The sequence below is a fragment of the Lepidochelys kempii genome, chromosome 11 (genome assembly GCF_965140285.1).
Source record: "Lepidochelys kempii isolate rLepKem1 chromosome 11, rLepKem1.hap1, whole genome shotgun sequence".
NCBI lineage: Eukaryota > Metazoa > Chordata > Testudines > Cheloniidae > Lepidochelys > Lepidochelys kempii.
This window is the reverse complement of record NC_136390.1, coordinates 79325684-79829543: the sequence shown is the minus strand read 5'-3', so window position 1 is coordinate 79829543 and position 503860 is coordinate 79325684. Positions and strand designations below refer to the sequence as shown.

The window sequence follows — 503860 nt, the reverse complement described above, 5'->3', positions numbered from 1 at the left end:
TACAGCTACTGGAAAAGTCTGTTAACGTGTCTGGGGATGGAGTGGAAATCCTCCAGGGACATCTCCATGAAGCTCTCCTGGAGGTACTCTAAAAGCCTTTGCAGAAGGTTTCTGGGGAGAGCAGCCTTATTCCATCCTCCATGGTAGGTCACTTTACCACGCCGTGCTAGTAGCAAGTAATCCAGTATCATTGCGTGACAAAGCCTGGCAGCGTATGGTCCCGGTGTTTGCTGGCATTCAAGCAACATCCGTTCTTTATCTCTCTGTGTTATCCTCAGGAGAGTGATATCGTTCATGGTAACCTGGTTGAAATAGGGGAATTTGATTAAGGGGACATTCAGAGGTGGCCGTTCCTACTGGGCTGTTTGCCTGTGGCTGAAAAGAAATCTTCCCCGCAGTTAGCCACGTGGTGGGGGGGAGCATTGGAGCTGAGCTGTTCGCGTTTGGCTAGCAGGGATCTTCCCTGATACCAGCCAGGCAGTGGGGGGGAAGAGAAAAGCGATTATCCCAGAGAATTGGATGTGGGGAGGGAGTTAGTTTGGTTTCTGCTGCTGCACGTTAACAGGAAAACTGCAGCAGTAAATGGCCAACTCAAATGGGCTTTGCTTGGTATGGGAAAGGAGGGGGCTGCTGTTATGAAGGTTTCAGAAGCTGAAAGACTATGGCTTACCATGGCCGCCTGCAAGCTGAATTCTGTTGCCCGGCCCTGCGTGTGTGATCTCTAACACCAAATCCGCAGGCACTCAATGTAAGATGCAAAATGCGACCTTGTACCAAAAATCACATGTGCTATGTAATGTGAATAGTGTTGTTCACCATGAAAGAGTATAGCCATTGTTCTGTAAAATGTATCTTTTTAAATACTTCACTCCCTTTTTTTCCTCCAGCAGCTGCAAATGTTTCAAGCCTCCCGCCTCCATCCCAGAGGCTATCTCAGATAAGGTGGCGAAAAAAAAACGCATGCGCGATTAAATGTTCTCTGAGCTCATGCAGTCGTCCGGCAGTGACAGAGCTGTGTGGAGGGACACAATTGCAGAGTACAGGACTGTGGCGGATGAACGGTGAGGAGAGGTGGCAGCAGGAAGATCAGAGGAGGCATGAGGAAACGCTGGGGATACTGCGGGATCAAACGGACATGCTCTGGCATCTGGTGGAGGTTCATGAACGGCAGCAGGATCACAGACTGCTGCTGCAGCCCCTGCTTAGCTGCCCTCTCTCCTCCCCAAGTTCCATAGCCTCCTCGCCCAGACGCCCAAGAACGCAGGGTGGGAGGCTCCAGGCACCCAACCACTCCACCCCAGTGGACATCCCAAGCAACAGAAGGCTGGCATTCAACAAATTTTAAAGTGGCCTTTTCCTTCCCTCCTCCCACACCCCACTGGGCTACCTTGTGAGTTATCTCCCTATTTTTATAATCAATTAATAAAGAATACATGTTTTTTAAACTATCGTGACTTTATTTCCTTTGTAAGCAAGCTGTAATCGAAGGCGGAAGGGCAGGTGGCTTACAGGAAATTAGAGTCAACTAAGGGGGGTTGGGTTTTCATCAAGGAGAAACAAACAGAAGTGTCACACAGTACCCTGGCCAGTCACGAAACTGGTTTTCAAAGCTTCTGTGATGCGCACTGCTTCCTGCTGTGCTCTTCTGATTGCCCTGGTGTCTGACTGCACGTATTCAGCAGCCAGGCGATTTGCATCAACCTCCCACTCTGCCATAAACGTCTCCCCCTTATTCTCACAGAGATTGTGGAGCACACAACAAGCAGCAATAACAATGGGAATATTGGTTTCACTGAGACAGTAAACTGCGCCAGTGACCCTTTAAACATCCAAATGCACACACTACCACCATTCTGCACTTGCTCAGCCTATAATTGAACAGCTGCTGACTACTGTCCAGGGTGCCTGTATACGGCTTCATGAGCCAGGGCATTAAGGGGTAGGCTGGGTCCCCAATGATAACTATAGGCATTTCAACATCCCCAACAGTTATTTTCTGGTCTGGGAAGTAAATCCCTTCCTGCAGCCGTTTAAACAGACCAGAGTTCCTGAAGACGCAAGTGTCATGACCCTTTCCCAGCCATCCCACGTTGATGTTGGTGAAACGTCCCTTTTGATCCACCAGTGCTTGCAGCACCATTGAAAAGTACCCCTTGCGGTTTATGTACTGGCTGCCTTGGTGATCCGGTCCCAAGATAGGGATATGCATTCCCTCTATAGCCCCACCACAGTTAGGGAATCCCATTGCAGCAAAACCATCTAGTGTGACCTGCACATTTCCCAGAGTCACTACCTTCAATAGCAGCAGCTCAGTGATTGCATTGGCTACTTGCATCACAGCAACCCCCACAGTAGATTTGCCCACTCCAAATTGATTACCGACTGACCAGTAGCTGTCTGGCGTTGCAAGCTTCCACAGGGCTATTGCCACTCACTTCTCAAGTGTAAGGGCTGCTCTCATCTTGGTATTCTTGCGCCTCAGGGCAGGGGAAAGCAAGTCACAAAGTTCCATGAAAGTGCCCTTACGCATGTGAAAGTTTTGGAGCCACTGGGAATCATCCCAGACCTGCAACACTATGTGGTCCCACCACTCTGTGCTTGTTTCTCGGGCGCAGAATCGGCGTTCCACAGCATAAGCCTGCCCCATTAACACCATGATTTCCAAATTGCGGGGGAACGCAGTTTTAGAGAAAAGTGTGTTCATGTCCTCATCACCGCGCTGCCGTCACCTCCTCACCTGGTTTTTCAGGTGCTGGTTCTGCATACACTGCACGATAATGTGTGAGGTGTTTACAATGGTCATAACTGCTGTGGTGAGCTGAACGGGCTCCCTGCTTGCTGTGCTATGGCATCTGCTCCTGCTCGGGCAATCCAGGGAAAAGGACGTGGAACGATTGTCTGCTGTTGCTCTGACGGAGGGAGGGGTGACTGACGCCTTGCCTTACAGGGAATTAAAATCAACAAAGGGGGTGGCTTTGCGAGAAACCGAATGGCCCCCTTAAGGACAGAACTCAAAACCTCAAGGATAGAACTCAAAACTGGGTTTAGTAGGCCGTTGATTTCACGGAGGGAGGGAGGAGAAAATGAATACAAAACAAATCTGGTCTATTTCTTGTTTTGATCCACTTCATCTATCTTTATACATCTTGCTGGCAGCAGACTGCAGTACGACCACTAGCCATCGTCATCTCCTGGGTGCTCGGCAGAAGACGGTGCAGTATGACTGCCTGCCATCGTCTTCTGCTGACTGCAGATTAAAAGACAGAGCACTGCCGGTAGGTCTGAATCTCCATGAGACGAAACTTAAAAGGGAAATGACCTGGCTGAGTCACTCCCATGTTTGCCCAGGCACTCCGACCTCATTGAGGTCGGTTAAAAGAGCACCCAGGACTACGTCGACGACGGCTACCAGTCATACTGCACTGTCTGCTGCTAAAAGGCAATAAACTGCTGCTGTGTAGCAATGCAGTACCACGTCCGACAGCACCCAGGAGACCTACATTGACGGTGAGCTGAGCGGGCTCCATGCTTACCGTGGTATGGCGTCTGCACAGGTAACTCAAGAAAAAAGGTGCAAAACAATTGTCTGCCCATGCTTTCACGGAGGGGGGAAGGGGGGCCTGACGATATGTACCCAGAACCACCCGCGACAATGTTTTAGCCCCATCAGGCACTGGGATTTCTACACAGAATTCAAATGGGCGGCGGAGACTGCAGGAACTGTGGGATAACTACCCACAGTGCAACGCTCAGGAAGTCGATGGTTGCCTCGGTACTGTGGACACACTCCACTGACTACATGCACTTAGAGCATTTGTGTGGGAGAACACACAATCGACTGTATAAAAACACTTTCTACAAAACTGACTTCTATAAATTTGACCTAATTTCATAGTGTAGACAAGGCCTTATTGTGCATCTGCAACAGAAAAAGGAATCCCATACAGAGCTACCAGTCCACATCCTTGGCTGTGGCTGGGAACTCCCGGGCTAGGGTTGGAGGTTTGGGGGTGGGGGTTGCCTTGGTGATTTGCCTGGTATGCAGCAGTCCCATAGTGACAAGTTAGGGTACTTTGAAGACAGTTTGGACGTGTACCTGCTGATAACATGGGGAGCTGGCATCTCTGCTTGCCCCCTTTGCACCGCACCCCCCTCTTTTGGCAAAAGTGGGCATTTGTCCTGTTGGCAAGAGCAAACTGATGAAGTCAGCAAGAGCAAATGGGACAAATGCCTCCTTTTGGAAAAGAAGAAGAAAAAGAAAAAAAAAGTCGGGATGGCCAGGACAGGGTTTAAAAAAGGGACTGCCCTGGCCAAAACTGGACATATGGTCACCCTACCCCTTTCCCTTTAGTTGTGGCCTGAGGTGAGCTCTCCAGTCCTCCTGAGAGTCCTCCAACATACACAGGGAAGGGAAAACTTGACCATCCTTTATACCCCTAGGCTAAAAAACAAGAAGAACGTCGGCATGTACACACACCCACCCCACATAAAGAAAAAAAAATGATTGATGCCATTTTTAAAGATTACAAAAAGCAAGAGAGTGCACAGGTAAAACAAGTACCCCTTTAATACACAAACATGGGGGCAGCTTGGAATGATTAAAAGTGCAGGTACTTTCCTCCTGGCATATCTTGAGGTAAAATATAATCACAGTTTAAAAAAAAAAAAAGTCTAAACCCCCCACCTAGACCTAGGACAATACCTAGGTCTTTGTTGAATCTTCTTTGCCTAAGGCAGAAGAAGCAAAGGCCCTGGATCTGTGAGGTGCAACAGAAAAATTAAACCAAAACTGATCAAGACCTGAATCTCATCAAAAAACGTAAGGGGCCCACACTTTCCTTGGCTTTCTTCTTGTTGCCAACATACCTGAAGAAACCCTTCTTGTTACTCTTAACATCTCTTGCTAGCTGCAGCTCCAGGTGTGATTTGGCCCTCCTGATTTCATTCCTACATGCCCGAGCAATACTTTTATACTCTTCCCTGGTCATCTGTCCAATCTTCCACTTCTTGTAAACTTCTTTTTTATGTTTAAGATCCACAAGGATTTCACTGTTAAGCCAAGCTGGTCTCCTACCATATTTACTATTCCTTCGACACATTGAGATGGTTTGTCCCGGTAACCTCAATAGGGATTCCTTGAAATACAGCCAGCTCTCCTGGACTCCTTTCCCCCTCATGTTATTCCCCCAGGGGATCCTACCCATCAGTTCCCTGAGGGAGTTGAAGTCTGCTTTCCTGAAGTCCAGGGTCCGTATTCTGCTACTTACCTTTCTTCCCTGTGTCAGGATCCTGAACTTGACCAACTCATGGTCACTGCCTCCCAGATTCCCATCCACTTTTGCTTCCCCTACTAATTCTTCCCGGTTTGTGAGCAGCAGGTCAAAAAAAGCTTCCCCCCTAGTTGGCTCCTCCAGCACTTGCACCAGGAAATTGTCCCCTACATTTTCCAAAAACTTCCTGGATTGTCTGTGCACCGCTGTATTGCTCTCCCAGCAGATATCAGGATGATTAAAGTTGCCCATGAGAACCAGGGCGTGCGATCTAGTAGCTTCTGCGAGTTGCCGGAAGAAAGCCTCATCCACCTCATCCCCCTGGTCCGGTGGTCTATAGCAGACTCCCACCACTACATCACTCTTGTTGCTCACACTTCTAAACTTAATCCAGAGGCACTCAGATTTTTCTGCAGTTTCATACCGGAGCTCTGAGCATTCATACTGCTCCCTTACATACAGTGCTACTCCCCCACCTTTTCTGCCCTGCCTGTCCTTCCTGAACAGTTTATAACCATCCATGACAGTACTCCAGTCATGTGAGTTATCCCACCAAGTCTCTGTTATTCCAATCACGTCATAATTCCTTGACATCACTAGGACCTCCAGTTCACCCTGCTTGTTTCCAAGGCTTTGTGCATTTGTATATAGGTACTTGAGATAACCTGCTTTGTGCATTTGTATATAGGCACTTGAGATAACAGTACTCCAGTTGATGCCTTATTGGTGCTGAGTAGAGTGGAAGATTTACTTCTTATGTCTTGCTTACAACACTCCTGCTAGTATATTCCAGAATGATGTTCCATTTTCTTGCAACAATATTACATTGTTGACTCATATTTAGTTTGTGATCCACTATAACCCCGAGATCCTTTTCTGCAGTACTCCTTCCTAAACACCCATTTCTCATTTTGTATTTGTGCAATTGATTATTCCTTCCAAAGTGTAATACTTTGCATTTGTCCTTATTGAACTTCATCCTATTTATTTCAGATAATTTCTTCAGTTTCTCAAGATAATTTTGAATTCTAATCTTGTCCTCCAAAGTGCTTGCAACTCCTCCCAGCTTGGTATCGTCTGCAAATTTTATAACTCTACTGTCTATCCTATTATCCAAATCATTTATGAAGGTATTGGATAGAACCAGATGTAGAACAGCTATCTGTGGGATCTCACTTGATACTCCCTTCCAGTTCGACTGTGTGCCATTGATAACTATTCTCTGAGCACTGTTTTCCGACAAGTTGCACATCCATGTTATAGTAGGATTGTCTAAGGCTATATTGCCCCAGTTGGCTTACGAGAGGGTCATGTGAGACAATATCAAAAGCTTTATTGAAGTAGAAATAACTCACATCTACTGCTTCCCCCATCAATAAGGCTTGTTACCCTGTCAAGGGAGGCTATTAGGTTAGTTTGACACAATTTTCTTGACAAATACACATCTTAGGGACCACATGGGTCTCCAACCCTGATCCCCAAGGCTCATAAGAGCAAGGCAGTCCCAATCTGCCACCTAGTGATATGAATAGCAGCTGAACTCTAGTAGAGGACCCCAGTCCTGAGATCTGATTGGTGAAACCATGCAGATCCTGATTAGTCCCCAGCCTATATTTAACCCAAGACCAGGAACAGGAAGTTGGCCATACAACTGTGTTCTCCCTGCTTCGGACTGCTTTCCCTGTGATTCCTGCTCTTTGTGCCTGCTGTTGATCAACTGGTAACCTGACCCTGCCTGCCTTCTGACACCTGACTCTTGGTTTGCCTTCTGGCCTGTCTCAGACTCTAACCTCCTGGTATTGGACTTGGCCTAACTCCTGATTCCCGCTCTGACCACTCAGTCGATTGCCTATGTCCTGGTTGTGACACCATGTTGACTGTTACTTATTATCTTCTAGGTGCTTATAAATTGATTGACTATTTGTTCCATTATCTTTCTGGCTATTGAAATTAAGCTGATTAATCTAATCTGCCTAGGTTATCCTTGTTACCCTTTTTATAGATAGGTACTATATTTGCCTTTTTCCAGTCCTCTGGGATCTCTCCTATCCTCCATGAGTTCTCAAAGATAATTGATAATGGCTCAGAAATCTCTTCAGCCAGTTCCTTGAGTATTCTAGGTTGTATTTTTTTCCACCTAGACTTGCTTCCCATAGGATCTTAAACCTAACAATTCTCTGACTTGGCTAAAGCCTGCCTTCTTGAAGTCCATGGTCTTTATTCTGCTGTTTTCCCTCCTACCATTAGAATCATGAACTCTATCACTTCATGATCACTTTCACCCAAACTGACTTCCACCTTCAAATTTTCAATTAGTTCCTCCTTATTTGTCAGAATCAAATCTAGAAAAGCCTTTCCCCTAGTCACTTTCTCCATCTTCTGTAATAAAAAGCTGCTCCAGGCATTCTAAGAACTGGTTGGATAATCTGTGCCCTGCTGTATTTTCCTAAAGATGTCTGGGTAGTCGAAGTCCCCCACCATCACCAAGTCCTGTGATTTGCATGATTTTTTGAGTTAATAACTATAATGATCATGGTTATAATTATTTGAAGTTTTACAAAGATACAAAAATATGAATGCTGCATTGTTATCTTACCTTCTCCAGGAGTTTGAGTTTCAGTTGGGTCATGTGATCTACCATTGAAGAGTCTGTCATTGTGGCAAATTTTCAGAGTAATAGGTAGGTAGATGTAGATTACACAGCTAAACTAGGGGACACAGCTTTTAATTGCAGTGCTTTTTGTCCTCAAGGATCTTCAAAGAAGCATTCCATAAAAAGTCTCCTCAATATGAGTGGGTGACAATAGAAGACAATATTTAAAAAAAATGTTCCCAGACTCAGATGAATGACTAAGGGCAACACAGATATTCCAAGCACACCTTTCTCCGCTATTTCTTATTGCAGTCCCTTGTGCTGGGGATAGGTCATGGTTGCTGCAATGTTGCTCAGCTTGAAATTGTCACTCCTTTCTTAATTGTTGCTAGCCTTTGCTTCAAAGCGTCACTAAGCCCAGCCCTATGCGTTGCTAGCGTGCTCTTATGACTAGCTCTGAGTACAGGCCGTGTAGCCTGGTTGCTAAGTTTGTAGTGCCTGTCTACAATCTAAACAACTTATCTCCAGGCTTACATGACTTGCATACAGTAAACTGAACTACCAGCACATCAAGTAGAGACAAAAGCCAAACTGAAACCACAGCCAGTTTTGTCCATAACATGAGGCCAGTGTCGGGGGACCAGATTGCATACATGAGTAAAGGTGGCAGTGGTGTTGTAGCTGTATCAGTCCCATGATATGAGAAAGATGAGGTGGGTGAAGCAATATCTTCTATTGGGCCAATTTCTGGTGATGAGAGAGACAAGTTTACACAGAGCTTGGGAGGAGAAGGTGGCTTAAAGCCACCTTCCCATCTCCCTAATACTGATCCTCCCTATAGTTGTTGGCATACGTTACAGCAGCCCAGGGGTGGGCCTACTCATGTAAGTAAAGTTAAGCATGTGCGTAAGTTGTTGCAGGATCAGGGTCTAAGTGAGGTTGGGATGATGATGTATGCTGTGTATACCAAGTCTGCTGCTCCAGGGGATGTTTGAGGGCCCATTCCAGGGCCCACAGATGGCATTCAGGGGCCCAATCCATGGTCCCCAAGGAGTGTTCAGGGGCTCATTTTGGTGACCCGAGATTATTCAGGGCCTGGCCCAGTGTCTGTAGGAGGTGTTCAGGGGCTCACTCAGGTTGCCCCAAGGGTCCATCCCAGCATCTCAAGGAGTGTTCAAGGGGTGTTGAAGGGTCACTCCTGCAGTTCCTTGTCTGTCCCTGGACCTACAGGCGGTTTACAGGAGTCTGTCCCAGTGTCTCCAACAGTAGACCCCAGTAGTTATTCTGGTGGTGGTTCAGGGGTTCCCAGCAGGTCATCAGCAGGACATGTCAAGACCCACAGGAGGTGTTCAGAGGCCCATCCTACCAGTAACAAGGCAGGGAAGTCTCTACCATGATGTACCATTGTATGAAACTATTGTCTCAATTTTGTCTGCATGATTCAGTGGCAGTGGGTTTGATTCTCCTTTTACAGCAGTGTAAATCAGGAATAACTTAATTCATAGTTTTTTTTTTTTTGTTTTTTTTTAAGGCCAGAAGGGACATCATCTAATCTAACCTCCTGTATAACACAGGCCATAGAATTTCAACCACTTACCGCTATATAAAGCCCAATAAGGTGACTAAAGCATAGCTTCCAGAAAGGCACCCAGTTCTGATTTGAAGTCTTGAAGAGAGAGAATCCACTATTTCCCTTGGCAGCTTTGGCAAGTGATTAATCACTCTCTGTTAAAAATTTGCACCTTATATCTAATTTGAATTTGTCTGGCTTTAGTTTCTAGCCCAGTGATGGGCAACCTGACGGCCCTGCAGCCCATGCCACTTCCCGCAGCTCCCATTGGCTGGTAATGGCGAACCATGGCCACGGGGCGCAGTGGGCAGCTGGGTCTGCAGACAGTCAATGAAAAGAAACTGTCTCACGGCCTGCTAGCAGATTGCCCACCACTGTTCCACCCACTATGCCTTTCTCCGCTAGGTTCAAGAGCCCTTTAGTATCTGTATTCTCTCCCTGAGTAGGTACTTATACACTGTGATCAGCTCACCTTCTTTTTGATAAGCTAAACAGCTAAATGCTAAAAGTCTCTCAGTGTAAGGCAGTATATTTCCAGGTTTCAAATAATTTTTGTGGCTATTTTCTGTGCCATCTTTAATTTTTCAACATCCTTTTTAAAATGTGGACACCAAAATAAACACCAGTATCAGTCTTAACAATATTCTTTCTTCCTAGATATATGACCTTGTATTTGACTTCATTAATACATTTTGTTGAAATGAGCTCAGCTTACCAAATGGTCTCAACTGCTCTGCATAATGGTTCTTATTTACCACTCAGACAATCTTAAAATTAGTGGATAACATAATCAGCAATGATTTTTATATTCTAGATCGTTGATAAAAATATTAAATAGCATTGGGTCTAGAACGGATTCTTCCAGAACCACATTACAAACACCCATGTTTGATAATGATTAAGGCTACATTTTAGTCACAAGTATCTTTAGTAAAAGTAATGGACAGGTCACAGGCAATAAACAAAAATTCATGGCCAGTGACCTGTCCATGACTTGTACTATACACCCCTGACTAAATCTTGGGGGTGCGGTGGGGCATGGCCCTGGAGGGCACCACGGGGGTACGGTGGGGCTGGCAGGCTCCCTACCTGGTTCTGCGCCTGCCCAGAAGCAGTGATATTCCCCCTTCCTCAGCTCCTACGCGGAGGCGTGACCAGGCAGCTCTGCATGGTGCCTCTACCCCAAGTGCTGGCTCTACAGCTCCTGTTGGCCAGGAACTGCAGGTAAGCGCCACCCAGAGCCCTCACCCCTCCTGTGCCCCAGCCCTGAGCTCCCTCCTACACCCAAACTCCTGCTGCTGTTGGGGGTGGGGGGCACACTGTGATCCGAGACTGCCCCAGTAGCGGCCGGTGTGGCTGGCCCGGGGGCTGCCCGAGCTGCTCAAGCAGCCCCCGGGCTAGCTGCTGCAGAAGCCACAGAGGTCCTGGAAAGCCATGACTTCCGTGACCTCTGTGACAAACTCACAGACTTAATTCCCCATTGACAACTACTTTTTTGAGATCTCCGTCACTTATTTATCAATTTTAACAAGTGCTTTATTGATGTTGTATAGTGCTAGATTTTTTTTTTTTTAAATTACAGATGGAAACCAAGGATGGTAAGGGGAGGATCAAGCACAGTTGTAGATAAAGAGCACCATTATTTTTAATAGAATTGTGCCTGCACATCCTGACATATCTCATGCTAGAAGCAGTATCTGAGTATGCTATTTTCTGAAGCCACACGTGGTTTTTCTATCCAAACTGGGAGCAAAAAGTTTTGCAGCCATGCACTAGGGTTACCTGGAGCCAGTGGTGAGCTGGAGCTGGTTCGTGTGAACCGATTGTTAAATTTTGAAGCCGGTTTAGAATTTTGAAGCCAGTTGTTAAAGGGGTGGGCAAACTCCGGCTCGTGGGCCACATGCGGCTCGTGGGACTGTCCTGTCCGTCCCGCCTGAGCTCTCAGCTGGGGAGGCTCCCCTGTGAATTTTTACTCACCCGGCAGCACCTTTGGCGACACTTCGGTGGTGGGTCCTTCACTTGCTCCGGGCCTTTGGCGGCGGGTCCTTCACTGCTGCTGAAGACCTGTAGCGACTGAAGGATGTGCTGCCAAAGTGCCGCTGAAGACCCGGAGCGACTGAAAGAACCGGTTCTTCAGCTTCTGGCATCTCATCACTGCCTGGAGCTGAGGCAAACCTCTTGCCCCAAGGACTGCAACTAACCAATGCCATATCATAGTTCGGATGTAGACGAACAGGACTGTAGAGCTGTGGAAGTCTTCTACCATGGAAACCTATAGTTGCTTGCAAATTGCAATGTCTTTAGGGCATTTGTAGCACACAGGGACTGTGTATCAACGTACTATTGGCTGGATATATCAGTATTCTAGGGGTGGGCAAACTACGGCCTGCGAGCCGCACCACATGGCTTGTCCCCACCCCAGCCAGGGTGCTGGGCCGGGGGCCGCACCACATGGCTCGACTCTGCCCTGGCTGGGGGGCGCACCACCCAGGTTGGCCCTGCTCCGGCTCCTATAAGCTCCAATGGGAGCTGCAGGGGCGGTGCCTGCAGATGGGGCAGTGTGCAGAGCCTCCTGGCCACACCTCCACATAGGAGCCAAAGAAGGGACATGCTGCTGCTGTTGCTGCTTCCGCTTCCGGGAACCACTTGAGGTAAGTGCCACTCAGAGCCTGCAACCTCTGAGCCTCTCCCCATGCCCCAGCCCCAGCCCTAGCCCTGATTCCACCTCCCGCTCTCTAAACCCCTCGATCCCAGCCCAGAGCACCTTCCTGCGCCCCAAACCTCTCATCTCCAGTCCTATGCCAGAGCTCGCACTCCCACATCAATTTTATTAGCATTCATGGCCTGCCATACAATTTCTAATCCCCAATGTGGCTGTCGGACCAAAAAGTTTGTCCTCCCCTGCAATATTCTCTCATACTCCTGAGTCCCAGTCCAGCACCCTATCCAGCACCCTCCACTGTAGGCTGACTTTTGCTGTGAACTTCAGCATCCTATCACAGGAAAGTTACAAAAGTACCCTTATAACATTCTCGGCACTGCCAAAGAAGTTGATTTTACATTAGCAACCCCCCCCCCCAAAAACAAAACAAAACAAAAAACCCCTCTTGAGACCTGTTTATAAATTTATTATTATATTTTGTATTTTCTTTGCAGCAAATGCATTAATTACTACAGCTAAGGATTTCTTGCTGGTGGCTTGTCATATGGGGCAGTTGTTTAGGTGGTTGCTTGGACTCTCAAGCACATTAATATGTGATGTTGAATAGTTCATATGTCAACTCACAAAAGAGAGAATAGAAAAATAAATACACACCTCATACCATGCTTTTCTGAGGGGTAAACAACAGGCACTGCAATGTTTTCTCTTGGTTCATTCACAGATCACTGATAAAATAAATTCTAGCCACTGGAAACAATGGCCTAAAATTCTTCCAGATCCACCCAGCTGATCCCTTATGGCAAGGCAATCACAGAGGTGCAACAGAGCAGAATTTGGTGCTGTGTGCGTGTCCCTGTCTTTTCCTATATTCAATACACTAGCAATTTGCAGTTTGTTTTGACCTAGATCAAAACAGTACATAGGAAAGAAAGGAGATTACTGAATTATTAGGCTAGTACTCCCCACCCTAGGGTATTTGGTGACACTAAACACAATGAAGAGAATAGCAGGACCGCTTTATTCCCATCCCTGCTTCTGCTGTTCTACCTAGCACAATATTCACAACTGTCTACCCTCATATGACAGGTTTCAGAGTAAAAGCCGTGTTAGTCTGTATTCGCAAAAAGAAAAGGAGTACTTGTGGCACCTTAGAGACTAACCAATTTATTTGAGCATGAGCTTTCGTGAGCTACAGCTCACTTTATCGGATGCAGTAGCTCACGAAAGCTTGTGCTCAAATAAATTGGTTAGTCTCTAAGGTGCCACAAGTACTCCTTTTCTTTTTACCCTCATATGAGGGTTCCCATTGACTTCAGTTAGATTACCCATATACCTAAGAGCTTTGCCAAATCTAGGTCATAGTACTATCTATACCGATATCTCTGTCTCTGTACACACAATGAATTCAACCTCCTTTAATGTTTATTAAATTAATGAATGCAAGCAAATCATGAAACCGTTATTGTTCCTCCACATTTCTGTGCCCTTAGCCATCAGCCCTCAGTTTCATGCAGAAAACACAGTAGAGGAATAACACTTCATGAGGAAGCAAAATAAAATAGAAGCAGCACGAATAGTAGAAGTACTATGACTAAAATAAAATAAACAAATGCATATGCTTCCTGCTTCATTTAATCAAAATGTAAATTTTTTCTCCCTGAGCTATTTCATAATGAAATTGAGCTCAAAATTAGTTATGACTAGAGTTTGTATGTATATATCTTTATATTCTGATTTTTTTTTAAAAAATAGGATGTTATGTCTACATTTATTATTTACTATTCCTAGTAGAGTAATGCCTAAAGGCCCCAACAGAAATTGCAACCCCATTGTGCTAGGTGCTGTACAAACCCATGAGAGTCGCTGCTACAAAGAGTACAGCCTAATACCCTGATCATGCAGATATTTATGTCTATGCTTCATTTTATGTGCTGTGAATAGCCCATTAAAGTCAATGGGATTACCCACATTTTAAAAACTAAACACTTGCATAAATCTTGGCAAAAGTGGGATCTAAAGATTCTAAACTACATGTGGGAGGTTAAAGAGAGACAGAGAAAAGTGACTTGTCCAAGGTCACACAGCAGAGGAGTGGCAAAGCTGGGAAAAGAACAGAGGTCTTCTAGATACCAGATCTGTACTCTATGTACTACAGCAACACCTGATCTGGAAAAAACAAAAACAAAAAAACCCACCCCTGCAACAGTAAAAAATATATCAGTGATAGCAAAATGCTAAGCCTGTGTAATTGATGTGTGTTTTGAGAGAGCGAGGTGGGTGCCTGAAATTAGAATGAGCTGGGGGAGCAAAATTTTCTTTGCTTTAGATTGTAATAATATTTTCAATGCCTTCTGACTCTCCTCCCCCACAAGTCCCATCCTACCCAAGGACAGACACGGGGATTATTTAGTCTGCAGAAGACAAGAATGAGGGGGGATTTGATAGCTGCTTTCAACTACCTGAAAGGGGGTTCCAAAGAGGATGGATCTAGACTGTTCTCAGTAGTACCAGATGGCAGAACAAGAAGTAATGGTCTCAAGTTGCAGTAGGGGAGGTTTAGGTTGGATATTAGGAAAAACTTTTTTATTAGGAGGGAGGTGAAGCACTGGAATGGGTTATCTAGGGAGGTAGTGGAATCTCCTTCCTTAGAGGTTTTTAAGGTCAGGCTTGACAAAGCCCTGGCTGGGATGATTTAGTTGGGGATTGGTCCTGCTTTGAGCAGGGGGTTGGACTAGATTAGTGGTTCTCAAACTTTTGTACTGGTGACCCCTTTCACATAGCAAGCCTCTGAGTGCGACTCCCCCTTATAAATTAAAAGTGCTTTTAAATATATTTAACACCATTATAAATGGTGGAGGCAAAGCGGGGTTGGGGTGGAGACTGACAGCTTGTGACTCCCCCATGTAATAACCTTGCAACCCCCTGAGGGGTCCTCACCCCCAGTTTGAGAATCCATGGACTAGATGACCTCCTGAGGTCCCTTCCAACCCTGATATTCTATACAGAGTGTGGTGCCTTCCAGCTAAGCTCTGTGGGGATTCTTACGTTTCTAACCTTTGTTTAAAGAACAGTTCTCAGTTGCTAGTTATAAGGTGCCTAAAACAGTGACTATCAAAAGGAAGGTGATCTCATCCCCACCGCGTGCTGGGAAAGGGACAGAACAGCTGCATTTTAAAATTAACGATATGTCTGCACCACTACGGTAGCGGTAGCATTGGCCAGCACATGCCTCAGCAATGCTCCCTCGCAGCCTAGGCAAGGCTGATGGTGGTTGGTAGTGGGGGATGGGCTGGCTAGCCCCAGCCAGAAGGGGGGGGCAGCTGGAGCAAGGTGGGGGAGCCAGGGCCTTGAGGGAGCAGGGGGACGAGAACAGGCAGCTCATAGCGCTAGGAGCGCTATCCCTGTGACATCCAAGCCCTGAGTGGGAGGACAGGGGATTGGGGGGTAGCATAATACTAGCAACCTCCTCCACATTTCGAGTGACCACCTGTCCCCTATTTTAAGGGCTGTACCTTGATCGTTTTAAATATTAAACTGAAGGTTATGATAATTGCATTGTACACTTGAGAGCAAAATCCATGACATGTTCCGGGAAAGGGTGTTCCCCTAAATTATCACTTAAAATACAGGGCCAGCCCCTATTATTATGTGAAAAGGAGTACTTGTGGCACCTTAGAGACTAACCAATTTATTTGAGCATGAGCTTTTCTACTTTATGCATCCGATGAAGTGAGCTGTAGCTCACGAAAGCTCATGCTCAAATAAATTGGTTAGTCTCTAAGACAGGTTTCAGAGGAACAGCCGTGTTAGTCTGTATTCGCAAAAAGAAAAGGAGTACTTGTGGCACCTTAGAGACTAACCAATTTATTTGAGCATGAGCTTTCGTGAGCTACAGCTCACTTCATCAGATGTTTACCGTGGAAACTGCAGCAGACTTTATATACACACAGAAATCAATGATTTCTGTGTGTATATAAAGTCTGCTGCAGTTTCCACGGTAAACATCTGATGAAGTGAGCTGTAGCTCACGAAAGCTCATGCTCAAATAAATTGGTTAGTCTCTAAGGTGCCACAAGTACTCCTTTTCTTTTAGTCTCTAAGGTGTCACAAGTCCTCCTTTTCTTTTTGCGAATACAGACTAACACGGCTGTTACTCTGAAACCTGTTATTATGTGCTTGTCCTCTTATTTCCCTCCAACAACATTGGGGGGGGGGGAGAAGCAGGGAAGGGGAGTTTCTATAGAGCTAGGAGCCCCTCCCTGTGGGGGGTCCCTAAAGCTAGGAGCCCCTCCCCTTGGGGATGGGAGGGGGCACAGAGCTAGGAGCCCCTCCCCGGGGGGGTAGGGCCAAAGGGGGGGGTCCCTAGAGCTAGGAGCCCTTCCCCTTGGGGCTGGGATGGGAGGGGGCACAGAGCTAGGAGCCCCTCCCCGGGGGGGTAGGGCCAAAGGGGGGGTCCCTAGAGCTAGGAGCCCCTCCCCTTGGGGCTGGGATGGGAGGGGGCACAGAGCTAGGAGCCCCTCCCCGGGGGGGTAGGGCCAAAGGGGGGGTCCCTAGAGCTAGGAGCCCCTCCCCTTGGGGCTGGGATGGGAGGGGGCACAGAGCTAGGAGCCCCTCCCCGGGGGGGTAGGGCCAAAGGGGGGGTCCACAGAGCTAGGAGCCCCTCCCCGGGGGGGCAGGCCCTCAGGAGGCGGTCCATAGAGCTAGGGGGCAAGGTGGGGCCTGTGGGGGGGGTCCGCGCCCCCCCCCCGGGACGCACGCAGCCCCCACGGGCAGCGCAGCACTAGACGCTCTCCCTGCCCCGCCCCCACAGGGAGGAACCAGCGGGAAGCGCCTCACGCCCTGGGCCTGGGGGCGGAGACTCCTCCCCCTCCCCCTCCACCATCCCAGCTCCTGACTGGCCGGCTCGGTTTTCCCGGGGCTGAGGCCGCCCACTGGCGATTGGCTAGCTCCCCTGTGGGGGCGGGCCCTGGCCCCGCATCCTTTTGAACTGACCATCCAGGCAGCCGTAGCTCCGCGGTGGGGAGGAGCTTCTCCCTCCGCGCTTCCGTTGGCGGGGGCGGGAGCTGCAGAGGGAGGAGAACGCCGGCCCCCGCGGTCAATCCCAACCGTCCGTTCGTGCGACTGGGCACAGTGCCCCGCCCCCTGCCCCCCAGCCCCGCCCACTGCCCTCCCCCCCCCAACCGCCCGGGCCCGGCCCAGACCCATGCCCCGCTGGCCGGTGGGTGGCCGCTGGGCGGAGTCGGCCGCGCGGCAGGAGCCCCTCGGGAGCGGCCAGGGCCCTCGCCGGGCCGAGCCCCACGCGGGGCGCCCTGCCTGGCCTGGGGCGGGGCGGGGCGGGGGGCGGGGCCCCGGTCCCAGCGCGGCCCTTCCCTGAGCGTGGGCTCGGCGGGCGCCATTGTGAGCCCGCTGGGGCCGTGAGGCGCCTCGGAGCCCGTTCCCCTCCCGCAGCCGCCCGTCGGGAGCCTGCCCCGTTCGTCGGGCTCGCCCCCCGGCCATGGACGCGGAGGAGAGGCGGAGGAAGCTGGAGGCCGGTAGAGCCAAGGTGATGATGGCGCTCCCCTTCCCCCTCTCCGCGGGGGCTGGGACTGCCGGGCTCCTTCCCCGCCCCGGGGGGCCGGCTGCCGGGCTCTTTTTCCCGCGGGGGGAGAGTGGGTCAAGGTGGGTCGATGAGCGGCTGGACTCCTGTCCCCCCCGCCCCCCAGGCTGGGGGGGCTCCTTTCCGGTGCTTCAGCCCCCCCCCGGTGAGCTGTGGGGGGGGTGGGGGAGTCCCCAAGACAGCACCGCGGCGGGCTGAGACCCCCGGCTGGGGCTGTGCGTTGTTTAAGGTCGGTTCTGTGGCAGGGTCGCAGCCCTGACCTGAGGCTTCGCGCTCCAGGCCACCCGCCGGGGCCCTTAGCGGCGCGCGGTGAGGGTCTCCTATGGCCGGTCTCCTTAGTGTGCCCCCTGCTTCACAAACACACAAACCGGGCTGTTGCCCCGAGAAACCTGTAGTCAAGAGCCAGTCCTGCAATGAGCTCTGTGCAGAAATCTCCCTTGGTGGGGCGAAGTCCTGCACCACTGAAGTTTTGGGATCTAAGACACCAAAATCCGTGTAAGTGAAAATCTGGTGTTTGTTTATGGATTGATTGGCCCTGGATTCTGATGGCCCTTCAGTTTCCTATAAAGAGCAAACTGAGGATAAGTGGGTGAAAACGGAAGAGAGTATGCAGTGGATATTTTGTGAGTTGCACCAGTGTATAAATCAATTAATGTTGCGTGTGTGCACATCTTGCGTAGGTACTTAAGTGCAACTACATCAAAATGGTTAATTTTATATATAGTCAGTGACAGTTCTCCTAAATTCCAGCTGGGAGTAGCTGAAATGCTTGTCTTGCTGAATGCCCTGCCTAATGCAGGGATATTGGGGAAACAATCTACCTTGGAAATCAATATAAAAGTTACACTCAAGGTTGGGAATTTTGTTACCAACGCCATCTGTTTTTTCATTTGGCTCACTTAAAAATTGCTGCTTTGTTTTAACATTTTAATCTTAAATGCAGGTTCTAAATGGCTTCAGTGTAAGAAAATAATGGTTTCAGAAGCTGTGTAACCAGAGAAGTGAGAGTCTTAATTTGGTGGCTTTGGAGGGTTCTCAGGGGTCAAGGGGATCAGAGTTCAGAATAGTGGTATGAACCCAAAATATGAGTTACATTTTCTGCTGCTTAAATAACTGATAAACTCTAGAGGCATGTCAGGGTCAGAGTAAGGATGATTCTTTTTTAATACTTACACTTCATTTACTTGGAAGTATATTGATACTTGAGATTATAATTATAGGTAGTGGGAAACAGATTTATTCTGTACTAAGAGTGGAATGAAAAAAACGTTTACTCATATGTACAAGGTTAGTATTGTTATGGTCAATGGAACCTCCCATGTGTTTAGAAACGTACAGCATCAGGGCCCGAGAATGTAAGCTTCTCACTGCAGTTACTGTTGTCTTTGTCTTGTACAGTGCTGAGCGCTTTGGTGATACCTAACAAACAAATAGCACTATTTGGAAAAAAAAAATCACATGTGCTTTACATTGATAAAACCTGATCATTTTCATAAATGTTGATATGACCAGTCACTATATCATTTATGTCCAAGGTTTCTTTTGTTTTTGTGGACTGTCTTTGGTCTCCAAGTAGAGAAATATGATGTTGAAATCAGTGATGAGCTGCCAAAATCTTAACCGGTTCCCTCCTCACCCCACTAGGGGGTCATGGCCCGCCCCCCGGGACCCCTGCCCCATCCATCCCCCTCCCTTGTCCCCTGACTGTCCCCAGAACTGGGCAGGAGGGTCTCGTGGGCCACCGTAGTGGGTGCCCACTCTGGCTCCTAGGGGCGGGGTAGCGTAGCTAGTGGGGGAATAAGGGGAGCAGCCGCTCCCCCCACTGATCACATCAAAAGTGGCGCCTCAGGCACCGACTCCGTGGGTGCTCTGGGGCTGGAGAACCCCGGGGAAAATTTGATGGGTGCACAGCATCCACTGGCAGCTCCCCGCTCCGCTCCTGGCCCCAGCTCACCTCTGCTCCACCTCCTCCCCTGAATGTGCCGCTTCGCTCTGCTTCTCCGCCTCCTGGGCTTCCCGCGAATCAGCTGTTCACGCAGGAAGCCTGGGAGGGCTGAGAAGCAAGCGGCGGCTTCTCACTCAGGCCCAGGGAGGCGGAGACGAGCTGGGGTGGGAAGCGGTTCCCCTGTGGTCCCAGGGTTACCTGCTGCAGTGCGGGCAGCCCTCCTTGTGCCCCCCCACCCCAGCTCACCTCCGCTCCACCTCCCTGGGCCTGAGCGCGAAGCCGCCGCTTGTTTCTCAGCCCTCCCAGGCTTCCTGCGTGAACAGCTGATTCGCGGGAAGCCGGTGGTGCGGAGAAGCAGAGCAGGGCGGCATGTTCAGTGGAGGAGGTGGAGGCGGAGCGGAGGTGAGCTGGGGCTGGGCATGGGGTGGGGAGCTGCCGGTGGGTGCTCTGCACCCACCAAATTTTCACCGTGGGTGCTCCAGCCCTGGAGCACCCATGGAGTTGGCACCTAAAAAGCCACATTTGGCTGGTTGTTAAATTTAGAAGCCCTTTTAGAAAGGGTTGTCCCTAGTGAACTGGTGCGAACCAGCTCCAGCTCACCACTGGTTGAAATGGTAACGGAAGCCACTGTGATCCAGCACATAGGACAGTAGACTGGGAATCTAGTTGTGAGTTGGCTATCCATCTGCTGCGTAACTTCAGACTGGTCTTAAGTTACCAAATCACACTACATCAAATTTAGTATCAGCGGCTGTAGCTCTTTAGCCAGTGAGAATATGAAATGCTAATTTGAGAGTTCTTACTTGTATTTCAGAATCGGAGAGACATGGTGGGTGAGGTAATATATTTTATTGGACAAATGTCTGTTGGTGAAAGGACTAGCTTTCAAGCTACCCAGAGTTATTCTTTCAGAAGGAGGCATTTTGACAAAAGGAGTTTATATTTAATGACTTTTTTTACCTCAGAGTAAAAATGATAGTCATCACACCTGAACAATTCCATCATATACATTGTGGGAAATAAAAGTAGATTCTTTTGAAGCACTGTGGATAAAATGTAGAAAAAAAATCACTTAAATATCAATTTTATCTTTTTACCACTACTTACATGTAGTTCTGACCTATGACTTGACCTAACGCTCTTGTATGTTTCTCTTGGCTGCATTATACAGGTCAAAGTAGTACACGATGTGTGAGCAGGATTTTGTTAAAACTTTCCTTGTATTAAGTCCCCTATTAGTACAGTATCTGGCTATAGTAAGAAAAATGTGGTATTCTAGTGTAAGAAGCAAACTGTTCCCACCTGTTGGACAGCTGTCACTTTGCCATCTCCAAATCAGTGGGGGCTTATATTATATTTAAAGCTGCATGCTGCGCCAGTGTTGCATCTTAGGACTTGGCTACACTTGCGAGTTACAGCACAGTAAAGGAGCCCCAGGCACACTAGCTCACCACCCGTCCACACTGGCAAGGCACTAAGAGCTCTCTGACTCCGTGGCTACAGCGCTGCTGGTACTCCACCTCGGCGAGTGGAATAACGTTTGCTGCGCCCCTGCTGGAGTGCCGTGGTGCCAGTGTGAACGAGGTATTGCGTTACTGCGCTCTGATCAGCCTCTGGAAACGTCCCATAATCCCCTTAAGTCAAGCAGCCACTCTTGTTTTTGAATTGCTGCAGGAATGCGGATATGCCTTTTGAAAGCTCTGTTTCTGACAGTTGGCTGCTTATCTGCTCCTAGACAAAGCAAGTCATTCCTGTGGAATGTTGTGTGAGAGAGAGGCGGGGGAGGGGGAAGAGGGGAGTCTGCTGCTCTCTGAACTTACAAGACAGCATGCTGACATGGTCTCAGCCCCACAAAACCCAATCTCTCTCCCCCCCCCCAACACTCTCCCTGTCACGCTCCGCTGCCTGCTCCCCCATTTGAAAAGCATGTTGCAATCACTTGCATGCTGGGATAGTTGCCCACAATGCACCGCTCCGAATGCTGCTGCAAGTGATGTGGTCATGCCAGTGCGCTTGAAGCTGTCAGTGTGGACAGACTGCAGCACTTTTCCTACTGCGCTCTCCGAAGGATGGTTAACTCACAGCGCTCTACATCTGCAAGTGTAGCCATGCCCTAAGAGTTCTTTAGTTCAATATTAAATGTTTAGCTTTTGTAGGCTAATTAGTTACATTACACTACATAAAAATTCAAAGGTAGGTAAAAATCAGAGCTACTGTTACACCTCTAATTACTCAGGTGAAATATTTTATTTAATATTTGTCACCCTTCCGCTGTCTTAGCACTCTCATTCTGAGGAAGCTTAATATCCTGATGTTGCCTGTTCTGAACCTAAAAGAAACATTAACTAGGTTTCTGGAAGCAGTTCTGTGGATCAAATGTGGGGCTTAATCCTGAAAGTTCTGTGTGAAAAGACCACTGTAGAATCCCATTAACATCAATGGGACTCTGCATGGGAGTCTGACAAGGTGGAACAACTTGTATGGTTCAAACCATGGTTAGAAGAAGAGCAATACTGCCAACCCTGAACATTCAAAAATGTTGAGTCAGCCCTCCCTGCCTTTCCTGAAGTCATGAGATTGGTTTAAAAATTGTGAGATTTAAAAAATAAATTTCTGTGTTATTTATTTGCCTTCTGGTGTTCGTGCCTTTTAGGGTTCATATTTTCAAACTTTTCTCTGCGTCCATGTGGGGTAGAAACTTAAAAAAAAAAAAAAAGTGAGAGAGATGAGGTTCTCACATAGTCACATTACACCAGCCGCTGGCATGTCATGGAAAATGCCAACTATTATGAGATTTGCAATAAAATTATGTGACAAGTTACTCTACTCCCTGTAGATGTAAAAAGGACCAGAAGTATTCCATTATGTTTTTTGGTTGTCATCTTGTGGATTTCCAATTTACTATAGAATGAGGTGAGGAAAAAATCTACTTTTAAAATCAACTAATGCCAGTATCAGAGAAAGTGATTTTAAAATACCGACAGTAAGGAATGTCAATACAGTACTTGTGAAATATCCTCCTTTTTATCAGGCCTTTATGCTTGTTTTTATAAACATATCTTGGGCAGCTTATCTGTATCTAGCCATCGCCACCATAGATCCTAAAAATTCTCAAGAAAATATCCAAGGTACTGTGGTTATTAAATGGAAGTGAAATCAGAACCAAAGAAGGAATTGTCTGAGTTCAAGAGTAGTTACACTTGATCCATCTATCCATCTCTTGTTGAGCAGTCTGAGAAACTAATATGGTGGGATTCATTCATAGCTGAATTATTAGGGCAGTGTAACTTACAAAGAAATTAAGAATATAACAAGAACAGACAAACTGGGTCAGACCAAAGATTCATCTAGCCCAGTATCCTGTCTGCTGACACTGGCCAATGCCAGGTGCCCCAGAGGGAATAAACAGAACAGGTAATCATCAAGTGATCCATTTCCTGTTGCTCATTCCCAGCTTCTGGCAAGCAAAGGCTAGGAATACCATCCCTGCCCATCCTGGCTAATAGCCATTGATAGATACATTCATGGAGGATAGGTCCAGTTCTTTTTTGAACCCTGTCATAGTCATGGCCTTCACAATATCCCCTGGCAAAGAGTTGCACAGGTTGACTGTGCGTTGTGTGAAAAAATAAAAACTTCCTTTTGTTTGCTTTAAACCTGCTGCCTATTAATTTCATTTGATGACCCATAGTTCTTGTGTTATGAGAAGGAGTGAATAACACTTCCTTATCTACTTTCTCCACACCAGTCGTGATTTCATAGACCTTTATCATATTCCCCCCATTAGTCATTCCTTTTCCAAGCTGAATAGTCCCAGTCTTATTAATCTCTCCTCATACGGAAGCCGTTCCATACCCCTAATAATCTTTGTTCCCCTTTTCTGAACCTTTTCCAATTTCAATATATCTTTTTTTGAGACGGGGTGACCACATTTGCACGCAGTATTCAAGGTGTGGGCGTACCATGGATTTATATGGAGGCCATATGATATTTTCAGTCTTATTATCTATCCCTTTCTTAATGATGCCCAACATTCTGTTCACTTTTTTGACTGCCGCTGCACATTGAGTGAATATTTTCAGAGAACTATCCACAATGACTCCAAGATCTTTCTTGAGTGGTAACAGCTAAGTTAGACCCCATTATTTTATATGTATAGTTGGGATTATATTTTCCAATGTGCATTACTTTGCATTTATCAACGTTGAATTTCATCTGCATTTTGTTGCCCAGACACCCAGTTTTGTGAGATACCTTGGTCACTCTTTGGAGTCAGCATTGGACTTAACTATCTTGAGTATTTTTGTATCATCTGCAAATTTTGCCATGTCTCTGAGTATGCCTTTTTCCAGATTATTTATGAATGTGTTGAACAGCACTGGTCCCAGTATGGACCCTTGGGGGACAGCACTGTTTACCTCTCTCCATTCTGAAAACTGACCATTTATTCATACTCTGTTTCCTATCTTTTAACCAGTTACCAATCCATGAGAGAACCTTCCCTCTTATCCCATGACAGCTTACTTTGCTTAATAGCCACTGGTGAAGGACCTTGTCAAAGGCTTTCTGAAGATCTAAGTACATTATATCCACTGGATCACTCTTGTCCACATGCTTGTTGACCCCCCTCAAAGAATTCTAGTAGATTAGTGAGGCATGATTTTCCTTTACAAAAACCATGTTGACTCTTCTCCAACAAATTATGTTAATCTATGTGTCTGACAATTTTGTTCTTTATTATAGTTTCAACCAATTTGCCCTGTGCTGAAGTCAGGTTTACCAGCCTGTAATTGCCGGAATTACCTCTGAAATTAGGTTCCCTATAAGCCACATGGCCGCGCAGGAGCCTATTTAGCACTGTGCAGGCACTCAGGGAACTTGCATGGGGCCAGGCCAGGGGTGCTTCTCCCCCAGCCTCAACCTAGCCCGGCCCTGCTGGGGCACCCAGCCTTGCCACGGTCCAGACCTGCGGTGGCCGGGGTTCCCAGCCCTGCTGTGGCTGGGGTGGGGTGGCACGGCCACGGAGCTGCTGTGGTGTGGAGTGGCGCCTCCCCCCACAGCCCAGGTGCTGTTGTGAAGAGAAAGAGCTGGGGGGAGTCCTTTCTGCCCGCTGTAGCCCCGGAGTACTCTCCTGCACTGCAAACTCCTCATCCCTGGCCCCACCCCAGAGCCCGCACCCCCAGATGGAGCCCTCACACCTCTGCCCCCCAACCTTCTGCCCCTGCCCTGAGTCCCCCATCCCTGCACCCCCAGCTGGAGCCCTCACCCCCTTCACTGAACCCTCTGCCCTGGCCCTGAGCCCCTCATCCCCGGCCCCTCCCCAGAGACCGCACTACCACTGCATGAATTTGTAGAGAGGTAGTGGAATCTCCATCCTTAGAGCTTTTTAAGGCCTGGCTTGACAAAGCCTTGGCTGGAATGATTTAATTGGTGTTGGTCCTGCTTTGAGCAGGGGATTGGACTAGATGACCTCTTGAGGTCTCTTCCAACCCTAATATTCTATGAAGGTAATGTGTCACGCATCTCCTCCATATTGGTGCATGTAACAAAATTGGTTCCGTACATGGGTGGGAAAAATTAGAACGCTGCTCTGGAGCCCTTTAAAAGAATTGGCATCACATTAGCTATCCTCCAGTCATTTGGTACAGAAGCTGATTGAAATGATAGGTTACAGACTACTGTTAATTGTTCGGCAGTTTCATATTTGAGTTTCTTCAGAACTCTTGGGTGAATACCATCTGGTCCTGGTGACTTATGACTGTTTAGTTTATCAATTTGGTCCAAAACCTCCTCTAAATGGCAACTCAATCTGGGACAGTTTCTCAGATTTGTCACCTAAAAAGAATGGCTCAGGATTGGGAATCTCCCTCATCCAGGGGCCCCACTGGTTGTTTAGCAGGCTTCCTGCTTCTGATGTACATTGTTTTGCTATTACCTTTTGAGTTTATGGCTAGCTGTTCTTCAGATTCTTTTTTGGCCTTCCTAATTATATTTTCACACTTCATTTGCCAGAGTTTATGCTCCTTTCTATTTTCCTCCCTAGGATTTAACTTTCACTTTTTAAAGGATGCCTTTTTGTGTCTCACTGCTTCTTTTACTTTGTTTAGCCATGCTTCCACTGTTTTGGTTCTCTTACTATGTTTTTTAATTTGGGGTAAACATTTAAGTTGAGCCTCTATTATGGTGTCTTTAAAAAGTTTCCACTCAGCTTGTAGGGAGTTCACTTTTGGTGCTGTAACCTTTTAATTTCTGTTTCACTAACTTCTTCATTTTTGTGTAGTCCCCCTTTCTGAAATGAAATGCTACATTGAGCTGCTGTGGTGTTTTCCCCGCCACAGGGATATTAATTTTAATATTATTATGGTTACTATTGCCAAGGGGTCCAGCTATTTTCACCTCTTAGACCAGAAGCTGTGTTCCACTTAGGACTAAATCAAGAATTGCCTCTCGTCTTGTGGGTTACAGGACTAGCTGCTCCAAGAAGCAGTCATTTAAGGTGTCAGGAAACTTTATCTCTTCATCCCGTCCTGAGGTGACATGTACCCAGTCAATATGGGGATAGTTGAAATCCCCCTTTTTTATTTTAATAGCCTCTCTCATCTCCCTGAGCATTTCCCAGTCAATATCACCATCCTGGTCAGGTGGCCGGTAATATATCCCTACTTCTATATTCTTATTATTAGAGCATGGAATTACTGTTCATAGAGATTCTATGGTACAGTTTGGTTCATTTAACATTTTTACTTCATTTGATTCTATGCTTTCTTTCACATATAGTGCCACTCCCCCACCAGCATGACCTGTTCTGTCCTCTGATATATTTTGTACCCTTATGTTACTGTGTCCCATTGATTATCCTCATTCCACCAAGTTTCTGTGGTGCCTATTATATCAATATCCTTGTTTAATACGAAGCACTCAAGTTCACGCATCTTATTATTTAGACTCCTAGCATTGGTACATAAGCACTTTAAAAACTTGTCACCTTTTAGCTGACTGGCATTACATGATATAATTGAATGAGACTTTTTATCATTTGACTGTTTCTCATCAGATCCTACCTGTATCATCTTCCATCCTCTTCCCATTAGTAGGACATAGAGAATCTCCATTAACAGATCCTCCCCTAAGGGATGTCTCTGTCCGAACCATGTGCTCCTCTGCACCTGTCGGCTCTCCACCAGCCCTTAGTTTAAAAACTGCTCAACAACTTTTTAATTTAAAGTGCCAGCAATCTGGTTCCATTTTGGTTTAGGTGGAGCCCATCCTTCCTTTATAGGCTGCCCCTTTCCCAAAAGTTTCCCCAGTTCCTAATAAATCTAAACCCTTCCTCCCTACACCATCGTCTCATCCACACATTGAGACCCTGTGGTTCTGCCTGTTCAAATGTCTCTGCGCGTGGAACTGGAAGCATTTCAGAGAATGCTACCATGGAGGTCATGGACTTCAATCTCTTATCTAGCAGCCTAAATTTGACCTCTAGGACCTCTCTCCTATCCTTCCCTATGTCACTCGTACCTACATGTACCATGACCACCAGCTCTTCCACAGCACTTTGCATAAGTCTGTCTAGATGTCTCGAGAGATCCGCAATCTTCGCACCAGGCAGGCAAGGCACCATGCGGTTCTCCTGGTCATCGCAAACTTAGCTATCTATGTTTTCAATGATTGAATTGTCCATTACTAATACCGGTCTCTTCCTAATAAGTGGAGTTCCCTCCTCCGGAGAGGTATCCTCAGTGCGAGAGGATACCACAACATTATCTGGAAGGAGGGTACTAACTGTGGGATCGTTTCCCTCTGCTCCAGTTGGATGTTCTCCTTCCCTGAGACTTTCATCCTCTGCAACAACACAGAGGCTGTCAGTCCGGGGGTGGGACCGTTGTACTGTGTATCGGAAAGTCTCAAGTATAGTACTTTCGTCACTGAAGACACCAATCAGTGTTCCGAAGCAAAAAGTCACAGAATTTGTAAAAAGTCTAGTCAACTTCCATTTTGTATTGGTAGACTCTGCTCAACCTCTAAATCTATTTTATGCAGGTCAGTACTGCTTGCTGCTTTTTAACTACAATTATATTTGTAGGCTATCTAAAGAGTCTTTCCTGAAGGTAACTCTTTTCATAGTCTTCACAGGATAGAATGGCTTTTCAGAGTGCAGAGCAGGCTCCTTTACCCAATTCATACAAAACTGGTTGTATTCCAAGTGTAAGTCTGGAAAGCTGTCTGTCCAGAAAAGTGAGGGGAGAGAGGCATGCAAAACTTCTTGGTCTCCTCTTCACTGCATGGTTAACTAGAGTTGCCTGCACTTGAGTTAACTCCTTTCACATAAAAGCAGCCACGCTGCAAAATAATACTTGAGCTGCACAGAGTGGTTGTTCTAGCAGCTGGTGAGTTGTGCTAACTTGATCTTTAGTATCTACCCTCTGATTGGCCAGCCAACTTGAATTAAAACCACCATCATGCTTGATTTCAAGGTTTTTGTGTGTGCATGGAACTTGAGTTAGCTTTGCAGTGAGGATAAGCACTCAAAGGTGCACATCAATGTGGTAAGGCTTGCAACCTCCAATCCCTAGTCTGCATGTAGACCTGAAATGATGGAAAAAGATAGGCTTTTTCCTCTCCACTTTGGGACAGGTGGCACTCAAGCTAAATCCCCAGCTCTGGGAAAGGAAGTATGCTGCCCATACCTAATGACCTCATTGGAGTCTATCTGTCCCCAATAGACACAGAGAGGCTCTCTGCAAAGTTTGTTTTCTGCATAGGAGGAGGGGGTGAAGTTGCAGTAGACAGGGATGGTTGCAGTGTCATTCCTACATATCCACAGAAGATGGTTGCAAAAAGTTCATGCAATGCCAGGCTATATTAGCTTCTCTGCATATACTCCCCACTTTTGCTCCACCTACATCCCACTCTAGAAAGAGGAGAGTACTAGGTAGGATTGAGCCATGCTACTGGGGAAAAGGAGTGAGCTTCCAGAGGGGTGCAGGGTTGTAGTTTCCTGCAGATCACAGGGGTTCTACTGGTGTTGGGGGGAGAGGACTCTGGGTAAAGATGAAATGCCATCGTCCTGACAGAATGATGGAAGGTTATCAATTCAAGGAAGTCTTGATGAGATGAGAAGCTGGATATGAGTCAGCAGTGTGCCCTTGTTGCCAAGAAGGCCAATGGCATTTTGGGATGTATAAGTAGGGGCATAGCGAGCAGATCGAGGGACGTGATCGTTCTCCTCTATTCGACATTGGTGAGGCCTCATCTGGAGTACTGTGTCCAGTTTTGGGCCCCACACTACAAGAAGGATGTGGATAAATTGGAGAGAGTCCAGCGAAGGGCAACAAAAATGATTAGGGGTCTGGAACACATGAGTTATGAGGAGAGGCTGAGGGAACTGGGATTGTTTAGTCTGCAGAAGAGAAGAATGAGGGGGGATTTGATAGCTGCTTCAACTACCTGAAAGGGGGTTCCAAAGAGGATGGTTCTAGACTATTCTCAGTGGTAGAAGAGGACAGGACAAGGAGTAATGGTCTCAAGTTACAGTGGGGGAGGTTTAGGTTGGATATTAGGAAAAACTTCTTCACAAGGAGGGTGGTGAAACACTGGAATGCATTACCTAGGGAGGTGGTGGAATCTCCTTCCTTAGAAGTTTTTAAGGTCAGGCTTGACAAAGCCCTGGCTGGGATGATTTAATTGGGGATTGGTCCTGCTTTGAGCAGGGGGTTGGACTAGATGACCCCCTGAGGTCCCTTCCAACCCTGATATTCTATGATTCTATGATCTAGAGTAGGGGTGGTGGGCACACTATGGCCAACGGGCCATGACCGGCCTGTTGGACCTTTTAATCTGGCCCTCAACCTCCTGCTGGGGAGTGGGGTCAGGGGCTTGCCCTGCTTCATACTCCAGCCAGGGAGCGGGGTTGCAGGCTTTCCATGTGGCTCCCGGAAGTAGCGGCATGTGCCCCCTCTGGCTCCTATGTGTAGGGGCAGCCAGGGGGCTCGGCATGCAGCACCCACCCCAAGCGTTGCCCCCTGCAACTCCCATTGGTTGGGAACCTGACACAGAGCTGCTTAGTGCTGCGCCTCCGCTTAGGAGCTGGAGACCAGGGGCGGGAGGGGGGCATGCCGCTGCTTCCGGGAGCTGCAGGGGCGGTGCCTGCAAATGGGGCAGAGCTGCTTGGCTGTACCTCCATGTAGGAGCAGGAGGGGGGGACATACCACTGATTATGGTAAGTGCTGCCTGGAACCTGCACCCCCAAGCCCTTCCCCACACCCCAACCCTCTTCCCCAGCCCTGATCCCTGTCCTGCTCTCCGAACCCCTCGGTCTCAGCCCAGAGCAACCCCCCATCCTAAGCCCCTGCCCCAGTCCGGAGCCCCCTCCCACACCCATAACTCCTCATTTCTGGCCCCACCCCAGAGCCCTCATCCCCTCCCGCACCCCAACCCCCAATTTCGTGAGCATTCATGGCCTGCCATACAATTTCTATACCTAGATGTGGCCCCTAGGCCAAAAAGTTTGCCCACCGCTGGTCTAGAGGTTTTCCTGCTTTTTTAATAGAAAGGCAGCCATTTGATTAGATTTGTATTCCAGCATGTATATCTTATAACTTTAGCATCCTGTTCTTGTGGCTGAGTGAAGAGCAACCAGCTGAAACCTGGTTTTAAACTTCTCTAAAAGCATCTCCCAAACACTCAAGGATTTCCCCAGGCATTGCAGGGAATGTAACAAACAAGCAATTCAGGCTCCTGGACTTAAGAATTAAAATAATCTTACAGCATTAAAATATACCAACATACAGTACTTGTATTGCAAGTAATTTTAGTCCTCACCAGATCCTTGGATTCCAAGAGTAATACCACAGTTACTTGAAATGTATTGCTATACTATTTTTATATAACTGCAGAATACTTTTAATTTTGAAAACACCCACAGTTAATACTTGGATAAATATTGTCTGTTTAGTGTGATGGAAAGATTCAGCAGTATCACAGATCTTCTAGAAAGAAGCATCAAATAAGAAGCTTAAACAAGTGAAAAGGGAAAGTCTGCTATAACAAAGGTCCTGTGTATTCAGTGGTTCCATGGTAGCAGCATTTGCTGAGGAATACACTACTTGCTCTAGAGTTCTGCAAACTGCATTGTTCTTAAAAAATTATATTTCTGGCCCTCCTGGATACAAAGGTAACCTTGAAATGGATGTAAACTGGTGCATCATTTTCTTTGGGTATTTGTACACTACAGAAACCATACTGGCATAGAGAAAAGGAGGACTTGTGGCACCTTAGAGACTAACAAATTTATCTGAGCATAAGCTTTCCTGAGCTACAGCTCACTTCATCGGATGCATAGGTACATTGCTGTAGGTATGCTGGCATAACTTTGCAGTGTAGATCCAGCCTGCAGAAATGGAAGGTGTTTTCCATTAGTGTAAGACTACTACCTCCCCGAGCAACCGTAGGTACATCGACAGAAGCATTTTTTTCCGTTATGTAGCTGCATCTATATTGGGAGTTAGGTCAGCTTAGCTACATTGGTCAGTGGTGTAGATTTTTCACATTGCTGACTGATGGAGCTGTGTTGACTAATGTTTTGTGTGGACCAGACTTTCTTGTGGGCTAGCCTACCCTTACAATGCTACAGCAGGATAGCTACAGCAGTGCCACTGTAGTTCTTCAGCATAGCCATTCACTACAGCGACGGAAGGGATTCTCCCATTGCTGTGGTGACTCCACCTGCCTGAGAAGCAGTAGCTATGTCGATGGAAGAATTCTTCCGTCTATGTAGGGCTGTCTACAATGGCGGTTAGGTTGGCCTAACTACAGGGCTCACGGGTCTGGCTTTTTCACAGTTCTGAGAGAAATAGCTGGGTTGGCTTAACTTTTGAATGTAGACCTGGCCAATAGTTTGCAGACCACCTCAGAGGTGTGAACTGCCCCATTTGTCTTAATTAGGTTACATTTTATTGGTATTTATTCTATTCGACATTGGTGAGGCCTCATCTGGAGTACTGTGTCCAGTTTTGGGCCCCACACTTCAAGAAGGATGTGGATAAATTGGAGAGAGTCCAGCGAAGGGCCACAAAAATGATTAGGGGTCTAGAACACATGAGTTATGAGGAGAGGCTGAGGGAGCTGCGATTGTTTAGCCTGCAGAAGAGAAGAATGAGGGGGGATTTGATAGCTGCTTTCAACTACCTGAAAGGGGGTTCCAAAGAGGATGGCTCTAGATTGTTCTCAATGGTAGCAGATGACAGAACGAGGAGTAATGGTCTCAAGTTGCAGTGGGGGAGGTTTAGATTGGATATTAGGAAAAACTTTTTCACTAAGAGGGTGGTGAAACACTGGAATGCGTTACCTAGGGAGGTGGTAGAATCTCCTTCCTTAGAGGTTTTTAAGATCAGGCTTGACAAAGCCCTGGCTGGGATGATTTAACTGGGAATTGGTCCTGCTTTGAGCAGGGGGTTGGACTAGATGACCTTCTGGGGTCCCTTCCAACCCTGATATTCTATGATTCTATGATTTTATAGCGCTCTAACTTGCTGGCTCGGGGTGTGAGCGCAGCAAGTCTGAACGCTTTAAAGCACTAGTGTAGATAAGCTCTGAGCTCTGGGAGCCATGCTCCCAGCACTCGGAGCTAATCCCCAGCGCTCGCACGCAACCACAGTCACACTTCAAAGCGCTGATGCAGGAGCGTTCCCGCAGCAGTGCTTTGAAGTTTCCAGTGTAGACGTATCCTTAGTTAACTTTTGAAAATTCAAGATGACAACATTTGGCATTGAAAGTGCGTGGACAATATAAAACAAACAAATTTAATATCAAATACAGGAACTACTGTTGTGATTGAATTATTCATTTGCATAGTGAATTTAGAAAACTCATTATTAAAATGTATCTAAAACTGCCACTGAACTTTGAGAATTTTCACCAGAGTGTCCTAGAATCAAGGGTCCTTGTAACAGAATTTCCAGCTTGCTGCAGAGCATGCAGCACCTTGGCTACGTTCTTATGTTTCTACCAGCAAATTTAATCCAGTTAGTAACTGAAAAAACAAGAACTAAGCTAATTTGTTTTATTTGCACTTTAAGGCCCTGTGTACCCTGGCAAGTTTGCGTGCAGTAAAGCAGCTGTGAGCTCTGTAGCTCCCGAGGTGCACAGACGGCCAAGGAACCGAGTGCGCAGAAACTGTGCAGATGCAGCGCTCTAAGATAACCACCCCGAGGAGGGGCGTAGAGCTTTCTGTGCTGGGGCTTACAGCACTCTGGTGCCAGTGTAGTCGCCGAGGTGATGACACTGCTGCGATTGGCCTCCAGGAGGTGTCCCACAATATCTGCTCTTACCTCTCTGCCCATCAGTTTGAACTCGACTGCCCTGCCCTCAGGTGACCCACTGTCAGCCCCACCCCGGACATTCCTGTGCAAATTTGAAAGTCCCCTTCCTGTTTGCTCGGTGGTACGTGCAGTTGTCTCAGCGCATCTTTCCAGGTAGCCACGCCTGCTCCACGCACCAGGCGGTCCCCTGCTTGGAGCAATGCCAAGCTGCTGGACCTCATCGGGATTTGGGGAGAGGAGGCTGTGCAGTCCCAGCTGCGCTCCAGCCGTTGGAATGATGATACCTACAGACAGATTTCTAGATGCATGACAGAAAAAGGCCATGACCGGGACACACGGCAGTGCGGGGTCAAAGGGAAGGAGCTGCGGAACGCCTACCGCAAGGCATGGGAGGCAAACTGCCACTCCGGTGCTGCACCCACCAGCTGCCGGTTCTACAAAGAGCTGGAAGCGATACTCTGTGGTGACCCCACCTCCACTGCAAAGTCCCCTGTGGATACTTCATTGGCTTGCGTGCCAGTTGAGAGTGCACTGAGCCAGGAGGAGGCAATCTTGGATGAAGGAGGGAGGGGAACCCAGAGGCAGAGGATGACTTGGAGGCCAGAGATGCATGCAGTCAGGAGCTCTTTTCTACCCTGGAGGAGCCTAGCCAGTCACAGCGGTTGGATCTTGCCGAAGCACAGACAAGAGAGGAGGCCTCTGGTAAGTGGATCTGAGTTTGGGAATTGCTGATGTGAGATGTTGGGGGTAGGAGGGTTGCAGAAAGCAGGCTTGTCTCCCACCGCATGCCTAGTTTGAGCAGCAGAACAGGCTGTTGATACACTCCCTCACTTCATGGAAATCTCCCTCGGAGATCTCCAGGAAACTCTCGTGGAGATACTGGGCAATCCACTGCCACAGGTTCCTTGACAGAGCTGCTTTGTTTCTTGCCCCATTAACCATAAATTTCCTGCGCCACTGTGCCGTTATGGGTGGGGTGGGATGGGGGGACACCATTGCTGCACAGAGGCTAGCTGCATAGGGGCCAGGGTGGAAGCCGCAGGCTTGGAGAAGACCCTCCCTTGATTCCCTGCTCACCCTCAGCAGCGAGATATCTTCCATAATGTTCACCTCCTCTGGAAAGTGTGGGGACAAGAATGATTATCAGGCCCACCCTACAGTGCTAACTCTCCCCAAGTTCCCAAGAGGCATGTGCCCAGTGTATAGCAGGGTCCAGTGATTTACCCTGCCCCTGCTGCTACTCGCCATTTTGGAGGTCTTGTGGCTTGTGTGCTTACCTGGGGTCAGCCAGTTAGTGACAGGTGTGAGAGTACTGGCTGTGTTTTAAAGCACTGAAACAGTGTTGTCTATATTGCAAACAATACTGTTTCTGCAGAATGCTGCATTTAAACTTCACAGAGATGACCTTGGGAGCTTCCCTCTTTATCGGTGGTAGAATGGTTGTGAAGTATTAGGAAGTGTCCAAGAAGAACTAAGGAGGACTTTATGCATGAAGTTATGATGCACTCCGCCGCTGAGAAAAAGGAATTGAAGGAGTGGCGGGACAGCGAGAAAAAGGACTGAAAAGAGAATGCGGCACACCAGAAAGAAGCCACGGAGTGGCTCTTAACAGTTATGGAGCGCCTAGCAGACACGCTTCAGCCGATACTAGCTCTTCAAACCGAGCAGCTCTGTGCCCGCCCTCCCCTGCAGCTGCTGTCACAAAACTCTGTCCCGTGGTCCCCCCTTTTGCCCCCCCACACTGCCTACACACTCCTATCAACCTCCTGGCTCCACTCTCTACCCGCAGCATTCCACTCCTCCCTCCTCACAGTCCAGCAGTGTGGACTCCCACTATGAACTGCACTCAACACCCATGCCTCTGCAGTTTGGCCCTGCTGAAGTACAGAACCTGCTGCATCGTACTCCAAAGGAGAAGGTTGGGTATGATCCCTGGGCATACACAAATCTGTAGCCATCCCGGGACCCCACCTCCACTTGAGACCTTCCCTTCCCCCATCCTCCTCCCTGCTGATGAATTTTTTTTTCCCATTTGACTCTTCTCTGGTTGTTGTCTTTCAATAAAAGAATTGTTTGTTTGAAAGCAATCTTTTTTTCTATTACGTGAAAGCAAAAAGAGCACTGCAAAGCAACATACAATTATGTTAAGGCCCCTTCTTGCATCATATGAGCCATCCACCTCTTAGCATTACAAGCACTGCAATCCCAAGCATAGCAACAAATATTAGTGGCTTTCAGCTTCAGATTACTGCCTCAAAGCATCCCTGATCCTTGTGGCCCCGTGCTGTGCCCCTCTAATAGCCGTGGTCTCCGGCTGTTCAAACTCAGCCTCCAGGCGCTGAGCCTCTGCGGTCCAGCCCTGAGTGAAGCTTTCACCCTTCCCTTCACAAATGCTATGGAGCGTACAGCACGCGGCTATAAGCATAGGAGTATTGACTTTGGCCATGTCCAGCTTCCCATACAGGCATCACCAGCGGGCTTTTAAATGTCCGAATGCACACTCCACAGTCATTCTGCACTTGCTCAGTCTGTTGTTGAACCGCTCCTTGCTGCTGTCAAGTTGCCCCATGTATGGCTTCATGAGCCACGGCATTAAGGGGTAGGTGGGGTCTCCCAGAATCACAGTGGGCATTTCGACTTCCCCTACGGTGATCTTCTGGTCCAGGAAGAAAGTCCCTGTTTGCAGCTCCTTGAACAGGCCAGTGTTCCGAAAGATGCATGCATCCTGCACCTTTCCAGACCAGCCTGCATTAATGTCTGTGAAACGCCCACGGTGATCCACAAGTGCCTGGAGAACCATTGAGAAATACCCCTTGCGATTAATGTACTCGGTGGCTAGGTTGTCTGGTGCCAGAATTGGAATGTATGTGCCATCTATCGCCCCTCCGCAGTTAGGGGAGCCCGTTTGTGCAAAGCCATCCACAATGTCATGCACGTTGCCCAGAGTCACTGTCTTTTGGAGCAGGATGTGATTAATGGCCCTGCACACTTCCATCAACACAACTCCAATGGTCGACTTTCCCACTCCAAACTGGTTAGCAACAGATTGGTAGCTGTCTGGAGTAGCCAGCTTCCACAGTGCAATCGCCATGTGCTTCTCCAGCAAGAGGGCAGCTCTCATTCTCGTGTCCTTGCTCCGTAGGGCTGGGGTGAGCTCATCACACAGTCCCATGAATGTGGCTTTCCTCATGCGAAAGTTCTGCAGCCACTGTTCGTCTTCCCAGATGTGCATCACGATGTTATCCCCTCACTCAGTGCTTGTTTCCCAAGCCAAAAGCAGCGTTCCACTGTGGTCAGCATCTCCGTGAATGCCACAAGCAATCTCGTGTCGTAGCTAGTATGTGTGGCGAGAACTATGTCACACTCCTCTTGCCTTTGGAGTTTAAGGAGTAACTCCATTGCCACTCGTGATGTGTTATCAGCATGAGCAACGTTCTGGTAACAGCTCGGGATCCATTCCTGCACCCAGAAAGAGGCAGGGCAGGGTGCACCGTACACAAACTGTTGAAAGATGGCACCAAATGCTGACGGAAGCACAGGGATTGCTGGGAAGTGAAGCAATGCATCATGGGGCATTGGGACAGGACCCAGGATGTCCCGTGACCCCTTCCCACAAGTCTTAGTGGCAAAAGCGAAAGAGGTGCTCTGTGGGATAGCTGCCCAGAATGCACGGCTGCGAATAGTGCTGCAAGTGTGAGCACCCTATTGTGCAGGCAGCTGTCAGTGTGAACACACAACAGCGGTTTTCCTTCGGCGCTCTCTGAGCGGCACTGTAACTGCTGGCGCTGTAAGTTTGCAAGTGTAGATGTGCCCTAAGTTAAGGATCTTTGGGTAGCACTCTATAGAGCATAAACGCCAGTGGTTTCAGTTCAGTCTTGTGACAATGGTATTTTCACTCAGGGACTAGAGAGGGAAGCATAGGCCTGCTTCCTGTGCTGTTGGCCATCTGGCGGTATCTACTGTGATACTTTGAGGTGTATTCTGGTAGGAAGTTTACATGTGATATTTCAGCAAAGGATACAGGGGCCGTTGCAAAAATTACTGTACCATGAAATCAGACCACCTTTTAATCAATTTATCAAAGTGCTTTCAGCTTCTTTAAATGAACTGTAATGCTATATCTGACAGCAACAGAAAGTGAAATCTATTGGTTTGCACAGCAAAGACTTCTATTCCACGTTGGTGGGGTAATATGCTTAAATCCACATCCCCTAGCAGTGAAAGTGTGACTCCACAGACCATTCAATTCTTGGCTCTCTTTTGAGATTCTCAACAACGCAAGTACTGACAATAATTTGTCATTTGCAATCCTGTCCATGAAAATAGGGAAGCTAAAAGTTCATTTCACACAGGTCAGAAATCAGACATCAAGTGGTAATGACTGTCCGTGCTGACCTGTATTGTATGGTGAGTGGTAACCTAGCTGTTAAAGGTTTCAGAGTAGCGGCTGTGTTAGTCTGTATTCGCAAAAAGAAAAGGAGTACTTGTGGCGCCTTAGAGACTAACCAATTTATTTGAGCATAAGCTTTCGTGAGCTACAGCTCACTTCATTGGATGCATTCTATTAAAGGCTTTGTAGCTCATCAATTCCAGGAGCCATTATTTACCTGGAGAGGCCATTTAAAGAAAAGAAAAGTAAAATAAATAGAATAGTTTATATTCTAGCTTACAATTGGTAAGTAAGCAATTAAGGAAAATGCATCATTGGTTGTTGAGATCTTCTGTGTAACTCATTTCCCAGACAGGAAACACATAGGAGAATGCAGTGGAGAATTGCTGTTAATGTGACAAGTGCTTTATTACCACGATTTTATGATCTATACATTCTTCATATTATTAGAAAATTAGAAAATACTCACTTTTTAAATTGTGGTATAATTTATAATCATGGAATCATTCTATTAAGTGTTAAGTTTTCCTAACTAGTTGGATTTGATATAAGATCTCACCATCCACTAAAATAAATGTGCAACTATATGTCGACACGTATCTTGCATTTCCATTGAATTAATCCTTGCTGACACAAATTATTCATCCTGGAGTCAAAAAACTTGCCAAAACTAGAACCAAAATCTAATTTGTTCAGTTTCTACAATCTGTTAAACCGTTAGTAAAAGCAACTGTTGCCAGCCTTCATCTCACCCCCAAAACTCACATCAATGATTCGTGTATCCCAAGGCCAGAAAGGACAGTTGAGTATTTAGACTGAACTCCTGTTTAACATCGGCCATAGAACTTTCACAAAATAAGTCTTGTTTGAACTAGAGCAAATCTTTTAGAAAAACATCCTATCTTGGTTTAAAAATTGCTAGTGATGGAGAATCAACCACAAATCTTGGTAAATTGTTTCAATTTGAGCGGCAGAGAGTCCTGTGGCAGATTAACAGACATATTAGAGCATAAGCTTTTCTGGGTGAATACCCACTTCATCGGATGCATGTAGTGGAAATTTTCAGAGGCAGGTATAAATATGCAAGCAAGAAGTGGGTATTCGCCCACGAAAGCTTATGTTCCAATATGTCTGTTAGTCTGTAAGGTGCCACAGGACTCTTTGCCGCTTTTGCAGATCCAGACTAACACGGCTGCCCCTCTGATACTTGTTTCAGTTTGGTAAATTGCAGCTATGTCTATAAGAATGCTAAATTTCAAACATGCACAACAAAATAGGGGGAAAGTGTTATGTATACACATGCATTTGTCAAAACAGCAAATACCTTGAGTTTGTTTTAGTAGCTCTAACCAGAAGGTTAACTAATTTCAAATCCATGGCATCCCTACTTTTTGAAAAACTCAACAGATCCAGTGGATAACTAGCTGTAAAGTATTGTGAATGTGCAGTTTTTCATTTAATCCAAATTTGAAACATTATACTTTAACAGCATCCCTTTTTAAAATTAGAGATTAACTCCATATCATCCAGCAGTGTGGTCCTAAACCAGCAGTGTTTTTAGCATACCATTTTTTCCCTGTAACAAAGTATAATTCTTTACACTTTCGGATCTACATCCAATATGTGGTGTCTTTTTTACTTAGAAAAACAATGGTGGTACAATAGCATGAGCTTTGGTGCCCTTCCTTGAGTATTTTTTGTACTGGCAGTCCAAATCTTCTCTATCTACGAATAAAAAGAGTTAGCTTACTTTAAAAAGCCTTCAGCTTCAAGCTTTCAAGCTTGAAAATACTTTTTGAAGAAATAATTTTTAGTTCTTTTGTTACTAATAATACTTGTAAATCTGCGATCAGCTTTCAAATTTCATGTCTTTCCATTTATGTAACTGTATATTTTTTTTCAAATTGTGTAAGTGGGAGCTTTTAATTTTCATTTGCACCAACATGATGATGACATGGTCTTGGATGATTCTGGGAACTTGTTTTCCATCTCCTCTGTAAAGTGAAGAGTGCAATACACTAGAACTGCCGATGTGTCTTCAGAGATGTGAATGTCTTTGTGACGGGTTCCCCCTGGGTGCCACCTGGAACTGGGGTACCACTGAGCCCCCCGAGACACCAGACTGGGCTCCCTTTAAACTGTACTGCTGTGACCAGCCTGCCAAGCCCTTTCCCAGGCTCCAGCCTGCTCTTTACCAGCACACATACAGGTAGGGACACATCCAGCTGCAGTTACATACAGATGCTGTGATTAGCTCTGCATGGGGCGGCACAGCAAGGGCACCTCCCAGTTCCTAAGGCACGCACCTCCTCTCTGGAGTGTAAACCCAGAATTATACCATCTTGCACTGCAGAGAGAACTGTACAGTGTAAGCTCATGAAATTCGCTCCCTCCCTCAATGTGGAGAGGAAATATACAACAGCTTTCTGTCCTGAGTTGATTTCCCCACACACTGGTTTTAGGCAAAGCAAAATCAAGTTTATTAACTACAAAAGATAGATTTTAAGTGATTATGAGGGATAGCAAACAGATCAAAACAGATTACCTAGCAAATAAACACACAAACTAAACTTAATATACTACACAGATCGGATATAAATAGCAAATTCTCCCCCTAAATGATGATGCAAGCAGACTGAGGCTCTTAAGGGGCAAGCTGCACTAACTTACAGCTTGGAATCCCTAGGTGTTTCGTTCACAGGCTAAAAACCCCTTCAGCCTGGGTCTTACGCCCTTTTACGCCTAAAAATCCCTTCAGCACTTACACCCAGTTCAGTCTTTGTTCCTTAGGTGTTTCCAGGAGTCTCTTTGGGCAGGGAGTCAGTGAAGAACCCTGATGAGGTCAGTCCCCTGCCTTGTATAGCTTTTGCATATAGTAGGAACCCTTTGTTTCAAAACTTGGTTCCCATGCCAGTCAGTGGAAAAACACTGGTATCCCAACATGGTGTCCAGTGCCAGGTGACCTGGTCACATGTGGCTGTAGTGTCATAGCAGACATGAGTCAGAGGCAGTTTGTAGAGTCCTTAGGAAGGGTCCGCCCTGCCCTTCAAGTGAGAGAGAAGCTTCTTCTAAGGCCTGTTGTTTTCTCCTAATGGCCCTTTAACCTGAATGGGCCCTTCCCAGCCAGCCATCTAGACTGAGTGCATTCTGCCTAGTGGGCATTCTCCATGTGTAAACACATTTGTAATAGATACATAGACAATATTCCTGACTTCAGATACAGAAATGATACATGGATACAAATAGGATAATCATAGTCAGTACATCATAACCTTTCCAATGATAGCTTACATGACCTATCTTGCATAAAATACATCATAGTTATGCCATAATCCTATCATAGTAGTTTTATGAAGAATATGGGGTGCAGTGTCAGTCTTGGGTAATGTGTTTAAAGTATTGTGAATATTAACAGAAGTAAGTTTTTTACGTGTAATTATTTTATGCCACAAGGTACACAAAAATAAATTCTACACAGACTGCATTCCATGCTTCCCCTCAGCAACCCTCACTACTTTTAACCATTTGGAATCCAGGACAATTCCCCCTCAGTCACTAGGAGTCTGTCATCACTAACCTAAAGTTCCATCTTTCTCTCTCAGAATGCCTTCTCTCTATTCTCCTCCATTATAGTCAAAACCAAACAAAGCTTCAGCCGCTCGAAGACCCAACAGATTATGAGGGCCTTTCAGAGTCCATAAAACCTGCACCCAACAAATACCAGGCTTGGTCTACACTTATAACTTACATTAGCAAAGCTATGTCAGTCAGGAGCATGAAAAAAACACCACGAACAATATAGTTATGCTGACAAAAATCCCAGAGTAGGCACGACTATGCTGACAGAGTGCTTCCATCGGCATAGCTAATGTCATTCAGGAGGTGATGTTCCTACACAGGTAGAAAAACTCCGGTTGGTCTATGCTGCATCTTCACTATGGGGCCATGCTGACATAGCTGTGCATTCGTAGGCTTTATTGTGTAGACCTCTTTTCCTGTCCCTATTGTAGTCACTTGGAGCTCAAGTATAGCCACTGGTGTTTGTGTGGTATCTTTTTAATAAAATATGTTCAAACCAGTGGACCACGTTACAGTTTTTATAATGAGCAGTGCATGTGGCTCTCCCACTGATGTAAATGTGAGATTTGCACAAAGATCAGGAGTCAAATATTATCTTTGTGCGGTGGCTAATCTTTTATTATTTATTGTCTTATTTAACCTCACTTTATGAGATCGTTTTCTGACCTTTAAAACTACCGCTCTTTGTGCCTTTTGGTTCTCTTTTCTGATCCTCCTGTTTCTCTCTCCTCTTTCTTTGCCTTTCCCTCTCCTTGCAGCAACCCCTAGTTCCATTACTGTTTTACTCTGTGAGCTTCCCTCTGTCCCCTTCCCCATTCCGACTGATGAATTAATCAGCAATGCAGTAGCTATTGTTGGCATGCAATGCAGCATCATTAGGGTCTGTTGTGAACACTACATTGTGAAGAATGGTGTTTGCATCCCAGACCTTGTCTACACTACTGGGCTAAGTCAACTAAGTTATACTACTTCAGCTACGATAATGTAGCTGGAGTGGACGTAGCTGAGATTGACTTACTGCAGTGTCTACACCATGCTGCGTCGATGGGAGACGCTCTCCCATCAACTTACCTTACTCCTCTCGTTCTAGTGGAGTACCAGAGTCAAGCGGAGAGGACTCTGCTGTCGATTTAGCAGGTCTTCACTAAACCCACTAAATCGACTCCTGCTGCATCGATGGCAGCAGCATCATCCTCATAAGTGCTCTTAACATATCAAGTGGCCTGCATAAACACTTCAAGAGTTGGGAGGTGTTTGGCATTCCTTCTTTAGCAAAGGGACATAGTCTTAAGCACTTTAAACAGATTGTCTAGTATAGAACAGGTATGCAAGTGCACAGCTGCTGTTAGGTAATCTATCATTACACAAGTTGCTGTAGATATGAAAAATAAGGAATTAGTTCATTTCAGAAAGTACACTTTCCAAAACAAGTGAAATGAAAAGTGCAATCTTGCTTCTTTCAGTAGAGTTTACCACAACAAAAACAAACTATTTCAGATATTGATTTTGGTATAGTTAGCACGTAGTAGTTCTACATTCTCAGATTTCTACATTCTATTATGATTTTGAATAGATCTTTTAGCTACTAATAAAGGTATTTTACCTATATGGTTGATAACCTATGGCTGTAACCTTGGTGAAGGGTTTTCCCTATTAGAAGAATGTCTGGTCTTATGCTGTGAGTGAGATGTTGGTTGGAATTGCTGCCTACATACAGTGCTAGAGTTTAAAATACTCTAATCCTCTTTAAGATGTTTAAGTTACTGAGGAAAGATGGGTAGTAGATTTTGATGGGTGACATTATTTGGAAATCCCTAGGGCTTCATTGGGGCGTGTTAGTTTGATAAAGTAGAGCATCTGATTTTTCAACAGAAGAAATTAAAATGACTTGGCTTAATTAAATTTCTATTTATGTACCTCAGTCTGCTTTCTGTCTGGGAACTTTTGCTATATATTCTCTTGTTGGGAGGGGAAGGGCAAGAAGACTCACCTTTGTCAATTCTAGTCTTTATATTTGCTGTGGCTAAGATATTTTAAGATATTTTTCTAAGAGGCTATGCTGCTTTCTGTAGGACTCTCAGAGAGACTTCAAGACTGTCTCATTTTTATTGGTTCTAGTATATGGACAACACTTAGTCTCTTACTAATTTATCTGGCTGTAACTTTGGATTATTTCAACATGACAAATATAAGTTAGGAAAGTATTAGTAAAAATTTGATTCTTTTCTTGAAATGAGTCTAACTGTTGTGTTTTTGTGAATTATGCTGCTGCCTAGGTAGAAACTGAATGTGCAGTAAGTAGGAAGATAAAGCAGGTTCTCTGTGAACGTGCATGTTTTGTCAGATCACGAGATTCTTTGTTATCCATGAGTGTGTTAATCTTATGGTCTTGTTATCTTTTCCTCACTTACCTCTCCCTTTATCTCTTTCAATCTTTCCTGCACAGCTTGCTCACTTCAGACAGCGAAAAACAAAAGGTGACAACACGCAGTCGCAGAAAAAGGCGGCGAAGAGGAAGGGCTCGTCTGACCACACGCAAGACATTCCAAAGGAAGAGTGCATGATAGTGGCCCAGGATTCTGATGTTCGTACAGAACTTAATATAAGTGTAGAGAGTAAGACTGAAGAGACAGAGACAAGATCTGAGAGGAAGGTAAGTCTTATTGTTCACCATGTTTCATCCAAATCTATCTGCAACTAACAGACTCTTCTTTGAGCTCTCATGTATGTGGATGCCATGCATGGTCTGTCTGTGCCCTCTATACAGAAGTTTGGAAAGCTTTTCTTTAGCAGTGTCCACTAGGGCTTGGACATGCACCCTATATGCTCTTGCACTTCCCTCACCCAAGAAAATAAAACACGGACCGATCTTGGCCACCAGCCAGTTCCTGCTCTCTGCCCTGACAGAGAGTTGAAAGCTCTTAATGTCCTTACTTCTTACTTACATAATTTTGTAATAATTAGTCTTAGATTTATTAGTCTTGTTTTGTTATGCATTGGCTTACGAAAAAATTAGTTTTGTAGGTAGTAAGTAGTTATACTGGACTTCGGCCGTTTGCGTCTCCCATCCTCACCGGGCATCACAGCTTGTCCGTTGTGTGGAAGAATTATTCTGTTGGAAGAGGGACATGAGTGCTTATGTTGTTTCAGGGAGAGCCATGTAACTTCTAAGTGTGCTATTTGTAAGGTATTAAAAAAACCACACACAAATCTAGAGTCCGGGCTCAAGATTTTCCTCATGGAGAAATCCATGAGAGCAGCTTCTAACTTAGAGATTCTGAGAGTGGGGACCACAGCCCTTTCCTGCTCGAGCCATGCCTTGAGTGCTCTGGAGGTAAGAGAAATCCCTCATAGCCATCAAGGGGCAAAGAGGCCTCCTAAATCTGACAAGAACTTGCCACATCAGAAGAAGGTCCCAGTGGAATAGTCGGAGACCCCTGTTGCCTGAGGGAGAAAATTCAGTACCAGTAGCATGTCTGAGTCCCTGGTACTGCATAAGAAGCCTGAGAAGCAAGCACCAAAGTACTCTGGTGGCATGGAGGCCACATTCAATAATGCTGGCTGTTGAATTGATACCAGTCCAGACAGCTTCTTCTGCACTTATTTTACTTTGGGTGCCACACTGGTACTGGAGATCAGAAACACCCCCATACATCAAAATACTTGGTACCAGGGATTTGGCATCCAAAGAAATCGGCGCCACAGACTTCAGATTCTCACTCAGTTCTCAGGGAACTATCTGGGTCACCTTTTACAAACCTTAAGGAGATCATGATTCCACCAGAGCCAGAATCTTCTCTTTTTTTACGTGCTTTTTCTATCTTCATTTCCCAAAAATCTCCAATGCAACAGGAGCCCAGGCTACCATTATGAAAATCTAATTATGGCCTGCTGTTACGGATGTTGGTGAGCTTTCTTCCCCTAAACAGATAGTTGCACCTAGTGAGTAGTCCCTCTGTTAGAGGACTTTTTGTCATCTTCATCTGCGGAATCTTGCCTGGAGCCTTCCCCAATATCTGCTGAGGGCTCTAAACATCATAAGAACTTTTCTTCCTGGGCTACACTGTTAGGAGTTCATCGCATGACACTCCATTACCAGTGTGGATGTCAGTACCTTGGAATGCTATGCCTTATCCATATGGCTATCAATCCTGGCCTATTAGCTACATTGGTACAATCCAAGTCAACAATTTTTCCTTCTCTTTCCACTTCAGGAGAGAAATTTCCTTAGAGAGATTTTTCCTTTGCTTTCTCCTCCCGAAGTCTACAGTATTTTGTACACCACGACCTCTTTCTGAAGAAGAGGACGAGCAGATTCAGGACAAACCTTTTGTAGCTTGACAGTTTTCATCATCTTCTGATGATGCTATGGTATCTTGTTCCTACGGCAGTAAAAGACTTCAAGACTTCTGAAGAACAGTTAAAGAGGATGGCAGAAACATTAGAAATTCCTCTGGAAATACTCAGGAAAAGTCATAGAAACTTTCTGATATCCTGCAGCCTTCCACCAAAAATAGGGTAGCCTTATCTATTAATGGGGCATTCTTGAGCCAGCTAACAAACTGAGGGCAACACCAGTTCTTAGAACAGCGACTTCTAAGTGGGCTGATAGAAATATCAAGTTTCTCATAAGGTATTTGTGTATTTTTATACTTGTCTGGCTCCATTGCGACTGGTAGTCACTGTGGTAAATGAAAAATCCAGGCAGGCTTTGAGATCTACCTGAGGCAGGAAGAGAGAACACCAAAAAAGCCCTGGATCTCTTTGGGACAAAGATTTACACCTCTGCTTTCCTTCAGGTCAGATTTTCGATTTATCAAGCCATGCTGGCTAAGTATAACTACATCCAGTGGGATAAAGTGGCAGAATTTCAGGATAAACTTTTGATTCTGCAGGAAGAAGAATTTACTTCCATTTGCTCTGAAGGAATGTTGATTAGAAAAACATCTCCACAAGCAGCATTAAACTCCAGTAATTCAGGAACATGATAAGAACATAAGAATGGCCATACTGGGTCAGACCAAAGGTCCGTCCAGCCCAGTATCCTGTCTACCGACAGTGGCCAATGCCAGGTGCCCCAGAGGGAGTGAACCTAACAGGTAACGATCAAGTGATTTCTCTCCTGCCATCCATCTCCACCCTCTGACAAACAGGCTAGGGACACGATCAGTGGCAAGTGGAACTGTCATAAGAAGTGTGTGTCAGTTCAGGGCAACTGCACCTGTGTTCCCCTTCTGTAGTCCAGCTGTATTCATCTCTCTTTCAAATGTAGAGCAAATCATCTGCGAATGGTGGAAAAACTGGCAATTGCCTTGTGTTAATCGGTGTGAATAATTACCGGCTATGCTTAGGAAATAGGTACTCGTGTGGACTTTGAAGGGGACCCATTGTTCGACTAAGGACTCCGACCTGTCGAAGAAGGCCTGGAATTGTATAAAAGGCTTTTGGGTCCCAATCCTTTTTATCTCAGACCTGCTTGAGGTTTCATGCAGGGTAAGCCTAAGGCACAAGGACTGAGATCCCAGTTCTGACTGGACCACCCTGAAATATAAACTTTGGACTATAACCTTTGAACTATTTCTGAAAGAACTATTTGCATCTACAAAGCTCACCATCTCTGCTATGAATCTGAATCTCGAGATTGACTCATGTCTGTCTGTATACTGTTCTTTTAACCAATTCTATCTCCCTTTTCTTTTTTAATAAATTTTAGTTTAGTTAGTAAGAATTGACTGTAAGCGTGTATTTTGGAAAGATCTGGAATATTCATTTACCTGGAGGTAATGTGTCCAATCCTTTGGGATTGGTAGAACCTTTTTCATATGACGATTAAGATTTTCAGAAATCCTCATCGTATCTGACTTGGGTGTCTAGGTGGAGGCCTGAGACTGGGTTATTTTAAGGGAACTGTGGTGTTCTGAGTAACCAGTGAGATATAATAGAAGCTGTTTATGCTGGCTTGGTAAATCTAAGTATTGGAATATCCACCAGCTTTGGGGATTGTCTGCCCATTAATTGAGTGACCTCAACTGGCTCCCCTGGGTCTCTGGTCGCAAGCTCTCTTTGGGGAGAGACCCACAACTCTCCTGTCGGACTGGGTTTTTTCCGGGCTGCATAATTCCCTGCACATACTGTGAATTCCTAGCAAGTTGAAATGCCCTAACAGGCCTGCTTTGCTTTTCTCTTCAGATGCTATAAATAGCGTAATTTTCCACAGTTAGAAGTTACCACATAGCTCTTTCTAAGCAAGCACATTTATTCTTAAGATGAAAGCACTACAGAAAATATGTATTAAAAAAGGAAAAACTTACACACATGCTAATAAGCTTACCAGAGACCACCACAATTCCAACAAGGGCTGTGGCAGGTGATCAATTCTTCAAGCCTCACCAGGGTTTATTTTTTGTTGTCACAAGTTCATAACAGCTGTTAGCTCAGCACAAGCTCATGCATGAATAGGTCATGCTCTTCCAACCTTCTCAGGAAGGGTTGGAGCCTCCCTTGGACAGAAGGTACTGTCTATTTCTAGATGATAAAAGCAAGCCCTGAGTCAGTTTAAATTTAGGCTGTTTATCCAAAAGTCCTTTCTTTGTTGGTTCGCCAGAGAATCCAGTTTGAACCAGTATATGCAAGCCTCTCCAGATGTACCACCTATTGGGGGGTGTGACAACCTGAGTGAATTTGCCTAATCCTCCTCCACTGCTCTTAGGTCCTGGAGGGCTGTGGTCTCCCTTTCCCATGGAGTAACATATAATCCATGGCCCACAATGGTACATACATAAACATAATTCAGTAAGACTTATCCAGGAAATTGCTACATTTGTCATGCAAAGATTTTTGGCTCTCCTTATCGGGCCTGGCTAGAGAGGTCCAGACTACAATACAAGACCTCCCTTTTAACAATCAAGATCTTTTTAGGGCTAAAATGGATGATGCATATTCTTTAAAGGATTTATGACCCAGATGAAGATTGTTGGGCCTCTGTGCTCTGCCCTTCCGAAGAAAGCAGTATAGATCTCGTGCATCTACCAAACAGAGATCTCAACGTTCCACTTACAGCTGTGTTCCTTCAGAGATCTTTTGATCAGGGTAGACAGAGATCAAGACTCTAGAAGAGGAAATTGTCAAATTCATCCAATATCTCAGCATATCCTGGTTATGCTCAAAAGAAACAATTTTGCTGCTGTGGTGGAGGATATGGATCCAGTCTACATAGACCTGTACCCTTTCTTCTCCTGGTTTGGTTTTTGAAGGAGGCTTAGGCTAGAATAACTACAGACTAATGTGGGCCTTCAGGTCATCCGGGATTGTTACACCATACATTTCCAGATCATTCTCTCCCCCCCCCCCCAAATATCTTTTCAGGGACTGATATCTTTCAGCAAGAGAGAGACTGACACTACAATATATGATCGTTCTTCCTGAATTTGTAAGAATAGGGCTTTATTCTCTATAATTTCTGATCCCAAAAAAGAAGGGGGGTTGGAGACTTATTTTGGACCTCAGGCTACTCGATGCTTACATTCATTGCATGAAATTTTGCATGATAACTCTTCCATTATACCTTCCCTGGATCATGTGGACTGGATCAGTACTCTCAGTTTACAAAATACTTTCATGTACAGAGTCATAAAGCATACAGAAAATGTCTTAATTTTCTGACAGCAGGCAAACATTGTCCGTTCTGAGTTCTCCCATTTGGCCTATGAACAGCACCTCAAGTTTTCATGAATTACCTGTCCGTCATTGCTGCTTATCTTTGTTGTTAGGGCGTACATGTGTATCCTTATCTTGATTGGCTAATTTAGGGAACTTCAGTGAATCAAGTTTATAGAATCAGTTTGGTTAGTCCTGTGTCTTTCTTGGAATGGGGTCTAATTGTCAGCTTAAAGTAAATCTGGTTCCATCCTATTAGTTGGATTCATTGGAGCTGTTCTGGACTCCAAAGCAGCAAGAGCTTTATGTCCTCAGGAGAGATTTCTAAATATCTGCCAATTAATTACCGATCTGAGTGCTCAGCCTGAGAACCCTATAAGAGTTTACCTAAAATGGTTAGGCCACATGGTATCTTGTGCTTCTGTGCCAGCCTTCATCAGGCTTAGAATGAGGCCTCTTCAATCTTGGAGCAAATCGGTCTCTTAGTCAGTTCTGTGGGGGCGGGGGGGGAGTAAAGTTATTTCAGCAAGTTCTAATGTCTCTTCAGTGGTGGTGGAACCTGACTGATGTGCGCCAGGGAATTTCTGTTTCAAAGTCCAAATCTACCAAGATTCTGACTACCCATGGATCCTGAAAGGGGTGAGGGTGATAACCGAGACCAATTTCAGACACCATGGTATTTGGTAGTTAAAGGACACCTTGAGTCATATAAATGTCTTGACGTTAACAGTGCTTCGCTTAGTATGCAAGTCCTTTCTTCCATTACTCAGGGTTCTGTCAGTACAAGTGTTGGCAGTGAACTCCAGAGTGATATAGCCTATAAGTAGGCAAGATGGGGGACAAGATCAGATCCTCTTTGCCAGGAAGCCTTAATCCTGTGGGAATCACATAATCAGCATAGCACTTCATCTTGCAGGATAGGTCAGTATTCTGGCGGATTATTTAAGCAGAAAGCACATGTCATCCTAGAGATCTACTAGGATTCTTTGAGGGGGATCAACATGTGGACAAAGGTGATAGTTGATCTAGTGTACTTACATTTTTAGAAAGCCTTTGACAAGGTCCCTCACCAAAGACTCTTAAGCAGAGTAAGCTGTTGTGGGATAAAAGAGAGAGTCCACTCCTGGATCAGTAACTGGTTAAAAGATAGGAAACAAAGGGTAGGAATAAATGGTCAGTTTTCAGAATGGAGAGATGTAAATAGTGGTCTCCCACAGGGTCTGTACTGGGACCAGTGCTGTTCAATATATTCATAAATGATCTGGAAAAAGGGGTAAACAGTGAGCTGGCAAAATTTGCAGATGATGCAAAACTACTCAAGATAATGAAGTCGCAGGAAGATTGTGATTAGTTACAAAGGGATGTCACAAAACTGGTGACTGGGCAACAAATAGCAGATGAAATTAAACGTTAATAAATGCAAAATGATGCACACTGGAAAACATAATCCCAAGTATACATATAAAATAATGGGGTCTAACTTAGCTGTTACCACTCAAGAAAGAGATCTTGGAGTCATTGTGGATAGTTCTCTGAAAACATCCACTCAATGTGCAGCAGCAGTCAAAAAAGTGAACAGAATGTTGGGAATCATTAAGAAAGGGATAGATAATAAGACAGAAAATATCATATTGCCCTTGTATAAATCCATGGTATGCCCACATCTTGAATGCTGAATGCAGATGTGGTCATCCCATCTCAAAAAGATATATTGGAATTGGGAAAGGTTCAGAAAAGGGCAACAAAAATGATTAGGGGTATGGAACGGCTTCTGTATGAGGAGAGAGTGATAAAATTGGGACTTTTCATCTTGGAAAAGAGATGACTAAAGGAGGATGTGATAGAGGTCTCTAAAATGATGACTGGTGTGGAGAAAGTGAATAAGGAAGTGTTATTTACTCTTAACACAAGAGCTAGGGGTCACTAAATGAAATTAAGAGGCAGCAGGTTTAAAACTAACAAAAGAAGGTATTTCTTCACACAATGCACAGTCAACCTGTGGAACTCCTTGCCAGAGGATATTGAGAAGGCCAGGACTATAACAGGGTTCAAAGAAGAACTGGATAAGTTCATGGAGGATAGGTTCATCAATGGCTGATAGCCAGGGTGGGCAGGGATGCAAAACCATGCTCTTAATTGTCCCTAGCCTCTGTTACCAGAAGCTGGGAAAGGGCGAAGGGGGATGAATCATGTGGTAGTTACCTGTTCTGTTTATTCCCTCTGGGGCACCTGGCACTGGCTGCTGTTGGAAGACAGGATACTGAGTAGATGGCCATTGGTCTGACCCAGTATGGCTGTTCTTATGTTCTTAAATGGTCACTGAAGAATATGATCTTTCATTGGGTTTTCCAAGAATGGGTTTTCCCACAAATAGACCTTTTTTTACTCCCGGTGGAATTCTATACCAAAAAATTAAAAATGATGCACATCGGAGATTTTTGGTAGCAGTGCTCGGTCAGGGCAGGCTTGTGGAGTAGTCGTCTCATGGTACCATTGGTGCCTTATGTAATGCATGCACGACTCGACCTTTCAGTTCCTTTTCAGCCGTCCTCGGCTGCAGATGGAGCTCAGTGGCAGTACTGCTGCTTCGTTTTTTCTCTTTATAGAAAGAGTTAGATTAATTATAGTTCAGGAAATTTTGTTTAATTGGCTGGTTAGTTTTCTTTACCAAAAAAAAAAAAAAGTTAAAGATGATTTTTCCACCCTTTCCCCGTTGGGAAACTTTAATGGACACAATGCCCGGCTCGCCCAGGTTTAAATGATGTGACTCTTGCCTTGAGGCGATGCCTGTGTCAGACGGCCACTCATCGTGTCTCTCTGTTTGGGCGTCCCTCAGAAAAGTGCCCATTGTAGTAATGTTAAAGTCAGGGCAAGGCGTGACAGAGATCTCCACCTCAAGGTGATTTTAATGGAGAACTCCCTTCAGCCTACTCCTCAGGGACGAAAATCAACATCAGCAGATGGTTCCTTGAACAAAACCTGTACTAATGGGAGTGCTCAGTTTTCCAAATTGTCCAGGAAGTGACCTGCAACCTCCCCAGACAGGGACACTGAGAAAAAGGAGGTTTCCCAATGAGGTCGCTCTGCTCTGTGCCGAGCTCGAGTAGAGTGAGCACCTTTGAGGCTCCAGGCACCTCTGGCACCATCCCTCTGTTGATCTCTGCTGAGCCCTGGTGCTCCGGAGCGGAGTCGAGATGCTCCTCATTTACAGCACTGACCACCCGGGTGCAGGAGTCGGCCCAGATATCGCTACAACAGACAATGTCACCCCCACCGGCACCGACCCAGTCGTCGACACCAACTGACAGGCTGAGAACGGCACCGACCATCTCGACAAAGGCACCAACTGCATCTACACCAGCAGTACTGCCGCCACAGAAACAAGCGGCTTTGCAAAAGTTTCTACAGCACAAGGACATAACGATCACCTTGGTGCTGCGATCACCTTGGTGCCTCAGTCACCCTTATTTGGTACTGAGGGATCTTCAGGCCAAATAACTGAGGAGTTATCCACTTCTCCCGCTCTCCAGCCCATCTCCAGTGATGCAGAGGAGAAAGTAAATGGGAGCCGCTTCTCTTCCCAACATTCCTCACCCACGGGACAAAGACCACCATGGGAAGCTGCTAGGACCAAATCTCGCCAACCTCACGAGATGCAGCCAAGGGTATGGACAACCCTGGATGTGTCCCCATGCAGTGGCCCCCCGAGACCACTGGGCTGTGTATAGGGCTCAATACACTAGGCCCTTGACCCCAGCTTGAAGGGAAATTAATTCTTCACCTTTCCCAAACAGGGATATATCAGAAGCATTGGAGGACATGGGAGATAAGGAGGAAGAAGGTCCGGACTATGCAGACACTTCTCCGGCTCACAGCTCATTGTCCTCCCCTGACGAGACAGTCATACCACTACCTCCAAGTAAAGTGGACAATCTGAAACAATTTCAGGAATTTATTTAAAAGAGTAGCTGCCAGCCAAGACATCCCTGTAGAAGAGGCCCAAGAAAACCAACACAAGCTACTGCAAATCTTACAGACATCCACTGTCTCCAAAATTGCTCTTCCAATCAATCATGCCATAATGGAACCAGCAGAGAATATCTGGCAGGCCCCCACCTTGATACCACCTACCAGGAAATGGGCTGACAGAAAGTATTTTGTCCCAGCTAAGGGGATGAACTTTCTCTTCTCTCATCCACAACCCAATTCCCTAGTTGTGTAAGCCACCAATTGTCATAGCAAACAACCTCAATCCAGTCCACTCCACAAGACAAAGAACACAAACGTTTAGACCTTCTCGGTAGAAAGACACTCATCGGCTACTCTCCAATTTAGGGTAGCCAATTGCTTGGCTCTTCTAGCCAAGTACAATTTCGATAATTACGGTAAGCTACAAGAATTCCTTGAGGCCTTACCAGAGGAGAAACGTTCCCAACTCAATGCTATCATGACAGAAGGGCAACTAATTGCCTGTACAGCCTTTCAGGCCTCAGTGGATGTAGCAAACATTGCTGCGAGAACAACGGCCACAGCTGTCATAAGGCTCAGGGCCTCGTGGTTGCAGTCATCCAGGATCCTGAAAGAGCTCCAGCTCAAGGTGGAGGATCTACCTTTCGATCGGGAGAAACTTTTCTCCACAAAAACTATGTTCTTCACTCGATGAAGGACTCTCGGGCCACTCTACACACTTTAGGCATATACATGCCACCAAACAAACAATGTCTGTATCAACCATACCAAAAGGGTAGACGGACCTCTTTCCGTCACCCACAACAGCGGCACTTTGATCAGAACGGAAATAAGCAATGCTCACAAAGACGTAGGGCTTCCCAAACTCAGTCCTTGTCTTCGCAACCATCTACCACCAAGCCACAATTTTGAAGTCTTGATCGAGGGTATGAATGACCTCCCCCACAATACAGAGCTGTTAGGTACTTCTACCCACCCTTTTGGCCGCTTTCTGCACGCATTCTACCATGCCTGGGAAGCAATAAAAATGGATCAATGGGTACTGGAGATTATAAGCTTGGGTTATGTCATCCCTTTCCTCTCCCTTCCCCCTACCTTATCCCCTTCTCCATCCGTCTTCAGGGACCTTTCTCATGAGCACCTTGTAAACAGGAAGTGAACCATCTTCTACAATTGGGTGCCGTGGAACAAGTTCCAACTCAGTACAAGGGGACGGGCTTTTACTCCCATTATTTTCTCACCCAAAAGAAAAGTGGCAGGTGGAGACACTTCTTAGACCTTTGGAAGCTCAACAGATTTGTGAGGAGTCGCAAATTCAAAATGGTCACACTGGCCACAATCATCCCAGCGCTAGACAAGGGGGACTGGTTTTCAGCCCTCGACCTCCAAGATGCTTTTTTTCATATTACCATGCACCTGGCTCACAGGCGATTTATAAGATTCACAGTGGGCCTCAATCACTATCAGTACAGAGGCCTATCTTTTAGTCTTTCCACTGCCCCTTGAGTTTTTTCCAAACCCTCGCGGTAGTGTCATATGAAGAAAAAGAGTGATGATCTTTCCATACCTAGACAACTGTCTACTAAAAGGTACAACTCAAGAAGAAGCGACAAACATGGTGCAGACCACCATCATGCTGTTTCAGTCACTGGGATTGCGAATAAACTTATAGAAATCTACACTGACCCCAGTGCAACACCTGGAATTCATCAGAGCCTACCTTGATTCCACCCGGGCCAGAGCCCTGTTGCCTGATCACAGGTTCAGAACAATAATCAACCTCATTTCGACAGTCACTGGCAACCCTCAAATGTCCTCCAGACCTGCCTACAATTATTAGGTCATATGGTGGCTACGACCTTCTTTGTGAGACATGCGAGACTGCATATGCGTTGCCTACAGCGCTGACTGAGCACAGAGTGCACTCCCAGCACAAACAGCCTAAACAAAAGGGTGACAGTACCCCCATGCATCACTACAGTGATAGATGAAACCAGAAAACATCTACACAGGGATCCCCTTCCAACAGGATCCCCCATCACTAATAATCACAACTGATGCATTGTTGATAAGATGGGGAGCTCACTTGGACTAGCACACCACACAAGGCAAGTGGTCAGCGACGGAAACGCTGCTCCACATCAATCTCCTGGAGCTCCGAGCGCTATACAATGCGTTCAGGCACTTCCTCCTGATCATAGGAAACGAATCAATCCGCGTACTGACCGACAACGTAGCATGTAGTTTTATATCAATCGCCAAGGAGGAGCTCGCTTCCATTCACTCTGCACCGAGGCCATGAAATTTTGGAACTGGTGCATTCACCACAACATAATCATCTCAACATCTTACCTCCCAGGGTGTCAGAATAAGACAGCGGACACACTAAGCAGATATTTCTCCCTAGAACATGAATGGGAAATGTACAAGTGTGTTCTCCAAGTGATATTTCAGGAGTGGGGCTTTCCCTTAGTAGACCCGTTTGCAACAGCAACGAACCACAAGTGCCCACTTTTCTGCTCCAGGGCGGGACTAGTACCCCAGTCCCTAGGGGATGCCTTCCTCATTGCATGGGACACAGCACTCATGTATGCATTCGGACCGATACCTCTAATCCCATGAGTTATTCGCAAGATACGGACCAACAGGGCCCATATCATACTGATCATTCCAACGTGGCCCAGACCGACTTGGTTCCTTTACCTGATGTGTTTTAGCAGTTTGCGCTCCATGAATTCTCCCCTTGAGGGTGGATGTCCTTTCACAGAACAAAGGCCGGACTCTCCACCCAATCCAGAGAATCTTCACCTCAAAGCATGGCTACTACACGGTTCCAACACAGCAAATTAGCCTGTTCAGAAAGAGTGAAACTGCTGTTATTAAATAGCAGGAGATCCACCACTTGCCATAACTACCTCCAAAAATGAAAGAGATTCTCACTATGATGCTAACAAAAAAATTTAACTGCAGTCACAGTGCCTCTACCAATCATACGAGACTACATACTGGTACTCAAAGAATTGGGTTTATCCATAAGCTCAATCAAAGCACACCTGGTGGTTATTACAGGCTTTCACCACAAGGTGGAGGGAGAGTCAGTCTTCGCTCACCTAACAATTAAACGCTTTCTTATTGGTATACAGAACATGTACTCGGGTGTCCGACAACCTGCACCCCCATGGGACTTGAATCTTGTACTCAAATGCACCTTTTGAACCACTGGTGACTTATTCACTCCTTCATATGTCTATGAAAGTCGCATTTTTGGTAGCGATCACCTCAGCTACATGAGTCAGTGAAATTGGGGCACTTATGGCTGAGCTCCCTTATACTGCGTTCACTAAAGACAAGATCATGTTGCCATCACACCCAGAATTTGTACCTAAAGTAGCGACATCTTTCCATGTAAACCAAGCCATACACCTCCCCATATTTTACCCCGAACCACATGGGTATTCACAGGGGCCCATCCTAAATACACTCAATGTCAGATGAGCCATAGCATTCTATTAAGACAGAACCAAACCCTTCCAGAAATCTCCAAGACTTTTTGTTTATTTCCACAGCAGAACACTCCAAGGGCTGTGCAGTATCGACCCAGAGACTATCTAAATGGATCTCTACTTGTATCCAACTTTGCTAACAGTTCTACAAGGAACCTCCACCAGGCTCCGATCCCATTCTGCGTGTGCCCTGTCTACACCTACAGCCTTCCTGGACAACGTTCCTCTAATAGATATATGCAGGGCTGCCACATGGGCATCAGAGCACACTTTTGGAAAACACTATGCCATCACTCAGTGCTTTTTGTCAGATGCTGTACTAGGCCTTACTGTGCTCTCGGCCATGACACATGCAACTCCAAAGTCCCTACCATCCACAGTAGGGCACTGCTGTACAGACACCTAAAGCATACCAAGCTGGGAGGGGAGATTTATTGGTAAATTTGCAAGTCATGATGGGAGAAAGTAAAGTCTTGTCTCTCAATCATTAGTTTTAACATATTTTTGAGCTTCAGTTCGCAGTAGAATTTAAAACCTCCACATCGTTTCATCATATGTGTTTGCATCTGAACCTGTTAACTTATACTATACTGCTGTATATGAATGTAATCATTGTCTAACTGGTTGCTCAGCAGTGGAGGATTTATTAAGTTGTATAGCTTTGAGACCCTGCCAGTTTGTCTAACTTTTTGGCTTTCATATTTAGTGAGAAGATTCATGAAGGTTCTTCAAAAACTTTTTCTCTATATATTTTAAAAACATACACGACTTACTTTGTGGTATCTATTTATTTTATTTTTTTTTCTTGTTAGGCTGATGTTGACCTTTCTAACCCAGACTTGGTGGATGATCATGCTTCTGAAGTAAGTGTTGAACAAATGTTTTTTGTATGCTCTGGTGTGCTCATGAGAGAGGAGCATTATGGCTACGAGATTATTAAAGTGCTGTAAATGAGATACTCATTAAACATTTGTTAGGACATAATTAAAATAATTCAATCATGCTAGTGTTCTTGTAGTCTAGATTCTGTAGGCAGTTGCATTGTATGGTTAACAAATCAAGTTGACAGTTGGAACCAGTAATTCTCTGGAGCTTACAGCGTTTGTTCATAGGAAATTGGATAAACATTTTTACTAGATAATGGCATCAAACTCTTAATTTAAAAAAATAACACCTTAAGAATATAAATAATATTCCTCTTTGAAGTGAAGCAATATACAGAAACCCATCTCTTGCCTGAGAATTCCAATGAACCAGCTTCATTATTCTAAGGGCTTTCAAAGGGCTTTGATATAGCAGAACTCCTACTCTACAACAAACAGCTTGCAGATGACCGGAAACTATTTTTTGAATGCTTAATTGAAAATTAAAGCTATAAGATTGGTGAGATAATATCTTTTATTGGACCAACTTCTGTTGGTGAAAGAGACAAGCTTTCAAGCTTGTACAGAGCACTTCTTCAGGCCTGGGAAAGGTACTTAGAGTGTCACAGCTAACTACAAGGGTAGAACAAATAAAGAATTAACATGTTGTAAGAGACGATTCTCGGTGAAATGGGCAGTTAATGCCTCTCCAGTAGTAGGACAATAGAGGGTTAGCAGGTTACAGATTGTTGTAATGAGCCATAAATCCAGTGTCTTTATTAAATCTATGATTTTTGGTGTGTAGCAGAGTTATGAATTTAAGTCCCCAGGGTCATCTTTTGAAGGTGTTGTGCAGGTTTTCTTTGATGAGGACTGAAAGGACAGCTGTGAAATTGTTTTGTGGAAACTATTCACCTGTGAGTGATATGGTGTGTTCGTCTTTTCATTGTTCTATGTGAGCTCATTCAGGAGTGTAGTGATTGTCTGGTTTAGTTGTTGGGGTATTTAGTGCACTGGATGAGTTACACCACATTTTGTGATAGGTGTGTGTAGGGCCAATGGATCTTGAAAGGTGTGTTGCGAGGGGTGGGTATTGATGATCAGAGCTGTGGAGATACATCGGCAGGTTTTGCATCTGTTCTGGCAGTTGAGTTGATGTGTCCTAGTCTGTGGGGAGCCTGCGTTTTATGATGAACTTGGTGATGATGGGGGAGTTATTTGAAGTCCAGAAGAGGGTGGATTTCTTTCAGGATGTGGTCCCCATTGAGTATGGGTTGTAATTGTTTAATGATACCCCCATATAGGTTCCAGTGTGGGTTGTTTAATGATACCCGATATAGGTTGCAGTATGGGGTGGTAGGTGACAACTAGGGGTGTGTGGTTGGAGGGCTTTTTTCCTGTATTGAAGCAGGTTTACTCATGGTATTCCATGATGTGATCTACTTCTCTGGTGGAGTGTCCTTGTTTGGTGAAGGTGATTTCAAGTGTGTGAAGGTATGTAACCTGGATTTTCTCCTCAGAGCACATTCTGTGGCATCTGAGCATCTAGCTGTAGATAACAGATTTCTTGCTGCATTTTGGGTGGTTACTAAATCTGTGACGCTAAGTGTGATGATCTGTGGGTTTTTTGTCTGTAGGGTTCCGTTGTTGAAGATGATTGTTGTGCCCAGGAAATTGATGCTGGTGTGGGAGTGTTCCAGAGAGGTCTTACTGGATGGGTAGAGGTGGTTGAAGTTGTGATGAAAATTTGAGGGAGTTTAGGTCAATGTATCTCAGACATATTTTTGGTTTTGTGGTGCACTGCAAACAATAATTGAACATTAGACATTTATTATTTTTTAGTACATTAAGCATGCATTATTTATTTGCAGCTGATTGACACTATCTGTGCTTGTTAATATAATTTTAAATTAACAAAATATTCCCGAATTCTTCTTGTGGGCGGTGGTGAGGGAAATTCAGTATAATCAAATGTAATAACTTTATTTTTGGTTATATAGTTGCAGTTCATTTTTAAAATTTGCTGCTGGAAATCAGATTTAAACCTCAGGTTGTGGTAGAGTGTGACTGTAGCATCAAATGGGGCTATGTAATCACACTGCTCTTCTTAAGAGTTAATTTGGTCCATTAAATTTAATACATGACATGTCAAAGTGTTTTCTCTCATTCATATTTTCAAAATAAAGATGCTGTTTAAATTTCCAGGTTTCAGAGTAGCAGCCGTGTTGGTCTGTATCCGCAAAAAGAAAAGGAGTACTTGTGGCACCTTGGAGACTAACCAATTTATTTGAGTATAAGCTGTCGTGAGCTACAGCTCAGTTCATCGGATGCGTTCAGTGGAAATTCACTGAATGCATCCAATGAAGTGAGCTGTAGCTCATGGAAGCTTATGCTCAAATAACGCATTCGATGAAGTGAGCTGTAGCTCACGAAAGCTTATGCTCAAATAAATTCCTTAGTCTCTAAGGTGCCACAAGTACTCCTTTTTTAAAAATGTCAGTATATTATATGACACGAGGTCCAAAGGTAGAGGTGTAAGGTACTTATAAAGATGGATGAGTAGAGAGATTATGCCAGATAGGAATATAATTTTGCCATAAATTTAAAGTAACAATGTCACACTATTAAGTAAATACCATTCCTTTTCTTTTATGAAGAAAGATGTTCTATGTTCTATTAAGGAATACGATCAGCTTGATGTCCAGATGTGTCGGACTAGAATTGTGGAGCTGGAAAAAAGACTTCTGGACAAACAGGAAGCAACTGAAAGACTCACTACAGAGGTGGATGATTTACTGGAACAACTTGCCAAGCATAGTGGGGCCACACATCTTCAGGTACTATTAATAAAATCAGATAACTTGTATTTCAAGGATATTTACTGAAGATGTTACCAGCAGAGTTATGGGTAACAGTGTAACTTCATTAAATACCACAGCAAAGTAAAGGAGTACTTGTGGCACCTTTGAGACTAACCAATTTATTTGAGCATAAGCTGTCGTGAGCTACAGCTCACTTCATCGGATGCATACTGTGGAAAATACAGAAGATGTTTTTATACACACAAACCATGAAAAAATAGGTGTTTATCACTACAAAAGGTTTTCTCTCCCGCCACCCCACTCTCCTGCTGGTAATAGCTTATCTAAAGTGATCACTCTCCTTACAATGTGTATGATAATCAAGGTGGGCCATTTCCAGCACAAATCCAGGTTTTCTCCCCATGCGCCCCCTCCACCCAAACACACACAAACCCACTCTCCTGTTGGTAATAGCTTATCCTATCCAAAGCGATCACTCTCCTTACAATGTGCACGATAACCAAGGTGGGCCACTTCTAGCACAAATCCAGGGTTTAACAGGAACGTCTGAGGAACGGGGGAGGGGTAGGAAAAAACAAGGGGAAATAGGTTACCTTGCATAATGACTTAGCCACTCCCAGTCTCTATTCAAGCCTAAGTTAATTGTATCCAATTTGCAAATGAATTCCAATTCAACAGTCTCTCGCTGGAGCCTGTTTTGAAGTTTTTCTGTTGTAATATCGCAACTTTCATGTCTGTAATCGCGTGACCAGAGAGATTGAAGTGTTCTCCGACTGGTTTATGAATGTTATAATTTTTGACATCTGATTTGTGTCCATTTATTCTTTTACGTAGAGACTGTCCAGTTTGGCCAATGCACATGGCAGAGGGGCATTGCTGGCACATGATGGCATATATCACATTGGTAGATGTGCAGGTGAACGAGCCTCTGATAGTGTGGCTGATGTGATTAGGCCCTGTGATGGTGTCCCCTGAATAGATATGTGGGCACAGTTGGCAACGGGCTTTGTTGCAAGGATAGGTTCCTGGGTTAGTGGTTCTGTTGTGTGGTTGCTGGTGAGTATTTGGTTCAGGTTGGGGGGCTGTCTGTAGGCAAGGACTGGCCTGTCTCCCAAGATTTGTGAGTGTGTTGGGTCATCCTTCAGGATAGGTTGTAGATCCTTGCTGATGTGTTGGAGAGGTTTTAGTTGGGGGCTGAAGGTGACGGCTAGAGGCGTTCTGTTATTTTCTTTGTTAGGCCTGTCCTGTAGTAGGTGACTTCTGGGAACTCTTCTGGCTCTATCAATCTGTTTCTTCACTTCCGCAGGTGGGTATTGTAGTTGTAAGAATGCTTGATAGAGATCTTGTAGAGATCAGCAAAGTAGTATGTGTCACGGTTACAGGACTAGCTGCACCTCTGACTCCTTCTCTGGTGTCTGAGTGCACCATCACATGTGTAGGCTCTCATGACTACCTATTCTGGGGTGGAATCTTGAGATTCTTTCACAAGACACTGCAGCCAGCGACCCAGTCATGCTTGCTCAACTGGTCTGTCTGGATTTGATACATGAGGTTCTTCCCTTTGGGAGCTTATGACTTAGCGGTGAATACAGTGACCCCGACTCTGGAATCTGAGTTCACTTTCTGATTTTCTCTTGTCTTTCTTTTGAGGGATGGTCTTCAAATCCAGCCAGATTTCTTTTTGTCTCAGCTCACATGCTTGGAACAGCTGCACAAAACCATTTTGAATTCCTCACGGGGGGTCAGGAGCCAGAGCATCAAAGTGAATGACTCCTGATTGTCATGAAGTGATTGCAGGGAAGTGTGTATCAAGATCAACTCTTCCTGGGTGCTTTTGCTGACAATCCTGCTATTGAATTAACTTAGTAGAGGCGTACAGTAAATATCCTTACACCAATCAGACAAATAGAAGATATAATATTCATAAATTATTACAGAGCGGCAGCAAATCTGCTATGCTATGAAATATCATTGATCGAGGCAACTGTTAGTAAAACTATAATCTGTGTAAATTTATCTGAAAATTATATCTATTCAAAATTGGGGTCATGGTCCATGCCTGGGCTCCTAGGTGTTACTGCAGTAAATATGATGATGATGATGATAGAGAAATTCACTGAGCTTTTATTGGCATGACAAGCTATAAAGAGTTGCCAAACTATAAGAAAAAGACAGACCCCTCTTGTATCAAAACAAACCAGTTTTGCAAAGCCTTCATTTTTAAAGTTTCAGGTGTCCTGAGACTTTCATAAAATTTGAGGCTTACTGATTATCCAGATTGGCAAGAGGATACAATCTTGAGGTTCCTCTCTGAAAAAACACACACCTAAAACTGCACCAAATTAAAGGAAGTCAACCAAACTTCCAGAGTATACTATACCCCTTTCTTTTAAGTATCAATAGTTAACATATCTGATATTGAAAAAAATTCCTTGTTCTTTTGGATTGGGTGGGTTTAAAACATTATTATTTTGGTTTCCTGAAACCTTTTTAGGGGTTTAAATAATTTAGGCTCACCACATAGCTTCAATCATGGAGAGCTCCTAAGTGTAAGAGGTTTTCCAAATTGAAAACTAGTGCTCTGTGGAAGCAAAGCTTTGGGAGCTATAAAGGAATGAAGCTACTGTCACTGTAAGCCAAATTTAACCAAGTCAGTTAACTGGAATTTAGAAAATTGGAGTTGCATTGTGGAGAAAAGGGACTCACTTTCTTATGTGATCATTTAAATGTTCTGCATTGTGTTTGCAAACAAGAATCAAATGTAACAGTACTTTATTACCTTTTGTTGTACAAATTTAAAAACCAGGTTTAATGAAAACTCCATTGTCTATCAAATATAGTGTAGATAATTGTTTTTAAAAATACAAATTTCAAACATCTATTGAATTTTCAACGTTATTCTGGAATTAGGTGGCTCTGAATCAACTTCATGGAAGCAGCTATGTTTCTGGGTAAAAGCTCAAATAATATGGAAAAAGAAAAGGAGTACTTGTGGCACCTTAGAGACTAACCAATTTATTTGAGCATAAGCTGTCGTGAGCTACAGCTCACTTCATCGGATGCATACTGTGGAAAATACAGAAGATGTTTGTTTTTATACACACAAATCATGAAAAAATGAGTGTTTATCACTACAGAAGGTTTTCTCTCCCCCCCCCACCCCACTCTCCTGCTGGTAATAGCTTATGTAAAGTGATCACTCGCCTTACTTTACATAAACACCCAGTTTTTCATGATTTGTGTGTATAAAAACAAACATCTTCTGTATTTTCCACAGTATGCATCCGATGAAGTGAGCTGTAGCTCACGACAGCTTATGCTCAAATAAATTAGTTAGTCTCTAAGGTGCCACAAGTACTCCTTTTCTTTTTGCGAATACAGACTAACACGACTGTTACTCTGAAATAATATGGAGCATCTCTTCCTTTATTTTTTTTTATGGAGATCATTCTTCTGTGCTTGTTTAAAGTGAGTTTCAAATGTATTGTACTGTGTTCGTGTTTTTTCTTTTGCAGGGCTGCAGGTAGTGGTGATAAATGGGGTAAATTTGTGTGGGGTGGGGGGAGAGGTTGTTTGTGTTCACTTTATAGGCTCCTGGTTTCTAGGATTTCCACATGGAGATGCTGCACCCCACATGCTTGAAGAGTGTCTTCCTGCTTCCTCCATAACTGCAGATTTACTTTTTCCTTTTAGGAGTAGGAAACCAAGAAGTTTCCTATCATGGAGAAATATATTAAAGATGCTAATGAGATTAATATGAAATAGGATTAACATGCCCCAAACATGCCCCATTCACTTGGATGAGAAGAAGCGAACATCTCTGCTCCATTCACCCTAGATCAGTACAGCCTGTCTTACATAATGGGGGCACTGAGGATTCAGTTTTAGTGTAGAAATTCTACGCTTTGTTTCCCCCTTTACCTGTTAAAATGTTTGCACTTGCTAAAGACAATGTTGTAAATTGGCTTCCTTTACCCTTTGAGATCAGTGGAAGATAAACTTTTTTTTCTTTGCATTTTTCACAGAAAGATGACTGCTCCTTTGGAGCAAGTTTTACTGATACCTTAAGTACAATGCAAAGAGCTAGTTCCTTTGTTTTTAATGAAGGTTTACGTGTCTAAAGTGCTGAAAAATGTCTGGTTTTAAAGATGCGTTAATGTTTCATGTAGGAGCTGGAGACGGCTGTCCAGGAACGGAATGAGATAATAGCTCAGCTGACAAGTAACCTTCAGCAGGCAAGGCAAAATCGGGATGACATTCAGGAAGAAGCCTCAATCCTAGCTGATCAGATCCATGGTTTACAGCTTCAGTTACATGAGGTGTGTGCTGGCTTTTTAAAATTGTTACCAGAAAATGAGGATCAGAACATTAACTGGAAAAAATGTTAGTAAATCTTGACCTCAGCAAATTATATAAATCCCCTCTTCCCCTTTCTTCTCTTTAACATTTGGTTTAAATGTGATTTTCAGGCTTACTAAACTAAACCTAAATTAATAGCTTGATTTTTTTTGTAGTAGAGTTTATTGCAGTGCAGAGGAAGCACGCTCCATTTGCTGGGAAACTGGACTGAGAGGCAGAAGCTCTGGGTGCTTTCATAGAATCATAGAATATCAGGGTTGGAAGGGACCCCAGAAGGTCATCTAGTCCAACCCCCTGCTCGAAGCAGGACCAATTCCCAGTTAAATCATCCCAGCCAGGGCTTTATCAAGCCTGACCTTAAAAACCTCTAAGGAAGGAGATTCTACCACCTCCCTAGGTAACACATTCCAGTGTTTCACCACCCTCTTAGTGAAAAAGTTTTTCCTAATATCCAATCTAAACCTCCCCCACTGCAACTTGAGACCATTACTCCTTGTTCTGTCATCTGCTACCATTGAGAACAGTCTAGAGCCATCCTCTTTGGAACCCCCTTTGAGGTAGTTGAAAGCAGCTATCAAATCCCCCCTCATTCTTCTCTTCTGCAGGCTAAACAATCCCAGCTCCCTCAGCCTCTCCTCATAACTCATGTGTTCTAGACCCCTAATAATTTTTGTTGCCCTTCGCTGGACTCTCTCCAATTTATCCACATCCTTCTTGTAGTGTGGGGCCCAAAACTGGACACACTACTCCAGATGAGGCCTCACCAATGTCAAATAGAGGGGAACGATCACGTCCCTCGATCTGCTCGCTATGCCCCTACTTATACATCCCAAAATGCCATTGGCCTTCTTGGCAACAAGGGCACACTGCTGACTCATATCCAGCTTGTCGTCCACTGTAACCCCTAGGTCCTTTTCCGCAGAACTGCTGCCTAGCCATTCGGTCCCTAGTCTGTAGCTGTGCATTGGATTCTTCCATCCTAAGTGCAGGACCCTGCACTTATCCTTATTGAACCTCATCAGATTTCTTTTGGCACAATCCTCCAATTTGTCTAGGTCCTTCTGTATCCTATCCCTCCCCTCCAGCATATCTACCACTCCTCCCAGTTTAGTATCATCCGCAAATTTGCTGAGAGTGCAATCCACACCATCCTCCAGATCATTTATGAAGATATTGAACAAAACCGGCCCCAGGACCGACCCTTGGGGTACTCCACTTGATGCCGGGCTCTGCCATTGACTTGAGGAGATACCTTCAGGAAGTCACTTCACGTTTTAATGCCTGAGTTTTTTTCCTTGTTAAAATAGGGGGAACTTTTGCCCAGCTTCTTGAAGAAAGCAGTTTGAGCTCTGTAAATGAAAAATACTATAAAACTATATGACGGTGTCACTGATTCACAGGATTGGTGCTATGCCTAGTTTGTAAATAGTCTCTTGGAGAAATCCCTTCTGGGTGCCAGATCCCTTACAGATCTCACTCTTCCTTCAGGGTAGGCCATGCAGCCTCACTGCTGCCTCCTTAGGCTGACCCTCTGGACTTAAGCATTCATGCTTCATTCACATTATAAACTCTGTTCAGTGAGTCCAACTGAGATAGACTCCTCATAGAGACTTGTACACTCATCAGGGACTAATGCACTTCATCCAGTATTTACAGTGATCCTCAAGCAGAGTTTTCAAAACAGTAGGGTTTATTAGTCAACTGGGACACAGCATTGGAAGTGCATAAATTAGCACAGAGAAATAAAGGTTAAAGCATAGTCCATTCTGGTCAGCGCAGAGCAATTGAACAGACTCAGGGCATGTCTACGCTACAAAGTTAAGTCAATTTTATGTAAGTCGACATCAAGTTTCTGATTTAAGCAAGTAGATCTTGCGTGTCCCCACTATGCTTGTGTCGGTGGAGTGCATCCTTACTAGCAGGGTTTGCATCGATGCACGGAGTGCTGCACTGTGGGTAGCTATCCTACAGCGCATGTAGGCGACTGGAATTTTGGTTTGGTCTTTCAGTGCCTTATGGGACCAAAACATTTGTGCAGATGGTTATGGGAGCATGGCATTAGCCTCCCATGATGCACTTACCTCTCTCCTTCTCTGAAATCAACGGCAAAGAAGCCAAACATTTATGTGCCTTTTTCCCTAAGCTTCTGTTACCTATGCAGACTCCATAGCATGGCAAGCATGGACGCTGCTCAGCTGTATGCTGTTGTGAGCATTACAAACACCTCGTGCCTAATCATGCAGTATTTACTCAGTTGAAGCAGGAGCCGCCGTGCAGAACAATGTGATGCCATGCAAACAGCCCTGTTGGAAGCCATGGAGTGGAGCAATTTGCAGTTGCTGATGACAGTTACGCATCACCTTGACGCGGTGGAGCACGGCTTCTGGGCTCGGGAAACAAGCACTGACTGGTGGGACCTCATCGTTGTGCAGCTATGGGATGATGAGCAGTGGTTGCAGAACTTTTGAATGCATAGAGATACTTTCATGGAACTAAGAAGAAAAGGAGTACTTGTGGCACCTTAGAGACTAACCAATTTATTTGAGCATGAGCTTTCATGAGCTACAGTAGCTGATGCATCCGATGAAGTGAGCTGTAGCTCACAAAAGCTCATGCTCAAATAAATTGGTTAGTCTCTAAGGTGCCACAAGTCCTCCTTTTCTTTTTGCGAAGACAGACTAACACGGCTGCTACTCTGAAACCTTTCATGGAACTGTGTGAAGAGCTTTCCCCAGTCCTGAAGTGCAGCAATACTAAAATGAGAGCTGCTCTGACAGTTGAGAAGCGAGTGGTGATAGCTTTGTGGAAACTTGCAACTCCAGACTGCTACCAGTCAGTGGGGAATCAGTTTGGTGTGGGTAACTCTACCATGGGGTCTGTTGTGATCCAAGTTTGCAGGGCAATCAGTAGACTTCTGGTAAGAAGAGTAGTGACTCTGAGCAACGCACAGGAGATAGTGGATGGCTTTGCCACGATGGGGTTCCCTAACTGCGATGAGGCTATAGATGGAACACATGTCCCTATCTTGGCACCAGACCACCTTGCCAAAGAGTACATAAACTGAGAGGGGTACTTCTCAATGGTGATGCAAGCGCTGGTGGATCACGGGGACCATTTCACTGACATCAACGTGGGATGGTCAGGAAAGGTGCATGATGTGTGCATCTTTAGGAACTCCAGTCTGTTCAGAAAGCTGCAAGCAGGGACTTTCTTTCCAGACTGCAAAATAACCATTGGCCAATCGATCCTGGGAGACCCAGCCTACCCCTTGCTCCCATCGCTCATAAGGCTGTACTCCGGCAACCTGGACAGCAGTAAGGACCGAGTAAGTGCAGAATGGTGGTGAAATGTGCCTTTGCACGTTTAAAGGGCTGCTGGCATTGTTTGCTTAATAGGTTAGATCTCAGTGAAAGCAGTATCCCCGTTGTTATTGCTGCCTGCTGTGCGCTCCATAATATCTGTAAAACAAAGAGAGAAAAGTTTCCAGCAGGAACGGGGGTTGAGGCAGATCTCCTGGCAGCCAATTTTGAACAGCCGGACACCAGGGCAATAAGGAGAGCACATCTAGGGGCTCTGTATCTCCATGAGGCTTTGAAAACCAATTTCAGCAATGATCCACAGTAACATGACACTATCTGTGTTGTTCCTTACTAAGCTGTCCCCTTCATTCTATTTTCTCTCCTGTAAACTCCATCCCCACTAACCATAGTGTGCTGAATGAATAAAGAGCCTTTTCTCCTCAATCTGTTACGTTTTATTATGCTCACAAACACACAGAGACAGCAAAGAAAAGTAAGATAACCTGGGGCAATAGGGTAGATAACACTGGGTGAGGGGAGAAACAAGGACAGCTTGGTTACATTTGCACTGCAATAACAATCAAAGGTGGACCTTGTACCCTTCCCTGGAGTTGAGTGCAAGGGATACCGAACTTTTCCCCCCAGCCTCAAAGGACATTTGGGAGAGGAGGATGTGGAAACCGACGATGATGGCATCAGGTTCAGCATAGGCTGCAGAGGGACTCTAGCATCCAGCTGCCATTCGTGAATCTCAGCAAGATGCCTCAACATGTCTGATTTCTCCCTCATAATCCATAGCCTCTCTTTCTGTGTGGCACGCTCTTGTTCCCTTCATGCTCTACAGTCTTCCCTGTCCTTGTGCAGGTTGGACAGTGTAATCCTCCATGCACTGAGCTCCCTTCTTGTCACTCTCGGAGGTGCACAGTAATTCACTGAACATATCCTCTTGAGTCTTTTTTTTCCGCCTTCGAATCTGGGAAAGTCTCCCTCCCGGGGTGGAGGATGTGCCGATGAACAAGGTTTCAGCCGCAAAGAATACAAAGCACGAGGGTAGCACTAACCATGCATACATTCTTTCTGGTGCAAGGTTAATTTTTTAAATAAAAGAAACACCCCTCAATGCATTTCTCTGAAAGCCACAACTTAATCACAACTGCTGGGTACTGCAAGAGTCTGTTTTCTGCTCCAGCCATGTTGAGTAAAGCCATGAGGCATGGATGAGAGGTCTTGTGCTGCAGCTTTTGTGACGACATCCTTGGGATCACTGGTTGCAACTTCAGAAAAGCTCCCTTTTCCCCCAGCAACCTGGATGGTGCCTGAGGACGGGCACCAGTGTAAAGCCACCCAAATAGTCTGATTTTTACATAAGCGGCACCGGGTTGCGGGGGAAGGGAGACAAACAGGAAGCCAGCACCCCCCCCCCTTTTAAATGCTAGTTGAAATACATAGTGGTCCCTTCCAACGACAGCCACGGCACGCTAGGGAAAGCATGGTTGTGTGACCCAGATTTCACCAAACGGGCAGGTTACTTGTTTAATTGCTTGTGGTTTAAGGGCTAGCATTTAAAAGTTCCCCCGTTTCACTCTAGGAGACCATTTGCGATATCGCTCTCCTGAGGGTAACAGAGGCGGAAAGGGAGCAGATGCTACAAGCATCTGGGTACAGACCTGGTCCTTATGCTGTGTGTTGCAATGATGCCAGAAGAGTTAATGCTGGAGTAGTGTGGGAAAGTGTCTTACTGTGGTGGACGAAATAAGGCAGCCCTTCCCAGAAACCTTCTGCAAAGGATTGCAGAGTACCTCCATGAAAGCTTCTTAGAGATCTCCGTGGGGGATTCTAGGACCATCCCTGTACACATAAACAGTCTTTTTCGGAGAGCACCCGCTGCGTAGCTGGCGTGGCCACCGATACCCACTACATCTACTTTTTTGTTCAGATTAAACATTAAAAATAGCATGTATCCCCTACAGTTTGATTGGAAATGTGTACTCACCAGAGGTGCTTTCTCAGGGATCACACTTCGCCAACAATTAGTCCTGTGAAGGGATGGGCTCCAGGGTTAAAATCAGTTCTTGGCTGTGAGGGAAAATGGATCCTCCACTTTCCTGCCTCACATTCTCCTCCTCCTCTTCTTTGTCAACATAGTCGTCCTTGTTGCTTGAGCTTGCCCGGGGCTCCTGGGAGATATCCACGGAGCATTTTGGGGTAGTGGTGGGGTCACTGCCAAGAATCACATGTAGGTTCTCATAGAAGTGGCATGTCGGTGGGGCAGAACCAGGACGACTGTTCACCTCCCTTGTCTTCTGTTATGCTTGATGGAGCTCCTTTATTTTCACGTGGCACTACTGTGTGTCTCTTTTGTAGCCCTTCTTCCCCATGCCCCACGCGATTTTGGCATAGATGTCAGCGTTTCTTCTGCTGGATTGGAGCTCTGCCTACACAGACTCTTCTCCCCACACAGCAATAAGATCCAGCATCTCCTGGTTTGCGGCCTTGAGTCTCCATTATAAGCTGTATTGACAAGCTTTCCACGCTGATCAAACAGGAAATGAAAATTCAAAAGTTCCCGGGGCTTTAACAGGGGAGCAGCTGTTTCCTGTGTACCTGGCTGACGTGCTGTGGAGTTGAAAGTGCTCGCCAGAGTGGTCACAGCAGAGTACTGTGGGGCACCTCCTGGAGGCCAATTCATTCGAATTATACAACACAGTGTCTACACTATCCCCATGTTGACCCGTGGATGTTGAATCAAGCACTACACCTCTTGCAGAGGTGGAGTACAGAAGTAGACTTTACAGGCCACTTAGGTTCGTGGAAGGGACTTGGTAGGGTAGACACAGACATTATTAAATCGACCTAACGCGGCTTATGTCGACCTGACTTTGTAGTGTAGACCAGGCCTCGGACTTTAAGGTCAGAAGGGACCATCAAGTCTGACCTACTGCACATTACAGGACATAGAACCTCACCCATTCCTGAAATAGACCCTGTACCTGTGGCTGAATTACGGAAGTCCTCAAATCATGGTTTAAAGACTTCAAGTTACAGAGAACACTTCAATCTCTCTGGTCACGCAATCACAGACATGAAGGTCGCTATCTTAAAACAAAAAAACTTCAAATCCAGACTCCAGCGAGAAACTGCTGAATTGGAATTCATTTGCAAATTGGATACTATTAATTTAGGCTTAAATAGAGACTGGGAGTGGCTATTTCCTCTTGGTTCCCCCCCCCCCCCCCCCCCCCAAGATGTTCTGGTTTAACTTGGATTTAAACTTGGAGAGTGGTCAGTTTGGATGAGCTATTACCAGCAGGAGAGTGAGTTTGTGTGTGTATGGGGGTGGGGGGGATGTGAGAAAACCTGGATTTGTGCTGGAAATGGCCCACCTTAATTATGCACATTGTAGGGAGAATGGTCACTTTGGATGAGCTATTACCAGCAGGATAGTGAGTTTGTGTGTGTGGTTTTTGGGAGGGGGGTGAGGGGGTGAGAGAACCTGGATTTGTGCAGGAAATGGCCCAACTTTATTATCATGCACATTGTGTAAAGAGTTGTCACTTTGGATGGGCAATCACCAGCAGGAGAGTGAATTTGTGTGGGGGGGTGGAGAGTGAGAAAACCTGGATTTGTGCTGGAAATGGCCCACCTGATGATCACTTTAGATAAGCTATTACCAGCAGGACAGTGGGTTGGGAGGAGGTATTTTTTCATATTCTCTGTGTATAAATAAAGTCTGCTGCAGTTTCCACGGCATGCATCCGATGAAGTGAGCTGTAGCTCACGAAAGCTCATGCTCAAATAAATTGGTTAGTCTCTAAGGTGCCACAAGTACTCCTTTTCTTTTTGCGAATACAGACTAACACGGCTGTTACTCTGAAACCAGAGAATTCACCATTTACACTAGTATATACCTGCAAGTGACCTGTGCCCCATGCTGCAGAGAAAGGTGAAACCCCTCAGGATCTCTGCCAATATGACCTGGGGGGAAATTTCTTCCTGACACCAAATATGGCGATCAGTTAGACTCTGAGCCTGTGGGCAAGACCTGCCAGTCAGACACTTGGGAAATAATTCTCTGTAATAACTTGGAGCCCTCCCCATCTAGTGTCCCGTCTCCAGCAGTTGGGGATTTTTGCTACTATAGTCACCAGTGGGCCACATGCCATCAAAGGCAGTCGCATCATACCTTCACTTCCATAAACTTATCAAGTTCAGTCTTGAAGTCAGTTAGGTTTTCTGCTCCTCTTGGAAGTCTGTTCCAGAACTTCGTTCATCTGATGGTTAGAAACCTCCATCTAATTTTGAGCCTAAACTTGTGGATGGCTGGTTTATAGGCATTTGTTCTTGTCCATGTTGGTGCTTAACTTAAATAACTCTTCTTCCCTCCCTGATATTTATCCCTCCGGTGTGTATGCGTAATGTGTATGTGTGTGGAGAGAGAGCGAGCAATCAGATCGTCCCTCAGCCTTTTTTTGATTAGGCTAAACAAGCCACGCTCTTTGAGTCTCGTCTCATAAGGCAGGTTTTCCATTCATCCGGTCATCCTAGTAGCCCTTCTCTGCACCTTTCCACTTTGAATTAATCTTTTTTAAAGATGGGAGACCAGAATTGCACACAGTATTCCAAATTGTCTCATCAGTGTCTTGTATAATGGTATCTAGTATCAGAGGGGTAGCCGTATTAGTCTGGATCAGTAAAAGCAGCAAAGAGTCCTGTGCCACCTTATAGACAAACAGACGTATTGGAGCATAAGCTTTTGTTGGTCGGATGCATGCATGCTTGTGCTCCAGTACGTCCCTTAGTCTATAAGGTGCCACAGGACTCTCCTTGCCGCTTGTATGATGGTACTAACACTTGCCTGTCTCTACTGGCAATACTGGTTTGATGCATCCTAGGACTGCACTAGCCTTTTTCATGGCTATATCACATTGATGGCTCGTAATTATCCTGTGATAAACCAATACATCCAGGTCAAAGAGCCCTTGATGAGAGTGTTGATTCGTGAATCATTGGAGCTTGTATTCTTTCTCTGGACCCCTTGTTGATCTGGGTCAGTTTCAGCCCAGATCCCTTAATGACACTATTCATTCCATCCAGACAGGGAGGTGAGACATACGCACACACTTATGTCTCTTAGCCTTCCCTGAGATCAAACTTAATCCTTTTCCCTGCTCTAGGTAGTAATGTGAAATGTAGGGGAAACCGAGGCACAGAGGCCTCTAAAAATATTACAAAATTGCCACTTCATCACACTGGGTATGTTACATCCTCCTCTTACATTTTAATAATTAATTCCAGGCCTCGTATGGTTCCGTCACCATAGTATTTGAGTACCTATGTATTACCTGTCCGGGTCCCATAAGGCTTGCTGGATGGGCCAAAGTACACATTATAATTTTTCTTGCCAGGTGTTTAGGAAACCAAACTGGCAGCGATTGGCTACCTGGAAAACAGGTGTAGCTAGAGAGAAGGAAAAAAGAAAGAAGTGGTTGATGGTGGTTGAAATCCTGTCCTCAGCTGGAGGGGATATTGGATTACATTTCTTGCACAGTAGAAATAGAATTTTGTTTTGGATGGGACATTTTTCAGGATTAAATAACATTTTGTTTGTGTTGCATGAGCTGCTATTACTGGTGACAAAGTACTTAGTTTATTATTTTACAGTTGGTGTTAGGGCTTGCTCTGTAAGCCAGTGTAGGATATGCTTAAAGCAAAGGGAGATAATTTGATGCAAGTCGTTTGGTTGTTAGTACACTGACAATTTTGACGATTGGCAAACCTGAAACCTCCCCTCACTTTTCAGCAGAACTTTTTGTAAATGTCTTTAAAAGTGACTCATCTCATAGAATTATAGAATCCTAGAATATCAGGGTTGGAAAGGACCTCAGGAGGTCATCTAGTCCAACCCCCTGCTCAAAAGCAGGACCAATCCCCAATTAAATCATCCCAGCCAGGGCTTTGTCAAGCCTGACCTTAAAAACTTCTAAGAAAGGAGATTCTACCACCTCCCTAGGTAACGCATTCCAGTGCTTCACCACCCTCCTAGTGAAAAAGTTTTTCCTAATATCCAACCTAAACCTCCCCCACTGCAACTTGAGACCATTACTCCTCGTTCTGTCATCTGCTACCATTGAGAATAGTCTAGAACCATCCTCTCTGGAACCACCTCTCAGGTAGTTGAAAGCAGCTATCAAATCCTGCCTCGTTCTTCTCTTCTGCAGACTAAAAATCCCAGTTCCCTCAGCCTCTCCTCATAAGTCATGTGTTCCAGACCCCTAATCATTTTTGTTGCCCTTCGCTGGACTCTTTCCAATTTATCCACATCTCCACTTTTATCTCCTTTGTCCTTGCAGGAAAACTTCAGGTAAGTAAATTGTAAGTGCTTTGGGACACGGGATGTCCTTTTGTTCTGTGTTAGTACAGCATCTAGCACAGTGGGTCGTGGTCCATCGGGCACTATGGCAATACAAGTGATACATAAGTACTCAGTACATTTTAAAAAAACAGCAATTTGAAAATCAGATTATAATTTTGTTTGTTTTTTACAAGGCTAAAATCTATGATACAGAGTCTTTGTGCATGACTGATATTATATAAAGTATGTAATGTATATTACACATACACACACTGAGGACATCTTAAGACGGGGTAGGCAAACTTTTTGGCTCAAGGGCCACATCTGGGTGGGTAAACTGCTTGCAGGGCCATGAATGTAGGGCTGGGTCAGGGGGTTGTGGTGCGGGAGGGAGTGTGGGGTGTGGGAGGGGATGCAGTGTGCAGGAAGGGGCTCAGGGCAAGGGGTTGGGGCAGAGGAGGGGTGTGGGGTGTATGAGGGGGCTCAGGGAAGGGGGTTGGGGTGCAGGAGGGGACTCAGGGCAGTGGTGCAGGGAGGGGTGCAGAGTGCGGGAGGGGTTCAGGGCAGGGGGTTGGGGTGCAGAGTGCGGGAGGGGTTCAGGGCAGGGGGTTGGAGTGCAGTGCGGGGTGTGGCGGGGGCTCGGGGTAGGGGGTTGGGGTGCAGGCAGGGGCTCAGGACAGGAGGTTGGGGTGCAGGAGGGGTGCAGGGTGCAGGCAGGGGGTTGGGGTGGAGGCAGGGGGCTCAGGGCAGGGAGTTAGGGTGAGGGGTTTGGGCTCCCGCCCAGTGCCGCTTACCTGTAGCGGCTGGCCCTGCTGCCCTTGGGGGAGAGGGGGCAGAGAGTTCCGTATGCTGCACTTGCCTGTGGGTACATCCCCCGAAGCTCCCATTTGCTGCGGTTCCCCGTTCCCGGCCAATGGGAGCTTCAGAGGAGGTACCCACAGGCAAGTGCAGCACGCAGAGCCCTCTGTCCACCTCCCCCGGGGGCCTCAGGGACGTGGTGCTGGCTGCTTCTGGGAGTGGTGTGGGGCCTGTGGTGCCCTACGGTTGGCAATCCTGCAGGCCAGATACAAAACCCTAAGGGGCCAGATCCGTCCCGCAGGCCGTAGTTTGCCCACCCCTGTCTTATGAGTTCTTTGAGTCCCTGTCCATATGTGTATTCTATTCTAGGAAAGCATGCACCTGGGATGGGAGAATTTTTTTTTGCTAACAGAGTCCCTTTGCTCTGTGGATGTGCTCTGACTATCCTTGTGGTCTGTACTGAAGGTATAATGTATGATGGGGAACCAACCACCACACCTGTTCTTTCTCACCACCTTGTCCTGAGAGAGGCCAGTTCAGTGTCTGCACATCTTAGCTTAGCTTTTGAGAGTTGTGCATAGTTTTACAAATAGTTTTTAGTATAATTAAATATGAGTTAATCATAAGGATTTGCTTGTGTGCCTGTTGCACCCTAACCTCTATATTTAGTGGAGAAATTTAGTTTTTCTGTAATGCCCCCAAATCCCCTGGATTTAAATTTTGTGGGTCTTATGGGGAAGCTTTTCCCCTTAATGATATTCACTTCTGTTGTGTTTAGGGGAGTTCTTGCTAAGTGTGGTGTATGCATATCATTCTGAAAACAAAAACATTCAAGGAAGCAAGGCTGAAAATGCATTTGTTAGACCACTCTATGCAGGCAATCTCAAACCTGGGACTGTCTGACCCATTCTCCCTCCCGTACAATGGACTGCAGGAATGAGTAGTGCTATGTGTGTTAGCTTCAGGGCTCACTCCTCAAAGGACTTAGGTAGGAAGCCTTAGAAGGCATTACGAGAGGGTAGTGAGACTCTCTCTTTCAAAGAGATAAGGAGCAGACCTCTGTCCTCAGATGTTGGCTGTGTGTGTTCCCTCTTTGTGCTGTCCCAGCTCTGCGCAGGTAGCTGGCACAGCAGACCTCGAGTGAATCACCCAATGACCACAAGATCTGTTAAGGTACAAAGGCACCTGGCCAGGTTTATTGTTGACGAAGCATAGTACTGGTGCCTTATACTTGCTACAAGTGCACTCAATGCATGTATGCCCGTGACAATGGACACAGCTTAATTAGTGGCAGGACTTCCCACTATCTCTTTGGGTGGCCAAAGATACTCCCTCTGAGATGCCTCTTTATACCCAGATACCAACAAGTTACATATTGTCCCTCTGATGTATCTAGGTGCCACCCATTACCTTGTACATGTTGGTTTGATCAAAACATCTCTATTCATCATACTGTCATCCTGACCTTATCTTTAAGAAAGGTTAGCGTGTTCCTGTTATCTTTGGGGAATGTGTTGATACTGAGGTGTTCTGGTACCACCCTTCTGGAGTGTGTTTGCGTGAGTGCTCTGTGCCTAGCACCTTTTCAGAATGTGTGTTTTTGCAATATTAGCCCTGTTCTTGCCAGATTCTGGGTGCAGGGCCTGCCTCTTGCTCACAACTTGACTTTGCTTTATATCAGCAAAGCTCTGACCACTACTTTAGCCCTGTCCTAAAGCCTCACATCAGGCCTCTGAAACAAGGGCTTATGTTTCAGGCCCTCTTCCTATTACAACATCCATCTAAATCTTTGGGGAAAAAGATCTTTGCTCTGCTCCAAAGGAGATCTCCTGTCCTGATATGGGTCCTGATGAGGTTTTGATGATGCCCTGATGAGGTTTTGTGAAAGGACATCATACTGACAGCTCAATATTGAAATAAAAGACCACTGTGTCCGTCCCAAGTGCAGAATCTATCAGTAATACAGACCTATTCAGTACTGAGAAAGTACTGTCTGCCTCTAAACCTTTGGCACTTGTGAAACCATTGGCTCTGGAAAAAGGCTTTGAACCAACTAGACCATAAGCACCACCAGGTGAGCCAGTACTGAGCACTTTGTTACACGGAATGTTTGTGACCCAGGGCTCTGCTCCATCTCCAGCACTGGTACCACGTAGATATCCCCTCTGTTGTCAGCGGGGTTACATTTACCTCTGCCTATGAGATACTAGACTGTCACTGGTACAGACTCTCCAGACAATACCAATCAGAGTCAGGCTATACCCATGTTTATATCCAAGATGGTGTCTGAGCTCCATTTAAATCAGAATATTCAACTATCAATATTTTTTTTCCAAAACCTCATTCTAGTCATGATGAAGCTAGATTACGTACTCTGAATGTTTGTAGGGCGTTAGCCTTTCATCTCCCAAGAACCAGTCCTTTAGATCTTCCCTGAGGCTCTTTGTTTTGTTTACAGAGAGTATGAAGAGTGAATACTCCAGTTTCCACCCAACCACCATTGTCTAAGTGGTTTCATGATGTATTGAATCATGTTATGAGATAATAGTCCCACCAGCTGATCTTAGGGCTCATTTAACCAGGCCTCAGTGGCTGCCCTCAGGAGCGTTTCCATTGGGGATATCTGCAAAGCTGCCACCTGGGGTTCCAGTCACAGTTCTTCCAGACATTATTCGTTGGTAAAGGCTTCTAGAGCAGATAGCTCTTTTGATACTGCAGTTCTTCAATCAGTGGTGGATAAGACTCTGCTAGACAGCAAAAATCATGGACTTAATAAAGAGACTGGATTTATGGCTCATTACAACAATCTATAACCTACTTAACCCTCCATTGTCACCTGTACAGTAACTGGAGTTCTTTGAGATGCTGCCCATGTGTATTCCATGACTTGCCTTTCTTCCCTCTGCTTTCGAGTACTTCTGTGCTATTATGGGCTCTGCAGTAGAAAAGGAACTGGAGTAGCAGTTGGACCCACACAATGCTATATACCCTCAGAACAGGGCATGAGGAAAGTAGGGGTGTGCATGCATGAGCTGAACAGACACCACTAGCAAAAAAACCTCAACTCCAATCTCTAGCCGTGGGGTGCATGCACACCTAGAGTGGAATATGCATTTGGACAACACTTCTTGAAGAACTCATGTTACTGTATATGTGAGTAAATTTTTGTTTACCCTCACTATAAAAAATATTTGTGCATTTAGGCTAATGAGCTTCTGAAAAGTAGAATTCCTGGAAAAAGTGAATTATGTCAAGCCCAGGAGCAGATGGCTGTGTTTCAGAACAGACTGAAGGAACAAAGTACTCAATTGCAGATAATGCATCAAAAAGCATATGACCTGGCAGTAAAACTGGAGTCTTCTCAAAAGGTAAAAAAAACCCCTCTTAAATGTGCCAGTTACAGTTAACTTTGTGTTAGAATATAGCCTTGTAATGTGATCTTGCAATCCAAGCAGGGTTATGCTGTGTTGCTTTTAAAAGTTTTTGGAAGAGAGCCCACTAATGAACACTTAGATTCTGCATGAAGTAGTGCTGATGTTTCTGTAAAGGGCTGTGGATCAGTGGTACTGAACCCATTCTTTAGCATGATGTTAAGGGAAGATTACTGTTCTTTTGGAGGTGTTGACTTAGATGAGACAAAAAAATCAAGATCTTAACAGTTAGGGATTGATAGCAATCTTTCTAAGAGATAATGACTAGGTCCTGACTACATTTAAATTCGGGTCATTACATTCTTTCTGTCTAAATTCACCCTGCAATTTCAGTTGTAGATGGTGGTCTTCGCTACTAGACCTAAACTGGTGTATAATGTTGAGATGCTTCATCCCCAAAGTGGCTGCATTTCAATGGTTATTGAAGTGATCCATGTGTAGAGGTGTTAGAGATTGTGTGGAGATTGCTTTGATTCATTGGAGTGAAAGGTGCTGTATAGGTGTAGGATGATTATTCTATAGTTATACAAGAATGTTTCAGGAGTTACCCTTAAGGTCTAAATGAGAACAAAACTTAATTGTATATCTGTAATCATGTTAGCTTCAGACATAAAGATAAGTGAAAGCTTCTGTTGGTCTCCAGAGTCATAGATTTGTTCATTAAATATATACTTTATATCAACACAACTGATTTAAGATTCCCAGTCTGATACTTTAAAATATTACCCTTTGGGGAACGTCCTACAAATTTATTTTTATTATAGAGGTAATGGTTGTGGCTCCATAATTAAAGTTAAGTTGAATGTTTTGTCTAAAGCAGGGATTCAACTTTTTTGTTGGTTATGAAGAATACACTCTGCTCCCCAGAATTAAAGCATGTGCTCTTTGAGTATAGAATTAAATTTTCTAAGAATTGACAAGTAAATATATTTAATTGGTTTAAGTTAAAATTAATTTACTAATGAGTCCTTTAACCAGTACAGCACCCTGTGTCAGGTCATATTTTGTCCTGAATGATTTAATCTCAGGCATTTACACAAACTACATACAAATTGGTAGGGAGATAAATATTAAGTAGATTTAGTGCACTGGGTAGTTCTTGAAAAGAAATACTTACAATTAATGGTCACTTTTCCCGTTATTCTTCGTAAATGAAAATTTCTCATTTTAGCAGAAGCTGAAGAGCATTATTCTCAGGCTTGACAAAGCCCTGGCTGGGATGATTTAACTGGGAATTGGTCCTGCTTTGAGCAGGGGGTTGGACTAGATGACCTTCTGGGGTCCCTTCCAACCCTGATATTCTATGATTCTATGATTCGAATGCTTGCTCAATGTCGAGTCCATTTTAGGTGTGTGCACACCTAAAGTGCACAGTTGTCAGAGATTTCTGCCCACCTGAGCGCTCTCAGCACTCAAGTCATTGGTCCAGTCACGATCGTTCTCTGCATTTCAATGTCAGGGAACTCAGAGCGGTATGACTAGCCTACCAAGCCTTTCTATCTCATATACAAGACAGGGTGGTTCAGGTCCTGACGGACAACATGACTGTGGTCTTCTATATCAACACGCAAGGTGGAGCCAGGTCATCTGCCCTTTGCCAGGAAGCCCTCTGGCTCTGGGACTTCTGTCTATAGCTCAACATTCATCTCGTGGCCGCTCACCTTCCAGGGTCCAAAAACGCTTTGGCAGATTGCTTCCGCAGGACATTCTCGTCTCTCCACGAGTGGTCCCTTCATCCGGAGGTGGTCAGTTCCATCTTCTTCGGGTGGGGAACTCCCCGGGTGGACCTGCTTTTAGGCAGAACAGGAAATGCTACATCTTCTGCTCGACTTGGGGCATGGACAGAGGAGCCCTGTCAGATGCCTTTCTGCTCCCGTGGTTGGGAGCCCTGATGTACTCCTTTCCTCTGGTGCCATTGCTACCCAGAGTCCTCCTGAAAATCAAACCAGGCGAGGTGAGGGTATTCTTCACAGCTCTGGCTTGGCTGCGCCAATACTGGTTCAGCATTCTGCTGGACCTCTCAGTGACTATCCCATTCTAGCTACCGCTCAGGTCAGACCTGTTGTCCCAGAACCATTGCAGTCTTCTGCATCCCAACCTGGTGGAGTTGCATCTGACAGCTTGGCTGCTGTATGGCTAAACGCGCAGGAGCAGCAGTACTTGGCTGAGGTTCAGCGCATTCTGTTGGAAAGTAGGAAGCCCTCCACCAGAGTGGCCTATCTGGCCAAGTGGAAATGATTTCCCTGCTGGATTGCGGACAAAGGTGTTTGTCCTGAGCGGGCTTTGCTGCAGCTTATTCTGGACTATCTCCTGCACTTCAAGCTCCAGGGCTTGTCCCTCTCATCGATCAAGGTCCATCTCGGCCTTCTACCTGCCGTTCGAGGGCAGGTCGGTTTTTGCTCAGGATATCATGGCCAGATTCCTTAAGGGCCTAGAGCACTTCTACCTGCATATCAGGGACCCCGTCCCTCTGTGGGACTTGAATCTGGTGCTGTCACAGCTTTACAGGTCCTCTCTTCAAGCCGCTGGCTTCCTGCTCCCTCCTTATCCTCTCCTGGAAAGTTGTGTTCCTGGTCGCGGTGACATCGGCCTGCTGGGTATCCGAGGTTCGGGCGCTTACCTCGGAGCCGCCTTACATGGCCTTCTACAAGGACAAGGTCCCACTAAGGCCGCACCCAGCGTTCCTTCCCAAGGTAGTCTCTCAGTTTTATTCGAGTCAGGACATTTACTTAATGGTCTTGTTTTTGAAGCCGCGTAGGTCGGAGGAGGCGCGCAGGCTGCATGCGCTGGACGTCAGAAAGGCTCTGGCCTTCTACATGGACAGGATCAAGCCGTTCTGTAAGTTGACGCAAATATTCGTCGCTGTGGCCAACAGAATGAGTGGATACCGGACTACCTTTCAAAGAAGAATTACTTCTTGGATCACTGCCTGCATTTGCTTCTGCTACGACCAAGGGTAGATGCCTTCCCCAGCGATTGTCACTCTACCAGGGCGCAGGCCTCTTTGGCAGCCTTTCTGGCCCATGTGCCGATGCAGGACATCTGTAGAGCAGGCACCTGGTCATCTGTCCACACTTTTACATCCCACTGTGCCCTGACTCAGCAGGCCTGGGCCAATGCTGGCTTTGGTAGGGCAGTACTGCAAGCCGCTAAGCTGTGAACTCTGAGCCCACTTCCATGGATACTGCTGTGAGTCACCTAAAATGGAATCGACATGAGAAAGCACTCGAAGAAGAAAAAGGTTACTACCTTTTCGTAACTGTTGTTCTTCGAGATGTTTTGCTCACGTCCATTCCATTTCCTGCCCTCCTGCCCGTCTGTCGGAGTTGCTGGCAAGAAGGAACTGAGAGGGCACAGGGCTGGCGGCGGCTAATATACCAGCGCATGGGAGTGCCACTAGAAGGGGGCCCCACAGCCGGCCCTACAGATACCATTAAGGCAGAAATCTCCGACAACTGTGCATGTGGGTGCACACATCTACAATGGAATGGACATGAACAACACATCTCGAAGAACAACGGTTACGAAAAGGAAGGTAACTGGTTTTTGTTCAGACACACACTCAAAGAACCACCCTCTTTCAAAAGGGTTGTCATTTTGTCTTCTCAATGAGACTGGTGGCAGAGGTTGTCATTAGCAAAGGTTGCCACTGCTTCCATTCATCTGCTCCTCTCTACCCCTAGCAGTCTTCCCTGAAGGCAGTTTGACTTTGTTTCCATTGGGAACAATGGGAGGCAGTAGCTATCTTTGTTAAGGGCAGGCTGTGACCACAGTCCCATTGAGAATGAGGGGTAATGGAGGCTGTTTTGAAATAGGAGAGCTCTTCATGAGTTTCTCTGAAATAGAAGATTTTATGTGCCAGCCTGTGTTGAAGGAGAAATGTTCAGTTATCAAAAATAATGCTACAAAGCTTATTTTTCATACTAAAAAATCTACCTGTTGCACTAGATCTATTCAACAGAAAAGGCAGGAGGGAAGGGGAAACCGAGGAGTGCATTCTGCCCTCTGATGCATTCCTCTGCTGATACAGAACACCTGTAAACCCAGCTTAGTTGGCCAGTATGCTTTGGCTGCTTAGCACTCTTTCAGAGTAGTACAGAGCAGCTAGCATACACTGGTGAATCTGGCCCTAAAAGTTAAAAAATACTAACCACGTTCAAGTGATTAGAAGTATCACGAGTAGCAGTCTCTTTGGGTTTCTTATTTAGTGTTCATGAGTGAAAATGTTAATTTAAAATGCAAGGGAATTCCTGAATAAAAACCCTTAAATTGCATTGAAGGCTGAGAATACACATCAGTGACTTGGGGGTCAGGAGAGAATTACAAGAATGTTGTAAATACCCCCCAAATAAGCATTCTAAACCAAGAAATTCAACTGAGGTCATACAAGAAACCCAAATATGATGAGATATGATGATGCACAGTTAAAACACCTGTGCAATGTTCACACTTGCCTGTCGTGACATTGAGAAAAAAATCTGTTTTTAAAAGTTAGTGTACTGTGGAACCACAGTCACTAATATGCATTCATCCTAATACTGTGGAATTGTGATTTTAAAATATAGTTTAAAAGTGGACACATTTCCTTTAAACACACCATAAATCAATGGTGTAAGTCCTCATACTCTCAAGGGTGAGCTTTCTCCTTGGCATAGACAAATCAGCAAGCCCTCCACTTAAGGGGAAAAAAAATTCTTGTGGAAGGGAAGGGAGGAGAATGTTAAACTGGAATTTTCAAAGAAATGGAAATAGCAGGGTGTTTAGTTCATGTGTAATATTTTATTTTTAAGAATACCAAAGATAAAGAGAGTCTGCTTGCACAGAAGGAAGAGAATCTGAATAATACAATGCAACAGATGTACAACGATATAGGAGACAAAGAAGAAACAATTAAAGGTCTTCAAGATATAGTGACATCAGAAAGGTCTAATTTATCTCTCCTACAACACACACTTTCTCTCCGGGACACAGAGATAATGGAGTTAAAAAATGAAATTGCTTCAGCCAAGATGAAAGAACAGGAATATATTGAAGAATTGAAAGCAAATCACAAAAGGGATATTTGTAGACAGTTGCAAGATTTGAGGACTGGTTTGGAAGAGTGTTACAGAAAAGAGATAGTAAGAGTTAAGGAGGATTGTGAAGAAGAGATTAATAAAAAATATAAAAATGAACATGAGCAGATAAAAAGAGAACTCTCTGCTTTGAATTCTGATGAAGATTTTCAGAATTTAAATGCAATAATTATTGATTTAAATAATAAACTGCATGAGTCTGAAATTCATAGAGAAAACTTGTGCAAGCAACTTAAAAATCAAATGGAGGATTTTCAGAGAGAGAGGTCTGAGATTGAGCTGAGGTATAAGGATTTAGTAGAAGACCTCAAATTACAGCTTACTAATGCAGAAAAACAGGCTAAGGAAGCACAGGAATCTAAACAAGAAAAGGAATATTTGAATGATGAGATCCAAAAGCTCAACTCCTTCATCCAAGAATTAAGTGAAAAGCTGCTCCTTGAGACAAAAAATAACAAAGATTTAAAGCATAAGCACGATGAAGAAATAACTGTCTATAATTTGAAGCTAAAAAAGTTAGAGCAGGAGGAAAAATTGTTACAGGAGGTGTCAGCATCACAGAAAGCAGAGCTTGAGAAGATGCAGAATAAATTATGCCAGCATGAAGGTGAAATACAGTTAGTTCGTGAAGAACTAGAGTTCCAACATGGCTTGCGAGTGGACTCTTTTAAAGCTGAATTAGAAGACACAAAGAAAAATCTAAAGAAGGTCAAAGCAGCGAAGGACCATAAAAGTTATGAAGCCGATAACACGTCTGAAGAAAATATGGTAGAACTAGGATCTTTCATAGAAGATGCTGACATATTAACGAAATATCTTGTCTCCACTGAGAGACAGGAGCAGTCATACATATCAGACAATTCTGAACTTCTTGATACTGAAGAGGATAGATTTGTGCTAGATAGTAACATCATTTTAGAATCCAACCTGGACTCTACAGCAGATAAGTTAATGTTTAGCCCTGATGAACAAAAGTGCGTTAGCAGTGTACTGCAAGGGACTTCTGATGAAACTGAGCTGGAAGCTGAGGCTTTTGCTTCATATTTGTCAGGTGACTCCTTGCTGCAAAGTGAAGTGAGTGACTGTAAGGAGGTGAAGGATGAAGAGAGAGCTGGCTTGATGGAGCGATGTGTTAAGCTATTTAAGGAGCTCAGTGAAAAAGAGTCAGCACTGAACAAATCCTATCAGGAGACCCAAGAAGCTCTTGAAAAATGGGAAAAAGCAACAGCTGAACTTTCCATTACACATTTAGAACTGAATAAGGAGCGAGAAGCACGGGTTCGTTGTGAAGAAGAACTTGATCAAAAAGAAAAGAAGGAGAAAGAGCTTGAAAACAAAATAAACTTCCTGGAAAAGCAGGGTGAAGACAGAGATCTAACAGTTTGTATTGAAGAATTAGGGCTTGGAATAAAGGCTTCAAAGTCACATACTTGGCAGGAGATGATAAAGGACTTCAAGCAGGAAAGAGAAACATTGATGATGCAATTGAGGGCTCAGGAGCAATTAGTAAAAGAAGTTCAAGAGCAGAAAACTGCCTCTGATTCAGTAACGAGTGAGGTACAGTCCCTTTTTGGACGTCAACTAGCTGCTTTGCAAAGCCAAAGGGATCAAATGCAAGCCCAGCTTGATGCCCAGAAGGCCAAAAACCAGACTATGGCCGAACTTCTTGGTCAGAAAACCATATTAGAAGAGACATTACTGAAAGAACAGGAGGCTCTCAAAGCTGAAATCAATAATAAAGAACAAAGTTTAACACTCACACTTAAGGAGAATATAACCTTACAAGAAAGATTGTGTGCTGTAGAGCAGAATCTAATAAAAGCAGAAAAAGCTCTGGAAAAGAATCTTGAAAAAAATATACACGATCTGAATATGAAAACGAAAAACTTTGAAAAAGCACTGGAGTGTGAAAGAGTGGAATTTGAGGAGAAATTGAAATCCAGTAACTTGGAACTCCAGAAACTTAACATTGAAATGCAGGCCAAAAAAATGGAATACACTGAGAAAGAAAACAAACTGACTGAGGAAGTGGCTCATTTGAAGAAGGTTCAGGTGGAATTGGAGAATCACCTTCAGGAAACTGTGCAGAAATCTGCACAAGCCATACAGGAGGTACAGTCTGAGATGAGGAGACATTATGAAGAGGAAATTAGTAAAACGGAATCTCAGCATCTTTGTGAAACAAGAAAAATGAATCTGGTACACCAGGAAGAGGTAGGTAGCTCTGATAATGACACAAGGATTTGTATTTCTGAATGCTTGGTAAATGGTAGTTTCAAAAAATGTCATCATTCTTTTCAGATAGAAGAGTTAAATGCAGAAATAAAAGAGAAGGTGGAAAAACAGCAGAACTTGGAGGCGGAACGAAAAGAACAGATTGGATTAATTAAAAAGGTATTTTTGTAACAGGCTTTTTATTTATTTATTTATTTTTTTTAAAGATGCTGCATGTCCAGTTGTATTCAGTCAAAATGAAATGATTTCTTCAGAGGCGGAAAATCAGTTGGGTTTTTGCAAGAGTATAGATAGTTTTGTTGACTTTGAGACTACTGTCCTAATGGCTTGTTAATGCTGGAAGGACAAAAGTGTAAAATGTCCACAATGCATTAAAAATTCTGTGCTGTTCGTGACGTTCCCCTCTGGTTTTATCCGGACTGGTGATCTGCTAGGTCACTCCAATCCTTGACTCTGGGAGCCAGCCTTACCCTGCTCTGCTGTGAGAACCCCCACTCCTGGGCTGTTCACACACAGCCTCTGGCATGTAAGCTACTCCTTGGATTGTGCAACTGAATGATACTAGCCAATACCTCCAGTCCCAGACACAACCCTAGGAACCTCCGTCTTGCATTGTCCAGTTATGCTCGCTGGACGTTGCAAGCTTCTATGAGTTTGTCAATTTAACAAAGAAATTGATATGTATCAGGCCTGTTATCCCAAGGGGAGCCTCTAACACACTTCAAATCAAACGCACTGCTTCAGGTAGAATAAACAAATATATTTATTAACTATAAAGATAGATTTTAAGTGATTATAAGTCAAAACATAAGTCAGATTTGGTCAAATGAAATAAAAGCAAAACGCATTCTAAGTTGATCTTAACACTTTCAATGTCCTTACAAACTTAGATACTTCTAACCCAGGCTGGCTGGTTGCTCTTCAGCCAGGCTCTACCCTTTGATCAGTCCCCCCCGCCCCTTCACAGTCAGGTGAGCTTTACCTCATCGCAGTTCCAAACTGACCAAAGGCAGGGGGGTGACTCCCTCGAGAGTCTAACAGATTCTTCTGTTGCTGCCTAGGCTAGCATCCTTTGTTCCTGTGAGGCTGGGCTGGGTTTGTCCCATACCTGCTCTGATGAGGTGTGAACTGTGTCTCTGCTCTTGGAGAGATTTTGCCTGGGCTTGTTTTGAGCCATGTGGATACGTTTTCAGCCTCCTAATTACATACATGAAATTATAACCTATAATATTACTGTAACAAGAGTGCTCAGTAGTGCATCATGAGCCTCTGAAGACACTCAACATGACAAACTTTGCATTGCATACCACACAATCATTTTATAAAGATGAACCTGGGGGTGTAGGGTGTTCCCCCGAGGTACAGAGCATCACCGTGTTCTTCTCTCCAGGTTCATGAACGAGAACATGATCGTGAAATTGCTGAACTAATTATTAAACATGAAGATGAAATGAAAGAACTACGTGCGGAACTAATTAAGAAACAGCAGCAACTGTTGGATGAACTTCAGCAACAAATGGAAGGTACACATAAAACAGAGATGCAGCATGCTCAGCTCCAGTCACAGGTACAGTATGTATACACAGTAATTATTTAGGCAAATTTCCTAGCTTTCACAATTTACAGTTAATTCGCTTGCAAAGAGGAGCCTCTTTTCTAACAAAATAAGCAGTCTTTGGAGGAATGCCTTGTGTTATTGTAAAGACTACATTTGAAGAATCAGTAGGGAGTGTTACGCTAAAAGGAGTGCAGATACCACCTGCTATGGAAGGGTCTCCAATGTCCTCAACCTTACCACTTATTCTTTAGAAAATTGACAAAATTTGTGAAGGGAAGAAGCTTGCGTATCTTCATAAATATAAATAAGGATCTGCAGTAACTTCCCAGAATGGAGAGAGGCAGGCAAAGAATAAGAGCCTAATATGCTTTTTTGGTGTTCTAATCACTAGATATGCATTTTTGTGCAAACCTAACATGCAAAGGAAAAAAGTTCTATTGCAAGGTAATGTTTTACCCTTTGTCTAGTTTCAGAGGAACAGCCGTGTTAGTCTGTATTCGCAAAAAGAAAAGGAGTACTTGTGGCACCTTAGAGTCTCTAAGGTTAGTCTCTAAGGTGCCACAAGTACTCCTTTGTCTAGTGTTACTAGACCCCTAGAAATATGGAATAGCAGTTGTATGTGCTGCAGTATTGGGAATTGTAAAGTATGGCGGAAAATCAAACTGAAACTTAGTCTTGCTTCATCGTGGTCTTATGAATCGCATGAAGGTAATCCATCACACAACTTTACTACACTCAGTATACACATTGCATTTTTGTCAGAGTGTCACATCCCTTGTCATGGGTTTTACAGTTTGTTATTGAGTTCACACTAGGTAAGCTCTGAATTTAAATATTAAAAAATACTCCAAATATCCCTCTAAAGAGTCCATGGACCTTTTAATTGCTACATATTTATTGACGCTGTATCAGATAAGATTGTAACATTACTTGAATTTACAAGTGGAGGCCCTGATCTTGCAAGCTGTTACATGCAAATATAATTATACGTATGTGAGTAGCCCCATTTATGTTGTTTGGCAGGTTGAGGGCCTAAATTCCCTTCTCTCTAAATATTTAATCCATTTTAAAACACCCATTCATTCTAGAAATACATAGGATACAATTATTTTTTGTCTAATCTCTAAATATTGGCTATATGTATTTGTATATATGTAGAATGGAAACTTTATAATCCGTTGTAAAGCTTAGTTGCTCCTACTGCTAACTGATAGTTCAGAACTGAATCGGTGAGCAGCACAAGAGTAATGTATATTTACATCATTGTTTCTATTTCAACACTTCAGATATTGGTCATTCACTCTACTGTAATATCAAATGATAGCCAGTGACAGCTTTGTGAGTTATGATGCACTGTGATGGACTCAAAGGATAAAAGTGGAAATTTGCAGCAATGCTATAGACGATAATAATGTGTATTTTTGCAATTTCCTTTTCACATATCATAACTTTCTGAAGATGCTGCAGGGAGGCAGGTTGCTGGCAGGCATGCTCTATCAGTAGATAAACTTAAGAGGAGGAAAATGCAAACAGTTTGGATACAATATCAAACAGACTTTACTACCGGAAGGAGAGATAGTAAAGACTGTACTCATTAATAAAAAGCTTCTGCAAGCTAGATCAGAACTAGAATCTAGTTTTTCTGCTATTCCACTTCCAGCCATAAATATGTTTTATATGAAAATAACAGACTAGCAATAAATATAGAGGTGTGTATATAATTGAAACTGGTATAGAAAAATGGTAATATATTTCACTTAAACCATGTTTTTCCCCTTCCCACTATAGACACTGCACAATCTCGAGTTGGAAGGTTTACGACTAAGTCTGTCTAATATGCACACATCCCAGCTGGAGTTGATGCAGTCTAACTTGAGAAAAGAGAAGGAAACTGCTCTTGTGGAGTTACGGGAGATGCTCAATGATAAGCGTGCTCAGGAAGTAGCAATTCTACAGAGCCGACATCAGTTTGAGTTGGAGCATATTAAAGAACAAAATCTGAAGGAAAAAGAAGAAATTGCACTGAAATATCAACAAGAACTAGGTATTATGAACTTGGAACTTAGGGGGCTGATCATGCAACTGCTGAGCATTTGATTGCCACACAATTTCTGATGGGGAGATTCTCAGGCCTGATCTACACTTAAAATTTACGTTGGCATTACTATGAAGCTCAGGGATGTGAAAAATCCACACACCTGAGCATCATAGCTATGCCAACCTTACCCCTGTTGTAGATGCAGCCAGGTTGACTTGAAGAATGATCGACACAGCTACTGTCAGTTAGGAAGGTAGTGTTCTTACAGCTACACAAAAACCTCATTTCTGCATCTACACTATGGGGCTATGACAGTGGAGCTACAGTCCCGTAGCTGGACCACTATATTCCCCATAGTGTAAACATAGCCTCTTTTTGTCTGTCCTATGGCCTGTCCTTGTCCCTGTTGAAATCTGTGAAAACTGGCATTGACTGCAGTAGGAACAGAGTTAGGCATTATATGTTCAAGGGATTTAGGCCTGCCTCAGTTATAAAGCCCTTTGCAAGAGAGAATGACTTGATCTCCAAAGATATAGCTAGTGGCACCTTAGAGACTAACCAATTTATAGATTTCCACTCTACTTAGTCTCTAAGGTGCCACAAGTCCTCCTTTTCTTTTTGCGAATACAGGCTAACACGGCTGCTACTCTGAAAGATATAGCTGTGATAGGTTTCAGAGTAACAGCCGTGTTAGTCTGTATTCGCAAAAAGAAAAGGAGGACTTGTGGCACCTTAGAGACTAACCAATTTATTTGAGCATGAGCTTTCGTGAGCTACAGCTCACTTCATCGGATGGATATTGTGGAAACTGCAGCAGACTTATACTCTGTGTGTATATAAAGTCTGCTGCAGTTTCCACGAAATGCATCCGATGAAGTGAGCTGTAGCTAACGAAAGCTCATGCTCAAATAAATTGGTTAGTCTCTAAGGTGCCACAAGTACTCCTTTTCTTATAGCTGTGATAGTTGCCCATTCGTAGGTTGAAGGCCTTCTCCAAACTCAGGTTTCTAAACTCATTGGTTCCAGCATGATCATCTTATGTCATCCCTATAGACTGGTGTTCCAGTCAATCAGCAGTTTCTTTCTTTCTAAACATCTTCAGAGAAGACGACCTCCTAGATCGCTGCATCACATTTTGTCATCTTGTCAACCTTTATTCTCCCAGAAATATACTTTTAAACAACTGGTTCTTCAGTCATCTGTCCTCTTCAATATTTACTTCTGAAACTCTTGGTGTTCTGATGCTTAGTATTAGGATTATCTGTGTAGAATCATAGAATCATAGAATATCAGGGTTGGAAGGGACCTCAGGAGGTCATCTAGTCCAACCCCCTGCTCAAAGCAGGACCAATCCCCAATTTTTCCCCCAGATCCCTAAATGGCCCCGTCAAGGATTGAAATCACAACCCTAGGTTTAGCAGGCCATCTTTGACTTTGAATTTCAACTCGTATGCTTTGCTCTGGATCAGACTTTGGTTGGTGCCAGCTGCTGTTACCAGTTGTACCCCATAAGCTTTTGCCTTACATTGAGTCAGCACAAGGTTCATTGTTGTTTTTTTTGGAGCAAGTACCTGAAAATTCTCCTGGCTTCACCTCCCAATACCTGGAAATTAAGTGAGAAGTCTACCTGGAAGGTACTGAAAGCTTCAGCTGGAGAGCCAGAGTCAAGAGTCCCAGATGAGTTACGAATCTGTATCAGTACCACCCTTGGTGGCATAGGTTTGGTAAAAGATTCTACAGGACTGTTTCAACACCATCGAGATAATCAGCTAGACTTGGAATTGCTGAAATTGCATTAGGTTTTGCTCTTTGTGCTTCTACATGCCACTCTGGTGTTTCTTGACACAGGTGATAACTCCTTGAGCAAGTCATTGCCTTCTTTGAACGACAATGACAATTTGTTTGAGAGCCAATAGGCAGCTGTCTCAATTCGTGGAAACAGCTGAGGCCTACAGGTGCCATCAGAGAATATTGAGGAAGCTGATTTCTTTCTCTCTCAGTTCAATGAAGTGGTCCCTTATGCTTATGGTGAAGGGACACTTCTGCATTGTGGAATTTCACTGTGTCAGGATTGAAGTCTATGTCCTGTCCTCAACTGTTTTTTGGGTATAGATGATGCAGGAGACTTGTTTGAGGACAAGTGTGTCTTCATTGGGCAGAGTGAGAGAAATATTGATTTCTTCTTTAGGAAAAGTTTGCATAACATGTCTCTCACTCTCACCCCGCGCCCCCCCTCCCCCCCCCAGTGTGTCTTAGGGTAGTTCTGCTGAGAAGTGCCTCTTTTGGCCGTAGCTGCTTGCTAGGACTCCCATCCCCATGTGAAGCTTACGAGACTAGTGGTGGTCAGCTGCTGAGCCTTAGGACTCTTTTTTTTAATCTTTAACAAGCCTAAGCTTGTTCCTCAGCCTTTGATGCTAAGACTGCTGAAAGTGGTGGTGAAAGGATGCTGACAATCCTCTTCAGGTTTGCTGTTGGGTCTCACTTGCTGGAGACTTCAGGAGGCCAGCATGAAGGAGGGAAGGGAAAATCATCCAGTATCCTCCCTTCAAGCCCTCTGCTTTCTCCAGTTTCTCTCCCTCTTTTCCTTTAGACTGTAGGAGATGCTATGCAAAGAGCTGAGGAATGGGATGTGGTTGGGAGGAGGGGGTAGAGAGAGCTTGGGGGAAAAGCGGCCTTCAGGTAGTGATCCAAAAAAATAGCATCATCGTTCGTCCCCCATGCTCTGTGTCGGAGACTCTGAAAGTGAGGTACTTTTTCTCACTATTTGCTGCCTCCAGCTTCTGCTCCTGTCTCTGGAGCTACTGATGAGCCGAAATTAGCTTTGCAACTTCCACTGACCCATTCTGATAATGATATTTAAAATGTATATAGCTCTTTAAATTGGTTTTATCAATTAAACTTTGGTCCTATGCACTAGATCTCTACTAGATGAGTTCAGTAAACTATTTCTCTTTTTTTTAGATTTTTAAGACTCTGAACTCTATTTTAAAAATTCAATTATGTGATAAATTAGATAAAGTGTTCCAGATTTACTTAGAATTTGCTAGAAAAAAATCTCTCAGCACATTTTTATACACTACAATTTCAGAGGGGGAGGTGGCGGGCGCAAGGGTTGAAATCAAATTTGTGATGGAAACGTTAGCTATGTATCAGAGTAACAGCCGTGTTAGTCTGTATTCGCAAAAAGAAAAGGAGTCCTTGTGGCACCTTAGAGACTAACCAATTTATTTGAGCATAAGCTTTCGTGAGCTACAGCTCACTTGTAGCTCACGAAAGCTTATGGTCAAATAAATTGGTTAGTCTCTAAGGTGCCACAAGTACTCCTGTTAGCTATGTTGTGGCTCTGGCTGCTAGATAGTAAAAGGAAGATGAAGAATGTTTCCATTTCCCTTCCACACACATGCTGCTTGTTTTTTAGGCTAATGACATGTGAGTAGAAGCTTGAAATATTATTTTGATCAGGGGTAGAACTGAGGGGGGACAATAAGTGTTCTCTCCCAAGTTCTGCTGGCAAAATAAGCTCTGTCCACTTAAGACCTCAGTCTGCCTCTTGCACTGCATCATGTAGCCATTCAAAATATGATCATGAATGTTCTTTGAACTCCTTGGGCTGCCCCTCCCCCCAAGTGAAGTTTACATATATCTGTGTCCTCTGCTGAGCTCCTTTTTGATTAGGAACATATAAATGGGATTACACTCCCAAGCCCACCCCCCTCTGGTTAAAATAAGATGCCACTTCCAGTAAATTTGTGCAGAATTTAGCAATATGATTCTTCCGCCTCTTTCTTGCATTCTTTGCACAGTGAAGTAGTTAACAAAGTTGGCATCTGAAATGTTATTATTGGGCATCTAAGTTAACACTACGTAAATGAATGGGGCACTTTACACCTCTCTAATGGTGTCATGCTCTCTGCGGACTTGGGCAAACATTGCTGGACCAGTTGCACTAAATTTACATCTCCATGGTTTTCTTTGCAACTGAAACAAGCTAGACACTTATTCCTGTAAAATAAGAGCTGACACTCTGGCATATAAGAGAGCAGTCGCGAGAGAGGTGGTGGTACATCATACTGCTATGTGCCTCCTAATTCAAGCCTTGAATGTGATGTTTAAAATAAAGTAGGTCTTTCCATATTTTAAAATGTCATTAGACCCAATTGTTTCTTACTAGTTTGTTTAGTAAACAGAATTTTATTTTGCAGATGAGAGGAAGAAAATAGAATTGGAAATGGAAAAGAAACACATCCAGACCCTGGAGGTATAAGTTCCATACTGTATACTGGACAAGATAAAACTGTACTGTAAATCAAAGCTGCCATGATCTCTTCCCTTTTCTATTATAACATTTTTGAAAGGGCAAATAAATGCAATATAAAATAAAAAGAAGCAGTAAAATATTACTCTTAACTGCTTTACTAATGCACCTATCCTGTTCTGTTAGACTCTTAAAGGAGACTGTGCACTGAAGACCGAAACATGTTTAAAAAACATCCGTGAGGAGCTATCTGAAAAACATCAGACTGAAATGGGTGAACTGCAGAAAACTCTGAAATTGGAACTAGAAAGAGTTAAAGAAGAGCTGAAGAGTCTATCTCTTAAAAAAGAGCAGGCGGAAAGTAAGTGTTATGTTTTGGAAAGTATTAGCTTTGTTGTAAGATATTTATCGTGAGGGATTCAAAGCTGGCTAGAGTAACTTTAGGAGTTGTACAGTGCATATAAAACAGCAATAATTTTTCAATTTTAACATTTGCAGTTAGAACCATGCCAATGATGCATAATTGTTCAGAAATTAGCAATTACAAAGTGACTACTTTAGCCAATGTAGCTTATCAGTCTTTATATTAATGTGTAGTTGTAATTGTAGCAAACTTAAGGTGAAAACCCAGAATGCATTTTCCCCACAAATATCAGAAAATGCAAGTGCCTACAATTTGTAGAAGTTTGTCCAATAAAAGATATCTCACCCACATTGTGTCTCTCTCATCCTGGGACCAACATAGCTACAACAAGACTGCAAGCTACAATTTTGCTGTCAATTGAGGGCCGAATCCTTCAGCGTGGGGCACGAGTCATTTGTGGTTTTGATTTAGAGTAAATTGCAGATTCTCTATAGTTAGAAGTCCTTAAATCAAAATTTGAGGACTTCAGAAATTCAGCCAGAGATTATGGGTCTATTACAGGAGTGGGTGATTGAGGTTCTATGGCCTGTGAGGTGCAACAGGTCAGACTAGAGTAGCCGTTCTCAAACTGTGGGTTGGGACCACAAAGTGGGTTGCGATCCCATTTTAATGGGGTTGCCAGGGTTGGCTTAGACTTGCTGGGGCTTGGGACCAAAGCTGAAACCCAAGCCCCACTACCTGGGGCTGAAGCTGAAGCCCGAGAGCTTCAGCCCTGGGTGGCAGGGCTCAGGTTACAGACCCCCCTGCCTGAGGCTGAAGCCCTTGGGCTTGGGCTTTGACCCCCCTGTCCAGGGTGGCGGAGCTCAGGTGAACTCAGGCTGTCGTCCACCCTCTTGGGGTCGTGTCATAATTTTTGTTGTCAGATGGGGGTTGCAGTGAAGTTTGAGAACCCCTGGACTAGATGATCATGATGGTTCCTTCTGACATTAAAGTCTATGATAGTCTGTGAGTCTCTTAATTAGGCAAAACTTCCACTAATTTCAGTGAGTGTTTTGCCTGATTTAAAGATTTCCAGATAGTATTCTGAACAGCCAGACTCCTGTTTGGATCTTAACAATATGGATGTATGATAGATTTTGGCAATTCTTTAAAATAATTGTCTCAAAAGTTACCTTCCTTAAACAGCAGAGTAACTGAAAGCCTCATTACTCAGAAAAGTGAGGGCCAGGATGAATAAATGACCACATGTGTGAAAATTTTTGTTGCTTTTAGGAGTCTGAAATGTGAGTGTGAGTGGCTCCTGAAGCCCTTGCCTTTGGAGAATTCTATCAGCAGGAGGCATAGCTGGCAGCAGCATCAGAGGCTGGTGCCTTCCGAGAATATAATAGGCCCACTGCCTTATATAGCAGCAGCCTGAGGAGTACAAAGAATTTATCCTGTGGAGAACTTGGCACCCAGTACCTCCTGCACTGTGCTTACATGAGGTGAAGCAGGGAGAGCTGGCCAGTTGGTTTGGGAGCCATATGTCCTCTGAGGTACCTAATACGTGAGAGGCAGGGGAAATGGCAACTATTGCAAATAAATGGAAAGCTGGCTTCAGGGTAACTGGCAATGGGGAACTTTGTGCCGGCTGGCATGCAGCAACACCAGCCCTGAGATATAAGTTCCATCCTGTTACGCATGTATAGCATTGGATACTTTTGCTATCCTGCTAGCAGTCCTCTGGCTGCTGTGAAGGAAGTCGCCTATGAGTTTCTTCCTATCCAGTCTCCTGTTGATCCTTTACTTGTTCCCCCAGAGTGCAGAGTCCAGCTATCTGTATGTGACAGAATCATTTCTGTTACTGCATTGTGGCTGGATGGGAGTGACTTGCAGGCAGAGTTTCCTCTCTGTGGCAGAGCAAAGGTCTGTTGAGGAGAAGCAGGTGGCAGGTCCATTTTGCTTAGGGAGAGCTCACTTAGATGGTGGGAGTACTCCAGCTGCCCTGAATCTTTCAAGTGCTCCTTTCTGTTTGAGGTGAGTGCATCTGTCCTTATCTCCCTTCCTTTTTCTGCAACTGTTTACGTTGGTAGCAGAAGTGCTTTCCCGTCCCATGGCCAACTATTTCTCCTTGCCTTTCGAGTCCTGGCTGCCAGCAACATTGTGAATGGGAGGTTCTCTGGAGAAATGTGTTCCCTGTGCATTTAAGGCTGCTGCTGTTTATTATGGCATTGTCTCTTACATATGTTTCATCTTCAGGTAGCCACCTCTGGTGTCCTCCCTGAGGACCTCACCACCTGTTGATGGCATTGCACACAGTGGACCATAAGGCTCTGTGTGGAAATACCAAGTTTCCACCTGCTGCATTTCTTTACTGTTAAAGTTCTTAGCGTGCTGATTACTGTGGTATAAGTGCCTGTACTGAGCTCACCAGTTGGTTCCTTTCACAAGGTTGTAACGGACCTTTCAGTTATTAACCTAGATAGAGAGTGCCTTAAACTTACAGTTAGCTAACCTATTAGCTTGTTGGCCTGGATTCATTGTTTTGTGCTTTAATTCGTCACAAAACTGATGTTGCATTAGGTAGTTCACCAAAAAAAAAAAAAAGTCTAATCTAATAATATAACAGCACTAACTTTGTTTTGTAGTGAAATGTAAAAATCTGGAGAATGAACACCAGATGGCAATTCCAAAACGATGTGAACAGCTGCAGACGGAACATGACCAATGTCTAGAAAACCTGAAAAGGAAAAGCAAGGAAAGAGAACAGGAGATGCGGCAGGAGGTTAATAAGATTTTTTGTTTTGAATGTTTGGTATGAATTAGGTAAGTGGCATAGTATTTAGGAGCCACAAGTGTTATTAAATAATGTGTGCCATTCTTCTGTATTTAACATTTAGATTTTTTTTAAGGGGAAATGTAGCATGATGTAAGTTGTTTTTTTGTTTTTTTTTTTATACCAAAATTAAGGGCATGAAGCCCAAATCAATATTAGATTAGTATTCACAGGTTTTTTTAAGCTGGATTTAACTCTGTGTAACACATCGCTAGATCTACTAATGTGGCACTTCCTGCAATTTAATCAAATCTTTACCTTAGTTCTTATTTAATATAGTTTCAGTTACTGATCCCTATATTTTTCTCAGTTGTTTGGTGAGACTATGAATGTGGAGAACAAGACATGACATAAGTGGCATGACAAACAGGTGGCTCCCTCATTTGTCTCAATTAGAGGGATATTCGTAGAGGAGTTAGGTCTTTCAGTGTCTCCACAAGCCTTGGTACTATAGCATTTCCACCCATGAGCAGCTGAACTGTTCCTAAGACATGAAAAGAGGCAGCTATTAAAACACAACAAAACAAACAAATTCTTAATGCATCTTTCGTAGATGGAGAAACTTCAGGCCACATATGAAGAATTAAAAACTCGATCACAAGAAGAAATCAAACAGCTTTGGTCTCAGCTTGATAGCACACGAGCAAGTCGACAGGAGCTAAGTGGTATGGTAGAAACACGTTACGGTTCTTGCCTTAGCTCACATAGAACAACACTGCGGGTGAAACAATTTTTAACAAAACGTATTGAACAGGCATTCGGTCACAGGAGCATACAGCAGGAGTTGTCACACAGGATTGGACAAATGGTCCATTTAATTCGGTTTCTGGTCAGTACCAGATGCTTCAGAATAAGGTTTAAAACGCTCAAGTAGGCAATACCATGCCTATGGGAAAAGTTTCAGTCCTGTTCTGCTGGTTTATAATTTGTCCTGAAGTATGAAGGCAGAGATGCCCTACAATTGTATTGTATCAGATTATGGTGTGGTGGTATCTGTGCCAAAGTTGAAGTTGCAGCTGAGCTGTCATCACTGCTACTGTCACTGCCACTGCTATTACCTGTCTATGTTGCATTAGGAACCAGAGGACCCGTAGTGTTTGACAGTTTACAAACAGGTAGTAAAATACAGCCCATGTCCCTTAAATCTTAAAATCAAATTTAAGATGAGCTGCAATGTGGTGTAACAAACAAATGAAGGTGAGGGAGGAAGAGGATAGCAGCAATAGGAACACATGGTTATGACAAACTAGTATTATGTACGATATGTGGAGGGTTTTTAAAGATCAAAATCAACACGAAATATTGATGGCAGTAATCCCTACTGCCCATCTATAATACTTGTCATTTGGCTGTTTATCATTACCCTGATCTTGGCCCCCTTTAAAATCTGAACAAAGGCATAGGTTAGATTAGTTCTGAAGCTGAAATAGTGTTTTCTAGTAGATTTGAATTGAGGTGGACAAGGATTCTGGAATTACATCTTAAAATTAAAGGGATTCACTAGTATTCAGGTGGTCATTTTAATGCTTAGTCCTTTCATTCCTAGAAGATCCACTGGGAGGGAGGAGGAATGCCCCCACAATCCCCTTGTTCTCCCAATCTACATTGGCCAAACCAGTCAGTCTCTACGCAAAAGAATAAATGGACACAAATCTGACATCATAGAATCGTAGAATATCAGGGTTGGAAGGGACCCCTGAAGGTCATCTAGTCCAACCCCCCGCTCGAAGCAGGACCAATTCCCAGTTAAATCATCCCAGCCAGGGCTTTGTCAAGCCTGACCTTAAAAACCTCTAAGGAAGGAGATTCTACCACCTCCCTAGGTAACGCATTCCAGTGTTTCACCACCCTCTTAGTGAAAAAGTTTTTCCTAATATCCAATCTAAACCTCCCCCACTGCAACTTGAGACCATTACTCCTCGTTCTGTCATCTGCTACCATTGAGAACAGTCTAGAGCCATCCTCTTTGGAACCCCCTTTCAGGTAGTTGAAAGCAGCTATCAAATGCCCCCTCATTCTTCTCTTCTGCAGGCTAAACAATCCCAGCTCCCTCAGCCTCTCCTCATAACTCATGTGTTCCAGTCCCCTAATCATTTTTGTTGCCCTTCGCTGGACTCTCTCCAATTTATCCACATCGTTCTTGTAGTGTGCGGCCCAAAACTGAACACAGTACTCCAGATGAGGCCTCACCAATGTCAAATAGAGGGGAACGATCACGTCCCTCGATCTGCTCGCTATGCCCCTACTTATACATCCCAAAATGCCATTGGCCTTCTTGGCAACAAGGGCACACTGCTGACTCATATCCAGCTTCTCGTCCACTGTCACCCCTAGGTCCTTTTCCGCAGAACTGCTGCCTAGCCATTCGGTCCCTAGTCTGTAGCGGTGCATTGGGTTCTTCCGTCCTAAGTGTAGGACCCTGCACTTATCCTTATTGAACCTCATCAGGAATCATAACATTCAAAAACCAGTCGGAGAACACTTCAGTCTTCCTGGTCACTCAATAACACACCTAAAAGTGGCAATTCTTCAACAAAAAAACTTCAGAAACAGACTCCAGTGTGAAACTGCAGAATTGGAATTAATTTGCAAACTGGACACCATCAAATTAGGCCTGAATAAAGACTGGGAGAGGTTGGGTCATTACAAAACCTAAACCTAATTTCCCCAATACTAATTTCCACCTACTGTTACTCACACCTTCTTGTCAGCTGCCTGAAATGGGCCACTCTCATTACCACTTCAAAAGTTATTTTTCCTCCCTTGGTATTCTTTTCTCAGATAGTCCTTTTCCGGCCCCCTCTCACAGCACATTGAGCTGTCCACAGGGGCACCCATATTTTCTTCCTGAGTAGACAGCTGTATTTTAGAATACATCAGCATTTGGTTAGAGTTCTAATTATTCCTTCCAGTACATACTGAATTCCATAAGCCCTGTTTTCCGATATCTAGCTTTCGTAGGTCCCTCTGAAATTATGTTCTTGAGTAATGTAAATAATTGTCTGCAACTTTGCCTCATTGATGTTCGCTCCCTCTTCTAATTAGTTGGTCCTCCTACTGACCCATGATGCATCCCACGACTAATCTGTCCTTTTGTTTTCTACCTCTTTACCAGTTCCTAGTTATCACAGCCGCTAGTGAGGCACTTCAACAAAGCCCTTCTGAAAGTTCATGTATACAGAAACCTATGAGTCTCCTTCATCTACTATTCTCTTGGCTTCCTACAAGAACTGTAATTGATTGAAGACTGTTATCCTTCACAAGGGTTAAGCCAGTTTATCCTATCTTTCTAGGTGACCAGAATCCTGACCACTGTGTACTCAACAGAACCATTGCATTCTAACATTTTTACATGATCCGGGGGGGGGGGGGGGTTGTCCACACTTTGCCAATCTATCAGCAAAGCAAGTCCTTTGACAAGATTATATTTAAGTTTAATTGTTGGATTTACATTTTTCAAAGTAGTTTGTGCTAGGAAGGCTGTTTCTGGGGTAAATCAATTTAGTTCAAAGCAGTTACAGTAATTCTTCTTATTCCTGCTGCATGGGAGCATTAGAAGGTGCAGGGTTCAACCCCCATTGCAGGACTCTGCATCATTATCATCCCTAGCTCTTATATAATGCTTGACATCAGTAGATCAAAAAATGCTTGGCAAAAGTCATCAGAATCATTATCCCCCTTTTACAGATGGGAAAACAGCGGCACACAGAGGGAAATTGACTTAACCAAAGGTCACACACTGAGCTAGTGCAGAGCTGGGAATAGAACCCAGGTCTCCTGAATCCCAGTCCAGTGCTCCATCCACTAGGTCACACTGCCTCTCCATAACCATTCCCAGCATTGAAGAGCACAAAGGAAGGGAGACGGGCTGGCTGACTGACTGCAGTGCTTACTCACTTCAAGAGGCGTAGTTTCTGGAGTACTCTTGGGGGAATTCTGCATCACTACGGTGCAGCAGACAAATGCCCCCACACAGATTGTCTTTACTTTCGATAGAAAATGGTGTCTGTGGGGAAGCAAAGAGACGCTGCACCAGTGCTCCTCCCCAGCAGGTCAGATGCCTCTGTTCTTGCAGCTGGGGGAGAGGTAAATCATGGCGGGGAGGGTCTGGGAAGGTTCTGGTGGGCCAGGGACATTAGTCCTGGCTGGGCCAGGGGGGCCGGGTGGGGGGAGGAGGACAACAGAGACTAAATTCTCCCTGCACAGAGCAGCCGGGGCTGGGTCAAATCAACCCCCAGAAACTTCTCCTGGCTTCAGGAAGCTCTGCACCGCGGGAGGGCAGGGGTGGTCAGAGTGAAGGGGGGTGAGGCTTGGTGGGGTGGGGATTCCAGGTGCAGGGAGGGAGTTGGCTCAGCGGTGGGAGTTGGATGCGGGTGGGTTGGGCAGATGGGGAGCAGCTCCCCTTACAATGACCCCTCCCTCCACCCACACACCGAGAATCCCCCCCGAACCTCCACTCTGCTGAGCCTCACCCCCTGCATTGAGAGCCCCCTGAGCCCCAATCTGCTGCACCCCACCCCCAACCCTACCAACCCCCACTGAATCCTAACCACCTTCATCTGGTCTCCCCTGCAGAGTCCAATTCTCCAGGCACCCAGAACCCCGCACCGAACCCCTGTGCATCCAGATTCCCCTTGCAACTGAACCGCTCACCAAGCTGCCTGCACCCAGATTGCTCAACACAGAACCCTGATTCTCTCGAGGGAATTCTGCACCAAAAAATTTAAAAATTTAAAATTCTGCAAAGTTCTGCATATTTATTTGTCAAAATAACATAGTAACATAATAATATAATCAGACCATTTTTAATTATTTTGGTAATTTATTTCAAAATACTTGTCAGCAATAATTGAAAATGGTGTGATTATATTGTGTTTGTTTTGACAAAATATGCAGAACTTTGCAGAATTTTAAAATGTGTGCAGAATTTTTTACTTTTTTGGCACAGAATTTTTAATTTTTTGGTGCGGAATACTGGTGGTATGTGTGCAACACAAATGCTGCTGTGCACACCTGTAGCGTTGTAGTGTGGACACTTACTAAGGGACAGAAGTGGTTTTCCTGTCAATGTAGGTAATTCTCCCTTTTGAGAGGAGGAAGATAGGTCGATGGAAGATGCTTCTGTTGACCTACCTGCAGCTACAGTTGGGGTTAGGTTGACCTAACTACATCATCCATGGTGCAATTTTTTTCTCAGTCCTGAATGATGTTACTCGATCAGTCTAACCTTTTAGGTGCAGACGAGGCCTAAGAGTGGGGTAAATGGGGACGTGGCTATGTTTTCTCTGCTCCCTCACCCCTTAATTTGTACTCAGTGTAAGGTGTAGCAAGACCTGCTCTGCTAACCCTCCCAAAAAATGTTGAGGCATTGGCATTATGTCTTTGAAGGCATGACTCCTGATGCTGCCTGTTGGGTTCTGTGCTTTTCTCCCCATCCAAAATATGGTTCATCTTCATAGGATCTATGGTGGAGTCCAAAGTGTGTGTGTGGGTGGTTTTTTTTTTTTTTTTTGGGATTAAAAACAAGGTTAAAAGTATTGCTGTTCCATCTTCTACTCAGAGTTAAAAGAACAGCTTCTGGCTCGCACATCACATGTGGATGAAATAGAACGTTTAAAGCAAGACTTTGAACAGCAGCGGCAGCAGAGAAGAAGCGAACATGAAACTGAGTTGGAACAACTGAGAATTTACTTTGAAGAGAAACTAGGGGCAGCTGAAGAAAACTACAGAGAAGAATTAACTCTGCTGCATCAGAGGCTGCAAGAATTAAAGGAATACTCTTTGTTGGAGTCAGAGATTAGTCAAGATCAGCCTTTAGATATCAGGTGATGACTGTTTTTTTTTCTTTAATCTCATCTGTGACAAAACACACTCAACTTTCCTTTCCTAGAAAAGACTTTAGGCTTTGTGTGTGTATTTGGATTGGTGGTGGGAGGTCAGAAACCCCAGGATGGAAGTTAGTAATGGATGCAGACAGTTTCTTGTTGAAATGGTTATTCAGGAGTGTTTGACTAGATTCTGGTCTGTACATACCTATACTCTAATATCTTAAGAATCAATACATTCTTCTAATTCTGTATTTTATAGTGAGTCTTCAAGTTAATTTTCTAAATTACTTTTCTCTGCTCAGCTCCTCGGTCACACTTTTCGAAGAGGCAAGTGAAAAAGAGAGAAGGGATACGCTTGACCAACTAACTCAGCAACTGGAGCAGCACAAGGTGAAATGTCAATTTTAACAAAAATTATAGTGCACATTTTAAAATGTCCACAAAAACATGACCGATGCTTCACACCTCTTAGCATGGTTTTCATAGCAGGTGCTATTCTGAGGTCTTGTATTACTATTGTTTTGTTGTTTTTACCAAGTATACTAGAAGGTATTATCTTAAACAAAACTATACAACTTGAGAAAATAAGTGAACAAAGGATGTTTTTGATGCATTATCTTGGCTTTTTTGTTTACTTGCTGCTTAAGAAATAAGTGTTTCAAGAGTTGCCATGGAGCTTAGGAAGTCCTTTCCCCTGTGTGGCTCCTGGCTGAGTGCTACAAAGGGGTCCTGGTTCAAGAGTAAGGCTTCTAGGTGCTATGGTAATACAAACAATAGTATAAGCAGTCTCCTTCCCCTATGTTAGTGTCAAAAACCTTGACAAGCTCCCTATTCAGGTGCCTACAGGCATTTCCCACTCTCCTAGATCCTCTGGCAGCTCCTGGAGCTCTACTTTACCTTGTGGTAGCATGGCTGTATAAACAGAGTTAGGCCTTCTGGGGATCCCTCTACTCCCAGAGTTGAGGAGGTAGAAGTGGGTGTAGAAGCAAGAATATTTTGAGGAGGCAGACTGGTAAGTGAACTTGTATGTTTACAGTATGCTATGGGTACTTACTGTCAAATTAATTCTTTAGCCTAATTATCTGAAAGATAAAGGTATCCGTCTCTGTTCTGAATGTGTGTTTTCTGCAGGAAGAATTTACTTGTTTGCGACTACAATTGGAGGAAAAACACAGACATGAACTAGACTCCTTAAGATCTTCCCTTGCACTCCAATATAAGGAGGACCTGATGAAGATGAAGATGGATCTCTCAGACAGATATATTTCAGAAATTGAGGAATTAAAAAAGAAACATTGTCTAGATCTTGAACAACTCCGTGCCAAGCTTTCGGAAGAGCACATCAAAGGTAAGATGGAGATTCATAGATTCATAGATATTTAAGTCAGAAGGGACCATTATGATCATCTAGTTTGACCTCCTGCACAACGCAGGCCACAGAATTTCACCCACCACTCCTACAGAAAAACCCCTCACACCTATATCTGTGCTATTGAAGTCCTCAAATCGTAGTTTAAAGACTTCAAGGAGCAGAGAATCCTCCAGCAAGTGACCCGTGCCCCATGCTACAGAGGAAGGCGAAAAACCTCCAGGGCCTCTTCCAATCTGCCCTGGAGGAAAATTCCTTCCCGACCCCAAATATGGCAGTCAGCTAAATCCTGAGCATATGGGCAAGATTCATCAGCCAGATACTACAGAAAACTCTTTCCTGGGTAACTCAGATCCCACCCCATCTAATAGCCCATCACAGGCCATTGGGCCTATTTACCATGAATATTTAATTACCAAAACCATGTTATCCCATCATACCATCTCCTCCATAAACTTATTGAGTTTAATCTTAAAGCCAGATAGATCTTTTGCCCCCACTGCTTCCCTTGGAAGGCTATTCCAAAACTTCACTCCTCTGATGGTTAAAAACCTTTGTCTAATTTCTAGTCTAAATTTCCTAGTGGCCAGTTTATATCCATTTGTTCTTATGTCCACATTGGTACTGAGCTTAAATAATTCCTCTCCCTCTCTGGTATTTATCCCTCTGATACATTTATAGAGAGCAATCATATCTCCCTTCAACCTTCCTTTAGTTAGGCTAAACAAGCCAAGCTCCCTAAGTCTCCTTTCATAAGACAAGTTTTCCATTCCTCGGATCATCCGATCCAGTTCCAGTTTGAATTCATCCTTCTTAAACATGGGAGACCAGAACTGCACACAGTATTCCAGGTGAGGTCTCACCAGTGCCTTGTATAATGGTACTAAAACCTCCTTATCCCTACTGGAAATACCTCTCCTGATGCATCCCAAGACCGCATTAGCTTTTTTCACAGCCATATCACATTGGTGGCTTGTAGTCATCCTATGATCAACGAATATTCCAAGGTCCTTATCCTCCTCTGTTACTTCTAATTGATGCGTCCCTAGCTTATAACTAAAATTCTTGTTATTACTCCCTAAATGCATGACCTTACATGTCTCACTGTTAAATTTCATCCTATTACTATTACTCCAGTTTACAAGGTCATCCAGATCCTCCTGTAGGGTATCCCTGTCCTTCTCTAAATTGGCAATACCTCCCAGCTTTGTATCATCCGCAAACTTTATTAGCACACTCCCACTTTTTGTGCCAAGGTCAGTAATAAAAAGATTAAGATTGGTCCCAAAACCGATCCTTGAGGAACTCCACTGGTAACCTCCCTCCAGCCTGACAGTTCACCTTTCAGTAGGACCTGTTGTAGTCTCCCCTTTAACCAATTCCTTATCCACCTTTCAATTTTCCTATTGATCCCCATCTTATCCAATTTAACTAATAATTCCCCATGTGGCACGGTATCAAATGCCTTACTGAAATCTAGGTAAATTAGATCCACTGCGTTTCCTTTGTCTAAAAAATCGGTTACTTCCTCAAAGGAGGAGATCAGGTTGGTGTGGCACGATCTACCTTTTAAAACCATGTTGTATTTTGTCCCATTTACTATTGACTTCAATGTCCTTGACTACCTTCTCCTTCAAAATTTTTTCCAAGACCTTGCATACTACAGATGTCAAACTAACAGGCCTGTAGTTACCCTGATCACTTTTTTTCCCTTTTGTAAAAATAGGAACTATGTTAGCAATTCTCCAATCATACGGTACAACCCCTGAGTTTACAGATTCATTAAAAATTCTTGCTAATGGGCTTGCAATTTCTTGTGCCAATTCCTTTAATATTCTTGGATGAAGATTATCTGGGCCCCCCGATTTAGTCACATTAAACTGTTTGAGTTTCGCTTCTACCTCAAATATGGTAATGTCTACCTCCATATCCTCATTCCCATTTGTCATGCTACCATTATCTCTAAGATCCTCTTTAGTCTTATTAAAGACTGAGGCAAAGTATTTGTTTAGATATTGGGCCATGCCTAGATTATCCTTGACCTCCACTCCATCCTCAGTGTTTAGCGGTCCCACTTCTTCTTTCTTTGTTTCCTTCTATTTATATGACTATAGAACCTTTTACTATTGGTTTTAATTCCCTTTGCAAGGTCCAACTCTACTTGACTTTTAGCCTGTCTCACTTTATCTCTACATGTTCTGACCTCCATAAGGTAGCTTTCCTTGCTGATCCCTCCCTTCTTCCACTCCCTGTATGCTTTCTGCTTTTTCTTAATCACCTTTCTGAAATGCGTACTCATCCACCTTGGTCTACAACTCCTGCCTATGATTTTTTCCCCCTTTCTTGGGATGCAGGCTTCCGATAGCTTCTGCAGCTTTGATTTAAAATAATCCCAGGCCTCCTCTGCCTTTAGATCCACAAGTTCTTCAGTCCAATCCACTTCCCTAACTAATTTCCTTAATTTTTGAAAGTCAGCCCTTTTGAAATCAAAAACCCTAGCTGCAGATTTATTTTTATTAATCTTTCTGTTCAGTTTGAACTGAATTAGCTCATGATCACTTGAGCCAAGATTATCCCCTACAACCATTTCTTCTATGAGGTCCTCACTACTCACCAAAACCAAATCTAAAATGGCATCCCCTCTAGTTGGTTCAGCAACTACTTGCTGAAGGAATCCATCAGCTATCGCATCTAGGCAAATCTGAGCCCTGTTATTATTACTAGCACTTGTCCTCCAGTCTATATCTGGGAAGTTAAAGTCTCCCATGATCATGCAGTGTCCATTAGTATTTACTTCATTAAAAACATTAAAAAGGGCTCTATCCATATCCAAATTAGATCCCGGCGGTCTATAGCACACCCCAAGCACTATCCTAGGGGAGACTCTAATAGTTTTCTTCCCCAATTTAATTTCTGCCCGGACGGACTCTATCTTATCCATTCCATCGCTTCTTATTTCTTTACATTCTACCTCATCCTTGATATACAGTGCTACTCCACCACCTTTACCTTTATTTCGGTCTTTCCTAAACAGCACATGCCCTTCAATACCCATAGTCCAGTCCTGACGACTATTCCACCCTGTTTCTGTTCTCCCTAGAATATCTGGTTTCACTTCCTGCACCAGTAACTCTAGTTCCTCCATTTCGTTACCTCGGCTCCTCGCATTGGTGTACAAACATCTTCATTCCTGCTGTTTGGCCTCGCTCGCGTTCTGTACCCGATTGGGCACGGTCATTCTACAGCCAGTATGACCTATCAGATTAGTATCCACACTGCCCTTCCTCCTACCCATGGCTGTATCCTTTCTTACGTTGTTTTCTTCCCTCTCAATGCTAAAATCCGGTGTGGAGATTACCTGGACATCTCCCAACCATCTCCCCCAAATTCCTAGTTTAAAACTCTCAATCAGTTGTGCCAGCCTCCATCCTAGAAGTCTATTTCCTTCCCTACTCAGATGAAGTCCATCCCGAGAGAACTGTCCTATGTCCATGAATGCCTCCCAGTGGCCATACATCCCAAAGCCCTCCTTATAGCACCACTGCCTAAGCCATCTGTTGATAGTCATAATCTTGTCACACCTTTGTTGCCCTTTTCTAGGAACAGGCAGAATCCCACTAAAGATCACCTGAGCCTCAATTTCCTTAAGCGTCTTCCCCAGCCTAGTATAGTCTCCCTTAATACTTTCCAGTGAGAATCTAGCCGTATCATTTGTTCCCACATGAAGGATAATTAGGGGATTCTTTCCCGCTCCCTTTAGAATCCTTTTCAACCTCAGGTCTACATCCCATATCTTAGCACCTGGAAGACAGCACACCCTCCTATTCTCTGGATCAGCTCTGGTTACAGGCCTATCTATTCTTCTCAGTAAAGAGTCCCCAATCACATAGACTTGTCTTTTCCTAGTGATGGTGCTATTCTCCAGTCTATCCCCTGTTCCCTCTGCCTGCAAGTTCTTTCCATTCCTATTCTCCCTTTTAATCCTCTTTAACCCATCCTGTATCCTTCTGGGGCTCATATTTGGTGTAATGTCCATTAACTCTTCCCCTTTTCCTATAGGACTAGCCGCTCTTCTCGTCTTCCTTGCCCTTCCACCTTCAGTGACTACCTGCTGAGCCCCTTCTTCATTTTCCAACTCTGCAAACCTATTCTTGAGCTCTATTTCTCCTTCACTAGCCTGTCTTTTCCTCTGCCTGGTTCTTGTGTACTTGCAGGTTCATGTGTAAAATGGAAAGCTGCTTGGATTTTTTTTATCTTTAGGCTTTAAAGGATTATTTGAAGGAATATGAAAATTCCAAATTAGTTTGGAATTACATAAAAGAAATCTAGCGCTTTAAACTTGTTAATAATGGTACTTAGAATTGTTTGTTTTTATGATTCTTTTGTACACCTTTATCTTCATTTCCATAAGTATTCTTCCTGTAGAGTCCTAAATGTGAGTTTCTAGAATTTAATGGACTACAGCTGAGGAATGATTACCACAGGAGTGTCTCATGGATGTAACTTTCCATATTTGATGCTTTATAGGGGCCCTGTCAAGTTGTTGCACTTTGCTGAAAATTTCTCTACTTTAGTGTTACAAGAAACACCTAGACCACTAGCAGAAAGAGATTGGAGGGAAAAAATCCTGTTCCATATCTCTTCACTTTGATTTTTATGGCTTTAATAGCACTTAGTGAATAGGAGGGTTTACTGTCTTTCCTGCATATTCAGTAGGTAAGTTTCTTCGTTTGTGCAGATCTTTCTCACAGCTTTGGGGGGAGAGAATTATTTTAAAAGTCAGGAAAATATTACTTTAAAATTTGCCGGAGAGCTCAGGCTAAAGTAGTAATCCCCTCCTAAAAACTCAAATCTTTTGCTATTTTACTACTGTTGTATAACTAAGTTTAACAAAGGAATGTTCTGTCTGGGTGTAAGCCACGTTTTATTCAACTTCCCACCAGTGTCCCTTTTTTCCTGGAAGAAGCATGCTGCTTCTAACCTATTTATACTAAAACAGTGCAAAGCAATTTCAAGAGTTTTTTTATATAAATTTTACATGTGCCATGAAGGTGTGGGGAGGAGATAGTGGTAGTTCTTATATTTATTTCCTCTCTGAGATAGTATATGTGAGAGGAAAGCTTTTTGGACTTGGCATCCATACCCGGAAAGATAGTCAGAGTTAGTTGAATACCATCAGTCAGATGTTATTTAATTTGCTATTTATCAAATCATTTATAAAAGGTATACTATATTTCTGTTATTCAGCAATCTATGTAAGATACTGTACAAACTGTTCAAATTAAAAGGTTTCAGAGTAACAGCCGTGTCAGTCTGTATTCGCAAAAAGAAAAGGAGTACTTGTGGCACCTTAGAGACTAACCAATTTATTTGAGCATGAGCTTTCGTGAGCTACAGCTCACTTCATCGGATGCATGCCGTGGAAACTGCAGCAGACTTTATATACACACAGAGATCATGAAACAATACCTCCTCCCACCCCACTGTCCTGCTGGTAATAGCTTATCTAAAGTGATCATCAAGTTGGGCCATTTCCAGCACAAATCCAGGTTTTCTCACCCTCCCCCCCCCCAAACACACACACAAACTCACTCTCCTGCTGGTGATAGCCCATCCAAAGTGACAACTCTCTTCACAATGTGCATGATAATCAAGGTGGGCCATTTCCTGCACAAATCTAGGTTCTCTCACCCCCCCCCACCCCCATACACACACAAACTCACTCTCCTGCACATTGTAGGGAGAGTGGTCACTTTGGATGAGCTATTACCAGCAGGAGAGTGAGTTTGTGTGTGTATGGGGGTGGGGGGGGGTGAGAGAACCTGGATTTATGCTGGAAATAGCCCACCTTGATTATCATGCACATTGTAGGGAGAATGGTCACTTTGGATGAGCTATTACCAGCAGGATAGTGAGTTTGTGTGTGTGGTTTTTGGAGGGGGGTGAGGGGGTGAGAGAACCTGGATTTGTGCTGGAAATGGTCCACCTTGATTATCATGCACATTGTGAAGAGAGTTGTCACTTTGGATGGGCTATGACCAGCAGGATAGTGAGTTTGTGTGTGGGGGGGTGGAGGGTGAGAAAACCTGGATTTGTGCTGGAAATGGCCCAACTTGATGATCACTTTAGATAAGCTATTACCAGTAGGACAGTGGGGTGGGAGGAGGTATTGTTTCATGATTTCTGTGTGTATATAATGTCTGCTGCAGTTTCCATGGTATGCATCCGATGAAGTGAGCTGTAGCTCACGAAAGCTCATGCTCAAATAAATTGGTTAGTCTCTAAGGTGCCACAAGTACTCCTTTTCTTTTTGTTCAAATTAAAAATTCATTATCCTGCTAATTTTTGTCAAAGCTGCTTTTCTGCTATTTTTGGGGAGGTTGTGTTTATAAATATTGTTTGTTGTTTACTGAGGATATGCTTGAGCTGAGAGAATATTGCATCTTCAGAAAATCTGCCACCTCATTATCCACTAGGCCAGGGCTTGGCAAACTACAGTCCGATCCATGGGGTGTTTTAAGCCAGCCCGTGAGCTGCACCACGCGGCTGGGCCCCACTCCGGCTGGGGTGCTGGGTTGGGGGCTGCATCAGCGTCTCAGCCCCACTCCAGCCACAGCGCTGGCTCGGGGGCTGCACCACGTGGCTCCCAGAAGCCGTGGCATGGCCCTGTTCTGGCTCCTTCGCTCTCCAGTGGGAGCTGCAGGGGCGTTGCCTGTGGATGGGGCAGCGTGCAGAGCCGCCTGGCTGTGCCTCCGCATAGGAGCGGAGAAGGGACATGCCACTGCTTCCGGGAGCCGCTTGTGTAAACGCTGCTTGGAGCCTGCACCCACTTAGCTTCTCCCCACGCCACAACCCTGATTCCCCTCCTGTTCTCCAAACCCCTTGATCCCAGCCTGGAGCATCTTCCTGCACCCCAAATCTCTCCTCTCCAATCCCACCACAGAGCCCGCACCTCCAGCTGGAACTAGCACTCCTTCCTGCACCCTTGCCCCAGCCCTGATCCCCCTCCGAACCTCTTGGTCCCAGCCCAGAGCACCCTCCTGTACCCCAAACTCCTCATCCCCAGCCCCACCCCAGAGCCCGCACCCCAACCTCAATTTCGTGAGCATTCATGGCCCGCCCTACAATTTCTATTGCCCGATGTGGCTCTCAGGGCAAAAAGTTATCACCTGTTCCTCCTCCCATTTACATTTTAGATGCTGATAGGCTTAATGGTGATAGGCAGTGGTGATGTATAGTAGATTAAAAGGTAGTGCATAGATTCCAGTGCCAGAAGGGACCATTATAAGAAATGTAAGTGGAGAGATTTTATTACGTACTTCTTGGTAGCCTTGAAATCGAGAGAGCCACTGATGTTTGCTGTTTTACTGTCATTACTGAACTTAATTTTTTTACTTTTATGAATGATCAGGATCCTTTAAAACAAACTACAAAATGTTTTTTTCACCGTCAATCCAGAAATTACCAAACTGCGTCTACAGAGTGCTCAAGATGCAGCGCGCCAGGTTGAAGCAGAGGTTGTTGAACGAGTATGTGTGCTGGAGAATGAGCACAAAGCTAAACTCTCTCTCCTTCAGTCTGAGAAACAGTACATTGCAGAACTGCAGGGAGAAATACAACACTTAGAGAGAGAGTGTGCTAAACTAAAAGACATTGGTGTCCAGCATGAAATCCATCTGAAAGAGGAGATGGAAAAGGTAGTATGCATTAGTTTGTTTTTGCATTTAATATGAGATAACTTTGTCCAATACAACATCTGCCAGGCATAAAGCAAATTAATGGGAATAGTGACTGGAACGATACTTACCATTTGAACTTTCTTGTCTGTAGTGGGGTCTTAGTATTAATGGGAGTTGCATAGCTAAAACCTTGTAATGTTCTGATGAGTTGGGTCTGCAGATGGGTGATACATATGTAAAGGTTGAAGAATGGGGTGAAGGAGGTTGAAGTTGAAAATGAGGTTGAATAGTTTCATAGGACCTCAATCACACCTATTCTTCAACCTTTGCCCATAAATCACACATTTGAAATTACTTTAATACCATTTCAGATTTTTTTGTTTGCGCCCTAACCTGCGGAAAGATTAGAATCTGAAGTACTAAATGCTTATTTCCCCTTGTGAAATGACATAATGGCAAGTATAGGGAATGAGAGGAGGACAAGGATCTTAGACATAAGTTGAAAGACTTCAAAATGCCGTGAAGCCTGAATTTATGTAAAAATATTTTTTGGAATTTAGTCATTATTTAAATCTTCCTTTACTATTCTTTTGGAATTCTTAATAGTGCTTTGACTTAAATAAGGCATCAACAAATTGACGCTTAAATCTTGTGTTTTGTTGTGAAAGCTGACCCAAGCACAAGACTTGAATATTTAGATGGTTCTTAGAAGATGGTAAAATGTTAATTTTTTGTGCGTGGTGTGGCCCACCTTTTCATGCAGTGTGTCCTGAGGGCCACCTTTTTTCTCGTTCACCAGTCACTGTCACACAGATCACTTCCTCCTATTTACAGTTCTATAACAACCCTGCGTCAACTACAGCAATTGCTTAGGTAGAAAAGTAAAATGTTTAATGCATTTTAGCCGTCTTTTAATGTAATTTAGCAGCTGAAAGTGTGGTGGTAAACCCAGGACCTTATGACTAGTTGAATTTCTGAAGACCCAGTGGTCCACAGTTGAGGATCTGTAGGAGTTTAAATGGCTAATAAGAATATTTTATTCTGAACATTTCCAGTTGATATGGTTTCATCTCTTTATTTTTGTAATGTTCATAGATAAAATGTAGACTTGTTGATGATCACAAGAATGAATTAAAAAGAACTCGAGAAGAGGTCCAGCAAATGGAACAAGTGCACAAAGAAAAGGAGGAGGAATGGAAGTGTGAAAGAGAGGCCCTGAGGATCAAAGTTGAAGAGAAGTTATCACGGTTACGTACAGAACTTGAAGACAAGGCAGAGTATGAGAAACAAACTTTGCAAAAGGAGTTTGAACTTCGTGAAGCTGAAATGAATCAGCTTCGGGATCAGCAGGCTGCCAGAATTGTAGAACTGGAGAAGTCCCTAAAGGAGCAGCAGAACAATCTGCAGCAGCTAGAGGATAGCTTAGCAAGTGTGCAGACTACACAGAAAGCTCAGTATGACAGCGAACTGCAAGCTGCCAAGGCACTCATGGAAAAAATGTTGGAAAAAGCCACATTTGGGCTCCAAGAGGAATGTGCAGCTAAACTTATGGAAGCACAGAACAAGTATGTAATTAATTGGTTTTTACTGTTCTTGTTTTAAAACCTCATAAGAAATGGCAATTCATAATTTTGTCACTTGGTGGCACCAAAAAATTATCTAAATATAACCATGTATATTATTTTAGCAAGGAGTGGTAGTGTTATCCATGAAGTCTCACTGCTAGATTTTACTTCATATAAATACACACTAACACCAGCAATTATTAAAAAATAATCACTACAGTATTACATATAGAAATAAATGGCAACTTCAGTTTTGTACTTTTAGCCTCCTAATAAGAGTAATATCCAGCCCTGCCTCCCTCGGTTGCTTTCTGTTCAGTTCACAGTAAACTGAAGCGCCGAATGTGTTTACAAAGCAGGTACCACAGATTTCCCCACACTGTCCTGTTAATATACCTTCATTGTGAGTTAAAGGGAATAATCTCTGTGCATGCACATTAAATGCTTAGCTTTGTGGATGCTGCCACCTATATTAATGATTTTTGTAATATGGGCACTTGTCTACTAAGCAGTAACCTGAGATGACCATCTCACTTTACAGAGTCATTGTACTGTTCCAAGTTAATTCCTTTGTGTTACTATGGATAAAATGGGTAAAAATGTGGTGATCAAATTTAACAATTTTTGCCTAGTTTTTCTTCTTTGCATCTTATCAATGCTTGTTTGACAACATTCTTAATTTTCTTGGAAATTAGATTTATGGAGGAACACAAAATTATGACTCAAAAATTCACAACAGAGCAAGAGCTTCTCCTCCAAGAGTTGAAAGGGAAGCATGCTGATGAGCTAGAACTCCAGAGTCAACAGCTACAGGAGAAGCATAAGCAACATATTTTATCCCTCACAGCTGAGCTGCAGACAAAGCACCAAGCTGAAATTGAGACACTTACATCTACATTACAAAGCAAACAGCAGGCTCATCTTGAAGCTCATATAGCTGAGCTGCAGGCAAAGCATCAAACACAAATTGATGAATTGGAAGCTAAACACTTGTCAAATCTGGATTCTTTGGAGTCTTCATACCTGTCTGAAATTCAGATTATACGAGATGAGCACAAACAAGCTGTTGAGGATCTACAGATGCATTTCATAGCGCAGCTGCATGAGAAGGATAAGGCAAATCAAGCAATTTTGACTCAGGAAATGGAAAGGCTGAAATTAAAACATTCTGAAGAGCTGCAACTTTCACAAGACAATCTGAAAATTGAGCTAGCTACTATTCATATTGAAAAACTTAAAGCCATGGCTGCTGAGCTGGAAGAAGCTCATAAGGTGAGTCAGGGGAAAACAAGACAGTAAGATGACCCTCTTTGGTTTTGAGTTTAGATTGATTTCAAATGAAAGACTGTTGGTTTTCTAGAGTTGTTTCGTTCCATTTGCAAAATGCTCTATTGATTGAGCAGCTGCTGCTTAACTCCTTTGTAATCGTTTTCTTAATTATTAAGAACAAAGGCAAAAGGAGAGATTATAGGCAAATACATATTTAAATATGATCATTATGCAAGCTTAGATACTGAGTTTAATGGAAATACCAAGTTTTTCTTCTTTGTTACTTTCACTACGTGTAAAAATGTTTAAAATCTACAGGGCTTGGAAATGAGAGAATAGTTCATACATTTTCCTCAACAGTTTTATTACTTCCCATAGGATATCATTTTGGAGAAGTGCAATCACTTACTTTGTATAAAGTATTTTTAAAATTATTTTGAAATAAGAATTTCAAAACACGTTTTGCATGAACCTTCTAGAATGGGCAGCTGCCTGCAGTTTTTTGCTTTTCCTTATGTAACAAAATTTTTATATTTTGAAAATGGTTTCAACCACAGTGCAGTAAGGAAGAGCTGGTAATTCTTAAGAACAATATAGTAGTAAAGTTGGTTCTTGATTGTTACTGATATTCTTCCTTAATGGTACATCATACAGAAATATTCTAAACGGCAAGCTCAGATCATCATTTATTCCTTTGGACCCTGTTGAGTAAACTGGCTGAGGGGAAGCATAAAAGGTGGCAGTCATAGGACAATAACTCTTTTGCTTCAGTCCTAGTGTGTGACAATACTGCATCTTTTATCTAGCTAAGTTATACATTTTAATGTGTGTATATATAGTACAACTTAATTGGCCCTCCAAAAACCTTCCATTTTGTAGCTAACTTCATCCTTCTCATTAATTAGTTCTAAGTAACTTGTTAAAGGTAAAAATACTCTTAATAGATTCTCAGGTTTCAGCAATATCATAGTAAACCTACGATCCTGCTAAATCACATTTTGCATAATTTTCGAAACTTGAACAGAATTTAGGAAGTCTTGAAATATGTTACGCTTCCAGTACATTGAAATAACATCTTCTAAGGGTGTTTGAGAGTGCTTTAGCTTCTTGTTATGTATCATGAGTCCCAGAAGTAGGGTAGTGGCTTGTTGCTAGGATATAAAGTCCCAGCAGATGCTATTGAATATTTTCCTTCTGTTGAGTAAGGACACAAAGGGCATCATTTTGTACTGGTTTATTTAGAGCCTACTAAATTTTTGTAAGCCTACTCGATTATACTGATGATAGGCACAAAAGTTGCCACTCTTTGCCCCTCATTCAAGAAAGCATCCCTTTTCATGTCAACACTTAAATTGGTGCTAAAGTTCCACTGAAGTCTCATGCTTAAGTGCTCCTGATTGTAATGTGTTTGATGTCGGGGGGTTGTGGTGATGAGAGTTGTATGTAGGAAGGAACAAGAAGACCTATAGAGATGTAATTTCTTATTACTAGTAAGTTTTAAAAAATAAATTCAAAGGTAAGTGAAGTGCATGCTCAGTCAGGGTCCAGGAGATGCTGGTAGTAAATATTCACTTATGTGGTTTGGAAATTCACCGGGCAGAGGGTAACTTTAATACTGCAGCATACCATTCATGAACTGGATATAATGAGGATGTTTGCTATTTTTAAATGAATAATATTATAGGAAGATTTGAATACAACTCTTCAAAATCAAAGATGTTTGTTGGAAGAAGAAAATCATAAGGCTCTGGATATATTGCGTGAAGAAGTATTGCATATGGAGGAACATCATAAAAAAGCACTAAAAGAGCTCCAAGATCTCCATGTGGCAGAAGTTCAGAAACAGAAAGAAGAATACTCCTGGCAGCTGCAGGAAGAGCTAGAGAAGCTAAAAGCACAGCATGAACATGAAGAGGAGGTAAGGACTGCTCAAATAGCTTATCTTCTAAAATAGAACAGATAAAATTTTGTTACCTTGAAAACAAAAATCACCAGTTATGGAGTTGGATACAACTTGATTTGATGCACTAGTGTAAGTAAAGAAACAAAACAACCTTGAGACATTTAAACCTACCTCTAATCTAAAGTACATTAAAATTATAACTCTCTTCAATATATCGACAAACAAATTTATTTAGCTTAGCTTATCATGCCTGTATATGTGTGTAGTCTTTTGTTGTTGATTTTATCAGACCTTCATTTTCCTCACTGTTTTTTTTAACTGAAAAATTTTAAACATCCTTTGTAATTGAATATGTGTACCCAATACTGACTTATTTTTATGTTGCATTATCTATTTAAGGGAAGGGAATAGTTACCTTGAAGTTCAATGTGAGAATAAGTGAACTGTTTTGAGCAGCATTGGTTTTTTCAGTGGTACTTAGGCTTCTAGATAGCTGTCACTTTTGAAAATGAGATTACAGTTCTTACCTTCTTTCCTTAGAGCGTTTCCCACTTCTTTTGTTGCTAGTGTGTGTACAGAAGGAAGCAAGCTTCTTGAATGAAGTCCAAGAAACATTTTTCATTATGCTTCTTGGCTAGTGTTAGTTTTTGTTTTTTTTCTTGAGTTACTGCTGAAGTACAATAGAATCCAGCTTTTTCTGGCTTCAGCTGTGTACCACAGATGTTGTAGTGAGTCCTCAAATGACTAAGATTTCATTATTGCAGTATGTACTGAAAAAATAATGAAACACATTTACAAGTGTGCTCTGAAGAGTCACAAATGATTAAAATTGAACTTCATTTAAATACATCTGACAAAATAAATGAACAACATTTCTTTTAAAGTAGGGACACTTTATTCTTTGAGCACCTGTCCCTATGTGTATTCCACTGTAGGTACTTATGCGCTTTATGTGCCGGACACTGGAAGTTTCTTGCTGGCAATCTCTGGTGGTCCACATACGTGCCTTTGCTCTCCTTACTGAGAGTATAAGGGGCAGTGTGGACTGGCAGCATTTCCGGTTCTTTCGTACTGCTGGATGTTCTGAGACAGAGCCCTTCAGTGTCCAGAGCTGCTCCTCTGTCTTCAACCTGTAAATATTGTACATATTTTTTATAGTTGTCTAGTTAGTTTGCTTAGTAATAGCTAGTTAGAAATCCTCTCCCCAAATCTGGGAGCCCTTCCCAGTATGGGGTTAGATTATGCCCAGATTATCGGGCTTTAAAAAACTGTATCTCTTGCCCGCACTCCTTTCTGGTTAGCAACGATCATCGGTGGTACCTTACTGCACTTTGCAACATGATTATCTGCCATTCTTTTCCCAGCCAAACCTGGCAAGTACAGGAATTCAGGCTGAGGAAAAACTTTATGGAGCATGCATTGAAGCCTTAGACCCGGGCTGGGGGATCCCCTTGTATATCTAGTAGAGGTAGCCAGAAGTGTGCCTCTTAGCACCACAATGTCTGACTCAGAAGCAGGAAAGAGCAGTGCCAAAGACCTTTCTCCCCGGGCTCCCCAGTAGAGCAGGAAGTACTTCCGTAAGCACAGGAGCACATCCCCCTCTAAATTCACCTCAAAGAGGGGATCCCTCCCTGACTTTGAAGTCAGGCAAGTCTTATCACCCTGGTCCCATGGATTTAGGTCCATCTAAGACTTGCGGCTCTGTAAGAGGCGTGTAAGAGCAGAAGTACTTCAGTACCAGCCTCGACATCTGTGATATCTACTCCAATACTGGCCAGGATTAGGCAGCAGAACCTGAAGGATGGAGAACTGTCAGAACCAACCAAGAAAAGTCAGCAAGACCTCAGCACATTGTCTGTACTGCCAAGATCTCATAAGGAGCCATCAATCACATTGGCTCCAGTGGTGCAGAGGGACAAGACTGCACTCCCCTAAAAGGATACAGACTTTAATCACTCCGGAGGATATTTTTGTCCTTTTGGATCCATAATCTCCAGTAATGATGGAACCAGCTCCCAGCAGAAAGATTTTGACCCCAACATTTGGCAGGGACTACTAGAGGGGAGGTTTGTCCCTTATCTTGTCCTTCAACTGAAGGACAAGATAAGGGACAAACCTCCCCTCTAGTAGTTGTTGCATCCCCACTCAGTTAGGACCACCGACACTGCCTATGGAAATGCACCCAATGTTTTCACTTCAGGGGAATTGGATGTGTCTGAAGAGACAACATCACCTCAACTGAGAGAGGTCAGCCCAGAGGAGGGATTGAGAATCTGCTGGGCCACATCCCAGCCTCGTAAATTGGAACATTCTCCTCAGGACCAGTGGCATCCAGGGGGCCTCCACAGCCTACCTTCGACTCCTTGAGCTGCCCTTACTTGGGGTCCATGGGACTTGTATATACGGGTATCATGACTGCATGTTGTCCTACTGGGAGTCTCATCAACCTTCTCCAAGAGATCAGCCAGAGGTTCCCCCAGAGCCCATGGAAAAGGGGAAAAAGGAACTGGAACCGCTGGTCCTACTGGTACTGACAGGGTATCATCCTCATCTTCTGAGGAGTCAGTTGCTCTAATGTTACTCTCTCTCCTGGATGATCACAGACAATTTCAAGAGCTGTTGTGGATGGTATCAGAGAAGCTCCAGGACCTCAAGAAGAGGTTCAAGGGGTATACCACAAGCTCCTGAACATTATGCAGCCTGTAGGATTTAGTCTGGTAGTGTTCTCAGTGAATGAAGCCATCCTGGAACAGCCATATAGCACAGCCTGGCAACATGTACTCAAGAGGGCAGAGAAACAATATGTCGTCCAGTTAACGGAACAGAGTTCTTATTTACTGACATTGCTCCATACTCATTGGTTGGTCAGGCAGCCACTGAAAGCACCAGGCCACAGCTCCCAAGGGATGCTCCTGCAGATAAAGAGGCCAAGTGCTTGGACCTTCTGGGGAGGGGAGATTGGTATTCACAATCACTAACCTCGAATTGTGAACATTCAACTGCTAAGTGCTGCTGTCCAGATATGATTTTAACAACTATTTGGAGTGCTTGGAGTTCAAAAATAAACTCCCACAAGAAGATAGGACTCAATTTCAAGACCTTTCTGATGAGGGCATGTTGGTGTCCAGAACCTCTGTACAAATCACCATGAATTGTGGATATACTCTTTGGGTTTCCTGGGGCGGTCCAAAATATGGGATAGAACTTGCCCTTTCATTAAACTAACCTTTTCAATTAAAAGACAGGCCAGTCTTTGCATTTGCTAAAAGACTCCAGGACAACCCTGCTTTCAGGATGCATGTACAGCAGCGCTGTTAGAAATATTGCAAGCAGCTGTACAAGCCCAGCCTGTTGCCACAACCCTTCAGTCACCAGCGATATTCTAAGCTGCCTTGTAAACAACAGAGGGTGTGAAAATCTAGATTGATTGCTCCTAACATTTACTCTACATCCACCCAACCTTATCCCCCAGACAAAAGATCTCTTTGATGGGATCTTGAGTGCTGAGAACCTTCATTGATGCCATCTTTACTGGATTATGGTGTCCGCTTTGCTGGCCACCTAGCACAGTTTTTCCAGAACTGGAATGTGATAACTGCAGACAAGTGGGTGTTGAATATTATCCATTCCAGCTATATCACTGAGTTCACCTCATCATCCCTCCAAAAACCATTTATGCATCCCTCTTCAGGGACCACTCTCACAAAGAGATCCTCCTTCAGGAGATAGAATCTCTTTTTAGGAGAGCGGGAAGAGAATGAGTCCCACTTCAGTATCAGGGAAAAGGGGTTTTATTCAGTATTTCCTGATTCCCAAGAAAAAGGGAGGATGGAGACCCATTTTTGACATCCAATGCAGAATTTTTATTTGCAAATTGAAATTCTGGATGGTCACACTGACATCGGTAATTCTGTCCTTTGATAGAGACATTTGTTTCACAGCTCTCAACATGAAAGAGGCGTATTTTCATGTAGATATCCACCCTTGTCACAGACGGCACATCAGGTTCTTCTTCGAGTGCTGTCCCTGTGGGTGCACCACTTCTGGTGTCGGTGCAACCCAGCGTCGTTGATGGGAGATTTTCGGTGGCAGTGTCCATCTTGGTCGCGCATGCATAGTGGTCATCTCGCGGTGCCTTTGGTGCCTCATCTAACGCGCGTGCAATCTGAGCCCTTCAGTTATTTCTCAACCGTTCTCGGCCTGAGGCAGAACTCTGTAGCGGTGTCAGTGACAAACTAGGAAAATAAGTAGGAATAGTTTTTTCAGTGACAGTTAAGTTTCAGTTCATTAAGAGTTTAGGTAGCTTTCAGTCTCCCTTTTTCTTCTTTCAAACCCACCCCCCAACCTTTCATTTTCTTTCTGTTTAAAAATTACCTCAGCGAGGGACATTAAAAACATGCCTGGTTCACCAGGCTTTAAAAGATGCGTTTTGTGTAAGGACACGATGCCAATTTCTGATGGCCACTCACTCTGCGTCCGCTGCTTAGGGAAGTTGCACATACTGCAAAAGTGGATTCACTGCAGCAACCTCAAGGCCAGGGCTAGGTGTGATAGAGATCTCTGCCTAAAACTTATTGTCCTGAGAAGTCCCGACAACTAGCCTTTGACTCCGGACAACAGGGCCCCTCGACAGGAGAGACTCTGGGAACCTTGTAATCTGATGTGACAAAAACATTCTTCCTCAAAAAACCCGAAGAAATGATCCACATCCTCCCTATCTCCTGCATGATCACTGTCCTTGGTGCTGACCGTATCGAATGTGAGCACCTTTGAGGCACGAGGAACCTCCGGCACTGCCTGCACCTTGACCTCTGCCAGCAAGGTTGAGGAGTCGAGGGGCAAATACAAGCCAACCTCCTCCTCCATGGCACTGACAACGCCATTGCAAGGGGTGGCACCGCAACCATCTACAATAGCGATGCCTGGCAGCACCAGTGCCATTATCAGTGTCGTCACAGTCTGAGAGATCCAAGTCGGCACCAACAGCACCAGTCAAGCTGACACATGCTCAACTGGCACCGAACACTGTACTGCAAAAATCGTCAGCACTGACAGACACGGTACTGAAACCAGCAGAATTTCACCGCTTCACACAACGTATTGATATGGTGGTCTCCATTGTTCGGCACCAATGGCTCCCCAGTGCAGATGGCACTGGAGCAGCCAGATTCCCCCATCACTCCTCCTTTGTCAGGCGATGAGGATGATGACCAGGAGGATGGCATCTTTTCATAACACCATTCCTCACCAACCAGCATAGGACAATCTCTGGGAACTACGAGATACAGAGACCAGTACGCCTGAGACATGCAGTCTTGGTATGGACATAAAATCATAGGACTGGAAGGGACCTTGAGAAGTCATTTAATTCAGTCCCCTGCACTCATGGCAGGACTAAGTATTATCTAGACCATCCCTGACAGGTGTTTGTCTAATCTGCTCTTAAAAATCTCCAATGAGGGAGATTCTACAACCTCCCTAGGCAACTTATTCCAGTGCTTAATCACCCAGGCAGTTAGGAAGTTTTTCCTAATGTCCAACCTAAACCTCCCTTGCTGCAATTTAAGCCCATTGCTTCTTGTCCTATCCTCAGAGGTTAAGAACAACAGTTCTTCTCCTTCCTCCCTGTAACAACCTTTTATGTACTTGAAAACTATTATCATGTCTCCACTCAGTCTTCTCTTTTCCAGACTAAACAAACTCAGTTTTTTCAATCTTCCTTCATAGGTCATGTTTTCTAGGCCTTTAATAATTTTTGTTGCTGTTCTCAGGATTTTCTCCAATTTGTCCACATCTTTCCTGAAATGTGGCATCCAGAACTGGACACAATACTCCAGTTAGGGCCTAATCAGCGTGGAGTAGAGCGGGAGAATTACTTCTCATGTCTTCCTTACAACACTCCTGCTAATACATCCCAGAATGATGTTTGCTTTTTTTTGTAACAGTGTTACACTATTGAATCATACTTAGCTTGTGGTCCCAGATCCCTTTCTGTAGTACTCCTTCCTAGGCAGTCATTTCCCATTTTGTATGTGCGCAAAGTCAACTTCATCTGAAGGCATCGCTCCACCATGACGAGTTAACCTGTTCGGAACAAGTAAAACTGGTATTAGTAAACAGCAGAAAACCAGCTATGCATACCACTTACATTCAAAAATGAAAAAGGCTCTTATGGTACGAGAACAAACATGTATCTGTGCTCTCAGCACCACTCCTGTTGGTCTTAGACTACAATATTAGACCTAAAGAACTCAGGGCTTTCCACATGCTTGGCTAGGGTACACCTCGCAGTCATTACCACTTTTCACCATAAGATTGATGGCATCTCAATATTCGCACACCAGATGATGAAATGCTTTCTCGTGCGCATACAGAATATGTAACCGGAAATAGGCAACCCTCCGCCAGCATGGGACTTAAATCTGGTACTCAGAAGCCTTACCAGAATCCCATTCAAACAGTTAGCCACCTGGTCTCTACTTCATTTATCAGTGAGTTAGCATTCTTGGTCTCAATTACATCCGTGTGACAAGTGAAATAGGGGCTTTCATGGCTCATCCTTGGTACACCGCATTTTTCATGGACAAAGTCACCCTGAGACCACATCCAAAATGTATATGCAAAATAACATCCTCTTTCCACTTTAGTCAACCGATTTACCGGCCTACGTTTTAACCCAAACCCCATGTGAATATACAAGAGGCTGTCTTACATTACACATCCAACGCACATTAGCGTTCTACCTGGACAGAATGAAGCTTTTCCAAAAATCCCTCATTTCCATGACCGAGCATTCCAAGATATGATGCACCACAAAAGTCATTGGCCTCCTAAAGCCTGGAAAGGACCCGAGTCAAGCATCAAGCTATCGTCCCATATAATTATTGTTGGTGTGCTTCCAGGCGCTGGAGCGCTTGGTCCTACACCACATATTACCCAACGTGGAGAGAAGTTTGAGCCCTGACCAAGCCAGCTTTCGCGAGGCCATAGCACATGTTGAAAATGACTTCCAGAGAAACTTGAAAACAGGCGCTGTTTTCATTGACCTAACAGTGGCGTATGATACGGTATGGCACACTGGCCTACTTGTGAAGGTATCACGGGTCCTGCTACCTTGGGTCACAGGTGTCATTGAACTGTTCCTCTGCTATAGGCAGTTTAGAATCCATATGAGGGAGAAGACGAGTGCTTGGAGACAACAGAGCAATGGGTTACCCCAGGGCTCAGTGCTTTCGCCAACCCTGTTCAACCTTTACATCAATGACCTGCCAACAACGGAGTCACGAAAGTTCATTTACACAGACGACATCTGTTGCGGTACCCAGGCCTGGACATTCCATGTGTTTGATACCCCCTTAAACCGGGACATGACAAAGTTAGCTGACTACTGTAAAACTTGGTGCCTCCAGTCAAGCGTCATAAAAATGTCACCACTTTGTTCCATCTTCATCACGCCAGCGCAACCTGAGAACTGAATGTTTATCTGAATGGTCAGAAGGTGAAGCATGAAGTAGAACCGGTCTGTCTAGGTGTGACCTTAGACTGGACATTGAGTTACCAGGCCCACCAGAAGAAGACATTAGCTAAAATTAAGACGTACAACTATCTTCTTAGCAAACTGGCAGGTTCGTCATGGGGTGCTCATACTCCAACCCTGCGGATGTCCACTCTTGCCACCTTGTATTCAAAGGCCAAGTACTGCGCACCCATATGAAGCCGATCGTCCCACACCAAACTGGTGGATACGCAGTTACGTGCCGCCAGGTGTATCCTCTCCAATACCTTGCGTCCAACTCCACTACCCTGGCTCCCAGTTCTGAGCAATATTGCTCCTCCTCATATCAGACAGAGGTTGCCACTGGCAAGTTACTGGAGAAAGTACGCACCGACTCAAGCCTGCCACTGCACAATAACCTTTTTAAACCACCAGCTGCATGTTTGCCATCACGTCGCCCATTATGCTCTCATCCTGGATGATCACAGACAATTTCAAAGGACCAATTCCCAGTTAAATCATCCCAGCCAGGGCTTTATCAAGCCTGATCTTAAAAACCTCTAAGGAAGGAGATTCTACCACCTCCCTAGGTAACGCATTCCAGTGTTTCACCACCCTCTTAGTGAAAAAGTTTTTCCTAATATCCAATCTAAACCTCCCCCACTGCAACTTGAGACCATTACTCGTCGTTCTGTCATCTGCTACCATTGAGAACAGCCTAGAGCCATCCTCTTTGGAACCCCCTTTCAGGTAGTTGAAAGCAGCTATCAAATCCCCCCTCATTCTTCTCTTCTGCAGGCTAAAATGAGAGGACAAGCTATAGCCTCTCAGACTCTCTAAGTGGATTTTGGGCTGTATTCTACTTTTATTTGGTGAATCTTCCTCTCCTACACTGTGTGTGGGCTCATTCTGCTAGAGCACAAGCAGCTTCACTAGCATTGCGTCAGGAGGTGCTCCTGCTTGGAATTTGCAAAGCAGCAATATGGAGTTCTGTTTGTACCTTCAAAAAACATTATGCCTTAGTTCAAGCCTCCACAGCTTATGCATTCTTTGGTGTGGAGGTCCTACAAACATCTTTACTGCCTGCAGCCTCGCACCTGACTCTTCTGAGTACTGGTTTTCAGTCACCCACAGTGGAATACACTTAGGGATCAGCACTTGAGGAAGAAAGGTAAGTTATTTACCTTTATAGTAACGAGTTCGTCAAGATGTGATCCCTATCTATATTCCACTATTCACCCTCCTTCACCTCTGCTTCAGATCCTATCCATTAAGTGAGTTTAGAGAAGGAACAGGAGAGATAATTGCACAGTACCTCCCCTTATGCCCTCGGCATGGAGCATGAGGAGAGCAAGGATGCAGGCACTGACCAGTTGGATGCTGCTAAGAAGAATCTTCTGGTCTCAGGCTCATGTAGTGCATGCGTATTCACAGGCAGAGTGCCCATAGGGACCATGCATCTCGAGTAACTCCAATTACTATAAGATTAGTAACTTCCCTTTTTTATGATACATTATTTTGCTTTTTCACTCATTGCTCTGCAAAATTCAGTAATGAGCGATGGGACTGTTAATCATAAGTGCAATTTCTGTGAGTTTGAATGGCAGTGTCCCCCTTGCAAAAGTGGTTTACCTTTGGGGAAAACATTAATTTCCTTTGGTTTGGAGGGAGGGGAAGGGGGAGGTGTCTTTGAGCTGCTAGTATCAGACAGGTTGCTGTACTTTAGGGTGACCTGAAAATATGTACTGTTTGTCCCTTTGGGTTTTCTGCAGAAGAAGTATACGCCTGGGAAGTTAGCTTTGTTGATCAAGTGAAAATTCTCATCCTTTAAGTGTCTTGAGCCTGGAAACAGGATTTTCCATCAGTCTAATGGCCGCAGTGATTGAGTTTACAAAGGAGAATGCAGCTGAAATTTTCCTAGAAGCCCAATATCACTGGTCATTGGGTAACTGTTATATTGTTTTAATGAGGCACAGCTGCCATTTGTTTGACTCCCCTTTTTCTGGTGTATTTCCATGAACCTTATGGGCATCAGAAGATGCAAGCAGGTGGTGTGCTCTGCAATCTGAGTTGCTCATTCGATTAACTAGGCAATTAGTTTAGGAGGACTTTGGTGCCAATCTCCTCTCCCAGAATCCTCCACCTCCACTTCCACCTGCCAGTATCTTTGCGAACTTGCACAGAGATCAGATCTGGTTTCCTTCAGTCAAGATGGAAGTGGAAGTATGGCAGTTCACACCAGCTGAGAATCTGGCCCTTAGGGTTGGAGGGAAAATCACTGTGAGATATGGGAGTTACTGATTTTTCTCAATAATAAAATTGATTAAAAAATCTTACAGATGTATGCCTCTGCTTCTGCCTCTGAAGTGGAAACTGTGCGAACAGCTCTCCTAGCTCAGTTTGAGGAGGCGAAATTGAAGCAGCAGCTTCAGTTCCAGGATGAGATTGAACTGCTCAAATGTCAGTCAGAGGTATTACTGGAACAGCAGATTACACAACTAAAGGTGAGCTCTAACTAAAATGTTTTTTTAACAAATTCCAAAATTTATGTTCCAAAATTAGTGGAATTTTCTGAGGTTAACAGTTATTACAAAACGTTTTCCCCAGATTGTCTTTTTAACGTCCTAGAGACATAGGAGTTGAAGATAGAAAAATGGTCTGTGGGCCAGATTGCTTGCTAGTCACATGAGTCTAACTCTTCAGATTGTTTCTGTCAATTAAATCACATTAAAAGGGACTAAAAATACATTATGTTCCTAACTTCACTTTTTCATGTAAGCAGTTAATCTATTTGCCACAGACATGCTATGCAATCATGAATGGGAATAGATGTGGTTCATGAAGGTGTCTCTCTTTTAAGATGTCTTCTGCTTTTACTTTTCTCCTTTTTGCTTTTGGGTAAAAGTGTTTACATTTTTTTTTTAATACGTTGTACATAAACTTTGTAAATATGTGTATTCTGAATTGGAGAACAACCCATACAATGCTGAAAAAAATACTACAGTAACTCCTCACTTAGTCGCCCCGGTTAATATTGTTTCGTTGTTACATAGCTGATCAATTCGAGAACATGCTTGTTTAAAGTTGTGCAATGCTCCCTTATAACCTTGTTTGGCAGCCACCTGCTTTGTCCACTGCTTGCAGAAAGAGCAGCCTGTTGGAGCTAGCTGGTGGAGGCTTGGAACCAGGGTGGGCCAGCAGCCCCCCTATAAGCTCTCCTAAGTTCCCTGTCCAGCAGTCAACCAGCAGGCTATTAATTGCTGGGCAGTTCAGCTGTCCCTCCTCCCACTGCCATGTGATGCTTCTGCCCTCTGCCTTGGCGCTGCTCCCGGGAGCCTCCTGGTTGCTATGTGGGGAAGAGGGGGGCTAATGTCAGGGTGTCCCCCTGCTGCCCCCCGCTTCTTTACCCCATCTCCACAGAGCCGGGGGGTGGGGTGGGGGGGACGGGACACAACAGGGCTCGGAATGGAGGGAGCTTGCTGGCAGCAGCTGCTATCTCAACTTGCTGATCTACTTAAAAAGGCATGCATCCAGCGAAGTGGGTATTCACCCACGAAAGCTTATGCTCCAGTACGTCTGTTAGTCTATAAGGTGCCACAGGACTCTTTGCTGCTTAAAAAGGCAGTGTACTTAGTGGGGTCAGCATACTTAACGGGGCAATGCGTGTCTCTCTCTCTCACACACACACACGGTGTGTGTCTCTGTCTCTCTCTGCCATGCTGTCTCCCCTCCCTCCATTCGTGCTGCCTTGACATTAACAGCAATGTGTTAACCCTTGAGGGCTCAGCTGAGTGCTAGTTAATCATTTATCAGTAAGGCATTCCCTGGGAAATATCCCACCCTCTGACTTCACCACCTCAACTAGGTTTCACAATCATCATTGCTGTGTACAGTATTAAATTGTTTGTTTAAAACTTATACTGGGTGGGTATGTATATGTATACAATATATTATTTTGTTTGGCGAAAAAAATTTCCCTGGAACCTAACCCCCCATTTACATTAATTCTTATGGGGAAATTGGATTAGTTTAACATTGTTTTAACTACAACGTTAAGTGAGGAGTTAATGTATATTAAAATAATGTAAACCTGGCACTTTGTCCTTAACGCTTCCATTTGCAGTTAGGTATTAGAAGAAATGGCCTTTGTAAAATATCTATTCAGAGATAAATGCATAATGTGTCATAAACACGATCATGCATTTAAGGACTATATTTTACCTTCAGTTCTGATTTGCGATATACTTGTGTATGTTAATATGAAAATTTCAGTTTTTTAAAGAGATTTGTACACATTATGTCTTGTTTAGCATTTGGAAGGATGGAAGAAAACTGATTTATCAGCAGAAAGAGTCTGTGAAATAGATCTGAAAGTACATTCTACTTCTCTGACTACTTCTCCATCTATTTCATGACGACTAGCTAGATAGTCTGAGCATCACTGCTTTGAGGCTTGCAAGCTGCAAGTGGCTTTTTAATGTGTCTCTTTGCAGCGCATGACATTAAAACACTGTGTGATTTAAGTATTAACCAGTCAGGATACATTTACTGTGTTGTTAACCTACTGTAGCTGATAAAATAATACTTGGTCAGTTATTTTGCTGAGAGAATAATTTATATATATAAAAACAAAATATTTCCCCTGTGGTACTGTTACAGTATTCTAGTAAATGAAAGAATGAATTCATGCTACTGTGGCTTCTTTAGGTAATGTTGGCTCCTGAACCACTGAGATCTGAGGATCACTTGACAAAGGCATACTTTGTAATACTGGCAGTGTGAGATCTTCATTTTAGAAGATGTAAGCCAGTTTTCAACTTGCTTAAATACAGATTCTTCTTTGTGTAGTTTCTGTATGGATATTCCACTTCAGGTGTGCATGCACCCCATGCTGCTTTGATTAGTCTTTTGATAGCCGTGTGTGTTCAGTCTGCACATATGTCCAAGCTATCTTTGTGCTCCATACAAGTGGTATCTAGGGCAGTGTCGAATATGAGGGAGGTTCCCACGCCTGAGCCATTCTTTTTAGGTGACAAATCTGAGGAACCATCCCAGATTAAGGTGTCATGAGAGGAGGTTTCTGAACAAATTAATAAACTAAACAGTAATAAGTCACCAGGACCAGATGGTATTCACCCGAAAGTTTTGAAGGAACTCGTATATGAAATTGAAGAACTATTAACTGTGGTATGTAACCTATTGCTTGAATCAGCTTCTGTACCAGATGACTGGAGGGTAGCTAATGTGATGCCAATTTTTAAAAAAGGCTCCAGAGGTGATCCTGGCAATTACAGGCCAGTAAACCTATCTTCCGTATGAGGCAGATTGATTGAAACTATAGTAAAGAATAGAATTAGCAGACAGATGGATGAACATCATATTTTCGGGAAGAGTCAACATGGTTTTTGTAAAGGGAAATCATGCCTCACCAATCTACTAGAGTTCTTTGAGGGGATCAGCAAATGTGTGGACAAAGGTGATGCAGTGAATATAGTGTACTTGGACTTTTAGAAAGCCTTTGACAACAGTCCTTACCAAAGGCTCTTAAACTAATCAGTCATGGAATAAAAGGGCATGTCTTCTCATAATCAGTAACTGGTTAATAGATAGGAAACAAAGGATAAGAATAAATGGTCATTTTTCAGAATAGAGAGAGGTAAATAGTTGTCCCCCAGGGGTCTGTACTGAGACAAAAGTGGTTCAACATATTCATAAATGATTTGGAAAAAGAGGTAAACAGTGAGGTGGCAAAGTTTGCAGATGATACAAAATTACTCAAGATAGTTAAGTCCAAAGCAGATTGTGAAGAGTGACAAAAGGGATCTCACAAAGCGGGGTGCTGGGCAGCAAAGTGGCAGATGAAATAATGCTTACTGGAAAATATAATCCCAGCAGAATAATGGGGGTCTAAATTAGCTGTTACCACTCAAGAAAGAGATTTTGGAATCATTGTGGATAGTTCTCTGAAAACATCTGCTCAAAGTGCAGCGGCAGTCAAACAAGCTAACAATGTTAGGAACCATTAGACTAGGGATAGATAATAAAAGAGTAAACATTATAATGTTGCTATATACATTCGTGATACACACACACCTTGAATACTGCATGAAGTCCTGGTCACCCCATTTTAAGAAAGATAATTAGAAATGGAAAAGGTACAGAAAAGGGCAACAAAAATTATTAGGAGTATGTAACAGCTTCCATATGAAGAGAGATTAAAAAGACTGGGACTATTCAGCTTGGAAAAAAGATGATGGGGCTGGAGCAGGGATATGAAAGAGGTCCATAAAACCATGACTGGTGTGGAGAAAGTGAATAAGGAAGGTTTCAGAGTAGCAGCCATGTTAGTCTGTATCTGCAAAAAGAAAAGGAGGACTTGTGGCACCTTAGACTAACAAATTTATTTGATCAAAAGCTTTCATGAGCTACAGCTCACTTCATCGGATGCATACTGTGGAAAATACAGTGGGGAGATTTATATATATAGAGAACATGAAACAATGGGTGTTACCATACACACTGTATCGAGAGTGATCAGGTAAGGTGAGCTATTAGCAGCAGGAGAGCGGGAGGGGGAGGGGGAGGAGAACCTTTTGTAGTGATGATCAAGGTGGGTCATTTCCAACAGTTGACAAAAACGTCTGAGGAACAGCTGGGGGTGGAGGGTGGGGAATAAACATGGGGAAATAATTTTACTTTGTGTAATGACCCATCCACTCCCAGTCTTTATTCAAGCCTAAGTTAATTGTATCCAGTTTGCAAATTAATTCCAATTCAGCAGTCTCTCGTTGGAGTCTGTTTTTGAAGTTTTTTTGTCGAAGAATTGCAACTTTTAGGTCTGTAATCGAGTGACCAAAGAGACTGAGGTGTTCTCCGACTGGTTTTGGAATGTTATAATTCTTGATGTCTGATTTGTGTCCATTTATTCTTTTACGTAGAGACTGTCCGGTTTGGCCAATGCACATGGCAGAGGGGCATTGCTGGCACAGGATGGCATAGATCACATTGGTAGATGTGCAGGTGAACGAGCCTCTGATAGTGTGGCTGATGTGATTAGGCCCTATGATGGTGTCCCCTGAATAGATATGTGGACACAGTTGGCAACGGGCTTTGTTGCAAGGATAGGTTCCTGGGTTAGTGGTTCTGTTGTGTGGTTGCTGGTGAGTATTTGCTTCAGGTTGTGGGGGCCCATCACCCTCACAGATCTTGGGAGACAGGCCAGTCCTTGCTTACAGACAGCCCCCCAACCTGAAGCAAATACTACTTCGGACCTGGGCCAGGTACTCTCCACACCAGCCCTGTACAACAGACCTCTGAAACCAGAGTGTCCCATCAATTTTGTCTGTAGCCTTCACACTGAATAGGCACACCTGGGGAAAAAAACTGTGGGGGACAATTCTAAGGCTTCTAAAAGAGGAGACGTAGATCTCCTCAAAAATAAATCAGTGCCAAGAAGCCCAGATCACCTCAGAGACCTGCCACTTTGGAGACCTTACATCCTAAAAAGATCTCCTGGTACTGAGGGTCCCAGGAGGACCCCAGGTGCCCTTTAAGATGTCACAGTACCCAGGATTACTTAGTATCAAAGTCAGTTCTGGTACTGTCCAAGCATGACGATAGTTGTAGAAACTCTAAGTGCTCTACCGTGACTAGACTAGTACAGATTACTGTGTTGGTAGCTCCTGCAGTACCCAAAACCAAACCACAACCTGACCAACTGGTACCATTGAAGTAGAGATCATCCATGGTACTGCCACCTTCTGGCTCCAAACTCCTCAGAATCCTGCACAGGTTCATCCTCTACTGGAGGAGTTTAGATACTCCAAAGACCTGCTAGTCATAGAGTATCAGGGTTGGAAGGGACCTTAGGAGGTCATCTAGTCCAATCCCCTGCTCAAAGCAGGACCAATCCCCACCTAAATAAACTTGTGTCACCCTTGTTGATGGGTGCACAAAGAGTCTAGGTACCATGACCTCCTTTATCTTTGGTACTGTACCATTCCCTGGTACTGACATGCTCTCCGGTACCTGCTCAAATGGACAGCCTCCCTGTCTCAACTCCTCCACCATCTGCCTCTCCTCTGGACTATCATGAGGGGAGCTTCTCTGACTTATGCATCTTTGTTCAAGGCTTGCTTTTTCTGACAGTTTTTCCATAAGAGAAACACAAGGCATGCACTTGCATGGATCACTGCACTCTCTTCTTGGTATGAATAAATCTGGGGTGTACCCCCTCTTCTATATTGCCCTCTCCCATGGTCATTCTGGAGTCTGTGGGCTGCTAATAGAGAGCAATTCTCTAGAAGTCCAAGTTACAGCCATGTCAAATGTCAAAGGCAAACCCTTCTCCTCCTCCAGCTCTCCTGCATCACTTTACTCCCCAGGAGGAATCTTTTGAGGTTCAGGAGAAAAGGACTGATGAAGAAGCTACACCACAGACTAACATCTCTTCTTCCTCACCTGATGCATCCTCCCAGTCCTATATGCAGGTGAGTTCAGACAATTCCAGGAACTCCTGAAAATATTAGATTCCCTCCAAATCCCTCTGGAGATCCATGAGAGTCAACACAAATTGACTGACATCCTTCATCATATTGCCTCTTCTTGTAAGGTAGCTTTATCTATAAATGCGACTGTACTTTAAGCTGCCAAAATAGTTTGGCAAACCCAACTGCCAAGCCCCCAACCTGTAAGAGAGCAGATAAGAAGCACTACATTCCCATTAAAGGTAAACAGGAACTCCGAATGCACCCAGCCCCAATCTCTTTGGTGCCTGATACTGTTAACAAATGCAACCGAGAACGTCTCTGTAGATTTCCAACCCCCCACTTCTGCTAAGGGTCAGAAGCAATTAGAAGTTTTTGAGCAAGAATTATTCCACCTATCGAATAAGGGGAAGAGTATCTTTGGATACAGACTGGCTAATCTAGTGAGGAGGGCTTTGAACTAGGTTCAATGGGGGCAGGAGACAAAAGCCTCCAGGTAAGTCAAAAACATGGAGACCTGGGAGAAGAGTCAGAATCTGAGGGGAGCATGGGCCATTGTAGCAGGGAAAAGGGAGAGCCGAGAACACAGGGGAAATCAAATCAGTATTTTAAATATATACTAATGCGAGAAGTATGGAAAATAAGCATGAAGAACTGGAAATGTTAGTGAATAAACACAACTGTGACATAGCTGGCATCACAGACTTGGTGGGATAATACACATGACTGGATTATTGGTATAGAAGGGTACAGGTGTCTCAGGAAGGATAAGCAGGGAAAACAGGGAGGAGGTGTTGCTTTATGTATCAAAGATATATACACTTGGACTGAGATTAAGATGGGAGAGAGACTTGTTGAAAGGATAAAGGGGTTAAAAAACAAGGGTGATGTCATAGTAGGGGTCTACTACAGATCACCTAACCAGGAAGAGGAGTTGGGTGAGGCTTTTTTTAAACAACTAGCACAGTCATTCAAAGCATTCGTGGTGATGGGGGACTTAACTAACCAGACATCTGTTGGGAAAATAACACAGCAGGGCACAGATTATCCAACAAGTTCTTGCAATATATTGGAGACTATTTTTTATTTCAGAAGGTGGAGAAAGCTGGTAGGGAAGAGACTGTTGTAGGTTTGATTTTGAGAAATAGGGAGGAACTGGTTGAGAATTTGAAAGTGGAAGGCAGCTTTGGTGAAATTGATCATGAAATGATAGAATTCATGATTTTAAGGAATGGTGGGAGGGAAAACTGCACAAGATAAACAGTAAAGATAATGGATATCAAGAAGGCAGACTCGCGCAAACTCAGGGAGTTGGTAGGTAAGATCCCATGGGAAGCAAATCTAAGGGAAAAAGCAGTTTAAGGGAGCTAGAAAAATTGCCATGAGACATTATTAAGGGCACAAGAGCAAATTATCCCATTTCTTAGGAAATATGGGAAGTGTGGCAAGAGACCACCCTGAAGATCTTTAATGATCTGAAACTCAAAAAAGAGTCCTACAGAAAGTGGAAACTAGGTCAAATTACAAAGGATGAATATAAACAACACAAGCATGTAGGGACAATATTAGAAAGGCCAAGGCACAAAATAGATTAAGCTAGCTAGAGACATAAAAGGTAACAAGAAAACATTCTACAAATATATTAGCAGCAAGAGGAAGACCAAGGACAGGGTAGGCCCGTTACTCAATTGCGGGGGTGGGAAATGTGGAAACGTCAGAAATGCTAAATGACTTTGTTTTCATCAAGAAGTTTAGTAGTGATTGGACGTCTAACATAGGGGATGCCAGTGAACATGAAGTAGGATCAGAGGCTAAAATAGGGAAAGAACAAGTTAAAAATTACTTAGACAAGTTAGATGTCTTCAAATCTCCAGGGCCTAATGAAATACATCCTAGAATACACAAGGAGCTGACTGAGGAGATGTGTGCCATCAGCAATTATCTTCGAAAAGTCATGGAAGATAGGAGAGATTCCAGAGGACTGGAAAAAGGCAAATATAGTGCCAATCTGTAAAAAAGGGAATAAGGACAACCTGGGGAATTACAGACCATTCAGCTTAACTTCAGTACCCAGAAAGATAATAGTGAAAATAATCAAACAATCAGTTTGCAAGTACCTAGAAGATAATAAGGTGATGATTAACAATCAGCCTGGATTTGTCTAGAACAAATAATGTCAAAACATCCAAATAGCTTTCTTTGACAGAGTAACAAGCCTAGTGGATGGTGGGGAAGCAATAGATGGGGTATATCTCTACATTAGTAAGACTTTTTGATACTGTTGTGGAGGTAGGAAAAGAAAGAGGGTTCAAGTGAAGCCATTTTAAGTTGTCAGAGACAGAGCAACTGTTGAGTTAAGTCTTAGCCTAATATCGCGAGACAATATTACAGAGGGACCTAGACAAATTGGAGGATTGGGCCAAAAGAAATCTGATGAGGTTCAATAAGGATAAGTGCAGGGTCCTGAACTTAGAATGGAAGAACCCAATACACAGCTACAGACTAGGGACGGAATGGCTAGGCAGCAGTTCTGCGGAAAAGGACCTAGGGGTGACAGTGGACGAGAAGCTGGATATGAGTCAGCAGGGTGCCCTTGTTGCCAAGAAGGCCAATGGCATTTTGGGATGTATAAGTAGGGGCATAGCGAGCAGATCGAGGGACGTGATCGTTCCCCTCTATTTGACATTGGTGAGGCCTCATCTGGAGTACTGTGTCCGGTTTTGGGCCCCACACTACAAGAAGGATGTGGATAAATTGGAGAGAGTCCAGCGAAGGGCAACAAAAATGATTAGGGGTCTGGAACACATGACTTATGAGGAGAGGCTGAGGGAACTGGGATTGTTTAGTCTGCAGAAGAGAAGAATGAGGGGGGATTTGACAGCTGCTTTCAACTACCTGAGAGGTGGTTCCAGAGAAGATGGTTCTAGACTATTCTCAGTGGTAGAAGAGGACAGGACAAGGAGTAATGGTCTCAAGTTGCAGTGGGGGTGGTTTAGGTTGGATATTAGGAAAAACTTCTTCACAAGGAGGGTGGTGAAACACTGGAATGCGTTACCTAGGGAGGTGGTAGAATCTCCTTCCTTAGAAGTTTTTAAGGTCAGGCTTGACAAAGCCCTGGCTGGGATGATTTAATTGGGGATGGGTCCTGCTTTGAGCAGGGGGTTGGACTAGATGACCTCCTGAGGTCCCTTCCAACCCTGATATTCTATGATTTTATGAGACCTGTAGAAGCAGGGCTCACGTCAGAAGTGAGTGGGAAAACAGCAGAACAGGTTCAGTGTGACCTAGCCTTGAGATGACAATGTTTTGAGAAGAGAAAGTGAGAAAATACTGGAATAGATAGTAAACAGCCTAAATAAAATACAGATGTTTTTAATTAATGCACGTCACAAAGAGGTATAAATGCTTGTGTGATTTTGCTTGTCCTTTGAAGAACTGCTGAGGCCATTGTATTTCTTCCCTTGCAATTGCTTGAATAAAGCTGTCTCTGACTTGTATCCAACCTAAGAGTGAAGGCTGCGTTTCTTCCACGCTGTCTTGTATGACCTTCTCATAAACAAACTAGAGAAGTACAACCTAAATGGAGCTACTATAAGTTGGGTGCATAACTGGTTGGAAAAGTTATCCATGGTTCACTGTCAGGCTTTGAAGGGTCTATTGAGTGGGCTCCCACAGGGATTGGTCCTGGGTCTGATTCTGTTCAATAGCTTCATCAATCTTTTAGATAATGGCATAGAGAATACACTTATAAAGTTTGTGGACGATACCAAGAAGGGAGGGTTGCAGTGCTTTGGAGGATAGGATCATATTTCAAAATGATCTGGAGAAACCAGAGAAATGGTCTGATGTAAATAGGATGAAATTCAGTAAGGACAAATGCAAAGTACTCCACTTAGGAAGGATCAATCAGTTGTACACATATAAAATGGGAAATGATTCCTAGGAAGGAGTACTGCAGAAATGGATCTGGGGGCCATAATGGATCACAAGCTAAATATGAGTCAACTGTGTAACACTGTTGTAAGAAAAGCAAACATCATTCTAGGATGCATTAGCAGGAGTGTTGTAAGGAAGACACGAGAAGTAACTCTTCCGCTCTACTCCATGCTGATTAGGCCTCACCTGGAGTATTGTGTCCAGTTCTGGGCTCTACATTTCAGGAAAGATGTGTTCAAATTGGAGAAAATCCTGAGAACAGCAACAAAAATGATGAAAGGTATAGAAAACATGACCTATGAGGGAAGATTGAAAAAATTGGGTTTGTTTAGTCTGGAGAAGAGAAGACTGAGGGGGAACAGAAGTTTTCAAGTACATAAAAGGTTGTTACAAGGAGGAGGAAGAAAAATTGTTCTTGTGAACCTCTGAGGATAGGACAAGAAGCAATGGGCTTAAATTGCAACAAGGGCAGTGTAGGTTGGACATTTGTAAAAACTTCCTAACTGTCAGGGCAGTTAAGCACTTGAATAAATTGCTTAGGGAGGTTTTGGAATCTCTGTCATTGGAGGTTTTTAAGAGCAGATTAGATAAATACCTGTCAGGGATGGCCTAGATCAGGCGTGGGCAATAATTTTTGCTGGAGGGCCACTCCAGGAATTTTGGTAAGTCATCACGGGTCACACATTTCTACTATATTAATGGAGGGAGTGTTGGGACTGGGAGGGACTTTGGTGCAGGAGGGGGTTCTGATGTGGGGCAGGGGATTGGGTGTAGGAGGGGGTGCACCTCTGGCCAAGAGGTGCTTACCACAGGTGGCTTCTGGTTGGTTGTGCAGCTGGGCCGTTAGGCAGGCTGCTTGCATGCCGTGGCCCCATGCCGCTCCCGGAAGTGGCCGGCTGCTGCTGACATGTCTCTGCATGCCCCTTGGAGGGAGGGGGCCAGCGAGTCTCCGTGTGCTGCTGGCGCACGCAAGCAGTGCTCCCGCAGCTCCCATTGGCCAGTTTAGTCTTTAAGGTGCCACCGGACTCCTCATTGTTTTTGTGGATACAGACTAACACGGCTACCCCTCTGATACCTGGGACTTCTTGTCACTTTCCCTTTCTTTTAAGGGAAAGGTGGGTGGGGGGGAGAGTCAAGTTTGGGAAACAAAGGATTCCCGCCTTATGTAAATCCTATTTAAGGTTGGAGAGGAAGTCAAACAGGACTCCTCACCATGGCCTGTCTGCCCAAGAAGAAATACTGAAGGCAAGGGGGGAGTCCAGACTGAGACAGGAGTCCAATCTGAAAACGAATATAACTGGAACTCTGAACTACAGAAACTTCTCAAACTGCCTGCAACAATATTTAGGGTGAGAAATACTATTTGTAACTAATTTCTTTAGTGAAACTAGCTTAGTTTTCATGTTTGTTTTCATTTGCTTAGTAATCTGCTTTGTTGTGTTTGTTACCCCTTTTATCACTTAAAATCTGCCTTTTTATAGTCAATAAAATTTGTTTTCATAGAATCATAGAATATCAGGGTTGGAAGGGACCTCAGGAGGTCATCTAGTCCAACCCCCTGCTCAAAAGCAGGACCTATCCCCAATTAAATCATCCCAGCCAGGGCTTTGTCAAGCCTGACCTTAAAAACCTCTAAGGAAGGAGATTCCACTACCTCCCTAGGCAACGCATTCCAGTGTTTCACCACCCTCCTAGTGAAAAAGTTTTTCCTAATATCCAACCTGAACCTCCCCCACTGCAACTTGAGACCATTACTCCTTGTCCTGTCCTCTTCTACCACTGAGAATAGTCTAGAACCATCTTCTCTGGAACCACCTCTCAGGTAGTTGAAAGCAGCTGTCAAATCCCCCCTCATTCTTCTCTTCTGCAGACTAAACAATCCCAGTTCCCTCAGCCTCTCCTCATAAGTCATGTGTTCCAGACCCCTAATCATTTTTGTTGCCCTTTGCTGGACTCTCTCCAATTTATCCACATCCTTCTTGTAGTGTGGGGCCCAAAACCGGACACAGTACTCCAGATGAGGCCTCACCAATGTCGAATAGAGGGGGACGATCACATCCCTCGATCTGCTCGCTATGCCCCTACTTATACATCCCAAAATGCCAATGTTTTGTTTATTGTTAAACCCAGTTTCTGTAATTTGTAACTGGGCGGGTAAGAAGTGTGCACACCTCTCTCCACATTGAGGAAGGGGGTGAATTTCAAAATATATCTTTGGGTCTGCGCTCCAAGAAAGATGGATATCCTGAGTGCTGGAGCTAGTCTCTTTAAATGAGTCTTCCCAGAGCTGATCTGCAGCTGGGTGTGGCCCTGTGTGTGTGTGTGTTAGAGGAGGTTTTAAGAGCCTGGCTCAGCAAGACAGGTTAAAGAGGACCCATGCTGGCAGAACAGGTAGACTCTGGTATCTCAGCATATCAGGTGGTTTCCCAAGGGGTCCAACCTGTCACAGTATGCACTGGAATCCCATTTGCTTCTCCATCCCCAACTATAAATATCGTGACTGGCACAACTCATATAGGGTGGAGAGCTTGTCTTCAAAGTCATATTATTCAAGGCAAATGTGCAACTCAAGAATCCATTCTCCACATTAACCTACTAGAGCTCAGAATGGTCAGATCTGACTGCGGACATTTTCTACTTATGATTGAAGGTCAGTCCATGAGGATAATGAGACAGCATGGCCGGCATGTATAGTATAAATCACCAGGGAGGAGGAAGATCCTCCTCCTTTTGTATAGAACCAGTAAAGCTGTGGAACTAGTGCATAGCCCATTAAATCTTCAACTCTGTCACATACTTACCAGGCTTCCAGAACACCACTGTCAACAACTTGAGCAGACACTTCTGCCATGATAGCAAATGGGACCTCAACCCCTTGATGTTTCTTACCTGGAGTTCTCCAGAATTAGATCTCTTCGCCACTGCCCCCAACAGAAAATGCTGAATACTCTGCTCAGGAGGGTGTGTTAGTTGTCATTCTCTGGGAGGTGTCTTTCTCATTTTGTGGTCCAGAAACCTCTTATAGGCCTATTTTCTGATGCCATTGCTACTCAGAATCATAAACAAGATCAAGCAGGACAGAACCACAGTCATCCTAATTGCAGTAATTTAGCCCAGTCAGATATGGTTCCCATACCTGATTTGCACCTCCTCTTGTCCTGCACTTTGATAACCAATAATACCTGACCTGCTAACCCAGGACTCGGTGGAAGGTCTTCACCCCAATTTGACAGCTCTGCATCTCAAGGCTTGGCATATAGATGGATCTTATGGGTAGAGATCTCGTGTTCAAAAGAATTGCAAGAAGTTTTGCTCAATAGTAGAAATGAGTCAACTAGAAAAACATACCTGCAGAAGAGGAAGAGGTTCCAAAGGTACGTCTCCTGTTGAAATACAATCTGTCTGATATATTGGATTACCTTTTGGGTATGAAGAACTGGGACCCTCTGTTGGAGTTCCATTAAAGTTCATTTAGTGGCTATTGCAATTTTTCCATTCCTCAGTCAAGGGTTTTTTATTCTTTACTCACCTCACCACTTCATGATTCATCAAAGAATTATCAGATCTTTTTCCTCATGTCAAACAGTGTAACCCGGAGTGAGACTTATACATTGTTCTCAATTCTCTAATGAGGCCTCCCTTTGAACCACTGGCTAAATGTTCCCTTCCACGATTGTTTGTGAAGACTGCAGACTTAGTGGCTATTACCTCCACTAGGACAACTGATGAGTTAGTGGGCTTTGATTGCTGATTCTTCCTACACCACATTTTATAAAGAAAAGGTCTCTCTCTGGTCACACTTCCACTTTTGCCCAAGGTAACCTCAGACTTCCACATCAACTAGGACATTCCACTTCTGGTTTTCTACCCCAAACCTCCTCAGACTAGAGAGGAAGCCTCTCTTCACACCTTAGATGTCAGAAGGGCATTTGTCTTTTATTTGGAAAGCGCTAAATCCTTTAGTGTCTCTGCCAGACTGTTTGTGGCAGAGTTAGAGGAGCCTTTGTCTCCACCCAAAGACTCTCAAAGTGGGTTTTTGGTTGTATTCTCTGTTGCTACAAGGCCAATCTCCTCCTCTGGTTATATCTCACTCCACTTGATCAAAGTCTACTTCCATAACCCCATTAAAGAATGTTCCCGTTGGATAAATATGCAAAGCTGCCACTTGGGCTTTGATTCATATCTTTTTCTAAACATTACATTCTATACATGCCTCTAGAGCAAGATTCCACCTTGGCATTGTTAGTCTCCAGTCAGTCTTAGATCTAGCTCCAAAACATACACCTCCTTTACAGTGTAATGCTGAGGAGTCACCTGAAGTGGAGCACCGATATAAGGACATTACTTGGAGGAGGAGGCGTTCCTTACCCTTGCAGTAAGTGGAATTCTTTGAGATATTTGTCCCTCTGGATGCCCAGTAGGTGCCATCCTTTCCTTCTGCTTTGGAGTCTTCCTTTGTGGGACTCTGAGTTAGAGAAGGAACTGAATTGGGTTGTCTGATGCTGACCTTATATACACTTATCACGAGGCATGAAGATAACTAGGGTGTTTGTGTGGACTGAACTGGCATTGCTACCAGAAGTCTCTGATCAAAGGTGTATGGGGCATGTGCACAATTGAAGTGGAGCACCTGTAGGGACAAACGTCTCAAAGAACTTCAGTTACCGTACAGGGTAAGTATCTCCTCCTTTAATACAGTGTCATTGGTAGGATATTTTGTACCAAGGTGGCTGCCTCCAGAAATGTCTTTAGAAATTCAAGATGTGATTAAGCACTTTCAAATATTTTCAATTTAAGCATCACTTACCAATATTATTCCTTGGGTTTGAATGTTGAGACTGCTGGGTTGAAAAGAGTTAGTGGATTTTTTAAAATACATTATCTCTGTACAATTTTTAGCTGTTTCAAAAGATACTTCTCTGCACTTGCTCTGTTGGATCCTTTGAATTAATGAGTTCTCCCAAATGCTACTCTTAGAAGCATATCGGTAAATCTCCCAGTGTAACTATAATGTTGTGTTGTCATTCCCAGTATTCTCTCTAGAAAGCACTATGTCTGATATTGATAGCTATACCAGATAAGCATTTCTGATATTTTTATAGTCTTCCTGGGAAATACTATATTTTGGGGACAATAATCTCTAATGAACAATAGTGAGGAACAGAGTTGTTTGTTCAAATGCTACGCCAAGGAACAGTACTGCTCTACATGTGGGTGCTTCAGTGCCCCCATGTTCAGAGATGCACTAGTCTTTATGCTGTCACCGTATCTCAGATCTTAACAGAGAACTTGATAAAGTATTGGTACTGGTGAGAATATGTTATGTGAGTTTATTGAAAACAGTGTAGGAATTTTTTTTGACATTTCCAGATAGTCACTTCATCTACGTAAATATTCTCTAAAGTGCCACACTTCTTGGTAATTTTTAGTTAGATTTCTGCAAATTGTTTTTGGTTGGTTGGTCTGGGAATCTTTTTTTAAAACTTTTTTTTTTAATGCAGGAGGAATTTAATGCTGAAAGGAAGACTGCCTGGCGCAGCAAGGAGCAGGTGTTGATACAAGAGACAGAAAAGGCACAAGCCCGTTACCAAAAGGAGAGAGAGGAGTTATCAGCACAGATCCAGGAAAAGACAAATATAATCATCCAGGTATGTGAAAATACTGAGGCATAGATTTTAATTGCACTTTCCTTGTGTCTTGTTTAAACATAGCTTTCCTCTCCTTCCCCTTTCCCCATTAAGATGTATATGTATAGGGGCTACCACTTTGGTGCAGTCATTGGTTTATATTAACTAGTTTTTGAGGCACTGTTGGCTGCTTCTGTTAGCTAGTGTGTTATGGGGGTATCATTGTACCTCAGTGGGTGGAGAAAAAGTTGTGTGATGCAGCATGGTTGTGGCTGATACAGGAGGGAACCTATCCAGTTATTTCAGTGATTATTCTATTTTCCTGAGATATAATATTTTAATGATTTTCTGGTATTGAGAAAAATGTACGAGGTATGTCACAAAAACAAACAATGACATGATCCCTGCGTTGAAGTGAGGGTATCAGACAAGGGCGAGGAAGGGATGGACAAGGATGACAATAATTACTCTTAAGGCATGTGCATATATTGATGATTCTGTGTGTTCGATTGCTTACCTGTCCTGCCCTTGTTTCTTGTAGGTGAGATGGGTAAGGTTTAGGAGGGAGATGGCTTGGCAAAGAAATTTGAGGCATCAGGGGCAGCATGAAAGAAGGTGCAGACACCTGTGAGGGACGATGAAGGGGGGTATCAAGGCTGATGTATAGATATCTAACAACATTGCCTCTTCTATAAACTCTATAGTCCTCTCTTGGTTACAGAAACTGAACTTCGATTCTCCTACATAGTAACTCATACTTTTTTGTAATGCATAAGTATTAATGTTAGTAGTATTAGATAAAAAATAAGCTACCTTTGTGACTTTCTTGAAACAAAATTGAAAATTATTTCTTTAAAATTTTATGCAATTACAAGGTGCCTTGTTTTACATCAAAACAGTTTAACTAATCTTAATACTGTAAATCATACTAGGCCCCTCCATCCCCATATTGTAGTAATTGGTTTAAATCTTTTGTTAAAGTTTAAGAAAAATTCATTCTCCATCGATTGGAAAACTATCAAAACTGTCCATGAGTAAATTTAGTTTGGAAATTAGAAGGTTTCTAACCATCAAAAGTTTTGCTAATTGCACGGAAAGATGGATCCAAGAATGAGAGTGATTAATCTAAGAGTATGTCTATACTGGCAAGTTTCTGCGCAACAAGTTACACCACTTTTATTAAAGCCCTGGAATTAAACCGCTGTGGCGTGTCCACACTGTGCTCCTTGTGATGGTGGAGCTCGTCCACATTAGCAGCGCTTACAACTGCAAAGAGAGCAGTGCATTGTGGTAGCTATCCCACTGTGCATCTGGCTGCAGGGTGCTTTGGGAAGGGTTTGCAGTGCCTCATGGGCAGACACAGCATCACATGATGCAGGTTTCCCAATCCCATTGTTCCATGGGCATCCTACTACATTGCCAGCTGCTTTTCAACTGCAGGGATGGGGGGGCAGAGTGTGTGACAGGGAGAGTGTGTGTGTGGAGGGTGGGAGAGACAGTGTGTTTTGGGGGACAGAGAGTGTGTCAGCATGCTGTCTTGAAAGTTCAGACAGCATCAGGAAGCAGCCAGTCCTGGGGAGGGGGAAACACTGACGTCAGCCCCTGTCTCCCTCCCCAGCTATCTCTGTGTGTGTGTGTGTGTCGCGCTCTCTCTCTCTGACAGGCATGCCTGCCTCTGTGTTCAACAGCAGGAAAATTCCACATTAATGGTTTGCTTTGTGTCCCAGAGCAGATCTGCACAGCATGCAAGGGCTGTCAGAAATGGAGCTTTGAAAGGGGAGGAGTGCATGTCTCCAGGGCAGCAGAGTTCAAAACAATGAGCAGAGTGGCCACTTGAGGGATTATGGGACACTTCCGGAGGCCAAATGATTGCTTTCTGTGCTGTAATGTGTTTACACTGCCAATACAGCACTGGGGCCTCTTCGCTTTAAGGCTTAGGACTCTCGGGCAAGGTGCTTTTTTTGCAGTGTAGACTAAGTGGCTTGGCAGTGTGTACACCTCAGGAGTTACACCACAGAAGGCTGCTTTACTGCGCAGTAACTTGCTAGTGTGGACAAGGCCTAATTTAGCTTGTTTGGAAAGCTCTTGCAGAGCAGAAATCTTGGTGGAATCAGGATTCCCTCCCGGCTTTAGGATGGGCAGTGACAGACTGTAAAGGCTGTGTGTCTTAGGGCTTGTCAACGCTGGCAGTTTACAGCGCTGCAGCTTTCTCTCTCGGGGGTGAAAAAACACCAGCACTGGGAGCAGCGCCTCTCGTGGAAGTCGTTTTTTTAGAGCGCTGGGAGAGCTGTGTCTCACCTCTGCTGTGACTATACAAGCCACATTAAAGCTCTGCGAGTGTAGACTAGCCCTTAAACAGGAAATTTAGAAACAGCAAATGAATTAAAATTAGCTGGTTTTTGTACTCAGAATAATTAAAAGTGAAGGTGAGTTGTCAAGGTTGGAAATGAAAGGGGGTAAAGTACCAGTTTAGTTGTGGTGCTCCCTTCTAACAGTTCAGGAGAATCCCAGAGTTTATTTTAATGTTGTTGGTCAATATTTAATGCAAATGCTCAAAATGTAGAATTGTTACATAAAAACTATTCTACAATGAAACTTCATTTTCAGTTTAGTAGAAAAACTGGAAATTGGTAATAGTAACTTCAAGAAGAGCATACGGTGTTTAATGAACAACGGCAGAAAATTGGCAGGGAAATGGAACGCTCCTCCTACCTCTTCAAAGCTAAAGTATAGTTAAATACTTGCTTTGTGTTGTGGCAAAGTTGTTGCCATAGTAATGGTATGTTCAGGTGATCAGGTGTCATGTTATTTATGTAAATGTACTGGATAGCTGCAGGCAGTTAAAGCACTATTTGCTTTTAAAAGAACAGCATATTGAAGTCAACTTAACACAAAAATGAGAGCAGAGAATAAAGGATGTTTTCTGGACAAAAAAGGTTTACTGCCATAAAAAATGGAGAAAAGTTGGTTGGGATGGGATCTGTTGAAGAGTGTGTGGTGCAGTGTAGAAAATTCTGCCAGAGCACTGCCTTCTGTCCTTGAGACGTGGATGGAGGTAATGCAAAACAAACTGAAGTGTCATGAAGAGGCTATATAACTTGCCAGTATTACTTCAATGTGCTGAGACTATCTATGGATGAAGATTGAACAGCGACTTTAAACAAAACTATACTAGAAAGAGAGAAAAACAATTTTAACCGCCATTCTGTTTTGGTCTTTCTGCTGTCCTCCAACTCTTGTGGTATTAGAATCCATTATAAATGAAATGTGGTCTCCAAAACCGTTTGTGATTTCTCTGTATTGTAGATGAGATTTCATAATGAGATAACTGAATAAAGCTCTGCTGGTTTGGTAAAAATGACTGGCTTTTTATCCCTTGCCTTGTTGTTCCATTTCCCACAGCTGGAAAAGAAAGTGGAGTCTTTAAATCATGAGTTGGAGGAGACTAGCTCTGAGCTAGATACCCTCCTACAGCGACGAGACAGAGAAAACCAAGAAGGAGAGTACTTGGTAGCTATGTTGAGATCTGATATTGAACTGTCCCAGAATGAAAGGTTAGTTCATTTTGGGTTATATAGTGTGCCATGTCTTATATATCTTTTTTTTGCTTCCTTAAACGAAAAAGTAACTAAGCCAAATTACATGTATAGGAAGGTGACAATGTTTTCGCTATTTTTGAAGCATATCCAAGTTACTGTTAGTCTTTACTTGACATGCTAAAAATCTAGGACACCTTGAAAATGAACATTACCATTCTGATACCCACTTCACTAACTCTGGTATCTGTTTATTATCTGAAATAGGTATACAAATTAGCTCAGAGTTTGAAAAGAAAGGTGAAGACTTTTTTGGGGGTCAGATGGAAGAGCAGGGTAGATTTTGTTTTTAATTTACCTCTGGAAAAAAGAACAGGAGGACTTGTGGCACCTTAGAGACTAACCAATTTATTTGAGCATGAGCTTTCGTGAGCTACAGCTCACTTCATCGGATGCATACCGTGGAAACTGCAGAAGACATTATATACACACAGAGACCATGAAACAATACCTCCTCACACCCCACTGTCCTGATGGTAATAGCTTATCTAAAGTGATCATCAAGTTGGGCCATTTCCAGCACAAATCCAGGTTTTCTCACCCTCCACCCCCCCCCCCACACAAAATGTGATTATCATGCACATTGTAGGGAGGGTGGTCACTTTGGATAAGCTATTTGGGAATTTAGTAGTGAAAATAGCTGCAAAGTGACATCCTTACTAGAAGAGGCATTTAAATATTGATAATATGCTGTGTCACAGAATCTTTCAAACCTGCAGAGAGGTTTTGAATTTTTAAAGTGTTATCAATATTTAAGTACCTCTTCTAGTTGAAATATACTGTACTTTGCATTTTATGGTATTTCTGTTCTAGGAAAAAACTGCAGGAATCTTATCAGCAAGTTTTGAAATTATTTGTGGAAATGGTAAAGGCCACTATCGCCACAGAAGACCTTATCTGTAAGAAAGTTGGTCTCTGTCTTGATGACAGTCTGGCATCTGGAGATTCTAGAGAAAGCCGCAGTATGATGGAAGAAGTGGGATTCATACAGCATTTCAAAGCCAGAGAGAAGCGTGACCTAGAAAAAAGTGAGTGTCAGTCTGGGCATAGTTATTTTTTTAAGATACTGTTAATTTCATATCATACAGCTAAGGCTCTCCACATGGATATTTTATATTGCAGTGTTCTCCACATCCACCCAGTGGGGTTCTCCAAAGTTGTGATGGACTCTGTCAATATCCTGCTTTAATCCTCTTGACCATGAAGATGCTGTACTGTGGCAAAGATAGTTCCATTAAAATGGTTTTGATGAGCACATAATGTGCCCTTCTCAACTTCCTAATAGGAGACAAGCATTTTTCTATCATAGCATTGTGAGCCTGAACTGGAACAATGAATGGCTGGTCTGGTCTTGGACTTTGTAGCAACTATGTGCAGGCCACAGGGCCTCCTGTTATATCTTAAAAGATTTGTCATATCTAACTGGGCAACATTCATCTAGGTGTAACTATTCTCTTCAAACATCTCAAAGTAGTTTGATAACTTACAAAAATACGTCCAAATCTGATGAAGGGGCATGTCAGTTTTTAAGTATTAAAGAACTTCTTTATGTTGAGATGTTTTCCACTAATTAAACATCGCTCAGTCCCAAGTAGTGTCACTGTTACATTTGTATATGATCATGTCAGTCAGCTGTGTAACGAGTAGCTGTTTCTGGACTAATTTTTTGTAATAGTGTTTTTTCTAATTCATTTAATTTTTTGGTAGGTGACCTGGATGAAACTCTTACAGAACACAACCAGGTGTCTGCAGTGACAGATGAAGGGTCTGAGTTGAGCCAACACTTATGTGAGAGTGTTTTTGCAAGCCCAGACCTGGCATTGGAGAATGAAGAGATGATCCTGAAAATTTGTTGCCGTTTGCGTACTGCTGTGGAGAAACTTCTAGAGCTGGTTACAGAATCAACTAAACAAGTAAAACTAGATCTCAGCCTTTAGCTACATATTGTCATAGGCAATTGGGGTCTGATCCTGTGACATGCTGACACCCTTGGGCATTAAGGAATTCAGCACTTTGTAGGATTGGGTTCTTGGGAAAGTGCATGAAAAGCTATGTACACAGCTCACATTTCCAATAAGAAATCTGTACACCTCTTCCTACTTGCTGCATTGATGGTTCTGCCCTCATTAACTATAAGAACTGTTCTTGTAATGTCTGTTAATATGTGCAGTAGAACCTCAGAGGTTACGGACACTAGAGTTATGAACTGACTGTTCAACAACATACCCAATTTGGAACTGGAAGTATGCAATCAGGCAGCAGAGACCAAAAAAAGCACTGTACAGAACAATACTGTGTTAAATGTAAACTAAAAAAAAATAAGGGGAAAGCTTTAAAAAAAAATATGACGGGTAAAGAAAGAGTTTCTGTGCTTGCTTCGTTTAAATTAAGATGCGTTTTTCTTCTGCGTAGTAAAGTTTCAAAGCTGTATTAAGTCCGTGTTCAGTTGTAAACTTTTGAAAAATCAACCATTATGTTTTGTTTAGAGTTATGAACAACCTCCATTCCCAAGGTGTTTGTTACGCTGAGGTTCTACTATATTTTGGACCTGGATTAGATTACATGCCATCTGTATTTTATGGGGTGCTTGTAATAATGAAACAAGATGTTTGTTGTTATGGCAAGGTTTAAACTGGAACTTTACCCACCAGTTTTATAGATATATATTCAGCTTCCTTGTTGGAGATCAGAATTAGGATTTTCATGTTGCCTGTAGTGAAGCAAAGGGCAGAGGAGCGCTTTCAGACCCCTCTGAAGTGACCTTCCTGCATAAAACAGTGATGACTGACCCTAGAGGGGGCCACTTTTACTGGGGAAAACTGTCATGACAGAGGCTTCGTAGGAAAGGGGTAAAGGGCAAATAATGAAGAATCTTAACCCCACATACCTGCAAATATACTTTGAATGGCTTACATACTGTGTAAAGGGGTGGAAGACTTTTACAATGAAAACTATTGCATAGCTGAAAGACTAAACCTGTAGATGTTTCAGTGATGGCAAACTGAGAATTTGGAATTGAGTTAAGAACTGCAAGGAGAAAGATCCATCGCGTGCTTCACAATATTGTGAATCTCTGTAACTCTAAAGAGAAACTTTTGACTTCACTGGGAGCCAGTAGCAAAATTACCTTTGACTTCAGTGAGCCATAAAACACATTTTTAAAGTCATGCACTATGCAGTGAGGTGGTTCTTTTAATAAAAATATAATAAAGACCTATTTTTATTATTACTGCTTCAAAACAGTTAGTTGGCTATTAATACGTTAAAACAAAGTCCTGTAATAAAACATGTTAGGAATATGCAGCAATTAAGCTACAAGCTGCTTTGTAATTGGCAGAAGCACTTGATAGATAAATATTACAAAAATGAAAATAAGTTCTGTCTTTATAAGGGTTCAGATGATCATTGCAGTTCACATGTTTAGTGTCGTATGTTGTGATGTGCCTTTTTTTTTTTTTAAAGTTGGAGAAAACACATGAAATTCACGCTCACTTTGAGGAGGAATTCAGCCGCAGAAATCAGGAAACTGCCCAAGTGGTGAGTCAGCACCATGATCTAATGGAGTGTCTAAATGAGGAAAGTGAGGCAAAGAATCAACTGGCACTGGAGCTTCATAAAGCAGAAGGTAAGGAAATGAAACCGAAACAGATTTCAGATGTTATTTATATAATATAACAAAACATATTTGGAGGTGGATAAATGAATTTATAATGCACATTGAATTGTTTTACCTGCCCACTTTGGCATTCTAAATCCCTGTGTCACTTGAAACGGATACGTCCTCTTTCTCCCCGCAGATGTGGCACTTGCCTCCCCACCATCAGAGTTACTTACCTGAGCCCCGGAATGGGCCCAGTGTTCAGGATTGTACTAGTGGCATGTTTTTTATGCTAAAAATGTCAGGACTTTAAAAACCAGTATCTCACATTCTTGCATGGCTAGAAATGGGAGCTTTATTCGGGAAGGGGAGATGCCTAGTTTCCCAGTGGGTCCCAGCACTCACAGCTAGTCCAGGAAGGACCCACTGACAGTAGAAGGAAATATTTGATGAGGATGTATGCAAAGGAAATGATAAGACATGGGAGACAAAAGAAAGAAAAGGCTATTAACTGGAGAGCAGTGAATACCAACTGTCAGGCAAAATCGGAATTGCTAAATAATTATTTTACTTTGTCTAGCACTGAAAGAAACAAGTGACCATAGTACTTGATGTTTGTAATTTTAAAACTAGCAGGATGTGATGAAAATTACTCAGAGTATTGCAGGAAGTAATCAAGGAACTCTGTCATTAGCAGTTGCTTTGGAAACTTCTGGTGGACAGAAGTCCTAAGAGGTGCATAGGGAAAACATACTGTCCGTTTTGGGAAATGTGAGACCCAGTGAAATACAAACCAGTTGTTCTCTGACTACATGGGAGATAAAAGCCAGCATAGGTTTAAAAGACTGATGATCGCACCAAAATGCATGTTATGTCATTCCTTATCAAATAACTAGTTTAATAGTATTATTGAATTTTTGTAGTGTGCTTTATGCCCTCAAAGCACTCGGAAACATTACCTAATTAAGCCTGATATCAACCTTTGTAGGCAGATATTACACCCATTTTACACATGAGGAAATTGATCAACAAAAGGCTGTGCTGTCCATTTCTTTGGGGAGTGTGGGGGAGAGGCTGTTTAGAGAAAGGGTAATGGTTGTCACAGTTGCCTACAAGGATGCTATAAACAGGAAGGGGAAGAGAAATGTTACCAATAAGACATGAAATCATGGATTTAAATGGGAGTGAATTTCAACTTTAAATATCTATTTTAAGAAGTGCCGATATTTGAGCGTTACCCTCTCTTACAAATATATTTAAAACAGGGAAAAGTGTGTTCTGGCATTATGGCATGCACCTAAAGGCAGTGGTGGAATTCATCAGTACTTGAGATTTTGGTCACAACTTGATGAGCATTTTTTATGCTGAAAGTCCTGCCAAAGAGAAATAAGACTAATGACCAAAAAGAGACTTTTCCCCTAGCCTTTATGATTATATGAATGGGTGTGATACTCCTTTTGAAAATTCTTTTGTTGTGTCTTGTACATGATAAACTTTACTGTTAAGAACATAAAAATGGCTATACTAGATCAGACCAATAGCCCACCCAGACCAGAATTTTGTCTTTCAATAGGGGCTGGTGCTAGATGTTTCAGATGGAGTGAACTGAACAGGGTAATTTATTGAGTGATCCATGCCCTGTTCTGCTGTCCCAGCTTGTAGCAGTCAGAGGTTTAGGGACACCCAGACCAGTGGTTTGCTTCCCAGCCTTCTTGGCAAATTGCCTTGGATGGACCTATCCTCCATGAACTTATCTGATTTATTTTTTGAACCCAGTTATGGTTTTGGCCTTCACAAGATCCCCTGGCAATGAGCTCCACAGGCCGACTGTGTGTTGTGTGAAGAAATATTTCCTTATGTTTGTTTTAAACCTTCTGCCTATTAAATTCATTGGATGGCCCCTGGTTCTTGTGTTACGTGAATGGATAACTAACATTTCCCGATTCGCTTTCTCCACACCATTCATCATTTTATAGGTCTCTATCATATCCTCTCTGAGTTCTCTTTTCCAAGCTCAACGGTCCCAGTCTTCTTACTCTCTTCATATGGAAGCTGTTCCATACCTCTGCTTGTTTCTCTAGCCTTCTCTGTGCTTTTTCCAATTGACCAGAACTGCACACATTATTCAAGGTGTGGGTGTACCATGGATTTATATAGTGGATTTAAAGTTAACATGTAACAGATTTGCTTTTACAGTGATTTTCAACCTTTTTTTCATTTGCAGACCCCTAAAAAAACTTCGAATGCTGGTGCAGACTCCTTTGGAAATCTTAGACATAGTCTGCAGAGCCCAGGTTGAAAACCACAGTTCTGTGGTAATGACAACCTTCTGTGGACCCCTTAGACATAGTCTGTGGACTACCAGGGGTCTGCGGATCACAGGTTTAAAACCACAGAGCTAGTATATATCTAAATTTTGGCTTGTATAAGTTACAAATAAATGTTCATTAAGGGATTTCTTTCATAAGTCTGTGCTGCTGTTTGTGCAAGGCACACCTCTGGTACAACTTGGACCTGTCTAATAGCTCAAAGAAAACGTAAACATGTTATATGCACTATCAATACATATGCTGAGAACTAGCCAGGCTCTTCTGTCATATGCCCTTATTTTAGTTAATTTTTTTCCTGCAGACAGTCTTTGGGGCAGCTTAAAATTAGTATGTTATGGGTATTTTTTCTACGACTGAACTAAGATACAGTACTTGAATTTAAAATAAACGGTTTGTTCTTTGTGTGCTGCCCCTTTGGGTACTCCACTTCGGGTGTTGGTGCGTCCCGGCACCGTTGATCGGAGATTTATGGTAGCTGTGTCTGCGCGGGTAGGCATCTTGCGATACCACTGGTGCTGCATTTAGTGCGTGCGCAACCTGAGCCCTCTAGTTCCTTCTCAACTGTCCTGGGCTGAAGACTGAGTTCTGGGGGGGTATCAGCACTCTTCCCTCAAACCATTAAAAAATTGTTTAATTAGATAGTTAGTTAGAAAGCGTAAGTGTTTAGTTTTATTGAGGGGAAAAATTTTTTTTTCGTTAGCTACCTCCTCTCAGGGGACGGTTATCCGTTAAGATGCCTGGCTCCTCAGGCTTCAAATACTGTGGCTCCTGCCGTGAAGCTATGCCCATTTCCGATGGGCATTCATTGTGTGTGTGCTGTCTTGGTGAGGGGTATAACCCCCAAAATGCCCCCACTGCAGCAATTTGAGAGCCAGAGCCCAATGTGACAGGGATCTCCGGCTAAAAATGATTTTAATGGAGAAATCCCTCAAATCCGATTTGGACAAGCAGACTGCCTCTCCAGATACTCCTCAAACTGGAAAAGGAGACGTACCCTATGAAAGACCAAAAAAGAGGGCTCAAAATTCTCCGCAGAAAGTACTGTGAAAAGACAGGCGGTCTCCTGCCAGGTCGCTACCCCAGATGCCGACATATGCGTGTGGGAGCACCTATGATGCTCCAGGCACCTCCAGCAACGCCAAAGTCCGAGCAAAGGAGACAGAGTCGAGGCACAAAGACATGCCTCCTCCACGGCACCAAGTTCACCTGCAAGGGACTTGGCACCGAGCATCTCCTCAGGCACCATGCCTACGCCCTTAGCACCAACAACACAGTCGGCACTGGTGGAGAAAAACAAGTCGGCACCGACCGCACTGACTAAACAGCCACAGCATTTGTCGGCACTGACGCGTGCACTGATGAGAGCGGACCTCATGGCACTGATGATCCAGACATTGGCACCACACGGTCTCTGTTGCACCAGAAAGAGTTGGTGATACTGTTGGCACCGCACTCCCCAATACTCTGTACCGAGGGCTCCCCAACAGGCTATGGAGGAGATCCCAACATCTCTCATGACATTTCACAATTTTCCAGCGAAGACGAGGAGATGCAGGAGCAAAACACCTTCTCACTACACTATTCCCCACCAAAAGAACACCGACCACCTTGGAGCCATATGGGACCAAGATACCACTAGACAATTCAACCATGGTGCAGACCACCATGGATGTACTCCCCTGAGGCCTTCCCAATGCAGTGGGCACATTGGGAACCCTGGGCTTCTTACAGAGGTCCACATTACAGGTCACACACGGCGCACAGATATGAACTGCGCTCTAATCCTGCCTCTCCCACACTGCAGGCCACGGAGGCTCAGGACATAGGCGAGGACACAAAACTGGCACAGACCAAGAAACTACCTCTCCTGCTCACAACACTTCCTCCTCCCTAGATGAGGCTGCTAGGCCGCCACTGCCAACTTCAGGAGAAGATTTCAAGCAGTTTCAAGAACTGTTTAAGTGGGTCACTCACAGCCAGAAAATACCACTAGAGGAGGTGCAGACAAACCAGCACAAGCTGGTACAAATACTACAACCATAATTTACTTCCAAGATCGTTTGTCCTATCAACGATGCCATCTTGGAACCGGCGGAGACTGTCTGGCAGACACCGGCCTCAATTCTGCCAACATGCAAAAGGGGCAGACTCTCTTTGCACATCTGCCCCCCCCCCCAACAGCTTAGTGGTCAATGTTGCGAATCAACACGGCAAGCAACCACAGTTTAAATCTACACCACAGGAGAAAGAGCACAAGAGACTCTACCTATTTGGGTGTACAGTTTATTCTTCAGGCACCCTACAAATCAGAGTGGCCAATCACTCTGCATTGTTAGCTAAATATTACTATGATAACTATGTGAAACTTAGCTTGTTCATAGCAGAGTTCCCCAAGGAGAAAAGGTCACAATTTCAAGCCATCAGCAACGAGGGTCAACAGATAGCCATAACAGCCCTAAAAGCGTCGCTAGACACCACAGCCAGAACCATGGCCACAGCCGTAGTGATGTGCCGGGGATACTGGCTACAGGCCTTGCATATACCCGAGGAACTGCAAACAAAGGTAGAAGACCTACTTTTTGATTGAGAAAAGCTTTTCTCAAAGAAAACTGATGAGGTGCTTCATACGATGAAGGACTCTTGGGCCACCATCCGCACTTTGGTGATTTATACCCCACCTGCGAAGAGAAGAAGGTACCATAGAATAATAGAATATCAGGGTTGGAAGAGACCTCAGGAGGTCATCTAGTCCAATCCCCTGCTCAAATCAGGACCAACACCAACTAAATCAATCATTTGTCAAGCCGGGCCTTAAAAACCTCTAAGGATGGAGATTCCACCATCTCCCTAGGTCACCCAGTGCTTCACCACCCTCCTAGTGAAACAGTGTTTCCTAATATCCAACCTAGACCTCCCCCACTGCAACTTGAGACTATTACTCCTTGTCCTGTCCTCTTCCACCACTGAGAATAGTCTAGAACCACCTCTCAGGTAGTTGAAAGCAGCTATCAAATCCCCCCTCATTCTTCTCTTCCGCAGACTAAACAATCCCAGTTCCCTCAGCCTCTCCTCATAAGTCATGTTCCCCAGCCTGCCAATCATTTTTGTTGTCCTCTGCTGGACTCTCTTCAGTTTTTCTACATCCCTTCTGTGTTTGGGGAGATCAAAACTGGACGCAATACTCCAGGTATGGCCTCACCAGTGCCGAATATAGGGGAATAATTACTTCCCTCGATCTGCTCCTACTAATACAGCCCAATATGCCATTGGCCTTCTTGGCAACAAGGGCACACTGCTGACTCATATCCAGCTTCTCATCCACTGTAATCTCCAGGTCCTTTTCTGCAGAACTGCCGCTTAGCGAGTCGGTCCCTACCTGTAGCGGTGCATAGGATTCTTCCATCGTAAGTGCCGGACTCTGCACTTGTCCTTGTTGAACCTCATCAGATTTCTTTTGGCCCAATCCTCCAATTTGTCTAGGTCCCTCTGTATCCTATCCCTATCCTCCAGCATATCTGCCTCTCTCCCCAGCTTAGTGTCATCTGTGAACTTGCTGAGGGTGCAATTAATCCCATCATCCAGATCATTAATAAAGAATTTGAACAAAACCTGCCACAGGATTGACCCCTGGGGCACTCTGCTTGATACCGGCTGCGAACTAGACATCGAGCCATTGATCACTACCAGCTGAGCCCGACAATCTAGCCAGCTTTCCATCCACCTTATAGTCCATTCATCCAATCCATAATTTTTTAACTTGCTGGCAAGAATACTGTGGGAGACCGTATCAAAAGCTTTGCTAAAGTCAAGCTATATCCCGTCCACTGCTTTCCTTATATCCACAGAGCCAGTTATCTCGTTATAGAAGGCAATCAGGTTGGTCAGGCATGACTTGCCCTTGGTGAATCCATGTTGACTGTTCCTGATCACCTTCCTCTCCTCCAAGTGTTTCAAAATGGATTCCTTGAGGACCTGCTCCATGATTTTGCCGGGGACTGAAGTGAGGCTGACTTGGTCTGTAGTTCCCTGGATTCTCTTTTTTCCCTTTTTTTAATGATGGGCACTATATTTGTCTTTTTCCAATCATCTGGGACTTCCTCCTATCACCACGAGTTTTCAGAGATAATGGCTCTGCAATCACATCAGCCAACTCCCTCAGTACCTTTGGATGCATTAGATCTGGACCCATGGACTTGTGTATGTCCAGTTTTTCTAAATAGTCCTTAACCTGTTCTTTCACCACTGAGGGCTGCTCACCTACTCCCCATGCTGTGTTGCCCAGTGCAGCAGTCTGGGAGCTGCCCTTTTCTGTGAAGACCAAGGCAAAAAAAGCATTGAGTACTTCAGCATTTTCCACATCATCGGACACTAGGTTGCCTCCCCCATTCATTAAGGGTCCCACACTTTCCCTGACCTTTTTCTTGTTGCTAACGTACCTGTAGAAACCCTTCTTGTTACTCTTCACATCCCTTGCTAGCGGCAACTCCAGTTGTGCCTTGGCCTTCCTAATTACACCCCGGCATGCTCAAGCAATATTTTTGGACTCCTCCCTAGTCATCTGTCCAAATTTCCACTTTTTGTAAGCTTCCTTTTTGTGTTTAATTTCACAGAAGATTTCACTGTTAAGCCAAGCTGGTTGCATGCCATATTTGCTTCTTTTTGCACTTTGGGATCGTTTGTTCTTGCGCCTTCAGTAAGGCTTTTTTAAAAGACAGCCAGCTCTCCCGGACTCTTTGCCCCCTCATATTAGCCTCCCAGGGGATCCTGCCCATGAGTTCCCTTAGGGACTTTAAGCCTGCTTTTCTGAAGTCCAGGGTCCGTATTTTGCTATTCCCCTTCCTTTTTTCAGGATCCAGAACTCAACCATCTCATGGTCACTCCTGCCTAGGTTGCAATCCATTTCTACCTCCCCTACCAATTCTTCCCTGTTGGTAAGCAGCAGGTCAAAAGGAGCATGGCCCCTAGTTGGTTCCTCTAGCACTTGTATCAGGAAATTGTCCCCAACATTCTCCAAAAACTTCATGGATTGTCTGTGCACTGCTGTATTGCTCTCCCAGCAGATGTCAGGGTGATTGAAGTCCCCCAAGAAGTCCCCCAGGGCCTGTTATCTGGAGACTTCAGTTAGTTGTCCGAAGAAAGCCTCGTCTACCTCATCCTCCTGGTGTGGTGGTCTGTAGCACACGCCCACCATGCCATCACCCTTGTGGCTCTCGCTTCTAAACTTAACCCAAAGACTCTCAACAGGCTTTTCTCCAGTTTCAAACTGGAGCTCTGAGCAATCATACCGTTCTCTTACATACAATGCAACTCCTCCACCTTTTCTCCTGTACCTGTCCTTCCTGAAGAGTTTATACCCATCCATGACAGCACTCCAGTCATTTGAACTGCAACCCAAGTTTCTGTTTTTCCAATCCCGTCATAGTTCCTTGATTGTGCCAGGACTTCCAATTCTTCCTGCTTGTTTCCCAGACTTCTTGCATTTGTGCACATGCACCTGAGAAAATTAGCCGATTGCCCTACTTTCTCAGTATGAATAAGGAAGCTTCCCGTCTTGTACCCTACTCCTTGTGTTTCCTCCCAGTATCACACTCTCCCACTTACCTCTGGGCTTAGGTCACCATCCTCTGGTGAACCTAGTTTAAAGCCCTCTTCACTAGGCTAGCAAGCCTGCCTGCGAAGATGCTCTTCCCTCTCTTCATTAGGTAGATCCCATCTGTTCCTAGCAATCCTTCTTCCCGGAACAAAATCCCATGGTCGAAAAATCCAAAGCCCCCTCTCCGACACCACCTGCATAACCACGCATTCACCTCCACAATTTGACGGTCCCTACCTGGGCCTTTTCCTTCAACAGGGAGGATGGACGAGAACACGACTTGGGCCTCAAACTCCTTTATCCTTCTTCTTAGAGCCACGTAGTCTGCAGTGATCCGCTCAAGATCATTCTTGGCAGCTTCATTGGTGCCCACGTGGAGAAGTAGGAAGAGGTAGCGGTCTGAGGTCTTCAACAGTCTTGGCAAACACTCAGTCACGTCCTGGATTCTAGCTCCAGGCAAGCAGCACGCTTCTCAAGTCTCCATGTCTGGTCGACAGATGGATGACTCCCTCCCCCTTAGGAGGGAGTCCCCGACCACCACCACCCATCTCCTTCTCTTGGGAGTGGTGGTCATGGAACCCCCATCCCTAGGACAATGCATCCCATGCCTTCCGGCTGAAGCCAAGACTTCCCTACCTCAGGCCAGATTCATAACGCTCACAAACCTTATCTCAGATGTACGAGTCATCCTTCAAATATGGGATTGTACTGTCTTGCATTCACACTCGCTATGCACTGAAGCCATAAAATATGGAAGTGGTGCCTATAACACTACATAAACATCTCAGCATGCTACCTGCCTGGCTCTCAGAACGTGACAGCGGACACACTCAGTGGGTTCTTCTCTCAAGACCACACATGGGAGATGAATGGCAAAGTTCTGAGATGGGGAATTCCCATCATCGACTTGTTTGCATCCGCAACGAACCGCAAATGCGTAATGTTCTGTTCATGAGCAGGACTCTGATTACTGGGGAACGCCTTCCTTATCAAATGGGAGGCATGACTCGTATTCATTTCCACCGATTTCACTGATATCAAACATGATACATGAGATACGAACAGACAGGGCCAAGGTTATCCTCAGAGTCACGACATGGCCCAGACAAGCATGATACCCTTATCTGATGCGAATGGCGATATGTGCCCCACAAGACCTCCGTCCTCGTCCAGACCTGCTGTCTCAGCACTACGGTCGTACTCTTCACCTGAACCTGGAGCTACTCCACTTACAAGCATGGCTCCTACATGGTTCCATCATGGTGAACTAACCTACTCAGAATAAGTTAAACACGTGTTATTAAACAGCAGGAAGATGACCACGCGTAATACTTACTTTCAAAAATGTAAGAGGTTCTCCGCCTGATATCAAGAAAGACAATTAACGGCTTCTACAGTACCACTAGTGCTGGAATACCTACTGGAGCTGAAAAGTTCAGGTTTAACTATGAGCTCAATCAAAGTTCATCTGGCGGCCATTACAGAGTTCCATCAGGAGATGGATGGAACCTTGACATTCATGGACCCAACTACTAAACGCTTCCTCACGGGTCTCCTGAACGTTTAACCAGTATTTTGTCGGCCTACCCCGACGTGGGACCTCAGTCTGGTGCAGAAATGCCTCACCAGACCACCATTCAAACCATTAGCCATCTGTTCCATGCTACATTTATCCATGAAAGTGGCCTTTCTGGTCGCTATTACTTCTGCCAGAAGGGTGAGTGAGCTCATGGCTGATCCTCCATACACAGTATTCTTCAAAGAGAAGGTCATGCTGTGTCTGCACCCAAAATTCCTACCAAAGGTTACATCTACATTTCATCTGAACCAACCAATCCATCTCCCTGCATTCTACCCTAAGCCTCACGGGAATCCAAGAGAGGCCACCCTGCACCCACTAGCTGTTAGACATGTGCTAGCGTTTTACCTTGAAAGGACCAAACTCTTCCGGAATTCTCCTAGACTTTGTCTCTACTATTGAGCTCTCAAAAGGAGACACAGTATCTACTCAGAGATTTGTCTAACTGGATCTCCACATGCATTCAAATGTGCTATCGTGTCTGGAATACAGAACCATCGGAACACATTAGAGCACATTCTACTAGATCTGTTTCAACCTCAATAGCATTTCTACATAGTGTTCCAATATTAGAGATTTGTAAGGCGGCCACTTGGGCCTCCATCCACACATTTGCTGAACACTATGCAATCACTCATGACTCCAGGGCTGATGCCATAGTGGGCCTCACAATACTTACCTCAATGACTCAAATGAACCTGAAGTCCCCACAGCCATCTGAGGGGCACTACTGTACAGTCACCTGAAGTGGAACACCCACAGGGACAGCACTCGAAGAAGGGAAGGTTATTCACCTTGTGAAGGAACTGAGGTTCTTCGAGATGTGTGTCTCCTGTGGGTACTCCACTACCCGCCCTCTACTTCGGAGTTCACAGTAGGGACTCTGCAGTAGAGAAGGAACTGGAGGGCTCAGGTTGTGTGCACTGCGACCCACCTACTGTGCATGCATGACCCGCCCGGACACTGCTACTGTAAATCTCCGATCAGCTGTGCTGGGATGCACCAACACCCAAAGTGGAGCACCCACAGTGACACACATCTCAAAGAATCTGTTACTGCACAAAGTGAGTAACCTTCCCTTCCTATTGGTGATAGTTGATAGTACTTTATGTAAGAAATTCAGTGTCTACTCCTTTAGTTCACTTTTGCCTTTGGATTTTAGGTATCATTGAAGGCTATGTAGTAGAGAAAGCAGCCTTAGAAGAGGCAATGAGCCTGAAAGAAGAGTCTGAACGACGCCTTGTTTTGGAACTGGAGAGCCTGCAGGAACAGTTTCAGAAGCTAACCCAGGAACAGGCAATACTCTGTGAGGAGCGGGATATGCTAATAAGTCAAAAGAAAGCTCTGGCTGCCAACGTAGGAGAAATAGAAGTTGGTAAGAAATGCTTTAATAACATTTATTGATATTTCTTTTGTATAATGGTTGGTTGAATAACTCAGGACAGGAAAGGGTAGAGCAGAGACTTCCAGTTAACTTGAAAAAGAAAGAAACCCAGACTTGACACTTCTGTTTTTAGAAATAAGATGATGTTGCTGTTAATGAGGAGTACTCCAATGTCTAGTGACAAATGGAAGGAGTATAGAAAAATAAGTATGATGAACTAAATGTGATACTGAATGGAAGGGGATGTAACTGATAATTAAGATCTGTTAACTAAAATGTTAGTTAACTGATAGAGCATAGGCAAGAGAGAAAGGGAAAGAAGTAGATCTGTGTCACTAGGGGCTTGTCTACACTACCTACCGGATCGGCGGGCAGTGATCGATCCAGCGTGGGTTGATTTATCACGTCTCATATAGAACGAGGAGCGCAAGCGGAGTCTATGGGAGAGCATCAGCTGTCCACTTACCGCAATGAAGACACCGCGGTGAGTAGATCTAAGTATGTCGACTTCAGATAAACTATTCACATAGCTGAAGTTGCGTATCTTAGATCGACCCCGTGCGGTAGTGTAGACAAGCTCTGGAACACCACTACAATACCAAGGAAATGGACTGAAAATGAAGGAAGTGGTTAAATATCTTGGATAAGGCTAAAATAATTAAAGATGCAGGATAAATTGTAATGGGCATCTGCTGTAAACTCCCTACAGACTAGAATTCAGAGAGTCAAAACCCTGGGGCAAGCAATCTAGGAGGGACAACTAGGAGGAGGCTTTAATGATCTGGACTCTAGACAGCTGTTTGCTGACAGCAGGGGAATGCAGAGTCTCAGGACTACAGGGTTCAATTTCAGGCATGCTTTAGACCCTTCTGTCCCAATTATCCACCCTCCCCTCAAAAGCCCTGTTCCTCTCTGCTCCTGTCTGCCTCCTGAACCTTCAGGCTCTGCACCTCTCCTCTTCTACTTCTATTTACCACCAGCCCCCTCCCCCCTCTGCTCCTATCCAACCCCTTGTTCTGGCTCCTGCCTTTCTCCTCCTATGCTACTCCTATCCACCACTCCAACCTCTGTCTCTTGACACCTACCCCTTCTGCTCCTGTCCCTCCCCTCCATCTCCTGTCTCCCTCTGCCCTGTCCCCATGGTTCTTCCTTTCTCTCTGGCTCCTGCAACCCCACATTCCTCTCACAGGATGATGCCATCAAAAGTCTTGCTGTTTTGTCTCTATTTGCTGATAAGGAGGCACTGTATCAAAATCTCAGAAATGGTATCTGAGGAAAGAAAATTATATCCTTCAGAAGAAAATCTTAAGTCTTGAGTAGAGAAAATAACCTGTGGTGGCTGTGACACTAACTTGTTCCACTTGTAGACTCCGCAGGCCTCTGCTGAGCTCTCACTGTTCGTCTTGGTCTTAGGTTGAGCAAGCAATGGACTGATTACAACATAAGGTCCACCAGAATATTTGCCCCGACCAGTGCTTCTAGTGGGGGGGGGGGGAAGAGAGAAAAAGGAGAAACAGTATTTTCTGCCATGTATAGGATGACTGAGTTTCAAACGTCCACAAAGGGGGACACAGTAATCATATCAGGACACATGGATGTTGTTTTGGGATCTTTATGTTGCCAGGTGGTTATGGCTGTGGGTCATGTGTCCCACTGGAAATAATGCAATGTCAGGATATCACTGTACAGTTATTTTAGGGTCTCTGAAGTGCTTTTCAGTGATGGAATTAGTACTCTAGCTCTACACAATTTTTGGTACGACTGATTTAGAGGTTAAAGGAGCCCTGAGCACTTAGCAAAAAAAAAAGTAAGGAACACATGAAGCTTGGGGGAAGAATTGCCAAATGAAAGAATTCAATAGATACAGGACCTCAGTAAAGAGATGGCCAGGTGCCTGGCAAAATTGTACCCAAAATGAGCGCTATAAGAACAGTAGTGCATGGTCAGCATATATGATTAGCAACTACTTCTCCACATTGAGACAGGTTACCTTTAGGAATGCTACAAAGTCTGGCATTATCCCTATCTTGTGTTAAACTCATTAGTGAGATGGAAGATGGAATGAATCAAAATGTCCTATTTTTGTCTTGTACGTGTTTCTATTCATAGGAGTTCCTGTTGCTAATGTAGCACAAAAGGAAGATTCAGGTTTGTAACAGAGTGTGACTTCATGAGAAATTATGTGAATTAATTAATGACTTAATTTAATCTAACAAAGAGGAATAGTACTTCAGAACTATGCCCAGGAAATTATTAGTAATATATCTTCCACATTATTAATAATGTGGACATGTTTAAGACATTACTTTCACAATTTAACAAAAATCACTAAACTTGAATTATGTAAAAAACTTAATCAATATTTATTAAATGATATCAGTCTGCTGATGTCCATCTTAAATTCCATAGTGCAATTATAAGCAACAAAAATAGTTGTTTTGTGCAGACAAAAATGTTTTATAAATATGCTATGAGGTTCTAATGGTGTGGCGCTGGGTTTCTTAGAGGGTAAATGTATTTTTAAAATGTAGCAACACCAAGTGCAGGAGATCTAGAGATGGTGAATGAAAGAGAACTGAAGGAAGTGGAAGAAGGATTGTGGGAGCAGAATGGAGAGAGAGTAGGAATGGGGAGGAGGAGAAGAGGAGAAAGATAAGAATGGACTAAAGGGAAGGATGAGTTCTCTTGAAAGAAAATATAAGGGAAATTGGTAGAGAAGGAAAAATGAATCTGAAGGGAAATAGGGGAAAAGAGATCAGGCTTCTCAGAGGAAGGAATGAACAGAAAAATAAGGGAGACAAATGGTTTTAAATGACTATTGAAGTCTAATGCTAAAATAAATGCAAACAAAAGTTTTGCTTTTATATGCAAATGAGAAATTTTGAGCTAGCTTGAAAATGCAGCCATAACGCTTTCTCTATACATGGTTGTGTGCGTAATACACATATGGCTCTGATAGATTAACAGGAGCAATGCTTTTCTTCTGAGAAGCCCCAAAATGTATGACCTTGGATACTCTTGCATGCTAGGACGGCTCTAGGCTTATGCGGGAAGGACATGAGCTGGGGGACTGCATTTTTCAGGTAACTGAGGTGGGATTATCTGGCAGATCACAGTCTAGGATATAGGGAGAGAGCAGTGCTGAGCTGTCTCCAACTGCTGCAGCTCCATTCCTTTTGTTTGTCCAGCTCCCAAATATGTCTTCCAGCTCTCTCTCAAATGCTACTATGGGATTGTATACACTGCAGGAAAAAACCCTGCAGCAGTGCGTCTCAGAGGCCGGGTCTACAGGCGTGGGCTTGCACTACAGGGCTAAAAGTAGCCATGTGGAGGTTCTCACTTGGGCTCTGAAACCCACCCTCACCAGGTTTCAGAGCCTGAGCTCCAGCTGGAACAGGAACCTTTACATGGCTATTTATAACATAAGCCATGTGAGGCTGAGCTCAGACTCTCTCCTGCAGACTCTCTCCTGTTTTTTTTTTTTTTTTTGCGCAGTGTAGACTTACCCTCACATGGCTACTAGGCACTTGCCCTTAAATCTTATCCTGTCGCATGATTGAGAATCTGGCTGTGATATGTAACAGGACTGGGTTTTGAAATTTACCATATAGTTAAACTCCAGCTATTGTAGAAGTTAACTGTTAAAGGCCTAACAAATTACTTATTACTACAGGTGCAAAGCTAGAGCATTTCCTTTTTTATTTTTTTCTAATTGAACAAATCAAATTTTTTAACATTTAAAATAGTACTCTTCCTCTTGTGTGGAATTATTGTTTGTAGTGCCGGGTATTTGTATAAAAATCATACTGGATTTAACGTAATTTTTTTTATTATTATTTTTGGACGAGCCAACAAAGCTGCATTATGTTGATATGAAAAATAAGCTTCCTAATGGAATCTACCATAGCATTTTCTAGTGTGATTTTTGAGTCCCCCGAGAAGGATTGCATGACTTGCACTAGTATTGATAAAACAATATCAATTTGATTCTCTACTCAGAGTCAAATCAGTGACCTGACAATCTTCGTGTTAACCTTAATTATATATCTATATGTTTTGAGAATCAGACTCTTCTGTAACACCAAAAGGAGAGAAAAATAAGACCGACAAAGCAGAGTACAGTTACTGATATTGCATTAATACACAATCAGATATTAAGTTTTGGCAACAAATTTCCAATTCTACATAGAGTTTATGGGCCTAATTAGATTCCATACAGACACTGGCTTTTTTGAATAGGAGGTAGGTGGTAAGAATTTTTTTAAATTTCAAATTCTCATTTAAGCAGTTTTTTTTTTGTTTCACAGATGGCAGTAAAACTCATTTTGAAGCTAAAAAGACTCCGCTAATCATCAGTTAAAATATATAGTTCATTCTCCATTGTTACTCACAATTTGGTGGGGATAAAATTGCTGTGTCCACCAGTTTTTTCAAACTCTTCCTTGAGAAGTATGAATCTGATATTTGGGGACTGAAATTTGTCTGTTTTTCATTTAAATCTATTGCAAAACTCTATTGTGGGCACTTACAAACCTGAAAACAGTTAAAAGGTTGACACAACACTATCTACTGAATCCTCTTGCCTCAGTGAATTTCTAGATGTTGGTAATTGTAGGGGTGTGTGGCCCTCCTTCACTGTCAATCTCTGAGGGAGGCCACACCTCTTTGCTGTCACCCCCCTGGAGTAGTAGTCTATCAAAGCAGGAAAGTCAGCAGTCTCGCGGGCTCAACCCTCAGTTGGGAGAGAGCGAATGATTCTGGGGTCCCAAGCCCGTAGACAAGGCAGGCCCCCAGCAGTCTAGAGTTCCAGCCCTCAAGCGGGGTACTGTAGTTAGGGACAGTTCAGGGGCCCAGGCCTTTGGGCAGCTCGGGGCGCCTTGCAATCTAGTGCTCTGGCCCCCTCGGGCAAGGGCGAGCACCACCTACAGTCTATGGGGCCCAGGCCAGGGATTAAGCACCCAGCAGACCGTCCGGGGCACCAGCATGGGTTAAGCACCCAGCAAACAGTCTAGGGGCTCTGTCAGGGTGAACGCCCCTCAGTCTGTCGTCCTGGGTCTGGTGGGCGACAAACAAACGCAGGCCTCTTGGTCTAAGGAGGGGGAGTACTGCCACCCCAAGGGTGGGGTGGTAGCGGGGCATGCGGGCCCTATGGTGTTATGGTGTCCCAGGCCATAACAGCGGCAGAATGGTCTGCCACTGGGTCAGCGGGGAATCCACCTGCAACACTCTGACTGTCTCTCTGGTGGCCCCACAGCCAGATGGTCGTCTGGTTCCCCTGGCTGCTTCCTATACTCCCCCTCACATGTACCTGAACCCCAGAGTTGTCCTCAGTCTCCTCAGGGTATACTGCCAGTGACAATCCCAGCAGCTCCTTAGCATCGGGCATGTCTGGCAAACCCGGCCCCTGGGAAGTGTCCTCAGGGCAGCAGAAGTCTTCTGCAGGCTCCAGTTCCAGCAGTGAGCTGAGCTGGAAGCGTGTGCCTCCCTCGGCGGCTCCTCTTCAACTGAGCTACAGGGCCCACCTTTTATGCTTCCTGTTCCTGACCTGCCCCTCTGTTTCTGGCATGGTGGCGTCGACTTCCTGGTTCCGCCCACCTGGTATCGCTGCCAATCTCGGAGGGAGGCCACACCTCTTTGCTACAGTAAGGAAAAGAAAAGGAGTACTTGTGGCACCTTAAGAGACTAACCAATTTATTTGAGCACAAGCTTTCGTGAGCTACAGCTCACTTCATCGGATGCATTCAGAGGAAAATGCATCCGATGAAGTGAGCAGTAGCTCACGAAAGCTTGTGCTCAAATAAATTGGTTAGTCTCTAAGGTGCCACTAGTACTCCTTTTCTTTTTGCGAATACAGACTAACATGGCTGCTTCTCTGAAACCTGTCAGTAAGGAAAAACTTTCTTGGCAAATAATGAAGATACAAATTGCACATTTGAAAGGCAGAATAATAGTTCTTTCACCACCCTCCTTTTAAGTATAATACATTTAAAAGTTAGACCTCTTGATTCTCATCTTTGTGTTCAGGTTACTTACAACTGATAAGTGTTAGAATTTAATTTGATGTTTTCCAAAAAGCCTTTATGTTTGGATTCTCCAAACAGTATATCCTGTTTGTTGAAAGCTCAATTTGTAGCCATAGATTGGTCTTGGTTAATCAAGTAATCATGAACTGTGACTTATTTCCACTGGACATTGCTGATATTGCATATGTAATTATTTTGTTGTCTGTGGGGAAGATTTTCAAAGACACAGTAGGGGAGTTGGGTGCCTCTTTTTATGTATTTGAAAATTTCCCCTTTGGTACTGACATGTGTTGTAGCTCTGTGTGTGTGTGTATTATATGCATAAAATATAATTTTAAACAACATTTGATTTGCATATTTCTGGACTGACTGACTGACTTTCTTACTATTGTGTGTGTTTAGGTTTACTAAAGGAAGTAGAATTTTTAGCAAAAGAGAAGTTAGAACTGCAGTGCCAGGCAGAGAAAGACCATTCCAGCTTGCGTTCTCAGATGAAGGTTTTGGAAGTGGAACTTGAAGAACAGATGGATCAAAATCAGAAGTTGGCAAAGAAGTCATTGGAGGTTACTGATTTAAGGCAGCAAATTCAAGTCCTTGAAAAACAGCTTAGAAGTCAACGACAGTTCATGGATGTAAGCAAGCTCAACACCCAATTTCTGCAGCTTTGGAGAGGAAAAACACTTCCTCCTATTTTGTGATCAGTCTCTTCCGGGATAGTTTTGGTTTTATCAAAAATAAGACCTTTGTGTTTCTCTTTGTAAAAACCAAGGATGGATGTTTGTTTTTAAAAATTTCCTGATCAATAAGAGTCTGGAGAGTAGCTTTTTCTTTCCATGTTTCTGCTGTTCATTTGTTTTGTAAATTGAAATAATAATCTCCTATTGTCTCTGTAAATTCTTACCTGGCTTCTAGAACTGCCAAGCAAATGCAAGAAAAAAGGAAAATGCAAACATCAGCTTCCTCATAGCAAAAATGAAAAACAATTCTTTTCATCTTACAGGAACAAGCTATAGAGCGAGAACATGAACGTGATGAGTTTCAGCAAGAAATTCAGAAACTAGAAGATCAGTTAAAATTGTCAGGAAAATCCCAGACTTCTGGAGAGCCCAGACAATATGGGGTAGGTAAAACCACAGGTATGACTGTGTATGTTTTAGTTTATTATATTTATTTACTAAATATCCAAATGTAAATCCACTTTTGGCAATCTGTTGTTGCTTTGTTTGCTGAATATCTCACTTTGTATTAATCATTTACTCAAGAATTTTAGGAAATTCAGAGTACTGAATTAATCAACTTTTTCTTAAAACTGGCTGAAGTACAATTTTGGTGGCATGAGTGGTGGCGCATGTCTTAATTTTGGTTTTGTTAGCGAGATTGCAGGAAATGGTATGTTTGAATGTGTGTATTACAGTAAAGTGTTGCCAACATATCAGGTTGATTTGATTTAGAGAGAGCAAAATACTGACACTAAAAATTATGGCATCTGGCCGCTTTTTTTTTTTTTTTTTCAGATGCTTGTTAATTTAATATTCAATTTAAAAGTTTAATTTTTGTTTTGTTTTTTCTCTCTCACATACATGAACATTACAGATCTTTGAATTGACTCTCCAGGTATGGAAAAATAGCATGAGCATCCCCATGCCTGTTCTCCCTTCCCCCTCAATTTCTTCTCCTTATCCAGATCTGCTTTGCTTGTTTGCCTTCCTCAAATGTAAAATCTGCTTCAGACTGATTTACATGTAGGGGTTCATGTTTAGTTTTGTAGAACTCTTACTTTGGAAAAAATGCTTTGTATTTAACTTTCTATTTCTAACTACTTCACTTTTCTGGCTTTATTGATCAAATGCATCCTCATGTAATTGCTCTTGTAAAACAATTTTTTGTTCTAATGTTAAAAGAAAATGTAAACTTTTGGGAAATAAGTAGCATGGAATCATTTTCCCTATGCTTCAGCTATCCAGTTCTATTTGTGACATCACTTTTCACATATTTTGTGTTTATATGGTTGTTACATGTTGCTAACTTTATTTCTAACTCTTCATCTGTATCAAGTCTGTAGAATTCTAAACCTTTAAATGTCATATGGTAGAAGAATAAACCCATTATAAACAATTAAACTCTCAGGACAGTGGAGTTTTCCAGACAAATCATATGTCAGTGTCGTTGTATAAGGTCCCAAAGTTTAATGTAGCTCTATTTCCTGTTTATCATCTTAGGCCTGGTCTACACTGGCGGGGGGTTGTGGTGCAACCTAAGTTATGTAGCTTCAGCCACGTGAATAACGTAGCTGAAATCAACATACTTAGATCTACTGCTGACGCTCCCCTGTCAACTCCGCCTGTGCCTCTCGCTCCAGTGGAGTACAGGAGTCAATGGGAGAGCGCTCGGGGGTTGATTTAGATGCGATAAATCAACCCCCGCTGGACTGATTGCTGCCCACTGATCCGTCGGGTAGTATAGACATACCCTTAGGAGTTCTAGCTGTTTCATTCTCCCTTTACCTGTGAATAGTGTTCAAGACAGAATGCTGATATGTTGATATATTTAGAAAATCTTGTCAACAGATATATAGACTGTTTTATAAACATATTTCAGCAAAGGGTAGAGGAAAGTTTAAGGTGACCAGTCCAAGGAAGCTTAAATCATATATTTGTTTAAAGTTTGTAGGTCAAATAACTTGTTTAGTTTAAGCTGATTTTGTGTGGGTTGGGTATCCCCCCTTCAAAAACAAGTAGAAGCCAGACCAGAAACATAAGTCTTGAGTAATCATAAGATCATAAAAGGAAATCATAAAAAGAAATGAATCTGGGATGTGTTCAAAATGACAAGCATTCTAGTAGCAGCTTGAAAATGTCCTTGTTTACTGTCAAAGACGTTAGGTTAAGTTTTTGAACAGCCTTTTACTCACTAATAAAACAGCACATGTAGAGATGAGGAAAGAATGATACGTTTAAAAATTAGCTTATATTTGCTGTTCTGAACATTCGCAACCTAATTAAAAAAATGTTCATTGTGTAGTGGATTACTTCTGACTTCCTAAGGAAGAGCATCAGGATTGAATGCAAAAGGTATGAGAGAGGGTGAGAAATTAAGCTGGCAATATATGTGGTTAATCTGAAGTGAGTTTTGTGGTCAGTACCATATCAAAGTGCAAGGAACTAGATAGTTGCTATGCAATTACTTGGAAGTAAACGTGTGGCTGCAGGTCAGTGAATATATAGCACATATGCACTGTGATTGGCTGAGACAATTCCGCTACAGTACAATGGCCTGAAGTTCTTGTTCTGTGAACATAATCACTGTAACAGATCCACACTTGCCCACTTTCTCACCCTCTAAAATAGGGGAATATCTAATAGGGCTATTTTGTGAAAAAAAGAAATGCCAGGTGGTGATCAGAACCACCATCTCAGGGCTTGGGATTAGAGTGAAGGTTGTGGAAGTGTTCGTTCCCTTATTGCCAGCATCATAACCATGGAGCTATTGGAACATAGCATTTAAAAAGAAATTTATAGTTTAAGAACGATGTGCTTCAGAAAAAGAGGTCTCTGTTTAACCTAGGGGTCCCCAAACTTTTTACCTCTCGTTCCCCTTTTTCCCCATCCACGTCCCCGCTGGGGCTGTGGCTTCAGGGTGGGGACGGGACGACACAGACTGGGGTAAGAGGGCCGAGGCCGGGGCCAGGGCTAGGAGCAGAGCTGGGTGGTGCTCCCTCTCCAAACCCCGTGGGGGCTGTGCTGCGCCCAAACCGCGCCCTCTGAATGTTCTTCTGCGCCCCCATACACGGGCGCACCCCACAGCTTAGGGACCTCTGTCCTAAACTCTTGTGCATTGATGAATTAACCAAATCATTTTGACCAAATTTTTGTAACATAATCAGCCTTAGAGAAAGTGTTGCTATTTTTTGCAAATGTTATTCAAAAGCTTTTCTGTAAGATTAAAACAGCTTTATGTTATGATTGATCCTTGAGTAATAGCTTATGGAACACAAAAGAGATATGCACAATTCAGAGTGAAACCTAATAATTTGTTTTTTATTCTTAACAGATCCATAGTACTTCCATTTTCAGGGCCTTTTGTTATATTAATGCGCTGCTGTTTTTCTAGATTGCTGTAAATAGTAAGCTAATATATTTATGGCTTTTTAAAAGGTACCATCTTCAGAGAGCAAGATTTACAGGTGGCTCATTTTACCTTTTTTATTTTAGTTTTGCTTTCGGTTGGTATCTGATAACTAATGCTGACTCATATGAAATTCTGGGGCTGCCAATAATAATGTATTTTTAGGATTAGCCACAGAGTGAATATTTCCTTTCTGTAGAAATATTTAATATGTCTTTGTTTGTTTGTTGCATCTATGTAATATATTTGTCTTGTTGTGTAGATAGAGTCTTTGCAAGCAGAAATAAAAGACAAAACAGATGATTTCAATAAACTGTTGTTAGAAAAGGAGCAGAAATACCGGGAAGTTACAGTTCGAGATAAAGAAATAGAGGAGCAAACAGCGCAGATTAGAGAGCTGGAGCACACCAATACTGAGGCCTCAAAGACTGTCAGCCGTTTGGAACAAGAACTGCAAAAAATGAAGAAGAGGGAAACTGAACTAACACAAGTAATACTTTTAAAGATTTTTTTTAAGTGGGATGTACTAGTGGAGGGTAATTTAGGGATTATAGCTGACAATTCCATATGGGATTTTTAACTAGTCAAGTTATGCCAGTCCCTGGCCTTACTTTGCCAGGGAGAAATGGATATAGATTTCCGGTGTCTGTTCTTCCATCAGACCTGAAGAACAGCTCTGTGTAGCTTGAATGCTTGTCTGTTTCACCAACAGAAATAGGTCCAATAAAAGATATTTACCTCACCCACCTTGTCTCTTCCATCAGATGTCACTGTCTTGTACCAATGGCAAGTATTACAGTGGTAATTTGAAACAAATTTTTACTTTGAGAACTGAAAAAAACCACTATTTGCAATGAACATTTTTGGCAGTCACAAGAAATGTATTGGGTAGTATGTTCTCCTTTTGTTCCTACAGGTGCTAGAGAAGGTGCTACTAAATACTACATCGGAATGCCTAATTCGTATACAGCCTGTTCCTCAGCAGATCTCATGTGGTTTTACTTTGAAAAATGCTATGTAAAATTAGTATTACTGAAGTCAACAGCTCTTTTTGCAATGTGTATTCAAAGCCATGTCTACTTACTTTAGACCCAGAGATTTTACTGCTTTTGCTACTGTTAGCTCTTCAGAGCCAGCCACAGCTCGGAGAGATTGTGAGCTGACCATCATGTTCCATTTTGTAGATCATCAATAGAAGCCACCACCTCCAGCCAACTGACCTAGCACATAACAGGACATTAAATGGGTCTACCAGACATGCATTTCAAGCATGCTGTTGTATGGTGGTGACACCTGGACCACCTGCAGCTGGCAGGAAAGAAAGCTAAACACCTTCCACACTTGATATCTTTCATAAAGTCATAGACGATTAGGGTTGGAAAAGAGCTCAGGAGGTCATCCAGTCCAACCCTCTGCTCAAAGCAGGACCAACCCCAACTAAATCATCCCAGCCAGGGTTTGTCAAGCCAGGCCTTAAAAACCTCTAAGGATGGAGATTCCACCACCTTCCTAGGTAATCCATTCCAGTGCTTCACCACCCTCCTAGTGAAATAGTGTTTCCTCATATCCAACCTAGACCTCCCACACTGCAACTTGAGACCACTGCGCCTTGTTCTGTCATCTGCCACCACTGAGAACAGCCGAGCTCCATCCTCTTTAGAACCCCCCTTCAGGTAGTTGAAGGCTGCTATCAAATCCCCCCTCACTCTTCTGCAGACTAAATAACCCCAGTTCCCTCAGCCTCTCCTCATAAGTCATGTGTTCCAGTCCCCTAATCATTTTTGTTGCCCTTCGCTGGACTCTCTCCAATTTATCCACATCCTTCTTGAAGTGTGGGGCCCAAAACTGGACACAGTACTCCAGATGAGGCCTCACCAATGTCGAATAGAGGGGAACGATCACGTCCCTCGATCTGCTCGCTATGCCCCTACTTATACATCCCAAAATGCCATTGGCCTTCTTGGCAACAAGGGCACACTGCTGACTCATATCCAGCTTCTCGTCCACTGTCACCCCTAGGTCCTTTTCCGCAGAACTGCTGCCTAGCCATTCGGTCCCTAGTCTGTAGCTGTGCATTGGATTCTTCCATCCTAAGTGCAGGACCCTGCACTTATCCTTATTGAACCTCCTCAGATTTCTTTTGGCCCAATCCTCCAATTTGTCTAGGTCCTTCTGTATCTTATCCCTCCCCTCCAGCGTATCTACCACTCCTCCCAGTTTAGTATCATCCGCAAATTTGCTGAGAGTGCAATCCACACCATCCTCCAGATCATTTATGAAGATATTGAACAAAACCGGCCCCAGGACCGACCCTTGGGGTACTCCACTTGATACCGGCTGCCAACTAGACATGGAGCCATTGATCACTACCCATTGAGTCTAAGTAGGGGCATAGCGAGCAGAGTATAAGTAGGGGCATAGCGAGCAGATCGAGGGACGTGATCGTCCCCCTCTATTTGACATTGGTGAGGCCTCATCTGGAGTACTGTGTCCAGTTTTGGGCCCCACACTACAAGAAGGATGTGGATAAATTGGAGAGAGTCCAGCGAAGGGCAACAAAAATAATTAGGGGTCTGGAACACATGAGTTATGAGGAGAGGCTGAGGGAACCGGGATTGTTTAGTCTGCAGAAGAGAAGAATGAGGGGATTTGATAGCTGCTTTCAACTACCTGAGAGGTGGTTCCAGAGAGGATGGTTCTAGACTATTCTCAGTGGTAGAAGAAGTCAGGACAAGGAGTAATGGTCTCAAGTTGCAGTGGGGGAGGTTTAGGTTGGATATTAGGAAACACTATTTCACTAGGAGAGTGGTGAAACACTGGAATGCGTTACCTAGGGAGGTGGTAGAATCTCCTTCCCTAGAAGTTTTTAAGGTCAGGCTTGACAAAGCCCTGGCTGGGATGATTTAATTGGGGATTGGTCCTGCTTTGAGCAGGGGGTTGGACTAGATGACCTCCTGAGGTCCCTTCCAACCCTGATATTCTATGATTTTGTGTGGACTTGTTCCTTGGTAGGATCTGAAGAATTTTCTTCAGTTTCTTCTGGTTCTTGAAGCTTTTCAGAATGAGGAAAGACAGCCTCCTAATGTTACTTTTATTATTATAGTTTTTATCTAATTATATAAAGACGTTAATGTCGCTCCTTTGTTAGAACTACATGTATCGAGGCACTGGTACACTAGATCTGTAAGAGAGGGAATGGGCTTGCTCAGCCGAAGACAGAGTGCCTCCATCTGAAATCTCCTTTTTAGTTTCCCTTGTAACATATATTGAATATAAATGGTATCTGATGGTAGTTCTGGAACCTGTAATCCCTAATGAAAATACCTTTGCCTGAGAAGAATAATTGAGAGAGAGAACCGGATAAAGGCTAAAAAGAAAACTCCAAGAAAAAAAACAAGTCCAGAAAAAGTCTACTGTAGCTTGTAAACCTGACTGATACAGCAAAAACAATCTAATACTTTGTTAAAAGGGGTTTGTTGTGTTGTCATTTCAGCTACTAACTTAAGATTTATTGACATTACAATTTACGTTGTTCTCCCATAGGCTCATTTAAACTTTCAAAGTCAGCTATACCTGGAAAAATAACCTCCGTTTCTTAAAGCCACTTCATCTCTGAAAATAAAAGTGCTACCCACAGTAAATGGAGTAGTGGAGCACAGACGCAACTGTGGCTAAAAGAATAACATCTTTTAGGGTAGTCAAAAATTGAGTTGTCTAGTACTGTAGAAGGTATTGAAACATATTTAAATCAGCAGGTCCAGATAACTTATAAGAGTTTTAAATGAGCTGGCTGAGGAGCTCACTGTAATGTTGATTTTCAATCAGTCTTGGCACATTGGGGAAGTTGCCTAAGACTGGAAGAAAGCTAATGTTGTACCAATTTTAAAAAAGGATAAATGGGTAATTATAGACCTGTCAACCTGACATCCATCCTGGGCAAGATAATGGATAAGGAACTCAATAACTAAATAAAGGCAGCAAATGTAATTAATGTAAATCAACATGGGTTTATGGGAAATAGATCCTGTCAAACTAATTTGACATTTTTTTATGAGATTACAAGTTTGGTAGATAAAGGTAATAGTGATGATGTTATATACTTAGACTTCTATAAGACATTTGACCTGGTACCACACACCATTTTGATGAAAAAACTAGAATGATATTAAAATTAACCTGGCCCCCATTAAATGGATTAAAAACTGGATAAATAATAGGTCTCAAAATGTAATTTTAAACAGGGAATCATCCTGAAGCGGGTGTGTTTCCAGTGGGGTCTCACATGGATCACTTCTTGGCCCTACTCTATTTAATATTTTTATCAGTGACCTGTAATAAAGCATAAAATCATCATTGATAAAGTTTGCAAATGACACACACATTGGGGGAGTGATGAAGAGGACAGGTGACTGTTTCAGAACCATCTGTATAGCTAGGTAAACTGGGTGGCAGCACACACTGTGTTTTAATACAACTAAATGTAAATATGTACATCTAGGAACAAAGAATGTAGGCCATACTTAGAATATTGGGGACTCTAACCTGGGAAGCAGTGACTGAAAAAGATTGGGGGATTGTGGTGGATAATCAACAGAACGTGAGCTCCTGATATGAGACTGTGACCAAAAGAGCTAATGCAATCCTGGGATCCATTAAGAGGGGAATCTTGAGAAGGAGCAGGGAGTTTATTTTACTTGAGTATTTAGCACTGTGGCACTGGTTGACTGCTGCTGGAATACTGTGTCCAGTTCTAGTGTCCACAATTCAAGAAGGATGTTAACAAGTTGGAGAGTGTTTAGAGAAGAGGCACAAGAATGATTAAAAGATGAGAAAAGATTGATTGACTTAGAGTTCAATCTATTTAACTCAACAAAGAAAAGATTAAGGAATGATGTAATTATCACTGATAAGTATCTACATGAGGAACAAATATTTAATAATGGACTTTTCAGTCTAGCAGAGAAAGGTCCATGATCCAGTGGCTGGAAACTAGACAAATTCAGACTAGAAATAAGGTATAATTTTTTAATGGTAAGAATAATTAACAGTTAGAACAATTTACCCAGGGTCGTGGTGGATTTTCTATCACTAACCATTTTTAAAACAAGCTTGGATGGTTCCCTTAAAGATATCCTAGGAATTAATTTGGGGAATTTCTATGGCCTGTGTTGCACAGGAAGTGAGACTAGATATGCACAATGGTTGCTTCTGGCCTTGGAATCTATAAACCACTGAGGGCAAAATTTTCAAAACAGACTCAGGTTGGCTTTTAAATTTACTTAGTTACATTTTTGGATGTATATCTAGACACCACTTTTTAATTTATATGTTTTTAAAGATCTGTTTGGTTATGTGCTTGTTCACTGTAGCGATTTTAGAAGATAAAGTATTTTTGACAGGATTGTTCTCTCTAAATATGTATGTGTAATAATTGTTCTTAACACTAAAATCCATGTTTTGCAGGATAAAGAGGCATTGCAACAGCAGCAGTACAATAATTTGATCCAGATCTCTGCCTTGCAGTCTAAATTGGATGAAGCCAGGCACAGAGTACCTACTGAAGGCAGTTCTGATCATGGGCTAAAGGAACAGTTACAGGCAGAGCAGGAGGCGCTCCTAATGAAAGAGAGAGAGGTAAATCTGAAACTAACATTTCAGTTGATATATCTAGAATCTGAGAATAAAAAAAACTTTTTATGTAAAATTATGTCTGAGAATTTAATCCATTAAAAATCAGGAAATTCATAATTCTTACATCAACTATACCTCACTGGGCGTATCTCCATTTTTGTTCTTTTACTGTTTCTGTATGTTCCTGACCTTGATTATCATTAATGACCACTGGACCAAGAATTAGGCCTAACCTCAACAATCTAAATTATGCCTCCTTTTTGGTGATCACATTTTACTCTCTCCTTCCTCCCCCCAACTTTCGTTTGGCTGTATATTGCCTAATTTGGAAGGCAAGCACTTTTGGACAGGGCTACTCAGGCATTGAACCTCTATTCAGGTCTCTCCCTGCAGTTTCTCAGTTCCACAATTCATTGCAGAAAATGCCTAATACTATGCTTGGAAGCCAGAGTAGCATAACTCTCTGGTGATAAGTCACTGAGCCTCTCTGTGCCTCAGTTCCCCATCTTTAAAAATGGGCTGATAATGTTTCCCTACTGGGCATAGGTGCTGAGGATAAATAAATTAAAAAATTGTGGAGTGCTTTGAAATCTGCTGAGGAAAACCACTACATAAGAAACAGGCTTTATTATTATTATATAAGCTATTCTTATCACAAAATGAATGCATTTTGCTTTACAGTACAAAAAAATTGCCTGTCCAATGTGCCAGACACCAATTATAGCACTTTTAAAATAACCATCTTAAACGGTTTCTAAGGTTTTTGGGTCTCTAACTTGAAAATGGCTCACTTCTTCAAATTTTTCATGTTTCAATATGCTTAAAATCCCATGCATAAGCTAATTTTTCACAAACAAACCTATTAGGATGTGTCATTCCTTCTTGGTTTCATATCTAAAATGTTTTATCATGGCATTGTCTTTAAAATGTGTAGCTACCAAAGCACTCTTTGGTTGTTTAAATTCTTACTTGAGGATTTCGATAGGAAAATTTCATATGTAAGCACACTTCATACAGGAAAACTTGGTCTATATGGACAGTTTGGAATGGTAATACTTTGAAAATGAATGAGAGTTCTGCTTCATGTTATATGCTGATGGCCCACTATCTCCCAATTTCACAGTGCCACTCCTCCCCGTAGACCAAACCAAGTCTTGGTTCGTGTTCACTCCATGCCCCCCAACAGGCCCAACTAGTGTGTTGCTTTTGACATCCTCATAGATTCCGAGACCAGAATGGACCATTGTCATCGTCTAGTCTGACCACCTGTATAACACAGGCCATAGAATGTCCCCAAAGTCATTCCTAGAGCATATAGACATCTTTAAAGACAGTTACAAAGTTTAGAAGCTCAACAGGCACAGGTCATAGAGTGCTTCTGAGCTCAGTGTTGATCCTTGCCAAGTTTGTAGGCTCTTGAATGATGGATAAGTATGTAGTAGAAGAATCCTCATTTTACAGATGGAAAGGTGAAGTCAAGGGTTAAGTGACTTACACACAATGACTGTGCTAGTTTCCAAACTGATATTAGAATTTGGAAGTTTAATCCTAGTCTGGATGTTAGGACCCTGGATTCTTCCTCTTCCTTTTGTCTCTAATACTATATTTACGTGTGTTCTATTTAGACAATTTTGTAGCAATGGAATTGGCTGTAGTTATTTATTCTCCATAAAGTAATGTGAAGAACCAATGTAACCAATTTTTGTTTAAATAAAGGCGCCTATCAAAACAATGTTTTTCTGTGTTTTAGATCCTGAGTTTGTTAGAGCAACTAGAACAGTTTAAAGAGAACTTAATCAATAAAAATGAGGAAATCTTGCGGCTGAACTTGCAGTTAGAGATGCAAAAAAACCTTACCACTGGCATTGGCCAGCTTCAAATAGAGAATGCTCATCTGAAGGTATGTTGAACCATTTAACTTTACCTTAACTACAGTAAAACCTGCCTTAGAGACCACCTGTCATGAGCAACTTCTTGGAAAGGCCACGGAACGTCACCGCTCTCCAGTGTACAAACCTTTGAAGAGAGACCACTTCTTACAAAAGACCACTTTTGCTAACTTCCATGAGTGGTCGCTCTCAGCAGGTTTTACTATCGTTCTTTAGAGATGCTTGTCTTTGCAGGATTCAGTGTTTTATAACCTTTTTTTGGTTTAATAATTTTAGTAACTTTTGTATCTAGTTTGGCTCTAGTTTTAAAAGGAATCTCCTGTTGCAGGCACTAGGGGGTATTCTCAAAGCTGGATGAAGGCATAGGTAATCTAGGACCGTGCATAGAGCCCCTCAGCTCTTGGAGTCATGCAATTATATCTGAATCTCACTTTTTTTTAAAGAATGCAAGTTTCCAGTACTCATGGTTACAAAGAAAAGCTTGCAAATGTGACTTGAATGTAACCAATGTAATGACAAGAGTCAGATATTAAGTAGTGGCTCTTCATATCAAGTAGGTTATGAAGTCAACCTACAGAAAATAATGCAGGTGCGTGATAGATTTAATTTTAGGGTGCCACTAATGGATATTAAAAGGCTGAGTGGTACAGTCAATGTAGAAGGTATCTCAGTTCTGGCAGTTGAGAGACATTGTATGGAAGTCAGACAAGGCCTAAATCATTTGATATAATAGAGCTTTTAGTTAAATTTGTGCTTTTAAATAGGAATGCATACAGCCTTGGCTGACAGATCTGGGTCTTTTAACTCAAACAGTGGAGGCTCATCAACCTCTGTCTGTGGTGCAGCCACCGATACAAGGGTCTAGAGTAGGTTACATTACACTGATGGTTTATGCATCAATAACCACATTGTGTCAGCAAGTGATAGATTTCAGTGTCTCCTGGTTTTCTTGGTTAGCATAGGCCCTGGAGGTTTTTCGCCTTCCTCTGTAGCATGGGGCACGGGTCACTTGCTGGAGGATTCTCTGCATCTTGAAGTCTTTAAACTACGATTTGAGGACTTCAATAGCTCAGACATAGGTGAAGTTTTTCGCAGGAGTGGGTGGGTGAGATTCCTGCATTGTGCAGGAGGTCAGACTAGATGATCATAATGGTCCCTTCTGACCTTAGTATCTATGAAGTTTCACTTAGAATTCTGTATTAATTCATGATTCAGAGACCCATCCATAGCAGCATGATTGCCAGATCTAGAATACCTGGGATGGAAATGAAAGAATGCAAGTGTCTGCTGTGAAGGGTTGGATCACAGAAACCACCTTGGGGCTGCCAACTGATGTGCCAAGGCTACTTCTGCCCCTGCTTTCCCTGCCAGCTTGGGACTCCAGAACCCCTAGCCTGGATGTGCCAGACACGCTTACTGGCCACAAACACAGACCCAGGTCTGAACCACATCCCACAAACTGCAAGCTTAACTGAAAGCAACTTAAGAAGCAGTCTTGTCTTTAACATTCAGATGCCCAACTCTCAATGAGGTCCAAACCCCAAATAAATCAGTTTTACCCTGTATAAAGCTTATACGGGGTAAACTCATAAATTGTTTGCCCTCTATAACACTGATAGAGAGAGATGCACAGCTATTTGCCACCCCTCCCCACCCTCTGGGTTAAATAATAAGTAAAAAGTGATTTTATTAAATACAGAAAGTAGAATTTAAGTGGTTCCAAGTAGTAACAGATAGAACAAAGTGAATTACCAAGCAAAATAAAATAAAACACGCAAGTCTATGCCTAATACAGTAAGAAAACTGAATACAGATATAGCCTCACCCTCAGAGGTGTTCCAGTAAGCTTCCTTTTACAGACCTGTCTCCTTCTAGTCTGGGTCCAGCAATCACTCTCACCCCCTGTAGTTACTGTCTTTTGTTCCAGTTTCTCTCAGATATCCTTGGGGGTGGAGAGGCTATCTCTTGAACCAGCTGAAGACAAAATGGAGGGGTCTCCCAGGGATTTAAATAGACTTTCTCTTGTGGGTGGATACCCCTCCCTCCCCCTGTGTAGAATTCCAGCTACAAGATGGAGTTTTGGAGTCACATGTGCAAGTCACATGTCCATGCATGACTCAGAACTTACAGGTAGCAGCCATGGTTCACATGCTACCTTGAATGTCCTCATGTAGACTTCTTATGTGGATTTGAGCCTTTCAAGATCCATTGTCGGTTAAGTACTTCTTGACTGGGCACTTAACTTACAAATTCCTTTCTAAAGAAGCTGACCAAATGCCTTACTAAGGCTATTTAAAATCAAACAAGTATACAGCCAGTATTCATAACTTCGAATACCACGACACACACATACAAATAGGATGAATATATTCAATAGATTGTAACCTTTACATAGATATGTTACATGGCATATGTAGCATAAAACATATTCCATTTATGTCATATATACATTCATAAGCATATTTCCATAAAGTCTTACGGGGTGCAACATCACATCTCCGTTGCTTATCCTGTCATTAGTTTTGGACTCCAAGAATTACCTGGATGATCTGCTCCCATTGTTCTTCTGGATGCATTGTTAGTGACTGCAAATTCAGAAAGGCACAATGACTGTCCACAGTTCTTGGGGGGTGGAACTGACACTCTGGCTCTGATCCTGCAATGAGCTCCGCATGGGCACAGGTTTTCACTGCAGAATTATGTTCTTTCTTGGTATACCAGTTCTTCTTCGAGTACTGTCCCTGTGGGTCTCCACTTTAGGTGTCAGTGCATCTCGGTGCTGTCGATCGGAGATTTTTGGTAGCAGTGTCTGGTCAGGGCGCTGCTGGTGCCTCATGTAGGATGTGCACACCCGATCCCTTCAGTTTCTTCTCAACCATCCTTGGCTTGAGACGGAGTCCGTTAGTGGTGTCACTACGAACTTTAAAATAGGATTAGAGTTGTTAGCTTAGTTTACCCTTGTTCAGTCACAATTTATTACTTTTTTTAGTGTAGTTAGTTAGCTAAATTTAGTTGGGGGACGGGGGGAACTGCTTGCGTCCCACAGTTTTAAACAGACATCTCAGCTATGCCTGGCTCCCCAGGTTTTAAAAGGTGCACTTCTTGCAAAGATGCAATACCAATCTCTGATGGACACTTCCTTTGTGTCCAGTGCTTAGGTGAATTGCACATACCACAGAAGTGTGCTCAATGCAACAATCTGAAGGCTAGGGCAAGGAGAGAGAGGGATCTTTAACTCAAACTCATTTTAATGGAGAAATCCCTAACTCCTACATCGGACTCCAGACCGACCATGACAAGGGACTCTCCAGGCACAACCTCTGTTGACAGACTAAGTGGCACCTCCTCTGTAAAATCGAGGAAATGGGCCACATCTTCACCGAGCTGAGAACCGATAAAGAAACTGTCTCTAGAGAGATCTCTGCCAATGGTGCCGACCTTATTCAGAGTAAGCACCTTTGATGCACTGGGCACTTCCGGCGCCGTCTGCTCCGGGACCTCTGCTGGCAGGATGAAGGAGTCGAGTGGCAGGCACAAAACAGCTGCCTCCTCCATGGCACCGACTACCTGTGCAAAGGGCTAGGTACCACAACCTCTGCCACATGTGATGGGCCCCCCTCCAGCACCAAGTTCATCGGCACCGAAAGCGGAACCGCCAAAACTGGTGACTGCGGCACCTAGGAAGGCTACGCACAAAAGATCCACATCAACCTCACTTCTACGTAAGGAGGCAGCACAGAAAGATATGGCACTGCATATGTCGGCACCGATCCCACTAATACAGACATCTACATGCAAGCGTCATCTGCATCCTAATCTCCACTACTCGGCACCACTTGCTCCCTGGTACCAATGGCACCAGGCCAACCTGATTCTCCCATTGCTCCACCTTTCTCGAGTGATGAGGATGACGATGCAGAGGAAGCAGTCTTCTCTTCAGGACACTCCTCCCCAACAGGCACTGAATCTCATTATAGACCCAAGGAACAGAGCACCAGGGACCTGCCACTGTGGCTTGCTAACTCCTGGATGTGCCCTCACATGCCATTTCCCATTCAATGGCCACAATGGGATCCATGGGCAGCCTATAGGTCTCAATTCCACGGACCTCCCCCTTCCCACAGGAAGCCCATATGCTCTGCACCAACGTCAGTACCCAAATCCTCTGAGGTAAGAGAGGAAGGGGAGGAAGAGAGGGATGACACTACGGAACATGAGGCGACCCCAGAGCACAACTTCTCTTCTTCTCTTGACAAAGCAGTTATGCCCCCACCTCCTGCTACTACAGATGACTTTAAACAATTTCAGGAGCTATTCCAATGGGTGGCTCAGAATCAGAACATTCCTCTTGAAGAGATACCAGAGACACATACCAACACCTTAAGATCCTACACACTTCCTCTACGTCAAAGATTGCATTGCCCATCAATGACGCCTTGCTGGAACTCGCAGACGTGGTGTGGCAAACTCCTGCCACCATTCCCCCAACCAATAAATGTATGGACAGGAAATACCATGTACCAAACAAAGGAATGGATTTCTTGTTCTCATACCCACAACCCAACTCCTTAGTAGTGGAGGCGGTTAACCAACAGGACAAACAACCTCAATTCAAGTCCACACCCCCGGACAAGGATTGGAAGAGATTGGACCTCCAGGGGTGCAAAGTTTACACTTCAACTCTCCAGTTCCACACAGCAAATGATACAGCATTACTCTCAAACTATGACCATGACAGTTACACCAAATTGACAGATTTCATACAGGAGGTCCCTGAGGAAAAAAGTGAACAGTTTCAGGCCATTGTCAATGAGGGACAACTTATTGCTAGGACAGCACTCCAGGCATCCCTCAACATGGCAGACACAGCGGCATGCACAACAGCAACAGCCATAGTCATGCGCAGAGTATCATGGCTTCATTCATCTGTCATCCCAAAAGAACTGTAATACAAGGCTGAAGAACTTCCCTTTGATAGGGACAAGCTCTTTTCCGCTAAGGCAGATGAGGTCTTCCACTCCATGAAGGACTCTAGAGCTCGGGATATACACGCCCTGCAACAGGAGACATAGATACCAACCATACAATCGAAACAGAGACGAGACGTTGCAGCACCAACAGAGACCGTATGATGGACAGGCACCTACTGAGACAAGAAGTACATTATCTTCTGCAAATAGGGGCAGTGGAACAAGTTCAGCCGCAACACAAAGGGAAGGGATTTTATTCACGTTATTTCCTGAGTCAAAAGAAAAACGGGGGGTGGAGACCCATACTAGATCTCAGAAAACTCAACAAATTTGTCTGCACTCTCAGATTCAAAAGGGTCACCCTGAAGTCGATAATCCCTGTGCTGGAAGAGGGAGACTGGTTTTCAGCCCTCAACCTATAAGATGCATATTTCCGTATTACCATTCATCCTGCTCACAGACCTTTCCTACGATTCACAGTGGGACAAGACCACTTCCAATATAGAGTACTACCATTGGGACTGTTGATAGCTCCATAAGTCTTCACCAAAATGGTAACAGTAGTAGCAGCTCATTTATGCAGACAGGGAATCTTGATATTCCCATACTTGGATGATTGCCTACTTAGAGGCACCACTTTGACAGAGACTGCATGAAGCACCCGGCAAACCATCTCTCTTTCACTCCCTGGGGCTTCAAATCAACTAAAAGAAATCTACCCTTATCCCAGTACAACAATTAGATTTCACAGGAGTGCACCTGGACTCAGTTGCGGCCAAAGCGTCACTACCACTGACCCGATTCATAGCAATTACTTCTATCATATCGGTGGTCTCAGACTGCCCGTGGTCTCAGACTGTTCGTGTCTGCACGAACCTGCCTACAACTCTTGGGACGCAAGGCAGCCACCACTTTCATTGTCAAACACACCAGGCTACACATGCAATGCCTTCAAAGATGGCTGAGCTTGGTATATGTTCCAGGAAAATAGCCTAAACAAAAGAATCACACAAATCCCAAAGGTTTACATTCACTACAATGGTGGACAAACCCAACAAATGTTTGCTATGGCTCCCATTTCAACAGGATGTGCCATCCATACCAAATCACAATAGATGCCTCACTGATGGGATGGGGTTCTCACCTAAACCAACATACCACCCAGGGCAAATGGTCCTCCACAGGAACACATCTACACATAAACCTACTCTAATTACGCACAGTCCGAAATGCATGCCTCCATTTCCTCCTCCTTATACGAGACAAAACAATTAAGGATCCTGACAGACAACATTGAGTGTATGTTCTATATCACCTGCCAGGGTGGAGCACATTCCCTCTCTTTATGCACAGAGGCCTTAAAACAATGGAACTGGTGCATAAAGCACAACATCACTATTATAGCATCTTACCTCCCGGGTCGACTGAATATAATGACAGACACATTAAGCAGACATTTTTTCCAAAAGCACAAACAGGAACTGAACGACGGAATAACACATCATATTTTTCACAAGTGGGGATCCCCACGCATAGACCTGTTTGTGATGCCAGCAAACAAGAAATGCCTAAAGTTCTGCTCATGAGCAGGATGAGAGAAACAATCCACAGGGGACGCTTTCCTCATCAAATGTAACCCTCCTTTCCTATATGTATCCCCACCAGTACCTCTAATCTCAAGAGTAATACACAAAATACGAACTGACAGGGCTAACATAATACTCATAGTACCAACATGGCCCAGACAGACTTGGTTTCCTTACCTGACATGCATGGCGATCTGCATACCATTCACTCTCCCTCGCTTACCGAATCTTTTCTCGCAGGACAACGGTCAAGTCCTTCATCAGGACCCGGCGAAACTTCACCTGTAGGCATGGCTCCAATGCGACGAACTAACCTGCTTGGAATAAGTACAAGTGTTAATAAACAGCAAGAAACATAGCATGCATACTACTTACCTCCTATGGTGCCAGAACGAACAAATATCTGCAAGCCAGGCACCACTCCCACTAATTCTAGAATATCTACTTTCCTGAAGGTTCATCTCATGCACATAACAGCTTTCCATCAATAGGGACCTCAATATTCGCTCATCTGATTACTAAGTGATTTTTAATGGGCATACACAATATGTATCGAACATCCGTGAACCAACACCAGTATGGGATTTACATCTCGTGCTCAAAAGTGTAAACAGAACACCATTTGAGCCTTTAGCCACATGCTCATTACTTCACTTATCTGTGAAAGTGGCATTCCTGGTCACCAATATGTAGGTGCAAAAGGTGAGCAAGATCGGGGCTCTCATGTTCTCCCATCTCCCTTCCCCCCCATACACAATGTTCTTCAGAGATAAAGTGACACTTTGAACACATCCAAAATTTATGCCCAAAATATCGTCCTCGTTCCAGTTCAACCAGCCGATTCACTTACCTACATTTCATCCTAAACCACATAACACCTAAGAGGTGGTCCTGCACACGCTAGATGTCCACCGTGCCTTGGCCTTTTATCTGGACAGAATAAAACCCTTCCGAAAATCCTCCAGACTCATTGTGTCAATAACAGAATGATCAAAGGGATCTGCTATATCTATGCAAAGATTGTCTAAATGGATATCTAGCTGTATCCATCTGTGCTCTTCACTACACAACACAAAAGCTCCTCCGGGCATCAGAACACACTCAACAAGAGCCTTATCGACTTCCATAGCATTTCTACACAATGTGCCCTTTCTTGACATATTCAGAGCAGCTACCTGGGCATCTGAACACACATTCACAAATCATTATGCTATCACACTCAATTCAAGTTGAGACACAAGACTAGGCCTCGCTGTACTAGCCTCAGCAATGAACGCAACTCCAAAGTGCCTTCCATCCTTGTCAGGGCACTGCTCTGCATTCACCTAAAATGGAGCACCCACAGGGACAGCACTCAAAGAAGAGAAAGTTACTCACCTTGTGCGATAACTGAAGTTCTTCGAGATGTGTGTCCCTGTGGGTGCTCCACTTCCCACCCTCCTCCCCTCTACTTCGGAGTATGTGCTAAACGCTCCATGGTAGAGACGGAACGGAAGGGATTGGGGTGTGTGCATGCTACATGAGGCATCAGTGGCGCCGCGAGACTGCTACTGCGCACACGTGCCCCAACCAGACACTGCTACCTAAAATCGCCGATCGACAGCGCCGGGATGCACCAGCACCCACAAAAACACACGTCTCAGAGAACTTCATTTACTGCACAAGCTGAGTAACCTTCTCTTTTAAATACAGAGTTTATATAGTTTGCCACCATTTTTAGAACTCAATTTCTGGTAGTAATTTCAATTACTTTTGACACAAACTATCATCATAGAATTTTAGAAATGTAGGGCTGGAAGGATCCTCAAGAGGCCATCTAGTCCATCTTGTCACCTTGAGGTAGGACCGAGTATACCTAGACCATCTCAGATAGGTGTTTGTTTAACCTGCTCTTAAAAACCTGCAATGATGGGGATTCCACAACCTCCCTTGGTAGCCTATTCTAGTATTTGACTATCTTTGGAGTTGGAACCTTTTCCTAATATTTTACCTTAATCTCCTTTGCTGCAGATTAAGTCCATTACTACTTGTCCTACTCTCAATGGACATGGAGAACAATTGATGATCAATTTGTTTATATCAGCCCGAAATTGAAGACTTATCATGTCCCCTTCAGTCCTCTTTTCATAAGACTAAACATGCCCAATTTTTTCAACCTTTCCTCGCATGTCAGGTTTTCTAAACCTCTGATAATTTTTGTTGCTCTCCTCTGAACTTTATCCACCTCCTTCCTAAAGTGTGGCCCCAAAATTGGACACAGAACTCCAGCTCGGGCCTCACCAGTGCCTCCTGTGTCTTAAATCTGACACTCCTGTTAATATGCCCAAGGACGATGTTTGCTTTTTTCACAATTGCATCATGCTGTTGAGTCATATTCAATTTGTGATCCATGATAGCCCTTAGGTCCTTTTCTTCAGTATTAGTGCCTAGCCAGTAATTCCCTCTTTTGTAGCTGTGCATTTGATTTTTCCTTCCTAAGTGAAGTACTTTGCACTTATCTTTATTGAATTTCATCTTGTTGATTTCAGAACTATTCTCTAATTTGTCAAGGTTATTTGAATTCTAATCTTGTCCTCCCAAGTGCTTGCAACCCACCCCAACACAGTTTGGTGTCATCCTCAGATTTTATAAGTGTGCTCTCTGCTCCATTATCCAAGTCATTAATTAAAATATTTAATAGTTCTGGAGCCGGGGCAGACCTTTACAGGACCACACTAATATACCTTAACAGTTTGACAGCGATCCATTGATAACTATAATGCTGATTTCTTGTGAAACTGCTATAGTATTTATTAAACTGATGAAATTCTGTTCTTTTTTAAAAAAATGCATTTAATGTGAGCTTTCATTTCCCGACCTGTACAGCCATGTTAAATAAATATTCCACATTATAGAATTGATCAGCAGTCAGTTGGGCAATTTTATAGTCCAACACTTTCCCTCAAAACTGGAAAATTCAGCCTGGCAACTTAGTCCTTTGAAGTAAGGACTTAAAAATCCCATGGAAATCATAGTTTAAAAAAAAAAATCTCCTGGGGGGAGAAAGAGGGAGGGGAATTGGTGAAAATCAATTTTTCAGTAGTAAGGGTGTAATCAAAATAGTTTAGCAGAAAGAGGCTGCCTTATAGTGTTAACTGTTTTGAGTTTGTAGGACTTAAAAATCAAATACTGACTAAAATCAGCACAGTTTTGCCTTCATATTATACGGGGGATGGATAGTTCTTTTATGATCCAGATTTGTTTCTTTTTTCAATCAGGAGGACATAGCAAAACTCCACATGATGCAAAGTCAGAAGGTGGGTAATAGTGAATCAGCAGTTTTGCAGTTCCCACAGGCTTTGCTTGAGGAAAAGAATCAAGAAATTGATCATTTGAATGAGCAGATTGAGAGACTCCAGCGTGAACTGGATGGTGCCACAGATAATAAGGTGAGAAACAGTGGTGTTACGGAGTGAGAGTATGTGGTATTACAGGTGGAATAGATCCGATGTTTTGCCTCAAAAAAATAATTAGTATGTTAGTATTGTTACTGTCTTCAGGAGAAACAGTTTCCCATATTGAGTTACTTCCTTAGGGAGCGTCTAGTGCTACAGACGGAGGGTTAAAATAAGCGAAGAGCCTATAAACTGTTACACAGTGCTGTGCACAGGAGTGGGAGCGCTCCTTTCTTGTCCCTACCAGGCATTAGCCTGGAATCTGAAACATGAGATTTGATAACTTTTATTACCGTAATTTGTGTAACTTCAGATGTTAGTAATCACACAATTATCAAACTTATGAAAAATACGAAGGCACAATATTCAGTTTCATGAGCTCCAGTACTCATCAGTCCCACTGTGTGATTATAAATGGAGTAAACAAACATTTCCTTTTGTTGATTTCTAACTTACTGCCTTTTTAATTTTTTGTTCTCTTGTTATGTAGTGTCAAGTGGGGTAAAAAAAAACAGATGTGCCTTCAATTTCCAGGGCAGGAATTCCTGATTGTCTCAATCAATTCCGTACATCCCACTGTAATTCTAACCACCTGTGTTATGCGGTCCTTCTCTGGTCATTTCCTGTCTTTGGTGAAGGTTTTTCATGCCATATGTAGTAACACAACTACAAAATAGGCAAGACCACATTTAGGAAGGGTCATTTTTAAGGATCCCTTTTGAGACTCGGTGGAAGTGGGAATTTGCTATTGTGGATATTTTGTTTTGTTATTTGATTGACAGGCTGCTTTTGAGGGGGACCTACTGCTGCTTTTATTTATCATCATGGGTTGTATTTAATGGGTGTCAGTGCTGTAGCTCACGAAAGCTTATGCTTAAATACATTTGTTAGTCTCTAAGGTGCCACAAGTCCTCCTTTTCTTTTAGTCTGGGATTGGTGTCTCTTAAAATATTAAATCAAAATTAATAAAGTAAAGAAATAATATTTACTCTGCCATACAACCTAACCATTTTCCGTGTAGTCCAAAATTTGCCCCCTTTCAGCCTAATCTGCCCTCTGTAAGGGAAGATGGTGGCATTGCCTAACACAGTGGGGTCCTGATCTCCAGCCAGCGTCTCTAAGTACTACGATAATAGAAATGATAAATAATAGTTTATAGAATAATAATTTCTTGAAGGATAACAAACTTAATCGTGCAGTACTAATTACAGTATAGTTCCAGTTATCTAAATTCCCTTTATCCAAAAATCCTAGGTATCCAAATCCAGTGTCCACCCTCCCCCCGATGTCTCCCTATGTTAATCACATGCTAATAACGTCTCAATTCTTAGCACCTGTTAGTGCTATGTATTCATATGATGGGTTCTGAGCAGATAGTGAGACCTAATCCTGCTTCAGCTACAACAGCAGCTTTGAAGGGCAATGTTGTGGTTGCGGGGAAGCTGCGTTAGAATAATAGAATCATAGAATATTAGGGTTGGAAGAGACTTCAGGAGGTCATCTAGTCCAATCCCTTGTTCAGAGCAGGACCAACACCAAATAAATCATCTCAGCCAAGGCTTTGTCAAGCCGGGCCTTAAAAACTTCTAAGGATGGAGATGCCACCACCTCCCTAGGTAACCCATTCCAGTGCTTCACCACCCTCCGAGTGAAATAGTGTTTCCTAATATCCAACCTAGACCTCCCCCTGCTGCAACTTGAGACCATTGCTCCTTGTTCTGTCACCTGCCACCACTGAGAATAGCTGAGCTCCATCCTCTTTGGATCCCCCCTTCAGGTAGTTGAAGGCTGCTATCAAATCCCCCCTCACTCTTCTCTTCTGCAGACTAAATAACCCCAGTTTCCTCAGCCTCTCCTCGTAAGTCACATGCCCCAGCCCTCTAATCATTTTCATTGCCCTCTGCTGGACTCTCCAATTTGTCCACATCCCTTCTGTAGTGGGGGGCCCAAAGCTGGACGAAATACTCCAGGGGTGTCCTCACCAGTGCGGAATAGAGGGGAATAATCACTTCCCTTAATCTGCTGGCAATGCTCCTACTAATACAGCCCAATATGCGGCTGGCCTTCTTGACAACAAGGGCACTCTGGTGACTCATATCCAGCTTTTCATCCACTGCAATCCGCAGGTCCTTTTCTGCAGAACTGCTGCTTAGCCAGTCGGTCCCCAGCCTGTAGCGGTGCATGGGATTCTTCCTTCCTAAGTGCAGGACTCTGCACTTGACCTTGTGAAACCTCATCAGATTTCTTTTGGCCCAATCCTCCAATTTGTCTAGATCACTCTGGACCCTATCCCTCCCCTCCAGCTTATCTACCTCTCCCCCCAGCTTAGTGTCACCTGTGAACTTGCTGAGGGTGCGATTAATCCCATCATCCAGATCATTGATAAACTGTTGTGAAACTGCATCTCAAAATAGCACTTCTGTTTAGCCAATCACTCAGTTATACAAAACTTTTGGATGTCCCCCAGGCCATTTGGATAAATGAGAGCATACCCAATGAAGCTCATTCACTCATCGTGCTAACTATGTTCCCAATATTATTATAGGACCAAAGTTGTGAGTGATTTTCTCTTTTGGAGGCTCAAAATGTGGGGCGCGCACACAAAAAAATCATTTTGTCAGGACATTGCTTTTTAAAATGTGTCCTAGTGTACCACTTTTTTGAGATAATATTGGGGTATTTAAAGATGAACTGAACTGTAATCACTTCAGCTAATGAATTACGAATAGTTAGCTGCCATTTTATCAGGTTGCTGACATAGATCCATGTATTTCTTCCTTTTATTTCAAAGGAAAATATTTGAAAATCTCTGCAGCTCAGGATGTTGCATAGCTCCAACCCATCCTCTTCTCACAGAGGAGTGGACTGGCAGAATTGTAGCACGGCTAGGTGAACATGGCCACCAAAACGTGTAATGGGACTAGACCCATAGGAAAACTTAGACCCCCGGATGTCAACCTTAACAAAGGGATCACTCCCCTTCTTCCTCCACCACAGGTCCCTATGCTAATGTTAATACAGCTTGCCACATCTTCTCCATAATCTGTAAAAACCTGCAATAGGGAATAATTGTTGCACAGAAGGTTGCATTATGACATGTGCTGCTCTGAGAGAATTGTTCATTAAATAGTTGTTCTCTTCCCCCTTAATGCCCCCCTGACAAAAGTATCCTGGTAGTACAGAGTTCAGCTGTCAATTTTAAACTGTAGTAGAGTTTGGGGTGGCTACATGGATGTGTTTAGGGAGTAGCTTCCCCTCCCAAATGTGGGTTTCTCAGCGTTGCTATTATCTGTATACTCTCTTATGGCACATGCTGCTCAGGGGAGAAGCTGCTTAATTCTTAGTCTTAGAATTAAGCATTTGTTGAAAATACATGTATTTTCATTAAATTTTTAAAAATCAAATGTAACAAAAACCCCTTTCAAAACACTAGTGAGTAGTATGTAATTATATCGTATACATTATGTGGGTATGCTAATACTTAAAATAAATATTTTGCTATTCAAAGTCCATCTTTTTCAGCTGCGAGAAGGGGAAGGAAAATCGAACTTCTCACACTAATTAAGCTATTGTGAAAGATTTCATTTTGCGGGGACAGGACGGTGGTGTCCTTGCAAGTCAGGTTGAGGGACAGCATTCTTTGGGGAAACTGAGAGGTCCCATCCTTTCCAGCTGTGAGAGGGAGGGAAGTGGATGTACTGGCCTTCTCACCAGGGAACTATCTCTGGACTGTTCTTGGGAGTGGGGGCTTTTTTCATGTCTGTTAAGGAGCTTAGTGTTTTAGCTACAAGATGCCTGGTAAGGTTTTCAAACCTAGCCCTTATTAAATCTGTTTTATTGACTGGCTGCTTTGAAGATGAGGTCGTTCTAGTAACTGAAATTGCACATATGTTGTTTTGGTAAATGAACTTTTAAGTAGTGGGAATTCTGATACTTCAACAGAAATAACTCTGTGTACCAATTGGCATTTCAGTCTTGTTTTTTCTCTCAGGTCATGGAAAACGGAAAATCTGAAATTGATGAACTCAGGTTACTCGTTGAGCACCTTCGTGGTGACCAGGAAAGACTGCATAGGGATAAAGCAGAAGAGGTAGAGCAGCTTCATGGAGTAATTGAGAAGCTTCAAAAGGAGCTGGTACAACTTGGACCCGTGTGTCATGAAGTTAGTGACAGCCAAGATAACCTTAACCTGCTTCGGTTGGAGGAGCAGGTAGAGAACCTTCAGAATGAATTGAAGAAAGGATCACTAGATTTTCAGGAGCATTCAGATAAAAATAAGAAAACTGTGTTGCTACATTCCAACCTGAAGGAGCTTCAGGAAGAATTAGAACTTGTCTCAACTGCTCGAGAATCCCTGCAGCAGCTGCTTGAAGAGAAGGAATCTCAGTTTAAAATGGAGGTGGAAATTTTAGAACAAAATCTTCAAAATGTACAGGAGTCTTCAAGGCAGCACTTGGCAGAGTTAACGTCCCTAAGAATACAGTATGATGCATTTCAGGAGGAGTATAGCCTTCTAAGAACACACCTCTCTCAGAGAGATGGTGAAATGGGGATCATGTCCACGCGCATTCAAGAGCTTGAAGATACACTGAGAGCGAGAGAAGCAACTCTTTTAGAGAGCGACTTGCAGATTAAGACAGTAGCAGAGCAGAGAGTAGTGGAGGCAGCTGAATTACAGCACCTAGCAGAAAAGATTGTGAGGCTTGAAGGTGAACTGTTACAGAAGGATCTGCATCAGAAAACTGAGGCTGAAGAAGTTCATACCCTTCAATCAGAAGTCTCCAGGCTTGATTTCAAGGTTCAAACACTGAATCAGAAAGAAGTAGTTTACCAGAGAGAAATAGATGAACTTCAAGCAAATGCTACAAAATTGAAAGATCAGATCCAGGAATTTTTGAAAGAACTCCAAGCCCTGTGTTCTGAAAGAGATGACCTTTATTCACAGCTGGAATCCTACAAGGAAAAGGAACAAAGTAATGATCAAGAAGCTAAACTTCATAAACTGGTCTTAAAACAAGAAGGAGAGGTTCAAGTTCATACAAATGGAATGGAGAAATTGGGAGAAGAGAGAGGACCAAATGCTGATCAGTCATTTGCAGCTTCAGTTTCCCAAAGTGATAAATTGGTATGCATTATTTTTGTAACAACTTTTTTTAAATGTTGAAGAGTCAAGTCAGCTCTGATGTTGTACATTTTGTATTTATCTCTCTGGGTAAGTCTAAGAGATTTATTGTCTGATCTTATTAACTTGTAAAATTAGAAACTTTATTCTGACACTGGGCACTAACTAGTATGAAATTCACTGGTGTGGTGATGCTAGTGCGACCGTTGGCTGTCACTGCCTAAAATGTGTAGATTGAACTATTTGGTGCTTTCACGAAGGATAAAATTTACAATGGTGATAGATTTCCTCCACCATTCAGGCTTTTGATAAAGCGTGAAGGTAAATGTTATGAGCACCAATAGTGTCAACCTAGATAAGCTAAGGAAATCAGCATTGATAAATGAATGCTTGTTTTCTGGTAGTCTTTGAGAACTACTTAGAAACATATTTTTGGTAGCTCACCTCTAAAATTTGACACAGTTGAAAGATTCTGAGGACACATCACCAAGGTTCCCTTTTCCTCCCTCTGTGTAGAATCAGTTAATCAGAAAAGATCATTTGATCTCCGTTAATTTCATTAGCTGCCCTAACCTGGAGAGCATTTCTCTGGAGCATATTCTGCTTTGCTCTGCAGGTGCCAATTATGCACACATTTGCTGCCTGGTTAAGGCTTCTCTAAGGTGGTGGAATAGAGCAAAGAGTGCTTTGTGGTATCAAGAGTATGCATAGCAAACCTGCTCTGGTTAAGCACTCTCGGAGGGAGAGAGATTGGGTGTATGAATGCACACATGGGGAGGAAACCTTTCTGTGATTTAGGATGCCCACTTCAAAAGAACTATACTTGTATAAAAGTCCAGAGTTGCTCATTCACACCATATTACTTGTCCCTAGCCAGGACGGCAGGAAAGTGGCTTTTTTAGACCAGATACCAATTATTCTACATGGATTAGGCAAAACGCTTCTCTGGCATTATTACAGTCTCTGCAATGTCCAATTCAGGGCAAAACAGCTGAGACTTAAGCAAAATAAATGACCATTAATTACAGTATTACTGATATAAAACATGCATGCACACCTGTCATGATGTCATAGAACATTATAGTTACATCATATTACTTTCACATGCTGCTTCACAGTGCAAACATCACAACTGTGTGTAGCTCATTAGTTGAGAAATTACTCTGTTAACATTTGGAGTGATTTCACTAGTTAGGCTTTTGTAGCTTATCACTGAGGTAGCAATAGTGAATTTAGTTAGACTTCACTGATGTTGCGTTCGTGTTTTCTTCAGGTACACATTGGACAAGACAAATACTAATACTGCCTAAAATCACTTACATATATGTTGTTCATCTGTAGATGTGTGCTTCTGTACAATGGGTCTGCACCTTCTTAAGTGGTTATAGAAAGTATTAATCCTTAAGCAAAGCAAATGTTTTTATAATTATTTGTATTACAGTAGATAGAGGCCCTAATGGAGATCAGTACCCCATTGTGCTAGGCACTGTACAGGCACATGTATGATTGTTGCAAAGGACTTACTGTGCAAATAGATGAGAGAGACAGAGGGTGGGAGAGAAAACAGAGGCACAGTGAGGTGAAGTGACCTTACAGAGGGGTCACACAGCAGATTAGTGACAGACCCAGGATGAAAACCCATGTGCCTGAGCTCAGTCTGTTGCCCTAATCCCTAGACTACACGGCCTGTCCAAATGTTGCATTTACTCAGCTTCTTAAAACATTAAAGAGGGTGATTGTTATATACAGCCATGCTTAGAACATATGCTTTATACTTCTCCTCAGACCTTTCTTGTAATGAGTCATATAATAAATAGCAAATATGTATTCTGTTGGCACCAACATTAAGGAAGGCAGTGTTGATACTGCTGTCCTGTAATAGGAATAGAATTATTTGATCTCAAATTGTCATTGGTTAATGTTACTAGAAGCTCAAATTGCTGATGGTACAGTGCTAATACTAAATACACACCTGCATTTATAAGTAGAACCACACAGGTTGTGCTGAAGATTGTGTGGTGAAATCCTCCCCTAGTGTGTGAAGTGCATCTGTCCTCATTCTCTGCCTTCTGTAAAATAAACACATACAATAATAACTTGAAACACGTTTTTATTTAAACCCCATAAGTTATCAGCACTTCTATAGAAACGTTGCTTACGGGAGCTCATACTTTTAAAATGACAATTATTGTAGTTGATGCTTGGATAGGAATTCCAAAACTGACAGAATGAAGTCCACCAACGTGGAAATGGCTCACTTTCTAAAAGAGCAACCTACAATTGTTTTTTCTTTTACAGATTCTAGTACAGTTAGAGGCAACAAACACTTCAGAAAACCACAAAGATCTAATCACAAAGATGACATTGCATCAGGAAGAACTTAAGTCTGAATTAGCCTGTGTGAAAAAGGAATTAGAATTAAGTGAAGAACAGACTGGTAAAATACTGGAGAACATAAAGGTATGTTGGAATAGTAATGGTAGTGATGGGGTGAAAGGGACTGAGAGCTAATTTGGCACATTTTTCATCATTGCCAATTTTCTCCAATTGTTAATATTAAAGTGGTTTCAAAGAGAAGCTTTGAGTCCTGGTCATTAAAGCAAAGGCTTCAGATAGAAATAAGATCCAAATGTCAATGTTGGAAATGAGATCTATAGAATCTCAGACCATAAAGACTGAAGTACTGTTCATATGTCTACAAGTTGTCTGTATTCTTCATGTTAATGCTTTTTGTATATTGTATATATCCTTTAGTACTTACTTATTCATAATTGTAGTATTTTTAGAAGCTACTATTATAAATATAGAAGGCTAGAAAGATGATGGGTCAGATTCAGTATGACACTAGAAGGTTCAGTTCTACTGGCTCAGGAAGCTGTTGAGAAATCATCCAGTAGGTTACGAGCCAGAATACTTAACTTCCTTGCCATTGCTTGAAGTACATGTACTGTGTGTTCATGTGGCTGGTAAGAGGTGTGTAAGGGTCTGGGGATGGCTGACATGCTGTATGCTGCTGTGCACGTGTTCTCTGTGGACTACTGCAGAACTAAAATTTGGGGGCAAGGTTGGTGGGTCCACCACTACGTGGATTCATCAGTTTCTGCCACAGTGTGGATGGAAGTGGCATAGATACTACTGTAGCCAAGAGGCTAGATTGGCGGTTAGAGAAGCTTGTGGGGGTAGCACTGCTTCCAAACCTCAGAGCAACTGCACTGTGCACAGACTGGCTGTGCACTTGGCTGAGGATTTGAGCCTCAGGGCAGTTTCATGACAGGAGCATCGAATCATAGAAACTAGGACTAGAAGGGACATCAAAAAGTCATCAAGTGCAGCCTGGTGTGGTGAGGCAGGACCAAGTACACTTAGACAATCCATGGTAGGTTTTTGTCCAACCTATTCTTAAAAACCTCCAGTGTTGACTATTCCAAAACCTCCCTTGGAAGCCTGTTCTAGAATGTAATTACTCTTATAGTTAAAAAGTTTTCCCTAATATCTAACCTAAATCTCCCTTGCTGCAGATTAAGCTGATTACTTCTTGTTCTACCTTCTGTGGACATGGGGAACAATTAATCACTGTCCGAATGTCATGTAAGATTGTGTCAAAAGCCTTACTAAAATCAAGATCTATCATGTTTACTGCTTCTTTCCATCCACTAGGCCAGGAACCATGTCAAAGAAGGAAATTTGATTTGGCATGATTTGTTCTTGACAGATCCATGCCGGCTATTCCTTATGACCCTGTTACCCTCTGGTGGCTTACAAATTGATTGTTTTATAATTTGTTCCAGTATCGTTCCAGGTATCAAAGTTAGGCTGACAGGTCTGTAATTTCTGGAGTCCTCTTTGTTTCCCTTTTTAAAGATAGGTCTGATGTTTGCCTTTGTCCGGTCCTCTGGGATCTCACCTGTCCATCATGAATTTTTCAGGATAATTCTAATGGTGCCAAGAGTGCTTCAGCTAGTTCCTTAAGTACCCTACGATGAATTTCTTCAGGCTTGAATACATCTTATCATATTTAAATATTCCTTAACCTGTCCTTTCCCTATTTTGGCTTGTATTCCATCTCCATTGTTGTTAATACTATTTGTGTTGAGTATCTGATCACCATTAATCTTTTTATTGAGGGCTGAAGCAAAATAGTAATTAAACACCTCAGCTTTTTTGATGTCATCAGTTATTAGCTTTCCTTCCCCGCTAAGTGGAGGACCTTCACTTTCCTTTGTCATTCTCTTGCTTGTAATGTATTTAAAGAACCGCTTCACATTGCTTTTTATGTCCCTTGCTAGGGTGTAACTTATTTTGTGCCTTATCTTTTCTGGTTTTGTCCCTACAAGCTTGTTCTATTCTTTTGTACACCTTCTTAGCAACTTGTGTTCAGAAAAAGAACACTGCATTCGTTAACCTTCCTAATGTCAAATGAATATAATCTTCACAACTACAAGGGATAAATTTAATTTTTTAAATGAATAGTTCAGTTCTGTAGAAGTGGATGGGAAAATCCCTCTTTTCCAGCAAAAGCCCTGCTTCAGTGGAGATGTCCCATATACCAATGGTAATGTGTTTTGATGTCTCTGTTTAAAAAAAAAACGAAAAACAACTTGGCCAGCTACATTTAACTATACCAGTGAAACCCAAAAGGGAAGTAATTTAAAAAATTTACATTAATAGTTTACTTTACACATTGCTGTTGTGTAGTGTACTAATATAATCTGTATTAAATGTTTTTGTTTTACTACAGTAGCTATTCTGAAGAGTTAGATGCATTCATTTATCTTGGCTTGGAGGTAAAAGAAAGGCCAAACTGTCATGAGGAAGTATGTTGAATTATTTCTGAGTTCTTATAATCATAGCAAGGATTAATAACAAATTGGATATTTTGTTTTAAAAGAATCTTCTCAGAAGCTGAATATTATTTGCACTTGTGGGAACTTTTATTTGAATTCAGGAAACAGAAAATTGATGGGTATGTGTGTTGTTTCACTCTAGGAGAAAGATGAAGCTATAGCTGACTTGAAGACTCACAGCAGAAATCTAAAAACTCAGATTAAGCAACTGCAAGAGACGCTTCTGACTCAGGAAGCAGAGATGACAGACAAGGCCAGAGAGCTGCAAGATCTGAAAAAGCACTGTCAGCAAATCTTGGAATTTCATCAAAATCCAGACTCAATGAAATGCAAGTTGAACAACCTTTCACAAAACACAGAGCATGCTAAAGAGACACCCAAGGACTTTAAATGTTTAGTCATGGATATGACTTCATGGGACTCACCTGAGATTGTGAGAAAGCAGGAGACAAGCATAGAACTTCAACCAAGTCTTCACTTAACACCCTTCTCAGAAGTTGATAGTGTACACAGCACAGACTTTGAAATGAAGCACAACAAATCCTCTGTCGTACAAGGAGACACCCCTGGACTGTTGGGATATCAAAGTCTGTATGCTAATACCAATGAGGAAGCAGTGGCCAGACTAGATTTAAAGTCTCCAGCTTTCTCTGAAAGTACCTACTCTATTGCTGAGTACCAAAATATGGAAAAAAGGATTCTGGTAATTATCAGGGTTTTTTAAAAATATTAAATGTGAGATCCTTCCTTCCCATCCCTCCACCAATAAGTTTTTATTGCTGGGTCATGTGCTCTGTGTGTTCCCATGGAAACTAATATTCGTAAGTATACATCAAGAAAAATAGATACTGTGTCATAGCAGGTATCTTTTATGTGTTCATCTCCTGGTTGGAGACAGTGAAGCATGCTTTAGGCTGTATTGAAACATCATTTTATCACGGCTCTCTGTAAGTGACATTCGTTTTCTGAAAACTAGATTGAACTGTAAGCCCCTCAAGGTAGAGGCTTTCTTTCGACGTCACTGTAGATTGGTGCTGCAATATAAATAATGGCAATGGAGTGTGGGTTTTATTTTGGAACTTTTGGAGCATTCATGGTATCCTGGCAGCTTCAGAAAGTTCAGGGAGAAGGGACTCGGTGTGTTAGGCATGGCAATTCAAAATTGAAGGCCACGGTAAAGTAATGTGACTGTTGGGATGAAATTCCGCTTGTAATTAATGGCACTCAGTGAAGTGTTTACATGTTGTCATGGGAGTCTTCAACTTACTGCAACAATTGTCTGCACGTGAATATTTTTCCTCAGTTTTTAAAAGATCGGTTTTGTTTAAGGTGTCTCTTCCCAAATTATCATGGTAATTGATTTTTTTAAAGGCAGTGTTATTTATATTACAGTGGTGCCAGTAGTGTTCTAGGCTCTGTGCAATTGCATTAAAAGTTAAAGACTCTGCTCTAAATAGCTTATATATTACCTTCTATATGTATTCATGCTTTCCTCTTGGAGGAGTGGTTACAATTATGTGTCTACTGAGTTGTAATGTACAGAGTCTATTGGAAACTGTAGTGTGATACTGATAAACATATACCTCCCTCCCACCACTCGGTGCAGTGAAATCTCACCACAGACCCAGCCCTCAGCATTAGACAACCTACCACAGCCTCAGCTGTGAATACTGCAGGAAGTTGCTTTTGGTAGAGTTTATAATTCATTATTGATAGTATTACAATAATGCCTAAAGGCTTCAGTATTGATTATGGTTGGCATGCTCTACATGCACTAGTAAGAGAGAGTCCCTGTCCTGAAGTGCTTACAATCTAAATAGACAAGGCAGGTCAGGCAAAGGGTGGCTGAAAAGAAATATTATCCCCATTTTGCAGATGGGGAGCTGAGATACAGAAAGCCTGATGCGATGTCTATTCAAATCAGTGGAAAGACTCCCAGGTCACCCAGGATGCCAGTGGCAACACTGGGGTTTGAACTGAGACCTCTTGAATCCCAGTCCAGTACCATACCCCTAAGACCATTCTTCCTTGAAAATGTTCATCAACAATCTCTTAATAAGCATTTGAATGCTTTTTGAGTTTTTAATGAAGATTTAATACTTAACTGAATGTATAGTAATTGAATGGTAATTACACAGCAGAACGTACTTTTTGCCAGCAGAAAAATAACTGTTTTTCTTTAAATGAAAGTTTAAAGTTTGGTTAATCCTGCAACAGTTCCAAAGACTTTAAATGTGAAATTTCGGTTAAACATTTTACAGTTTCACTCATGAGACTGTCCTAGGAGTAGAGTAGCCCCTGCCATTATCTGGCCCCTGGCAGGAAGAATGTAGAACTTGCCTTGCTCTAATTATGCTCGCACAGTGAGCAGGATTTCACAAGAGACTGATCACATCTCCGCTAATGCCCCTACTGAGTGTCATCAGAGGTATTTTTTCAGTCACTTATAACTTATCTTTCATATCCTCTCTGCCCTCACAAAAAGAAGGCATTTCTTCAACATTTTGTGTAACAGAAGAGTAAAAATATCCTTTTAATATACTAGTTTCCCCAATTCTCCCATAACTGAAAAGTAGCTGAAGGGTTTCCCTCAAAATTTTCCCAAAAAATTCACATTGGCTGTGACCAAGCATAGAGAACTTCAACCCTAAAGGGACATTTTTATGACCATTAGAAATAAGTGAAAATGGGCGGAAGAAGCTTCCAAAGGAACTCTGTACGTAGCCTTAACTACGGTGTTTACAACCATAAATGCAATAACTGATTTGACGTTTTGTAATAACTTAGTTATTTAGTGGTGATTTTAAATAGTAAGGAGTGTGCAGCTGGATCCATTAGGGCCAGAAATGTCTCCTGATTCTGATTCATGTTGTGTATATACTGTTTTTAACAGGTGAGAGATGTTGATGACTTCACTTTAACTCCATCTGATTCACAAGATGACCTACGATCAACAATGTCTGGTCTAGAGGGGGCAAGTGATGGATATGTCAGCAGTGAGTCTTAATTTCTATTAGTTCATGTATAACTCATTTTGCTTGTATGATAACTTCAGTAAGTGAGACCCAAAATATATCAATAGAAGTATTTTCTTTCACTTTTGTATCTCTTTGAGGTGAAGAAAATAACCTATTTCAGATATTGTGACTGTTTAGAAAAGTAGTTGAATACTGAATTAATGAACAGTGTCTTGGTTCCTTCCCATGTCGTCTTACCTTGTCTATGCTAGAAAGAGGTCAGGGTGTTTTAGCTAGTCACAATCTAATCATGACCTTTTCCCTAGCATAAATCCAAGTTAACACTTTTCACCTTGATTCAGTTGGTTGAGACCTATCCCGGGTTGATCTCAACTAGCTAAATTGAGGAAAAGAATGTGAAACTGCATTTATGGTAGGGAAAAGATCATGATTAGGGTGGAACTGGTTAATACATCCTGACCCAATCTTCACACACTCTTCTAATCTAGAAACACCCTGAATGAAACTTACATTTGGCTGTTGGTTCTCCCAGACTGAAATATTTAAAATCAGTAGTAGTAGTTTTGGGTTCTCAATGATTTATTTATACGAGTAAAGCAGGGGTTCCCAAACTTGGTTCGTGCAACTGCGACCACTGGGAGCTGCAAGCAGCTGTAACTGTGGATGCTCAGGTAAACAAAGCGTCTTGCGGCCCGCCAGGGGCTTACCCTGAACAAGCTGCGAACCAAGTTTGGGAACCCCTCCAGTAAAGCTTAGGGGCTTACCTATATAAGTGTGAAAGGGGATACATTTTTATGAATTTGCCAAGGTGCCAATTACATTTTAAAGCGGAAACCTAACAACATAGGTTTGCCAGTTGGATAGGTGTTAATAGAATAACCCCTTTTTATTGAATCCAGGGAGTGTTAGCACACTAGTTTTACTGGTGGGTTCTTTTTAGATCAGCTTTTAACTTGCACAGTATTTTTTCCAATCAAGACACTAGCTTATTCTTAACAAAACAACAATTTATTAATTCACTCAGAACCACATTAGTGTACAGTCAACAGTTCACCACGGAAGTGCAGACAACAAGTAATGTTCTAGGCATGCATGACAACCACGATAGTTTTGCAAACAGTTATCACAGACCAGAGTTGAGTCTCAGCAGTTGTTATATCAAGTAACAATGCAAATTGTCAAGATTTCTTATTACATTTACTTATGATCATAAATTCGCCCTTCCTAACACGTATTGCACTTCTGAGGATGCCCTTGTCTTTTTAGGTGCTTTTAAGAGGGAAGTTGCTACTCTTTGACTAGATTGGCCCAAAAGGGACAAGTTTAGAATATTAAAAGCAATTGCTTAAAGGTATTGTTTTCAATGTCTTCTAGGCTAATTTGCTTGGTCTTATAAAGGAGTTAAAATCTAAACTATGGTTGCTGGAGGTCTCATTAGAGAGTCTAGGCTCAGAAAGATAACCTTCAGTTACTTTTATTATAGAAGGGGAAACACAATCTTTAAAATGAAATCTCACCACTTTTTATCCTGTTAACCCTGGGATGGGGGAAAGAGTTCTTTCCACATGGCTGGTCCAGGTGTCGGTTGTACTTAGGATTGTGCAGCTTCTTGTTGGGGCCAATCAACTCTCTTGAGTGCATGATGACTTCAGTTTATGTACCCTAGTGTCCTGTCTTGTTGGAGAGGACCACCTTCTGAATCCTGTTGGACATGTGTCATGTGCGTACTCAGATTTCAGCTTGCAGAGGGTATATCTACACTGCAACATAAGCCCAGGGTTACTAGAACTCAAGTTAGCAGACCCTGGGGTTTGTTAACCTAGGGCTTGAGCGTATACGCTTTTTTTTTAACTCCAACTTAGGAATTGTTGAACCCGGGTCCCAACCTGGAGGTCCAGCGTCTACACTCCATTATGCAGGCAGAAGTCCAACCATCCATATTCCAGACTTCCTAGCACTCTCCCAAAATGTGGCCACTTTAACCCTATGTTCATGGTGCAGTTGGGAAAACATGACTCTCCAGAGGACAAAGAAAGTTGGTCCGTAGGATACTTTTGGTGGACTCCCAGAGCATGAGTCAAATGGGGCTGTGTCCACACTGCAAATCAATAGGGCTTAAACCCTGGGTCATGACTTGACTCAGGCTTGGACTCTCTCTCTGGATGGAAGGGGGGTTAGGCTAAAGCCGGAGTGTGAACCCGGAGCTTATGTTGCAGTGTAGACGTACTCTTAGTTTCTCTCCTGCTTCCATTGGTATCCAGTAGATGATTTTGGTGTATAACAAATTTCTTTAATCCAGTCCTTTTTCTTATCGGAGGCTTTTTACATTTGATCCATTTCAAGGATTGTATTTCATTGTTAGACTCTACTATTAATTGGGATCCCCCCTTTTAAGCAATTTCTCTTAATATTCCAAAGTTATACCCTGGTTCTTATATCTTCCATCATTCCTTCTGCCTTGTGTCAAACAATTAATACTTTTAGAATACAACAATTGTTTAGAGTGAAAACCAGTAAAATCCCTTATCTTCTAAATTTGGAGGATATACTCCATATATTTGGTTGCACATAAGCATTTCACATTATTTATTACTTAAAATAGAACAAGAGACATTATCCACATATTGAAGTACGTAGATTTGACTCACAAGGCAAGTGAATGTGCACTTCTAATTTGGGGAGAAGGACAGATTATCCATGGTATATTTGATTTACAAGGAAAACCATGTATGGTTTGTAATTTGGGGTAAAGACGTGGTTTGGATTTCTTGGAGTAACAGGCAGTTTGCCCAATTTGATCTTCAGTCTTATAGCCAGTCATATCTAGTTTGCTTAATTTTCTGCTATCCCACTCACAAATGTGCAGTGGGCCACTTTGAATAGTAAAGCAGGATGGTTACTTGGAGTTCTGTTTAGAGGGTTTTATCCATACGCAAGTTCTGAGAGATTCTTGCCTAGAGGATTAACCATACTCTTATTTAGCCATTTTTATTTCTGTTTTTGGAGAGAGGAACTCCTGACTTTGGCTGATCTGTAAGTTCCTTAGATAAAGCATCTCTTGTGATGCGAACCATTTTCTTATCATCATCATAGGTGGATTCTGTTTTGGGATAAACAGAAGTGGACAACTTTTCTAATTATTGAGAGCCAGAAGGAATCTGTAGCTATTAATCATTCAAGGCATATCTTGCCTATTGCACGCTACAACAGCATCTCTAACTTTTGACTATGGAATCTATTATTTTGTGTCCACTGCTTTTATGGTTGTACTACAACAGATTGGTTCAATCTGTAATACTGTTTCGTGTTTGTTTTCAGATACTAGTTCAGATTTGGCAGCTAAACTTAATCAGGAGCTAGAACCAACTGAACACCTGGATGCTAGTTTCATGGCTTATCTGCAGTACTGTGGAATATTTCAAGATGCAATGGACCCGGTGAAAGAAAAAGAAACGATTTCACCACAACTGAAGGTAATATGTAGTAGGAAAGCCAGTATACTAGGAACTGGTTGTGGTCTTTCACCTTAAACCAAAACACTAGGAAATATAAATTCTATAAAGCTGTTAGCTATAAGTCAACTGCTTAATTCATTACCCCGTATATGTTCACTAATCCTTTACCTCTTGAGCTGGCTGCAGTAAGGTCATCCTCCTTTCCCTTCCCATCTCTCTCCTTCCCCTGGCTCTCTCTAGGACGAGGTTTACTGCTCTTTGTCTTGCCTTTCCATGGTGGAGTCACAGCTACATTCATTGAAGTGGGGTGATGCCCCAACATGCTAGTCTGATTTTGAGTGTCACATCCTGGTGGTACATGTGCCAGCTGGTAGCAGTGGGGCATCATTTGTTCTCAGACTCCAGAAAAAGCTGGTTCACAGAATAAACGTCTCCTTAGATTTAGTGTGATGTTTTCTTGGCTGCTTTGCTATCCTGATGGGGAAGCCCCATAGCAAAGTGTTGTACCGGGGGCCCAGGGAGTGAAAACACCTCACAGATCCAGTTACTCCCAAGGCCAGAGGCAGGCTTGCGGTAGCAAAGTCTGCCTGTTACTCTAAAAAATGGTGGAAATACAGGCAGAAATCTGCAGCAGGAGATGTGCTAATTGAAGACCATTTTCACTGTTGGAGGCATTAAAAATGATGGATGGAACTTGAGGACAGGGTCTGGTGCCAGGGCATTAGCAATAGTACTCAACAGTCTCCAGTGCCTGCAGAGAGAGGGGAAGCATCCCATTGGTTGAGAGATGGGGGTTAAGCAGTTCCTCGGCGAAGAGTGTAGGAGAGCTAGGAGCTCTCATGGTAGACCCCCCTCCATACGTGGCTATATCCTAAGTTCATTCTGAAGGAGATGTCAGAATTCCATCTGAACTAGTTTCAGAGTAACAGCCGTGTTAGTCTGTATTCGCAAAAAGAACAGGAGGACTTGTGGCACCTTAGAGACGAACCAATTTATTTGAGCATGAGCTTTCGTGAGCTACAGCTCACTTCATCGGATGCATTCAGTGGAAAATATAGTGGGGAGATTTTATATTTTCCACTGAATGCATCCGATGAAGTGAGCTGTAGCTCACGAAAGCTTATGCTCAAATAAATGTGTTAGTCTCTAAGGTGCCACAAGTCCTCCTGTTCTTTTTGTGGATACTGCGAGACATTCCTCTACTAGTGGTCTGTAGAGCAACAAAAGGAGGCTACATGTGTTCCTTTGTGAGGTGTTACGCCCTGGTGCAGGCTTCAACAGCAGATGCCTCCTTTGGCAGATCAGTCCTTCAGTCAGTTTCTTGCACCCTCCTCCTTGATGAATACTTCTTGTGAGTCACCTCAAGTGGAAAACGCATGGGGACCATCACCCAAAGGAAGAATGGTTACTTACCTTTTACAGTAAATGGAGTTCCTTAAGATTGTGATCCCTATCTGTATTCCGCTAGCTACCCTCCTTTCCCTCTGCTTCAGATCCTTATCCTAAGATTATTCGTGATAGATGAAGAATTGGAGAGGCACTTGGTCCATTCTGCCCTGCTCCTTACACCTTTGGCTGGGAGGCCAAGGAGGAAAAGGGCACATCTAACACTGCTAATGAAAAATCTTTCAGTCTCAGGCCCATGGAGTACATTGCACCTCAAGTGGAATGCACATAGGGACTACACATTTCAAACTTCAGTTACTGTACAAAGGAAATAACCATTCTTTCTGCCTCCATCTGTTGGATGTGAGGAACTATAAACAAAATGTGAACTGACGTAGAAGAATGTGAAGAAAGAAAATCACCAGTTAAGAAACATTTCCCTTTCTCAAACAGAGGGAGTCCATTATATGGAGCACACTATTGCGCTCAGGCTCTCATGAAGTTAACTCACTGGATTTAAGTTTTGGTGCCTAAATACTCTCATATAGGTAGTGTGGGATCTATCAGTCTATTCCATCCTCCCCTCTCCTAGCAGATCAAAGATTGATCAACCTCAGCTGGGGACTCTGAAGGGAATAGGCAAGGATAGCTTGCCATTTATGGTTATGGGTATGTACCTCCTTGGACCTGTTCTTTTATTCAGAAGAGAGACTCTCAGCTGCAGGAGCTTCTGTTGGTTCTTCAGTGGTAGTGGTATGGGACCCACTGGAGGAGCTAGAGATTTAGATGCATGTATTAATTGTTTTAAATATTTATACTTCTAAATTGCTTATATTAATGTTCCAAAAGTGAGTTGCAACTACCCATATCTCTATATCCAGGGTAGGATATTTCTAATTAATATAATCTATAAAAGTATTTATTTTAAATTTTAAGTGACCTTCCCTGGAATGAGACAAGGAAACATCTGTACATCATATAATAGTTTGGAGGCACGGAATTCATGTTGAGAAAGATGTTTCAGCCTGATAATTACACCGGAAACAATTACCGGTGTTTGGCTTGTTAAGGCTGTAAATGTTTTGGGGATGCTGTTTTTGTGTAATGTGTTAAATTAAGTTGAGACCATCACATCTAGTTTCATGACTCATTTCACTGGACCCCAGATGTCATCTAGTAACAATAGGGGTTAATTATATGAGAACAGATTTAATAAATTTTGGTTTATTGCCAGAAATTTCCTTTGTTGTTTTTGAAATATTCACCAAGTTTGTGAATATTTTTCATCTAAGTCACGTAGGCACATGGCATGCCTTGCAGCAAAATGCACTAGTCTAGGCCATTAATTGTATTCTACGATATCGGTGGAAGCTGTACTAATAACTAAGAGTACAGTTGCTAGTGGGTAGGAGGGACATTCATGTTAGGTGTAGACACTATGCTGCCTGAAAATTGTTGGAAAGTTGGCTGTTGCTTGTGTTAGCTGCCCTAGGGACCAAGTCTGAACTGACAACAACAACAAATTAGCAGCCAGTAAACATTCAAAGTAAATTATTTCATTAAACTCTACTTCTGTACAGATTGGCAGAAGTTCATTCTCCAAATGAGTTTGTGTGCATCCGAGAATGCTACAACCAATCTGCCATACCCCCACTTGATAGAGTTACTACTCACTTTATGTGAGCACAAGCCGCCATATCAGCCTCACTAGCTGATGTGTCTCGGCAAGACATCTGTCGTGCAGCCACCTGGCACTCCATCCACATCTTCACAATGCACAATGTCATTGCACAAGTGGCAGCTACAGGCACAGCAGATGGCCAGGCGGTTCTGAGGACTGCCCTTCTGTTGGCATCCTTGCACCCACCTCTGCTCTGATCACTGCTCGCGAGTCACCCACATGTAGAATGCACATTGGGACCATCGCTCAAAGACGACGACGACGAGAAGGTTCCTTACTTGTGTAAGTGGAGAGTCTTCAAGATGTGTGGCCCCTATCCGTATTTCACTACCCTCTGCTTCGGACTACATTCTAGGACAGTAAGAGAGAGATTGGAGAGGCGTTGACCCACACAATGTATAATACTCTTGGCTGGGAGCACAAGGGGACACAACGCACATGTTGCTTAATGGGCATTGGTGTATGGTGTTCATATGCCCCCAAGTGTGGAATATACACAGGGACCACACATCTCGAAGAACCTCCAGTTACAGGTGAGTAACCTCCTCTTCTTAACTTACAATCTATATTATATTTTTATTTATATTTATTTTTTCTGTTTCATCTGTGTGTTTTTGTTTAAAGTTTATAGTGCAGACAGCTCCTTCTGCTAGAAAACACTCTGAATATAAGATCACATTTAAACTTAATTTGCAGAAACATGAATTCCAAAACGTTTTTTGGATCTTTTAGCATTTTAGATTCTGTTGGTACTATAACATCAGTTTATACAAAATGTTTTGTCCCTTTTCAGTCTGTGCTGAAGATGGTGTACGAGGACAGCCACAGAATACTGGCTTTGTCAGAACATCCCTTTTCTCTTAGTGATCAAAAAAGCATTCAGCAGTCTGCAGCAGCTGAGGGATGGCAAAAAGAAGGACTAACCTTGCTGGATGCAATACAATCATTGAAGGATTACCTTAGCAAAGTGGAAGATAGAGGAGACAAGGTATCCAGGATAAAGTGTGTTGCACCTCCTTTAAAATAAGTTGCCTGTTTTTTTGTATAGATGCTAATAAATGTACTCTGTTCCTGTAGGAATCTTCAGATACTTGTTTGGACTGGAGAGGAGAACTTCTCCAGGCAGTTCAGGGTGTGCTAGAGAAGGAGCGGAACATGTTTCAAATTAACTTGCAGTCACACCTTTGCAATCCCGGTTCTGGGGATGAAGGTTCATTAGTGGAAAAACTGGAGCATATTGTGAAACGACAAGTAAGACTGCCTTGGAGTATTAACACTTGCAGATCAGACACTTCCTTTCCCTGGATTTGGAGGCCATGGTTGTGGGCACAGTGCACGAGTGCTTCCCTCTCTTTCCAGTCTCATCTCTTATGCTCTTAAATCTAGTACTGCAATCTAAACAAGTTACGAGCAATGGGTTTTTATACAGGCTTTGTTTTGGCTGCCATTTTTCTCTACATTTCATTATGAGATCTACTGATTGTAGTGTTTATCAGCCAATCAGTTGCTCTTCAGGAGATTGTGATCGGGGAAGGAGGTGCTTCACATGAAAGCAGACAACATCTACTCCTAGCTACACAAATGTTTCTTTGGCAAAATTCATAGCTGAATTAGTCCTGATGTGATTTTGGTTAACTTCACGCTAATAGGTTAGCATCAGGCCAGAGAGTTTGCAATAACTAACACCCTATTAGGGAAACCAAAAAAGTGCATTCTTTTACTTAATTCAGTATTTGAGAGTTAATAAAATGGGGTATGAGTTTGATCATCTTAAATTACTTTTTTTCATTGTTTCCATAAAGTTTAACCTATTATATAGGAGAGCATGACCTGTGGGATCGCAAGGATTTATATTGTGGGAAGAATTGGACTATGCTTGGGAATTTAATATTACTTACAAGTTGCAGTCTTTTTATTTCCCTCCCACCCACCTGATGTCTGCAATGGGCTTGGTCTGTTTTCAGGAAGAACAGCAGCGGATAGTTTTAGAGCACCTTCTGTCTTCTGATAGGAACAGCTTACTTTCGGAAATACAGGACCTTCGAGCTCAGCTACGAATGACACATCTTCAAAACCAGGAGAAGCTGCAGCAGCTACAGGAAACTCTTACTAATGCAGAGGATCATGGGAGTAAACAAGAACACCAACTTCGGAGGAAGGGTAGCACCTAGGAAACACTTTTCATCTGCTCTTCCACTCTCATTCACACACAAACAGACAAAAAAAATTAGGGAGGGGAGAGGGGGAAAGTGCAGTAAACATTCTGAGAAATGAATTCTGACGTCAGATATCATTTTGTGAATTCATTAGGGTTTCTTGTGGGGATGGGAGGGCAGATTGTCAAAATACCTGTGGTTCAGAAAAGGCTATATTTGAAAAGTTTAAAATAAAAATAGAGGTGAATTATCTTTGGTTTATCTTATGCAAAGATGAAGTTGGGGGCGACTTGAATGTCAAGGAATGTATGAAGGTAGAAAACTTAAGAATAGCAAGCAACAACTAGGGTTTTCAGAAAAGTCTCCATATTGGTGTGTGTATGTATGAAAATTGGTAAATGAAAGATGTTACTAAGTGGCTGGTTGCAATTATTGTTTTATCAAAATAGTTAAAAGCCAAAGAGGAGCCAGTTCTCTGATGAACCAGTCAAAGCCAAAGAGAATGGGAATGAGAGACTAACAGTAAAACAGGAGTTGTATAATCCTTTAAAATGTTTTTTATTTAAACCATGTTTGAAAAGTTGAGTTATTTATAAGCAGAGGATCGGGAAGAGCAGTAGTAGCCATGGTCCACATATTTGTCTATACTTTTAAACCCATATAATTGGGAACAGAGTTGTTAAATATATTATAATACAAATGGACTTTGTTTGTTTTCCCAGTTGAATTATTAGAATATAATCTTCAGCAGGAAAAAACCATAGCTAGTGACTTGCAGAACTCTCTAAGTGAGGAACAGGAGAGGGCCTCTGAGATGCTTGAACTCCTGAAGCAGGAGCGATCTGCAGTATCGGACTTGAAATCAGAGCTTTATGAAAGCAAAGAAGAGAATGAAAGTCTACAAAAATCCCTGCAAAAGCTTCAGAGGGAAATGAACCAGCTTCGGTAAGGAGTACTTTTTGAGAGCTACATTAACAATCTGTAGTGAACTTGTGTTGGTTAAATCCAGAAATGGATTGGAACCCTGTGATGTGCAAGGGAAATGAAGAAATGGTAACCTCTGCCAATCTATACTGAAGTAGAGTTTAATGAAATAATTTACTTTGAATATTTACTGGCTGCTAATTTGTTGTTGTTCTTTGCTCAGTGATGCAAATTTGAAAATTTGACGGACAAGGGTGGGAGTTGCAGCTGATGATACACAATGTATGGGCAGAGGCATTGTATCTTGGTGAGACTAGAATTTCTTCGAAGCCCTGACCTTCTATTTTGCCTCTGATACTACTTTAGGTCTTACTCATTCCTTCCCTACTGGCTCTAGTTTGTCTGGTAGAGCTAGGTAACTTTCCTTGGCTAAGTTAGTGGCCTGGTCATCAGGCTTGGGCCTGTTTTCTCTCTCCCCTGTAGTTCTGGTGTACACTGGTGGAGTTTTTCCTCCCATATAGCACCGGGGTTGCTCTGCCACAAGGAAAGATAGCTTATCCTATTCATCAACAGCTGCTATGATTTCTAGTTCTGCTGAGGATAGCTGACTGCTCCCTTTTCAGAAGTTAAAATAGGAAAGGGGTCAACTTTAAAGGCACAGCTAAAGAGCAAAAATTAAAAAGGTAGAAGAGACAGTAGGCCAACTAACAAAATTATAAAATTTATCCCACTTGTTTTGTGAGAGGAGTTGCAAAGTGACTTAATTGCTCCTGCTTCAATGGAAAGAAAGGTTAAAAATACCGAAGAAAAGATTTCTTTCCAAAACAATAATATTTAAAAGCAAAAAGGATGATCCATTCTAAACTGAGATAAGTGTCATTTGTAACTTTGCTGAATGTTGCAGTTCTGAACTGGAAAGTAAAGAAAAAGATCTGACAGTTGCACTCCAAGACATACAGAATGAACATTCGAAAGAAAAAGAGTTACGAAATATGTTTGAAGAACAACACCTTCAGCATAAGCTAAGAGAGGATGAAAAGACAAAAGCATTAGAGGTAACATGCTGCATGTTAATGAGATTCTCAGAGCTAATCTCATAAGTAGACTGACTTGTATTAACAAAATATCTGTTGCACTTCTTTCCCCAAACAGAGTTTTTTCCTGTTTTTTAATCTCTGATAACCCTTTTCGTCTCTTGTTTGTTCAATCCCAGTGATTCTGGAGGACTTGCTCAAAACTGAAAGTTTTAAAATGTCATTTTTAATTGCACCCATGTCCATGTTCCCTCTTTTACAAAAAACAAGCAACTTCCTGTGCCTTTTTTGCTGTTTTAAGGGAGACTTGTATTTAAGACAGTTTTCTACTTCCACTTGATCCTGCTATAAAGTTTCATTTCACAATTTGTAACTGCTCCCCAAGTTCCTTAACAAGCATGCTGTGTACTGTAGACACATGCTGCATGATCTACTCACTTAGGATTGTGAGTAGAAAGCATTGTCAGATGTTGGCTGAGAATCAGGTAATTGGAAAGTTTCTAATAGAATACATATTTCACAGGTCAGCTGAACTACTTTTTGTTTTTGTTCTCTTTCTTCTAAGTTAAATTTAAAATCTGTGATTTTTATTATATCAAGTGGGTTATGAATCAGTCCATGTACAATGATTATTTGTATGAATAGATGGAGGAAAATTCAGCCAGGCTGTCACTTGCTACCTCTGCCTGGAAACTTGTTGAAGAGCTTGTTGAACGAAACCAACCAACCAACACTATTTTCTTAACCTTGTTACAGATGTTGACTATGTTCTGGGTTGAACAAGAGTTACTCTACAAGCTAGAAACTCTGTCAGTCTGGAACAAATGGCAGCAGAATGCAACTTTTGGTAACTCCCCCATCGTAGGGTTATGGCTACACTACAAGCCTGTGTCAGCATAACTTCGGTTGCTCGGGGGTGTGAATTAGGCCCACTACACACGATATAAGTGCTGGTGTGAGAGCTCCTTCACCGTCATAACTACTTCCACTCGTGGAGGCTGAAGTAGTTAAGCCAACGGGAGACCTCTCTCCTGTCTGCTTAGAGCAGCAACATTCGAGAACTTACAGCACCGCTATAAACTCTCTGTGGTTGTCATGCCCTTAGCCTGATCAGCCTTTGTAATTACCTGTGTGCCACACACCTTTTTTTGCAGCCTTCCCAGACTTGACAGATGATGCATTGTATCCAGCCTGTGCCCAGCCTTCCAGCCCTAACTCCATTTGGTCCCGGGGCTATGAATTGGACAGGCAGATGGGATCCCATACACACCAAAACAGCCAGGACTCCAATGGGGGGAAAATAGACCAGGAACTCCAGTGCAGACTGAAGAAAACCCTGACTACTTGACTCAGGGTAAAGTGCCAGGGGACCCTGGCAGAACAAAGGTCCCCTTGGGCTCCCCAAGTCTTAAAGTGGGTCCTCAGTGCCCCGGGGAAAGTAGTAGGGCTTCTAATCAGCCCCCTTCCCTCCCTAAGCTAATCAGGAGGGTTCTGATAATGAGTTCCTCTTTTCCTTCTCCCAGTGGGAATGGGACCCAGCGAGCGAGGATTCTGACATAGACCTCTTGAATGGGCTCCATTCAAGGAAAGCTAGCTGCAAGGAAAGGAAAGCTAAGGAAAGCTAGCTGCAAGATACCACACCAAAGCCGCAGCAGAACTTCTGTGCTCCCAGAGCACACTAAAAAGCTTAATCTAAAGGGCTAAACAGAAGAGGAAAAAGCACACAAAATCTAGGAGATATCTTCTGACTCCTCCCCTACTCTAAGCCGGTCTATGTTAAGTTTACAGGCTCCCTCCTTTTTGGAGAAAAGCTGAATAAGGTGCTGGCTGACAATGCAGCAAAATCCAGACAGTCTCTCTCCTCCCTAGTAAGGTCCCTGAGGAGAGAATAATAGACTGTTCTTTGACAGAGACGCTCCTCATCCTCCTAGAGGTACCAGCCAAGGGATAACAGATTTCCCAGTGGACAACAGTGGAATTGTGGTTTGTGGTGAAAGTTCAGTGACCTCAGGCCCACCCAAAATGCACTTTGACTAAGACTGCACAGGCCTCTGCCCAAACCTGAAGCTATGGGGCAGGAATTCCCATTTCCTAGATAAATGATTTTCATCGACCACACACAAGTGAGTCAGGGAAATAGTCAGCCACGGACGGATACTCCTTTGAGCTGCAGGCTCCACCTCATCTGTTCTTCATCTAGTCACCCAGTTCCAGTGGCCCCATAAAACACAATCTGATTCACAATGAAACTCCTGGATATGGCAGTTAGAGTGTGTGTTTGTGACAAGGTCCCCGGGGTGCAACCTGGACTGTGGGACTGCTGAGCCCTCCAAACCCACCAGCCTGGGTTGTCCCTCGCACTGTATTGCTCGTGTCAAGATAAAAACCTCTGGCAGGCACTGCACTTACACAGCCATCCACAGGCAGCTGAGTTACATGAATGATCTCCCAGCCACTCAGGAACCAACAATAGAGGCTCCAGCCATTTCCCCCAGCACCCCAGCCTTGCACCCAGAGATGTACTGTCTTAGACTGCTCAAGATTCCCTTGGACAGTATAAACTCATTAATAAGTTGGCCACTTCCTCAGTGTGGAATGGATATACACTACCCTTTGTAACCTGAGCTGAGATTTCACAAGCACTTCAACTCAAAACCACAATGTTTTTAGGTAAAATATAAAACAAAATTTATTAACTGCAGAAAGATAGATTTTAAGTGATTCATACGTAGGAGGCATAGAGATCAAAGTTGATTACCTAAAAAGCAAACACATTTTTGCAGTCTAATTCTAACTTAAACAGACTAAGCAAGATTTGAATCAAGCAGTATCTCATCCTAAAAGATGGTACAAGCAGGTTACAGTTTCTCAGTACACAGACTGGACCACCTTCCAGCCTGGGACCACTCTTCCCCAGTTCAAAGTCTCTTTCTTCCAGATGTTGAGATGGGGTTGGGGGAGGGGGGAGAGAGGCCAAGTGATGATGTCACTGGTTCTCTTTTTATCTTTTCTTTCAGCTGCTAGAAACATCCTTGCTGTGATATGGGGGGCAGTCAATCCTCATTGGTCAAGCAGTCTCCATTATGTATGTGCCTTCTCAAAGGAGCCTCTAGAGTAGTGGATTGTTGTCTTGATGGGCCATTAATGCTGTCTGGGCTCTCCTTTGTTGCAACTGAAAGGCTGCCTGTGGGCATTCCCAACCTCACAATATATTTCAGTTAACACATCTAGCAATACTTATAACTTCACATACAATGACAGCACATACAATCCAACAGGATATTATTGTTCAACAGATCAAGACTTCTAAAATCATAGAATCATAGAATATCAGGGTTGGAAGGGACCCCAGAAGGTCATCTAGTCCAACCCCCTGCTCGAAGCAGGACCAATTCCCAGTTAAATCATCCCAGCCAGGGCTTTGTCAAGCCTGACCTTAAAAACCTCTAAGGAAGGAGATTCTACCACCTCCCCAGGTAACGCATTCCAGTGTTTCACCACCCTCTTAGTGAAAAAGTTTTTCCTAATATCCAATCTAAACCTCTCCCACTGCAACTTGAGACCATTACTCCTCGTTCTGTCATCTGCTACCATTGAGAACAGTCTAGAGCCATCCTCTTTGGAACCCCCTTTCAGGTAGTTGAAAGCAGCTATCAAATCCCCCCTCATTCTTCTCTTCTGCAGGCTAAACAATCCCAGCTCCCTCAGCCTCTCCTCATAAGTCATGTGTTCTAGACCCCTAATCATTTTTGTTGCCCTTCGCTGGACTCTCTCCAATTTATCCACATCCTTCTTGTAGTGTGGGGCCCAAAACTGGACACAGTACTCCAGATGAGGCCTCACTAATGTCGAATAGAGGGGAACGATCACGTCCCTCGATCTGCTCGCTATGCCCCTACTTATACATCCCAAAATGCCATTGGCCTTCTTGGCAACAAGGGCACACTGCTGACTCATATCCAGCTTCTCGTCCACTGTCACCCCTAGGTCCTTTTCTGCAGAACTGCTGCCTAGCCATTTGGTCCCTAGTCTGTAGCTGTGCATTGGGTTCTTCCGTCCTAAGTGCAGGACCCTGCACTTATCCTTATTGAACCTCATCAGATTTCTTTTGGCCCAGTCCTCCAATTCGTCTAGGTCCTTCTGTATCCTATCCCTCCCCTCCAGCGTATCTACCACTCCTCCCAGTTTAGTATCATCCGCAAATGATACCTCACAAGGTATACTTCGTACAGAACATATCATATTGATATCATAGTGATGAATATGGGGGTTCCAGGGTGCTGCTTTGAGGTACAGAATATCAGTGTTCCATCAGAAGAAAGGTTCTCCAGGTTCTGCTCCATTTTCTTCATGGTACAGAAGCACATGAGAATTATCAGAGCCATTCTTGATTCAAAAGGCTCAACAAGTGGATGAAGAAAACAAAAGTTTCATATGGAGACTCTGGCCTCTAAGGTGTCATTTCTGTCCTGGGTGGGCTTCTTCACTTCAGTTGATCTAGCAGATGCATATCTCTATATCCCCATGAGACCATGTTACCACAGACAGAGGTTTGCCCACAGCAGGAAACATTATGAGTACCAAACACTCCTGTTTGGCCTGTCTTTGGCCTCCAGGGTTTTCACAAAGATGCTGCTGGTGGTAATAGCAAGACTCAGGTTGCAGAGAACTCATCTGTACCAGTTCCTGGGCTACATTCTGATCAGAGGTCCATTGCAGTCAGCAGTGCTCTGGGTGGCATCCCAGTTGTTGAATCTCCTCCAGGCAAGCAGCTTCATCATCAGTGTCAAGAAGAGTTCTCTGGTTCCATCCAGGAATTTATTTTCTTGCTCCTGGGCCGCAGAAGGCCTACCATAGCTGTATGTCTCCAACTGGTAGGACTCCTGGTGTCTTGCATAGGGATCACTGCATGGGCACAATCACACATCAGAAGTCTTGAAGCCTTCATACTAAAAGTGTGGGGCCATTCCCTGGAACACAGGTGTTCAACTTCTTACAGTGGTGGTCAGCCCACAATAATGTCCGCAAAGGCATGCCCATCTGCCTTCCAGAACCTTTAGTCCTCCCAACCAATGCCAGCATGGAGGGCTCAGGAGCTCACTTCACCCAAACAGCCCAGAGTGTCAGGAGCAAGGAGGAAAGGGTCATAGCATAAACATCCTAGAGCTGAGAGAAGTCAAACTAGCTCTGCAGAGGTTCCGGCCCACCCTGAGGGAGAAACACATCATGGTTCAATCAGACAATACAACTACAGTCTAAGGGGGTGCAAGGAATCCTGCAATACACGTGGAAGCAACGGAAATGAAGAAGTCAGTGGAACAGTTCCTCCTTTCATTCAGAGCAATTCACATCAAAGGTGACCTGAACCAAAAGGCAAAATGACTCAACAGATGCAAGGTCAGCAACTCCAAGCGGTGCCTGAATCAGGAGGTTTTTGACCTTATTGTTCACACATTCAGCCACCCTTCAGCCGACCTGTTTGTAAATCATATGAACAAAAAGAGACTGAAATACTTCATAAGTGAGGCAAAGCCCACATCCATGGGGATAGATCCCTGGTTTTTTTTTTTTTTTTTACCAAAAATAGTGTCTGAGTTTCCTATCAATCAGACTACTAATTTACCAGGTTTTCCCCAGAAACCTCATGCTAATAAGTGGGAGTCAGCAGGTATTTTTACACTGCAATTAAAAACCCATGGTGGGTCCATGCCAGCTCACTCAGGCTAACAGAGCTTGGGCTGCAGGGCTGTTTAATAGCAATGTAGACTTCTGGGCTCTAGGACCCTGCGAGGTGGGCAGGTCCAGGGTCTAAGAGCTCAGGCAGCAGAGCCTAAGCCCCGAAATCTACACTGTAATTAAAGAACCCTGCAGCCTGAGCCCTGTGTGCCTGAGTCAGCTGGCAGGGCCAGCCGCCTGTGTCTAACTGCAGTGTAGGCCGAGCCTATGGTAAATACTTCAGATGCTAGAAGGATTCTTGCATATTACTGAGATAGAACTAATAGTTTTAGGAAATCATTTAGTTTGTTTGTTTCTTATACTAAGAATCGTATGGGTCATAGTGTTCCTGCTCAGACTATTTCCAGATGGGTTAAACAGTGCATAGGTCAGTGTTACAAATTAGCAGAAATTCCTGTGCCTTCTGTGGTCCAGTCTCATTCTTCTAGAGCAGTAGCAGCATCTTTTGCTTATCTTAAACATGTTGCTATTAGGGAAATTTTCAAGGCTGCTACCTGGAAGAAAGTGTACACGTTCACTAAACATTATGCTCTGAATGTAGCTTCTAGACTGAATACAAAATTTGGCAGAGTGGTGGTGATTTAATTAGGACTCTGTTCCTCCTCCTGGGTTTTCAGCACTGCTTGTCAAACTACCTACAAGTGGAAATATGTAGAGCCACCCAAAGAAGAAATGGACATTATTGTCTTGTAACCAGGATTCTTCAAGATGACACTGCATATTTATACTTCCTACCCACCTTCCCCTCTTTCTCAGAGTGCTATTATGGTCTGTCTGGGTTAGCGGTGGAAGGAACTGAGGAAGTAGAGGGAAAAGTGTCCCCTTATATAACCTCACCCATGGAACAGTCAAAAATACTGAGAAGAGAGATAGGAGAGGGCATACATGTGCTCCAACAGGCACTGCTTGGAAAAGGGTCTACTGTTAGATGTCACTAGGCAGCGCGATCCTTATAGATGGGAATATGTAGAGCCGCTCAAAGAACTCTGGTTATAAGAACCTTCATGTCTTAAAAACAAAGTATTCACATGTAAATAACAGTTCACCACTTCTCCTTCTTTGCCCCTAGTAAGTGACTGAAAGAATTGTCAAAGCTAGAACAGAGGCATTCTGCTCCCATTTGTTTCAGGTTGACATTAGAGCATCTAGTCTATAATGGTACTGTCTTGGTATAGCTAGACACAACTTGTTGAGCTATAAAAGTCAGCACTTGTCTGTAATTAGTTCCTCCTACTTCCTCCCAAGTTAACAGGAGTTGTTGCTTGTTAATTGCTGCTGCAGAATATTCTTCCTTTTCTCTTAGAAATAATTGTCCTCTATATTTGTGTAAATAAGTGTTTGCTTCTGGTAGGCCTGAGCCAAATTAGAAAAACACAGGAATCACCTCTCAAAAACAATACTCACCCGTTTTTCTCAGTAAGTCACCTTATATAGATAGCTCATATGTTTTTAATTCCGTCTTGTCTGAGTTTCCTTTTGGATCTGTCTCTTTATTTACATTGTTTTCGGGGGGGGTCTTTTTCTGCCATGGGGATAGATGTGGGGTTGTCATCCTAAAGCCTCCACAAGGATCTTATAAAAAACATGCTGAAGCAGAGAAAAGAAGAGGCCATATTGGCCAAGACAAAAGAAGAACAAAACTACTCTGACCTAAACTTCCTCACTCTTCTGCAGGAACGGCTATGAGAGATGCACTGACTAAGAGGTTGACTTACAAGAAAGGATTCACGTATATTTACTATTTTCGGAGTGCTAGCTTTCTTAACCACCAGAAGCTGTAAAGTCCAAGGACTCTCCTGCCCTAGGAGCAGAACCTCATCTGGGGTGTTCTTGTTTTTTTAAATCTTCCACAATGAAGATCAACCCAGCCTATATCCACTGCCAATGTCATTTAGGCAATCTGATTGGCTACTGTAGGAACTGTCACCCATTAAAATATTTGTAAATGTCTGTGCTCTCATTTTATAACTCTTTAGTCTGAAGAGGAAAAAGTGTGTTTCTGGAATTAATCACCAGGTGTGATGCTCCTCAATCTAGCCTGAATTCCTAGCACGTCATTAAGCATTGGAAAATGTCCTTTGTCTAGATTCTAATTGTTTAATAGTAAATTATTCTAATGGCTTCTTAATTTGTTTTAAATGCAATAAATAAATGCAATGTATAAATATTACATTAGAGAGCCTGCGTAGCCTGCAAATAAGCATTTGTGTTATAATGTTAATATGTGTACCTCTCTTGAATAGGAATTGCAGGCTGCCTTGGAATTGCAATGTATTCAGAATAATCAAATGTCAGTGGCTTTAGAGCATGAAAAATCAGCAAATAATAATCTCCGTAAGGAACTTCAAATTGAACACTCTCGATGTGAGGCTTTACTGTCCCAAGAACGAAACAAACTGACAGAGCTACAGAGAAATTTGGAGGTGGAGAAGAATCACTCCTTGGAGCTTTTGAATGCCTTGAACCATGAACGTGTTTTGACAGAACAACTGAGTATGAGAGTAAATGAAGATTCTTCTTGTAAGCATAAAGAATCATTGCTGGAACAAACCTTTGTGCAAGAACTGCAGGCTCAGTTGGATGAAGAGCGATCCCGTGCTATGGAGCTAGCTGCTATAATTGAGAAGACACACCAGCAAGCCATTCAATCTAAGAGACAGCTAGAAGCTGAGGTACAAATGTGTTGTGAAGAAACACAAAAGGAAAGAGAAGTCAGTACCAAGTTACGAGCTACATTGGAGTCTCTTCAGAGTCAAAAACAGGAGGTAATCCGCTCCTTGGAGATACAGAGGGAAAGAGAGGCAAAACTTAAAGTTGATTGGGAACAATTGCAGACACTTTTCAGGTCAATGAAAGAACAGGAGAAAAGCAAGAAGGAAGAAAGGGAAAAAGAGAGACGACAAGAAGAAAAGGAAGAATTTGAGAAACGGAAGGAATGGCAGAAAGACAGAGAGAGACTGGTGAGATTTTCAATTTCAAATCTGCCGTTATATTGAAATAGCCAGATAATTTTGCTATACCATATAGTAGATCACAGTATGTAGACTATATTATTTACTAGAGCTTGTCAAGTATTTCATTTGTGGAACTGGTTGGAAAACCTTTGAGGGAGCCATTTTCCATCAGAAAATGCAGTTCTGTTGAAATCAAAATGCTTTGTGAAATTGTGTTAAAGATCAACAGTTTGTTTCACAGAAAAAAGGAGAAAAGTTCCAACAGTATCCCATTTGGACCTTGTCAAACATTTCATTCTGATTTTTCCTTTTGAAGCAAATTTGTTTTGAATTTTTATTTTGTATATTCATATATATTGTAGTATAAAATAAGAGTTGAAATCACAGTGAAATGTTTTGATTTTGTTGAAATGAAATATTTTGATCTGAAATGAATTTCTGGGATGAATTTTCTTTTGTGAAGAATTTTGAAATGTTTGGGTTTTGTTTCAAATCGGAATGAAAACAAATTTCGAAACCTCAGAATTCCCAGTGGAATGGAATTTCCATTCTCCACGCAGCCCTGTGTATGGTACATAGAAGTCTCTTACTTTGGAAGTCACTTAAAAGCCCACCTTAGGGACAGTTCCCCATTTCTCAAGACATATTTGGGCAACCTATGCTGTTTGTGAATTGCCTTGGGTTTGGGTAGTATGTTATCCATTTGGCCACAGGGTTCCTTGATGATGTTGAGCAAACCTGGTCACATGGGGGAGCGTGGGGATGGGAGCTTCATCCTTGGAGTGGAAAAGGCATCTAATGTTGGCCACATTTCTCCTCTGCTGATCAATCCAGAGTCTTGGAGAGTGTCAATTTAAAAAGTAGAAGTCCTCTGTGCTGAAGTGCAAGAGTGACTTGCTCAGGTTCATCATTATCCGTTCCATCCTCAGAGTACTCTTCTCTCTTCAGATAGACATTTCTCTCCTTGGTTTCTAGGCTGTGATTGCTGTCTCCAGCAGGACTAGGAAAGCAAGGGAGTGTGTGTGTGTGTACTGATTTTTTTGTTGGGTGTTTTTTGTTTTGTTTTTGTGGCTGGGGAGTTCCTCTGTTGAAGTGAAACGCTGTTGTGGGACTTGTCTTTGTGACCCTGCCTCCTTCTGGAAAATCTCTTAGGGGTAGAGGAGTGTAAGTACAGGCTGTGCCTGCTCTTGACAGGGCTGTTTTCAGGAGTGTTTACCACAGTAAGATTTTTCTTCTTTGTCCTTGTCAGAGAAAGGAGATGAAGGGACATGGAGTGGCTATAAGGGGGTTACAGGAAAAATGACCCCTTGAGCAGGATCCTTGTGCAGCAGCTGCTCCTGAGGCTTTGTTTGCTATGATAGAGTGCGGAGGGAGCATACCTGAATGTAGCACAGTGCACTGGTTCTCATAATAGGTCATGTGCATTGCCTGGAATGCAGTTGCAATGAACAAGGGCCTGATCTTGCTCCTGAGCAGTTTTTGAATGGGAAAGGGCTCTGAGGTTCAGCCCTTGTGTATGGAGAAGTGAGCCGAGGGCAGGAGGGGCAAAATATCCCAGCTTCTGCCTGAGAGAGCCCTGTTGCACATTTTATGCACAACCTCCCTGTCTTTGGGAAGGACAGCGATCATCAGAGGCAGAGAATGGAAGCTGCTGGTTCAGAGGTAGATGAGCAGGAGCTTTGAGGGCCAGGCAGTGTTGAGGGGACTGTTCTGATGCCAGAATTGTCTGTGGACAAGTCTCTCTCTCTTCTGTCTGTGGCAGAAGAATTCTCACTCTAATTTGTATGCTCAGGGGGCTGAAGCAGAAACTAATATTTTAATTTTAACTTTTTTTTTTAAAGTGAAAACAATTAGACAAGTACCCTCCTCCTTGTGGTATTCTCTGGTTCTTTGGTCTCAAAGGCTTGTTCTACATAGTTCTATCAGCAAGGGTACACATCTTAGGGAGAGCTGTGGTTGTTACTTAGTAATATCTCTGAGTGTGGTGTTTACTGGCAGTCTGTACATGTAAATTATCGATGACGACTTATTCTTATTCCAATAGCATGAATTGGAGTTGCAACATCAGAGGGATGAACACAGAATCAAGGAGCTCCAGCAGACACTAGCAGAATTAGAGGAACAAGAACGAAATCTTGCCTCTCATAAAAGTCAGCAAGAGCTTTCTTCATGTCCTGTAAAAAATGATTATAATGCTAACTTGTCCTTAGCAACCGAGACTGAAGCATTGCACCTGCAGCAGCAGCAACTAGAGAAGATAAGGCAACAATTGCTTTTTGCTGCTGTCCACCTAAATGAGTTCATATATAAAACTGTAGACAAGTGAGTAGTAAGAATATTTAAATTATTTTAAGCTATTGTTCTTTGAAGTAGCTTGCACTGGCCACAGTTGGAGACAGGCTGCTGGACTATCTGCATCACTGGTCTGATCCAGTAAGTCAGTTCTTATATTTCTTAATAGGATTTCTCACTTCTCTGAGTTTGCACAATAGAGACTTGAGTTTCAAACTATAGGCCTGTGGGCTAAAACCATATCTGGCACTATTTTGAATTTCCACCCTAGAAGTTAAGAAACCTTGCTGCTCTCAGCCCACCACAATTAAATTATGCCTCTAAAGTTCCAGAAGTAAAAAGCTCACTCTAGTAAAAAGTTATAATTAATGTTATAGTCTTATCTAAAATAACAGCAAACAAAGCCACTTACTGAAAACATTATAATTTGTATTTAACAGAACAGTTAATGATTGGTCTGCATCAAATGATGAAGCTATAGCATCTTTACTGCATACTTTAAAGGAGCTGAAATCGGAGTTATTGACTTCTTCTAACCCTCTGGTAAGGGAGACAACATATATATGTTTTATTCTAATATACTTCTATTTCTGCTTTTGGTTGCAATTTTACATGTAAACTGCAACTTTGTACAACTTCCAAAGGAAACTAGCTCCTCCCTTCCCTTGGGGATTGGAGCAGGGAGGGGAAACAGTTTAGTACTTATTACAGGGGTGGGCAAACTTTTTGGCCTAAGGGCCACATCTGGGTATGGAAATTGTATGGCGGGCCATGAATGCTCACGAAATTGGGGGTTAGGGTGACGGCTCTGGCTGGGGTCAGAAATGGGGAGTTCAGGGATCAGGAGGGGGCTCTGGGCTGGGACAGAGGGTTGGGGTGCGGGGTGGGGGAGGGCTCCGGCTGGGAGTGCGAGCTCTGGGGTGGGGCTGAGGATGAGGGGTTTGGAGGGCAGGAGGGGGATCAGGGCTAGGGCAGGGGGTTGGGGTGCGGGAGGGGGTCAGGGGTTCAGTCTCCGGCTGGTTCTTACCTCAAGCAGTTCCTGGAAGCAGTGGCATGTCCCCCTTCCAGCTCCTATGTGGAGGCGTGGCCAGGCACCTCTGCATGCTACCCTGTCCGCAGGTGCCGCCCCTTCAGCTCCCATTGGCCACAATTCCTGGCCAATGGGAACTGTGGGGGCGGCACTTGGGGCGGGGGTAGCGTGCAAAACCCCCTTGGTTGCCCATACGCATAGGAGCTGGAGGGGGGACATGCTGCTGTTTCCAGGAGCCATGCGGAGCCACGGCACGTATGGAGTGGGGCAAGCCCTCAACCCCACTCCCCGGCTGGAGCACAGGAGCGGGGCAAACCTTGGACCTGATCCCCGTCGGGAGCTTGAGGGCCAGATTAAAACATCTGAAGGGCTGGATTTGGCCCCCGTGCCCACTCCTGACTTCTTATCTTACCTTTGTTGTGTTGATGTGTGTTCATCTTAGATTCTTACTGTCATTGCTATTGCAAAGGCTGCTCCTCTAGTCAGGCAGGTTTTTTTCCCCTGTGGCACATGTTGCTTCCTGTTGTGTAGGCATCCAGAGACAGATTTACCTTTTAGCAAACTTTTCAGTAGTTTTCGAAAAGCACAGGTGTGGCTTGAAGTCACAGGAGGGAGATTTTAATTGAAGCATCCATCATATTTTGGATATTGTAGACAGTCTAGGAATAGTCCAAGACCCAAATTACCTAGTGCAGAAGAATTTACTGGGTACAAAAATATGTCTCAAACTAAATATAGCTTTAAAATCTTCCAAAAACATTGCCCTGTCATTAAGGTCCTTTCCCTAAGTCGTATTTCAATCCAGTTCCATGTAAATGGAAAAAGAGATCCCCTAAACCCAACCTGCCCAGCCTTTCTTAACTGCTTTAAACTAAAAAGCCTAATCTTGGCTTTGTGGCTGTAGCCTGCCTTTACCAGTCTTTCAATAACATGCTCCTAGAAAAACCTCGTGAGAAATATCTGAAGATGACTTTTGAGAACCTATCCCTCTGACTCAAAATCTCTGAGTGCGGTTTTTATAATTAGACTGGTGCTACAGAGCACAGTCTGAGAAGAAAACTTGCTGTTTCTCCATGAAGAGCTGGTCACCTAATGCCAATTCTCATTGTTTCCAACTGCTTAATCGCATTAAAAGAAACAAAAAATCCAAAGTACTTTCCTTTTACTACTTTTCAAGTGAGTAATTGCTGTAGTTGTCAAAGGGATGTTGTTGATGATAATTGGAAGGTAGGTGGAATGTGTGATTGTGAATGGAAGGAGAGTGGTCCATGAGACAGTCATAGAATCATAAAAATGGAGAACTGGAAGGGACTTCTAGAGGCCAGCTTGTCCAGCCCCCTGCACTGTGGCAGGACCAAGTGTGCCTAGGCCATCCCTGACAGATGTAGGTCCAACCTCTTCTTAAAAACATCCAATGATGTGGATTCCACAACCTTCTTTGGAAGCTATTTTAATACTTAAATCTTTCTAACTATAAGGATAGTTTCCTTATATCAGCAGGAGATTAAGCACATTACTACTTGTCTTATCTTCAGTGGACATGAAGAACAGTTGATCACCATTCTCTTTATAAAAGCCCTCAACACATTTGAAGACTATCATCAGGTCTCCCCTCATTGTTCTTTTCTCAAGACTAAATATGTCATGTTTTTTAACAGTTCCTCATAGGTCAGTGGTCCGTGGGGTCCCACGGCTGAAGCCTGGATCCCCAAAGCCTGCGGCGGGGCTTGCAGCAGCTGGGAGCTGCGGGATTGCAACCCTAAGCCCCGTACTAAATCCCTGAGTCCCGGTGTCGCCATGGGGCTGAAACCTCAAGCCCTGGTGCTGTGGAGGGAGAGGGAGAAGGGGAGGGGCAGCGGCCGGGAGCTGCGGGCTGAAGCTCTGAGCCCCAGTGCAGCCATGGGGCTGAAGCCACGGTGCCGTGGGCTGAAGCTGGGAGCTGTGGCTGAAACCCAGAGCCTGCATGCCCCCACAGGGCAAAAGCTGGGAGCCAGGGCTGAATCTGAGACCCAGTGACCATGCTGAAGCTAGCCGGGGGCTGAAGCCCTGCCCCCCAGTGGGCTGAAGCTCAAGCCCCAGCTTCCTGCATGGAAAGTCGGGGCTCAGACTTCTGGGTCAGCCCCTGAGGTGGGGATCACCCAGCCTGCCCGGTGAGCCTTAAGGCCTTCTGGCCCAGCTCTGGCTCTGCCCACAGAGACTTTGCATGCAAGGGCTCACTCCTTGGTTTCTGCCCTTGGCCCAGTGAGTTTGACGCGAGCATTGCAAGTTAACTAGCTCCCTTTACTGGTTGTAAAGGAACTAGTTCAACAGGAGCAGGACAAGTTCCACAGCACAGGAAAAAAAAATTGTAAGTGTAAATAATATCAGATAAATGGATAAATTTTTAATTCGACCATCAGCTTCAAAACAACTAAATCCACAGGGCAGTGGTGCGGAACTTCCTTCAACAAGTTCAACCACCATAGTGCCTGAAGAACATCAAGGAGGTGATGTGAATAAGAAACATAAAGCCGCTATTAACCTCACAAAATTTAGGAAGTCTGAAGACAGCTATTTGAATTTTGGTTTTATTTGTTCCAGAAATGGAGGTATACCTCAACCGCAGTGTGTAATTTGTGCACAAGTATTGTCCATTGAATGTTTGAAACCCTCCAAATTACAGAGATATTTAATTACAAAACATGAACTCTATAAGGATAAGCACTGTTCATTTTTTGAGTGAAAGGCCAAGGAACTGCTTGGTACTAAAGCAGTAATGAAATCCACAACTACTGCAGATAAAAAGCTTTTAAGGTCATCCTACATAGTGGTGCAGAAAATTGCAAAACCAAAAAAATCACTTATGATTGCTGAGATTTTGATGCCAGGTGTTGTTGAAGTAACAAAGGAAGTGTTTGGAGAGGAGAAGGCCAAGATACTGACAAAAATACCAACGTCTAATGACACTGTCAGACGACAGATCATTTTTATGTCAAAAGACTTAATTTCTCAGTGTATTGATTGGCTGTGTGACAAAATGATTTTGCTATACAACTAAATGAATCCACAGACATTTCAAAAATGTCCCATTTACTTGCCTATGTTTGGTATGTGTGGAATAAAGAAATAAAGGAAGACTTTGTGTTCCTCAAAGAGCTCAAGACAACAACAAAGTCAGACGACATTTTCAAACTGTTAGATGATTTTATGATTTCAGCAGAAATCAGCTGGACTAATTGCACTAGGGTCTGCACTGATGGAGCCACAGCAATGACTGCAAAGCATTCTGGTGTTGTGCAAAGTAAAAGTCGTTGCACCTCGTGCTATTTGGACACACTGCTTTTTACACCGAGAAGCGCTTGCTGGAAAAGATATTGAACCAGGTCTTCAGAAGAATGCTTGTTAATTTTATTAAATCCAGAGCAACAAACTCCAGGTGTTTTCCTGCACTTTGTGAGGAAGTGGGTGCAGAGTACCTTTCCTTGCTCATGCATACAGAGGTGAGAGAGCTATCTCGAGGCAGAATGCTTGCCTGTATATTTAATCTCAGGGAAGAGTTATGTACTTTCTTAGTTGATAAGAAAACTGAATTTGCCAAAGTGCTGAAAGATGATGTGTGGCTGGCAAAACTGGGTTATCTCACAGACATATTCAGTGAAATGAATAAGCTGAATAAAGCTATGCAATGTGGGAACACTAATTTTATTGCCCAGCATGAAAGAATTGAGGCATTCAAAAGAAAACTACAACTCTGGAAAGTTTGTGTCTGTGGGGGCACTAGTGATCTGTTTGAGCTCTTACATTCTTTCATTCAGGAACAAAATATGGACTTTGACGTAATTAAACCTCAGCTAGCAGCACATCTGTCTGGTCTGCTTAACAAATGTAATGCTTATTTTCCCAAACTCACAACAGCAACAAGGTGCTACAGACGTGGACTACAAACCCTTTCAGTGAGAACATTGAAGCTAAGCTTCCATCCGATGTTCCATCAAAATTGTTAGACGAGTTCATTGACATTTCATCAGACAGCTCCCTCAGAACCAAGTTCAAAGAAATGCCGCTGGAGAAATTTTGGTGTGAGTGTTCCGATGAGTACATCACTGCTGCTTCTGCAGCACTGAAAATTTTGATCCTCTTTAGTACCACCTACATATGCGAAGTTGGATTTTCAGCCATGACATCAATGAAAACAAAGCACCGAACCAAGATGAACATTGACGATGAGATGTGCGTGTGCTTGTCAAAGATATGCCCACATCTTGACAGAATTGTTGATCAGCGACAAGAAGTTTCACACTGAGTAAATAAAAATAATATTCAGTTTATTTTTGTGCCTATATTGTCTTTTTTATATATTTTGTGTGTGTGTGTAACTATAACAATCCATTTAATACAGTTTTTAATCTCTGGGATATGCAGAAAAACCGTCGTTGTGGCACAGTTAGGCCTTGGAGTTTTTGTAGCATTGTCAGGGGGGCCTCAGAAAGGAAAAGGTTGAGAACCCTTGTCCTAAGTCATGTTTTCTAAGCCTTTTATCATTCATGTTGCTCTTCTTGGGACTCTCTCCAGTTTGTCCGCATCTTTCTTGGTGTGGTGCTCAAAACTGGACACGCTACTCGAGGTGAGACTTAACCAGTGTGAAGTCAAGCAGAACAGTTACCTTCTGTGTCTTCTATAGTAATCCTGTTACTACACTTCATAATGCCATAGCTATACCAATATATCTTTGTTGTGTAAACCAAGCCATATCTTCAGCTGCTGTATATCAGCAAAACTCCATTGTAGTCAGTAGGCTTGATTCTCATATGAAGACGTCTTTATGCCTCTCTCTGTTTAAAGCAGCCTTACAATAGGTATAAATATAATTTATTCCCGTTTTAAGCCTCCTTTATTCCGCCAGGTCATGCTAAAGTGACCTTAGAGTAAATAATAACTGGCTCCAAAATGATCTACAATGACTTACACCAGTTGATGATCTGGCCCAAAGAGTTTAGTTTGCCTAGGGGCACAATTCTCCCTTAGAGATCCATGTTGCATTGATCTCCCCCCTCACTGCACCCCCCAAAAAAGTTTTTTTTGTGTACGAATGACCATAGTAGTGTTATAATGAAGTTCTTTGCCTCTAATTTTCTTGTGGCTTGTTTTTCAAAGAAATAAGGAAGTTGCAATAGTGTACATTTTAAATAAACGGATCTACATAGTTATTTGAATATGCAAAATTCCAGGTACACCACAATGCAGTATATAATTTTAAAAGTCAGTATAAAATTGTTTATTGTGTATATGGCAGCTTTGGCCCATTTTGATTATTGGGTATAGTGTGCGGGTGATGGCCTATGCTATATAAGAGGTAAGACTAGATCTTATAGATCTGGTGGGCCCTTCTGGCCTGAAACTCTGACTCAGTGATTGCTAGACAACAATGTAATACTGTTTTTAAAAAATAACATTGTAAGAGAACAAAGGTATCATTTATAAGCTTTTTCTAATTAATTTTAATACTTCAGTTTTGCTGCGTTTTGTTTTATAGTCATATTTTTATTTTAAGTGCTTGAATAGTAGAGCTAGTGGAAAAATGTGAATTTTTTTAAAACATTTTTACTATTTTTTTTTAAATTTCATTGACACTTTTCACAATAAATACATCTGACAATCTCTGTAACTGGTCGGAACCTTTCAAAAATTCACACAAATTTTGTTTATCTTTTTTCCAGTTTTCTCCTGTCAAATTGTCAAAAAGTTGATCTTTGGATGGTTTCTACCAGCTCTATAAAATGGCTGGTTTAGTGGTTTCTCAACTGTGTTTTTTATAGAGGAGAGCAGCAATTTATGCTTTGCCTCCTTCTACTGTAAAGTTTAAAAATGAAAATTACTGCAGTCTGTTTTATTGCTTGGTGAAGCTATAAATGTTAGTAGAACTCAAATTTGTTTTTCCCCAATTTTTTTAAAAAGAAACCACTGCAAGGTTCAGTTTCTCTGGTAGACTTGTTGCTGAAAGAAAATGGAGAACTTACAAAGTCTGTAACAACACTGACAGAGGAGAAATTAGAATTAAGAGCAGCAATTTGTCAACTTGAGAAGAATCTTCAGCAGCAGCATCATAGGGGAATTGGTAACAGACAGGTATATATTCATTTTTATTTGATTTATATTTTTCTCTTTGCTGTCGCATAGCTGTATACACGGCAGGAGACTGAAGGCAACTACCTGCTGGCCTGATGCTAATAAAATACCAATATACTAGACCTGCATGGTCCAGTACGTATTGGGGTTTTCTGTTCATCAGATATGCGGTGCCCTTCATTGTTCGAAGTGTGATGGTATATTGATTATTGAGAAATAATGCTATGCATACTGATAAAGCTTAAATCTGCACAAACAGCAGCTCATCTGCCAAGTAACATAGATCACTGTCAGCATGTCACCTTGATACCCTATTCTATGCCCTGCTTTTTTGTTGAACATAGACTCCAAAGGATTTGACCTAGTTACCTGAGAGATTTCCCCACCCTTTGTTGCCATACCCTATTGTGATAGTTACACTTCCATTCCAACCCTGGAAGGGTTAACCAATAGAATGATGCTTGTGAGCACAAGGGACTGATCTTTCACTGGAGCTGGACCTGGAGCAGGGAACTCATTCCCACAAGAGATGAGAGTGACCATATGAGATGAGAATAACTGCTCTCAGAATTAAGTGCAGAACCCACTTTTTCAAATTCATGAGTAATTTCTATGCATGTACATAGCATACAAAAAATATAAGCAAATCAAGCTCTTTCTGCCACATATAGGGTGGGAAGGAAGACTGAGATTAGTATTTCTATTTTTAAACATTTTGGAGTCTCTCTGGTATTAAGGTGAATGGGAGCCATATCAACTAATAAGACTAAGATTTTTAGGCAAGGACTGTCTAATTTTCTTTACTTGTTAACATGGACTGAAGTTCTACTTGAAATTCCCATCCTATCTGGATAACCTCTTGTTGCTGCTGGAAATTTCCAGTATAATTATTCTGGCATTCTAGTTTTTCCTTAAAGTGAATTTACTATTGAATTTGACTTAAAAGATATAACTTTTACATTCCTTTGGAAGTAGTGAAGCTTGATGGTTATTTTATATTCTTTCTTTGAATTTCATTTTTTAGATTCGCTCTACAGATGATGCTTACTCCGTCCAGGGATCAGAAAGGGCTTCCTGGCAGCGAGAAAAAACTATTTTGCAGAATGCTTTGAAACAGGCAGAATCTGAGCTGGCTAAAGCTACTGTTGAAATTGAAAACAAGCCAATTATGGAAACTTCCAACCCAAAGGTAAAATGGATGTTGCAAAATATGATCAGAAATGCACTCTGGAGAGCAGTCAGGTTGCTACACCCACGACCACAGAGAATTTGTACTGTAGTTTACCCATATTTTCATATACCTATGGTACAGATTTGTTGTGAAATAATGTTTGGAAACTGCTTTAAGATTCTCCTCAAAACATGATGAGACACTTATTTTTACTATTATTCATGTCTCAGAATTAACATGTGACACTTTTACAAGATGGAATGATATTTCTTACATATGGTTGAATTGGATGCACAGTGTAATTTTTTCAGGAAAAAACATCTTGAGCCTGACTTTGTAAGATAACAACATAAAAACGGCTATGCAGGGTCAGGCCAGAGGTCCATCTAAGCCAGTATCTGTCTTCCGACAGTGGCCAGTGCCAAGTGCTTCAGAGGGAATGAACAGAACAGGGCAATTATCTTCAGTCCCAGCTTCTGATAGTCAGAGGTTTAGGGAGACACAGAGCATGGGGTTGCGTCCCTGACCATCTTGGCTAATAGCCATTGATAGACCTATCCTCCATGAACTTATCTAATTCTTTTTTTAACCCAGTTGTACTTTTAGGCTTCACAGCTAAATCCTTCACACTGACAATGATTTCCACAAGTAGACTGCACTGCGTGAAGAAGTATTCCCTTTTGTTTGGGGTAAACCTGCTGCCTATTAATTTCATAGGGTGACCCCTGATTCTTGTGTTATGGGAAGGGGTAAATAACACTTCCTTATTCACAGTCTCCACACTATTCATGATTTTATAGACCTCTCTCATAACTGCCGTTAGTCGTCTCTTTTCTAAGCTGAACGGTCCCAGTCTTTTTGATCTGTCTGCATGTGGAATTTATTCCATACCCCTAATCATTTTTGTTGCCCTTCTCTGTATTTTTTTCCAATTCTGATATATCTTTTTTGAGATGGGGGAGACCAGAACTGCTCACTGTATTTAAGGTGTGGACATACCTTGAATATACAAGCATGTTTGCAAGTATCTAATTTATTTATACAAATCCCATGACTTCTTGTTTAAATTAGGTATTTTGGGGCAAATATGGCTATATAGGGTCATAACTGGCCAAATATGTTTGCACATCCTGGTTTAGTTCATGCAACTGTGGCATTTTTGTGCATAAATCTGCCATGCTTAAATGTGTGTATTCCATTGAACACACAGATTTTTCAGGATTAGACTTGTTAAATTTTTTAGCGAGTGTTCCATTCCCCCAGCCAGTGCATCATCATTTCCTATATTTTGTTCTGGAGTACTTTACAGAAATGTTTCTTTAAATAATTGTGACAGAGGGCTTGGAGGGCTGGGTGGCCTAGTGGCTGGAACGCTTGCTTTCCAGCCCCCAGCTTGGTCAAGGTGCCTCAGTCTTTAAGGCTGCAGGGGAGCTAGGAGGAGCCAGGCCCTCCCACTCCATCAGGTCTCAGCTCAGGATTCTTTGGAAGTCAACCCCTGAGTAAGAGACGTACCAGTGGGGAGTCTACATCCACTGTCCTGGGCTACTTCCTACTGTTGTCCCGTCAGTTTGGGGAGTGACCCCTATAATCCAAGTTGCAGTGGTGGCTTGTCTCTAGTAGTGACCCCTCATGGACTCTGGGTGGCATCCTGTTGCGGTACCAGGGCAGCTGTAAGGTATGGCAGGGTCGGAACCTTTTTTCATCCGGTTCTGTCTTAAGCCAGCTGCTCCTAGGCCTCTTCCTCAGTCTCTTCTGGCCAGGGAGATGGTGCTTGTTCCTTGGTGACTGCCTTGGCTGCAGGCTAGTGATCCTTCCCTCAGGTAGGGATGCAGCTAGCTCCTCTTGAGGTAGTCTCCTGTACAAGGATGATCATTTTTGTAACTGTTTTAGTCCTTTCTGTAAACTGAGATATGCAGGAGATTAATGTTGAATAAAATTGTTCGGTGAAAGACTGTGATACTTTGGCATCATTTTAATACTTGATGTGTGGAATTGAGATTTATGTTGTCTGAGCCCTGTTCAGATAGCTAATATCAAAGGTTTAATTGAAGTATGTGTATAGTTTTAACTAGGGCTGTCAATCACACTTAACTCACATGGTTAACTCAAAAAATTAATCATGATTAATCGCACTGTTAAACAATAGAATATCAATTGAAGTGTATTAAATATTTTATATGATTTTCTATATTTTCAAATATATTGATTTCTATTACAACACAGAATACAAAGTGTACAGTGCTCACTTTATGTTGTTTTTTATTACAAATATTTGCACTGTTAAAATGATAAACAAATAGTATTTTTCAGTTCACCTCATACAAGTACTATAGTGCAATCTCTTTATCGTGAAAGTGTAACTTACAAATGAAGAATTTTTTTTATTACATAACTGCACTCAAAATCAAAACAGTGGCAAACTTCAGAGCCTACAAGTCCACTCAGTCCTACTTCTTGTTCAGCCAATTGCTAAGACAAACAAATTTGTTTACATTTATGGGAGATAATGCTGCCTGCTTCTTATTTACAATCTCATCTGAAAGTGAGAACAGGTGTTCACATGGCACTTTTGTAGCTGGCGTTGTGAGGTATTTACATGCCAGATATACTAAACATTCGTATGTCCCTTCATGCTTTGGCCATCATTCCAAAGGCAGTAAGACTGAGTGGGTCTTCGCAAACGGGTGCAACTCTTGAACCAGCACCCCATGTGGTACCAGTGCCACAGTCTGCCCCAAATAGGGCAGACTTACCAGAGCCAGCCTCCAGAGAGCCTGAGGATCAGGAGGACCCGGTCCCACGGGCCTCATCATCCTCTTCACCGGATGAGGCAGTGGCTGGCACCTCCGCCACCACACTCCCTTTGATGGACAATAGGGCGCACCAGGACCTTCTTAGGAGGGTGGCGCAAAACTAACCCCTCCAGGCTGAGGAGGTGTCAGAAGACTCAAACCCAATGGTGGACATTCTTGCCCAGGAGGGTACCTCTAGGTTAGCCTTGCCCCTTACAAGACCATACAAAACACCACAAAGGTGCTATGGCAGACCACCTTTTTACCCACTCTCAGCCTGGAACATTAGTGGTGGATGCGGCGAACCACAAAGAGTGGCAGAGTCAACGAGGTCCCGTTCCAAAGTCACGGGACGCTAAGAAGCTGGACCTTTTTGGCCGTAAAGTCAGCTCGACCGGGGGCTCCAGCTTCGCGTTGCTAATCAGCAAGCGGTCTCCATCGCAGACGCTTTTCACCTCACATGGATGAGTCACGTGCTCTATGCATTCCTGCCCTGCCCTCTCATACACAGAGTCCTTCTCAAGGTCCGCCAGGACAGAGCTTCGTTGATCCTCATAGTGCCGGCGTGGCCCCACCAGCGCAGGTTCAATACGTTGTTAAGCGTATTGGTCGACAGACCAGTAACCCTTCCCTTATGCCCAGACCTTATCACTCAGGACTACTGCAAGTTCCAGCACCCCAACCTGGAGTCCCTCCACCTCACGGCGTGGAAACTCCATGGTTGAACCCGTTGGACCTCCAGTGTTCGGACTCAGTGAGAGAAGTTCTCCTGGGAGGTAGGAAACCTTCCACCCGAGCCACATATCTGGCAAAGTGGAAGCGGTTTTCTATTTGGTCCCTGCAGAAGGATATCCCACCACAGCAAGCACCAATTCCCCTTGTTTTGGACTACTTACTGGACCTGAAACAACAAAGGCTGGCAATATCATCTATAAAAGTGCACCTGTCTGCCTCCTCAGCCTCGCACCAGGGGCAACGGGTAGATCAGTCTTTGGAAACCCCATGGTGGGCTGATTCCTCAAGGGCTTGGACAGGCTTTACCCCCATGTGCGGCAGCCCGTTCCCTAGTGGGACTTCAACTAGTCTTGTCCAGGCTCATGGGCCCTCCATTTGAGCCCAAGGCCATCTGCCCTCTCTCCTGCCTCTCTTGGAAGGTTGCCTTTCTGGTGCCTATAACATCAGCCAGAAAGGTGTCTTAGCTCAAAGAGCTTACCTCCAAGCCCCCCATACTGTCTTTTACAAAGACAAGGTTCAGCTGCATCCTCACCCTGCGTTTCTACCCAAGATGATCTCCCAGTTTCATGTGAATCAGCACATATTTTTACCGGTCTTCTTCCCTAAGCCTCATGCCACTGACAGAGAGTGGATGCTCCATTCCCTGGACATCAGTTGTGCCCTAGCCTTCTACATTGAATGCACAAAACAATTTTGTAAGTCTCCACAGCTCCTTAGTGCAATCGCCGAAAGGATGAGAAGGCTTCCCATCTCATCCCAGCGCATTTTGTCGTGGATCACATCCTGCATTAGAACATGCTATGACCTGGCCAACGTTCCGCCCCTGCCATTGACGGCGCACTCCACGAAAGCTTAGGCTTCATCCGCAGCTTTCCTTGCACACGTCCCTGTTCGAGACATATGCAAGACGGCAACATGGTCTTCCATCCACACCTTCACGTCACAGTATGGCATCACCCACCAAACAAGCGATGACACAGCATTCGGCAGGGCAGTCCTACAATCAGCTGAACTCCGACCCCTCCTCCAAAGAAACTGCTTGGGAGTCACATATTGGAATGGACATGAGCAAGCGCTCGAAGAAGAAAAACTGTTACCTACCTCTCGTAACTGTTGTTCTTCGAGATGCGTTGCTCATGTCCATTCCAATAAGTGTGTACGCATGATTGTCGAAAGGATTTTCCCCTAGCGGTTCACGTTGGGTAGACTGTGAAGCACCCTGGAATGGCGCCCTCATATAGTGGCGGTGTATATAGGACACTGCCGACCCGCCGCCTGCTCAGTCCCTTCTTGCCAGAAGACTCCGACAGAGGGGAGGCAGGTGGGATTTGGAATGGACATGAGCAAAACATCTTGAAGAACAACAGTTACGAGAAGTAGGTAACCGGTTTTTCAACTTGCATGATAAAGAGATTGCACTACAGTACTTGTATTAGGTAAATTGAAAAATACTATTTATTTTGTTTTTTACAGTGCAAGTATTTGTAATCAAAGATAAATATAAAGTGAGCACTTTACACTTCGTATTCTGTGTTGTAATTGAAATCAATATATTTGAAAATGTAGAAAACATCCAAAAATATTTAAATAAATGGTATTCTGTTATTGTTTAATAGCGTGAGTGATTGCGATTAATTTTTTAATCGCTTGACAGCCCTAGTTTTAACTAAATTTGTTACTTCATGCATTCCAGGTGGATTTTCAGGGAAGAGGCTGTTATGCTTGTTTGCTCTGTCTAAAGTAACTGTAACCAAAGATTAGAGAGGGGGAAAAAACCCTAGTTTTTTCCCATTTTTGTATTTTGTGCCTTCCATAGCACAGTGTTTAAAGTTAGTCCACTGTTTTCTCTTTAGAGCCAGTCAGTTTCCCCTGTTGTTTGGCTCTTTCACATGTAACATGGGAAGAAAAATCTTTAAAAACATTGTTAAACAATAGAAATTGGCTGGGGTAATATTTAAACTACTTAATATGCTTTTTGAAATTCACTAGATTTCAAATTGGTGGTATCCGTTTAAATCATATTCTAGAAAAACTAAACAGGTAGGTTTTACTTTACTTCATGAACATAGTTATCCTCTGCATAGATCTAATCTTAAATTTGAATCGAAGCATATATTTAATTAAAAAAGACAGAACCTCTTGAGTAGGAGTCAGAGAGTAGATGAAGTATATACCCATTGTTAGCAATGGACTCCATTTATTTTAACGCAATTTGAGACAGTTACTGCATCGAGACCCTTGACTTCTGGGGAAACCCAGGCTGCAGTTTTAAGTGGATACCCATAAAGAAGGTTAAAAAAGAAAAATCATCCTATTCCGAATTCGATTTGAATTCTCTTTGTTCATGATAAATATGATCGTACTTACTGTAACAAAAGCCAAGATCTCTGCATCTCATATTTGTCAGGATATTAGGTAATTTTCATTAAATATAGAATTATTTTGCTGCTATATAAACTGCATTTATAGTTTACACTTTTGGAATCTTACAAGTTTTCAATTTTTAGGAAAAGCTTTTCAGTCACCTTTCAAAAGATGGTTAGTGATAGTTAGATAACATGTTGTTCACAAGGCCGTTCAAAAATACTCTTCCGCATATGTCTTCAATAAGAAAAGTTACTCTTTTTGCCAAGTCATTTAAGATACAAATTCCTCTGTAACTCTCAGGCTTCTCTGTGGTCTAAAAGCTGTCTGAGGGAGACACAAGCCTCTTGTCTGTCACAAGAACTTACCAACCATCCGTGAATATTATGTATTCAGTGCATACTTTCCTTTGAACTTCAGAAGCATCTATTAACCCCTTTGTGACAATTTTATTGTGATCAAGTTAGATTAACATTGAATCCAACATGCATGCTCATTCACATTAACTAGTTAACACAAATCCCGTTCTAGAAGATAAACAGTGAAACCATTTTCCCAGTGTCGGGTGTGAATACAGTGTTCAGAAGCTCACAAATATTAAGACAATTGGATTGTCCAAAATCAAATGCCTGTAAAGTTAGTTACATGAGGCCTTGTCCATGCTAGCAAATAGCTGCTGTTGTAGCTGCCCTCATGTCAGCAATGTTGGAAGCACTAATGCAGATGTCTTCTGGCAGCTGTTCTTAGAACCTTACTTGACAGGTCAAGTAACCCTGCAAAAATTCCTTGGTGTAGACAAGGCCTCATAGACAGATAGAGGTATAGCAGCCTTACAGACCTTCATGTAAGACTTCCATGCTGCCAGTATCACAAACACTGTTAATTTTCAGTAAATGGTCCATATTAGCAGGAGCTTCAGTAATGCAAACTTTAATTGGAAGTTTCATTTTCAAAAACATTATCCAATTTCTTAAAAGTTTTAGAAGCAGTTCTTATTATATGGCCTTCCGCACAATTTTCCAAAGTAAAATCGCTTTAGCTAGCTTTTGTCAAGCCACGGAAAACAGGTTGTGGGAGAACTTGTGGGAGTAAACAGATCTGGCTATACGATGAGTGTACAGGTGTCCTTAATTAAATTTCAATGACTTGGGTTTTTTTCAGTTGCAGAAATTATACAGGAAGTATCTGCGAGCAGAGAGTTTTAGAAAGGCTCTCGTTTATCAGAAGAAATACCTTCTTCTGCTTCTGGGTGGATTCCAGGATTGTGAGCAAGCAACGCTGTCGCTGATAGCTCGTATGGGAGTCTATCCTTCGCCTGCAGACCTGCAGGTCTCTGAATCACGTTCCCGTCCTTTTACCAAGTTCAGATCTGCGGTGAGAGTGGTCATTGCAGTATCAAGGTAAAAACAAACTCATAAAATAATTTTCCTATGTTTTCCTTGTAAATGTTACAGCATCCACAATACGTTCCCCAGATTTTTCATTTTTAGAACTGCTTAGCTGTAATTCCCTTACTCTGGACTGAAAGATTTGTTCAACAGTTATTTCAAAGTGTTACTTAGCCAATAATTGTGTGTTTAACTAATATGGCATGTTCAAGGCCAATGTGTTTCATATGTGCCTTATTAGAATACCTTAAAATATTGCTTCCTGAAAGCTGCATCTGTCTATTTTTATACTGCACCCAACCCCATAGTATCTGGTATCTGTATTCACATGTAGCACCTGTGAAGGAATGACCCATTCAGGCAATGTCCCCTCTGTCTGGGCTTACTGGGTGTATCCTAACCCATAGGAGACTATTGTATCACCAGTCATTGGCCTGAAGTATTAATCCTTCCATCTGACCTCATTCATGCTTCATCAGCGATGAGTACATTCCTCTGAGTTCTGCCAACAAGTCTACTTTTCATCCGTCACGAAGCTTGTCACATTGATTTATCCACAAAGGATCAATCTGTAATAAGCAGATAATTTCAAAATGAAAAACCCAGCTCCCTATTGGTTGGAGGTCATTGAAATATAACTTTTTAAATTTAACAATAATTTTGTTCTAAATGTAACAGGTGGTTCCTCCTGAGTCTTTTCCCCTCACTTGGTAAAAGTGTGATTGGTTGAGGTTAATAATTGCTGATGTACTTTGTTATACCTGAGAGAGAAGCTTTCATGGCAACAGCAGCAGGATGACATGCAGGAGCAGGAAGCCAGTGACCAATCCTGTGGAGCATGAGGAGCTGCCCCAGGGCTCCCTACAGCCCCCAAAGGCTGCAGTATAGTGGAGGGCATCCTCCAAAATCATGCATTCATAAGGGGTACGGAGAAAAGGTGCCACAAACCTTCTGCCCACGCTGAGCAGGGAGGGAGAAAGGGAAGGATCTGCTTTGCTCAGAGACAAAACAAAGGGAAAGCAGGAACTGTTGAGGGGATTGGATGGTGTTTTTAGGGTGTTATAATTGCATTACCCTATTTGTTCCTTTTCTTACTGCCACATGAACAGTCTTTTGGGACTGGGTTTCTGTTACCAGGGACTTGCCTTTGCATATTGTATGTCACCAAACGTGACTTTTGTAAACATTTTAGACAGACACACACACAAAGGAGGAAGGGAGAAAATGTCAAATACATTAAAATGAAAAAGTAAATTAAGATTTCACTATAAGAAGCTTGTTTATGCTTTTGTTCCTTTTGTCTCCTCCTGCCCCGGTATAGAATCTTGAAAACCTTTGCGTGAAAGTCTCCTAATGGCATCTTATGTCTTCATAGGGAATATGTTAAGATAGGTTCTCATCCTGTTCCTTAGTATTACACCTTTCTTGTTTGTGTTCACTGCATTCTGTTACAACTGGCAGAGGGGGTGAAACTTGATAGGGTTTTTTTAATTGGGATAACTGTCGTTTCATAGAATCGTAGAATATCAGGGTTGGAAGAGACCTCAGGAGGTCATCTAGTCCAGCCCCCTGCTCAAAGCAGGACCAATCCCCAACTAAATCATCCCGACCAGGGCTTTGTCAAGTCTGACTTTAAAAACCTCTAAGGAAGGAGATTCCACCACCTCCCTCGGTAATCCATTCCAGTGCTTCACCACCTTCCTAGTGGAAAAGTTTTTCCTAATATCCAACCTAAACCTCCCCCACTGCAACATGAAATCCCACCTCGTTCTTCTCTTCTGCAGACTAAATAATCTCAGTTCCCTCAGCCTTTTCTCATAAATCATGTGCTCCAGCCCCCTAATCATTTTTGTTGCCCTCCGCTGGACTCTTTCCAATTTTTCCACATTTTTCTTGTAGTGTGGGGCCCAAAACTGGACACGGTACTCTGGATGAGGCCTCAAAGAGGGGAAATAGAGGGGAATGATCATGTCCCTCAGTCTGCTGGCAATGCTCCTACTTATACAGCCCAAAATGCTGTTAGCCTTTTTGGCAACAAGGCACACTGTTGACTCATATCCAGCTTCTCGTCCCCTGTAACCCCTAGGTCCTTTTCTGCAGAACTGCTGCCTAGCCACTCGGTCCCTAGTCTGTAGCAGGGCATGGGATTCTTCCGTCCTAACTGCAGGACTCTGCACTTGTCCTTGTTGAACCTCATCAGATTTCTTTTGGCCCAATCCTCTAATTTGTCTAGGTCCCTCTGTATCCTATCCCTACCCTCCAGTGTATCTACCACTCCTCCCAGTTTAGTGTCATCTGCAAACTTGCTGAGGGTGCAGCCCATGCCATCCTCCAGATCATTAATGAAGATCTTGAACAAAACCAGCCCGAGGACCGACCCTTGGGGCACTCTGCTTGATACTGGCTGCCAGCTAGACATGGAGCCATTGATCACTATCTGTTGAGCCCAATGATCTAGCCAGCTTTCTATCCACCTTATGGTCCATTCATCCAGCCCGCATGTCTTTAACTTGGTGGCAAGAACACTGTGGGAGACTATCAAAAGCTTTGCTAAAGTCAAGGGATGACATGTTTCTCTCAACTTGGTGCAATGTAGGGAGAAGCTCTGCTTTAAAACCAGTTTATAAATTCTGAATTTTCTTGTTTGACTCCATCAGCCGTTTAATAAATATCCGAAGGGCAGTTAGCACAGTAAACTATTTGATAAGCCTATGCCCAGGAGACTTAAATTGGATATCTTTGTGCTCCCAGTTCCTTTCTGGGGTTGTTATTTATATTGTTTAATATGTTTGTTTAATATTTCAACTAAGTGAATTTTTGTTTTTCTGCTGTTTTTAATCCGTATACAAACTTTACATTGTTTGCAAGGTTAAAGTTTTTGGTGAAAAAATGGCATAAAGTAAACAGAAAAGGGGCACAGGGAGAAAACATTTCTCACAGTATCGGACATAACCCAGGTGAGGATTTCTTTTGAACAAATAATTGTGGTTTATTAACATTTCTTTGCAATAGTACGTGTCTTTCTTAAGTAGTAACTAACAGACTTTAGTAGTGAAATGGTTTGATATTTTATCACAAAAAGCCATTACAACATCAGTTCCCCCAACTTAACGGTTGAGATCCCACTCACCATAGTTGGGGAATTCAGGATTTATCATTCCAGCAGCTAATTGTTTCTCCTTGTGTAAGGGCACAGGCAGTGAGAATGAAAGGCATTTAAAGCTGAACAAAGGAAATTATCTTTCATACCATGCACAGACACCCTGTGGGTGGAACTCATTGCCGCAAGATATCAGTAAGGCAGAGACTGGACGTGCACACAGATAACAGTTGTTACTGTGTAAATATTAAAAATAAAAAACAAAAGTTTTTGAATGACATGAGCTAGTTAATAGAGATTGGGAAAGGTCTTTCCCTGCTGGTAGGTGATTCCATAACTGCTTTCTGTGGGATTTCTTGAACTTTCCTCTAAAACAGCTGTTACTGACCACTATTAGAGATCAGATCCATTCTGGCAATTATGTTCCCATGCCTAATCTTATAGATGTGTTATGAGAACCACAGATTTTAATACATGGACTTGTGTATATAATATCTCAGATGTCATTTTTCATTAATTCATTGTTTTTAATAAAAAATTAGACTGCATATTGAACTAAATACAGATTTAACCAACAAAAAATATATAGTGCATTTTCCAGTTCCCGATGTACGTGGGACATTACTTTTCATTCTTTATACTATTTTTAACTTATATCACTTTTATACCTCAACAAATATCTTTCAAGCTTTGTATTTCTCATTAAGGTCTAGGTACCTCCCAAATTTTAATCTTTTTAAAAAAATAAACATGACTAATTTTGTTACCTCAATGCAAAACAACATCTCGGCAGTTTCCTTAAAAGCCAATTTTTGTGATTTGTTTTTCATGGTCAAATGGATCCGACTGACTGACTGAAATTTCTTGGACTCCTGTCTCCTCTCCCTCATCAAAAAAAAAAAAAAAGTGTGGATGTCTGTGTTGCTCGCTATCTATAGCATTATATCCATACGGTAGATACAGAGGAGAACAAGCATGAGATTTTAGAATTGATTGAAAGAAATATTTGGGATTAAAGGCTTGAAAATAGGAACAGGGAATGAAAGTGCCTCTGGTGTTATAATAAAATAGTCATGAAAAATGACTGTAGAAGACACAAGGTAGCTTTCAACACTGTGCGTGTGCATGATTTGTCAGAGAGTTGTATGTGTGGAGTGGTTATATTACTACAAACGTTAAAATGTTGGCCTTTTCAAATACTGTCAAAAACAATTGTTCAAAATACGGACTCAGCCTTTGACTTTAAAACCAAAATAAAAGTTGTTTTGCTATCATTCACTAGTTTTGTTACATATTGTGGCTCTTTGTGCATAATTTCATGGTTGACTATTACTTGTTTAATACAGTTTCTGGTGCTAGAACAGAAGTTTTAAGGCAGCAGCAGTTCCCAAGTGTTAATGTAAACTCCCCTCCTACCCGAGATATTGGATCGTGCCACAGAACCAGTTCTGCTAGATTTGTGAGCCACTCACCGAAATCCTCTTACTGGTTACATAACAGGTACCTAGTGTATAACATAATGTATTGTATTTGTTCTGCCAGATAGTAATCTTTCATAAGAATATAACCTATTGTTGGGAGATTAGGTGAACAAGAATGGAAATTTGATTCTTTACATTTATTAAATGTATTACATTTGTCTCATGATGCTGAACATAGTTGTATTTCCAATTTGTTTTGAATGGTTTTAAACACAGTATGTGCTTGATTTCTTGGTATGAGATATTTTGCTTAATGAAATCTAATGATGTTATTTTGACAAAACAAAGTACTTCTAATGTTTGTGTTCATGATCCCTCCCTACAGAGGCAATTTTTCATTATTTGTGTCTCACAAATTGAAGTTTATTAGCATGTCGTCACAGAAGCAAGTTCAATAATCTTGTTGAAAGGCATGTGTTAGTTGAGATGGCTATGCCACAATGTTATGATGCTTCATTAGTAACAAACACCTGCAGGCTTCAGGTGTGTGTGTATATGGGGAAGTGCAAGGGGGGGAGGGCGTGCTCACCTCCAACTTAGCAGTTTTTTTCAATATTAGGGAGCAGTGGCCAAATCCCAGTGTCCCAAAGGGGGTCTTAGATACCAAGGGAGAGATTCTGCGCTGTACCCCTAAGAGGCACATCACAGAATTTGCAGCACTCCAACTCTGCTCTCCCCACCACTTCTCAGAGCAAAAGGGGGGGAGGGATAGCTCAGTGGTTTGAGCATTGGCCTGCTAAACCCAGGGTTGTGAGTTCAATCCTTGAGGAGGCCATTTAGGGATCTGGGGCAAAAATTGGGGATTGGTCCTGCTTTGAGCAGGGGGTTGGGCTAGATGACCTCCTGAGGTCCCTTCCAACCCTGATATTCTATGATTCTATGATTTAGCACCTGAGCTGCCTTCTACAGCCATTTCCTGCCAACTGCTTCCACTAGGCGGCTACCTCTTAGGGCTTTTCACTACCAGGGAGATCCATGCTGCTGCAATTGATGCAGTAGGTGTCAATTTAGTGGGTCTAGTGAAGACCCGCTAAGTCAACGGCAGAGCGCTCTCCGGTCGACTCTGGTACTTCAGCTCCCCCAGAAGAGTAAGGTAAGTCCACGGGAGAGTGTTTCCCGTTAACGCAGCGCAGTGAAGACACTGCAGTAGGTCGATCTAAGTTATTCACGTAGCTGGAGGAGTGTAACTTAGGTCAGCTTACCCTGGTAGTGTAGACAAGGCCTTAGATATCAGCAGGGTTGAGACTCCTAGGTTTCCAGCCCTTAACAAGGATATTACTTTCTTTCACACTCCATTCCAAATATTACACCACGCATCCTCATTCATCACATTGTTACACAGAATGGGGCTGAGAGGTACAGCAACAGTTTTTGAAATTTCAGTTTCCTTTGCACTGAATTATTAACTACATGAGGACATTTAGGCTGGCCTTAGCTGTGTGTATATTGCAGTGCGGTGTAGCCATGTTGGTGCCAGGCTATTAGAGAGAGAGAGTGGGTGAGGTAATATCTCATTGGACCAACTTCTGTTGATGAAACAGACAAGCTTTCAAGCTACACAGAGTTCTTCTTTAGCACCTGAAGAAGAGCTCTGTGTAGTTTGAAAACTTGTCACTTTCTCCAACAGAAGTTGATCAGTAAAAGATACCGCTTCACTCACCTTCTCTGCGTGTATATTGTGAGCTTTACAAAGGAAGAAGCTTAATTTTTCTTTTTTTTTCTTTTTAAGATTACATCCATCCACAAGTTCAGCTTCGGAGAAGTCACTAGTGTCTACTCAAGACCCCGAACGGTCATTAACTGAATACATCCATCGCTTAGAGGTTATCCAGCAGAGATTAGGAGGTGCACAAACAGGTAAAATGAACATCATCATCCCTCAGACTTTTCTAAAGTCTCGTCTTCTTTTTTCAAAAGCCTGCTACATATTGTTCTTAATAGTCACAAAATGTGAAGAACATTTTAAAAAGAAACAACTTTGCATTTGTCATGGTGGGAGGGGAGATTAAAATGTGCATCTTTGAAGTGAAGTTTTGCTGCTTTCACGGATTGTATCTTAAAAGATTCAAAGCATGACACTTCGACAAATGATTTCTTAACTGGAGCTGTTCAAAGATAAAAGTTCTTCTTTTCTGTCATCTTATACTGTCAGACATTAAGCATGTAAGAGGAGGGTTTAAATTGAAGTTGCTTCATTCCCACTAGCTCTCTAAAAAGCTATACAGATAGTTGGGTAGGGAATGGAATAGTCGAATGTGCTTAAGAATTCTAAAATTTTTTCCATCTAGATTCAGGACAAAAAGTCAATCCTGAAAATATTCATGAATGGAAACTTTTTTTTTGGTTCAGTTTTCTATTTCAACCATTTTTCTTTTTAACCTCAGTCTAAATAGCTTAAATTTCTAAACAAAAAGTTATTTTGAATTGGAAAACCCAGGACTTGCTATCATGTAATTCACCAGTTATTAGAAGCTAAATAATGTCACTCTGTGTTTGATATTAACTGTATATAATGGTTCCTAACTTTAGTGATGTGGTCATTTTAATATCAGCTTCTAATTCCGAGTTTTGCAAAGCACTTTCAGGAGGCTGATTAAGATGAAAAAAAACTATTATACTTGAAGGTGATGTATTTTATATATTGAGGGTGAAATCCTGGCCTCATTGAAGTCAATGGAAGTTTGACATTGACTTCAGTTGGGCCAGGATTTCAACCAGAGCTTGTTGCCATGAATTTGAAAAAACTGTGGTTTTCATAATTATTGAAACTCCTGGTAGCAGAATAGGTAATCCAGATATCATAGAATCATAGAATATCAGGGTTGGAAGGGACCTCAGAAGGTCATCTAGTCCAACTCCCTGCTCAAAGCAGGACCAATCCCCAATTTTTGCCCCAGATCCCTAAATGGCCCCCTCAAGGATTGAACTCACAATCCTGGGTTTAGCAAGCCAATGCTCAAACCACTGAGCTATCCCTACCCCATATGTTGTGATAGAAACTTGATAGCACCTCACAGAATCAAATATTTTGTTTAACAGTTTACTACCGAACCTTGGCAAAATCAGTGACATTTTTCAGAAAAGTGGCTATCATTGGAAGAAGGCTCAGAAATGCTGCTTTAATTATTAATCACACTTTTAGTTTATGTGGGAAATAGTTTGAAAAGGTCACAGCAAAATCTCTCAATGTTGTGAATAAAATGGTTTCTAGTTTCCAGTAAACTTTAACATGTACACTTCAGCCCAGAGAGATCACACTTCGTTGCTGATAAAAGGTATCAGATTAGGACCAGACAGTCAAGCTCATTGCTGCTTGTGAAAGGAACCTAGTCTTGAATCCAGGTCTCCAGGTTAGTAGGCCATTTAGTCCCTTGTATGTATTGTTCCTAAGTGGATTGTGGAAGAGATCACCTCTTTCAACAAAGCCAACATGAAATTCATAGTGGTAAGCAAACATCACCACAGAAAGTAATGCACAACTGTACTGTGACAATTGGTAATGTAAATACTAGTATGTTGCCAGTATTCATTGGTTGTTTTATTTAAATTTAGGAAACACTCCAGGACCACCTCACCAGAGAAACATAAAGTGATCAGAGCATTTCTCAGACCTGTGACCGAAAACTCCAGGTTGCTACTTGCTTCTGAAGTGGATGCTTTTGTATTCTCGTGTATCCGAGTACTAGGAAATCCAACACTTATGTGCAGTTGAATAAAGGGGTTTGAGTCTATGCAACGTTTTTGCATCAGATTTTTATGTAATCGGTTTATTAAATTTTAGTACATTTACACTTTGAGAGGAAGTCTCTATTCACTCACAATGTTTTACACACTTACGTGGAATAACTGTTAACCGTAACAGCTTAAGTGTGCCTGCAGCATTGTATTGGAAGCCACAAAGTGTCTTTTTTATGTTTATTTTTCTAAAGTGTATAGCCGGATTCCTTGTAAAAAGTTATTAAAATGACATTTTATTAGCGAATTCTTACTATGTATTGGTTTTGGTTCCTACACTGTGTATCTAATTGCTGCTCTTACTGTAAAGCTGCTCAAGATTTTCATGTGCAAGTAAGGTCATTAATATCGACTAAACAGTTACATATGCATCAGTAAGAAGCACTCATGTATAAATCTTGTGATTATATTCTGAAAATTTTGGATTGACATGTTGGGGTTTCAAACATTGAAAGTAACTCCTGTCCTGATCCTCTCACCAACCACCACTACTATGTGAAGCCATCATCTTCTGAGTTCCACGTGGAATAGAGATTGGCTGTTTGAGTGAGTTAGTTTAGAAGCTTCTGTCCCGCCTATCCTTGCTGTGGGAAAGGATGGAGGTATGATATCAAATGCAGGGGAATGCGGTGGACATAATATACCTGGGCTTTAGCAAGGCTTTTGAGACAGTCCTACATGACATTCTGATGATTAAACTGGAGAAATGCTGGCTTGCCGGAACTACCATTATTAAGTGGATACATAATTGGTTAAACTGCAAAAAATGAATAATTATTAATGGAATTATGTCAGATTGGAGGGAGAGCTCAAGTGGGGCTCCACAGGGATCTGTTCTGGGTCTGGCGTTTAACATCTTTATTAATGTTATATAGAGATGAAATTCGCAGATGACACAAAGCTGCAGGAGCAGGGTGGGTGGGTGTTTACAAACACTTTGGAGCATAGAGCTAAGAGTCAGAGGGATCTTGATAAATTGGAGAAGTGGGCTGTAGATGATAAAATGAAGAAAAACCAAATGCAAAAATACAGAATGGGGAATAACTGGCTTGGCAGTAGTACTGCTGAGAAGGATCTGGGAGTTGTGGTGTCAGCAGTGTCCACAAAAAAAGCAAATGCAGTTTTAGGTTGTGTTAACAGAGGCATAGCATGCAAGTCACTGGAGGTGATCGTAACCCCTCTACTCGGTGGTGGTTAGGCTTCCACTGGAGTACTGTTTCCAGTTTTGGTCACCAATGCACAGGAAGGATGTAGAGAAACTGGAAAGGATCCAGAAGAGGCAAGCAACAAAGGTGATCAAAGGGATGGAATGCAAGCCATATGAGCAAAGGCTGAAGGAACTGGGTATGTTTAGTTTAGAAAAGAGGAGATTAAAGGGGGGGGACATGATAGCAGTCTTCAAATACTTGAAAGTCTGCCAAAAAGAAGATAGAGAAAAGTTCTCTTGCCACAGAGGGCAGGACAAGAGGCAATGGGTTCAAATTAAGCAAAACAGATTTATATTAAATCTCAGGAAGAACTTCCTAACTGAACAGTAGGACCATGGAACAGACTGCCTAGGGAGATCATCAGGGAAGCTCCTTCACTGGAGGCTTTCAAAAGGAGGCTGGATTGCCATCTGTCTTGGAAGGTTTAGACCACTGTTTCTCACTCGTTCCAGACTACTATACCGCTTTCAGGAGTCCGATTTGCCTTGCATGCCCCCAAGTTTCACTTCACTTACAAACTACTTGCTTACAAAATCAGACACAAAAATACGAAAGTGTCACAGCGTACTGTTACTGAAAAACTGCTTACTGTCTCATTTTGCCGTATCCATATTGCACTTGCATTTCAGTGGGGGGTATATGGAGCCCCCTAGAGCAAGTCAGTGTATGAAATTTTGAGTTTGAACTGCTTTCGCTGCTGGTTGTCACGTAGCCTCTTGTACCACTGGGCACGTCTCTAGCTGAGCTGACGCCTCCCCTGGGAGATCCCCGCGGGCTCCAGGCACCCCTGGGTGAGACCCCTGGTTCAGGCGCAGCTGCCCCTTAGGCTGCCTCCTCCCGATGGGTTACAGTATCCCGGTCACCGTCTGCATGCGGCCCCCGAAGCGTGGGGCTGCGCTGCAAGCGGGGCCGCCGGGGCCGGCGCGGCCCTCAGCCCTCCTGCAGCCCCGGGCTGCTCCGGCGGGGAGGCCGCGCCCCCAGCACCACCCCGGGGCGGGGCTCACTGCGGCTCGACGGCTTCCGGCCCCGCGCCGGGAGACTACACTTCCCGGCACCCTCTCCGCTCCCTGCCGCCGGCGTAGCCGCGGTCCAGGCGCGGGGCAGCCTGGGAGATGTAGTCCGCCCGCCCCGCCCGGCTCAGGGCCCGAGCCCCGCCCCTTTCCTTCCCGGAGCCCCGCCCCCGGCTCGCGGCCCCGCCCCCTGCGCAGTGCACGCGTCGGTGGCTGCGGCAGGGGCCGCGCGGCGCGGGGCGGGGAGTGGCCGGCGCGGCGCCTGTCTGGGCCGGGGGCTGCCCTGAGGCGGCGGCGGCGGCGGCGGCGGGCGGGGGCTCGCGCCAGCCGGACATGGCCGCGGAGCGCGGGGGCTGCTGCCTGGAGGCGGTGCCGCTGCCGCCCGAGGTGCGCGAGAGCCTGGCCGAGCTGGAGCTGGAGCTGTCGGAAGGTGAGAGGCGGCGGCGGCGGCGGCGGCGGCCGGGGGGGGGTAGTGCGAGCCCGGGGGGGGGGGTAGTGCGAGCCCGGGGGGGGCCCGGCTCCTTTGGGCGGCTGCGCTCGGGCCCGCAGAGCTGCCGCGCGGTCCCCGCCCCGGCCCGCAGCAGCGCGGCGCCTCCCGCTGGCTCCCCGCGGTGCGGGGGCCGCCGCCGCCCCAGGCCTCGCGCGGGGCCCGGGTGCTGAGGAGAGCCCGGGGGAGCCCGCAGCGCTCGCCGGACCCGTTCCTGCCTTCGTGACTCCCGCGCGCCCCCCGGCCCGGCCCGGCCCCCTTTCTCCGCCCGCGCAGGAGGAGATCCGCCTCGGTCCCTTCCCGACCCCGGTTTCGGGCGGTTTCTGCCGTCTACACGGCGACGCTTCGCGCAGCGCTCCGCAGCCGGGTGCCGCGCCCCGCGCCCCGCGCCCGCCCGGCGCTGGGCCCGGTTCTGCCTCGCAGCGCTCCGCAGCGCCGGCCCGGTGTCGGACCTTTTACGCCGTTTTCTTATGTCCAGTTCTTTTGACTTTAAACGGGCCAGGGACTCTCCGCCGGCTCTGGGTGGCCTGAGGCGAGGGACTCTCCCTGCGCCGCGCCGCGCCGCGCCCTGGGAGAGCCGGGTCCCAGGCGAGGCGCGTCGCGCCGAAACGCCGCTCCCGCTTCGCCCCCGGCGAGCCCCCCTGGGATTCTGCTCAGGGGCTCCAGCGTCGTCTTCTGGACCAGGCTTTAGCTAATAGGCGTCTCACAGATTTGAAGCCGCTTCCCCCCCCTCCCCCCCTCACTCGACTCTTGGTGCGGGAAGGGGGAAAGACCCTCTTCTCTCCCCCACTCCCAGGGAGGGAGTGATGTCTCTGCCCTGCTCTTCCTATCAAAGCTGCTTGCTGAAAAATGCTCCACCTCCTGACTGCTGTGCAGTGTGTGTGGGGGGCGGTGGTGGCTCTCAGTTGCCCGGCAGTTAGGAGGGGGTGTGTATATGAGAAGGAGGGGTTCTGTTCTGCCCTACCCCCTCTCTCGGGCCCTTCACCATGAATTGCCTCAGGTGCTGCCGTTTTCCAGAGCAGCACCAGCCCCTGTGAGTTGCACAGCTGGGTTTCTGAGCAAGTATCAGCTGGAATGATCATTTTCCTTCTGCTAAGCCTTGATGTAGTTAGGAGCAACAGCAGAGGTTCTGGAGTGATCTGCTTGCTGGAGACTTGGGAAGAGAACACTGCGTCAGTTTATTTTTGGAAGGTTTTTTTTATAACTATAATAAGTTGGAAGACTGAGTAGAAGTAGGGATCCTGGTGTCTTGGGCCAAGAAGGCGTTCCAGTTTTTCTGGAGTGTTTATAGCTTTAAAAGGTTTTTTGTCTCCACACCTGTTCAGCTAAGAAGTGTTAAAAGTATAGGTTTCAGAGTGAAGCAGAGAGCCTTGCTGTTTTTACAAGAGGAAGTAGTGTAACCTCTCAACTTGAACTGAATGCATTGTGCATTCTTTTAAATTGCCATTAGAACGTTTGGTAAAATTGTAATTCTTTTAATTTTGCATGTGTTTTTGTTATCTTCTTTGTGATATGAGTCACCCCTCTGCTCAAAGCCATGTCTACGCTAGGGTTTTTGATCCACTGGTGGAATAGTATAGAATTGGTATAGTTGCACAGGGGCCAACCTATAGTATAGACATGGTGCACTGGGGTAAGCATGACTGCAAGGTGATGGATAAGCTACACTGGGTATTGGAGTAGCTACGTTGGTGGCAGAACTTCAATCTGGAGTCGGCCTAGGACTTCGGAGACCTGGGTTCAGTTTTTGGCTCTGCCACAGATTTCCTGTGTGACCTTAGGCAAGTCATTTGATCTTTCTGTGCCTCGTTTCACCATCTGTAAAATGGATATAATACTTCCTTTCTTATAGCCTTTATTTTGTCTGTTTAGATTGAAAGCTCGTAAGGGCAGGAAGGGTCTGTATTATATATTTCTATAGCATCTAGTACAATTGGGCTCTGATACCAATTGGGGTATCTGTGTGCTACTGCAGTGGTTCTCAAACCTTTTTTTTGCGGACCACGTGAAAATTGCTGACTATCTCAGTGGACCGCTTAATGATCTTTCCAAATGTTGTTTGTACCATTAGCTAACTATTGTAAAGCGCTTTGGATAAAAAGCGCTATATAAAAAAACCTTAATAATAATAAATGTATTTTTGTTCTACAAATAAAAGCACACAACTCATATTTTAATATCAGTAGTCTTACCTTTCTAATGTGATGGATGTGCCCCCTCTCCCCTGCTGCGGCAGCCCCTGAGCTGGGGCTGGGGAGGATGGCTGTCTCTCCCTGGCAGCCGCACCCTGGAGCTGGGGAAAGTTGCCTCTTTCTCTGTCTGCTGCAGCCCTGCACGAGATGGGTGGCCCTTCATTCTTTTGTGTGGCTGCCAAGGTGCACACCTAAGAGGGAATTATCCATGACCCACCTCAATGGAGTGGTCCGCAGAGCACAGTTTGAGAACCTCTGTGCTACTGTAGTACAAATAATTACTATCAGCAATCTCTTAACTTATTTCTCCTTCAAACTCAGCTATGGTGAGACATTGATTTTAACTTGTCTAAAATTGATACAGTTTTCTTGTTTTACACCTCTGTAGTTGTGAAGACTTTCATTGTGATTGGTGTTTGTGGAAAATGTCTGGTTATCAGCTCCTGCTTTTACTGAGCGTAGATGTCACATTCACTATCCTGTTGAATGTTGATGATTTGGAGATCTGTTGTATGCTGTGGGGCAATATGACAGCAGTACAGTCATAAACATTACATGTTGTGTAAGTGCATTTAACTGAGAATTGTCAGTTAGCCACAATTTTTTATACAACGTATTCCAGTATAGCAGGTACAGTAGAACCTCAGAGTTAGACACCTCGGGAATGGAGGTTGTTCGTAACTCTGAAATGTTCGTAACTCTGAGCAAAGCATAATTCAGGCTCCAAATCATAGAATATTAGGGTTGGAAGGTACCTCGGGAGGTCATCTAGTCCAATCCCCTGCTCAAAGCAGGTTAATCCCCAAGTAAATCAGATCCAGCAGCTGATACTCCAGGCCTGGATTCAACAGCTGCTGTGCTCCCTACTCAGCCCTGGTTTGCAAGCTTGTCCCTCTCCTGGAAGGTAGGGGTGTGTGTGTGTGTGTGTGTGTGTAAACAGCTTGTCCCCCTCCTGGTGCGGGGAGGGGGAATGGGGGGTGAAAGCTGCGCAGACCCCTGCTCTGCTGGCTCTGGCTGCCTGGGGCTGGTAGTCCCAGCATCTTGCTGTAAGTGGTTGCCCTGGGGATGGGGTGGGGACGGGCAGCCCAGATGTACGACAGGCACATTACAGTGCTTGCTTTTAAAAAAAAATCTCTGCTGCTGCCTGGTTGGTTACTGCCAGGTCCCTGTGGTGCCCGGTTGACTGGTCAGTCTGTAACTCTGGTGTTCGTATCTTTGAGGTTCTACTGTATGAATATGGTCTGAAAATGCTCTTTTACTCTTTTTGCAGTACTTTCATCGTTGGAAAGATGCTGAACCTAAGCAGTTTAATGTAACACTAAGTTAACATCTGCTTTTCATTTATTAAGAATAGCTAGGCTTGGCAAAATTCAATTTTTATTTTATCATTTCGATGGACAATGTGGTGTTTCTTTCTAAGTATTTTAAAATGTTTATTGATTTTAAATATTAAGTTGCCCAAAGTTATGAGTTTTAAGCATTATTTTTATTTTTATCAATTTAAATTTTCACAGTTGTGGGAAATTAGAGAGGGCGTCAGACGATAATTTAATGACAGTAGACGTGAGATTCAAAAAGTTAAAGCTCCATAACGTTTAAACCACAAATTGTCAACTTCACATATCACAACATACAAAGAAAGTATCCTTAAATCAAACTCTTAAGTTCTCAAGCAGCATTTTTCTTTTTCCTTATCTGGTCATTTCAATTCTCATCAATGGAACAGTTTCTTTATCTGTGTGTGTTTATGGTGAAATCAACATTTACTGATAAAAACCGAATCCTTCAAACCTTCATAATAGTTGTCAGTAGTTTCTTGAATACATATGCAGTTAACTCCTACAGCCTCGTCTGGTTTACGTACATCATAATTGACACTTGTAAAAATTAATTCTAAAATGGATTTCATAAGAAAGAGACACTCAGTGGTTGGTTGAATATGGAATATTTGGTTCATTTTTTAAAATAGAAAAGCCTGCACTTTGTAGATGTTTCAATATTATTTGAATTGTGACCATTGTACTGACAGCATGAGAACAGTGATTAGAGATGGAAGTACAGGGCACGCTTATACAAAATGAGGTAACACATTTGTAGTCAAATTATTTAATTTTGCTTACATAACCTACTAAGCTGGTATGCTTGATTTTGTAGCTGCACTTACTAAATGAGTATTACAAAGTGGAGCTGTGTTGGCTTCTGTTCTGAAATACCTAACAAAAATAGGACAGTGACTGTTAAAATTGAGTCCTCTTATATTACGTACCACTTAACATTTAAAAAGTCACAAATAGGAATTATACATAATGCTATTTTTCACTAATTTATGGTAGTATGAAATTACACATTTTTTTCCCAGACAAAGTTCATATATTTATGTATTTCCTCTTGATTGGCTATAACATTTATTTAATCAATTTCATATGAAGATGGCTTAACAAATCAGATTTTCCCCTGTTTTTCAACAAGATATTACTACAGTGGGTGCTGTGGAAATGCTGATAATTTTAAAGGTGTGGAGAGAAACGAAAGGAGACTAATAACATCACTATTAAATGTTTGTCCATTAAAAGGCCACTCTAAATAGGCAAATTACATCTTATATGCAAAAATTAAATAAAACTCACCTCCAGGAACCTCCTGCGTCTGTAGGAAGCTCTGCGGTTGCTTCCTTCAGAGTCCAGAAGTGAGGGTGACAATCCCACGACCTCCCTACAACAGGTTTGCAACACCCCCCTGTCCTACAATCCCCTTTTGGGTCAGGACCCCCACGGTTACAGCACCCTGGAATTTCAGATTTAAACATCTGAAAATGTGAAATTTACCAATTTTCAAATCCTTTGCCCATGAAATTGAGTATAGTGGACTGTGAATTTGGTAGGGTCCTACTTATAAGATTCTAGTAACATTTTAAGACTGACACTTAACTTCTCCTTTCTGTGGAATAATGGTAGGTGAACTGCAAAGCAAAAATTTTACTAAGTTGCTTCTTTGTGATGTGTCAAGATTTTGTATTTAAACCCTTTTCTCCACTTGTGTTACAAATATCAGGATTATCAGATCCACACTTCCTCTCTATTCTGGAGAACCTTGTCAAGCCATTCTGAGGACAGGAATAGTGTAAGTTGTTCTGCAGTTCCCTTTTTCACCAACTGAGGGGAGTGGGAGTGTGGATTTTAGACTGTAAAACTGGACATCTTTCAGCCTCAGTTATGACCAGGGAAAAGGAGATGCAGCTAGGGTTTGGGCCTTGGATGTTATTATTCACGTCCTCCAAAGATTTTGTCAGTCATTCAGCAAAAAGGGGGAAAGGAGGCCTTGATAATCTTGATAGTTACATTTTTTTAAAGTTCAAGGCTATTTTTATGTACTGTAAAACAGCACTAAAGATTACTAAACAATTTTTTGTTTTTGCTCTGAAATTCACTTTTAAAGCCCTCTGCCGGAGGTGCTGAATCTGTTGGGATTATGTAGAATGTTTAAAAAATATTTTAAAAAACTAATGGAGGTTGATAAAATTTTGTTTCTTGTTGGGTTTTTAATACAAACAGTGGTTTTATGACCAAGTGTACCAATATGCTAACACAGTGTATGCTCTGAAACTCTGTGCATACACTAAAGGAATAGTACATTATATATCTGAAGATATGTATTTAATGATTTTTTTTAATTACTGCTACTGTATATTTAAAAGCTCCACCTCTATACAGTAATCTCTTATTTTCTTTCACACATACAAAAAACAAAAACGTAAAAACGACTAGAGGACTCTGGTTTCCACCCTTCCCAGGGCCTTTTCTATTTTCCTGGTTTCCCTGGGATCATTCTCTGCTATAACTTTTCATGACAGATACTTCCCCATAGAAACACTCTGGCCACACTGATAATTGTCTTCCAGCAACAACCCTCCTACTTGGATGGGAAAGAAAAGCTTTGAGGCCCTCAAAACCTTACCCCAACAAAAGCAGTGTTGGAATTCCCAGACCATCATCTAGAGATGTCTTCTGGGAAGTGGCAGGCAGCCCTTTTCCACTACTTGGAGCAGCTTCACTCCTTTCTTGATACAAGAGATCTGGAAGTGGGTTATTTTTTGCTGCTCTCAGGCATTGCCTACACTGGAGAAATACATAGAGAAAAACATTGTTTCCTCAATCAAAAAAATTAATCTTTCTGGACAACCAGATGTTTCAATTGATTGTTGGGGTGACAACATTCAGTGGCAGAGGGAAACACCTTTGGTTTCTATATGGATGCACCCTGTTGGAACAGGTTGTGGGTTGTTGTCTTTGACAGTTGTTAGAGCTGACAAACTTCTTACAGTCAATGTGTGATTTCAGGTGAGCTCAATTTCTCTTTCTAAAAATCTGTGGTTGTTTGAATTTTTATTTTTTCTGTGACGTGTTACATTAGGATACTGTAGTTTGTTTCTAGTAGATGTTAGTTCCTTGGGAGACCACTGTGTGGGGGGGGATATGGCCATGTTATCAGCATGCAAGTAAGAGTTATATCTCTGCATTTTGCAGAAAAAGGTCTGGGTTTGGGGACTTCTCTAGCAGAATTATGGCATTCCTGTTGTGGATGTTGAAATGAGTAGACAGATGACATTTGTTCTGTTCTTTCTGACTGCATGATTTTCTTGGAGATGACAGATTTGGTACATGGAAATTATTTTTTTTCCATCAGTTCAATTTTGTAGCAGTTCGTAGTTTGAAATTAGGTGATAACTTGAGTCACAATTTCATTAAAGTAGGCAAATATATTTCCCTCTTTTCCCATGTGTTCTTACATGATTATCCGTAAAGATGTATTTCAGAGTAACAGCCATGTTAGTCTGTATTCGCAAAAAGAAAAGGAGTACTTGTGGCACCTTAGAGACTAACCGATTTATTTGAGCATAAGCTTTCGTGAGCTACAGCTCACTTCATCGGATGCATACTGTGGAAAATACAGAAGATGTTTGTTTTTATACACACAAATCACGAAAAAATGGGTGTTTATCACTACAAAAGGTTTTCTCCCCCCCACCCCACTCTCCTGCTGGTAATAGCTTATGTAAGTGATCACTCTCCTTACAACGTGTATGATAATCAAAGATGTAGTTGGTAGTTATCTTCTCAGAGAAGATTCTAATTAGACTTTTGTGTATTATATTATTGGTCAGTTTGTCTACTTCAGCCTCCCTTTCTTCCTGGCAAAGAGTTTACCTGAGATGTGAAAGTTCTCCTCAGAACAAGTGAATTTCCATAGATTATAAGTAAGGCTACGTTTCTGTCACGGATATTAGTAAAAGTCATGGACAGGTCACAGGCAATAAACAAAAATTCACGGAAGCCTGTGACCTGTCCCTGATTTTCACAAAAAATATCCCTGACAAAAGGGGCAACTGGGTTCAGCACCCACTGCTGTTGGCACTCGCTGGTCCCCCACTGCTGCAGTACATCCTTTCACCCCCAGGCAGCTGGTAGCTGCAGAGTCCCCCAGCCGTCGGCTGTGGCTGGGCAGCTGCAGGGGGGTCTGCCAGCCCCTACTGCCTGCCACAGCTGGGCAGCTGTAGGGTCCCCTGTCCGTTGTCGTCTGTGTCCTCCCCCCCTCCCCCCCCAGAGTGGGGGCTGAGAGCTGCGGGGCAAAAATGTCTCAAAGGTCAGTGGAAGTCACGGATTCCATGATCTCCATGACTTAATCGTAGCCTTAATTATAAGAGATGAAATCCTTTATTACCCAGTGACTTCTATCAAACAGGTTATAGAATGAGCTTTGAGATAAATAATACCTTTATATGTTTGCTTTATTAAATGCTACTCAGTTTCCCTCCTTACATGGTTTGTTTTGCATATTCTACCGTGTAGCACATCACTCAGAAGGTCCCTTGGAACCTGGATACATGTTAAGTGAAAGATACAGAATCTTTTTACACACAGCTGTGTTAGAGAACAGTGTATTGCTAGGCCGGTAGCTCTGTTCCACCTTCGGATGTTCCCAGTCTTTACCTTTGCTTTATGATAGAGGCTCTTTCCATCCACCTTTGATCAGATGGTTCCTATTTCTCCATAATTCCAATTTCAATCAAATACTGAGAGTTCTTATGGACAGTGCCCACTTATTAATAGGTTTTTATTACTTGGACAAGATAAATTTAAGTAACAGCCATCTCAATGCATATTAATATGTTTGCAAGTAGTGTTTATTTCTGTAATGTAGCAATTATTTCTGAAGTCTTCATATTCATTTTTATCTGTTTATCATTGGCATTTGATATATTGAAACCAGTATAAATTTATAAATATAGATAAAAAACCAAGTGAATAAACTTCTACTATAACAAGTGTTCACAGTGAAATTTAACTCTTGAATGCATAATTCAATTTGGTTTGTATTTTATTGGTAATCTAGCAAGAATTTATTGTAGTTAGACTACTAGCAAAGCAGTAGTATCTCTTGTTAACTGTTGCCTTGTGTATATTAGTCTGCTTTAAAATACAAAACACTCACTACAAAACTTTTGGGCTGTAAGATGTTCCTCTTGCAAGATGTAAGATTAATTTAATAATCCTCCAAGACTCTCTGGGTTATGAAGTTTACTTCTGATTTTTCCACTAGATTATCCTGGCTGTGACGTCACCTAAACCGTGTAAATAAAGTTATTGCTTACCAATTCCTCATAAGTATAGTTTTAAAACACGTTTGTTAGTAAATTGTAATACTAGTGAATGTGAAAGACTATTAAAACTTGAGAGGCAAGTGTGTTGTGCAAGCTGCCAAAGAGCCTGAAACTAGAACAGCCACATCCCTGTTGTTCAAGTCCTGGGCACCTCAAACAGAAACTGCCAATTGTGCGGTGGTGATTGCGGGGTTGCCAAATACCCACTGGGACCGGATGAGACTGTTAAACACGTCTCTACATGTTATACCTCATTCAGCTTTCCACAGATGGGTGGCTAGGCACTTCACCATGTAGTCCCCTCAATTCCTGTTAGTTTAAAATAAAATGCACCCACATGTGGGTCAATGAGACGCACAGAGAAACATGGCTTTTCTGAAAGAGTAAAAATTTGCAACTAAATGTTGAAATAAGGAGTGCGCATTAAGGAAAGAGTAGGGGGAAATCATAGTACTGTCAGACAGAGACAAGATTTACGGTAAGTATTTTCAAGATTGCATGCTAGTTAATCATGTTTGGCTTTTTGTTTTACAAAAATATGTGCTTCTGTTGGAGAGGAATTAATACAGTAGTTTTTTAATTTAACATTTTCAGAAATTAAGCAAAATTTACACAACTTTTTAAAATACAAATAAGACAGTAGTTAAGTATTGTCGCCTACAGCCCTATCAATTCAAGTAGTTCTTCCTTTATGGTTAGGTTTCTGTTTTGTGTTTACCTGACAGCAGGCTTTTGTGTCAGGTCTTTTGGGAGTGGACACCTTTGTTCAAATCCTTTGACTGAATCTTTGAGTAGGTGTAAGGCTTCAGACACCCTTTCACCTTTGCTTACCTCTCCATAGTGGTTATGGTTGCTTATTGAGGAAAAGGAAAACTTCAACCTCTGAAATGTGCCACTAACGCTTTACCATTTTCCAGAATTTCAGAGTCCACCATTTTTGACTGACTCTGACAGCACCACCAGTCGTATGTCTGAACAAAATCCAGGGAGTAATGAGAAGTTCAAAGCTCCCCATAAAAGCTATAGAAATTATATCCTGGGTAGAGAAAGAGAGACTCCTAATTCAAGTAATTCAAAGTAAAGGATTCACTGAAGAAGAGGAAGAGCGAGCCATGGGTCTTCTGAGTGATCATCCACACGGATTCCCATCTTGGCGCATGGCTAGCCAGGAAAGAACAGTCTCGAGTGCATGGGATACATGTTCACCAAGAGGGGAATATGTGTGGACGATAACCCGAAGAGCCTTGTCTCGCTGTCTTCTGTTGGGGCCGTGCTTATGCTCTAGGTACCCTTTTTCTCACCCCCAAGGGCATAAAGGTAAAGAGGGCCCAAGCGCTACTCATTTCCTTTTTACCACTCACGACTGCAAGACCGGACCCCTGGCGGTGTCTGTTGCTCTTGTGCAGTGTGCAGTTTAATTTATTAGATTGGTATAGTAGTGTGTAGTTTTGGTTTTAGTTTTTCTTTTGCCTGTTGACATCTAAATAAAATGAAATGTGTTTCATAGTTAACTTCTACCATGATTCTAATACTCCCTGTGTGGGTGTGTATGTATGTCTCTAGGCTAATTGAAAATTAAACTAAGTCACCATGTGACTCTGCTGTGCCAATCAACCATGGACACTTTAGGTGCCTCATATGTCTTGGGGGGCTGCCTTCTGGAATGTAGTTCCATGTGCCATTCTTTGTCTAAGTGCACCCGGAGAGCAAGGGAGGTGAGGCTGAAAGTTTTCCTGCCAGAGAAGTTGATGCAAGTCTCCTCAGACTCTGGCAGATCTTTGGCAAAGCCTCAATCTGTGGGTCAGTCCATCTCCCTCAGTGCCCCAGTGAGCTACAACTCCACTCTAAGCTCTTGAGCTGCTTCCTCTGAGGCCTCATTCATCTGCTACTGGGTCAGTGTTGGTGTGTCTCAGTGGCAGGAAGGAGAGCTGCTCCAGAGACGATCCCCGTTCCAAGTAATCTTTCCTGGCATCTAGCACGAGGCATGAGTCACCATAACATTTGGGCTTGGTGAGCGAAGGATAAGACAGAGAGGATTCATTCCAGTGTCTCTGTGCTGATGTCTGAGGCAGCTCAGGCTGTACTGTCTAAGCCTAGGAACCGCTGTACTGACCGTGACACAGAGTACCTTGATGCCCAGCACTTCTGCACTGACTACATCCTTTTATGGTGGCGGTATCCATCACCATGGTACTGACTGTCTCCTTGATATCTGAGTCGCCCGTGCTGACCTACTTGCCTGGCCAGAAGAGTGTCCTGCATATGAACCTCACCAGTTCACAGGCATAGTACTCCTGGTAGCACTGCCCCTCTCTCAAAGGAGGTATGATTCTTTTCCTTCTCTTCCCCTGAAAACAGCAGGGAAAAATCTCCTACTTGTCCTCCATCTCTGCTCTGGGTAGGTAGGTCATTGACAGTCAGGGAGAGACTTCAGAGAAGAATTGGTGAGGGAAGCGAGGAAGAGGCAAAGACGTTCATAGAGATCACCGCACCTGGTGTCCCTCCATGTGTTCTTTGCTGCAGTATCCGTATCAGCCCGGGCCGTACTAGACCCCTTGGGCTGTTCAGCCCTCCTCCAGGAAGCCAGCATGTTGCACTGTGTCAGGGCATAGGAGACATGCAGCCTTCCCAGACTACTCAACTCCATCCACAGCTGCTGCAGAGGCAAGAGAAGGAGATTGGAGAGGAGCAGTATTTTCCAGAGCAGGACCATCTGGGTGTGGCTGTAGTATCTTCTGCAGATGAATTCGAGGTTTTCCAAGACTTAATAAAAATGCATGGCAGAAACCTTGTACATTCCCCTTGAATACAAGAGAAATAGATACTTTGGGGTATACTTCATTCTGCAACTCCAGGGAGATTAGCCATGCTGATAAGTGACAGTCTGCTGAACCTTCCAAATCCACCTGCTTCTGTCTCTGCCACCTCCAGGAGAATGGACAGAAGTGAGGAAGTCCCTTCAGAGCGGGTTGGATATTTGTATTGACATCCTGCACCTGCCTCTCCGGCTGTGCAAGCAGAACAGCAGAGGACAAAGAAGCAAGGTCTCCTGAAATCACAACCAGGGAAAAGCCTCCCAGAAAATTGCATTTTTTTGGCTGAAAGATCTATTCATGCATGAATCTGAAAATAAGGGTAGCAAAGTACCAACTGCCATTCTCTAAATTTGATTTCTTGAACTGGTACAAACTGTCTAATTTTGTGGCTAATCATGGCTGAGGGTCAACTGACAGCTTAGAACATCTCTGCAGGCTGTGCTGGAAGTGTCTGACTCGATGCCACAGAGTGGCCTTTGCAGTAACAGTGCGGCGGTCGTCATGGCTCCAGTCCTCAGCTTTCCCTAAGGATGTCCAGACAGGTAACAATTAAGGACCTTCCATTTGAGGGCAGTGGCCTCTTTAGCTGTACAAAGAAAAGGATTACTTGTGGCACCTTAGGGTATGTCTACACTACGAAATTAGGTCGAATTTATAGAAGTTGGGTTTTTAGAAATTGGTTTTATAAATTCGAGTGTGTGTGTCCCCACAGAAAATGCTCTAAGTGCATTAAGTGCATTCACTAAGCGGAGTGCTTCCACAGTACCGAGGCTAGAGTCGACTTCCAGAGTGTTGCACTGTGGGTAGCTACCCCACAGTTCCCGCAGTCTCCGTTGCCCATTGGAATTCTGGGTTGAGATCCCAGTGCCTGATGGGGCTAAAACATTGTTGCGGGTGGTTCTGGGTACATATCGTCAGGCCCCCATTCCCTCCCTCCCTCCGTGCAAGCAAGGGCAGACAATTGTTACGCGCCTTTTTTCCTGAGTTACCTGTGCAGACGCCATACCACGGCAAGCATGGAGCCCGCTCAGGTAACTGTCACCGTATGTCTCCTGGGTGCTGGCAGACACGGTACTGCATTGCTACACAGTAGCAGCAACCCATTGCTTTGTGGCAGCAGATGGTGCAATAGGACTAGTAGCCGTCATCGTCATGTCCGAGGTGCTCCTGGCCACATCGGCCAGGAGCGCCTGGGCAGACATGGGCGCAGGGACTAAATTTGGAGTGACTTGATCAAGTCATTCTCTTTAGTCCTGCAGTCAGTCCTATTGAACCATCTTATGGTGAGTAGGCAGGCAATATGGATTGCTAGCAGTCGTGTTGTACCGTCTTCTGCCAGGCAGGCAAGAGAGATGAGGATGGCTAGCAGTTGTATTGTACCATCTTCTGCCGAGCAGCCCTGAGATGTGGATGGCATGCAGTCCTTCTGCACCGTCTGCTGCCAGCCAAAGATGTAAAAGATAGATGGAGTGTATCAAAACAAGAAATAGACCAGATTTGTTTTGTACTCATTTGCTTCCCCTCCCCTCCCCCGTCTAGGGGACTCATTCCTCTAGGTCACACTGCAGTCACTCACAGAGAAGGTGCAGCGAGGTAAATCTAGCCATGTATCAATCAGAGGCCAGACTAACTTCCTTGTTCCAATAAGAACAATAACTTAGGTGCACCATTTCTTATTGGAACCCTCCGTGAAGTCCTGCCTGAAATACTCCTTGATGTAAAGCCACCGCCTTTGTTGATTTTAGCTCCCTGAAGCCAACCCTGTAAGCCGTGTCGTCAGTCGCCCCTCCCTGCGTCAGAGCAATGGCAGACAATCATTGCGCGCCTTTTTTCTGTGCGGACGCCATACCAAGGCAAGCATGGAGGCCGCTCAGCTCACTTTGGCAATTAGGAGCACATCAAACACCACACGCATTATCCAGCAGTATATGCAGCACCAGAACCTGGCAGAGCGATACCGGGTGAGGAGGCGACGTCAGCGCGGTCACGTGAGTGATCAGGACATGGACACAGATTTCTCTGAAAGCATGGGCCCTGCCAATGCATGCATCATGGTGCTAATGGGGCAGGTTCATGCTGTGGAACGCCGATTCTTGGCTCAGGAAACAAGCACAGACTGGTGGGACCGCATAGTGTTGCAGGTCTGGGACGATTCCCAGTGGCTGCGAAACTTTTGCATGCGTAAGGGCACTTTCATGGAACTTTGTGACTTGCTTTCCCCTGCCCTGAAGCGCATGAATACCAAGATGAGAGCAGCCCTCACAGTTGAGAAGCGAGTGGCGATAGCCCTGTGGAAGCTTGCAACGCCAGACAGCTACCGGTCAGTTGGTAATCAATTTGGAGTGGGCAAATCTACTATGGGGGCTGCTGTGATGCAAGTAGCCCACGCAATCAAAGATCTGCTGATATCAAGGGTAGTGACCCTGGGAAATGCGCAGGTCATAGCGGATGGCTTTGCTGTAATGGGATTCCCTAACTGTGGTAGGGCCATAGACTTAACCTATATCCCTATCTTGGCACCGGAGCATCAAGCCGACGAGTACATAAACTGCAATAGTGCTGCAAGCTCTGGTGGATCACAAGGGACGTTTCACCAACATCAACGTGGGATGGCTGGGAAAGGTACATGACGCTCACATCTTCAGGAACTCCGGTCTGTTTCAAAAGCTGCAGGAAGGGACTTTATTCCCAGACCAGAAAATAACTGTTGGGGATGTTGAAATGCCTATATGTATCCTTGGGGACGCAGCCTACCCCTTAATGCCATGGCTCATGAAGCTGTACACAGGCAGCCTGGACAGTAGTCAGGAGCTGTTCAACTACAGGCTGAGAAAGTGCAGAATGGTGGTAGAATATGCATTTGGATGTTTAAAGGCGCGCTGGCGCAGTTTACTGACTTGCTTAGACCTGAGCGAAACCAATATTCCCACTGTTATTACTGCTTGCTGTGTGCTCCACAATATCTGTGAGAGTAAGGGGGAGACGTTTATGGCGGGGTGGGAGGTTGAGGCAAATCGCCTGGCTGCTGGTTACATGCAGCCAGACACCAGGGCGGTTAGAAGAGCACAGGAGTGCGCGGTACGCATCAGAGAAGCTTTGAAAACCAATTTCATGACTGGCCAGGCTACGGTGTGAAAGTTCTGTTTGTTTCTCCTTGATGAACCACCCCGCCCCTTGGTTCACTCTACTTCCCTGTAAGCTAACCACCCTCCCCTCCTCCCTTCGATCACCGCTTGCAGAGGCAATAAAGTCATTGTTGGTTCACATTCATGCATTCTTTATTCATTCATCACACAAATAGGGGGATGACTACTGAAGTAGCCCAGGAGGGGTGGTGGAGGAGGGAAGGAAAATGCCACACAGCACTTTAAAAGTTTACAACTTTAAAATTTCTTGAATGCCAGCCTTCTTTTTTTGGGGCAATCCTCTGTGGTGGAGTGGCTGGTTGGCCGGTGGCCCCCGCACCGCGTTCTTGGGCGTCTGGGTGTGGAGGCTATGGAACTTGGGGAGGAGGGCAGTTGGTTACACAGGGGCTGTAGCGGCAGTCTGTGCTCCAGCTGCCTTTGCTGCAGCTCAACCATACACTGGAGCATACTGGTTTGGTCCTCCAGCAGCCTCAGCATTGAATCCTGCCTCCTCTCATCATGCTGCCGCCACATTTGAGCTTCAGCCCTGTCTTCAGCCCGCCACCTCTCCTCCCGGTCATTTTGTGCTTTCCTGCGCTCTGACATTATTTGCCTCCACGCATTCGTCTGTGCTCTGTCAGTGTGGGAGGACAGCATGAGCTCAGAGAACATTTCATCACGAGTGCGTTTTTTTTTCTTTCTAATCTTCACTAGCCTCTGGGAAGGAGAAGATCCTGTGATCATTGAAACACATGCAGCTGGTGGAGAAAAAAAAGGGACAGCGGTATTTAAAAAGACACATTTTATAAAACAGTGGCTACAGTCTTTCAGGATAAACCTTGCTGTTAACATTACATACACAGCACGTGCTTTCGTTACGAGGTCGCATTTTGCTTCCCCCCACTGTGTGGCTACCCCCTCAATCCTCCCCCCTCCCGGTGGCTAACAGCGGGGAACATTTCTGTTCAGCTGCAGGCAAACAGCCCAGCAGGAACGGGCACCTCTGAGTGTCCCCTGAAGAAAAGCACCCTATTTCAACCAGGTGACCATGAATGATATCTCACTCTCCTGAGGATAACACAGAGAGATAAAGAACGGATGTTGTTTGAATGCCAGCAAACATACACTGCAATACATTGTTGTACAATGATTCCCGAGTACGTGTTACTGGCCTGGAGTGGTAAAGTGTCCTACCATGAAGGACGCAATAAGGCTGCCCTCCCCAGAAACCTTTTTCAAAGGCTTTGGGAGTACATCCAGGAGAGCCGCGAATGCCAGGGCAAATTAATCCTTCCACATGCTTGCTTTTAAACCATGTATAGTATTTTAAAAGGTACACTCACCGGAGGTCTCTCCTCCGCCTGCCGGGTCCAGGAGGCAGCCTTGGGTGGGTTCGGGGGGTACTGGCTCCAGGTCCAGGGTGAGAAACAGTTCCTGGCTGTTGGGAAAAGCGGTTTCTCCACTTGCTTGCTGTGAGCTATCTACAACCTCATCATCATCATCTTCTTCTTCGTCCCCAAAACCTGCTTCCGTGTTGCCTCCATCTCCATTGAAGGAGTCAAACAACATGGCTGGGGTAGTGGTGGCTGAACCCCCTAAAATGGCGTGCAGCTCATCATAGAAGCGGCATGTTTGGGGCTCTGACCCGGAGCGGCCGTTCGCCCCTCTGGTTTTCTGGTAGGTTTGCCTCAGCTCCTTAAGTTTCACGCGGCACTGCTTCGGGTTCCTGTTATGGTTTCTGTCCTTCATGCCCTGGGAGATTTTGACAAAGGTTTTGGCATTTCGAAAACTGGAATGGAGTTCTGATAGCACGGATTCCTCTCCCCATACAGCGATCAGATCCCGTACCTCCCGTTCAGTCCGTGCTGGAGCTCTTTTGCGATTCTGGGACTCCATCATGGTCACCTGTGCTGATGAGCTCTGCATGGTCACCTGCAGCTTGCCACGCTGGCCAAACAGGAAATGAGATTCAAAAGTTCGCAGTTCTTTTCCTGTCTACCTGGCCAGTGCATCTGAGTTGAGTGTGCTGTCCAGAGCGGTCACAGTGGAGCACTCTGGGATAGCTCCCGGAGGCCAATACCGTCGAATTGTGTTCACAGTACTCCAAATTCAACCCGGCAAGGCCGATTTAAGCGCTAATCCACTTGTCAGGGGTGGAGTAAGGAAATTGATTTTAAGAGCCCTTTAAGTCGAAATAAAGGGCTTCATCATGTGGACGGGTGCAGGTTTACATCGATTTAACGCTGCTAAATTCGACCTAAAGTCTTAGTGTAGACCAGGGCTTAGAGACTAACAAATTTATTTGAACACAAGCTTTCATGAGCTAGCACTGTCGAGGCATTCTTTGCCCTGAAAGATTCCAGGGCAACTTTGTTCCCCTTTGGGGCTTTGTTCCAACTCCAGAAAGAAAAGCAGTCGAGACAACAGGCATATTTCAGGCCCCTTGCCTCACTTATGGTCGTTGATTGAGAGAGAAGGAAAGATTCACTGGAGGCAATGCACGGCAATATCCTTGGCTGCCCCCACAATCTGTGGCTTGAAGTAGAGAGCAGTTCCTTGAGATTGTAAGTAAAGGGTATCTCATCCAGTTTCAGTCCCTTCCAAACCCCTCCCTGGTCCATTCTCCTGAGAGACAGTGAAAGCAGGAGATTGACTCCCTTTTACAACTGGGGAACAAGGTGCCCTTGAACTTCAGGGGCGCAGGGGCTTTTTATTCCCACTGCTTAATGCCAAAGAAGAAAGGTTGTTGAGACCCATCCTCTGTCTTCGTCATCTCAACACCCTCATCCACAGTTTCAAATTCAGAATGGTGAGCCTAGCTTCTGTTAAACCCTTAATTAAATCCTATGAACTGGTTCATAGCTCTCTGCAAGAAGCCTATTTTCACATTTCCATAAATCTAGCTCGCAGAAAATACCTGAGAATTCTGGTAGGAATATCATGCTACCAGTACAGAGTCCTGCCCTTTGGCCTCTCCACAGCTTCAGGGGTTTTCACTGAATGTCCAGTAGTAGTGGCAGTTCTTCTGAGGAGACAAAGAATCCAGGTACATCACTGTCTAGATGACTGGCTAATTGAAGGGCGATCACCATGATAGATGACCAACTCAGAACAAACAATCCTAAAACTTTTCACCTCATGGGGTCTTGAAGTCAGTACAGATAAATCCACATCCATTTTTACTCAGCAGGAGTGGAAACCAACACACCTCAAACTACAGTTACTCTATGGTAAGTAACCATTCTTTCTTGTGCTGAATGCCTAGTGACCCAGAAGGCACATTTTGTGGGATGTAATAGATACGGTGCACCTGTAGACAACACTAGATCTCCTGAAACAAGGCCCTTTTCTTCCTGATGTGGGCCATTGACAAGTGATTGCCTAGCACTGAAGAGAGGAAAGAAGAGTTGCTATTAGACTCTTCGATACACTTTTGGTATCCAGATAGATTTCTGACAGACAGTTCTGTTCATTTACCTGTTCAAGTTTTCACTTCTCATGTGCGAGCAACAGTTGGAAGAATACAAAAGTTCTGGTGATCTTGGCAATACTAGAGTGTTTCCATCAACTTTTGGACAGGGTTCTACAACCAAGTGACGTGTAAAGAGCAGTAACAAATCTAGTGGCATCCCGGATATCTACCTCTCCATTTCCATTTGTCCATCAAGTCCTGCTTTTCTACTAGACATTATCTCTGAAAAATAGGTTTTGGGGTTATCACCTCTTTCCATACAAGGACTATCACTACACTTCATATGAGGGCAAGATTGCCCTTAGAACTCCGGAAATCTTTCTGTTCACAGTAAACCCATCTTTTCACGCTTCTCAGGAGAGAGTTCTATCATTTTGCCAAGATTCTGAGCATTTTTTGAAAAGATTGTGGCAAACTGGACTTCTGTAGAGAGAAATAAATACTTCATGCATGTGGAATGTATGCACACTTCTTGTACCTTGTTCTATCCAAAATTTCAGGGCTTTACGGGCTTCAAAGCTTTTGCAGATGTGATGTTAAAATCCTGTATTGCCTGGCATACTAGGCTTCTGGGAAACCATTCCATGAAGGAATTGAGGTGTCCTATCTACATCAGGTTCCTACGTGTATCATGGCAGAAAGTGTCTTGGCCTCATTGGAAAAAATTTGAAGAAAAACATCGTGATGGCAATATGCATTTATCAAACTCTGCAAAGTAGGTTTCCATTCCTCTGCAGAGGCATCTTTTGTAGGAAAGTGCTGTTTGGTCTTGTTTACACTTGAAGGGTTTTGCTGGTGTAGTTAAATTAGTGTGTGTGTAGTTATGTTGATACAAAAGTGCTTATGCTAGTACAGAGCAGTGGTTCTCAACCAGGGGTACATATGGTGGGCAACCTGAGGTCGTCTAGGGGGTACATCAGTGGTAGGCAACCTGCGGCGAATCACGGCCACCGGCAGCTGCAGGTGGCCGTGCCTGATTAGGTCAATGTAAACAAACTGTCTCGCGGCCCACCAGTGGATTACCCTGAAGGCCCGCAAGTTGCCCACAACTGGGGTACATTAACTCATCTAGATATTTGCCTGGTTTTACAACAGGCTACATAAAAAGCACTAGTGAAGTCAGTACAAACTCAAATTTTATACAGACAATGACTTGTTTATACTGCTTTATATACTATACTCAGAAACGTAAGTACAATATTTGTATTCCAATCCATTTATTGTATTATATGGTAAAAATGAGAATGTAAGCTATTTTTCAGTAATAGTGTGCTGAGACACTTTTGTATTTTTGTCTAATTGTTTGAGCAAGTAGATTTTTAAAGTGAGGTTTCACTTGGGGGTACACAAGATTCCTGAAAAGGGTTGTAACATGACACTCCATATTCTTTATAGAAAATGCTTAAGATATGAATATGGCATAACTAAGATATGTTTTATGCAAGATGGGCCTTGTAACATATCACTGGAAAGGTTATGATTTGCTGAATATAATTATCCTATTTGTATGCATGTATCATTTTTTTTATCTGAAGTTAGAAATATGGACTGTGTAACAATTACAACTGTGTGTACACTTGGGAAATGCCCACCAGCCCATGGGCCTTTAGGAAGAATAAGAAGACTTGGAAGATACTAATTCTCTTCTTCCTGAGAAGCTTCCTGGGTTGCTGCATTGATACTACAAGGTTAAGTAGTCATGTCACCTAACTTGACTACCTAACCTTGGTTCCCATGTTGAGCTGGTATTTTTCCACTGGAAGTGTCCTGGGAACAAAAGATTCCCGCCTTATGTAAATCTTATTTAAGGCTGGGGAGTAAGTTGATCTTGGTTCACTCTTCACTGAATTCCACACCCAGGATGACTGCTGGAAACACCTATGGGACAAAGGGAAAGGTGTACGAGTACTGATTTGAACACAGGCTGGAAAGGGATCTGGTCTGTGAATAAGATACCTGAGGATTTAAGCCGCAAGTGGGGGTAGCTAACCTTCAAGAATTTCTGCAGCTTGCCCCAAAACAACAGTTAGGGTGAGAAATTACTGCTTGTAACATCCGATGAAGTGAGCTGTAGCTCACGAAAGCTCATGCTCAAATAAATTGGTTAGACTCTAAGGTGCCACAAGTACTCCTTTTCTTTTTGCGAATACAGACTAACACGGCTGTTACTCTGAAACCTGCTTGTAACCAGTTTCTTTAAGATCTTAAGCTTAGTATGCATGTTTTGTTTTATTTGCTCGGTAATCTGTTTTGTTCTGTTTGCTATCCCTTATAATCACTTAATCTGCCTTTTGTAGTGAATACATTTGTTTTTGTTTGTTATAGAACCCAGTTTGTGCAGTGTATAATTGGGGGGTGCATGAAGTTGTGCATTCTTCCTCCACATTGAGGGAGGGGGTGAATTTATGAGCTTACATTGTATAAATTTCTCTACAGTACAGGACAATATTATTTTGGGTGTACTTTCCAGGGGGGAGCTGCACTTGAGTGCTGGGCAATTTCATGGCTGAGTCTTCTCAGAGAGAGCTGTTTGCAGACTGTGTGATTTTACAGCTGGGGCGTCTGTGTGTGTGTGTGCGCACGCGCAACCAGAAGCCGGAGAACCTAATTCAGCAAAACAGAGAGAGGGAGCCCAGGCTAGTGGAGCAGGCAGGCTCAGTGAAACCCCAGCACATCAGGTGGTATCCCGTACTGGGGGTCCAACCCGTCACAGGGGTACAGTAGTCTGGAAAGGTTGAGAGCCACTGGTATAGAGTATGCCAGTTGCCCTAAGGGATAGGTCTGCACTTGGCAGGCTTTCCCAGTCTGCTACGCCTGCAAAACACTCCTAGTGTGCACACAGCACACATGCTGGTAAAACTCTGTTCCAGCACTACTATCTGAAGTAAGCTATATCAGCAAAAGCACAATTTTGCTGGTGTAAAGGCAACCATACTAGTTCCAGCAAAAGCCCCAGCCATGCTGGTCCAGACTATACCTTGTCCTGCCCCTGACTGACATAGCTACATACTGACATGTACTACAGCTATATTATGCACACCAATTACAAAGGAAGATGGATGGAACTGCAAGAGCAATATTCCCATATGACGGGAGAAAGATGCACTTCTTAAAATGACGGATGAAGACTGCATTGATATACAATAAATGCGATACGGAAACATTGCATTGATTTACAGTATGAGGAGAGATTAAAAAGAGTGGGATTGTTGAGCTTGGAAAAGAGACCACTAAGAGGGGATCTGATATAGAGGTTTATAAATCGTGACTGATGTGGAGCAAGCGAATAAGGAAATATAATTTACCCCTTCACATAACAGAAGAACCAGGGGTCACCCAATGAAATTAATAGGCAGCACAGCAGGTTTAAAACAAACAAGGAAATACTTCTTCCCACAATGCCCAGTCAATCAGTGGAACTTGTTACCAGGGGATGTTGTGAAGGCCAAGATTATAACAGGGTTCAAAAAAGAGCTAGATAAGTTCATGGAGGATAGGTCCATCAATGGCTGTTCGCCAGGATGGTCAGGGATGCTCTGAGCGTCCCTAGCTTCTGATTGCCAGAAGTTGGGAGTGGATGGTGAGCTGGATCACTCAGTGATTGCCTGTTCTGTTCATTTCTTCTGAAGACCTGGCACTGGACACTGTGGGAAGACAGGGCACTGGGCTAGATGGACCCTTGGTTTAACCCAATGTGGCCGTTTTATTATTCATATTACTGTGAAGTGTAAAACGAAATTGCTGCAGTCTCTTATCTTCAGCATCTTGCTATGTGCATGTGAGAGACATGCAAGTTAAGGAAAGAGGCTTTCTTCCTTTTGAATTGAAATAGGTGATTTCAGGTGATTGCTGAGTTAGTGATACCTCACACGCCCAATGAAGAGGTAATCAGCTGAATTTACAGCATAACCAGAGTGATGCATGATATCATTAAGATGATCAGATGAGAGCGCTTGAATTTGCGGGACATGTGGGTCAGATGAGTGGAGAAAGATTGCCAAAGCAAGTGCCAGGAGTGGGTGGCACCGGCAGCAAATGTGCTGGCTGGACAGGATGTGTCATGGCATGCTTCTCAAAGCAGCATGAAGATCGTAAAATGTGGAGGAAGATTGCTGGCCCTGTTGTCTTTACTGTTTGTTGTGATGTGGCTTTATGATGCTTTGCACTATGAGAATAATAAAAATTACACTCCGATTTAATATTTGTTTGCACAAAGTTTTTTGCTTTGACAGGCATATTTGCAGTACTGTTTTCATAATGTATATTTGCATCTTTGAAATCTTCAAAGAATTGGGTTATATTGGTATTGTAATAGTTCTGCATTGTGGAAATTGGTTTCACTGGCAGTCGTTGAGCGCAATACAATTCTCCTGCATAATGACAGGTTTCAGAGTAACAGCTGTGTTAGTCTGTATTCGCAAAAAGAAAAGGAGTACTTGTGGCACCTTAGAGACTTAACCAATTTATTTGAGCATGAGCTTTCGTGAGCTACAGCTCACTTCATCGGATGCATGCCGTTTTCCACGGCATGCATCCGATGAAGTGAGCTGTAGCTCACGAAAGCTCATGCTCAAATAAATTGGTTAGTCTCTAAGGTGCCACAAGTACTCCTTTTCTTTTTACAATTCTCCTGTCATTCTAGCCATGTGAGCTATTGAGTAAAACTATTCAATGAAATATTCCGCTGTATAATAATTATAGGGATGCAGGAAAAAAAGGAAACCCTTGAAAAATTGAGTAGGCTGCTAGCTGGAAGGTTTAATGTAGTAATCCCCAGTGCTCAGTGGGTGGAGGGTGAGCAGAAAAGAGATAGTAATTTCTACAGGAAATTCAAAACATACTGCAGTTTTGAGGTGTAAAACTAAAAATCGTCATATTACACCTTACATTTATTTGTAGGGAGTTAACATGTTCTTCAGGAAAACCTTGTCTCCTCTTCCACAGCTGTGGAAGATCCTTGTAACACAACCTATGTGGTTCATGTGAATGGCATGGAACAGAGATTTGTGCATTTCTTGCATGCTGAGATTGCTGCATCTCTGAGCTCCAGGGATGCTCCTAGTCACTACTGTGCAGCAAGATTTTATGAACAATGGATCTGTCTCTACATTAATCCTCTTGCCAATCCCCTCCACTTAATGGGGGCATAAGAAGGCTACTCCGGGCATGAGACTGGAGTGGCGTAATGCACGGGTGTGCTTTCTCTCCCAGCTGCTCAGCCTAGGTACTTGAACCGGGGTTTGGGCCTCTGGCCCTAACATTTCATAACATCCTTACAATTTAGCTACTGTACAGTTAACTGATCATCTTATAGCCGTGGTGTCTCCATAGGTTACCACACAACCAACTAACATGATTCGTTTTAAATTACATCTACACTGGTTCTAATGGGGTATATCAAGTCGTGCTGGCTAACTCCATGTACAGAAATACCATTTTTGTCACGTAGGAGACCCTAAGAGGATACATGATGTAGTTCTTTGATCAGTTACTACACTTGAGAAGTAGATGATAGCCTTTCTCTGTGCCTTATCTCCAGTTGCTAAGTGACTTGTTTCAGGCAGACCTGGGAACTGAATCCAGATCTCCTGATTCCCAGTCACGTGGTTAACCTTTCAGCCTGGAATGCCAGCCTTCCTCTCAACGACATTGAATTTTTTTTAAATGAAGGCAAGTCGTTCTCTACTTTATATCAAGTATTGTACTTGGAAGCCTTACTGCAATGAACTTTGCTTCAATTAAAAAAACCTCTCATCTTATGCAAAATTGTGTTCTGAGTACAACAGGTTTATAAAGGGTCTGGAAGAGACTATGGAGGGGTGCAATTGGTATTGCCAGCCCTAGAAATGAAAAATATAAACTTGGTTTATTTCCTGAGTTTTTAGGAGGAATCCCCAACCTTAGTTGTGATCATTTGAAAATTCAGTCTTAAACATGCACACAGAATGAAGTCATCGCCCTGCCTGCTGGCTGATCAGACTTAGCCTCTCCTAATCTCTAGGATGGGGAAACTGCCATTCTAACTCCCTCTCTTGCCACTGTTCTGTCTTTCTCCTAGCTCTCACCTCACAATGTGCTGTCCATCTATTATATTTTCTATATGGGTTTGTACTGTGCTCCTCACTGTAGCATCTGAGTGCCTTCCAGTTGTTTAGTGATGTTTTGTTTATTCTCTCATCCTCTCCTCAGGGGAGAAGTGTGTGCAGAAAAGTTGTGTTTTGGCAGAGGTTTTTCTGAAATGTACATGTTGCTATGTATTTCTATTAGAGAAGGCGAAGGCAGAGAAATGTACCTTGCAGTTGGAGTGGAAGCTGATGAGGTTTGTGATGTGCCTTAGTTCCTCAGGGATTTCATTCTGCACTTTTTGACGGCCCCCAAGAATGTTCTGTCTCCTACACCAGATGAGCTGTATTCCTATTGAGGAGAATTCTCTTGTGCCTCAGGAACGAACTTGTGTGGCAAGGTCTTAATCTCCATTGCTGCACTTCTTCCTATCCCCGACCCCTGGCTCCCTCTCTTCATTTCCCCACATTTCCAATCTACCAATCTTTTTCCCTGCATCTCTGTGTTCAGTTCTCCCCTTAATTCTCTTTTTTTCTCTGCAGCGTGTGATAAAGAAGGGGGTGTCTGTTTTAGTTGAGGGCAGTGTGATTTCACTCGTATTGTAAGCAATTGGAAGTACAAGCCATCTTTGTTAGGGGCAGTCTCACTTGTTACTTCAAAGGATGTAAGGAAATGGCCATATTCATTGTGAAGTCTTTGGCTTCAGTCTCATTTAGTAAAAATGGGAAATGGCCATTTTTAGAAAGGGCAAAGCTGTGGAAAAACTATCATCTCTTGGCATAATGAGCAGTTTAAGAAAACACCGAATGCAGACTCCTAAGAATTGGCAACTTAGCATAAGCAGCCTCCTCACTGCTCAATGCAAGATTGCAGTCTACACCAGTTTGTGATTTTTGAGTTTATCTATACTAGCAAGAATCGAAGCCATAAATCACCACTGGCCTGGAACTATATACCAGTAATAGCCCTAAGGAAATACTAGTGTAAAAAGGGTTGCTGGAGCTGCTGGTAGTGAATTATGGTTATAATTAACTATAGTTCTTGCCTAGCAAGGGTAAGGTCTGATATACTATTGAGACCATGTCAGTAGAAGCGTTCTGCCCAGTAGGTAAATAATTGCAACGCCTGTTCATAGATTTTAAGATCAGAAGGGACCATTATGATTGTTTAGTCTGACCTGCATAGACTACTCCCGAGGGCATTCTGCGCCAAAAAATTAAAAATCGTGCACAAAAAAATTAAAATTCTGCAAGTTTTATTTGTCAATAAGTAAATCTAGAGGCTCCAGCCTGGCAGTGGGGAGCACAGGCCACTGGCTACACAAAGATTGGAGATCATCCTGCAGTCTCCCCATCCTCCACCCCCGGGACAAGGACTCAGCGGTGAGGCTGCACCCAGCTGTGACACAGTACAAGGCCTGGGCCTGTCCCAGAAACACCCTGGGGCCCTGCCCTTCTGCACCAGGTGTGGGGCAGGCTGGCTCAACCAGGCAGGATCAAATGTGGAGAGTCTCAGTGTGAGGGGATCCAGGTGTGGGGTGACAGCATTCTGTGTGGGACAGTCTGGGGGCAGGCAGCTCAGTGAGGGGTCTAGGTGTGGGGGGATCTGGATGCACACAGGCTCGCTGCAGGGGGGGAGGGTTCCATGTGCAGGGGCAATGGGACTCTGCAGGGGCTTCCAGGTGAAGGTGGTTGGGGCTCAGTAGAGGGGTCTGGGTGGGGGAGGATCTCAGCAGCAGGGTCTGGATGCTGGGGGAGTGGGGCATGGTGGGTGAAGGTCTGGGTGTAGCTAGTTGGGGGTCAGTGTCATGGTCTGGATGTGGGGACTCAATGGTGCAGAGGGTGAGGCATCAGGGTGGGGGTTTGAGTACAGGGACCTCAGTGGGGTGCAGGGGTGGGGGTCCAGAGATAGGGGGTCTGGGTGCAGGGCAGCTCCAGATTCAGGGGTTGAGGTTCAGTGGGGTGAGGTTAGGCTCTAGAGGGCTAGGGGGGTTTTGGATTTACCGGGTGAGGATTGGCAAAGGTGTCTGAGTATGGGAGGTCCGGATGCACGGGGGTTGAGTGGATGGGGGAGCAGCTCCCCATACAAATACCCCTTCCCCTCACAGCTGAGGAGCAATGGGGGCAGGAAGCAAGGGAGGATGCTGAGCTTCTGCAGCTGGGGGAGGTTTCTGGGAGTGGGTCTGACACAGCCCCAGCCACTCCTTGCAGGGGAAGAGGAAGTCCTGTCCTTACTTGCCTCCAGCCCAGCTGGGACTAGCAGCTGATCCCAGCTCAGGGTAGGAGCCACTGGCTGGGGTGTCCTCAGTTCCACAGTGATTTACCTCTCTGATGGCTGCTCCGGGTCCCTGAAACAATGTACCTGCGCTGCTAGGGAGTAGTGTGTGACTTCTCTTTTCTTCCCTGTTAGAAAGTTATTTTTCTGCGGGGAAGCAAATAAATCTGCAGGGAACATGAATTCCGTGCACACAGTGGTGCACAATTCCCCCCAGAAATAATAGATTTTCACACAGTGATTCTTGCATCAAGCCCATAGCTTCTGATTGAGCAAGACCATATCTTTTAGAAACACAGCAATCATGATTTGAAGACTTCAAATGACTGAGAATCTATCACATTGCTAGGTAAGTTCAGTGCCATTGTTAAAAACTTGCAAATTATTTCTAGCTTGAATTTATCTACCTTCAGTTTACAGTTAGCGGATCTTGCTGTGCTATGTTTTGAGATCCTCTGTGTTGAGATGCCTTAAAAACAAAACAAAAAAAAAAAACCCACCAGCTATCTCAGGGGAAGGAGGGAGGAAACTAGACTACATGTTTAGGTTTGCAGATACTACGGTGTTGAGGGCAGTATACTTGCAGACCGAGAGGTAAAACAGAAGCTTGTAATCTCAGGATCCTGCATCTGGGTGTGTTCCTTTAATAGGAGATAGATTTCAGAGTAACAGCCATGTTAGTCTGTATTCGCAAAAAAGAAAAGGAGTACTTGTGACACCTTAGATTTATTTATGTAGCTCACAAAAGCTTATGCTCAAATAAATTGGTTAGTCTCTAAGGTGCCACAAGTACTCCTTTTCTTTTTTTAATAGAATGGCAGAGCAGTTTAAATCTGCAAGTGTAGGTTAGCTTAGAAAGTGTTATGAAATGTAATACTGTTATGAAATGTAATACTGTTTTCATGAAAACACTTAGTTTTTTATAATTTTTGTTTTTAAGCTTCCCCTGCAGTGACTGTAACTCAAATGCCACAACCACATTGCTGCAATAGTGTGTAAAAACGAGGTGAATCTAACTTAAAGAACTAGGTCAGTTTGACTAAGGTATTCAAAATGTAAAAAGAGACCCTAAGTGGTGAAAGGTAAACTAGATTTTAAAAACTTGCATTTTTAATAATCTAAGGTGCTAAGGAAATACAAAAAACAGTGTTATGGTGAGAACAGGTGCTTTTGTCAAGGACTGCTTGATTCTGCACTAAGTTGTGGTGCTGTGAGATCATGGGCAAGACACTTAATCTCTGTGTCAATTTATCCATCTGTAATGTAGATGATAGTCTCGGTGATGTTGAGGCTTTATGTTTAAACGGCTTTGAGATGCTTGCATTAAAATAGATACGGAAATAAATTGCAGTATATGACTTTTTTATTTTTACTTTTTTAAGCAGTTCCATCACAGATACTATCAGCTTATAGATGCAGTATTAACCATACTTGCTGCCACTGGAGATTAAAATACAGTTGATTAAGAATTGGAGAGAAGGGGCAGAAGCCATTACTTTTTTACCAAGTTAAAATTGACACTCTGGGGAAAGAAACCTTATAATGGTCCAAAGACAAAGATGAAAAACTGGATTTCAGACTGTTTTAGGAAATATTTTTCTTAGAGAATTGGAAAATATCAAAAATATTATTTAAAAGTAGGTGTGGGGCATGCTAACTGGAGTAAAGGAAAAAGCTGCAAGAAGAAAAGTAGAAAATTATGTACAGTAATTCCTCGCTTAACGCTGTAGTTATGTTCCTGAAAAATGCTACTTTAAGTGAAATGGTGTTAAGTGAATCCAGTTTCCCCATAAGAATTAATGTAAATGGGGGGGGTTAGGTTCCAGGGAAATTTTTTTCACCATACAAAAGATACCTTGCTGCTAAATGATGAACTAGCACTCGGCTGAGCCCTCAGGGGTTAACACGTTGTTAATCTAGCCTCACACTCTACAAGGCAGCATGAATGGATGGAGGGGAGACAGCATGGCAGAGAGAGAGAGACACACACCATACGTGAGGGAGACGCGCATTGCCCCTTTAAGTATGCTGACCCCACGCTAAGTACACTGTCTTTTTAAGTAGATCAGCAAGTTGAGTCAGCAGCTGCTACCCGCAGGCTCCCTGAGCCTGTCATGTCTGTGGAGGTGAGGTACAGGAGCGGGGGGAAACGGGGACACCCTGACATTAGCACCTCTTACTCCTCCCCCGCCCAGCAAGCAGGAGGCTCCCTGGAGCAGCTCGAGGGCAGGAACAGCACATGGCAGTGGGGGGAGGGACAGCTGAACTGCCCAGCAATTGGTAGCCTGCTGGGCAGCTGCCGCACAGGGAACTTAGGAGAGCTGATGCGGGGGCTGCCGGCCCACCCTGGTTCCAAGCCCCCACCAGCTCCAACAGGCTGCTCCTCCTGCAAGCAATGGACAAAGCAGGCAGCTGCCAAACAATGTTATAAGGGAGCATTGTGCAACTTTAAACGAGCATGTTCCCTAATTGATCAGCTACGTAACAAAGTTAACCGGGACGACTTTAAGTGAGGAGTTACTGTACAGGGATTTGGATCTGTTTAGTTACCTAGATTTAGTTCAGATTGAACAAATATTTAATAATTTTAATAAATCACTGGGATTATGGATTTGTGTAGTGAATTAGGCTATGATACTTCTCTACTTCATGTAGCTCAAAGGAAGGTAACTTTAAATTGAAGCCAGTTTTGGAAGGACATTTATTCTTTTTTAAAAACTGGCATAGAATAAAGAAAGTGGATGTAACTATAAGGAGAGAGAGGATTTATTCCAGGGCTGAGAGCTAAGCACACTTTCTTTTTTTCAAACAGCAGTTCTTTGCAGGGAAAATCTACAAATCTGTTACAATGGATCTTTCCTCTGCTTTTGCAGTTCCTTGGAGGCAGAAACCAGACCTATTAATCAAGGCAGGCTGAGAGCTGCTCAGAGCAACAAGAAAACAAAACAACCCAAAGTGGATCCTTTCTCTTGTGACCAAAATCAGGATTGTCTTTTTCTGCTCATACTCTGCCAGGACAATTACAAAAAAAAGGAGGAGGGAAGTGTTCTCTCTAAGTTTATGTCCATGTGTGGAATGAATTTTGTTATGTGCACCAACTCCACGCTGGGGCCGGCGGCAAGGGGCACCTCTCCCCACCACAGTCCTGAGCCCCTGCACGGGGCTTAATAGGCAGGTGCACGGCCATGTAGCTTAGAGGGAACTGGGGGTGGGGTGGGATGAGGATGGCAGAAGTTAGGTGGGTAGCCCAAATTGGCCAAGGAGGTACTGGTTCTTGTATCCAGTTCAGGTGACAAAAAGAATTCACTTCGGCCTACAAGAAAGGTCGGCTTCTCAAAGACCAAATTTCATATCCAAACCCAGAGTAATCAATCTAGCTACAGGATACTTAAGAGGTATCTGTTAAAATAAATTATTGAGATGTACTGATACCTTGCCTTGAGAAAGTATTTTACAAACAGGGCATCTTTGACTTCACAGTCTATAGGTAAACACGGTGCTAAGACATTAACATGGACAGATCCAACTAAGACAAAACATACTTTTTGTCGCGTTCTGAACAGTGAAATTTTAATACAGGCCTAGAACCTTAGACTCTCAGATTCAAGTGGTAAACATTTTCTGCTCACAAATGACAGCAAGCAGATTCAAGGTTGTCTTCTCATTCAGACATTCTATTTCTTAGATCTTGTCTCTTTTAAAAAAAAAAAAAACACCACACATCTGTCTCTCATTCATCCTTTGTTTCCCTCCCTGGTGATATACTGGTAATGGACAGCCTATTGTAACCCTATTGTAATGAATCTGTAGACTTTCCCTGCAAAGAATAGTAAAAATTCTTAACTGAAAATTTTCTTTCTTCTAGGGGGAAAGTGTGCATCCAACCTTCTTTCCCAAAGATATAATTATGAAGGCTGCGTAAACTGTCAGTTTTCGATTTTCTTCTGTGTCTTCCAGTAGTTGGGGTGAAATTTAATGTTGCTCTGCAGTACGAAACAATCACCTGAGCATTTAAGATTTTTAAAAAATTAGCTCTAAGAAGCAGTTTTGAAAGCATCTTAAACTGGCTGTGTCTTTGTGGGCGTAGCTCCTCCCCACCTGTCTTGATTGCCTGGTTTGGTTTGTGCCTCCACAGAAGTACAAGCAGGGCATAAGGCCCACTGTAATAGATCTGTGGACTTCCCATTCGAAAAAAAGGAAATAGGAAAATTTAACTTATTAATTTTCCTAGCATCTTTGCAACCATCAGGAACCTGTTTTTGGCTCTCACTCCCCATGAACCTCCCCCCACCTCCAGTACTTTTCAGTCTTGCCATGGTAAGTAACCATGTTTGAACTTCAATAGTGACTTGCAAAGGAGAAAACTAGGATTGTGTCCTTTTTTGCTTCCACATAGGAGTCTGAAACATATATGAAAATGTATTTCATTTAGAAATTCAGGTCCTGTCTAGCCTGGAAGACTCTAGGGACTGCATGGTGGTGAAATTTGGGGATTTTACATCTGTTAAATAATTAACTTCTCCACATACTATCATCATCCACCTCTTTAATTAAGAAGTGTTAGATCTCTCATTTGCTCAAGGACTTCCTGGAGGTCCTCCAGCAATATGAGGGAAAATAAGAGTTGATGTTCCTGATATTTCTAAGATTAAAAAAACCCCTGAATTTTTCCAAAGAAATGAAAAATCATCATAAAGAAGCAAAAAAGAGTACAAACCTATTTTTTAAAATGTTTATAGGTCATCTTTTAACCACTGAGGGGTCACACAAACACCACCCTATACCGGAAACCTACTGACCACAATACTTACCTACATGCGTCCAGCTTTTATCCAGACCACATCACATGATCCATTGTCTACAGCCAAGCTCTAAGATACAACAGCATTTGCTCCAGTCCCTCAGACAGAGACAAAGACTTACAGGATCCCTATCAAGTGTTCTTAAAACTACAATACCCACCTGGTGAAGTGAAGAAACAGATTGACAGAGCCAGAAGGGTACCCAGAAGTCACCTACTACAGGGCAGACCCAACAAAGATCGTAACAGAACTCCACTAGCTGTCACCTACAGCCCACAACTAAAACCACTCCAGCACATCATCAAGGATCTACAACCTATCCTGAAGGATGACCCATCACTCTCACAGATCTTGGGAGACAGGCCAGTCCTTGCTTACAGACGGCCCACCAATCTGAAGCAAATACTCACCAGCAACTACACATCACACAACAGAAACACTACCCAGGAACTAATCCTTGCAACAAACCACGTTGCCAACTCTGTCTGCATATCTATTCAAGGGACACCATCATAGGACCTAACCACATCAGCCAGACCATCAGGGGCTTATTCACCTGCACATCCACCAATGTGATATATGCCATGTGCCAGCAATGCCCCTCTGCCATGCACATTGGCCAAACTGGACAGTCTCGACGCAAAAGAATAAATGGACACGAATCAGACATCAAGAATTGTAACATTCAAAAACCAGTAGGCAAGCACTTCAATCTTCCTGGACACTCAATAACAGACTTAAAAGTGGCCATTCTTCAACAAAAAAATTTCAGAAACAGACTTCAGCAAGAAACTGCAGAACTAAAATTAATTTGCAAACTTGACACCATCAAATTAAGCCTGAATAAAGACTGGGAGTGGCTGACTTACTACAAAAAATAATTTTCCCTCTGATACTCACCTTCTTGTCAACTATGGGAAATGGGCCACATCCACCCTAATTGAATCGGCCTCGTTAGCACTGACCCCCCACTCGGTAAGGCAACTCCCACCTTTTCATGTGCTGTGTATTTATACCTGCCTACTGTATTTTCCATGCCATGCATCTGATGAAGTGGGTTATAGCCCATGAAAGCTTATGCCCAAATAAATTTGTTAGTCTCTAAGGTGCCACAAGGACTGCTCGTTGTTTTGGCTGATACAGACTAACACAGCTTCCCCTCTGGAACTTTTAAAAGTGTTATCTGGAAATTGTTGAGACTCCGTAAACATGGAATTCAGCCCAGTCTCAGAGTCATTTTTCAGGGTACAATGATACTTTAAGGTTGAGAGGTGAGCTGATGGTCAGCCAATTACGTTGAAATGGGACAAAAGTCCAGTACTGACACAACTGATTTATGGGAAATTCAGATGACAGATTCATCTTGTGAGGAAGCAGGAACCTCTGTGGTCAGGGACAAATTTAAAGGCTAAATATGAATCAAATTAACTAACAATGTGGACTTCACATCTAGTTGTGTAGTTCGTGGATGGTTGGTGGAAACTAAAGATCCTTTCTTGAGCACAGACCCTGGAACTGCTGAGAAGTTTGATCCTTTCATCACTGTGACAGGTTGGGTCTACCCTCTGAAACTGATCTTTCTGCTGGTTCATTTTTTCTTGCATATTTGGCCTTCAGAAATGATAGCTATGCATTTTTCTGTTAATTCCCTTACAATGAAGTGCATTCCTGACATCCCTCTTTCTCTCCCCTACACTTTAAGCAAAAGTAGATGATAACATGGTAATTGAAACATATAGTGGGAAGGCAAAATCCACAAGTAAGCTAAGCCCTACCTGTTCCCTTATGATTCCAGTTCAATAGTTAAGGTAGAAGTTAAAGCACAATCTCAAGTGATGACTGAATAAGGCCCTGTTGGATCACAGCAAAAACTGGCTCCCATATAATGGAACACAGCTTCAGCCAGTAGATGTAAATAAACTTACTGGCAAGTATAAATTGGTGTTTTCAGCTAACTTCAATAGCTTTTAAATTGCCAGCAAAATATTTGAGGGCCAAGTACTTATAAGCTTGCACATATGCTTGGTTATATAATTATGCAGTTTGTATTCCATAACTCTCATAATGTAGGAAGACGGGTCACTTAATAGATGTGATTTCGTCTTTCTTGATGCTTTTACAGAACTGTGGTAAATGTTTGAGGGTTGTATCCATTTCATCAAAGGTTTCAAATGATAAAACATTTTAATGCTGGGATTTTGAATACTGCTGAGATTGAAGTTTTGTTTTATCTGCAGGGACTATTGTACAAATTGAGGAACATTATTACGAGAAGTAAATGTGGATACTGCACGTTCCCATGTGACAGGTTGATTATATTAGAATACACTGAGCTCCTATGCACGACTTGAAAAATTACCTGAAATCTTAATGGCCAAAGGTAGATAAATATACACTTTCCCCACCCTTCTCCCTTCCTCCTGGCTGCCACAGGGGGGTTAAGGATGGTGAAACAAGATGTGATCCGTACTCTGCCCAGTCTCCACTACTTAAGGGGATCCTTTATGAATAACATAAATATCTGCCTCTCTTATTCCCTAAGCAGGTGCCAAATGTAATTAATGTGATTCTCGACAGTTTCACTCCTTTTCATAGACTTCTGAATCTGAGTAGAATCTTGTCAGGTTCACTACTACTGCTGCTTGGCAAACTGTGTGTGGTCGATGGAGTGCATTGGTTATGCTGGATTTACCTCCCAAATGAGATCTTCACAGCCTCATGAACTAGAAATCTCTTTAAACAGTGGTTTAAATTCATCAGATATCAGTGATTTAAGAACATAAGAATGGCCATACTGGCTCAGACCAAAGGTCCATCAAGCCCAGTATCCTGTCTACCGACAGTGGCCAATGCCAGTGCCCCAGAGGGAGTGAACCTAACAGGTAATGATCAAGTGATCTCTCTCCTGCCATCCATCTCCACTCTCTGACAAACCGAGGCTAGGGACACCATTCCTTGCCCATCCTGGCTAATAGCCATTAATGGACCTAACCTCCATGAATTTATCCAGTTCTCTTTTAAACCCTGTTATAGTCCTAGCCTTCACAACCTCCTCAGGCAAGGAGTTGCACAGGTTGACTGTGTGCTGTGTGAAGAAGAACTTCCTTTTATTTGTTTTAAACCTGCTACCCATTAATTTCATTTGGTGTCCCCTAGTTCTTATATTATGGGAACAAATAAATAACTTTTCCTTATTCACTTTCTCCACACCACTCAAGATTTTATATACCTCTATCATATCCCCCCTTAGTCTCCCTTTTTCCAAGCTGAAAAGTCCTAGCCTCTTTAATCTCTCCTCATATGGGACCTGTACCAACCCCCTCATCATTTTAGTTGCCCCTTTTCTGAGCCTTTTCTAATGCCGGTATATCTTTTTTGAGCTGGGGGAACCACATCTGTACGCCAGTATTCAAGATGTGGGCGTACCATGGATTTATATAAGGGCAATAAGATATTCTCCGTCTTATTCTCTATCCCTTTTTTAATGATTCCTAACGTCCCGTTTGCTTTTTTGACTGCCACTGCACACTGCGTGGACGTCTTCAGAGAACGATCCACGATGACTCCAAGATCTTTCTCCTGATTAGTTGTAGCTAAATTAGCCCCCATCATATTGTATGTATACTTGTGGTTATTTCTTCCACTGTGCAGTACTTTACGTTTATCCACATTAAATTTCATTTGCCATTTTGTTGCCCAATCACTTAGTTTTGTGAGATCTTTTTGAAGTTCTTCAGTCTGCTTTGGTCTTAACTATCTTGAGCAGTTTAGTATCCTCTGCAAACTTTGCCACCTTGCTGTTTACCCCTTTCTCCAGATCATTTATGAATAGGTTGAATAGGATTGGTCCTAGGACTGACCCTTGGGGAACACCACTAGTTACCCCTCTCCATTCTGAAAATTTACCATTTATTCCTACCCTTTGTTCCCTGTCTTTTAACCAGTTCTCAATCCATGAAAGTATCTTCCCTTTTATCCCATGACAACTTAATTTACGTAAGAGTCTTTGGTGAGGGACCTTGTGAAAGGCTTTCTGAAAATCTAAGTACACTATGTCCACTGGATTCCCCTTGTCCACATGTTTGTTTGACCCCCTCAAAGAACTCTAATAGATTAGTAAGACATGATCTCCCTTTACAGAAACCATGTTGACTTTTACGCAACGGTTTATGTTCTATGTGTCTGACAATTTTATTCTTTTACTATTGTTTCAACTACTGTGCCCAGTACTGACATTAGACTTACCGGTCTGTAATTGCCAGGATCACCGCTAGAGCCCTTCTTAAATATTGGCTTTACATTAACTGTCTTCCAGTCATTGGGTACAGTAGCTGATTTAAAGGACAGGTTACAAACCATAGTTAATAGTTCCGCAGTTTCACATTTGAGTTCTTTGAGAACTCTTGGGTGAATGCCATCTGGTCCCGCTGACTTGTTACTGTTAAGTTTCTTAATTCCAAAACCTCCTGTAATGTCACTTCAGTCTGTGACTATTCCTTAGATTTGTCACCTACAAAAGACTGCTCAGGTTTGGGAATCTTCCTAACATCCTCAGCCGTGAAGACTGAAGCAAAGAATTCATTTAGTTTCTTTGCAATGTCTTTATCATCTTTAAGTGCTCCTTTTGTTTCTCAATTGTCCAGGGGCCCCACTGGTTGTTTAGCAGGCTTCCTGCTTCTGATATACTTAAAAAATATTTTACTACCTTTTTGAGTTTTTAGCTAGCTGTTCTTCAAACTCCTTTTTCGCTTATTACATTTTTACGTTTAATTTGGCAATGTTTATGCTCCTTTCTATTTACCTCACTGCTTCTTTTACATGGTTATTAAGCCATGGTGGCTCTTTTTTAGTTTTTAGTGTTTTTTTTAATTTGGGGTATACATTGAAGTTGAGCCTCTATTATTGTGTCTTTGAAAAATGTGCATGTAGCTCGCAGGGATTTCACTCTAGTCACTACCTTTCAATTTCGGTTTAACTAACCTCATTTTTGCATAGTTCCCCTTTCTGAAATTAAATGCCACAGTGTTGGGCTGTTGAGGTGTTCTTCCCACCACAGGAATGTTAAATGTTATATTATGGTCACTATTTCCAGGCAGTCCTGTTAAAGTTATCTGTTGGACCATTTAAGATCTGCTGTGCAGAGGGTATGATAGATAATTTAGAGATTGAAAATGCTGTGAAAACATGAAGAAATAACCTTCAGAGGGTCCACTGTTAAGATATATGCAGATGCTTTATTCACTATACTGAACAGATTTGGGAATTCAAGTGTTTGGTCACAAGATGGGAGCTCATATTCAATGAATGGAAAAAGGAAAAAGGAAAAATTATTAAAAAAATGGAATTGTTCTAGTTACAGAGTTGAGAAGTTTCCATAGTTCATGCCAAAATCCACATTTAAATTTCCTGAATTGGTAGTCTGAAATAAATGAATTATTTCCTAAACTAAACTCTTTGCAACTTGTCTTTAGCTCATACTCTGCTTCCTTCCCCAAAGTTGAAGAGTTCTGTGTAGCTCAAAAGCTTGTACCTTCCACTGTCAGAAGTTGGTCCAATAAAAAATATTACCTCACCTACCTTGTCTCTTTCTAAACAAGCTAGGATTTTTCCTACATTTCATACATCTATAAAAAAACCTTAACGTGATGTTGGAAGTTAGAACAGAAATCCAAAACTAATATTCACAGCTTCATATTGTAAGAAGAATACCCTTGTTTTCCCCCTATCAATGCATTGCTTTATTTCTAACTGCTTTGACTTGAAATATAACATTATATCTAAGTCCCTTTAGACAAGTATGTAACTTATGTTTCCTCCATGGAGTGGATTTTACTACTGAAAAATTAAAGCAGAAATAGAAAATACAAGTGCAATGCTGTTTTAACACATTTTTTTGGTCTCTAAAACTGGGAATCTATTTGTGTAGAGAATTTACTGAAAAGTGGCCATTCCTTTTTTAAAAAGACAGTTTGCATGGGTCTGTGTGCTGTTTTGGTCCTGTTCTTTTGAAAGCAAGGAGTTGCACACAAACAATTTATTCTAGTTTGGGCCCAATTTAGTAAAGCACTTAAGCACATGCTTAAGTTCCATTGACTTTAGAGGGATGTAAGCACATGCTTAGGTGCTTTGCTTTGAAATGAGGCCTTTGTGACAAGAATCACTTCTGAATGTGTGCCTTCCAAGGGGAGCAGTAGGGGGCAAAAAAACCTAACTGCCTTCAAGACTGAGCTTGATAAGGTTATGGAGGGGATGGTCTGATGGGACTGCCTGCAATGGCATGTGGTCCATTGGTGACTGCCAATACCAAAAGTCCCCAACCAAAAGTCCCCCAACACTAGATGGGGAGTGCGCTGAGTTAGGTTCAAAGGATTATTTTCCAGGTATCTTCCTGGTGGATCTTGCCCACATGCTCAGGGTCTAAGTGATGGCCATATTTGGGGTCAGGAAGGAATTTCCACCCAGGTCAGATTGGCAGAGACCCAGGGTATTTTCGCTTTCCTCTGCAGCATGGGGCACGGGTCACTTGCCAGACTTAAACTAGTATAAATGGTGGATTCTCTGCAACTATGGGTCTGTTATAGGAGTGGGTGGGTGAGGTTCTGTGGCCTGCGGTGTGCAGGAGGTCAAATGAGATGATCACAATGGTTCCTTCTGATCTTAAAGTCTGAGAGAGGACTTGTCAGATTTAATCTAACCCTACTAGCCATAGCTGAAAGTACCTGACTGCTATACCTGCTCAGTCGAGTCACCTGTAGCTTAACGGAATAAGGTAGTTGTACACTGTACATTTACTGGATTCAATTGTAAGGTCAGTCCATTTTCTATTTAATATTTTTTTAAGGTAGCTCACTGGTAGGGCCAACCAAATAGCTGAAAAAAAATGTCAATATATTTTCTTAAAATGACGTAGGTTATTTGTCAAATATATTTGCAAAATATGATTTTACCTGGTATAGTTAGTCACATACCACTAATATTTATTGAATCAACCATAGCCAAACATCATTGACCAGCCAGATACTGTTTGGGAGGTCTGTCTTGCTACTTCTCTTGTTTTCTGGCCTTGCCCCTGGCCTTTCCTTTTTTTCCTATGATACATTCTGGTGCTGTATTTTCTGGATGTTGTTTTCAATGTCTGTTTTGTTTTGTTCTCCCTCCCCTTCACACCCTACCACTTTCTCTCCAGAATTGCTACTGCACTTCTGATTTCTGACTTACTCGCTAGTCTTTTTTAATTCGTCCCCCACAACCACCCAGTCACCCACTGAAACACCTGCTAGCTACAGGGCTAAAGCTAATAAAAGACTAATTACAAAAGGTTGAGGATGGATGTGGGGGTGATGGCAGTTGAGAAGCCAGCTCTTTCCTCGCAGCTGCTGGGAGAGGGGGGTGCTGGGATTCCTGCCAGGATTCTGTTCCTGGATCCTATTCAGAGATCTTTTTTATGTCTTATGAGCCTTTGGTTAGTAGGTTTCTGATGAATTTTAAGCTTCCTCTTGCTCTTAGAGAAGAATAATTCTTTTCACTTTTCTCTTTCCGCCCAAGAGCCTCTTGGCTCTTAAGAGCAGGCTGTTGACCTTGCCCTTCTCAGTGTTCTAGAAGGGGTGAAGATGGGGGATCACTCCCCCATCCCCGTTTTTAAGTCCTGAGTGAATATCTCCATGGCCTGCCTCTGCTGCTGCTGCTCTTCAGAGCTTTCCCTGCTGAACTGTGGCAGTGTGAAACAGATGTGATCTTTGTCAATTTCACGGCTGCTTATAGAAGTGAGTGAGGTGGTAAAGTTCTCTCAAAAATGCACTGGGTTATCAAAAAGATACCTTGGATCATTAGCAAGACATAAGGAAATTAGGGTGCAGCTGAGCACTAATTAGCTGGATATACGCACACACAAAAAAGGGTCACTGGGCTTTGCTATAGACAAGGGCTTGAAAAAGCTGCTTGCATATTCCAAGTGGAAATTTTATATCAGCAAATGGGCTGAATGCGGTTGGGGAGAGGTAACTCGCATTGTGCAGTAACTGGAATTGTTTGAGTTGTGTCCCTATGCGTGCTCCACTACCCACCCTCCTTCCTTGCTGCTTTGGGATTCCTCTGTGGGACTTTGCAGTGGAGAAGGAACTGAGGGGGTTTGCCCATGAAGCCATGTATAAACTTATTGTGGGGTTTGAGGAGCTGTAGGGTGCATGTGAGGGCCGAATGGGCACTACTACCAAAAATCTCTGATCAAAGACGCATGGGGTGTAAGCACACCTGAAGTGGAGCATCCATAGAGACACATCTCGAACTGCAGTTACTACACAGGGTGAGTAATCTCTCTGTGCCTTAAGACAGATCACAGCACATGTTCATATCTTTATTCTACTTCCCATTTTAAAGAGGTGTTTGTTTAAGCATGTGTTAAGGTCTGAGGTGGGAGAGAGTAATATTTAGACTTTCTAGACGAGGGGTTCTCAAATGTTTTTTGCTGCCCCCTCCCCCCCTTTGAAAATATTTCAGGCTCCAATAAACACCCCCCCACACACCCCCTTCAAAATGATAGTAAGTTACTGTACATACTCATGGGAGCACTAAATGGCAGTACCATGCCAGGCCACCCTGACTTCTGTCCTGCTGCTGGTGGCGATGCCGCCTCCAGAGGCGGGCACCCAGCCCGCAGCCGCTGCTCTCTGGCCGCCCAGTTCTGAAGGCAGCGCAGAAGGAAAAGTGGCAATACGAAATCACGGATGTTTGTTCGTATTTGAAAAATCAGCCTGGATGGAGATCACAGGGAAAAAAGAAGGTCATGTTTGGGAAAATCCAGATGTATGGTATCCCTAATCTTGCGGGGGACCCCCCTCCCCAATAATTGCCTTGCGACCCCCTTTTGGTCGGGGACCCCAGTTTGAGAAATGCTGTTCTAGTCCTTGAAGGAAAAGCAAGAGGAGGCTGGGGAGGGCTTTATTAGTGAAATGTAATTAGCAGCAGACCATTTTAGATAGTATCTGATATTTACATGGATATTCTCTTGAAGTCTGGAGTTTGCTAAATCCGTTTACTGTACTCTCTTCCTCTTAAAGCAAATATAAAATGATATTCCTTAATAGTGGTCTATGATCTGTCACAAGTAAAACTACAATTAACTAGTATGATCACATGATGGAAGGAGGGAACTGTTAAGGAAACAGATGTTGGTTTCAGGCTTCCAGAAGTTTTTTAAACAGTAAAAATATTTTATAAACTTATATATGTTAATATACCTTTCAAATCTATAAAAACAAAATCTTAGGTGACTGGCTAAATATAATAGCTTTTCAGTAGCATTTTTAAAATATTTGTATATGTTGCAATGTGGCACCAACCTTAGAAACTCCAGTAATCATTGTTTAAGCTGAGAGTCAAAAGCTGTAACTTTCTATTCATATATTTTAATAGAGGAGGGTACTTCTCTAACTTAATTATGTGTTCTTTGCATAGGCTATTAATTCTGAATTGTATTATCAGGGTCTTGAAAGTCTGCTCACCAGTAGCAAATAGGAATCTTTCCCTCCTAAATGAAGGGATTAAGTATCATGAATTTCATTAGAGCCTAAGCTTTTGTTAATAATAATAATAATAATAATAATCTAATGCTTATGGTTGTGAAAGTAACTTTCATAAAAAGAGGTGTTCAGTGCAAGGCTGAAGCTAGTTTGTGCAGGAGACAGCTTTCTCAGGGCCTGTCCAAGGCAGTAAAATGAACATCCACAGGATCTAAGAACTGCCTCAAACCTCACCACTTCCTGTTCCAAGTGCAGGGCACGCTTCTCTGACCTTGCCTTCAATGATAGAAATACGTAGCAAAGCAGACATGAAATTTAAAAAATTCACATAATTTTTCCCAGGAAAGAAAAAGGAGGAGAGACCCGTACATGTCAAATTCTAGACACGTTGCTTAATGAACTTCTTGAAGGTACTCAGATGCTATGATCATACAAGCAGTAAAAGAACCTGAATAAATATATTAAAAGGAGTCAAATTCTGTCGTCCTGCCACAAGCCGAGCAGTGAGAAGCGGAGAATGCTCCTAAAAAAACTGAAGCTCTCTCCCTCTCAGCAAAGAGAAAAAAAATTAGTAGATGGCACATTTATCACATCTACTAGCCAGAGTGTGACTGGAAAAAATTGAACCCTTAACTATGAGGACAGAATCCTGGTAGGAATCCCAGCACCTTCCCACTCACTGGGGCTGAGTTTTCTCTCCCCAGAGTATTGCACATGGTCATTAGGCATCCCTCATGTTTTGTATTGGCCTGTGGCTAGGACACGTAGTCCTCTGGCTTGTAAGTGTCTAGTAAAATTTTCCATCTACATGTTGTTGATATTAAAATAACCAAGTGCCAGTCAAGGTCTAGATTTCTATTGGTTCCGGCCACTTATGCCATTTACATTTATTTGGAGCTGAATCTATGTATTTAAAAATGCAGCAAATAGCTATGCTAATAAAAATGAGTATGTTTCTTGTGGGGAATAAGGAAATGAGAATCTGAAACACGACCGTAGAGAATGGTAAAAGTCATGCTATAATGCAGGTCATTCTGCACTCTCAGGTGTCCCGAAGGGGAATTGGATTTTGAGAACTCTTCCTGACAAGTGAGTGGCCAGAAGGGGTTACTAACATCATATATCTTTCTTTTATTTAAAATATAAGCAAATATAGTTATTCTGCGTGGCTATTTGTTCCTGTCATTGCCCTCCTACCTGCACTCCCTCGCTGTTATACCCACTTGTTGTAACGTGTCAGTTTGAACTATAAGCTCTTTGGGGCAAGGATACTCGAACTGTGTATTTGTTCAGAGCCAAGCACAATGGGTTTCTCTGGTTACTTGGCCCTCCAGGCACTATTACAATACAAATAATTATCCCTTTCCATACTGACTGTTGCTAATCAGCTGAGAAACATCTCTTTTTGAGTCCCTGTTCTCCTAATTTAGGTGGAACAGGTGGACTGAAAGAGTCAAAGGTGTTAACATGACCCTGTCCAACATTAAACAGTTTTAAACGACGTGTGGGATTTGGTATGCAGAGACCTCAGCCTGCTTAGTACTATGCCAAACACCATAAAAAGTCCTTTTTAACCTTTATATTAAAAATACAAAACAAACAATAAAAACATTTAAAATATAAAGTATTAAGTAAGGCTTTCATTTTAACAATATCCCTTGTTCCCATTTCCAATAGCTGCATAAAGTTTTTAGAAGGAAAATCTCCTATTTGACAGTCTGTTAGATGGTATTGCAAATTATAACATAGGTCCTTTTTGCAAAAAAGCAGAAGTTAGTTCAGATGGGCTAAAGCTGCTGCTGTTGCTAATGCCCAATCCCATTTCCTGCAAACAAAAACGCGCGCACACAAGGGGGGAAAGATAGCCAAGTTAGAAAACGTAGCTGCTTTCCCTGTTAAGTTACACGTGCAGCCTTACTGCTGGAGAAACATGGTCATTGCACATGGTCTTATTAGCCATTTCAAGACCTGGCCAACTGGTACCAGTATTGGGCCACTTTGTGCATTGCTTTTATATGTGTTTCCGATCACAGGCTTAGAGCAGCGCTGCAAAATAATAGGGGCTTGTCTGGCTAAGCCAGACTTACTAAACAGAAAGCAAAAAGAGAATAAAAAGAAGGGGGGTGAGGGAGAATACACGTGGAGGGGAGGGTTGTGTATGATATAGTCTCATGTCCCAAATAGCGTTTGGGATTTAGCCAGAGGCAGCGAGGTGACAATGTCATCTGGGTCCCTCTCTCTGACCTGCTGTCTGGTCATGGAATCTCTCAAGATTAGGATGAAGAAGGTATTACAATAGATCCCAGGGTCTCAGAAAACAGAGCAGGTGGCGGCTAGGATGGCAAAGTTGGCTACTTCCCTCTCTTTCAGCCAGCCAGCATCTATGTCCAGTTCCCCCCCCCCCCCCAAAGCCTTTTCTTTTAAGGACCTCAGGTGAAGGGACTAATGGGTAGAATTGCTCATTTTCTCATTTTGTTCCCCTATTAGACATAATTTCAGACACACCAATTCTGGTTCATTGATTTCTTGTCCCACACTTCTCTTGTTTACCAGGCGTAATTTTAATGCAGTCATTGAGTTGTATCAGTCAGCCTTTTTGTTGGAATTAGTTCAGTCTGTCTCCCTTTTGCACCTTTTCCTATCAACATTTGTTATAGGTTATTATGACATTTTATGAACTTTCATTGACTTTTTGTAGTTAGGCCAACAATTAGGGTAAAGCTGTAGGCCAGATTATTACAGCATCTCTCTCAGCCAGTCTTTCTGATGTCTACCAGCTCTAGTGATGACTGACTTTTTTTGTTGCTTCACCCCTTTTTCTGTCACTTCCTATGAGGAGTATACATACACACACTGTATTTATTTGACTTTTGCTCACATATTGAGCTACCTTCCCTGGTGTGTCAGCCATCTAGTGCATCCATGTTCTTGTGTTGCTGTGGTTTGAGAAGTTCTTCAAGAAATCAGGCTGACTTGGCCTTGCTCTGTGCTTTTTTGGGTATTTACTGTTTAGTATTCTTTTGAATTAAAATGTATACCAATTATAACTTTGTAAAGTTACCTGGATTTCAAAGGAGGCAAACTTTCATAGTAGTTATATAGTTCAGTGTATGGTATACACTGCTGTATATACAGCTTTTTAACCGTATGTCATCCTTGATTGTACTATTTCGTTTACTACAAAGAAAAGTTACGCTAGTGGGTTGAACACTTCTCATTGAAGTAGGAAAATGAATAGCTATGTTCTAATTACCAGAGTCACTGCATGTGACAAATGTCTTAAAAAAACATAATTGAAGTATTCTGTGAAGCCTACCCATTCTTTACTTGCCCATATCCATGAGATCTCCTTTCTTGGCTATTCACTGAGCCATAAATAATGATTAATACAACAGTGGCGGCTCTGGCTATGTCATAGCAAGATTAACTCTTGCTGTGTTGAAACAAGTAATGCTTTGTAAGTACAGAATAAAGAGAGATTGTGTTTTGGTATCTGATGTTTCCCTGTTTGTGGTGATTGAACTGTACTGCTATATGGATTGATGACTCATCCGGCAATATTGAGCTGCTGTGAAAATTGTGTTCATTCATGACATAAAATGAGTTCTCAATATTCTAATTAATAATTCTAGGCTCTGCTAGTACAATAAATTATAAAGAGATTTTTATTCATTCATCTCTAAGCTGCTCCCCCCACAGAAAACCAACCCAAACGCCAGATGTTTTTGTGCTATAAAGAAAATTTATAATGGCAATTAAATTAGTAATTTGCTGGTTTTTGAAATTTTCAATAGTAATAGCACTTTAAATAAAAAGAATACTATATTCTCCGAGCAAGTTTTTCTTGCTAATCTAAAATCTGCCATGGTCTTCAGTTCACACGCACCATTTACAGAGTAACACTGTGGGCAGAATCTGTATTCTGTTCTATTTAAAGGTGGTGGAATTATTTTCCAGATGGTAACCAGTTCTGTTTTTTCCTGTAGAGAGAAACAGCTGGAGTACTTGCTCAGTGTATATACTCCCTGCCCTGGTTCTGGCAGCTATCCCCTTTCCTGGAAACAGATACTGTAGGCAACATATGCATAGAGGAAGCATATATTTTTTAATATCGGCTTAGTTACTGTTCCATTCTAACTTAAGCTGAGTGTAGTTATGGTTTAAGCTTAAAAGTAATGACTGTAGGCAGTGCAGGCTCTGGGTATGTCTTTTGCTGGCTGTGTCTCAAAAAAGAGAGGAGATTTTTGTGCCCCTCCCCTCCCCCCCCTTTCCTCCTCCCAAGGATTGGTTCCTGCCTTCTGGGCCACTTTTCCTGTGTATGTTGGCCTACGTTGGCTGCATGAAGGTGATTGCTAGAAGAAACGGGTGCATGAGCGCTCATGGCAGTTATCTGTTGCAGCCCTCTGGCATGAGCTCTTTTGGTACACAGTACCCCAGACCATCACAGCTCTTGCCTAGTGCAGCCCTTCTGCAGCCTGCAGGAGTGGGGCCAGACCATGTGATCTCACTACACTTAAGACACCTTACCACCACCAGTGGGTACTACTTTAAAACACAGATAAGAGGACAACATGCAATGAAGGCTGGGAGTCAATATTCTCGTACTTATGCAGAGCCAAACAAGTTTCCACTAGAAAAAAACAAGTTCTGCGAGCCAGCATCCTTCAGGTGTAGGCATCAGTTCCTACTGACTCATCAAGCCCTCGGATCGCTACCCCTTCCTGCTTCTCCACGTGGGCACCAATGATACTGCCAAGAATGACCTTGAGCGGATCACTGCGGACTACATGGCTCTGGGAAGAAGGATAAAGGAGTTTGAGGTGCAAGTGGTGTTCTCGTCCATCCTCCCCGTGGAAGGAAAAGGCCTGGGTAGAGACCGTCGAATCGTGGAAGTCAGTGAATGGCTACGCAGGTGGTGTTGGACAGAAGGCTTTGGATTCTTTGACCATGGGATGGTGTTCCAAGAAGCAGTGCTAGGCAGAGACGGGCTCCACCTAACGAAGAGAGGGAAGAGCATCTTCGCAAGCAGGCTGGCTAACCTAGTGAGGAGGGCTTTAAACTAGGTTCACCGGGGGAAGGAGACCAAAGCCCTGAGGTAAGTGGGGAAGTGGGATACCGGGAGGAGGCACGACCAGGAGCGCGTAAGAGGGGAGGGCTCCTGCTTCATACTGAGAAAGAGGGGCGATCAGCAGGTTACCTCAGGTGCCTATATACAAATGCATGAAGCTGGGAAACAAGCAGGGAGAAGTGGAAGTCCTGGCACAGTCAAGGAATTATGATGTGATTGGAATAACAGAGACTTGGTGGGATAACTCACATGACTGGAGTACTGTCATGGATGGATATAAGCTGTTCAGGAGGGACAGGAAGGGCAGAAAAGGTGGGGGAGTTGCACTGTATGTAAGGGAGCAGTATGACTGCTCAGAGCTCAAGTATGAAACTGCAGAAAAATCTGAGAGTCTCTGGATTAAGTTGAGAAGTGTGAGCAACAAGGGTGATGTCGTGGTGGGAGTCTACTATAGACCACCAGACCAGGGGGATGAGGTGGACGAGGCTTTCTTCCGGCAACTCGCAGAAGTTACTAGATCGCACGCCCTGGTTCTCATGGGAGACTTCAATCACCCTGATATCTGCTGGGAGAGCAATACAACGGTGCACAGGCAATCCAGGAAGTTTTTGGAAAATGTAGGGGACAATTTCCTGGTGCAAGTGCCGGAGGAACCAACTAGGGGCAGAGCTCTTCTTGACCTGCTGTTCACAAACCGGGAAGAATTAATAGGGGAAGCAAAAGTGGATGGGAACCTGGGAGGCAGTGACCATGAGATGGTCAAGTTCAGGATCCTAACACAAGGAAGAAAGGAGAGCAGCAGAATACAGACCCTGGACTTCAGAAAAGCAGACTTTGACTCCCTCAGGGAACTGATGGGCAAGATCCCATAGGAGAATAACATGAGGGGGGAAGGAGTCCAGGAGAGCTGGCTATATTTTAAAGAATCCTTACTGAGGATACAGGGACAAAGCATCCCGATGTGTAGAAAGAATAGTAAACATGGCAGGCGACCTGCTTGGCTTAACAGTGAAATCCTTGCTGCTCTTAAATACGAAAAAGAAGCTTACAAGAAGTGGAAAATTGGATAAATGACCAGGGATGAGTATAAAAATATTGCTCGGGCTTGCAGGAGTGAAATCAGGAAGGCCAAATCACACCTGGAGTTGCAGCTAGCAAGTGATGTTAAGAGTAGCAAGAAGGGTTTCTTCAAGTATGTTAGCAACAAGAAGAAAGTCAAGGAAAGTGTGGGCCCCTTACTGAATGAGGGAGGAAACCTAGTGACAGAGGATGTGGAAAAAGCTGATGTACTCAGTGCTTTTTTTGCCTCTGTCTTCACGAACAAGGTCAGCTCCCAGACTACTGCACTGGGCAGCACAGCATGGGGAGGAGGTGACCAGCCCTCTGTGGACAAAGAAGTGGTTCGGGACTATTTAGAAAAGCTGGACGAACACAAGTCCATGGGGCCGGATGCGTTGCATCCGAGAGTGCTAAAGGAGTTGGCGGATGTGATTGCAGAGCCATTGGCTATTATCTTTGAAAACTCATGGAGATTGGGGGAGATCCCAGATGACCGGAAAAAGGCTAATGTAGTGCCCATCTTTAAAAAAGGGAAGAAGGAGGATCCTGGGAACTACAGGCCAGTCAGCCTCACCTCAGTCCCTGGAAAAATCATGGAGCAGGTCCTCAAGGAATCAATTCTGGAGCACTTAGAGGAGAGGAAAGTGATCAGGAACAGTCAGCATGGATTCACCAAGGGAAAGTCATGCCTGACTAATCTAATTGTCTTCTATGACGAGATAACTGGCTCTGTGGATGAAGGGAAAGCAGTGGACGTGTTGTTCCTTGACTTTAGCAAAGCTTTTGACACGGTCTCCCACAGTATTCTTGCCAGCAAGTTAAACAAGTATGGGCTGGATGAATGGACTATAAGGTGTATAGAAAGTTGGCTGGATTGTAGGGCTCAACGGGTAGTGATCAATGGCTCCATGTCTAGTTGGCAGCCGGAATCAAGTGGAGTGCCCCAGGGGTCGATCCTGGGGCCGGTTTTGTTCAATATCTTCATAAATGATCTGGAGGATGGTGTGGATTGCACCCTCAGCAAGTTTGCAGATGACACGAAACTGGGAGGAGAGGTAGATACACTGGAGGGTAGGGATAAGATACAGAGGTCCCTAGACAAATTGGAGGATTGGGCCAAAAGAAATCTGATGAGGTTCAACAAGGACAAATGCAGAGTCCTGCACTTAGAACGAGAGACTCCAATGCACCGCTACAGACTAGGGACCGAATGGCTCGGCAGCAGTTCTGCAGAAAAGGACCTAGGGGTTACAGTGGATGAGAAGTTGGATATGAGTCAACAGTGTGCCCTTGTTGCCAAGAAGGCCAATAGCATTTTGGGATGTATATGTAGGTGCATTGCCAGCAGATCGAGGGACGTGATGGTTCCCCTCTATTCGACATTGGTGAGGCCTCCTCTGGAGTACTGTGTCCAGTTTTGGGTCCCACACTACAAGAAGGATGTGGAGAAATTGGAAAACATCCAACGGAGGGCAACAAAAATGATTAGGGGTCTGGAACACATGACTTATGAGGAGAGGCTGAGGGAACTGGGGATGTTTAGTCTGCAGAAGAGAAGAATGAGGGGGGATTTGATAGCTGCGTTCAGCTACCTGAAAGGGGGTTCCAAAGAGGATGGCTGTAGACTGTTCTCAGTGGTAGCAAAGGAGTAATGGTCTCAAGTTGCAGTGGGGGAGATTTAGGTTGGATATTAGGAAAAACTTTTTCACTAGGAGGGTGGAGAAACACTGGAATGGGTTACCTAGAGAGGTGGTGGAATCTCCTTGCTTAGAAGTTTTTAAGGTCAGGCTTGACAAAGCCCTGGCTGGGATGATGTAGTCAGGGATCGGTTGTGCTTTGAGCCGGGGTTGGATTAGATGACCTCCTGAGGTCCCTTCCAACCCTGATGTTCTATGATTCTAGTGCCCTCAGGGACAGTCTTAGACAGGTACCTAGTAGGGGTTCATCCCTCATTTATTAGATTCCTTAAGGCAGTTTCATACTTCATATCCCCAGTACCTCACTGGAACATTAACTTTGTCCCATACGTTCTGTTAGTCATGTTTCAGAGTAACAGCCGTGTTAGTCTGTATTCACAAAAAGAAAAGGAGTACTTGTGGCACCTTAGAGACTAACCAATTTATTTGAGCATAAGCTTTCGTGAGCTCCAGCTCACTTCATCGGATGCATACTGTGGAAAGTACAGAAGAGGTTTGTTTTTATACACACAAATCATGAAAAAATGGGTGATTATCACTAGAAAAGGTTTTCTCTCCCCCCACCCCACTCTCAAGGTGGGCCCACCTTGATTATCATACACATTGCAAGGAGAGTGATCACTTTACATAAGCTGTTACCAGCAGGAGAGTGGGGTGGGGGGAGAGAAAACCTTTTCTAGTGATAATCACCCATTTTTTCATGATTTGTGTGTATAAAAACAAACCTCTTCTGTACTTTCCACAGTATGCATCCGATGAAGTGAGCTGGAGCTCACGAAAGCTTATGCTCAAATAAATTGGTTCGTCTCTAAGGTGCCACAAGTACTCCTTTTCTTTTAGTCATGTTTGAGCATTAAATTCCATTCCTTGTCATCTGGTCTCCTGGATAGCTTCCTTTCTAATGGCTTTACCTTGGCCTAGGATGTCAGAATTAGCATCTGAAGCCTACGATACCTTTCAGTTTTCACAAGGAAAAAGTCATTCTCTGCCCTGGTTCTGATTTTGTTCACTTTCCACATTTACCAGGATATTTCTGACCCGATCTCCAAGTAATTAGACTCGTCCTCTGGCACTCCCTCTGTATACATAGAACTCTAAGCCATCTCGCCCTTATACTGTTGGATGATTTTTTTAAGAGGGAGTGAACTTCTCAATGTCTCTTCCCATTGGGTCTTCTGCATCCAGCTTGTTTACTTCTCAGGTAATTTCCCTTGCTCTGGCAGCCTTTATGTTCTCTTCTCCACTATTGCAATTCACCATTCCTGCTCTGTGAGAAGAGAAGCCTGTGTGAACAGCCAACTTGCACTTCATCTGTATGTTTTGTTGAGCACTGCGAGTCCAGAAATAACCTCCTCAGCCAATGTGTGTCGTCACAGGTTCTTCAAACAGACTTGATATGGTGGTAGCTGTCGAGCTTCTGACTTCTTGGGGGGCAGATGAGAAGGTGGAGCAATTCCTCCTATGTTCCACTCTCATCCTTTCCCTTCTGTTGTATTTCTCTTCTCTCCCCTCTCTCTCCCCTCCCCTTCTTGGTCCCTTTCTGGTCACATATACTAGGTCATAGCTGGCCCAACTTGTGTGGTTTACTTCTACACAGACCATAAAGACACATCCCAGGAAAACATACTCGGGGTCACGGCCAGAGCTGCATCAATTTGCTAAGCATAAAACCCAAGTAGCATGGCTAAGTAGTTGGATGGGTGTGGGTAGAATGGGTTAACATTTGATCTTTCAACTTTTGACGTTAACTGGGGAATAGATGTCTAACAGAGTGGAGAGGAGGAGGGATGGTCATAAAAATCTTATGGTTGGATGCCTCTATGGTGTGACAGCCAATGAGGAACACACCCACTGCTTTGGTCATGTCCTGGAAAGTAGTTGGGTAAAAAAAATTATTTTTGACCATCTTTTCTAGGTATGCTAATTCTCAGCCATAATGAGGCCCACCGATCCATGACATTGGGCGCTCTGCTTTGTGCAGCCTTAGAGGCAGACTAAATCTGTTAATCAAAGGCAGGGGAAGTGTGGTTGCACCTCTGGGACATCTCCAGGTTTCTTTTGCCTCTCCAGCTGCAGGTAGGCAGACCAGCTCTTCCCTGCTTTAGAGCAAATTTGAAGGAGGAGAGCCTTTGTCATAAATATAAAGGGAAGGGTAAACACCTTTAAAATCCCTCCTGGCCAGAGGAAAAAGCCTTTCATCTGTAAAGGGTTAAGCTAGGATAACCTCGCTGGCACCTGTCCAAACTGACCAGTGAGAAGACGAGATACTTTCAAAAGCTGGGGGGAAGGAGAAGCAAAGCCTCTCTGTCTGTGTGATGCTTTTGCCGGGAACAGAACAGGAATGGAGTCTTAGAACTTAGTAAGTAATCTAGCTAGATATGCGTTAGATTCTGTTTTCTTTAAATGGCTGAGAAAATAAGCTGTGCTGAATGGAACGTAGATTCCTGTTTTTGTGTCTTTTTGTAACTTAAGGTTTTGCCCAGAGGGATTCTCTATGTTTTGAGTCTAATTACCCTCTAAGGTATTTACCATCCTGATTTTACAGAGGTGATTTTTACTTTTTCTTTTCTTTGTCTTTTTCTTTTTCTTTTTTCTTTTTCTTTTTCTTTTAAGAATCTGTTTTTTCATTGTTCTTAAGATCCAAGGGTTTGGGTCTGTGGCCACCTATGCAAATTGGTGAGGATTTTTATCAAACCTTCCCTAGGAAAGGGGGTGTAGGGTTTGGGAGGAGTTTGGGGGGAAACACTTTTCCAAATGGGCTCTTCCCCAGTTATATATCTGTTAGACGTTTGGTGGTGGCAGTGATAAAGTCCAAGGGCAAAAGGTAAAATAGTTTGTACCTTGGGGAAGTTTTAACCTAAGTTGGTAAAAGTAAGCTTAGGAGGTTTTCATGCAGGTCCCCACATCTGTACGCTAGAGTTCAGAGTGGGGAAGGAACCTTGACAGCCTTAAAGTCTTCAGGCTGTCAGGATCCATTCTCCCCATTGTTACTGGGATTCTCCGTGCTCCCTGGTCACCCATGCGGAACGCAGCATGGCAGGGAAAGCTAAGAGAGGGATAGCCAGACACTGTCTCCTGCACCTCCCCTACTGATGAAGTACCTTGATGTAGATCTGTGCCTGTTCTGTGGAGACCCAGGCCACCCAAATGCTTAGGCAAGGACAGGGTTTCCTGCAGCCTGTTTTCGTGAGCAGGAGAGCTCCCAGGAACCAGTGGCAGCACCTCAGCCACAAAATTCCCTGTGCTATGGAAGTGTCTCAATTGGCAGTTTCTGAGAGGGAGTGCCCCACCTCCCCAGTCTCTGACATGTTTGGTAGGCCTCCAAGACTGCATAGAGTAAAATACCTGGTGTCCTGGAGCTGTGGCTCTCATTACTCCAAGAAATTTTCAGGTAAGGCATGGATGAATTTTCCTGTTTTAGTTCAGTGAACCTGTGCTGAGAGGTGAGATGCCATGGTGGTAAGAGAAGGCTATTTTAAAATCTGCACTGGTTTTTGAATTTTATTTTTCTTGTATATATGGTTATCATAATGCACTTTATGCAAATTTTATGTAAGTTTAAAAAACCACAACTCTTGTCTCATCCTGTTGGGTAGTCTGCAGTGGTCTGTGTGTGTCAGTGAAGTGTATGCTGGGCTTTCACACTGCAAGGTCTATATGTCTTCTTCTTTTTCTAAGGCATCTAGCTCCATGGTGTCTAAATATATTTTTGTAGGCATGTGTAGCTTACTAATATGCTAACTGACCTTCTTGTATCTGTTTTTAATAAAAAAAAAAAAACTTTTGCATGAAAGTTTAACTGCACTAATTGAGGGACTTCAGGTTTGATGGTTTTTGTATAGGTGCATGTTTAAGAGACAAACCTGCAAAAATTAAAAACAGCAGATACATTAATGGACTTTCTACTTTCCAGACTTTACATGCTACTGAATCCTCCCCTTCCCCTGGGGTAATGAGCATTTCTGTTGTGGTTTCAGCAGAAGGCACTGACTGAGATCAAAATACAAGAGCTGTTCTCAAACTGTGGTCTGCATAGCTTTCGTTGTTGATCTATGGAGAGCTAAATATCACTGTTCTCATTTTGAGTTGCTAAATTTAATTAAGACAGCTTACTTTCCATCTAAGCAATTGACGTGGTTGAGAATGGGAGAGGAGATAAGGAGATATTGTGAATAAGACACTCTGGTGAGATGTGGTCCGTTTAAAAACCACTGGAAGAGAGTTTGTAGCTGCTGAAACCTATTTTAGTACATTATCTATTGACAAAACCATTATACTTCCTCCCAGTGAAAGCAAAGTGCAAGTCTATTTGGGTATGTCTACACATCAGCTAGAAGGGCGCTTCCCAGCGCAGGTAGCTCTGAGCTAGCGCACTCAAAATAGCAATGTGGCCATGAGACTGTGGGCAGTGGTTTATGCTAGGTGCCACAGTGTGTACCCAGAGGGTCAGGCGGGATTGTACTTGGGCGGCTAGGCTGAGCTGCTGCCTTTGCTACTGTGGCCATGCTGCTATTTTAGTACATTAGTACATTATCTCAAGCAGGACTAGCATGTATCTGTCTACTTGCACTGGGAAGCACCCTCCCAGCTGCTGTTTAGACATGCTTTTGGTGTAATGGCCCAATACACACCAGTGCAGTTGGGCTGCAAATTCACTAATCATCCTTCTTCACTGCATCTTGCCTCACTTATTAGCCCAGGTAATGATTATTTCTGTGGTTTTATTATAGAGTCTGTGGGAGGACTTTAAGAACTCTTCTAAGCTTCATATACTTTGATGTGACCTTGATGCAAACAAAATTGCAATGTTTGGCACAAATCTGTAGTTAAAATATTTAATATGGTTACCATACAATAAAAACAGGATATAATTTTGTTTTTCAAGGTCTCCAAAGCTGAGTTGACAACTGCATTTCTGCTTCTCTGAGCAAAAAAGTAAAATAGTGTACAGTTTTACATAGCATCAATTTTACATACTAAATGTTTCAAATTAGAGCATTTAGCTTTGAGATTTGTATTTGTACTTTAATTAAACATACATCCTTTTTGGATAATGGGAGTCTTTTCCTATAAACTTTGACACATGCCTTGCTATCTAGTCACATTTTCAAATGGGTAGAACCTTATCCTTGGAGAAGATTATTTTAACTTGAAACACTGTTCAGAGAACTGCACGTTATGTAACATATTGAAATTAATTTACCTTTAAAATAAATACTGTTAAGGGTTTGAAAAAAATTACCGGAAAGACTTTTGACCAGAGGACTAAATCTAGCTGATAAAGCTGTTGTCTCAATGATAGCTCATCCCTACATCACTGGAAAGGAGGAGAGTTCCTGTGAGTGCTATCTCTGGACCAAGTTAAGAACTCGATCTTTTTAATATCAGCCTCTGACTAGGCCAGGGGTGGGCAAACTTTTTGGCCTGAGGGCCACATCTGAATATGGAAATTGTATGGGGGACCATGAATGCTCACGAAACTGGGGGTTGGGGTGCGGGCTCTGGGGTGGGGCCAGAAATGAGGAGTTCAGGGTGCTGGAAGGGGCTGGGGCAGGGGATTGAAGTGGGGCGGGGGGGGGCTCTGACTGGGTGTGCGGGGTCTGGAGTGGGGATGAGGAGTTGGGGGTGCAGAAAGGTGCTCCAGGCTGGGACCGAGGGGTTTGGAGGGCAGTAGGGGGATATGGGCTGGGGCAGGCGGTTGGGAGTGGGAGGGGGCTCAGGAGTGCAGGCTCCAGGTGGCGCTTACCTCAAGCAGCTCCCAGAAGCAGCGGCATGTCCCCTCTCCATCTTCTACATGGTTTCAGGCTAGTGGGAGCATGTGGAGTCCCCTGGCTGCCCCTACATGTAGGAACTGGAGCAGGAACATGCCGCTGCTTCCAGGAGCTGTGTAGAGCTACGGCATGTATAGAGCAGGGCAAGCCCCCAACCCTGCTCCTGGCTGGAGCACCGGAGCAGGGCAAGCCTTGGACCCTGCTCCCTGGTGGAAGCTCGAGGGCCGGATTAAAACGTCTGAAGGGCCGGATGCGGTCCCCGAGCCGTAGTTTGCCCACCCCTGGACTAGACTATATTCTGCCTATACTTCACCCTTAAGACTGTAGGTCTTCACCTGCGAATAACTCTGCTGCTGCTGTCAGCTTTCCCAATGGGTAGCAGCAGCATGATTTCAATCCCAGGCAAGATAATGAAGCAGTTGATAGAGGACTCAATTAATAAAGATTTAAAGGAAGGCAATATAGTAAATGTCAATCAGCGTAGGTTTATGGAAAATAGATCCTCTGTGTGTGTGTGTGTGTGTGTGTGTGTGTATATATAAAAAAAGTAATTTAGATTACAGGCTCGATTGATAAGGTAGTGGTGGTAATTTAATATACTTAGACTTTCTGGAAGGTGTTTGACTTGGTACCACACAACACTTGAATTAAAAACAAAAGAACTAGAATAATATAAAATGTAATACTGCACACATTAAATTAATGAAGGTGGCTGGTGGACAGGCCTCAATGTAATTGTAAATAGAGAATCGTCATCGAGTACGTGTGCTTCTAGTAGAGTCCTGTAGGGATCTGTACGTGGCTTTACTCTATTTAAATTTTTTATCAGTGACCTGGAAGAAAACACAAAATCATCATTGATAAAGTTTGCAGATGACACACAAATTGGGTAAGTGGTAAATAATGAAGAGAACAGGTCACAGATTGAGTGATCTGGGTCACTTGGTAAACTGAGCTCAAGCAAACACTGTGTTTTAATATGGCTAAATGTAAATGTATGCATTGAGGAACAAAGAATGTAGGCCAGACTTAAAGGATGGGGGGACTCTATTCTGGGAAGCAGGGACTCGGAAAAAGATTTTGGGGGTGGTGGTGGATAATCAGCTGAATATGAGCTCCTGAGGCCAAGAGGAATAATGCAATCCCTGTATGTATAAACAGGAATCTCTAGTAGGAGTACAGAGGAAAGTTTTACCTCTGTCCTTGGACTGGTGTGACCACTGCTGGATTACTGTGTCCTGTTTGGTGTCCACAATTCAAGGAGGATGTTGATAAATTGGGGAGTGTTCAGAGAAGAGAACGATTTAAAGGACTAGAAAACCTGCATAATAATAGACACAAGCAGCTCAGTCTGTTTAGTTTAATGCAGAGAGACGGTTAAGGGGGGAGGGACTTGATCACAGTCTGTAAGTACCTACATGGGGAACAAATATTTAACAATGGGCTATTCAGTCTAGTAGAGAAAAGTACAACTCAATCCAGTGGCTGGAGTTGAAGTTAGACAAATTCATGCTGGAAATAAGTCATACATTTTTAACGCTGAGAGTAATTAACCATTGTAACAGTTTACCAAGGTTGATGGTGGATTCTCCATAACTGAACATTTTAAAACCAAGACTGGATGTTTTTCTAAAAGCCCTGCTCTAGGAACTATTTTGGGGAAGTTCTCTGGCCTGTGTTATGCAGGAGGTCAGAACTAGATGATCACAATGGTCCCTTCTGGCCTTGGAATCTGTGAATCTATGAAATTGACCTTTAATCACAATCACTACAGTGTTCTGAACATAAGGAGACAATCATTGAAGTCTCTTAATTTCACTCTGCTGCTGCTTGGAAAAGAAGAAAAGAGATACTGAGATTGTCTGCGAATACTGACTCTTAAAGACAGTATTCGAGTAATTCACATTTGGAAGTTTATTTTTGTAGCCATAATACTTAGCCTTTGACCTCTTTAGAATTTAATCACCACACTAATTTATTCATAAAGGAAACTTTTCTTCTTGCAGTTGGTGACTGAGATATTTTCAATCCCTGATTATTTCTGTAATCAAATTAAACTACAAAGGTTTGTTGGAAGTTAAATAGTCATACTTGGAATGACTAATTTCTCCCCTCCCCTCGCCCTCCCCACAGCCTACCTGACTGGGATGACTTTACCAAAAGCTTTATCAGAGTAACTAGAAGTCATCTTTAAAGTTTTATGTGGATTATCTGAATCACCTAATAGTGGATACCAACTTAACCACACTAAGATTTGTTCTTTTTCCCTTTCCATTTCTATTACAAATATGGGTACCTTTCCATTTTTAAAGATAGCCATCTTATCAAGCACAATTCTTCGAGTGATCGTCCACATGTCTTCCATTTCTGGAGCACTCATGAGATTGGATTCTTTTGACCAGGAGTATCCATTGGGGCCATACCTGTGTCCCAAGTGCCCATCCACCCTCGCCTTTACCTCACAGGATAAAGGATATTACAGTGACTGTACAGCCTGAATCACCACTGTCTACCATTGTGAGTATCTTGTATGGTACTGACTACCAACACCGTATGCTACTGAGCACATCTTCAGTGCTGAGAACAGGAGAATTTCTAATTCAAACAGTGACTCGTGCTGGGTTGGCCCTGCCATTAGAGAAGAGCTCATTTTCTTCTTCCCCTTCAGAGCAGAGAAGAGAGGTATGCCCTACCCAACTCACCTCAGTCTGGTTCATAAGAACAGTCATACTGGCTGAGCCCAATGGTCCATCTAGCCCAAAGGTGGCCAGTGCCAGATGCTTCAGATGGAGTGAAAGGAATAGGGTAATTTATCAAGTGATCCATGCTCGGTCATCCAGTCCCAGCCTCTAGCTGTTGGTGGTTTATGGACACTTACTGGTTAGATTTCAGAGTAGCAGCCATGTTAGTCTGTATTCGCAAAAAGAAAAGGAGTACTTTTGGCACCTTAGAGACTAACCAATTTATTTGAGCATAAGCTTTTGTGAGCTACAGCTCACTTCATTGGATGCATTCAGTGGAAAATACAGTGGGGAGATTTATATACATAGAGAACATGAAACAATGGATGTTACCATACACACTGTAAGGAGAGTGATCACTTAAGGTGAGCTATTACCAGCAGGAGAGCAGGGGGTGTGGGGGGACCTTTTGTAGTGATAATCAAGGTGGGCCATTTCCAGCAGTTGACAAGAACGTCTGAGGAACAGTGGGGGGTGGGGAGGAGGAATAAACATGGGGAAATAGTTTTACTTTGTGCAATGACCCATCCACTCCCAGTCTCTATTCAAGCCCAAGTTAATTGTATCCAGTTTGCAAATTAATTCCAATTCAGCAGTCTCTCATTGGAGTCTGTTTTTGAAGTTTTTTTGTTGAAGAATTGCAACTTTTAGGTCTGTAATGAAGTGACCAAAGAGACTGAAGTGTTCTCCAACTGGTTTTTGAATGTTATAATTCTTGATATCTGATTTGTGTCCATTTATTCTTTTGCATAGAGACTGTCCAGTTTGACCAATGTACATGGCAGAGGGGCATTGCTGGCACATGATGGCATATATCACATTAGTAGATGTGCAGGTGAACTAGCCTCTGATAGCGTGGCTGATGTGATTAGGCCCAATGATGGTGTCCCCTGAATAGATATGTGGACACAATTGGCAACGGGCTTTGTTGCAAGGATAGGTTCCTGGGTTAGTGGTTCTGTTGTGTGGTGTGTGGTTGCTGGTGAGTATTTGGTTCAGGTTGGGGGGCTGTCTGTAGGCAAGGACTGGTCTGTCTCCCAAGATCTGTGAGCGTGATGGGTCGTCCTTTAGGATAGGTTGTGGATCCTTGATGATGCATTGGGGGCTGAAGGTGATGGCTGGTGGCGTTCTGTTATTTTCTTTGTTGGGCTTGTCCTGTAGTAGGTGACTTCTGGGTACTCTTCTGGCTCTGTCAATCTGTTTTGTCACTTCAGCAGGTGAGTATTATAGCTGTAAGAACGCTTGATAGAGTTCTTGTAGGTGTTTGTCTCTGTCTGAGGGGTTGGAGCAAATGCGGTTGTATCGTAGAGTTGGCTGTAGACCATGGATCGTGTGGTGTGATCTGGGTGAAAGCTGGAGGCATGTAGGTAGGAATAGCGGTCAGTAGGTTTCCGGTATAGGGTGGTGTTTATGTGACCATCGCTTATTGGCACCGTAATGTCCAGGAAGTGCATCTCTTGTGTGGACTGGTCCAGGCTGAGGTTGATTGTGGGATGGAAATTGTTGACCACTTGTGCCACAAGTACTCCTTTTGTTTTTACTGGTTAAAGAGTCTGGGACTTGGTACTATAGGCATAGGGGAGACTCCTTGGGTCATTCAACCAGCAAGAAAAATTATCTGTGCTCCTCCCTCTAAAGTTAAATTATCTTTCCCTACAAAATCCAATAGGATTATTCAGGAGGGACAGATGGCACTCATTTTCACTGTTCAGCAAGAAAAACAGAGCATAAGTCAGGTTCATTTTCTGATTCTAATGCAGTAGCATGATGCTTTGGTTTTGGTCTTCAAACACTTCAGGGGAATATTTAAATTATTTTATTTTATTCAGTTTATTCATACAATGAGCTTGTTATAGTTAAGACATCTAAATGGGGAAAAAATCCCTTCTATTTGTAAGTCATAGTCTCTCTTTTCTCATTTGATACCTCCTTTTTGAACAACTGAATAACCATGGCACAAGTTGTCAGTGGAAAGTTTTTTATTTCTGGTAGAAGTGACTTCAGCCAGTATAGTAATTGATAGATCTTACTGCATTGTATTGAGGATCTGTTAAGAACTCACTGGAAATTCTGTTTGGATGTGTGAAATCCCATTTGATTAATGTATTTCCCACTCCAGTACATCTATCCCTGCTAGGTCTTTCTTCATATCTTTAAAAATAAACGTCTTTTGGTTTATATCATTATTAGTCTAACACCTTCAGCATTCATCTAGCTTGTTTCACTTGAAGTGAATATTATAAGACAGGCTGTGTCCAGAAGAATTGTGTCTAAATAGTGCTCTGACTACTGGTTGTTGTTTTTTCTTAGTAGAACTGAACCTTCAGGGGCATGTCAGTGACAATACAGTTCCCATCACATTGGTTCAAATCTAGGAGCCACCCAGAGTAGCCACATAGATTTTTTCCTTCAGACATTATGTTAAGTTTTTTACCCACTTTCTGAGGAAAAATGTGAAAATAAAACCCAAACCAAAAATCGCTGATGTATAGGTAGTGTTTGGTCATTAATACTGCAACAGCAAGTAGGTATGACTTCCAGTGAGCAGGTAGTTGAATGGCTCAGAAGTATGGATACTTATGAAAAAGCCAGAAGAAACAGGTACTCAAGAATGGATCTCTTGTTGCAAGCACCTTAATTATATTCATTTTTGAAACTAAAACATTATTTTGATAAGCGTCCTAAAACTGGGCTGGTTCAGAGTATGGCTACCACATCTTGTGATTTAGTCACTGAAACATTCCTAAATCTGGATTTTTGGTAATACACATTGAGAAACTAAGGCTATGTCTACACTGGCAATTGAAAGACAAAACTTTTGTCTTTCTGAGGTGTTAACTCCCAGCCCCCTGAAAGACACAAGTTTTGCCGTGACAAGTGCCAATGTGAACAGCATGTTGTTGGCAGGATTGCTCTCCTGCCGACAACACAAATGCAGCTCATTGGAGGTAGAAGTTTTTCGTTGGCAGGAGAGCTGACAAACAGCGGCTACACTGCATGGCTTTTAGCATAGCTGTAATGACAGAGCCATGTTGCTAAAAGCTGTGTAGTGTAGACATAGCCTGTCATCACACTAAAACAGGTAGTTAGCCTTAACCAGCAGTATCTTATTCTGAGGAATTCACGTGAAACAACACTTCTCATTATTTGTCATCCTTAATCTTGACTGGTCTTTGCTTTTGCACAATTAGCTGTAGAAAGGAGATTACAGTTCTATGATTCTGCAGGATTAGAAGGGACTGCAAGGGTAATCTAGACTAACTCCCTGTCAAGACAGATGGCGATCCAGCCTCCTTTTGCATACCTCCATTGAAGGAGCGTCCATAACCTACCTAGGCAGTCTGTTCCATTGTCCTTCTGTTCTTACAGTTAGGAAGCTTTTCCTGAGATTTAATCTAAATCTGATTTGTTTAATTTGAACCCATTGCCTCTTGTCCTGCCCTCCGTGACAAGAGAGAAGAGCTTTTCTCCATCTTTTTTATGGCAGCCTTTCAAGTATTTGAAAACCACTATCCTATCCCTGCTAAATGTCCTCTTTCCCAAACTAAACATACCCCGTTCCTTCAGCCTTTGCTCAGATGGCTTGCATTCCATCCCTTTGATCAACTTGTTGCTTGTCTCTGGATTCTTTCCAGCTTCTCTACATCCTTCCTATGCATTGGTGATCAAAACAGGACACAGTACTCTAGCTGAGGCCTAACCAGCATTGAATAAAGTTGTACTATCACCTCCTGTGACTTGCATGCTATGCCTAAAATGCAGCCTAAAATTGCATTTGCTTTTTTTTGTAACAGCATCACACTGGTGTGATCCACCACAACTCCCATATCCTTCTCAGCAGTGCTGCTGCCAAGCCAGTTCTCCCCCATTCTGTGTTTGTACATTTCATTTTTCTTCCCTAAGTGTAGCACCTCATATTTGTCTTAGTTCTCCAGTTTATCAAGATCCCTTTGAATTTTAGATCTGTCCTCCAAAGTATTGGCAAACCACCACCCAGCTTTGCAAATTTGATCAGTATGCTTTCTCTACATACATCTAGGTAATTAGTAAACATGTTAAATAACATTGGACCCAGAACAGATTCCAGTGAAACCCCAGTTGAGACTGACTTCCAATCTGACATCATTCCATTGATAGTTACTCATTGTTTGTGGTTGTTTAATCAATTATGTATCCACTTAATGGTAGTTCAGCTGAGCCCACATTTCTCCAGCTTACTTAAAAAGAAAAGGAGTACTTGTGGCACCTTAGAGACTAACCAATTTATTTGAGCATAAGCTTTCATGAGCTATAGCTCACTTTATTGTATGCATACTGTGGAAAGTGTAGAAGATCTTTTTATACACACAAAGCATGAAAAAATACCTCCCCCCATCCCACTCTCCTGCTGGTAGTAGCTTATCTAAAGTGATCACTCTCCTTACAATAAGAAAAGGAGTACTTGTGGCACCTTAGAGACTAACCAATTTATTTGAGCATGAGCTTTCGTGAGCTACAGCTCACTTCATCGGATGCATACCGTGGAAACTGCAGCAGACTTTATATATACACAGAGAATATGAAACAATACCTCTATTACCTATTACAATACCTATATTCTCTGTGTATATATAAAGTCTGCTGCAGTTTCCACGGTATGCATCCGATGAAGTGAGCTGTAGCTCACGAAAGCTCATGCTCAAATAAATTGGTTAGTCTCTAAGGTGCCACAAGTACTCCTTTTCTTTTTGCAAATACAGACTAACACGGCTGTTACTCTGAAACCTCTCCTTACAATGTGTATGATAATCAAGGTGGGCCATTTCCAGCACAAATCCAGGGTTTAACAAGAATGTCGGGAGGGTTGTGTGTGGGGGAAACAAAGGGAAATAGGTTACCTTGCATAATGACTTAGCCACTCCCAGTCTCTATTCAAGCCTAAGTTAATTGTATACAATTTGCAAATGAATTCTAATTCAGCAGTCTCTCGCTGGAGTCTGGATTTGAAGTTTTTTTGTTGTAATATCGCAACTTTCATGTCTGTAATCGCATGACCAGAGAGATTGAAGTGTTCTCCGACTGGTTTATGAATGTTATAATTCTTGACATCTGATTTGTGTCCATTTATTCTTTTACATAGAGACTGTCCAGTTTGACCAATGTACATGGCAGAGAGGCATTGCTGGCACATGATGGCATATATCACATTGGTAGATGTGCAGGTGAACGAGCCTCTGATAGTGTGGCTGATGTGATTAGGCCCTGTGATGGTGTCCCCGAATAGATATGTGGGCACAGTTGGCAACGGGCTTTGTTGCAAGGATAGGTTCCTGGGTTAGTGGTTCTGTTGTGTGGTATGTGGTTGCTGGTGAGTATTTGCTTCAGGTTGGGGGGCTGTCTGTAGGCAAGGACTGGCCTGTCTCCCAAGATTTGTGAGTATGTTGGGTCATCCTTCAGGATAGGTTGTAGATCCCTAATAATGCGTTGGAGGGGTTTTAGTTGGGGGCTGAAGGTGACGGCTAGTGGCGTTCTGTTATTTTCTTTGTTAGGCCTGTCCTGTAGTAGGTGACTTCTGGGAACTCTTCTGGCTCTGTCAACCTGTTTCTTCACTTCCGCAGGTGGGTACTGTAGTTGTAAGAATGCTTGATAGAGATCTTGTAGGTATTTATCTCTGTCTGAGGGGTTGGAGCAAATGCGGTTGTATCGCAGAGCTTGGCTGTAGACAATGGATCGTGTGGTGTAGTCAGGGTGAAAGCTGGAGGCATGTAGGTAGGAATAGCGGTCAGTAGGTTTCCGGTATAGGGTGGTGTTTATGTGACCATCGTTTATTAGCACTGTAGTGTCGAGGAAGTGGATCTCTTGTGTGGACTGGACCAGGCTGAGGTTGATGGTGGGATGGAAATTGTTGAAATCATGCTGGAATTCCTCAAGGGCTTCTTTTCCATGGGTCCAGATGACGAAGATGTCATCAATGTAGCGCAAGTAGAGTAGGGGCGTTAGGGGACGAGAGCTGAGGAAGCGTTGTTCTAAGTCAGCCATAAAAATGTTGGCATACTGTGGGGCCATGCGGGTACCCATAGCAGTGCCGCTGATTTGAAGATATACATTGTCCCCAAATGTAAAATAGTTATGGGTAAGGACAAAGTCACAAAGTTCAGCCACCAGGTTAGCCGTGACATTATCGGGGATAGTGTTCTTGACGGCTTGTAGTCCATCTTTGTGTGGAATGTTGGTGTAGAGGGCTTCTACATCCATAGTGGCCAGGATGGTGTTATCAGGAAGATCACCGATGGATTGTAGTTTCCTCAGGAAGTCAGTGGTGTCTCGAAGGTAGCTGGGAGTGCTGGTAGCGTAGGGCCTGAGGAGGGAGTCTACATAGCCAGACAATCCTGCTGTCAGGGTGCCAATGCCTGAGACGATGGGGTGCCCAGGATTTCCAGGTTTATGGATCTTGGGTAGTAGACAGAATATCCCAGGTCAGGGTTCCAGGGGTGTGTCTGTGCGGATTTGATCTTGTGCTTTTTCAGGGAGTTTCGTGAGCAAATGCTGTAGTTTCTTTTGGTAACTCTCAGTGGGATCAGAGGGTAATGGCTTGTAGAAAGTGGTGTTGGAGAGCTGCCGAGCAGCCTCTTGTTCATATTCCGACCTATTCATGATGATGACAGCACCTCCTTTGTCAGCCTTTTTGATTATGATGTCAGAGTTGTTTCTGAGGCTGTGGATGGCATTGTGTTCTGCACGGCTGAGGTTATGGGGCAAGTGATGCTGCTTTTCCACAATTTCAGCCCGTGCACATCGGCGGAAGCACTCTATGTAGAAGTCCAGTCTGCTGTCTCGACCTTCAGGAGTCCACCTAGAATCCTTCTTTTTGTAGTGTTGGTAGGGAGGTCTCTGTGGATTAGTATGTTGTTCAGAAGTATGTTGGAAATATTCTTTGAGTCGGAGACGTCGAAAATAGGATTCTAGGTCACCACAGAACTGTATCATGTTCATGGGAGTGGAAGGGCAGAAGGAGAGGGCCCGAGATAGGACAGCTGCTTCTGCTGGGCTAAGAGTATAGTTGGATAGGTTAACAATATTGCTGGGTGGGTTGAGGGAACCATTGCTGTGGCCCCTTGTGGCATGTAGTAGTTTAGAAAGTTTAGTGTCCTTTTTCTTTTGTAGGGAAGCAAAGTGTGTGTTGTAAATGGCTTGTCTAGTTTTAGTAAAGTCCAGCCACGAGGAAGTTTGTGTGAAAGGTTGTTTTTTTATGAGAGTATCCATTTTTGAGAGCTCATTCTTTATATTTCCCTGTTTGCTGTAGAGGATTTTGATCAGGTGGTTCCACAGTTTCTTTGAGAGCGTGTGGCACAAGCTGTCAGCATAGTCTGTGGTATGTAGATTGTAATGGATTTTTTACCTTCAGTCCTTTTGGTACGATGTCCGTCTGTTTGCATTTGGAAAGGAAGATGATGTCTGTCTGTATCTGTACAAGTTTTTTCATGCAGTTGATAGATTTCCACTCCATACGGCTAAATGCAGTGCCTTGCATAATGACAGGTTTCAGGGTAACAGCCGTGTTAGTCTGTATTCGCAAAAAGAAAAGGAGTACTTGTGGCACCTTAGAGACTAACCAATTTATTTGAGCATAAGCTTTCATGAGCTACAGCTCACTTTTTTTCATGCTTTGTGTGTATAAAAAGATTTTCTACACTTTCCACAGTATGCATCCGATGAAGTGAGCTGTAGCTCACGAAAGCTTATGCTCAAATAAATTGGTTAGTCTCTAAGGTGCAACAAGTACTCCTTTTCTTTTTGCGAATACAGACTAACATGGCTGTTACTCTGAATCCAGCTTACATATCAGTCATGTGGGACTCTGTCAAAAGCTTTGCTGGAGTCCAGGTATATTATGTCCACCGCATTCCCCCTGTCCACCTAACCAGTAATCCTGTTAAAGAAGGAAATTGAGCTGGTTTGGCATGATTTGTTCTTAGTAAATCCATGCTGGCTGCTTGTGATCACCCCTCCATCCTCCAATTATTTGCAAATTGTGTATTTTATCCATTGCTCTAGTAGCTTCCCAGGTATCGAGGTTAAGCTGACTGATCTATAGTTCCCCGGCTCCTCCTTTTCCCGTGTTTTAAAGATGGGCCCCACGTTAGCCCTTCTCCGGTCTTCTGGGACCTCTTCTGTCATGTATGAGCTGGCAAATATTTTTGTCCATGGCTCCAAGATTTCTTCAGCTAATTCCTTCATTTGCCTTGGGTGAATAGCATCCAGCCCCACTGACTTGAATTTGTTAAAATTAGTCAGATCTCTGACATGTTCTTTACTTATCCTGATATGTATCCCTTCCCCTTTATTGTGTATGGTAACTTCGCTAGTTGTCCGGTCACATGTTGTTTTTTGTGAGAAGACTGAAGCAAACTAGGCATTGAGCCGCTCTGCCTTCTTATCTTCTATTACCACTCACCTTTTCCATTGAGCAGCAGACCCACACCATCCCCAATCCTTCTTTTTTGTCTGACATATTTGTAGAATCCCTTCTTGTTGTGTCTACCATTTGTTGCCAACCGTAACTCATTCTTTGTCTTGGCTTTCTTGATTTTGTCCCTACAGGCTCAAACTATTCCCATGTGTGCTTCCTTAGTGATATGTCCTCGTTTCATTTCCTGTATGTATCTGTTTTTTCCACTAGGAAAGAGATTCTGCTGTAGCAGTTAGTGTATTAATTGGGGAAGTGAAATGCATGGAAATCCCGTCTCAAAGAATTACATTAGGGGAAAAAATGCTACTTTGCTGTATATTAGACACTAAATTTACATTAAACTTTTCTATAGTTATGAGTACATAAAGCAATCCCTTTTCGCCTCCTTTTCCTCTTTTGCTTTGTCGAGTTGAACAGATGATGACACTCTGTAAATTATGAGGAGAAAAAGCATGCTTCAGCAGTAAGACTGAACAAGATGAAGGTATGGTTTTTGCTATTCGCTCAGTGTGCCATGTCATCACTCCTCCCTCCCCCCGCAGCCTCCTCCATGCCATGAAACAGCTGTTCACGGCAGGAGGGAGGGGAAGGTGCTGATTGGTGGGGCTCGCTGGCAGGCAGGAGGTGTTGGGGTGGTGGAGGGAGCTGATGGGGGGCTGCCAGTGGGTGCTTAGCACCCACCATTTTTCCCCTTAGGTGCTCCAGCCCGGAGCACTCTGGTTACTGGAGCATTTTTGTGCGCCGGATGAGGTACGCCACAAGTTGTGATAAGCATGTGTGGGACCCATGAACCTTGAAAGGTGAGTTGTGTCGGGGTGTTGGTCATTGTAGTACTTGAGATACATCTGCAGGTTTTGCGTCTGTTGTTCTGGCAGGGTCTGGTGCCTCTTTGAGTTGGTGTGTCCTGGTCTGTGGGGAATTTGCTTATGATGATGAGCTTGGAGAGGCTGAAGGGGTGTTTGAAGGGCAGAAGAGCAGGTTCAGGAAAGATTTTCCCCCATACAGCTGGGCCACTTCACCTTGAATGGTCTCTTGAAATAGATGTTAACTACTTATACTAAACATAATGATGAGATGAGATGAGAATGATTAGGATTGTGGAATTCTCACATGAAGAGAAACTGAAAATATTGTCAGGTTTCAGAGTAGCAGCCGTGTTAGTCTGTATTCGCAAAAAGAAAAGGAGTACTTGTGGCACCTTAGAGACTAACCAATTTATTTGAGCATGAGCTTTCGTGAGCTACAGCTCACTTCATCGGATGCATAAAGTGGAAAATACAGTGAGGAGATTTATATACCCACAGACCATGAAAAAATGGGTGTTCATCATACACATTGTAAGGAGAGTGATCACTTAAGATGAGTATTACCAGCAGGAGAGTGGGGTGGGGGGAGAGAAAACCTTTTGAAGTGGTAATCAAGGTGGGCCATTTCCAGGAGTTAACAAGAACATCTGAGGAACCGGGGGGGAGGCCCCTCTGCCATGTACATTGGTCAAACTGGACAGTCTCTACGTAAAAGAATAAATGGACACAAATCAGATGTCAAGAATTATAACATTCATAAACCAGTCGGAGAACACTTCAATCTCTCTGGTCACTTGATCTCAGACCTAAAGGTCACAATATTAAAACAAAAAAACTTGAAATCCAGACTCCAGCGAAAAACTGTTGAATTGGAATTCATTTGCAAATTGGATACAATTAACTTAGGCTTGAATAGAGACTGGGAGTGGCTAAGTCATTATGCAAGGTAACCTATTTCCCCTTGTTTTTTCCTATTCTCCCCCCCCCCCCCCCCCCCCCCCCCCCGACGTTTGTGTTGAACCCTGGATTTGTGCTGGAAATGGCCCAACTTGATTATCATACACATTGTAAGGAGAGTGATCACTTTAGATAAGCTATGACCAGCAGGAGAGTGGGGTGGGAGGAGGTATTTTTTCATGCTTTGTGTGTATATAAAAAGATCTTCTACACTTTCCACAGTATGCATCCGATGAAGTGAGCTGTAGCTCACGAAAGCTTATGCTCAAATAAATTGGTTACTCTCTAAGGTGCCACAAGTACTCCTTTTCTTTTTGCACTTACCTCTAGTGACTGGTTTGCTGAGTTCTGCTGCTTGGACTGCTCCTCAGCTTTCTGCAACCTTCAGCTCCTCTTTTTGCTCAAATGGTAACACTCTGGGAAAAGGGAGGAGAGGATGCAACGCTGAGTACAGTTTAGTGTTGCAAATGGGAAATTAAGATTCAGACAGTTGGGGTGCCATTTATCCCATTCATTATTTAGACTTGCTTCGGACACGTGGGCAGATAGGATTTTCATGATTTCAGACTCTGCCTGCTGGTGACTGGGCAAGAACCTGTGACTAGTAGGGTGTGTGCAAAGCTAGACTGAGGCAGGGAGAAAGTTTTAGGCAGCAGGCGCAGTTTTCAGTGCTTCCACAATTCAACATACTTGGTTGCCATGGCAAGGAATGCTCGGGATTACAAAGTTAAATGCAGTAAATCACAATGTGAAGCCCTATCCTGGGCAGACACTAGCAATTAACTTCCGTATCATAGGTCGATGAGTGATATTTGCAGTTTTTAATCCAGTGGTAGATTATCACTTATTGTATATGGTTCCTGAAGATACTGCCGTGCAAAGCTGATTCATGGAGAGAATGGAAGAAGCTCAGAGGAAGTTACGAGGACAAGTTGTGTTAACCGTGACTTAGCTGGCATGATGCTGAACACAACAAGTGGATCTGTTTGCAACAAGAACCAACAGAAAATCGCATCAGTTCTCTTCCTGGGGAGGGCTCAGCCCAGGCTCACTGATAGATTTTTCTCCTATCCTGGAAAAATTCCCTCCTGTATGCTTTCCCTCCAATTCCTTTAATGCCCAGAGTCCTATTCAAAATAAAAGAAAACCATACTCACCTCATGTTTATAGCACCGTCATTGCCTCCGCAACACTGGTACTTGACCCTACTGACCTTGTTGGTTGAGCCTCCTCTGTCCCTCCTGTTGGATCCAGACATCATCTCCTGGAACTACGAGCACTTACTCCATCCCAGCCTCCCAGCTCTCCATCTAACAGCATGTGGATGTTTTGTGGGTGACACCCTTTGAAAAATCCTGCTCAAAGCATTTCCACAACATGCTTCTGAATAGCAGAAAACCCTCAATGAGGAACACTTACTTGCCTAAGTGGAAGTGCATCTCCATCTGGTCTCTTAGGAAGGGTGTATCTCCGGAGTGGGTACCTCGGACGTAGTACTGGACTATCTTCTAGCTCTGAAACAGAGTTGGCTATGAGCTCTATAAGCATGCATCTGGCAGCCATTTTGGCCTTTTGTGTCTGGTTGGATAATAGATCCCTTTTCTCTAACCCCATCATCACCCAGTCCCTACAGGGTTTGGCCAGATTATATCCTTAAGTACAAGACCCTATCTGAACTTAGTCCTAGCAAAATTGATGGGACTCCCCTTTGAACCCCTTGTGACTTGCTTCCTCCTTCACCTCTGCATGAAGGTGGCATTTCTAATGGCAGTTACATAACCTTTAACTTTATCTGTGTCCTCACGCCAAACTTCTTACAACACATAGGAACTCTAATTTTCATGTTTCAGAGTAGCAGCCGTGTTAGTCTGTATTCGCAAAAAGAAAAGGAGGACTTGTGGCACCTTAGAGACTAACCAATTTATTTGAGCATAAGCTTTCGTGAGCTACAGCTCACTTCATCGGATGCATTCAGCGGAAAATACAGTGGAAAAACACTAATTTTCATGTTAACCAGGAATCTATTTGCCCAAGTTTTTCCACAAATCCTACACACACAGAGAGATGAGGAAGAGCTTCACTCATGGGATGTGAAAAGGTCATTAGCTTTCTGTCTGGAGCATACTAAATCTTTCAGATCCTCTACACATCTGTTTGTAGCAGCTGCAGAGGCAGAATTAAGGACCCACTTAGAGACTCTCTTCCTGGATCTCTCTGTGCTTTGTCTTATGCTACTAGCTGGCTAATACAGTCCCACCAGCTAGAGTGTTGGCACATTCTACTAGAGTGCAGGCAGCTTCTGCAGCTTTCCTGGCACAAGTGTCAGCTGTAGACATTTGTAAAGCAGTGACTTGGTCATCTGTGCACTCCACTTATTACACCATTTCACATCAGTCCAGAATCATAGAATATCAGGGCTGGAAGGGACCTCAGGAGATCAGCTAGTCCAATCCCCTGCTCAAAGGGGATCCGATCCCCAACTAAGACTGTGCCAGTTTCGGATGAGTTGTGTTACGTTCACTGTTACGATTGACTCCGAACCCACCTCCATGGGTGTTTGTGAGTCACCTGCAGTGGAATTGACATGAAAACGGATAACCTAGCTTTCTGTAACTGCTGTTCTTCCAGATGTCCAATCCATGTCCCACCTGGCTTCTCCTCTGTCGGCATCTGACAGGTATGAAGGAACTGAGGAGGGTCGGGGATGGCTCTGCTTTCTTATACCAGCATGCAGTGACAACGTGGGGAGGTCCTGCCACCCTGATAGTTACTGCTAAGGGAAAAAAAACCTGACATCTGTGCCTGGAGAGTGCACACCCGAACCATGCAATGGTCATCTTGAACAACAGTTATGGAAAGGTTAACTTTTTTTATACAAAAAATTTAGTAAATCTATTGGCGTTCCTCATACAGACTTCACAGCTTTTTCTTTTATATATATATATATTTAAATGTAAGGTTTCAGCATAATATTGTCTATACTTTAGTACACTCATCAAAACGCATTCTTCCCTGATTCTCTGAGATTATTTTTGAGTCATTATAATGTGGTTCTAATATATAGTGTCACCTGGACTCTTTTTACAGCTTGGGAAATGGCATTATCCTAGTCCTTTCAAATGATTCAGAACCCTATCAGCAAGCAAAAAATTCTGGGAGTCTCTCCAGCCCTTGGGTTAGTAGCTGACATATCTTCAGAACACCTTGTGTTCTGATTGGTTCAGCTGTCAGAGGCTGGCTAAGGGGGTAGCCTGCCAGGTGGATTGCCTATAAAGAAAAATTCCTATACAGCTTCTGAAACAGCTACTAAGCATGTCTAGCAACTGCCACACCTTATTCTGTATGTTTCTGGGCCCTTCTAGTTGAGTTGCCCAGCCCTGTACTCTGTACATATATTCCATCTAAAATCCATGTCCTCTCTCCACTGCCTTCCACCCTTTCTTTGGGCAAAACAAACTCAAATACTGCAGTATAAAGCATGTGTGTAAGTAGACTCAGGCATTTTACCTAAGTTCTCAAAGTTCTAGGCCATGTCACTAAGTGGCAAGAATAACTGGCTCTGTATACTTTGTGTGGGTTTTATTATTTATCATATCCAAGAAACATAGTTGCTATGGCTAAACTACCATACGTGTGTATGGAACTAACAAGAAATTAAACAGTACAGTTATCAAATCATGGTCAAAATTAAAACAGAATCAAATCAATGGATTAACACTGATATTGCATTAAATCGACTGATCAAATCACCAAATTAATAAGAACTTAAGAATGGCCATACTGGGTCAGACCAAAGGTCCATCCAGCCCAGTATCCTGTCTACCGACAGTGGCCAATGCCAGGTGCCCCAGAGGGAGTGAACCTAACAGGTAACGATCAAGTGATCTCTCTCCTGCCATCCATCTCCACTCTCTGACAAACAGAGGCTAGCGACACCATTCCTTCCCCATCCTGGCTAATAGCCATTAACTCCATGAATTAACCTCCATGACTTAAATAATTAAACTCCATGACTTAACCTCCATGAATTTATCCAGTTCTCTTTTAAACCCTGTTATAGTCCTATCCTTCACAACCTGCTCAGGCAAGGAGTTCCACAGGTCGACTGTGCGATGAGTGAAGAAGAACTTCCTTTTATTTGTTTTAAACCTGCTACCCATTAATTTCATTTGGTGGCCCCTAGTCCTTATATTATGGGAACAAGTAAATAACTTTTCCTTATTCACTTTCTCCACACCACTCAAGATTTTATATACCTCTATCATATCCCCCTTTAGTCTCCTCTTTTGCAAGCTGAAAAGACCTAGCCTCTTTAATCTCTCCTCATATGGAACCTGTTCCAAACCCCTCATCATTTTGGTTTCCCTTTTCTGAGCCTTTTCTAATGCTGGTATATCTTTTTTTGAGCTGGGGGAACCACATCTGTACATAGTATTCAAGATGTGGGCGTACCATGGATTTATATAAGGGCAATAAGATATTCTCCGTCTTATTCTTTATCCCTTTTTTAATGATTCCTATAGCAGGTAATACAAAAAGATGATTGATTAAATCTTAAACCAGGTGATTAAAGGAGATAGCTGTTAGCTTCTACATTTAGCTTTATTATTAAGTAAAGCCCACGGCAGTCCTTCAACATTTAGCGGCATAAAAATATCAATATGGAAACTAAATTATGGTTTATTTTAGGTTACAAACTTAATGCCTATTCAAAGTTCTCCTTAAAGCTCATTGTTGTGGTTCCTAATATTTCCTTTTCACCCTCCCTTCTCCTCAGGACACAAGATATTCCAATAAGAAGAAGTTTTAGCAAAGAAAATTTAGCAAATTTAGCATCTCTCTCCCTAAGCAATAGCAGCTTCAGTCTGACACTTTTACACACTTTAATGACACTAAAACAGAATACTATGGGATTTATTCTGTGACACCTTCCCAATGTGGACTTTACAGTTGCTTACACATAGGCATACACATTCACACTTTATGGTAAAATAAAAGGGACATCTCCCTAGGGATAAAAATGAAGATAAAAAAGAAAGCGGAACAATAAGTTAATTAGCATAGAAAGGTTCCGACACTTCTGCTTCCATAGTGTTTGCAGTGGTGGTTTGCAGATCTGTGAGTGTGGTTACAGGAATCGGGTGATGCAGTGTAGTGCTTGTCGCTGCTGGAGTCTTTGGGCAGGAGGAGACTGGTCAGGCTGACATCGCCAGTGGTTGTGGTCTTTACCATGTCTTTCCTTAGGTGGCTTAAATAGGAGGGGTGATTTCTTTAGATGTCTTGGTAGTCTGACAGAACTGCAGGTCTTCCACCTTATGGCAGTACCTTAATAACTTTGGGGCCAATCAGATGGTCTGTGCATCCTTGATACAGTCAGCATGGTCCAGTCCTATTAAAGAGGGAAGGCTTCAGCCTGAGGTCATTCTGGAAAGTCCCACTCCAGAGGACCATTTTCTGAAACTATCCACTGTTACAACTGTATGCAATAGTTTCCCAAAATATTAAAATAGGAAAAACATTGGGCCCACCTCTGAGGTTCCCCAGTCTTCCCCTCTGAAGTAATTGTGGAGTACGATATAGCGACATCATCCAGGACAGTCCTAAACTGGTTCATAAAAATAGCTAATGGCCTAATTAGGAAGCAAGGTGGGTGAGGTAATATCTTTTATTGGACCAACCTCTGTTGGTGAGAGAAGAGCTTTCGAGCTGTCTTTTATACCTCTTGCACATCCTCTTAACATTCTGAAAATAAATTTCACCAGCTCACTACAGCTTGTCTTATCCTTTCATCATATCAAAAAAATTAGGGAATCAGCCATTGTTGCTTAACTGTGTCAAAGGTTATGGCTTATTCTTAATTTTCCTTCTAAAAGGAAAAAGCTGCTTTTCAGCTTCCCAACATAAATTCCATTTAATATAAAATCAGAGTTTTTGTGGCAAGTCTGTATGCTCATATAGGCTCTTCCTTTACATGTGCTAGGCAAACATGAAAAGACTTGCCTTTGCCACCTGTGTGGATTTTGTTAGTCTGTCCTGATGCAGGAGAAATAGTTAAAATGCTGTCTATTAGCTACCCTGCTTTACCAAAAGACCATGTGATTTCATTGACATTTAAATTAGCGTTGCTTTGTTAGAATGTAAATCCTTTGTTAATCCAGAGTGTCTCACAGCAAATATAGACTTGTGGTACTGTTCATACATGACAGCTTCGCTGAATGAACAGCAGTGTCAACTGATTAAATTAAATGTTACAGACTTAAGGTGATTGTCATCCTGGCCAGTTCTTTGAGTGCTGGTCCTATGTGTATTCCACTCTGGTATGCATGTGCTCCAGGTACTTGAGACCGGAAGATTTTTGTTAGCAGTATCCATTGGTCCATATCTGTGGTCTTCCTCTTCTCATGCTCCAGACCAAGGGTATAAGGGACTGTGAAGATCAACTTCCTCTAAGTTCCTTTCTGCTGCCGCATTTTCTTAGATGGAACCCTCCACTGTCCTTGTAGCTGATCCTCTAACTTCAAATCTGTCAATATTATACCAATAGAGTATTGTTAGTTTAGTTAAAATTCAGTGATATCCACCCCCAACCACCCCACCTCATGGTCAGGAAACAGAGCATTGATTCAGGAACTGTCTCCTGCCCATGGTCTTTCCCGGTCAGCAATAAACATCAGAGCTGCCTATACTGCCTTGGAAAAGCATGTATCCCTATCAAGTGCAGTATCTGCCGCTTGTTTCCCAGCAGAACCTGGCAAGCGTGGGCATTGAGACTGAGGAAACATCTCATAGGAGAATGCTATGATGCCTCAGTCTGATGCAAGCCAGGTAGACCAGTACATTGGGTAGAGGCTAGCCCTACCATTTCTGATACAGGAGTGACCAGAGGTAGATCCAAAGACTCCTCTTCCGTGACTCGTTACAAGGTTAGAAATCCCTCTCCAGATCCAATTCTAAGAGGAGGGCTGATTCCCCCACATCTTCTCAGTTGGATGACTCCTTTCCCCTGGTTTCTGGAGGCGCTAGAATCCAGAGTCATGGACTGACCTGCGGGCTCTGAAAAAATGAGTGTGTCAACATCGGCAACAGGAGCAGGGCCATCAGTACCAAGCAAGGAGAAACATGAGCCAAGACTGGGACCACCACCAGTAGCAGCAAAAGACAATATATAATCCCATGTGCCATCAGTACCAATGCGCTCACGTAGGGAGACACCAGGTTCTTAAGGGCCTTTCAATTCCAGCTCCAAAGATGCATAGGGAGAAGACTGCTACTCTACCAAGGAGGATATCATCTTTCTGGATCAAGAATCTCCTCTCCTATGGGACTTGGCTCTTACAAGGGAGCTTCTGGCATTGTGAGAAGTAGTTCATCCCCTGTTCCCTCTGCAAATCACTGAATTTCTGTATTGATGGTACTGACAGCACTGTTGTAGCAATAAAGAATGACTATATGGGCCCAAAGAATCAAAGGGGTTTAACGAGACCCTGTCACTGTCCAACTTTAAATAAGGCTCAGGGTTTGTTACATAGAGACCTCGGCCTGCTTAATACCATGGCAAACGCACCATTAAACATCATTTTAACCTTTTATTAAAGGTTCAGAAAAGAAGGTAAAACAGTTAAAGCACAGGAAATATAAAGTATTAAGTAAGGCTTTCATTTTAATAACCTCCTTTGTTCCCTTTCTCTTTAGCTGGAGAGAGGTTTTTTAGAAGGAATAAACCCCTAGTTTGACCGTCTTTTAGATGGTATTAAAGATAGGTAATAACTGTTCTTTTTGGGGGTGGGGGGGAAGAAGTTAGCTGAGATGGGCTGGAGCTGTCATTTTTGCTGCTGCTGCTAAAGTTCAGTCCCATTTCCTAGAAGACAAAACAAGGCAAACTCACACACACGAGCAAAAAGAACAACAAAGATAGAAAATGCAGCTTTTGTCTCTTGTACCGACTCAGTTGCAACCTCACTGCTGGAGAAACAAGGCACAGCACATGATCTTATCAGCCACTCTGAGACCTGGCAAACTTGTACCACCATTGGGCAATTTAGGACTTTGGTTTTCATTGCCTTTTTTTATCACAGGCTTACGGCAGTGTTGAAAAATAGTCTTGGCCAGCTAAGCCAGACTCTCTTTGTACAGAAGGAAAAAGAAATGAGAGAGGAAAGAAGAAATATAAGATGGGGAAGAAAAAGGACACAGAGGTTGAAGGGAGGAGTCAGTCTTACATCTCAGGTAGTGTTTGGGATTCAGCCGATACCACTAGAGGTGGTGATGTCCTCTAATTCTCTCTGGCCCGGTCTGGTCAGTACATCTTTCAAGATTAAGATGAAAAAGGTCCTTATGGTCCCAGGAGACAGTGGGGGAGGTAGTACAGTGTCCAATTTTCCCCCCAAAGTCTCTTTCTTTAAGGACAGTTTTTGTTCTCTCAGTTTTCTCCAGCTTTCAGCCCTGCCAGCCATCAGTATCCATTTTCTTCCCAGGTCTCTTGACACAGGACAGGGGCAAGATCAGAAGACAGCCCCATCCACACTCTCTCCACCTCGTTTCTTGGGTCTTCGGATGGGCATTGAATCTAGAGCAGACATGTTTGGTAGCCATTCATGTGAAAATTGATTCCTTTAATCTTGAGTTCCCAATACAAAAAAAGCTGAGTGAATTATGCATGCTCAGATGGTTACCTTCTCTCAAGCATATTTGATCTAATCCATAGTCTGATTTACATTAGAATTTTCAGAGTAGCAGCCATGTTAGTCTGTATCTGCAAAAAAGAATAGGAGCACTTGTGGCGCCTTATAGACAAATTTATTAGAGTATAAGCTTTCGTGGGCTGCAGCCCCCTTCATGGGATGCATAGAATGGAACATAGTAAGAAGAAAAATACACACACACAGAGAAGTTGGAAATTTCCATACAAACTGTAAGAGGCTAATTAGTTAAGATGAGCTATTATCAGCAGGAGAAAAAAACTTTTGTAGTGATAATCAAGCTGGCCCATTTAGACAGTTGACAAGAAGGTGTGAGGATACTTAATTTAGGGGAATAGATTCAATATGTGTAATGACCCAGCCACTCCCAGTCTCTGTTCAAACCCAAGTTAATGGTATCTAGTTTGTATATGCTCTAATAAATTTGTTAGTCTCTAAGGTGCCACAAGTACTCCTGTTCTTTTTATTAGAATTTTCAGTCTTCTTGCTGCTCCTCATGTAAGTGGGGAAAAAACCTCCAAGATTAAGTTTGCTTTATATTAATCTGAATATTTGGCTGTAATATCTGCTCTGTCGGAATCTACTCTATTTTGACAAATATAAAGATTTAGTTGTATATATCTGTAGAGTTATCTTTGAAATTTAAATGCAAGAATCCTCTGTGAATTTTGAAATTTAATGTTGACAAAGGCCACACGCTGGAAAAAATGGGCTCTAGAACAGTCTTCTAGATTAACTAGTTTTTGCTCTTTTTTGTAAGACTGAATATATTTTTAAGAATTAGTCATTCACAAACAGTTGCTTCTTGACCTAATAGTTTAATAAAAAATCTACTATGACCATCTGTTTTCTGGCATTGCAAACTATTCTCCATTGAGATACCAGAATCAATATAATATATGTGAATTGTAATTAAAAGATGAAAGGATGTTCCACATTATCTAAAGGCAGAGTATGTTTCAACAGATGGGGGTGAAATTAAAATATCCTTTGGATAACTCTGAGTTGCAATATAGTCCCATCTAGTCTGTAGAATTTCTCAGGGTTGAAATTCTAAACTGACACAGTTTTTAAAATTGTTGTAGAACTGGAAAAAAGGAACACTAGATTCAAAATAGTAATTTCTGTGTATATTTAAGGTCTTTACTGGTAAACATAAATGATAGGTAAATTTATATGATTGCATGTTTCTTCCTCAGAGCATTCTTAGTTTGTTAGGTAATCTGAGTTTTGTAGTATACATTATAAATTTGACAGTCGGAGCGCTAAGGTTAGCAACATGAACAAGTAGGTTTAGTGAATGCAGCAATATTAAAACTGCTTCTTCTTAATTTGTGGTGGTTCTAGTTAGGAAGCTTACTTCTATGCAGTGACTTTCTCTGATACCGCTGTTGGATTTCTGTGCAAACAGTGAAGAGCTATAAGCCTAGGTGCTATGAAGCAGCTGCAGCCTTGCTCTGCTTAACCTGCTGGCACTGCTGCTGTGTTGCTAGCTAAGTGCTCTTCTGCAGAGGGTGGTTTGCAGTCGTATTGCAGCCTTTGACTGTGAACGAGAAATTGTAGATGCATCTGTTTGCTTTATTCCTTAAGCCTTTTAGTGTGAACTCATATGACGTAGTCTCTCTAACATTCATCCTTGGGTTTAAATAAAGATTTAATGTAGTAATAAAGATGCAGTCCAGTATCTCAAGTTTACTAAGTCTCATATTATAGAAGGACTCCACTGTCAATCACTGCCTTAGCATGGAAAATTTAGTAGCATAACACTCAGCATGAAACAGGCTTATAGTAACATTTTTAATATTTAAAATTTAAAACAATAAACATAGTAAACTAAACTTTTGTGTGACGCCTCACAAACAATGTACACCTTTTCAAGGTCAATGAGGAAAAAGCATAGCAGCATATTTGAGTAACAGAAAGCTTTGTTCCTGTACCTGTAATCATGAGACATTTTAACTATTAATATTCTTCCTAAGAATACATAATGGGGAGGAGCTTTGTTTTTATATATGACATACCTGTGAAGTTTAAAAAGGAAACTCTCCTTTTGAAGAAACAAAGTTAATATCAGTGACTGGCAAAACAGCAAATTGCTTGGTAACTAAAAAAGAATGTTAAACTGACATGATTTTGAAGTTTAGCTGGAAAGCCACCATTCTATGCAGGGATTAGAATAAGGCTCAATAGTGCCTGAATTTATATAAAAAACAAAACAAAATGTAAGGCCTGAAAAAGGCTTGCCTGGGGCATGCTAGAGTTGCCTGATTCTTCAAGTAGAATCAAGTACCTTGTAGTCTACTTACGTGCGTGCGCGGCCCAGCACGCTGGCGCCAGAGAAATTTGCCTAGCAGTATCTGCAGAGGGGGCGGCGCTCGCTCCTCATGGCCTTAGCCCCTCCCTTGGCTACATGAGGCACCACATCCCCAGCTGCTCCTCAGTTTGTTCTGACTGCCTGTGGCCGGATTTGGAGCTCTTTGAGGTCTCAACCTCTCAGCCAGTTTTTCTTCTCTTGTTGTATATAGCTAGTAGTACCCTTAGTGTTGGTTCTTCTTAGTTGTGGTACGTTGTTTAAACATTGCCCTTCGTGTGGGGGAGCAATCCACAATAGTGATCCCCACACACCGTGCTTGCTCAGCCTCAGCGAGACCCATGTCAAAGAGCATTGGGTGATCTGCAGATCATTTAGGAAATGGACTCAAATACCTTCCCCTGAAGCAGCACCTGCTCAAACAGACCATTGGCCTGCTTTGGTACCGAGATCCTCATCGGGTCGGAGGTGGCCCCCAGACTCTGAGTACTGCTGCTTCATACTCCAGAGCAGGCATCTCTCCAAAGAAACGGAGGAGCCGTTCCCTGTCAGCTGTACCGAGGAAAAGGTTGCTTTAGACAAATTGAAACCCTTCCACATCTTGGGGTGACTCTTCTGCCTCCCCCAAGAAAAGTGTGGAGCGACAAGGAGTTGATGCTGGTACACAGGATAGTGCAGCACCATGCCCCAGTGTTGTCCTCCCACGGGCTGGAATGTGATGCAGACGTGATGTGATGCAGACGTGTATTCCATGAACCAGCCTCCGTCCCCACTGCATCGGAGTCTCATGTCCTGTGTTTGGTGCAGAGAATCCGAGGGAGGGTCAGGGCAGTGCCACCTCACGTATCCAGAAGAGGAGCTACAGCCATGAGGCACGAGTGCCACCCCTCTGTGGGTACTGGTAGGCAAATTTCCCTGACTCTGCTGTGCTGGGCACGCGCACACCTAAGTGGAATACATGTCTGCATCACACCTCAAAGAACCACAGCTACAGTAAGGAACCTGTTGTGAGGCAGACATGCTGAGAGCAAAAGAGAAAATGCACAATTTATGAGGGAGGGTGCTGTGAAAAAACAATCCATGAGCAGAGGTGACAGGTTGGTAAGATGTGTGTCTGTAGGGGATTATTTGGCTAGCACCTTTCAGAATGTGAAGCATGCATGAGCAGATCAATTTAATTATTTTGTAGTATGTACCTGATACAAATGTATATGGCATATGCTCATGTCTTGAAGTAAAAAACATCTGAATGTGTGGTAAGGAACTACTTGGCTCTCTAGCATAACCATTCACTCCTCCTGGACCCAAGTTCCTGCACATCACCAAGGCCCTGATTCAGGAGGGTATCTTTATTCAGGACAGCATTTAATCATGTGCCTAAATGCTGATGAATCGTGGGACTTAAAAGCTATTCTGAATAGGGATGTATTTAAGCATGTGCTTAAGAGTTTTCTTGAATAGGGGCCACAATCTCGAAGTGCAGAAGTTTGTTTCGGAGCAATTTGTTAGTTCCCTTTCTGCAGTGAAACATAGGTATCTGCTTGTGCATCCAGCAGATTTTTCTCTGAGCAGTTAGTGAGGAAGTCACCTGGGTTCCTGGAGATTTATGTGGCTACCTGTGAACCAGCTCTGTTGGTGGGTTTCTCAGGCTGCATCAGTTGATATAATAGGACTCCAAGCCCTGTGGGTCCAGCTGTGTGACAGGCTTCATGTCTTCCTCGTTCTGTTTTCTTCATTCTTTCCCAGCCCTTTCACAATAATTTCTATCATGCTGTGAGTCTGTGGTGCTTACTACTCCTAAGGGCTTTCTGTGCCAAAAAATTTAAAAATTCTGTGCACAATATTTTAAAATTCTGCAGGTTGTATTTGTCAATATATAAATGCAGAGGCTTCAGCATGGCACTTGGGAGCAAAGGCCACTGGCTGCATGAAGTTGGGAGATCACCCTTCAGCCCCCTCACCTCCAGGACACAGACTCAGCGATAAGACTGCACCCAGCTCTGACACAGCACAAGGCCTGGACCTGCCCCAGAAACATGCTGGAGCCGCTGCCCCTCTGCGCCAGGCACACCAGGTGTGAGGCAGAAAGGCTCATCCAGGCAGGAACCATGTGTGGAGGGATCCAGGTATGTCGTGAGGATTTTATGTGGGACAATCTAGGTGCAGGCAGCTCAGTAGGGGCTCTAGGTGTAGGGGGGATCTGGATGCACAGAGGCTCATTGATGGGGTTCCAGGTGCAGGGACAATGGGGCTCTGCTGGGGCTTCCAGATGAAGGTGGTTGGGGCTGAACTGAGGGGTCTAGATTTGGGGGTGTCAGCTGGGGAGTCTGGATGCTGGGGAAGTGGGGCATGGTGGTATGAGTCTGGGAGCAGCTAGTTGGAGGTCTGTGGCATGGGGGCTCAGCGTGGTGCAGAGGGTGGGGCATCAGATTGGGGGTTTGACTATAGGGAGCTCAGTGAGTGGTGGTCTGGATGCAGGGATGGGGGTCCAGAGGCAGGGGTTGAGGTTCGGTGGGGTGGGGTTGGGGTATGGAGGGCTAGGGGGGTTCTGGATTTACCAGGTGAGGCTTGGCAGGGGTATCCGGGTATGGGAGGTCTGGATGCATGGGGGCTGGGTGGATGGGGGTGCAGCTCCCTCTATAGTTACCCCTCTCCCCACAGCTAAGGAGCGATGAGGGCAGGAAGCAAGGGAGGATGCTGAGCTTCCTGCAGCTGGGGAAGGTTTCTGATGATGGGTCTGAGACAGCCCCAGACACTCCCTGCAGGGGAAGAGGAAGTCCTGTCCTCTCCTGCCTCCAGCCCAGCCAGGACTAGTGGCTAATCCCAGCTCAGGGTAGGAGCCACTGGCTGGGGTTTCCCCAGCCCTGCAGAGATTTACCTCTCTGCTGGCTGTTCCAGGTGCCTGAAACGATGTACCTGCACTGCTAGGGAGTGGTGTGACTGCTCTGGCAGCTTCCCTGTCAGAAAAAGTCATTTTTCTGTGGGGAAGCAAAGAAATCTGTGGGGGACATAAATTCTGCGCGTGTGTGGTGGTCTAGAATTCCCCCAGGAGTAGTTTATGTACATAACAAGAGACATGCTTACAGCCTGAGTTTTCTTTGTGTGCAATGAATCACTGCCCCAAGCTCATTCTTAAAACTTGCCTCCAGCTCCTCTCCCCTTCTTCTCTTGCTGTATGTCCCCTCATTCACCTGATCATTCTCGCTCATTAATTGCAAGCCACTGATTCATTATTTCCTCCTTGGCACCACTGTCTTTCCCTGTGAGTGAGAGAGAGAAATAGAAGGGAGAGAGAATGAGGAAACCCTCTGTACAAACTGGCAGCAGCAGGTGTAGCCATAGGAAGCAAGATCCCTGGACCATGTCTTCTCTCCCTAGTCAGCTGCACACAAGAGGCAGCTTCCCTTCATGACAGTCACTGATCTATGAGCTTCTTAGAGGAAATGCTGGCAAGGATTAATTAGGAAGAAGTGAGTTTTGAGAGAGTTGGAGTTAGCGGGAGGAAGCCTAGCGCTTGTTCGAGGGGTAAGAAGCATATGGTGAATGGAATGGCAAGGAAATAAAGGAGAAAGGTTTGAGAGAATTCTGGAGGATGGACGAGGAGTAGGTGTAAATGAAACCAAAGATGTAGATAGGAGCAAAATCAGGTAGTCTCTCGTGTAGATGAGCAATGAACAAAGACATAACATGGGTAATGCATAAAAATCAACTTATGTATTTTGTCAATTGTAATTTAATTTGGTCAAATATGGTAAATGTACTATAGATATCATAAAAATGAAATTTATAGTGCAGCTCACAGTAGTCCCTGTTAATCTGAGATGTAGAGAAAACCTACCAAATATTTTGGATGGATTATAAAATAGTGTGTAGAAAGCTCCTATTCCTAGAGAAATGACACACAAATGAAAACAAAACAAAAGTAATTTACCATAGATCCAAGCAGGAGATTGTCAGTTAATACCAAGACTGGTTAGCCCAAGATGTACCATATACTCATGACTACTTCTAGAGTAAGGTTTTATTGTTAAAGAAGATTAAATAAATTCACTATAGGCCAGAGGTCCCCAAACTCTGAGGAATGCCCCCACAGGGGGCACAGAGGAACGTTTGGGGGGCTTGCAGTGGAGCCCGGCCCAGCCCCCCTGGGAGGGAGGGAGGGAGTATCATGCTTCCAGACCCTTTTAGCCCCCAGGCCCAGCTCTGCCCACAGTCCCATTCCACCTCCAGGCCTAGCTCCATCCCCAGCTCCACTCTGCCCCCATCCCCAGCTCTGCCTTCCGCTCAAGCTCAACTGCTGAGGAAGCCTTGGTTGTGCAGTAATGGCGGGGAGGCATGGGGTGCCAACCCTCCCAGTTTTGCCGAGAGTCTCCCAGAATCGGGCCTTATTTCCCAGAGGCTCTGGAAGCCAAACCAGGAGAGTTTAGGCCTCTAAAAATCTGGCCGCGCAGTGGGGCTAAGTAAGGCTACCTGCCTGCCCTGGCCCTGTGCTGCTCCCGGAAGCACCTGGCACATCCCTGCGGCCCTTGGGGAAGGTCAGGGGGTCTCTGAGCTGTCCCTGCCCCGAGCGCAGACTCCGCAGCTCCCATTGGCCAGGAACTGCAGGCAGAGGGTGGTGCCTGCAGACAGAGGTAGTGCACAGAGACACCCCACTCACCAAGGGCCACAGGGTTGCACCAGATGTTTCTGGGAGCAGTGCAGAGCCAGGGCAGGCTGGGAGCCTGACTTAGTCCCTCTGCATTGCTGACCAAAAGCCACCCGAGGTAGGTGCTGCCCAGCTAGAGCCCAAAGCCCTCACCCCCTCCTGCACCCCAATCCCCTGCCCCAGCCCTGCGCCCACTCCTGCACCCAAACTCCCTCCCACAGCCCGTACCCCAGACTCCCTCCCAGAGCCGCCTCCTGCACCCAAACTCCCTCCCGGAGCTTGCACCCCGCACCACCTCTCACATCCCAGCCTACAGCCCCCTCCTGCACCCAGAGTCCCTCCCAGAGTCTGCACCCCAAACCCCAGTCCCAGGTTCATCCCGGAGCCTCCTCCCAAACTCTGAATCCCTCGGCCCCAGCCTGGTGAAAGTGAGAGCTGGGGGGATGGGACGGGGGGGAGGGGGGATGAGTGGTAGAGGGAGGGGGAATGGAGTGATTGGGGCCTTGGAGAAGGGGTGGGGGCAGGGGCAGGGGCAGGGCAAGGGTGTTTGGGTTTGTGTAATTAGACAGTTGGCAACCCTAGGACAGATTCTGTTAATGATAAGGGGGGTGGGACTGGAAAAGTTTGTGTGCCACTGCTTTAGGCAATGTTTTATACATCTACAATTAAGGGAATTTGTATTCAAGATCAACTTGAACTCCGTCTGGTTCAAAAGAACCCCAAACGCTTGTGCTAACAGTTCTCATGATGTGTTATGTGAGGCCTTGGCAAAGCAATGTCATGTAACTAGTCAAGCCTAGAACAAAGATTTGTTATTTGTAACAAGGAAGCAGACTAGCAATTTGCAGAACATTATATGTAATGATAGATCTGTGAAAATGCAGTATTGTGCCAGCTTAGTGTGTACGTATAGCTTGCCTGCTATTGCAAATAACATTTGGCTGGGGATCTTCCGATAATCCTGGACTAGGAGCTGTGTGTGGCACGAGCTAGAGCACCAGTGGGGACCTGTTCTTTGATTGGAGCCTGTAGGTGCTACCACAATATAAATAACGTCTCCCCACAATTTGAAGTCTCCTGAAACCTGTGTATCAAACAGTAGAATCTGTAAAATTCTTGAAGTTATATCTTATTAAACCAGTTGACTGTACTTAATTTGAGAGACAATAGATTGACCTCTTTAAGATGCCTCTAGTTTGGAGGGGGAGGGGAATAAAAATAGCAAAAAAACCTAGTTTTCAAAAGTTCAATATTTTTTCTTCATTTTAATCCATTTGAATAACTGGCAATTAACTTTTGGGGCTTCCTCATCTGGATCCCACACAGCTGGAGGCCACTGTGAATTTAGCCTTTAATTCCTTCAAATGTTACTGTTATTTTTATAGCCCAGTAATCGTTTTGATTTGTATTCAAATAGCAGCCACAAGTGCTTGATGCAATCCACAAGAAAGATTTGATCCCTGCTCCAAAGAGATTATAATCTAAAACAAGCAGCATTCAAAAAGGTACAGAAGAGGAATTACAATGTGATTGTAATTTAATGATCATTTTTAATTTTTATCCCCAAATATCCCTTTCTCTGTTATTGGCTGGCTAATACCTTGAGTCTTGAGAGCAAATTTAAAGAGGGGGGTAAGTGGTCTTATGGATCAGCTCCTTAAATTGCCCTAAATAAAAAGATTTTTTTCATGCACCTCTTATCAGTTTTTAAATACACATTGATCCAGTCAGAGCAAGGATGGTCTCATGATTAAGGCTTTGAACATAAACTCAGATCTGAATTTTATTCGGAGTTCTGCTATACTGTGTGGCAATGAGCAAGTCACTTACTTTCTCTTCTTCTGTTTCCCCACATGGAAAATAGGAATAGTACCTTTCCTCCCAGGACAGTGGGAGCCTAAGTTCATTAACGTTACTATAGCTGAGTGCCATAGTGTAAGCTTCTTAGTTTTCTCCCATCTGGGTATAGCCACATGTTGTCTTTTGTGTTGTACTTAGACTGCAGGCTCTTTTGGGCATCGACTTCCATTTTGTTAAGAGTTTGTACAGTGTCTAGCATAATGGGGTCCTGGTTCATGACTGCGGCTCCTAGGCACTACAGCAAAAGTAGTAAATAATTAGACATACATTTGAATACTAGTTTGACACAATACTGGGTTAATGGATAATTATTTCACTCTTCATATTGCCTTTCTGACACAGTAATCAAGTTAGAGTCATAAGGTTTAAATATTGCATATTTTGGTAGTACTTAGTCCTTGAGTAAGACACAACTATGAGTATGGTATTTCAAGGTATATAAAATAAGCTTTTCAGGGGGTCTTCATTGTGGTACTGCATCTAGGTATTTTTATCAGTACTACATAAGACACAAAATATACATTTAGGTCAGACACAGTCTTAAAGCATGCCATTATTGATCTGCTCAACCCTTGCTAATGTGCTCATTCAACTTCTCCTGTTTCTTTTTGTGGGAAGTACAGTGCATCCCCGACCAGGTGATTTTTTCCCTACATGCACGTCTTTTCCTTTATAAACTAGCAGAGAAAAAGCTAACATTCATGATTGACCACAATGGCATCATATCAAAGCATTATCTGCTTTAATTATACTGTGTTTATTACCAAATTAAAGCCTCTCTGTGAAGACTCTATGAAGGTTTTGTATGAAACATATTTTTTAAAAATGCCTAATGTTTATTGTAAACTCGCAATAGCTGAAATGGCTTAAAAATGCATCTTGATTTATCCATCTTTTTAAATTTGTTTTAAATAGTTCAAATATATTGCAAGGACTTGGTTTTATTCTGTAGCTCATATCTGCAGTAAATGAAAAAGCCAGAGTCTTGTAATAGCCTGATGAAAACCGTTCTTAGTTACTCTCTCTCACTCTAATGTAGCACTAGATGAGTTTGTTTGGGTTTAAGTCACAGACAGAAAACTTGCATCTCAAATATGACCAATTTTTCAAATAATTAAATTGTAGCAGCAGTAGCTAGAATTAGACTGGTGCACCTGCGTATTTATTTAGAGTGGGTGTCAGTCAATCAGCTTGCACACTCTCCATAGAGAGTGCTAATAGGATTGACCAGGATCTGTAGGACGAGCTTTTCCTTTTCTCTGTGGAATAAGCTAGGGATTTACTGAATCACTAGAACAATAATTCATTAATTGGCCTAACTGAGCCTGGATGCTTGCCATGTTGCTTTTGTGATCTAGATACTTAACCTGGCTTGCACTTGCGGGGTGCAGACTCTTGCTGTAGAGGCAAACGATTAAGATATTTCAGAATCTAAGAATTTATTGAAGTGCAGAAAATCTCTGGACTCTTAATAGAAATACCCAGTTTTTGGGTGAGGAGTAGTGCATGTACACAGCACTGTACTACAATAGATAGAGAATGGGACTGAGGGTCAGGAGCCCTGTTTTCTGTTCCTTGCCGTGTCTCACACTGTAGGTCACAGTGGGCCTGTATGTTCCTCAGCTTCCTGATCTGTAAAATGGTGGTGATACCCACATTAATAGAGTGCTTTGCGGATCTGTGGTATTTAAATCTCTGTTCAGGATGGGATTTTCCAAAGTGCTCTGTGTTGGTTTAGATTTTCTCTCAAGCTAATGGTGAAACTCTCATTGATTCAAGTCAGAGCAGAGTTAGGCCAACTTCAAGTGTATTTGAAAATCCAATCCTTGCTTTGTAAAGGACACGATCATTGCTATGAAGAGGCACTGCAATTACTAGATAACTAATACTGTTGTGTAATTGAACACAGTACTTTTTTTCCATTTTAATTTTCTGGGTATTAAGTGATATGAAATTGCTTATCTGTAGGACTGTCAGTTGTACTTCTAAATTGTCATACTGTAGTCAAATTTAGTCTCGCGTCTAGTACCTGTTTTTTAAGAGATGTAAGGGCTTGTGTACACAGCAGAACAGCATGTGCTACAGGATGTAGTTTCTAAAGCAGAGTAATGCGTAGTGCACTAGTTGGTCTATGGAGACCCTGCTAGTGAGCACTAACAGTTCTCTAGTGTGCTTTCATGTACTTCTAGTGCACACCAGCAGGTTCTATGTGGACGAGTTAGTTCGGAACTTATTAGTGTGCTTTAGAAATCACACCCTTTTAGTGTGCTTTGCCACACTGTGTAGACCAGTCCTGTTACTATCCAGTAGCTGCTTGTTTGGGCTGAGCCTTTCACATGCACTTGATGAATTTGTGCATGAAAATGTGGATATGTGTGTGCTTTCTTAATATGCAGACCACTCTCAGAATTTGTCACTATTTCCCCATAATATTTTCTTGATAGTGCTATGCTAAATTTGTTCTCATACAGAGGTGAAAGTAAACTGGTACGCCCCAGTACGGTGTACCGGTACGAGCCGGTGCACCGTACTGGGACCGGCTTTCCCAGATGTCAATTTAAAGCCATGGGGTGGTGGCGGCGGGGCTGCAGCGGGGATTTAAAGGGCCCTGGAGCTCCAGCCCCCCTACTGCCCTGGGGCCCTTTAAATCCCCGTCTGAGCCCTGCTGATGAAGCCCTAGGATAGTGGCGGTGGGGATTTAAAGGGTCCCAGAGCTCCAGCCAGCGCTACCGCTCTGGCCCTTTAAATCCCCGCCTGAGCCCTGTTGCCCGAGCCTTGGGGTAGGGTGGGGGGGCTGTGGCAGGGATTTAAAGGGCCCCGGAGCTCCAGCCGCCACTACTGCCCCTGGCCTTTAAATCCCCGCCGGAGCCCTGCTCCCGAAGCCTTGGGGTAGCGGTGGTGGGGCTCCAGAGTGGATTTAAAGGACCGGGGAGATAGTGGCGGCTGGAGCCCAGGGCCCTTTAAATCGCTGACTGAGCCCAGCCGCCGCTACCCCAGGGCTCAGGCAGCAGGGCTCAGGCGGGGATTTAAAGGGCTCGGGGCTCGGGCAGCCGCTACCACAGCGGAGCCCCAGGCCCTTTAAAGCTCTGCCAGAGCCCTGGGGTAGTGGTGGCAGCCGGGAGCCCCCAGGGCTCCTCAGTGATTTAAAGGGCCCGGGGCTCCGCTGCGGTAGCGGCAGCTGGAGCCCTGGGCCCTTTAAATCACCCCTGAGCCCCGGGGTTCCCAGCTGCCTCTGCAGCTGGTAGCTCGGGGTGATTTAAAGGGCCCTGGGCTCCCAGCTGCCACTACTGTAGCTGGAGCCCTGGCCCTTGAAATCAAGATTAAAAGGGCCTGGGGATTTAAGGCCCCGCCTCTCCTGGTTAAGGCCACGCCCCCTGCTCAGGACTCCGGCATACCGGTAAGTCCTCTAACTTACTTTTACCCCTGTTCTTGTACAATTTTGAAAGGTAATTGATGCTCTCAGTATACTTAATTAACAGAATTCTAGAAATAATATTATGTGCCCAAAAATGCCTGTTGGAAGTCAAACCAGTTGGTGTGCTTAATGATCCTTTTCCAGGTGACATCAACATGTACCCTGTGCTACACAAATCCCTTGTTATCTTCTTAAGTGTGACACAAGTAGGGATGGAGGATTGAAGTTGAGGTTTCTTGTCTCCTTCATGTAGTTATTTTATTTTTATTGGCATTTTAAAATGGATACAAAGTTAATTTTTCAAGTTTTAAGAGTCAATATTCAAATCAAAATTTATTTTTAGTTAGCAAATAGTTGTGACTTCAGGCAGTGGGATGGTATTTGAAAGCGATTTCAATAAGGTTTCACAAACTTTCACATGCGTTGAGGGTGTCTGCTCACCACTCTTCAGAGTTACTCAGAGCTAAGGGCCCATCTGTTTCTTGTGCAGCTCCCATTGCTACATTTTTCAGAGACATAAACCATTTAAAATCAGTTAAACTGACAGTGACTAAATTACCTTGTGATAAATCATAACGCGTTCCACAGGTAGGTTAGAGGGTAATACAGCATTTTAGAATTTACCTTTGTGTACTTGTGTGTTAAATTTTTCTGATAAGTTTAGATCAAGAAAACTCCAGTCCTTTTCTTTTTCAGACTAGATTAATTCATCTCACTCTAACCATTTTGGCACATTTTAAAATATGTATATATTCTGAGTGGCAGACTGACAGCTCAAACCATCCAAGCCAATTTCTAACTTTACACAGAGATGTTCCCAGCTGGTTCCCTGGGACTGAGGAACATCAGGCGGCTTTTGTCTTGTCTAATAACTGGGGAGAAAGTGAGGCTAAATGACAGCAGCTGTGACCCTGCAACACCAGATGTGCCTCTGGGACTGAACTCAGGGCCCTTTTCTTTAGGAAGGGGATGGGAATTACAAAGGAACCAACGTGAACTGGGTTAATCCCACTGTGGCACTCTGTATGTGGTGGGGGTGGGGTGCAATTGTAGAGTAGGGAATCCACCCCTGAGCTTTTGAGAAAGGAACAAAGAAATCTCTGCTGTGCAGTGTCTGACTTTCACTTGGGGCCCTGAAGATCTATAGAGAAGCTTTTGACTTTAGACTTTTCCTAACCTGGTTGAAGAAAGCGCTCTAATTCATAATTTCTTTTTATTCAGTAGGATTATTGAGTTTGTATTTTATGTCAAAAGAGAGTTTATACAATATTCTGACTCTAAATAAGGCTTTTCCCCTTAACAATATGCTCGGGTCGGCTTCTGCTGTGAAGACCTTGTCTGTTGGCTGATACTTGATAAGGTAATTGTCTTGCAAAGAAAGTTGACATAAGGATTATTTGGTCTGTGGTACAGAGCTATGAAAATGTTGATCTCCCCCAATTTAAGGTATGATAGATTTATCTTGAATTACGTGTAGCACTCAGTGATTTTTATGGTGTTTGCTGGGAGGAGGAGATTGCTTCTGTCCTGTTCAATAGTTTTTATTTTTAAGACAAAATATGTTTTCCCTGATGGTAGCCTTGTAAAAAACTGAAAGCATTGTATCCTGTTGGTTTGGTAAGCTCCCTTTCCTTTTGTATAAATGATTTCTGTAATAAATGTGCCTTTGTCGTTTTGCTCAGGTTTCCCTGGTACATGGTTCACCAGATGTATTTTTGAAATTCTTGTTTTGTGAATATTTATCATTTTGATTTTCCTACCATACTTCTCAGTTTATATTTCAGGGAAAATACAATCCAAAATATTGTTTCTCCTGTGTAGAAAGTGTACTTTAAACAATATTTATAGTTCTTTACTAAAAATTTGAAGTTATGATGTCCATGTATGTTCAATATTTAGTTTCAACAGTTCTCAGTAATTTTCATATTTTTAGGATTTATTTAGAACAGTACCTGCCGGCTACTGTAACCGGTTTGTGTGCTAGTGTGTCATGTACGCATCTTTATAGGTCTGTTTTCCTTGTAACTGGTGATGGTGTTGGAGTAATTTCACTTGTATATCATCAGTGAATATTGATGCAGGTAGGACCTGGGGAGTTGAGGAATGCCTGTGTTTAAAACATATGTTATGTTGGTACAGTTGAGAACACTGAAAAGGTTATCCTCCAGTATTCTGAGAGAAATGGACAAGTTTTAAGGACCAGGTTTTATTCTTTTTAATATCTGACAGGCATGTGTTTATATTCATACACATTCAGAGCCGTGTTGTATACATCAGTAGAGTGACTGCATACTTAGTGCCCATCCAATGGGCATTGTAGGTGCCACTTTTCTGGATGAATGCTACACATCAGTTATCAGCAAAGTTGGTTATTGCTGAAACTTTTTAAATTCTCTCTCTGTTTTCCAGGCTTTAATTTTTTGGTTCCCTCTGACAACGGGATGGAGACAGAAAATACCTCAACTTTTAGAAAGCAGTTGGTTCTGTTTGGTGTAACCTAATCCATGTCTAGGACTCTACCAAATTCATGGTCCATTTTGGTAAATTTCATGGACATAGGATTTTAAAAATCTTAAATTTCATGTTTTCAGATATTTAAATGTGAAATTTGATGATGATGTAACTGGGGGGGGTCCCAACCCAAAAGGGGCTCGATGTGGTTATAGGGTGATCACAGTCTTGCCACCCCTGCTTCTGGGGTGCTGCTGGTGGTGACACTGCCTTCAGAGCTGGGTGACTGGAGAGCAGGAGCCCAGCTCTGAAGGCAGCACAGAAGTAAGGATGGTAATACCGCAAAACCCTCTTCCCCATCCCCCAATGATAGCCAGATTTCACAAGGCAGACCCAATTTCATGCTCCATGATACATTTTTCATGCCCATGAATTTGATAGGGCCATATCCAAGTTCATGTACCTTTTTCTTTTTTTGGAAGAGTGTAAGCTTTTTGGTAGGACCTGGGCTTTCTTTGTGCTTACATAGTATCTCTCATACTGTGGTTACTAGTAGAAACAAATAATAATGTGTCTGAAATGTATTTCATGGCAAAAGTTATGAGAAAATGCTTTTGACATTCTGTCCCAGCTTCAGTTCATACTTTTTGTTGTAGCTGCATATTTCTCTAGTATAGTACCATGAGGTTTGCTTTGTTAGTACTAGTGTGGAACTGCAGAGTTCTCCCCCCTCATCCCCAATATGTAGTGGAAAAATATGAAAGGGGAGATAGTCCACTGTCAAGAAGCAGGGACTGTTCTGAAGAGAAATTTTGGTTTAAAAATTATTGTTCCACATTGGCTCATGCTCAGGACAGGCACTAAGAGCAGATTTAAGCTATTTGATAGAAGTAATTTATGATAACTTTGCTGAAAGCTTTATATGAAGCTTTTTCCTTCTGTTTTTCAGAAGTTGTGCAAATCTTAGTCCCCCAAAGTTCTCTTAACAGTCCACAAATATTTCTAGAGAAATAGAATCGTTCTACATTTCTCTTGTAGGCTGGGATGCATTATGCAAAAGGAAATGTCATGGTTCGCAGAGAGACAATGTATGGAAATATGGCTGAAAACGCAATGATTTGTGTGTCAACTATCCAGTTTATAGCAGAATCAAGATTAGTGCTGAAAACTGATGTAATTTGATGCAGTATTGAAAGAGTAAACATTAGAAAAAAACAGAGAAGGTAGTAAGATCTTAAACACTTAGGAAAAAGTACTGCACATCCATTTTGCTGAAGCTTCTTCTGTTAAGCCTTGATGCAATAAACATTTCTGGCATCACAGAATGGTCTGATTTAAAGCACATTGTCTCTTCTGGTTTCCTTTAACGCTACAGATCTTTTGTGCTGCTGTAGAACTGTCGTGCTCTGGTAGACAACAAATACCCTCTGCAAAATTAACCCTAGCACAGGTACTAATCAAACACACACGCACTCATTATGGGTCTAACTTTAATCTATAGAAGCTTCAAAGTCTTGTAACAGCTTTTTATTCTTTTTTGGTTTCATGCTGTTGTGTCCAGGTATTACAGCACATATGGTATATAAGGCCATGCATTGTTCCTATATCCTGCCCAATGGCTAGACACAAGTGTAATTCCTTTATTTAAAAAAAAATCCTAAGAAGATGACATTCTGATAAAGGATAGGTGTATTAAAACACACTGAGAAGACTTACTCTTTTCTTTGTTGCTTTAGGAGACATCACTCAAAAAGGATATGAAAAGAAAAGGGCAAAGCTACTTGCACGTTATATACCACTAATTCAAGGTAAGAGATTTAAACTATCTGAAAGTATCAGGGAAGCCTTTTGTACTAAATGATTGTAAAAAGTGATCTGTATATCCACTAAATCCTTAATGAGCAGAAGGACCATTGCCCTGAGTTAGTGACATTACTAACTTTACAGAAAACTCAGGGTTTCTTTGTAGTAAATAGAATTTCAGCCCCCATTGGAATATCTGAGTGGTAGGCATCAGACCTGAATGTTAGCAAGAAGGTTCAAAAATTAAACCTCCATATTCTAGCTAGCTATCTACAGCAAACAAAGTATAAGTATGCAGAGTTCTACAATGAAATATTATCAGTTGTGACTGGGAGAACTGCATGGTGCCTTGCCTGCCTGGACCGGGAGAACTGCATGGTGACTTGCCTGCCTGGTGTGAAGGTTGCGGATATCTCAAGACATCTAGATAGACTTATGTGTAGTGCTGGGGAGGAGCCGGTGGTCGTGGTACATGTAGGTACCAGTGACACAGGGAAGGATAGGACAGAGGTCCTAGAGGCCAAATTTAGGCTGCTAGGTAAGAGATTGAAGTCCAGGACCTCCATGGTCGCATTTTCTGAAATGCTTACAGTTCCACGCACAGGGCCAGTTAGGTGGAACTGCAGGGTCTCAATGCATGGATGAGACGATGGTGTAGGGAGGAGGGGTTTAGATGTATTAGGAACTGGGGATACTTTGGGGAAAGGGGGAGCCTATACAGGAAGGACGGGCTCCACCTAACCCAAAATGGAACCAGATTGCTGGTGCGTAAAATTAAAAAGTTGTTGAGCAGTTTTTAAACTAAGAGCTGGTGGAAAGCTGACAGGTACGGAGGAGCATGTGGTTTCTTGGGGAGGATCTATAAATGGAGATTCCCTATGTCCTAATAAGGAGGAGAGGATGGAAGATGATAAAATACAGGTAGAATCTGATGAGAAATTGTCAAAAGAAAAATAAATCCCATTCAATTACATCATGTAATGGCAAATAGCTATAAAGTGACAAGTTTTTAAAGTGCATAAATACCAGTGCTAGAAGTCTAAATAATAAGATGGTGAAGTAGAGTGCCCCGTATTAAATGAGGATATTGGTGGTATAGGCATCACAGGAACTTGATGGAATGAGGATAATCAATGGGTCACAGTAATACAAAATATATCGGAAGAACAGAACAGGTCATGCTGGTGGGGGAATGGCACTATATGTGAAAGAAGGCATAGAATCAAATGAAGTAAAAATCGTAAATGAACAAAACTGTATCATAGTCTCTCTGGATAATAATTCCATGCTTGAATAATTAGAATATAGCAGTAGGGATATATTACAGACCACCTGACCAGGATGGTGATAGTGACTGGGAAATTCTCAGGGACATTAGAGAACCTATTAAAATAAAAAACTCAATAATAATGGGGGATTTCAACTATCCCCCTATTGACTGGGTACATGTCATCTCAGGATGGAATGCAGAGATAAAATTTCTTGTCACCTTAAACGACTGCTTCTTGGAGCAGCTAGTCCTGAAGCCCACAAGAGGAGAGGCAATTCTTGATTTAGTCCTAAGTGGAGCACGGGATCAGGTCCAAGAGGTGAATATAGCTGGACAGCTTGGTAATAGTGACCATAATATAATTAAATTTAAACATCCCTGTGGTGGCTCAACACTGTAGCATTTAATTTCAGAAAGGGGAACTACACAAAAATGAGGAGGTTAGTTAAATAGAAATTAAAGGGTACAGCGCCAAAAGTGAAATCCCTGCAAGCCACATGGAAACTTTTTAAAGACACCATAATAGAGGCTCAACTTAAATGTATACCCCAAATTAAAAAACATAGAGAACCAAAAAAGAGCCACCCGGGCTAAACAACTAAGTAAAAGAAGCAGTGAGATGCAAAAAGGCATCCTTTAAAACATGGAAGTTAAATCCTAATGAGTCGAATAGAAAGGAGCATAAACTCTGGCATATGAAGTATAAAAATATAATTAGGAAAGCCAAAAAAGAATTTGAAGTACAGTTAGCCAAAGACTCAAAGTATCAGCAAAAAAATTAAGTACATCAGAAGCTGGAAGCCTGCTAAACAGCCAGTGGGCCACTGGATGATCGAGATGCTGAAGGAGCACGTAAGGATGATAAGGCCATTGTGGAGAAACTAAATTAACTCATTGTATCAGTCTTTACGGTTGAGGATGTGAAGGAGATACCCAAATCTGAGCCATTCTTTTTAGGTGACAGATCTGAGGAATTGTCCCAGATTGAGGTGTCATTAGACGAGGTTTTGGTACAAATTGATAAACTAAACAGTAATAAGTCACCAGGAGCAGATGGTATTCACCCAAGAGTTCTGAAGGAACTCAAATGTGAAATTGCAGGACTACTAACTGTCTTCTGTAACCTATCATTTAAATCTGCTTCTGTACCAAATGACTGGAGGATAGCTAACGTGACACCATTTTTTTAGAGGGGCTCCAGAGGTGACCCTGGCAATTAAAGGCTGGTAAGCCTGACTTCAGTACCAGGCAAACTGGTTGAAACTATAGTAAAGAACAAAATTGTAAGACACATAAATGAACATAATTTGTTGGGGAATAGTCAACGTGGTTTTTGTAAAGGGAAATCATACCTCGCCAATCTACTAGAATTCTTTGAGATGGTTAACTAGCATGTGCACAAGGGGGATCCACTGGATATAGTGTATTTAGAGTTTCAGAAAGCCTTTGACAAGGTCCCTCACCAAAGGTTATAAGTAAAGTAAGCAGTCATGGGATAAGAGGGAAGGTGCTCTCATGGATTGGTAACTGGTTAAAAGATAGGAAACAGAGGGTAGGAATAAACAGTCAGTTTTCAGAATGGAGAGAGGTAAATAGTGGTGTCCCCCAGAGGTGTGTACTGGGCCAAGAACTATTCAACATATTCATAAACGATCTGGAAAAAGGGGTGAACAGCGAGGTGGCAAAGTTTGCAGATGATACAAAACTGCTCAAGATAGTTAAGTCCCAAGCAGACTGCAAAGAGCTACAAAAGGGTCTCTCAGAACTGGGTGACTGGGCAACAAAATAGCAAATGGAATTCAATGTTGATAAATGCAAAGTGATGCACATTGGAAAACATCCCAACTATACATATAAAATGATGGGGTCTAAATTAGCTATTACCACTCGAGAGAGATCTTGGAATCATTGTGGATAGTTCCCTGAAAACATCCACTCAGTGTGCAGTGGCAGTCAAAAAAGCAACAGATGTTGGGAATCATTAAGAAAAGGATAGATAATAAGACAGAAAATATCATATTGCCTCTATATAAATCCATGGTACGCCCATATCTTGAATACTGTGTACAGATGTGGTCACCCCATCTCAAGAAAGATGTATTGGACTTGGAAAAGGTTCATAAAATGGCAACAAAAATTATTAGGGGTATGGAACGGCTTCTGTATGAGGAGAGATGACTAAGGGGGGATATGATAGAGGTCTATAAAATCATGACTGATGTGGAGAAAGTAAATAAGGAAGTGTTGTTTACTCCTTGTCATAACAGAAGAACTAAGGGCCACCAAATGAAATTAATAGGCAGCAGGTTTAAAACAAACACAAGGAAGTATTTCTTCACACAACGCAGTCAGCCTGTGGAACTTCTTGCCAGAGGATGTTGTGAAGGCCAAGACCATAACAGTGTTCAAAAAATAACTAATAAATTGATGGAGGATAGGTTCATCAATGGCTATTAGCCAGGATAGGCAGGGATGGTGCTCCTAGCCTCTGATTGCCAGAAGCTGGTAGTGGGCGATGGGATGGATCTCTTGATGATTACCTGTTCTGTTCATTCCCTCTGGGGCACCTGGGATTGGCCGCTGTCAGAAGACAGGATACGTAGCTAGATGGACCTGTGGTCTGACCCACTATTGCCGTTCTTATGTACGTCTTAACACTGTACATCAGCAGTTTGCATCCAGAGTGAGACGTGTACCTGAGAGATTTTTATATCAAGGTGTTTAATGTTTGTTCTTGAGAATTTTGTTCAGGAGCATTTAGCTTTTAGTTATATTGTTTTTGCCTTGATAAATAACTTAATCTAGGTATCCTCATGACTGCTTTAAAAGAGTAAGATAACGGGATAATTTTAATTAACAAAAAAAAAAAAAGCTACGAAGCTACCGTTCAAAAATGTAGTACAAAATTTTCCAGTTTTCTTGTAGTTGTATACCTTTCCTATTGTATTTTGCATTTTCTTTAGAGTCTTTTCTGACAAATAATTTAATTATTAAATTAATGGATACCATGTTTTGTCATTATCAAGCTACAGGGCTTTTTTAATATATACAGACTTCGTAATAAAGCTACTTGTAACTAACATTACATTTGCCACTCAGACAAACTACAGTGTCTGCTGATAACTGACACATACTACCACTTCTACAAATAATATTGGGGACTGCTTTGATACAGAAATCTGTTATCAAAAATTGTTTTTGAAGTTGTTATTCTAACATAAAAATTGATGGTATAGTCTTTGAGTTAAAAGCAATTTCATGAGTACTTGTGTTTACGCCCCATATATTTTAGATTTAATCTGACTCCTAGTACTATTAAAGCTACATTATATTTATGTCTGATGAGGTGCTCTTAGTTGAAGCTTCTGTTTTCAAAAGCCTTTATAACTACTTGAAAAGTTCAGTTTGGCCATTTGTTATGTTTATTTAAAATGCACAATATAATATTTTGAAACCTTTTTTGCTCTAATTCACACTTGTTTTAAAAACTTCATACTAGCCATACTAGTACTCAAAAAGTACGGTCTTCAATAAAATAAAACAAAATTTTGTTTTAGAAACAGTTACGTCCTTGAAAATCATGTATTTTGTGTGTGCCTTGTGATTTTTTTATTCTTTACCATGCTAAAGAGCTCCTAATGTCCCATTCTACACTTATATCTGGAACGCTGCATACTGACGTATTTTCATGTTCTCTGTGTGTATTTGAAAGGATACTAACTTGTGTAATAAATCAGATTCATAGGGAAAAAATTCAGTCCAGAAAACTGTTAAATGTTAAACTTTATGATTAAGAACTGAAATATACCAAAGTGAGGGCATTTTAATTTTCCGCAGCAGCTGTCAGTGGCCATGTACTGTATCTGCATCATAAGGCAAATTAACAGAATATATAGGGGTGCAAAATGTTACATAACTGAAAGCACATTAAAATTGCTGTGGAGAGCTTATTTTTGAATGTCCTCATTTTGGTGCTTTTAAAAGTGGTTATGTTTAAATCTGCAAGGCTGTTAAAGGACAAGTCTCAATCTTTCTTCAGAGGTTTACGTGCATCTCCCTCCACTTCCTAGTTGTAGGTTAGTATGTCTCCCAACTGGTTGTTACTGTTGTCCTTGACCAGGGGTTGATACAGACAGGCTACAGAATTGGTTATGGAGGAGGAGGTACTGAAGTAGAGGCCTCTTCCTGGAATGGTTGAATAAAGAAGCAGCACTACTGGGTCCCAGGATGAGCAGAAAGAATAAGGCTGCAGCCTGGCATGGACAGCAGTGTGTGTCTGTCTTTGTGTCTGTTTGTCCCAGAAAGATGTGTTCTACCTCCTCCAGAAGTTGTAGGTTGGAATCAGGAATTCTAGGTGATCTTGTCTAACTTGCGTTATTCCATAGGGAGGCAGTGGGATGCTACGCGGTAAACCTATTCGTGCAGATGTGGGAGGCACTGCGTGCATGTATCAAGCCCAGGCATGGTGTGTGCCCTAGGGGTATTCATTCAGGGGTGTAGGGCATTCTGCTCTTCTTGCCTAAACCGGACCTTTCTGCCTGCACTACCGCTTATACCCATGCTATCTAGACATGCCATGTCTGTACTCTACATCCCACCATCCGTGTCGACGTGCCGTCATTGAGCTTCCTCCTCCTTCGAGTACTTGCTAATGTCAGTTCAGTTCTCAGTGTGTGCGCGCCCATGTGCACAGTTGCTGGAGATTTTTGCCTTAGCGGTATCTGTAGGGCCGGCTCTGGTGCCCTCTGGAGTGCCGCGCTCATGTGGCAGTATATCAGGCGCTGCCAGCCCTGCTCCCCTCAGTTCCTTCTTACTGCCCATGACGGTTGGTTGGAGCGCCTGGTCTTGCTTAGCAAGAGCATTAATGGTTTTTCACTGTTTAGATCATTTTCCTTTGTTATTCAGTCGAGTAATTAGTTAGCTGTTAAGTGTTGTAGTAGTACTTTACTAGTTAGTCCCAGTTGGGACTTTGCCCTGGAGTCGGGCATGCCCTGCTCCCCAGGCTTCCAGCCATGTTCTGAGTGCAGCCGGCCAGTGCCCATCAGTGACCTGCACCGGAGTTGTTTGAAGTGCCTGGGGGAGTCCCACAGAAAAGACACATGGTGGATCTGCAAAACGCTCGTCCCCGAACTCAGAAAGAGCAGGGAGTTCGATTAAGGGCCCTCCATATGGAGGCTGCTCAGCACCCGGCATCAGAGCCCTTGCACCCGGACTCCACGCCCAGTACTTGGGCATCAACATGCAGCACACTGCTGGCACCAGAATCCGTCCAGCACCGTTCCCCCTCACTGGTACCGAAGAAGCAGTCTGTCAATTGGTCCGCAGGCACCGCAGAAGGGAACTTCGGGCAGAGGGCCTGAGTTAGGTCTCATGCCTGCTATGGAGGCTCTTGGGGGTACTGCTATGGTTGGACTCCCTAGCCCAGCCAGGGACCCACCTCCAACTCCGAGCGGTAGGGAGTCCTGGCCCATCGCAGGGCCATCAGCACCCGAGGTGGGCCTGGCGGCCAAAGAACAGTTAAGCTGACTGGCACCACAGATACCTGGCTGCATGGCAGATCCCACCAAGACACCAGTTCAAAGAGCCAAGCCGGTTATGGGACTGCCCCTAAAGGCAGTGGAACATCCATGGACTGCAGGTGTCATTCCCCTTCCCCATGGCCAAGGACCCTGATACCACAACCTTGGTTTCTGCCACCACAGTCACTACCTAGAAGACATGGAACTCGTAGCCGATCCCCCATACTCTCTGTACCCAAACTCTCTGTACCGATGGTTCTCCTGCCAGAGATCACCAAGGTGCTGATTACCATTTCCTCATAGATCTCTCAGGCGTCAGTCCCCCCCACATGAAACTGTTCCTGGTTGCAGCACCATAGAATCATAGAATATCAGGGTTGGAAGGGACCCCAGAAGGTCATCTAGTCCAACCCCCTGCTCAAAGCAGGACCAATTCCCAGTTAAATCATCCCAGCCAGGGCTTTGTCAAGCCTGACCTTAAAAACCTCTAAGGAAGGAGATTCTACCACCTCCCTAGGTAACGCATTCCAGTGTTTCACCACCCTCTTAGTGAAAAAGTTTTTCCTAATATCCAATCTAAACCTCCCCCACTGCAACTTGAGACCATTACTCCTCGTTCTGTCATCTGCTACCATTGAGAACAGTCTAGAGCCATCCTCTTTGGAACCCCCTTTCAGGTAGTTGAAAGCAGCTATCAAATCCCCCCTCATTCTTCTCTTCTGCAGGCTAAACAATCCCAGCTCCCTCAGCCTCTCCTCATAACTCATGTGTTCCAGTCCCTTAATCATTTTTGTTGCCCTTCGCTGGACTCTCTCCAATTTATCCACATCCTTCTTGAAGTGTGGGGCCCAAAACTGGACACAGTACTCCAGAGGAGGCCTCACCAATGTTGAATAGAGGGGAACGATCACGTCCCTCGATCTGCTCGCTATGCGCCTACTTATACATCCCAAAATGCCATTGGCCTTCTTGGCAACAAGGGCACACTGCTGACTCATATCCAGCTTCTCGTCCACTGTCACCCCTAGGTCCTTTTCCGCAGAACTGCTGCCTAGCCATTCGGTCCCTAGTCTGTAGCTGTGCATTGGGTTCTTCCGTCCTAAGTGCAGGACCCTGCACTTACCCTTATTGAACCTCATCAGATTTCTTTTGGCCCAATCCTCCAATTTGTCTAGGTCTTTCTGTATCCTGTCCCTCCCCTCCAGCGTATCTACCACTCCTCCCAGTTTAGTATCATCCGCAAATTTGCTGAGAGTGCAATCCACACCATCCTCCAGATCATTTATGAAGATATTGAACAAAACTGGTCCCAGGACCGACCCTTGGGGCACTCCACTTGATACCGGCTGCCAACTAGATATGGAGCCATTGATCACTACCCGTTGAGCCCGACAATCTAGCCAGCTTTCTACCCACCTTGTAGTGCATTCATCCAGCCCATACTTCCTTAACTTGCTGACAAGAATACTGTGGGAGACAGTGTCAAAAGCTTTGCTAAAGTCAAGAAACAATACATCCACTGCTTTCCCTTCATCCACAGAACCAGTAATCTCATCATAAAAGGCGATTAGATTAGTCAGGCATGACCTTCCCTTGGTGAATCCATGCTGGCTGTTCCTGATCACTTTCCTCTCATGCAAGTGCTTCAGGATTGATTCTTTGAGGACCTGCTCCATGATTTTTCCAGGGACTGAAGTGAGGCTGACTGGCCTGTAGTTCCCAGGATCCTCCTTCTTCCCTTTTTTAAAGATTGGGATTTTTTAAAAGATTTCCATCTCTTGCCTTCCTTGTATGAGTCACAGACGAGAGTTAGTTGACAGATTCAGGCTTCCACAGCCCCACCCTGGTCACCAGAAGGGCAGTGGTCCAGGTCGGAGGGACAGTTCAGCCCTTCCCCCATAGAGGGCAAATCACCTCCTAGCCAGGAACCCACCAAAGCACCTATGCCACCGGCATGGGGTCCAGGGCAATGGCCCCCGCAGAGGCAGTACTGGAACCCGTGGTGGGTGCCTATTATTCTGGCACTGTACTCCCACCACTTTTCCCAGGCTGCATCAGACAACCTACCCTCAGTGCAGCCGGCACCAGTGTTGGAGCAAGGGGCCGAATCTGAAGCGGCAACTTCGCATGCGGCTCCGGTGGCTGCAGAGCAGGCCCCGGTGCAGCAAGGGGATGCTCCCCACGCTCCAGCGGTGCAGTTGTCCTCGTCATCCGCGGATGAGGCAGTGGCGGGGCCCTCACGAACCAGTAGTCCCCCTGATGACTTCAGGGAGCACCAAGCCCTACTTAAAAGGATGGCGGCCAAGTCAAGGAGCTAGCTGAGGAGCCCAATGACCTCGTCAGTGGCATTTCCTGTTCACCCAGGGGTCCTCAAGATTGCCAGATCGGTGTGGCAGACCCCATCTTCCTTTCCACCCACATCCAAGAAGGCAGAAAAGTACTATGTCCCCGCACAGGGGTTTGAATATCTATATACGCATTCTCCCACGGGGTCCCTGGTCATGTCCGCTGTCAACGAAAGGGCTAGGCAGGGCCAGGCGAGTGGCACCCCTGAAAAGAAAGATGGCAAGAGGCTGGACTTATTTGGCAGAAAGATTTATTCAACAGCAAGCCTCCAATTTAGGGTTTCTAACCATCAGGCCCTACTTGGCAGATACAATTTCAACCAGTGGGACTCCAGGAGCAAGTTCAAAGAGAGCCTCCCACAGAATCGGGTGCAGGAGTTTGCCACTCTGGTGGAAGAGGGGACGGCGGTAGCCAGAAGTGTCCTCCAAATGGCCTTGGATGCCATGGACTCAGCGCTCAGGGACTCTGCACTAGCCATGAGGCATAGCTCCTGGCTACAGACCTCCGGGCTGTCCCAGGAGATGTAATCCATCCTCCAGGACATCCCTTTCGAGGGAACCACGCTATTCTCGGAGCTAACTGATTCAAGGCTCCATAGCCTTAAAGACTCCCGGGCCAGCCTCCGCTCCTTAGGCCTGCATACTACTCAGCAGGCTAGAAAGCCATTCCCCCCTACTCCTCCACCTCCTCAGTCGTCGAGGTCTTGGGGTGCCCCTCCATCCGGCTCCTACAAATAGAACAAAGGCGGGTTTTAAGCGATACCCCCAGTTGTCATCTCATCCACCTGCCCAGCCTGGTCCTTCCAGGGACAAAGGCAGCCAAAAGCAGTCATTTTGAGGATGCGCTCGAAGATGACACTCGAGTCAGTGCGCTGGATCTGCTCCGTCTTCCTCAATCGCCTCCTCCCTTTCCGGTCGGCCTGGTCCCCTATCACCACTGGGTGCTCGACACAGTCTCATCGGGCTATACCCTGCAGTTTATAGCCAACCAACCTTTCAACCTCCCTTCCCTGTCCCTCTTCAGGGACCCTTCTCACGAGCAGCTTCTTGTTCAGTAGGTTGAAAACCTCCTGGGCCAGTGGAAGATGTTCCACAAGACATGGAAAGAAGAGGATTTTACTCCCGCTACTTCCTAAATCCAAAGGCAAAAGGGGGCCTCAGACCTATCCTAAACCTGCACCCCCTCAACAAGTCTGTCAAAAAGTTGAAGTTTCGTATGGTCTCTCTGGCCGCCATCATCCCATCCCTGGACCTGGGAGACTGGTATGCTGCCCTCGATTTAAAGGACGTGTACTTCCATATTTCCATATTCCTGGGGCACTGGCATTTCCTCCGTTTCACGTTGGGTCTGCACCATTTCCAGTTCACAGTGATGCCCTTTGGTCTCTTGTCGGCTCCAAGAATGTTCACAAAGTGTATAGCGCCAGTGGCCGCTTACCTGCAACATCGGGGAGTCCAAATCTACCCGTACTTCGACAATTGGTTGATAAGGAGCCGGTTCTCAGATCAGGTGCGGAGGCATCTCATTCTGTTCTGTTCCATCTGTTGTGGTCTTGGCCTAATAATAAATGACAGTCAACCTTCACCCCAGTGCAATGCATAGAATTTATTGGGGCGGGACTCGGCCGTACTTGTCAGGTCTAGCAAGTCCTGTTGGGAAGTGGAAAGCCCTCCACCAGGGTGATCCACCTGGCTAAATGGAAGAGATTCACCTGCTGGATGGCGGATAAGGGACGTCCATCCCAAGTGAGCCCCGTTCCAGCTCATTCTAGACGGCCTTCTGAATCTCAAGCTCCAAGAATTGTTGCTCTCATCAATCAAGGTCCATCTAGCAGCCATCTCAGCCTTCCACCCACCGTTCGAGGGCAGGTCAGTTTTCTCTCAGGATATCACGGCCAGATTCCTTAAGGGCCTGGAGCGCCTCTGCCCACACATCAGGGACCCCGTCCCTCTGTGGGACTTGAATCTGGTGCAGTTGCGGCTCACAGGTCCCCCCTTTGAGCCTCTGGCTTCCTGCTCTGTCCTCCTTTCCTGGAAGATCGCGTTCCTGGTTGCGGTGATGTCAGCCTGCCGGGTATCTGAGATTCGAGTGCTCACCTCAGAGCCGCCTTACATTGTCTTCTACAAGGACAAAGTCTAGCTAAGACCGCACCTGGCCTTCCTTCCCAAGATAGTCTCTCAGTTTAATTCGAGCCAAGACATTTACTTACCAGTCTTCTTTCCAAAGCCGCATAAGTCAGAGAAGGAGCACAGGCTACATGCTCTGGACATCAGGAAGGCTCTGGCCTTTTACATTGACAGGATCAAACCGTTCCATAAGTAGAAACAATTATTCATCACTGTGGCTGACAGAATGAAAGGTCACCCTGTATCCACGCAAAGAATTACTACTTGGATCACTGCCTACATTCGCTTCTTCTATGGTCAAGTGAACGTGCCACCCCGGCGATCATCACTGCCCACTCTACCACGGTGCAAGCCTCTTCAGTGGCCTTTCTGGCCCAAGTGCCTATCCAGGACATCTGTAGGGTGGCCAACTGGTCGTAGGTCCATACCTTTACTTCCAGCTATGCTCATACCTAACAGGCCCGGGGTGATGCTGGCTTTGGTAGAGCAGTACAGCAAACTGCCAAGCGGTGAACTCTGAGCCCACCTCCATAGATACTGCTTGTGAGTCACCTAGAATGGAATCGACATGAACAAGCACTCGAAGAAAAAACGGTTACCTACCTTTTTGTAACTGTTCTTCGAGATGTGCTGTTCAAGGCCATTCCATTACCCGCCATCCTGCCCCTCTGTCAGAGTTGCTGACCAGCAGGCGTAAGGCTGGCAACACCTGATATACCGCCACATGAGCGCAGCACTCCAGGGGGTGCCACAGCCAGCCCGACAGATGCCTCTAACGCAGGGGTCTCACCCTCAGTTTGCCTTAGGGCCAGACCATAATCTTCTCATCCTCCCAGTGGGCCAGTGATGTCACTGAAGTTGGTGTTCAGAAAATGTTTATATTGTATTGTTTATTTTGAATTTCTTAGAAATAATAAAACTGTCATACAACTTTATGCAATTCTTCGCCTGCCAGAGAGTTTTTAGTGTTTGCCAGACACCTGGCAATGCTTCAGTTCTGTCAGTTTGCTGATGTTTTGCCTCAGAGACTGAGCAGTTGAAACCTGCAGGATTGCAGCGAGGTGGGCATCAGATAGTTGTGTTCGGGATTTTGACTTGTTTATATCCATTATGGTAAAAAGTGACTCTGCCTCCATGGCTGACTCTGCCCGGTGACTAGTGATGGTATCTCTGTCCCTCTCCCCCAGCCAATGGGAGCTGCGGGGGGGGGGGGGGCGGCAGCAGCATGCGTCTCTCCTCCTTGGGCCGCAGTGGGGAGGTTCTCGGGCCGCAGATGGCCCATGGGCCAGGACTTTGAGACCCCTGCTCTAAGGCAAAAATCTTCAACTGTGCACGTGGGACTAGTTTTTACAAACCTTTGAGTAGCTCTCTTATCAGTCTTGTACTTGGAGTTATGTAACTGTAATGTGTTCTGGACCCACCCACCTTCCGCTTGGAGTTAGTGGTAGTTTTCTTTTGATTTATTATTTGTTTCAAAAGGCACAGAATAGCTGTTACTGGGTTTTTGCATGCTCTAAAAGTAAGATTTCCCTTTGTATGTTGTTACTATATGATTGCCGAGGCAGCTCCAAACTTGGGAGTTAGGGAAAGTTGAGAAAAATGATATTCAGAGAGACCTGTTACAGTTCTGTATACCTTTTAGAAACCAATAGCCACAGGTAACTTTTTCTTTATGGCACTCTTTGTCTGTGAAACACAATGCATGGATGCTAACTATCGGACTCTGAACCATTCAGCAAAATATGAGATCTTTTCCCACCTGTTACCTCTTTCTTGGCTTTTTAAAAATGCTCAACATTTATGTAACCTTTTGCAAACACTTCTTAATCCTTCCATTATGAAGGTATCCCTGGTTTCCTGTACATGGAGTAACTGAAGTATAAAGGATAAGGGACTTCCCCGAGGACACGCAGCAGGACTTAAGTTGATGTGATTAGACCACATTCTGGCCCATTCAGAGTATATCATATGTTATACTCAGACTTCCTTTGTCATGGGCTCTTACCTACTTACCAATGTAAAATTTTCATATAGACCCTTTACACATCACCTTTGAATCCAGCGTACTGGATCTTTCCAAGCTTGAGAATAATGGGGTGTAAACTGGAGTAGCACACACATTTGGGAGTAAAATGAGGAATGTAGTGGGACAAGCCACTAACTTAGAATGTACATTAAGGAAGACAAACCTTGTTTTAATTTATATGCTGAAAAGACTGAAAAAGCATAGGATACACTAGGTAGGTGTTAGCCTACTTCAATTTGCACACTTTTATGTCTTCTTGTTAGTTGCTGCTGTTGCTCCTGAGTAAGTCTCTCTCTGTTGAGGGTTGCCTGCATGCCCCAGGCTGGGGGTGTAATGCCTGCTCGTGAGAGTGCAAAGGGGCCATTTCGCCACGCAGTGCTATCAGTTGTGTCGCCTACTGCGAGAGTGGGGAGGAGGGGAACCTGGGCCCGCCCTACTCCACTGGGTTCCGACCCAGGGCCTTTTGAAACAAGGTACCCTGACACACAGTTCAGATCCCAGTACCCCAAGTGGGTTCCCGGGGTCGCTTCGTGCCCTTGTCCCAGTCACTCTGGCGGCATCTCTAGAGTTGGATGTGGGCTGTCTCTCATGTCCTTTCTGTTTCATCTCTGGCAGTTCCTCTGCTCGTAACAGCAAGCCCTTCCCTCTCGGCTCTCAACGTTGGCTGGTGTTAGGGGGTAGCAAGCAGGGCAATTGCCTGGGGCCTCAACCATTTTCTTTGGGTCTCTCCACCTTCTCTCCCCCAACATGCTATAAAAAGTCCACAGCCCACCTGCGTCACAATAACTGATTTTATGTAGCAAGTATTTCCCATATACTACACATGTCCTTGGTTTTGATTTGTATCTTTCATGATAGGAAATTAACTATTATACATGTAAAACAGTTAAATATTCTTTATTGATAAATGCTTTGTTGACTTTCAAAATATACTCCACATACTAATTCTGGTTGAAGCGCGTGCTCATGTAATGGATGCAGTACTTCTGCTGTTAGCTTCTGTTGAAATGTGTGGTCGTGTCCCCTCGGTGGCCCTGTCAATTTGGTTTCAGAGCAACCTACCAGTTCCTAACAGCTCAACTCCCATGTCAAGCTCCCTCTAATTCCATTGCTGTCCTCCCCCTTGGCAGGCGTATGCATTTTAAAAGTTTACATGTTTTGTCTATAAAGTGCTTTCAGTAGTTTTTAGCCATTTTTGACCAAACCCCAGTGACTGCAGATTGGTCAAATTCAATAACACTTGGCACCTTAATAAACTAAACATTCTTAAACAATATTTGTTAAGAGATTTAATCCTAAACCATTAGCTGGATTTCTTTCCAAACTAGGGCATTTCAACCTTTTATAAAATTGCTTAGTGTTCTGCACGGCTGAGGTTATGGGGCAAGTGATGCTGCTTTTCCACAATTTCAGCCCTTGCACATTGGCAGAAGCACTCTATGTAGGAGTCCAGTCTGTTGTTTTGACCTTCAGGAGGAGTCCACCCAGAATCCTTCTTTTTGTAGTGTTGGTAGGAAGGTCTCTGTGGGTTAGTCTGCTGTTCAGAGATGTGTTGGAAATATTTCTTGAGTCGGAGACATCGAAAATAGGATTCTAGGTCACCACAGAACTGTATCATGTTCGTGGGGGTGGAGGGGCAGAAGGAGAGGCAAGTAGAATAGGAGCATTAGGGGGCGAGAGCTGAGGAAGCGTTGTTCTAAGTCAGCCATAAAAATGTTGGCATACTGTGGGGCCATGTGGGTACTGATAGCAGTGCCGCTGATTTGAAGGTATACATTGATGCTGCTTGCCCCATAACCTCAGCCGTGCTGAACACAATGCCATCCACAGCCTCAGAAACAACTCTGACATCATAATCAAAAAGGCTGACAAAGGAGGTGCTGTCATCATCATTAATAGGTCGGAATATGAACAAGAGGCTGCTCGGCAGCTCTCCAACACCACTTTCTACAAGCCATTACCCTCTGATTCCACTGCGGGTTACCAAAAGAAACTACAGCATTTGCTCAAGAAACTCCGTGAAAAAGCACAAGAACAAATCCACACAGACACACCCCTGGAACCCTGACCAGGGGTATTCTATCTGCTACCCAAGATCCATAAACCTGGAAATCCTGGACGCCCCATCATCTCAGGCATTGGCACCCTGACAGCAGGATTGTCTGGCTATGTAGACTCCCTTCTCAGGCCCTACGCTACCAGCACTCCCAGCTATCTTCGAGACACCACTGACTTCCTGAGGAAACTACAATCTATTGGTGATCTTCCAGAGAACACCATCTTAGCCACTCTGGATGTAGAAGCTCTCTACACCAACATTCCACACAAAGATGGACTACAAGCCGTCAGGAACAGTATCTCCAATAATGTCACGGCAAACCTGGTGGCTGAACTTTGTGACTTTGTCCTCACCCATACCTACTTCACATTTGGGGACAATGTATATCTTCAAATCAGCGGCACTGCTATGGGTACCCTCATGGCCCCACAGTATGCCAACATTTTTATGGCTGACTTAGAACACTTCCTCAGCTCTCGTCCCCTAACGCTCCTACTCTACTTGAGCTACATTGATGACACCTTCATTATCTGCACCCATGGAAAAGAAGCCCTTGAGGAATTCCACCATGATTTCAACAATTTCCATCCCACCATCAACTTCAGCCTGGACCAGTCCACACAAGAGATCCACTTCCTGGACACTACAGTGCTAATAAGCAATGGTCACATAAACACCACCCTATACCGGAAACCTGCTGACCCCTATACTTACCTACATGCCTCCAGCTTTCATCCAGACCACACCACATGATCCATTGTCTACAGCCAAGCTCTACGATACAACCGTATTTGCTCCAACCCCTCAGACAGAGACAAACACCTACAAGATCTCTATCAAGCGTTCTTACAACTACAATACCCACCTGCTGAAGTGAAGAAACAGATTGACAGAGCCAGAAGAGTACCCAAAGTCACCTGCTACAGGACAGACCCAACAAAGATAATAACAGAACGCCACTAACCATCACCTTCACCCCCCAACTAAAACCTTTCCAACGAATCATCAAGGATCTACAACCTATCCTGAAGGATGACCCATCACTCTCACAGATCTTGGGAGACAGGCCAGTCCTTGCTTACAGACAGCCCCCCCCCCCAACCTGAAGCAAATACTCACCAGCAACCACACAACAGAACCACTAACCCAGGAACCTATCCTTGCAACAAAGCCTGTTGCCAACTGTGCCCACATATCTTTTCAGGGGACGCCATCATAGGGCCTAAGCACATCAGCCACACTATCAGAGACTCCTTCACTTGCACATCTACCAATGTGATATGTGCCAGCAATGCCCCTGTGCCATGTACATTGGCCAAACCGGACAGTCTCTACATAAAAGTATGAAGGGACACAAATCAGATGTCAAGAATTATAACATTCAAAAACCAGTTGGAGAACACTTCAATCTCTTTGGTCACTCGATTACAGACCTAAAAGTGGCAATTCTTCAACAAAAAAAACTTCAAAACCAGACTCAACGAGAGACTGGTGAATTGGAATTAATTTCCAAACTGGACACCATTAAATTAGGATGATGTATCATTACGCTATCACACTCCCCCCCTCCCCCCCACTGTTCCTCACATGTTCTTGTCAACTGCTGGAAATGGCCCGCCTTGATTATCACTACAAAAAGTTTTTTTCTCTCCTGCTGGTAATAGTTCACCTTACCTGATCACTCTTGTTACGGTGTGTATGGTAACACCCATTGTTTCACGTTCTCTGTGTATATAAAATTTCCCCACTGTATTTTCCACTGCATATATCCGATGAAGTGAGCTGTAGCTCACGAAAGCTTATGCTCAAATAAATTGGTTAGTCTCGAACGTGCCACAAGTACTCCTTTTCTTTTTGCGGCTACAGACTAACACGCCTGCTACTCTGAAACCTGTCCATAGGTGCACTGTATCTTTAATTTTTCATTCTCCTCCTGCTGCATTTTCCTCTGTCGTTTCATTTGTAAAAGGAGCCAGAATCAAGACAATAGGAAGAGACTCTGGATATCCCTGCCACAACCTCAACAATGTCCTCCTGTTCTTATTTTAAAAGATGTTGAACTTCATTAAACCATTGAGGTATGAAAGCCAGATAATACCAGCTACTTGTGTTTGGCTTGGGCGGGTGGGGAGGAATTTAGAAAAGACTTCCAGGAAACATTGGAGCTACTCAAAAAAGATTTCTCAGTTTTTGCAACTTTGAATGAGAGTCAGATGGATTTTTAATGGAGTCTTTTAAAAGCCAATTCATTTTAGACATGCAAAATAGGGTTTTATAAGCCAAGAGTGTTTGTTTAGGTACTTAAAACCTTGCATAATTACACAAATATACTTCATTTCTCTGAAATATTTTGCTCAACACACCTTGTGTTGCTCTAATTATACTGTACCCAGATTACATTCCCTACTTGTACGTTCAGAGGCAGCCAAGTTCAATTGGAAACCACTTATTTCCTTTTAGTGATTTTGACAAAACTGTTCATAGTTAAATGATTCTAATTAGATTCTCTGCCTATAGCAATCATTTACAATTGATTTACAATCCTTTCCTTTGGGAAAAGGGCCCGTTTTCCTTCAGAATGACTGTAAAGGTTTCTGGGGACCCAAGCATAGTGGTGGCATTGTTACCACCTGACCTCCCCTGCTGTAACCAGGTTTTATCAGACCAGGCATTCTTTTCTCCCTTCATATTTAATGTTGTTCCTCTTATCTTAACTGGAATGTAGCTGAGGCCTGGCCTGTTATGAGTAATTAACACATGGAGGGAGGCCTCACTTCTTGGGGGATATAATTAGGCAGGTAAACAGATCATTAGGCTGAAAACAGAACATTTGTGCCAAATAAAATAAGTAGGCTACTAGGACAGAATGTGTGAGCCAGCTAAAATAAGAGAGGAAGATTCACTAGCAATGGACAAGATAATTTAGGAAAGTAGAGATGAGATAAAGGAGCATGGACAGTGCAGGGATAGAGCATGCTGCTCCGGGATTGGTTCCTGCAGAGTAACCAAGGCAATCCAAAAGTGTGATGCAATGTAGTGTGTAAATGTATGTAAAGGAAGAGGTTTATTGTGTAACTTTGGACACCCTATTCCCCCACCACCACCACCCCTCTCACCACCCGGGTTGAGTCTGATCAACTCAGCCCAGCTTTGCTGCATGCTAAATAAAGGAAGCTGAATAATGAAATCTGGAGTCAACAGTGACTGTTTGGGATCCCAGAAAACTGGATGAAGTGTTCTCCCAAAACTGGACAAGATGTTCTGGATGAGCTGAATGGAAAAGGTCTCTGAGGGAGTCCCAACAGGAAGTAACTAAGGGGGCGCCATTTTAGACTTGGTTCTGACTTAGACAGAGGAATTGGTTGCGCATCTGAAAGTTGAAGGCTGTTTTGGGTGAAAGTGATCATGAAAGGCTAGAGTTCATGATTCGAAGGAAAATAAAGAAGTGAGAGCAGCAGAATAAGGGTGATTGACTATTAAAAAGCTTACTTTAAGAAATTCAGATTTCTCATAGGTGTAAGGTCCCATAAAAAGAAAATCTAAGGGGAAAGGGACTTTAGGGAAGCTGGCAGTTTCTCAAAGAAACAGTATTAAAGGCACAACAACAAACTCCCAATGTGAAGAAAAGATAGGAAAAGTAGTAAGAGGCCAACATGGCTGTGTAGACATATCCTGTGGCTCCACCAGGAGCTCTTCAATGACCTGAAAATCAAACAGTGGTCCTACAAAAAGAGGAAACATGGCTGAATTGTAAAGGAGTACAAAAGAAAAGCAGAAGCATGTAGGGACAAGATCAGAAAGGCTAAGGTACAAAATGAGTTGCACCTAGCAAGGGACATGAAAAGCAACAAGAAGAGGTTCTATAAATCCATTAGACACAAGAAAAAGATGAAGGAAAGTGTAGGCTCTCTATTTAGTGAGGAAGGAGAGCTAATTATCAAGGCTGCTATTTTGGTATGGAAATTTATCATAAATTTCATTGGGAGGAGGGATGGGTCGATAAATCATGGAAAGGCCAGGGAGTGCTGTAAGATGAGGTCCAAGATTGGGGGAGATATCAGAGGGCAAGAACATCCCGCAGCAGTACTTTCTGTCCCACTGAGCTGGACTTTGCTTTCCATTCTGGGCATTGCTACCTGGTGCATGTGGTCACAGTGCCACTCAGATGGAGATGGAAGGGTGGAAGGATCAAACCTGAGTGGGGCTGTGACCACATACATCAGGCTAAAATGGCACTTAGTTTCATAGGCTTTATTCAAATTCACAATTTCCATGACCTCTGTGACAGTATCGTAGCCCTACTAATAATGGACGACACCAAGCAGGTAGAGCTGTTTAATGCATATTTTGCTTCAGGCTTTAGTAAAACGGTAAATTCTAGAACCATGTGGCAAAAACATTGGAAGTTCAGCTGGAGATGGTTCAGGAAAAAGCATATAAGCTGTCTGATATTTTACAATCCACGTGTCAAGGCAGAGTTGAATTTGCCTATAAATGAGGGAATACTGGATTCAACATAAAATTTTTGGAATATTCCTGCCTTACTTTCAGCTACTTCAGCAGAAGGTCTTGATCATACATATCATGTACTGCCCAGAGGCTTTGAATATTTCTGTTCTCATCCAGCTCCATCTTCACTGGTTGTTTCTGCTGCCAATGAAAAATCAAATCCAATGAAAGTCAGAATAGCTAATTACCAAGCCATGTATCCAAATATAATTATCTCCAATAGGATAGATAGATTACCTACTGAATTTAGAGTTGGGGCTTAAATTGGTCTCTGATGAAGGACAGTTGATTGCTAAAACCTCCCTTTAGGCTGTATTGGATGCAGTGGATTCTGGGATCCATTCTATGGCTTCATGTATTGTAAAGACATTCATCGTGGACGTCGGCTTCAGTTTCCTGAGAGAATGGCAGCCAGCCGTTGAAGATTTTGGCGTTTGATGGACAGAGTCTATTTAGTGCTGAGACTGAGTCTCTCCGTCCTTAGAAGGACTCAAAATCTGATTGCTGAATATGTATAATCCTGTGTTTAGAAACAATTTCATTCTCAGCCTTTCTTTAATGTCAGTAATGTGTATTATGTTCTGACTCAACAGATTTTCCCCCAGAAGACTTCTTCATTCTAGTTGACATGTAATTGCAGGTTCTGTGATGCTACTGCTGTCCAGGGTTAAATAGAATTGGTTTTATCTGCCTTTTCAATGTCCTCTGAAGAAGTACCTTGCATTAATCAGAATCTGTAACTGACTTAAGAAAACAGTAGTTCACACAACAGTTTTAATTTACTAGGTTTATAAGACTTGACTTGTGTGGGACTGAGGTTTAAAATAACTCTTCTAGTGCTTTGAAGAGTTATACAGATAATGTGGAAATAATATAAGTAGAGGAAAGTAATGGTAAAAGTTGAAGATAGAATAGACCTATAGCACATTGCAACTTGTCTTGTGCACAGGATAGAACTTAACAACTTGTTCAAAAGATGTTGTAGTTCTAAGTGCCAGTATTTAGTGTTTTTAATTTCTGTTCCCTTTTAAAAGGAAATTAAATTGTAATATCTTGTTAGCAGCATAGGCTACAGTGGTATTTATTTGACGGAGTAATATAGCCTTGCATTTTTGTTCGTTGTAGATTACAGAGAATGTCTCTCTCAAAGTGAAAAGAAAAGGAGTACTTGTGGCACCTTAGAGACTAACCAATTTATTTGAGCATAGTCTCTAAGGTGCCACAAGTACTCCTTTTCTTTTTGCGAATACAGACTAACACGGCTGTTACTCTGAAATCTCTCAAAGTGCATTCTGATAACTCATTATCTTCAGAAAAAAAAGTCATCAGATATTTTAAATTGGTTCCTTATTGGTATCCAGGCGGCCAGTTAGCAGTAAAGATTTGCTGAGGGCCCAGGCCAATTTCCATCCAATTCAATGCAAGTCTTTTTTGCTGGGACTCGGGTGGAGGGGAGGAAATATAAATATGTTGATTTCTTTCCAGAGGTACATATCCCACTAAAATTTGAGGGAAAAGAACCCTAACAATGAAAGAGTATAGCACACCTTTTTTGTCAGATTGTGTTCGTTGAGTAGAGACCGTTCTAAACCTGAATTACTTGGTGGTAGAATTGGTCAGGTGGTTTGTGTACATGGCTATATGGCTTTGGTGAGGCCTTTTCCAAACCCAATGACCTTTTCATAGTTGAAAGGTTTAAGGAAAACCGTTTCTCTAGTGGTATTTGACTCTACAAGAACTGAAAAATGCGCTCACTGGTGGTGACTGTGAACGCTTTATTGATGAGTGAGGTCAAAATCTTCTAATAACTTAACCTTGATCTTGGAAATCCTGGGTCTTATGGTTGTGAAAATAATGCTCCAAATGTGCCCTGCTGTCTTCCAGAGTCTGCGCCAGGCAGGCAGCTCCAGCGCTCCCCTGCTTCCTTTCAGAACACTGTGGGCAGCTGGGAGACCCATGCTCATGGCAATCCCAAGAGACTGACTAAAAAACAAGGGGCGGGGTGGTAGAGTAGCATAGACCTTAATCTACCCACCTGTTAACAGGCAGGAGGTGAGGGAAGGGTTAGAGTATTTGGTTGCCACCTTCCTCAGAGCAGTAGTCAAGGAGGGGTAGTTCGCTGAAACCAGACGCACGCTGTGCAGCTGCAGGCTGGGACAATGCAATGGAGACCCCTCCTGCCCTTCTAGCCGCTGTTCTCTCCTCCTGCCACACACACTTGCACCAGCCATGTTGCCGTGGGGAAGTGAGAGTTCTCCCTCCTAGCAGTCAGAGGGGGGATGGAAGATTTGGCACGTGTCAGATAACTACAAACTAGAGGCTGATACAAACATGTAGGGTCGAAGCCAGGATCCAGGAATGGCATTCAAGAATTCTAACAGCTGGAGAAGGTTGGGAGTTGGGCTGTTCACCAGTGTGTTGCCCTTAAATCTTGCTAATTGGGGCCCTTCTCACCTTCTGTAACTGCGTCTGTTGTTTGTTATTATTTATTTGTATTACTGCAGCATCTAGCAGCGCTAGCCATGGACCAGGACCTCGTTGTTCCAGGGGCTGTACACAAACAGTACAAAAAGAAGGCCTATGCTCCAAGGAGATTACAGTCTAAATGTAAGATAAGAGACAAAAGAGGGATACAGACAGATAGGGAGCACGAGGAAATAGAGACTGCACTGATCAGCATGTTAGGCAGTAGCATCTGCACACCAGCAGCCTAACTGTTGTGTGGTTTTGTCGGGATCATGGCAAATGAGAGTTCTGAGGCGGAACTTGAAGGCGGGTAATGAAGTTAGCTTTGTAGATTTTCACAGGGAATGAATGCCTCCATAATGTGAGGGACAGCATGGGAGAAAGCACAAAGGTGCTTGTTTAAAACATAACAAGTGGGCAATGGAGACTGGAATCAGGGGCTGAACCAGGTGAGCGTTCATTAGTGAATGAAAGATGATTGGGTGTTTGACCAGGAAGGGCTTTGAAAATGGGTGGGCGGTATGGTCAAAGCAGTGGGCCAGGAAAATGATTTTTGTAGCAGCATTCTGAACAGATATGAGCAGGACATGATTGCATTTGTCAAGGCCAGAGAGAAGGATGCTGCGGATGGGCGTTTTAGCTGTGGATGAGTAAGAAATGCTGGAATTTAGGGACGCTATGCAAAAAAAATTGACAAGATTTACACAGCCTGGATATGAGGACCTAGTGAGGGATCCAAGTTGAAGATGATACCCAGGTTACGGGCTTGAGTGACAGACACAATTATGGCGTTGCTGACAGCGATCAAGAAAAGAAGGTAGCAGCAAGCGTTTGGGTGGATGGGATTAGGAGCTCTGTGTTAGCCATGGTGAGTTTGAGCTGACGGGTCAACATTCATGAGGAGATGGCAGAGACTGGGCCTGAGATTTTTGTTTTCACAGGAGACAGGTCTGGAGTAGGGAGGTAAATCTGTGAGCTGTCAACCTGGTAAGGATAGTTGAATTTGTGTGTACAGATAAAATAAGGTACCCAGGTTTACCCAGAGACAAGGTAATAGGGTTAGGTCTCTGGCTAGTGTCTGGTAAATTCAAGCATGGATAACAAATTCTTAATGAATTTTAGAGGCTCTGTTCTACTCATTCATTTTCCCACAGTTCTCTAGCTCTTGACGCTGCTGTGGTAGATCAGTCTTATGCCCCTCAGTTGAAGGCAAGGGAGTGTTGAAACTTTCCCAGAAAGAAGATTTCACACGTGGTGCCTGAGACCAATAAATGAATGAGCAATAGTATAGCAATTATATTGGGCCCAGACACCCACATGGAAGGGGGCGTTAGTTTTAAATCTAGCTTCCCTGAGAGAGAGAACCGGCAATAAGCATGTGGTAGTGTACCTGGGTCCCAGTCTGAGTGGAATAATCATGACGTTCAATCCTGAGACAGGTAAGGCCCAGAGGCCTATCATCTTTGCTAGGTGTGTGCAGGAGAGACCAAAAGGTGGGCAGATGTGCAGCTAGTCCAGGAACTGACACACCCAGGTTTCAGTCCCTTGAGAATAGGTCCTGTATCCATTAGTTCTCCAGCTCTCACAAAGTTCCTGCAACAAGTCAGGGACATCAAGACCAGATATTTCTAATGTAAAAACTTAACATTACTGTCTCATTTTGCAACAAACAAAAAAAGTGCACGTTTCTTGCTTACAGTTCTGTTGTGACTGTTCATATCTAAAAATCACTTAAAAGGAGTAGAGGGCATGAGACAGTTTGCCTAAGGGGGGGGTGTGTGTTCTGTGGGTGTGTACAGGTTTTGGAATAAATAAATGGCAATTATATAGAAAATTGGTGTGAATAAAATGGCTTTAATATAGTAAAATAGGTCACTCAAAGGTAAATATTGGTAGTTCTCTAAATGTAGGTTGCCCCCACAATTTTCATAACAAAAGTTGTGGGGTGCCACAGTAAATTACAAAACTGGGCTATCATTGTTTTATCATCGGCTTTCTTTCTCCTTCCCTCTGCAGTACATTGAACCCCTCTCCTTTATTTTTTCTATTTTGCTCCTATTTTAATTTAGAGCTAGGTTGACAGCTGCAGGAAGACTTAAAGGTGACATGTGAAGGGGGAAATGGCTTTTTGCCTCTTACTTTCTTTGCTTCCTTGTGTTTAAAGAAATCTTAAAATGTCTCCTCCCCCTGAAAAAACCCAAACAGGCAATTTTATTTTATATTTTATGTCTAGGGCCCTCTGTATCCTATCCCTACCCTCCAGCGTATCTACCACTCCTCCCAGTTTAGTGTCATCTGCAAACTTGCTGAGGGTGCAATCCACACCATCGTCCAGATCATTTATGAAGATACTGAACAAAACCGGCCCGTGGACCAACCCTTGGGGCACTCCACTTGATACTGGCTGCCAGCTAGACATGGAGCCATCGATCACTGCCCGTTGATCCCGACAATCTAGCCAACTTTCTATCCACCTTATAGTCCATTCATCCAGCACATATTTCTTTAACTTGCTGGTAAGAATACTGTGGGAGACCGTAGCAAAGCTTTCTTAAAGTCAAGGACTAACTCGTCCACTGCTTTCACCTCATCCACAGAACCAGTTATCTCGTCATAGAAGTCAACTAGATTAGTCAGGCATGACTTGCCCTTGGTGAATCCATGCTGACTGTCCTGATCACTTTCCTCTCCTCTAAGTGCTTCAGAACTGATTCCTTGAGGACCTGCTCCATGATTTTTCCAGGGACTGAGGTGAGGCTGACTGGCCTGTAGTTCCCAGAATCCTCCTTCTTCCCTTTTTTAAAGATGGGCACTACATTAGCCTTTTTCCAGTCATCCGGGACTTCCCCGGATCGCCATGAGTTTTCAAAGATAGTGGCAAATGGCTCTGCAATCACATTTGCCAACTCCTTTAGCACTCTCGGATGCAATGCATCCGGCCCCATGGACTTGTGCTCGTCCAACTTTTCTAAATAGTCCCGAACCACTTCTTTGTCCACAGAGGGCTGGTCACCTCCTCCCCATGCTGTGCTGCCCAGTGCAGTAGTCTGAGAGCTGACCTTGTTCGTGAAGACAGAAGCAAAAAAAGCATTGAGTACATTAGCTTTTTCTACATCCTCTGTCACTAGGTTGCTTGAGGTGTTCCATCTATACCTCAAAGATCTTGGGCTCCAGACAGAATACATCAGTGGAAGGCACTACCCACAGCTATCTCTTTGGCCTGTGAAAAGTAGTACTGAGCAGGAGGGCACCATAAGTTTAAGTCTCAGCATGTCCACTTACTGGTATCAATGATTCTGTGTACTTCACAGTTCTTAATATCAAGCAAGGCTTTATAACTCTGAACTTGGGAGGGAGGCAAGTATTCTCTCCATTTTACAGACTGAGTAACAGATGTTGCACAATGTCACTTCAGACAGAGTATGCAGTAAGATGCCATCTCTGATGTGGCAGACTCAAACCTCACCCACAATCATGCTGCCTTTAAGAATGAATGCACCAAATCTGTGTGCTTGGCTATGCTGTCTATAATCACTAGACTCCACTCCCTGCTAGGAACAGAACCCAGGGATCTTGATTCCCAACATTCCACTTCTGTGTAGCGAATATTTGTGTAAACCACAAAGGGTCCTGAGCCCCAAACCATGGACAGTGCTCCAGCCCAAGGCCATGAGAGAAAAGATGATTCTGGGCCCAAAAGACCTTTGAGGCTGTGACAGAAATCATTTTTGTCTTTTGTTTGGACTCTTGTTTATCTTCGGAAGGGGAACTTTACAATGTAGCCAAAGGGCCAGTGCACCCTAACACCTCAAGCCATCCTACCATTGGGCAGAGCAGAAAGGAAACAGAATTGCAGAGCACAAGAAATCCAGACAAAAAAAACAGAGTGAAGGATTCAGGAAGCCTATCATGGTACAAGCATGAAGGATAAAGAGCTCAAATCCTCACCACAATGCGTGCAACAGATTTTTGATGAAAGACCAACAGAAAGGTGAACTCTTTGTGAGCTGAAGAAAATGTAAGGCTAGGTTCATGAAAGTAAAACCAATTTCTCCAGAAAGGCTAATTCATTAATTCAGATGAGCATGGATACCAACATTAAGATACCTTATATCAGAAACATGCTTTCCTCAACCTTGCAAATCTGCATGGAAATTTACCAGACAACATGCCCCATGCTATTCTAATGATACTATGAAGACAGATGACTCAAAAATTAATTTGTGGGTCAGAGCTAAGGTTGTTGCACTGTAATTAAATATACATTAATGCATTTAACATCACAAGATCCCTGTAAGGTAAAGATTTTCCCAAGATCACACAGGAAGTCTGTGGCACAGGTGAGAATTGAACCCAGGTTTCCTGAATCAAAAGTCAATGCCTTAACTACAAGATCATTACTACCACCCTTCAAGAAAAGTGTACACAAAGAGTAAGGTATTGAACTGTGAGTTAAAGATGCCAACATTAAATCTACAAAAAACATGGCCGTTTATTATGCTACATTGCATTTTTGCTTTGGTTTAGAATTAAATATAATCGGTATTGCTTTTGAGTTATGGCACTAACATTTATTTAATTTGCCAGTGAGATCTTTTCTTCTGCTGAAAATGTCTCAGAACACAATAGATGACAATAATGTCTACCAGCTACTTCAAAAGACCGTGTGCTAGAAGAACCCTGCTCTGTAAACTGGCTGAACGGTTAATTTACTGTTGTGCTGAGCAAATCACTTTACTTGCTTGTCCCTCAGTTAAGCTAGCTGGACATTTTGGTTTAAAAACACACTGGGGAACCACACTGAAAAACCAGATGCTGTACAGAGCTGTTCACAGATAGAAGCTAAATCAACTTTAAATAAAACAATCAAAGTATTAGTATCTGAGAGACATCTTCAACACTCTTGATCTATCATCACTACCTCTCTAGCCTTTTAGATATATCCCAAAGCTAAAGAGAGTGGAAAGTCACCTTCCAAGCCCAATAAGTGAATAAATCTAATTAGTTGAGAAGTCTCATTCTACAAAGGATAGGATTACAATTGAATGGGACCAAGATTTAAATATTTTCTTCCTTCAGTGGTTAGGAATAAATTTATGAATTTAATTGAGCTATGTTAGGATATAGATATTCAGGCCTGTTGGTAAAGGCCTGTACTCGAAGAATTTAGGTGTATTCTTATCACTTGGCTAGTGATAGAGATATAAAAGAAAGAAAGAGAATCAAAATCACTGTCTGCCGGTTTAAGGTCCTTCTCTTATTGTGACAGTCTGAGGCCCTGTGCTTAGGCTATGATCTTTGGCTAACCAGCAGAGGCAGCCGTAAACTGGTAAGCGACCGGTCACATCCTTACATTCCAAACTAGTCACACTGAAATAAGGTGCTACTGGGCTGTTAGGAATACAATCCTGTCCTGATAGTGCCTATCACCTCCAGAGAAAGGGAAGTGCCTAGAAAATGTAAAAGGAAACTTAGTTTGATAGCATCCTGTCTGGCAAGAACTCACTTATCAATAGCTGGGATGTGAAATCCTCACTTCTGTATTGTTTTGTCATTCTAGTTCCCACTTTGTTATTGTTTGTCTGTATAATCTCTGTCTGGTTCTGTGATTGTTCCTGTCTGCTGCATAATTAATTTTGCTGGGTGTAAACTAATTCAGGTGGTGGGATATAACTGGTTACATAATCATGTTACAATATGTTAGGATTGGTTAGTTACATTTCAGGAAAATGATTGGTTAAGGTATAGCTAAGCAGAACTCAAGTTTTACTATATAGTCTGCAGTCAATCAGGAAGTGAGGGGGTGAGTGTGTGCGTGGGGGAGATGGGAACAGGGAATGGGAGTAAGGAATTTGGAATCATGTTTGGCTAAAGGCAGGAATGTGAACAGGGACACAGGTGTAAGGCTCTGTGGTGTCAGAGCTGGGAAGGGGGACACTAAGGAAGGAAACTGGAATCATGCTTGCTGGAAGTTCACCCCAATAAACATCGAATTGTTTGCACCTTTGGACTTTGGGTATTGTTGCTCTCTGTTCATGCGAGAAGGACCAGGGAAGTAAGTGGGTGAAGGAATAAGCCCCCTAACTACCTATCTTATTTCCTGTTATTTTATTTTATACAGGTCAATGTAATGATCAGATTTCACTGGTCATGAATTAATATCCTACTCAGGGAGGATTGGTGGTCACATTTCTTCTAATGAAAGTAGAGAGAAAATGCCTGGTTTAGCCTACCTGCAATGAGATGTACTGGGTTGCAGATTCTGAAAGTGAAAAACAATTCATCCTCTAATTATGTAGATTGTTTTAATTTGGGTTATATAGTTCTCAGTTTGTAATCTTTTCAGAATAAAGACCACGTCTACCTTTATGCTGGAACAGCACTAAGGAGAAAGGAGAAATTATCTTGATCAGTGCCTCTGAGTTACCATATTAGAAATATTACATAGCAATAATAATAGTCTCATTTGATATTTAATGTTCTATCAAGTAGAGCTGGGTGAAATTTTTTTTGGTGAATAGAAAATTTGCTGAAGAAGTGATTTTTTGAGAGACAAACAACTAGCAAATTCAGCAAAAAAGAAATGTCATATTGAATTGACATGTTTGATTCTTCATTTTGGTGAGGAAAAATCAAACAAATGTAATTTTGGTTACAAACAAATTTTTTAAATGGATTTTTCACTTTGTCTATTGAACTGAAAAATCAATTATTTGCTCAGTTGTACTATTAAGTTGCCCGGTAAGGTCCGTTGGAGTCTGTAGCCATTCAAATTGGAGGATTGGGCCAAAAGAAATCTGATGAGGTTCAACAAGGACAAGTGCAGAGTCCTGCACTTAGGACGGAAGAATCCCATGCACCGCTGCAGATTAGGGACCGAATGGCTCGGCAGCAGTTCTGCAGAAAAGGACCTAGGGGTTACAGTGGACGAGAAGCTGGATATGAGTCAACAGTGTGCCCTTGTTGCCATGGCATTTTGGGATGTATATGTAGGGGCATTGCCAGCAGATCGAGGGACGTGATCGTTCCCCTCTATTCGACATTGGTGAGGCCTCCTCTGGAGTACTATGTCCAGTTCTGGGCCCTACACTACAAGAAGGATGTGGAAAAACTGGAAAACGTCCAGCAGAGGGCAACAAAAATGATTAGGGGACTGGAACACATGACTTATGAGGAGAGGCTGAGGGAACTGGGATTGTTTAGTCTGCAGAAGAGAAAAATGAGGGGGGATTTGATAGCTGCTTTCAACTACCTGAAAGGGGGGTTCCAAAGAAGATAAATCTAGACTGTTCTCAGTGGTAGCAGATGACAGAACGAGGAGTAATGGTCTCAAGTTGCAGTGGGGGAGGTTTAGATTGGATATTAGGAAAAACTTTTTCACTAAGAGGGTGGTGAAACACTGGAATGCGTTACCTAGGGAGGTGGTAGAATCTCCTTCCTTAGAGGTTTTTAAGGTCAGGCTTGACAAAGCCCTGGCTGGGATGATTTAACTGGGAATTGGTCCTGCTTTGAGCAGGGGGTTGGACTAGATGACCTTCTGCGGTCCCTTCCAACCCTGATATTCTACGATTCTGAGGTCAGTGGGACTGGATCATGGTCAGTGCAGATGGAATGTTCTAAAATTTTAGCAGCAAGCCTCTGAGAAGTTTTACTGAGCACCTGCAAATGGCAGTTTTTAGAGACTTGTAACTTCGCCAGATTTTGGTGGATTTTTCATGACCATAACAGAAAGCATCTCTCTGACCCTACCACTGTCTCCCCACTAACCTTCAAGTTCCTGCTCCAAAGCATGGAGGCTCAAGGACTTTTCAAAGAAACATTTGGAAGGTTTATTAACCTTAAGGGAAAATAAGTTGTTTTGCTAATTTCATTCACAGAAATGCCTGACTTATTTTGCTGAAACTTTCCAAAAAAAATAAAGTATCAGCCTGAGGCTGAGACCCCCATTAAGAATTTCAGACCAAATGGTTAACATTTGGCAAAATTGTAAGTAACTGAAAACAGGGAGTTAGAATGACCAGTGGTAGGCCTACCAGTTCCACATATAAGGTAGAAAATCAGTAAAGAACAAAACCATTTCTTTTGGATTTGCAGTTCATCTCTTATTTTCCAACCAAGATGACTAGTATTATAGTAGGTCTTGCCTTTCATATTTTTGTTTTTTTCCTAACTCAAGCACGTCATCCTTTCTGAGCAAAACAAATTATTAGCTATTAGACAGCAAATACAAAACCAGAAATTGTAGGGTACAAGATATGATTTATGCTATGCTCTTAACAGAGGCATACATAAGGAAAGAAGTTGATGTAGAGCAGGTGGTCTGGTCAAGAGGATGAGAAGTGTGTCAGTTTTGGACAGTAAGACACTGAGAATATTACGTTTCAAGAAAATGAACTTAAATTCACTTCGGTAAGCTGAGGCAGAACAGCTGGCATACTTATATAAAACTGAAAACTCACTGTCAGTGTAGATGTGAAGGCCAGATATTCAAAAGTCTTCAAAAAACCTTCCTGGAGAAGACCACTTGCATAAATGCTGGAAGATCTCTTGTGTCCTTGTGTAAGATAAAAATATCACAAATATTTTTCTCTCCTTTTGTGCTTTTCTGTAAGTATATTAATATTTCTTCAGTAAGAGTTGTTACCTGCTTTCTTATGAGTCAAAGAATGAGTGTATGAAAAACTTCTTTCCTCCAACATCTGGATTTTGAGAGAGTTTATCTTTAGTTCTAAAGAGACTAGGACTAGCTTGGAAAAGAAAAGAGTACGGGCGACATAGATAAGAGATACTCTATGTAAAATAATGACATACAGGGTAGGACAAATGGGTGCTCAGAGTTGCGTTGATACAAGAACAAGAATTTGTTCTGGCAGCACAATTTTACGTGGGTCAGAGGAAATATCACACCATGTGATATTAAGGCAAATAGCCTAGTAAACATTAAAAATGTATCCGCAGTTATACAAGTAAGGATAAAATACTACTTCAAAGTATAAACTGGTCACCTGGTGGTGGTAGGGAGAAAATTGCTCTCATGATGTAGCATTGCACAGGTTATGGTGGTTATGCTTTCTTTTGAAGAATTTACCATTCTTCATTATCAGAGACAGAGCAAACTAAATGTGTCGTTGTTTTGTTCATTTATATTTTGTTCTGGCATCCCGTTGCTTTCCGTGAAGAAACTGAGGACTTGAATTAATTATATTTTTTTAGATTTTGGTTTTATAGCTTTTGACAAAGCTTCTGTAGTAGATGAGAGGATAAAAGCATTAAGTGAAAGCATTCAGTTTAAAGTTGGGAGTTTCCCTGTAGATTTTAGTAGTAGTTAAAAGTGCAAGAACTCGTCTTCTGGGAGAGAGGTTTACTAGTTGTTGTTGAAGTTTGGGTCTCTGATTTGGTTGACCATTTTGTCCTTTTATTTGTCAGCAAGTAGGGATTGTTGGTCTCCACTGAGTTTCCCTTGGAGATGTTACAGGGATCTTATAAAATATGAATCTTCTCGGTACTGCTCTTTTACATTGACTCTGATTACATATACTTACATTCTTCATCCCTGCCTGCTGTCATCCTTGCATAATCTGGCTGCCTTATTTGGAATTGCTTGGGAGAGGAAGGAACACTTTTCTGTTTTTATTTTGAAAATAAGGAAATATCAGATTGTTCTTTCAGTTTACTGTGGTGCAGGGTTGACTTACTGTAGAATTAAGACTAACTAAGTCTTAAATTGCTTTTGTGGCAGAGATCTATTTCCTGTTAAATAAATGATTTTCAGATAATGGGATAGATTTGATCCCTACCTAGTTGATTTTAGAATGAAGTATGTATCTTAGTGCTGGACAATTCACACCTTTTCTCTTGTTCGCAGTGTTAGTTGCAGCTGTGTGTGTCCCAGGATATTGGAGAAACAATGTGGGTGAGGTAATATCTTTTATTGTCCCAACTTCTGTTGAGAGAGATAAGCTTTCAAGCCACACAGAGCTCGTCTTCAGACTGGGAAAGGTACTCACAGCGACACCGCAAAATGCACGGTGAAACATATTGTTTAGCATAAGTAGTTAGTGCATATTGTAAGGGACCGTTCAAGGTAGACACCACATCCCCATTGACCATCATAACAAAAAAGAATCATCTGACTGGATGCCACAGAGTGGATGAAACACTCTTGATCATTACACTGATTGCTTCAGGGAAAAAAGTTGATTGTAAAATCCTTAACAAACATCACATTCACCATAATCTCCCCACTGCTGAGAGGACAGCCCTATAGTCCCTGAAATCTAACCACCAGATAGTTATCAAACCAGCAAAGGGGCCCCATTGTAGTCCTCAACTGTGATGATTAAGTTAACGAGGCCAACGAACAACTCTCTGACACCACCTAAAATATAGAACTCACAGAAGACCCCACGCCACAGTTTACCCAGGAATTTAAGGATATCATCAAATCCTTCCCCAAACAAATGAAGAGAAACTCTACAAACTCATCCCCCATGAACTCACCCCAGGGACCTTCTGTATACTTCCTAAGATATACAAACAAGGGAATCCAAACAGACGCATCATATCTGGCCATGGCACCCTTACTGAAGGAATATTGGGATTCATAAAATCCATCCTCAAACTGCTTACCACACAAAGTGCCAGCTTCCTCCAGGACACAACTGACTTCCTGTACAAACTCCGCAACATTAACAAGCTGCCTCGGAACACCATCTTTGCCACTATGGATGTCTCTTCCCTATACACCAACATCCCTCACAATGACAGCATAGCTGTCTGCCTCAAATATTTACAAGTCAATGGACAACTCTCGGATATCCAACCCAAACATGTCGCCAAACTCATCCATTTCTTCCTCACTCGTAGCTATTTTACATTCACCAGCAAACACTTTGTCCAAACCGTGTGTACTAGGATGGCTTCCCAATATGCCAACCTCTTCATGGGCCACCTTGAAGAAGAATTTCTCGACAAATGCACCAGGAAACCAGTGATATCCTTGAGATTATATATCAATGATATTTTCATCCTCAGGACAGACGCCTTAAGCGCCTTCATAGATTTCCACCACAACTTCAAACAACCGCCACCCATCCATCAAACACTCTCTGGAACGTTCCAACACTACCATCAACTTCTTGGACACCACAATGAGCTTCAACAGTGGAACCCTATAGATCACCATATACAAGAAACTCATGGATCCCCACGTCTACCTTCTTAGATCCAGTAACCAGTCCAAACATACCAAGCAGTCTGTTTATGTACAGCCAGGCACTCAAATACCACAGAATATGCTCTGAGAAGAAAGTCCGTGATATACATCTTAACACACTTAAAACCGCCTTCACCAAACAAGGACACTACACCAGAGAAGTAGATCACACATGGAATGTACCATCCAAATACCCTAAGAGAACCTGCTTCAATACAGAAATAAAAACCCTTCTGACCACGCACCCCTACTTGTCACCTGCCACCTCACACTGGAACCCATATGGGGTATCGTCAAACAAATACAACCCATACTCAATGGGGACCCCCATCCTGAAAAAAATCTTTCCTGACCCCCCTCCTCTGGTCTTGAAACAATCCCCCAGCATCTCCAAGCTCATCATCAGAAGCAGGATCCCCACAGACCAGAACACACCAACTCAAAGTAGCACCAGACCCTGCCAGACCAACAGATGCAAAACCTGCAGACATATCTCCATTGCTACAATGATCAACATCCACTCTCCCGCCCCCCCCACCACCTCACCTTTCAAGATCCGTGTATCCTACACATGCCTATCACATGTGGTGTACCTCATCCAGTGCACTAAATGCTCCAGCAACAGTGATTGTCTGGTTTCACCCACAAAGCTGTGTGCTCAAATGAATTCACACAGGAAAATGTTCAGACAAAACCATCCTGTCACCTGTGGTTGAATGCATCTCACAAAGCAATCACTCTATATCTGACCTCTCAGTCCTTTATCCTCAAAGGAAATCTGCACACCACTTTTTCATAAGATGACCCTGTGAGCTTAAATTCATGACTCTGCTAGATACTGAAAATCGTAGCCTGAACTGGATTTATGGCTTATTACAACAGTCTGTAACCCATTAATCCTCCTTTTTGTCCTATAACTGCAGAGGTGTTAATGGGCCACGCTACCTTGAATGGTCCCTTACAATATGTACTAAGTACTTATGCTGAACAATCTGTTCCACCTTGAATTTTGCTGTGATGCTGGGAGTACCTTTCCCGGATCTGAAGAAGAGCTCTGTGTAACTCAAAAGCTTGTCTTTCTCACCAACACAAGTTGATCCAATAAAAGATATTCCCTCTCACACACACACACACCCGTCTCAGCCTTTTTCTTGACATTTTACAATAAGTTCTTTCAGCCCATTTGGACGATCTGTGATGCAGAATAATTTATTAGGAGAAATCATTTCTGGGATTTAGATCTGCCTGTCCCATCTTTCCATGAACTTGTCTTTGGACTAGCATGAAGGCACTACTTTTGATAAGCACTCTTTACACTATGCTGTTGATCGAAGTAGTTGTATTTTCAGTTGTTTAGAAATGTTGGATAGTTTTGGGTAAAATAATAATCAGTTCAGATTGATGGATTTGAGTCATAGAAACTGAAGCTGCAGGTAAGAAAATTAGATTTCTTTTTAATATTGACTGAGTTATATTTCAGTTCTGCTTTACAGATAGGTTGCATGAATTAACGTTTGTGAGTCAGCATCAGACTTTGTAAAAATACTTCAACTATTGGAATTTAATTAAATATCCTTTTTCATTGTAACCTGTGGTAATAGTTTTTAAACCTGGCTCTTGGATGGAATAGTTTACTTTTTCTAAAAAAAAAAAGAAAAGTAGGTCTCTTTGTAGTGGGAGATACAAGCATTCATACATCACTGGCCAGATACTGTCTGTTAGTAGATGTGAATTGTTTACATGAGGTGGAATTGTATTTCAGGTGTAGATCCATCCCTGCAAGCAGAGAACAGAATCCCAGGCTCTTCACAGGCTACAGCTGCTGTATCTAAACAGCAAAAATCACGGTCTACCAACTCCAGAGATGAGCGCTTCCGATCTGGTAAGGAAAATCTATGCAGCTAAAACAAAATGGGTGCCCCAACAGTATCGTTACACCCATAAAGAGAAACAGATATTATGCTTAAGGGGCCAAGTGAAGTGCGTTCCATATTGGAAGAAGGCAAGATATGAGGAAATGTGTCCAAGCAGCTGTGCTGTATGTACACATAGGCAATGCTTGGCCAACTCCAAAGTGGAGAAAATGATTGGGGAAGAAAGAAAATCATAAACACATTCTGATGTTTTCCTTGTTATGGACTTAAACCATGCTTAACAATTTCCTCTCGTCAGCCGGTCCTGCTTCCTATCATTGGTGCTAATTTTTCCAGGGCTGTGATTTTTTTTTTCACATAAGGGTTATAGAATTACCATATTTACCAAAGTTCTCTTTCAAACGTTTCCTGACTTGAAGCAAATACACACAAGAAAGGGAAACATCACAATGGATATTCTACATGAACTTTTAAACATGCTTCAGTGCAACAAAGAAACCTGTTTTTGGAAATTTCTATGAAAATATCCATATCCTCCTCATATCCTGCTTCCATTGTTACTGCTCAGGTGGCTAAAATACATTGTGTTTTGATGTGAAATTCCTTCTCACAATACTGAGAAAGGCAGGTGCTTTTTGGAAGCAGTCATCTGGTAAGTCTGTCCACGAGGTTCTAACTAGAATGCTATTTCGGTGTGCTGTTGAGGGTAGCTACATGTACCAGGACTGGGGAGGAAGGAGCAAATGGCTGCATAATCTAAATTTTTGAAGTAATATCCTACTAATCCTTGGGTCGCCTTGCTTTTAACTGCTTGGCACCCCTACTTATGGATTCACATTTTTACTGCTGGCATTCCCATTGAGAAAACCCTGCTCTTAAAATCAAGGCATTACATCTCCATGGTTTGTTTTTTGAATAATCCAAGGGTTGATGGGATCTTTTGTGTGTTTTGGGTAGCATGTGCAAGGGCTTTTAGGAAAGATATGTGCTATCCAAAGAGTAGATTTTCTGAAGTTTGGGGATGAGCATAATAATAAATATCAATGAGAATTAATTAAATGGGATACTTAAGGTTAACTTTAATATATAATTTAGTCATTTGCTTTAAATTCCATCTCTTTTGTGTATCAGACTTATTTGCAATATAATTTTACTATCCGCAAACAAAGTGTTTTATGTGTATCTAAAAATACACTGTAGAGGAAGCCTGTCATTGGTTAATGTGGAGAAAAGGACAAACTAGGGCAGTAACTATGAGAGGGCCTTTTGTGTCTAAAGGTGTTGGTAGTACAATAAAAAGATTCTGTATTGTGTGGAAGGGTTTAGCATAGAAACATTGACAGTAAACCCTCAGAGTTCCAAACCCCTCGGGAATGGAGGTGGTTTGTAACTCTGAACAAAACGTTAGGGTTGTTCTTTCAAAAGTTTATAATTCAACGTTGACTTAATGCACTTCTGAAACTTTACTATGCAGAAGACAAATGCAGGTTTTAACCATCTTAATTTAAATGAAACAAGCACAGAGTTTCCTTACCTTGTTAAATCTTGTTTTAAATCTTTCCCTTTATATTTTTTAGTAGTTTACGTTTAACACAGTACTGTACTGTATTTCCCCCCCCCCCCCCCCCGATTGTGTACTTTCGGTTCCGAATGAGATGTGTGGTTGACTGGTCAGTTCATAACTCTGGTGTGCATAACTCTGAGGTTCTACTGTATTCCCACTGTTAATGGTTATTGGGGTAGTCTTGAGAAGAATTTCAGCTTGCATACATATATATCAGATTTCAGAGTAACAGCCGTGTTAGTCTGTATTCGCAAAAAGAAAAGGAGTACTTGTGGCACCTTAAGACTAACCCATTTATTTGAGCATAAGCTTTTGTGAGCTACAGCTCACTTCATCGGATGCAGTGAGCTGTAGCTCACGAAAGCTTATGCTCAAATAAATTGGTTAGTCTCTAAGGTGCCACAAGTCCTCCTTTTCTTTATACATATATATCAGTAAGTGAACACACTTTCAGAGAACAGTCATAGTAGCTGCCACTGCTGTTCCTCTTCTTTGTTCCAAAAACTTCAGTTAGTATTTCTAGAGCAGTGTTCAAAATTGACTTTTAATTTAATTCCGTTAAACATTCTGCTGATGTTTATCACAATTTCTAAACCTAGCAAATCCTTTCTTTTTGAATTTCAAGTTTTCGGAGTGACCAGATTTTGAACAGTCAAGAAAAAATCAGTCCTGTTTTGATATGACTGCTGAATGAATGGTGCTTCTAACTTGGTTTTTATCTTTTGTAACAGTTACCGATCGCTGTCAGAGACACGATAATGTACTAGATGAATCCACTGGTCTCATCTAGTATGGCGATTACCATGATTAGGTTGTTTTCACTTTCTGCTATACCAACTAAAACTTATCCTTAAAATACCAGCGGGGAGTGATTTCTGTGTTTCAAAGCTTAAAATGTGGTGTTAGAGAGGAAAAAATTCTCAGTTGGAATTTATGTAACTGGATTCTTTTGTCCCTGTGTGGTGTTTCAGAAGACCCTAGTATGCTAAAATGATACCAGATTCATTGTTAAAGGGCATGTCTTGATTTATATTCAGCTTATGGTACTGTTTAGCCATGTGCCCAGCCAAGATCATATAGACATGACATCTTTCAGAGGCCATGATTTTTTAGAATAAATCCAGAGAGCTTGCAAGCTCAGACCTGTGAAGCAAGCAGCTCCCTCCATCTTTAGTTTATTTTTATGACCAAAGAGATAAAAGGACAAATGTGAGTGTATTTTGTCTTCATTTCCCCTGAGTTTTAATATTAACTGAGAAAATGTTATCCAGGCTTGTTCTATTTCCCATTCAGACAAGAAGTGCTGGTCTATGGGCTTGCTTTTAGTTTTGTTTGAAATACAGTAAAGAATTTTAGCTTAGTGGTTGTTGATTTAATTATCCTTCCCCAAAATGTTTCAGCCTGAATAACAACCAACATAATAAGATGAGGGGTTTTTTTTCAAAGTGCACTCTTTACGTTAGCTAAAAGATGTAACTTATATGAGAGACCCTTGTGATGCTGCATCACAGAACCTTGTGGGGAGCATGTCTAATCAAAGTAGTGTTAAGTGCCAGCGACAGATTCTACAACATTTGGGCTCCTGATGCCCCTAACAGTAGTAGAACTAAACTGGTATTAGCAGTGGGAGAAAAGTTTTGGAAAATTTCTCTCCTGTACGAAAGACTTAGAGAAAATTGTTTCCCGTTATGCTTGCATAGTACCAGAGCAGCCATAGATTCCTGCATTGAACCAAATGGCATGTTAATTGAACATTGGACTTTCCATATTGGATCTGACCAGCAATCCAATATTCTGACTCCAGCACCAGGTGCTTCAGAGGAAAGAATAAGGAACCACGTGATAGATAATTGTGAAATAAGCTGTGCAAAAGGGAAGTTTGTTTCTGACCACAGCCACTTAGTAGTTGGCCTGTGTCCTGAAATATGACAGTCTCTTTTCCATTTCAATCTAACAACTGTAGCTGTTGATGTTCATACATACATATTATCCTTGTTTAATTGCTGCTAAGTTCTTAGCTTCAGTAGTGTCTAAGCCAATTAGTTCCACATAGTTTAAGTTGTGTTTAAAAATTAAAAAGGTATTTTTATCACTTTAAAATGTTGTTGCATTTTATATTACTCTGGATGTCCCCCAGTGCTAGTATAATAAGAAGGGTAAATAGGAGTTTCAAACTGACCTTCTGGGTACTGGTCTGCTCTCCATACTTCTGTCATATCCCCTCTTTTTTGTTTCCTTTCTAATCTCTCCTGGTACCAAAGTCTTTATATGCCTCTACATATTTTTTCTTGCCCTTCTTTGTACCCTTTCTATATCTGCGGTATCTTTTTTTAGGATGAGATGATTGAATGGAGCACAGTATTGCAGGTCAGGGATCTCTTTCTGGAGTCATTAGTTAAAATTGTTCCTCCTTATGGTCGTTACCTTGCACTTATATACAATTGAATCCATCTGCCAATTGCTAGCCTTAGGCAAGTCTTCCTATAGTTCCTGAGCCTTCTCTCATTCTGACTAACCTAAATAATTTTGTCCTCCACAAATTTTGCCACTTCACTGTTTCTTCCCCTTCTCCAGAAAATTAATGAATATATTAAATAGCACTGATCCTAGTATGGGTCCTTAGTATTAGGTGCAGAAGTAGAAGGAAAAGAGAATGAACTGAAAATGTATAAAAAGATACACGATATATTTATAGAAAATAAGGGGGGAAATGGGCTGAGGGCATAAAAGGAAAGAAAATATCGCACATCTTAGTTTTAAATTACTTTTAAAACAGTAAATAGAAAATTGATTGATAGTATGTTTCAGTTAAATACTGGATACAACAACAGTTTTCTTTAAAATGGAAAAGGCATTGCACAGGTCTTTTCCCTCTTTGGTTAGTAGGCTTGGCCCTCAGCTTAGTAAGCATTGCCATTACTGTCCTCTTTATCTGTTGGACACGGACTATTCCTACTTCTCGGGACAGTGCCTGTTGAAACCAAGTCTCAGAGCAGCAGCCGGGTTAGTCTGTCTTCGCAAAAAGAACAGGAGGACTTGTGGCACCTTAGAGACTAACCAATTTATTTGAGCATAACCTTTCGTGAGCTACAGCTCACTTCATCGGATGCATTCAGTGGAAAATACAGTGGGGAGATTTATATACATAGAGAACATGAAACAATGGGTGTTACCATACACACTGTAAGGAGAGTGATCACTTAAGATGAGCTATTACCAGCAGGAGAGCGGGGGGGGGCGCTAACCTTTTGTAGTGATAATCAAGGTGGGCCATTTCCAGCAGTTAACAAGAACATCTGAGGAACAGTGGGGGGTGAGGGGGGAATAAACATGGGGAAATGGTTTTACTTTGCGTAATGACCCATCCACTCCCAGTCTCTATTCAAGCCTAAGTTAATTGTATCCAGTTTGCAAATTAATTCCAATTCAGCAGTCTCTCATTGGAGTCTGTTTTTGAAGTTTTTTTTGTTGAAGAATTACCACTTTTAGGTCTGTAATCAAGTGACCAGAGAGATTGAAGTGTTTTGAATGTTATAATTCTTGACGTCTGATTTGTGTCCATTTATTCTTTTACGTAGAGACTGTCCAGTTTGGCCAATGTACGTGGCAGAGGGGCATTGCTGGCACAGGATGGCATATATCACATTGGTAGATGTGCAGGTGAACGAACCTCTGATAGAGTGGCTGAAGTGATTAGGCCCTATGATGGTGTCCCCTGAATAGATATGTGGACACAGTTGGCAACGGGCTTTCTTGCAAGGATAGGTTCCTGGATTAGTGGTTCTGTTGTGTGGTTGCTGGTGAGTATTTGGTTCAGGTTGGGGGGCTGTCTGTAAGCAAGGACTGGCCTGTCTCCCAAGATCTGTGAGAGTGATGAGTCGTCCTTCAGGATAGGTTGTAGATCCTTGATGATGCGTTGGAGAGGTTTTAGTTGGGGGCTGAAGGTGATGGCTAGTGGCGTTCTGTTATCTTTGTCAGGCCTGTCCTGTAGTAGGTGATTTCTGGGTACTCTTCTGGCTCTGTCAGATAAACCAAATGAAAAATATCAATCTGAAGTTTACAAAGCAGACTAACTAGATGTTCCTTAACCACCATTGTAGGTTAAATTATTTTCATTTTGTTTAAAGTGTTTGGCAATGGTTTGATGAATAGACATTTTCATTTTATCTGGGTAGTCGGACTTGAAAACTTTGAGTGGGAATGGTTTCCTGGACGCTTGCATCTTTAAGGGCAGGAGCCAAATTTGCTATCATAGAACACTGTTTCTCCAACATTCTTCATAGAATCATCATCATTCTAGACCTTTTATTTTTTTGGTGATCAGAAGTGAACTTGATTTCATTTTCATTAGATAATATGGAAAAAATTTTCTTGTGGGAAAGAAATAAGGGAAGAGAAACCAATTACTTACTCTTTCTATCAGCCAAGTAAATTATGGCTCTGCCCAGTTGTTTTGTGGGGGCGAGACCTCTTAATTTTGAAAATAAAGATATTTCACGTAAGAAATAAATCTTAAGTGGATATAGGAGGGAGGCTCAGGGAGTGATATTCAGGCTGAGGCTCGGGAGCCGTAAGTGGCTCTTTAATGTGTCTCCTGTGGTGCTTTGCAGTACATGACGACACTAGAACCCTGTGTGATTTGATTATTAACCAAACTCAGTTATTAAGCAATCAGGATGCTTTTTCTGTTATTAACTTACTGTAAATACTTGGTCAGTCATTTTTGTGGGAGAAAGAGATACTAATGAAACAATGAGGTCACACTCCTGTGGCTCTTTTGGGTAATGTTGATCGCTAATTTAGCTTCTGAACCACTGAGGTCTAAGGGCTTGTCTACACCACACAGCTTTTAGTGAGAAGGCTGCGTTGACACAGCCTTGTTGCTAAAAGTCAGCATGTGTAAATGCTCTTTTTCGGTACTTTGTCTGCACTTTTGCCAACAAAATACTTCCAGACCCGCGAGCGGCGTTAGCTTTGTCGGCAGGAGAGCGATGCTGCTGATAAAGCCCCGTTCACGCTGCCACTTGTGGCAGCAAAACTTTTGTCTTTCGCGGGGGAGCTTTAAGTCCCCGTGAAAGAAAAAAGTTTTATCGACAACTTCGCAGTGTAGACAGGCCCTGAGGATCACTGCGTTAAGGAGTTGAGAAGGCAGTAGAAGATTGTGGTTGTGATTGTGGCATTTATGAATAGAATGAATTAATATTGACTGTCCACCTTTTACTTTTCACCTCTTAATCCAGTATTTCCCAAACATTTGAAAGCTGAGTCTCTCTCAGGAAAATGAAACTAAATGTGCCCCCCAGCTCCGAACCCAAATCTTTCAGGTGGTGTTTAAAGTCCTACCCATCTTAATTTATATCCTCCACATATGCATACTTACATGCCCTTACTTACCAGCTAGACTTCCATATCCCTATATGGGGCACACTCTACCAATTGGGAAAAGCTGTCTTAATCTGTGCAGTTATTCACTGTGCTGTTTAGTTTAACATGAACAATAAATATTATCCATTTACCATCTTATTCTGGGAGGACTTGTCTGGAAAGTGAAACCTTTATTTATTTGTTTTGCTAATTCCTATTGAATGCTGCTTTAGTATCACAACAATATAACATTTTAATTTAGAGAGAGAAGGTGGGTGAAGTAATATCTTGTATTGAACCAACTGTGTTGGAGAAAGACAAGCTGTCGAGACATACAGAGCTCTTCGGGCATGGGAAAAGTACTCAGAGTCACAGCTAAATACAAGGTGGAACAGATTGTTTAGCATAAGTAGTTAACACACACTCTTCTTTGAGTGATAGGCCTATTATAGTCCACTGGGGATTACGCATGCGCACCAGGCATCTGAAACTGGAAAATTTTGAGAAGTGTCTGTTGATCTGTGTATGCGCCCCAGCTTATTTTATGCCTCTGTCCAAGGGAATAAAGGGCAAGGCAGACCGACTGCTTTTCCAGTTCCTTCTCACTGCTGCATTGTCGAGGTCACAGTCTTCCATGTCCACACTTTGGCTTCATCCCACAAAATAATTATCTAGTTTGTAAATAGTTTTAATAGTTCAGTGTTTTATAGAGCTATTAGTGTTTAGATTAGTGTCATGGTGGGGCCCTGCCTCGTACCCCATTCAGGTACTGGACTGTGCCCAGAACTCCGGGCGTCCAACTCTGCTTCCTGCCCGTGATTCTTCTCAGTCAGCGATGACCTCCAGTGCTGCCTGTACTGTGTTGGAGCCGCCCACATCACAGCGACGTGCGGTATGTGCTGATCGTTCCCTAGCCGTAACCAGGAAAGGTGGGAACTTCATCTCCACAAATACCTCATGGAGCAGGCCATAGGTCTGTCAGTCCCAGGCCAGGGGACCCCCTCCCCCGTACCTTGGCCTGATTCAGCAAGGATCCTTGCTGCTAAATCCAGCTCTGGTGCGGGAGAATCTGCCCCCACTTATCTCTCTGTGGGGTCCTGTCAGGAAGCACTCTTTTAAGCATGAAACTAAGTCTTTGTCTAAATCGACTTCAAAGAAGTCAGATTTGGCTGTAAGCAAACCAATCAGCTCGCTTCATGAGGCCTTAGGACAGGGGTGGGCAAACTTTTTTGGCCTGAGGGCCACATTGGGGTTGCGAAACGGTATGGAGGGCCAGGTAGGGAAGCCTGTGCCTCCACAAACAGCCTGGCCCCTGCCCCCCCCATCTCCCCCTCCCATTTCCTGCCCCCCTCAGAACCTTCAACCCCCCTGCTCCTTGTCCCCAACTGCCCCCCGGGACTCCCCCCCGACTGACCCAACCCCTGTCCACTCCCCTGCCCCCTGACAGGCCCCCTGGGACCCATCCAATCCCCACACACACACTCCTTGTCTCCTGACCACTCCCTCCTGGGACCCCTGTCCCTAACTGCCCCCCCCAGGACTCCACCCCCATCCAAACACCCCCCCCCGCTCCCTGTCTCCTAACTGCCCCCCGAACCTCCGCCCCATCCAACCGCCCGCTGCCTGCCCACCAGGGTGTCCTGCCCCTTATCCACCCCCGCCCCCTTACCTGGCCGCTCAGAGCAGCCGGACAGGCTTGTTGGAAAGCCTGGGAGGTGGGCAGGTGCAAGGTGGGCAGGCGCAAGCTGCACTGCCGGGGAAACAGCGGAGGAGGGGCCAGGGGCTAGCCTCCCCGGCCGGGAGCTCAATTTGCCCACCTCTGCCTTAGGACATACAAAGTCCCAGAGACATGACAAGAAAGCTCATAAGCATTGGGCTGCATTGATACTGGTCCATGTTCTGTCGGTACCATTAGCCTTGGCACCTCCCACACCCTGGGATCCAGCAGCACCCATGAAGTCTGATCACCCTCAATTTTGGACACCGCTCTCCTTGTCTGCTGCAGTGGCTCGAACAAGTAGAGCTCCTCTCAGACCAGAGAAATCTGAATCTGTTGCTGCCCCACAGACATTTTCACTCTCCCAGATCCAGAATCCCCTTCTCCATTGAGCCCCTCTGTCGCCAGGAAGATGATAATATCTCTGGGGGAATCAACTGCACAGAATACATCTCCCCCTCCCACGGCACCGACAGAACCACCACTGGAACCAGGATCATCCTTCTCTTCACTGGGAGATTTTGAACCACCTGATGAACACTTTCTTCCCTACGTGTTCTCCACCCCCACAAAAGACCACACTGGTTTGGGACAAACCTCCAGCTCATCTAACTTGGAGTCAGTTCTACCGGAACCGGTAAGACTGCTATCTTCTTCTCCGGATGAGGTGGTGACTCTTACTCCTTTCCCCCTCTGTCCCCAGTGATTTCAGGAAGTTCCAGAACCACCTTTGCTCAATTACGGGAGAGCTTCAGATTCCTCTCAAGGAGATCCAGGACTCCCAGCACAAACTCTTTGACATCCTCCACGCACCCGGACGCAACAAAATAGCTCTCCCCATTAGTGAAGCCATACTGGAGTCAGCTATCACATCTCTGCCATCCGCACTCCTATCCCTGAAAGGACAGAGAAGTGTTAAGTGCTGGCCAAAGGAGCGAGATTTTTGTCTTCTCAGCTCGCTGCCAACTCACTGGTGGTCCACACTGTTTCTGAAAGGGGTAGACAGCAACATCCCAAGTCTTCTACTGCTGATAAGGAAGGTAAATCCTGGATCTTCTGAGGACAAAGGTCTTCTCGTCATCCAGCCTCCAGTTCAGGATAGCCATTTACCAGTTGCCAGTGGCTAAATACGATTTCCTGAACTACGCCAAGTTTGCAGAGTTTACGGACAGCCTTCCGCAGCAGTCTAGAGCTCATTTCCAAGTTCTGATAGATGAAGGCCAAGATTATTCTCCAATCTGAAGTCAATGCTGCTACCACCTCCTCTAGAGCTATGGCTACTGCAGTAGTGATGTGCAAGAAGTCATGGCTCTGTGAGTCAGGGTTCCCTAGGGAGGTCCAGAAAATTATCATGGACCTTCCCTTTGATGAATCACACCTCTTTCAACCAAAAGACGGTCGAGTCCCTCCATACCCTGAAGGACTCTAGGGCTACCCTCCACTTACTGGGGAGACATACATCTGCCCCTTAAAGGAAATTTTACTTCCCATTGTTCAGATCTAGACTTGTGGCTCAGCACTTTTTCCATCAGAGACCCTAAGAACCACCACGTAAGAGACAGGGTTCAAAAGTCCCTCTTCGCTACAAGTCTCTCTGCAGCTGACTCAGCACCTCAATATCAGCTCCACGCTCAGCATTTTTGATGGGAGCTCGAGAGCCCTGGAATACTAAGCCCAACACTTCCCAACCCCCACGTGCCGTTTGGGGGTCACCTAGCACTTTTTCCGCACTTGGAGTACAATAACAACAAATACATGCTAAATGTCATCCACTCTGGCTATACGATAGTTTACATCCTTATCTCCTCCAATTCCGCACCCCACCCCCTCTTCGGGGGTCACTCCGAGTATTCTTAATCAAGAGATGAATTCCTTATTGCAATGAGGAGCAACAGAACATGGAGACCAATCCTCGATCTCAACCGCTTCATTCGCAAACTCAGATTTTGTAGTCACGTTGGCAGCTATAATTCCATCTTTAGAAAAGGGCATGTGGTTTACAGCTCTTGATATGAAGGACACCTACTTTATTCAACCCGCTCACAGACACTTCCTCAGATTCAGGGTGGGCTCCAACCATTTTCAGTACAGAATACTCCCCTTTGAAATAGCAACTGCCCCCAGAGACTTTACCAAGACATTCTCAGCAGTAGCACATTACGTCAGACGTTGTGGTCTCATTGTCTTCCCCTACCTCAAAAACTGATTCCTTGCCACCAAGTCCCACCAGAAAGCCTACATGTCAACTTCTATGATGCTATGCTCCTCCTCTCCTCACTGGGAATCAGAGTAAACACCAAAAAATGTGTTCTCACCCCCACATAATCTATGGACTTCATCCGGGCAACTTTGAAGTCATGTTTGTCTCTTAGGTCATATGGCCTCATGCACCTAGGTCACCTCATTCACAGGACTCAACCTTCATTGCCTTCAAACATGACTGCAGTTGGTATACTCTCCAAACTGCCATTCTGTGAACCTCGTGGTGACTGTTCTGGCCAATGTAGTATCTTCTCTGCTATGGTGGACAAATCCTCATGAGATGTGTGTGGGCACCACCTTTCTCCCTTTATTAAGGACGCATTCCTTTTAGATTGGTAAGCCCACATGAACAGCCCCACGGCACAAGATACCTGGACATTTTGAGAGTCTAGGATGCACATCAATATCTTGTTATCGCTTCTCCCGTCAGCATAGGTACTCCACCTCCGCCAGAGCCAGTAGCTGTGTTGATGGGAGAAGCCCTCCCATTGCCAGAGCACTCTCTACACCAGTTTGTAGTGTAGACCAAGCCTAATAAATCTGTCTGCATTAATTATGCTTTAAATGAATTTTAGTGCTTAGTAAAAGTTGGATGCAAAACCATATTTGGCTCTTATTAAACGAAAATAAGGCGGTGTGCTTTTATTCCTTCTCTCCTCCTCAACCCCCATTAAATGATTTTGTTTTAAAGAAGACTTTGGGCTTATAATTTCCAAACACAACTGAACTTGATTTCTTAAACAGTTTTGAATATACTTTGGGGAAGCCACATTTATTAAAAGTTAATCACTTATGAGCTTGGTGGCCCTTCTACCTCTTGCATTTTATATTTGCAACACATAACCCTACTGTTAACTGTTTCATTATATATTTGCAAATCACTCTTCAACCCAGAAGAGAACGCTGTAATGACAGCATGCAGCTTTGTTTTTCTTTAAATAGAACATTATTTTAAGCTAAGATTTCAGTATTCAGGAGCGGATGGACAGGAAATGAGATTCAGCATGCTAAATATTCACCAAAATATTCTGTTTATATGTAGCATACTAGTCTTTCACATGAGTTTGAATCCTACTTAGGTCATAAATGAAAACATGCATTTGCCCTACCTACTCTCTGGACATCTACCCACTTCCCCAAACAATCACACAGTCTGGCATGATTTTCTTTCTCTCCAGGCTTGGGATACCTGGCGGGTTGCACGCCAGGATTGAAGTGCACAGGCAAAGTCTTGTGGAGAAAGCTTGTATAAACTCAATCTGCAATGTGACCCTGGCTTTGGCAGTCCTGTCACGTCCTTATTTTCATCAGGTCCAGTTTACCTAAAATTTAAAAATAACAGTAAGGGGGAGAAGGTGAAGAAGTCACAGATGACACAACTATTACAGGATGGCAGTGTTTCCCAGACTTTGGGGGCTGAGTCCCATTCAGAGAAATGGAAGCAATTGCACTGTCACCCTACAGTCTTGCCATGTGGTATTAAAGGTATAAAATCTTAATTTATACATTTTCTGAGACAGCCTGCTTCACTCTCCCCTTCCCCAGCCAATATGGGAAGTGCTGGTGTGACGTTACCTAATTAAAATATTACCATGCAAACCATTGTTGCTACCACTGTTATATAATTCCAACAAATTTTATGCAAAATGTGAAGCATGGCCAGAAAGGGTTAAGCAGCTTGTAGGCTAAATAACCCAGAGTCAACCATTAGAGAGATGTTAGAAAGGTATGTAAATGATAATTAGGACCATTCCATGGTAGATAGGCTAGAACTTTGAAATGCAAACCTATATTGTTAGGAATCAGAGGTGATACTAATTGTATGTGTGCACTCATATCTTGTTAAGATGTTAGCCATGTAAACAGGCAGTTCCTGTCTGTCACTATCACTTTTGATTCGGAGATCAAAAGGAAATATTAACATTCAGATGAATCTTGGGTACAATAATGTCATTGTCTATATGTCTCTGAAGTTTGAGATACAACTGTCTAATGGATAAATTGCCTTGTGTTAATTTGGGTAACTAATTACGGGTGATGCTAAGGAAATAAGTCTCCATAATGGCCTATTGTTTACCGAGGGACTCCAACCTGTCACAAGAAGGTGTGAAACTGTATAAAGAAGGGCTTGTGTCCTGATCCTCTTTCTCTCAGATCTGCTTGATGCTTCATGCAGGGGAGGCTCAAGCCCAAGATAGAGCTCTCCAGTCTTGACTGGATCTCCCTGAATACAAACATTGGCCTATAACCTATGAGCTAATTCTGAAAGAACTCTTTGCAACTACAAAGCTCACCATCTCCACTATGAATCTTAATCTTAATAATTGTACTCATATCTGTATGTATACTGATTGTTTTAATCAATACTCTTTACTTTTTAAAAAAATTTTAGTTTAGTTAATAAGAATTGTCTGTAAGAATCTAAGTTACCTTCAAGCTGTGCAGCCGCATGGCCACACAGCTGCCTATTAAGCCCTGCGCAGGGGCTCAGGGCTACAGCAGGGAGGGATGCCTCTTCCCCCAGTGCAGACCTGCTGCGGACTTTCCACGGCTGAGGGAGAGGAGCCCCTCCCTCGTTCCGGCCCAGCTGGAGCTGCCATAGCTGGGGAAAGGCACCTCTCCTCCGTCCCAAGCTGCTGTGGTGAGAGAGGGCTGGGGGCAGGTGCTCTCTCCCATCACAGCCCTAGGGCAGCCTCTCATCCCTGGCCCCGCCCCAGAGCCCACCCCCCGTACCCCAGCCCCACCCCAAAGCCCACACCCCAAGTAAGAGCCCTCATCCCCCCCCCACAACCATCTGCCCCATCCCTAAGCCTCCTCTCGTACTCTGAACCCCTCATCCCCGGCCCCACCCCAGAGCCTTCACCCCTAGACGGAGCCCTCACCCACTGCACCCAACCCTCAGCCCTAGCCCTAAGCCCTCTCCCGCACCCCAAACTTCTCATCCCCAGCACACAGCCAAGCCAGAGCACTCATCCCCCCCACACCCCAACCCTCTGCTTCAGCCCTGAGCCCCCTCTCGCACCCTGGACCCTACCCCAGAGCCCTCATCCCCCCCGCACCCCAACTCTCTGCCCCACCTCTGAACCCCCTCCCACACTCTGACCCCCTCAGCCCCACCTCCCACCACATTAATTTTGTTATGTGCACCAATATGAAGGTCATGTGTCACACCTCACTTCCATATTGGTGCGCATAACAAAATTCATTCCGCACATGCGTGGGAAAAATTAGAGAGAACACTGGTAAGTGTGTATTTGAGGGGGATCAGAGCATACTTGGGGAGACTTTGCAGTATGGATGTGTCACTGAGTTTGCTCGTGTAGATGAGTAAATGCAAATATCACAGCTGCTAAACTGCTGCTGGTGAGACCAGAAATAGGTTGCTTCTATTTCGTAACTAAGTGCCGGTGAGATAAATGGATTCTAGAACAAGGGGCCTGAGCATACGTTGTCAGACTAAGTAATTAGTGTTCTGAACCGTGGTGCAGCACCAGTCATTTGTAAAGAAGGTTAAATCTGTGGTGTGTGTAATGTTTTGGAAGGAAAAGGTAGCTGTACTTCATTTCATAACTATTTTTGTTGTTGTTTGTTACTATCTAGATGTCCACACTGAAGCAGTACAAGCAGCTTTGGCTAAATACAAAGAGAGGAAAATGCCCATGCCTTCAAAAAGACGCTCTGTTCTTGTACACTCTTCAGTAGAAACATATACACCTCCAGGTATCTAATAAGTCAGCATACATAAACATTGTCAGGTAAACTTAACATTGCAAATGTAATAAGTGAATGCTGTGTTTTGTTCTACTGACTTTGAAGTCTCCCATTGTTGCAGTAAGCTTCTTGCATGCTATGTGAACGTTAGTCCTGATGCTAAAATTTAGGTTTGATTTGGTCACTGTCAGAATTTTTCTTCCACAAGATTTTCTGTCTCTTTTCTTAAAATTTTAGAAGAGCTTTAGGGTGAAACTGTATAAAGAAGGGCTTGTGTCCTGATCCTTTTTCTCTCAGATCTGCTTGATGCTTCATGCAGGGGAGGCTCAAGCCCAAGATAGAGCTCTCCAGTCTTGACTGGATCTCCCTGAATACAAACATTGGCCTATAACCTATGAGCTAATTCTGAAAGAACTCTTTGCAACTACAAAGCTCACCATCTCCACTATGAATCTTAATCTTAATAATTGTACTCATATCTGTATGTATACTGATTGTTTTAATCAATACTCTTTACTTTTTAAAAAAATTTTAGTTTAGTTAATAAGAATTGTCTGTAAGAATCTAAGTTACCTTCAAGCTGTGCAGCCGCATGGCCACACGTCCTAAGGTGCCACAAGTCCTCCTTTTCTTTTTAGGGTGAATAGTAGCCCTTAAGCACAAAAAAATTGTTTATCTTCATTTGTAAAGTCTCATTCTGAAAGATAACATCGTGGCAAAAATATGTCAGAGCTTTATAGATTCTTTATTAAATGTTGCGTGAGATGCCTTTCTTTAAAATGGCTGCTGGGAAATGCTTTAAAAAGTTAAATTATTGAAAAAGCTCCTTGTTTGTAAAATAGCCTCCTAGTTTGTTTAAATCACTTATGGTTCATGCGTGGAGCTCATCTCTTGTTGTGAATTTGAGACTGTTTAGCCCAGAGTATATTTAAAAAAAAAAAGCCACAAAAACCCCACCCTGTTACTTCTATTACTTTTAAAGAGAGGAAAGACAAAAATATTAGGTGCCTTTTGCCTTCTCCTCGCAGATCATCTTAAGGATAAGAAAAACCTCATTCTCCAGATAGCTTGGTAGGACAACATGTAACTACTTTGGGGTCAGTGTCTTGTATGCAAATATAAGTGAATTTCTCACCGACTCTTACGTTTTGAACAACTGATTCTGTCACAGTCCTTTTGTGTGCTGCCCTAGATTAGAGCCACAGTGAGCTCTGATGCCTTCAGCTCAGTTCCATTTCTTAACACCAGCTGCGGAAGTACGGCCTGGGCTGTCGTGCCTCAGCTGTTTGCTGGGCCACACCTTTTTCTCTCAATCCCTCGGCCTTTGAAGAAAACTTTGCTATTTACATGTCCTTTGTGTATTGCATTTTTATGGATTCTTTGCCTACCTTTTTTAATAAAATGTACTTTGAAGGGATATTTGTGGCAGTCTGAGTTCATGGTCTGTAGCTTCTGTTTCTCTTCCCCCTTACCCTTTTTGACTTTCAGATATAGAGAAGCTCATCACCTTTAAAAACTTTGCAAGTATTTTTGTTTGATGACACTGTTATGTTATAATCTATTAATTTCAGAAAAATATAACCAATGACAAGTTTACTTTGGGGCATGGACTGTGGTTGCTGGGATGTGGTTTCTGTCTGAAGTCTGTCTTGGACATCCGCAATGACTTTCACAAGTTAGATTTCAAGTTGGCCTGGATTGCCTCACTGTTAAAAGCCTCAAGTGAACCAGAGTTCAGCACCCAGCTACAGGTGAAGACTGCAGAGCTTCCTCATGGGGCAGCTCACATCCAAGTAGACAGCCTGAAGCTTCTATTCAGAGCCCTTGAAACATCCACCGTGCTTAGGGAATCCGGTGTCCAGGAAAGGTGATTTGAAGCATCAGCTGTGGTGTCTTGGAGTAATCATGGTCAATGCCTCTTTCAGCAACATCAGTCTTACAACTTCCTGTGTCAGTGCAGCAGTTTGGGTCTGTCTGGGATGAAGCGTACTGTGAATAGGAGAGCGTACAGGAGTGTTGGCCTCAGGCTTGGTGGAAAACTACTTGCCATCATAAGTGCTCCAGTTTCTGAGGCAGAGGAGTTAAAAATGGTTCGATTCCACAGCCGCCTCCTTTCTTATAAAAGCCAAAACCAAAATGGAATTTCCCTCTATTTGAGAAAATGAAGTTGGTCATTGTTTTCTCTGGAAGCATTCCAGGACACCTCATTTGAAGTATCTGCTGATAGTTCCCCCTGCAAATAAAGGAATGTGTTTCACCCACTCAGTCCTGAGCTGATGTTTGATAGATGCATGAAAAGGAAATACTTGGTTACAAGAGGTGCTGGTTCTCCTTCCTAACACAAGTCTTGTGTCACAGGCTGTTGTCACCATTAGGAAGCCTGACAGTACACAGTTCCACCTTTTTCAGAAGGAGGGTTTGCCAGCCTGTAATGTCTGTTTCAGTGTGCGTACCGATTTGGAATGGGAAAGGTCCACATCTTTGTGAATTTTCTTCCCTGAAATACATTTTAAGTGGTTCCTAGAGGTGTTTGGAAACATCGTGATATCAGATCTGAACTACCTTTGATTGGCAGCACAAGTAGCTCGCTCCAGAATCGAAGCATATAGACACGCGTTGTTGTGAACATTGAGCTTTTATGTAGAGATACAGCTGCGGCTTGTATGATGGTGGAAACCTTTTGGAGAAAAATGGGAAGTGTGTTTCTCAAACACAGTTTATTTACTTAGGCAACCATCCAGTCCTCCTCCCTCATAGAGTTGACAAGGGAAAGCACCCGCAAAGAAGCTAGTTATTACTTCTACTAGATTTGGGATGCTCCTAGTTCTCTGGCTCTCTTCCAACAGCAATCTGTGTTCTGAACACTGCTTCTAGGAAGCAAAAAATCTGGTGTTTTGATAGAATTTAAAACAAGCGGCCAGTCATCTTGTATCTACTCAAGAGGACTATCCTGAGGGAGGGGAAACTAGCCCTTTTCCCCCTTGTGACCCTGATTACCTCAGGCACATTGAGTTCTGTTTATGAAACGTGGCTACAGAATTCAGATTAGATAAGCTTCTCCAAAGTTCCCTGCTCGAGAATGCTCTTGACATCAGTATCAGAAAGAAACTGCAGGATATACATTCTCTTAAAGTATCAGCTGCCTGCTAAAGAAGGGAGGTATGTATGTTCTGACATGCCTGTCACTGCTATAGCTGGTGCCAAGTGCACCCAGCAGGGTCCTTATAAGGAAGTAGAAGGCCCCAACTTATATCTAGTGAAAGAAATGGTCAACTGGTATCTCTAGGAACAATCATGTTTTTCCTAGGTGAGAGTGACTGCTTATGAAATTTGGGACTTGCTGTGGTCTACAAACACAAGAGGGTACATTACCCAGCTGAGTTCCATGTCATTAAGGAGAGAGCTCCCAAACCATTTTAAGTCCTTTTTTGCAATGGTGCTGCATGAATTCATAAAATACTTAGTAATGTTTCTACACAGAATAAGAGCAAAATGTTTCCCCTTATTTGGAGGACTGGCCCATCAAGAAGGATGTCATTTTGGTAGGACAAGAATCAGTCTCTACCAGTGCTGGAGTCACTAGGATTTAGACCCAAAGTCTAAGCTTGTTCCTCAGACAATTGAAGGTTATACGACCCATGCTAGATGGGGCTCATGTACAAAGACTGTACTCTAGGACGAGACATGGAATTTAAGGTTTGCCAGTCAGAAGGTTTCAACACAGACCTGCTGAAAACATTGAGCAGCATGGCCACAGGGATGTTTGTGTTACTCCTAGCACTCCTGCATATGAGGCAACCACTATGGGCCCTGAAGTCTCAAGGTTTGCAAGCCACACATTTCCTGCATAGCATCTGAATGACTGACTACAGTACATGTTTGAGTGGCAGTTCAGGGACAACCTGTAACTGGGAAAGTCTCCCAAATTACTCCAGTCCAAGTAACTATGAATGCTTCCTGCCTGGGATGGGGAGCTCACATGGCATAGCTTCGCCCTTTCTAGGGTATGTGATATCTCCAAGAACAAAATCTACATCAAACTCTGCAGGCAAGGGTGGTCTTAAATGCTGTCCAGAGCATGACATATGTGGCAACCCAAATGGTGTCTTTGATCCAAACAGGCAGTTATGCTACCACATTTTATATAAACAAATATGGAAGAGTTGATTCACTTATTTCTTCTGTATGAACATTTCCCTTAAAGACATTACTAGTTGTCCCTTCCAAGTCAGGAAAGGATAACGTGATTACAAACAGGCTAAGTTGATCATTACTGTATCCTGGATCAGGGGCTGGTCAAGTAGAAAATAATTTTATCGCCCCTTCTATGAATGCAAAATTACTGGTGTTCTGTGTGCATCACCAAAAAGCTTCCTTTGGACAATGTCTTCCCAATCGGTTAGGAAGGGAAATTTCATGTCTGAATATCCTCTGGCAGTAAATACTTGACTAAGGTCAAAAAAAAGGTATTGATCCTCTGTTGGTCAAGGAAATAGCGTTTTTGACCTTGTAAAAATGCTGATAGCCAGTCCCATTGCACTGAGAAGCTTGCCACATCCAAGTATATGGAATCATGGCACTTTCCTGCATCTAAGCCTAGATACATTTCCCAATCCGCATGATTGCTAATGGGTTAAAGTTGAAGGATGTTGGTCTCTGAGGTTCACCTAACTGCCTGGAAATAGTCTAGCAGATGGGTGTTCAGTGCAAGTGGAAAATATTTGTGGCCTATCGAAAAAAGTCCCACGTGGACCATTTTTCATACTCCTCATGAACACCGCTGTTCATAAATCAGGATAACAGACTTCTTTCCAAATAGCACCTTTACCAGCTACTTTTGCTTTTTGCAATAATGTTCAGGGTACATCATTTTCAGTTTCCTGGTATCATGACCTGTGTGGGACTTAATGTGTGTAAACATTTTAATCTGTCTGTGTGGTTTTGACTACGTTGGAGAAGTTTTCTTAATACTTGGGAACTGAAGTTTCTCATACAAGCTGTCACTTCCTGGTTGCCGTAACTTCAGTTTACAGGGTGAGGAAGCTGCATATCTTAGTGACTTAAACTGAAGTTCAAGGATAAAATCCTTTCAGAGATTTTTAAATTCCCTTTTAATCAATTAGTCTCATCCTGTTAACATGTTCTTGTGTCCATCTGAATGTGTTTTTTTTCCTGCATAAATGTTATTGAATTGTGACTTCAGATATCATGCTGACATACATTTGGTCCAAAGGATGTTGGCTCTTGCAGCTAACCTGTGATCAGATTTCATTAGGGAGATTTGTAGGGCAGACATAGCATTCTCTGCACAGCTCTTCAAGAACCAAGTATGGAAAGTTATCAGAGCATATGTATTTGGTGACAAGAAACCTACTCATCTGTCACTATGGTTCTCTGGAGATATATCTGAGATTGATCACCACCGAATGTCCTTCATACTTGAGGGGTTGGTAACCCTCTTTGGTTACTTTTTTTGCATATTCAGTTTTCACCTTTAGCCTCAGAGGAAGTGCAAGTTCAGGCATTAAGGGTTTATGCTTTGGCTTCATTAGAAAGGCAGCTGCAATGGCCCCTGCTAGAGACAGCAGCCAAGAACTTCTAAACTATGGGAGTTCCCCAGAAGTATTATCCACAGGGTACAAATCCAAGCCTGCTGATCTCTGACAGCTGTATCTCTTCAAAGAACTATTGTTACAGATAAATGTATTTTTACTCAAAATATGTCCTGTTTGGCATAAATCCATAATTTGAGGTGAAATGGTCAGATGATATTAGATCTGCAAGTTTAGCTTCACTCAGCCCAGTTGAAGCCACTGGATGATTCTCTCTTTACAAGGGTGATCTCCAATTCTCATATCTTTGCACTGTTTAAAACCAGTCATTCTCAAATTACTGAGTGTTAAATTCTTGATACTTCATACATTATTCCCTGGAGTTATCTGGCAATATTCATGTTTGTTGCTATATGTAATCTGGGATTCTTCATGCAATTCCATATCAAAACTGTTCATAGTACATTACATTTGAACCGTTAAGCATACAAAGATTAGGAAATACCAAAGTTAAGATTGTATGTATTCCACGTTAACTCTGTCTCCTGCCCATGTAGCATCATTTGAGAAAGTCTGGAAGAAAAATATCCAGAGGAGGAGCTTCAACCTCCAAGATTTTGCTGGTTTATGCAAATTGTACAGAGCAGTGTAAATGCCATAATCTGAAGCTATTTGGCTCCTAGACCCCCATCTGAACACCACTTCTCCCCTGCACTGTTGCTGTTTCTCCGAAAGGACCCTTCTCTTGTGACTCTCAGGATCTCTGCTGCTGGGAAATGTCTGGCCTGGCAGAGATCCTAGGCTTCACCAAAGGACAATGGCTGTTCTTGTGTAGTTTAAGAACTCCCCAGCAAGACACCTTCCCCAGCTGCTGAGCTCTAAAATGTCTGTCAGGTTATGGCCAGGAGAAACCTGTCAGCCCAGTGGGGTTTGATGGAGACTGAGGGAATGTAAATAGTCCTGAGAGTCATTCAGAGTCCTCAACCCTTGTCTCAGCCCCTTCACTCCTTCCAAGGCTGGTTGGAACCTTTCCTCCACAATTTAACACCTTAAAAAACCTGGCAAGGGCACTTCTGTTCACCTTACAGTCTTTAGAAGCTTTTCCCTCAGACTCAGTTATCTCTTTCAGTGTGAATGTATTTAGATTATTGATTACTAACCAGTTTGCTGTGACACTCGTTAGTTGATAACATGTGCGCTGTGTCATTCCTTAGTTTTTCATTTAATGAGCGTAGCAAAAATAAAATAAATGCTGTGAACACTGAGATTCAGATGTTCATACCTCTGTCCGGGCAAGAACCAGTTTTTCTCAGGAAAAGGCCATGCAACCCTCTTCAGCAATGGCTACTTCTATGCCCAATTTCAGCTTCAGACTTCAGCTATTTTGTCTGGAGAACTATTGTTTAAAAAAAAAAAAAAAGAATTTTTCCATAATGCAACAAAATTAATTTCCCTCTGCTTTGTCACTCAAAACCAAGCAAACCTTACTTCCTTGAGCTGTTTGTCTTCTGCCCAAAGGTGGTGATTTCTAACATGGAATATTAGTCCAGAAGATGAAAGTTTCAGAAAGTTCTAAATAACTTTAAGCAGGCAGTTAAAATAGGAGTTATCAAACCTTAGCTGTAGCAATGCGTGGCTGGCTCCACTATAACAAAAGGCCTTAATAAGTTTCATCCATGTAGTGCACTCGATTAGATGTAATACACATACCTTTTTTGATTGGGTTCCTAATTTTTTATAGTTGTGATGAAACTAAACAAATGTAAAATAAATATTTCATTGAGCAGCACAGATTTACTAGCAGTAAATGAGCTGGCCTCTGGGTGTGCTTTTTGCTGTAATTGTTTTATGAATCTAGAAAAAGGAATCAAGCTATGCAGGGGTTCAAATGGAAAACAATGCTGAATTTTTAATTCTTAACTGTGCGGGTAGTTCTACTCAGACTACACAAAAATAGAGAGCACTAAGTGTGCGCGAAGGGTATATGTCCTTATTCCACATTGTTACGGTATATATTCAATAGTTTAGGCAGAAGTGGTTTATTTAGCAGATTATATTTTTGTCATTCCAAATAAAGCAGTTAAAATGCAATGTTTTGCTGTCAGACATTGTTTTCCATTGATCCTGCATAGAAGTTAAGCACCCTGTGAAAGGGTGGCAGTGGAACAGAATTTGTGCATGTGAATGTGCCATATGCTTAGTACATGTGTCTCATGTTTAGTGCATGAGAAACGACAAATGGAGAACATGGAAAGACTTCATGTTCCCCTTTATTGGGTCATTCCTACATTACATGCCTGTCATCATTATTTTAATCACAGACACATCGTCTGCCTCAGAAGATGAGGGCTCGTTACGTCGGCAAGGGCGGATCACCTCCACTCCGTTCCAGAGCCATTCCAGCGTAGAGCCCTGGCTTAACCGGGTTATCCAGGGTTCCTCCACCTCATCCTCTGCATCCTCCACCTCATCCCATCCCGGAGGGAAACCTGCTGCTGCTTCCAGTGCTGCCGCCGCTGCTGCCACTGTGCTTGCAGACCTTATGGCGCACGCTCAGCTAGGTCAGTAAAAGAGCCGCCTGTTTGTCGCTAAAAAGAGTAAAGAGCTGATCAAGCAAACCTGAAAAATATAAGTGTGGTTAAACACTAAAGTCAGGTATTCTCATGAGTGCCATACTCTTCTAAGCAGTATTCCTAACTAAAGTATGATCCACGGGCCAGGTACGTGTCGTGTATTGTTTTCCACTATAAACAGAAATAGATACTTACAAATTGCAAACAAGCATTCCCTTGCTAAAACGTTAGTGTCCTGGTAAATCGAATCAAAGGTACCTTTTCTAGTTCATAAGAAACACCATTTCAAAAGGAGGTATCAAATGTTCAGGACATGTCTTCTGACATCCACTTGTCTAGCCCAAGTAACTTCAGGATCTGGGATTCAAAGGTAATTTAGTTGGAAAACCTCCATGAACAAGAGGTCTGTTGGAATGCTATACAAGATTTACATTTATATTAGGTGCTGACCCACATGTTTTTAAACGTTTGGATTAACAGCGTGTACATGATGCATCTGGGTATAGAGTTATTGTCTAGAGGAAAGTTATGCAACTTGTTCTGAATGACACTTAATATTGGAACGGACGTGAAAAGCACAGAAATATTTGTTGAACAAAATGTTTTTGTAACCCACGTTCAAAAAATAGTCCTGCCTCATTCTCTCTAACACTGCAGGGCTAGAACTCAGGGTTACCAGGGTGCTGGACGCATCCTAGAGAGTTCTTACAGAATAGTGGTCTTCTGCAGCTCAGTGGTACAGAGAAAAGCCCACTCCTTTTCTTTCTAGAATTAAAGTGTAAGGGATTATTTCATCTAGACTGGTGGAAGGTTGATGCTGTGTCTGTGCATGTGTGTGTGTTTAATAATGATCTAGTGGTTATATAATACTAAAAGATCCTTTGGGGAGTGGGGAACAGTACATTTTTCGATACATTTACCAAATTGTTTGAAGAAGTTTAAAAATACAGCGTAAAATGAGTTATTTTTAATTAACCTCTGCTCTATATCTTGAAGTTCTTACCTCATGCGTACACAGGTGACGCGGTCATTGAAGACAATGAGAGTTCTGTCTTAAGACTTTGGGACTTGGTCACTTTACTTATCTCACTTCTTTGTTTATATGGGTCTGTTGCCTGAATGTATTATATACAGACATTTGCTTTGCAAATATTTCAGAGGTCCTGCTGAAATATATTGAAGCACTTCAGTAGACTTACAAAATGAACATACAGACCTTTCTCCAACACTAATTGAAACACACTTAACTGAAAAGACTGTTAACTGAATATTTGATGAATATATTCATTAATTCCACCATTCCAGCTACCATCCTCAGACTTTGCACAATGATCTATGCTTTCTGCTGTCTGCTCGGTGTATCCTCTAGACTGAATCGCTTCAGTATCTGTGTGGAAAATTACAGCAATGTAGTAGTTCATTTACGACACTTCAAACCCAGCCAGCCTGCTAAATCTGGTTTCCTATGGTATGATTTCCACTGGTTCTGATACATCGGGGGGAGTGTTCCTGTCTCCTTTCCATCAGGAAGGAAGCAGCCATTCAGCCGGAAAGGATTCGTCCCCAGCTCCTCCCCATCCAAGCTCTTTGCGGGCCTGCTTTCCAGTTGCTTTCTGCCTCAGGCTGAGCTTGAAGCACCCGCTTTTGTTTTTCTACAGCCTGTCATCAGAATTAAGAATGATAAAAGAAGCTGCCAGTCCATGAATTCATACCCAGGCTCCAACGGGGCACCTTCACCTTCTCTTATGACCACGAGGTGCCCCAGTTCTCTGCAGCATCAGGCTCCCTTGGACTCTCCACAGGCAGTTGCTGGTAGGAACTGGAGTTGTCCTGCTACTCTTCAAGTCCCTTTCCCCCCAGATGGGCCATTTTCTCCAGCTCATTCATGCAGCAGGGAATGAATGGAAGCCCAGATAGAGAGATGGAAGTTTCTCTCCCTCTCAGAAAGCTTCTCTTGGGGAGGGGAGTGTGTCCCTTCTTCATATCTCCAGCTTCCTCCTCTGTTTATATAGGGATCTGTTCTCCACTTTGGGAATTAATAGGAAAGAAATCTGGTCTTAACTTTTTACAAGAGGATTTGTTTCCATGTTGAAATGCTAGTGTTTTAGAAAGCGCCGAGAGGCTGAAGTGTTCATATTCTCTCTCTCTCTCTCTCTCTCTCTACTCACTGTTCTTTAACCCTGACTAGCTGACGAGGAGGGTTCAGCTCTGTGGCTGAGTATAGTACGCTCTCCTTTGCTAGTGCTGTCTTCTGAGGGTGTTTTTAATTATATGAATGTATGTCCATTAGTAATCGGTCTGAACAATTCCTTATACATAAACCAACCATCAGCCATAAGTTTGGGTCCATCTTTCTCTTCCCACCAGGGATGTTTTATTTCATGTCCCCGGAGCATCCCCTACTCCCTACAGCTCTATAAATATGGGGAACTGGGGGTGGCATTGCACCATTGCCAGATCCTGGTTGCCTGTTTGAAGGCTTGCAAAAGGAACTAGAACTGTGGTTTGTGTCAGCCGTTAGTGCTGCTCAACCTCAGACTGTCTTTAGAAAGACGTGTGGTCTTTGGACTCCAGTGAGTGTAAGTAGAATAGAAAAGTCCAATTGGATCTTTGAGTGTATTCTCTGTTTCACACAATGGAGTTATGTGGCTCTCAGTACTTAATCACTCTGAGAAGGATATTAGCAATCTAAACTTGGAAGGATTGGAATAATTGTTTGTATATTTTGTGGAGCGATTGTTAAAGTAAATACGAGTATGTTCACAAGGATAAGTAGAGTAGAACAAAACTATATGGGTGACTTCAACAATACTCACACATTTTATATTCCAAGGTGCTTTTATAAAGTATTCTGAAGGTAGGTACAACAATAGTGAGACATTCAAGTCAGCTTGAATAGTAATTTTCCAGAGAAGACCGCTCAGAATATTTAATGTTCTCAATTGTACACTAAATTCAGACTAACAACATAGTGAAAGGTACAAGGGAGGGCACTGGATTTGAAAGGAGGACTGAAAAGCGTGAGCTGTGAGGTCAGGATATGTGATCAGCACAGTTGAAATAATTAAAGGACCACTTAATGCTCAGCATCTCAGTGTACTTCAGCAATCGCACCCCTGTTGTGTGTGTTGCTACTCTGTGTAGACAAGCCTTGCAATGCTGAGTTGAGAAGAGTTGGGTTGAAGAGTGAACCCAAGAAAGAAGTAGATCTGGATCCAGATTTTATGTGAGGACCCACTTGCCATTCCAACTGAATTCCTGTTTTGTTTTTTGTTTTTAACTATTTTATTTTTCTGGTTGTTCTGGTTCAATTTCAGTAGCTTTTTAGTTATTTAAAAGGCCTGTTCGACTGACTGGGTACCTGAAGACAAAACAATGAAAATCTAATACAAATCTATAGGTCTAAACTAGCTTCCCACTTTAGTTCCCAATTTTAGAGTCCTCATATACCCCAAGATTCTTTCCCTCAGATTATCTTGTTACTGGCTTCCAATTCCCTTTCCCAGCTCATGACCTGTATAAATAAAGGTGGTGGTATTCTTCTGACCTTTTATTGACAAAGCCACATAGCAGATGTGATTTTGAGTGATCATTTTGGGAGGAACATTCAGGGATCGTGAGCTGTGCAAGATATTGTCACTTGAGGCTGGACCCTGTAAATTTAGCAGAATATGAGTTTTGTGGATTAATGTTGCAGTCAGCAGCTCATATGTACATTTGACTTCAGTTTTCTCGTCTGTGCTGCATTCCCTTGTGTGCTACATTAAGTCAGTGTTTGTTTTCGTGCTTTATTAAAGCAAAGAATGTTTCCGTTTTTAATAAAGTAATCAAAACTGGGCTCAATAGGACATACCAATGACATTTTGGGTGTATGCCAAATACTCAATATTCTATCATAAAACCCTTTTAAATGGTTTGAAAAGTCAGATTTCATATTCAGTTACCACATGTTGTTGTCCCTTCCAGTTTAGGCTGTTCTGAGAGAGTGACTAACTAAATATTACTTTTTGACATTTTGGGGTTTTGTCCCTGTGAAAGGAGTTTGTGATCTCAGTTCAGTACAATCATAGAACATCAGGGCTGGAAGGGACCTCAGGAGGTACCTAGTCCAACCCCCTGCTCAAAGCAGGACCAACCCCTGTAAGTACCTGGTAGACAACTTACATAATACAGTAGACGCTCATTAGTAGCAACATATTGGTGCTCTTTTGCTCTGTTGCTCCTAAGCAGCTGTTGCTATTATGAGGAGTGTTGACAATTCACAGCAGAGAAAGTGTTCCCAAGGGAAATGTTCCCGTAAGCGGCGATTGCTCTTACAAGCTGTTGCTGCGAACAAGCGTCTGCTTACAAGAAACTCACAAGTGCTCACAAGTGGCCCCCTTGGAGGTATTCTCAACATATATCAAGGATTTGAATAGGCATGAGAACAGAACTACCTTTGTCCCCTGGGTGATTCCTCCAGAACTGAATTGAGTCCTATTGGTGCGATGGTGTAGAAAAGTTTGCACTTCAGATGTTTATGCTTCATTTGCTCTGTGACTCCACTTTTCACTGCTGTTCGTGGAGTTCCATTTGTGAGAACTAGATTACAATATGTTGTTAATTTTTAAACAGTGATGGTGGTCTCTGTCTTGGCCATTTTAGTGGGCACGTCTGATGGATGCAAACTGCCAAGTTATGATCAAAGCCCAGAGTGTTCTGTGATCCTGAGTGTGCCCCAGAATTGTGCTGTGGAGTCTAAACTTTAATGGAAGAAAAGGGTATCTGGCTCTTGTGGCGTGAAGATCAGTGAACCGAATGCAGTATTGTTATCCTGAGTCTTCAGGCAAACGGAAATAATAGCTCTACAAAATTTAAGCTATCCCATTCGTTTCAATGGATCGTTTCCTCTGGAACCTAACGATTAATGTAATTGTCGATATTAACTGTTTTGTTGCTGGTCACTTTTGCAGAAATAGCTCACTAACTTGCTTATCCCCCAGTGCCTCCCACATCTCCCCAGCTCCCAAAAGTCCCAACTGTCCTCTATCCAGCTGCCTAAAGCTCCAGTTTCCATCCTTGACCACTTCTCTGATGCAGCCATGCCTTGCCAGTGCAGAATTCTGTGATGTGTTGAAATCCTCCTTTGGATTTCAGTCTCCTTGAGCTGCACTAGGTCACTACACAGCTCTCATTGACATAGATCACCTCCTTCAGTACTAGGGCAGGGTATTCCTGCCTCGCAAAGGTAGTTCAATCTCTCTGCTCTGTTCACGCAGCTCCTCCTTAGGACTCTGGATATCTAGGGTCTCCAGTTCAAGCTCTGATGCCTGCCTGATTGCTTCTTCAAGATGGTGGGTTTTTCAGTTGTAGCTGCGTTCTGAACTCTTTCCCTAATATGGGTCACATATTGATCCTGGGTGGTTGGACCCTCTTGAGGGAAAACTGTAACTGACGGTCATTGCCACAGGCCTAGGTGGACTCTACCTAGGTTGAAGAAGATGGTGTGATCTCAGTCATCACATGCTGGTTGTTGGAGGGCAGTTTTCAGGCGATTACTGTTGCTTCACTTCTCAACTTAGTCCTCCATACACATGAGGAGCCTCTCCACGTAGGAACCCATCTCTAAACTTCAGCTTTGCAGATGCATCCCAGCCATTAACCTTAGAAGCTGTTTCAGTGGCTTCAGCCCGGGGCACTGCTGCTTCCTCCATGTAAAATTAAAATATAAAATGTGTGTAAATGGTGACAAGACGGAAATGTGTCTTCCGTCATCTCATGCCAGCCGCATCTTAAACTGAATTTATCCCACCAGATTGCAACTCGCTCTTGTCTCTCACAGACTCGAGCCTGCTTCTCTGTGAGCATTGGTACCCAGAAATATTAAGGGTACGTCTTCACTACCTGCCGGATCGGCAGGTAGTGATCAATCTATCGGGGATCGATTGATCACATCTCGTCTAGATGCAATAAATCGATCCCCAAATTGACGCCGGTACTCCACCTCGGCAAGAGGAGTAAGCGGAATCGACGGGGGAGCCACCGCGGTCTACTCACTGCTGTGAGGACACCCAGGTAAGTCGAACTAAGATGCTTGGACGTCAGCTACGCAAATAGCGTAGCTGAGAAGTTGCGTATCTTAGTTCGAAACCGCCCCCTCCCTTCCCACCCCACCCCCCAGTGTAGCCCAGACCTAAGTGTTTGTAGCTGTGACAACCATGCTGTAATCTCTGGAGCCGAGTGCTGAAGACTGTCCATCTATTAGAGCCACATGGGCCTCTTAACATTCAGAGTGTCCGGTGAAGAATGAAACTCTCACAGTAAACAAGGAATTTCACTCAGTCTAACAGAGAGAGTGTAAAAGACAGGCAGTAACCCTTACGAGTAAATAATGAGGGCATAACACAATGAACAAGGCACGGTTACCCCTTTCTGATCCAGCCTGGAGCTAACCACAGAGGGGCCACACACTCCTGCAAAGGAACCACACACCTAGTTATGAAAGTTGTCGAGGTTCCTCCCCCACTCTGAACTCTAGGGTACAGATGTGGGGACCTGCATGAAAAACCTCCTAAGCTTATCTTTACCAGCTTAGGTCAAAACTTCCCCAAGGTACAAAATATTACACCCGTTATCCTTGGACTGGCCGCTACCACCACCAAACTAATACTGGTTACTGGGGAAGAGCTGTTTGGACGCGTCCTTCCCCCCAAAATACTTCCCAAAACCTTGCACCCCACTTCCTGGACAAGGTTTGGTAAAAAGCCTCACCAATTTGCCTAGGTGACTACAGACCCAGACCCTTGGATCTTAAGAACAATGAACAATCCTCCCAACACTTGCACCCCCCCTTTCCTGGGAAATGTTGGATAAAAAGCCTCACCAATTTGCATAGGTGACCACAGACTTGGATCTGAGAACAATGAAAAAGCATTCAGTGTTTTACAAGAAGACTTTTAATAAAAAATAGAAGTAAATAGAAATAAAGAAATCCCCCCTGTAAAATCAGGATGGTAGATATCTTACAGGGTAATTAGATTCAAAAACATAGAGAACCCCTCTAGGCAAAACCTTAAGTTACAAAAAAGATACATAGACAGAAATAGTTATTCTATTCAGCACAATTCTTTTCTCAGCCATTTAAAGAAATCATAATCTAACACATACCTAGCTAGATTACTTACTAAAAGTTCTAAGGCTCCATTCCTGGTCTATCCCTGGCAGAAACCAGCATACCGACAGACACAGACCCTTTGTTTCTCTCCCTCCTCCCAGCTTTTGAAAGTATCTTGTCTCCTCATTGGTCATTTTGGTCATGTGCCAGCGAGGTTACCTTTAGCTTCTTAACCCTTTACAGGTGAGAGGAGCTTTCCCCTGGCCAGGAGGGATTTCAAAGGGGTTTAGCCTTCCCTTTATATTTATGACAAAAGTCCATCCTTAAATGTGGACCTCAACATCTTTTGGGCTTAACTGTGCTGCATTTGTCTCCTGTTTGGTCCTCAGCGTTCTGGGTCTTCCCACAAATGTCTTTCTCTTGGAGATCTAAAATCAGCACTTGCTGCAATCCATGGGCTGAGGCTCCCATCAGAGACCTTTTCTTACTGACTCCCTACTCTTCCTGCTGGGAGGCTCCCTGAAGTGCCTAATTCAGTCTCTTCCTTTCCTAGTTTGGATTCTGGGAGCATCCCCCTTCTGCCAGCTGGACCAGAGGCTGCCTGCCTTTCACTCCTTCCTTCTATTCACCCACAATAGGTCCCCTCTAGTTTCACTCCAAAGTGATCAGATTGGCTTCGGGAAAGGGACTTGGCTGCCCACCAAAACTTGCTCTGACCAATCCCAAAGATGTCTGTTGCAATATTTTAGCCGTTTTCTTTCTTACTATCTGGCTTGGGGTTCTGCAGAGAAAAAGCTGGAAAAGTATAAGTGGACAGTGAGAGGCAACTTTGTATCTTAATAACTAAGATGTCTGATGTGCCTTCTGTGTCTGTTTCTTATATCCTCACAGATAACCACTCCGCTCCTCCTGACGTAACAACGGGTCTTGTGGAACACTTGCATCATGAGCGACCACAAGTAGCGTCAGTACGAGGAATTCCTAGGGGCTACAACAGCAGCATACTAGAAACTGCAGATGGTGAATATGTCAAAATGATTCCACTCTCCAACACCTGGCCATTTTTCTGCATCACTGAATAGACAGAGTCTATATAACATTTGCCATGGTACCTGACTTGCCTATGCAGTGTACCATAGGCTATTATATTTGCTGTTTGTTCAGTACCAGCAATGGTTATAGCTTTCCAGTTAGACTCTCATCAGTAATATTTGGATAATCTCTTTTCTAGAAGTATGTTGTCATTCAGATTCAGACTTGAGTAGTTCAGTGTGTATATGGCAGGGACTGAAGCTTAGGGATCAGAGAGAGGATTGCAACTGTTCTTATAGAGTAAAAGATTCAAACATGAAGTGAAGTTGACTGGAATGATGTTTTGTAAATCATGCCTTTTGACACACTGTTCTACCCCGTCTTGTATTTTGGAAGATCTGCCTCTGGAAGCTCAGTCCCCTTTCTTTTCCCATTCATGAGCTTCAACAGCACTGTGACAGAGAAAGTCAGTAACTTGGTTCAAAGCTGCTGTGTTCCTTGTGGCCAGGAAGTGGTTCAGAGATGCATATTCCCTCTCCATATGGTTTTTCTTGACACCTGATCCTTTGCTTTCTCAGTACAAGGTGTATTAGTCGTCAAGTTATATGTTGTGTTTTTTTCAGGGCAGATAGTGGCAAGCATGGCACATTGTTTACTGAACCACTTTAATCCTTTAGCGTACTGTTTCATTTCTTTGCCACCATCCTTCCAGCAGAGGGTTTTGAAGAAGTTAATGCTATGTACTAATCAGTCAGAGGGTGGCTACTCTTAGCGATGTGCATCATTCGTTCTCCCTTAGTGGCCAAGTATGCTGCCACTGAAGTGCTCTAAGTCACTGTAATAGCCTAGTGAATGAGAGCTTGGAAATCTATCCCAGGTTTCCCATTTTGCAGTGGGGAATGTTACCACTGGGCAACCAGACTGGCCTATGTCCATCTTTATAGTAAACCTATATGTTTTGTGTGTTTAAAAAAAAAAATCATATAGCATTTTTAGTTTCAAAAACATAATTGTATATTGAATCTCAAACTTGGAAATCCCCAAACTGAGATAAGCAAAAGCTAAAAATAAGTCAGCTCTCTTCTGTCCAGTTGTGTATTGTAGTAGTGTTTTTCTGGCTCTGTGAAACCCTCTAAACCTCACTCAATTTTAAAAAAAATACTATCTCCTTTACAGTATCTTATTTTTTTTACACATTTTGACGTTGAATAAATATTGATGTAGCAAAAACCCTTCATCCTATATAAAACAAACTGAGCATCCCGTTGGTTAATCCTACACCATTACTCAGGTTTATTATCTAACTTTGTAAAGTCAGCATTGTTTGCAGCTAGATTAGATGGTGAGAAGGCACATAGAGTGGGCAAACAGCTAGTAAATAGCATTGCTTTAAAGCAACCTTAATATTTGTTTAAAGCTATTGATGGGGTTGTTTTCCAGACAACTGCCTTTTTCACCCACTTTTTCACTTTCACAGTGTAAATGTGCTCCTCAGTATATGGGCCGATGTTATCAGAAAGATGACAGATTTTGTTTAGGGAGGACAGTATATGTAAGTCTCTGTTCTGCTCATTCTTTATATGAATTTGACAGGTGTTCCAGTGAATAGCAGAGTTTCCTCAAAAATCCAACAACTTCTAAACACCTTGAAAAGACCAAAGCGCCCACCACTGAAAGAGTTCTTTGTTGATGATTTTGAAGAACTACTCGAAGGTAACAGCTGTGTAAGAGCTGTTAACTAATATCTCCACAGTTTTCTGATTGTCCCCACAAGCTATGTGAGAGGAGGGATTTCTGCTTCTTTAAATAGTACTATAAAACATTTTTCCCCTATGCTCTTGGCTTACATCGTGGCAGAGTTGGTGTTCTTTGGCAGCATATTGTTTATCTTTTTTGTCTTTTCCAAGTACAAAACAAGTTACGGTATGTCCAGTATTTCAGATTGTCAGACCTTGTGCCAACACTAGTGTAGAATATCACAGCTCTTTTAATTATTTTAACTTTTGCTATTAATACTGCTAGATGTCACTAAATAAACATTGTTTTCTTTTTTGCAGATTTCATATTTAATATTGCATGTTTAATATTCTTATGTTAATAGCAGTCCCACCAGTTGCAACCACTATAATTATATTTGCAAAATAGTTTTTTCTAACTTTTTTTTGCACGTGTTCAAAAATTTATGAAACATTCATCTTTGAGGCTGACCTTTTCAAAAGATGATTTTATTTAAATCTTCAATAAGAGCAAAATTATAGTAATATAATATGATGAGTAAATAATATAATAATATTAATAATGAGTAATATACTATGAGTAGTATAGTATGATGATGGGAGGTTTTTTTACCTTAAAATATTAGGAATGTCAAATGTTCTCTAATCCTAAGCCTAATCGTGATCTCTTTTTGTATTGTAGTTCATATCTAAGGGCTGGTCTACACGACTGCTTAAGTCAGTGTAACTTGCATCGCTCAGGGGTGTGAAAATGACACCCCCCTGTGTGACATAAGTTACGTCGACTTAAAGCACTGTCCATACCACGCTATGAAAGGCGAGAGACGCTCTCCCAGTGACATAGCTTCCACCTTTCACAGAGGTGGACTAATTATGCCGACGGCACAGCGCTCTCCCGTTGGCATAGTGCGTGTTCCCCAGATGCGCTACAGCAGCACAGTTGCATCGGTGCAGCTGTGCCGATGTAGCATGGTAGTGTAGACTTGTCCTAACACACAGAAGCAATGTACTGGTTTGGCTTTTGATACGCTGATACGTGCTCTGTCTAAATATATTCTACAATCCTACCTGTCCCCCAGTCCTCTCAAACCTTTAGCATCAATCATGTGGGAACTTAGTGCCCAAAAATGAACATCCCTCTAATCCAGTGTTCTCAGCTTTGGTCCACCGCTTGTTCAGGGAAAGCCCCTGGCCGGCCAGGCCGGTTTGTTTACCTGCCGTTTCCGCAGGTTCGGCCGATCGCGTCTCCCACTGGCCACGGTTCGCTGCTCCAGGCCAATGAGGGCTGCAGAAAGCAGCACGGGCCGAGGGATGTGCTGGGTGCCCTTCCCGCAGCCCCCACTGGCCTGGAGCTGCGAACCGCAGCCAGTGGGAGCCACGATCGGCCAAACCTGTGGACGCACCAGATAAACAAATCGGCCTGATGCGCCAGGGGCTTTCGCTGAACAAGCAGTAAACCAGAGTTGAGAACCACTGCTCTAATAATTGGGAATGCTACCTTTCTACTAACCTGTCCCCAGTTGCTGCCTATCTTGCCTCTATGCAAACAAGCAGAAGACATGTTAGCAGAAGTGTCTTTTTCCCACAGCAGAGCTGTAGAGTGATCTTGGGATTCAAATTCACTAGTCATCTGTCCAAGTCTTTTGTGAAATAGAAGATTTGGAATTTAAAAAATGCCAGCCAAGGTAAACACTTTCTGACAAGGAGGAAGCCCACAGATCCTTAAACAGCATCATCTTAAAAATGAAATAAGCCACTACAGCTGTGAGAAACGGAGAGGTGGAACTGGTTAATGGACTCCAGAGATGTTAAGTATGACACATGCATTTCAAGCATAAAATTTTGTAATTTTAATGTTCTTCTTCGTTTAGTACAACAGCCTGACCCAAATCAGCCAAAGCCAGAGGGAGGTCAGATGACTGTACTTAAAGGCGAACCCTTAGGTGTGGTTACCAACTGGCCCCCATCACTCCTGGCTGCTCTGCAGCGCTGGGGGACCACCCAGCCAAAAACCCCATGTCTAACTGCATTGGATACAACCGGGAAAGCCATCTATACTCTTACCTATGGCAAGTATTGACTTTGGTACCTTTAATAAAAATGGGGAAAAAATTGAAAGAGGAAGAGCTGGTTATTTGGGAATGAGCCATTTGCTTCACTCGGTATAAAAGAGACTTGCTGAATACAGTACATTTTTCTGTCACTTTTGAGACTCCTATGTAGGTGTGGATTGTGGTATCCTGGACCACTGAATATTGACTTTATCTTAGAGAGGATGAAAAATGTAGTTTGGAGGGGGAATGTACAATAGGGATCTGCACTGATTCTCCAAGAAATGGCTTTTTCATCAGCAATAAGCATAGTAATTCATTGGACTTGCTCACTAGAAGACAGGTTTCAGAGTAACAGCCGTGTTAGTCTGTATTCGCAAAAAGAAAGGGAGTACTTGTGGCACCTTAGAGGCTAACCAATTTATTTGAGCATAAGCTTTTGTGAGCTACAGCTCACTTCATCGGATGCATACCGTGGAAAGTGTAGAAGATCTTTTTATACACACAAAGCATGAAAAAATACCTCCCCCCACCCCACTCTCCTGCTGGTAATAGCTTATCTAGAGTGGGGTAGGGGGAGGTATTTTTTCATGCTTTGTGTGTATAAAAAGATCTTCTACACTTTCCACAGTATGCATCCAATGAAGTGAGCTGTAGCTCACGAAAGCTTATGCTCAAATAAATTGGTTAGTCTTTAAGGTGCCACAAGTACTCCTTTTCTTCTCACTAGAAGAGGAGACTAAAGACAACCCTCCTTTGTGAGGTTTTCTTGTATGTAGAGCAGAAAGGGACAGATGACTAGAACAAAGTGCACTCATCAAATTTGAAAAGTAGATACTTCTGGAGCTTGTTCACATGATTACTTAGAACAGAAGTTCTAGAATTCAGAATATGCTAATGGAAGCATAATCGTCAGATAGGAAACTTTGCTCCATCAGTGAACAGGACGTATTCCAGCAGTCAGGTGCTTTTTAGGAGACAATTTGGTTACTCCTCAGTGGCAGCTCAGCAGCATGTTACTTGCAATTATCTTTGCCTTTATGCATTATATTAAAATTTCCTATGAAACATCCAAGGAACTTGACTAGGCAATTATGCAACATTATTTGATAGGTAATTGAATAAATTAATATGAGTAGATGGAGTGGTGGGGCTTTAGCAAGATGGCCAATTGGTCTGAACTGTATTCAGATGCTTTCTTTTGATAGCCATAAATAAAAAATCAGAACTGATATAAATAATGTCTGATAATTAACTATCTTAGAAATTAGTTCTAGTTTAAGCAGAGTAGTTGAAGTCATAGTAATAAATTAGGAGTCCTTTTTAAAAATAGGCAATCCTAAAAAGGTAACCAGTCGTATTTTGAGTTTGTCTAACTGAGATTATTTTTCAGCTCTTTTTCTTGATGATCTTGTTTTTTAGCTAAGTATGAAGTATGATATCATGGCATTCAGGACAGCCAGTTTCTTTATGTACTTTTGTATGTTTAATGTTGAAATAATAGTGGAGCAAAGACCTAGTACCATTCTTAATTAGAGAGTGGGCTAAATGAAAGTGTTGTTCGTAAGATAATTTATCATTTGATGTATGTTTCTGTTATATACTAGTATAAAAGTATTGTAGTCCTGAATATGCTTTTATTAATAATGCAAATCTATCTATATCTGTCAAAATATTCAGTGAAATGTCATTTTAAAAACAGACTTTTAATTCTGGTAGCTGAATTCAAATACTGTGTATGATGTGATTGTTCTAATTACTCTAAAATCAGGAATATTTAATTATTCCTTTTTAGAGTACCAGTCGTACATTTTAAAAACTTTCCTAATGTTCCTTTTGCACATAAGCCATTGCAACATTTGCCCCTACGAATTTGTGGTAGTAAATGTGGGAGAAGGTGACCAACAAAGCTTCTTTAAATGCGGATTATCAGCTGGAAATGAGAAGAGCCAGCACCTTGCCACCAGCCACCTCTTTGCAAATGACCAGCAATTGTTCCAGAGAACACAGCTCGGGAGCCACTGTAATAGAGTACTTTAAAAAGATGCATTTTAACTGACCTAATGCTGACTTTATTTTACCTGGTTTTAAGCTTGAAGAGAGTAAAAGCAGAACTTGGTAAAACCAATAAACTATGTAGAGAAGACCGTGATAACTTAAAGAAAAATTTAGCCTAAATGAAACAGGTGCACAACTGGCTGGAAAACAATATCCAGAGAGTAGTTATCAATGATTCACAATGAAGCTGGAAGGGTATATTGAGTGGGGTCTTCATAAATGATTTGGATAATGGCAGAGAGAGTTATAACTTATAAAGTTTGCAGACGATACCAAGCTGGGAGGTTTGTAAGTGCTTTGGAGGACAGGATTAGAATTCAAAATGATCTTGACAGACTGGAAAGGTGGTCTGAATTAAATAGGATGAAATTCAGTGAGGACAAATGCAAAGTACCCCACTTAGGCAGAAATAATCAACTGCACAAATACAAAATGAGAAATGACTGCCTAGGATGGAGTATTTCAGAAAAGGATCTGGGCTTATAGTGGATCACAGACTAAATATGGGTAAACAATGTAACACCATAGCAAAAAAAGCAAACGTCCTTTTGAGCTGTATTAGCAGGAGTCTTGTAAGCAAGACACGAGAAGTGATTCTCCCGCTCTGCTCTGCGCTGATGAAGCCTCAGCTGGCGTATTATGTCCAGTTCTGGGCACCGTACTTCAGGAAGGATGTGGACAAATTGGAGAAAGTCCAGAGGAGAACAACAAAAATGATTAAAGGTCTAGAAAACATGACCTATGAGGGAAGATTGAAAAAAACTGGGTTTGTTTAGTCTGGAGAAGAGAAGACTGAGGGGGGACACAAGTCTTCAAGTACGTAAAAGGCTGTTACAAAGAGGAGGGTGAGACGTTGTTCTCCTTAACCCAGGAGGACAGGACAAGAAGCAATGGGCTTAAATTGCAGCAAGGAAGATTTAGTTAGACATTAGAAAAAACTTTCTAACTGTCAGGGTAGGTCAGCACTGGAACAGTTTACGTGGGGAAGTTGTGGAATCGCTGTTGGTGGTGGTTTTGAAGAGCAGGTTAGACAAACACCTGTCAGGGATGGTTAGATAATACTTAGTCCTACCTCAGTACAGAAGACTGGACTAGATGACCTCTCAAGGTCTCTTCCAGTCCTATGTTTCTATGATTCATTTAATAGGTTACCATCAAAGGGTCATTTTGAGAAATTGCCCTTTGTATGCATCGTCAGCGGAGAGGAAAGTTGACAAAATGCTGCCAGATATTTTAATGCTCCAGGCAAAAGTTCTTGGGCTAATTTAGTTGTTAAATCACAATTTGCTGAAAGGCAGTTCTCTTAAGTAGAAGTGATGGAAGCCATAGACCCAGTGAATTAGTTACTCAGTAGTTTTTCATACATAATGGTGTTCGCACAATAAGACAGGCAGTAACTCTATTGTGGATAATTTAAGAGCTTTGAGACACCTTAAAAGCACCTAATTTTCAGAAGGTGCTTGGCATTTGCTTTCTAAAAATCAGGCCCCTTCATGGTGTTCCCAGTTGGGGACCCAAGATCACTAGTCAGTGTTTAAAGTGTAGCCTGTTGCTTTTTTATTCTTATATCTGTGCTCTAATTCTAGGCAAACTCTGGAGCCGGAGCTTGAAGTTAGCATATACACTTCTTAACAAACTAACCAGTAAGAATGAACCACTGCTCAAACCTGGACACAGGGTAGGTAACTACTGGCGTTGCGTTGGAGTAAGACTGGAATAATGTTTAAAACTAGATTTGAAAGGAGCTGTGCATTTTGGAACTAAAGTTCTATTGGGAATTTTGCCTGTATTATTTTATTTATATGATGTCCAAAAGTTTGCTGGGTGCTGTACTATCAAGTAATAAGACAGGTCCCTGTAACAAAGAGCTTGCAATCTAAACAGATAGCACGGAGCTGGTGTTACCACATGGTAGGGTGGTATGGCTGGAGGTGGGCAGGTGGGGTGGTCACACAAGGCTTAGAAGTTGAAGGACCTTGCTAGTCCCGCTCTTTCCCTCTGCCCTCCCACCTACAGCTTGCTACCCACTGGTCTGTGCTTCCCATAGATGATGGAGCTGTTGCTTCCATTTGAGCGGCTGGGGAACCACACAGGGAGCTTAGTGCTCCAGGTCAGCTCCCCTTTGTGTCATGGACAACGGGGATGGGGAGCTGCTTGGTCAGGCCAACTCTCCACATTCCCACCATGCTGGTATTTCTCACTGGCTTTGCCTCCTGTCTGAGCCTCATGGAACAAAAGCAGGTCTTCTGGAGAATCCTGAATGAGAGTGAGAGGAGGTTTGTTTGCCATTCTGTTCCTTGCCCCAGAATTCTTGGACACCACATACACACAGCTGTACACTGAACAACACTATTGAAATGGTGTTTATTGCAACAGGGTTTTTGAGTCCTACCTTTGGAATCCTTGTGGTAGGTATGATGTTAAATGAAGTGATTAGATCGTATTAAAATGCTTATTTCAGAATTTATGCTTCGTTTGTACTGAGGCCTTTGGACCTAAAAGTGGCAGTGCTTCAGCAAAAAAACTTCAAAAACAGACTCCAACGAGATACTGCTGAACTGGAATTAATTTGCAAACTGGACACCATTAAATTAGGCTTGAATAAAGACTGGGAGTGGATGGGTCATTACACAAAGTAAAACTATTTCCCCATGTTTAACCCCCCCCCCCCCCGATCCTCACACGTTCTTGTCAACTGCTGGAAATGGCCCACCTTAATTATCACTACAAAAGGTTCCCTTCCCCCCCCCCCACCCCGCTCTCCTGCTGGTAATAGCTCACCTTACCTGATTACTCTTGTTACAGTTTGTATGGTAATATCCATTGTTTCATGGTCTCTGTGTATATAAAATCTCCCCACTGTATTTTCCACTACATGCATCCGATGAAGTGAGCTGTAGCTCACAAAAGCTTATGCTCAAATAAATTTGTTAGTCTCTAAGGTGCCACATGTCGTCCTGTTCTTTTTGAGGTAGCTTGGTAATTCAGACATGGAGCTGGTGTGGTGATTTCTATTAGACAGCTCTTCGGAAGGACTAATCAGGGACAGTATGTGCTGATGTTCAGGCCCGTAACGTACAATTATTCTCAGTTGCTCAAGCCTTTTAACAGTAGACTTTATACTTGACCCTATTGTACCTGGAGTGTGAATTCTTAGCACAGACAAAATGTCAAGTCCTGAAGCTACTGGCCTTGATACTAGCAATGGAAAATCAATGTACCTGATGAGGTCATTTTCATTATTCCAAACATCACTATCACGTTTAATTGGCTAATAAATGTAAGGTAGTGCATTTTTTTCCCTAAAATAAGCAGCTTTCTTCATTCCTTTTTTGTATATTTTTTTTCCTTCAGCAAGCATAGAATTCATAATGAATCACAGTAAGCAAAAGGCCAATGTCAGTACAGTCTCTTGCATGTGCTGTGTACAAATTGCTGTATCATTGGTAAGACAGTAAAGACTGAACAAAATTATGGATGAGTTGGACAGTCAGAAATGGCTTTGTCTCAAAAAAGCTTTGTCACGTCAGTGTAATTATTGCTAAATGCAATATTATATTTAGCATTTCTGGAAAAAAATCTGATTGAAGGGACCTTCTTTATAAGGGGTTTGTGGAAATGAACTACATAAAAGTGAACTGCTCTGTGGAATCCTTTGGTTCAAGAAGATTGTATTGATTATATAATGTATTCACAAGCAGGGAGATCAGTTTGCTTCATCCAGTGAATATGAAGCTTGTATACCTTCCTAAACAATGATGAATGTGCATGTGTGTGCTATGGTGATTACCATTGTTTAAATGTCTCCAGTTCTTGTTATGATCCTGAACAATATGTGGGAAATGTGTTTTCAAAAAGACTCTCTAAAAGACTTTTACCGGCTTTGCTCAATCTTGTTATAGGTGGCTCTCGTATTTCCTAACAGTGATCCTGTGATGTTTATGGTGGCATTTTATGGGTGCCTCCTAGCAGACCTGGTTCCTGTGCCAATAGAAGTACCACTAACAAGAAAGGTAACTGAGTGTGTCAGCAACATTAGGTAGTGAAAATAATCAGTTTTACAAGAGAATATGGCGGTTCCACAGTGTTGCTTTGAGGTACAATGTGCCACAACTAGGCAGAATAATAAGTGAGTTTTTTTGTGGTTAAGGGGATGTGGATGGATAGTTTTTTATGGCTTCAAGAGTAGAGGGATGTTATAAATCCAAACAGCAGTAGAACTGAAGTGTCTGTCTGCAGAAGAAAGCAGCACAGTGCATGAGCTGAACTGATGGTTGTACTTCTCTCTAAATGTTAGATTTTAATGAATGCTAGTATGTTTGTGGAGTGGAATTTAATACCTAACCTGGGAAAACCTGTGATATAAATAATTGAACTGCCCCTTTAGTATATATATGCTTGTAGAGATGTTCATGAATTTTTCAAAGTTCTTTTAACGTTGAATGTTATGATGGCAGTGTTAGTCAACACTGTTAACTAAATCTCTAAATATATGTATTTAAACCTAACTAGCTTCAAGACTGAGCTTGATAAGTTGTTGGGCGGGAAGGTCTGATGGGACGGCCTGCAATGCCATGTGGCCAATCTGTGACTGCTGGCAGCAAATGTCTCCAGCGGCCAGTGATGGGACATTGGATGGGGAGGGTTCTGAGTTACGACAGAATTCTCTCCCAGGAGTCTGGCCCACATGCTCAGGGTCTACCTGATGGCCACAGTTGGGGTCAGGAAGGAATTTTCCCCTGGGTCAGATTGGCAGAGACCCTGGGGGGGGGGGGTTCACCGTCCTCTGCAGCATGGGGTCATTTGCAGGTTTATACTAGTGTAAATGATGGATTCTCTGAAACTTGAAGTCTTTAAACCATGATTTGAGGACTTTAGTAACTCAGCCAGAGGTTCGGGGTCTGTTACAGGAGTGGGTAGGTGAGGCTCTGTCACCTGCGATGTGCAGGTCAGACTAGATGGTCACGATGATCCACTCTGGCCTTAAAGTCTATGAGTTTTTAAAAAATTAAGTTATTTTTAAAATTTTTACCTGTTGTGGAAGATTTTACTATTTTGATTAAATGCTTTATCATACAGTAGAAACTCTTGGATTTTCAATTTAGTTCCCATTCCTGCTAATAATTCCCTCAATTAAAATAAATCTAGGTCTAAACTATCTGTGTTGACACCTTATTCCTTTTTTTAACTTTTTTAACTTTCAGTATAAAAGTTTGCAGCACGTTTCTGTCGTATTAACATTTTTTGTATTCGATCAACTTTAACGTTTTAGATTTTTGGTCTGTGACTCAGTTTTACCCTGAGGGTTTAATGAAGCAGATTTCCTAACCTGAGCTGTAAGGTAGACGGGGTCAGTTAATATCAAAAATATTACTTGCATAGATGAATGTCAGCTCAGGACTATGAAAAATAGACCCTTTCCTATTAATGTTGACATGATCCTGGAAAAACTTGTATGTCATGTTTAACACTGTAGCGTAGCATTGGCCTAGTTCTGTAAATGTATTTAGTCTTCTTCATAGCTCCATGATACTGCCTATCTATCCATTCCATAAGTATGCATTTCTGTGCTTCGCTTGTCCTACAGAAATGCCCCCTCCTTTGTGACTAGAGGTTGTTTTGAGCCATTGTTGAATGTCATCAGCAATATGTTAAAAGCTCTGTACTTTGTAACTATAACATGTTAAAATGTTACTTGTCATAACTCTAAGTACTGTGGATGAAAACAGGCTGTTTGGAGAAAGGCATTTCTAGCGTTTATAGAGGCTACGTTTTCAGCTTGGTAGCAATATAGAACAGCAGTTGATACATATAGGCAGACTAAGGTGGGTCTTCGAGTGATTGCTCATGTGTATTCCACAATAGGTGTGCGTGCTCGCCACGTACACTGGTGCCGGAAGTTTTTCCCTTAGCAGTACCCGTAGGGGGAGCACCCCAGCGACCCCTGGAGTGGCGCCTCCATGGCGCGGTATAAGGGGAGCTGCGTGCTTCCCCCACCCTCAGTTCCTTCTTACCACCAGTGAAGGTGCATCGGAGCTGTGCTGCTCCAGCTCTGCTGTAGCTCGTCCCCAGAACTTTTCGTTCGTTCAGTGCTAGTACCTATCGTTAGTTCGCTGTTACAGTTAGTTCATTTAGTTAGAGTACCCGGGCCAGGGCATGCCCCGCGACCCAGCTTTTAAGGCGTGCAACACTTGTAGGAGATCTAAGTGGTCCACACGCAGACTGTCTACGCTGTTTGGGTGAGACCCATATCAGTGATCGTTACAAAATTTGCAAGTTGTTTAAACCTCGGACTAAGAGAGTGGGCCATTCTCATGGAGTCGGCGCTGACCCCAGCTCCGGTGCGCCGCTCTGAGTCGGCACCAGGCACCACAGCATCGGTGCACAGAGACCTCCCGGTGCCTTTGACTAGTCGGCACCGCTCCCCATCTGTGGGGCATAAGAAGGCTAAGAAAGTACCACCTTCACAGCAGCACCGAGGTAAACCAAGGGCAGAGACTAGACCGATGTCGGGCAGTCCTCGATCCCCTCTAGGCCTCCAACTCACGTTGAGTGGAGTAGCCCACCACGTAGGACCAGGCCTGCCCGGATGTCCGGATGCCGTCCATGCCGGAGGCCCTGCAGGTGGCCAGAGATGTTATGACCATGCCGTAACCAGGAGCGCCGCCGGTATCGGCCCCCACTCCAGAGGCAAGCCACTGCTGGGTTCTCCACAGTTGCCCCTGGCTCAGTATTGGTCTCGGTCGCAGGAACGTTCCTGACGCCGTTCTCCACCCAGCGACCATTCAGGACTCAGTCCACGTGGCTTGTCCTCGACTCCCACCAGACTGTCTGGTTGGGTACTGTCCGACCGGGACTCCCAGAACCGCTCCATGCCACGGAGCAATTACCAATGGGACCGAAGCAGACGTCACCAGAGGTCCTCGTCTCGCAGGGGTTACCGCAGCCAGTCGCAGCATGGACGTCGTCGCCATTCCCGCTCGGAATCCCGCTCCCGGTTCCCGCCGAGGCACTGTCTCTGCAGCCCAGGGCGTAGATCACCAGCACCATGCCGCCATGGGTCCACCCGTCGGAGCAGCAGCTACTGGCGGTACTGGTCCTCCCGGTCCCATGGCAGCAGCAGGTCGTTCATCAGCCTGGTCTCCGCTCGTAGTCAGCCTTCCATGGGCCAGGCTGAACAGCCGGGGCCGTTGCTGCCACAGCAGGTGCAGTGGCATCAGGCCCAGTGGCAGCACGGTACCAGTGGGCACCATGGCCTCTGACGCAGCGCCCGGTGGGGGCCCGCTCGGTAGCCGGAGCCTCAGAGGCGCCGTCGGCCTCTCTCTCCAGGCCCCCAATGAGAGGGTCGGTGGAACATACGTCCTTGGCACCGTGCCTGGAGACCGACCAGGTGGTGGACCCTCCGGTGCCAGCAGATACCCAGAGTACTGTACCAGCTTCCTCGCCGGATGAGGCGATAGCAGCCCCAACCCCCTCCATCCCGCAGGAGGACTTTAGGGCCCATCAAGAACTTTTTTAAAACGGGTGGCATTGAGCCTTCAGCTCCAGGCAGAGGAGCTGGAGGAGCCCTCGGACTCCCTGTTCAATGTACTGTCATCTTCGGCACTGGGCAGGGTGGCTTTGCCCCTCCATGAGGGGGTGGCAAGGATTTCAAATACCCTGTGGCAAACGCCGGCTTCCCTGGCCCCCATCTCAAAGAATGCGGAACGCAAGTACTTTGTACCCACCAAGGGGCACGAGTACTTATACACCCACCCGACGCACAACTCCATGGTGGTTGAGTCGGTCAATCACAGGGAGTGGCAGGGCCAACCAGTCCTCACTCCGAAAAATAAAGACTCAAGAACTAAACAAATTGGAGGATTGGGCCAAAAGAAATCTGACAAGGTTCAACAAGGACAAGTGCAGAGTCCTGCACTTAGGACGGAAAAATCCAATGCACCGCTACAGACTAGGGACCGAATGGCTAGGCAGCAGTTCTGCAGAAAAGGACCCTAGGGGTGGCAGTGGACGAGAAGCTGGATATGAGTCAACAGTGTGCCCTTGTAGCCAAGAAGGCCAATGGCATTTTGGGATGTATAAGTAGGGGCATTGCCAGGAGATCGAGGGACGTGATCGTTCCCCTCTATTCGACATTGGTGAGGCCTCATCTGGAGTACTGTGTCCAGTTTTGGGCCCCGCACTGCAAGAAGGATGTGGAAAAATTGGAAAGAGTCCAGCGGAGGGCAAGAAAAATTATTAGGGGACTGGAACACATGACTTATAAGGAGATGCTGAGGGAACTGGGGATGTTTAGTCTGCGGAAGAGAAGAATGAGGGGGGATTTGATAGCTGCTTTCAACTACCTGAAAGGGGGTTCCAAAGAGGATGGCTCTAGACTGTTCTCAGTGGTAGCAGATGACAGAACAAGGAGTAATGGTCTCAAGTTGCAGTGGGGGAGGTTTAGGTTGGATATTAGGAAAAACTTTTTCACTAGGAGGGTGGTGAAACACTGGAATGCGTTACCTAGGGAGGTGGTGGAATCTCCTTCCTTAGAAGTTTTTAAGGTCAGGCTTGACAAAGCCCTGGCTGGGATGGTTTAATTGGGGATTGGTCCTGCTTTGAGCAGGGGGTTGGCCTAGATGACCTCCTGAAGTCCCTTCCAACCCTGATATTCTATGATTCTGTTATTTTATGAAGGAGGCTGGACTCTTTTAGCAGAAAGATTTATTCATCCTTGAGTTTCCAGTTGTGGGTGGCAAACCACCAGGCTCTCCTGGGCAGATACGAATTCAACTTGTGGGGTTCACTGCTCAAATTCGAGGACTCCCACCAGGAGCGCGATAAGAAAGAGTTCAAGGCGCTGGTGGAGAAGGGTGCAGCTGCTGCCAGGCTGTCCCTGCAGATGGCGTCAGATGCGGCGGACATGGCAGCTTGATCCATGGCCTCAGCGGTGTCCATGAGAAGGGCGTCGTGGCTCCTGCTGTCCGGCGAGGTGCAGTCGGCCATGCAGGATCTCCTGTTTGATGGCAAGGCTCTGTTTGCGGAACAAACGGATACACAGCTGCATGGCATGAAGGACTCCCGCATGACTCTGCAGACCCTGAGTCTTTATGTTCCAGCTCCAGCCAAAACTAAGTTTAAGCCGCAGCAGGTCCCTGCTCCGGATGCCCAGCCTAAGTACGAGGCTGCCAATAAAAAGTCGGGAGACTATAAGAGGCGCGCTCAGCGGCAGTCACGGCCTGCCCCGCAGCCTGGGTCCTCCAAGGGCAAGCAGGCAGGGAAAAGGCAGCTTTGATGGGACGCCGGGGTGCACCCTGACAGTTCGCGAAGGGAATCCCCCCTCAGTAAAGCTTCCTTCTGCAATTGGTTGTGTGCTTTCCTCCCGGAGTGGTTGCAACTAACCTCAGACCGCTGGATCCTCAACACAGTCTCCCGGGGCTAGACGCTGCAATTTGTTTTGCCCCCACCCAACCATCCTCCACCCCCATTCCTTCTGGGGGATCCTTTGCACGAAGCCCTCCTAGAGTAGGAGGTGGGGCGGCTCCTAGACCTGGGAGCAGTGGAAATGGTCCCCGGGGAGTTCAGAGGCAAGGGGTTCTACTCCTGCTATTTCCTTATTCTGAAGGCCGAAGGGGGACTCAGGCCCATCCTGGACTTGCGGGATCTGAACCAGTTTATGGTCAAACTCAAGTTTCGCATGGTCTCCCTGGCCTCCATCATCCCCTCCCTGTATCCAGGGGATTGGTACGCTGCCCTGGATCTGCAGGATCCATATTTCCACATCCACATATTTGAGGGGTACAGACGCTTCCTCCATTTCCTGGGGGACAGAATCACTACCAATTTATGGTCCTCCCTTTTGGCCTATCCACTGCCCCAAGGGTGTTCACAAAATGTATGTTGGTGGTGGTAGCCTATCTCAGGTGCTGGGGGGTCCAGATCTTTCCCTACCTGGATGATTGGCTGGTCAAGGGCAGCTCCTGGTTGCAGGTGCAGGATCATGTGACGCTTCTATTGTCCACATGTGCTGCCTTGGGCCTGTTAGTAAACGACACCAAGCCCACGTTAGTCCTGGTCCAGCACATAGTTTATCGGGGCACTCCTAAATGCCTCATCGGCCACGGCTTTCCTCCCACCAGACAGATTCGAGACCCTAAAAGGCCTCATCGACACGGTCACAAAGTTCCCTGTGACAACAGCCAGAGCGTGCCTCCAGCTCCTGGGTCACATATCGGCATGCACGTATGTGGTCTGCCAGGCTCCGAATGAGGACCCTCCAGCTTTAGCTGGCCTCGGAGTTCTCCCAGGCCCGGGACAGGTTCTGCTCCGGGGGGGTCTGGGAAAGGGCGGTATCTCCGATCCCTTCCTTCTGTCCTGGTCGGACCAGTTTCTCTGTGCGTTCCCTCTCATCAGCAGGGTCCTGGAGAAAGTAACAATGGACAAGGCCCGGGTTCTCCTGATTGCCCCGGCATGGCCCCGCAGCATTGGTACGGGACCCTCATGGCCTGGCAGTGGCTCTGCCGCAGCCATTGCCGCTCCACCCGGACCTGCTCTCCCCCAGGACCGGGGCCGCCTCCTCCATCCCAACCTAGCGGCTCGCCACCTCACGGTGTGGCTGCTCAATGGCTAGGCGGGGAGGAGCAGATGTGTTTGGAGGGGGTCTAGCTCTTCTGGAAAGTAGGCGGCCCTCCACAGGCCGCGCCTACGTGGTGAAGTGGTCCTGGTTCTCCAGATGGGCCACCGAGCAGAGCAGGGTGTTTCCCTGGTGGCCGCCCCGATCCAGCTTATCCTGGACTACCTCCTTCACGTTAGAGCCCAGGGCCTGGCGCCCTTGTTGGTCAGGGTGCACCTGGCGGCCATATCGGCCTTCCATCCGCCGGTGCAGGGACACACGGTGTTCTCACATGCTATGACTAGACAATTCCTTAAGGGATTGGACTGTCTTTTTTCCATGTGCTAGGCCCCCTGTCCCGCCGTGGGACCTGAACTTGGTGTTATCCCGTCTCTCGGGGCCCCCGTTTGAACCTCTGGCCACATGCTCCTAGTCTCACCTCTCATGGAAGGTTGCCTTCCTGGTTGCTATCACATCGGCGAAGCAGGTCTCAGAGTTCAGGGCCCTGACCTCCGAACTCTCATACACGGTTTTTCATAAGGATAAGGTTCAGCTCCGCCCACACCCCGCATTCCTACCTAAGGTGGTCTCTGCCTATCACTTGGGCCAGGACATTTTCCTGCCTGTCCTCTGCCCCAAGCCGCATGCGTCCAGTGAGGAACGCCGCCTCCACTCGCTCGACATGCGTAGGGTGCTGGCATTCTACCTGGAATGGACTAAGCTGTTCAGGAAGTCCTCTCAACTGTTTGTTGCCTCAGCTGAACACATGCAGGATCAGTCGATTTCCACCCAGCGCCTCTCCCATTGGATCACCTCGTGCATTCGCACCTGTTATGATCTGGCGGGCATTCCCCCGCCATCCATTGTAAAGGCACACTCAACTCAGGCCCGGGCCTCATCGGCTGCCTTTGTAGCCCAGGTCCCTATCCAGGTTATTTGTAGGGCCGCCACTTGGTCGTTGGTTCGCACGTTTACCTCGCACTACGCGATTGTCTCCCAAACCAGGGATGACGCCGGGTTCGGCAGGGCTGTACTCCGTCCCAGGGATCTGTGAACTCCTCCCACCTCCAACAGGTATAGCTTGGAATCACCTATTGTGGAATACACATGAGCAACCACTCTAAGAAGAAAAGACAGTTACCTTTTTCCATAGCTGGTGTTCTTCAAGATGTGTTGCTCATGTCCATTGCACACCCCACCCTCCTTCCCCTCTGTCGGAGTTGTCTGGCAAGAAGGAACTGAGGGTGGGGGGAGCACGCAGCTCCCCTGATACCGCACCATGGAGGCACCGCTCCAGGAGTCACAGGGGGCGCTCCCCCATTTCGGGTACTGCTAGGGGGAAGACTTCCGGCACCCGTGCATATGGCGAGGACGCACATCTGTTGTGGAATAGACATGAGCAACACATCTCGAAGAACACTAGTTACAGAAAAGGTAACTGTCTTTTTTCCTGGATTTAGGAACTTACGTTTATTTAAAAATAAGAAAGGAACATCTCTGTTGCGTTGAATTACACATCTCTGAGTTACTCACAACAGAGAGGTGCATCCAAATGAATAGGAGTCACAGGAGATCAAGGATTTGGATAGGCACTCTCATATTGCAGTAATGGGCACCAGAAAACAGGGAGACATTTAAAGCAACTGTACATGTGTGAAGGCTAAGAAATGCGGTGTCTGGAAACACATGATTATTCATATGTAACTTCTTAACGTCTTCTAAGCATGGCAGAATTGCAGAAAACTCTAAGCTTTACTATTTGCATATTTACAATAACATCATGGTTTTTCTACAGGATGCTGGCAGCCAACAGATTGGATTTCTCTTGGGCAGTTGTGGAGTAACGTTAGCTTTGACAACGGACGTTTGTCAAAAAGGCCTTCCAAAAGCTCAAACTGGGGAGGTAGTTACATTCAAAGGTACATTTTTTGTTATCCATTATTTTTCTGCAGAGCAAAGAACATAGATATTGAATGCTACTGTACAATTACTAGTTTGATTGTGATTACACATTTCTAACTGTACATATGAAGGAAGAAGGAAGAGAAATCTGAAAACTGTCTGCCTCTTGTCAAAAGAGTGCTTTGATCAAGCTGTTAATGATTTTCATTCCACATTTCCCCCAGCAGCATGATTCTGGTGCTTTTGCTTAGCTAGTTGTTGCTGTCCCAGAATATTGAAAAACAAAATATTTCTTTGGAAGTGTTTTAATAATTTTTGTCTTGTTTTTAATTTAAGGTTGGCCTCGTCTTGTTTGGTTTGTGATGGATGGAAAGCATCTCGCAAAACCAGCCAAGGACTGGCATCCACAAGTACGGGATGCCAGTGCTGATATCGCTTATATTGAGGTAAACAAATGCAGTAAGCTTAGCAAGTACTTACGCTACGGTCACCTGTTCCACAGAGCACTTTATTGTTCTCTTTGTAGTCCTGAGAGATTGTAAATTACTTAATTTTTCAGTGTAGAGCAAGAAATTGTCCCAGTCTCTGAATCTTTCACCAGCTAGTTATGATCCCAACATCTGACCGTCAATGTCTTTTTCCTTTCCTTTATATCTGACCTTAAGTGATGCTAGAAAGTATCACTCTGTATCTGACACATGGGTTCCATCATTGATTTCCACTCTTGTACTGAATGTATCCATTCTCTTGCTCTCCCTCTGTCCTTACTGAAAACAGTCAGTGTGTAAATGATTATCTCGCCATGTGATCGGATGTATCATTTTATTTGTAATCCTGTGGCTTGTTCCTTTGGGTAACATTTTCAGAAGTGCCTAAGTGACTTTTATTCTTGCAATGAGACGTAGGCTCCTAAGTCACCTAGACCATTTGAAATTTTTACCCTGTATCTATATCCTCGTTGTGTGTCTCACATTTACATGGTAAGTTTTCAGTGCATGGACCATGTCTCTCAATCTCTGTAAGGTGTCATGAAAAGTTATGGTGCTATAGATTATACATAAATATTATTTCTCCCCTAAAACTAAGTGCAGTACCTTTCCCCCACACCTTGTTTCCATATAAATAGGAGCATCAGACTGTCACTGTAATGTTGTGCTCTCCTCTTACTCAGTCACCTAGCTTAGAATCTTTTTGCTTTTGTTTTTATAGCAGCAGCCCTCCCCACCCAGTTATGCTCATCTTTGCTTTTGAGGCTTTCACCCAGCCTTTCATTCTGAGTTACCACATTTTCACTTTTAAATTCCCATACCAGGTTGGAAGTGTAAACTTTGCATTATAGAAAACTTAACCATCTTCCTTCCAAGAATCCTATGACGTACTCAAGGATAGTGTCAGATGCACCCTCGGTATTTATTTGTGTTACAGTAGCACCCGTTGTGCTGGGCACTGTACAAATACGTAGTCAGAGGCAAAGAGTTTACTGCCCCAAAGATTTTACAATGTACATAGACAAGTAATGAACAAAGGGAGGGGAAAGGGATACAATGTCAGCAAAGTGGCAGGGTGGTGATAATCATGTATTGATGGTGTTCCATTTTGGGGGGTCACTGGGACAAGTAATTTACAAATGGTAAGGGACAGGGAAACAATCAAAATATGTACAAAAAGAAAAGGAGGACTTGTGGCACCTTAGAGACTAACAAATTTATTTGAGCATAAGCTTTCGTGAGCTACAGCTCACTTCATCGGATGCATACTGTGGAAAGTGTAGAAAATCTTTTTATACACACAAAGCATGAAAAAAAGTGAGCTGTAGCTCACGAAAGCTCATGCTCAAATAAATTGGTTAGTCTCTAAGGTGCCACAAGTCCTCCTTTTCTTTTTGCGAATACAGACTAACACGGCTGCTCCTCTAAGTATGTACAGTTTAACATACCGTACACACACAAAGACGCCCCTCAAATTAATCGTCGTTAGTTGGCTAACTTCAATTATTAAACAAACGTAAATTTTCTCTTTTCAGTATAAGACAAGTAAAGAGGGCAGCGCAATGGGCATCACTATATCTCATGCGTCCATGCTGGCCCACTGTCACGCATTGACCCAGTCATGCGGTTACTCAGAAGGTACGTTCCGTAGAGGTTCTTCAAAAATAATACATATTGATATTTACATTAAGCAAAACATACTGTATCTTATGTTGGGAAAGCATTTTTAGTGCCCTATCTCCAGTCTTAGTGACATTTTTCATTGTTGAAGGAAAGTGCTGTTTACTTGCTTGTAATTGACATGAAATATGAAGAAAAATAAGGAGCCACTTGTAACTTCATCCACAGCATGTATTAAGTAGTTCTAATCTGAGACCCTTGTTAACCTGCTCAGTTGATTGTATGTGTCCATCTCATACCACCTAATTCCACACTGTTGAGAAAAAAAAGTCTTCTGTGACCATACGTGTTAGCAACGTACTAGTTAAAACACAAGTTGAAATAAATAGAACTAATATTTGATTTCTTGGACAATCCAAGTAAATCTTGCAACTCTGAAAGGGTTAATCAGCAACAACTTTTGCTGATCAGACTGAAGGCTTCACAACAGTGGAAGGATCAATATCTTTATTGTATTATGAATATGTGGCCTGTTTTTTCCCGTGCAGCTGACAGTAGTACGCTCCCAATGTGCATGTGCTGTTGGAATAACTGCATGTGCAGAAAATCACACCCCAGAAGAACAGCCAATACAGGGGGGGCTAACTGGTCATATTCACAGGGTAGGGTTTTGCCAGCAGTTTCCAATTTTTGATCAGTCTTTAAGCAAAATTATGAATACATGTGTTTCCGCATCAACTTGTAAAAAAAAAAAGTTTGTTTTCGTGTAAGACTTGTATAAATTTATTAAATGTAGCCATTATTATTGGCAATCAGCTTCCCTCCCCCTGAAAGTGTGCTTGCTTTACCCTTTTGTATTTTAAGACAAAATATGTGAAGTGTATGTAAATAGCAGCTGATAGCTTTATCAATTTGAAAGTAAATATATAGCAATCACTGCTCAGAATTGCAACAAAAAAAAAAATCCACATTTTAAAATACACCAGTAAACTATGCCCTTTAGTAAGGGGTAGGCAACTGTATTGAAGCTGTTGTCACAAGTTTAGTATTCAATATTTTTAATTATATGTTTATCCAAATAGCAATCTAGTGTCAACGTAATGCTTTTTAATTTTCAGAAGAATGTTTGCCTTGAATGAATTAAATTAAGGTTTAAAACAATCCATGTTCAATCTGCCTGTCACTTTTTTCTGTTAAAAAGGAATTCACAGAATCTTCAATAACAGCCTTTTTAAAAAAAATACCAAGAATGACTCTTAATTACCAGTACATATCTGTTACCAGTTGGAGACTATTAACAGCAGAGTCCCAATCCCCAACCTGCACTTTTGACTTCATGCTCTCTTTTCTCTAGACTAAACTTGTTAAAACCACTTAATCTGTTCATAAATTTTACCTCCTAATCCTTCTATCATCTTTGTCACCTTTATTTGGATTCCCTTCAGTTTCAATGTCATTTTGGCTCAATCTTCCAAGGTGCTGAGCATTCTGGCCCAATTGCAGCAAAATTGTATACCCCCAAGCCTGCCCCGGCTTGCCCCTGTCATCCTCTCCTCACTCCTCTGCAGTCAAGCAAGTCAGGCTGCTTTCTCCTTCTCCACACTGCCCAGGGACCAACCCAGCAGTGGGGGCAGTAAGAGGATAAGAGAGACAGTCTCCTTGCTTTCTGTTCTAGGCCTGGCACCCAGGAGGAAGATTCCATGGTTCAGCATGCTCAGTCCAGTCAGTACACAGGAGCTATGTGGGGTTGGAGCATGATCATTGTGGATGGTGTTTTCCGAAAATAATTCTGCCAGCTTCTCTCAAACCTCCATTGAGCACGTGCAAACTGATTTTCACTTGTAACTTAGCCAAATTTGGGTGAACTTTCTCAGGACACTAAGCAATCCATCTCTGACAGCAGGGCAATCCTAATTCCAAATCCCTGCTCCGAAACATGAAGGGTGCTAGAGTTTCTCAGTGAGACAAATGTCAAAATGAAGAAAGAAAGAAAGAAAGAGAAAGAAAGAAAGAGAAAACTAACATGGACAAAACAACATTTTTATCTAATCGCATTCTTTGAAACACTCGAACTTTTTTAGCTGAAACTTAAGGTACACACCTATATTCAGCCTGAGATAAAAACCCAGCATGGAAAAATTTCAGCTCAAACTATTAAAGATTAGCAAAGTTGTAAGCAATCGAAAATAAGGTGTTATAATTGAAAGTGTCAGGGGCCAGGCAACCTTAACTATAGGCATCATTGCTTGTGTCATCTGTAACAAATGATGATACAAGGACAATTGTAACAAGTAACTTAAGATGCTGTAGGCTTTAGCAGACTGTGTACACATAATAGGAGCATGGTAATGTGACTTTGGCTTATTCCTTTTCTGAAAGTCTTACAAATTTCACAGCTCCTTTGGGAGATACACCATGCTTCTCAAATGTTCTAAAGGTTTGGCCACTGTGGTGGTCAGCAAATGTAACCAAAGTCTTCATCCACTTTCAGCTGAAACGTTAACAAATGTGCTGGATTTCAAAAGGGAAGCTGGTCTGTGGCACGGAGTTTTAACAGTGAGTGTTTGAATACATTCAATAATGAAGAATTGTATTATTTGTATTATCATAGTGTCTCGGCGCCCAGTCATGGACCAGGGCCCCGTTGTGCTAGGTGCTGTACAAAAAACAGGAGAAAGACCTTTCCTGTCCCAAAGCACTTACAATCTAAATGTCAGGCAAGAGACAGCAGGTGGATAGACACAGACAGACGAGTGCAAGGAGACAGTACTGGGGAGCGGGACAGTCCATGGTCTCTGTACACCAGCAGCTTAGCTGCTGTCAATTTTTTTGCAGGCCTCACAGCAAAGGAGGGTTTTGAGAAGTATTTTGAAGGTGGAGAGTAGGACTAGTTTTGTGGTTGGTTACAAGGAGCTTCCTTAAGTGTGAGGGGCAGCATGGGAGAAAGCATGATGGTGCCTGTTTGAACATGTAACAAACAAGCAGTGGAGGCTGGCATTCTGGGCCATTCAGAAATGGGAGCTGACTTGTTGATACGGAGTGAGATGATAGGGTGGAGATTGGTTGTGAAGGGCCTTGAAAGTGAAGACAAGAAGCTTATGTTTGGCATGATAGAGAAGAGGCAGCCAGTGAAGGGATGCAAAGAAAGAGAAGACGTGGTCAAAGCGATAAGCTAGGGAAACAGTCGTCTCAGCAGCATTCTGAATGGATGTGAGTGAGGCGAGATTGCATTTGTCAAGGACAGAGAAGGATGGTTGTAGTAACCAAGATGCAAGATGATGAGATCTTGGACACAAGGTTTAGCTCTGTGGATGGATCTTAAAGATGTTATGCAGGAATAATCTGCATGACAGTCCCAGCTTGGATGTGAGGACCTAGAGATACGTGTGGGTCACAGATGGCGCACAGGTTACGGGCCTGAGTGACAGGTAGAATAGTGGTATTGTCCACATTGATCGAGAAAGGAGATAGTGGGGAGGGCCTTGGGGAGGAAGATTAAAGAGCTGCGTTTTAGCCATGTTGTGGTTGAGCTGATGGCTAGAAATTCACAAAGAGATGTCAGACCGGCTGAATTTTAGTTTGGACAGGAGACAGATCTGGAGTAGAGAGGTAGATGTGTGAACTGTCCATATAGAGATGGTGGTTGAATTTCTGTTTGCAGATGAGATTGCCAGAGGAAAAAAGTTTTAGAGAAGAGAAGAGGACCTAGGACAGAGCCCTGTGGAATCTGGAGTGGGGGCATTGAGGAAGATCCTTCAAAGGACACACTGAAGGATCGATTAGAGAGGTAGGAGGAGAACAAGAAGAGGACAGTCATAGAAAGCAAGGGAGGACAAGATTTTAAGAAGAGTATGTTGGAGGATAGGGTTTCTCTGGTATTTTGATATCCGAATGAATGAATGAACAAACTACATCAAGGCTTCAAATGACACTTGCTGATATATAGTGATAAATAGATTTAGGCACATAGGAAATGTTGTTTGTTTGGATATATGCATTTATCCTGCTTGTGTGGTGTTAGATGGCACTGAACATGCGCTGCAGCTGTGATATTTTAAATGTATCCGTGTAGTTCATTTACCCTTTGAGACATTTGAACGTTTAACTTACAGAGCGTAATGAACAGAATGCACGTTGTCAGTATCCCCTATGCATTAATGAAGGTTAATCCGCTTTCCTGGATACAGAAAGTCTGCTCATACAAAGGTAATCTGAAAGTACTTTGACTTGATTCATCCATCCCCTAATGAGCCAAAACAAAGAAATTGTGAAGTGTGTTACTGCTGAAATGGGCCAGCTAAGCAAAATTAGAGAAAAACCTAAAACGTTAAAGGGGCGAGAAAAACCTGTTAGTGTACGATTAGATGCCACTGCTATCTTATCACAGCTGATTTCCTTTTGTCACTGCATCCAACTGATGTTTGAGCCTTCCGAGCCTCAGACGTCACTGATACTGCTATTACGTTTTTCTTCAGTGCTGATGTATTTCTGCTGATGCAGATGCACTGAGGAATGAAGAACAAGCCCACCCTTTTGCCTCTTCCCTCTCAGGATGCTGTGTGTGGGAGGGAGAGAAGGTATCCATGCCATGAGAAAGAGCATATTTCTTCAGCTCAGTAGTACTTGGAATGATAGTGACTATTCAACTTCTACAATTAACACAGCCTGGAGGTACTGAAACAACAAGGAGTCCGGTGGCACCTTAAGACTAACAGATTTATTTGGGCATAAGCTTTCATGGGTAAAAAACACACTTCTTCAGATGCATGGAGTGAAAATTACAGATGCAGGGATTATTATACTGACACATGAAGAGAAGCACATAGCACAGTGTAGATACCGCGTTAGGTCGATGAAAGCTATGTCACTCAGCGGAGTGATTTTTTTCACAACCCTGAGCAACATAAGTTACATGGACATAAACAGCAGTGTAGGCCAGGTCCTGTAGCATTTTGGTCATAAAAGCTACTCTTCGGCAATATTACAGTTCAGGATTGCAAATCACCAGGTGCTGATGTCGAAATATGATCACCTGAATTATGAGAAGTTCAGTGCTTGTATTGACCATTTACCACTGGAACACCAAGATTAGTTTAGTGCCAGAAGAAAGGGGGTTCAGCTCTTGGCAAAGATGTCTTTGCAGGCTTCACTTGATGTGGCTGACACCACAGTAGTGACAAGATGAGCTTCCTGGTGTCAGTTGTCTAGTTTCCCGTGGGAAGTACAATTGAATGGCCAAGAGCTCTTTGTGGACTCCACAGATGATTTACTCAATACCCTAAAAAGAAAAGGCGGACTTGTGGCACCTTAGAGACTAACAAATGTATTTGAGCATAAGCTTTCGTGAGCTACAGCTCACTCCATCGGATGCATTCAGTGGAAAATACAGTGGGGAGATTTATATACACAGAGAACATGAAACAATGGGTGTTACCATCTGAATTTTTCATATACCCATTGTTTCATGTTCTCTGTGTATATAAAATCTCCCCACTGTATGCATCCGATGAAGTGAGCTGTAGCTCACGGAAGCTTATGCTCAAATAAATTTGTTAGTCTCTAAGGTGCCACAAGTACTCCTTTTCTTTTTGCAAATACAGACTAACACGGCTGCTACTCTGAAACCTGTCAATACTCTAAAGGACTCTAGGGCTACACTTAGATCCTTGGGGATATACATACCTGCAAATAAAACGAAACTCAGAGGTCTCAGTCAGTACAAAGATACCGTCCTGCTCAATTTTCTACCTTTCATAGACCATCTGAACCACCAGCTGAGAGGCTGAGCTTTTCTAAAAAGGAAATCATTACCTCAGCTGCTTCATTCCTACCATCAACATCTTCCAAATGCCAGTTTTGACGTTTGGTCAAGAGTCTGAACCACTGAATAGTCAGGATTTCTTGACTGCACCATTCCATCCCTTTTCTCAGTTTGGACACTCTCCCTCTATACCAACATGTGTGGCAGCCTATAACATCAGACAATGGAGGCCATTACTTCTGGTTATACGATCCAGTTTACCTCCAGTCGGTCTCCCCTTCCCCATCCCTCTTTAGAGACCCCTCTCTCAATCAGTTGCTGAGACAGGAGATCACCTTGCTCCTAAGTCTAGGGGCCATAGAACCAGGTCCACTTCAACACTATTCAAGGAGTTTTCTGCTACCCAAGAAAAACAAAGGTTGGAGGCCAATACTAGATCTCAGACAATTGAACAAGTAAGTCAGACATCTGAAATTCAGAACAGAGTCCCTAGCAGCTATAATTTCCTCTGTGGAGTCTGGGGACTGGTTGGTGACTCTCAACCTCAAAGGTGCGTACTTCCACGTAACAATTCATCCCTCTTTCAAAAAAATTCTTCATTTTTCCACTTGAGCACGATCCCTTCCAGTACAGTAGGCTTTGGCTTTCTTCTGTCCCATGGGTTTTTCTCAAACATCCTGGTGTTTGCAGCTGCCTACCTCCATTGTCTAGGAATAACAGGTTTTCCCTACCTCAATAACTGGCTCCTCAAAAGATGGTCTGATCAGGAAGTGCTGTTGGCAGTTCAACCAACTTCACTTTTTCACAGTTTAGTTACACAGCAAATACTTTTTAACAGAAGTATTTCTGGATGCATGATGGGCAAGGCTTAGCTCCCTCCTGACAGGACATGTGATATGCCCAGTGTGTTCGCCACATACGTGGCCTATTTAAAATCATTACTTTGGTTTTAATATTTTTTTTTACTTTCAGCCCGTGTAGCAGTAGTAAAATCACGTGATATGCACTGGTCGCTTTTGGCTCAGCGGGATCAAAGAGATGTCAACCTCAGCTCTTTACGAATGCTAATAGTGGCAGATGGAGCTAATCCATGTAAGCGTGGGGATAATATTTTACATTTCTACAGTGTCTTTCAACCCCGGGTGTATGGAAGCATATTGCAAGTTATTTATAGTGCCTGTCACATTGACAGTGAGCAAACCTTAGTGACGGAGCTCAGCAGCCAGGAGAACAGCTGATCGACAGCAAAACAGAGTAGGGTGGGACAGTTCTTGACCAAGGATATTAGGGCAAAAGTCTGCTCTCATAAAGAGTTCCAAGAGATCTCGAACAGCTACAAAGAGCCTCCAGGAATGCAATCGCTGAAAGAACTCACAGAAATGACATGCTGTATGGAAGTCCATTTATTTACCGTGGAAGGAGGAAAGGCTGAACTGATCTTGTGAGGATTAAATGTGTAGTTCCAAAGAGTTTAGATATTTGAGACCAGATGCTTAGGGCATTAGGCCATTTACTCTGTAATAAAATGTTGAACATTGTACCCACAGAACTACCTACAATACTGTTACCACCATCCATTAATACTCAAACAATCACACACGACTTGGTAGTGCATTTCTCAGTGATTGAAGCATGATGGTAGTATAAGGCCCAGGAGCAATACAGAATGACTTGAACCGTCTTAGAAATTAACTCTGAAGTGTGCTGGCTGGAAAATTTTCCCCGCTACAATAAAATGGAATTTAAAATAATAAAGCTCAGGGCCCACGTGTCATTTTTTCACATGGGTCTGACATAGAGTTCTGAACACAAATGGAGCTTTTCAAAGTCATGTAATGATTTTTAGAAGATGTGTATGCATCCTGGTCCCATGATACCTGCAGGAAACTTTATATGAGACAATTTTCAGAATTTTAATGACTGATCATTTATACCTTTACAAGATCCCTTGCAGAATTCCATGATTTTTAACTTTGCCTTTGCAGGGAGAGTTTCTCCACTGATTTCACTTTGTGAATTAGTAATCATTAAGGACCATATTTTAAAGGAATTGAGCAATGCAACACCTAACTGATTTAGGAGTCTAAATCTCATTTTCAAAAGGGCTTTAGGCACTTAGGAGCCAAAATTCCATCAACAGTCGATAGGTTTTAGGGTCCTAAGTGCCTAAAGCCCTTTTGAAAATGGGAAGTAGACTCTTAAATCAGTTAGGCGTTGCACTGCTGAGTGCAGCAATGACTGACTACCTGTGAATATCTGGGCCTGACTGTTAGAATTTTGTGCAGCTCTGTTGCTTAAACACTAATGGGGTATGCTGTTCTTTAAAGAATAATCTGTCAAAAGTATGACTTGATGATGTGGTGTGAGGACATTTGCATATTCTACAGCTAAATCACAGGTAAAAATAAATATGGAAATTCTATTAGGGCAAAATGGATTTTTTTCAGCATTATCTCTCCTTGCAAAAATCATGCATGCTTTTCCCTTTTTGTGATTTATTGTATTTAGGGTCAATATCTTCCTGTGATGCATTCCTCAACGTATTTCAGTCCAGAGGTTTGAGACCAGAAGTTATCTGTCCCTGTGCCAGTTCTTCAGAGGCATTAACTGTTGCTATTCGCAGGTATTATATTTAGTGAGAATTTAACTAAATACATTTCTAACCTAGGCAAAATGTATGCTTTTCAAGTAGTGTCCCCATTGGAACTCCACTTCAAGTGCTCATGCCCTTGCTCAGAGATTTTTCAGTTAGCAGTGTCTGTTCGACCCACACATGTGTCCTGTGCCTCCTAGTGCCAGATACCGAGGCCTTATGGGGCTGTGGTGCAAACAGCTCTCAGTTCCTTCTCAACTGCCTCAGTTTGAGATGGAACGCTAGCGTGTCCGCCTGAACATGCCTCAGCTTTTTGGGTATTTTGACAGTGGTTTAAATAGTTTCTGTAGTTAGTTATAGTTAGATAAGTAGTGAGGGGATTGTTTGATTCCTCTCTTTTCCCCTTGGGGAGACTTATTTTTTTCCTGGCAGGGCATGCTTGGCTTGTCAGGTTTCAGACGTTGCCTCTCCTGCCAAGAGGCTATCCCTGTAAACGATGGCTGCTCTGACTGTGTCCATTGCTTGGGGGAGTTACACGTCTCCCAGAAGTGCAACTTTTGCCTAGCCCTCAAGTCCCGGGGAAAGGTAAACGGAGATTAAACTCAGACTGCTAATCATAGACCAACTTCTGAGTCAGGTCAGGAGACTCCCCCCAGTACGTCTGTCTCGGGGCAGATCCATGGTTCCATCAGCACAGGCTTCCCCTAAGAAAGGGAAAACTTTGGACATCTCAGGGAAGGATTCTCAAAAGAGGAACATGGACTCTCAACTTAAGATGCCATCTTCAAAAAAGACAAGGACGTGGCAAGATCTACAGTCTCCAAAGCCTTGACCTTTCGTTTCAGTACCATTGAGTCAAAGGACTCCTCCTCTGGTACCAGTGGGGCTGTAAAATCCCGGAGCATGAATGAGACACGTGGGTCTGGTAGGACCTCAGTACCTTCTAGCAGCAAAGAGGTCAAGTATAGACACTTGGGACTGGCACCGTCGAGTTCAGTGCACCCGTCGGTACCCATGCATGCGGTGTCCTTGGCACCAAGCAAGCAATGGCACCAGACACCATCAGTGTCTATTTCAGTACACCGACCAGCAGTGGCTGTTGGCTTTGGTGACTGTGGCATTGCCTACTGCATCAGTACCAGTCCCCTATTCAGTACCACAGGAGTTCAGATATGCTAAGTATTTCTCTATAACAGATGACTGAGAGTCCCTGCTCCTCATGGGTACAGAGCGTCTCTCTGTATTGAGGCCCCAATCTCTGGACTACCACTATCTGGTACCACAGTACTTTACCATTTTCTCCAGGTGCTCCTCCTTTTATTTCTGAGGGCATTCTGCGCCAAAAAATTAAAAATTCTGTGCACAATATTTTTAAATTCTGCAAAATTCTGAAAGTTTTATTGGTCAATAAATAAATGCAGAGGCTCCAGCATGGCAGTGGGGAGCACATACCACTTGCTACATGAAGGTGGGAGATCACCCTGCAGCCTCCCCAGTGTTCCCACCCCCTACCCCGGGGACACGGACTCAGCGGTGAAGCTGCACCAGACCCTGACACAGCACAAGGCCTGGGCCTACCCCAGAAACACTCTGGGGCCCTGCCCCTCTGCACCAGGTGTATGGCAGGCAGGCTCAACCAGGCAGAAAGGGGAGGGGATCAGTGTGGGGGGATCCAGGTGTGAAGTGAGAGGATTCTGTGTGGGACAATCTGGGTGCAGGCAACTCAGTGGAGAGTCGAGGTGTGGGGGGATCTGGATGCACAGAGGCTCATTTGGGGGTGCGTTTCCAGGTGCAGGGCAATGGGACTCTTCAGGAGATTCCAGGTGAAAGTGGTTGGGGCTCAGCGGAGGGGTCTGGGTGTGGGGGTCTCAGCAGGAGGACTGGGGGAGTGGGGCTTGGTGCTGTGGGGGTCTGGATGCAGCTAGTTGAGTGATGCGTAACTGCTCTTGCAGCTTCTCTTTGCTTCCCTGTCAGAAAGTCATTTGTCTGCAGTGAAGCAAAGAAATCTGCAGGGGACATAAATTCTGCACATGCGCAGTGGCACACAGTTCCCCCAGGAGTATCCTTTGGATGAGATGGAGGTGGATGAAAGAGACTTCCAGTTGGTCTCCTTTATTTCTATTTTGCTTTCTCCAACATATCCTTTCAGAAACCCACTCTCTGAAATCAGGGAAAATCAGAATCATTATTAAGAGTGGTGGAATCAACCCTACATGCCACCCTCTCTCCAGTATTCCCCCCCCCCCCCCATGGCCATACTGGGACCCCTGGGCTGCCTATCGACAACAATTTGCCAGACCACCAATACCATATTATCTGGAGGCTAGAGTTGTCCGGCCTTCTCGTTCCCGCAGCGCCCCCACAGGCAGAGGTGTTTGAGGAGCAGGAGGCCAGGGAGGATAAGGAGGCCAGCTCTCAAGCACCTATTTCATCCTCATTTCTGGCTGAAGCTCTCTTCCATCTTCCATGGCTGGTGATTTTCAGCAATTTCGAGACCTCATAAAGAGGGTAGCTGACGCTCTTCGGATTCCACATGAAGGAGTCCAGGACTCACAACACAAACTGTTGGATATCCTGCAGTCAGCAACACCCGCCAGGGTGCTGTTGCCCATTAACGAGACACTACTAGATCAAGCTACGCCAGTGTGGCAGACACCTGCCTCTATTCCGCCCACGTGTGAACAGGCAGGTAACACAGCACAAGGAACCATAGGGTACATGCGCAGGCCAAACGGACAATCAGAGTACAACTTCCAGTTACCCAAAAGACAAAAATTAAAGAGGCTCATCTGAGGCTTGCTCAGTGTCTCATTTTAAAGATCACCTTTGAAACTGGCCTTGTGCCCTTTTCCCCTACTTTACGATGAATACAGATGATCTGACTGAGGATTTTTTGTTTTTGCATCTGCTTCAGAAATGTCAGTCGTATCCAGTCTGATCTTCCCTGGTTTTGTAGGAGATCTCAAGGATGTTGAGTGTGAGCTCTGTAATAACATTAACTGAAGGAATGAGGGTATTGAGTCTTTGGCTAAACGGCTTCCTCTCTCTAAAATGTTAACATTTGTTTAACATAAGTGAGTAATTTTAAAAAAAAAAAGTTTTAACCATCTAAAAAATACCACTGGGAATCCAAAGGGCTCTGAGGAGCACTCTTAGGGAAGGGAAAAAAACTATTTTGTAGTCAGTGAAAATTGATGTGATTATTCAGCAGGGTCACAGATAGGAATGTTTTTGAGTAATTTGTTGTCAAAATACACACTTTTCAAGAAAACAATCTATTTCAATTAAGTTTTAGTTGGGAAGGTTTCTGAGGTTAAGGGTTCAGTCTCCAGTGAGTGAGGGAAACCCCTGAATTGAAAACTTAACTTTCTTGATCTGGAAAACAGATGTTTCGATACTGTTCCATTTTGCAAATACGTTCAAAAGGTTTTGGGTTTGTTCCAATATGGAATAAGAACAGATTTCAGAACCTCACAATTTGTCTCAAAATGCAATTGGCAGTCTCCACTGAGCTGTGCTCAGAGTATACACACAACTGAATGCATTCCTCCAAAAGTCAAGACTGGTTTTAGTTTATCGTTACAGTGGTGGGAGATTGCCCATTTGGTTAGAGAACTAATGGTTCTACATCCTCATCTCTCCACGATGACAGGACCCATGCTAAAGAATTACACCAGCATTTAAATAGGAACACACATTACAGGGTGCAAACACTTAGACAAATAAGTAGAGAGAGAAGATCACAGGGCTTCCTTCCATATTAAAATGTTACTACCACCACCACCACATGGATCCTACATAGCTCGTTTCATCTGTAGATCTCATTGCACTTTACAAAGAGAGAACAATATAATTATCCCCGTTTTACAGATGGGGAAACTGAGGCACAGGGATGAAGCAACTTGCCCAAGGTCACCCAGCAGAATCAGGAACCGAGCCCAGGTCTCCTGAGTCCCGGTCAAGTGCTGTATCCACTAGACCACACTACTAAAAGGTTTTTGGTCTGTGGTAGATGAAGTACTGTAAATAATATCAGTTAGAGCCCAGCTTTAGTTGGTCTCCTTACTGATACGGCTTCCATGGTTAAACTTGCCATGCACTTTCATCCCTGACAGAACTGCACAGAGCTTCTTTGTTGAATGTGTTGCCATTGGGGTATTCCCAGTGTCATTGCTGTTTTGATATTTTACTTTGTTTTTCAGACCTCCAGATTTGGGTGGGCCACCCCCTGGGAAAGCAGTGTTGTCTATGAATTGTTTGAGTTACAGCGTGATTAGAGTGGATACAGAAGAAAAATTGTCAGTACTCACTGTACAGGATGTTGGTCAGGTTATGCCTGGAGGTAGGATGAGTATACTTCATGTATATTTAATAGAAGTCCACTGAATTTCTGATGTTGTTGTGGTGTATTTTGGTTTGATCAAATAAGTAGCACTCTGTCCTGGATGAAAGTGGCCTTACAGCTGTACGGCCTGCTGCCTTAGCGTGTGTGCTTTAATTCTTGAAAGTATTTTTTAAGAGCAGTCTGAAAGTATCAAATATTAAAAATCTGAGTATATGAGGGAACTATTTTAATCTGATTTTTAGTTTGGAATGAGAGGAGGTGTTGCTTTTGATTCATTCATCCACTGGACCACATTATTGGTAGAATTAAGGTGTAACAAACTACTGTGTGTTTCTTAAGTGGAGCTACTTAATTGTTGAATGGCATAACAAAAATATAATAAAGGGGAAAATTAAGATATGCTGTATATTCTAGCTGCTGTTTTGTCTTATCCCACCAGTTCTTTCTTCTGCCAATTGATAATGATATTACTGTTCCTCTCGTACGGTCCTTCTTTTGGCAGTTGTTTTAAAGCATATTTGCAAGTAGCTAAAATTATTTGTGGCTTAAGCAAAAGTTTGACTAGATTAATGAATGGACTGTTTAAAAACCTCAGTCATGGACATTCATCATGTCCAACAAACCTTCAGTGTCTGGGGAAAATAGCTCTGTACTTCGCTTCAAATCATTTGGAAGACTAGAGTGCCCTGACTGCTTGTAATGACAGGAACATGTAGTCTAAGAGTGGAATTTGCTGAGACAATTCAAGCTCTGCAGTCCAGTCTCCTGAATGGGTAAATCTCTCTTATCTTGTTGGCAGGTAAACCATTGAACAGGTTGTTTTAAACTTCTCCTAAGCTCTCAGTCCTTTTGAGAACTGAGACGTTTGATTCTCAGAAAGTATAGTTTTTTTTTCAATTTTCTTTAAAAATGAGCTCTTTGAGCAAGTCACTGATACTTTCTGTCTTTGACAATATTCCTGCATAAAAGGGAAAATAAGAGGGTATTTGAGCGATATGGTCTTTGAGTTCCTCACAGTACTGAGTTCTGCCTTGCCTGATCTAGTTAAATATAGCATGCAGGTGTGACTATCTGCAGAATCCAAAGGAAAAATCTGTTTCAGAAGAGGAAGAAAATAGCCTCCTAAGTTTGACAGATCCAGGCTCTAGCATCATGAAAACGTGAGGCTGGAAGGGACCTCCAGAGTCACCGAGTCCACCCTCTACACTGCAACAGGACCAAGTGAACCTAGACCATCGCTGGCAGGTGTTTGTGTAATCTTATACATTTCCAGTGATGGGGATTCCAGAACCTTCCTTGGAAGCCTCTTCCAGATCTTAACTAACCTTATCGTTAGAAAGTTTTTTCCTAGTATCTAACCTAGATCTCCCTTGGTGCAGGTTAAGCTGGTGACTTCTTGTCCTGCTATCAGTGGGCATGGAAAACTGATCCCCGTCCTCTGTATAACAGGCCTCAATGTACTGGAAGAGGCTCATCATCCCCTCCTCAGTCGTCTCTTCTCAAGACTGAACATACCTCGCTTTTAACTTCTTCTCGTAGGTCGGGATTTCTAATCCTTTGATTGTTTTTGTTGTTCTCCTCTGGACTCTCTCCCATTGGTCCACATCTCTGTTAAAGTTTGGCAGCCTGAACGGGGCACAGTATTCCACCTGAGGCCTCACTAGTGCCAAAGAAAGCAGGACAATTACCTTTTATCTTACGTACGACACTCCGTTTAACACACCCCAGAATTATATTGGCCTTTTTTTGCAACTGCATCATATTGACTCATTCAATTTATGATCCACTGTACCCCCCAGATCCTGTTCAGCAGTACGAGCACCTGGCCAGTTACTCCCCATTTTGTACTTGTCCATTTGCTTTTTCCTTTCCTTTGCACTTGTCCTTATTGGATTTCATCTTGTTGGATTTCAGACCAATTGTCCAGTTTGTCAAGGGTATTCTGAATTCTAACCCTGTCCTCCAGAGGGCTAGCAACCCCTTCTAGCTTGGTGTTATCTGCAGATTTTATAAGCATACTCTCCACTCCCGTTACCCAAGTCATTAATGAAAATACCGAATTGTATGAAGAGAAGGGGGCCTCTGTCCTTTCCTTCAGAGTTCTGTGTGGCATCCAATATCCATAACAAATTTCACATCAGACAAGGGCTAAACTGACTGTTCCATTTATTCCATATGTCAAATAGAATCATAGCAGAATCTTAGAAAATTAGGGTTGGAAGAGACCTCAGGAGGTCATCTAGTCCAACACCCTGCTCAAAGAAGGACCAACCCCAACTAAATCATCCCAGCCAGGGCTTTGTCAAGCCAGGCCTTAAAAACCTTTAAGGATGGAGATTCCACCGCCTCCCTAGGGAACCCATTCCAGTGTTTCACCACCCTCCTAGTGAAATAGTTTTTTCTAATATCCAGCCTAGACCTCCCCCACTGCAACTTGAGAGCATTGCTTCTTGTTCTGTCACCTGCCACCACTGAGAACAGCCGACCTCCATCCTCTTTGGAACCCCCCTCACTCTTCAGGTAGTTAAAAGCTGCTGTCAAATCCCCCCTCACTCTTCTCTTCTGCAGACCAAATAAGCCCAGTTCCCTCAGCCTCTCCTCGTAAGTCATGTGCCCCAGCCCGCTAATCATTTTCCTTGCCCTCCACTGCACTCTCTCCAATTTGTCCACATCCTTTCTGGAGTGGGGGCCCCAAAACTGAACACAGTACTCCAGATGTGGCCTCACCAGTGCCGAATAGAGGGGAATAATCACTTCCCTCAGTCTGCTGGCAATGCTCCTACTAATACAGCCCAATATGCCATTAGCATTCTTGGCAACAAGGGCACACTGTTGACTCTGATCCAGCTTCCCATCCACTGTAATCCCCAGGTCCTTTTCTGCAGAACTGCTGCTTAGCCAGTTGGTGCCCAGCCTGTAGCGGTGCATGGGATTCTTCCATCCTAAATGCAGGACTCTGCACTTGTCCTTGTTGAACCTCATCAGATTTCTTTTGGCCCAATCCTCCAATTTGTCTAGATCACTCTGGACCCTATCCCTACCCTCCAGCATATCTACCTCTCCCCGCAGCTTAGTGTCATCCACGAACTTGCTGAAGGTGCAATCCATCCCATCATCCAGATCATTAATAGCAAGTCTGGATGTTTAAGAATCATAGGGCTGGGTTGAATGGATATATATGAAGTCTCAGCCAAGTTCCAGTCAAAAACTAATTTTGTCTTATCACTCCAACATGAGAAATTACTCTGTTCAGTCTTAATGGTAAAATGTCCTAATTTAGAAGGGATCTGGGCCTATTACTGATGCATTATTCTGTCTTGTCAGACTGTGGTATTGGAGATTAATTTATTTGAGCAACTCCTATATTCCCATTGACTCAAGTATAGACAATGTCATAGAAGGACGAGACCTATTTCAGCATACAGCTATTTAATAGCATTTGAATAGCTGCATCAGAAAATAATGTATCTTATTTGTCTGTGCAAAGAGTTTACTTTTCAGGTGCTTTGTGTATTGAACAAACAAATGCAAAAGGTTATTGGATTATTCTCTGATAGTGATTATCCTATGTTAGAGCTTTAGGGGAGGTTGGTTTTATGAGCTTTTTGAAGTTAATTGAATTTGATATCTACATATTTAATTGTCCCATCTTGCCATCTGTCACTGTCATTTTGTCCTCAAATGACCTATGCTGGCTACTGTATTGTACTAATTTGTGAGTATCACTATCTTCTGCTGGTTAGAATCAGACCTGCTCATTTGTGTTTGGTCTTGCTTTTTGGTAGAGGTTGTGGTGACTGTATGTGAGCCTTAATGTTACTGCCAGTAGCATTGTCGTCTCGCTCCACAGAGAGAGACAAGGTTATTGGAAGGTAATCAAGGCTACTACTCACGTCACGCATGCAGGTTAGCTGATGACTGTGGCACCTGTGTGTGACCGTAGGTCATTGCACTGTGTATCTAATTCTCACCTGCATCGCCGTTAAGGAAAGTACTGTAGATAGCTTTTGAATTAATTGAAGAATCTTTTTTGCGGCCACAGGAAAGGACTAATTCTCCGTTGGCATGCCTGCTTAACAGCCTTATATTTGGAACTCATTAGGATTATGAATCTGAAAATGGGTTTATGCGTAGCTGAGCCTGAAGCTAATGATTCGTACGTCTGTGTAACTTAAAAAGTTCCAATTTCTAGTCCACGCCCGCAGGGCTAGGGAAGAGAGGTGTACATCCTGCCTAGCAACTGGTGAGCTCTCACTAGAGCAGTTTAAACTTTTTGTCCTGTGTCAAAGCTTTGGTTGCGGTGTTACCTTATTGGGGTTGCCAGATGCTATCATGTAAACAGATCCAAAGTTCCACTTTATTGATAATGATGATCATTCTGGTGGACAATTTAAAATTAGGATGGAGACCAGTGGGTAACTGACACATTCGTCTTTCACACGCTCAGTTTCATTAGGGTGAATTAAGGGTCTCCTGGTTCAGACACAGGCTGGAAAGGACAGAAAGGTCCTCTGAAGGCTGACATTTCCTTAGCTGCCACCAAAGATTTTAGTCTCTGTCTGCACCAGGCCAGGCTTGGGGGCTGAGTTATACAAATTCAGTGAGGGAGGGAATATTCCTGTTTCTATTCAGTGACCTCTCTCAGCACTTACTGGACAGTGGTAGAAGCAAGTGCTGCCTATAAGCCCCTAAAGGCTTCAGTTCAAAGACTGACTTGGAAAATTGTGGCAGATGGTGAGAGAAGCTGTGCGCAGGCTTACCTGCCCGAGCTAGCTTGAATGCAGCTAGTGTGATTAATGAAGGCAGCGCTGTGTGGGTGTCAGCATGGGGAGGGCGAGCACAATGCAGACCGTGGGTCCATACCTGGCTCGCTAGCCCATGCTGTGCTGTCTTCACTGCTGCTGTTAGCTGTGCTAGACCATTCACAGCTCTTGCTGCATGGACATACCAATCATTTGTCCTGGCTCTTTCCACGTCGCTTCCCATCTACACAGCAGCCTGCGCTGGGGCCAAGAAGGTCCAGAGCCCGTGTGTCCCTAAGAAACACTGTCAGAAGCTCCAAGGATTTCACAGGGCGCTCTGAGCGAGATGTAATGGGGCAGGATGGGGGCTTGGATTAAGGGATTGGCTTCTCATTTCAAATTTTCAGAAGCCCAGAAAAGAATCCACACACCCAGATGGGTGCTGCTGGCCAGCTCCTGGCCTGAGCCTGGTTAACACTCCCATCAGGGCCACACACTAGCTCAGACAGATGCAGCTTGAAGCACCTTTCACACACTGATTACAGAGATTCCAGAGCAATGGAGAACTGGAGCCTGCGCAAGTGGAGAAAAGGGCACAGCAAACCTGTGCTGTTGAGGGGGCTGGGCTCAGCTCAGCCTGGGGACTGGAGGGATGCCCAAGGGAGAAAGGGCCCTGCAAGGAATGACACTTCCTCCTGGAGCCTGCAGCAGCCAACACTAACAGTGCTTCCTGCCTTGGGAGGCGGGAGGGAGGGAAGAACAGAAGTCCCTTGCAGGGGTGCTAGCCCTGTGGAGGAAGGGTCCTCAGTCACTAATTCCCGCTGCAGGGGGCGGGTGAACTGCAGAGGGCATGTGGGGACAGGGAAAAGGAGGCTCTGTAGCAGTAACAGGTGCAAGCACACGGAGTTAAAAAAAAAAAAAAAAAAGCAATTTCAATTTACTTACCCCAATATCACTTCTGGTTACGAACATCCAGCTTTGGAAACCAACAAGCTGGCAGAAGGATATAGAAAGGATGGTTCTAGACTATTCTCAGCAGTAGAAGAGGACAGGACAAGGAGTAATGGTCTCAAGTTGCAGTGGGGGAGGTTTAGATTGGATATTAGGAAAAACTTTTTCACTAGGAGGGTGGTGAAACACTGGAATGCGTTACCTAGGGAGGTGGTAGAATCTCCTTCCTTAGAAGTTTTTAAGGTCAGGCTTGACAAAGCCCTGGCTGGGATGATTTAATTGGGGATTGGTCCTGCTTTGAGCAGGGGGTTGGACTAGATGACCTCCTGAGGTCCCTTCCAACCCTGATATTCTGTGATTCTATGAAATACTCTGTGGTTTTGCTCCCTTTTTCAACAGAGAGCTCGTTAGCCGATTGAAGAGATGGCAGCCCTGCCTACATGCTGGCCCTAGTTTGGATAACACAGGGTGGGGTGAGGGTCAGGTTCCAGCTGCTCTACTGACCCACCTAGGCCATCCCATCCTGGTCTTCGTTCCCCTGCATCTGAGCTGGCTAGCTCCATCATCATCATCACCACCCCCACGCAGGTGGCAAGTTACCTTGTACTGCCCCATCTCAGACACGGTCAGATACTGGCTCTCCCAGGGATTCGGAAATGCAGAATACTCCCAGCAAGCTGGCACAGGCATAGACGCCTGTATGGAGTGCTGTATCTTGAGAGACCCATGGGTGGCCTCAGAGCAAGAGAGCCACTGATTGCTGTGAAAAAGGCCAGTGTGATCTCTGATTTGCGAACACGAGTGTTCCAGAGCAGGGAGAAGATAATCTCTGTAGACAACTTTAGTGAGACCAGACTGGAAATTCGCCTTGCGTTCTGTGGCCCTCAGTACGAGAATGGTGTAGAAAATTGAAGAGACCTCATAGAAGAGCAACAAGAATAAGGCAGTAGAGGGAATGATTTATGAGGAAGTATTAAAACAGCTAAACATAGATAGTTTATCTAAGGAATGGAAAATATCAACAAACTCTGAAGGAAAGCTTATTTATGGTGGTACCAGGTGATGTAATCTGAAGTAATGAGAGTTGGTGAAGAAAAGGAAATTTTAGGCAACATAGCAAAGGAGTTCTGTTAGATTATGAAAGAGCATCTCAACGGCTGTTGGAAACTTGGCATGTTTGAAAAGAAGACTGGACAAAGTACTAGAAAAATTCATTTGAACCAATCCTAAACTGGCAGCAGGAATAAAAGTGGCCTAATAGCTTTTGTTTCCATTTCTAACTTGCGTGTGTCGCATATTTAATTTAAGGATTTAATGTCTCCGAATATGCTATGTGCAACAGTAAATCAAAAGCAATTATTAATTTGTAATTGGTATTATCGAAATTTGTCATCTTTAATACTACATAAATCCTCATTTACCTAACCAGCTGCCCTGGATTATATTTTGGCCTTCATATTCAAAAGCAAATGCTAAGAGGTTGTGGTATTATGTAGTAAGGCCTAGAACATAATGGGGAGGGGGGATCAGAAATTTGAAAGTTTGTAGTTTTCATATCTAGAGAATACATAAATCAGAGATAGCGTTACTCAGATTATCAAAATGCTTTTTAAATTTCTATAACAAAACCCTCCTTTTTGACATTTTTTTTATATGTAATGTTTGTGGTTTAGCTGCCCAATATTGAAATTTATTTAATCATGTTACGGTGTTTAGCAGCAAGCCAATTTCTGTGTCTACCAGTTTACCAAAATATACATAGATGATAATACCATTGCATTCTTGCTCTACCTCTTTAGCTAATGTGTGTGTTGTGAAGGTGGATGGAACTCCTTATCTATGTAAAACTGATGAGGTTGGTGAAATATGTGTGAATTCTGGTGCAACTGGGACAGCATACTATGGTCTGCTTGGAATCACCAAGAATGTGTTTGAGGTTTGTGTCTTTCTATAATTTTTATGCCCTTGATAACCTTTGATTAAAAAGATGCTTTTATTATTTCAGTTAGTGAGGAGATACATAATTCTGCCTATCAGTTTCTTTTTGCAGGTGTGACTGGGGTCCTGGGAGAGGGGGAAATGCTGAGAGTGCTTAATTAATTAATTACACTTACAGTCCATTCTTATTAACTAAACTAAAATTTATTTAAAAAGAGGAGAGCGAGCATATTGGTTAAAGGATCATTATACATACAGATACAAAGAGAGTTCTTAGGTCAGTCTGATAGTAGAGATGGTGAGCTTTAGAGTTACAAAGAATCTTTTCCAGAATCAGTTCATTGGGTTATAGTCCAGTGTCCAATATCGGGGCAATCCAGAATGGAACTGGAAACCTCAGTCTTGCAACTCAGACTTCCCCGATGAAGCTTAAGCAGATCTGAGATGAAAGATCAGGGCCCAAGAGTTTTTATAGATCCTTGGCAGGCTATTGTCAGCCTCTTGATAGCAGGTGTTCCTTCGGTGAAGAATAGTGTCTTTGAAGTAACCTCCTATTTCCGAAGCAACACTGATAATTAGCTTCACGGATTAACATAAGGCAATCGCTTATCTCCCACCATTTATAAGGAGTTTACTATGTACTTCAGAGAGAAATGAAGACAGTGATATCACTGCATTCACAGTTCATTTAAATGTTAACAAACCCTTTTGATCTCTGAATTAACAGAATACAGCGATAGACAGGAACCGTTTGGTTACATTGTCAACCTCTAACAATATATATGTAAACACACAAAAAACACAAACATTGTCTACTAATATGTCTCTAAAGGTTGAATCTGAGTCAGTTAGCGGGCTAGCTGTGTAACCCTTTCTGGACCTGTGTCACAGCAGATATGCTCATGTTGATTGCAACAGCATCTGTTTTAATTAATTCAATAAAAGCCAGGGCAAAATACACCTCTCTTCATCCACTCGAATAACACATCACACCTGCAACTTGTTTTTGCTTTAACCAAATTATGAAATAGCGTTAGCAGTCAATCATCTTTTTTTATATTCAGAATGCTAGTATCATGCTAATATTCGCATCCTGTACGTAATCCGTGTAGGATCATCTCCCCTCTGTGCCGGCACAGCGTTAGCTTGGAAAGTTACATTAAGACATTTCAAAGATGATATTGCATAGAGTCAGGTGATGATTCGCATAGATCTGATACCACGTCATAATCCCCTACATGCATACTAATATTATTCAGCTATTGCCACATTGCTTAAGTAACAATTTTCCTAGTGTACTGAAAACCATACGCATGTTTTTGATCTAAAAGTAGATTTTGATTACTTGCTGTAATCCTTAGAACTCTGAATAATCTGCGGTTGTATAACACGTGAGACGATGTTCCTTCGGGCTTGGAGGCAGTTTGAAGAGAGGATGAAATAAGAACAGGCAGCCTCGCTGCATTTGGTGGCAGATGCAAAACCCGTCGTTTTGCCCAAGCTTTACTGCAGCAGTGTCTGAATCTCATGTTTTCACACATACAGGCCCATTCCCCAGAAAGTACAACCAAAAAGTAGTACCTTACGCATCCTTGCCAGCAAGGAAGGAAGGAAGTGACCATTGTTGTCCTGTTTTACTTTTGGGAGGCACTCAGACGCTGCTGTTGCAGACACCAGTGCTATCATGGGATCAGGGAGGGTTTTCTGTTTCAGAAATGATGCGTCAGGACTCTTTTATACAAGGAGTCCTGGCCATCTTCCTCGTACCTGAACCAGGTTATGTTTCTGGAGGGAGTTCTCGCTGAGGGTTTCCAATGTCAGGCTGTCCAGTCATGTAGCAGTGAGGAGGCAGGCAGGCCAGGTGGGGTAGTCCTCAGAAACGGTAAGGAAACCAGCAGAGGCAACACAAGAGGAGTTGTTCGTGGACCTTACCTGGTTAAAACACAAGCTCTGGTTTTCAATTTTGGGTTATGTTCCAGCTCTGTCATGGACTTGCTATGTGACCTTGGGTAAGTCACTCAGCTCCTGTTGTGCCTGTTCTCCCCCTGTAATAGGATTGTACTTGCCTACCTCACAGCGCGAGTTACAGCCACGTCAGCCAGGAGGACAGTAAATTCTCTCTCGCTCTCTCTAGTGCATTCTGTGTTTAATCATAAAAGATTTTCACTGAAACAGAAAGTGAAGGCGTTTTAGCTTCACAGTACTCGCTAAAAAGTGAATTGCCTGTGGTGTGTATCTGAGTACTTTATCTTCTGTATTCTATCAGACCATTCCAGTGACAGCAGCAGGGGTGCCTGTTTCAGATCAACCCTTCACGAGAACAGGATTGCTTGGCTTTATTGGACCTGTAAGTATGAATGGACAAACCTGTTCCAAATGCCCAAGTGAATCCACTATTGAATTAATAGAATACCCAATAGGAAGTAGATAGGGGGATCTAGGAAAACAGAACAGGAATACTGAAATATAATCTTGTGTGACAATCTGCAGATCAGATGAAACTAAGGCTGGAATGTCAAGTTGGTATTGCTCTCCCAAGGGGAAGTATCCTCCAGATATCTTCTCCAGCTGTTGGATCATGGGTTCCTAGTGCTCCTGATTTCAACGCCAAATGACAGGATCATGTCCCTGAACTCATTTGATGGAGCAAGAGCACATCTTGGGTCAAGTAGCCGGCTTTGGCAGCTAGCCGCCTCCTTCTGTGTGAGCACAGCTGCATTCAACAGGATTCTCTATCCACAGAGTCTGTTTTCCTCATATAAGTCTATATAATGTCACTCTCTTATCCATAGGGTTGATGCTCTTGTATTGCTGGGAGTCTTGGGTTTGCATTTTGTGTGGCTTTTCTATTTCTAAGCCTGTCGTCTTTTCAGGACAGTTTGGTTTTTGTGGTGGGAAAGCTGGATGGCCTGATGGTGGTGAACATTCGCAAACACAACGCTGATGATGTAGTAGCCACCGCACTGGCAGTGGAACCAATGAAGTTTGTCTACAGAGGAAGGTGAGTATTTTGAGAGGAACTTATTCCCTAACATTGTATTCTTGTGTATTTATCCTCTGCTCATCCAGCATTTCACAATGCTTTCAAGGTGTGGGAGATTTCTGAATTGAACTTCTAGACATGTGCTTTGGGGGCAAGACGCCACCATGTGAGTATGAATATGAAAGTGTGGCTTCCCCTGCAGCATACAGCATGAAACCTAATTTATGTAAACTAGATTCTAAATTGTTTAAAATTGCCTTGACCTGGTGAAATCATTAGTCTTACTGACCTCTTCTCTCTGTGTTTAAGTTTCTAATTAAAACTTTACAATACCTCTTTGTTCAGTTTTGCATCATCTGTGTATGTATTTAATTTTGATTTCTAAAAAAATAAATGTGGATGCCTATCCAGAGCTCTAGGCACCCTAACACAAGACAAATAAAATTAAGCAGCAGCTTCCCCCCAAGAGCCAGCAGAACTGAGACCCCTACCAAACCTAGAACACAAGTTCCCTTCCCCGTAACAGAGCTAACCCCTCCAGACATCTCCGTCCCACAGCTGCTCATGCTAATAGATGCACCTGGCAACATGCTCTGAGAAGAACAAGCTGGCTGTTTGGGGCCTCTGAAGGACCCTCAAAAGTAATACTATAGTGCCCAACTTACCGTTCTTACGTAGAGGGGCATTCAGCTCAGGTGTCCACACTGATTACAGCTGTGGCATGAGGAACTGCTGTTGAGTTACTTGTTGAACCTACAGCAAAAGTGTATTGTTTCCTCATCAGTGTGCCACTTCCTTCAATTAAGGCATCAGTTTCAAAAATTGGCTCCCAGCTTGTTGAGGTATTGCTAGCCTTTTCCCCCTTGGAGACCTGGGTTCAAAGCCAGTTTGGCCCACAAAGGAAGCAGGTGTCTAGTTATCAGTCTAGATATACAGCTAGACATGCCACCCTTTGATCTGGTATAGTTGTCCACCTCTTTCAGAGAGAGATTCAGTAGTTAGATGTAGGTTAGATCTTCAATGTGCACAACAAAGTTAGATAGTGAAAGTTTGCACAGCTCCTGTATGTGTTGAACCCTGCTTGTAATAGCACATGTACCATAGTGGTGAAGTGAAAATTCTCTCAAGTATGAGAAAAGAACATTAAAATAAACTGCTTCTTGTCCTCAAGTTGTGAATGATTTTGTGGTGGTCTGGCATAAATAATGTTTGTGTCTGTGAAAACTGTTCCACAGGAGTTACAGCCATCCATATTCTAATCAACCCTGCTGGGTTCATTATACGTAGCATCTTTTCTAGTCCTATCATTCTTCTGTCCTTTGTGTTCTAGGATAGCAGTGTTTTCTGTGACCGTTTTGCATGATGATCGAATAGTGCTTGTGGCAGAGCAGCGCCCTGATGCATCAGAGGAGGATAGTTTTCAGTGGATGAGCAGGGTTCTACAGGTAGTCAGATCTGTCCTTTCTCTTTTTTCAGGTGAATAAGGCTAATGTATCAAATGAGAATATCAGAGCTTCTATTTTCTATATAAACAACCTTACCTTCAAACTGGCCTAAAAAACCTCTGATAAGCTCACTTCTGAATGTGTTTCTGGGGTGTTAGCTAATGGAATTTTTTTCAAGACCAAAATCAGTTTATTCTTGAGAAATTATTTCTGCAGTTCATTTTGATTGGAATTTTCAAATCCTTCAGAAGATACTTCAATTTGTAATTCGTTAATCTTTATTTTTGCCAGTGTCCTTTGGTCTGTTTGATTCTGAAAGAACTTAATGTTGAACGTCTACAAAATATCAAAAGCAAATGTCTATTTTAGAATGTTTGTTAGTAGCTTGTGTGATTTGGGAGTGCTCCATGTCTCCTGTATACCCCTAAATTGAACAGCTACTTTAGGTCACTTTGTCCACTAGTATTCAGGTATTTCTGAAGTAGCCAGTCACTTCTAAGGAGGTGGCAAGGTGCAATAACTGAAAGAGCAGGAATGGCCAAGGAATCAGAAAATGAAGTATGAAGGAGGGGAGGGCTGAGAAGAACAATATAAAGGGGGATGACTCTTAAGCCGAGGGGAGAGCTGTGTAGGAATAAAGAGATAATGGTCTCTACATAAATTCATAGGATTTTAAGTCTTCTATTACCAATTACTTGGTAATGGTAAGGATGTCATTCATAGAAACACAAGTGTGACCCATTTCTGTTCTGCGTGGTTCTCAGGCTGGAGCAGATAGCGAGTGTTAAGCAGCTAAATATTTCCCCTTTATATCTTTTTGTGGTTTACGTTCTACTGCGTTTCTGTGGTTGCACCATACATGCGAAGTACACTGTGATACAGTTTTGGCCTTCACAACCTTTCTGCACTTATCACCCACGTTTCAGTAACTTCCCTAATCAGTGGTGTGCAAGTGGCATCAGCTTGGGCTTGACTGCGTGAGCAGAAATATGGATCTGCTCCTGCTCCCATTGAAGTCATGGGACAACTTCTGTGAATTCAGTGAGTGCAGAATTGGACACTTTATTTACAAAGGATGGTGCAAGTGAAATTTGTGATGTTATAAATTACTTTAGAATTCTTGTTCCAGCTAAGTGCCATGTCACTGTACATAATTAATTCTTTTTTCCCCCCCTCAAGGCAATTGACAGCATTCACCAAGTGGGTGTGTATTGTCTTGCTTTGGTTCCTGCCAACACCTTGCCAAAGGCTCCACTCGGAGGAATTCATATTTCAGAAACAAAACAGCGCTTTCTAGAGGGTGCTCTGCACCCTTGCAATGTCTTGATGTGTCCTCATACCTGTGTTACCAACTTGCCTAAACCTCGACAAAAACAGCCAGGTAACTAAAGCGGAGTATGTAGGTCAGCCTTCGTGTTTGTCTCTAACTGTTGCTGTCTCAGTAACTGAACATGTTAAAGTCTGTGTTACCAGGTTACGTTTGTTCTGTCAGATCTGATGTTTGGTTTCATCCTTTCAGTTTCCTTTTTTATTTTTTAACATTACATTGCATTCGTTATTTATGGTAATATGCATGCTTAATTATTAGTTATTTAATTATGATTGGCTTTGTTAAATGGAGTTATCTTCTCATTTTGCTCAATTTGTTAACCCAGATGTTGGTCCTGCTTCTATGATAGTGGGCAATCTTGTTGCTGGAAAGAGAATTGCACAAGCCTCAGGGAGAGATGTTACCCAGCTGGAGGATAATGACCAGGCAAGAAAGGTAGCACCGAGTCTTTCTGCATGTATCCAAGGGTAGCAGTTGTTTTAGTACCCTACTGAAGCTGATCATGGTATGTGTCAAGGGAGTCTGAATGTTTTCTGTCCTGTCGTCTTTCTGTTTCAGTTCCTGTACTTAGCAGATGTTCTTCAGTGGCGAGCCCAGACAACCCCAGATCACCCTCTCTTTCTGTTGCTGAATTCCAAGGTGAGATGCCCTGAGGCTTGTTTTCATATCAAGTAATGAATAAAATTATCTGGGTTTGAAGAAGGAAAATGGGACGTGGCAGGTGCATGTTACAGCCTAAAATGCTCCACGTGTTACTGATGGTGGGCGGACTCCTCTGGTTCCCAGCACGCACTAATGAATGCGCACAGTCCGCATTTTAGCTTCTTCACGCTGTGCTCGCTCTCTGATCCCTCCCTAGAACCCTAGTCTACATCCTGGCTAGTTTCAGAGAGCTGCGGCAGCTGCGTGTCCAGCTTCCCTCAGATTTGAAGTCTACACCATGCCTGGCATTTGTGGTTTCACTCTCATCGCCCTTCGAGTAGAAGGGTAAGAGAAGACAGATCTTGCCAGAGCTGTGACAGAGGAGGAAAAAAGAAAGATTGTCATGGATCCAGGGCACACATTGGAGGTCTCTGTTCCTGCTTTCTTGGGTTCAGGGGCACCTCTGATCCTTCCACTTGTGCCAGTGGGTTCTACCTCTTTTGGGGATGGTGCTGACAGTCAACGGAACGTGTCCATGTACAATGTTCTAGAGCTCTGGGTCATCAGATGGGCCCTAAGGATATGTCTACACTGTGGTTAGAAACCCATGGCTGGCCTGTGCCAGCTGGCTCGGGCTAAGGGACTGTTTAATTGCAGCCTGAGCTCTGGGACCCTCCCACCTCACAGGGCTCTGGGCTCCAGCACAAGCCCGAATGTCTACATCACAATTAAACAGGCCCTTAGCCCAAGTCCCTGAGCCCACCTCAGCTGGCACAGGCCAGTCACGGGTTTTTAATTGCAGTGTAGACATATCCTAAAAGTCCCCTTTGGTTAAGGACTGCCTGTTGCTGCTGTGACAGACAGCAAGCTAGCTGTGCTCTGCCTCCGTCAGCAGGGTTGCCTGCTTGCAAACACACTCTTGGGAAGCAGTAGGTCTGAGGTGTCTGACTCACCAACTACCTTGTGACCCTCCACCTTGCTGGCAAATAAAACGTGTGTGCAGGCAAGCTAAGGTGCAGGACACATGACCAGCACAAATGGTCTCTGAAGAGCCGGTTGGTGGGGAGGGACGCTGTTTTTATGGTAGTGTTTGTAGCAGCAAGCTCTCTGAAGTGACCTTCACCTCCAGAGCAGGGAGGGACGGAAATTCAGTTACCGTTCAGAGTTCTGCTGTGTGCTTTTCCAGTGACTCTCTCACTACCCACCGGTCAGGAACGTGAAAGAGGACAAGACCTGAGTCATTGTGGTCGCTTCAGCTTGGGCCAAGCAATGTTAATCTGTCCTGGCAGCCCCACACCATACCTCTCACCAGACATTTCCGATCTGGTGTTCGATGTGATTGTGGGAGTGCTTGGGCCTGAAGAGCTCACTGCCTAGGAGCAGACAAAGAAATGGCTCGCAGAAGAGGAGCGGCAAAGAAGCATGTTTGTACAAGTTATCTAGGTTAACCTAGGCAGCAGGGCAAAAGTCAGTCTTTGAGAGGCTTAAATGTTGGTGGGGTAGGGGGGCCTTGTGGGCGAGCTGATGAATGCTGTATCAGCATATTCTGTCCTGTGTCCTAATCCAAAACCAAATTTCCTCACTGTTGGGACTGCAGGGCTTCGACAACCACTTCTCTAAAATGTTCCCCAAGGCTGCAGACTATCCTACTGCAGTCCAGGAAACCTCCACACTGAATTGTTACCCCCAGAAATGAATTTTTTTTTTTCTTCACTGACCTGAAAGTCAACTGCCGTGTTCAGTAGCAGAGCTCCTCGGGACTCCTGGTTACCTGCTTTGCTAGCTAGGAATGTTTACTGGTGCTTCCTGTGCGGGCCTGGTATTACTGTCTACTGTGCAGTACAGAACAATATCATTAATGAAGAGAAATTTAAAGCAAAGGGCATTAAATTAGGAAGTGCAAATATAGGTATCGGAAATGTAAGAGGTAAGCACTGAATTAAGAATAAAATAAACTTTGACTAAGACAGTTAAAGTAGTGGGGGAAAGTCTAACTGTAAAGGTGACAAGCCTTTAAATAGTGTCTAGATAAGGTAATTGGTTGTGAGGCAGGGAATGGAACAAGAAGTGGGTGGAGGGAAAGGAGAGTAAATTAACATTGTAAGGACTATAGAGGATTTTCTGTATTGCCCGCTGTACAGACTTGTTTGAACAAGACACTGAAGGTGAAATAATGCCTTAAATTCTTTTGTTTTCTGCTATAATGAATCATTTTACTGGCAGAATCAGAAAAGTATGCTCCATTTTCATCATCTTGGTTTCAAATAACAAAGATGGGTTTAAGCTATAAAATTTGTGTGGAAAGGCAAATTTAGAACTTGTACCAGAGTATCTTCATTATCTGATATGTATAACACTGGCGACTTGTAAATACGTGGACTACAGCACAGCCAGTTCTGTGTGCGTTTTAAGAGTTTTTGGTGCAGTTGGCCCAGTTTCCGAGCTGCTAAAGTGTTTGAATATAGTTAGGCTTGGCAGGGTTCAATTTTTACTGGAAAACGTCCATAAACGCAGATTTCACTGTGCACATGTAAACTGATTAAAACACATCTCCATCGATCATCAGTGACATTTACATGTTGGCAAAGTCAGAAAAATGTTGCTTGAGTACTTATTAAAGTTTGATTTAAGGCTTAATATTTTGAGATGTGGTTGACAATTTGTGTTTCAATGGTTATAAAGCTTTTCGAATCGGTGTCTATTGTCAATAAATAATTGCCGCCCCACCCCCACCCTTAGCTGACTCCCTGATAAAATTAAATCTATATAAATTGGGCGGAAAATGCTTTTAACCCATAATTTTGCACAACTGTGAAAATTAAAATTGATAAAAATAAAAAACTTTAAAATACCTGTATTAGCTGTCAAAATTGTGAAAACTAACTGAATTCTGCCATCCTAATGTTGTTTCAATAAGTCTTTAATTCTATCCAGTACAGTGCTAAAACCATAATTGTAATGAAATGTTAGATCTAAGGCTATTTATTTTACTCAGTGTCAAAATATATTTCCTGCCAAGTTTTCCTAAGTCACATTTGTATTATATAGGGCACAGTAGCTAGCACGGCATCATGTGTACAACTGCACAAGAAAGCAGAGAGGGTGGCAGCTGCACTGATGGAGAAGGGACGACTGAATGTCGGAGACCATGTCGCTTTAGTTTATCCTCCAGGTAAGGGAATAGAGATGGCAGATACTGTAAAGTAATCAATTGTGGGGAAAGGAATGTAAGCATTTCTATGCTTGAACAATCCCACAGCCATTTAATTTGGTAATTCATCTCAGAGTGACCAGCATGTAATTGTTAAGAGGAAGGCTTCTTCGCTTCACTGCTTTTTCTGCTAAGCCGATTCTCCAGTTGGCAGGATAAATTTATCAAATCTATGAAGGTCAGATGGAATGTATCTGGACAGTTGTGCAATACCAGGCCATTGGGAAGTGAGTAGGGAATGAATTTAGATCACATGAAAGGTACCGGATTCTCGGTTCCAAAGAGTGAAATGGTGTGTGCATTCACAGAATAGATACAGTAGAGGGCAGTGCTGAGCCACAAATGCACCTGTGTCCTAACAGGAAGTGACCATCTCTAGAATGAGTTCATGTTTGGTCTCTGTGTCACTCATGCATGTTTGTAAATGTAGAACAGGAGTGTGTATATCTGCAAATAGGGTAGTTTAGAGACTGCATAATGTTAACTTATGAAAGACAAATATATATTATTCTGAAAGATCGGATTGTCCACTTTATAACCTACCACACTGTCTCAAACTTCATGGAATGTATTAATTAGAGAATTGGAGAAATGTAGGACTTGAAGGGATCTCAACAGGTCAGCTAGTCCACCAAATGTACCTAGACCATCCCTGACAGGTGTTTGTCCAACCTGTTCTTAAAAACCTCCAGTGACAGGGGTTCCACATCCTCCCTTGGTCACCTGTCCCGGTACTTATCTGCCCTTATGGGTAGAAAGTTTTTCCTAATAATGAACCTAAATCTTTCTTTCTGCAGATCGAGCTGATTTCTTCTTGTACTATCTTCAGTGGATATGGAGACCAATTATCACCATGCTCTTTGGAACAGCCCTTAACATGTTTGAAGATTGTTATTAGGTCCCCCCTCAATCTTCTTTTCTCAAGACTAAACATGTCCAGTTCTTTAACCTTTCCTCACAGATCAGGTTTTCTAAACCTTTGATTATTTTTGTTCTCTGCTGGATTCTCTCCAGTTTGTCCAAATTTTTCTTAAAAGGTGGCACGCAAAACTGGACATTTGTCTAAATGTATTTCAACAGATCTTCTTATCTGAAGAGCTTAAATAATTACTTCAAATGTACTATATTTAAATGCAAAAAACTCAAAACCCCGAGGACGGGCTACTTCCAGAGGCAGGGCACTGGTTTAGATTAACCTTTTATAACAAATATCTTGTATAGTCTTTTAATTCTTAAAATGTAGTGAGGATATTTTTTGGAATTGGTATGAGAGATTATGATGATTTGTGAAATTAAAACTAGTTTTTGTCCTTAACAGGAGTAGACCTAATAGCAACTTTCTATGGCTGTTTATATGCCGGCTGTACACCTATAACAGTTCGACCCCCTCATCCACAAAATCTTGCTACTACTCTGCCCACTGTCAAGATGATTGTAGAGGTATGAGAGAATCCTTTGTGTATTGTTTTTGTTTTGTTTAAAACTGTTGATCTAATAAGTAAAAAATTGCCCATGCATCATGGTACAGTAAATATAAAATAAGCTGAATTTCTGAAAAATTTTGTGCTGTGACCCGCTGACCCAGAGTCAATACATGTTTCATTAAACTGGTTTAAAACTTGTTTTCCATTATCACCATTTTCTTTTTCTTCATTTATAACTTTTTTTTATAATGAACTCCTTCAGGTTGGACTGACTTGAGTGGATATTAAAGCACAAGAGCATCCATTCATCAGTTTTAACTTTTTGAATGTTGTACTTTGTACAGGTCAGTAAGTCTGCATGTATCCTTACAACACAAGGAATAATGAAACTGCTGAAGTCCAAGGAAGCTGCCACAGCTGTAGATATTAAAACATGGCCCACCATTTTGGATACAGGTACCAGATGTCTAACTACTTGCTGCTAATATAATAAGATTTTAATTTGGATATGCAAGGAAGCGTGGATAACTAAAAAGATACATCATGGCTTTTCCAATATGATTTAAGGCTGTTAGCATAACTGGCTGTCTTTGCAAGGATGTCAGTTAGCCTCGAGACCCGTAAATTACTTATCTTGTTAGCACAGTTGGCTAGCTGGATTGGTGTTGAGTCTCTTGTATTGTGGCTTCATGTCAATCCATAAACCATGAATAACCTAATATTCCAATGTTTTAAAGGTTTTATTATCCTGCTCTACCTTTTCCAAAATAATAATGTGTAATTGTATTGCCTTTGTGTATTTTAAATAGATGATATACCTAAAAAGAAGGTGGCTAATATTTTTAGACCTCCATCCCCGGATATGTTGGCCTATTTGGACTTCAGTGTGTCTACAACTGGCATATTAGCAGGAGTGAAGGTATATTAATTGAATTGAGATGATTGTCTTAACTGGTTTCTTCCCTGAAATCTTTTCATATTCTTTATTCCATTCAACTCAACCTGGGAAGAAGCCTAAAAATGGTGAGAGAGATGTTTTAATGTAAGCATATTTCAAATCTCACATTGCAATCCAGATTTCTGATGTAGAAATGTCAGACACAGCTGTCTAGAAATAAATTTTAGTCTCTAAGGTGCCACAAGTACTCCTGTTCTACAGCAAATATGAGCCCCAGGAGGATACAGGATGGGTTGAAGAGGATTACAAGGGAGAACAGGAATGGAAAGAACTTGCAGGCAGAGGGAACAGGGGATAGACTGGAGAATAGCACCGTCACCAGGAAAAGGCAGGTCTACGTGATCGGGGACTCTTTACTGAGAGGAATAGACAGGCCTGTAACCAGAGCTGAACCAGAGAATAGAAGGGTGTGCTGTCTTCCAGGTGCTAAGATACGTGATGTAGACCTGAGGTTGAAAAGGATCCTAAAGAGAGCAGGAAAGAATCCCCTAATTATCCTTCATGTGGGAACAGATGATACCGGTAGATTCTCGCTGGAACGTATCAAGGGAGATTATGCTAGGCTGGGGAAGATGCTTAAGGAAATTGAGGCTCAGATGATCTTTAGTGGGATTCTGCCTGTTCCTAGAGAAGGGCAACAAAGGTGTGACAAGATTATGACTGTCAACAGATGGCTCAGGCAGTGGTGCTATAAGGAGGGCTTTGGGATGTATGGCCACTGGGAGGCATTCATGGACAGAGGACAGTTCTCTCGGGATGGACTTCATCTGAGTAGGGAAGGAAATAGACTTCTAGGATGGAGGATGGCACAACTGATTGAGAGCTTTAAACTAGGAATTTGGGGGAGATGGTTGGGAGATGTCCAGGTAATCCCCACGCCGGATTTTAGCATTGAGAGGGAAGAAAACAAAGTAAGAAAGGATACAGCCGTGGGTAGGAGGAAGGGCAGTGTGGATACCAGTCTAATAGGTCATACTGGCTGTAGAATGACCGTGCCCAATCGGGTACAGAACGCGAGCGAGGCCAAACAGCAGGAATGAAGATGTTTGTACACCAGTGCGAGGAGCCGAGGTAACGAAATGGAGGAACTAGACCTACCGGTGCAGGAAGTGAAACCAGATATTCTAGGGAGAACAGAAACAGGGTGGAAGAGTCGTCGTGACTGGAGTACGGGTGTTGAAGGGTCTGTGCTGTTTAGGAAAGACCGAAATAAAGGCAAAGGTGGTGGAGTAGCATTGTAGATCAAGGATGAGGTAGAATGTAAAGAAATAAGAAGCAATGGAATGGATAAGATAGAGTCCGTCTGGGCAGAAAGTACATTGGGGAAGAAAACTACTAGATTCTCCCCTGGGATAGTGCTTGGGGTGGGCTATAGACCGCCGGGATCTAATCTGGATATGGATCGAGACCTCTTTACTGTTTTTAATGAAGTAAATACTAATGGACATTGCATGATCATGGGAGACTTTAACTTCCCAGATATAGACTGGAGGACGAGTGCTAGTAATAATAATAGGGCTCAGATTTTCCTAGATGCGATAGCTGATGGATTTCTTCATCAAGTAGTTGCTGAACTGGCAAGAGGGGATGCCATTTTAGATTTGGATTTGGTGAGTAGCGAGGACCTCATAGAAGAAATGGTTGTCGGGGACAATCTTGGTTCAAGTGATCATGAGCTAATTCAGTTCAAACTGAACAGAAGGATAAACAAAAGTAAATCTGCAACTAGGGTTTTTGAAAAAGGGCTGACTTTCAAAAATTAAGGAAATTAGTTAGGGAAGTGGATTGGACTGAAGAACTTGTGGATCTAAAGGCAGAGGAGGCCTGGGATTACTTCAAGTCAAAGCTGCAGAAGCTATCGGAAGCCTGCATCCCAAGAAAGGGGAAAAAAATCATAGGCAGGAGTTGTAGACCAAGCAGGATGAGCAAGCATCTCAGAGAGGTGATTAAGAAAAAGCAGAAAGCATACAGGGAGTGGAAGAAGGGAGGGATCAGCAAGGAAAGCTACCTTATGGAGGTCAGACCATGTAGGGATAAAGTGAGACAGGCTAAAAGTCAAGTAGAGTTGGACCTTGCAAAGGGAATTAAAACCAATAGTAAAAGGTTCTATAGCCATATAAATAAGAAGAAAACAAAGAAAGAAGAAGTGGGACCGCTAAACACTGAGGATGGAGTGGAGGCTAAGGATAATCTAAGCATGGCCTAATATCTAAGCAAATACTTTGCCTCAGTCTTTAATAAGGCTAATGAGTATCTATGGGATAATGGTAGCATGACAAATGGGAATGAGGATATGGAGGTAGACATTACCATATTTGAGGTAGAAGCGAAACTCAAACAGCTTAATGGGACTAAATCAGGGGGCCCAGATAATCTTCATCCAAGAATATTAAAGGAATTAGCACATGAAATTGCAAGCCCATGAGCAAGAATTTTTAATGAATCTGTAAACTCAGGGGTTGTACCGTATGATTGGAGAATTGCTAACATAGTTCCTATTTTTACAAAAGGGAAAAAAAGTGATCCGGGTAACTACAGGCCTGTCAGTTTGACATCTGTAGTATGCAAGGTCTTGGAAAAAATTTTGAAGGAGAAAGTAGTTAAGGACATTGAGGTCAATGGTAAATGGGACAAAATACAACATGGTTTTACAAAAGGTAGATCGTGCCAAACCAACCTGATCTCCTTCTTTGAGAGAGTAACAGATTTTTTAGACAAAAGAAACACAGTGGATCTAATTTACCTAGATTTCAGTAAGGCGTTTGATACTGTGCCACATGGGGAATTATTAGCTAAATTGGAAAAGATGGGGATCAATATGAAAATTGAAAGGTGGATACGGGTCAACAGGGAGACTACAGCGGGTCCTACTGAAAGGTGAACTGTCAGGCTGGAGGGAGGTTACCAGTGGAGTTCTTCAGGGATCAGTTTTGGGACCAATCTTATTTAATCTTTTTATTACTGACCTCGGCACAAAAAGTGGGAGTGTGCTAATAAAGTTTGCGGATGATACAAAGCTGGGAGGTATTGCCAATTTAGCGAGAGACCGGGATATCATACAGGAAGATTTGGATGACCTTGTAAACTGGAGTAATAGTAATAGGATGAAATTTAATAGTGAGAAGTGTAAGGTCATGCATTTAGGGAGTAATAACAAGAATTTTAGTTATAAGCTGGGGACGCATCAATTAGAAGTAACGGCGGAGGAGAAGGACCTTGGAGTATTGGTTGATCATAGGATGATTATGAGCCGCCAATGTGATATGGCCGTGAAGAAAGCTAATGCGGTCTTGGGATGCATCAGGCGAGGTATTTCCAGTAGAGATAAGGAGGTTTTAGTACCGTTATGCAAGGCACTGGTGAGACCTCACCTGCAATACTGTATGCAGTTCTGGTCTCCCATGTTTAAGAAGGATGAATTCAAACTGGAACAGGTACAGAGAAGGGCTACTCGGATGATCTGAGGAATGGAAAACCTGTCTTATGAAAGGAGACTCAAAGAGCTTGGCTTCTTTAGCCTAACCAAAAGAAGGTTGAGGGGAGATAATATATCAGAGGGATAAATACTGGAGAGGGAGAGGAATTATTTAAGGTCAGTACCAATGTGGACACAAGAACAAATGGATATAAACTGGTCATCGGGAAGTTTAGACTTGAAATTAGATGAAGTTTTCTAACCATCAGAATTTTGGAATAGCCTTCCAAGGGAAGCAGTGGGAGCAAAAGACCTATCTGGCTTTAAGATAAACTCAATAAGTTTATGGAGGAGATAGTATGATGGGTTAACATGATTTTGGCAATTAATTGATCTTTATTCATGGTAAATAGGCCCAATGGCCTGTGATGGGATGTTAGATGGGGTGGGATCTGAGTTACTACAGAGAATTCTTTCCTGGTTATCTGGCTGATGAATCTTGCCCATATGCTCAGGGTTCAGCTGATCGCCATATTTGGGCTCGGGAAGGAATTTTCCTCCAGGGCAGATTGGAAGAGGCCCTAGAGGTTTTTCGCCTTTTTCGCCTGTAGCATGGGGCACAGGTCACTTGCTGGAGGATTCTCTGCTCCTTGAAGTTTTTAAACCACGATTTGAGGACTTCAGTAGCTCAGACATAGGTGAGAGGTTTATCGCAGGAGTGGGTGGGTGAGATTCTGTGGCCTGCGTGGTGCAGGAGGTCAGACTAGATGATCATAATGGTCCCTTCTGACCTTAATATCTATGACTCTTTTTAGAAATATTCAGTTAATGACGGTTATAGCTGGGGAATTGGTGAGACTTAAGAGAAGAGGAGAAGGCCTGGTCTACATTGCAAAGTTACGTTGTTGTCAACTGTCTTGCGTCAGTCTAGTCGTGCATGTGTCCACACTTAACTTTGTCTTGCACTGATGTAAGAGCTCTTTTACACCAACATAGAGACACCACTTCCCTGAGCAATATTGAGCCATGGTTGATGTACTGAGGTCAACACAGCACAAGCATGGACACTTGTTACCAAGTCAACCCTCATAATCCTCTAGCAGCTGTCCCACAGTGCCCCACTCTGGTCACCATTGTGAACTCCACTGCCTGGGGTCACATAGACCAGAAGCCCCCCATTGCCACCACCCACCATTTAAAGCGTTGTGAATTTTTGAAATTCCTTTTCCTGATTGCCTGACTTGGTGAGCACACTGAGCAGCTCTCTTTTAAGTGCAACTGCCCAGCTGACCTTGCTGGCACCACACTCCTGGATCTCTGATACTGGATCCTGGATCCTGATACTGGATCCTGATACTGGATCTCCTGGACCAGTGGGGAGAAGAGACTGTGCATGAAAGCTAAGGAGCTGCAGCAAGCACACCAAAAGTCCAAGGAGGCCAAGAATCGGTGCTGAGCCGCAGACCTGACATTTCTACAAAGAGGCGCATGCCATACTCAGTGGAGACCTCCCACCCATACACACCACAGTGGATACCTCCAAAAGCCCAAGTCACAGGTCCCTGCCATGAACAGCAAGGAGGAAGAGGTGGACAAGGAGGAAGAAGATGGGGGGACAGGCAGTTGGGGGTCCAGCTGCATAGTGAGCCAGGACCTGTTTTTTTTAGTCCAGCCAGTTGAGCACAGACAAGCCCAACACAGGAGAAGGAACCTCAGGTAAGTGTATAGATACATTTTCCATTGCAGGGATGGCACCCTGTGATAGGGTGCTAATCTACCCATGGTGCTCTGCACTGCACATCGAAACAAGCACTCCTGCTGAGCACGTACACCGCCAACACAAGGAGCCAGGTGCGCACGCGAACAAGTGATGTACTGACTGCAATGGCTCTATGCCGACGTAACTTGCATCGACATAAGTTTGTAGCATAGACATGGTCAGAGAAGGGATAGCCCTGAAGTTAAGGGGCTTGACTGGGAGTAAAGAATCCTGTTCTCAACCACCACAGAAATGCTGTTCAACTACAGGCAAATCACTTAAAGATGACCCTCAAAATATCTTAGGAAACACAGGGCTTGTACCTTTCTGTTCCTGTAGGATGCATACAGAGGGCTTATGGGGCCGGGGGGTTAAAAAAATTTCTCTGTTTTGTACTTTAGACTTTTCAGGAATGTCAACTCTGGTCTTCCCTGGGCTTGCTGGAGGACGCCCTGGATATCTGAAGATGTACATTACTGACACGTGCACCTTTCCTGAAGGGGTTACATGATGCTGAACATGGCTTCCCTTATTCACACTGACTGCAAAATCCTGGCCAGCATCATGGCCTCTACCCCCAGTCTTCCCAAGTGTGTTGAAACATGTAAAAATGTCCTAAAGTCCATGAGCCTTTCATGAGCCTGTTTTCCTTCTCCAGATGTCACATGCAGCTACAAGTGCCTTGTGTCGCTCTGTCAAGCTACAGTGTGAACTCTACCCTTCACGACAGATCGCCATCTGCCTTGACCCTTACTGTGGCCTCGGGTTTGCACTATGGTGCCTCTGCAGGTACAGTATTTAAACCTTATACTTACCTGGGGCTTCCTGGCTTTTCTGTTTTCTGTCTGCCTGCTCTGTTTGCAGTCACTATTATGGTACTTTTTACGTCTGGTTATCTGGCAACTTTCTGAGACCCAAAATCATTTGTTTTGTAGGCGAGAAGAAATGTTGTTGTTTGTAAATACGGGTTACTTGGATTTCAAGTACGAGAGAGAGGATTTCAGTATTGGTTTCATCTAGATCAGTGGTCCTCAACCTGTTTATCGTATGCAACCCACAATGTGTTACCTGGGCCTCAGGTTGAGACCCACATTGCCCCTCCCCACAGACCCCTATGCCCAGCACCTCCCGTTCAGAGACCCCTCCACAGAGTGGGACCAGGAGTGGGGCCCTGGGCAGGTGGCCAGGTGGCAGGGACCCTGGACCTGGCCATGCAGCAGGGCAGCCCGGCCCTCATGGGGAAGCCCCTGGATCCTCTGAAAGGGCTGGCTGGCCGCCCTGACCCCGCTGTGCCAGGCAGCCGGGAACCCAGACCCCTTGTGGCCCAGCGGCCTTTAGCACACAGCTAGGCTGCAGCTGTGTGCTAATTGTGCCGCATGGGGCCTTTGGGTTGAAAACAGCTGATCTAGATCAAATAAACCTCTCCAAAAGTCTCTTGGAGGCAGGGGCCCTAACTTGATACATGTACATAAAGCACCCAACACCAGATTGGCATTATACAGTAATAAATAACAATGTAATTAGAAGCAAGCAATTTAACATGTCCTAAAATGCAAGGGGAAGTGTTTGGCTCAGATAGTAAAATCACTAAAATTCAACACATCCAGTACTGTTGTACAATTGTTCGTGTCTCGTTACCTAATTCATTTTAAATTGAGTTAAGCTAATTACTTTGTTTTTGGTTGGGTATGATCCGCCCTCTGCTGTGGAATGCTTTCACTTTTTAGATAGTTAATGAATCAATACATAAATGGAATACAAGAGGTTTAATTAAACAAAGATTGAAAATCGAGACCATTGCAATAAGTCAGGTACCCTGCGTTTTAGATGGTGCGGAAACAGTGGGGGAAGGAGAATAAATTTAATTTAGATCTTGAGAACATCTTATAGTTTCAGCAAGGGCGGGGAAAAAAGCATTGTTTCAAAATACAGTTAAATAAAATCAGACAGTCTGTGTTCTTTACTGGTGTGCGTTTTTTAAAGAAAGGGGACTTGCGTATCGGAGGTGCTTTCTCACGTTACGTAAGCCCTGCCGGACTGCATGCAAAGCTAGGTTGCTCTTTCTGAATGCAGCATTATTGTTTTTTTTAATCTATTTGGAGTACAGAATTGATCCAGAAACAGAATACAGAAGGGCTATTTAAAAAACCCAAACCTCTTTGTAGTACTGGCCATTGACAAGCCAAAAGTTTTTGAAGGGGCGAGCCTGGCAGGGAACATGGTCACCCACTGAATGCACACTTGGGAAGCTGGAACACTCTGAACAATACTCTTCTGAGCCTGTTTTTCAGTGTGCCACTGAAAGGGTTGTTCCTTTATTCCCTTGACACTAATTGATTTAAGACCGTATTTACCAGTGTAGCATCACACAGACATACATCTGTCATTTCAAAATTAACAAACTATATTAAAAAAATAAAGTTGGAACTAATTCAAACTCTCTCTTGCTTTCCATTCCTATCTGCTAACTGTTAACCAGATTCTAAATTAAAATCTTTGATATGAACATAGACTCTGTTCATTAGAAGCTGAGAGATCCAGGGCACCTGCTGGGGAGAACACAATAAAACTTTCATTGACATTGAAAGGTAAATGGATCTACGGTCAACCAAAGATCCAGTTGACCTATTAGGAACCACTTAGTGCATTTTCTGGAAGACTGATTCTCTAACAACATTATACATTTATCTAACAAATATGTGAAAGGCAGTTGAATTTATGAGGAATAGTAACTACTGTGGGAACAGTAGTACTAAAATCTTCTGTGGGTAGCTAGTGACAAAACCCTTTTTGTAATAGGCCAGCATTCGTATTTTATAACGAATAAGATAGAAGATAAAAGAAAGATAAAGATATTTGACTTTTCTGTCAAGGGAAAATCAGAGGGTATCTAGTAAGAGTGGGGTTAAATGTACATGCATGATGGGTAGAAATAAGGCTGGTCGTAAAATCTTGATGAGTTCTTCAACCTCTCTGTTGTCTCACATTCTGGATCCATCATGTGCTGTAATTATTTGTTAAATTATCAATAGAGAATTTTTTTGTTAATTGCAAGTTTTATTTTTTTAACATGCTGTCTAGTGAAATGTTTAAACTGGCATTGCTTCCCTCGTTAGTTTTTCAGCATCATGAAAATAAGTTCAAGTCCTCCTCAAAAGGACTCCTCCTTATTGTTGTCTCATTCTGAAATACATTTAGCAAGCAGTGTTTACTGGCTACCTTTCTTTTTTCAGTGAAGTTTGGAGTATTTCTTTATCGCCTACCTTTTGTCCTACAATCAGAAAAATTATCTTGTGTATAACACTTTAATTTTTCTCATGTAGCTTGTGTGTATATATAAAACCTTCCACTGAAGGCAAATTTAGCATGCTGGATTCTGTTTTTGTCTTACACTGATATTAACAGTGAGGAAAGTGGCCAGTTCCCCGATGGATGTAACCTGGGAATAGACTCATTTCCGAGACTTTGAGACCTCTAGGGGGTGGGTGGCTTATTCTCACAGGTGGAGAGGCTGGGTTGAGTCCCCTCCTGCCCCGTATTCCTGCTTCATGCACTGCCCACTGGCTCCTCTGGGAGAACAGCCTCCGCCAACTGCTACATCTCTCCTCTTCCTCTGCTCAGAAAGCAGTGTGGGAGGTGGTTTATGCCTCCAACAGAGACTAGTGAGGTGGAGCCCACAGCAGATCTCTGGCTGAGGAGGAGGTGGGATGTGGACCACAGCAGAGCATTGAGGCTGAGGCTGACCACCCAGCTGTGGGGTGACTCTTTGGATGGCTTTAACTTGGAGGTTCTATGGGAGGCCTGGGAAGGTAGTGGAGGGCTCCATTTGAAAATGGGTGAGGGACAATATGGGATCATGAGTTTGAGGGGTCCAGGAGCAGACGAAGTGCACAAGGTGAGAGTCTACTTGTCCTCAGCCCTTTGGTATGATTTACTGAGGGTGCGTATACGCTCCCTGAAATTTAATCCCTCTTTACACTTTGAATCACTTTATTTGGCTTTTGTAAATTAAAATCAAACTTCATTATATTGGAGGGCAGACTTCCCTTAGCTCTGACCCAAGCTGTCGCTCTGCAAACCCCAGTGGGATGCCTGGATGCTTGCTTTGTATGGAGGGCTGACTGAGTTTTAAGCAGGCGCTCTGGGTACTTAGCTCTGCTATTGGTCTGCTTTATCTCGGTCTTTCCATGCCTCCTCACTTTTGGCATGATGCCTGTTCAGCATAGTTGAAGTGTACTTTATCGGTGTGTTTCTCTCTCTTTTGGGTGGCGGATAGTGTATACTCAGGACATCAGTCTATTTTGGTCCCTCCTCTTGAACTGGAGAGCAATGTGTCTTTGTGGTTGTCTGCTGTCAGTCAGTACAAAGTGCGGGTCACCTTCTGTTCTTACTCGGTCATGGAGATGTGCACCAAAGGCCTGGGAACACAGACAGATGTTCTTCGGGTAAGTGGACATTGTTTCTGCATATACTAATGTACTAATGTAATGTAATGTAATCTCTCATTAATGCTTTTAGTTTGTTGTAGGTCATCAGCTGAAAAATGAGCTCCTTCACGGAATCTCTGAAAGCCCTTGATTATGGTTTGCTTCTTGGCAAATGCTATAGTTGAAATTGCAGGAAGTTGTCACTTGCTCACAAATTTCAGAAAAAAAAAATCACATTTTGGATTTGGTGTTTCCATGCTTGATCTCAAGTAACACGGTATTTGTATTTTTGAAATTTTGAGGAAAATACTCTGCAGGTTCAGTGAACTCGTTCTTTCTGAAAAATGAAAGCCAAAAATAAAACAGAATCCTGCCACCCATTTGTCAGTCCCTTCTTTTCCTATGTCAGAATTCTCCACACCAAAAGTTCTGAACCATTAAGTTGTCCATTAGCTGTTGCCACACAGACACAAAGACCAGAATGGACATAATAAATTGTACTCTGACCCAGAACATAGCTCTAAATTTTGGCAATTGGCAAGAACAAAAGCTTACCAGTTGAAACCTGCAACTTCCTATCAGTTACAAGTAACATAGGTTTTTGGTGCGATACCACTTTTGTGAAGGTCTGTGTATATCCCACACAGACTGATAACATTTTATATTTTGTCTGGTTTACAGATCTCTTCCCTTTAGATTCATTGGGCAGCAGTTTCAGCATCCAGTGAGCATATAGAAAGGATGGCAGCTTGTGCAGCTTGGAGTGAGCTGGTTCATTAAGGGCTTATTGTTTTTTAAAAACTCCCATCCTGTTCCCACTTCTGAGGCACCTGTGCCATGGAGTAACACTGTACTCACCCTCAGCTGACAAAGCCTCTTTTTGAGCGACCTGAGCTCAGGGATCTCAATTTTCAAATATGGAAGTGGGTAACAGTGAGCTGAGCTAAGCTAGCATATGACAAATCAGGCAGCAGAGCCCTACAGGCGTGTTATACCTCCCAAATTCCAAGGTGCTGTCAGAATTTCACCTTAGTCGATCATCACAATCCTAAAAGTTCTTTTCCTTAAGCTAAATGTACAAAAGCATCCGTTTGGGTGGACACACAAGCCCTTGAAAATCAATCCAAATTTTTGTTGCAGTTTACACCAACACATCAATTTGAGCAGTATCCCAAATAAATCACCCACTGCATTTCTGATGGTTACCTGTTAGCAGAACTCATCTTAATGCACTGGGTAACCATTTATCGTTGCATATTTTTTGCTTGGCAAGATCTTTCTGGAGGTTTTTAGTATACAATAAAAAATCCATTATTTTGTACTTTTAAGGGAAGAATAAATAAGCTATCTCTCAATCTTTTTCTCTAAAGGTGGTAATTATACTGTAGTTCTATGTTCATCTACAGCACCCTTTTTCCCTTCTATGTTTGAGGGGAAGATTTCTGTTCTGAGACCCATAATTTGATTGAAAAGGAACTCGGGTCTATTTCAGTGGCAGAAGAGCTCACACTGAAGCAGTGATTTTACTACTCAGAATTGTAGTTGGGGACTTTTCCTAAGCTGGAAACATGCAGAAGCAAAGACCCAGAAGTGGGTACCTATTATAGTTGCTATCTTCAGAGGTTACTATCTTCGTTCATTCTTACTGCTAATGCCAAAAAAATCATTACCATTAACCTGGCTGACAAGTAGTAGACTTCCCTTTGCCTGGTAGTCTTCGTTTTTAAAGGGATCACAACGAAAGGGGAGAGGTTATTGATTAGATATTATATTTTTAAGCATAAGTATATATTAATAGTATGTACTACATTTCCGAGGTCCCTTCTCCAGTATACACAATCTTTCCTGACATTTCTAAAGTCAGTCTATCCCTTAATCCAACTGCAGAAGTAGGAGTCTCCTGAAATTGCTAATTTCTGTGTCATGAGGTATTGTGTTTTCTCCCTGTCTTCTTTCAAACACCCTCTCCAACAGATGAAGGGAGTTAACCTGTCCTGTGTACGAACATGTATGGTGGTGGCAGAAGAGAGACCAAGGATTGCACTAACACAGTCCTTCTCTAAATTATTCAAAGACCTGGGCCTCTCTGCACGTTCAGTGAGCACCACATTTGGCTGCAGGGTCAACGTAGCGATTTGCTTGCAGGTGAGATTGGATTATATTCCTTCCCTTCAGCTGATGCATATCAGAGAACTTGATTAGAAAAATTAAATACAACTGTGTCTAGAATATATTTTTTCTATTAAATTTTATCAGTGGTTTGTTCTAAACCACACACTCCCTGTGTGCCTTCCTCCTACTAAATCACTGAAATAAATTCTGAAGGTTTTTTCTTTTTTCTTTTTTTTGCATGGCTGGAATGGGGGATTTTGAGTATGTCAGTCTTGCCCTTCTGCAGTGGTGGATGGCCAACTGAGTTAGCTTTTAATCAGTGCAAAAAGATGTATTATGACATTGTCCGCTATGAACGAACGGTACTAAGATAAATATGTATGTTGCTATGGCTGTGCATCATAAATATTCCAAGCAATATCATTCTAGCTCTGTGGGAGTATGATTTAAACTTTGCATTTTGATACTGGCTTATGTATATATGGAGCAAATTGGAGAGTTCTTCAGATAAGAAATTGCATGTTAAAGAGACTGTCATGTTGACAAGCTCTACAATTTTCTTTGCATGCCATCTGGCTTACGGTATGTTTTTCAGGGCAAAGTATTAGTGTGGCACATTCAAAGACAACAGACTTTTTCCAGGAAAAAGGATAATCAGAGACACAATGGATAGGCCTTTAAAATGCACAGCCCAGCATTCCTAGAGTCGGGAGGATTGCATTGAGTGGTGTCTTGTTTTGGTGGTTTGGTACTTCAGTCACAGCTACCCTTTTTTTTGGCTAACTGAACTGGACTTAAATCTAGTTCTGTTCAACCACAGAGATATGGTGCTCCCTCTTCCCGAAAAGGGCAGTACATGTTCTTACAGAGCATCATGTGGCTATGAAGGGTTATAGTCTAGTAAAGTGGCAGATACCCCTATATGAATATAAAACATTAATTCTGTTTTGATAAAAGAAAGTTTCAATGAATCTGTCAGGTGTTAAGCCCCCTTCCTCCAAAGATGTATGCCCATACTTAACTTTACGTACGTGGGAATTCCCACTGAAGTCAGTGGGACTAATCACATGCATAATGTTAAGCACGTGTATAACTGTTTTCAGGTTTGGGGCCTGAAGTTGTAAATTCTTTGCAATCAGCCAGTGAATGTGCATTGGAAGCGTTTCGGTACAGGTTCTTACTACACCTTCCTAAAATGTCAGCTACAGGCTGTGTTATATCCTTTTGGGCATCTTTGCATGTTATTACTCTAGATGCTCCCACGAGAAGAGAGAAATAATCCTTAGCAAAAATTGTATGAATCTTAACCCTAAAAGAATACCTTTCTTTAACTCGTTCAGAAGGGAAAGGTTTTTTAAAAAATGGTTTGACGCATATTTGTAGTCTGTTGATTTTTATAGCTGACAGCTTTTCAAACTCCTCTTTTCTCCTTCTCTCCATATTGCATCTCTAACCTTATGTGCAGAGTCTCTTGTAATTCATCCTTGCAAATAGATGTTATAACCCCAATGAATTCAGAAGTGCAAGTTGGTGTTCTACACTTTGCATCCTGTATAAATACGTTTTCTCGGATAGGAGCTAGACAGGTGACAACCTGCAGAAGAAATGATTTATCAATATAGTAACAGCAGTACCACATAAGGAGAGCACCTAGTAATATTGCGGCATTTGAAGTTCTTGTGTTAAATCCCTCCAAGTTAACTGACAAGACTCCAGATCTTGGATTGTGTGCCAGTAGCATTTCCTCTTAGCAGACTTCAGCTTCAGAATGGGCCATGCATGATATCACTTATTCTACGACTGAGAACCTCAAACCTTTTCAATATGCTGTGCCCGGTATAATTGCACTTTAAAAGAGCTACAGTATCTTTTTTTTGCACATATGAAGGGAGATTAATTAAAAGACCTAAATACAAAGGTAAAATAGGTGTAAATAAAGTAATTTAATGAACTTATTACATGGGAGAGCAAATAGATAAGTTACCCACACATATAGACACAAACGTGTGTTGTGTCTGTTTGAAAATCCCAGAGTAAGACTCGAGAGATACATAAAATCAAGAGTGGAGTGCGTAGAAATGTGATTGCGTAGAAGGGTTTTAAGTGCCTAAATAAGGATTTAGGAGCCCAACTTTAGACACCTTTTTTTTTAAAGTCTTGGGCAACATCTGTAATGACAAAGTAAGAATGGGAAAGGTTAATCTGGGCCCACTGAGATTTTCCCCTACAACTGAAAGTGAAGGCACAGCAGATATTCGCAAGCAAAATAGAGGAGGGAAGAGCCTCTGGAAATCCGTACCCCTCACAGAGCCATCCTTTAGAGAGCCTGTACGAAGAGATCTGCTTGCTGAATTCATAAGTAGTGGGAGACAAAAGATTGTCTGATCCATGTTTTTTTCAATGGAAGTGTCTATTTTATGGACATGGACTAACCCCTAAGCACCTATAGGACTCCACAAATGTAAACAATTCCTATTTCTAAACTCTTCTAAGAAACCTTTCTAGAAGTGCAGTATGGACAGTGAAAAGTTCACCCAACATGCACTTCCTGACCACTGACCACTAGTATTGAAAAGATTTTTTTAAGTTGTTCCTCCCCCCACCCCCCAAAACACCACAACCCAAAACATTTTCATTCTGCAATGTTCTATTTAAGTGCATATCAATGCTATCCAAGCCAAGTATATTTGGTACAGTTTAGTATGGAAATAATACATAACATCTTCCTATCTTAACAGACTGATTTAAAGGTTCCGTTTGAAGCCATAAATAACATTAAGTACTTTTAAATAAGGTATAGCAGTAAGCATGCAGGTTCAGTGCTTTGTGAGATTTGTGCATGTTTCCCAGTTAATGATTTAAAGAAAATCCATGTCAGTCCTTTCAAAAAATCTGAAATGGAAATTCCTTTTTTTTTGTTCTAAGATACAATGACATTTTGTTCCCGTTCTATTGTGTGTATCTCATGTCTCCTGTGCCTCTTTGTTTGTGTTTTTTCTTTTCTCTGTTTCTCACACTTCGCTGGCCTCTGTCACTTCTGTTTGTGGTCCCTCTGTCAGCCAAACAGGCTGCGCAAGCTGGCTGAACAGGTACAGTGATGCATGTGTGTGCTTGTCACGCCCTAAAGTCCTCCTTTCTCACTGCACACGCTGTACATGTACCCGGTTAAGGGAGTTCACTTGAAACTAGTCAAATGAGTTTTTCATTTTAAAGAAATTGTATTTTGCTCACAGAGGTCACTTCTAGCTGAAGTACAAGAATTCCTGTTTGTTAAGCAAGCAGAGGTCACTGTATAGAGCACAGGTGTTTAGAGGAAGTGTTTAATGGTTCATTCCCAGAGATGGAGTTCACATTCTTAACCCAGCTACAGAGCAGCATTGTACTTACAGAAAACAACACACAAGATTTTTTATCAACCTTGTTACAGAGCACTAAGGCACATTATTCTAAGGAAGCTGCTGGTTACCGTTCCAGCCCTGGAATCTTGAGCGGATTACAAACTGTTGTCTTCTTATGGATCCTGGTCCGTACTAGGGTGGGTCTACACTGCAGCTGGGAGGTCTGATTCCCAGCCAGGGTAGATAGACTCATGCCAGCTCTGCTTGAGCAAGCATGCCAAAAATAGCAGCGTGGACATTGTGACATGGGCCGTGGCTTGGGCTGGCTGCCTGAGTCCACGCCCACCAGCTGTACGACCATGTCCACAGCAGAGCTAGCGTAAGTGTGTCTACCCAGGTTGGAAATCTCACCTCCCAGCTGCAGTGTAAACAGACCCCTAATGCCATGCTGTGTTTCCCTGTGTGGGGTGAAGGGGAGGGATACAGCTGGGGAGTTGTCTAATTTTCAGTTTGTTGGAGCATAAACTTATAAACTGCTCCAAGTTTAAGCACTATTGGAATTAAATGGTGCCTTGTGTGGTTCATCCACTGAGACTCAGGTTCACTGTTAGGTCTAGAAACCACTTATCAGAATTGCTCACAAGGTGGCACTTTCTAACTCCAGCAAAGAATAACCTCTCTCCCCGAGCACTCAGCTCCTGAAAGTTTACAAAGAAAAGATGTTATAGCCTGACGGGTTGTACATATTGATTACCAAAGAGTTTTGTTCTTTGTAGGATCATATCATTGGATATAGAAGTGGAGTATCGGGAACAGGGTTATGCCTGCATAGTACGTGATCCTGTTTTAGAGGAGTGCATTAGTACCACAATAAAATTTGGTGCCTTGAAAAGTTTCCGTGCATACGTGAGCTGCTTCTGTGTTTACTTGTCAGTTGTACGAAAAACCAAAGCTGCATGGTGGGACTTGGCGGTAGGAAGAGCTCTTTACTGTACTCACAGTATAACAGAGACAACACTATGTGTCAGTGAAAGACAGAGGGTGATTTGAAAAAGAGAAACAAGATTTTTTGGTTTATGTTAAAATTGTCCGTCCCCTCCTCCCCCCCCTTTCTTCTTAGGGAACTGCAGGACCAGATCCAACAACAGTCTACGTAGACATGAGAGCACTTCGACACGACAGGTACACGTGATAATACATAGCAGTAACCCCTGAAACACTGCAGACAAGTCTGTTCATCCTCACCACATTGTGCTTTATACTGAAAGGTGCTTGTCAGCTCCTGATCCCTCCACCTGTCACAGCCCCTCCACCCAGGAAGTGTCCCAGCCTGCCCCTCCCACCGCTTCTTCTGCCCTCTTGCATCATCTCTAATTTCTGCGTACTAAAACAAATCTTAGTGTTTGGATCACAGTCAAAATATTCGCAAAAAGAAAAGGAGGACTTGTGGCACCTTAGAGACTAACCAATTTATTTGAGTGTGAGCTTTCATGAGCTACACGAAAGCTCATGCTCAAATAAATTGGTTAGTCTCTAAGGTGCCACAAGTACTCCTTTTCTTTTTGCGAATACAGACTAACACGGCTGTTACTCTGAAACCAGTCAATATTATGTAACGGTATTTGTGGTCCTAACTTCAACCAGCTCAGCATTTGAGCAAAGGATCTTAAATTGCAATAACTTAATCTCCCCTTGTCTAGTTCATTCTAGGGCACACACTGTCATACTATCATAGAGCCAGATGTAGACTCGCAAAGAGAGATCAGTCTGAGACCAAATTCAGCCTCTGGAATAGAGAGATGAGTCTGATATTAGGCAATGGGAGTGGTGTCTGTTTGCCTCAGGATTGAATTTTGGACCCTGGAGTTGGGGGCAGGTGGGGGGCTGTTTTCTTTATGCCCTTCTGTTTGTTGTTTTTCCTGCTACACCCAGGAAAAACAACAGCTGTTGGCCTCTTGGCATGTACTTGCACACCAGCTCAGTGCAGGTTATGCTACAATGGCATTTACTTCCATCCTGGTTTGCCCGTTCGCTTGCTAAATTCTTCTTGACATTTAACTTGCACTATCATTTACATCATCCCTGAATTTGGTCATGAGAGTTTCAAGAAAGGTGATGTTTCAACTGTAGATGAAACATCTACATCTGTAGATGTACATCTGTACAACTGTAGATGAAACATCTGTGGAGCCCACCACTCATACAAGAAGCTGAGAGCTGCTTCTTTGTTGAGTTAGGTGAGGCTGGAATGGTTGTAGTCAGTAGGTGCCAGTGTCCTCATTTGAGCAAAATGATATCAATGGGATCTGACTGAAAGAGACATATTGTGGCTTGGCATTTGGTGCCCTTGGCACTTTGGAATCTAGTTGAAACAGTTGCGAATGCAGTTGCATTTCTAGCATTGCTTTTGAAATGAGTTTTTGGTGTTTTGGGGCACTCCTAGAAGGCCAGGACAATATGGAGGCATTGTGGTCACCACTGAGTTCCCAAAGATGGCTGGGGTTCATTAACTGCCAGCTACCACAGCCAGTGAGCACCGTCATGGGCAACCGAGCATAGGCATTGACAGAAAATATAGGTCAAGGAAAGGAAAACAAAATTATTTAGTAGAGAATAAATGTAAATTCACTTGCCCATTTTTAAAATGTCGCTGTGAGACCACAAATAAATCTTTACTGAGCAAAAGCATTTTCCATTTACCTTTCCAGGGTACGTTTGGTGGAGCGGGGTTCTCCACACAGTTTGCCGTTGATGGAGTCTGGAAAGGTAAGTGGATGGCTTTTGTTTTAAAGCTGACTCATGAACTGTTTTCTCAGTGTTCAGCTTCTTTGCTTGGATATAGCTATCTCGAAAATTGCTTAGGGAGTTAAATACGTTTTTCTAAGTTGAGAGGTGAACTTCATGCCATAGAAATAGAGCCCCCAGAAATTAAAAATAAATTGTTTTAGCCAAGTTAAAAGGCAAGCTTCAGGAGTTTAACTTGGGCACAGTATAGCTACACTTGCGTTCCAGCTTCTGTTGTAAACCCTTCCTCTCTTCTTTTCCCCCTTACATGTTCCAGCAAACGTTATTTTTGGCTAAAATATTCAGCGCTTAATCTCAGTCCTGAGGTAATTTTTTTCTGGAAGTTGGAGTATAATTGACTCATCTGTTGTTTTCTGCATGTGACAAAATAATAATTGGTTTCTACCAATCTGGAAAGGACTCTTGGTTTGACCATGTGGGTGGGTATGATCTACCCAGACGTCCTTTTCAGTGTAATGGATTAACTGCATATTAGAAATCTTTGCGTATGTTCTGATCGGTAATATGACCAAACAGCCCAAATCACTGAATTGCTTTTGTTCAAACTTTGCTTGATTTGTACATTTCATGAGATCTAAGAAACAAACCAAGTTTAAATAAATCAGTTGGATGGATTTAAAGTTTAAAAGCATGGGATGGGGATTGAATGGATTTTTAATTTGAAGCCACCATGTGAGATTCTCACCCCAGCCCCTTTACCCTCCATACCCCTCTGGAGATCCTGCCTTTACTTAGCCTCCCTGTCCCGGGGCTGCATCTGCTCCTGGAGCAGCCCAGAATCAGGATAGTACAGTGCTGACTTATAGCCACCTTAGCCTCTGCCCCAGTAATGTCAGAGGCATAGCACAGACTCTCTCGTTCACTTATCTAGGGTTAAAGAAACCTCATACACTTTTGCAGTCACGCTTTATAGAGAACAAGAGGAGTGAGAGAGCCTAGAATTAATCTCTAGTCAAAGTAGCGAACGACTGAGTTCACCGAGAGAGGTGAGTTTAAAAAATGAACATGACTTTAACGTTACGATATTTGTTTCCTGTTGCAGATTCTGCCTGGCGTAAAGGTTATTATAGCACACACTGAAACTAAGGGACCTCTCGGAGATTCACATTTGGGAGAGGTAAATGTTGATAACATCACTTTGTCAGACAGAGATTAGTAAACCAGGATAGCTGAAACTTTGTAACAAAACCAAGGAAAATGTCAACATGCCTAAGCAACTTTCTGCATGCCCTGTCTTTTCCTCCATTCTGAACTCTGAGGTAATCCTTGCTTGCTTACTGACCCATATCTAATTAGCAGCCATGGGTGGTAAAATAAATGTCCCACCATTTCTTTAGCATTGCCTGCCCCCATCAGTGCAGAGTATTGGCTTAATAGTGGTATTTCCTGATTTTATACACATCCCTATTTTACAAACAAACAAAGCATTTTGTGCTATTACATACAGTGGGGCCTACTTAAACCGGAAGCCCTTTTTGATGGAAGAGGCCTGTTAAAAGACATTCTTTTCCATGCACCAGACTGAAAGAGATCCATTTAAGTGAGCTCTGCTGGCCTCTGAAATGCGTTTTTAGGTGCATGCAATGAAGATGCTGTATTTCTACTACTTTTAATTTTATGTGCACTGGAAGTTTGTTCTCTTTAAAAGATTATTCTTGGCAGTTCTTGGGCACCAAGATTATCAGTGTGACAGATTTCTATTGCATCAGGAAATTCTTCTGTCTAAATATGGAAAATAAGTGCCTGTATAATGCCATGGGTCCCTCCTGTTACGTTTTATGTCCTAGATTTGGGTGAGCAGTCCACACAATGCTACTGGTTATTACACAGTCTATGGAGAAGAGGCACTGCACGCTGACCACTTCAGCGCTCGGCTGAGTTTTGGAGACACACAGACAGTATGGGCACGGACTGGGTACCTGGGCTTCCTGCGCAGGACAGAACTTACTGATGCCAGTGGAGGTGAGATAGGAAACCAGGTCTTGGTAGTGTCACCTAACATACAGGGGCATTTGTTTGTAACTCCTTATGTAGCTGAGCAAGCAAAGAGTAAGTCTGTATTATTTATTTGTATTATGGTAGCACCTAGGAGCATGGACCAGGCCCCATTGTGCTAGGCGCTGTACAAACACTGGCCCAGGAAGCTTACAATCGAAGTATAAGACCGAGACACAGTATAAGATGGGTACAGACAGATGGGCAAGTAGAAGAAAATGATGAGTGTGTTGGCTAACCTCGACAAGACAGACATAGGGTGAGGGAAGGGGTAGAACACACCAGTAGAGAGAACGATGCGATGGCAGCAAGGGTCATGTTAGTTCCACAGGATCCCCCCTCCCCCGCCCCGGTGGATTTACTGAGGAGGGGATCGGCTAAGTAGAAAGAAAAGGGAACAGACTGGATGACTTGGGACAGCGCAGGGGAGACAGGGACAATGTGGAGTGAATATGGGTGGCCCGTAGCATAGGCAGGGGATGGCTCTGCCTCCCACAAGAGGCCCGCGGAGCTCCACCCTTGTGCTGCCAGAAGGCCCCTCCTGCTCGCTGTCCACTACTCGGCAGCACAAGCAGGCGGCTCCTCTTCTGGGAAGCCTGCTGAAGCTAGGGTAGCTGACCAGCAGCCAGGATTTGGGGTGTCTGGGGCCGCCCAGCGCTGGGGGGCCCCCGGTGGTGGGGCCGCCAGCCCGGCACTCTGGGGATGGAGGGGGGGGGCCATGCGCCACCCAGTGCTCCAGAATTGGTGGGGGGTCGCATGCTGTCCAGGGCTGGAGGCGCTTGGGCAGCCCGGGGCTGGGGGGGGCCCTCTGGTCTTCGACAGGGGAAGGAGGGTGAGGGGGCAGGGCCTCAGGCAGAAGGGGCAGGCCAGGGCGGGGGCTAGCCTCCACAGGCCCGTGATTCACCCACCACCCATGGGAGTAAAGCCGAGGGGGAGGAGGAGAGTGAAGCAACAGCCAGTCAGCACAGGGCAGAGAAAGTCAGAGAAATTTCAATAGTCTGTGGAAAATTAAGGCCCCTATCCTGCAAGATGCTTCAGTGAGAAATAATAAATACTCAGTTTCCCAGGAATTCGGGCCCTTAATGGGCACATGTTCATTGAATGTAATGATTCTGAATAATGAGGCAAAATAGGTAATGCATCTGCCCACTGTACTATTTTAACAATGTGACCATCTTCCTTTTTATCTTGGATTGAAATTGGGAGACTAATAGCACTGGCATATCCGAAGGGTATCGCATGTGCTACTCCAGTCAGCTCTGCCAGGCACCGCACTCTTCACCTGCGGATAACTCTCACATTCCAGTCCTCATCCTGAGATTTCTACTTATACCAAATTATCTGGTGCTTCTGGAACGTGCACAAGTGGGAACATTTTCCCCGTTCTCCAGAGGTGAAAGCCTACTACACTAACCCCACTGTAGCTGGTCCAATTTAGAAAATAGTGTTAATCTGATAAGTCTCATTCAACATCTGGTACCTGTTGTCAGTTGTCTGGAGTAGCTCACAACCATGAGGGCCTGTCTCGGGGCAGACTGTCAGTAAACAAGGGCAGACATCCTAAACTAGGGGTATGTTCTAGAATTAAATTTCACCAAGCCAATAACAAATGTGAACTCCTGGATCACTATACCAGTCTTACTATGGAGTCACAGACAGTCCCCTTAGCCTCTCCAGTCTATCTTGCCACCCAGACAAAAATCACAACACATTAGGTTTTTCCCAGTCCTAAGAGACCAGTCATTCACCCCGGATCAATTGGTATTCCAGACCTTACACCAAAGACAATGCTGGCAGCCAATTCTATAGTAAACTAACTGAAGGTTTATTAGCTAAGAAAAGGAAATGACTGAAAGATTAAAGCAGGTAAAATATATTAACAGGTGAGTCATAGTTTGTAACTCAAAATGGTGGTAGAGATGTAATAAATTGCTAGTCTACCAAAACTTATTTCGAGGTACCCAGAATAACTCTGGAGATCTCCACTTTGCATCTGGTACACTTCCCTGTCCAAGATAGTTCGGAGATTAAGGATCTTTCTTTGAATCTATATTTATAGTATCGTCACACAGAAAGCAAGCTGACCATGTCTCTACCCATCTGGGTTTTCCCTTTGTTGAGGATGGGTAAGAAATGTCACTTGCTTTGAAATTAGCATTTTGTGTTAAAGTCCTTAAAGTCTTTCATTAGCATTTCACAAGATTTCTTTGATGGGTAATTTAGTTACAAGGGTATTTGCCATGTAACTGTTTGCTATTACATTCTGACAAGAACAGCTAAGTAAAAAGATTACAAGTAACATTCCACTAGTTTTTATGAAGGTTAAACATCTGAATACACACTTATACATTTAACACTTCGATCTATACCCAAGTGAATTGACCTGAATACACTGATCTGACCTGGTCTGCCAGGTCACACCTTTTATCAGTGGGTAACTCTATACAGTTCAGCATATCTCACCTTGAGTCACTAAGAGGAGCACAGAGCTGGCTCCTAAACTCAGGATGCTCTGCCATTTGGGAGGACTATCTATTACATGCTGCTTCTCCTCATAGGAAATGGGCCATGAAAATGTTAGGCCAGCTGATTAATGTACGTGCATGTGATTTTGAGACTATCTGTTCTTCACATTCACTGATATCCTGAATGTCTTCACTGTTTCCAGAGAGGCATGATGCCTTGTATGTGGTAGGCTCCTTGGATGAAACACTGGAGCTGAGAGGAATGAGGTATCATCCCATTGATATTGAGACCTCTGTGATCAGAGCGCACAAAAGTATTGCCGAATGGTAAGAGGTTCAGAGCTATATGCATTTTCAGTTAAGAAATTTTTCTGTGTCCTTTTCTTTTTTTAAAGCATCAAAGCCCAGGTTTTGCAACTGAGAATGCTCTGCAGGCAACTTGCCAGGAGCCCTCTCACCCACCTTATTTGCTTATACTTTTGTCTGACAGAAATAAAAAGAGAATAAATTGCTTGTTAGATCAATTAGCTGGGAGTGAAAACAAAAAATGTAGGCCTGCGCAGAGCAGTTAGAATCGTAGAACCCCAGGGCTGGAAGGGACCCCGAGAAGTCATCAAGTCCAGCCCCCTGCACTGGGGCAGGACCAAGTAAACCTCAACCATCCCTGACAGGTGTTACTCCAACCTGTTTTTAAAACCCTCCAATGCTTTAATTACCCTTATGGTTAGAAAGTTTTCCATAATATCTAACCTAAATCTCCCTTGCTGCAGATTAAGCCCATTATTTCTTGTACTACCTTCAGTGGACATGGATGAAACAGTGGATCACTGTCCTCTTTATAACAGGCCTTAACATATTTGAAGACTGTTATCAGGTCCGTGCCCTCCCCCCATCTTTTCTCAAGACTAACCATGCCTTTTTTAACCTTTCCTCTAAGGCTTTTATCATTTTTGTTGCTCTCTTCTGGACTCTCCACATCATTCCTTAATGTGGCACACAGAATTGGACACACTACTCCACCTGAGGTCTCACCACTGCTGAGTAGAGCAGGATAATTACCTCTTGTCATATGACATATGTCATATAACACTCCTGTTAACACTCCCCAGAATAGTATTAGCCTTTTTCGTATCTGTATCACATTTCTGAGTCCTGTTCAATTTGTGATCCACTATAACTACCAGATCTTTTTCAGTAGTACTACCACCTAGCCAGGTACTTCCCATTTTGTAGATGTGCATTTGATTTTTCCTTCTTAAGTGAAGTGTTTTCCACCTGTTTTTCCTGGATTTCATTTTGTTGATTTCTGGCCAATTCTCCGATTTGTCATGGTCATTTAGAATTCTAGTCCTGTCCTCCAAAGTGCGTGCAATGCCTCTCATCTTGGTGTAATCTGCAGATTTTATAAGCATACTCTCCACTCCTGTTGTCCACGTCATTCATAAAATATTGAATAGTACCAGACCTAGAACTGATCCCTGTGGGACCCCAATAAAGACACCCTCCCAGTTTGACAGCGAACCCTTAATAACTACTGACTGAGTACAGTCTTTCAACCAGTTGTGTATCCACTCAATAATAATTTCATCTAGACCACATTTCCCTAGTTTGCTGGTGAGAATGTCATGTGGGATTGTGTCAAAAAGCCTTACTAAAATCAAGACGTATCACATCTACTGCTTCCCCCGTCCACTAGGTCCATAATCCAGGGAAATTAGATTGGTTTGACATGATTTGTTTTTGACAAATCCATGCTGGCTATCCCTGATAATCCCATTATCCTCCAGGACATACAAATTGATTGCTTACTAATGTGTTCCAGTAACTTTCCAGGTTTTGAAGTTAGGCTGACTGATCTGTAATTCCTTGGGTTCTCTCTGTTCTCTCTGTTCCCCCTTTTAAAGACAAGTACGGTGTTAGCCCTTCTCCAGTGTTCTAGGACCTCTAGGAGGTCTCAAAGATAATTATTAACGGTTCTGAGATTGCTTCAGCCTTGAATACATCTCACTTATCTAATATTCTTGTCAGGGTTCCTTCCCCACTCTGAACTCTAGGGTACAGATGTGGGGACCTGCATGAAAGACTCCATAAGCTTATTCTTACCAGCTTAGGTTAAAAACTTCACCAAGGTACAAACTTTGCCTTGTCCTTGACCAGTATGCTGCCACCAGCAAGCGTTTTAAACAAAGAACAGGGAAAGAGACCACTTGGAGACGTCTTCCCCCAAGCCCTACACACCCCCTTTCCTGGGGAGGCTTGAGAATAATATCCTAACCAATTTGTTACAAAGTCATCAAAGACCCAAACCCCTGGATCTTGGAACAATGGAAAAATCAGCCAGGTTCTTAAAAGAAAGATTTTATTTAAAAAAAAGAAAGATAAAAATCACCTCTGTAAAATCAGATGGAAAATACTTTACAGGGTATTCAGATTCAAAACACAGAGGATCCCCCTCTGGGCAAAACCTTAAAGTTACAGAAAACAGGAATAAACCTCCCTCTTAACCCAGAGAAAATTCACATAAAACAAAAGAGAAACTAATCCGCCTTGTCTGGCTTACCTCTACTGGTTGCAATATTGGAGACTTGGATTAGGATGGGTTGGAGAAGATGGATTTCTGTCTGGCGTCTCTCAGTCCCAAGAGAGAATGAACAAATGTGAACAAAGAGCACAAAACAAGAGCTTCCTTCCCCCAAGATTTGAAAGTATCTTGTCCCCTTATTGGTCCTTTGGGTCAGGTGCCAGCCAGGTTAGCTGAGCTTCTTAACCCTTCACAGGTAAGAGGATGTTGTGCCTCTGGCCAGGAGGGATTTTACAGCACTGTATACAGAAAGGTGGTTACCCTTCCCTTTATATTTATGACAATTCTTTAATCTGTTCTTTCCCTATTTTGGCTTGTGTTCCTTTCCCCTTGTTAATATTAATTGTGTTAAGTATCTGGTCACCATTAACATTTTCAGTGAAAACTGAAGCAAAATAGGCATTAAACACCTCAGCTTTCTTAATGTCGTCAGTTATTAGCTCGCCTTCTCTGCTAAGTAGAGGATCTATACTTTCCTTTATCTTTTCTTTGCTCCTAATGTATTTAAAGAACCTCTTCTTATTGCCTTGTCTGTCCCTTGCTGGGTGTAACTCATTTCATGCCTTACCCTTTTCGATTTTGTCCCTACGCGTTTATGCTATTCTTTTGTACTTGTCTTTAGCAATTTGTCCAAGTTTCCACTTTTTGTAGGATTCCATTTTGACTTTCAGGTCACTAAAGAGCTCCTGGTGGAGCCACAGGATATGTCTACGCAGCAAAGAAAAACCCACGGCTGGCTCATGCCAGCCAACTCTGGTTGCGGGGCTGTATCATTGTTGTGTAGACTTCCAGGCTTGGGCTGGAGACCCGAGTTCTGGGCCCCTCCCACCTCACAGGGTCCTAGAACCTGGCTCCAGTCTGAACCCAGACGTCTACACAGCAATAAAACAGCCCTGCAACCCAAACTCTGCAAGCCCAAGTTGACTGGCATGGGCCAGCCGTGGGAATCTAGATTGCTGTGTCGACATACCCATATTGGCTGTTACTATTCTTCCTGTTTTTCCTTCGCATCGGGATAGTTTACAGTTGTACCTTTTAATATGGTCTCCTTGTGAAACTGCCAGCTCTCCTGAACTGCTTTTTTAACTTAGATTTTCTTCCCATGGGACCTCACCTCCCAGTTCTCTTGTTTGTTAACGCCTGCTTTTTTCAAGCCCCTTGTCCTTATTCTGCTGCTCTCACTTCTTCCTTAGAATCACGAACTCTATCCTGTCATGATCACTTTCACCCATATTGCTTTCCACCTTCAGATTCGCTAGCAATTGCTCCCTGTTTATCAGAATCTTGCCTAAAATGGCTGTCATCCTGGTTTTTTCCTCCACTTTCTGGAGCAAGAAGTTGTCCCCAATACCTTCCAAGAACTTACTGGACATTTTGTGTTTTGCCACATTACTTTTCCAACAGATCTCTGTGTAGCAAATTCCCCCATTACTACCACGTCTTATGTTTTGGGTATTTCTGTTGTTTGATCTAGAAATGCCTCATCCAGCTCCTGATTTGGTGGTCTTTAATAGATCCCTGCCATGACATCGCCTCTTTTTCTCCCCTTTTATCTTCACCAGGGACTTTCAACTGGTCTGACTCTCACATCTTTCTGGTCCTCAGAACAAATGTATATATTCTTGATGTATAATATGGTATCTCCACCCATTTTACTGTGCCTGTCCCTCCTGAATAACCTATTCCCCTCTATACCAATATTTTAGTCATAAGAATGGCCATACTCGGTCAGACCAATGGTCCATTAGCCCAGTATCCTGTCTTCCAATAGTGGCCAATGCCAGCTGGTTCAGAGGGAATGAACAGAACAGGCAATCATCAAGTGATCCATTCCCTAGAGACACTTCAGAGCATGGTTTTGCATTCCTGTCTATCTTGGGGCTAACAACCATTGATGGACCTATCCTCCATTAACTTATCCAGTTCATTTTTGAACCCTATTATAGTCTTGGCCTTCACAACATCCTCTGGCAAAGAGTTCCACAGGTTAATTGTGCATTGTGTGAAGAAATACTTCCTTTTGTTTGTTTGAAACCTGCTGCCTATTAATTTCATTTGGTGACCCCTAGTTCCTGTGTTATGAGAAGGAGTAAATAACACTTCCTTATTTACTTTCTCCACACCGGTCATGATTTTATAGACCTCAATCATATTCCCCCCTTCGTCTCTTTTTCAAGCTGAAAAGTCCCCGTCTTATTAATCTCTCCTCATACTGAAGCTGTTCCATACCCCTGATCATTTTTGTTGACCTTTTCTGTACCTTTTCCAATTCCAATATATCTTTTTGAGATGGGGGCGAGCAGAACTGCACGCAGTATTCAAAATGTGGGTTTGCCATGGATTTATATACAGGCAATATGATATTTCCTGTCTTACTATCTCTTTCCTATTGATTCCAGCATTGTTAGCTTTTTTGACTGCTGCTGCTGTTTTCAGAGAACTATCCACAATGACTCCAAGATCCTTCTTGAGTGGTAACAGCTAATTTAGACTCCATCATTTTATATGTATAGTTAGGATTATGTTTTCCAATGTGCATCACTTTGCCTTTATAAACATTGAATTTCATCTGCCATTTTGTTGCTCAGTCAACCAGTTTTGTGAGATCCCTTTGTAGCTCTTTGCAGTCTGCTTGGGACTTAACTATCTTGAGCAGTTTTATATCATCTGCAAATTTTGCCACCTCACTGTTTACCCCTTTTTCCAGATCATTTATGAATATGTTGAACACCACTGGTCCCAGTACAGACCCCTGGGGACCCAACTATTTGCCTCTCTTCAGTCAGAAAACTGACCATTTATTCCTACCCTCTGTTTCTTATCTTTTAACCAGTTACTGATCCAGGAGAGGATCTTCCCTCTTATCCCATGACAGCTTACATTACTTAAGAGCCTTTGGTGAGGGACCTTGTCAAAGGCTTTCTGAAAATCTAAGTACACTACATCCCCTGGATCACCCTTGTCCACATGCTTGCTGACCCACCTCAAAGAATTCTAGTAGACTGGTGAGGCACGAGTTCCCTTTACAGGAAATCATGTTGACTCTTCCCCAACAAATCATTCTCATCTAGCTGTCTGATAATTCTGTTCTTTACTATAGTTTCAACCAGTTTGCCTGGTACTGAAGTTAGGCTCCTGTATTTGGCGGGATCGCCTCTGGAGCCTTTTTTAAAAATTGGTGTCACATTAGCTATCCTCCAGTCATTTGGTACAGAAGCAGATTTAAATGATAGGTTACATACCACAGTTGTTAGTCCTGCAATTTCACATTTAAGTTCCTTCAGAACTCTTGGGTGAATCCCATCTGGTCCTGGTGACTTATTACTGTTTAGTTTATCAATTTGGTCCAAAACTTCTTCTAATGACACCTCAGTCTGGGCAGTTCCTCAGATTTGTTACCTAAAAAGAATGGCTCAGGTTTGGGAATCTCCCTCATATCCTCAGCCATGAAGACCGATGCAAAGAATTCATTTAGTTTCTCCACAATGGCCTTATCATCCTTGAGTGCGCCTTTAGCATCTTGGTTGTCCAGTGGCCCCCCTGGTTGTTTAGCAGGCTTCCTGCTTCTGATGTACTTAGCAATTTCTTTTTATTACTTTTTGAATCTTTGGCTAGTTGTTCTTCAAATTCTTTTTTGGCCTTCCTCGTTATTTTTACACTTCATTTGCCAGAGTTTATGCTCCTTTCTATTTTCCTCACTAAGATTTAACTCCGCTGTTTAAAGGATGCCTTTTTGCCTCTCACTGTTTCTTTTACTTTGTTGTTTAGCCACGGTGGCACTTTTTTGGTCCTCTTACTATGTTTTAATTTGGGGCATACATTTAAATTGAGCCTCTATTGTTGTGTCTTTGAAAAGTTTCCCTACAGTTTGCAGGGATTTCCCTACAGCAGTGGTCCCCAACCTTTCTGTGGGAATAGCACATTCCTATTGCCAACAGACTATGGCATGTGCCAAGCACCCCACCGCCGAAATACCGCCGAGAAGTGGCAGCGGAAAGAAGCCTCGCTGCTGAGAAATGGCAATGCTTCTTGGCGGCATTTTGGCGGGTGGTTCTCAGGTAGCCACGCTCAGCGGCAGCATTTCAGCAGCGCGGTGTCCTGCGGGCACACACAACTGCCCCAGCGGGCGCCATTGCACCCACGGGCACCATGTGGGCACCCCTGCCCTACAGCTTGGTGCTGTACCTTTTACTTTAACTAACTTCCCCATTTTTGTATAGTTCCCTTTTCTGAAATTAAATGCTACCATGTTGGGCTGCTTTGGTGTTTTCCGCTGCATAGGGATGTTAAATTTCATTATGTTATGGTCACTATTACCAAGCGGGTCAGCTATATTCACCTCTTGGACCAGATCCTGTGCTCCACTTAGGACTAAATCAAGAATTGCCTCTCCCCTTGTGGGTTCCAGGACTAGCTGCTCCAAGAAGCAGTCGTTTAAGGTGTCAAGAAACTTTATCTCTGCATCCCATCCTGAAATGACATGTACCCCGTCAATTGAGGGATAGCTGAAATCCCCCATTATTGAGTTTTTTATTTTTATCGCCTCTCTAATCTCCCTGAGCATTTTACAGTCCCTGTCACCATCCTGTCAGATGGTCAGTAGTATACCTCTACTGCTATATTCTTCTTATTCAAGCATGGAATTACTAGCCATAGCGATTCTGTGGTTCAGTTTGGTTTATTTAACATTTTTACTTCATTTGACTCTATGCTTTTTCATATATAGTGCCACTCCCCCACCAGTATAACCTATTCTGTACTTCCAATATATTTTGTATCTTGAGACTTCTCCAACCAAGTCTCTGTCATACCAGTTAAGTCATAATTTAGTTTATGTACTAATACTTTCAGTTCTTCCTATTTATTCCCCATTCTCCTTGCATTTGTGTATAAACATCTAAAATGGTGAGCAGGTTCCCTCACTGATTTCCCTTTTGTTGTTCCTCTAACCCTACAGTAATTCTCCATGGCCCCAACATCCAACCCTCAGTTAACATTGCCTGTTTTTCTAATTAGTGGAATAGCAAACTTTAACTGGCCTTCTCTGTGGGCTGGTCCTCCATAACTAACATATATTGTAGCTAGTGGAAAGGCAGTCTAAGCAATTTGTGCTACATTTATCTTTGAGCTACGCTATATGTTTTGCATATATATCTTCTGCATAACAAGCATAAATTTCACATGCTTAGTTAAATGATCAGTTAAGAAAAGAACTTTTTTTAAAGTTGCATCCAAGTAGAAACTTTGAGAATTGCTTGTATCACAACTTGATTTGAAAATTATCAAAAAGAAAAGGAGTACTTGCGGCACCTTAGAGACTAACCAATTTATTTGAGCATGAGCTTTCGTGAGCTACAGCTCACTTAGTTTTGGTGTATACTTTGTGGGCTTATCAGATACTTCTGTATTTTTACCAATGTATTAAGCCTGCAAAATTATTTGATTTTACACATTTTTTTAATTCAACCTCTTTTAATGTACTCTTACTCCATAGTATGCCATAAAATAAAATGGCACACGTCACAGAGGTCAGGATGGTGGGGAACTCTATAATTAGCTGCAAGAACCCTGTCATGAAAACCCCCCGTTCTCTTAGCTTTCCCAAATAGTTGTCTTTGGAAACTGATATTTCCCATGTTTGATTTCTGTTCAAAGGTGATATTTGTGATTGAAAGTTTGAGGAAAATGCCTTCATATATTTGATTTGCAGGAAAATGGAGGTGAAGGTAGGAACTACAGTTCGGCCACTTAAAATATTCTACCTGCTTTCTTGAGCATGACTCCAGCAAAAATGGCTGGAACTTGGAAAACCAAAGCCATCATTGAGAGAGTCCTCCTCATGATTTGGAAAGAACCACTTGAGTGAGTTAGGGCATTTGTAGCTGGCATTATGAACGTGTGCAGTGGACTTCCCATGTTAAATCCGAAGAGCATGTGTAGATTGATGCGGTGTGCATGGATCAGGAGCTTCGATTGTGAATACCACTCAAAACTGGTTAAAAAGGAAACAGTCAAGCTTTGCCCAACTGCAGCCTCTCGATCTGTATGTTCCAACTCTGGAGCCACCAGCTCTCTTCTTGTTTCCCCCAGTTGTATGGTGTGAAATATGTTTGGCAGTTTTAAAACTTTAGGCTAAAGGCTGGGATTTTCAAAGGAACCTAAGAGACTTTGGCACCCAACGCCCACTGAATTTGGTGAGATTTGTGGGCTTTATTCCCTTAAGGCTCCTTTGAAAAGCCCAGCCATAAGCAACATAAATCATTCTTTACGCCCTTAGGCTATGTCTACCCTTGGAGCTAGGGGTGTGATTCCCAGCTCTCATGCATGCTAGCTGCTGCTGAGCTAGCATGCTAAAAATAGCAGTCAGTGAGGTGGGGTAGCAGATGGGGCAGAAGTGAGAGGGCTGGCACAGGTAGCCCGTCTGAATCAATCCTGAAGCACTTGCATGAGAGGAAAGTGATCAGGAACAGCCAGCATGGATTCACCAAGGGAAGGTCATGCCTGACTAATCTAATCGCCTTTTATGATGAGATTACTGGTTCTGTGGATGAAGGGAAAGCAGTGGATGTATTGTTTCTTGACTTTAGCAAAGCTTTTGACACGGTCTCCCACAGTATTCTTGTCAGCAAGTTAAGGAAGTATGGGCTGGATGAATGCACTACAAGATGGGTAGAAAGCTGGCTAGATTGTCGGGCTCAACGGGTAGTGATCAATGGCTTCATATCTAGTTGGCAGCCGGTATCAAGTGGAGTACCCCAAGGGTCGGTCCTGGGGCCGGTTTTGTTCAATATCTTCATAAATGATCTGGAGAATGGTGTGAATTGCACTCTCAGCAAATTTGCGGATGATACTAAACTGGGAGGAGTGGTAGATACGCTGGAGGGGAGGGATAGGATACAGGAAGACCTAGACAAATTGGAGGATTGGGCCAAAAGAAATCTGATGAGGTTCAATAAGGATAAGTGCAGGATCCTGCACTTAGGACGGAAGAACCCAATGCACAGCTACAGACTAGGGACCGAATGGCTAGGCAGCAGTTCTGCGGAAAAGGACCTAGGGGTGACAGTGGACGAGAAGCTGGATATGAGTCAGCAGTGTGCCTTTGTTGCCAAGAAGGCCAATGGCATTTTGGGATGTATAAGTAGGGGCATAGCGAGCAGATCGAGGGACGTGATCGTTCCCCTCTATTCGACATTGGTGAGGCCTCATCTGGAGTACTGTGTCCAGTTTTGGGCCCCACACTTCAAGAAGGATGTGGATAAATTGGAGAGAGTCCAGCGAAGGGCAACAAAAATGATTAGGGGACTGGAACACATGACTTATGAGGAGAGGCTGAGGGAGCTGGGATTGTTTAGCCTGCAGAAGAGAAGAATGAGGGGGGATTTGATAGCTGCTTTCAACTACCTGAAAGGGGGTTCCAAAGAGGATGGCTCTAGACTGTTCTCAATGGTAGCAGATGACAGAACGAGGAGTAATGGTCTCAAGTTGCAGTGGGGGAGGTTTAGATTGGATATTAGGAAAAACTTTTTCACTAAGAGGGTGGTGAAACACTGGAATGCGTTACCTAGGGAGGTGGTAGAATCTCCTTCCTTAGAGGTTTTTAAGGTCAGGCTTGACAAAGCCCTGGCTGGGATGATTTAACTGGGAATTGGTCCTGCTTTGAGCAGGGGGTTGGACTAGATGACCTTCTGGGGTCCCTTCCAACCCTGATATTCTATAATTCTATGAACCCCTGGGGACCTCAGAGTGGCTAGCTCAGGTTTCCGCAGCTACACAATTATTTTCAACTTGCTAGCTCAGTGAGAGCAAGCGCGGGTATGTCTACACAAGTTGGGAATCATACCCCAAGCACATAGTGTAGACATAGCCTTACAGTGGATTTAAGCCGTTTAGAAACAATCTAAGTCATTAGATACATATCACACAATATGTACTTTAAAAACTCAGTTTGAAGGAAGAAAATATGGAGCTGGAGGGCTGGATTAGAGGTACATAGAATACCCTAGAGATTTCTTGCACGACTGAGCGTACAATGCTAATAGGTGTATTTGCCAATTGCTGATAGATCCCTTTCACTCTAAAAGTGTAGAATTGACTGATGGTGTTTGTGGATTGGTGGCTATCTCCCAGACACCCCCGGTGGCCTCAGGGCAGCCCTGCAAGCAGTCCCTTGTCTTAGTTTCCCTTCTTGATTCCTCAGAAAAACTTAGTACAGCTTCTGGAGTATATAAATTGACCTTCCATGGGGTTAATTTATTGCAAAAGTCCCACTACCATAAACCAGAATCCCTCTAGCACAGTCCAAACAATACATTCATCCCAACAGTCCATCACCAAGTACTGCTCTGATCTCTCTCACCACACCCCCGTTCCTCCAGCTGGGGTGCATCTCTGTCCTGTTTCTTGCCAGGCAGGGCTCCAGCTCTTGCCTAAAGACGTCAGTGGGGTCACGACTCCATCACTCCCCAGCCTTCTGTGGCCATCTGACTCAGGGAGCCAGCAGGCATCTCCTGCTGCTGCTCTCAGCCTTCAGCCCTCTCTAGCTGTGGTTCTCTGACCTGGGGAAGTTTATAGGTGACTCACTGCCTTCAGCTTTCACCAGCCTGCTCTGGCTCCACTGCTCACTGGGGAACTCTCACCGCTCCTACCTTCAGGGACAGCACCTCCCGCTGAAGCGCTCGCCGAGCTGTGCTCTGCCTCTGAGCTCTCTCTCTACTGTTCTAGACACCTTCAGCTCTTCTCTCTCTGATTCTGGATTCTCCCTCTCAGGACTCTGACCCCCCCACCCTCCCTTCTTTGCCTTTGGGCCATCTCCCATGTGCAGGGGGCATCTCCACCCCACTCATTATAGCAAGTGAGGGCACACCTGGGCTGCAACAGGAGGCTGGGCCTGGTTTCATTTAAGGGGCCAGTTACCCTGTTAGTGTTTCAGAGTAGCAGCTGTGTTAGTCTGTATTCGCAAAAAGAAAAGGCGGTTTCAGAGTAGCAGCTGTGTTAGTCTGTATTCGCAAAAAGAAAAGGAGTACTTGTGGCACCTTAGAGACTAACAAATTTATTTGAGCATAAGCTTTCGTGAGCTACAGCTCACTTCATCGGATGTTAGTGTTGCTAGTCGTTATAAAAGAGAGTTTCCTTTTTGTTCCTTGGACAACCTGTATATATTAAATGCAAAGTAAATAAATGACTGTAAATACTTTGAAATCAAGAAACAAGAAAGTTAAAGCTGAACATTCAGTCTTAACTCTGTCCCCATGTACTTACGCATTACAGTGCAGTCTTTAAATTCATGGTCATGTGTTATCTTAGATACACGTTAATGTTTATAGGAGAAAAAAAGATACACTTTGATATTTAATATGTTGTTGTTTGGACAATAATAAAACATAATCAAGAGATGGCAGAGTCAGATTTTGTTGAACTATAACTTCCACATCTGTCTCTTATGTACTTAGTTTCATATCAACAGAGTTTGTTTACATTGATTGTATTGTTTATCTCAAGTATTTTCGCAGGGTTGGGTGTTGGTTTTTTTTCCCAGTTAGCCTCTGTCTAGGAGAACTTTTCTCTTTGGTGCTTATTCATACTAGTTTATTTCCCCCCACACACACAATTAATGCTTGTTTTATACCAACAGTGCTGTGTTTACATGGACCAACTTGCTGGTGGTGGTTGTGGAATTAGAAGGCTCAGAGCAGGAAGCACTGGATTTGGTGGCACTGGTAACAAATGTGGTTCTGGAAGAACATTATCTCATAGTTGGTGTTGTAGTCATTGTGGACCCGGGAGTTATTCCCATCAATTCTCGTGGTGAAAAGCAGCGAATGCACTTGAGAGATGGATTTTTAGCTGACCAACTGGATCCTATTTATGTCGCTTACAACATGTGAAAATACAAAACCACACTGATGCTGAAGCACCAAAATCTAGAGACATTCTGAATAGGATCTAAATCAGTTTGCTGAGTTTTTTAAGCTTTTGAAGACCTTAGTGAAAAACGAGGTGCCAGTCTTCATGGAACTTCTCTCACACCGCACTGGCTTTCACAAATCCATTACAACTCCTCTATTAGGACAGAGAATTACTGGAATTCTTGAAGGAAATTTGTTAAACTGTCAAGGAACAATATTTTTTATTTTTTTTTTTTACAATACTTATGAATGTCAGTATCTTAATGCACTGCATAATGCAACATAAAAACGGGTGGGGAGAAAACACCAGCTGAAGACAACTCTTGGGAACAGTGAGGAAAGTTGTGGCTAGTCATCCTCCAGGTTTTCCTCCCCGTTCTGGTTTGATGTCTGGTAACTACATTGGCACATAACTTTCACAATTTTTCTTATCTCCATCTTGTCCTCTACTGTATTGCATGGTTTTTGTACATATTTGAGGTTAAAAATGCTGAGCCATTTTTTATTTTTAACCAATGACTCAGCACATTCAGAGCACACCAACTCACTCCAATCCTGGATTGTGTGTTTAAAACTATACTATTGTTCAGCCTTCTAGTACCAAGCAAAACTGAATACTGCTTCTTTAACAAGGTTACTCATAGTGCCATACTGGATTCTGTAGCATTAAACACTCTATTGTAGAAAGATAAATTAGTATCTGGTTTTAAACTACTTTATATACAGGAGGCTTGCTTGCTTTCTTGTTTTCATAATTTCATATTAGTTAAACAGTAAATGTGCTTGTTTTCGTAGTGCTAAGCTATTAATTATTGCCCTGCATAATGCCAACTTTTGAACAATTATTTTCATTCCAATGCCAAAAGAATCAGAATCATTAGTGTAAATGCCTGAAAGCATGATCTTCCGATATATTATTCACCAAGTATCTGAACTAAAATACTGAACTGAACTAAAAGTTATGAGATAATGATTTCTCACCATGGAACACATCTGATAAAGATAACTGGGTCTGCCATGGTGTAAAATTTCATCTTTTAGTTGTGCATTGACAAACTTTTTTTGTTCAAACTAAAATATCCAGTTGTGGTTGAGTCCAGTAAATAAAACTCTTGACATTTCTGCCAGATCTAATATTATAGTGAACCTAATTCTGAAAGAGAATGTAAAATCATTCAGCTGCTTCCAATGTCTGAAGAGAGGCATGACTTTAGCAAATAATTATTTTTGTATCGCTAATAATGGCTATGTGATTTTTTTAAATAATGCATGAGTTTGGTGAAACAGACAGGTTTTTCTAAAAGGCAAGATGCCTGGATCAGTGCCTAAGAAATCTGGATGTCAGTTCCCCAACATAAGGACACTAAATGACTCTTCTTGGTTAGTAAACTAGAAAATCTTCCCAAAAAAGGCTGTCACATACAGTAGTTCTCTTTTCCTTCATGGTGTTTGACTGTGGTATACTATACAGATACATACCTTGGAACTTTAATTTGACTCTGTTGTAATTATGTACAGAATTGTGTAACTTATTGTTTGAATTAAATGCAGCAGTCTTAGCTATGAACTAATGGACATCCTTGTAGTAAAACAGCAGGCAAGAGGAAAGAACTACTTAACCCCAATTTTAATGTTGTAGTTTTTTAGCAAATAAAACATTGTAAGATTTTTGTATTGATATATTGGTGACAGTGAGATAAGTTGCCTTGTAAAGTAAAATTTAAAAAAGCACATTAAACATTTGAAAATGACTATTGGAAATTTGATTTGCCAGATGTTAAAAGTTGTCATATCTTAACACCCAAAAAAAAAGTTTTCTATTGTCTATATAGAAAGTCACTATAAAGCAGTTTTGTGTCCACATTTAGGGTTTGCTAAATACTTCTCTCAGTAGTGAGGTTTTTAAAACTTCCGTTGTGAATTTCTTTAAAACTACTTAAAACAGGACTTGCTTAGATTTTAATTGTGTGTCCACCACCACCATGTTCAAGACACAATCACTGCAGTGGGCAGCAGCCATCAGAGTAGCTCTCCCTGTCTACTTGAGTGCTGCAGGAGGAGGAAGAAAACCAGTCACTGCCAGTCGGGTCCCACGCTGGCACTCCCTGCTCTTGAGCAGGCAAAGGAGCAAGTTCCTGAGACACTCCCCTAACTCGTTAGGCCAAAGCTTGAGCGAGAAGTCTGGCTGCTGCTATCAGTAGGAGGGAAGAAAGGTTTCCATTCTGAGAAGAAAACTGGATTTGGAGGGAGGCTAGGAACACTGGATGAGCTACAAAGCCTCTCCCTATGGTGCGTAAGCTGGGAAATGGGAGGAGGATGGGGAGAGGCCAGAATCTTTTAAGACCAAAATGCACTGAAACCTGTGGTGAGAGTCTTGTGGGAAAGAATTCGTCGTCTTGCGGGGTCTGAAGTATTTTGTTTCAAGGGAAGTGTGTCACCTACTTAATCAGTACCACCACTTCTTTTGGTGCTTTCCTTACAGGCCTTCCATGCAAGCAGTGCAACCTTGTGTAGTGGATGAGTTGTGGTGAGATCACACACTAGAGGCGTACAGTTGCATACTACATATGACTGTAGCAATATATATATTATTAAAGGTTCCATAGTCCTGTCCCAAACTTTTTACTACAGAACTCTGAACTATGACAGACATCAGAGATTCATTCATTTCCTAAGTCACCAACGAGGAAAAGGGAAATGAGAGAGAATTCCAGTAGATGACAATTTTGAGTGGTATGGCTAAGGAAAATATTCAAGATCTGTTCATACTGAGTCTGTATGACAGATCCTCAAACCTCTTGGATTTGAGAATTTTTGGCTGCTCATGGTGACAGAAAAATGTCTTTCACATTCCAAACCAAGTCTGTCTTCATATAAAAGTACTGCAGACGGATCCAGTGTATGGGAAATCGTCTTGAAAAAAATTCCCTCTTTATTTAGCAATGGAGATAGCATGGACTCCTGTGGCCTGATGTCAATGTGAAGATGGAGATTGGATACGCTCAACTCTGTGGCAAGAACCAGAATTTATTGGGTCACCTCCATCCCGCACACCCAGGAAAGTATACAGTGTGGTTAGATGTTGATAGATGTTTGGCTCTGTGTGTGTGTTCGTTCTGTGTGCCGCCCCAACCCTGCGCAGAGAGCTGGCATGGCAGACCTCAAGCGAACCATTCAATGACCACAAGATCCATTAAGGGACGAAGGCACCCAGCCAGGTTTATTGTTGGCAAAGCATGGTACTAGTCTCCTGCAGACTCTACCAGACCAGTAATACATGCATGCCCATAACAATGGACCACTGAACGGCGGGACTTTCCATTCCTCCCTTGGCCAGACGAAGATACTCCCTCTGAGAGACATCTTTATTCCCCAATACAAACAAGTTAGTACTGCCCCTTTAGCATAGTTACTGCTCCCTGATGTGCCTAGTTATCATCTTGTACATGTTGGTTCAATCAAAACATCTCTATTACGTATTGTCATGCTGACCTTCTCTTTTAGGAGGGGTCAGTGTGTTCCTGTTATCTTTGGGGAATATTTTTGTACCATCCTTGATATCTCGATGTTCTGGTACCACTTGATATTGGGATGTGTTTGCGTGAGTACTCTGTGACTAGCACTTCTTAGGAATACGTATTTCTGCAATATCAGCCCTGCTCTTGCCAGATTCTGTGAGCAGGATTTCATACAAGGGCTTATGTCTCAGGCTCTCTTCCTATTACTATGGGTTATTGCTTATATAAAGTGGCGTGATGAACAGAACTTGAAAGAAAGAGCCTGTGATGGGGTGTTCACCCCATATTACCTGAAGAGTTTAATGTAGGCTAAGAAGGGGGCAAATTAACAAGACAGGCCACAGCTGAGAGGAATCAGGTGGCTTAAGTGACCCCCTGACTGAATGAGGGAGCCCAGCTGAAGAGGAACCAGCTCGGCTGAATTTATAATGCAAAGATGGCTGCTGGGACATAGGCGGCAGTCACTCCTGGGAGAAGAGAGGTATGTTTGGGGCTACAGAGGCAAGTAGCTTCCAGTTACTCCCTGGGGGAAAGGAGTTGTGCAGCTGGCAAATCCAGAGATTGTGGGGGAGTGGAGTGCCAGAAGGTAAGGAAGGGGCTTAGGGAAAGGCAGTGAGGGAACAGACAGCTGCTAACTAGAGGGTCCCTGAGCTGGAACCCAGCTTAGAGGGTGGACCCTGGTTCCCCTGCCAGCCACTGGGGAAGTGGAAGACTGCCTGAGACTGTTTGTTAGAAGAAACTTTAATACCCCAGAAAAGTCAAATACACATAGTGACCTGGCATCTCATAACCTGTTTGAACCCCACCACCTCATCTTCACCAAATGGGAATAATCACCTTTCCCTCCCTGGATGAATGGTTCCTGAAAGGTCCCTAATTCCTTAATATACAGGCAGCAACTAGCACGACCTTCTCTCTGTTCCACTCACTGGGCCTCTGCCTCAGTGCAGAAAAGTGTCCTCACACCCATTCAATTAACAGATTTCATCAGGGCCACTCTGGGCTCCTCCACCGCCAGAGCACAGTTGCCCCAGGAGAGATTTGCTGCTATGTCCAGCCTCATCTCAATAATACAACAGAGGCTGCAAACCACAGCAAGGGCCTGCCTGCAACTTCTGGGCCATATGGCAGCTGGTAACTTTGTGACACATGTAGCAAGACAGCATCTTCAAGTCTGGCTGAGAACCATCTATACACTCAAGCACAGTCTATCCAAGTGGTTGTCCATATCTTGGAGTGTCCTCGATTCTCTAAACTGATGGAAGGATCCACAAAGGTATGCATAGGAGTTTTGTTCTTGCAGCCTCCTCCCACAGGGACTATCACTACAGATGCCTCCCTGATAGGCTGGGGTGCACCCTTCCAAAACCTCACAGCTCAAGCCAAATAGACCCCTCAGGAGGTGATACTTCATATCAACATGTTAGAACCCAGAGTGGTTTGTTATGCTTTCCAGCACTTCCTACCCCACATCAAGGGCCATGCAGTCAGAATTATGCTGGACAACAGAGTAGCATGATCCCACCAAATCAGTAAAGCTATGGAATGGGTGTGTATTACACTGCATCTCAGCACCTACCAGGACTGCAGAACTCAGTAGAGAACTCCCTCAGCAGGCATTTCACCATTAACCACAAGGGAGAGCTGAATGTGGGGTCATCCACAGATAGCTCTTTGCAACACCATCCAATGCAAAGTGCAGACGATTCTGCTTGAGGAGACGGCACGGTTGGAATTCAATGTGAGATGCCCTAGTCGTTCCTTGGCCTTGCATATTGCTATGCACTTACCCCTAACACCTTTATTGGGCAAGTTCCTGAATGAACTGAAACAGGTAAATTAGTAGCCATCCCCATATCATCATCATGGCCAAGACAGGTGTAGCTCCTGGAGCTGGTTCATGTCTGTGACAGCAAAGCTCCTCACCCAGGAATCAGAATTCATCACCCACCCCAATCTTTTAGTGCTTCACCTCAAGGCATGGGTACTAGATGGCTCTCTGGTATAGAACAAGATTGCTCCCCAGAAGTACAAACAGTACTGCTTCATGGTAACACTTCTAGATTTGGTGTAGTAACCAATCGATACCGCCTCCTGAATCTCAACTAACACACTCTTAATTACTTGTTGAATTTAAAAACAGGCTTATCGCTGAGCTCCATTAAAGTTCACCTAGCTGCCCTCACAGCTTTTTGCTTCTCCCAGTGAGAGGTTTTCAGTGTTCACCCACACAACCACTAAAAGGATTTTCAAGGACCTTCTTATCTCTTCCCTCCTGTCAAGGAACCAGCTCCACCATGTTCTCCCATCGTTCCAGCTGTATCCACTCCAGTGCTGTGTGTGTGTGTGGGACCAATGCCCTGAGGAAACCCGCATTTGGAACCTATAGGGAACTGTTCCCTCCTTCATCTGTCCCTTCAGATCTCATTCCTCAGAGCCATCACTTCCAGAAGGTAGTGGAGCTTGGAGCCTTGTCACTCATCAGGTCACTTGGAGCCTTGTCACTCATCACACACAGCTTTGTGACCTACTTAAAATTTCTTCAGAATTCCAGATTGATCAGGAGATTCACCTACCAGTGTATTACCTGAGCCTCACTCTTTGAGAGAGGAAACAAGCCTCCATATACTGGATGTATGAAGAGACCTCACCCTTACCTAGACAGGAGTAGGCCCTTTAGGACTTCATCCCAGCTTTTCATATCAATTGCAGAGCAAATGAAAGTACAAGTGTTTTCCACCCAAAGATTGTCCAGATGGGTTGCAGTATGCATCTTAACCTGTTACGAAGTCTCAGGGGTTCACTCCCTCTTCCCCAACCCTAAGAGCCATTGCTCATTCTACCAGGGCTTCAATCTATCCTCGTAGCCCTATTGAAAAATATGCGTATCTCAGACAGCTGCAGGGCAGCCATCTGGTCTTCGGTGCACACATTTCCCTAGCACTATGCTCTTGTGGCTGCTTCCAGAAGTGACAGAGCTTTTGGTGATGCTATTCCACAGTCTGTACATCACCCTCCTCTGTAACTGAAGTACTGCTCAGGAATCTCCTCATGTGAAACACCCATAGGGACACTACTCAGAGGAGAGGTTACTAACATTGTGCAGTAACTTTGGAATTATTTTATATTTGTGTTCTGTGGGTGCTCCACGACCAGCTCTTCTTCTCCTCTCCCTCAGTCTTTTGTCGGACTTCTGTGGTTAAGAAGGAACTAAATTGGTGGCAGCAGGGTCACCCCCCATTCCCACAGAAACCCACATCCTGGAGCACAAGGCTGTCTGGGGCACATATGCGGAAGCTGCTGACAAAAATTTCCAATCAAGAGTGCACAGACATGGAGCACCCAAAGGGGGACACGTGTCGAAGAACTCCAATTACTGTACAAGGTTAGTAACCTCTCTTTGTATGAGACTTGTGAAATGTTTTATTATAGTTTATATTGGTTTAAGTCAGTGGAGGGTGAGCCAGCAAGACAACTCCCAGATAAGAATAGTCCAGCACACACTTGAAAGACAGTGGGGAAAGATCTTAGCTTCAGGGATCCTACATCCTGTCTCCAACAAAATTACAAGCCTCGTTTTCCCAGTGGTGGGAGTTAACCAATCAAAGGGCTATAAACAGTTAAAAAGTGACTTCGACCCTATGAAGGGTGGTTATCAAAAGATGGAGCAGAATATAAAAACATGATCCCTGAAGCAGACAGGCTGAACTGGTGTTGAATGTGAAGGGAACAGATTATGCCACCCAGTCCCTAGAAGTCTTGGGGTTCTGTTGGAAGTTTAGACCTACCCAGTATGCCCAGGTGGAAGATGACAAGGTGGGTGAGGGAATATCTTATATTGGACCAACTTCTGTTGGTGAAAGAGACAAGCTTTCAAGCTACACAGAGCTCTTCTTCATGTCTGGGAAACGTACTCAGTGTCACAGCTAAGTACAAGGTGGAACAGATTGTTTAGCCTAAGTAGCTAACTCACATTTCAAGGGACCACTCAAGATGAAGTATCCTGTTAACACCCTTCCAGTCATAGGGGGGAAAGAAAGGTGGGGTTAGGGAAAGGCAGGTGGTGGTAGTGAATTATAGATTGATTCAATAAACCATGTTTCTGTTCAGTCCATGATTTTCTGAGTCTAGCAAAACGATGAATTTAAGTACCACGCGCGCCTGTGGAAAGTGCTGTGCAGGTTTCCTTTGAGGATGAGGACTCATAGGTCAGATAGAGAATGATCGCTTTGTGAAAAGTGTTCACCCACAGGTGACAGGGTGTTTTTGTCTTTTACCATTTTCCTGTGTGAGTTCATTCAAGAGCATAGTGATTGTCTGGTTTCACCTATATAGTTGCTATTGGGGCATTAGTGGGCCATATGAGGTACACCACATGTTGTGATAGGCATGTGTAGGATCCATGGATCTTGAAAGGTATGTTGTAGGGAGTGTTGGTCATTGTAGCAGTGGAGATGTGTCTGCAGGTTTTGCATCTGGTGCCACTTTGAGTTGTGTCCTGGTCTGTTGGGAGCTTGCCTCTAATAATAAGGTTGGGGGGTTGTTTGAAGGCCAGGAGAGGGGGCTCAGGAAAGATTTAGAATCATAGAATATCAGGATTGGAAGGGACCTCAGGAGGTCATCTAGTCCAACCCCCTGCTCAAAGCAGGACCAATCCCCAATTTATGCCACAAATCCCTAAATGGCCCCCTCAAGGATTGAACTCACAACCCTGGGTTTAGCAGGCCAATGCTCAAACCACTGAGCTATCCCTTCCCTATTCTTTCAGGATGGGGTCCCCATCGAATATGGGTTGCAGTTTGATGATATCCCATATGGGTTCCAGTGTGGGGGTGCTGGGTGACAGCTAGGAGTGTGTGATCGGAGGGGGTTTTATTTCTGTGTCGAAGCAGGTTCTCGTGTGGTATCTGGTAAACTTGACATCTGTATAAGCTGTTTATCTAAAATCATCTTTCTCCGAAATGCTTTGGTTCTAAATAAACAATTGGATTGCTTTAAAAAGGCTGTCTGGTCACTGCTGGTCAGAGCTCCCAGAGAGAACAGAACTGCAGGGACTGAACCTAAGTCCAACCTGCTGGAGATAATCAGCACCAGGGGACTACAGCCCAAAGCCTGGGCTGAGAGTGAGAGAATTTCAGGATTCCACCTGGAGAGAAGTGACAGCTCAAGGCCTCGGACTTGAGGCTCAGAGAGACCAGCAAGTCAGAGGTGCAGTTATCCCAGAAACTGACAATATGTTTTTGACTGTGGACACTCGTAAACACCTAGTAGTGCCAATAATCATTGTTAGTTGCAATACAGTATTCAATTTATCAGTAAAATGATCAAACAAATGCACAATCATTTGTTTATGGAATGGCAGCAATGGTGGAAGAACAGTTGTGAGTAGCAAATTATTCCAGCATGATGCCAGTGTGTTCAGAATTGTTTAGCTGTCATGACTGGACACTGGTATT

General features: G+C 43.3%; 2 protein-coding genes across 22 annotated transcripts; both read left to right on the top strand.

Moving 5' to 3' along the window:
- Positions 1–17499: 17499 nt before the first annotated feature.
- On the top strand, positions 17500–246055 carry PCNT (pericentrin). 6 transcript variants are annotated; one of them, XM_073306956.1, is made up of 57 exons: positions 17500–17637; positions 43371–43577; positions 56865–56915; positions 59573–59752; positions 63907–64056; positions 77749–77913; positions 82767–85265; positions 85353–85445; positions 86677–86853; positions 88633–88888; positions 93085–93140; positions 93324–93498; positions 96129–96265; positions 96870–96981; positions 100313–100402; positions 101877–102141; positions 102447–102534; positions 103276–103492; positions 110972–111210; positions 112288–112757; positions 113453–114029; positions 115711–115944; positions 125764–125928; positions 141348–141494; positions 144876–145027; positions 145883–146097; positions 146777–146982; positions 148532–148694; positions 159332–159544; positions 161663–161701; positions 165979–166208; positions 166577–166696; positions 167170–167190; positions 169964–170191; positions 175165–175335; positions 177083–177232; positions 187035–187205; positions 191203–192336; positions 194632–194793; positions 197320–197880; positions 200071–200173; positions 203474–203628; positions 207471–207665; positions 207755–207928; positions 208642–208837; positions 209556–209778; positions 210662–210812; positions 218771–219487; positions 221526–221803; positions 222214–222316; positions 228738–228908; positions 229933–230097; positions 237132–237370; positions 240227–240315; positions 241805–241958; positions 243669–243796; positions 245492–246055. In XM_073306956.1, the coding sequence occupies exons 1-57, from the start codon at positions 17590–17592 to the stop codon at positions 245530–245532; spliced, it is 14016 nt and encodes a 4671-aa protein (XP_073163057.1). In that variant the 5' UTR covers positions 17500–17589; the 3' UTR covers positions 245533–246055. The 6 variants fall into 6 exon arrangements, with proteins under 6 accessions (XP_073163057.1, XP_073163054.1, XP_073163055.1 ...); XM_073306953.2 differs by lacking the exon at positions 17500–17637 and adding an exon at positions 33060–33657; XM_073306954.2 differs by lacking the exon at positions 17500–17637 and adding an exon at positions 33134–33657 and having other exon boundaries at positions 59597–59752.
- Positions 246056–248092: 2037 nt separating this feature from the next.
- Positions 248093–496637, top strand: DIP2A (DIP2 acetate--CoA ligase A). Of its 16 annotated transcripts, XM_073306933.1 has the most exons (39): positions 248093–248322; positions 340965–341036; positions 376330–376449; positions 390949–391068; positions 398933–399172; positions 407169–407297; positions 408903–409022; positions 410917–411114; positions 414741–414832; positions 417057–417167; positions 425544–425667; positions 425987–426096; positions 427674–427776; positions 430250–430314; positions 431871–431964; positions 434492–434611; positions 436028–436142; positions 440315–440454; positions 447950–448086; positions 450355–450435; positions 450962–451089; positions 452402–452516; positions 453696–453897; positions 454172–454281; positions 454405–454485; positions 457537–457660; positions 459018–459139; positions 459468–459579; positions 459933–460042; positions 465914–466044; positions 469532–469700; positions 471657–471827; positions 474854–474883; positions 476253–476314; positions 477841–477898; positions 478980–479054; positions 479725–479899; positions 482601–482724; positions 494613–496637. In XM_073306933.1, exons 1-39 carry the CDS (start codon positions 248226–248228, stop codon positions 494863–494865), a joined length of 4740 nt encoding a protein of 1579 aa, XP_073163034.1. In that variant the 5' UTR covers positions 248093–248225; the 3' UTR covers positions 494866–496637. The 16 variants fall into 16 exon arrangements, 15 of the variants coding, with proteins under 15 accessions (XP_073163034.1, XP_073163036.1, XP_073163039.1 ...); XM_073306935.1 differs by lacking the exon at positions 376330–376449; XM_073306938.1 differs by lacking the exon at positions 398933–399172.
- The last annotated feature ends 7223 nt before the right edge of the window (positions 496638–503860 follow it).

Coding starts and splice junctions, on each gene's coding strand:
- PCNT (XM_073306953.2), top strand. CDS start 33,262: ATGACAGAAAAAGGCCATGACCGGGACACACGGCAGTGCGGGGTCAAA. Junction 43,578..56,864: donor AGACAAGATCTGAGAGGAAG/GTAAGTCTTATT, acceptor TTTTCTTGTTAG/GCTGATGTTGACCTTTCTAA. Junction 115,945..125,763: donor AGCATGAACATGAAGAGGAG/GTAAGGACTGCT, acceptor AAAATCTTACAG/ATGTATGCCTCTGCTTCTGC.
- DIP2A (XM_073306933.1), top strand. CDS start 248,226: ATGGCCGCGGAGCGCGGGGGCTGCTGCCTGGAGGCGGTGCCGCTGCCG. Junction 436,143..440,314: donor TTAACTGTTGCTATTCGCAG/GTATTATATTTA, acceptor TTTGTTTTTCAG/ACCTCCAGATTTGGGTGGGC. Junction 474,884..476,252: donor TGCGCAAGCTGGCTGAACAG/GTACAGTGATGC, acceptor CTTTCTTCTTAG/GGAACTGCAGGACCAGATCC.